Source organism: Argiope bruennichi, chromosome 5 (genome assembly GCF_947563725.1).
Source record: "Argiope bruennichi chromosome 5, qqArgBrue1.1, whole genome shotgun sequence".
NCBI lineage: Eukaryota > Metazoa > Arthropoda > Arachnida > Araneae > Araneidae > Argiope > Argiope bruennichi.
The window spans coordinates 26,400,258-26,861,579 of NC_079155.1; the positions used below are offsets into that span (position 1 = coordinate 26,400,258).

Below are 461,322 nucleotides of genomic sequence, written 5' to 3' on the forward strand. Positions count from 1 at the left end.
GGATAATTAACCCCAGAATGCATGACTTTTTATATTTGACGAAAAAGAAATATGTATTTTGAATAACTGCATATAATTTTTGAAAATTATTAATAAATTTTAAATTTTTTTTGTGAAATTCATAAGAAAATTAAAATGAGCTTTAGAAATCATAAAAAACACAGTGACACAAATTAAATTATAACAATTCTGAGATAAAAATAAAAGTCCCTATTTATCAATATATTTTTATAATGTAAAAAAAATGATAGTATTTCTATTTTAGAACTATTCATACAACAGGTTATCGATATTTTTCCAAGTTTATAATACAAATCTAATTCTTGTACCGTTATTGTCATATATTGGTATTTTTTATAAATGTTCATGAAAAAATATTTAAAAAAGGGCTTTTGAAACACTCATTTTTGCACATTGGAACAATCATGTGAAGTTTGTATTAAAATGACTACATGATGTACTGTAGGGATAAAATCACATTGTACCAAATTTAATTTACATCACTTGTTCCAATTTTTATCCCATATGAGCTTTTCAGTCTTGAGTAGGGCAAAACCGTGGAGATCCGTCAAAATATCAATAACGAATTTTTGACTGCGATGCTTTTTCTGTCAATGTTTTGTATAACAGAAAGCAAAAATTCTTCATTTAAAAAAAGAAAGAAAAAAAATCTCTGACGTTTCGCATTCTTCAAAACATCTGCAAAAATGGCTACAAAACAATCTTCAACTTGGCAATCAAGTGAATCAAGTTTGCTTGAAATTTCAGTTTTAATTATAGAATCTTTGGCAGTCACTTGAGCGCTTCTTTGAAAACGCGATGAGAATTTTCTATTCATGCCAGCGAAACGAGAGAGTTACTTAAGTAAAATGTTCTAAGCAAAATTCTCGAACTCCCATCCCTTCGAAGAAGTCGTCCGTCAGAAGTATTTTCGTTGACAGCTCGCCTAGGAAGAAGCAGATTTCATATTCCCGGCGGGAATCGACTTATGTAACTTAGAAATTTGCGCGTTAAAACATTCCTCATTTTGTTTCTAAAATTTAAATTCTAAAGTTTTGGTTCTAAAATATTTCATGCGAATAACAAGTTCTGCTTATAGTTGAAACATTTAAAAAAGACTCGAACTTATAGTGCAAAATATTGTAGAATGATAATATTTTGATTTTTACATCATCCAATTTATAATAAGAAGACCAGCATATAAGCATTAATAGCCAGCATAAAGCCAGCATATAAGCATTAAGGCCAGAATATAAGCATTTAAAATATACTAAAGCACCAGCCACGTTTGGGGACCAGCTAAGGATATTGGTTATTTTTAATTTAACTTAAATCGTTGTATAGATATAACTTTATATCCATGATACAGTGAAGATGCGCTAGACATTAAAGATTTGATGCTTAAATTATCATATATAGGCTCTGCACAATTCGTATATGAAACTTTCTTATGGAGACCAGCCCCATAGCTTTATGGTGTTAATAAAAACTGAATGAGTGGTTCATCTACACATATATCTATTCATATAATAAACAAAATTCTGATTCCTTGACTTTATGTTGTGGCGGATTGGTATGAGCGAAGGATAGAACCTGGGACCTTGTGGTTCGCAGTCCAGTAACATGACCACGATACAAAAACTATTGCTCGGGTAGCGTAGTTGTTAATTGGCTTATAAGCTTTCACCACAGACTTTCCCTCCAGTGAGTCGAACGATGTGGCTGTTGAGTGGTGATGTATTAGCTGTTGATTTTAATGCGCCTGTACCCATTTGAGTAGCGCCAAGCGTTGTGGCGAGCGTGTGTGGGTGAGTGGTTGCTGATGCTGTTGCTGCATCAAGTGAGTCTGACGACTGTGTGTTGCCGTGGGTAGATGGCGTCACAACAGCTGTACGAAGGTTGAAGGTTCATCGTCCGAGGTCACCAATGTGACGAATTGTGATTAGCGAGGATAGAATCTGGGACCAGTCCAGTAACATGACCACGATACAAAAACTATTGCTCGGGTAGCATAGTTGTTAACTGGCTTATAAGTTATTTACCACAGACTTTCCCTCTTGTGAGTCGAACGATATGGCTGTTGAGTGGGGATGTATTAGCTGTTGATTCTAATGCACCTGCACCCATTTGAGTAGCGCCAAGCGTTATGGCGAGCGTGTGTGGGTGAGTGGTTGCTGATGCTGTTGCTGCGTCAAGTGAGTCTGACGACTGTGTGTTGCTGTGGGTAGATGGCGTCACAACAGCTGTACGAAGGTTGTAGGTTCATCGTCCGAGGTCACCAATATGACGAATTGTGATTAGCGAAGATAGAACCTGGGACCAGTCCAGTAACATGACCACGATACAAAAACTATTGCTCGGGTAGCGTAGTTGTTAACTGGCTTATAAGCTATTCACCACAATGTCTATGTGTTTGTGAACATGATAGAAAAAAAATGTTTTGGGCATAGATATGTTAGATAGAGGGATTAAAATTAATATGGTGTTTGCACCAAATTTCTGTCAATTTTGAAAGAAGTCCATTCGAAGAAAGAATGTCTGTCCTGTTGTTCCAATAGAAATGATCGCGATATCTATAAAATTTAAATACATAGATAGAAACAAGTCGGTACACATATTTAGATCCGAGTCAAATTTTATACCAAATGTGTCAAGGAGTTAACCATGCATTATTTTGCACCAAAATTGTCAAGTGTTTTTGCATGCACATTAAAGCGATAATTTTACAATGAAGAAACGTAAAAATATGACATTTGGTATGCTATCTTGTTATTAAAATTATAGTTTTGTGTCAAACTTGAATACAATCTAATGAAAAAAAAAAAAAAAAAGAGTTCAAAATACATATTTGCTTTGGTTTACTATACTGCGAAGAAGAAAACTCTGATACTTAGTGGAGCTCTGGCCTTGGGTGTGGACCTTCGGGAGTTGCCCAAGGTCCACAATTTTATCCAAGTAATGATTCTTTTATTAAAGAGTATGCAAGAAATTTTCAAGGAGACAACACCTGCTGAGTTTCAGAGAAAGCGAATTTTGTGAAACGCGTTTTTGAAATGCGCGTGGAACTTTAATGATGTACTCCCCGCGTTCGGCTTATTTTAATTATATTATCATGTAAGAATGTTGAACCTTCATGATAAAAATAGTGATTCGACATTCTAATGTGAATAATTAAGTATTTTAGTTTGGGTTTTAGTTATTTCAACTACGTTATAGCAATTACCAGTTACATGTTGACAGGAAATCCAACAATTACCTAGTGCATAACTTATCATTAGTTCGTAGAAAAAACATTAACTAATTATGAAAAAAAGGAAGGAAGAAATTCGAAAAAAATTTCTAACTTTGAAAATATTTTATGATTCGTCCAATATTTTAAGCTAATAGCATTTTCATAGAAAATTTCGTTGCAAAAAAGGGAAAACAAAAAAGGAAGTCTGAACCTCTTGTTTAAATATCGTAGCTTAATTATGCCTTGAATGCTTAAAAAGAAATCAATATTTATTTTATATGCTTTTATGTAATAATATTTCGCAGTCATTTCTAAATTAAATTTACTAACTTAACAAAATTCATCAAAATAATTCAGAATATAATACAGAAATTAGAAAAAAAAAAATTTCTAACTTTTTTATATTTTGTTAAAATATTTTGTGATTCAGCCGATATTTTAAGTTGATAGCATTTTGCTAACAAATTTTGTTGAAATAAATAAATAAATTAATAAAATAAAAAGGAAAACAGAAAAGGAACTTTTTGTTAAATGTATAAATAAATAAAATAATATTAGAAGAAAGAAATAGTTATTTTATATGCTTTTATATAATAATATTTCTCAGACATTTCTAAATTAAATTTACTAATTCAACAAAAAACATCAAAATAATCTAAAATATGAGAAATTTTGCTAAATCATCTGAGACAGAAGTATGAAAAAAGTCTTGTAATTTAAGTACATTTGAAATATAAATTTAATATTTTTTTAATTATAGGTGATATTACAAAGGCCAATTCCAAAAATTAACAGATTATTGCGCGAATGAATGAATTAAATTTATTGTATTAGGCTTTGTGTGATAAATTTTAAATTATTTATGAAAACTAATGAGTAGTTATAATTAAAGAAATAATTCGGCACAAAAATTTTCCATTTATATGATATATAGAATAGTTTTTATATCGCACAAATTATAGAGATTATGCCAGCCTAAGAATATTATAGTATTGAAAAGACAATTTTATATTAAATTGCACAAACTGATAACTGCAACTTCAGCTGCTGCTCATTTACCCTATTAATCTATTAACAGCCAGATTTCTTAAAAACATGTTTGCCATGTTTAATTATTTAGATAAATTATCATTACATAAATTTACAAAATTTTCACTAAGTTTTCTGAACTTTGTGATATTTTTAATCTAACCATTTTGTGTTTTCAAAGTCAAATGTCCAGAAGCTTTAAATTCTTGATGCAATTTTAAATTTTTCGGATTGAATGCATTCAATTTTTAAATCACTGATCTATTTTTTAATGTTTTTACTAACTCAGGTTGCTTAGGGGGAACAGCTTTCTAAAGAAAAGGTTTGTCATATTCAATTATTTAGACAGATTCTCATTCTATAAATTTTATAAAATATTCAATAAGTTTTCTGAAGTTTGTGATATTTTTAATTTATCGTTTGGTGTTCTGAAAATAAAACGACTACAAACTTTAAATTCCTGATGTAGTTTAAAATTTTTGGAATTGAATACGTCAAATTTTAAATTTCTAGTATATTTTTTTGATGTTTTTATTAATGATTATATTCGTTTTTTGAAATTTTAATGCTTTAATATTGATTACTTTTAACTTTTAAATTCATAGCGAATTTTTTAATGTTTTAGAGATAGAATATACTTATATTTAACTTTTTGTGCATTTTAAATGTTTTATAATTCAGTTTTCACAAATTCTTAGTAATTTGATTGTATACATTTATTAAATATCTTACAGGTTTTATAATTTTCTTCTCTCTCACTCAGTGCTCATGGAATTTTTTTTTGTAAATTATTCATTTTGCAATACTTGTTGAAACTGGAGTCTTTAATTATTCTTTTAATTGCAAATAAATAACACTTGGAAAAATATGAACTATTGTTTATTTGCAGTTATTTATAGTCAGATTTTTGAATTTCTGTAAATGTCGCTTTACTGCTGCAATTGTAATTCTGGGGGAAACAAAATACGAGGAGTTGGATTCGCAACAAAATGTATGCTATTTTTTTTTTCTCCATAAACTTAAAGTCTCTTATTTTCTCTTGATAGAAACATTTAGTTTTATATGTAAACCTACGTAATAGATCCTCACGATGTGACTTTCATCGAAATACAAAGCTGATCATATTACAAACATTACATAGCTTTAATGCTACATCAAGCAAAATACAAAAACAGCAGGAGTATTTATCCCTGCACTTTCACATGTATTTTCACATTATGACGCATTTTGTGTTTAGCTTCTTAGTACAATGTAGAGATTAAGTATATATTTTGGACAATTTCCCATATATTTACACACTATAATACATTTCGTATTTACCGTCTTACCTTAACGAATATATAATTTGTATAATTTCTTGTGTATTTGCATATTATATGATATATTTTATGATGTTTCTTAACATAACGAAAAGAATCGAATATAAATTTTAGACAATTTCTAGTATATTTACACAATATAATATATTTCGTATTTACCGTCTTAGCATATCGAACAAAAATCGAATATATAATTTGGATAATTTCTCGTGTATTTGCATATTATATGATATATTTTATGATTAGTTTCTTAACACAACGAAAAGAATTGAATATATTTTGAGCAGTTTCTCGTATATTTATTCATTATGCTAGTTTTGTATTTAGTTTCATAACATTACGGAAAAAAATCGAATATACATTTTGGGCAGTTTCTCGTATATTTGCACATTATGATAATTTTGTATTTAGTTTATTAACATAATGAAAAGAATCGAATACACATTTCCGACAATTTCTCTTATATTTACGCATCGTGATACATTTTTGTATTTATTTCTTAACAACGAAAAGAATCGACTATACATGTTGGGCAATATCTCGCATTTTTGCACATTATGATATAGTTTGTGTTTAATTTCTTAGTATAATGAAAAGAATCTATTATATATTTTGGCCTATTGCTCATATTTTTGCATTTTATAATATGTTTCGTACTTAGCACAATGAACAAAAATCGAATTATAATTTGCACAGTTTCTCGTATATTTAAGCATTTTATAATATGTTTTTTGTTTGCTTTCTTAACATAATGAAAAAAATCGAGTAAAAATGGGTTTTTTTAATGGCTTGAATAGTTGGGCTGTATGCACGTATTTTTTTATAACATATGCACTAATCTCCTTTGGTGACTAGTTGTTTCGTTAGACATGTTGGATGTGTTTAATTTCAATAAATTCTCTGATACGTATTATGTTTCTGATTATCTCAACAAAATATTTTAGCATTGAATTGTATCAAATATCATTTATAATTGTATCAATGATCATTATAGAGCCTTACACCTCTTCTATGTATCTGTACATGAACTATCCTATTAAAGTCAAGTCATATAACAGTATAGTGCTATTACAAAGCATTTTTCTCTAATTTCTTCTCTCTACGAAATTTCGAGGTAAGTCTCTTTCTTTTCTTATCCTTCATAAATATTACACAGATATTAAACCGAATTCTTTTTTTTCTTAGATTTTCAACACCATGAGAAAATCACTTGACGAATAGTTATTTAATAAATCAAAGAAACATTTTAAATTTCAATTCAAATATAGAATGCTTTGTTAAAAATTAGGCAAGATAATATTTTTTTAAGAATTCGCCAAAATTCAAGAAAAAAAATTGCATAACATTTAAATTGATATCATTAAAAAGACAATCTTTTAAGACTAAAATGTGCAAAAACCATTTTAATGCAATAATATTTCCAACAATAACTCACATTCCCTATATATATATATATATATATATATATATATATCTTTTTCCTTTCCTGTTGTCACGCATTCTCATGAGAAAGATCCCCTTAAGGTTAAATCCAGTGACCTATCCAGCTTATTTGCTTTCGATAGAATTTATGTAATTGTGTACTCATTTATCACGAGAACAATCAGGTGAATTCCACTTCCCCCAAGTAAGATATAGATTCCTCTAACGAAATACTGAGCTCTATTTCTATCCTTGCATCGGACTGTGCCATAGTGCATGGTTCGTGAGGGTGGGAACGCTACGAAAGATGCATAGCAGCAATTACTAATAGAAGACCCGGAAACAAGACACTTGTGTTTCGGTGAGCAACAAAGTAATGAAAATCTTCGCATGGATGTCCGGTCATTCTATGAAGAGAAATGGGGTGCACTGGAAATTCCTGGATATATCCGGGGAGACGAAAATAGCCATTAGAGAGGAGATGATACTTGAGGGAAAAGGGGGACTTTTATAAGGGAAGAGGGAAAGGAATTATTGGCTTATTTTTATTAGAAGAGACTGCCTTATTGCAGATTTTAGATTAAGGAAATGATATATGATGGTGGCTCGCATAACTGAGTTGATGTTATATAATTTTCATTTATATTTTTAACTAGAAGCCTTTAGCGACTAGCCGATTCACCGTGAATGTCAACCGTATTTAATTTTCGTTATATCTTTTATATATATATCTGATGCTTATGTCTCCCTTAAAAAGTCATTTTTGACTATCTAATTTTTATGAACATTACAGCCATACTATTTTAATAGCCTTGCATTTGTTTTATTTATTACTAGCCGTCTTTGGCGACAAGTTGATTCACTGTCATTAATGGTTTCTAAAATTTATTTTTATCTGAATGACTTCCTAGATAATATAGTTTTAAATAATAATAAAGTTATAGTTTTAGTCATATTAGTTGTAACTACGGAAGCGATTTGATATTCGCTTCAACACAAAATATCTTATTGTTAAATATCATTAAAATATTTAAAAAAATAATTATAAATAAAAAAAATTATGCGTCTCAAAAATTGCCATCATTGGAAACATAGATATTTGAATTTAGATAAGGTAAAAATCTTTTTTTTTTCCTTTTTTTTGTGAAATAAAATTTACTATGATGAAAAAAAGTTAAAATTCCCTGCAGTTTTTAAAAATTTAGAATTTAAAAAAATCAATTCGATGTGCACATTCTCACACCAAGATATGCATGTTACGAAATTCTTGACTTTAGGTCAAACAGTCTGGCCCAAAGAGTGCGAAACACACACACGTGCCCATTCATCTTTATTATTATTTGGATTTGGAAATGAACTTTCATAAATTATGTTGAGTTCTGTGATATCATAGTGCCATTAAAAAAGTAATAACACACACACACACACACACACACACACACACACACACACACACACACACACACACACACACACACACACACACACACACACACACACACACACACACACACACACACACACACACACACACTTTGGGGAGAAAACATTTTAAAATCAACGTTCTATCGCCAACGGGGTGCGGGGCAGAGTAAACAGACATTTCCTCCCCATTTAATTTCATTAAAAAGCAGAAATTTTTAATATTTTATTATATTATTAAGTTTTTAAGTTATAAATGTGAAAATCATGGGTTGACAGGATATTTGTCGGTTGTAACAGCGACTAAAAAACGCCAAGAAAAAAGAACCTTCGCCAATTTGGCGAAGGTTTTATTATTAGTATCGATTTAATTCCTTTATTTGAGTCACGAATTGTGGTTGGTACGAACCAATGGCTCAAAAATATTTTGGAAATGACGATATCGATTAATCTGTGTGGATTCTAAATATTTCTAATGCCACTGCTCCATTCGGATTTACTACTGAAAAAGAAGATAATCAGATTAAGTTATTTTGAGACACTTTATTAAAAACAAAATTTATCATCTTGGAATTAACTGAATTTAATTCTCAGTAAAAGGGGAATATCCTCTAAGTACGAAAATTCTGAAAAATTAATCCTATTTATTTGCTTCAAATAAAAAGCAAATAAAGCTGACAAAAATCCAGCTTCACGCAAATAAGTGCGAAGCTGGATTTTTGTCAGCTGCTATCAAAAAAAAAAAAAAAAATCAAAATCTTGTGTGAAAATTAAATGCAAAAGAAATGATGATTAGCTGTAACCAATTTAATTTCTTGATTTGAGAAGATGAGAAGATGAATCAGCCCTCCATTCGATTATTATGTTTATTAAAATTTGGCCAAAAATTTTTATGATCCCCCCTAAAATGTATTTTATTTATTTTTACATGACTTATTCAAAAAGTATTGACTATGCCTTTCTCTTGTGAATAAGAAGGCTTAATGGAAAGATAGGTAGTTTAAGCTGTCAAAATCGACGTAATTGGATCTCGAACTACAACGTTCCAGCTCCAAAACCAAGAATTCTCCCTCCGGCCCGGCAGGGTTTCCGCTTATAAGGCTAAAGAATTTCTAAGCTCACATTAAAAATTATCATACAGGTGATAACTGTCCGTGAAATCTTAAAACAATAAAACATCCTCAAGTTTGTCTGATGTACAAACCTTGAAAGTGGGACGCTGGATTAGAGATTCTGTAGACGGTGTTAATTCTAGCATACAGTACACAGAAGTTTAAGAGTTACTTAATGAAAAAATAAGCCATTTTTAGTGCCTGCATGCTTTACAAAGAGTTTTATGAAATAAATTAATTTTCATTTAAAATTTACAATTTTTTTACACAGACTACATTTTTTTCAAAGTGATTATTTAATTGAGTATAATATATATTGCATAACTTTCTACACATGGTCAGCTTGAATTATTAGAGACAACAGACAAGCTGTTAGTAACGAATTAACAAGAACTGAAATCATAAAATAAATTTCAAGTAACGTTATAAAAATGCAGAAATAATGCGAATTATCTCTTCAAAAAATGAACAAACGTTTTTTTAAACAGATTTTTTTCTAAACAGGGAAAATATATCACCGAAACTCTCCTGTATACTCTAATTGTTATCCCCTCTTATCCGCTTAAAACTGTAATCTCGGACAAAGTCGTCAGTGCCACGAATACTCAGTTTAGTTATATTAACGTCCCGTTTTAAAGCAACACTCGTAATTTTGAACCGCGGTCAGATGACGAGGACGACGTCTGAGATGGCACAACCCCCTCCCCCTCTCCACATCGCGCCGCACCAGCGGGATAATGTTTGGTCCGCACGGATTTAACGTGCACCAGACCTATATACACGTCGGTTCTTCTGTGAAATCGGGTCACGAACTTGAAACCCTTCGGTTTTGCAGCCGAGACCTTACCACCAGGCCACCGTGGCCCCCGCTAGCGCTTATATTTTTGTTTATGCCCATAATAGTTGTGTGCTTCGTAGAATAGTATAGAAAAAGGTACAAGTTTATTAACTGCATGCCATTGGCTAGTTATAGCTACGACAGATTGATCATCGACATAGTCTTGACTCTTCATAGAATCGATTGCATTAGTTTAATTTTGGCGATTTATCGCTGACATACGATTAATACGTAAGTATCAGAAAATTTAATTTATGTTGAGTGCCTTTTTTTTTATTTTTTTTTTTTTTTTATTAGTGATTGAAATCAAAATTTCGCTTACAGCTACAATTTTGGCCACAAAATCATATACAAAATTCCAATTTTTTTTTAAATCACTATTTTGCTGTATTATCACGTTTATACGCATCCGAAAGTACCGGCCGACAGATGGACAAAGGACCCTTTTACAAATTTGGTTTAAAGTTTGATAAGAATCTACACTTTAGATGGTAAATGTGTGTAGCAAGTTTTATCTGGTATTTTTCCGTTAGCCGGGCGCAAATGTTGCCAATTGTGAACCAAACACGAATTTGGCGTAAGAAATTTGTCGGAATTCTACATTATTTAGCGATTTTTCGCTTGCGCCCGGCAAACGGATTGTGAACGAAAAGGGAATTTGGCGGAAGTCTGCATTATTTGGCGATTTTTCGCTTGCGCCCTGCTAACGAAAAAGTTCTTTAATCTACCTTGCTCTTTATGTTTGTAGGTTAAAGTATTCACTTGCACTAGGACAGCCAAATTTACTTCGAGTAAGTTTCATTCAAAATTTAATAAAAAAATATAAATAAGTCCATAAGGTCTATATATCAAATACCATCCGTCTTGTTGAAAACGTTTTCGAGCTGTCGTAGTCACAGACAAACAGACATAATTGCAAAAGTATCTTTTCGGATTCAGGGAGATATGAAACATGACGCTTCATTAAAGAGTTCGAAATTTTTGACGATTACAATGTCTTCTCTTTGTATATTTTATCTCCGAGAAGGTAAAATTGAAATTTTATTGACCCAATCATCAGTTGTTAATCATTCTTCGCTTACAATGTAGGAATATATTTCAACGCATATGCCAGAATTTGATTATCCGTCCCTCTTAAACCGCTGTAATTTGAGACATCTGAGCTGGAACCTTTTGTTTTTGAAATATTTATTGAAGCTTCTGAATATTTTCAAACAATTTTCAACTCACTTATACACCATCTTTTCCAGCAGACTTAAAAAGCTATTTAATTAGTTTTCCGAGATTAAGATATTTACTTATTCCCATTTTGCAAATAAGAGTGACGAAAAGTGTGTTGTGCTACACTCAAACAAATATCAAGGTCATATGAAAAATTTAATTTCTCCAACTCCTTGACAGCTTTTTTTTTTTTTTTTTTTGAAAAATTTAATCTATTAAATTTGAAATCCTATGTATATCTATATTGATTTGAAATGACGTCAATGATCTTGATCAGTGGCAATGGTCTCCCCAAAACTTTCTCGCATAATCTCTAATAAAGTGAAAGCCTTGCGTGACATTGGCGAATAATAGTTAAGGTCATCGTGTGATTCTTGGCGAGTGTTTGGCGATTAATTCTTGGCATACAGTTAATAGTATCCGAAAATCATATTTGTGCTTTAGACGCGTTATTCCCAACATATTAAAACAAAAATTTGACTCAGAAATACACTTGCAGTCACAAAATCACGTACCAAATTTGATATCTTTATGTCACTGGGCTTTAATTGCGTTTACAGGTTTTCGACAGTACAGATCAACAAGTGGGAAACTCCCCCTTGGATTTGATTCAGAATTCGACAAATATTTACATCATAAATGTTAAATGTATGTACAGAATTTAACTCATCTAGTTCTTTTCATTTCGTAGTTATTGCATTAAATTATATTCGAAGAGCCTGATCGACAGACACTCTATGAACGGGTTTTGCTCCCAATTTGATAAAAATCTGCAAATTTGATGTAAAAATGGTATATCAAATTTTACTCGTCCAGCTCAAAGCGTTTTTGAGTTATCTTTGTCACAGATAGAAGGACATTTTCTGAAAATGTGTTTGTCCAACTCAATAAGGTCTTAAACTTGGTGATTCGTCAAAATCTCAAGTTTGAATATTTTTGACGATTACTTTACGTTCTCTTACTTCGTAGACGAGAAAGTAATAAACAACTAAAAATCAATTATTATGGGGATATATTAATAAATGATGAGAAGTGGTATATGAAATAGGATTTTTCGTTAACTAGAGGTGTTGAAAGTATATTTTTATTTCAAAATTTCATTCAAATTCATTTCCATTTCAATTTTATATTAGTTTAAGTGACAAGCTTGTTTGATGAAAATATCGGCTTATCTGGCTGTTTAACTATTAATACGGTATGCATTTACTTAGAGTTTTAATTTGTTACTTCGTAAGACTGAAAAACATGAATTATATGGAGTCAGTGCACTAATAACTACTGTTAAGATTTAAATCATTATTATTAAAAAGTATATATTTTATAAAATAATGGCGAAGTGAAAATCTTACTTTGGAATAAATATACAAAAAAAGAATTTAAAAAGAAAAAGAATTTTACTTTTAACAGAGACAAAAACATGAATTGATAAATGAAGCTATGAAATTAGGTTGTATTTCATTACAACAATAAAAACCTTGTTACAGATTATGCATCAAATTGAGCTTTAAAACGTATTAAAATTTAAAAAAAAAACCGAAACGAATCATTAATAAGTTTTTTTTGTATTTGTTTTATGTAGAAATTAATTTTTTAAATATATTTCTGGAAGGTATAGTTAAAAAACATGGTAAAATTTGCTTAATTTGTAATGAGCTTATATTTCAATTAAAATTTGGCTTTTGAAAAGTTGACAATGCCTTTCTTTGTCTTCTGGAAGTCGTGAGTTAAATTTCAAGATTCGGAAAGAAACTGTATATGTATATAAAAAAAAACATTCAACCATTCATTTTTAATGTTAAAGAATAAATATTTATTCCGTTATTATTAATAATAACCAAGATTAGTATCAATAATAACTTGTCAGTGCAATAAATTGAGTAATCTTTAAACTAAGTTTTATTAATAATGTTTTTATTATATTAACCGCAAAAAATATACAGGTGAAGCGATATTCCGTTATTAAAGAACTCACGTCACCTAGGTTAGCTGACGCGACAATTTTTCCAACACAGGTAGTACTGATACAGGAAAAATTATTTTACAGAAACCGAATGAATGAATTTCGCAATTTTGAAAGAACTTTTTCACCTGAAATAGTCTCCCACTTTTTTGTGTGTGTGCATTTTCATACGATTCTTTAAGAAGGAGGGAGGTTATGATATGAGAAATTTAAAGAATGATGGAAATTGATGTTATTCTGTTTTTTTATTGGTTAATAAAACTTTTAACTTAATTTTTTGTATATTCTGATAATTAAATTTAATAAATGATTCTAACCATATCTTGGAATTATTATCTCGTTTGAGCGTTGAATAGACAAAATTAGTTTGACTAACTTATACGATGCAAAGGATTGAAAACATGAACGTTGAAGAAAATTTATTTATTTATTTTTGAATTTTCAAAAAATAGGCGCGTTTCTGTTTCCAGTGATATCTGTATTTTGTCTCCAAGTCAATTAGGAGCCATGTTACAGCAATCTACTTACATGTAAGTGATGCTTATTTTTAAGTATTTAAGAACTTGAGGAACGAGTTTTTTTTTTTTTTTTTCAGAATTCTACTGTACGAGTATCGTCATATCTCAAAAAATAATAATGTTAAGTTAATGAAATTTATAATTAGTGCTCGCTATGCTATGCAGAATGTAATTAATATAAATTTGATTTGGAGTGCTCTAGAATTGAATTTATGAATTGTTTTATATATATATTGTTGAAAAAATTCCAAAATTTCATATATTACACATAAAAATTTTAATTTTGAATATAATTCTCAGATAATAGTTAGTGACACTTTAAGTTATGTTACGCATGTAATGTTACAAAGAAAAATGAAAAACTGTAACATTTATTTTCTCTTCAACGATCTTAATTTTTTTTTAAATAAATGCTAAAATTTATATAAAAATATGCTTTTACTTCAAATGCTACATATGTATTTAAATAATTTTACCTTTATTCATCCTTTTATTCTTATATTAATAAAAAATCATATAAATATTAATTTTTTTTTGAAAAATACACTCCGTCCAAAATATTTTTATTGTACTTTAGAAGAAAAATAGATTACCAGAGAAAGAATTTGTTTCATCTGAGTGCTCGGTTTACTTATATTTAGAAATTTCACTGTTAAATATTGCTAACTGATCTACTCAAAATTTAATTGTTTAATAATATATATACGCTAACAAGTCAAAAAGAATTACAATATTTTTCTCGCCTAAGTATTTTTTTTAACATCCGGAAAAGTATTTTGAAATTTATTTAATTTTATGTGGGATTCCTTTATGGAATTTTTTGCTCATACTCATCAAAGAAGCCTGGCAATGATTCTATAAATTTTTCTATAATATGATACATGCAAAATGTGAATTATAAGTGATACATAGAGTAAGTTATAATTTTACAAACCAATAAACAGGCAATTTTGTAAGGGGGAAAAAAAAAAGAATAGTCCAGGCGCATTTTGTAGAATAAGCGATGTAGTGGAAGTTCTATGAAGGATATTTCTGTTTTGACAATGCTGTAAATGAAAAAGGAATATAAAGTTTATTTCTTACCATATTTATTCTAGATATCGCATACGCTGGTCATTATGGACGCATACCCATTTACAAAGAATTATAAACATTTTCCAAAATCATTCAATTTAAATCAATGAAATTATTTGCAAGTTGCTTTTGACGACCAGCTGGTTTGCCGGGAATATTGGTTATACTTAATTTTGTTTAAATCGTTCTAATATCGTAGTTCTATCTAACTTGTATTAGGTTCTAAACTATCTGTCTAAATTATAAATGTTCTATAATCATATTTTAAAAATCGAAATGGCAATTAGATTCAGCTAAATGTTGAACAAAGGAAGGACGGTTTTAAATAGTTAGACGAGGAAAATAAGAATCCTCGAGTTTAAGACCCCCCCCCCCTCAACCATCATTGCTTATCGTGGAGGAGAGACTAGTTAGAGAACATTGTTTCTTATATCTAGACATTTTACTCCCTGATATGTGTTTTTAAGATGTTTTTTGATCATTATAAAAATGTTCATTCAACTTTGGAATATAAGTTCAACGTGGAATTAACTGTAAACTTTAATCTAAGAAGCCAAATGGCATAGCTTTCGTTACGGAATTGAAGAACCGAGAATTGGATTCGTAATTCCACCAAAATGTAATATTGGGATCAAAAATGAGAATTTGTTATGGGTTAAATGTTTATGAGTGTGACATGGAAATTTAAAAAGGGTGTTAAAAGTTCGAGTGTTATAGCTTTAATCTTATGATTATTGCTAAACTAAGGTGTTAAAATCATTGAAATATTATTATTTTTGTACATTCTTCCTGTGTTATCTTTGTATTATTTGAATGAATTTATCTCCCTCCAGTTAAAATATCTTCTAAACTTTTTAAAAACCTGAAGACTTCTGGATATTTCAATAAAATCTTAATTTAATGTACTTTAATTATATTAATCCACCATTTTAATGCTGCATGATAGAATAATTAGGGAAGCATTAATAACTGTTCAACCCAAAGTTAGTTAAGACTGAACTTGCAACTTCCTTTTCTAAACTTTAGCACCATGCCAGCAAATGGACATTTATTCTTTGACAGATACAACATCCAGTATGTCCATATCCATGTTGGTTGTACTGGGGCCATGAAACTAAACTGGTTGTAACTGGTTCAGCCCCAAAAATGGTTAGGACCAGAAATTTTTTTTTTACAACTTCTGCTCCGTGACAGAGGATGGACATTTATGCTTTGATAAATATAACGTCCACTCTGTCCATAACCATGGTGATTGTTCTGATGAATCAGGTCATAAAACTAAACTAGTCATAACTGGTTCGTCCCAAAGATGGTTAGGACAGAGCTCGCAATTTCCTTCTGTTAAATTCTGCACCAAGTCAGCGAAAAGATGTTTATTCAATGACAGATATAAAATCCCCTATATCGATACCCCTGGCGCGGAGAATAATCGCCATATATGGCGCCAATAACAATATGACCATCATCATCGCATAGTCATTTGACCCGTTATGACTAAACTATCATAACTGGTCCATTTCAAAGGTGGTTAGGACTTAGCTTACAACCTGTTTCTCTTAACTTTTACACCAAGCCAACGGATGGACATTTATTTTTTTTTACACATGTGACATATATTATGCTCATATCTATAGGCGGTTCTTCGGTCGAATCGGATCATGAAACTGCTACCATCTCGTCACGAAGCCAACTCGGTTCATGTTAAAATTTAACTGAATTAATCCCGAATTTCATTCGATTAGCAATTTTACCGAAATAGGATGAAAGTAATATGAAGATGATAAATGCTATTAGAATATCCTACAACATCATTGTTTTGGTATAACCTTCTTGTGTTATCCGTGCATTATTAGAATAACCTTATCTCCAACCAGCTGAAATATTTTCAAAACCTTCTTTTAAACAACAAGAGGCAGCTGCTATTTTCGGTAAACAAGCAGCGAAAATGATTTTTTTTTAAAGTTCGATGCAAATTTTTTTTATATTTCCACAAACATTACGAACCATAAACGTCTCACAGCCATCAAAACACTGAAGTGAAATCTTTGAAAAATCTCGGCATCCGTTTCCATCAGTCCGGAAAAATTTTATAAAATATCGACCCGATATTTTGCAAACGGCAGGAGCACATCCCCCACCCGCCGTTTACGTTCGAGAACACTTTTGCAACCCCTTCCCTCCCCCCGTGCGCAGCAGGAAGGAGGGGTCGGGGTGGGAGGAGTGGGTAGAAGTTGCAGAAAAGGTTCGATGTTGACCTTCGTTTCTATTCCTGCTCTCCTGAGCATCTAAAAATAAACCCCGAGACTTCGCTCAATCTCCGTCCTCCGATGTGCGCATGCGCTGGCCGATCGCAAGCTACGACCGCAGTCGCCCGGTAGGGGTTGCCAACTTCGAACGCCAATCTTGCCCTTTGGCTACAGGCAGGGGTAGATATACTGAAATGCAATAGTTTCCCAGTAATCCAGCAGATAAGAGGCCAGAAAACTATTAAATTGACGAAAGCGTCATTTTAAGAAAAACCTCATTTTAATAACAAACGCTTGTTTGTTGAAAAGGTATATTATGCACACTTTGTGCGAAATTATGTTTTAACATGGTTTAAAACATATGTTTACATATAGATTAGGTTTAATGTAAAAATATATATATAAAATTTTGTAGAAAATAATGTCATCGCTACTAATAATAAAGCAGTATGTGTATGTGTGTGCATATCTCTGTAGGTGTTGATGCTCTACAGAACAAAGCACTAGGTTTTGAGCAAACGAATTTGTACACATTGTTTGAAGAAGATACCTTGGAAGCTGGGAATGTATACCTCGGAATGATTTTTAAAAATTTTAGAAGAATTTTAATTTTAATTAATCAACAACTACACAGAATTTTAACTATCCCCCCTCCCTCGTGATGGGCGAAAGTATTATAGCACAAAAATAAATTTTATTCCATTGTTTATACTGTGCCGTGATCACTAACATCAAAATACAGCCGCTTGTTTTCCCTTTAACAATTCCTTCCATCTTTTTTGAAAACGCCGATTGAAAGTAGCACGGTACTGGATTATTCGGAGACCAATGTGATGTAAAATTCCAACTATGCAAAACTGAATTATCCAGAACTTCAGTGATCTGAATCAATTTCTATAAAAATGAAAAATGTGAAGGCCATGAAAAATAATAATGGAAACGTAGTCAGTATTGTTAGAGCGATCTTTCCCAAACGATGGAGGTTATTTTTAACTCCTAAAAGTAGGACACACATTTTGTGTTATTTATATATCATTTTAATAATATATGTTTGTCACGCGTGACTCAATGCATGATTTCTTTTTTTCTTTTTTTTTATGTAAATACGAATCGTACAGTTTTATATCACTTACAATTTTCTGTAGCATATATTAAATTTAATTTAATGATTTAAAGCTAAGTTTTTTTCAGTGACTGTGTCGCTTTTACTTAACATATAAGTTTTGGTAACATTTAGATTTATTTATTTACTTATTTTTGTGCATATCCTAATCAGAGGATACCCTTTTATTTCAGATATTTGTTCTAATGAAGCTAACAAACCGAGAAAAATAAAATGAAACTGTTTATATTCGGGCAAAATTCATTTGGCTAATAGCACTCACATAAAATCTGTCAATCTCTCTGTTAAATTAATAATGTTTAGTTTAGTTATATTAACGTCCGGTTTCAAAGAAAAGCTAGAGCTATTTTAGGACGGACCTTGAAGTTTTGAACCATGGTCAGATGACGATGACGACATCTGAGCTGTCACCCTTACAAACTTCCACATCACACCAGGGGGAAGACGTTTGGCCTCGACGGATTTAACGTGCTCTAGACTCGCTTATAGGATGGTTCTTAGATGGAACCGGTCTCGGACCTGCAACCTTCCAGTTCCGCATCCGAGACTTCACCACCAAGCCACCGAGGCCATGGAAAAGTAATCCTGAATAATAATAATAATAATAAACATTATTACTGAGACGCTTTCAATGGGAAATAAGAGTTAATTTGACTCCTGCTCAAAGATTAACTCATTTTAAAGTGCTGGTGTATTTCATGAACCTAGAATGAAGGAAGAGAGACTTTCATATGCTAAATTTTTTTTTGTGTAAACTTTATTTTAATTACCATTTTTTACATCTGTTTTTGGAGTGAAGTGTTCTAGTGGTAAAATAGCGACCACAGGGTTGAAGCGTTTCATGTTCGAAAGCTGATGCCGCTGAAGAACCCTTTTTTCAGGAGATCTGGAACATATCAAATATCCAGAGCCAAGTATCATCCTGCTTCTACGGAGTGAAAGTTTAGAGGTGGCTGTCTGAGTGCTGTCCTAGTCCTCTGACCGCAGTTTATAGTTATAAGGACCGTCCCCAAATAAGCCAAGTGTTGCTTTGAAGCTTCTTGTTAAATTCAACTTTACTTAAATTTCTAAATAAATATTATTGCAAATGTTACATGAAAGTAATGCTTGTGATCACGTTTTTGAACTCGAAATTTGTTGTTTGACTTCTTTACAGTTGCAGACAATTTATTTAAAAAAAAGTCCTGCTGAAGACCACAGATTTAGGAGGTGTGGCAAAAGTTTTCCTTTAATTTTAGGATTGGAAAATATATGGTTATTTGAAACAATTTCATCCATAACAAATGACTATAACTTATTTGTACAGAAAGACAGAAAAAAATCTGAATACGACACAATAGGAAGCTTAAAGCTATGTGTGGAAATAACTGTTCTATGTGAATCTCCTTGGTTATATCAGCAATATCCATAAATTAGTCCATTTCATTACCATGTGAAGCATTATCTATGTGTATCTCATCTTGCACCCAACGAAGGAGTTGACAGAATTTACGAAACATCCCAATAAAATAAAGACACAAGAAGCAATTCTAGAATATTTTGATAGCCACTTGCAGAAAATCCACTTATGACTATTTATCTCGCAACATAGGCTGTAAACATGCTTTGCAGTGACTATGGGATATTGACTACCGCATAGTTATTGACAGTAAGAGCAAGAGAAGTCACAAAATACAATTATTACAAACACAAATAAAATTATCAGAATCACATCAATGGTTGTCAAAATGCTTTATAGTGACTCACTTGAAATGGACTACTGCACAGTTGTTGACCGTTTGACCATGAAAAAAGTCACATAAAACAATTATTACTAATACAAATAAAATTATCGGACTAGCAACAATGACTACAAATATGCTTCACAGTGACTGGTATGAAATTGACTACCGCACGCTTATTGACCGTAAGAGCAAGAGAAGTTACAAAATGTAAACACTACGAACATAAATAAAACTACAGGATTCATATGAACAATTACAAAAATGCTTTATCATGACTCACTTGAAATAGACTACCGCACGGTTGTTGATTCTGTGATAAAGAAAACAACATAAAACCCTTATTACAAATGCAAATAAAACTATCGAACTTGCGACAATGACCTTAAATATGCTGATTACTTATGTGAAATTGGCTACTTCGAGGTTGTTGACTATGTAATCAAGAGAAGTCACTTGAAGAAATAGATAAGAGATCAAATGACACCTTCGTTAGCCAGTAGCATAGCGATTGGAGGCAAGGGTATAAATATTTTGGACAACAGTTTTAGGGGCTGCTATGTTGGCAAATATTCTTTGATTCCATTTTTTTTTTGAAATAAGACAAAACGAAGAACCGAAAAAATATCATGGCCTTAGCCCCATCATTTTTCGATAAGACGTGACATGGAGGTATCATGATTCCATATTTCTATTCCAGGGTGGGCACATTCGTTAGAAGGCAAAGAGGTATAAGTGTTCAATCTTTAGAAGTAACAAGGTGATAAAATGTTTGTTAGTTAATTTTATTTTTAGAACCAAGACATGATAAAGAAGCGAAAAATACACTATATCGCTCCTGCGCAATTGTTTTTCAATAAGATATCGATGCCATTCAGAGCTAAAAAAATAATATACTCGGAAAAATTATGTTATATTCTATATGTACATATCCTTGTACTGACACTATCGTAGGCAATAAAAACTTAATAAACTACTTATGAAAATTTAATTTTTTCAACTTAAAAAGAAACTGTATTTCAAAAAGTCCGGTTACAGTTTTTTTATTGCATTTTCTTTGCCACGGGCCGATTCTAATCCCCTATTTATGTCCATCCAATACGTTTTACGCACGTGTTGCTTCATTTCTCTTTTCATTACTCCCCATTAGTACCTATTCATTCACATCTTGTTTTCCAACAAACTTTCGTTTTTTTTTAATGCAAGAATGGCATTAGAATTTACTTGACGATTTTCAAAATCCAAATTATTTTCATGAAATTCTGTCTTTTTTTTTTACTTCTAGTTTTAAATCTAAAGTCTATTCCTCTTAAATTTTCTGGCAATATAAAAGTTTTTTTTTTTAATTTTACGCTATATAAAATCCTCTCTTTTACGAGATGAGCAAAGATAAATTAGTGTCAAAAGATTAACACTCGAGATTTTAATGAAACTGGATTTTTCAGATCTATGAATTTTGTAAGTCAAAAACGCATCAAACTAAAAAGACAGAACTTACTGTAAGGTCTTAATGCCAAATTTGGAAATTTTTTACCAAATTTGGATCGAAATCCAAGAATTGGAAGCCACCATGGTCTCTCTGCCTATGGTTTGTGAATATGGCGGTTAAAAAAACCCTCAAAAATCAATACCAAATTTGAATATTTTTATCAAATTTTGAACGAAATCTATTCAGAGAAAGTTTGTCAGATAGGCCTTTTGAGCAGACGGAGTGGTCTTCCCAAACCTTTCTCGCATACTCTCCAATAAACTTGTCATTAACAGAGAACGCCTCACATGGCACTGACGTGCAATAATTACGAAATATAAACTTTTGCCCTGAATTTAGCATTTTTACTAAATCTATCACGTTATGCTTGGCAATTAAATCCTGGCATGCGCTAATGGTATCCAAAAATCGAATTTGTGTTTTCGATGCTCTGTTCAAAACCGACTGACACTAAAATTAGACCCAAAACTGAATTTGTAGTCACGAAATCACAAACCATATTTTATATATTTAAATGCCTGCGTTTTTTTAATTATCGCGTTTTCATGTTTCTGAAAGAACATACTGGCAGACAGTCAGCCCCCAGTTGGATAGACTCAAAATTTTACTTGTTTTTACACTACAGATGTTCAATCTGTGTGCCGGATTTTATTTATTTAGCTATTTTTATTTCTTAATTATGAAGAGCCGGGCAGACGGATTTCCTCTGAACAGATTTTACACAAAATTTGATAGAAATATGCAAATTTAGTGTAAAGACGTATACCAAATTCCATCCATCTAGATCAAAGCAATTTTGAGTTATATTTTTCACAGACAGATAGACGGATATTTTCCAAAAAATGTGTTTTTCGAACTCAAAGAGGACCAAAACCTGGAGATTTGTCAAAATATCGATTTCGAATTTTTTGACGATTCCTATTCTTCCTCTATTACATATACGAGAAAGTAAACACGAAACATTTATAGAAAAATGAAATTTGGCATGTAATCTTGTAACCGAAGGAAGATTACAATTAAATTTTGTTTTCACTTAATCGAAAAGAAGGCGACGTTCAAAATGCATTATTGTTTTATTTCATTACATTTTAAAACATAAAATATAAAGATTGTGACACTAAATTTCGGAGGCGGAAGTTGGATGACGGCCTTCTCTTGTGCTGTCACCCTTACACCAATTTCCTATTCAAGAAAAATTTAAGCACTCATGGCATTACTTATGATAAATATATTCATGCGGATGGGTTATAATCTTATTAGGGACTAGCCGCCTTCATCGACTATCTGGCTCACCAGAATTCATGCCCACCAAAATTAAAAATTAAAAATTTTATGAAATTTAGTGCCTTATTAGCTTCTTTAGCAAAATATTTTTAAATGTCTAATTTTGATTTTCACATAATTCATACTATTATAAAAAATCTTACACCATTCTGGTTGTTATAACATACGTCTCTAATACTTTGTTAGCAGCTCCCGTAAAATTTGAGCTTTATATTGAAGCGCAAAATGATTAAACTTCAATTAATATTTCATTTAATACTTTTCTTTGCAGAAACAAAATATATTTAAAAAAAACTATATAAGTCCAGAAAATGGCATTGAAGTCTCATGAGCAAGATAAAATATTTTTTTTGTTTAATTTATGCAGCACCTTAAAGAATTATTCAATTATAAGAAAAAGTACCTTCAAGAATTATTAAAAAAAATTCTCTGATTCAGCGTAATATTCAAACTTTAGTTTGACTTTAATAAAGATTTAATGATATGGATAATAATATTTATTTTGCTTTAGTCAGTAAATGTATTTTTGAAAAGATTTTGAAATCTAAATTTTATGTATTGTCCTTTTCGTATAAGGAATTATGGAAATATTTTTGACATACCCACATAAAAATGAAATGTTTCTATCTTTTGAGACTAAATTTGACCGAGTTTTGAATTTTTAAATATCATTATTTTGGGACAATCAACGATTTCACAATTTTAGACACACCTGCTTTCGAGAATTTCCAGGATCTGATTGGCGTATTTTCTTTGAGATGCTCAATGAAATGTTTTAAAATCGCGCGTTTTTATGCGATAGTAATATTCAAAATTTCATAGTTAATTCAGTTTTAGTCATAAAAGAGTGGATCTTTTTATTTAAAATGTTAATTTCTCAAAGACTATTTTACTAAATATCATTTATCGGACTGAGGTTTTTAGCACGATATTGAAGAGAAACTAGAGCATTTCTAAAAAAAATATAAAATTCGTTATTCATCAGAATATTTATAGACCGAAATTGCATAAAATTGTATTCTTTACTTCATCTATATTATTTACCCTAATGTCTGTATATGTCTAATGCATATAAATTGAATAGAAAAATTCCTAACGATTTAGAAATACATAAGTACATAACAGTTATGTATTTAACAATTATATATCTATCATGTATTTAATAATACATAACTGTTTAGAAATTAGTGTTTGGACCCAATTGGAGCGGACTTCTCGTGTATATATATCAACGAATTATGTTTGCTTTAATTTTATAGAATTAGTGAACTAATAATAGATATAGATATAGATAAAACTGAGTTAATAATATAGATATATTTTTAAAATTAACAGAAATTTATCGCTTGCTTTTATCTTTTTAGGAAATATCATATTTTATGTTTATTTCATTTCTGACAAACACGTGTTGAAAATTACACTTTTTTAGGCTTAATTTGCAGTAATAATCTACTTAATCATTTAATTTGAGTTTTTGTCAACGCGATGGCAACACGCTAAATTTTCCCATGCACGCGTAACATGCCTGTACAGATTAAATTACAATTTTATTTTCTATGAAATAAATTATTCGAAATTATGCTTCAAGTAATTTTTTAAAAAATTGATCAAAATTAGGCACATAATTTACATGAAAAATAATTTACATCATTGAAAAGGTATTTTTTGATCTTTAAGATGATGTCAAATCATTGTACTGTAAAATTTTTGGATAATTCTGCAGGAAAACATAAAAAAAAATTGTTTAATTAATTAAAATTTTAATTAAACTTTCAAAATAATCTCTCCGAAGTACACATTTCCATCCTCAAAAGAATATATGTGTAAATTTTCATAACCTTAGGTCAAATGGTCTGACCTGTAAAGTGCCAACAAACACTCATTAGCACATATTCATCTTTAATATAAATTAGCCGCCTTTGGTGACAAGCTAGTTTTGTGGCGGTCGCTAAAATTTAAATAGTAATTATGGTCATTAAAATATTAATGGTCGATTAATTTTTAACTAAAGGTTGACTTCGGTGACAAGCTAGCTTTCTGGCTATTGATAAAATTTAAATAGTCGTTATGGTAGCTAAAATATTAATGGTCGATTAATTTTTAACTAAAGGTTGCTAAAATTTTCAATTAAAGGTTTTATGTAACTTTATACTTATGGCTTCTTCCACAACATTTTTTAACTTTCAAATTTTGATTGTCCTATATTTAGCCTTACACCGTTCATTTCATTGTAATATATATTTAACTATTATTTCGTCATCTGCTTCTCTCTGTGTATATATATATATATATATATATATATATATATATATATATACTGAAATCAATTTTTTTTAATTTTTAGTCTAGAAATAATATATGCAATAATTTTTAATATATGAAATAATATTTTAATATATGCATTTTCTTAAAGATACACGATTTCTGAACAATGGATCATAATTTTTTAAAGTTATTATGCAATTTTGTTTTCAGTTATACTTTCAAAGGAATTTAAATGAATTTTAATAATAATTATTTATTTTGTTTCAGTCAAAAAATACATTTCTGAAAAAAAATGAAGGTTAAATTTTATACACTTCATCGTTCCTATTCACCATACTCAGTAAAATATTCTAGGCACTTTAACTTTTAAAGTTTGTAATTTCTGAGATTAAATCTACTCAAATTATGAAGTTTCGAATAATACAATTTTATAACAATCACCATTTTCATAACCTTAGCCCAATGAACCTTGGAGAAAACTCTGATTTATGTTTCTTCTTTATGATGATCGATGTAGGAATCTAAAATCTTGCATTTTTATAAGATAGTAACATTCAAATTTTTTTAAAACTATATATATATATATATATATATATACAAAAGTATTAGAATCAAGTTAATAGGAAAAACAAAAATCAAATAAAAATTAAACCAAAAAAATTATTAAAAAAGAATCCGGATTCTTTTTTTAATAATTTTTTTGGTTTAATTTTTATTTGATTTTTTTTTCCTATTAACTTGATTCTAATACTTTTGTATCAATTCATCTGTGTTTTAGAAGTAGCTGCAATTGCGCTCTCTAAATACTGTGAAGTTCCTTTTTGGTTTTAGTTTAAATAGGTAATAAATTTTAGTTGCGATTTCGAAACTGTTTTGTTTCGTTTTCATTTTAGTTTCGTTTTCAAACTTTTTCTTACTTTAGATTGGTTACTTATATATATATATATATATCCCTATTATTTGCGGCTCAGAAATTAACTGTTGTACCTCGATTAACATGGATATCTCTCTATATATTAAACAATGTTTGTTTTAAATAACGCTGAATTGTTTAATAATAATACTGAAATTTTAAAAGTCACAGAAATTTCGCTTCATATTTATTTTATTTCATGCAGACACGTGCTAAAAATTAAACTTTGGTCATTTTAATTTTCAGTCAGAATTTATTTCTTATTCTTTTAGTTTTATCTTTCGTTAGTGTGATGGCAACACGTTGATGAAGCTTATTGTTTCAGGCAAGCAGGATATGCTCGTGCAGTTAAAAAACTTATTTTTATTTGATGCGATATATATTATTACTAATTATATTTCAAATATTTTTTAAAAATTAATTAAGAATTAAAAACTAAAGTATAGCTCAAAATAATAGATATCATTGAAAAAAAACGAGCTTTTAAAATTTTGAGATGATTTAAGAACCATTTTTGAACTGTAATTTTTTTTTTTTGGAAATTATCGAGCGGGAACGCATAAATTTTGCTTAATTTTTAATTATTTTTTTTTATTTCATTTCCGTATATATATTCTTACTCTCCAAATTATATATGTACCAAATTTGTGGTCTCTAGGTTAAACAGTCTAGCCTGTAGAGTGCCAGTACATATTTACACACGGATTTATTATCTTGCAAGAAAGTCGATTTTTGAGAGTAGCAGAAGCTATGTTGCTCCTTATCACTTCATTCTGAGCAAGGATATTTCACTTCCTGATCCATGGAACAATTTTCACTATCATATGTAGTAAATAGTTAATCATTACTATGTGCCCAGTAACCCAAATTCTTTTTGAGCCTGAATCGGGTATTTCTTCGCCATATTCTTAATTTTCCTTTGTATACTTAAATTATCATTAAATCTTTATCTTCGCATATTGTATCTGAATATTATAAACAATTCTCAGTACCTTTTTTCTTTCAAAATGAAATGAATGCAATTACTACGAAAAAAAGAATTCCTCGATAATATCCTCAGTACTAAGAACTTTTGACTTGTCAATTTGCAATAATTTTTGTTATCCTGCTTCAGATAATAGAAAAACATGAATGACTATGTTGCGTTCCAAACTTTCATGCAACTGTATAATGGAAAAAATGAATTTTTCAAATTATTCTGTGAAACAATTGAACATCTAAGAAGGAATCAAGAACTGTCTGTCCGGCAGCTCGAATATAAATTAACATAACTATAAAATGAAGAAAATAAATGGATAAAATTCAGTTCACAGATTTAATATATATAGTGCAAACACCTATCTAATTTTGAACTAAATCCAAAAAATAGTTGACTGTCTACAGAATTTTACTTTCAGAAACATGTAAACACTCAAAACCGCAGTTAAATATATCAAATTTGGTATGGGGTTTTACTAGAGTAGTTTATGTTAAATTTTTGTTCTAATCGGTGGGGGAAACAAGTCTTAAACGCAATGGAATTTTCGAATGCTATTAATCGCAATTTAAGGATTAATCGCCAAATTTTTCGTGAAGAATGGCACTATAGATTCAGAAAAAAATGCTAATTTCTTTCCAAAGGTTAATATTTCAGAACTTTCGTATGCCAATCGCATGCTAGGCATTCTCTAGGGTAACACCTTTCTCAGAACGTATACAAGAAAATTTTACAGAGATCACTTGTTTTTTGTGGTTTAAGAGGTTTTCTACTATTATTTTTAGAGCCTTCCTCACAAACATAAGAACATGTGCATCAGTTCATAGAACTGATAACATTACATCAATTAAAAAAACAAAAATAGTTTCGACATCCTTAATTAGAAATTGAAAAAATTAGGTTGATTATTTTTTAATTCACTTAATTATCTACTTTGAAACTATACAAGGATTATTTTGTAACAGAAGTCATAGTTTTGAATTGTTACGAGCTAACATCTCAGCCGGCTCCCGCCTTCCAAAATTCCACTTAATACCAATTTATAGAAATTTATCTATGTGTTAGTGTCTGGGCTTAATACGTGCTTTACGGATTTAATATGTATCTCATGGCGTACAAGGCCATATGGATCCATGGTAGAAACAGGACTGGAATCGATTCCAAAACAGAACCTGCTATTAGTCCACCAAGGTCCGATAATTTTCTGAAGGTAAGCATAGTTGACATTCTTATTATTCTGAAATTGGGACTGAAGACGATACCAAAGTAAAATATCACCTGCCAAACAATTACAGTACGATTCTTTTTGTATGATACACTAAGTTGTCACTTTAATTCTTTTTGATTTCTGGACTGACACAAAAGTATAATATTTATTACCATGTAACCATGAACCTTCTTTGGTAAAAGTGCACTTAATCGGCCATCATGAGCTGCTAGTTGTTTAATATTATTGATGCAAATCAGTGGAGCGAAGAACTTTGAATCGGTGGGCGAGAAAAAAATAGCGCACCAATGGGTCCTGTGCCAAAGAAGAGCTGCAAAAAATTCAGCTGAACTAAGCAGTCGTTACTAAATTCAAGGAAAGAAAACGGAGGTAGATTGGGAGTTTTGCTTCCCGATGCATCTCGCAGATATGTTCATAGAGCTAGTTTTTAGACTTTCCAAGGCTATTTTGTACATAACAACATTGTATAATTTTACTACTTGTTGATTCAGGTTTGTCTTCTTTGTTAGCTGTCATTATTTCTCCCCATCCACCATTTTATTGTGAATCGATTCTTCAATGACCAACTATGATTAATTGCAAAAATACAGTTTATAGGGAATATTTGTATAATATTGCAACTATGCAGGCCTTTTGTTCCTGCCACTACTAATGTGAGAACTACTTCTTGCAAAAAGTTCACTTAAACTACAACATACAGGTAAATGCAGAAAAAAGATCCCTCCCCCCCTCCTTTCACTTTTTTTACCTCCAATTTTTCAAAGGTCAGAGTTATAAGGTCGACAGAAGAGTGGGGGGGGGATTAAAATGATTAGAGCGTGTGGTGAATAGCTTATAACAGTAACACTTAACAGCTACGCTACCCGAGCAATAGCTTTTGTATCGTGGTCATGTTACTGGGCTGCTAACCACAAGGTCCCAGGTTCTATCCTCTCTCAATCCAATTAGCCACATTTGGTGATGAAGGATGAACCTTCAACCTTCGTACAGCTGTTGGGGCGCCATCTACCCGCATCAATCCAAAGTCATCAGAGTTAGTTGAGGCAGCAGCAGCAACCGCTCACCCACACACACTCGCCCTAACGCTTGGCGCTACTCAAATGTGTACAGGCGCATCAGAATCAACAGCTAATACATCACCACTCAACAGCCATATCGTTCGTCTCGCCTCCGACTCACTGGAGGGAGAGTCTGTGGCGAATAGCTTATAAACCAATTAACAGCTACGCTACCCGAGCAATTGCTTTTGTATTGTGGTCATGTTACTGGGCTACCACAAGGTCCCAGGTTCTATCCTCGCCCATACCAAATCGCCACAAGCTTTTCAAAGAAGTGACACGTGTTTGGATTTAAAAGCAAGAGAAATTCAAAGTTCAAAATCATTTCTTAATATCTAATTTTTATGAACATACAACTAATAAAGAATTTTCTAAACCAAAAAACAAATATTTGTCGCAAAGCGTTAATTCCTTAATTCCATCTGTATTAAAGTTACAGTTCACATTCATCTTAATTAGAGGAATTAAATCAACATTTTCCAAATTATTTTAATTTATTTTCTTATTATTACTTGTACTCTATTCTCCTTCACTTTGTTTTTTCAATTTTAACCAATGGGATAAGTCTAATTAAAATCTTCTCTCTCATAAAGCTACTATTCCAACTTTGTGGACCTTGGAGAAAGCCGTGGGTAACAAGAAGGCTCAGAATTTTATTTTCAAAACCATGTATATCAGAGCTATGTTTTGCATAGTATTGTAAAGAAAATGGAATAAATATTTTGGTCAACATTTTTTGTCAGATTAAAATTAAAATTATACACTAGTATAAATAGAAAAATAATGAATGTATTGTAGAATTTGGTTCAAATCTTGATGCGGGTTTAGTTTTTAAATATTAAAACTGTATGACAAATTTTACCCATTTATCTCGTTACATTTTACAGCTATTGTGTTCATTTGTCTCGGACAGGTAAACAAACTTTTTCAGTAGAAATTTCATATAAAATATGACAGAAATTTACAGATGCAATGTAAGTACCGTATAACAAATTTCATAGCTGAAAGTGTTTTTGAATTATCGTGTTCAAAGGCAGATAAGTATAATGCCAAAAATGTGTTTTTCGAGCACGTGAAAGTCTGAAATGTGGAGATTAGTCGGAATTCTGATTTGAATTTTTAGGCCATTGGGAGGAATATTTTCTCTTTTTATATTTCGTATAAGTAAAAGTTACTACACAAACATTTTGGATAAAATGGGGGCATTTTAATTGTTTTTTGTTAAAAAAGAATCGTTACAGTTTTTATGAAGTTTAGTTATATTAACGTCCCGTTTTAAAGCAACAGTAGGGCTATTTTGCGACGGACCTTGTAATTTTGAACCGCGGTCAGACGACGAGGGCGACACTTCAGCTGGCACCCCCCTCTCCACACCAGCGGGAGGACGTTTGGCCCTGGCGGATTTGGCGTACAAAGGGCTGCCTCACAAGATGTTTCTTCAGTGGGATCGGGTCTTAAACCTGAAGCTCTACGACTTACGAGCCGGGACCTTACCACCAGGCCACCGCGGCACCCAACATTTTAATGAAACTTAGCAATAGTATAATGAAATTCAAAGAGAGTGAGAACTTATTGTATTACGATTTGAACATTTTTCAAATTTATTTAATGCATTCTGCTGGAAAACGGAGATTTTTATCCAAAACTAATTTGTAATTCATTTAATGGGTTTTTTTTCGGTTATTTAATTTGAACTTGTTTCTTGTCAAAACAAAATCTTGATAAACGTAATGAAATGAAAACATTACAATAAAGAAATTATGTCACAATAAATGATTTTGTTACGAAAATCCCAAAATATTAAAAATTAATATTAAATATGATTAAAATTCATTTGCGGTATTTCTACTAGTACCGCAAGAGTTTAAAATTTAATTTAGATCGCCAAAGGCTTGATTAAAAATTTGTTTCTTTTCGTCTTTAGCACATAAATAAAAACGTGTTTCCAAATCTTATTTTAATTCTTATTCCTTATATAAAACTGAGTTTACATAATATACACAAGAGTGCGTATGCGTGCGTGGAATAATATGTATTGTGTTACTGTACAACCATTTTGTAGACAATGTAATTCAGCTATGACAAAATCTATAAATTAGTTTATTTCAAAGCTAAAGTTAAGTTTAACTCAGAACACTTATATTTAGATATTATTTAGTTGGTTTTAATTCAGTTCCACTTCAGAAACTGAGCCATTCAAAACTTGGTAACTTCCTCTTTCCCTCTTTTCTTTTATTACGCATTTATTTACGCACATAAACCAACACATACATACACACATACGCCACACATACACACATACGCCACACATACACGCACACTCATATATATATGTGTGTGTGTGTTTGTGTGCGTCTGTGTTTGTGTGTGCGTGTGTGTGTACGTCTGTGTTTGTGTGTGCGTGTGTGTGTACGTCTGTGTTTGTGTGTGCATGCGTCTGTGTTTGTGTGTGCGTGTGTGTGTACGTCTGTGTTTGTGTGTGTACGTCTGTGTTTGTGTGTGCATGCGTCTGTGTTTGTGTGTGCGTGTGTGTGTACGTCTGTGTTTGTGTGTGCATGCGTCTGTGTTTGTGTGTGCGTGTGTGTGTACGTCTGTGTTTGTGTGTGCATGCGTCTGTGTTTGTGTGTGCGTGTGTGTGTACGTCTTTGTGTGTGCATGCGTCTGTGTTTGTGTGTGCGTGTGTGTGTACGTCTGTGTTTGTGTGTGCATGCGTCTGTGTTTGTGTGTGCGCGCGTCTATATTGTTTCGAAAATTCTGCCCTGGAAAGGTGAGTGTAAAGTGAAAGTCCAAAATCTTATTAATGGATTATACCTTATTCAAAAAAAAAGGGGGGGGAGGCACGAAACACAAATATACAGGCGAAATACGCAACTCTCAAACCGCAAACTGTTATCAAACAGCTGCAACAACACAAAGCGCTCAGGAAAAACTCTGTGCAGATCAACACTTCAAAGAAAGAATTCGTTCAACTATTATTTCTCGTGCGAGCACCTCCAATTTTATAGTTACCAAGACAACCTTCAAAAATATCGAAACAATTTGTATCTTGGCTACTAATAGAGATATCTCCAAAATTTTCTAATATTCAAAAACCTTTATTTTTTAACCAAATTTGTTGTCAAGTCGCCTAATGGTCGCCAAAGCCAGGCGTCATTGACTCGGCATCCATTCAGTATCCATTAGATTTATCTGTAAAACTCTCTTCTTTACTACGCGAATAACTGCGCAGGAAAGCTATATTATAGATCCGTAACCATATATTTATATAATTTGGACATAAATAACTAACTCTAAAAGTATGGCGTAACTCTTAAGTAACGACAGCAGGTTGTTCCAAGTTCTAATTTCGAATGAAAATTTTAAAGTTCTTTTAATAGATCGCCTAACTGAAAAGGGATGGGAATCAATTATTTTTAGACTTTGTTTACGGTACAGGTGTGTGTGTGCATAAGGAATGCGTTCATCCCTCTATAAGACGCAACCTGCCATTCCGAAAGCGAGATTCATTTTTTTTTAAACGATGGCAAAGAATAGTAATTCTTTGTCTTCATCCGGAAAGAATCTTGGCATCCAGCGAGGAAAGCTAGTTTCGCACGATTCCTCACATCCAGTGGCAAGAAATCAAGGTGAAATAGTATCCACGGTCGCAGGAAAAAAGTCGAAACTTAAAAAAAAGTAATCGGAAGTAAAAAAAAAAAAAAAAAAAAAAAGAAGAAGACTTTTTTTTTTTTTTAACATTGAATATGTTTTATAGATGGGTCAACTGGTTTGGGAAGAAATGAAATTTTCATGAGTTTAGTTACGTACTTATTTTGGATATGATCTTGTCATGATTATCTTCTTGAAATAATAGGAAAGGATAGGTTATATACAGTACACTCCCGATTATCCGCGGAATTGGGTGGCGCGGCCACCGCGGATAACAAAAATCGCGGATAATCCTAAAAAAGCTAAAAACGGATATAGCAAAAGAGAAAACGGTCATTCCAACTTTGAAAAATCGTTTTATGTATAATAAAACGTAAAATAAACAGCAGAAAATGTTTAACTAACGCTTAATATTTTAGTATATCACTCAAAACTAACCTAAAATGCCTTTTGTTAATGAAAACAGAAAAGTGCTTTGTACTTACGAGAGGCGTCAAGGATACACAGAAAAATGAATACATATGTACTGTTTTAATACTGTAATGTATTATGTAATTACAAAAGCATCACTGTAAAACTACACCTTTTTGAAGAAATGAGTCATTTGTGTTTGCTTCTTGCTTTGGAAGCATTTTCTCTTTGATTGGAAGCAAAAAAAAAACTTAGTGCTGCAGGCGCGGATAATCGGGAGTCTACTGTATTGACAACCAGAGGGAAAAAAAGGTAGTATACTTTAAGTTTTTTCCCATTGGGAAAATTTCTGACAGTTTATAGGGAGGTTGTTATCATTTCATTCATAGGAGATGCCATGTCCTCCTCATTTTATGATGCAAATATGAATGCTTCTTCCCACCGAAAGTTCCGTTTTTCATTCTGAAACTGAAAACTGAAAAACTTTTCTTCTGATGAAAACTCTGATGAATGTGTGTGTGTGTGTAATGATATTTTTAAATCTAATTTAAATCTTAATTAATTAATTAATTTCCTAATTTTTATGTGAAATTAGCCCATATTAACTTCATTTTAAAATGGACTCTCATTTCCTGATCCAATTCCACTTTTTATTTAATTAAATATACAAGCTGTCTATAAAATTTCTCGCTTCTCCATTGTCTCATGCTCTGAATGAGGGGATAAAAATCTTTAATGCTCACCACATTCTTTTAAAGATACCTAAATTTCCCTTTCCTAAGACTACACCGGCTAAAGAAATCCCTATCAAAATGTCATTGTAAAACCACCAAAGGGGAAAGGCTGGGTATTTTTCTCTCCTTTTTTGCTCTTATGTCGCGATGTAGACTGACGTATCTTTTAACGCTTGTTATCTGTTTAAATTATGCCTCCCAGGATAAAATAAATCGATGTTTTAAAGTTTAAACCGAATATGCATTGTGGTGTTCTTTTGATCTATCTATTGAAACCAGCATTTGACACAGAACTATAATTTTAATAATAAAATCACATGCCAAATTTTATTTAATTTTTTGCGCATTTTTTAATACATACATGTGAAAATGCAGATATACAGACGATCAAATTTAGTTCTAAATTCGATATTACACTTTAGATGTTAAAATTATGTACTAAATTTTGCATTTTGGAATTATGGTGTAAGTCATGTAAATGACTCTCCGACCCTCCCGAAGACACACAGATAAATGAAACTGAATGACCGGACCGCCGCAACAGCAACACTGGCGGGAACTGTGGATGAGTCCTAACAGTCATCACCGGCCACGGTACAACCTTTCCCAAAGGAAGTACATTCCGTCATCAATGGGAGGAGCCAGATCCCCCTCCTTTTTGTGTACCTTCCAGGGTGGCGAGATCCAATCACCATACCGGAAGCATCTCCTCCTCTTTTCTAGGTGCCCCCCTCGGGGGTTGAATTATGGAGTAAGTACAAAAGACAGACAATCAATCCCTCTATGTATTTGTTTCAAAATCTGGTAAGGATCTACACTTTAGATGCCAAATCTGCGTGCGCAATTTTATTCATCTTATTCTTTAAGTTATGCAGTTATTGTGATCACATGTGTTCGGACCATCAGCCCGAGAGGCAGACATCCTTCCAAAGAATTTTAATGAAAAATTGATAGAAATCTACGAATTTGGTGAAGAGACCACATTTCAAATACCATGTGTCTCACCAAAGGATTTTGAGTTATCGAATTCACAGAGAGATATAATTTCAAAAAAGTATTTTTCCCAACTCAAGTAAAACTCTGAAATATGGAGATTTTCAAAATCTCGAATTCGAAATTTTTTTGACGCCCTGCAATATTTTTTTTCGTTCCATACGTCGTTTAAGAAAAAATAATAATAAAAAATAAAATAACATCTATTCGAAAGTGAACACTTTTTCACTCCTGAAACATTTTCCCGGTCAATTACCAATCGCTCGCCGACGTTAAGAGGCTACCACTGCTCTTTTCTCTCTCTTTTTCTCACCCAATCGCGGCCAAATTGGCGAGAATTCAAATCGTCGACGGGCAAATCTAAACAAAGCAACCCTACTCCCCCAAGTACAGACGATAGCATTTGAATCAGCATCTCTGGAAACAGAGGATCGTCCTCACACGTCGTTAGGTGCACCCGGATCATCATACTCTCCTTTCTCCAAATTTTTTTTTCCATTTTCTCTACATCATTTTCCGAAAATAAAAACCATTTTCGATGAATTAAATAAACATCAACAACAACAAACGATACGCGAAAAAAAAGTCAGTGTTTCTCAAACAGGTGCGAATACTTAATGCCCTCTTTCTATCAATTTTTACATGAAGTGAGTTCTGACACTTGAGTTGACACGGAGCCAACTAAGGGAACCGAACCGTGTGATGGTTTTATAAGCAGTTGTTTCATCTCTTCGGTGAGTCTGTCTCAATGCCCATCGTTGGGGTAGTCGAAATTCCTCGGATAAACTCTTGTGGTCCGCCACACCACATGTGCGTTCCATAATTCTCAGTTGACCACTGGTGCACTTTGAACTTAACCGCATTCGTTCTTAGAATAGTACTTTAAGTGACTGGGATCGGACGGCCACAGAGGATTTGTGCCAAGTTTTCGGAAGAGGGAAAAAAAATTGGAAACCTGTTGCTTGTTATAAATAGATAAAGGTTAGTAGAGCCTCTTTCTGTTGAATATTTGCCTATTTTTAAAAAGAAATAGTGGACATAAGATGATTTTTTTTTGATAAAACTACTTATACCATTTTAATACTTTAATGATGCATTGGGATTTTTTTATCGGGGGTCATGTTATGTTATTATTTTACCTTCTTTTGCAAATTTATTTATTTATTTAGGCGATTTAGTTCCAAAAAATAATAATATTATCTTATTTTACTTTTAGGTCCATTAGAGTTTTAAAACAAAAATTGTTCACAAAGTTGAATGCTTCAAATGCATTTTTGATAAACGCGATTATTTTATTTATTAAATTCTTTATAAATATTGTATTTACATTTCAATAGAAATTATAACATAAAAAATAAGTGTTAAATGAAACTAATAAATTTATAATCATAAAATTATTTATAGTTTGCAATATAAATATTTTACTATTCTTTCAACATTTATACATTCTTTGTAAAATCATTTGTTTCCTCAATACTGAATGGTTTATTTGAAAATTGAAGTAATATCCAAAATATGATTAAAAAATCATGCAGAGTAAGAATTTTGTATAACTGAAATGAATTTATTTTTCTATAGATATAAATTTGTTTGATTGTATTGATTATAATATCTATATCACTATTTTCAAAATTTGCAGTCCCTTTTTTCCTAGACATAATTTTGTAGTTTCTTATTTACAGCTATGAAATAATGTATATACGTAGTGGAGTTTTTTTAGAGTAAAGATTTGTGTTGTTCTAAAAGCAGAAATTATTTTTTAATATTTATTTTAACTTTATTATGTGTGGATTATTAAATCAGAATCAATTTGTGAAATAATAAAGTAAAAAAATATATAGCAAAAAGAATTTATTTTTATCTATAAAATATTGGAATAATTTTCATTTGAAAAATGATTTTCGAATAAAAGAAAAATTAGACTCTCTAATTTAGATAAGATTTATTTAAATAGGTTTTTAATTTTTAAATATAGCATTTTATCGAATCCGATTACAAGAAACCAATATTATTTATATTTCTTTTTAATATAGTTTTTTTTTCAAATAAAGAAATAACTTTTGTTTGTCTTTTAAATCTCAAAAATACATATAAATAAAAAAAAAAATTTAAAAAAAAACAGGCATATCGGTTTTTTCAAAAAATAATTCGATAACTGAGAATTATAAATAAAAAAAATTTTCGACGTGAGAAACGCAAAAGTGGTTACTTGATAGCTTGGATAAAAAAAACCTTAAGCATATATTTATTATTCAAAATAATAAAATTGATGAGTTTTTTTTTCAATAAATTTGTTACACGTTTATTTCACGGCAATTTTCAGATTAATTATTATATAGAAAGGAGCATTAGACGGAAAATAAATAATGAATTAAATGTTGTTACTTATGAATTAACTGTTGTCATAAGTAAATTAATTTTGATACATTTTTATTAAAATTTTATTTATGCTAGTTAAAAAAAAGAACGAAATATGTTTCTTTGTTTTTATTTAATGTCTGATCCGCAACATAATATCGAGAATGGAAAATAAGAGCATCACTTTTCTTGCAAAACTATCAATTGTACTAGAGTATTTTTGTAATTAGCGATGATTTGGGAAGAAAATTCTGCTTTCGTTCTTTACAAGATAGACAGGCAATAAAACAGATTATACTAGGACGGGCAAATTATTTTAGGGGGAAAAAAAAGAAAAAAAAAGTGGAAAAAAAGTAGAAAGGAAGGAAGGAAAAAAAAAGAAAAAAAGAAATTAGCAGGCATTTATAATATTAATTTTTGTTAATTTTTATTAAAATTTTATTTATGCTAATTAAAAAACAGAAACGGAATATGTTTCTTTTATTATTATTTAATATGTTTGCCAAGCAATAAAATGTGGAGAATGAAAAACAAATGCATCACTTTTTCTTACTAAGCTATCAGTTGTACTAGAGTATTTTTGTAAATTACGTTGATACAGAAAGAAAATGTTGTTTTCGTACTTAACAAGGTAGATAGGCAATAAAACCAAATATACTACGATGAACAAATTTTTTAAGAGGTAAAAAAGAAAAAGGTGGGGAAAAAAAAGAGAGAAAGGAAGAAAAAAACAAAGAAAAGAAGTATATATAATATAAATAAAAGGCATTGTAGCTATGTATGTATATATGTATGCATGCATATGTATGTATGTATATATGTCTATATGTATATATGTATGCATGCATATGTATATATGTCTATATGTATATATGTATGCATGCATATGTATATATGTATATATGCATGTATGATTATATGTATGCATGCATATGTATATATGTATATACGCATGTATGATTATATGTATGTATGTATATACGTCTATATACATCCTCCACACTCCTTCTAAGCAACTAAGACGAGTTAGTTGAAATTTAGCACACCTATTATATAAGGCAAGGGAAAACTAATGTCAATATTTCTAAGTTCAAAAATTAATTAAAAATTTAATTAATTAGAAATTAAAAATTTCGTATTCGTTTCCATAGTAACTTTAGAGGAAATTATTTTAGAAGAAATATTTTTAAACAAAATTTAAAATTTTACCATTCCAATGATATCAATTTAATTCTTTCGCGATATTTTTTTCAGTTGTTATAATTTTTTTCTGAAAAAGTTTAATGCATCAAAATTAATGTTAAATTTGAACCATTCTACAACTATTGTTCGCCAAAATCATTAAGATATTTGCAATCATATTCAACGATAATATATGAGAAAGAGAATCTGAATGCTTTATGGAAACCACTTCTGCCAATATATGAACACATTGCGTACGGCACTCTGTGCGCTCAACGCTCTCCCAGGGACCGCACATTTTTTAACATTCTAGAAATGTGCTTGGCAAGCAATACGATGCATATATGCTCCCTTTTAATTTGGATTTGGTATTATATATACATAAGATATTCTTAAATATTACTACATATTTTATACATTTATTTATTATATACATCTTTTCAATATATTATTATTATTTACATTTTAACTATTGTTTATTTTACAGACTTGAATAATGCTCTAGAGTGTGATATTTGGTAAAACATATTCTCTTGTGCAATGGTGTTCGGCGCGATTTGCAGCAGTATCTTGTTTTAAGACATTAAGGACCACTCACGAATTTTTTCGTGTTCCGCGTTCCATCTTTTACGAACCGTTTACGAGTTTCCTCGTGTTGCGTGTCCCGTCTGTTATTGCTTCAAAAATATCAAAGTTATGATGATTTTAGAAGGTACAAGTTTTTCCAAAAACGTGCTGTCCCAGGCGTATGTCTTACAGATTTTTTTAAGGTTTTTATGAGTCCTTAACTACAAATTAGCGATTAATAGCCAAACAAATCGCCAAAGATCGCTATAAATTCTTTCTCAATTATTTTTCACAATAGTATGTGGTTACGAATAAGCAAATATATTTATTAGACAGTATGCAAAAAAAAAAAAAATCGTGGATACTGCTTTTGCTAATTACATCATGTAATTAACTAAAAGTGTGACAGTAATTATTATAATGTTAAAATCTTTATAAATATGTTATGATGAAGCTATTCAACGACGACAACAACAGAAATCTCTTTAATTAGCAAATAGATATCCACAAATGCCCCAAATTCATTCGTATTTGGAGGATTTCCAATTATTCCCATCACCAGTTTCAATTATAATTTGTGCCACTTTGAACTTGAAATAAAATGAGATAATTTATCCTGGCGATCATCTATTGTTTTACTTTACGAGCTCCCACTCTCTTTATCCATAAGGCAATCAGCAAGCATACTGCCTGGCTCTTTTTCTAAACTTCCCGTAACAAACGATGTTGAATTACAATGCCACCTTGGAGCAATACGTTTGTAAAATGAGCGGAAAAACGTGTCGCCGCTCGTAATTTTTCATAAATTCCAAACTGCGATCAACCTCGGAACAGAACTCGCGTGATATTGCTTCATTTATCAGGGTGATACATTTCTGCGCACGCTTCGGGATTTGTCTCACATCCAGAAATGAAAATTTGCGGCCTCTATCAATCTGCATTAAGCATAACGGACATGACGTGAAAAACAGAATTATGAAAATTCTTCGAGTTTTGTTGCAATTATAATTCATGTGATTGTCTTTCAGAATTAAGTAGGTTTATTAATGATAGGATATTTAGAACTTTGTGGAGATGGACTCAGCAAATTCGAATCCGGCTTGAAATGTTGACGGTTTTGGGTCTTGATTGGTGTTCTCCGTAGAAAATTTTTTTATATTTTGTCAGATCTGTCTTCTTAATAGCTTAGAATTCTATACAGAGCACTCTGTTTAGAATTCTGTAGAGGGTGGTTCGACAGAATTCCAATCAAATATGAAATTTTGGCTAATGTGAATTTCCGTTGGTTTTCATCGCCGATATTTTATATCTTTTTTTCTGATATGAATCGCTAATAGATTAGAATGCCATAGAGAAGAATTGTATAGAGAACATTCTGTACAGAATCTATAGAGAACGGACCAATAAAATTCAAATCTAGCCTGAAGTTTTGACTGTTGATGTCTCTGATAGGTCTTCGTTGTCCGAATTTTATGCCTTCTGTCTGATCTGTCTCCTCAATAGTTTAAAATTCTATAGAGGGTGGTTCGACAAAATTCGAATAAAATCCGAAAATTTGACTGCTGCGAATTTTAGTTGGTTTTCAACATCGATATTTTATATCTTTTGTTCTGATATGACTTGTTAACTGGTTAGAATATTATAGAGAAGAATTATATAGAGAATATTCTATTCAGATTTCTATAGAGAACGGGCCGATAGAATTCTAATGTAGCCTGAATTTTTGTCTGTTGTGGGCTTTGATTGGTCTTCGATGTCCGAATTTTATATCTTCTCTTTGACCCTGTCTCTTTAATAGCTTAGAATACTATAGAGAACACCTTGTTTAGAATTCTATAGAGAACGGTCCAACAGAATTCGATTAGATCTGAAATTTTGACTGTTGTAAATTTGCGTTGGTTTTCAAAGTCGATATTTTGTATCTTTTGTTCTGATATGACTCGTTAACAGGTTAGAATACTATAGAGAAGAATTATATAGAGATCATTCTGTACAAAATTCTATATATAACGGGCAGATAGAACTCAAATCTAGCCTGAAATTTTACCTGCTGTGGGTCCTGATCAGTCTTCAATGTCCGAATTTTATATCTTCTCTCTGACGCTGTCTCCTTAATAGCTTAGAATTCTATAGAGAACATATTGTTTAGAGTTCTATAGACGACGGTCTGACAGAATTCGAATTAGATCTAAAATTTTGACTGTTGTGAATTTTTGTTTGTTTTCATCACCGATATTTTATGTCTTTTGTTCTAATATGACTCGTTAACAGGTGAGAATACTATAGAAAAGAATAATATAGAGATCATTCTGTACAAAATTCTATATATAACGGGCAGATAGAACTCAAATCTAGCCTGAAATTTTACCTGCTGTGGGTCCTGATCGGTCTTCGTTGTCCGAATTTTATATCTTTTCTCTGACCCTGTCTACTTAATAGCTTAGAATTCTATAGCGAACACATTGTTTAGAGTTCTATAGACGACGGTCTGACAGAATTCGAATTCGATCTGAAATTTTGACTGTTATTAATTTTTGTTTGTTTTCATCACCGATATTTTATGTCTTTTGTTCTAATATGACTCGTTAACAGGTGAGAATACTATAGAAAAGAATTATATAGAGATCATTCTGTACAAAATTCTATATATAACGGCAGATAGAGCTCAAATCTAGCCTGAAATTTTACCTGCTGTGGGTCCTGATCGGTCTTCGTTGTCCGAATTTTATATCTTCTCTCTGACGCTGTCTCCTTAATAGCTTAGAATTCTATAGAGAACATATTGTTTAGAGTTCTATAGACGACGGTCTGACAGAATTCGAATTAGATCTAAAATTTTGACTGTTGTGAATTTTTGTTTGTTTCCATCACCGATATTTTATGTCTTTTGTTCTAATATGACTCGTTAACAGGTGAGAATACTATAGAAAAGAATTATATAGAGATCATTCTGTACAAAATTCTATATATAACGGCAGATAGAGCTCAAATCTAGCCTGAAATTTTACCTGCTGTGGGTCCTGATCGGTCTTCGTTGTCCGAATTTTATATCTTTTCTCTGACCCTGTCTACTTAATAGCTTAGAATTCTATAGCAAACACATTGTTTAGAGTTCTATAGACGACGGTCTGACAGAATTCGAATTCGATCTGAAATTTTGACTGTTGTGAATTTTTTGTTTGTTTTCATCACCGATATTTTATGTCTTTTGTTCTAATATGACTCGTTAACAGGTGAGAATACTATAGAAAAGAATTATATAGAGATCATTCTGTACAAAATTCTATATATAACGGCAGATAGAGCTCAAATCTAGCCTGAAATTTTACCTGCTGTGGGTCCTGATCGGTCTTCGTTGTCCGAATTTTATATCTTTTCTCTGACCCTGTCTACTTAATAGCTTAGAATTCTATAGCGAACACATTGTTTAGAGTTCTATAGACGACGGTCTGACAGAATTTGAATTAGATCTAAAATTTTGACTGTTGTGAATTTGCGTTGGTTTTCAAAGTCGATATTTTGTATCTTTTGTTCTGATATGACTCGTTAACAGGTTAGAATACTATAGAGATCATTCTGTACAAAATTCTATATATAACGGGCAGATATAACTCAAATCTAGCCTGAAATTTTACCTGCTGTGGGTCCTGATCGGTCTTCGTTGTCCGAATTTTATATCTTTTCTCTGACCCTGTCTACTTAATAGCTTAGAATTCTATAGCGAACACATTGTTTAGAGTTCTATAGACGACGGTCTGACAGAATTCGAATTCGATCTGAAATTTTGACTGTTGTGAATTTTTGTTTGTTTTCATCACCGATATTTTATGTCTTTTGTTCTAATATGACTCATTAACAGGTGAGAATACTATAGAAAAGAATTATATAGAGATCATTCTGTACAAAATTCTATATATAACGGGCAGATATAACTCAAATCTAGCCTGAAATTTTACCTGCTGTGGGTCCTGATCGGTCTTCGTTGTCCGAATTTTATATCTTTTCTCTGACCCTGTCTACTTAATAGCTTAGAATTCTATAGCGAACACATTGTTTAGAGTTCTATAGACGACGGTCTGACAGAATTCGAATTCGATCTGAAATTTTGACTGTTATTAATTTTTGTTTGTTTTCATCACCGATATTTTATGTCTTTTGTTCTAATATGACTCGTTAACAGGTGAGAATACTATAGAAAAGAATTATATAGAGATCATTCTGTACAAAATTCTATATATAACGGCAGATAGAGCTCAAATCTAGCCTGAAATTTTACCTGCTGTGGGTCCTGATCGGTCTTCGTTGTCCGAATTTTATATCTTCTCTCTGACGCTGTCTCCTTAATAGCTTAGAATTCTATAGAGAACATATTGTTTAGAGTTCTATAGACGACGGTCTGACAGAATTCGAATTAGATCTAAAATTTTGACTGTTGTGAATTTTTGTTTGTTTCCATCACCGATATTTTATGTCTTTTGTTCTAATATGACTCGTTAACAGGTGAGAATACTATAGAAAAGAATTATATAGAGATCATTCTGTACAAAATTCTATATATAACGGCAGATAGAGCTCAAATCTAGCCTGAAATTTTACCTGCTGTGGGTCCTGATCGGTCTTCGTTGTCCGAATTTTATATCTTTTCTCTGACCCTGTCTACTTAATAGCTTAGAATTCTATAGCAAACACATTGTTTAGAGTTCTATAGACGACGGTCTGACAGAATTCGAATTCGATCTGAAATTTTGACTGTTGTGAATTTTTTGTTTGTTTTCATCACCGATATTTTATGTCTTTTGTTCTAATATGACTCGTTAACAGGTGAGAATACTATAGAAAAGAATTATATAGAGATCATTCTGTACAAAATTCTATATATAACGGCAGATAGAGCTCAAATCTAGCCTGAAATTTTACCTGCTGTGGGTCCTGATCGGTCTTCGTTGTCCGAATTTTATATCTTTTCTCTGACCCTGTCTACTTAATAGCTTAGAATTCTATAGCGAACACATTGTTTAGAGTTCTATAGACGACGGTCTGACAGAATTTGAATTAGATCTAAAATTTTGACTGTTGTGAATTTGCGTTGGTTTTCAAAGTCGATATTTTGTATCTTTTGTTCTGATATGACTCGTTAACAGGTTAGAATACTATAGAGATCATTCTGTACAAAATTCTATATATAACGGGCAGATATAACTCAAATCTAGCCTGAAATTTTACCTGCTGTGGGTCCTGATCGGTCTTCGTTGTCCGAATTTTATATCTTTTCTCTGACCCTGTCTACTTAATAGCTTAGAATTCTATAGCGAACACATTGTTTAGAGTTCTATAGACGACGGTCTGACAGAATTCGAATTCGATCTGAAATTTTGACTGTTGTGAATTTTTGTTTGTTTTCATCACCGATATTTTATGTCTTTTGTTCTAATATGACTCGTTAACAGGTGAGAATACTATAGAAAAGAATTATATAGAGATCATTCTGTACAAAATTCTATATATAACGGGCAGATAGAACTCAAATCTAGCCTGAAGTTTGACTGTTGTCGATAAATGACGAGGTCCGTCCCAAAATAGCCCTAGTGTTGCTTCAAACGGGACGTTAATATAACCAAACCAAACCAAACTGTTGTCGATTTGATATTTTATAATTTTTGTCTGATCTGTCCCCTCAATAACTTTGAATTCTATAGAAAGCGCTATATTTAGAATTCTATAGAGGGTGGTTCGACCGAATTTGAATCAAATCTGAAATGTTTACTGCTGTGAATATTTTTGGTTATCAACATGGATTGATCCACATTTCTAATTTTTATCTGATCTGACTCAATAAAACTGATGTAGTAGCAGAATAAATAGAATTTTATAGAAAATAACCAAACAAGATTCGAATTTAGTTTGAATTTTTGACTGCTCTAGATTTTGGTTCAACTAATAAATATGAACCAAAACCTATTAAAGCTGAGTTCAAACCCAAACTTGGTCTAAAATTTTGACTACCATGAGAAAATGTTCAGTTTCAATTATGCATTAAGCATATAAAACGTACAGATTTAAGCGCATATGTCTTAAAAAAAGAAGAACTATGGAAATTCTTTTTGCTTTAATCGATATAATTCATGTGATTACGTTTCAGAACTAAGTATGTTTATTACTGATTGGGTGTTCATGGAGATGGTGCCAAATCTGAACTGAAATTTTGATTATTTTGGATTCTAGTCATTTTTCGTCATCTACATTTTATATATTTTGTTTTATCTGGTTTGGTACTAACAGTGTAGAGGAAGATCAACTCAGTTATGAAATTTGAACTTCATTTCAATCAACGGCCACCCCGCAGTAAAGGGATTGTATTTAATGGGTGATAGTCGACATCAGTGCAGAAAACATGCTTCCATCGACTGTCTTATATATTTAGATAATCTTGCACCTTCATTCTGCTCCTTTTCTTTCTTTCTTTTTTTTTTTTTTTTCATCTTCCTTAGTATCTCCTGAACATGCCGGCATCCTGGCGTAGGGGTAGCGCGTCTTCCCCGTGATCTGGGCGTCCCGGATTGGGCATGGTTGTTCTATCTGTGAGATGTGTGAATATGCCCTCCTATAAAAAGGCGTTGTGCAAGCGAATGATTATTAATGATTGAGTGATGCGTGAGTAGCAAAGTTGTACTCTTGGCCCTAGTTGGCGTTACTAAAAAAACAAGAGACGCCCCCCCCCCGGCTTAAATCGCTGTCTTCGTAACAGCCGGGATGTCCGTCGCAAGTGCCATAAGAAACAACAACAATCCCCTGAACATATATCTGGAAAACCCTCGACAGTCATGGCAATCGCAAGCATAAATGTCGCTTTCTCTAATATCCACGTGTAGTGACAAAGTATGACAAGTTTTGCGTTTCATAATATAATGAGAAAAAAAAAACCGAGCTTGCATTTTGGGTATCTTTTTTTCCACCAATGGGATACAAAATTTGGCACATACCTTCAGTTTTGTTTATGAGACCGCATTCCATATTTTATTTATATAAATCTCTATATTTTTGAATTATCAAGTTCACATGCACACGAATGTATAGACGAAGAAGTCTTCCCCTCCCCCCTTGGACAAATTTGTTCTGAAATTTCACATATATCTGGAATTATGATGACAAATCTTTTTAGCACATTTCATATTTATATATAGATCTCTGCAATTTTACTGTCAGGGACCACGGTGGCCTGGTGGTAAGGTTTCGGCTTCGGAACTGGAGGGTTTCAGGTTCGTGATCCGATTCCACCGATGAATCGTTGTGTAAGGGGGTCTGTTGCACGTTAAATCCGCCATGACCAAACGTCCTCCCGCTGGTGAGGCGTGGAGAGGAGGGTGCCAGCTCAGGTATCGTCCTCTTCATCTGACAGCGGTTCAAAATTACGAGGTCCGTCCCCAAATAGCCCTAGTGTTGCTTCAAACGAGACGTTAATATAACTAAACCAAACCAAACAAGCAATTTTACTTTCTCGTACGCTTAGTATAAAGAAAATATAGTAATCGTATAAAAATTCGAATTCGAAATTTTGATGACTCTCCACGTTTTAGACCTCCCTAAGTTCGAAAACCACATTTCGGAAATTCCCATCGGTCTGTCTGTTACAAAGACAACATAAAAACGCTTTGTCGTTGATGGTTGAAATTTGGTATGGGGTCTTTGTACCTGATTTGCAGATTTCTATTAAATTTTGAATAAGTTATATTCAAAGAAAGTCCGTCTGTTCGAATATAAGTTAACACGATGACTATATAACGAAAAGAACTAGATAGATAAAATTCCATGCACAGATTTAACATCTATAGAGTAAAGAACTATCAAAGTCTCAGACAGACGTATGTGTAGGTAGAGAGAAACATGGAATATGTTAAAAAATATTTTATGATTCGAAATGTGGGATTCAATTTCTTGTGACACGCGATTTTTTTTAAGACAACTGATTTTCTCATATGATGTTTATAGTTAGAATGTCAAGTCGATGCATCGATTAAACATATTTTTCTCTTTTTTTAGTATTTTTCATACATTTTTTTATTAATTTAACCATATCTTCTAAATTTCTTGCTGTTGGTGAAAGGGAATAGGGAAAGAGGAAGTCAATGCGATACAAAAAATAAAAATAATAAAAGGATGACTATCTTAACTATTACTAGGCGTCTGAAACTTTCATATTGATTCTTATAATAGCGCAAGTCCTCATGCGCAGGAAATTAATTATGATACTTAACACTTGCAACGCTACCGACGAGATATCAATTCTTCCGACTGTTGACATTTTTTATACAAAAAAAAAAAAAAAAAGAAAAAAGTAAAGGTATTCTTCAAATATGTATTAGAAAGTTCAACCTATCTAAAAAAGACATATAAAAGACAAATTTAAGCCCACAGAAATCTGTAATTGTAATTATCTGAAAGACGAGATATCTCGTCGGTAGCGCTTGAAGTATTAATTGTCAATATGTGCTAAAATAGGTGATCATTTTGATCAATTATCAAATTTAATTTCTAAAGAGATAGAAATAGGAATATACTTTAAATTATTCAAATTACACTTTAATTTTTCAGCAATTATGAGTCAACCATTTAAAGTCTTTTATTAATTAAAACATTTTTCCCACTGGAAATATACACCTATCTCCAACGTTTAGAATGGTTAGCTGTTAGACCACGTTTAGAATGCATAGCTTGTACAATCGAAAATACTAAAATACTAAGAAATACTACTTTCCTCCTCTGTTTTTTAATATAAAATCTTAAAATGTTTTATGTGAATTTTAGAATTATAATTAAAAATAGGGCACTTAGGGATATTTTTTTTTAGCTAAGATAAAATGCAAAAAATTTAAATCGCACTAGGGCGTACAGTCACTTTTTAAATTTCTCTTTAAATTTCCGAAAACAAGCAATGTTTACAAAATCGAATGCTGAAGGCTTTTTCTCTCTTTTTAATTCTTTCCTTGGTCTTACGTACAATAAAATATCTTTTTCGCATATTTTTTATTTCAATTGATTTATATGATGTCTATTCAGATTGAACTGTGCAACTGATTTTTTTTTTCACTTTCTAAGGATTTAGATATTTTAAAACTTTGCATGTATATCTGTTGTCAATTACATTAACTGCCTTGATATTTTCAGAATATAATTACCGATTAACTATTATTAATTTTGATTATATGCAAGTAGTGCCATCTACTTGTGAATTTGAATAAGACTGATTTTAAAATTCCATAATATAATTATAATAATGGACTATAATATAATGTAACAATAATATGGACTATAAATTAAAGATTTCAAAAAATTAGAAAATAGGCAAAATAAAAAAAACAATTTTAGTATCTAATAAATTGTTTTCTAAAATAAAAAAATATTTTAAATTTTTAATGACATTAATTTAAGTCATGCATTTTTCATGAAATAAAATTTTAAAAAAATTAATTGAGAATTGAGCAAGCTAAAGTGACTTTATTCTGTAAGTGGTAAAATTCAGAAATGGATGAATTTTCAGAATCTAACTTCTTAAAAATTAAATTCCCAAATAGTTAATCTTTTTAGAAACTTTTTAAATTTAACTTTCAATTATTACTTGGGAAAAATGCAAGATATTTTGATTTGAACACAGTTGGTGTAATCCATGACAAAGCATGGGAAAACGATATTGTTTCATTTAATCCGTGATGTTTCATTGTCCCATTTTATTAAAAAATTAAACTTTTACTTTACAATTGGACAGTGGAATAAAGTGATGCAAATATTCCGAAGCAAAAAATATAAATATAAACAGGGCAGTGATTCCGATATTCAGAATAAACCGGGACAAAGATTTGAAAATTGGGACTGTCCAAGTTAATTTAGAATGTCTCGTCATTTTATTTTTACATAAGACTGAATTTCACTTCCTATATTGATTCTTATAATTCTTATCCTATATGCAATACCCCCTTCCGCTTATACCGGGACGTCTCGCCACCTTAAAACCACTTTTTCGCCACTTTTTTTTCTCATATTGGAAATTTACAAAGTATTGCAATATCAGAAAAAATGGGATCATGGGATTTTTTTAAATCTTTGCATTGCAGATCTTTCTGAGTCCGATTTGTTTTAATTGTGTATATCTATACACACGATAAATCATAAATGCTTGGAGCTATAAAGATAAATTTTGGTATATGATCTGTGTTTCAAATTTCTAGATTTCTGTCAAATTTTGAACGAAATGCATTCAGAGGAAGTTTGTCTGTCTGATCGTTTGAGCACAAGGGATCTCAATAACTGCAAAATGTAAAGAGCTATATAAATGAAATTTGGCAGACAGATTTAGCATCTAAACTGCAAATCCGTATAAAATTTAGAACCAGTTATGTTCAAGGTATGGACTCTCTGTTTATCACTGTACGTTTGCGTACATGGAAACGCTATTATTCAAAAACTCATAAATTCATAAACAGTTAGGAGTAAATAAACGAAATTTAGTATATGATCTTGTTATTAATGTTAACCGTAACTGGATACGGGAGTCAAAATGGCTTTGCGTCGTTCATTGGTTCTGATTATCACGTGTTGTTTCGTCCTTGGATATAATCATATCCTCAGTACCTTCAAGCAGTACTTTTAGCTGTATGTTGGCAAAAGTCCAAGTTTTTGAATACATTCATATAACAGAGTTATTTTTTTTCAAAGTTTTCGTTGTCATTTATGTTATTATTGACTCCATATCTCTGAAACTGTGACTGAAATAATATATAACCCACCAGTTAATTTCTACATATTTTGCATCGCGATATATATTACATTCATCATTTTTATTTTTTTAATTCTAATAGTTATTAACGTTAATGTCATCCTATAATATATAAACTAAATAAGTACTAATCAAAAGAATTTTAAAAGTTTTTTTTCTTATAATTTATTTCCGACATTTAATATGGGCCGCGGTGGCCTGGTGGTAAGGTCTCGGCTTCGGAACCGGCGTGTCTCAGGTTCGTGACCCGATTCCACCGAAGAACCGTCATGTAAGGAGGTCTGTTGCACGTTAAATCCTGACCATTAAAAAATTGCACGTTAAATCATGACCAAACGTCCTCCCGCTGGTGTGGTGTGGAGAGTGGGGTGCCAGCTCAGGTGTCGTCCTTGTCATCTGACCGCGGTTCAAAATTACAAGGTCCGTCCCAAAATAGCCCTAGAGTTGCTTCAAACGGGACGTTAATATAACCAAATCGACATTTAATATTATAACATTTAGTTATTTTTGGTAATTACATGATTTCCAGAATATATTGCGTTTTCAAAATAAATTCCAATGCTGTTTACAAAAGACAAAAAAAAAAGTAGCAATGAGATCATTTTGACTCCATGTCTCTGACTGCGTGAGGAAATTCATGCCTCCAGTTACGGGTTAAAGTTCTACATCAATTCCTTTTCAGCCTGTCTAAAAAAAGATATATAAATTGCATGTACGGCAATGTTTACTATACTAAGCACAAAACTCTTTAAGAGGAATCTGAAAATAAAAATCTGAGCACTCATTGCATTTACGTCTTGCTCAAGATCTACAGTAGGAGAGGGGGATGACAATTTTATTAAAGAGTATGCGAGAACGTTTCGGAAAGACCACTTCTGCTGGTTTAAAATTGGAACATTACTCACTAGTACGAAACAAGATAACTAACTGAAAGCATCAACCTCACATGTTACAAACCTATCTCTGAACTTCTTGTGCGACAATTTAAAGAAGATGGTAACAGTAAATTTATTAATTGCTCATCCTTTTTTTTCAGGACAGAAACGCAACCATAAATCTTTATTAAATTTATTGCCCTCCTAATGAAAGCGGGTCAAGTGGTAACGCTTGTGTTTTTCTGGTAAATTTTGACTATTTTTATCCAGGCGGAAGTGGAGAAGGTTACGACATAAAGTCAGAGTGTCAAATGGAAAGTGTCTCAAGCTTTTCAATCAACATAAAATTACTAAGTCATGAACCAAGATTTTCTCAGTCGGAAACTATCTTCGAGATTTATAAATAACGTTAATCATTCCGGGTATTTTTAGCACCAGGCCTGCATTGCTTAACTATTTTTAGACCTTGTTGTCGTTGCCGATGAGAGTTCCTGGCTTGTTCATCTGAATGAAGTTCGAACTGAACTATTCTGTTCTCTCTCCCTCTATCTTTCTGATCAGGGAATTTGATGGCATCTATTATGAATGGTTGAAATTGTTCTAAAACTGCCTCATAAATTGTTTTTACTAGCATTTATTTTCGGTATTATGATTGAGATGTAAGAGAAAATATATATACAAAACGAATATAAAATTCGAAAATAGAGTCAGAATTAAAGAACCGGATGCATCCGGTTTTTTAAATCTTCTGTATATATATTTTGAGGAGAAATACTTCATCGTCGTCATTCGGATTCTTTCGTGTTTTATTTTCTTGTTAAATAATATGTTGCTAATATCACAGAAAATTCATCAGGTATCAAAGTTACACTTTGTTCAGTTGTTGATTAAATTAACGATTCCACAGACCAAAGGTATATTTTGGTCAAGAATCAGGTATTGATTAAATTAATGATTCCTCAAATTAAAATATATTTAAATCAGTGACCGGGTGTTAATTAAATTAACGATTCCTCAGATCATACCTATACTTTAGTCAGGAATCAGGTGTTGATTAAATTTATGATTCCTCAGACCAAAGGTATATTTTGGTCAGGAATCAGGTGTTGATTAAATTTATGATTCCTCAGACCAAAGGTATATTTTGGTCAGGAATCAGGTATTGATTAAATTAATGATTCCTCAGATCAAAGTATATTTAAATCAGGGACCGGGTGTTGATTAAATTAATGATTCCTCAGACCAAAGGTATATTTGGTCAGGAATCAGGTATTGATTAAATTAATGATTCCCCAAATTAAAATATATTTAAATCACGGACCGGGTGTTAATTAAATTAACGATTCCTCAGATCATACCTATACTTTAGTCAGGAATCAGGTGTTGATTAAATTTATGATTCCTCAGACCAAAGGTATATTTTGGTCAGGAATCAGGTGTTGATTAAATTAATGATTCTTCAGACCAAAGGTATATTTTGGTCAGAAATCAGGTGTTGATTAAATTAACGATTCCTCAGACCAAAGGTATATTTGGTCAGGAATCAGGTATTGATTAAATTAATGATTCCTCAAATTAAAATATATTTAAATCACGGACCGGGTGTTAATTAAATTAACGATTCCTCAGATCATACCTATACTTTAGTCAGGAATCAGGTGTTGATTAAATTAATGATTCCTCAGACCAAAGGTATATTTTGGTCAGGAATCAGGTGTTGATTAAATTAATGATTCTTCAGACCAAAGGTATATTTTGGTCAGAAATCAGGTGTTGATTAAATTAACGATTCCTCAGACCAAAGGTATATTTTGGCATGGAATCAGGTGATTAAATTAATAATTCCTCAGTCTAAAATATATTTATATAAGGAATCGGGTGTTGATTAAATTAATGATTCCTCAGATCAAAGATAGATAAGGAATTAGGTGTTAATTAAATTAACGATTCCTCAAACCAAAGGTATATTTTGGAATGGAATCGGTTGATTAAATTAATAATTCCTCAGTCCAAAATATATTTAGATAAGGAATCAGGTGTTGATTAAATTAATAATTCCTGAGACCAAAGGTATATTTTGGTCAGGAATCAGGTGTTGATTAAATTAATAATTCCTCAGACCAAAGGTATATTTTGTTCAGGAATCAGGTGTTGATTAAATAAACAATTCTTCAGTACAAAATATATTTTGGTTAGGAATCAAGTAATGATTAAATTAACGATTCCTCAGACCAAAAGTATATTTTATTCAGGAATCAAATGTTGAGCAAATTAATGTTTCTCCAAAGCAAATGTATATTTTTCCATTCAGATTTTTTTTTTTTGTCAATGAGTTAGCATTTTAAGTACGTTTTATTTTTCTTGACCAAGAATGGGTAAAAATCCTACTAAATTATGTGACTTCATATGATTTCTATGAGTTATACATAAAGTTATTCTTCTAATTGGTGTTCTCTAATTTGTGTTAAAATATAGAACTGCTGATATTAAAATATTCTTATTTATAATTCTGCTGAGAAAAAGTATAGAGTTAAAATGACATTAAATATGGTCATAATGGTTTGACCTATCAAAAATTCCCTAATATGCTAAGCGCCAAGCCTATTTTGGCATCCTTTCTGTAATTAATATTAAAATATTCTTGTTAAGACTGCTGAGGAAAAATTTAGGGCGGACAAGGACATTAAGTGTCGGTCACATTGGTCTTACTTATCAATGATTTTCTAACATGTTAGGCGCCAAACTTATTTCAGCATCCGTTCTGTTTAACTCCCGATATCCGATTTCTTTGATTTGCTTACAGCCAGAGATCTAAGTAAAATCCCTAGTTGATTTCTGTGATAATTCTTTAAACGTATAACGTCAATCCATAATAATTCAAGCAACCTGAATAAAAATAATAATATTAATCAACAATGACAAATGTACCTGAAAAAAGTACAAAGTCAATTTCCGGTGATTGACGAAATACAAAATAAAAGTATACTGTCAATCATCGGTGACTGACGTGGCCCGAACGGAAAGCTTACTGTCAGAGACTAGTGACTGACATGGCACTTAAGGTATGATTATAAGATATGAATTATAATTAAAGTGCTCTTATGCAGAGCTTTATAAGGTGAAGAGCAGTGGCCATAAGATTGCTAAGCCTCGGTAATGTTGCCATATGTCCTTTACATACGAGACTGTAACAATACTTCAATATCCACTCTCGTATTATTGTTTGTCTTGTTTCTTCCCCAGCTTTGTACTAAGCATCGGTATTGGCAACACTGATATTCTATTCAACCAGTTGTGTCATAGCTAAAAGATTGTTTGAAGAAAAATAATACCAAACAAAACTAGGAAGCAACTATAAAATTGATTTTGGAAGATAAATTAGCAAAAAGCTTTGCATATACAAACTATATTGATCAGAAATTACGCTTATTAAAACTATGGGAATATATATTGGCCATTTTAACCTTAATGTAAATGAGGAGATAATATATTTTCCATAACGTCAACTAAAGTCGAATGGACGAAATGGGTTGTTAGTGGAGACGATTGAAGAAAATTATTTTATCATTAAAATTCTAAAACAACTTGCGCCCAGTTTTATATTAGTTGAAAGAAGAAAAGGGTATAATTAAGAAAGTAAATTCAACCTTAAAATAAGGCTGTAATACATTCTTTTATTTTTCTAAATATTCCTTTTGTTAGATTGCTTAAACTTCATTAATTTCTTTTATCAGAGTAAGATTGTGCACTATTACCTATCTACCTATACTTAGCCTTGCCATAGTTACCAAACTCGTATCAGAGTTTGGCAATTATATGAACTCTACGTATAGGTCATATGTACCTGACAGCAAAAGGAAACGAAAGAGTAAAGAAAAATTATATGAATTAATTCCTGTTGTTGTGACTTATGGCCCTTTACAAACCCGCTGATAGTTTTCCATCAGTGATTTAAGCCGAGTGAGCGTCTCTTGTTTTTTCAGTAACGCCAACTAGGGCCAAGAGTACGATATAGCTACTTCATGTGTCACATTTGCTTGCACAACCCCTTTTTACAAAGGGGCACATTCACGCACCTCACAGATAGAACACAGAAGAACAACCATGCCCGAACCGGCACTCGAACCCGGGACGTCCAGATCACGGGATGACGCACTAATCCTAGGCCAGGATCCCGTCGAATTAATTTCTATATTGCTAAAATTCAAAATTCATATGTTTCAGCACAATTTATTTGCTGTTATGCTTGATATTGTTTATCAATTTGAGGGCAATCATTGATCAATTTTTTTTTGTCTTATGAAGCCGATATTTTCTCCATATGCTGAAATGCTTAACATCGATTTATACTATTCATATGATCGCTTTTTGAAATCGCTTTTCATTAATTTTCAGATGTGCTAGTGTTTTGAAATTTTGTACACATCTGTGTTCTTGATGACAATATAGCCCTCTAATATTTTCAGAAGGACAAGTTAAGCTTAGCTTTGATTCCGTGTGAATGTCGTCTGCTGATAGTGAATTTGAGAAAAACCGATTTTATAATTCTTTAAAATATACACTAATAAATTACAAATCTAAGACTAAAAGGCAGGAAATAATTAAAGTAAAAACAGTTTATTTTTATAACTGTAAGGCAAATATATTAAAAAATTTTTTATTCATCTTATTTTCTTTTTTTGAGGTTTTCTGAACATATATAATGCAGCATTCCTGTGACTGAATAGATTACGTACAGCTGAAAGTCATTAAATGAAATTTGCAAGTTTTATCTTGTGTTTTTAACCGCTTTATAAACAAATTGCTCGCTGCGTTTGAATTGGTATAAATGCCACACCATGCACCTGATGGTTTTAACCATGAGAGTTATCTTACCAGGATTGAATTAGCAGCAGGGCATATTTTTATAAATGAAACACAAATGTAATCCAGTTTCCGCTGAAATATCTCCAAGAAAGTGTTCAACTTCCATAACTTAGAACTAAATCAGGATTTCTTATCCAGTGTTAGCTTGGAGAGTCCCAACGCTGCTCTAGCCAATTATAATCACCCATAGAATATTCCGACCCGCCTTGAGGATAAAATCTGAGTGATCCGATAGCATAGGCGGGAACAAAGGGTGAGTCCTAAGAGCTATCATCAGCTACGATACAACTCTTCCAATGGGAAGCCAGTCTCGTCATCGATAGGGAGTAGTCGACCCCGCGCAATTTCTGTACACATCCAGGTGGCAAGAACCAACCACCATACCGGAAGCTTTTCATTATCATATCTGAGGTGCCCTCTGTGGAATTAGCTAATTATAATGCCATATGCCTTCTTTATAATGTAATGGTGACATATGGCCTATGGTGATGACCTAGGTGCGAAACAACAATGAGACGTTTGTTCATCAAATGAACCTGACATAGGTACGTTGAACTTCCGCCTTCCATTGTAAATATTGGATTGCAATTTGTTATTAATTATAACTATACATTTTAAAAGTGCTTTCATTAATAAAAATTAATGTTTAAAGTTAAGGAAAATTATTAATTTTTTTCTCATCATGCAATTAAAATGTTATAATAATTTTAACACAAACATAACATTTTTCATTTCAAATTTATTTATTTCCGGCTGTATTATGTTCGGTATATGAATATGAAAGTAAGACGTAGAAAGAAGCATATAATTTTTTTGTTTTTTTTTTGTTCAAGTATTTGAATGAATTCATGATTTTGTCTTCGTCAAGGATCTTAAGAGATTTTTATGCCCTTCATAGACACACATATTATGTGAAATATGTATAAATATCGATTAGAATCCTCCCTATCGCAGAATTTCTCTAATTTTAACCATTCTGTAAGCATACAGCAATTTAAAGAAATATGAAAAATGAAAAAAATGGAAGGAAAAATTAATCATCTTTGCATTATTGCAATTATTTTAAGCAAAACTTTGACACGTATATACATTTAAAAAGGTATTCTAAACAGAAATAATCTTATTTCTAGACCCAATTTTTCCAACTATTTTATAAAGAACAAAAATAAAAACATATATGCAAATATTATCATATTTTGCCGGCTCTTTCGCTCTCACACACACACTTACTTTTTGCATTCTATTATTTTTTTATTTAATTGCACTCACAACTTATATTTGGAATGATTAAATACTACTTCAAAATAAAATTCAGAAGAAACTCTTCATATGCAATAAAAATATCTTTATCGGCACCATTTTTATAAACCCTTTTCCGGCATTGAAACCAAAAAGCAAGGAAGAAAATCATGTCCTGCTCCGAAAAATATTAATCTCACTAGAAACGTTCCCATGACCTTTGATTTTTCTCAATTGTCCTATTTGCGTGGGCGATTGGAGAATGATCCTCGGCCAAATCGCGCTGCCTCAGGAGCTGGAGAGATGTGTGCATCTTCCCGTCTGCGTCAAACAAAGAAATCCGATCTTCAGACGAGGCCGATCCAAAAGATCTTCGCATCTCTCAGGACTTGCTTTTTCTCAGGAATTAATGAAAAGGTGTTTTTATTCTGTCGTTGTCTGGAAGGTATTGAAAATAGACGTGGGAGTTTGCAAACGAGATTGTTGAATTTCTTTAAAACTGGAGGGTAATGAAATTGTCTCGTATAGAACACCTTTACGCCTTTTTTTTAATTTCATAGAATGAGAATAAACATTAATTTCAATAATTGTTTATTGGGTTATAATTGTTTGTATGGGTATGTTTAAGCGTTAACAAGCATATGTTTGTTTGTAGGCTCGTCCAATAATTTTGAAAATAAACATTAATTACATTAATTGTTTATAATGTGTATGTTTCAGCGCTAACACATATGTTAAATAACATTAATACAGTAATTGTTTATGCATAAGTATGTTTGAATGTTAACATGCATGTGCGTGCATGTATGCGCGCCCCTTAATTTTAGAGTGTGCAAAGATGCAGGTATGAGAATAAACATTAATTACAGTAATTGTTTATAATGTATATGTTTGAGCGCTAACACATATGTGCGTGCATGTATACTCGTCCCGTAATGTCAGAGTGTGCAAAAATACAGGTATGAGAATAAACATTAATTTCAGTAATTGTTTATGCATGAGTATATTTGAGTGTTAACATGTATGTGCGTGCAAGTATGTACGTCCCTTAATTTTTGAGTGTGCAAAGATGCAGGGATGAGAATGAACATTAATTACAATAATTGTTTATGCGTGAGTACGATTGAGCGCTAACACATATGTGCGTGAGTATATGCTCGTCCCGTAATTTTAGACTGTGCAAAAATAGAGGTATGAGAATAAACATTAATTACAATAACTGTTTATGTATGAGTATGTTTGATTGTTAACATGCATGTGCGTGCGTGTATCCATGTCCCTTAATTTAAGAGTGTGCGAAGACGCAGGTATGAGAATAATTAATTACAATAATAAATGCTTATGTATGAGTATGTTTGAGCGCAAACACATATGTGCGTGCAAGTATGCTGGTTCCTTAATTCTAGATTGTGCAAAAGGACAAGTATGAGAATAAACATTAATTACAGTTACTGTTTATGTATGAGTATGCTAGAGTGTTAACATGTTTGTGCGTGTATGCTCGTCCTTTAATTTTAGAGTGTGCGAATATGCAGGTATGAGGATAAACATTAATTACAATAATTGTTTATGTATGAGTATGTTTGAGTGTTAACATGTATGTGCGTGTATGCTCGTTCTTAAATTTTAGAGTGTGTAAATATACAGGTATGAGCATAAACATTAATTACAATAATTGTTTATGTATGAGTATGTTTGAGTGTTAACATGTATGTGCGTGTATGCTCGTTCTTAAATTTTAGAGTGTGTGAATATACAGGTATGAGCATAAACATTAATTACAATAATTGTTTATGTATGAGTATGTTTGAGTGTTAACATGTATGTGCGTGTATGCTCGTTCTTAAATTTTAGAGTGTGTGAATATACAGGTATGAGCATAAACATTAATTACGATAATTGTTTATGTATGAGTATGTATGAGTGTATGCTCGCCACATTAATTTTTTCGTTTATCACCATAACACATCTTTGTCATTTATGACGAATTAATGAAGATAGTTGCAATTACTGGGTTATGTAATCAACATTTTTAATTGCCATCAATAATTCTTACCATAAAAATATCCATTATTACGTTTTTTACTGTAGATATTTTTACTTATTGTATCTTTTTTTTGTGATAGTTTTGATATCCTCTGGGAATAAATTCAAAAGTCCATATTGGACAAAAAGTCATTTTTTTTCCATTATCTTAAATTTTTAAAAGTATTTAATGATAAAAAGTCTTCATTGATATTCTATTCAATAATGTACATTTAAAAATTCTTGAATTCGAAAAAAACTTATTTGCGATCTGTTTTTGTTTCGTTTCAAAACTCTTAAGTCTTGAAAATATAGAAAAAAAATCAGGAACTTTGAACCCATATTACTATTAAATTTTGATTATGACCAATTTCTAGCAGTGTCATTTCTCGTATACGTAGTAAGTATAATGGAAATATTGTAATCTTCAAAAAATTGAAACTCGAGATTTTGACAAATCTCTATCTCCTTGAGTTTGAAAAACATATTTTTGTAAATGTCCGTCTGTTTGTTTATGACAAAGATAACTAAAAAAACGCTTTGAGCTAGATAGATGAAATTTGGAATATGGTTTTTACACCAAATTTGCAGATTTTTATCAAATTTTGTGTAAAATCTATTCAAAGAAAATCCGGCTGTTCGAATATATGATAACACGATAACTACAAAACGAAGAGGGTTAGGCAGATAAAATTCGTTAAACATATTTAACGTCTATAGTGTGGACACGGATCAATATTTGAGCCAAATTCGACAAATAGTCGCCCGTTTGGCGGTATATATTTTCAGAAATATGTAAACGCAATAGATCAAAAACGATTTAAATTTATCAAATCTGGTACGACCTTTTTTGTGACTAAAAGTGTAGTTTTGTGTAAAATTTTTGTTTCAATGGGTTAGAAAAAATGCGTCTAAAACACAAATTCGATTTTAATACTATTAACCGCATGGCAGGGATTAATCGCCAAAAATCGCCAAGGATGACATGTGTACATTTTTGTACCAAAAAGTAAAATCGTGATATTTAGTTTCCCAATACAATTTATATACAAATTATAACAAAATAAATTAAAGATCTTCTATAATGATCCCATTATCCTTTCAGGAAAACAAATATATAACAGATATAATGATTAATTAAACTAATCCTAAATGTTTGGAAGTGCATATACGAAAATAGTTAGCTGTCTCTTATCAAATTATATTTAATTATTAACACTAAGTTAGAGAAAGCATATTTCCCACAAGGCATTCGGTATTTATAAACCATTAAATATATAGTTATATTAATATTATTAATAGTCTAACCCACGCCTTTTCATTTCTCTGAGATATATCGCATCTGCTGCTTTATTTTTGTATCAGAGATACTACGCCATGCAAAAAAAGAAGAAGTTCGAATTACAATGCGTCGCTGCGTTACAGTTTATATTTAGTAACACTTTGCCTAACTGTTTTAAATAGGATTGAAGGGATTAATGGCATTTTAATTCTACTGCTCCATCTCAATTTAAAGCAAAAACATCTGGCTTGTATTGCCTGTCAGCTTGCTCCTCAAGTAGGTTGTTAACAAGGGTTAATGTTTTCGGAATTTAGATATTTAGAAAGAACTAAAAAAATATTTCGTTGTGAAGTATTGTATTTTATCATCTATTTTTATTTTCGCCATTCTAGCAAGTTTGGAAACGTTTTGAAATTAGTCTTGAAATTTGAAATTTGTACAGGATGTATTTGCAATAATCAAGTGCAGTAATACTTGATAATTCAGTCTCCGTATTATCTGGACTAATAAAAATAATTTTATGTAATATAACATGGAATGATATATTTTTCCAAAATGCTGAAGCTGTTAAAAAGATTAAATTATTCAATTTTGACTCCTTTGTCTTAGACCTATCTTTTCACATTAGTGAAAAAAATATATAAATGATCAATAAAGGAAGTTTAAACCAGCCGTCCCAGCTGTCTTTGGAGACTAGTTGTTCGCTCGCATATTCGTAACCAACTTTGATGAACTACAATTCCTTCCAATGAAAGAAAATTTCCTTTTAAATTATATTTTCACAATAAAGATAGAGCATTTCGAATGGTTAAACTATGTTGGCTAAGTGGCGAAATCGGTACTGTTGTTAAGACTGAGGAGGGGTTCTGTTGACTCCTTTGTCTTAGACCTTTCGTTTCACATTAGTGAAAATATATAAATGATCAATAAAAGAAATTTAAACCAGCCGTCTTTGGAGACTAGTTGTTCGACCGCTTATTCGTAACTAACTTTGATGAACTACAATTCCTCCCAATGAAAGAAAATTTCGTTTTAAATTATATTTGCACAATAAAGATAGAGCATTTCGAATGGTTAGCCCATGTTGGCTAAGTGGCGAAATCGGTACGGTTGTTAAGACTGAGGAGGGGTTCTGTCAAAGTTTTATTTTGTGACATCACTCAAAACTGAAGGATGTTCTAGGATAGAATATAGAGTAGATCATAAAATTAATAGAGTATATTGTGATCATGAAATTTGGAATAAATATTGGTGACTGTGCCTGGAGAATTCTATCTAGTTTTCACGGTTAAGAATATACAGTGAAATAATGCTTTTTCTCATGAAACCGGTAATTGATGTTGATGTGGGGGGATAGGTGTGTACTGATGGCATATTTATAAGTCATATTTTTTTTTCTCATGAAACCGGTAATTGGTGTTGATGTGGGGAGATAGGTGTGTACTGATGGCATATTTATAAGTCATATTTTTTTTTTCTCATGAAACCGGTAATTGGTGTTGATGTGGGGGGATAGGTGTGTACTGATGGCATATTTATAAGTCATATTTTTTTCTCTCATGAAACCGGTAATTGGTGTTGATGTGGGGAGATAGGTGTGTACTGATGGCATATTTATAAGTCATATTTTTTTTTCTCATGAAACCGGTAATTGGTGTTGATGTGGGGGGATAGGTGTGTACTGATGGCATATTTATAAGTCATATTTTTTTTCTCATGAAACCGGTAATTGGTGTTGATGTGGGGGGATAGGTGTGTACTGATGGCATATTTATAAGTCATATTTTTTCTTCTCATGAAACTGGTAATTGGTGTTGATGTGGGGAGATAGGTGTGTACTGATGGCATATTTATAAGTCATATTTTTTTTTCTCATGAAACCGGTAATTGGTGTTGATGTGGGGGGATAGGTGTGTACTGATGGCATATTTATAAGTCATATTTTTTTCTCTCATGAAACCGGTAATTGGTGTTGATGTGGGGAGATAGGTGTGTACTGATGGCATATTTATAAGTCATATTTTTTTTTCTCATGAAACCGGTAATTGGTGTTGATGTGGGGGGATAGGTGTGTACTGATGGCATATTTATAAGTCATATTTTTTTTTCTCATGAAACCGGTAATTGGTGTTGATGTGGGGGGATAGGTGTGTACTGATGGCATATTTATAAGTCATATTTTTTTTCTCATGAAACCGGTAATTGGTGTTGATGTGGGGAGATAGGTGTGTACTGATGGCATATTTATAAGTCATATTTTTTTTTTCTCATGAAACCGGTAATTGGTGTTGATGTGGGGAGATAGGTGTGTACTGATGGCATATTTATAAGTCATATTTTTTTTTCTCATGAAACCGGTAATTGGTGTTGATGTGGGGGGATAGGTGTGTACTGATGGCATATTTATAAGTCATATTTTTTTTTCTCATGAAACCGGTAATTGGTGTTGATGTGGGGGGATAGGTGTGTACTGATGGCATAAGTCACATTTTTTTTCCTCATGAAACCGGTAATTGGTGTTGATGTGGGGGGATAGGTGTGTACTGATGGCATATTTATAAGTCATATTTTTTTTCTCATGAAACCGGTAATTGGTGTTGATGTGGGGGGATAGGTGTGTACTGATGGCATATTTATAAGTCATATTTTTTTTCTAAAAAAAAGCAAAAATTAAAGAAATTGGAATTGTAGTTGTGACAGAAGAACTGGATTTTATTTTGCTTATTATCTTTACTATTCAGATAATTTTTCAAAGACTTCAAATGATGTTAATGTGCTGTCTATTTTAAAAGTTTATATTTCAGTATTTTGCAACGTTCCTGATTCTAAGGTCTTTGCAGCTAATTTATATTTTATTTATTTAATTAAAAATATTTAATTCTTGAATTTTCTTCTACTTTAAATACTGAAAATGTGCAATACTCTTCATAAAAGCATTTACATAGAATTTACATGCCTTAAAAGATCAGAAAAATCTGGAAAAAATGATGATATGAAACGAGTACTTTTATTAGTATGAGTAAAATAGGAAGTGAATATTTCCAGAGCTTCGATCTTACTCGAGCTAGCCATATATTCTTAGCCATATATCCATATATTCTTTATTCTTATGATTTAACGTTCACATACAGACAGATTGACATCATTCCAGAAATGACTATTGCTTAGATTCAGGAAAATTTGAATACGAAGGCCCATCAAATCTTGTCATTTTTTTTTTGTTAGTAACAGTATTTTCTCTCTTTTACTTAGTATGCAATAAGATAAAAATGAAGAAAATTATTTTTTCTTAGATTTAAAAGACCAAAAATTATTTTAAAAATAACGCCCAAAAAACATCTTTTTCGTTTCCATTTTAAATATAAATTAATGTATTAATAACTTGTTAGGCAACTGTTGGAAATGTCTTTCTTATTAATAGAATTCAGATAAAATAGCCTCATTAAATCTGTTATGATTATAAAAATATCTTCTGTAAAGATAGAAGGCTTCAACCAATCCTGGACAAAAATAGCAGATCTATTTTCATCCCTTTTCCTAATCAAATCTTATAATAGGTATCAATTTTTAACCTAAGACGCCATTCGGGAAAAGAACTCTGTTGATTAAATATAGATCGGACGATTTTCTCTGGGTCAAATTTGAAAACGATTTCGAAATTTTATAGAACATTCATTCCACGTGTAAAGTAAATGAAATAAATATTAAAAAATAATCATTTCATCGTAGGAATGAAATTTGAATTTTTGAAAACATTTATAATATTTTAATGCTTTTTTTTCATATCATGAATTCTGCTACATTTCGAAGCAGGGAAATAATGATTTAATAATGAATGCAGGAAAATAATGATGAATTTTTACTTGGTTGACTTAATGCAGTTGAAAACTAACGCAAAGTCGGTCAATTGGAAAAACAATTAAAAATGCATATGAAAGCATTACTAAATTTGGTCAATATATGTGTCATCACGTAATATCCCAGATGTAATTGTGCGCGCCAGTTACCAACAAACAAATAAGTGAATATAAAAAAATAGCAACATTGAAAGAGTAAAATAAAATTGAAATCGGCTACAATTATTACTGCGTAAATGAATTTTCGCAGCTTACAAGTTTTTAATTATAACGTTGGTTAATTAAAATAAGGTAAATATCTTAGTGAATTTCGAAAAGAACTATTATTGTTATTATTATTTTTTTTGAAAATGTTTTTAAGAATTTTTAAAATTGTATTTGTCAGAGAGAGAGAGAGAGATAACAGCAACAAAATAGCGGCAGTTGTCTCCCCAAAACTTTCTCGCATACATTCTAATAAAGGTGTTATCCCAGAAAACGATTTTTATAGAATTGGTGTACAATAATTACAAAATATTAATTTTGGCTTGAATTTAACGATTTTACCGAATATATGGTTTCATCCTCGGCATGTCTTTTGGCGATTAATCCCTCACATACAGTTAATAGTATCCGAAAATCTAATTTATGCTTTAGATGCGTTTTTATTAATCGATTGAAACTAAGATTGTACACAGGACCCCATACGAAATTTGATATATTTAAGTCAATGTGTTTTTGGATTATCGCGTTACAGGTTTTTGCAGGAATATATAGACAGATAATGAATCCCTTATGGATTTGGCTCAAAATTTGATATTAAATATGGGTACTTTTCCGTTAGTCGGGCGCAAATGTCGCCAATTTTGAACTAAACGCGAATTTGGCGAAATTCTACATTATTTGGCGATTTTTCGCTTGCGCCCGCTTAACGGATTGTGAACCAAACGTGAATTTGGCGGAATTCTACATTATTTGGCGATTTTTCACTTGCGCCCGGCTAACGGAAAAATACCTAAATATGTGTGCCCAATTTTATATATCTAGCTCAGTAAGCCTTGTATTATTCTTTTTTGCTGTTCACGGAATAACGCTTCATTAAAAAAATGTGAAGAAAAAAAAATTAATATGTCTGGTAAATTTTATTTTTAACCAGGATGAATCTGGAACATTTCACCTGTTCGGGACATAGTATCAATACCTGGCCATTGGATCATTTCAATAAGTTTCGTATTATGACTTTGTAGTATTTGCGAAATAATTTTTCATTAAAAAAATGTAAGAGACAAAAAAGATGAAAATGAGTAGTAAATTTTATTTATATCAGTGGTATACTTTATCAGTGGTATACTTTACTGATTCGGGTCATAGTAGCAAACCCAGGCCATTGGTTTATCACAGTAAACTTTGTATTATCCCATTGTAATGTTCATTAAATAAATTTTCATAAAATAAAGAATGTAAAAAAACCAAAAATAAATGGGGAAAAGTAGCAAAAAAATAGAAGTCTTTATTTCAAATTAAAAACATTCTTTAAAAAAAATTCCATTAAAAAATTCTATTGACGATTGAATACTACTATTGTTCGATGGCAGTTTCCAAGTCCTGCCGATCCATCACTGCTGAAACTAAAAGGCAAAGTGTTAAATCCACGGAATTGATCGAGTGAGCCTGCAACCCCGAGGGCAGTGGAAAGTAACAATGTCGTTCCCAAGCAACACCACGCTGTCTCACCTGGGTCCTATCAAGTTATATAAACTCCCCTTTCTAAATTAAACAAAGAACTTCGCTGTCATTCACCGGAGCTATTTTGGGCCCTGTGTCTAGCGTCCTTGTTCCGTTTTGCGAAACTGCCGATCCACAAATAGAATTTCCCCAAGCTCAAGAACACAGGCACAGCAATTCGATGCTAAAATTATAGTTGGCGGCAGAATTTAGAGGTGTGTTTCGGTTTACTTTTCGTCCCATTCTTCCGACAAAGCAAGAACAATGCATAGTTTCTCGGCTCACAATCTCCCATTTATGTTTTTTTTTTTTTTAAAAGATTAATTTTTCAAAAATTTTAGTCAACAAAAAATGAAATTATTTCATTTTTCATTCATGTTTATTTACATGATAAGCATTTCAAAACACTTTTATTTTAATACTGAAAGACACAATTCAAAGAAAGAAATCGTATTAAAATTATAGGATACTTTACTCCTTATATAACAGGTGTTCAAAAGAATATAGTAATATTGCAAGATTTGATAAATCTTCAGATTCTGTACCTCTCTGAATGTTATACAATGTTTTCACTTCTCATATGCAAGAGAAAACATTGTGATAAGATAACCCTAAGAGAAAACATTGTGATCATTAAAAAATTCAATCTCCAGATTTTGATGAATATCCATGTTTCAAGTCTTCCGGAATCTGAAAAACATTTTTTGAAAATATGCCTTCTGATTTTGATGAATCTCCATGTTTCTAATCTTCCGGAGTCCGAAAAACATATTTTTGAAAATATGCCTTCTGATTTTGATGAATTTCTACGTTTCAAGTCTTCTGGAGTCCGAAAAACATATTTTTGGAAATATGCCTTCTGATTTTGATGAATCTCCATGTTTCTAATCTTCCGGAGTTCGAAAAACATATTTTTGGAAATATGCCTTCTGATTTTGATGAATTTCTATGTTTCAAGTCTTCCGGAGTCCGAAAAACATATTTTTGGAAATATGCCTTCTGATTTTGATGAATCTCTGTGTTTCAAGTCTTCCGGAATCCGAAAACATATTTTTGAAAATATGCCTTGTGATTTTGATGAATTTCCATGTTTCAAGTCTTCCAGAGTCCGAAAAACATATTTTTGAAAATATGCCTTGTGATTTTGAGGAATCTCCATGTTTCAAGTCTTCCAGAGTCCGAAAAACATATTTTTGAAAATATGCCTTATGATTTTGATGAATTTCCATGTTTCAAATCTTCCGGAGTCCGAAAAATACATGTTTGGTATTATGCTATGTGATTACGAATCTGATAACTCAAAAGACACTTTGAGCTAGGTGGATGTAATATGGTATGTGATTTTGCCCCCCAAATTTGTAATTTTCTATCAAATTTTTAACAAAATACATTCAGAGCAAATCAGTCCGGCTTTTCAAATATAAATTGCCACAATAACTACGAAGTGAAGAGAGCTAGATAAATTAAATTCAGTGCACAGGCTTAAAATATGTAGAATAGACATCTAGCAAATTTTGAGCTAAATCTAACAAGAGTTTAACCTTCTTTCTCAAGGTTAACAAGGTTAGGCGAATGTGAGAAGATGAATAACACTTAGAATGTAAGTTTTGATCAGACATTCCTGTTAAGTGGTATTAGATTATGCATACTAAAAATTAGGAATTTCGAAATTATAGTCCAAAATATCGTAGGATGACAATTCCTTAAGCTTGATTTGTTTATCTTTGTCTTGATTGCACTCATCGATGAATGTTGTATGCAACAAGTTTTGTATAACAATTTTTAGTGCTGAAACAGTACTAAAAAGTAGCTATGTAAATATTTCCCAAAAATTCATCATTTAAAGGATTTGTTTTTTTAAAAAAATGATTGCGAAACAGTAATATTGCAGCTTGATAAATGTTTTAATTTTGGGTACTTTGAGATTAGGCGGGCCCAAGCAAAAAGTCGCCAAATAATTTAGACTTGCGCAAAAAAAATGTCGCCAGTATCTAACCTAATCGCCAACCTAATGCGAAAACTTTTTGGCGACATTTTTTTAGCACAAGTCTAAATTATTTGGCGACTTTTCACTTGCGAGCGGCTAACTGAAAAATACCTGTCTGTGGATAACTAATGTTCCGTCATGCCGTTTACAGAAGGAATGCCAGATTTAAACATTCTCAAATTAACAAAAGTAAAAATGTAAATTATTATTTATTATTCCCGTTCGGGGAGAGTAATTTTTTATCCTATTCTTTAACCTTGGCCAAGACATAAGGTTAAAAAAAATTTCATCAAATGATAATGATAGAAATTTCAGCATAACATACATAAGGCATTGTTACATATTGCATTTAAGTTTATTAAATTTATCAAAAAGCTACACTGAAATAGAAATAGTATATAATTGAAAAAATATTTTTTAAATTTTATAATTCTGTAAAAAAGCTATCATTTAATACACCTTTCCGATTTATTGAAAAATTGTTAAACTCTTGATTAATTTTAAATTACTTATAAATCTAATAAAAATTTCGAAAATTCCATTGTAACGACCCTCTAACGAAGAAGTACCTAAATACGAAATTTGGTTGTTTTAAGTCTAACGGAATGCCGGATTCTAAGAACCATTTGCTAATCCCTCAGTTTACAAATAGAGAAACTAAAGATATGTATAGTATGTATTAAATAAAGCATATAAATATTATGATAGTATATAAGGCATAATTCAATTCCCAAATAAAATAAACTTTGTGACTCAATTCATAGATAGCATAAATATAAGTATTAACATGTTAAGACTCTCATCTATAAAATTAAGAGCAATCTACTTTTCTTCCAACCTCTGCTGCTGTTGCGTTTTCCACAGAATTTAACAAGGAACGACAGGGAAAAACGAATGCTGCTCCTTCGGTGAAAAGAGTTATAATATTTATAGGTAAAGTTCAAGACCCATCCCTGACAATGGATAATAAGGCGCGAAAAAATAATGGTCCGTATATATAAAAGGGAACCGAAACCCCGCCGCCTTCTCATGCCATTAGCCATCTATTTATACAGATGAAGCAATTAAATTACCAGCTTTTGTGCGATGCTGGAGCAACGGCCCCACTCCGCTCTACTTAAGCTTATTTTTTTCTTCTTCTTAAGACGGAAGATGTTTAATTTGCTACCAAAAGGCTACCCCAGCCAAATTACTCATACACCTAAAGCGCCAGATGGAAGTTTGATTTCATTTTTTATCCTGTATGCAAAAAGAAAATATCGTCAAAACATACAACCTTGTGACTCTGATGAGTATCGATGTTTTATAGCTGTATAAGTCCAAGAAAACCATTTTTGGTATTATATTTGTTTATTGGTGTATTTGCGAAAACCGTATCTCATTATTGCGATTTAAAAATACGATAAGATGGATAAATGAAAAGCTGTAATTGGTCTTGCAGCTCCAATTGTAGATTAATGCCAAATTTTGGATCATAAATTATCAAAAAAGTACAAAAGGCGCATTCGACTCTTCCCTCAGCGATAAACGATAAGAAATAAAAAATGCATATTCTGCATTCCACTGTACGATGAATGAAAAGAGGTACAGAATGCATATTATGCACTTCACTATACAGTAAATGAAAAGAGATACAAAATGCATACTTTACTCTTCCCTGTACGATGAATAAAAAGAGATACAAAATGCATGCTCTACTCTTCACTGTACAATGAACGAGAAGGGGTACAAATTACACACTCTATTCTTCACTATACAGTAAATGAGAAGGAGTACAAAATACATACTCTACTCTTCACTATACAGTAAATGAGAAGGAGTACAAAATGCCCACTAGATTCCCACAAAATGCCCACTACGATGAATGAGCAGTACAAAATTCATATTTTACACTTCATTGTACGATGAATAAAAAGAGGTACAAAATGCATACTTTACTCTTCACTGTTCTATGAACGAGAAAAGGTACAAAGTGCATGCTTTGCATTTCATTGTACGTTGAATGAAAAGAGATACAAAATGCATACTCTACTCTTCATTATACAGTAAATGAGAAGGAGTACAAATTGCATACTCTACTCTTCACTATACAGTAAATGAGAAAGAGTACAAAATGCCCACTAGATTCTTTACCACAAGATGAATGAGAAGAGGTACAAAATTCATATTCTACTCTTCATTTACGATGAATAAAAAGAGGTTAAATGCATACCTTACTCTTCACTGTTCTATAAACGAGAAAAGGTTCAAAGTGCATGCTTTGCATTTCATTGTATGTTGTATGGAAAGAGGTACATAATGCATACTCTATTCTTCATTAAACGGTGAGCGAAAAGTACAAAATGCGCAATAGATTCTTTACCACATGAACCACATGATGAATGAGAAGAGGTATAAAAATACATTTTCTACTCTTCAAAATACTATGAGTGGGAAGAAGTACGAAATACATGTTATACACTTCACTGAATAATGAATGAAAAGATGTACAAAATGCATACTTTACTTTTCAATGTACAATGAACAAGAAGAAGTACAAAATGCATACTTTACTCTTCATTGTACAATGAACAAGAAGAGATACAAAATGCATACTATGCACTTCATTATGAGTTTAATGGAAAGAGATACAAACTACATACTCTACTCTTCATTATACGATGAGAGACAGGTGCAAAATGCAACTAGATTCTTTACAATACGGTGAATGAAAAGAGGTACAAATTGCATATTCTCTTTCCGGCAGAGCAAGTCGAAAGGTAGAAGTGAATATTCTTTAAGAAAGTAAATTATGAAAAAACAAATTTAATACCATATGAATATTATTTATAAATTCAAAATATGAAATTTGAAAGCTGATGAAATTCAAAACAGACATCTAAACCTTGATATCTATGAACATGAGGAAGTACCCCTCCATCACTTTCTCATAAACTGTACAATTTGTTGATTTCTTTTTAGAAAAACCAGTAACCCCGCAACAAATCATACAAGAAGCTATAATACCAGAGTTGCAAGATGTAACGAATTTTGTGATTCATAGTCTAATTTGTACGATGGAATTGTATATGCATTTGAATGTTTCAAGTTACATAGATTGGAATGAAAATTTAACATGTATTTACACTTTAGGCTACAGTACATATTGTATAGCAAATTTTATTCTTGATGCTTTATAGAGATATTGCAATCATTCACAAAAAGAATAGAAAGAGCAATTGGAAGTTGATCTTTAATGCAACATTTCAGAATAAAATATAGTGTTCTCAATCAAAGAAACAAATTAAAATAGACATAAAATCATAAATAGAAATATTAATTAAGTTTTTTATTGTTCATCAGTGCTTATACTTTCAAGTTCATATTGTAATTTGAATTAATGACATTTTCTTTACACATTCTATTGGTAACAACAGGTATTAGAGCTTCAATCTTACTGTCATAATATTTTTGAAGAAAAACTTGGGTATTTTGATTAAAGGAAGAGCTCAGCATTTAAAGGTTAAAATTTGTAGTAGGAAGCGAGTAATACATTGCAGAAAATCTCAAAAGCAATTGTACCAAAAATGAATTGAATTGAACTAAATTCATCAATTTAAATTTATTTAAAAAATCTTAAACTTCGAACCTTTAGTTCGAAGTTTAAGAATTTTTAAATAAATTTATGTACATAGTAGTATGAATGTTTTTGTTTCGATTCATCTGTCCTGTTTTTAACTGGCTTGATTGCATCAGCCATTACTTTCTGTAATAACGAATTTTAAATCATGCACTTTATTAAAAAAAATGACAGTTTAAGAGCATTATCATTTTAAAGAAAGAATAATGTTTTTTTTTTCTCTTTAAATGATGATAACATTTCAAAATGCATCATCATTTAAAGTGAGAATTCTGTTCGGAACAAGAATCGTTCTTACCATACCTTATCATCTTATAGACGGAAGCAGGGCAGTAAGTCTTAAAGATTAAAAAATAAGTATGAAATAAAATTATTTGTAATTTTATTACAATAGTAAAAACCATTATTAAAATTTGTGCAAACTTAATTTTAAACTAAATTTACTTTAGTTTAACTAAAAAATTATTTTGTAAAATTTATTAAACAAAAATAACGTTTGACTAAAATTTGTACAGCTGAAAAATAATATTTTGAATTCTAAAGAATACTAAAGATAGTTTTTTTGTGATAATATGCTCTGAAACTATTAAATCGAAAACATTAAAAATTCAAATAATTAGAAATTAGTCAAAAATTTAATTAAAATGTTGAAAAATCCCTTATTTAGCAAATATCTACAAACCAAAAATAACTTTAACTTTGTATAACGATTATTTGATGATTAAAACATGAATATACTAAATAAAATTATTTAGAATTTTATTACACCAGTAAAAATCATCGTTAGAAAGTTTTAAACTAAGTTAACTTTAGTTTAACTCAGACATTTTTTTGAAAAATTTATTAAATAAAAATTGCGTGTAACTAGAATTGCTACACTTGAAAAATGACTTTTTAAATTTTGAAATTGTCTAAAAATGGTTTTTATGTGGTAATATACTTCGAAACTATTAAATCGAAAGCGATAAAAATTTCAATTAAGTTTAAATGAGTCGAAAATTTAATTAAAATTTTGAAAATCCCTCATTTAGCGAATATCTACAACCCCAAAATAACTTTGAACCGTATTTTGTAAATGGAGATACAACATCCTGCCTGGCATTTTGAATTATTTATTTTATCAAGCATATCGCTTTATTCAATTTACAGATAATATCTAACCTATATACATTATCATGTTCAAGAAATCCATAATTCATGGCACATCCATCTCTTTTTATTGATTAATCAACAGAAAGAAGTATTGCTGAAATTTCTTCTTACCCAATCGAAAAATTTATCATTTGGCGCAGCGGAGCTAAAACATCCTTTTACCTCCCAAAACCTCACCAAATCATGTCAAATCAATTCCCCAACTTGTTAAAAACTCGATAAATGGGGGAAAAAAATGGCGGATTTTTTTTCCGATTTCCAGACATTTCTTGCACCTCGTGACGCATTATTTGTTTATTCCTTTGCCGGACACCGACGTCACGAGGCGAGCTGCTATATTTAAACCTTGAAAGAGGGAAGCTTGCAGCGGGAAAAGGAGGATGTGCGCAGACGCCGGACTACCGGACCAGCGCGTGTCCGGGGAAGTCCGGAGATAATAGTTACTATTTTGAGATCTCGGGGCTGTCAGGGGCTTTTGCAGCCCCAAGGTCAGGTTCCTGTTCCCAGGATGCCCTATTTCGAGCTTCTCCTAGGAGCTCATGCATCCCTGGAACATTTTGAAGGCTGAGATAGGGGCGCAACAAGTTTGTGGTACAGCGAGCTCATACATTATTTATCTTAGGGAGAATATTTAAATTAATTTGCTGCAGAGCTGACAGAGGCAGCTTTTGGATTTCTCTTGAAATCAACAAGTGGAGCAGTGGGGTGGGGGAGGGGGGACTGTTTAAGGGATTTAACTGCTCGTGCAATCGCTGTATTATTGTAATTCATAGGATAGATTTGGTTTTATGTAATCGAGAGTGTACTATTTTTGATCAATAAAAAAGAAATGAAAAATGTGTTAGTGATATTATGTTCTGCATAAGATGTGCAAATAATTTTTGCACATGGAAAAATGAGTGCTTATCTGCATATAAAACTATTATATATATTTTCAAATGACATCTCGCCTTTTTCTTTCTGTTATTTTTTTTAAATGTCAGATATAATATCTGATAATAATAAGAAAGTGTGCTTACTTTTGAGCATGCGTAATTTTTTTTCTCAAAATGTTGGATATAATATCTGATAATAATAAGAAAGTGTGTATATTTTTGAGCACCAGAAATTTTTTTTCAAAATGTCAGATGTAATATTTGATAAAAAAATAAGAAAGTGTGCATATTTTTGAGCATGTCTTTGCTCGTGCTCTATAGGGTCGATCAATTGATCTAAAGTTATGAAGTTTCTCTCAAATATAATTTTAGCTTGGGAATAAAAATTCCGGTATTTTTAAAACTGAATTAAATTTCGAATTTATGAAAATTTTACAGAAATATTGGGGTTTTTTTTCCTTGATAAGTGATAAAAATATTAAATGACATCTACCTTATTTTTTCAGTTTTTTTTTGAAGATGTCAGATATAATACCTGCTAATAATAAGGCGTGCATATTTTTGAGCATGCGTATGCTAACGCTCTACACGGTCAGTCTTTTGATATAAAGTTGCAAAATTTCACACAAACATAATTTTTAAAATGGGAGTGAAAATTCAAATATTTTTGAAACCGAAATTAAATTTCGAATTTATTAAAATTTAATCGAAATATTGATAAATGATAAAATATTATGACACAAAAATGATTTTTACTGCATCTGCAAATTCACAAATTTTCTTTTCTATGGCATCATTTTTGTTACTTTACATTTTTTCTCACACCTTATAAATTTATATATATATATGTAATGATATTTTAAACTTTTAATTTCAATTTAATTAATTTCCAAGATTTTATCTTAATTTAGTCCATAGTAACTTCATTCTAAAATATTCTCTTATTTCGTGATCCAATTCCACTTTCTCTACTTAATTAATTCAAGAGAAGCTTTATAAAATTGCTTAGTCAGCTAAACGCCGATACTTTCACACGCTCGGCGTGAAGGGGTAAAAATGTCCAGTAAGCACATTCTTTCTTAAAAGATCCCTGTGTTTCCCTTACATGTGATTGACATGTGTCAGAAATCCCTATCAGAATCTTATTAATACATTGGCACTGTGAAGAAATATTTTCCCTATCAAAATCTAAGGTTATATAAGGCGAGAGATAATTTATTTCGGCCCCTTTTTCCCCACTCTGGCTTTTGTACTGCGCTGTGGCGGACGCACAATGTCCGCGTCTTTGCTTGTAAAAAATTATGCTTTCCCGATGGATTAAAAAGAATTTTAAAAAATTAAAAAGTCTCTTCACTGTCTTCAAAACTGCATCATGCTTCACAACAAATAATATTACATATTAAAGAGCCGTCAGGATTCCGAAATATGTTACACACACACACACACACACACACATATATATATATATATGTGAGTATATATATATATATATATATATATATATATATATATATATATATATATATATATATATATATATATATATATATATATATATATATATATATATATATATATATATATATATATATATATATATATATATATATATATATTCCTTACTGAAGTGTGATAAAACATTTATTTATTTTCAACACTGAAAAAAAAAACTTCGGTGTTGAATTTCATATATTTTCATATGTGTGTGTGTGTGTGTGTGTGTGTTATGAACATGTTGCAATTCGGCAAACAGATTAAAACAAATTAAAGTCTTACATTTTCTTGTCTGGGATAAAAGATGATTTGAATGAGATTATAGATAGATAGTATTGGTAAATGGACAACGCAATGAACAGAACAAATGTAAGGCTTCTAAAATAGCGCAAGTTATGCATGAAACAAAATTTGAAATGTAAATATACTTTGATTAAGGACTATTAGATCCGTAATCAAGCGTAAGTATTTTATTGAGAATTCTTCCACACGTTATTCTGCTGAATAAACTGATCAACGAATTGTGTTATTATGAATAAATTTATAAAAACAAAACATGAACGAATTTAGTTACAACAATTTTTATCAGCGAAAATAATTATGTTACAGATTATAAACGTAAAATGCTAAATTAAAAAAAAGATCTATCTACTTATTAACTTTATAATGAATTTTTCATGCAATATTTTTGACATATATTAAATAGAAAATATGTTATATTAATATAAATAGATTAATAGAAAATATTCCAAGAGGGACGTGGTGGCCAGGGGATAAGAACTCAGCTCCGTTCTCCCCAGATTCTAGGTTCGAGACCAGTTTCTGCAGACCAACCACCGTGCAAATAAGCTTGGTGCATGACATGTTCATCAAAAACTCTTTTTTTTATAAACTTAATATAAGAGATTTTCTATTTAATATATGTCAAACATATTGCATGCAAGATTCATTATAATGTTAATAATTAAATATATCTTTTCTTTTATTTAGCATTATTTATTTCATATGTTTTACTAAATTATCATTTTAATTATTTAAATTAGGTTAATTTTTATTTTAATGGCATAGCAAAAATATATATATTAATTATTTATTTGTTATGACTCATGTTTGCGCGATTTCCAATTTGTCTACAATATTATTTAATTATATTTATATATAGAAATGATGGAATAATAATAATAATAGAAAAGTGGATATAAAAACCTGAGTAGTATATTTGACAAAATGTTAATATTATCTCATTATTTCATAATTCGTTAAATTTCTATACTGCATAATTCATTTATTTGGCAACAGAATAATAATGTTATTTTAACCATCCTGTTTGCGGTCCCCTTCAGTCCAGCGATTCTAGGTAGCTGCCTATTATGCCTGTTTGAAAATCCGCCACTTTGCAGAATAGGCAGCTGCACATGCTTATGAATAGAAAGATAGGTAGACTTTCTTTTATCGGATGTCACTTAAATTTTGACAGAAATTTATAAATATGATCTTAGGAACTCAATCATATTTAGCCCCTCTGGTAGAATGCATTTTTAAGTTATATTCATAAACAAAGAGAAAGATAGATATAGTTCTAAAAATGTATTATTTAGATCTGTCTGAATGGTGTAAGATTCTCGAAATCTCGAGGTCGGAATTTTTAGTGATAATTATACTTTATCTTCGCATATTTCATATATAAGAAATTTTTTAAAAAATAAATCATGATCAAAAATTAATCTAAACATATAATATTATGTTATTTTGAATTGTTTGACTCTTAAATAAATAGAAAAAAAAGCCAAAGAAATAAAAATCGATCGAGATTATATGTTTAATCCATCTTAGTAAATTAAAAATATATCTAAATAAGATATCTGAAACAAACTCGTAAAAAATAAAAAGTTTATATAACAAAATTCGAATGAACACGAAAACAAATAATTTAATATTGAATTATAGGTGTTAAGTACGAGATTAAACATTCTTAACTTCAAGGCAATTTCTAAGTTAAGGTAAACAGTAAAGAAATGTCGCAATTATTAAGTATAAAAGCTAAATTCAGACCTTTCATCTCTTTAGTAATTCTGTATCATGATTAAATGAAGCCCATCCACATAATTATGTTTGAAAGGTTTAGGTCAAAGAGCTGCTAATGGAACTATGAAAGCCAATATTCGTCAGTTAGGAACGAAGATGGCCGAAAGAGTTTTAAATAATTGAGTTTAGGAATTAAATTGCGATAGAATAAAGTATTTCTAATTCGTTTGTGCAGTTACTATTTTTAAATACTTTGACTTCACATTTTAAGGAGAAAAAAGTTAAAAAATTAAAAATATAGATTATGTTTCAAATTATATTTTTTGATTTAATTGGTTAACTTCCTGATTAGTACAAAATATTTAAGAATATTGTTACATCTTCACGATATTGTTTGATATTCAGGAAGTCGAACAGGAATTAAATTGCGATAGAATAAAGTATTTCTAATTCGTTTCTGCAGTTACTATTTTTAAATATTTTGACTTCACATTTTAAGGAGAAAAAATTAAAAAGATTAAAAGTATGGATTATGTTTCAAATTATATTTTTTTGATTTAATTGGTTAACTTCCTTATTAGTACAAAATATCTAAGAATATTGTTATGATATCTTCACGATATTCTTTGATATTCAGGAAGTCAAACAGCATTGTGGAGATATCGCAAAATATTTTTTGCTAGTAGGGCTTCTTATTTTTCAAACTCTTGAAAATAAAATTAAAATTTTTTGATTTCATTAATAAATTTCAGTGTCTTTTATTTAATGTCAGCGCATGTCTAGTGCATTATTTGAATAAAAATTTTATTCAAGCGTGATGAAATATTTCAACATATTAAAATAATGAAATGATGAAATATTCAGATGAATAATTCATTGAATATTCAGATGAAATAATGATGAAATATTCAGGATATTACAATAATGCATATAAAAAAATATTGAAATGTAGCGGTCTATTCCAATGTTTGGGCAAATTTTAAAATACTTTGCCGGGAATTTATTTTTCTTCATAGGAGGGAAAAATATATTCCGAATATTAAATGTCTTACAAGGGACAAATGTGTTCTTGGTTAGAACGATTTATAGAAAGTTTACAATCCGTCGCTCCACTCATTATCTTTGTATCATTATAAGATTATTAACCTAAAGGTTATAAGATTGATGGTGCTGAGATTGTCATCTCCGATTATAACAATAAAAATGCTGTAAAACAGTTCAATATACATTTTACCTTGGCCTTGAAAGACGATTGCAGTAAATTGTGTAACAATGATGTTAATCGTGGATTAGCAATTTGTTTAATGCTTATAATGATTATTTGGGAGAGAAGAAAACATATTTTTAATTAAAGCATTTATTGCTACTTTTTCAATCAAAATCGCGGGAAATATTGATGGTGCTGAGATTGTCATCTCCTATTATGACAATTAAAATGCTGTAAAACATGTTTCTCAGCATACATTTTATCTTGTCCGTAAAAGACGATTGCAGTAATTTATGTAACAATGATGTTAATCTTGGATTATAAATTTGTTTAATGTTAATCATGATTGTTTGCAAAAGGGAGAGGAGAAAACATATTTTAATTAAAACATTTATGGCTACTTTTTTCAATCAAAATTGCGGAAACAGCTAAAAATGCTGAGGTTATCATCTCCGATTATGTTAAAATGCTGTAAAACATGCTTCTCAGCATACATTTTATCTTGGCCGTGAAAGACGATTGTAGTAGTTTATGTAACAATGATGTTAATCGTGGATAAGCAATTTGTTTAATTCTTATAATGATTATTTGGGAGAGAAGAAAACATATCTTTAATTAAAGCATTTATTGCTACTTTTTTCAATCAAAATTGCGGGAAAGATTGATGGCGCTGAGATTGTCATCTCCGATTATGACAATTAAAATGCTATAAAACATGCTTTTCAGCATACATTTTATCTTGGCCGTGAAAGACGATTGTAGTAATTTATGTAACAATGATGTTAATCATGGATTAGAAATTTGTTTAATGTTAATCATGATGGTTTGCGAAAGGGAGAGGAGAAAACATATTTTAATTAAAACATTTATTACTACTTTTTTCAATCAAAATTGCGGAAACAGCTAAAGATGCTGAGATTGGCATCTCCGATTACAGTTAAAATGCAGTTAAAATGCAGTAAAATGCAGTAAAACATGCTTCACAGCATACATTTTACCTTGGTCGTGAAAGATAAGTGCAGTACGTAAAAATGATGTTAATCGTGGATTAGGAATTTGTTTAATGTTAAACATGATTGTTTGCAAAAGGGAAGAGAATTAAACATATCTTTAATTAAAACATTCATTACTATGCTTTTTATTCAAATTTGAAGAAAAGACTGATAGTGCTGAGATTGGCATCTCCGATTGCGACAATTAAAATGCAGTGAAGCATGCCTCTCAGCATACATTTCACCTTGGCAGTGAAAGACGATTGCAGTATTTTGTGTAATAATGATGTTAATCGTGGATTAGCAATTTGTTTAATTCATTTCATAATTGTTTGCAAAAGGGGAGAGAAGAAAATATTTGTCGTATCTTAGAACATTTGTTGTTACTTTTCGATCAAAATTGCGGAATATGCAATTGGTGCTGAGATTGGTATTTCCGGTTTTGACGAATACAATACTATAAAACTTGCTTCTCAGCATATTTCTCTTCCTGGCCATGAAAGATATTAGCAACATTTCGAAAAACATTTTTTTAAATTAATTTTTAAGTAATTTTTGAATGCTTACTATATTTTCTTACAAAAAGGAAAGAAATGTTTTATGAAATGTCTGTAATAAGAATTTCTTTAGCAACATTTGATATTAAATCGAGAAGCTTAAAATAACAGCCTTAAGAGAAACAAAATCGATTCATTTTCAAAATTGAAACCTCACTTACAATCTCAAATTTGAATTGCTCTAAAATTTGCTTTAGAGACCTTTTTTAAATATAATATTTGTGCTCTATTTATTTGCAATCGAGTATTTTTAAACACTTTTATTTAGCTTTATTTGTTTCAATATTGTAAAAATAAAATATGGTAATTGGCTTTTTTTTTTTAACTCATCCGTTGAAGATTTGAAATTTTGTATATTGATGTATTCTCACTGTCAATACAGTGTTTTAATATTTTTAAATATTAATTATCAATTAATTGATTAATTTAATTAAACTTATTCCATACCATTGCCAAAATATGGTTGTGAATTTGTAAAAAAAAAGTGATCTCAAGGTTTTCCTCAAAATTTAAAATAATGAATTATAAGTTACGGACTAAAAAGTAGAAAAGTAATAAGGAAAAAATTCGATTTCTTAATGCACTAATAAAATTGATTTCCTTACTGTTTCTTCATCAATCTTTTCACCGTCTCACCCGTGTTCAATATGTGCTATAAAATATGGATTCTCAAAACTAAAAGTAAAAGTTAAATCATTAATGATATCAAAAGTTAATACAAAAGCTACACATAATTCACATGTATCTATAGAACATTTAATGAACGGAAGACACCATTTAATTTGGTAGTAAGAGCAACTAATAAGGGAAATGTAATTTATATTCAGTTTTTATCGAAATACTATCAACGGAAGAAAAAGTTCTACGTTTTCTTTTATTCCATGAATTAAAATCGGCTATTACTGTTAAACTAGTTAAACAATTAAATTAATTATAATTTTAAAAAATTAAAGGAAGTATTTTTATTTATATTTTGTTCTACAAGTTTGTAAAGAATAAAAATTTTTGTCTTCTTCTACCCATTTTTACGCAAATACAACATGTAATCTCAATTATTTTATCTTGCATTCTAATTTCCGTTCTATTTACTTCCGGAATTTTCTCTTCCTGGTTTTACTTTCCTCTTTTTGAACCTTCTTCTGTAATCATCCTTGCTTTTGAAACAAAATTAAAATGTATTCGAATTATAATTTCATTTTTCATTGTTTGTATCATTTGTATTTGTTTATTTGTATTTCATCGATTGGATATTTAAAATTTAATACCTTTTATAAATCAACATATTGTTATATTCTAATATAAAATATTGCTAATATATTGCCTTATTTATTTTACTTATTTTTCAATGAAAAGTATAAAGAACTTCTATGAAATATCTTTCCTTACCAGTATGTTTCGCTTTTGACCTAGGAGAAATTACATAGAGGAACTAAACTAACTTCTATCTGTGCTGGGTTCAAAATTTCTTCCCTATCTTTGGTTACAAATCTCTTTGTTACAAATTTATAATTTCTTCCTCTCTTTGTTTACAAAGAAGTCAGAGTCATTTATAATTGGTGCATTTATTTTGAATTAGCTTGTATATAACGTAAATATTATGTATGTTTTTGTATTATTGTATGTTGTCCAATCAATCATATTTGAACTAAATATTACATTTATTATTGTATATATTATTTTATTTTATATTTTTCCTGAATTATATTGCGCGTTCGACCAAAGGGAAATTACATAGAGTAATTAAACTAGCTTCCATCTTTATCCTGTTGAAAATTTCTTCTCTTCTGACTTTTGTTTATTAATTCTAATTTTGTTTCTTTATTTTTCAATGAAAAGTATAATGAATTTTTTATAAAATATCTCTTTTTACTGGATATATACTAAAACCCTTTTTACTACATTTTAATTATGTTACGCACTTGAACGAGGAAATTATATAAAGGAACTAAACTAACTACATTCTGTATTCTATTGAAATTTTTCTCTCTTCTGATTTTTGTTTACAAAGAAATCAGAGTCATTCGTAATTGGTGCATTTATTTTGAATTAGCTTGCGTATAGCATAATTATTATGTATATTTTTATTATTATTGCATGGTGTCCAGTCAAATATATTTTTTACTGAATATTATATTTTATATATTATTTTACTGAATAATGTTGACCACTTGAACAGAGAAATAAATTAATTCTCTTATTAATTAATTCTGTGATATGAAAGAAATTACATAGAGGAATCATACTAACTTCCATCTGGATTGTGATCAAAATCTTCTCCCTTCCTGTCTTTGTTTAGAAAGAAGTCAAAGTCATTCGCAATTGGTGCGATTATTTTGAATTAGCTTGTATATAACATAATTATTAAGTAAATTTATTTCACTGTTGTATGTTGTTCAATCAAACATATTTTTACTGAATATTATAATTACTGTTTTATATATTATTTTACTGAATTATGTTACCCATTTGACCAAGAGAAGTTGCATAGAGAAATCATATTAACTACCATCCGTATTACGTTCAAAATTTTCTTCCTTCTTATCTTTGTTTACAGAGTCATTCGTAATTGGTGTAATTACTTTGAATTAGCTTGTATATAACATAATTATTAAGTAAGTTTATTTCATTGTTGTACGTTGTTCGATCAAACATATTTTTACTGAATATTATAATTACTGTTTTATATATTATTTTACTGAATTATGTTACCCATTTGACCAAGAGAAGTTGCATAGAGGAATCATATTAACTACCATCCGTATTACGTTCAAAATTTTCTTCCTTCTTATCTTTGTTTACAGAGTCATTCGTAATTGGTGTAATTACTTTGAATTAGCTTGTGTATAACATAATTATTAAGTTTGCTTTAACATTATTGTATTTTGTTCAATCCAACATATATCTGACTAACTTGTCTTTCTTCCAGATTTTGAGTCGGGGAATGCTACAAAATACTCACAGTTGGAGCAGACGGAGAGCTATGAATAGTGTTTATCGATAAATTTCTCTTCTGGCGTTCTCTCACATTGCTATTGTCGGGTGAGTAACAATTCTTTTGCACTATGAAAGAAAAATTATATTAAAGCTTTAATAATCACTGAACCGATTTCGCCAATTTTTATTTTCTCGTACTCTCGTCAAAAAAATTCGAACCCAAGATTTTGGAGAATCTCTATCATTTCAGACCTAAAATTGAAGCTTTAAAAATCACTGAACCGATTTCGCCAATTTTTATTTTCTCATACTCTCATTAAAAAAATTGAACCCAATATTTTGGAGAATCTCAACATTTCAGACCTAAAATAAGACCTAATGTCTAGTTTACCATCATTTATTGTCTACTTTGCTTACATTTCTTTCAGTAATTTGTAAATTTTCCTATTAAATGACCCAGGGAATTTTTTTGAATTTTTGCTTTTTTTATATGCAGATTACAAAGAATCTTCAAATAAATAAATAAATAAAGTAATAACTCGAGAATTTGGCAAACTTCCATATTTCAGACCTCCCTGATTCCTCCCTTCACTCTTGGTTTTTTTTGGGGGGGGGATTTTATCGTTTGTAAACACAATAGCTCTTAATCGCTTTAGACTCAATGAATGAAATTTACATATGAGATCCTTACGTCACATTTGTAAATTTTTAACAAATTTTGAAGGTAAAAATCATTTTTAGGAAGTCTGTCTGTCCTGGTACATGATATTTACAAAAGCAAAGAATAAGAAGAATAAAGTTTGGTGCACAGGTTTAGCATTTAAATTAATAATGCATATTATTATTATTATTACTTTTATTTTAATAAATCCAAGGACTGATCGTGTGCCGTTCTGTGCACTGCCATGCTTACAAGCATCATAACTAGAAGACTTAGATGAACTAAAATTTATCTTATGACTAAAATTATAATTTTATGTCAAATTCTGTTTTCAATCGGTCAGCAAAAACCGAAAAGAGGTGGTTATCCAAAATTCATACTCACTTTTCTTCACTATACTACCAAGTATAAAATGTTCATGTGCGGGATTTTGAAAATAAAAATTTGAGCAGTTATTGCGTTGAGAGCTTAGCTTAAAATCCACAATTTTAATACGAGGGGAAGGCGGGGGGGGGGGCATACATTTTATCAAGGGGAGTGTGAGGAAGTTTCGGAAGAACTCCCTTCATTTTATTAAACATTTGTTAGGGCATCAATTTTGTCATGAACCCACTCATTTCCTCCATAGAATGTTCAGTACTGTATAGTGACAATGAGTCACAAGTGTTGGTGACTCATTGCTACAGATTCGTCATAAGTAGCTATGGTTCTACTTGATAAAACACCTCAGGATTTTTTTTTATTATTTTTATTCTGATGCTCCTTTGTCACACCCTTTTCATACCATTATTTCCCCTTCCAATTCGCTTTTATTTTCTTGCTCCCCGTCTTTCACTTCGCTTCCCTCCCAATTTCAAGCAGTACTATGCACTCCCCCCTCCCCTCACCCAACCTTAGTTTCAAGATTTTTATTTCTTTTTGACGATCACACTCGGTCATCGTTGATTGGTTGATAGCTGTGTCGAGAAACGCCCAATTTCTATTTTAAGATTCAAGGTTGCTACTTGTTATTTCCACCGCCGGCTAATAGATGTCGCTGCCGTCGCGAAAGTGGCAATTTTCTCGATTTTGTTTTCGCCTTTGTTCGAGTTACCTATGTGGGTGAAATCGGTACTGCGTCTTCTAAAAGTATATCAATAGATTCGAACTTCCCACGCGTTTTTGATGTATTTTGTTGTCATAAAAAAAAAATTTCTGAGACGAAAACACAAAGAAAAACAACTTTCTAAAGAATAAGTAATCATCTTTATTCATCCTTTTTGAACAAATATATTTTTAGCTGTTTATTCGGAAACTTTTTACCTTTAGGCAGTGGAGAACAACACAGCCATTAACTTCTTCAAACAATGAGTTCTGGCATAAAAAAATTATAACATGTCTCGCATATTAAATGGGTTTTATATAAAGATTTTTTTTCTTCCCTACAAAACGTGACTTTGATTCCAACCACACGTGTTGACATTTGTATGAATTGCAGATCATTTTTGTAAATGGAATTCCAAAAGAGATGATGATTCAGGAAAAATTCAGTTGTATTTGGTTAATTCGGATATTTTTCATTCGCATCTATCGGCAGTTTATATTTTTCTTTGACTGCATGAATTGTAGAATGTTGAAAAATCGTCTATAATTCGAATTAGCTTAATTCGAATTTGACCGAATTACTCGAATTAATTCAATGTCAAAGCGAATTATTCAGAAGTATCAATTTTATAAACATCGTTTAAGATGCCATTTTAAGTCAGGATTAATTAATATTTACAGAATAATTTGGATGTTTTTTTAATTCAATTTCGTCGATAATTAGAATTTTTCTTTGATTGTTAGAACTACATACACTATTAGCATAAGATTCTACGATGTTTTTCGATTTTCTGAAAGTCGGACAATATCGAGAAGGTACCTTAATATTGATGTGGGGCATTTTGCGCTAATAGGGCAATATTGAAAAATCGTCTGTAATAAGAATTTTTTTATTACTTAAATTGTATAATATTAAAAAACATCTTAAATTCCGAATTATTTAATTAATTTGAAGATAACATTAAATATTCTGAAGCATTGTTTATAAGCCATAATAATTCCTGTTAAATACTGGAGTATTTGGATAATTTTAATTCGAATTCGTCGATAATTAGGATTTTTTCATTGATTGTTTGAACAGTTTACTCTGTTAGCATAAAATATTATACAGCATCTCTATGATATTATTCGATTTTTTAAAAGCTGAATAGTATCGTGACGATGTCACAATAGTGGTGCAGGGCATTTTATGTTAATAGAGTAACATAAAAAAAATTGTCTATAATAAGAATTTTTCTTTGATTACTTGAATTGAATAATGTTAGAAAAGTATCTTGAATTCAAAATTATTGTAGTTAATTTGAAGACAAAATTAAATATTCAGAAACATCATTTATAAGCCATGATGATTCCCATTAAATACAGTAACGTTCGACAGATATGGATAATTTTAATTCGAATTCGTCGATAATTAGAATTTTCTTTTGATTGTTTGAACTGCTTACTTACTCTATTAGCACAAGATATTATACAGCATCTCTACGATATTATTCGAAATTCTAAAAGCTGGAGAGTATCGTGAAAATTTCGTAACAGTGGTGTAAGACATCTTGTGCTAATAGGTTAATATTAAAAATTCGTCTACAATAAAAAAAATTTCTTTGATAATTTGAAATGCATAATGTTAAAAAAGCATCCTAAATTCGAAATTATTACAGTTAATTTGGAGATAAAATTAAATTTTCAAAAAAGTCGTTTATAAGCCATGATGTTTTCTGTTAAATACAGTAGCATTTGGCTAATTTGGATAATTTTAAATCGAATTCGTCGATAATTAGGTAATTCTTCGATAATTAGGTCGATTGGTAATGTTAAAAAGTCGCTTTTAATTCAAATTTTGGTTTATTCGAAGACAAAATTAAATATTCAGAAACATCGTTTTTATTTCTACATAATTAGTTAAGGAATATCGTAAACAAAAATAAATTTATAAGTCTCTTTTTTTTCCCTCGAAGATTTCGTTGTTGAATAAAGATGAGTCAATCTTTTTATTTATTAAAATTTCTTTCTGTTTATATGCTTCGTAATAATTCATTATTTATTATAAAAGTGTTAAATGCAATTAATTCCCGATTATCCGTGTATTTGGATGACCAAGCGGGGGTAATTGGCATGCGGAACATGAACTTTTTTTTTCTTACACTTAGCAAAGTCAACGTTCATATTAAAATAGGGACGTCGTAATAATATCAGACAAAATCACTTACTTTTCTCATGCAATGGTATATGAGATCAAAAGATTTATGTGTATCAGATTTTCTTTTATATCGAAATGAATCAGCAATATTATGCAGAATCTAGATTACTTATCGCATTTAAAACATTAAAACTTCTAAACATATTTAATGATACAATCCAAGCAATATAAAGATCATCGAAGTTTTTAAAACAATCTTGCTATGTGACGGCTGTTGCAATGTTGCATAGTGGTGGATTTCCAACTACGCAGCTGCCTACGGTGTAAGGGAGTGTGAGTCGAAGTAGATCGATAAAAAATTTTTATTTTTCTTGCTTCCAAATCAATAAATATGCAAAAAATATATCTGAATGACATTTTACTATTTAACATATTAAAAATACTCATCAAATTTAAACAGTGTAATGATAAAATACGCTCTATATGAAGATTGTCGATGTTTTAAGAATAATCTTATTATGTGGCGCAATGTTGCATAATGGTCGATTTCCATGTAGGCAGAATAGATAATTGCCTAGAGCATTAAACTGAAAGATGGCGAAAGTAGGTAGATTAAAAAAAAAACTTTATTTTATTCATTCATTTATTTATTTATTTTTGCTTCCAAATTATTAAATTTGTAAAAAATAAAAATTCTATAAATGGCACATTACAACTTAACATTTTAAAACTAATTATCATATTCAAACATTGTAATGATAAAATCAGTGACATACGAAGATTACCAAAGTTTTTAAGTCATTTTATTGTGTGAGGATTATCGCTATGTTGCATAATGGCCGATTTCCATCTAGGCAGACTAAACTGAATGTGGGCCCAAGCATGTCGATTAAAAAAACAAAAAAAAAACAGCTTTATTTTTCTTGCTTCCAAATTGTTAAATTTACAAAAAATAAAAATTGTACGAATGGCGCATTTATATTTAACACATTAAACCTACTTCTCACATTCAAACTGTGCAATCATAAAATCCGTGCTATATGAAGGTTGCCGAAGTTTTTAAAATAATCTTATTATGTGACAACTATCGTTATGTTGCAAAGTGACCAATTTCCATCTAGGCAAACTAGACAACTGCCTAGAGGACTAGACTAAAAATAGATCGAAGTCGGTCGATTCAAGAAGATTTTATCTTTCTTACTTCCAAATTATTAAATCTATAAAAAATAAAAATTCTATGAATGATATAGTGGTACTTAACATATTAAAACTACTTATTATATTCAAACAGCGTAATGATAAAATCCGTACTATATGAAGATTGTTGAAGTTTTTAAAATAATCTTATTATATGACAACTGTCGTTATGTTGCAAAGTGACCAATTTCCATCTGGGTAAACTGTACAACTGCCTAGAGGACTAGACTGAAAGTAGGTCGAAGTCAATCCTTTCAAGAAATTTTATCTTTCGTACTTCCAAATTATTAAATTTTCAAAAAATAAAAATTCTATGAATGATATAGTGGTACATAACATATTAAAACTGCTTATTACATTCAAACAGCGTAATGATAAAACCCGTGCTATATGAAGATTGTTGAAGTTTTTAAAATAATCTTATTATGTGACAACTGTCGTTATGTTGCAAAGTGACCAATTTCCATCTGGGTAAACTATACAACTGCCTAGAGGACTAGACTGAAAGTAGGTCGAAGTCGATCCTTTCAAGAAGATTTTATCTTTCGTACTTCCAAATTATTAAATTTTCAAAAAATAAAAATTCTATGAATGATATAGTGGTACATAACATATTAAAACTGCTTATTACATTCAAACAGCGTAATGATAAAACCCGTGCTATATGAAGATTGTTGAAGTTTTTAAAATAATCTTATTATGTGACAACTGTCGTTATGTTGCAAAGTGACCAATTTCCATCTGGGTAAACTATACAACTGCCTAGAGGACTAGACTGAAAGTAGGTCGAAGTCGATCCTTTCAAGAAGATTTTATCTTTCGTACTTCCAAATTATTAAATTTTCAAAAAATAAAAATTCTATGAATGATATAGTGGTACATAACATATTAAAACTACTTATTACATTCAAACAGCGTAATGATAAAACCCGTGCTATATGAAGATTGTTGAAGTTTTTAAAGTAATCTTATTATGCGAAGCAATGTTGCATAGTGGACGATTTCCTTCTTGGCAGACTAGACAACTGTCTAGTGCACTAGACTGAGAAAGGATCGAAAACTTTATTTTTCAAAAAAAAAAATAATAATAATAATAATAATAAAGTTTAACGCTTTATGATTAAAAAAAACATTATTTTATTTGCTTCCAAATTGTTAAGTATGGAAAAAATAAAAATTCTATGAATGATAAAATATTAGGATAATATAAATCCTTTATCAAAATTAATTGATCGGGCTTTTATATGCGTCAGTACATTTACTCAGTTGTTAGAATAGTTATATAACTGAGAAATTGAGCGATTGCTTTAAAAATATATTTGCACATATATGGTAGTTGGGCATTAGAATCTGAAGAGATAAAAAATGAATATTCATGGAAATAATAAATAAAAATATTAAACTAAAATAAATCATTATAAAATGCTAAAAATGAGCTGAAATGTGAAATTAAATTGACCATCTTATTAAAAATTACGCATAATGTACTACAAAATACTTAAATCAGCTACTGCCCTGCCATGAGGGGTTATGTATTATTATGAGGGTATATTGTATGTACATAAAAAATCCTTTTGCTAGTATTTTATTTTTCAAATAAAGCAATCTGGTCACGAATAATTTGTTAGAAAAGCAGCTAGAAATAACTTCTCAAATAAAACAATCTGGTTAAGAACAATTTGTAAGCAAAACCGCTAGAAATAACTTCTCAAATAAAACAATCTGGTTACGATCATTTTGTGAGAGAACCAGCTAGAAATAACTTCTCAAATAAAACAATCTAGTTACGAACAATTTGTAAGCAAAACAGCTAGAAATAACTTATCAAATAAAACAATCTGGTTACGAACAATTTGTGAGAAAACCAGCTAGAAATAACTTCTCAAATAAAACAATCTGGTTACGAACAATTTGTAAGCAAAACCGCTAGAAATAACTTCTCAAATAAAACAATCTGGTTACGATCATCTTGTGAGAGAACCAGCTAGAAATAACTTCTCATATAAAACAGTCTGGCTACGATCATTTTGTGAGAGAACCAGCAAGAAATAACTTCTCAAATAAAACAATCTGGTTACAATCATTTTGTGAGAGAACCAATTAGAAATAACTTCTCAAATAAAACAATCTGGTTACGAACAATTTGTAAACAAAACAGCTAGAAATAACTTCTCAAATAAAACAATCTGGTTACGAACAATTTGTAAACAAAACAGCTAGAAATAACTTCTCAAATAAAACAATCTGGTTACGAACAATTTGTAAACAAAACAGCTAGAAATAACTTCTCAAATAAAACAATCTGGTTACGAACAATTTGTGCAAAAAACAGCTGAAAATAAGTTATGTAATCCATGATGAAATTTTACTCTCAAGTAACAATTCATGTAAAGAGATTTCAAATAAAACTGAATACATAGAAATCGAAACACTTTTTTAATAAAAAATAACACGGCAGTGAAGATAAAAATATGCATATCTTAATGCAAAAGTGAGTTTGAATGTAACCTGAAATGGAAGAAATTATCAGTGAAAACACTCATGGTCACAGATAACCGACAATTTTTATTCTTGCCACAGCCTCGTAAAATGTTCTTTTTGGAATATATTGCAATTGCTATCGAATAACCTTTAAAACATGATAACTCATGCACGTGATTGACTTCCATTGCGATTGAAAAGTACTAACCAAAATGCGTACAATTTGAATTCATAGAGCATATAAATGATTTATGAATTAAAAAAAAATCGTTTGGTAAATAAACAAAACAGAACTGTGTAAAAAATTAAAGATTTCTTTCAGATTTGGCTTGCCTAATAAAGCCCATAGTTATCGATCTTTTTTGAATTTATAAATTACCTCAGTGTTCAAAAATCCGAATTAAAAATATATATCACACCAGTCATCTTTGGAAACCTAGTTGGTTCACGATTAATATTTGCGAAGAATTTCAATAAAATGTTTTACTTAATTATGTCTTAATGTATTCTTAAACAAAATATTTATGAACAAATTTTAATATGTATACTTTTTAGAAGCCTTGCATCGTTCTGTTTATAATGCTATGTATGCATTTCTGTGACTTTTCTGTCTATAAGTTTATACATCCAGTTATATCATAGGAAATTGCAGCTTCGTTTCAAAACGGACGTACTTTAAAAAAATTCATCTTTGCTTGATTCTGATTGCAATAAAGTTTTAAAATTTTTACTTAAAAGTATATCTTATATTTAAACATTCTACACAAACATCACCAAAGTAAAGGATTATAAATACGTGTAAGGAACAGAATGAAATCAGCTGGAATAGTTTCCTCAAAACTTTCTCACATGCTCTGCAATAAAGGTTTTATTCCAGAGAATACAATGCATTGCTTTGGCGTAGAAAAGTTAGGAAATATTAAACTTTTGCGTGAATTTAGAATTTTTACTGATTCTATCGTGTCATCTTTGGCGAGTTATTTGGCTATTAATTCCTGGAATGCGATTAATAATACCTGAAAATCAAATTTGCGTTTTAGCCGCGTTTTTCCTAACCAATTAAAACTAAACCTGACATAGCATTACACTTGTAGTCACAATATTATAGTATATAAGTGTATAATATTATAGTAATAATACTTGTAGTCACATATTTAAGCCATCGTATTATTGAATCATCGTGTTTACATATTTCTGAATGTAATAGATAAACAAATGCAACAATCCCTTGTTGAAATTTGTTCAACAGTTGACAGGTGTTTACAATGTGCATGTTAAATCTGTGTACTGAATTTTATCTGTCTAACTCTCTTCGTTTTGTAGTTGTCGTGTTCACTTATATTCAAACCGTCAGATAGACAGACATTCGGCGAATGGATTTTGCTCAAAATTCATCTGAAATCTAAAAATTTGGTATCAAGACCGTATACCGAATTTCACCCGTCTAGCACAAAACGTTTTTGAATTATCTTTGTCGTGAACGGATTGTCAGACAGACAGACGGACAGACATATTGCGAAAAATGTGTTTTTCGAACTCAGAAAGCTCCAAAATGTGAATATTCGTTAAGATTTCGAATATATAAATACTTTCTTTTTACTTCGTATACGAGAAATTAATAGGTAGTGCGTATCGATAGATTGATTGGTTTTGATAGTCAGTTTATTTATGGCTAAATGGAACTACAACGGTTTATGCATTAGAAAGGATAAATCACAAAATATGCTGGAAGGCACATGGAAAAACTTGAATGACCGGACCGTCGTGACAGCAACACTGGCAGGAACTGTGTCCTAAGTGCCATCACCAGCCACGGCACAATCCTTCCCTAAGGAAGTATGTCCTGTCATCGATGGGAGGACCAGACCCCCACCTTTCCCAGAGTGGCGAGAACCAACCACCATACCGGGAGCTTTTCATCCTGATTATGAGGTGCTCCCCACCGTTGGAAGTTTTGTGAAAATAAAATATGTAATTGTCTGAATTGATATTTTGTAATAACATAGATGAGCATATTTTGAATGAACCAATATTTCATTCATACTGAGCATCGCAAAATGTTCAGTATGTATGATATGTCAATGTTTCCTTCAGGCAGCACAACGATTAAATAGAAAACGGTATTTTCTTTTCAGTGTCAGCATTCCTCTAACTTTTCCTTTGTACTAACCATTTTCTTTTTCATAGTAACTTTTCCTCCCTTTTCTTCTTGCTTTTAGTTAACTATTGGCTAGAAGTAAAGGAGTGGGGGGGAAATGGAGGGGACTTATTTCGTATTGAAAGAAAACTTCCGGAAGACCATACTTTCTTTAGCAACAAACTTTCTAGTGCATTACTCAATGCTACTTGATAAAAGAAATCCCTAAACATAAGAAACTCAACAGGGCTTTCAACAGCAGCGTTCCGTCTGGACTGCACAGACGGACGGAAGCAACGGTGGAAACATGGCTAAAAACTGAGCAAGTTCACAGACTTTGAGATTTAAGTATCTCAGTTTTTCTAGTAATCAGTTAGTCGAGCAGGCACATAACTACTTAAAACAATTCTCGCAACTAGATTGAAAGCCAATAAAAACAACCGTAAAGTTGGCGATAGAAGATGAAGTAAAAGGAAGGAGAGGGGATAGGCAGAAGGGGGGAGGGATTGGTTATTTTGGTCCTCCCACACGCAGTGATCTCGTTCTAAAAATTGCCCGGTCCACACCGTCGTCCCCTCACCTTCTTCTCTGAACTCGAAACTTTAGTTTTTATCTTTCTTTTTTTAAATCTCCAGTGTATTTTGGTTTTAGACTTTAGAGCAAAACTAAGCGGTTATCTTATTTTGACCAAACCTATTTCTGGAATAAACGATCACTGACTGCTCTGCACTTAAACGAAAATAATTTTTGCAGAGGGAAAACAGTTGAACGGAATATCTTCTAAATCTCTGGATTTTTGAGATGGTTATTTACAGTTTGGTTGCGCTGTTTTGTCATCTGTCAGGATTCGAGTTAAAGACGGTCGCTTATTCGACAAGAGCAGATGGCGAGTTGTTGAGAAAGTGAATGCCTTAGTCTTTTTTTTTTTTTAATTTTAACTAATCGTCTATAACTAATAACTGATCCGGGAAGGATGTGGGTTTGTATTTAATTTTAATTAAATCACTTATGCATAATTTGATGGTCTTGGCTTTCCCAACAAAATAATTTAAACATCAAACTGAGATAGAAATTAATAGAACATTAAAATAATAATCGTTGCCGCTTTATTTTAATAGTTTTACATCTATTCTATTTATTGTGTTTATGAATCTTCCTAATGGAGTTAAGTCCCAAGAAGTCAGAGTGCCGTTGAAAACATAATTATTAGGGCAATCTATCTTCTTGTGTCTTCTCTTTATTATTCTTGATGTAAATTGCACAAAATAACCTTATATGAATAAGCATAATCCTTTTTTTTTCCTTCACTTTCAAGAATGCAATAAAATTAAATTATTAAATATTTGATGAAAAATTTTGAAGCAACTTTAAATGAATTGATGAAATAGTTTAAATTTCATTTCAATAATAAAATGTATTGTTGTAAATAACACAAAAAATCTGTTATTAATAATACAATAGTTTCAACGAATTTTTAGTTTATTGTCTACAACTGAATAGACTACATTTAGATAGGGCCGAATTAAGTCTTTAAAAACAATGCAAGTCTCAGAAGTCCCTTTTTATTTCTCTAAATTACAACACTAGATATTTTTTATTAATTTTAATTCTCTATATAAGTAATTTCATATAGAAAACTTTTATAATCTTTCAAAACATTTAATGACATGCCATTTTTGAAAATCGGTTTCAGTATTTTGCCTATAAAAAAAAGATTCAATCTTCAATTTTAAAAGAAATATCAACAAAAACTTTTAAATACAGTATAAATACTATTTAATTACAGAATCGGGTTTTATTTAAATTATAAAACAATATTTTTCAGAACTTTTAAATAACATAATATAAAAATTGAAATAATAATTACGAATATTAATATAATGTTCAAACATTTAAATGGTAATTAATTATTATTTAATTTAATTGGAATACAAAGTTCTCGTAAATTAAATGAAAACATAAAGCTAATAAACTCAGAAATTATCACAAATAATGTATCGAAATTTCAGGGTCACGTTGCTGGATCTATAAGCAGTTGCCTATTTTGTCTTTTTGATAATCGGACCCTGCATATAGAAAAACGACTCATCCATTAAATTTTTCTCGAATAGGTAATTACTGGAGTATTCACAAAATATGTGTTTTTGAATTTGAACCATTGGTAGTGGGTGGTTTATAAATTTACCAGGTTCAAAGCCCAATATCGCGAAATGGTCGTATATAGGGTCCTGTTTTATGTTAAATCTGAACATTAAAGGTGAAATGTCCAACCGCTGATGGACATTTGAGAAATACTGAATCATATATCGTTTTAGATATTTGACCACAGTTTATAACTGCCTTTTTCTTCCTTTAAAACGAGCTTTTTATATAACCACAAACAGGACTTCTTAATTAGATTTTCTTGACTGCACAATTTTGCCGAATTTCAATTAAGCTCGAAGTACTTACCACTAAATATTGATCGACACATTTCAAATACTGGAATTTCAACCGACTTTGTGGTTAAATTATTTTGGTTGGATTTCTTTGTCTCTTTCTTATGAGGCAAAATAACCGGACGATTCCATAAGAATAAACCTGCTCTCCGGATAAAATATACTGAAGACATCTGTCACTAAGGAATCTGAACACATTCATTGGCGCAGATTTACAATATTTCTCGAGACGATATCTGGAGGATTTCTACCTTATTCTTATGCATTTAAAGCTGCATTGTTATGTTTTTATTGGCGCTAAAAATAATCTCGTGCTCGTATATTTGCTATAGCGTCGCCAACCTTGCCGATTTATTGTTCTGCAGTCCCATACTTTCGGAACGGTGTTCCCTGATTTCACGCAGCTAAACAAGTAATGTGTTTCTAAATGGGGAGTCGTAAAAAGGAAGATAAAATAAATAAAAACACAGCTTTCTTGCGTATGTAGGACCATAAACGTGTTTATATATAGATACCCACGCCTATACCTGTATATATTGTTGGATATCTATGAATAGAAAGAGATTTATGAAAAAAAATTCAACTTCCAACGAAAAGAATCAAAATGAATTGTTGCATTCAATCAAAAAATTGATTTTTTAGCTATCCAATTAATGCAAATCAATTAATCCAATTAATGCATATTATGTATCCAGCCAAATGGGGAATGATAATCCGATTGGATCAGATCTGCAAATGATGTAAGTGGATATTTATCTTTCATTCTTATGTGGAGGGATAAGTTTATGATCAGACATATATTAATGATTACATAGAAATGAATGATGTTCACGAATAGGAAGTCCCATCTTGCAAATGATGTCCATTTTCACTTATATATTGTTCCGCCGAAAGTCTCCGAACATACTGGGGTTGATTTTTTACCATTACCACTGTGATATCTCTCTATAGGTGTCCAGAGAGAAGAGCGGATTTTAGTCCATCCTTCAGTAAGAACTATAAGTAAAAGACTCGAAGTTACGTATATATTATATATTTGTAACGGATTGAGATGCGCGAGCAATTGCTTTTGCATCGTGGTCATGTTACTGGCCTGCGAACCACAAGGTCCCAGGTTCTATCCTCGCGCATCACATACCACCACATTGGTGACCCGGACGTCAACAGCTATTACATCATCACTAAACAGCCATATCATTCGTCTCACCTCCGACTCACTGGAGGGAGAACCTGTGGTGAAAGCGTATAAGCCAGTTAACAACTTCGCTGCACGAGCAATTGCTTTTGTATCGTGGTCATGTTACTGGCCTGCGAACCACAAAGTCCCAGGTTATATCCTCGCGCATCACATACCGTCACATATTATATAAAAATTTCATGTAAGCATTAAGTTTGATTCGCTTTGTGGTTGATATATAGTGAGTTACCTAATTCATGACATTTGAGGTTTGTTTTGCTAGTATTGTTTGAAATATTTAATGAAAATTATTATTACATCAGCGTTACTATTTATGGTACACTTGATGATGAAATGGGGACAAAAAAAGGAAAAGCAAAACTTTAATTGGCACACAATTAACAATAAATGGGTTTAAAATAATATTATTTGTTAATTCTACTTTTAGACAGCCGGCGTCCTGGCATAGGAGTAGCACGCCTGTTCTATCTGTGAGATGTCTTCTTCATCTGTTCTATCTGTGAGATGTCTTCTTCATCTGTTCTATCTGTGAGATGTGTGAATGTGCCCTCCTGTAAAAAGGGGTTGTGCAAGCGAATGTGATGCGTGAATAGCTAAGTCGTACTCTTGGCCCTAGTTGGCGCTACTATAAAAACAAGAGACGCTCCCCCACCGGCTTAAAATCGCTGTCTTCGTAACAGCGGACTTGTCCATGGCAAGTGCCATAAGAAACAACAACAACAAACTTTTAGACACACTGTATGAACACTAATGAATAACTTTCGATTTGTTTCCTTTTTTCGAGTAACGTAAATTTTTCGTCTCTTGCCGATCGATTGTCTAAACATCTAAGCAATACACGCATTAACCCTGCATTGCTTTTTTAAAAATGATAATGGAGTGTCCAGTGATCTCATATGAAGAAAAAATGCGAAAAAAGATCGAGCAAGAATCTGAAAAGAATCTGATCGTGAAGAGGATAAGCTGGCGACAAAATGTGAAAAATGAATTCAATATTTAGATGTTGGAGATGAAAGAAAAGAATGTTCTCATTGTGGGGCTTTGAGTTTTGAATTGGAAGTACACCGATCGGAAAATATATGCTCTCATCCTGGAAAGATCAAACTTCCAGTATTAAACTAAACGGCCTGTGGAGTTTAAAAACTTGCTAACTGGAATTGACGAATATGGCTTACAATATGACAACATCTGTTAAAACTTTTCATATTACCCATAGTCAGCTGTCGAATAAGATAATTCCCCGGGAGAAAATTTTCAATTAAAGAGAATTTAGAATCTTTTTGTGATCGCATTGCCATAATGTGTCTTGCTTGAATTATACTTGTGTTTTTGTTTAGCAAATATTTCAAAGAACTTATAAACATGAAATTCTTGGGGTTTTTTTTCTCTCTCTTTTTAACTGGAACGAAAAATTGAACTGGTTTGAGACATAACCTAAATTGTATAAGAACTAAAAATTTCAATGCAACATTTTTATACACTTTTTCAGAACGATTCATTACGAGTCTGAAATCTGTTTCTTTTATATCAATGAGAAAATTTAATTTCTGCTCATCCTCTACAGTTATGAACCGATCTTAACTTTCATATTATTCACTTTCATGTTATTATAAGATGTTGCAATGGTTTCCCTTATATTCAATGAAGAAGGAGTTTCTTTATTTCTGCATTTAATCTATAGGTTATGTAAATCAGCACTTGGGGCGCGTGAGAGTTAAAAACAAAAAGTATAAATATTTTAAATAATCCCGAATTTTGTTTCTTCAAGAAAAAGAAAAATTGTGCAAGTTCGAAAGCTTGTTAAAAAAGTAAGAAAAAGAAGGCGATAAGTCAGGCGTTGATTACTGATTGATAATTTGCTGTCAACAGCCCCGCCCACCATTTATTATACCTCGCAATTATGCATGAGTCATTCGTCAGGAGTATCGAGACAAATCGCATACTTTCTCAGCTTCTTTCTTCAATGTTCTGTTTAAAAAACTATTAAAAACAAACTATTAAAATCGATGATTATTATTATATAAAGTTGTTAGCTTTCATCATAATGTGTTTTGTACGTATTTTCAAAGTAGTTTAAGTTTGTTTTGATGTTGAACTAATATTATTATAAATCAGAGGAAGTGGTATATCCGATTCTTTCTCGTATATCTTTTAAAACAAAGAAATTACTCCCCTGATCCCTCAAAATATTATGGAGCTAAGGGTAAGACCTTGAATGCCATAAGTGCTCAAATTTTTATTTTCAAAGTCCAAACCGTGAGCGTTTTGTAGTTCATAATGAAGAACAAGTATGCATTTACAATGCCCGCTTTTTGTGTTTGTTTTTTCTTTTTTCAACCAACTGACGTCGAAATCTGCCGCAGAAATACAATTTTAGTGACAGGATCACATACCAAATTCCATTTAGCTAAATCCTTGCGTTTTCGTTTGAGCTATCACATTAACATACATCCGAATCAGACAATCGCATTTACATGCAAATCAAGACAGGTGAACAATCAGGCGAATTTGCTTTGTTTAAGATTTGCATTTTAAGTGTTTAAAATGTGTATTAAATTTTATATATATGGTGGTTTCCATTTTATAATGATTATTTTCATCTGCATTCGGACAACCAGTCAGATTTTCTGAGAAAGGATTTTGCCTAGAATTTGACTGAAATCAATAATCTAAAGACAATATACCAAATTGCATCCATCTAGCTCAAAGCGTCTTTAAATTATCATGTTTGCAAACAGACATAATTCCAGGAACGTGTTTTCCGCATTTAGAGAGAACTGAAACATGAAGATTCGCCAAAATTTTAATGTTAATTTTTTTTAAGATTTTTTTTTTTTTTTTTTTTGTATATTTCGTATACGAGAAAATAAAAGCATAAAATAAACTGTCAAACCAAAGATTAAATTATGATGATGAAGATTATGAAATAGATCATGACGATAAATATTCAAAAATGAAGATTCGTCAAAATTTCAAGGTCGAGATTTTCAGACACTCTTTATATACTTCATATACGAGAAATTAAAAACATAAAGTTAACCACCAAATCAAAAATTAATCATAGAATCATATTAAATTTGATATTAAATTATTTTGAGTCGTTTTATTTTAAAATTAATTTTAGTTTGTATCATCATTTATATAAAAGACTTTTTAGTGGAAGTATTTTTGTAATATATGTTCAGGATAGTCAGAAATTACTTTTAAAAATTATTCTAGAAGTACGAGAGTAAAAGATAGTTAAGAACGTTGCTATAGACTGAAGTTATTAATTCTAAAAACAGAGCTGAAATCCTTAAAAGACAATAGAATGAATGAATGAATTTTAAAAAATAACAGTGTTTACAGCAGTAGTAACAGTAACAACAAAAATTACTTTAAAAAATTATTCTAGAAGTACGAGAGTAAAAGATAGCTAAGAACGTTGCTATAGACTGAAGTTGCTAATTCTAAAAACAGAGCTGAAATCCTTAAAAGAAAATAGAATTAATGAATTAATTTTAGAAAAAAACAGTGTATTATAAAAAAAGACTACATTAGAAAGTTTTTTTTTAATGATTTAATTGTATTACGATTTTAGCATGTATTGCCACAATATCAATTTTATCGTAATTTGTTGAATAAGAACTCATATTCAGTAAATATTTTTTCCTAAGAATTCTTTCAAACATTTCCTCCATTAACCAAACCCACCTTTTAAATATAAGATGTTTTCCTATATCTCTTAGCTATCTACTTCATAACATAGGATTATTAATCACTTAACTTTTTCTTAAAAGTGTTTCCTTAGGTAGTAAGACAGAAGTTGATTCTTAGTCAAAAGACCATCTCAATATATCTAAGATATTGCGGTAATGATTTTCGAATTATGAATTTTTTATTTTTAAAAGCTAGTATTCAATAAATAAATGCGTTCGAAACTTAGTATATATTCCTTTTTTTAAAGGCCTTTAAAAGGATTTTTTTATATTTGAAATAACCTAAGAGCTGTTTAATAGTGTTTACTAAAACCATTACTATCGTTGTTAAAATGAAAATCCATCCGCCTTTTTTATGGATGTAACAAAAATCGTACCAAAAAGAATACTTAATCAGAGTAGACTAAACTATCGTATAGGAAGCCTGATTTCGATTAGTATTATTCATTTAAGGAGTGGTTTTAATCCTACTTATTTTAAGGTATCTTTATTTATAAAAACAAAAATAATTAATTTAAAAAAAACTTTTATTTTAGTATTTATTAAAAAAAAAACTTTTCAGTAGAAGCATGGTTGGGGGAGGGGTATAATAGTAAGGATACTCAAAAATAAATTTAAAGAAAAACAATCCAGGAATGAAAGATTAAAAGAAAGTTAAGAACCTCTGACATAGATGAAAGTTGCCAATTCAAGTAACAGAGCGAGCCAAGTCCATGAGACCAAAACCTGTGTTAAAAGAAAAGTGTGATATATTCTTTTGGTCAAGCGGTCTTAGGACATCTAAATAACAACTCAGGTGGAAGCTTGATTTAATCATACACAAATGTAGATGTCCTTTCCCGAGAACTTTCAGAAGAAACTGGTCTGCATTTTGTGTTTTGCTGAGAGGGAATCAGAAACCTTTCTGTAAACAACTCCAGCCTAATCAGCAGTTCGAGCATAATCGACAATTGTAAATTCAAACGCAATTAATGAAGAAGATGTTGTTCATCGTTTAAAATAACAATATAAGAGAATGGCACTAAGGATCATTGCGACTTTTCGCAGAACTCTACTTTATAAAGCGTTATATATATATATATATATATATATATATATATATATATATATATATATATATATATATATATATATATATATATATATATATATATATATAGCATTAAAATTCGCGGCATAGAACACATCCTTATAGATATTGTCGAATGCCAATATCAGAAAGATGGCAATAGAGAAAATAACTGTGGTGTGACCTCACAGAAACATGAAGTTCAACAAACTCCTTTCGCCATGGCACGTGCTTTGGTTCTAATCACCATCTGTCACTTGCAAAGTGTCATCGTGGTTGAAGAAGATCAAATGAAAAATTTGGGAAACACACACACACACACAAAAGGTTTTTTTTTCTGCTGCTTCTCTGCTATTATTGGTTATTTTCTCTTTACTGCTTCGTCTGTCCAGCGTTGGTGATTTTTGTGCTACAGGTACTGTTCCGACGCTATTTATTATCTTTTTCATAATTAGAACGCATTTAAATAAAAAGTTCTGTTTTATAACAATGCTAGGACTATTTTGGGACGGACGTCTCAATTTTGAACCGCTGTCAGACACCGAGGCAGACGCCTGAGCTGGTACCCCTTCTCCTAACTTCCGCGCCACACTAACGGGGGAGGACGTGCACCGGTCCCGCTTACACGATGGTTCATCGGTGGTATCGGATTTCGAACCTGAAGCCCTCCGTTTGTTAAACCGAAACTTTACCACCAGGGCACTGCAGCTTTTATTCAAACAAGAAAAGTTGATGTTGATATTTGAAAATTTTGAAATTTTTTCACTTCTACCGTAACTGTTAGAGCTTAACTATTGTTTTCCATATGATTCTTGAGCGCGTACCTCAAAATACCTTGAACCAAAATTTTTTCCCGTTCCTATGGACGGTATGATATTCGGAGTCTCATATATAGGGATAGTATTTTATAATCACCCTGTATATGCACTTAGATAACTGCTTATTTAAAAAGCAATGATCGTTTTTTATATTTAGAATATTTCTTTAAAAATGCTATAAAAAGTGTGGAAATATATCTGTTCTATATCTGACTGGCACCTGTACGATAACGAATGTATTTATCACTTTTACCTTGGGTTATTATTATATCCTGAATGTTGTGGGAAACGCGCTGGCAGAAGGCATTTAACTTTTCAAATCCAGCGATAATAAGAGTGTTTTTTCAAATAAGGTTATCTAAGTATAGATAGAGGGTTAGGAAAAAGAGATTTATCTTTAAACTGATAATAGCTTGTTTCGTTGCAACATCATTTTATAAATAAATCATTCATCTTACACTTGGTTTTTTGGTTGTTGTTTTTATTTAGTCTTGTTTGATTAATTATTAATGATACAGATTTAATGGTTGCGTAAAATGCTTATAAAGGCTTGGACAAAATGATAGGATATATCTGAAATAACCATAAAAATTATTAATTTTGTCAAGAAAAAAAAAAGAAATTGACAGATTAATAATTATAATTGCATTGTATGATATTTAAGTGTGGAAAATCGCATCTTACGAATGATGAAAATCATCTACGTTCTGAGGCTCCGAAGGTTGTTTTAGAGCAGAGAGGCGTGGACTTTCAAACTTTTAACATCATTACTCAAATCTTTCTCAAGTTTTATATCTTATGGGGGCTAAGGTGTCATCAAAAATTAACTTTTAAATTTTTTATGAGACACCCTCACATTTCCTTTTATGGCCTGAAAAAATTGTTCCATGGAAATTTCAAATTGAAAAAAAAAATTCAGGCGCCTCTATGCTGCTTTAAATTTTGAAAAATCAGGAATTTTTCAAAAATTTTGTATTTATTTCACAACGAATTGGTAAATGCATAAGCAATAAGAACCTCTAAATGTAATGCAGAAGAGTAGTTTTCTTTTGTCTCATCTCCCCCCCCCCCTTCATCGCAGCTCATTGTCTGTTTTTATGTTGAAACGCCCAGAAGCCTTTACATTGACACACGAATGTTTCTCATTCAAAAGATTTTACATTGAAACACGAGTGTGTTCAAGGTTAAATGATTTTACTTTGACACACGAGCGTTTCACACCCAGAAGTTTTACGTTGAGCCATGAGAGTTCGGTGTCCAGAAGCTTTTGCGCTGAGAAACAAGTGTTTCAAATAGAATATTTTACGTTGACATAGATAGTTTCACCTCTGAAAGCTTTTTACCATTGAAACACAAATATTACACATCCAGAAGCTTTTACTTGGAGACATGAGTATTTCACGTTCAGAAGTTTTTACGTTTAGACATAAGAGCTTCGAGTTTAGGAGATTTTTGCGTTGAGCCACGAGTGTTTTGTATCCAGAAGCTTTTGCGTTGAGACATAAGTGTTTGAAGTAGAAGATTTTACCTTGATTCACGAGTGTTTCACGATCAAAAGCTTTTGTATTGAGACACAAGTGTTATATGCGCTGAAACTTTGGTGTGGTGACACGAGTGTTTTACGTTCAGAGGCTTTTATGTTGATACACGAATATTTCATGTCTTGGAATTTTTGCGTTGAGATATAAGAGTTTCGAGTTTAGGAGTTTTTGCGTTGAGCCACGAGTGTTTTGAATCCAGAAGCTTTTGCGTTGAGACATAAATGTGTGAAGTAGAAGATTTTACGTTGACACACAAGTGTTTCACGCCCAAAAACTTTTGCGTTGAGAAACAAGTATTTACTGTCTGGAATTTTTTACGTTGACACATGAGAATTTCACGTACTGAAGATTTTACGTTGATACATGAGAGTTTCATGTTTAGAAAATTTTACGTTGATACACTGGTGTTTAATTACCAAAATCTTTTGTTTTGAGACGCAAGTGTTACACACCCAGAAGCTTTTGTTTGGAGACATGTCCAGAGGTTTTTACGTTAAGATTACGTTATTTCATTCTTGAAATTTTTATGTTGATGTTTCACGCAGCATTTACATTGACACATGGATTTTTCGTATCCAAAAGATTTGAGTTATGAGTTCTTCATGCCTAGAAGATTTTACTTTAACACATGAATATTTCACAGCCGGGAATATCTACGTTGAGGCATGAGAGTTTCAGGTCTAGAGGATTTTACGTTCTGTCATGTGTGTTTCACGACCAGAAACTTTTTCACGACACAATCGCACTCCTTATCTAAGCCGTGTTCACTCTCTGAACTGTAGTATGCTTACTTCCCTGAATGCTTTTTGGATTAAATGTTTTTGATAATTTTTATATTTATTTCAAAGAAATTAAAAAGGTTTTTTTAAATCAAAATTATTTTTTTAATTTAAACTTAATTTTTTGTTAAGTATTTATTTGAAACAAGTCCAGTGCAGATATTTACTATAGATATATTTTAAACTGAGTTTCTAAAATGATGGTACATGTACTATTAAAGATACGTAAAAGATTCAAACAAAGTGGTACAGGTTTTACGCAAAAGATTCAAACAAATAATCAAAATTAACCCAAACTGTTACCTTTTTAAATATTTCGTTTTATGATACACATATTTTTGGTACAAACAAATACATAGTTTTGGTCGCATAATTGTACACAGATTTTAAATTTTTATTTATATGATACAAAATTTTAAAAGTCTCAGAAACTTTTATCTAAAGCATATGTATACAAAATTTCATTACTCTTTTAAGTCAAAATGACATAAGCCAAAAATAAGCAAAATGATTTTATAGAGTCCACTTCCCTCTTAATATTTGGAATTATTTGAAATGACATATATTTTTGTCTCTCCGAAGTTTTACGGATATTCGAAACAGGAAAAATTTTGTCACTAAAAATACTTGAACCCAGACAGCTATAGATAAATCAAAAATAAAAGTGATGAAGTAATTATGTTTCATATAAAAACTATCGATTCATTTATTTGATGCATAATTAATGAATTGATAACCTTTATTGACTCTAATTTCCTTGCTATTTAATATCCTTTAAGACGTTCCGTGGAAGTCTTCGATTCGATTACCCTTTGGGCTACAGGAAATCGAATCCATCATCATTATTTTTTTAATAAAGAAAATAAATAAATAGTGTAATAGATTGATAGGATGCATACTGCAATTAACTTTTCAGTATCATATTTCGGACTATATTATTAATACGCTGTTACAAAATGTGCCATGTGTATATAACATGAATTATGCATCGGGTGTGCATTATATGTATAATGGTAAGTGCCAATAAATGACCTCTTTCGGTTCGTTTGTAGCAATTATCCGCGCTTTTCAGCCACTCATTTCTATTATCTGAATAAATGAAAGTTTAACACCATTGAGATTTAATAGAGTTATTTGGATGACGTTATAGTCACATGACGAATGTTGTCTGGCATTTATATTTTATTGCACATTGTGTGCTGAAATATTATGCCTTTTTTCTCACCTGAAAAATGCTGAATGTATTCTAAATTTGTTGTGCACGAATATAATTCAACAAATCAATTACAGTCATCAATTATCAATTACAGCAATTCAATTACAGTCAGTTCAGGCATTAGCAATGTTACAAAAATATTTTTCAAATGATTGCAATTTTTTTTTAAATTATATTTTACCTGTAAAAATCCTAAAAATTTTAATTTTAAAATCAACATACGAAGTTTGCTGCATTTCAAAATTTATTCATTTCAGAATCAAGATGTTAGCTCTTTTCGACGATTGCACTTCGCTAAGGGGTGGCATGAAGAAATATAAGCAGTTATTACAGCTAGAAGAATTATAAGCAGTTATTACAGCTAGAAGAATTATAAGCAGTTATTACAGCTAGAAGAATTATAAGCAGTTATTACGGTTATTTCAGCTAGTATATGATGACTAGTATGTGATATTTCAACTTGCAAATGGTTACTTGTATATGATATAATGATAAGTAATATATGATATTTCAACTAGTATATGATGACTAGGATATGATAACTAACATGTGATATAAATTCCTTGAAGGTTTTTTTCAACCAAAAAAATTTAGTGAATGCTTAAGGAATAAATTAACACATAAGAGCCTCCCCGTCTCCAAACGCGCTTCCAATTTTGAGAAGTCCGCTCGATAATGCTCCTCCAAAATCGAATATCAAATAAAATGTGCGAAGTAAATGATCTGCCATGTTTATCGTTTTCCTAACAGAAATTTTCATCTGTTTTAGAAAATTACCTGCGTTCTATACTTTTCCGAAGAATAATAATGCAAATGAATATTGATTAAGCATATGTATTTCTGTCAGAACAACTAGAATCGAAATCAAAATTCATGTACAGTCAATAAAAGGAACTGTAAAAGAAAACCGAGGGTAAAAGATGAGGGAACAATTCAATGATAAAAGAAAATTTATCATTAAAAAAGAAACTGAACTTATTTTTTACAAATAAGTTCAGGATGTGCTGCAACTCTACAACCCGAATTTAAGAGCAGTCACAGATGCCATCTGACATTTAAATGTACCTTATTTGACTCTGTATTATAAAGTAGGCAGTGAATTACATGAACATGACTCTATCTTCATTTAGATAATACAGTGCAGAATTTGATCTAACGTATGCACACTTTTTATCAATCTTGATGAAAAGCACTCGTGTTCTTCATGGCAAAGGAATTTGGTATACGCACATATATGCTTTTCGAAAATCAAAGTTAGAATATAAGTTAATTAAATATTCAACAAGTCTTTAGTGTTTTACAGCTATGCCTTCCGAAAATATCATCTCACAAAAATGATTTTCCTACTATTTGAACATTCAAAAAATGATCTTTTTAATTACATAATCCTTCGTTCATTTTTAGTCTAATTTCAAAACATTCCTCAGATTTTGCTTCGTATATGATCTGTAACAATATTTTTATTATAATGATGAATTGTTCTATCAAACCATTCAGTTGCGTGATTTTGCCTATGTTAACACTAAGATTTAAAAAATTGCTTTCTTTGGACATTAATACCAAAAAAAGATAATCATATACTCTTTAATTTCATGAAATATAATTTTTTAAAAATTTACACACGTATTCACCTATTATAAATTTATTCCAAACAATTCATACTTTTCTGTTTTATAACAAAAAAACAAGGTGAGCTTTTACATAAATGTACTTTATTTTAATAATTAAACAACCAAGAAGGTCAATAATCCTAATAAGTTGGTTGCCAAAAGCGTTACAATTAACCTTAATTTGAAAATATGGGTTAACACTTATGACGATTTTAATTTTTATCAAATCGTCTTTCATTATTATAGCCTGTACTCTCTATGTCTGAAACAAATCAAATTTAAAACACATTTAATTATTGAAAATTAAATTAATTACTGAAATGATGCCTCGACATTCGGATTCATGATATAAGAGGACTAGTGGCTACAAATTTAAGCGGTGATTTAGCATCGAAAAAGAAACAATATGCTAGATGAATTTGATTTAACATCATTTGATTTAACATCATAACCTTAATAAATTTCATGATATGTCTCAAAAGGCCGTAGGGAGCCAAAAGATGGCTCCGTCCTTTTTCTGTTTAAATATATAGAGCTATCCTGTTTCAATTATTTCCGATGAGGACTTCTTGAAATGTCTAACCACTGATTATCTTAAAGACATGGCCAGCATAATTGACGTAAAAGCAGATGGCATATGTAATGTCCTACAAAATGCATGCAAATCACTCCTTTTTCGTTGTGATGTATGTATTGTCGTTGATGATATCTGAGTTGTTAACATAAATATAAGTATTCATTTCAATGAAACGTTTAATATTAATTTTGTATTTTCTCATATACGAAATATAAAAGAAAATGTACTAACAGTCAAAAAATTCAAAATCGTGATTTTAACAAATCTCCGCGTTTTAGACCTTCATCAGCTCGAAAAACACATTTTTGAAAAATGTCCATCTATCTGTCTGTATGTGACAAAAATAGCACAAAAAGCTTTGAGCTAGACAGATGAAATTTGCTATATGCTGTTCAGATCAAACCTGTAGATTTCTATCGAATTTTGAGCAAAATCCGTTCGGAGGAATTCTGTTTGTCCGTCTGTCCGAATAAAAATTAACACGATAACTATAAAGAGGAGAAAGCTAGATAGATGAAATTTGATACGTAGATTAATCATCTATAGTGTAGACATTTATCAAATTTTACGTCGAATCCAACGACAGTCTATACTTTCAGGAACATATATAAAACATATATATAACATATATAAAAACTTAGTGGCTTAAATACAGGAAATTTAATATATGTGTTCGTGACAACAAGTGTAGCTTTTTGTAAATTTTTGCTTCAAACTGTTATGAAAAATGCGCCTAAAACGTAAATTCGATTTTCGTATGATATTAACCGTAGGAAAAGGAGTAATCGCTAAAAAACTCGCCAAAGATCACACTTTAGATTCAGTAAAAATGCCGAATTCACGCCAAAAGCTAGTATTTCATAATTATTGCACACCATGTCTCTGGGTTAATACTTTTATTAGAGAGTATGCGAGAAAGTTTCGGAGAGACCGAACCCGCTGATCATTTTTATATATTTTGTATTTCTATTCTTTAAAATCGCATTCTGCCTTTCAATGTCTGCTGAAAAATGGTTACTTTGTCATCTTCTATCACCTCTTAAAGTCCTGGTCATCTTTCCTGTCTCTTTATAACAAAAGATTCCTACCGCATGCAGGAAACCGTAGTCATCAGACTGACAAATCTGCATATTCCACCGCGATATTGTTTCTCGATGGTGCCTTGAACAAAATGGGCTTATCACGGGATGCTATTCTTAGGTAAAGTACCACCTGAGCACCTACAACCGGCTGGATCAGCGGTTTCAATTATCTCGATAGAAAGATATCGCTACTGTTATTTTGGTTGGCAAAGAAAAAGGCCCCCAAGGCTAGAGTTAGTAATTTTCATCTTCCGAAGGCCTCTAAAAATACTACGCATTTGAATGCTGTTTCCTTTGAAGAGATTGGAATACTGGAATTCAGGCATCTATTTGTGAATTACCGTTTCTTGGCTTCGTTTCGGAATTGGCGTAAATCCGTGCCCGCTCTATGACGAGAATCCTGGCGAGTTATGTAACATTTCCGGCGACATGGAAGGGTTTCAAATTGAGGAAGTTGGTGAATGAAAAAGTTGGGCATAGAAGTGTTGACAGATGGCTATGCTGAGGTTTTCCAATTCATTTTTATGGGAGATTGTTTTAATAATTTATACCTTTTCAGAATATTCCAGCGTGAAACTGAATGGTTATAAACATTCCAGATTCCATTGTTAAGTGTTTTAAAACATTGAGATGCATTTATAACAAAAAAAAAATCGAAAATGAATAAGAAAGCATATAAATATTGTTACTACTTTCTTTATAATCCAAATTCTTTTTAGTAAAATTATACAATTAGAAATGTGACGCATATTTATCATAAATTAAAAATGGAATAGAATGAATAATTGTTAAGCGTTAAAAAAATTGTTAAGCGTTCAAAAAAAAAAAAAAAAAAAAGCTCGAAAATGAATAAGGAAAGCTATGAATGCTGTTTCTCTTTTGTGTGTAATCTAAACACTTTTTTTTAGTAAAATTAAGCAATCAGAAACATGGCCAATATTTATCGTTAATTAAAAATGGAATGGAAAGGAGAATTGTTAAGCGAATAACAAAAAGCTTCAAAATGTATGAGTGAAGACATAAATGCTGTTTCTATTTTCTGTATATATCTAAATGCTTTTGGTAAAGTTATAGAATCAGAAACGTGACGCATAATTATCGTAAATTAAAAGTGGCATAGAAAAGAAAATTGTAAGAAACATTGGGATTTAATTTGTACTATAAACTACAGTAAAAAAAGTGCATTTAATTTAATGAGTTCCCTAATTGTTTCTTTAATTTTTTTTATTTTGCTGCATCAATTTCTGTTTCGTTTTCTGAAATTAATATAATAAGCGCTTCTTCCTTATGACGATTGGAATTTTGTTAGTAAAATCGTAGAAAAGATTATTGTTTTGAGGACAGAGTTTCTTATACCTCATATTTGAGATATCTTCCCTGGAAAGGACATATTTTATGTTAGGTATTATTTAAGATAATTATTAAGGTAATTAAATATTCCAACTATGTAGTAAAAGCCCTTTTTACCTATTTTATTTACTATCTAGTCCGTCTTTTATTTTATGATCTAAAAATAAACCCCTAACTTAGTAGATTCGAAAGCAGCCTTTATTTTTAATTTAAGTCAGATAGAACTATAAATACAAAAGTTTCAATAATAAACATCAGAAAAAAGTTAAACCAGAAATAATGAGAAAGTTAATGAATTTACATTTAATATTAGTATCGGATATAATTTAGTTTTAACAATTTTTTCATAAAGATTTTTGAATACTTTCATTTATTATCATTCATTTAAATCAGCAGATTTTGACTCGAAAAAGCCAAATTTCATTATTCGAGAATTATATGTTAAGTTAAAGAAATTTAAATTAATTTTTTTTTAATATTTGTATATTAGACCGTCTATCGGTCTTGTACTTTCGCATGTTAACTCAGTAACTCATAAACGGAATGACTTAAATCTATGAAATATCTTGAACAACAAGATTTGAGTATTCCTTGTCAAATTTTGGTATCATAAAAGGTCATTTTGTACTTGATTTTTCAATCACTTCATAATGTACCGGAAATCTATACTTCTATAAAGCTATGCTTCTCCGACGGCTGCAAATCTTTTCATATTTTCAAAATTTATTTATTGGCTATATTATTTTCATATAAAAGCTCCATCTATCAGGGTATTTGAAAAACAAACGTTGTTACAAGATTTCATAGGAATCAATGAACTATGAATCACATCATTGACTGAATAGGAGAAAAGAATAAAAATAATAACTTTTTTTAAACGCATTTTAATCAATATCAAAGAGTTGTAACTAGTTTTTTTTTATTAAATATCTGAAAATCAATGCAAAATCTTAACAGCTTGAAGCACCGAAACTATACTTTAAAGAAATTAATCTATAAAAAAATAGCAAGGAAAAAATTTCTAAAGCCTTCATTGAAATTTAAATTATATTATAAACCCGAGTAGCACAGCCTGTTCCCCAATATTGTATAATATTGTTTTATATTATATGATATTCAACAATATTATACAATATTGCGATTATTGATCAATGTCATACAATATTGTACAATATTTGTCTGCTGCTAGAGAATATAATTACAATTGTAGTTTGCGTTGAGTCTCTTTATCAGCGAAACACACTTTTTCAGTACTGCATATTGTATAATATTGTTTTATATTATATGATATTCAACAGTATTATACAATACGGCGAATATTGATCAATGTCATACAGTATTGTACAATACTGCGAATATTGATCAATTTCATACAATATTGTACAATATTTGTCTGCTACTAGAGAATATAACTGCAATTGTAGTTTACATTCAGTGTGTCTATCAGCGAAGCACACTTTTTCAATTCTTTTTAAGCATTACATTTTGTTTAAAAAATATTTTGAAGTTTTTCTAGCAGGAATAAAAATGTGTTTATTTCTTCTTGTTGATATTATTGTAAACCAGTGTGGTCCTGTAGTTAAATAGCAACGCGTTTTTACTTCGTAACTTGAAAAATTCGGAACGCATTAAAGCAGCACATGTAGGCTATGTCCATTCACTACCGTTTAGAGCTGTACTTAACCTAATAATGAGTTGGAAACTAAATATATTCAAGTAGTTTCACCATAGCTACGCCTCAAGCATTCTTAAAATATTTCCATCAATGCGAAAGGGTTGGAGGCGGAATATTTTTAGACGTTTTCTTTCTTTGCATGAAGTATTTTGTTGTGCCACCTTAACTATGCCGGATTGTCATGTTGTTGATGCCCCCCTCCCTCTCTGTCGGTTGTCTCCAGCCACCTGATATAAAAGGCAGCACTTGAGCATGCTTTCCCAGTCAGATGCAGGGGAGTAACTGTGTCATCGACTAATGGGGGTTGAATTCTATTTTTAGAGGTCCGACAAACTGAATGAAATCGTAGTTTTGTGACGTCAAAAGCTCCAACAAAATGAAGTGAAGAAAGGAATGACGTCAAAAGAGAATTCTGCTCTTAAAAATAAATAAACGAGAGAAAAAAATCCCTCCTTCGGGTGTAAATAACCTCCTTCTCCCCGTACGTGTCGGTAATTAAGAGTCGATTCCAGCAACAGCTGCACTCGCGAGATATCCATCCTCAGAGTATTGTTCTGGAGAAGCAATTCATTGGATTGTTTCTGTTTTTGGGACTTTCAAGTGTGGAACTGTTTTGGCTGAAAGGTTTGTCAACGCAATTGATGAAACAGCATGCGATAGATTTAATGTGAATAAATTTACTAAACAATTACATAGATTACAAATGGCTGCAATTTCTTTGAAACTCTATTAGCATCAGACATTGTGCGATATTTCCACGATGTTGCCCGATATTCCGAATGCAGGACAATATCGTAAAGATATCGTAACAATGTTTTTTTTTAATTACAGCCAGTCACGATGTTACCACAGAACTAAGCAGTATAAATAGGGATTATTGTGATTGGCTATTCTGCTCATTTACTATCCAGTTTTTGCACAAGAGGACAACGACCAACAAAAGCTCAAAAAATCTTCAGATTGTTGGTAAAATGCTACCAATCTTTTCCATAATTTTTTAACGTTTTTAAATGTTTAGGGTATTGTAACATTTTATTAAAATCATCACTATCTATAATAAATTTTCCTTTAATTTTATTGATTTCGATACGTTTTATTATGCAGTGCTGAACCAAGCCTAGTTTTCCACATATACATCTGTTGTCCTTCATTCATCTATCTTCCATATCCTGATGTAATTTGCATCAGGATATATTCTTTTTTATGAGTTTTGTTTCCGGTATGCATTCATACATTATGCATCCTTTGCACGACATTATCCATCTATCCTGCCATTGCATATTCATCTCTCTCCTAATTTCTTTCTTTAGCATTTGGAGTGCATTTTGTCTAATAGGGAAGCATCGATAATTAAAAAAATGACCACAAAACATAAATAAAAGTGATGATTGGGTAATTGATAACTTCTTCATGTGATTTTCTTTCAATACATGAATAAAATTCAAGCTGTAACAGAATTCGGTAATTCGGTAACAGAAAGAGCTACAGCTCTAAGCGTTTTCAACTCCATTCACTATTGAATGCAAAGTCAAAGGTGTTAATAATGAATCTGCGCGATATCTTTATGAAATAAAGACACAATAAATAATATTAGAGGCTTTATGTAGCTACAAGTAGATCATGTATGCTGTTACTAAATATTCATCAATGCTTGCAAACATCTTTCATAGTTTTGATGCGGTTGATTTGTGTTAATGTAAAATTAACATGTTAATTATAAATTGCCACGTAAAATTGTCCTGATTTCCTGTCGTCACAGGATTTATGTACAAACAGATGTCATTCCACTAACCATGCAAAGCATAACTATTCTGTTCACTACTTCCTTCAAAGACTGAATCAAGATAGAATTTACACGATGTCTTAATGAAATGAAAACACAAGTTTTTAGATATCCCCAAATAGAACATGCATGTGGCAATCAAATGTCTATTATCGATTGTAAACACAAATTTTTAGATATCTCCAAATAGAGCATGCATGTGACAATCAAATTCCCATTAGTGATTGTAAACCCAAATTTTTAGATATCCCCAAATAGAGCATGCATGTGGCAATCAAAGCCCATTACTCATTGTAAACACAAGTTTATAGATCATGCATGTGGTAATCAAATGCCCATAACTAATTGTAAGTTATCGTCATAGTGCTTGGCTTGAATTGGTTTATGTTTATACAAAAATATTACAAACTATTATATTATTATATTATATTGTTAGTTTCCCATTTATTTTCCTTTTCTCGTAGAAGTTACATCCAAAGTGTCCATTACATTACCATATGAAACATACTCTATGCGTGTTTTCAATTCCGTTTATTGCCGCACGTGGAGGAAGAATCTTTAAGAAAAAATTTACAGGGTGTTTTAGCGAAATGAAAACACAAGAAGCAACTTCAGAATATTTAGATAGCCATGTTCAGATCATGCATGTGACGATAGAATGCACGTCAACGGCTCAAGACTTGCTTCAGAATGTTACTGCGGATTTATTTCTATTTCTGTTTACATAAAATAATTATTTAAATTATAAACTATTGCGTTAAAATTGCACCATGTAATTTTACCTCGTCACAGGAGCAACACCCAAGCAGTAGTACATTTTACTACTATATGAAGCATTCTCTTTGCATATTTTCAATTCCATTAACTACTGCATGTAAAGGAGTTTACGCAATGTCTCGATAAAGCAAACATACAAGAAGCAGTTTCAGAATATTTAGATAGCGGTGTGCATATCATACAAGCGGCGATCGAATACTCGTCAATGTTTTCAAAGCATCGCTATATACTTCACAGTGTTTGAGGTAGATTGGGTTTTGTTTATATTTGTGTAAAATTATTTCGTTAATTATAAACTATTACGTTAAAATCTAACCCTCTGATTTCCCTACTTCACAGGAGCAACACCCAAGCGGTTATTCGATTCCCTACTATGTGAAGCGTTCTCTTTGCATACATTCAATTATGCTCACTGTTACGTTATATTCTAATAAAATGAAGGCACAAGAATCAATTTCAGTTAATTTAGATAACCCACGTAAATCATAAATGAGATTATTGAATGCGTATCATTGGCGACAAACATATTTTACATTGTTTGTTATGAAATGGACAACTGCTTGAATGTTACCTGTGCGGTCTGGGAAGAAACACATAGGCAATTATTAAACACACAAACAAAATTTGAAGATTCCTCCTGTATTGTGGTTAAATAATTTCTTTTTATAGTTACTTTGAATGAAGTTATATATATTTGTATTCTGTGTGATTCCTTTATTATTAGTGGTGATAGACAACAAACATCAGAAATAAAAACTGCTGGCAAAACATTGAGAACTTTTCAAATTATCAGTTCTATATAGGACAAAGGTTATTGACAGAATCATTCAATTCTTAACTTCTATATAAAAAAAAATATTTCCTTTTAATGATTGAACACGAGGGTTCTCTTTTTTTCCAATCGCTTACTTATAAAACCATAAATAGTATACCAATAAATTTTATCTGAAACAAAACTTTACATCAAATCTTATAAAGTATTTTCTAATTTCATAGTTTAACTTAAAATATCATAATTTATAGCGCCATCTATTCAATGAAACGGAAGTTTCTTTTAATTCCAGACTATATAATTCTTATTCATTTTTGAGCGAATATGATGGTCTTTGTCCCATGATGTTTGAAGATAGAGAATTTATGAATTTCGTAAATCATATTCCACCACGTAATATACAACAAAAATGGCTTTTACTATGTTTTACCACTCTGTATTTTGATTGTGTGAATTGTGACGTACCTTTGAAGTCTAATTTGTTTAATATTGAAAATAAATGTATTCTCGCCTTTTTTTTTTTCAAAAAATTCATGCTTCGATTATTAGCACATTTTTTTAACAGAAATTATATCCACAATCATCGTATTTGTTTTATGCGAATTTTATTTTAAGTTCTATCATATGAAAACTTTCTACCTGGTTTTACTATAGTTGAGAAACCGAACATAAATAGCTCGAAACGCGATTTAAAGATTCTTCATGTACTCCATTCATTACAGAGCGCACGAGATCTGTCAGATAATTTGATAAATTATTTATCAAGATCACCTACCATGATCTGATGATACACTCGTCCGTGATATAGTTTTTTCTGATCGTCTATATGCATTATCTGTGTTTTAAAGCATTAATTAATTTCAATTCCCATTACTAAGACAAACAAGTGGAAACTTGGAATAGAGATTTTGTCGTATTGCTTAATATTAGAACTACCAGAGATGGACCAACCATTTTGACTGGTCAGTTAGTTTTTAGAGTTACAGTGACCTCAGAACTAAATTATAATAAGGGGATTAGAAGAAAAAAACCCAGCGGCAGTGGCCACCCAAAATATTTCTCACATACTCTCTAATAACGATGTTATAAGAGGCTCTCTATAATGTTATAGAGCATATAACGCCTAATACGACTCTCTATAACGCTTTGCGTGGCACTCACTAACAAACGAAATGTTAAACCTTGGCGTGAATTTAGCATTTTTACTGAATCTATTATGAGATCCTTGGCGAGTTATTTGGCGATTATTCTCTGGCATGCGGATAATAGTATCAGAAAATCGAATTTGTGTTCTAGACATTTTTTTCGCAGCCGACTGAAATAAAAATATGACACAAAGCTGCACTTGTAGTCACAAAATCTCATAACGTTTTGCGTGGCACTCACTAGCAAACGAAATGTTAAACCTTGGCGTGAATTTAGCATTTTTACTGAATCTATTATGAGATCCTTGGCGAGTTATTTGGCGATTATTCTCTGGCATGCGGATGATAGTATCAGAAAATCGAAGTTGTGTTTTAGACATTTTTTTCGCAGCCGACTGAAATAAAAATATGACACAAAGCTGCACTTGTAGTCACAAAATCTCATAACGCTTTGCGTGGCACTCACTAGCAAACGAAATGTTAAACCTTGGCGTGAATTTAGCATTTTTACTGAATCTATTATGAGATCCTTGGCGAGTTATTTGGCGATTATTCTCTGGCATGCGGATAATAGTATCAGAAAATCGAATTTGTGTTCTAGACATTTTTTTCGCAGCCGACTGAAATAAAAATATGACACAAAGCTGCACTTGTAGTCACAAAATCTCATAACGCTTTGCGTGGCACTCACTAGCAAACGAAATGTTAAACCTTGGCGTGAATTTAGCATTTTTACTGAATCTATTATGAGATCCTTGGCGAGTTATTTGGCGATTATTCTCTGGCATGCGGATGATAGTATCAGAAAATCGAATTTGTGTTTTAGACATTTTTTTCGCAGCCGACTGAAATAAAAATATGACACAAAGCTGCACTTGTAGTCACAAAATCTCATACCAAATATGACTCTACCGTTGTGTTTACCCGTTTGGGAAAGTACAATCTGACAGACGGTCAACTCCTTGTTGGATGTGGCTCAAATTTTGTTAAGGGTCTGTATTATAGAAGTTAAATCTGTGTATATATATCTGGCCCTCTTCAGATTTGTAATTATCGTCTTAACATATATTCGGACAACCAGACAGACTTCTTCAAAAGGTATTTCGCTCAAAATCTGATAGAAATCTACATATTTGGCATAAAAACCACATATCGAATTTCATCCGTCTTGCTTAAAACGGTGTTATTTATTCAATTTCTAATATTAGTTCATGGTCTCTCTATTTATATATATCTTGTTCAAATTTTCAATCGTTAATAAAATACTTTTTATTCATCCAGTCAATGTTCAAATATATTTTTTTTAAACTTGTAGTGGATGATACTTGATGTTAATACAGTTTTTTCCAAATATTAATTAATTAATTAAATTTGTCCAGTAATTTCTATTTGGTCGCCAAAGTCGCCAAATCTGTCACCATGTCGCCAATTGGTCGCCAAGTTTGTCACCAATTTTGTAATTATTTAATAAAAAGTAACTAAAATAAAAAAATATATAAAAAATTGTTGACCTAAGTAGCAATAGACTTAAAAAATTTTGTTTTAGATATTACTCGTTTATTTTAGATTTCTTCAAACTCTCGAGTTCGTATTTTTAGACGTTGCCCATACTTTGTCTGTACTACTTATACGAGAAAGTTAAAAGCATTTTTATCACATCAAACGCGCTTTTATGTCATGGATTCCTATTTAAGCTGATGGGTTGTAAAACAAAACTATTTTTAAATCAGTGCTTCAAGTTTTACAAACTTAATCTTTTTAAAAAGACCTTTAATCACTTCTTTATTTTACAACAACTTGTGCACATCGGTCCACATAATAAATAAGCCAGTCGCTCCACTTTCTGCAACGACAGGAACTGGATCCAGAAAGATATTCTCATAGTCTGGGTTTAATAAAGGAAACTTTTAACCTCGTTTCTTAACTCTGGTACCCCTTTTTACTTCATAAACATCCCCATCTTACGGGTAATAAAGCATTGCCATTGCTATTAGGCAGATATATTCGGTCTTCGGACGTTAAAGAACTCGCGACATCTCGCCAATGAACCCTATGCTCGTCCATCAGCTGAGGTTAGCGACAGAAAGGACATAAATTTTGGACTAATGGGCTGGTGTTTTTGGCCCTCCCAAAAACCGTGAGAAACGTCGGATTTAGATGTTGTGCAGGAGCCAGAGTAAACCGTGGTGAACTCCAGCCAAATCTATTTCGGACGCGCAGGCAGCAAGCAACATCTGCGTCGTTACGCTCGATTGGGTTTTGGGATGCTAAGTGCTTACTTACTTCCAGAAAAAAAGTTGCAAAGAAATAAATAACGCATTCGAGATGGGTGATGGATGAATCGCAAAAAAATTACTCCCGTTTTTTTAAGTAGAATTTTCCCGAGCAGATATTTTGAGTGGCATTCAAGTTGGGTGTAAAGTTTGGGTGGTTCAACTTGTGAAGATTTATTTAGAAGATATAATTCGGACAAGAAGTGTATGGGTTCATTCGTTGGATCCGGAAGTATTTAACTTCCTGATACAAAAATTCTTACTGTTATTTCACATTCATTTTCATTGCTAAACACCTCATGTTTTAAAACATAATACTATAAACATGACGGCTGAATCCCGAATTGCTACTCTCGAATTGTTTCGATATTTTAAGTGGTATTCAAGTTGGGTGTAAAATTTGGTTGGTTCAACTTGCGAAGATTTATTTACAAGACACAATTCGGTGAAGAAGTATATGGATTGATTCGTTGGATCCGGATGTATTTAACTTCCTGATACAAAAATTCTTACTATTATTTCACATTGCTTTTCATTGCTAAACACCTCATGTTTTAAAACATAATACTCTAAACATGACGGCTGAATCGCGAATTGTTACTCTCGAATTGTTTCGATATTTTGGGTGGTATTCTAGTTGGGTGTAAAGTCTGAGTGGTTCAACTTGCGAAGATTTCTTTATATGATACAATTCGGTCAAGAAGTATATGGATTAATTCGTTAGGTGCAGATGTATTTAATTTCTTGATGCAAACATTCTGATTATTATTTCACACTCATTTTTCTTGTCAAACACTTCATGTTTTAAAGCATAATACTCGAAACATGACGGGTGAATCGCAGATTGAGTGACACAGGGTGAATCTTAAATTACTCTTGTTTTCATTTTTGAATGGAATTGTTTCGATATTTTGAATGATATTCAAGTTAGGTGTAAAGTTTGGATTAAAATTTTGAGAAAATTTACAATTTAGCGCAGAAGTGCACAGAATAATAATTTGATATGCAAGAGATCAAAAAAAATATTTTTTTTCAAAAATTCAGATTTTAAGAAACCAATCTGTAAATGAATATACTAAGAAAAAAAAGCAATTTTCAAACTAAAACCATTTGTAAAAGTTTATATTTAACAGTTTTAATAAATGATACATAATTAATTAATAAGTCGTAATTAATTTAAATAAATCCATTATGACAAAAAATTAAATTTTTTGAACATTAAAAGTAATAATTTTAATGAAAAATTAATCCATTTTTAAATAAACAACACGCCGTACTTTGCATGCAAGAATTTGAATGAAAATAAATCCGAATATTTGATGAAATAATATTCTAAATATTAATATAATGATACATTAATTTGCAATGACTTTTAATGAAAATGTAATGCATTATTTTGAAAACAAAGTTTACATTTTTAGGCTATGGAAAAGGATTCCATATTGCAAATATTATTTGAATCTTAAAACATGTTTATAATAAACGTGTTGTAAAATACGCTTTTAAATAAATTGTAAAAATAATAATGAACGATTATTGCAAATGCTGTCACCTTTCCGTGAATATTTTAATTAAAAAAAATAACTCGCTGAATTTAGTTTAACTCGAACTAATGATCATTAAGAAATACAGAATATAAAGGCAATTTAATCAAATTTTTAAAAAATTTGAATTTTATTTAAAAAAAAAAAAAGATTTGACATTACAGGGATCTGTTTGTGAATTCTTCTCCCAGCGCTTTTAGATTTAAAAATTGTTTGAAACATTAAAAGAAATCTCCGTAAGTTTTCTTTTAAAGTATCGAAGTGTCAGAAATGCAGTACTCGGTTCAATTCCAAAAAATAATTAATTCAAGTTTCATGTAAACACGAAACTAATTAATTGAAGGATGAAGTATTTCAATTAATACTTTTCTTTTCTTGAAAACAAAAATTCCAATGTCGAGATTTAGTACTTCTTTTTGCCGATAGACGGTAACTTTACAATCAATAAAGTATGATTTGTAAGAAAATAAAATATCTAACGAAAGATTTAAGAAATACATAATAATGAAATTTATTTCACTAATTTTATTGACCGCATTTAGCACAAAGTAGTTCAGTTTTGACGTTGCGCATGTGTCAACATGATTGACCGGGTATTATTAATAATAACAGCTGCCAAAGTAAAATAACCGGTAATTATTACCAATAACCGATCGATGAGATTGGCTGATTAATCACTGTAACCGATTGTTATTAATGATAATCGATTAATCACTTCGTGGTCATCGGAAAAGAACGTTATGATTACAATTACTTATGCTAAGCATATAAAAAATATATTGCAAACAAACTTTGAGAAAAAATATCAAGAAAATATGAAGTTTGACAGCCATTCCTGTTTGTTCTCAAATAGTCGTTCGAAAGCCATCACTCTTCTTCAGTGTCGTGTGAAGCAGCTTCTAAATTACAGTCATAATTAGAGCTGTGATTCGACACGATCCTATTATTAACTAGCTTCCTCTGGCGATCAGTTGGTCCACTAGTATTAATGTTTGGGAAAGATTTCGTTTAAATGTTTTTTATAACTAGGTCTTAAGGTTAACTTAGGTCCTTTGTTAAACAATTTTAAATTTCGAATAGACAGATAGGCATAAAACTCATACTGAGTTTGAAGTCTTATACCGACCTGTTCATCGTGATATGCTTTTATTTGATTTTCCGTCTATATTCTTAAGTATCTAGTTATATTACAGGAAAGAGTATCAATGTTTTAAAATAGAAGCCTATTTAATTTTTCACTATTTCTAGATTCCCATTTTAAACTTTAATTGCAAATACGATAAATTTTCAAAAGTTTTATTAAAAGAACGCTTTATCCTAAAATCACTCAACATGGAGCCGAAATCTTCACATTTTGATTATGAATCTGAGAAGAATGTGTAGAATTATTATATTCGAAGTTGAATCTTCATATTTTGATTATTAATCTTAGAAGAATGTGTAGAATTATTATATTCGAACCCGAATCTTTACATTTTGGTTATGAATCATAGAAAAATGCTTAAAATTATTATATTCGAAGCCGAATCTTCTTATTTTGATTATTAATCATAGAAAAATGTATAGAATTATTATATCCGAACTCGAATCTTTACATTTTGGTTATGAATCATAGAAGAATGTATAGAATTATTATATTCGAACTCGAATCTTTACATTTTGGTTATGAATCATAGAAGAATGTATAGAATTATTATATCCGAACTCGAATCTTTACATTTTGATTATGAATCGTAGAAGAATGCGTAGAATTATTATATTCGAAACCGAATCTTCATATTTTGATTATTAATCTTAGAAGAATGTGTAGAATTATTATATTCGAACTCGAATTTTACATTTTGGTTATGAATCATAGAAGAATGCGTAGAATTATTATATTCGAAGCTGAATCTTCATATTTTGATTATTAATCTTAGAAGAATGTGTAGAATTATTATATTCGAACTCGAATCTTTATATTTTGGTTATGAATCATGGAAGAATGCGTATAATTATTATATTCGAAACCGAATCTTCATATTTTGATTATGAACCATTGGAGATACGCAGAATAATAATTTTCGTATCATTAAAATTGTAAACCCTTAAGAAATTTTAAACTCATTCTGTTGAAGCGTTTACAAACTATATATTTCATTTAAAAGAGATCACAACCCATAGAGAGTGTCTCCCCGTAACTTTCTAGCATATTCTTTAATAAAAGTCTTCCCACGCTTTCACTATATAAAATAGTAGATCTTGGGATAGACAGCGAATAAATTACATGGCATTGATGAATGATAGTTACGAAATATCGATCTTCGGCTTGAATCTTTCATTTTTTTTGTGCAAGAATATGTATTTCGGTTGTCCTTTTTGCTGGCGGATTGACAACAAAATATGCCACAAAATTAAAGTTGTAGTTTACTTTCTTTTACTTTGATGTAAAATACAAGGCATAATGTTTTAGTATATGGAAAAGTTGAGGGGTGAACTCTCTTACTTGTTTCATCTTATTTTTGTTTACAAGAAAATTAGAGTAATTAAAAGCTGATATAAAGGAAATACGAAATAATCATTTGTAATGGTACTATAGTGTTGAATTGTTCTGCATTATTTATGAGTATATATCTCTATATGCCACTGTATATGCTGTGTCCAAGACGACGGAAACACAAGTAGGAAAATGACTACAGAACTGTGTGTCTATTACATATGTTATGCTGATTTCAAAGGATTCACCCAGTTCATCTTTGATAACGAAATAAAATTGAATAATTTTAACAAAAGTTTTTTAAACCAATAGGTGTTGTCTTCCCAAAATTTTCTCGCATACTCTCTAATAAACTTATCATGCCAGTGAACGCCTTGTATGGTATTGGTGTACAATAATTACGAAATGTTAATTTTTGGCATGAATTTCGGTATTTTTACTGAATCTATAGAATCATCCTAGAAGATATTTTTGGCCATTAATCCCTGGCATAGGTAAATAGTATCCAAAAATTGAACTTATGTTTTAGACTCGTTTTTTTTCAATCGATTGGAACAAAAATTTGACACAAAACTGCACTCGTAGTCACAAAATCCAGCAGCAAATTTCATACATTTAATTCATTACGTTTTTGAGTTATCGAGTTATATATTTCTGAAAGTACAGATCGACAGACAGACTTTGTTGGATTTGACTCAAAATTTGAAAGGTATCTACTTTATAGATTTTAAATTTGTATATCGAATTTTAACTATCTTTCTTCGTTTTGGAATTATAGTCTTAACTTACATTAGAACAGCTGGACAGACAGCACTTCCTTGACACAGTTTTTACTCAAAATTTGATAGAAATCTTCAAATTTAATGTTAATACCATAAACCAAATTTCAACCGTCTAGCTAAAAGATTTTTTGAGTTATCTTTGTCACAGACAGACATTTTTCAAAAATGTGTTTTTCGAACTCAAGGAGTTCTAAAACGTGGAGATTCGTCAAAATCTCGAGTTTGAATTTTCTGACGATTAATATACTTTCTTTATACTATGTTTACGATAAAGTAAAAAGTTTAAGATAATAGAGTTGGCAATAAGAACATAGAGCTGTACATGTAGAATACATACTCCTAATAAATTGGCAAGATACAGGATTTTATATTTGCCAATTTATAGCGCAGGCGCAAAGATCACGAATCACTGTTGCCATACATTAAAAGACTATTTGTTGTTATTTTAAAGAAAATATTGCTTTTCAAATTCGATAAAAGAAACGGACATTTAATCTTTTGCTGATTCATCCTAAAGCATCACTTTGCTTGGCAATGAAATAAACAATCCTTGTTCTGAATGGAAAATGATTTAAAGAAGAAAAAAGAGTTTCTAATTATTTAAAAAAGAACTCTCACCACAATTCATATTTATAAGCATCGCGGAGGCAACTTTAAGTAACAGTAACTGCGCATTCACGTCTTTCATTGCAAGAAAAATTAGGGTGTTCTTTTTTTTTTTTTTTTTTTTTTTTTCCTTCTGTTCCGAAACCGTAGACCGTAGAAAAGAATTGCGCCTGCGATTTGCAATGTCTCACTGTTGCCAACCGTCGGGAGCAAAAACATTTCACTAGTTGTCACAAAGCTTGCCAAAATCAAGTTTCTGTTCCAGGAATACTTGTAAAAGAACCGGATGTGCCGATCGTCACGCCAAGATCTGACGTCACCTGTACTTGAAGTATATTAATATAGAACTGATTTACCTGTGAATCTTCATGAAATATTAGACGTTTAAAAAGTAACCTTTAGAATTTCAAGAAGCCCCCCCCCCCTCCCCCCAAAAAAGGAAAAGAAAAGAAAAATTCTTCTGAGAATCACTGTGGAATATTAACTCTCCCAGGTTCTATTTCCGGCAACATTATCCCTTGCTTGAGTTAATTTGAATTTGAATATGCTTATGAAGTTATTTTTAGCAGACGATGTATTTTTAGAAGCGGAAATTATAAACAGGTTTTATTAAGGTATGTGACCTTGTTCGGAATGAAGGCTTTGAAAAAAGCTGTTAAATACTTATATCTTTGTGTTTTTGCTTAAATTAGATGGCAAAGCAACTTTGAGATAAAAATATATCAATTAAAAGTCAAAAGTGTTCTAAAAATAGAAATTTTGTCATCTATAATTGAAAATAAATATGAGGTACAAGTTTAAATGATTCTACTTCAGAAGTTTATCAGACGATTTGTATAAAATTGTACAGATAAGAAATATATTACTTAATTTCTGAGGTACATAATAAGACGTATAAATCCAATCTTCAAATACTGGGTTTCGACTGATAAATATAAAGTTTCAGGGTTGTTGTTTTGTTTTTTTTCAAATTTTAAAGAATTAAATCAATTGCCACTTTTTTAAAACTAGTAGATAGTTTATTCTACTTTTTAGGAACTTCAGAAAACATTGAGAAATTATTATAGCGAATATGAAAGAAAATCATTCTTAAATTATTAATTTATGAAGTTTTCCAACAGACAATTTTATCAAAATTTGAAATTTGAGAAAATAGTACTTAAAAGTTATAGTATAAGTATTACCTTAATAGTATTTATATACTCTTAAGTATTTATTGCTCTTAAACATAAATATTGACGGATTAACGTCTGATGCACATTGAATCCGTCGGGGCCAAACGCCCTCCCGCTGGTGTAATGTGGAAGTATGGGGATGGAGAATGCCAGCTCAAGTGTCTTCTTCGTCATCTGACCGCTGTTCAAAATTACGAGATCCATCCCAACTAGTCCTAATGTTGCTTTAAAACCGGACATTAATAAAACTAAACTCAACCGTCCGATTGAATCCAAAATTTGACCTTGAGCTACTGTTGTAGTTGTACCAAGTTTCCTTTATTTATGTCGTTCTCTGTTAGAACTATTGACTCAACACTTATGAGAAAGTACAGGCTGATAGACAGACAACTTTGTAAAAGATTTGATTTAAAATTTTGTATGAATATTAAATTTTATATATCTACATTTTAGAAGTTAAACTTTTGAAACAGATTTTATCTATCTACATTTTAGAAGTTAAACTTTTGAAACAAATTTTATCTATCTACATTTTAGAAGTTAAACTTTTGAAACAAATTTTATCTTTCTACATTTTAGAAGTTAAACTTTTGAAACAAATTTTATCTATTTACATTTTAGAAGTTAAACTTTTTGAAACAAATTTTATCTATCTACATTTTAGAAGTTAAACTTTTTGAAACAGATTTTATCTATCTACATTTTAGAAGTTAAACTTTTGAAACAAATTTTATCTATCTACATTTTAGAAGTTAAACTTTTTGAAACAAATTTTATCTATCTACATTTTAGAAGTTAAACTTTTGAAACAAATTTTATCTATCTAACTTTCTACGTTTTGCAGTTATCGAAATCCCTTGTATTTGAATAGCTGGACCGACAGACCTCATCTGAATGGATTCAAAATGTCATGAAGTATGCGATTTTGTGTAAAGTATTTTAAAGTCCATATACGGAGTATCATGTCCAACTCAAAGAGTTTTTAGTGATATCGTGCCCACAGACAGACAGACATAATAACAAAATATGAACTCAGGCAGGTTTGCGATGTAAAGATTCAAAAACTCTAGAGTTCTGATTTTTTGGCGACTACAATATTTTCTTTTTGTTATACTTTAAAAACGAGAAAGTAAAAAATATATTAAATTTAATACTTTTGTCGTTCATTTCGTTATAAGACATGTTATTATAAAACTATTAAACAAAATACTGTCTTCAGCGTTGACCTTTGGAAATCACTGAGCTTCTGATTCACAGAAATTATATTTAACAAAGCGCGTGCACCGGTGAGTCATCTATCTTTTATCGGTTGCCTAGCGACGGCGTTATCTATAAAGCTTTAAATATCTTTATATTCAAACAATTATTTTAATGAATCACTTAGAAATTATTTATTATTTTATTAATTGGGCTGTTTTCAAAGAATTTTAATGCTTTTACTAATTAGCAATCAGAAATGAATGGATTTAAGTAACGTGGAGTTATAGTAACTTAATAAAGATAACTGCTGATGTCATGGATTTTAAAGTAATTCATATTTTATTGTTTTGCACTCCTATACCAAATATCTTTTATCTGCAAGGTGAACAGTAGATTATTCTGAAATTAAACCAGATCTGCGCATTTGACGCATATCAAGTGAACATGCCCGTTTGATAATTAAACCAATTTTCAATTAAATTCATAACACCGGATAAACTTCCGTCGTATGGAACCGATTTAAAGACAAAGTTCTTATTTTTTCGTATGAATTAGTTGCTTCAAATAGGGTAAAAGTTTTATGATTATTAAATTATAAGTCATTTTGTTTTTCAGTACAGAAAGAAATAATTGTTTCTGATATTTCAAGACTAATTTCCTATTTAATTAGCTTATTTAATGTTATTTTCTGTTTATTTATACCGATAAATGAGTTGGAAACGCAAATTTTATTTTTGTAACCTTCCTGATTTCATTGTTTTTACTAATATATCTTTCTAATAAAATATGTTTTTTGAGAAACTGTATACGTAATTTAAACCTATTTTACTAGATTCAAATGAATCATACTGAGAAGGGTTTGATACAATATCGATAAATATCATAGGTAGTGTATAAAGTTGAGGAAATAAAATTGTGGCGGGCTAAATGAGATTTTTAATCCTTAAGAATTTTCTGTATGCTATAAATAGTTTTTGTAAAAGTGTTAACAATCTCGAAAACTAAATTATCTTACTATTCTCTAACTGATAATATATCTTAAGAATTAATTAAATTTGTAAGCCGAAAACAGCACGATTGTTGTGAAATATGCCCTTGACTGTTATGTGCAAATTTCCAATCCTCACCATTTACTCTTTAAGAACTGTTTTACTTCATATATAGATTGATTATATTTAAAAATGTAAAGAAGTGTAATGAAATTTAATTAATAATATTAAAATTTTACTTCGTTATCCTGTACTAAACTTATGATAGAAGCGAAAACTTAATTTTGAAGGTTAAGGAAAAAAAAATAGCACAAAAATGTATCTAGGCTCTGCAAATGAATTAATGTCTTTTTGCTAATACAATTATATTTATAGGAACTTAGTATCGTTAGATTAATGTCTTTTTATTAATGCAATTATATTTATAAGAACTTAGTATTGTTAGATTAATGTCTTTTTACTAATACAATTATATTTATAAGAACTTAGTATCGTTAGATTAATGTCTTTTTACTAATACAATTATATTTATAAGAACTTAGTATATCGTTAGATTAATGTCTCTTTACTAATACAATTATATTTATAAGAACTTAGTATATCGTTAGATTAATGTCTTTTTACTAATACAATTATATTTATAAGAACTTAGTATCGTTAGATTAATGTCTTTTTACTAATACAATTATATTTATAAGAACTTAGTATATCGTTAGATTAATGTCTTTTTACTAATACAATTATATTTATAAGAACTTAGTATCGTTAGATTAATGTCTTTTTACTAATACAATTATATTTATAAGAACTTAGTATCGTTAGATTAATGTCTTTTTACTAATACAATTATATTTATAAGAACTTAGTATCGTTAGATTAATGTCTTTTTACTAATACAATTATATTTATAAGAACTTAGTATATCGTTAGATTAATGTCTTTTTACTAATACAATTATATTTATAAGAACTTAGTATCGTTAGATTAATGTCTTTTTACTAATACAATTATATTTATAAGAACTTAGTATCGTTAGATTAATGTCTTTTTACTAATACAATTATATTTATAAGAACTTAGTATCGTTAGATTAAAACATTTTTAATGATACTTCCTAATACAAGTGAGTTATCTATACATTTGGCGCTAAATTTTGGAGATTCTCGCAACTCATTCGTCATTTCCGTTTTCCTTCTTTCTAAGATATAACAACCGCAGGATACTGCAATCACTTCCTCTGCAGTCTTCGGTTATATACATATTTTAGACGAAGATTCTCTATATATTTTAGACGATGTCAGTTTTTATACAGAATTATAGTTATTTACTACAGGGTTGTTCAAAATTTTTCTTTCTGCTACACAATTATCCCATTTTGTTATTTTTAAAAGATCTGCATAATTTTATTCATTAACATTCTGTATCTTAGGATGGCAACAAATATTTTTGGACGACAAGTAAAAAAAAGGAAAATCCATAAGAAAAGAAATTATAATGATGATAAATGCAATAAAAAACAGCCGTTGGAGAAATTATAATAGGATGTTTTAATAAAATATAATTTTCTTAATCACTTTAATTTAATAAAAAATATCATGTTTCCTAAATGATACGATTCTGACAAAGGCCTAGAGAATTACAATCTTAGAATGTTCAGCTTGAAATTTTAGAATAACATTCACTCATTTACAAAGAATAAAAAAGTAATTTGAAAACAAATAAAAGTCATTGTTCTTCTTCTAAATAACTTGATCGAATTCAACGAAATATTGTAGTTATTTAAACTAATATTATTGTCAACTTTCCGAAATACAAAAGTTAATTAAATAGTGGATAAATTGGAAAATAATGGAAATTTTGACATTTTTTCGCAGCAACTTCGGAAGAAATTGTCCACACAAGAAATATTTTTATAATGACTTAAAATTCAAAATTATACATCAGTTTCATTTCCTTTAAATATTTCTTTATTTAAATTTTTTTAGGAAAGTTTACTGAATAATTGAATAGAAACTGACGATTTTGGAATAAAGAAATTTTTAGGATTTTTTTTCTGTTAGGCATCAGGAAGCTTCTAAACTACTGTACTTATATTATAATTTTTTTTTACATTTTTGTTTTAATTTTAAATATTTTTTGGCATTGATTTTTATTGGTTTGGAATTTACGAAAAAAAATTATTATTAAAGAACAGACTGAAAAATTGTTGTCAGAGCTCATAATCCGCAATCTAGAAAAGTTTAAAAACAGAAACTTAACAATTTATATCAGCAATAACTATTGATATGGAGAAAAAATAGCAATTGTCGATTTTGAAAAGTCGTCCAATTCAATGGATATTTTTATTTTGATTATAAAATTTTTCAGACGATAACTATATTATTTTATACAATTTTTTGTGAACTATATCATTTTTGTACAAAATTTATTAATAAAATTATTTATATTTTTATTTCTCATTATATTATTTTTATGCAAAAGGAATTTTTACATTAAAGATGCTAGACCTGTAAATATTTTAATACCGTCCAAAGCTGGATATATAAACTATTAACAAAAAAATTCTCAATAATTTCTTTACTTTTCTTAAACAGAAGAATTTTTTAAATCATTTAATAGGATTATAAAGAGTGACAAAACATCTCAAAGAGTAATGTACATTTATACTTTGTAATAATGTTTTATTTTCTAAATACTTCTCCTAAACATTTACTTGGAATCTCATATCGCTCGAGTTATGCCATTGAAAATTGAGAAAAAAGAAAACGATTGAAAAATCTTTTTCAATTCCTACTATTAGTTCACATTCTCCCTATATATATTTATATATCTTGTTCAAATTTTCAATCGTTGATAAAATACTTTTAATTCATCCAGTCAAGGTTCAAATACAGTTTTTAAAACTTGTAGTGGATGACACTTGATGTTAATACAGTTTTTTGTAAATATTAATTCATTAATTATTAAATTTAATTAATTTTTAATACTTTAAATAGAGTTTTAGCAGTTTGTAATGAAAATTGAAATCAACAGACAGTATCTCAATCGGTAAAATGAAAGAATTTCAGTAATTTTTCATGTGAAGTTGAATTCTTGCGAAAGTAAGGAATTGACTTACTTTTTTGTTTTTTTAATATTACTTGTTTTTAAAAAAACTAATCGGACTTTGCTTTATATGGTGAGTTATTCGCTTTTAAGAAAGTTCTTAAGATTTAGCTTTTATTATTGTTATTATTACCATTGAACCACTTAATTACCACTGAATTCATTGTCAGTCGCTTGAACAGTAGGCACAAGATTCTTGAATTATTACACTAAGTTTATGTGAACCGCATGAACGAATAGTTTAAAGATTTAATTTTTAATGAAGTTCTATTATTTCTGTTTCATCGTTTCAAATTTATTAATTAGGTTTATATAAGTCTCGATAATTATTAGCTATAATTTTTTATTGAAGATAATTTATATTCTCTTATTACACTTACTACACTTGAAGAAAAGGCCTTTGACGTCATAGATATTAGATGACTTGCGCAATTACATTCGTCATAAAACTATGATGTCATCCAAATTATTCCCATTCTTCAATAAAACAATCATATGCGTACATCGTTTGAAATAATTGCACGTATCGATTTGCTACTAATTATTCTTGTCATGTTGTTAGTGCTCAACATTTTACTGTACGCAAATGAAAGTAGTTTGATTTCTTGATATTTTATCACTGTTGGCGTTTTATGATTGATGATTCCATCATTTCAGTTGATTTTATTATCAGAAAATTAAATAAATGAAATTTCAATTGATTTTAGATTCATAAAGTCTTACATCATTTTACTAAGGAACATGGGGAAACTGATAATTAATTTCAAAATTAATATTCAAGGGAGGATTGACGCATTTTGCGCCCCTGGGCTATTTGTAATATGAGGCCCATTTTTTAATTAGTTGGACAAATTGAACCTTTGATTTTAACTTGAAAAACTTATTAAAAATGTATTTTATTAACTTTGCGAAAATGGCTTTGTTTTTAATATGACTCATAACTGTAACTGTTTTTATTATGACATCCATGTTCGTACAAAATAGTCACTGAAGCAACATTCGTTGCTTATAAATAAGTGAACAAAATGAAATTTATCAGAGTTAGACAATTAATTGCTAATATTTTTAAGGGGTCTCAAAACTCTTAAACTTTATATTTTTCAATTTTTTTTAAATTTATTTTTTGAAAAAAAATGTATTTTAGAGTCCCATCTTTTCTGAATAATTTGGCACCGAAACGATACTAATAAGAATGTCCAGATATTACGAGAAAAAGCTAAAACAACAATTGAATGTGAACAGAAATTTCCTCTGCCAGAATATCAAAAGGCATACAACCGCAGAATTATTTAATTCACATAAAAGAAAAAAAAAAAACTTAAAATTTCAAAAGAAATTGAACAATTTAAGCTGACTAAGGGCCGTGCCTATACTTTTGGGATATTTTAATTTACATTACTTTATTAAAATTCTTTTTTTACTATTTTTTACTTTAACGTCCTTTTTCTCAAAACAAAAAATGAAGATTGTGCTCAGGATTTCTCAAAAACTACATATCCTGTTAATCTAAAATTTCATGCACATACTTAAAATAACTTCCTCTGTAAATTTATACATCAATTTTTAGACAAATTATTCACAGAAAAAATTTTACTTGGAATTTAATTAGATTTTTTTTCTTAAAATTTGAAATTTTTTTAAAAAATAAGGATATTTTAAAAATATTTTTTCAAAAAGTTTTATAAAAAAAATATGTATAACTTTAAAATAGAACCTTTTTCTGCAAGTTAGTATCATTTTTTTAAGTTTTATCCAATTTTTAATATTCAGAATCCTGCGAGCAGTAAAATATTGATTATTAAGATTTTGAAAAAATATTGAATTTATATTTCTTTAAAACTTTTTGTTTTTTTTTTTCCCTTAAAATTATTTGAGAACATGAGAAATAACGTAATTATATATCAATATTCTATGGTTAAATTTTCAAATTTCACAATTGTTTTATTTGAAAATTCAATGGGTTGGAAAAACAATACTTTTTTGTTTCCATGGATGACAGTTAAGAGTCTGAAGACCCCTTAATGCTTTGTAATTGATAGAATTTGCATTTTTTTATTTTTTTTTATCATGCGAGAAAATGGTGTTGTTTTGTCTTAGGGATTTTGAAGCCTTTAAAATGCACGGGTAGAAAATTGGCGATTTATTCCTTTTGAGGCATCTATTTTTCACTTTTAGGGTTATTAGAAAATGATAAAGGTTGTCACATTTTGAGATTTATCGCCGACAAAAATCAGAACTTGGCTCAAATTTTTTTAAACTAAAATAAGTATTTTATATGTGTAAAAAGTTAACTAAAATTCTGCAAAAAGAATGGAGAAAAAATCCTACCGTGTTTACAAAAATAAATCAGCTAATATTTAAAAGGTGTCACAAAATTAACGCAAGATTTGAATTTGCCACTATTTGTGCAATAAAGTATTGGCAACCCTACTAAAAAACATTTGACAGCTAATTGTTTAGAGTTAGTAAAAATAGAGCTTTACAGGATTGAACAACGCGTCTCCATTGTTGAACAATTCTTCAAAAATAAGAAAGTCTGAAGGCCACAGTTCAAAAATTTGAGAATTGGCCCCCTAGATCGTGTGATTTAACACTATTGGATTTTTTTATGTCAAAGGTCTATGACAACAAACCCACAAGCACGTGTACATTGAGGGAGGAAATTTAGCTATTTTTCTCGAAAATGGCCATGGAAAATTTGGACCAAAAGTGATTATGTGTCAGCAAAGGCGCGACAGCCATTTATCCTTTGTGTTATTCCATGCATAACCCTATCCTGTGTACTTTACGATTCAAAAAAAATAAAACAATTTAAAGGAAAAAAACTGTTTTTTGTTATTTAATAAAATCTTGCATTAATACGTTGTTCTATTGTGTAAAGCTCCATTTTTACTAACCCTAAACTATCAGCTGTCAAATTGCTTTTTAATATGGTTGTCAACACTTTACTGCACGAATATTAGCAAATTGAAATTTTGCGCTAATGAATACTTTAACACAACATTTGTTATCGAATATTTTAAATAATAGGACCCCCTTTATTTAAAGTATTCCATAGTTTCGCTATAACAAATTCAAAGTGACTTTTAAAATTTTTCAGAGTTTATTCAAAAGTAATTTTGTTAGGATTAAGGATAATATTTTTACTTTCTCAGATAGGAGTATTTTTCAGGTCATTCTAGACGATTACATTGAACTTATTTTGAAATAACTATTGACATTACTAATCAAAATACCTGATTTCGAATTTCAAGCAAATAAACATGATTGCTTGCACGATGGCTGTGAAACATTCCTGCAGTACTATTGACGCCAATTGATAAGGATGGGGAAAGTACTATGTAAACAAATGAATTCTATGCCTCCGCCTTACTATATTTTATGTTAGTTAAGATTAGTGTATAGTTTTGAAGGAACATGAGAATTCTTTCGGGTTAGATCTTATAATTCTGAGCCATTACTACATACTGAGAAGGATACAGGAGACAACAACCCCTCACCCCACCCCCTTTCCGTTCCATATCAGTGGGAGGATGCTCAATCTTTGAAGTAAGTTTTCATAAATACCAGATCTGGTATACGGTGGGTCATCGGTCAAGTCGGGTTTCGAATCTGTAATCAAACCATTATATACAGGGCACGGATGCCTGTCAGTTTATTAGAACTATATTCCAATAACTACTTCTGAAAATTTAATGTTTTAATTTTTTTTAAATATTACAAATAAATATTGTTTTTACATATTTATTTAGTAAAATAAAAATGACCTTATCATGAAAATATGAATTATATGATAATGATTTAATGACATAATAATGAATTAATAAGAAAATAAAAGTAATATGTTACCAAATTTTGTCTTATGCTGGAATCGCATTGTCCATTTCATTTAAAATCTGCTTTCAAATTATCTGACTCTAAACAGCAACACATGACCTTCGTATTCTTACACAATGTGCAATGGATTGCAAAATGAAATTCTGGTGGCACATTTGATGCCTAAACATGCTTTGATTTTATGATTTGATCAAATTAAGTCTGCTACCTCTTAATCTCGTTGATTCTTTCAATATTGAAGCTCCGCCCGTGCGTTCAAATAAAATATAGCGAAAACCGAATATTTTTGTAAAATTTCATTCACTTTCGCTAAGTGTGAATGATGAAATAAATACCCGAAGTTGTTCTTTAGAATAACATGACTTGCAGAAAAAATGCCAGATATAAGAAACATAGCTAGTTAGTACACATAATGAGACACTTCTTTTAATAAGATGATGAATTTAGTTTCATTTTCAACATAAATTTGAACTTTCTCTAAATGTCTTATACTCTTATTTTTGTTTGGATTTTTATTTTCATAATTTTGAGGAAATATATTCGTTTTTATTTAAACATTTTTCTAATGCATAAATTGCTAAAAATAAAAAATAAAATTCTTGTAAAATTAAACATTATATTAGTCAAGAATTTCCTTATAAATAAAAAATATATGATTATTTTGATAGATTATAAGGAAATGAAAAAGACTTCAAACAAATATAAGAGAAATATTATTATTTTGCATGATTTGCTGAATGGAATATAACATAACCATTTAAATGAATAATTAATCTTCTTGGAAATTATAAAAATGTCAGTAATTATATTTTAATTTATTTAATAACTAGCCGCCTTTGGCGACCAGCCGGTTCGCCAATCTTAATGTTCGTTAAAATTTTAATAATTAAATATTTTATGCAATTCCTACTTTAATAGCTTCTTCATCAAAATATTTTAAAACTTCAAATTTTGATAATCATATAATTTACTCATAATATTATAAAGGCCTTGAGTCATAACATAATATGTATCTCTCTCATTTTCTGTTAGCTCCCGTAGAATTTATGCTTTAAATTAAAGTGGAAATGATTAATCTGCAATTAATATAATAATATTTTTTACTGAAACAAAGCAATTTTTTTAATAATATGGTTATGGAAAACAGAGTCACTGAGCATTTAAACCTTATGGGCACTAAAGAATATCATTCTTAATTTATAAAATATCCCAAGAATTTGTCAACAAAATTATCTCAGCTCATCATAAGCAGATCGATTCATTAATAATGTTTCATTTTAAATGCATCAAACACTAAGAAAATAAAACGAATCGTTTAAAATAAACGGTTGAAAACAGGTTTTAAAAAAACTACTTAAAAAACGATGTACTTAAAACTATAAGCATATACAAAAAATATATAACTAACATAAATACATTTTAATTACAAAAGCATACAACGAACCTAAAAATAATTTAAATCCAGTCCGCATCTGTTGATAATAATTGTCAACAAAATGCGGAATTCAAAACACAATGCGCATGCGTGAATTTTCAACGCCAGTTACGTAACGCAAATACGTGATTTTTTCTACGCCAGTTGGGGTAACGCTATGCGGATTAGAAATTTTTAATTTCCTTTATTCTGTTTTATTTTAATTCAAAAGTACTTCAGAATGAATCTGAAAGATCGATTCATTAACAATGTTTAATTTTAAATGCATCAAACATTAAGAAAATAAACAGAACTGTTTGAAATAATCCTCCGAAAAATATTAACCCTAGCCTCATTACTGTTGGGAGAAAAAAAACTGAAGCCTTACTCATTTGGCAGTGGGGAAAATGGAAGATTTTTTTGGCGGAAAAGTTGACGATGGGGAAAATGGAAGATTTTTTTTTTTTTGCGGGAAAGTTAGTTTTTAATTAATAATTAAAATTCTAATTAAAAATTCGAAAAAAGGAACCCCAGGTGCACATTCCCAACCTCCAAGGTATACATGTACCAAATTTGGTAGCTGTATGTCAAACGGTCTGGCCTGTAGAGCGCCAACACACACACACACACATTGACCTTTATTATAAGTATAGATGATTTGTATAAATCAATATTTAAATTCATATTCATATAAACTGATTCATATAAATCAATCGTACTATATTTTTGTAATTTATAGAATTTGCATTTTTTACAAAATCGTTTATTTCACAATTAGGCTAAAAACATTTTTTAATAGGAATGCTTATGAAAATTTTTAGATTATATGATAGTTATTAAGAAAGATAAAATAAGAAAACAATAAAATATTTTATCGCATATTCATTGATGTGTCATCACGTACATAGAACTCCACAAAATTTCAAAACTCTACGACGCAAGGACGTGCGTGAAACATTTATAACAAAATTCCATCTTTATGAACGTGAAATAAGACAAGTGACATCAAAATACGAGAAAACGTGATTCCTCGAATAAAAGTCGCATACCTCGTGCAATACAGAAGACATTAAAAAGTAACTGGGTATCAAATGCTCATTATATAATAAATGGTCGCTGAAGATATTGTTTCTAATTAGAAATCTCCCCAGATTTTGAAAATATACGACAAAAGCGAAGAATAGTAATACACGGCAGAAAAAAAAAATGTGTGCGATTTTCTTACAATCCGGTATCAAGTGACAACAAGGGGAAAAAAGAAAAAGAAAAATGTCAAGGCTAAACAGATAGTAAAATTCGTAAGGTGAGCCCTCATAATAAAAATTTAATCTTCGATATTTGTTTCGTAATGATTGTAAGAAATAATGAGTGTCGCCTGACAGTACAACGTGTTGTTCTCGATTCATGTTCATGGGTATCGTTTTCAACACGTGATCTTCGAACATTCAGTTAATTGTTTGAACTGTGTGTGCGTTTTTTCTATGAAGAAAGGAAAATTGGAAGATTCTGTTTCGAATTCCTATTATTTTTAAATCTGGATTACGTTCGAATGCGTGAAACTTAAAAAAGATTTAGATGAATACCATTTTTAGTAATAAATGGAAACAATAAAATGGAAGTATTTATTGTATTATTTATATAATTAAAGGTTAATTATCTGTACTTATTGTTAAAAACTGTACAAAAAGCAAATTTTTTTTATAATTTTCAATATTCATACTTATGCATATAGGGGGGGGGGGTGCCAGCGCAGGTGTCGTCCTCGTCATCTGACCGCGGTTCAAAATTACTAGGTCCGTCCCAAAATAGCCCTAGTGTTGCTTCAAACGGGACGTTAATATAACCAAACCAAAACCAATATTCATACAAACTTTTTTTTTTTTTTTTTTTTTTTTGCATATAAAACACTAATTTCCCATTCAAACGATTTATAACTTAAACCATTAAATAAGCAGCTAGTGTGGTCTTTCCAAAACTTTCTGGCATATACTCTAATAAAGTTGTTATGCCAGAGAACGTCTTGCATGGCACTGGTGTAAAATAGTTAAGAAATATTAACCATTGGCGTGAATTTAACATTTTTGCTTAATTTATCGTGTCATCCTTGGCAAGTTATTCGGCGGTAAATTCCTGACATGCGCTTAATAGTATCCAGAAGCCATATTTGTGTTTTAGACATGTTTTTCTCGACCGTTTGAAATTAAAATTTGGCGCAAAATTGTACTTGTAGCCCCATAATCCCATACCAAATTTGATATATTTATGCCATTGCGCCAAATTTGATATATTTATGCCATTGCGTTTTTAAATTATCGCGTTTACTTATATCTGAAAGTACAGACCGACAGACAGTCAGCCCCTTTTCGGATTTGGCTCAAAATTTGACAGATGTCTACACTAAAGATATTAAATTTGTGTACCGAATTTAGATCTGTCTTAGTTTTTTCCTTTTGCAGTTATCGTGTTAAATTATATTCGAACAATTGGACAGCCGGACTTCCTCTGAACAGATTTGCCTCAAAATTTTATAGAAATGTGCAAATTTGGTGTAAAGACGGTATACCAAATTTCATCCGTCTGGTTCAAATAATTCTTACATTTTCTTTGTCACAGACAGGTAAACATTTTCCAAAAATGTGTTTTTCGAACTCAAGGAGAATGTGGAGACTCTCTAAAATTCCTAGTTCGAATTTTTTGTCGATTATTGTTCTTTCTAGTATACTCTATACTACGTATACTAGAAAACAAAAAAATGCAGCCTGTGCAATAGAATATAGAGTAAAAACTGTTTTTGAGATTTATCTTGGACAGGAAGAGTTGTAGATGTAAGCGTATATAAATATCATAAAATTTCATATGAAACTAAAATGGCGAAATCGTATCAATAATTGAAACTGTAGAACCAACTCCTTGATTTTCCTTATTATTTTAAACATATAATTTATACTCTGGCTAAATTTTAGGCTATTAATCATTCTATTTCATAGATACGACATTTCTTTCTTTAGATTTTCAATCTAATACTTTAAAAGCGAATGAATTGTAAACTAATGATTTACATGAATTATATCCCATATGATTAAAATAATATCCTGAATTGATATCTAAAATCCAATCCCAACACTACAAATTAACATATTCAAAAGAATGTGTTTAATTATGCAATTTTGGTTGGGTAAAGCGAGCATTTCTTTTTTTAGACAGGAAAGTGTTTTAATTTTCATGTTACGTTCAAAGTGGGGTTTGAATGCTTTGAGAATCGCGACTAGAATAATTTAGGCATGCAAATGAAAGACCAAGCGCTTGGCCAGTATAATTTTCGAAGGGTCGCCCTTGACCACAAATGTGGCGTGCACGTTTTGACAAACCGAGGGAAATTACGCTTGAGTCAACTCAAGAATATTTCCTCTTTGTCAAACTAAGACCGCTATTCAGAAAGAACAAAAAATAACATAAATAGAGAAAATGAAAAGCGAAGAAGAAACGAAAACTGCAGTCAGAAATGCTTTTAGTATTTAATGTTCGACTTATTAGTTTCACCTTTTGACCTTTAATTAAACATGTAAATTGTTAGAAACTTTCTGAAAGTTTAGAATTTTTCTTTATTTTTTTATCTAAAGATCAATTAACTGATTTCGGTATTTGATATTTTGTCTGACGTGCCAATTGTTACGGATTTTCTGATGTTTCAAATTAATTATCCTCAGATATCTAAGGGTGATATAAATGGATCAGGGTGACAAGATTGATATTAGGTATTACTACTACAATCCTCTTGTTTTTTCGTCAAATATGCCATTTGTAACAGATTTTCTGAAGTTTCAAATTAATTGTCGAAATTTATTTAAGTATGTATGAAAAGTATTTTTAATTTGCTACTTTTTATTTTTCTTCTATACGTAGTATACAAAGAGAAGATATTGAAATCGCCCCCACCCACTCCCCCCAAAAAATGGAATTCGAGATTTTGACGAATTCTATATTTCAAACCTCCCGGGGTTCCAGGAACACATTTTTTTCGGATTATGTTTGTCTATTTTTCTCTCTGTCTGCGTGCTTGTGATCATAATAATTTAACAACACTTCGAGCTAAACGGATGAAATCTGGCATCAGATGAAATTTAAACCAGATTTTTGAAGACCATTTCTATTAAATTTTCCACGAAATCTTTATAGAAATCTTTCTGTCCGGGTGTTCAAATACAAACGAACACAATTATTAGAAAACGGAAAGAACTAGGTAGACAGATATACAGGTTAGACTGCTATAGTACAGATAAGTATCAAATTTGGAACCAGATCCAACAAAGAATTGGCAATATTTTGTGACTGTACTTTTGTCTGCATATAAATGCCATGATTTAAAACAATTTAACTACCACTGATTATACCGGTGACACAGAGAGTCGGCTAAAATCAGTATCATGTTAGAACATGAAATAAACCTAGCGAAATTAGTTGAAGCAGAGTTCTTTACAACTGACTCAGAAAAGAAGAGCCAATTATTAACTTCATTCCGTTTAATTATCGTCTGGAGTTTTGACTCGTAATTACGTATTAAAATGCCATTGAGAAAATTTATGAAAAAGAAACATGGGAATTTATTTTTTTGTATGATTTTTCCCTATTTCTCTTCACTTACTGTATAACTGTAACAATTAGGTTGCCGATTGCTAACATTCTTCATATACCAATAAAACGAAACGATAGTTGTTATTTTTATAAACTGCTAGTGGTCTGTTTTTAAACTTCCCTTTTAGTGTTCTTATAGAATTCTGCTAATGTGTTTGGGCCACAATTCTTCGTTTGCATTCTAATTCTACTATAACAAAAAAAATTTTCTTTCAAATATTGTGCAAAATATCTGTAAAAAACCCAATTAAATCCTGCTTAAAATATTCAAAGAAATAAAACAATTTTTTAATCAAAAAATAAAGATAGAATAGTTTAAAATCTGGCCGTTGCCTAGCAACGGAATGCTATAAATCTTTTTATTTGAAAATCGTCTGCATTTATTCAGTTATTTATTAATTTTGAAAACTTAATAAAAATTTTAAAAAAGCTTGCACAGAAATGAAACGGGTATCAATGAAAAAAGTAAAATTTTGAGTTTTAAGATTTTGTGAAAATATTTCTTGTGGGATATTTTGTTCCGAAGTTATCGTTTGGCCAGTTTCTAATCAATTAAATATTTATTTGAAATTGGTTCATTGAAAAAAATGATACTTTTCTTTTTCTTATTCTTAAATAGTAAGAGCACAAATTCTGAAATCGGTTGTTATTTAGGGTGCACATACTGCTGCAGAACATATTTACATATTCGAATGCATAGCTACAACGATCTTTAATTATGTTAATATGATAATATATCATCTTATTTACTTGCTCGTCAGTACAGAAAAAGTAAAATATTGTTGTTTCTATGTTGACTAATGTATTATTATTTTCCTTTGTGATTTCGAAATCTGTCTACAAAGGAAATATTGATCTGACACTGATTGCAATATAATTGCAAAAGCCATAACTTTATTATCTTCTTGTATCCGAACTGAGTATCAACGTATATTTATGTACTAAAAACTTCCTTATTGCTTGATGATCTTTTACGATGTTAAATATAACGCAATTATTGTCTCAACTCTTCTAGTTCCTACAGTCAGATTATTTTTTTTATAACGCTAATCTAAATCTTTTATTTTAGACGAATGGATATTAAATTTATAATGCTTTTGGTACATAACGTTTCGTTTTAAAACATTGTTTAATGTCTTTTTGTGTGCAATCAATATCTTTGCCAAAGGATTGTGTCATTAAGACATTTCCCATAAATCATGTTCTACAAGTTAACTTTCCATAGAAAAAAACGTGTTTAGTTCAAATTTAAATAAAATGTAGAATTTAAACAATCATAAATGTTCCTGTAATAAAAGAAAAATGTGTAAACTGAAAGAATTTATTTAATCATTGGTAAAAGAATTTATAAGACAGTTAATTGTCTAAAATGGTGAGTAAAATAAAAGTGTTTGTGTATTGTAAGTCAAAAAATTGCAAGTCCATCTAACAAATAAGTATTCAATAGTTATTTCTTTTAATTAATCCTTTACTTTAAGCGAATAAATGTTCCTGTAATAAAATAACAATGTGTAAAGTGAAAGATTTCATTTATTCAAAGAATTTTTAAGAAATTCTTTGTCTGAAATGATCCATAACTAAATTCATTTGTGCATTGTAAGCAAAATAAATGTAAGACCATTTAATAAATAAGCATTCAATACAATGATTTTTAAAAAATCACTCCTTCATTTTAAGCGAATGAATATTAAACGATATTTGTAATGATCTTGGTATATAATATTTCATTTTAAAAACATCCTTTTGCAGAGTTGATCATTTCTGAAAAATTTCGTCATTAACAAGTTGTCACTTGCCAAAATCGCCATCTGCTCTCTATAGAAATAGTATGCTTATTTCAAATTTAAAGAAGCATGTATAATTTAAACAACCACAAATATTGTTATAATTAAAAGAAAAGAATATTTAAAATGAATTAATTCATTTACTCAATTAGAAAAGAATTTGCAAGACAATAAATGTGTAAAATAGTAAGAAATTAAAAGTATTTGTGTTTGATAAGAAAAAAAAAATGTATGACTATTTAAAAAATAGATATTCAATATAATTATTTTTTTTTAATTTGGCGAGTTTTGTTCGGGACGATATCTGTGGTAACTATATAAAAGTGTTTTAAAACTATTAAACTCTGTTTTGAATACTTTCCTCTTCTTTTGATCTTTCTTTTTTTATCAATCTTCATTACGAAATCAGATAATTATTAAGTCCCTTTTTTATAATAATTCAGTTAATCTTTGGCAAGTTAGAAGGGGTACATTTTTCATCATCATCATCGCTACTTTTTCTGTCGGCTTGAACTATAAGAACATCCAAATCTTCACTCGTCATGTCTTAATTGTCATTCTCGATTGCTGTTTTGACTTCTTCGATGTTAACATCTTGAATAACTGAAATTTTTTCTCCGCCAACTGTTTTTGCAGTTTCTTTGATTTCTTCAGCTTCATTTTCAATTGATAAAATTCCTTTAAAAATATTGACAACTTCTATCAATGTTCTGAAGCGTACTACATAAGAATGCAATTCTAGAATAGAAGAAACTGAATTTTGCGTATAGACAAAAACATGCTATGCAGAGTTCATACAATCCATTGCAATTGTTATTTCAATCAAAATATAAATCTAATCACTATGCATAATAAACATACCAAGTATTTTATTGAAATAACAATTTCAAAAATTTGTTTTGAGATTTAAAACAAAACAAAAGGAAAATTTTGTCATTAGAAGCGATATAAAGTTTTATGGAAATCTTTCAAAAATCACTACAGTGAAAAATAATCTTATTTTTATTTATGCATTTAATGCATTAGGGAAAGTAATGTAAGAACGTTAATAAATGCATAATGTAAGAACGTTAATAAATGCATAATGTAAGAACGTTAATAAATGCATAATGTAAGAACGTTAATAAATGCATATTATTGGTAATGTAAGTGAATTTCTTAAAAGGATTCACAAGTTTAATTAAACAAATTTTAGATATATTGGTTGAAACAACATGTTTTGTATGTAATTCCAAGCTATTAACTTTTCATAACATTAAATAACTGAAGCACTGGCATATAGATATTGGAGGTTATTAACTGAACATGGGTTTTAATTCTAGTATATTTATAAGTAAAGATTGCGTTGCAATGTCTATTCCATAGGCTTATAATAATCTGAAATTTCGAGATAGCTATCGAGCATAATACATTCAAATAGGAGATTCAAGTACTAATGATCATTAATGAAAGCCATTACTAACAAATTAACAAATAAGGAATCAGATATTAAGCCTACTCCATTTGCGTGCAGTTCTCGAAACTTTTGGAGGTTCATATTACAATAAATTACTTACAAATCTGAGATACTAGCATTGAAGTCCATTATCTTAAGGGCTATTATAATTCACTCACATATTTGGAAATAAAGTGTTAATTGCTGCATCAACTCTTTGTACTTATAATAATCGGAAATTTCTGAGGCTGGTAACTAAGGAGGTAACTGGAAGAGGCCTAAAAACTGAAGATTGAAGGTCATTATGCTAATGGCAAATATGACTTTACACTATTATATTAAAATATAATTATTCTTTATACACTAATATCATATGGCGAATTGTTTGTTACGATATATTATGAAGAAAATCCAGTAAGCATTTTGGGTCTCTTGATTTAAACCTATTGACTCCAAAATTTGACACAAATCTGGAATTATAGTGTCAAGATCATGTTCCTAATTTCATTTATATAGCTAATTGGAATTTTGAGATATCGCATTCACGTATATGCAAAACGACTGGTAAATGGTTTGGTAGAAAATTTGATATCTGCTTACTTCGTTGATGATAAATCTATTTTATAAATTACAGCAATCTATTCTAGATACATTTTCTTAAAAGTGTGTACCATCGTTTCCTAGTTGAAATTCTCAAACATATTTAATTTATGGATATGTCTACGGATTGACTTTAGGATTGTCAGGATAATATTGTACTTCAGATAGTTACCTGACGGCTAACTATCTGAAGTCCAAATGTAGTCCTCTGATTTAGTCCAAAGTCTTTTAAAAATCTACAATTCTAATTTTAAAAAAATCCAAATATTGAATTTCATCTATTCAGCTAGCTCATGTTTCTTTGGAAATACATTCTTCTGATGCATTTCGTCTAAAATTTCATACATATCTAGTGTCAGAAATTTGTCTATTTGTCCTGCTATTAATGAAAAATGCCACATGTCAAATTTCATGTCTATTGGTGATTGCATTGTTTGAGTTTAAGAAGTGTCCAAATCGAATAACAGACAGACAGACATGATTCCAAAAACATGCTTTTCGAATGTTTTTCAAAAATATGTCTCAGGAAGGTGTGAAACGTGGAGATTCTTCAAAGTCTCAAAATGGAATTTTTCGGCATTTAGAATATTTTCTCTTTGTATACTTAATGTACGAGAAAATGAAAAGCTTTTCCTTTAAACGCAGGATTGTATGAAATGTGGAAATTATTAATGCTATAATTAGGTAATAAAACTTTATGTCTTCATACGCGAGAAAGTAAAAATATACAACTTTTGTCACGATCTTTTGATGAAAATTTTAATTTTCAGCATTTCGCGTTAAGTATTCTAGTTAGCTGGCTGCCACATGCATGCTATGTTTTGAGGTAACTAACAATGTCTGCTTTCCACCACCGACAACAATTTTTAATAGCTCCGACTGAAGCCCCCACTTTATTGCGTCTAGACATCTTGCTTTGCAAATACTTCGAGATAGAAAGAAGGTAAAACATTGGACGCATGTTTTCATTCAAGCGCTTTACTATTATTTAAACAGAGCCTCCGTTCCAGACTGAGAAACAAAATAATCGCGTAAAATGCCTTTAAAATCGAATTAAAATATCTACTACCTATTCGTCTTTAGTTCTCTGTAAATTATTTTGGTTCGGGTTGCATCTGGTCTGTTGTTGTTGTTGTAGCTTGAAAGAATACTCGTTAAAGATTTTCGTTCATCAATTGTTTTCTATTATTTTAGAATTAGATTTAGTCAAGACAATTTAACTATACAGAAATTATTTTAAAAATTTCGAAGTTGATATCATAAGTAAGACTACAGTGTTTTGCTTGTTTCTTGCTTTCTACTTTCTCCTATACATAGTGTAGAGGAAGTAGAGTGTGGCGGATTGGAATGAGCGAGGATAGAACCTGGGACCTTGTCTTTCGCAGTCCAGTAACATGACCATGATGCAAAAGCAATTGCTCGTGCAGCGTAGTTGTTAATTGGCTTATAAGCTTTCACCACAAGAGTAATCGTCAAGGAAGTAGAAATGGATATTTTGTCGAATCTCCACATTTTAAACCTCCTTGAGTTCGTAAAATGCATTTTTATAAAATATCCGTCCTCCCGTCTGTCTGTCTGTGGCAAAGATAGCTCAAAAACTCTTACAGCCAGACGATTGAAATTTGTCTAGCAGTAAATCCTAAATTTTAAGTGAAATTTGTTCATAGAAAGTCCGACTGTTCGAATATAAGTTGACATAATAATCATGCAACGATGAGAGCCAGATAGATAAGAATACACAAATTTAACATCTATATTGTACATACTTGTCAAATTTTGAGCCAAAAATAACATTAGGTATGTAATTTTGTGACTACAAATACAGTTTTGAGACAAATCTTTGCTTCAATGGATTGAGAAAAATGCAACGTGCCTAAAAGACATTCCAAAAAAGAACTTGTCTAAAAAACAAATTCGATTTCCCAGTATTATTAACCTCATTGCACTATTCTATTCATAGAAGAGGGGTGCCATTGCCTCTGGAAAGGTTGGACTTCTGCCTGTTGGTCCGTGGGAGCTATTTTATTTCACTCATACCACGCATTCGTAAACCAAATGAGACATTCCCCTATCCGCCGCCTGGGGACGCGCTCTCTAGGGGTTACAGGCTTCTCCGAGAGCCCAAGAAACCTTTCCTCAATAGCTAGGCTACGCACTGGACATTTCAAAGGTATGAAGGTCTCACGAACCAATATAAAATCCTATCCCATCTGCAAGTACTGTCTCCATTCGCAGATAACTCCAGATCATGTTTTTGACTTCCAGGCCATTATCGATTCCCTCTTTCAACTTGGAACACCCCCAATCGAAATCCTGCATAGCCATCGGGCTCCAGAACTCGCAGATCTTGTCACCAAGGCTTTTGGAGGACTCTAATCTTTTGCACTAGCACTGTATGCATAGACACGACAACAAAAACAACAACATTAATCTCATGTCAGAGACTAATCGCCAAAAAACACATCAAGGATGACACCGACAGTTTCAATAAAATTGCTAAATTCACACCAAAAGTTAATATTTCATAACTTTTGTACGCCAACACTATGTAAGGCGCTCTCTGTCATGACAAATTTATTAGATGTATGCGAGAAAGTTTTGGGAAAACCTCTCCCGCTGGTTATTTCATGTGAAAGCTCACTACTCTTAGATATGCTATCAGTGTTCATCTGTCCGTCCTGATCCAATTTTGAGCGACGTAGCAAAATAAATTTTAAAAGAATCTTTCAGCTTTTTGTTGCTTCTTATGACACTTGCCATGGACAAGCCCGCTGTTACGAAGACAGCGATTTAAGATCTTGTTTTTTAGTAGCGCCAGCTAGAGCCAAGAGTACGACTTTGCTACTCACGCATCACTCATTCGCTTGCACAACCCCTTTATACAGGAGGGCACATTCACACATCTCACAGATAGAACAACGGAAGAATAACCATGCCCAAACCGGGACTCGAACCCAGGACACCCAGATCACAGGGAATAGGCGCTACCCCTATGCCAGGACGCCGGCGTCTTTCAGCTTCAACAACTGGACCGATTTCACTCCATTGCAAACACAGCTAATCATTAAGCCAGCTGGATGTTTATTAAATGTTATTGTTAGTTATTGCTGTTAATACTCGATGTTATTATTTTATGCACTAGGTATGCACTCCAAACAGCATGGAAATTCAGAATATTGCAACAGCTATTGCGATTGATGCTCGAATATTGAGAATAGTATACGGTCATCATTGGTACATACGGTCACATTGAGAATAGTATAGGTCACGGTCATCAATTGTGTAGATCGCAATGTTTAATTATTTTTAATTATTGTAAAGAAATTCAGTCGAAACAACTAGTTACAAATTTTAGGAAATCTGAATTAAAATGAACTGAAAATTGAATGAATCTGAGAGATCAAGACTTTACCGCCAAACACTGAAACCTAAGAGTATAAGAAATCATAACTTTGAAAGAAACCAACTTCTGCTGATACAAATTCCATTTACCCATGATAAATGCATTTGATATTTTGTTTTTCATTATTTCGAATTTTTAATTATCGTTCGAATTTTTTGACTATCACTGTACTTTCTCTATACTACATATACGAGAAAGTAAAAAAATATGGAAAATGATATTAAAATACCTTAATCATTCTTTTACAAATTTTCCTTTTTATTTTCTTATTTTGAAATTTCTTAATGAATACCTGTTGCGTCATTTCCGAACTTTATTATTTATTTGAGCAATGTATTTTGGTGATTTTTATAATACACCCCAACTTGGCCAACGTCTAGGAATAAGTTCTAGAATATCCGAATTGACGTACTATAATCTGGTCTCTTTAGTATTTATTAAATGGCTCTGCGACGTTACCGAGACATATAAGGAGAGTTAATAAAAATGCCATGCTGCCATTGAACGAAAATTATGGATTTGTTTAGTGCAGTTATATTTTATTTCTAGAGATTTTTCTAACTTTATCAATGATAGAATCTGCAGAAGCAAATAAGAAAGATTATTGATGAAAAATTGGCAATAAATTCCAATGAACAAACAAACAATCCTTGTTCGAGATTGTTGTTATTAGAGGACTGGAAACTTCTTTCTTACCTATATTCTATTTTTCACACTTTTCCGTTCGTTTGAACCCTATTTCTATACAACATGCTATTTTTCTCAGCTTTTTGTCTAAAAATAAGTCAGGAGTTTTCGTGCCGTACGTGTTTGCGAAATGTTTATTCAGTCTTGCCTAGCAAACATTCCAGCGGTAGAACGCAATTCTGGACTGATTCAAAGACGTCATCAGATCAACGTTTCTGTACACTGACCGGTGTAAAAGATTAGGTTGTTGCGAGTGAAATTGTAATAAATTATTTTCCTTGTTATAGGCAATAAACTTATGTTTCATAGTAAAATTATCCATTAAAGAAGTAATTAAATGTGCTGTTTCTTATTTGTGAAGGTAATAAAATAACAACACTGAAGGTTTATGGTTTGAAAAACTTAAGAGAATAAATCTTAATTGTGAGGTTCATTAGTATTATAATACTGGAAGAGTTTTTCCACGCATCTATACAGTAAACCAGCGGAAGCGGTCTCTCTGAAACTTTCTCGCATACTCTCTAATAAACTTGTCATACCTGAGAACGCCTTGCAAGGTACTGGTGCATAATTGTTACGAAATATTTTTTTGGCTTGAATTTAGCATTTTTATTGAATCTATCGTGTCTGCCTTGGCGAGTTATTTGGCGATGAATCCCTAACATGCTGTTAAAAATATCCGAAAATCGAATTTGTGTTTTAGACACGTTTTTCTCAGTCGATTGACACTAAACTGCACGTGTAGTCACATATACCCATACCAAATTCGATATATTTAAATCACAGAGTTTTTGAATTATCGCGTTTATATGTTTCTAAAAGTGTGGACCGACAAAGTGTCAATCTGTCGTTGGTTTTGGCTCAAACTTTGAAAGATTCTGTAGAGACCTTAAATCTGAATATCTTATCTATCTAGCTATCTTTGTTCTTCAGTTATGGTATTAACTTATATTCGAACAGACTGACTTCCTTTGGATGGATTTCGCTCAAAATTTGATAGAAATCTGCAAATTTGATGTAAATTTCAATCACCCAACTCAAAGCGTTTTTGAGTTGTCTTAGTCACAAACAAACAGATAGACGGACGTATTCCAAAATGTGTTTTTCGAATTCAGGAAGGTCTAAAACTTGGAGATTCTTCGAATATTTTGACGATTACTATACTTTCTCTATGCTACGTATACGAGAAAGTAACAGTACTTTCACTTGGCATGTGATGATGATGATGTCGTGTCCGCATTACCAAGGAAAGGGGTTGCAGTAGCTTCTGAGGGTAAAGACCCTGAGCACCTGAGAGCAGAAGTCTGACTTCTCGCTCATAAAACTCACACACATTCGCTTGCACAACCCCTTTTTACAGGGGGGGGGGGGCACATTCACACACCTCACAGATAGAACACAGATGAAGAACAACCATGCCCGAACTGGGATTCGAACCCGGGACCCCCAGATCACGAGAAAGACACGCTACCGCTATGCCAGGAAGATAATTAACTAAAGTTGGTGGATATTATTATATTGATACTGTTTATGTGGTTGGCGTATAGTTGGCTGATGAAGGTCGCTAGTATTACTATAAGTGAAAAGTCGTATATAAAAATTCTATTTAGTTGGGAACCAATAAGATAAGAGCCTTTCATATCACCAATGTATCCCAAGTTGCCGGAACCAAAAAAACAAGATGGCTGCTTAGATAAACAATAAATTAAAGCATTCATACTATTAAAGATTAATTGCGTGAATGTTAAATGAATTAAATTGTTGCTTCATATAACTTTAATACCGATTTGTTGGCATTGACGAGTTGGCTGATGGTATGAAGCGATATGAATTGAAACTAAATTTACTTTTTTACATTAAGATTTCATATATTTTTGATGGTTATATGGTTTTTAAATGGAACCGATAAATAAAATAAACAGCAAGGGAATCTGAAGTCAAACGGATTATTTTTTAAAGGGGAAAGGGAAGGAGAGATGAAATTTATTATGTTCTGTTCAGCAATTATACCAACTTGTAACTTAAGATGAAATTTCTACTGGTCTAGATTTATATTGCTTGTACAGAATTGCTTGAATATAGAAGATTTCTTCAAAGCATTTTCAGTTACAAACAGATACATTTTTCTTCTTCTAAGTAATAGCAGCAGGGAAGAATTTCAACGCAAAACAGGAAGTAGTTAAAACTTTCGTTTGCGTGCGTAGTAATCGAACTATGTGACAATTCTTGGTAAAAAGGGCAACATTTATGTGGCAATCCATCTCAGCAACTTTAAAATATTCTTTATGTTTACTTTCAATCCGTTTACTACCGCACGCAAAGAAGAGGATACTTACTAATGGGTTGAAATCTACTTTAAGGTGCGCTTGAATTAGTTGCCAATATGGTAACCAAGCAATCAAACGTAATTTTACTAACCCGATAGTTTCTTTCCTTATACCGCTTTACACTCGGTCACTTATAAGACGGGCATTAGGCAACGCATGCGCAGAAAGGCTGAAAAAGGCTGTTGGGTTCATGGCAAGTAATTGTCCCGACGGGATAACAACATGCCGCTATATTGTATTTCTTTTCTTACTGCGGATGCGTTTTTAGAATTTGGCGGGGTTTTTTTGGCGAGAAAAAAAATGATCACTTATTATAAATTAATTCCAACATTTTTTGCTTTTTGTTCTTTCTAATGCGAAGTTGTGTGTGTGTGTGCGTTTGTGTTTTCATTTTATTTGTCCTTTTTTTCTATAGTTTTCCAAATTTAGATATGTTAACCTTTTTCTTTATTTTACCATGTTTCTTTGTATAAATATCCATCATTTTAATATGATACGCAGTGAAAAAGAAAATTTCAGGGACGCAAAAACGGCAATTCAATGCCAAACATGGAATGCCTTAATCTGTCTTATGAAATTGAGGCAAACATTAAATAAATCCGTTTCTGTGCATGCGTTGTCTTACTGGCCGTCTTATAACTGGCAAACCCGGCATTATATATGTTTTGCTTCTAAGCTTCGTACTTTGGTAGCTTGCTGTTGTTGGCCTCCTTAGTGCCCCAGTAAAATAGATTTCAACCATATTCCAAAGAAATGAAAGCACAAGAAACAATTTTAAAGTTAGACAGCTTTAAGCAGAACACACATGCGGCTATCGAAAGGACATCAGAGGCTGTAAACATGTTTCATAGTGTACATCGTAAAACTGGCAAATGTACAAATGTGCCCATGTCACAATGCGGTTATTACTTAAATAAACAGAACTTGAAGTTTCTATTTGTTCTTTCAAATTTTTCCTTCTATTGTTGTTTTCAATAAAAACTATTGCCATTTAAAACCATTGCAATTGCTTTTAATAAGACTTTACTATTTCAGTAAAGAGTTACAATTGTGGTATTTTATCGAGTTAGTTTCTACTAATCTCTGTCTCTATTTCTACTACTAAGATCAATGTCTCTCTGTGTCGGAGTGTATGTGTATGCCTCTCTTTCTCTGTGTGTGTGTGCGTGTGTGTTGTGTCCTTCTCTCTGAGTCTCTCTCTCTGCTTCATATACACATGAATCCACGGATTGAAAAAGAATCAACTGATGATAAATTTTCTTAGATTTGAAACACATTTGTAGCTCTGATATAAGACAATGCGAATTTTTATAGTACAGACGGAGTGACAGGCAACAATTTTGTGGATAGAATTTCTCTAAAAATTTTGAGAAAATTCTGCAGTTTCAATACAAAGATTATGTAATACATATTTCATTCTTCAAGTCCATCGTCTGTTTGTTATATGTATATATGTTTCTGTAAATGTAATAAAGTGGTTATTATTATAATAATCGGATTAATTATATTTACCTTAGCATATATATCTATGATTATTGTTTATATCTATGCTATGATTTATGTCTATGATTATGATTTATGTCTATGTTTATGATTTATATCTATTTCATGATTTATATCTATGATTATGATTTGTATCTATTATTGTGATTTGTATTTATGTTATGTCTATGATTATGATTATGATTTATGTCTATGTTTATGATTTATATCTATTTCATGATTTATATCTATGATTATGATTTGTATCTATTATTTTGATTTGTATTTATGTTATGTCTATGATTATGATTATGATTTATATCTATATTTAATTCCTGGCAAATAATATAGGTAAAATTAAAGAATACGGTAAAGATTTTTTGCCACTATCTACTATATCATGCTAAATAGCAGAAAACTCGTCATATATTAACTACAGTATGTAACCACATTTGGCAATTGATCGTTTATAAAAACTTATAGTTGTATGTTTGCACCGCATCTTTATTTTTAGCCATAATATATACAGAAGCGAATAAAAAAATTGATAAATCTGTGTGGATATTTTAACACCTTTCAAGCTACTGAATTAAATAATCTGTTTATACTCACCAAATTAAATTTGGTAAAACTTAAGATTAGAGTCCACTTCCCTCCAAACATATCAAAACTGTTATAACACTGACGAAAGTCTATCATGTTGGATGGCGAAAAAATTTTAGGGTTGCAATAAAAATTATATTGATTTGGAGAGTAATCATATTACATTTGGCGAGTAATCATTCCAAAATAATTTAACATTGGCAATCCGACATTAATTTTAAGTCTAACCTGATTTTGTTTTAATTCCTCCTCTTTTTAATGTCAATGATTTCAATAATTTTAATTTTTTCTTTTAGATTATCATGCTTCTTTGTGGGCAATACTTCTATATGCAATATCATCACAGTCAAGAATCTGAGCAGTCAGTGTGGATGTTTTAACAATTATAGAACCACTCCATAAAGGTAAATCTTATTTTCTTATATTTATTGTTGTTCCATTTTGATGCCCCTTTGTACATTTTGGTTAGTATTTGTAAAGATGAAAATTCTGGATCACTCTTTCACTTATTTCCTAATGGCTTAGGAATTTGAAATTTTGTATTTGCATGTTTACAATAGCAATATACATTATTTGAACATTAATTAAATATTTTCAGTGCTCATTGTATAGTCAATTCATTAAATGAATTAAATTTTGATACCATATACATGGCGCCATCTGGTAGCGGATTTGGGAAAAAAATGGATTCTAAGATTTTATATTATTTTTGATAATATATTATTAATTAAAAACTAACGGTAGGTATTAACTATTCCTTATAGAAATTGCCTCATAGATTATATAGAACAAAAGAGAAACATCTCTTAATTTGTGTTAGAGAATACATATGCATGTTCTAACACACTCACAGAGGCTAAATACATAGAAATCTTTAATTTTTAATTCGTACCGTTTAGCGTTTGACTTAAAAATAAGGTACGCACGCACGAATTGAATTTTATTTTTAACGATTTTTTTCAAAATATGGTAATCCTGCCTCTTTTGGAGCCTCCTAAGATGGTTGATTTTTGGCGTGCATTTGAGAAACTGGTAAGATTATTTTACGTGCTTGACGAAAAACAACATAATGTTCTTGAACTTTATCGTGTTTAGATTATATTTATTTCTTTTTTACTTTCAATCTTAAGAGGTTTACATTTAAAAAAAAAATGATTTCTTAAGCATGATTCTGTGTTATTTCTTAGATTGGTTTCAAAATTTCCAGAAAAAAATTTAATTCGAAACATCGATTGTAATACAAAATAATATTTTTCTATATCTATTAGATATTTCGAAATAAAATAATCCTAAGCAAATATGCTTGGTTTCCTACGTCTTTCTTTATTGAATTATCCTCTTGACTAAGCCGCTGTCGTAGTTATCTAGACATATAAGGAGAGGCATTAAAAGAGCCATTTAACAAAAATTATAGACTTGTCTGAAGCACTTGTGGCTTATAATGCTTCTTTATCAATGATCGAAACTGCAGCAATAAATAAGAAATATCATTGATAAAAAAATGGCAATAAATCCCAATGAAAATACAAACAGTCGTTGGATGCGTTTGTTGTTCGCGAAGCCAGGAACTCCTCGCTTACTTTGTTCTTATTTTGCTCACTTTCACTTTTGTTACAATTCAGACTTTGACCTTTTAAACACATTTTTTTTTTTTTACTTTCTCGTATCCGTAGTATAACGAAAACATATTAATCGTCAAAAAATACGAAATTTGATTTTTGGAGAATCTTTGTGTTTTAAAATTCTCTGAGTTCGAAAAACACATTTTTAGATAATGTTTGTCTGTGACAATTATAACTCAAATAAAATATGGTAGTATATAATTTTTAAAGATTTATATCATATATATAATTATTAAAGTATTGATGATGATGTCGTGTTCACGTTATCACGGAAAGGGGGTGCAATAGCTTCAGAGGGTAAAGACCCCTCAGCACCCGAGGGCAGAAGTCTGACTTCTAACTCATATGAAGATGAAACTGACACATTCGCTTGCACAACCCCTTTTTACAGGGGGGGGGGGCACATTCACACACCTCACAGACAGAGCACAGATAAAGAACAACCATGCCCGCAACCGGGATTCGAACCCGGGACGTCCAGATCACGGGGAAGTTGCACTACCCCTATGCAAGAACGCCGGCTATTATAATATTAGTGTTATGTATATAATTATAAAGTATTAAAGTATAAAAATTTATCCTTATATCTTTGAGCTATAAGAATAAAATTTGATATGCAATTTTTTCACCAAATTTATAAATTTCTATCAAATTTTGAGCAAAATCTGTTCAGGAGAAGTCTAGCTGTTCGAATGTAATTTAACAAGATAACTATATACAAAGACAGCTAGGTAGATAATATTTAGTACCCAGATTTAACATCTATAGTATAGATAGCCATCAAATTTTGAACGAAATCCAATGAGAGGTTGACCATCTGTCGGTTTGTACTTCCAGAAACGTAAACGTGATAACTTAAATAAGCAATAAGTTAAATTTATCAAATTTGGTATGAGATTTTCTGACTACAAGTGTAGTTTTTTTTCAAAGTTTAATTTGTAGTGAATAGCTTATAAGCCAGTTAACAACTACGCTACCCGAGCTATTGCTTTTGTATCGGGGTCATGTTACTGGGCTGCGAATCATAAGGTCCCAGGTTCTATCTTCGCACATCACAAACCGCCACATTGGTGACCTCAAAAGGTTCAGGCATATCGTTCGTCTCACCTCCAAGTCACTGGAGGGAGAGTTTGTAGTGAATAGCTTATAAGCCAGTTAACAACTACGCTACCCGAGCTATTGCTTTTGTATCGTGGTCATGTTACTGGGCTGCGAATCATAAGGTCCCAGGTTCTATCTTCGCACATCACAAACCGCCACATTGGTGACCTCAGAAGGTTCAGGCATATCGTTCGTCTCACCTCCAACTCACTGGAGGGAGAGTTTGTAGTGAATAGCTTATAAGCCAGTTAACAACTACGCTACCCGAGCAATTGCTTTTATATCTTGGTCATGTTACTGGGCTGCGAACCATAAGGTCCCAGGTTCTATCCTTGTGCATCACAAACCGCCACAAGTTTTAATCAGTTGGGAAAAAGGCATCTAATTCCCAAATTCGATTTTCGGATGTTATTAATTACATGCCGGGATTAATCGCCAAACAACTCGCCAAAATTGTCACGATAGATTCAATAAAGATGCTAAATTCATGCCAAATACTAATATTTCGTAATTATTGTAGGCCAGTGTCTTGCAAGGCTATGCGGTGCATTTTCTGGTATAACACCTTTATTAAAAAGTATGAGAGAAAGTTTGGGGTAGAACATTCCCACAGGTTTAATTAGATATTTATTTAATCCTGCCCGACAGACATTCTTGAAGTAAAAAGTAATTCTGGAAATCTCTTTCTAAGACGTCAGTCGTCTATTCGACTATGTACATAATAAAAATGCAGTGCAATAGTAATGATGATAATAAACTTACTATGCTTCAAAGCAAAGTAATCAACTAAGAAAGTCATTAAATGTCTTGTTGCGTATATGTCATAGTAATAAAGCAATTTATGAGCCACTATCAAAAGATAATGGTTGTTTATTTGAAATCAACAATTATGATTGTGGCAGATAAATGGGTAAAATAAATGCATAACTTGCTTGCCTTCTAACTTCTAAATATGAATGTACTTTCGCTGTGCTGCGTCATCATATCTTTTTCCTGCCTGTAATCTTCGCGACGGGATTCAAAATCAAATTTTACTGGATTATTTTAGAGCAGGAATGAACCCCATTTCAGATAATAATAACATTTTACTTTTTGATATTTTATTCACTCAAATTTAAATAAATCTTTTTGTTTTAAAAGTTCCCCTAAGTTTGAAAAATATATTTTTGTTTGTACTTATACTTTTATCCATATCTGTGTCTGACCAGAAAGAAGTAACTAATTAGAAATGCTACATTTGATGAATGTCCAAAACTGCAAGTTTCAATGAAATTTTGGAGGAAATCTATCAAAACCTACCTGTCAGATCAAAAGCATGTAAACATGATACATCAAAGATACCCAGTCTTTTTTGAACCACCGCCTGTTTTATTAGGAAAAAAAAACATTCCTATGTCCTCTCTTCCATTATAGTTAATATTTCCATATATTAAAACATTCCCCAAATTCGCTACCTCCACTACCCCTTATAGAAGGTTCCAGCGACCTCTGAGGGTGGACTGTACCATCCCCCTTGAGAACCTAGGAACTGCATGGATGAAACTTGAAATTAGGCTTTGCAGTTCGAATTGTAAATTAGAACTAAAATTTTATGCTAAATTTGGCTAATAATCCGTTTTTCTACCAATTATTGCGCATATAGGGTGTCCCTGAATTCCTGAGTCAAACCTTAAAAGTGTAGGTAAAATATATATAAAGAAACAATTTTTGCACAGCAACGTGGGATCGGAAATGAAAAGTTTTGGCGAAAAAAAACAACAACACTGCTGAGTTAAGTTTAAGGGCATCCAGGGTGTCCCTGAATTCATTGGCCAAACATTAAGTGTAGGTAAAAAATACATATAAAGAAGCAATTTTTGTACAGCAATGTAGGATCGAAAATGAAAAGTTTTAGCTGAAATTCCATCATTAAAGAGAATAAGAACTGTAGTATCCTAACTTTGTAAGTATTTCGTTGGTATAAAAATATAGAATTAATCTCTTGTTTCATTTAGTGCAGATTGAACATCATACTACTGATGAACAAATAGAGGAAATGAATCAAATATCATACAAGGAGTTTTAATACAGATGGGTTAGGTTTTATGGAAGGGAGGATGAAATTTTAATCGTTATTTGTATAGCAGTTATATCAGCCTCTAAATGAATTTGAAGCAAAATTCTTACAGGAAGTACGTGAACTCAATATTTATTTTAATTAAACAATTACCTTAAATTACATTTTAAAAAATTTGTTTATAGTTATTTAATGCCCGTATTATTAATATTTAAGGCGTGTTATCCAGCTTTAAAATTTGCAATTTATTTAATTGTTTAGGTAAAGTCTTAATTGATATAAGGTAAATTTAGAGATTAAACTAAAAATATTTTAATTCGTGAAACAATACTGAAATGACGAAAATGGCGTCATTGAATAGATTATATGATTTTAAGTTAATATACATAACCTGAGAATAATTCTTATATCATTTTTTAACAAAGAAAAATCACAATTTGACGGAGCAGTAAAATCTTCCATACTTTTATGACAATAATGGAATGAAATGCCATAAATTATATTAAAATTTTTAATGCTTATTAAACTCAGGGGGAAATTGTACTAGACTATAATTAGTACCCTTAAAAATAATTTTGTGAATTTTAAGATTGTGTAAACATTAATAGTTATTAGGAAAAAACACCAAAATATATTTAATTTTTTTAATAATTAAAATTTTATTTAAAATTTCAAGCAAATTTCTCCTATGTACACATTTAATCTTTGGAAATAGACTGTGCTACATTTGATTAGTTTAGATCTAACGATACGGCATAGTAGGTGTCAAAAGATCCACACACATTTCCTTTTATAAACAATAAGGATTTTATAATACTACAAAAAATGAATCTTTAAAATAAAAATCAATTGTTTGAAAACAAAATGATTGATAATCCAATTTCAATTTCATAATTCAAATATTTACAGAATTTCTCAACAACCCAAAATAATTTTTCGCAAGTTCTTTCAACATTCAACTTTGAACAATGGTCGTGAGGAAGTTTTTGGTCTCTTCTCATCTACGATTAGATGCAATTGTGGTTAATCTATATTTGTAAATCAAAATTTAATAATTGCAATCCATACAAACATGGAAAAATATTTTCGTCACGTCATATCCCCTGTAACATTTAAAAAGGCAATAACTGCAGAATCGTCTGCTTCGTACGTTTTCCACGTGCTTTAAAATTCATTGCATGCGAAAAGACAATGCAAATATCTTCCAAGCAGGTGTTTTGAAATTCGTCTGGCATATTGGTTGCATCACAGCAAAACGTGTAGTTTACCTATACGTCTAATAGTGTGTATTCCCAACTTATTGCATTAGGATGAAGAATTCGTTTGCTTTATTATTTTTACACTTTTATTGCTGAAAATTTTCTATTCAGAATTTGAGATGCTTTAGAAAATCTACTGGATATATATAGTTAACAGCAATAAAAATTATAGTTTAAAAATTGAAATTCATTCAGATAATCTAAACAGTATTTATTTCCATCTTAATGCATTAGAATGAATAATTATTATTTTCATACTTTTATTACTGAAGCTTTCTATTTAGAATTCGTGTTGCATCGACAAATTAACTGGACATCTATAATTAACAGCGATAAAAATTGAAATTTATTCAAACGATCTTATAGTACGTATTGTCATCTTATTGCATTAGAATGAAGGATTCGTTTGTTCTATTATTTTCACACTTTTATTACTGAGAGTTTCTAACTGGAATTCGAGATACTCAACTGAATATCTAAACAGCAACGAAAATTATCGCTTTTAAAATTGAAATTCATTCAAACGATCTAGCAAAAACTATCATATTGCATTAGATTAGAATGAAGAATTCGTTTATTCTATTATTTTCACACTTTTATGACTGAAAAATTTCTATTTGGAAATCGATATGCTTTGGCAAATCAACTGGATATCTATAATTAATAGCAATAAACATCATCGCTTTTAAAAATTGAAATTCATTCAAATGATATAACAATATATATTTCCATCTTATTGCATTAAAAGAACTCGTTTGCTCTATTATTTTCACACTTCTATTACTGAAAGATTTCTATTTGGAATTCGATATGCATCAGCAAATAAACTGGACTTTTTACATTTAACAACAACAAAAATTATCGCTTTTAAAAACTGAAATTCATTCAAATGGTTTAGCAGTATGTATTATCATATTATTGCATTAAATTGAAGATTTCATTTGCTCTACTATTTTCATATTTCTATTACTGAAAGATTTCTATTTGGAATTCTAAATGCCTTGACAAATAAACTGGATATCTATACTTACCAGCAGCAAGAATTAACTCTTTTAAAAACAGAAATTCATTCAAGTAATCACAAAGATCTACAGATAAATGAAAAGTTGAGATGATTTTTTTAAATTCACTATTGCATTAACTCAAAAAAGAAGCTTTTTACATTTAATTCTTACATTACACTATTAATAACTTCACTTTCGCCAAAAGAATTCTTAATTGAAATAACAACTTTACCAGAATACATTTTTATTTATATATTTTAAATCAACGCTTGCGTTCTGATAGAGAAAAAAAAATACTTTTTTAGAACTGATATGTATAAAATGAAAAATAATTTGCATACACGACAAAAAGATTGAAATATTTTTACAATATGAAACAACATCTGTATTTTATTCATTTCTTCATAAAAGAAAATTTTATTGGGGAAATATATAATTAAGCTGGAAATGTTTTACATTTGGCACATAGAACTAAAAATCGAATATTTTGCATTATAAATTTGATAGTTTTTTTGTTAAATATAAAACTATAATTCGAAAATCGCTTATCTTGTATGGCTTGGGCTCTAAAAAAGACCTTGAAAATATTTTGAAACAAATGTTTACAACTTGCAACTTTTTTTTTAATAATTTCAATGATTTCAATCATCAGGTCAATAATTTTATCAGATAATCACGTGAATAAGGCAAAAATAGTAATAGTTTAGATGTTAGAGATGAACGAGAAGTGATAAATGTTTAATATAAGTGATAATATTTCATCTTGATTTTTTTATATTTGTTCTAATTTATATATACAAATTTTTTTGTTAGTTAGATTTAATTATAGCGAAATAATTTCTTCCGTGCAAAATATTTGTTACATGTTTTGTTCCAGATTTTTTGTTTTCAGATAGTTTTCATAGAAATGTAAACATATTTAAAGCTGAACATTTCATAGAAATGATCAAAACTAAAGGTCAAGTAAATATCGCCCATTTTATTGTAGAAGAATATAATTGTATAATATTTCTCTTAAAATGTATTTTAATTATTTTTTTGCTATCTATCTTCTTCATTTATAACGATTTCATAAGTTGAGAGAAGAATTTTTTTTCAATACATTTAACCAAGGAATGCATTTTTCTTTTAATAGTTTCGTATATTTATTTGCATATGTTTCGTTTTGTGTTTAGCTTTACTTATATTAGTATATATATTTGTATATATCTAACTACATAAGCATATCTTCTTCTTCGATGGATATAGTATCAGTTTACAATTTAATACTAGAATGCACACTAAATCTTATTTATCTTGCATGTTATATTTTTGAATTATGTGTTCGCAAACTTAGAAAGTTGTTGATGTAATCTATCCTCTGTCTATTGAGTATCTAAAGGATGGTATAAAAAAACACATGATTAATTATTAGTTGTTCCATGGTTCATGGTTTGAAATCTTGTTTGCCATCAAAAGTATCAAAATATCGAAAAAGCATTTTCGTTCTGTGAAGTTGTTTAGTTATTTACATACCAAATGGACACATATCCCCTGTTATTTAAAGTAGAAAAGTACTTATCTATGCTTTTTCTTACTTTTCACATAAAAAAGTTCAATTAAATGTATGTTAAATGTAAATTGATATTATCAGAGAAAAAAAAATGGATTTTTTTAATGCTTTCATTTTTACTGTCACATATACAACAGTTTAATTCATTATCTCACAATAAATCTTATGTTTAAATTAAGCCTTAATTAAAATTGTGAGCCAAATTATAGCAATTTTCAGTTGTTTTTTATTCCGGTGGTAAGAATGTTATAATTTTTAAAACTGAAAATTTATAAAAATTTCTTTTAGCTTTTTTAAAAATTAGAAATTTTAAAAATCTATCAGCATATAAGTCACAACAATGCTAAAGGCGCTGGATCTACTCTATTTCGCTTAATTCTAATTTTAGGGTCAAATAAAATCTTATAGCGCCTTCCTTTTTCTGATGTTCAACATTTTTCTATGCAGAAATTGTTAAGAAAAATTGTTTAGATAAGAGGCATTTCTCTAACATTTATTAAAAACAAATTGTTTGATTTTTCTTATCATTGAATCACATTTTATTTTTACTTTCCTTTAATTCCTGGTTTTGTTCCAGACAGAAATTTTGACTGCCATAACAGCTCCAGATTAAGCCCGATAAGGCTGTTCAATTTTTTTGTAGACCTCACTCTATCGCCTAAACTTCTAAAGGCGATTTTTTAAGTTTGATTTTAGAGGAAATAGTTTTTAATCAATAATTAATAAGTAAATAATAAGCTCTATATCTGAAATAGCGGAACATTTAATTGCAAACTACAATCAAACGAATTTCTTTCAATGTCTCGGCTATAAAAAAGTTTTAAAAATTTAAATTTTACAAAAAGGAATTCAAAAATTATTACTTTTTTATACTATCTAAATATTTGAATAAAAGAAAATTTATTTATATGCTTATTTTTGTGAGACAGTTAATCTTCTACAAAAAACTGGACTAAACTTTCCTTCAAACGAATTTGAAAACACGTTAAAAAAAATCATAAGAATAATGTTCTGAAATTTACATGGCACTTGATTTTAGTTTGAAAAATTCCAAATATTCGGTCCTTTTAAATCTAAGGAAAATACCAATTAAAACTGTTCTCAAACTACCCTATGACGGTCTTGGGGGTGGAGGGGGAGTCCTCTACAATCGCGGGCCACTTAAATGGATTTTTAACTTGGTAGATGCCTAGGGCAGCCAGGCTGCGAAGGGAGGGGTCAAGCAAGTTGATTAAAATAAATTATTCGACTGTTACCAAATAAATAAACTTTCAAGAATTAGAAATCACCTGAATTATAAAATTTTAGGACAATATTAACACTTTGTCAGATATAATTGGTCGCCCCAGTATGTTTCAATGTGTTCACGTTGTTACTATAACAATTATAAGCATCGAGAATATGCTTACATAATATTGCGCATAAGCAGTTATGAATCATGATAAATAAATAAATAAAGGACGCATGAACTAAATGAAATTATTAACCTTGACCTAAAATAAATCCTTAACATAATTATAATGTCTTTAAGTGTGAATTAAAATGTGAATTTTTCGAGAAATATACGCTGTATGACATGCAAAAATTATAAATTAACCAAGTCATACAATTTTAAGAAGGTGTTCTTTGTCAAATATGATTGATCGCTCCAACATGTTTCAATGCATCCATGTTGTTATTACAACATTATTTATAAGCAATGAAAGTCTACTTAAATAATACTGCGCACAAATGTGGATGCAGTTATGAATAATGATAAATAAACGAACATATTAATTAAATAAAAATATTAACCTGAAATAAATCATTAATATTTTGATTAAGTTATTTATAATGTGCTTAAATATGAATTAAACTGAAAAATATTCAGGAAAAATGCATTGTATTTAATGATTATCATAATTCGCACCTCTGGGCCATGTATAATGGGTGGAAAAATATTGCTGTTTGAAAAGTGGTTAAAAATGGCTGCCGGGAGAAAACACCAAACAATTATCGAATGCAGGCTGCGCTAGCGTCGCAGTTCCCCGCCAAGCTCGCCAAAAGCAACCCTCCCAGCTTAGGAAATAGCCGACTCAACACGTGAGCTGTGTTCCGCGCACGACGACGGAGGAGAAATCGCATAGTCGTCCCCCAGACAGTGGAGAACGGTGTGTTAGTGTGATCGCTTGAAGCAATGCTTGCCTGTATGGCACTCGGACTGTTTACAATCAAAACGTGGTTCGATTCGTGATCTAAATATTTTTGTGGTGATTTTACACTACGTCGCAGCAGCATCCAAAATGTCGACTTTCAAGATGGGACCTGAGTGGAGGGAGCCCATTGGTGAGTAAAATCCTCGCTTGTATTCTAGCATGGGTGCGTGCGTGCTGGCTGCCTTTTACGTGTAAGGCGTTATTACGCAGATAAGAGACGAGAAAAAAAAATCATTCACAAAACGGCGATCCTGGAATGGCGTTGGACCATTTCTGACTTCAAGGATACTGCCCGTCGACTGACCATGGGGTTTGATGCTAATGCAAGTCGGATACCGCTACATTTCAGGACGACGTTCCTCAGAGAAACCTCTACATCGTCGTTTCTCAAACTGCGCGGCGCGGCGCGTTCATTCGAATAGCTCAGGTGTGGAACGATGCTTTCTTGCATCGCTTCATTCGAATTTGCATCGCAAAAAAATAAAAATAAATAAAAAAGCAAACAACAGCGGCATGCCGCAAGAAAGGAAATGGGACAGCGATTTGCGCTGTTTTTGTGGCATTACTGAATTTTTATTCATCTATTTGTTGATATGAGCTTTTGCAGACTTAAGAAAGTATTGATCAAGGATTTGGGTTGACCTTGAAATTGTTCGAAAAAAAGAACAACCACCAATCCTTTCTCTCCGATAGTTGGCATCGCATTCCAGGAAATACCTCGCTATCGATCGGGGACCGGGATTTTCGAATTGGTGTGTTGTGACAGGACGCCTCACCCTCCCACCTGTGACGCAATCGCGTTTCAGCTGGTGGTGGGGTCTACCCCCTCATTCGGGAAATCGTTCTCGCCCTAGTGACATACATGACTCATTGTTTTCATGGAAAAAAAAATTAGAGGGTGGGATTCCGAGTAACTATTAGACGTGGTGAATAATTAAGTATGTTCTGGAATTTGACAGAGGAAATTATTATTGCAATTGCAGGCTGCTTTGAAAGAATTATTTTTCTTTTCTATACTATCACGGATGTCTAACTGTTTCCTTTCTTTTACTTTTTCGGAATTATAGATTGCGATTATTTTATAACTGTAATCAAATCTTGCATTTTATATGTTTGTTATGCCCCATATATGTTCGTTGTTTTGTTATTTGTTTCTTTTATTTTAAACTGCAAATTATTTATCTATATGAACAACTTTAAAGTTACCGATAGGATAAACTTTATAAGTAGTGAAATATAATAGTTTAACTGAAATATAGTAGTTATATTTCAGTGAAATAAAATTCGTAGTATTTTTACTAAGATGGCACCACATTTTCTATCTTTATTAATAAAAAAAATTATTTTATGAATATAACATTTGATAGCCGATTTATTTAAATATATTTTCTTGATTAATAACATTAATAAATGTTTAATTTTTTACTTTCATTTTATTTTATTTAATACAAATTTCTGTTCTATTTAGAAACCTATCTTAAGATTTACAATGACTGTAGATATTAGAATTAAATAGGCAGTAATGAGTTTCATAAATTTATTTGCAAATGCAAATTATTTGAACAAATAATATCGTTTGTTATTTGAGAATTATTGTACTGTTATTTTCCCTTATAAAAGTAGCAGATTTATATGTTAGAATGCGTCATTGCAAATGAAATTAACATTCAGTAATTACCTTTATTTGCTTGAAGGCGTTATTTAATTTTTATTTCATAATATAATAATTAGATCATCGCTTTTTTCCCCCTTTAGAATCGGATATATTTGGTTTTAATTTTAATGATTTGAAGAATTTTAAATGCCAGCATTTGTATTTTGTATATTACACAATAACAGATACTGCACATTATGAAATATCTTTCCTGCATAATATCTTATATCTTTTGAAAACAGCTGAATTTGAAAAAAAATTAAATTATTGTTTATTTTCATGACATTGAATGTATTTTTAATTTGAATGTACTCGATGTTTTGTGTATATTTACTTTTTATTTGCATTCAAAACTAAATGTTATATTAAGAATTTCAAATTATACGAGTGATTTTCCAAAATATTTTATTTAAAATTTGTTTAGCGAAACATTTAAATACAAAAAAGGGAAGTTCTACTTTCAAAACAATATTTACATTAAACATATAAATAAACAAGGACGTTTTTTACTAACTAGAACAAGAGCAAGGCGATTTAGTCGATTTATAAAACTTCCTTGACATGTGTTAACATAACCGATTAACTATTCAATTTATAATAATTTAAAGAAAAGTGATGAATTATTTCAAACCTTTGCATCATGTTGTTGTTGTTTTCATTCTTTTCTCTTCGCATTCATTCTATTGAAGAAGAAGGTATACATTTGTAAAAGTATGATTTCTTTGTTTCTCCTTATAAAATATTTCAGAATTTGAGAAAATGCAAGCTAACTTTTAGGAAACCAGCAAACATTATTTTTGTATAATTAATGTCTGTTTTTTTATTATTTATCTTTGTTGTAATTCAGAAAGAAATTTTAATCCCTTATTTCTCTAGATAAAATTATTAATTGTTCATCACCTCATAAAAATTAAACTGCATTCACTTTGATGATCTACAAATATTTTGGGAAATGGGATTAAAATTACTAATGCAAGTAAAATTGCAACATGGATGTAAATATTTTGTAAAGTCTGCTGTAGATTCACATTATTTTAATAAAAGAAAAAAGTATGTTTCATCATTTTTTTTCTAAGAAAACGGTAAACCTTTTATCACTACAAACAAAAAGAAACTACATTCACTTTGGTGACCAAACGTCAAAGAATAATATGAGCAGTCACATTTTATTTAATAATTTCTTAAGTTAAAGCAAACTAAATGTAAGTGTATTCCAGAAGTTAATGTTTGTGTTTGTTGGATTTTAGAATGAAATTTATTTTATTAGTCTTGGATTTTAGAATAAAGTTTGTTTTATTAGTCTTTTTAAAAGAAAGTTACAGTTAAAGCCTATCTCATATTTTTCTAAATAAAGCTATAAACTGATCATCACTACAACCCAAAGTAGTTTACATTCGATTTGATGAGCAAAATCAACAAATTAAGATTGAAGCACTGTAAATCTTTTTTTTCTAATGCCGGAAATAGAAAGCTGGCCCGTTTCCTCGCTTAGTGACATCAATGCTTACATTTGTTTATTTTTTTTTTATATTCCATTCTCTTTCTCTTATAAATGTTGTCTTTGTTTATAGAAATAAAACGTATTATGATTATACTACAATTTTCAAGATATTATTATTATTTTTTCGTTCTTGCGCTTCCATTTTAAATATTAACTTAGGAAATATTTGTACATGGAACCTTTTAAATATTATATTGTGTTAGTTAAAAAAAAAAAAAAAACGCAACTATTTTGAAACATGGCATTATTTTGTTATTGTACCTACCTTATCCCGGGTGATTACAATTTATCAATTTTTGTCACCCTGATTAAATGCTTACACTAAAGATCTACAACACATTTGATGTTGCTTTTGTGTTAGGATTTAGCATTGATAATATGACAAAAAAAAAAGTGTTGAGAAAATAAACACAAAATGTGCATTTAAAAAAACTCTCAAAAATATTTGTCATTATCTTTGCCTTATATTTATTGTAAGGAATGACCAATAGACGAGGAAAATTAATTTTCTTGAATTAAATAGGGAGAAAAGTAATTGCTTGCATGTGATATAAAATTTAAAAATTATGAGTAAATATTAAGATTGCTTTAAAAGACATCTATCACATTTTTTTTTGGTGTTTCCATAAAAAAATTTTAATTCGAAAATTTAGAAAAATTTAATAATGTTACAACGATGCGAGCTTTTCATTTCTTTTTTCAAAAACGTATCCATGTGATTCTTTGCATTAAATATTTAGAAGTAAGAAATCAAAAGAAAAAAAATGTCGAATTACGTCATAGAAAAAATTTTAACAGACGAAAACAAACTGTATTTGTTTTGAAAACAAGCGATTTTTTTCTTAGTGAAGCGACGGTCAAACAAAATTGTAAGCTATATCGCATTTATATAAACGTAAATAAATTTTTTTGGAGTTTTTTTAAACGCAAATTTTGTGTTTATTTTCCCAATTTTTTTTTAATGAAATGTATTATATTTCTACCACATTACATTAAGTGGTAAATAGATTTCCTGAAAGCTAGTTGTTATATTAAAAAAAAATATATATATATTGTTATAAAATAGTAAATATCTTAGGAAAGATCAAACTTTTTTACCAAAGAAAAATTGAATATAGTTTATTTAAACACTGCTGTAGTAGTAAAATAAATATTTGAAAACAAATGTTCAACCAAATATACCAAAAAAAAAAAAAAAAAGCACTAAAATTGTATTTATTTTTATCTATTCTCTTATCCACAAATAAATTATATGTCGTTAATCACTTTTTCTTCTTTAATTCTAATAATCAGATTATTTTTCCTTTTTTTTTCTCCTATTCCATAAATAATTAAGCTTTTTTTACATTTTCAATTTTCTTGCTTTTCCTAAATCATAGTTGCATTTTATTAACCCTTTAAAAATTAGTCACAACTTTTCTCCCTTAATTGCCGCTAATGGCCTCTCGTCTGTTATATAAACAATAACATCCTTTGTTGTAACAAAGTTAAATCAACTTTCATTCATTTTAAACGTGCAGACGTACCTTGATTTGACTTCAATCACTACTAAATTATTTTCAAAGACGCGCCACTGCTTTTCCCCGTTGAATGTTTCAAATGCTTTATCTACTATGTAAACAATAACATTCTTTGTAGTAACGCGAAGTACAGTTAAATCAACCTTCATTCATTTTAAACGTATTTGCATGCCTTGATTTGCATTGTCTTAACAGGAAAGTAAAAAAAAAAAAAAAAAAAAAGCTTCGCATTCAACAAGATTAACCTGTTTGTACCGAAACTGGTTTTTCTTAGTGAGTTTTCTTAGCGCTATTTCTAGTGATAATGCTTCATAGTCGAAAGGGAAAGCATTCGTTTGTCAACGAGGTACCTTTAACTGAGCGTTATCACCGTTTTTTCGGTGCTTTTCTGTTGCTAGGCAAGTTTTTACGAGATGGGGGGGGGGGTAAATTTCGTTTTCATTTGCCAATCAGAAAAAAAAAAAAATATTTTTATTGACTTTTCCAATTTAGATTTTTTTCTTGTTTTTTTAATAAAAAAGTTATCACTTTTATTATGTTCAAATATTGAAAAACAAAACATTTATTTAATGAATACAATTTTGCTAATGAATCTTTTTTACTCCTTTCTTCTAAAACGCAGTTTTAAAGATTTGTTATTATTATTGTAATAATAAATCCTTAATAATCAGATACTAACAAGTTAGCAGAAAAATGTTTTTATTGACATTTCTAGTTTAGTTATTCTTTTCTTGTTTTTAATGAAATGTTTCCTATTTTTTATGCTGAAATATTAAAAGCGCAAAAAAAACAAAAAAAAAACATTCATTTAATGAATAGGATTTTGCTAATGAATCGTTTGTCTTCCTTTCTTCTAAAACAGAGTTTTCAGCATTTATTGTTATTAATATTATAAATCTTTGATAATCAGATAATAACAAAAAAGCAGAAAAATGTTTTTATCGACATTTCCACATTAGATTATTCTTTTCTTGTTTTTTTTAAATGAAAAATTTTTGCATTTTTTAATGCTCAAATTTTGAAATACAACAACATAAAAAAAAATTCAATTAATGAATATAATTTTGCTAGTAAATCTTTTTTACACTTTTCTTCTAAAACGTGGTTTTAAGGATTTATTATTATAATAATAAATCCTTAAGTAACAAATTAGAAGAAAAATGTTTTTATTGACATTTCCCATTTAGATTTTTTTCCTTGTTTTTAAATGAAAAAGTTTTAACTTTTATTATGCTCAAATATTAAAGTACACACACACACACACACACACACACACACACACACACACACACACACACACACACACACACACAAAACATTTATTTAATGGATAGAGTTTTGCTAATATTAAACTTTTTTCTCCTTTCTTCTAAAACGCAGTTTTAAGGATTATTATTATTGCTAATATATTATTATTATTACATTAAATATTTTACCCCTGTTTGTTGTATTTGCTGCAGTGTTTAATTTGACTCTAAGAATATAATATCCTATTTTAAATATTATTCATAACATAATTTATAACTTAATGGATTGCCAATTTCATAAACGCCATTACACTCCAGTCAATCCATTAAATCAAGAATTTACTATACTCATTTTATTTTGGAAGGTAATTTTGTAAAATAACGAAATCTTTAATGATGCCATGTTTTGGCAATATAGTGTTGTTTAATTGGTCATGCAATTTTATAAACTTAACAATATGATATAACCGACGTTATCGAGGATTAAAATCCTTTCATATGCAATATTTTTAATGTAGAAATTGCTTTATTATAAAATACATAATGTACGAAATTCTTTTCGAGCATATGTATTGAAGTAAAAGATAAATTAAAAATAAAATAGTAGTAGGGTAGTTTACAGTCTTAACAATGCGTAGCAAAGAAGTAAAGTTTCTTATCTAAAAATGATCTGTGCTAAATTTTTTGAAGAATTAATAACAGTTGAAAGGAAACTTGCACATAATGAAATTGGTATCATTGAAAAAGTAAAAATTTTAATTTTCACATGCTATAATTCTTTTGGGGGAAAATTGCCTTCCAAATTTCTATCTGTGGTAGAAACGTAAAATATTGTTAATTTCTCATAGCCTGAAACTGCTGCTGTTGGCGAGCAAGTGTTTCATTTGCACTTAAAAGCTTTTTCTTTCTTGCAACTGTATGATCGAGTAACTTGTGCGTGTTTTAAGGCGTTAAACCACTACTTTGAAACGAAACAAATGTTGATTTTAAATTTATATATTAAAGTATCATAAAAAGTTTTAAAAAATAGTGGTAGTTTGGTTCAAAAGTTATGAAGTAATTTTAATTCTCATATTTTGTTATTAAAAAAAACTAATTGCAATTGAAGGAAATATTAAGTTGATATCATTGAAATGGTAAAATTTTGATTTTTAAGATGTCTTAAAAATATTTCTTCTGGAATAATTTCCCTTAAAATTGTTGCTATGGAAATAGTGTGAAATGTTTGTTAATTTCTGTTTATTTCAATATTTAATAAATTTTTGAACTTGAAAAAGGTGACAGTATTCTTTATCATGTCTTTAACCGCTTAACTGTTTTGCTCGTATGTCGTACGTGCATCGATTTATCGAATTTTGATAGTTTTAAGCAAAAAATGTACCACTCATAAATTAAACAAGTATAAATAAACGATTAGCGATCGAAGAAATGAATTATCAGTTCAGATATGGTACATTTATTGCGGAATTTCAAATTTCAGCGAATCGAATTTTATCATTCTTGAAATCGATTAGTTTTTTTTTATGTAATAATTCTGTAATATTTGTGAAATCTCAAATCCTTTTTATATAAACGTATTTCTTTTATTATTTAATTAATCATATTTATATACTTCTCGGTATTTGTGTTTTAATTTGTTTAATACATTATTTTATGAGCGTCCTTTTTTTTTTTTTTTTTTTTTTTGTTTTGTTTCAAGCCTGTGTCATGTCTGTAAGTTTATCTTAGGATAAAATTATGAGTATTTCAGGTTTTTTTTTTTTTTTGATAATTTAAAGCATGAAAATTAATTTTTTTTTTCATTTTTATATTAGAAAAATATTAACAACAAAAATAGAAACTGAATATTACGTGTACTTTACTGAATATACTGTTCTAGAATAATTGCAAATACATGTTTGTATTTTCTTGCCTCGGGTATATAAAAAAAACTGTTTACTCTTTATTTCCTTAATTTCTGTTTAACCAAGATAATTCACATTTATATTATACAAATTACTTTGATTATCATGTTAATAGTCATATTTTAAAATTTTATCTTATCAAGTTGCTTTATGTGAAGTATATATTAAATTTCTTAGTTCTAAGAAAGTAAAATTCTAAATGAAATGTCCTAACTGAAATAAACATATTTTAAAAACATCACGAATATACGTGTCTATCTTTTTGATGTTTGATACAATTATATTCAGTGTTAAAAAAAATTTAAATTTTAGTCGTGATATATTTAAAATTTAAGAATAAGAACTCAAAGTGATAAATGATATTGCAAACATTAGTGTTTTGAATAATTAAATATGGTAAAATGTGTGGGAAAGTTTCCATTTGTGTTTTCTTGGTTTATTAATATACGCAAGCTGACCTTTCATTGCAGCCTTTTGCCATTTAGAAAACATTATAATTTTACCTGTTTAGATAAGAAAAACTGTTTCTGATATTATCATATCTCCTTGATCATAGCGTAGAATTTTCTAGATCTTATCTAATTTAAAGTGTGCGCGTAGATTTAAAAGCTCTCCTTTGTGTGATTTTAAAACCTTGAAATTTTTCCATGATAATATATGGTTGAATGGTAAATGAACTATTTTACAAGTTTCTGTTGTAAATTATTTATGATGAATGCAGATTGCCCATTTTCTAGCAGATGAGTAAATGAAAAAAAATTCTGATTTACGAATATTCTAATTACTGCGGATTAAAATAAATTATTCTAGAAGATCGTTATCGCCTTAAGTTTACTCTTCAAAACTTTAAATGGTAGTATTTCTACTATATATATATATATATATATATATATATTAATAATGTTAATAATCATGTCAAAAGATTTTGACGAATTACTTCTTTACCTAAACAAAAAAAAAGTATTCTTAAAAATTTATTTTTTTAATAAACGCTAATAATAATTTTTTAATAAATAATAAATATTAAATATAGATTTTGGTTTGTTAACTTGCTTGAAAAAATGGAAAAATTAATCGACGATTAAAATTGTCGATATCGATCCATTTGTTTAGGCTGGAAGATTGTCAAAGCTAAATTTTGTGTATATCTCGAAAATGGAGAAACTGAGGAGCAAACGACCATTGATGACATATCTTAAGAGTCTGGAACTTTCATATGAAGTAGAAAATGGCAAATCTGTACAGGAATTGTAGAAAACCACTATCATGGTTTTTAACCATTTATAATGTACAGCGAAATGATATTTTGAGTGGTGATGATTTAATCATGGTGGTGATTTAACGTGATTTAATGTGAATCTAGATTTATATAAATAAGGTGGTGACATTTCTATGGGTCGCGAACTTTCATGTAAAATAAAAACTGGCGAAATCAAACCTTTGGTTGGCCTTGGGAGACTGTTTAATTGATTTTATCGTTTTAATTATATAGTTTGGCAGTCGAGAAGTAAACTATTAAGCAAATTTATTTTTTTTAAATACTTTTATTTAGCTTTGCTTCTTTCATGTTTGAAATTTTGGTTTGTAACAGGTCGGTCACATTAAATCGGGCATAGAGATCTAAAAGTATTCCTATTAGTGTGGTGAGGAAGTTTGGAGATGGAATGCCTGTTCTGATGTTGTCCCGATCAGCTGGCCACAGTTTGAAATGGCGAGCTTCTTTCTAAATTGATTTTCGTGTTGCTTCCAAACGAAATAATAGCTCTGTTATGGTAATATAACTTATCTAAATCAAACTTAAGACGTCGTGGCCTGATTGTAAGACCTTGGCTTAGAATTCCAACGAAAATTTCGTCATTTGCGTTGATCCAATACTCGTTAAATCCTGCCGTTAAGGATCAGACGTCTCATCCTGAGTGTATTGAAGAATTTTGGAGAATAAGGTGTCGGTTTCTGTGTCATCTGCCGTGTTCGTCAACAGTAGGATTTTTGTCCCTAATAGCTCTCTTGTAATTGCAGAATGGGACACTGATATAAAGGCAAAGATATTCCTGTCTTTTCTTTTTAATTTTGTATGTTTCAATTTGAACTCTAGTTTTCATTTTTGTTTTCTCGTAACAAAGAAGACATATTTTAATAAACGAAAAAAAAAAAAATACAAACGAGATTTTGACGAATTACCACGTTTTAGTTCGAGAAACTCATTTTTGGAATTATGTCTCTCTTCCTGTCTGTCTGTCAGCGCGATAACTCATAAAATCATTTATAGATAGAGGGGCAAAATTTGGATGTAACTTACGCATCTCTTGTATAGATTTTTATAAAATTTTAAACCGAATCTGTCTTAAGGGTTGACTGTTTGTCGGTAAATGCGATAGGTAATTCAAAAGCGCACTTACTTGATACACAGTTTCAGCATAAAAACCTTAGATACGTCTGTGGATTGAAGGCCTGTCAATGTTCGCACACATGTTAACAACAACAAAAAAAAAAAAAAAAACGTAATGAATTAAATAAAAGAAATTTCGTATGTGACTTTGTTACTGAAATTGCAGTTTTATGTCAGATTTTAATTTCAATAAGTAAAAGAAAAATTTTGAACCGAATCTGTCTTATGGGATGACCGTTCGTCGGTAACTGAAGCAATTCAAAAATGAAATGACTTGGTACACAGTTTCTGCATCTAAAGCGTACGTACACCGACGGTCTGTCTTAGATAGTTTATTAATCTTCTCTTTCGCTCACATATTAGCACAAAAAAAAACCTAGTGAATTAAATAAATAAAATTTAGTATGTAGCCTTGTGACTAAAATCGCAGTTCTATGTCAAATTTTACTACAATCGGTCAAAAAAAGTATCCAAAATGCATACTCGATTTTCTTTATTATACTAAGAGGCGGTAAACGCTCATGTTGAGGGACTGTGAAAACAAAATTCTGATCACTCATGGCTTTGCTCAATCTACATAATGTTTATATGAGGTGCGAAAATGCCATCATTTCTGTTAGGTAATATGCGAGAATGTTTCGGCGAGACCACTTCCGCTGGTTGTTCTATTTGGATTTACAAGCTTATCTCTAACTATTTAGAAATTTTCTGTAGAACCTACTATTATTGTGGATATCTTATATAAATAAATATGATTCACTGCCTATTTATATAGAAATCCACCATTTCAGTTTGATTTGCACATTTGTCTTTTCCACTAACGTTGCATCTGGCAGTTTCTATTTGTGCAGAGGGTATTTTAAAACGAGTTTATTCTGATTAGATAACTCGCTATCATATCGCTCGTATTATCAACGCGTTTATTTCTGTGGCGAGGAATTGCAGAGTTAGGCAACTCCCGTCGTATCTGGAAAGGCCTGAATCATCCGATTGACATTTCCTTTTTGGCTGAAATTATCAACACTAGACATACTGAACACATGATACTTAGCGCCATGTTCTACAGACAGCGCCAAAATTAGTTGACAGAACGGTGAAAATTGGTATGTGTATCATTGCCCTAAATTAAATAGTTCTTAATGTAATGTTAATACTGGGTTATTCATAGTGATTGTTTCGATGACAAACGTCTATAACCTTCTTGTAAACAACGATAGGACGAACATTTGTTTTAAACCAGCAGGAGTAGTCTCCTTAAAACTTTCTCGTATACCCTTAAAAAGTTATTCTAGAGACCGCCTAGCATAACATACGAAATATTAACATTTGGCGTGAATTTAGTGAATCTATCCTGTGATATTTGGCGAGAATTTTGGCGATTAATCCCTGACATGCGTCTAATAGATAGTATCCGAAAACCGAATTTGAGATTTAAATACGTTTCTCCCTATCGATTGAAGCAAAGATTTGGCACAATACAGCATTCGTAGTAACAAAATTCCATACCAAATTTGATATATTTCAGTCAATGCATTTTTGAGTTATCGTTCCTCCATGTTTCTGAAAATACAGACCGACAGACGGTTAACCTATTGTTGAATTTATCTCAAAATTTGATAGATATATGCTTTATAGATGTTAAATCTGTGCAACGAATTTATCTTTCTAGCTCTCATCATTTTGTTGTTACAGTGTTATTTATACTCAAACAGCCGAACAGAAGACTTCCCCTGAACTGATTTTACCCAAAATTTGATAGAAATCTATAAATGTAAAGAAATCTATAAAGACCATATCCTAAATTTCAACCGTCTAGCCCAAAGTGGTATTAAATTACTTTTGTCACAGACAGATGGATATTTTTTTAAAATGTGTTTGTCGAACTTAGAGAAATCTAAAACGTGGAGATTCGTCAATTTTACGATTTCGAATTTTTTGACTAATATTATACTTTCTCCATACTACGTATACGAGAAAGTAAAAAAAAAAAAAATGTTTTGTGTTTTAGCAATATTAAATGATTGGCGCTAAATCGTTTTCAGAATCCATTTTATGTGATTGGACGAAATATGTTTTTAAGAAAAGTTTCCATTATGTTTCAGAAACATCACATAATCGGCGCCAAATCGACTTGGAAATTCATCATACATCTTGCAGATTGAAAAGTAACTTGGCGTTATTCTATAATGAAAAAAATATTCATTTAGATGCCAGATTTTATGTATAATTGCATTAGTCATGCGACTGAATAATTACGTTAGTCATGTGACGTCACGTGAAATACTTTCGTTGATACATAAGTTCAGCAAATGCTGCAATAGCATATACACATATATTTTCATGTAATACACAACAAAATTTTATTTTTAAAATTTTAATACATTGTATTGCACAATGCTAAACTTAAATTTGATTGAAATCCACTAGATGATACGCTTTCATCTCGCCAACTGATGCCAAATCGCCACTATCAAAAAACACGATGACATTGGCGACTTTTCATCCGTTGGCGATTAAATGGGTTTCAACCATTTTAATTTTTGATATATGACATTTTGTTCTTTAAAAGACAATATTTTGCTTGCAACAATTTTTCAATACTCCTATAATTGGTATTGAATATGGGTGTATAGTATTTGTTCGCAAGCAGTACGACGATACATGATTAACGGATCCATGCCAAAGCATTCATTATATTTACTCATTTAATATTAGAAAAATGGGGAAAAAATATAAAAAATATAAAATATGTTTTATTAGTGTTGTCAAAACTTCAAAACATTTTTAATCAAGGTTTGGAGATAATATCATTGACGCGGAACCTTCAAATAAAAAAAAAAATAAGTAAATTTAAGTTTAATCATTTATTTATTTGTTTTTAATTTTTAATGATTTAAAAAGTAGAAAAAAATCTATTTAATAGTAACTGTGATTCAATTTGTTATAGTATTGTACCTAATAGTATTATTCTTAATAAGTATCTTTCTAATAATGATCAAAGCCGCACGCATTTGTTATTTTGATTTGGCTTCCACCTTCATGATTGAAAAAATATTTTCTAGTTCTTAACTAAATATTAAATGCATATTTTTAAATACTTTTTAATGTTTAAGATATTTTCCTATTAGCACACAAATATTGTACAGTAAAATTGTATTCGCAATATTGGATAATATTGTTCAGTATTGAATAATGTGATATAATATCGCACTATATTGTACAATATTGTGTGGCAGTTTGTACTACTGGGTTCTCGATTGATTAAATATCATGGATCTTGTAATCAATTTTTCTACAATTCACTACAAGAGGCTGCCGTTTAAAATCAAACCTTAATTAAAAATAATCGAACAACTGATAATTATGTTCTGAAGATTTTTTATTGAAAGCATTTATTGACTTTTACTGCGAATGCTGAAGTACTACTGTTGGCAGAAAAATTCCGTGTTTTCAGTATTGATTGTCTTTCAAAAAAGATACCGTGAGGTTGTTATCGGTAAACGCGCTGTCTTTCAAGTAAAACCTCCTTGAACTTATGTAATCTACTGAACTTTTACGTCATTCCACGAAAGAAACATATTGAGCAATGTTTTTTTTCAGTTACACCAATCAATAATATCAAGAATACTTCTAAAAATTCATCAAACTGTTTTTCATTGACGAATTATTAGTTTTCTTATCGCATAAAAATCGTTCTTTCTTTCCTTGGAAATATTTTTACCCATCAGATTATTTGTTTTTAATTAGGTTTCTTAAATTACCTGTTTAGTCCTTTATCAGCTTTTTTCAGTTATACCAATCAATGATATCAAGAATACTTCTAAAAATTCATCAAATTGTTTTTCATTGAGGAATTATTCGTTTTCTTATCGCATAAAAATCATTCTTTCTTTCCTAGGGAATATTTTTACCCATCAGATTATTTGTTTTTAATTAGGTTTCTTAAATTACCTGTTTAGTCCTTTATCAGCGTTTTTCAGTTATACCAATCAATGATATCAAGAATACTTCTAAAAATTCATTAAATTGTTTTTCATTGAGGAATTATTCGTTTTCTTATCGCATAACAATCATTCTTTCTTTCCTTGGGAATATTTTTACCCATCAGATTATTTGTTTTTAATTAGGTTTCTTAAATTACCTGTTTAGTACTTTATCAGCTTTTTTCAGTTATACCAATCAATGATATCAAGAATACTTCTAAAAAATCATCAAACTGTTTTTCATTGACGAATTATTCGTTTTCTTATCGCATAAAAATCATTCTTTCTTTCCTTGGGAATATTTTTACCCATCAGATTATTTATTTTTAATTAGGTTTCTTAAATTACCTGTTTAGTCCTTTATCTTTCTCATTTTTATCAACTTTTTTCCCAAAATTATGATTTTAATCAGTTATGATAAAACCTAATTTTAGTTACTGTTCTGGCTTTCGAATATCTCAAACATCGGTTTATTTTTAAACATGCATCTATTTTAGTATTCGTCTGTAAATTACTTGCTTCAGAATACATTCAATGAAATTAATGATGCAGTCGAGGCAGACGAATACAAAATAAACTAATCACACTTAGAACATTCTCTTACGGTGATGTTTCAGACTGAAGATTCGAATTTTTTCCTTCTTTTTTATATAATTAAAACATTTCAGAATATATTTTTCATGCTGGAATAATTTGCTCCTTTAAATATGGAATAAAATGTTTCTCAAATTCTTCTATAAGAATAAACTCACTTTTTTTATTTAAATTTCCTCTTAAATAAACTATTAAAACTACTTTAGAAAGGATTTATCTAGATCTGAAAGTATTTAATATACGGCAGACTATATAGGAAATGCCTGTAACTAATTAATTCTGTTGTGTGCTTTAATTCGATTTTGTTATCAGTACGCCTGTCTTCATAAATTAAACAATAATACAACAAACCAGTTTCCAAGAATGCCATTCTAATTTAAAAGTTAAATAAGTATCATTTTGGAAACGTGAATTGTGCTAAACAAGCTGCTTTATGTTTTTTTTCTTCTCAAAAATTGCTTGATATAAAACTATTTAAATATTCAAACGTGTTCGCGCTATAGAAATCTTCACGTGTGATTTCCATGTTCTAGAATTGAATATTTAATTAATAAATTCAATTTTGGCTTTAAAATAAAAAATGGAATTTTAAAAATTTGTCTGAAAAAAAGAACAAAATATCACTGACGTTTATTTAGGATTCTAATTCTCTTTATTTTTAATGTATATATCTTTTTCTTTTTATTTCTTTTGAAAATAAAACGATTTAAAAATATTTGGAATTGCATTTCATTTCGAATTCGTGTTATGTCCCCATTGTTACAACTTAAACTTTTTTTTTTCTACGCAGCCTTGAAATTCATATAACTTAATAAAAATGACCATTGCAAATATTATCCTTAATCTGTTTAAAAGAAACGTGCAATAAAATCCTCAGTTTTTCTCCTTTTTGCTTCCAAAGTCGCTATCTTGATTTTTCCCACACGGTAAATCATGTAGTAACACAGTTTTCGTTACTCACGTGTTTCGAAACCAAACTCAACTCGTCTAGGCCAGAATTATCCACCAACAACTGTGCACATATCAGAAACTGGACAGTTTAAGCTGAATACTCTTTTTTGTTTTTACTGTATTTTTTATTTATTTTACGTCCCCCTCCTTTTTATCATGGCATGATTGATAAGACAAAAATCAAATTTTGAGATAATTTTTTCATACTAATAAGATTGTCTAACTAACAGTATTTTCTTTAATAAATATCTTACTATAAAAACAAATCATTCAAACTAAAAAGAGTATTTGTTTCTCATTTGTATACGTTCATTCTTAAATGCTAACAATATTTAGGAATGCTAACATAATATTTCCGTGCATTTTTAAATGCTAACAATATTTAGGAATGCTAACATAATATTTAAGAATTTTAACAATACTTAAGAATGCTAATTATATTTAAGAAGGCTAACATAATATTTAAGAATGCTAATTATATTTAAGAATGCTAACATAATATTTAAGAATTTTAACAATATTTAAGAATGCTAACATAATATTTAAGAATTTTAACAATATTTAAGAATGCTAATTATATTTAAGAATGCTAACAATATTTAAGAATGCTAACAATATTTAAGAAGTTTAACATTTAAGAATGTTAACAATTTCAAATAATCCTAACAATATTTAGGAATGCTAACATAATATTTAAGAATTTTAACAATATTTAAGAATGCTAACAATATTTAAGAATTTTAACATTTAAGAATACTAACAATATTTAAGAATTTTAACATTTAAGAATGCTAACAATAATTATCAAGGCATTCTTAAATTTTAATAATAGTTATATTTTAGGGTGATCTGGGAGCTTTTTTTTTCCTAGCAATAAATAGGATACTTACCTGTTTCATAGCAGTTTAATTATTAATTATTAAAAATGGATATCCTATCCATTTCGAATATCCATATATTTAAAATAATAAGGAATTCGTCAGTGACTGATTCGTGGAAATAAGACAAAACTTCTTTAAATTGAAAAAAAAAAAAAAAAAAAAAAAAGAAGAAGAAGAAGATCAATCATCTAGTAATCTATCAAATTGTCTATTTTTTTTTTTATTCAATTCAATGCAGAAAATGTTCAGAGATTCGTTTTCCCCAACGACTTCTTTCAACCCTTCACTGCTTCACAGGAAGGAAAAAAAAAAAAAAGACGAAACTGTTTTGAAATTTTTTTAAAGTCGAAAAAGAAGAAGAAAATCAAAATAATTCAAGCTGTTGGAGCCGAAATCTGTCGATGCATCGTGGTGAAAATGCAAGAAGCACGTGTCCCGGTGGGATGCTTTTCACTTAACGCACGCAACCGGATTAATTAATTCGCTAACGAAGAAAACACTCACCCATGCGACGGTGGGGAGGAGCTTCCTCCACAGCTGGACTCCTGTCCAAATCAAACAGGTTTCTGAGCACCAGAACCTTTACGGAACGGCTCTCTTTTTCACCGTGAGTCGTGTGATACTTTCGATGAAGTGGTAACCGAATACGGGTCAAAGGAAACGACAGTGAAAGGAATGAGAGAGAAAGTGAATGCGAACTGTTTAAGGTCACGTGCACAATGATAATGATTTGTTCCATGCCATTGAAGTTTTTCTTATTGGGTTAAACAACCGACGGGAGTGGTCGCCACAAAACTTTATCGCATATTCTCTTATAAAAATGAATTGGCGCATTTTTTTCCCAACCGTTTAAAATTAAAATTTGGCACAGAATTGCATTTATAGTCACAAAATCGTACACCAAATTTGATATATTTAAGTTATCGCGTTTACATGCTTCCGAAAGTATAGACCGACAGTTTTTCAACCCTTTTGTTGGATTTGATTCCAAATTTGACTGGTGTCCACAATATAGATGTTGAATCTGGTTGCTGAATTTTATCAATCTAACTCTGTAGGTTGTGTAATTACCCTGTTAGCTTATATTCGAACCGCCTGACCAACATCAGTCAATACACATTTTAAAACTATCGACTTCATTGGAACAGCCAGCCAGACAGACTTCTGAATAGATTTTGTTCAAAATTTGATAGAAATCAAAAAGAATATATATATATAGACAATGAATCATATTTATTTATAAAGGGTTTCCGCAATAAATCGCTTAACCATAGGTTAAGAGCAAATTTCTAAACAGTTAGAAATATCATCACACTTCTAAATGTGAGTAGTCTTTCGTGACTATTCTCGCATAATCTCTAATATCTCCCCCCCCCGCAAAAAAGCAGAGAACGCCTACGGTTTCCCCCGCAAACTGTGGGAAAAGCAGAGAACGCCTTGTGTAGCAATAACGTGCAGTAATTACGAAATATTACACTTTGGCCTGGATTTAGCATTTTTTCTGAATCTATTGTGTGATCATCGGCGAGTTTTTTTCTTTTTCTTGCCATTAATCCTTGGCATGCGGTTAATAGTATCCGACAATCGAATTTGTGTTTTAGATGAGTTTTTCGTAACCGATCGACATTAAAATGTTATGCAGGACCACAACTGTAGTCACAAAATCATATGTAGTCACAGATTTTTATGCAGAACCACAATTGTAGTCACAAAATTTTATGCAGAACCACAATTGTAGTCACAAAATCATATGTAGTCAATAAATGTTATGCAGAACCACAACTGTAGTCACAAAATCATATGTAGTCAAAAAATGTTATGCAGAACCACAATTGTAGTCACAAAATCATATGTAGTCAAATAAATTTATGCAGAACCACAATTGTAGTCAAAAAATCGTATGTAGTCAAAAAATGTTATGCAGAACCACAACTGTAGTCACAAAATCATATGTAGTCACAAAATTTTATGCAGAACCAAATATGACAGACTTAAGTCATTGCGTTTTTGATTTATCGCATTTTAATAATGATTAATAGTTCAATATTATTTAAATTGTGATGAGAAATATTTTGTCATTTTTAAAAAAGTATTTCGTTTAAAAAATGCTTTCAAATTTCTGCTGTGTATTTTTGTAAAGCGATATACTGACATCAGTTTTTTAGTAAGTGATCTTAAACATTTTGCTTCTTCTGAGTGTCAAAATATAGTACTGAAAAATTTGTTACTGCTCAATTAATATATGTATATTTACTGTTCAAAATATAAAAGAAGATTTTGTATGTATTGTGTTCCCTGCATTGTAAACAAATAAACAACCTAAAATTATGTTTGGATTAAGAGTTTCATTTTTTTCGTCTTCCCCGTGATCTGGGCGTCCCGGTTCTTCTGCGTTCCATCTGTGAGGTGTGTGAATGTGATCTCCTGTAAAAAGGGGTTGTGCTTTTAGCGAATGTGACGCATGAAGTAGCTAAGTCATACTCTTGGCCCTAGTTGGCGCTACTGAAAAACAAGAGGCGCTCACTCGGCTTAAATCACTGACAGATTACTGTCAGCGGGTTTGTAAAGTGCCTTAAGTCTCAACACAACAACAGTTTCATTTTTTTTTGTATAATTTTAAGTTGCTGTTAATAGGTATGTGAAAAACTAGATTATATATATACTATTTTTAAAATCTTCATAGCACTATTAAATTCCTTATTTAGCTAGTATTTACTGTTAAGTTAAATTTCACTTGGTAAAAGATATCATAGAACTTTAATATCTTATTAGTATTCAACCATGAAGTGGAAAAATAATTATGCTTTCATGAAGTTCCAATGTTTTTTAATTGTTAACTGTATAAGTAGACTCATAACAGCATTTTTGTAATTGCTTACCTATACTGAACATCTTATTATTCGAGACTGAATCTGAATATGCAAAGTTTTCATCTTTGACATTTTTTCATTAAAAAAAAAATTAATTCTTCATTCCCAAAATCTTGAAAAATTCATCTAATAGAATATCAAACATTTTACAAAAGAACTTTTTAATATGTTTAATAATTTCCATAAATTTCTTAACCCTTAACTTCAGCGTCGTAACTATATGATATATTACTTCCTAATTTTCTGACTGGTCCAAATTTAGGTCCCAAGACTTTTGTAATTAACTTTCTCTCTTTCCCCGCACAAGTTTTATTATTAATCTTCTAAGGATTAGCTCCAGTTCTGTGGTCAATTTACTTCAAAAAATATGACCACCTGATGCATAATTTAAATGCAAAAGTCTATTTTTACAACCTAATCAACTGCTGGGTCATATTTCCTGCGAACATTGTCTTAAAATAAATCACCTTTGCTAATGGAGATATACCAGAAGAATATAACTTACAATGAAGCCAACGATGAATAATGCTTGAAGCCCTCAATCACATTAAATTACCTTTTCAGCAAAATGGAACTTTCCGTCACGTTAACCAAATCGTTTGCTAATTCGAGTACATTTTTAGAAAGCTTTTATTTATTTTTTGGTGGGATATAGTGTTATACAATTTATTATAATGATAAATCTTCGATTTTGTAGCCTTGAGCAAATTATTCTGTCTTATTGATTGATTGGTCAAGTATTAGAACAATTGAACATGTAAAACCGACTTCATTAATAATACCCATTAAAAGTTCCGCCGTTGTTAACGAGAGGTATTTTCTCGCAGGCGGTTTTTGATCTAGGTGATTTTATCTTCTAAGGAAAAAAGTGATAGAATTTTAAGATATTGAGGTTTTGTTACTCACACATAAAAATGAGCTCAACTTTTTAATAGAGTTTTTCCATTCTGCGAAAATAATAAATATAAAATTATTTTCCAATTCACACGAGAAACGGCTGAGATATCAAAATCATAGAAAGTCAGGCGAGTTTATTTTGATAAGTTAGAACAAGTTAACAGGCCCGTATTCGTTATTTCTCAACGATTTACTCTCAGTTTCTTATGTTGCCAACTCGTGAGAGCCGAATAATACTCTTATTTATTTATTATTATTTTGATGGAAATCTGATATTAAATGTTAATTCTTTGACACCGAAAAATAATAATGTGCGATTTATACGTATGTGAGTGTTAGGATTCCTTGTAGTGTTTAAGTAGCTGAAAAGGATAGTTATAGGTTTGTTAAAGGGTGTCCCAAAATTAATGCAAGATTTGAATTTTCCACCATTCGTGCAGAAAAATGTTGCCAACCCTATTAAAAAAGCCATTTGACAGCTGATAGTTTAGGGTTAGTAAAAATGGATTGTTACACGATGAAACAACATATTTTCTTTGTTGAACAATACCTCAAAAATAAAGAAAGTCTAGCGGCCACAGGAAAGAGAAAGCTCAACGCTGCATCAACGAAATTCAACCACATTTATGCAAACTGGTCATTGGAAATTTCGATAAAAAAGTGCGTATGTGACAGCAAAGCCGTGGGGCCATTTTCCCTATGCGTTATTCCATATATAACGCTGTTCTGTGTACTTTACGATTCAATAAAATTATAACAATTTAAAGAAAATAAACTGTGTTTTATATTTAATTCAAATCTTGTGTTAATACGTTGTTCTATCGTGTAACACTCCATTTTTACTAACCCTAAACTATCAGCTGTCAAATGTTTTTTTTTTTTTTTTTTAAATAAGGTTGCCTACTCTTTACTACATGAATGGTGACAAATTCAAATCTTGCGTTAATTTTGGAACTCCCTTTATAATTTCTAAAATTTACTGTCAGAGTTGATTCTATTATATGATTTTTATAACGATCATTATGCGGAAAACACACAAAAAATGTAAAAACGATTCATTTATCAAAATAAATAAAGTTGACATTATAATAAAAAGAATCAAATTAAAATAAAGGATGGGAGATTCAATTGTTAGCACGGCCAAACAAAGAAAGTTGAAAGTTTATGTGGGTGGGAAAAAGAAAGTGCATACATTGTTTTAGAAACAGGTTTATTTTGAAACAAGGTATAAAAAAGAATAAGAGCTACTGTAAAGTTAATATTTTCTTCTTGATACTTGACATCTTTTCTCTGCTATCTTCCTATTTCAGGGATATCTTGTCCGCAGATAAATGTCAATAATCCTTGATATAACAGGTGATTAATTTCATTATGAATGAAGATAAATCATGTTACTTATATGGTGGCGCTCGGAATTGTATGAAGCGAGTTAATTCAATTATTTTCAAATTGTTTCACTATGATGAAATTAAATGATATACAAGAACATTTGTTTGTACTACTTCTTATGCATAGATATTACTACCCAAAGTGGGCCTTGGTCTTCCTTTTAGCTGTATGTCAAAAATCTTCCATTTAATGCCCTTCAGAATCTTTTCTAGGCAATCAATCCAACTAGTTTCGGCTTGCTTCTTTTGCAGGTATCTATTGGCTTAGCTAAAAATAAATAAATAGTAATAAAATAAAATAAATAAAAAGTTTTTTTAGTTTCGTCTAAGCTTGGCTCTTTTGTTCACTTAATTTTTTTATTTGTTTTGAATTTATGAATATCTTAATAATATTTTATATCTATCCTGTATAAAATAATTTAATATATCTGAACACAATTCTCTTTTTCTTTCTTTTTCTTCTATAACATGAATTTATAGATATTGTGGTATTATTTCGTGCTGATTAGATTCGTGGTAATAAGATTGAAGCTGAACTTAAATCAGACGAACTTAGAATTCAATCGTTTGAAAGTTCTGCATTCTTTATAAGAATACCGTTACTGAACATAAACGAATTTAGAATTTAATCGTTTGCAAATATTGCATTCTTCAGAAAAATACCGTGACTGAACATAAACGAATTTAGAATTTAATCGTTTGCATTATTACATTTTTCATAAAATTAACGTTACTGAACATAAATGAACTTAGAATTTAATCGTTTGCAAGTATTGCATTCTTCATAAAAATACCGTGTACTGAACATAATTAAAATTAAATAAATTTTCAGTAATCCGCTTCTGTATAATGAATTTTAACTTTAACGCGATTGGATTTTTTTAGTCGAAAAAAATAATAGAACGTGGAGTAATAGCATTGTTAAATTAATATTTTTAAAGATATATGACTGAATAAATATAAGATGGTGAAAATCTAATCAATTCGCGTTTCAAGCGTATACTGTGAAATATCAGATAAAGAAATTGCGTATTGCCAAACTCTTTCTTTGAAAATCTTAGCCTTATTGCTAATTATATTTGAACAGTGAGTAATAGTTAGCATAGATCTTTCTTTGAAATCCCTATCAGGAAGCTAATTACATTGTATGTCAATACAGATTACAAATCATCCTGATATGTCGTAGAATATTCTGAAGGAATGAGTTGTCAAGCTAATATTTTACTATTTCATGCAGAATCTATACAGACTAGGTATTTTTAGTCAAGTTGAATATGATTTAATTGAATTAACTTTTCAAGAAAAGGAAATATCATCGCTATTATATCAAAATGCCATATGCTAAATATACTGCTATTGATCCAAATTTTTATTTGATCCAAAATACTTACATAGGTAAGCTACTTCTCTAAGATTATTATATATAATATCTATCTTACTTATGTAAGATACATATATGTTTTTTGAGAAAACATACATATATGTTTATTGTATTTTGTCGCAAAATGTAGTGTTTTCAACTGTTAATTAGTTTGTATTCGTACTGTTTTTTTCACTTTCTTCCTTTTTTTAAAGACATTTTGATTTAACAGATACAAAATAGCATTTTTTAAATCAAATTTTCAAACGTTTATTTGTATTTACTAAAAGGCTTACCTCTTATCATAGCTTCCATCTTATTAAATGCTACTTTTATTCGGGGCATACTTTTACTTAAGAATTTGAATTGAAATTGAAAATATTTCTTGTTTTTTTTTTTTTTTTGTGAATCTGATCTAAAACTTAATTACATAATTTTATTTATATATCTACGGATAAAAGGCAATTATATATTTTCTTTTTAAAAGATTTTATAATATTTCTTCACAAAAGTATGTTTTCGGATTTTGGATTTCACTTATTAATTTCAAGTAAAGTAAGGAATTTCAGAATAATCTTTTTAAAATACTTTTTTATTAATATTTCGAATGGTTATAAGCAATTGACCTATGCCATAATTTTTAATATTTATATTAATAATCAATATTTGAATTGAGTATTGCAATTTACCAAATAAATTTACGATGATATTGATAAATTTACAGTGATGAATTTAGTCTTTTAGAACATTTAATTTAATTAATTAAATATAATTTATTTAATTATTTTAGTTTTTAATCTCAGATTTTTAAATCTACATTTATGAGTATATAAAATAGGGCCATGAAAAGTTAATTTCTGACTTTCAAATATTAATTAGAAATTTTATTAATTTAATTTAATTTTTTTAATAGAAACTTTCTCACTACACTTTGGAAATGTAATAGTTATGCCACTTCAATATTATTATTATATAATAAAAAATAAATATTTTAAATTTTAAAGTTTGAATAAGTGTGATATACATCTATGGGCGTATAAAGTTAATATAAAAGCAAAAGGAGAAAGTATGATTTATTTTTTAATTAAATTTCATTTATTAATTAAAAAGAATACATTCTGACAAATTTATGATAGCAGTCACATTTCGTATCAAATAAAACAAAGATTTATTTGTATTTAATTCAATAATATAATCTTTCATTCTTCAAAAAGCCTTTTAAACCTGAAGTCTTTTTGTAATAAGGAAAAAAAAAAAAAAAAACTGCCTAAGGAAATAATAAATAAGTGCCACGAAGAGCGTATATGATTGTATTTTTTTCTTTTCATTTTATCATTATGCTACATTTTGTGCGAAATAAATCGTCTGAATCACGCAAAGGTAGCTGTACTGCGCACATCGGATTGGTTGTGATTAATGGCAATTAACGGAACAAATTTCGGTATTGTATACAAGTCTTATTTCTTTCGCAACTTGCAAGCTGTGTGTTTTTTTCTTGTTCACACCAAACAGCTCATGGGAATTACACATCATCGAAAATCTATCATATTTATTAACAAAAGATGCGGCAGGAAATAATGTATTTATGAACGTAGCATCTTTTTGTAAGTAATGCTGTTGTATTATTGTTTATAATCTTTTTAAGTATTGAGATTTCTATTTTTTCCTCTGATGATTTTTTTTTCTTGTGTCAATTTCTCGGTTTTTCAAAAGTTTTATCACTGTGAAAAAACTGATATGAGTAATTGGTGGTATGGGATATATTGAATTCATTTATATGATCGTTATTTTGTCCTTGAGGGATTTGGAAATTATGGTTTTGGAAGTCTTTTTCTTATTTTATTTTTATGACACTATTCTTATGCGTGCATTTTTCGATTATTCTTAAAATAGGTGATTACGTTGGGAAGTCGATTTTTGGCATAGGATATCAAAATGTTTTTATTCGATAATGTTACTCTGTGAACAGCTTTCTTTATGAAAACATTTAAATTTTTTTCTAAGTTTATTCTTTGAGAAGTTACATAATTTTTTTTTATTTTTTAAGTTACGTTATAATGTTTTATTTAGATCTTTAAATATTGCTTCTTGAAGTTCTAAATTTTGGTAAAATATTCTTATGGAACGTTTTATAAATAAAAATCTATGCTTATTTTTAGTTAAAAATTTTTGTAGTGCTTTCTTAATATGTTCTATAATTCCCGTGTTATTAAATAGGCAATCTGTTCGTTTCAAAAGATTTTACATTCGTTTTTATGCTTCTGAAGATAACAAAACTTGAAAATTTCATGTTATTTATAAGTCTAGCCTCAATATTTAAATAGTAGATAGAAACGCGATATATTTCTTAATTCAGAAACTAGATAAATCCTTATTTTAATTATTATATCTAAATATATATAAATTACGTGTCACGTTTTTTGTCCGCGATGGACTCCTAAACTACTTAACCGATTTTAATCAAATTTGCACACCGTGTGCAGTTTGATCTAACTTAAAAGATAGGATAGCCCTTTTTTTGAATTTTTAATTAGAATTTTAATCATTAATAAAAAACAAACTTTCCCGCCAAAAAAATCTTTTCATTTTTCCCATCGCCAAATGAGTACGGCTTCACTTTTTTCCCCCAACAGTCATGAGGCTAAGCTTGAGATTTTTCGGCTCATTATTTGAAACGATTCTATTTATTTTCTTAATGTTTGATGCATTTAAAATTAAACATTGTTAATGAATCGATCTTTCAGATTCATTCTTAAGTACTTTTGAATTAAAATAAAACAGAATAAAGGAAATTAAAAATTTCTAATCTGCATAGCGTTACCCCAACTGGCGTAGAAAAACTCACGCATTTGCGTTCCGTAACTGGCGTTGAAAATTCACGCATGCGCATTGTATTATGATTGTTTACATTTCAACGGAAGCGGACTCGATTTAAATTACATATTTTTAGGTTCGTTGCATGTTTTTGTAATTAAATTGTATTTAAGTTAGTTATATATTTTTTGTATACGCTTATAGTTTTAAGTACATCGTTTTTTAAGTAGTTTTTTTTTAACCTGTTTTCAACCGATTATTTTAAACGATTCGTTTTATTTTCTTAATGTTTGATGCATTTAAAATTAAACATTGTTAATGAATCGTTTTGGTCATGATGAATCTGAGAATATTTTGTTGACAAATTCTTGAAATATTACATAAATTAGGAAAGATATTCTTTAGTGCCCATAAAGTTTAAACGCTCAGTGACTCTTTTCAGTAATCATATTACAAAAAAATACTTTGTTTCAGTAAAAAATATTATTATATTAATTTCAGATTAATCCTTTCCACTTTAATTTATAGTATAAATTCTACGGGAACTAACAGAAAATTAGAGAGATACATATAACGTTATGACTGAAGGCGTTTATAATATTATGAGTGAATTATATGACTATCAAAATTTGAAGTTTTAAAATATTTTGATGAAGAAGCTATTAAAGTAGGAACTGCATAAAATATTTAATTATTAAAATTTTAGCGAACATTAAGATGGGTCCGGCTGGTCGCCAAAGGCGGCTAGTATATATATATTATTTTATTATTTAATATATTTAAATGTTGCCACATGCGTTAAGAAAATATTATATTGTCGTAATTCGTTAAGTATTATTGAAAAAATAATTTGCTTTCAGTCAGTATTTGATTTGTGTATGAAATAGATGACGTATTTTGTTAACGACAGATTGTTGTCAAAACAGCAATCTTTTGTTCAAGCACACCTAGTTTGTTGTCTTCCCGTCTACAAAATATAATCATTGCCTTAACTATCTGGAACCAACTCTTGCGGTCATTAAATTTAGATTAAATATTATAAAACTTTCTTTTTACAATTAACTTCCTTAAAAATAATTATGTTTCCTCTTAACATTATAATTAATTGTAAACATATCGATACTCCACTAAGTACGGTGTTAATTTTCTGCCAAATGATATTATTATTATTATGACTTTTTTGGCTTTGCTAGATGAAGTGTATTTGTCAATTAATCAAATTATCAAATTATGATAGATGAATTGTCAATGGTAATTGGAATGGGGAATAATCTGCAAAATAGACATTTTGAGCTTGTGGTGGTAACATTATAAGCCAGTTAACAACTTCCGGAGAAGAGTGTACACTTTTGTCTAGTGGCTATGTTACTCGGCTATGAACCCAAACGTTGCGAGTTCGAACCTCAACCTGCACATTGGTGACCCTGATTCTGAACAACCGCATCCTTCGTTCTGCTGTCGTGGCTCCATCTACCGGCAGCAACCACTCACACACGCTCGCCGTCGCCCGCCATAACACTTGGCGCGATTACAACGTTCGTCGCTCGCCATAACGCCTGGCGCGATAAACTCTACCGACTCACTGGTGGGGGACTGTTGTGATGGTAACATTATAAGCCAGTTAACAACTTCCGGAGAAGAGTGTACACTTTTGTCTAGTGGCTATGTTACTCGGCTATGAACCCAAACGTTGCGAGTTCGAACCTCAACCCGCACAAGCTTATTGATTTTTAGTAACCATTTTACAATTCATGCTCTTAATATCACAACAACGCGATATCATTTCAACTGTAAAGCTGGTGATAATTTGCTACCAAATTATTTGTTTTGATTTCTTCGTTGGCATCTCAAGAAATAATTATCAATTATTTTTTAATTATGGTTGAATATTTAGATGTAATTATACAATCAAAAACTATCTACAATATTTGCATATTTTAAATTATTGCTGTTTTGGAAACTAGTTCTCAACTCATGCTATTAGTATGGAAATCAGTCATGAAAGTGTCACCTTACCAATAAATCTAGTAATAATTTGTTGCCAAATTACTTCATTTTTTCATTGGCATCTCTAGATGAAGAATATTTAACAACGATTTTCCTCAATTTTTGTTAAATAAATGAAACTAGTTATGCAGTTAGTTCAAGGACTAACTTACAAGAAAACATGTTTGAGATTCTGATCTTTTGGCTAATAATTATAACAAAAATTGAAAGCCTGCATTAATGCAAAGTTAATTATTACATTCAAAGTAATTTATTGTCGCTAATTCAATAAGTTTTTGTTGCCTATACCTACGTAATATAAATATGGAACTCGAAATTCATAAAATGGTATTTAAAAAACAATGTTATTTGCATTTTGTGTACTTGCATACTGTTTTAAATATATTACTGTAAATGTCTTTACTCATTTTTACGATAAAAATTTTATTTGTGATTTTTTTCCCCGTCAAATTGTGCTGACTTATTGTCCTCGGATAATTGGACTTCTCTGTCATTGGTTCCCGATTCTGAATCTTCGTCTAATTATGATGGAATGCATACAGTTGATTCGTACTACGAACCCGAGTTGTAAATTTGTTTGTGGAAAACTTAACGAACTTCTAAACTAGATGCATTATTTTATTCTTTTTACTCAACTGTATGGCTTTATCAGCAGCTTCCTTTGGATTTTATACTGAAAACAATGGCGAATAATTTTCCTAAGGAATAAGCGATTTCACTTTTAATATAACGACTGATAATTATTATTTGACATCAAAATTCGTGTAAGAATGCACATTGCTGTCATGAATATGTATTCACTAATGGCTGATTCTGGAAGATGACAAATTGAACTTCTCTTTTCCCACATATCAAATATTATTTCTTGAAAATTTCTTTTGAATTCAAGGTTCAGGGTTGACCCCGAAAAGAGTGTTGACAACACTGTGGAATCGATTTAGTAGAATTAAATTGTCAAAGTTGTGTTTCTTAATGTTGAGGCAACATTGCAACCTGCAATTAACAAATTATTTTAATACCATTTGTGCCTCTGGGAGATTTTTTGATAAATTTTTCTACCGCCCTTCTTTGTTGTAAAGTGAGCAAATATTAACATAAACCTGCATTCTGTACATAGTTTAATTAAGAAACTGATTAGCAATTAAAATTAAGAAAAATTGTGGTTAATGACGCTTTTAAATATTGGCTTACAATATATTTCTTGCTGCATGCATCTAGTTTAGAAGTTGGTAGAATCTTTCTGTCGAAATATATGCAAATGGCGTTTGCAAATGATTCTATCTTCATGAAAATCTTCAGAAAGTATTGTTAAGAAGTGTTTTTTTATAGATATCTAAACATTTGTTATATATAATTTACTTCTATAATTTACCTATATCCATGAAAAAGAATCGTTAACGGGCGGCAACTAATTGCCGTACGAAGTTCCGAAATTTTTAGAAAATTATTTCTAGGTTACTAAATTATTTAGTTTCGAGGTCTTTTTAAAATTATCTTTAATAAAGACATTATCTTATTTAATGTCTTGCATTAAAGTCAATAGTAATATACATTAAGGCATAATTTTATAGAAATTTCTAATGATAATATAGGATAATTTAGATATTAAGTGCACTAGCCAGCGCGTTTTGATCATTAGACACAGTGCTAATTTTATTTTGGAATACACTTCGTACTTTACATTTGGCAAATATTTATTAACTTCGCTGCGTTGAAAAGGATAGCATGTAGTTAAATTTCACCAATTTGGCGACCTATTGGTTTGCCAGAATTTATGCTAAAAATTATATAGAGATATTGCTAAAAATTTCAATTAAATATTTTGTCTTAATGCGTTCCTGAACAAAATATTTTCAAACTTCAAATATTTTTAGACATATTCCATTGTTCTGACCTATGTTGCCAATTTTTTGTCTATATCTGTAAATATACAATTAAATCTTAAGAAAGAACAGAAGTGTTAGAACATGGTATCATTTAAAAAGAGTTTCCCTTTTGCTTAGTTCTGAAATTAAGTCTTAAGAACTTGATCAGGTGGAAAATAAGCCATATAATCATATTTTCATCATCAACAATGGGAAAAAAACCCGGAATGAAATATTAGTAACAACAATCAAAACGATTTGAATTTCACTTCAACAACGAAATATAACCCGTGTAATCTACGTAAAAAATTATTATCCTTGAAAAAATAATATTTTATGATAATGTAAAAATCATTTTTACGCAGTAATATTTCCGTATGCTCTCGTAAAAAAGTCAACATTTTCGCCTAATTTTTAATTAATCAAAATTTCAAAAAGATTCTCCAAAATGCAGATTACTTCCTCCTAAGTGTATAAGTGTCAAATTCGGTAACCCCAAGTGAGGTGGAATGGCCAGTAAAGCGCGGGCATACACACATATATATTCATATTTATTAATAATAGAGATATGCCCCAAAAATATATTCATTGTTATGTTTTTTGGGGCCTGTTAAGCCACAATTTTTTAATGTATTCAGGAAATAATTCTACTATTCAGTCTTGTGGTTTTAGATTTTTTAAAAACATTGAAATAATTTGAAATTTTTCTTAAGATTAGTGATTTTATAATGCTGCATTTTTTTCTCTATGCATTATCATAGTAATATGTGAGAAATTAATTATAATTTTTTTCTTAGAATTCCGACAAGTATCAGTAAAATTCCGTGCTACTGGTAAGGAATTTCGCAATATATTAATGAGTAGAATAAAAACATTTAATAGCATCTTATATGAAATAAATATTGTTTATAATGTTTATATGATATAAGATTTAAAAGGCTATCGCTGAAAATTTTTGGGGAAAAAAGGTGTATTGCTGTTAATTAAATTTAATACTGCTAAAGCGGAATTGCATTTAAAATTTAAAATTTAGATTTTTTTTATGAAAAAACATAATATTTCCCAGTTTTAATTTATAGCATAAAATTAGTATAAATTGGGAAAGAAGGTAATTCGCGAGAAATAATTAATACAATTATTTGCAATAATTACAATAATTTATAATAATTATAAAAATTAGTTAGAAATTTAATTTTACGAAACTAACAAAATATACTGTAAACGATGGGAGAGCTTTAAAGGCGGGAATGTAAAATCGGTGTAATACTGTAGTTCTTCCTTAGAAAATTATTTTTGGAAGGCATTAATTACTCTTTATCCAATAAGTTTTATAATATATTTAATTTAAATAAACTGAAAACAATTTAAAAATTTTGGACAAAATTTGTAATAAATATATTTGAAAACAAAAAAATTATTTGTATTTTTTTCACTTCAAAATGTCTTTATTTTAAATTGAAAATTTGAAATATTTTTAAATTAATTATTAGATACATTATTTTTTTGTGTAAATGTTCTGATTGCGAAAATTAAATTGATTTTTTTTTCTTTTAAAAATGACTTCTAATTGTAAAATTTTCATTTGAAAAAGTACACGATATTGGAAAATTGTAAAATTTTGGACAAAATTTGTAATAAATATATTTGAAAACAAAAAAATTATTTGTATTTTTTTCACTTGAAAATGTCTTTATTTTAAATTGAAAATTTGAAATATTTTTAAATTAATTATTAGATACATTATTTTTTTTGTGTAAATGTTCTGATTGCGAAAATTAAATTGATTTTTTTTCTTTTAAAAATAACTTCTAATTGTAAAATTTTCATTTGAAAAAGTACACGATATTGGAAAATTGTAAAATTTTGGACAAAATTTGTAATAAATATATTTGAAAACAAAAAAATTATTTGTATTTTTTTCACTTGAAAATGTCTTTATTTTAAATTGAAAATTTGAAATATTTTTAAATTAATTATTAGATACATTATTTTTTTGTGTAAATGTTCTGATTGCGAAAATTAAATTGATTTTTTTTCTTTTAAAAATAACTTTTAATTGTAAAATTTTCATTTGAAAAAGTACACGATATTGGAAAATTGTAAAATTTTAGACAAAATTTGTAATAAATATATTTGAAAACAAAAAAATTATTTGTATTTTTTTCACTTCAAAATGTCTTTATTTTAAATTGAAAATTTGAAATATTTTTAAATTAATTATTAGATACATTATTTTTTTGTGTAAATGTTCTGATTGCGAAAATTAAATTGATTTTTTTTTCTTTTAAAAATAACTTCTAATTGTAAAATTTTCATTTGAAAAAGTACACGATATTGGAAAATTGTAATGTTTCACAATATAGCTTGCTGTTTATATGGCTTTTACCAGATGGACTTATGCAAGATAATTCGACTAATGCGAAATCTTTTTATTTCTCTGATTGAAAAGGCTACCACAACCATGTCCCTGCTCCATAGTGCTGCTATTTTTAAAAGGCTCTTCCGTTGCTGCCCTTGTAAAAAGCTATTTTCTGAAGGACATGTTTTGGTTCATTGCCTAATATTAAGCATAATTAAACTAATTCCACGTTGCTAAGAGCGAAATTTCTTTCAGATTTATCTATTCGTAGGGAGGACCATGCACCGATTAATTTTGTTTGGATTCAGGTCACATTGCGTCCTTGAGATATTATACTTTTCTTCTCATTGAAAGAAATAATAGTTAATTGATTGCAATAAATCTTATGTTATCGCAAGTGTTTGGTGTGCTTGCTCTTTTCTGAGACAGACTAATTATTGCCAGTTTTTGTTTTTGTTATTCATTATGCGGCGTTAGTGATCAGTTTTTTTCAAAATTTATCAAAAAGGAATATTTAAATGACATATGAAATTTTCTTGTTTGGATTTTCATATTTGGCAAGAATATAATCTTCTTTGAAATTTGCATTTTGTCTTTATGCCGTTTCTTAGGAAATAGACAAGGTTGAAATAGTTTTCAGCTTTGTTTATTAAAGAATTGGAAAACCTGACTGACTTTTTTAGCAAAACAAATTAATAAAATGGTTGCAATATAATATAATTCTTCTCTTTTATTAAAGAAGTATATTGTATTGTAATTCATTTACTTCTCTGTGTTGATAAAAAATAAGAAATATATAAGCGAATAAGTAAATAATATGTAAGATTTTTTTATATTGGAAAAATTAATGAATTAATGAAAAAGTCATGCAATTCAGAATTTAAATGAAAAAAAAAAGATTTTTCAGGATTTATCTTAAACTATTTGTTTCAAATCGTATTATATCTAAATATTAATTTTAAAATAATTTGTTGAATACAGTTAAATGTAAAAAGTTATTTTAACGCGCGGAGTATGATGCCAGTCTCCAGGAACTGACAAACGATTTTCTATTCCATCTGTTCCGGTCACAGATGATTACAACGTGAAAGTAAAAACATTTTTAAAGGGATTCGATTTTTTTTTTCCAAAATAAACATTGTAGCATAATAATGTTTTACACTTGTTTCGTCTGTTTTTATGTTAATTTTAAAAATTTATTTTTGATTACTCGCATAATAATATATGCACATTTTTTTTAAATCGTCGTTATGCGCGTATTTATAAAAAAAATGAAGTGTGCTTTTGCAAAATATTTTTGAAGTACATCTAAGGATTTATTAACATTAGAAAAAAATATATTTTTATATATTTTTATAATAAAATTGGCATCATTAAGAACTAACCTTTTTAAGAAGAACTTAAGAGCTAGTCCTTTGATTTAAGATTGTTCTTATGCGACAATATCGTCGAAGTTATTGAGGGAAAATATTAACATTCCAGTTAATTTTTAATTAAAATTTTGTAAAGCTATTTCTGAGTGATTACCTACTACCCAGGAAGTTACTTTAAAGCAAATTTTGCATTATTTATGTCGCATATTGAATTTTACAGATAATATCCAACCTGTAAACATTATCTTTTAATTACCATTTTCAGTTGAAAGATCAATAATAGATTTCAACTCGCGAATTGCTCATTTTTTCCCGTTAATGATGATAAATAATGAAGTAATGAAGTAATAATAAAGCTGCTAATTTTCTTGAAGTCGTATATTTCTTCATAAAATAGATTTTTAGAAATCACAGTAGTTAAAAATACTCCAGCCTACATAATGCAATATTATAATCAAGTCCACAGAGCTGATGGCTATTGATACCGATTGATCCAATTTTTTCGAACTATTCGTTAGAGATTTATTGCCTGTCGATTAAAACTCTAGATTGCGTCGCAAAATTTACCATGAATGCGTAGGTAAACAACAAATTTGATTTATTTCTATCAAGATTAACGTCCCATTTTTGAAACTACTCGAGGATTATGAAAATCAGCAGAAATCAATATTTCACAGAATGTAACCTTTTATGTCTGACAAACAACATAAAAACGCAGTATTACTGAGAATATACTTCATAATTCTGAGAGCCCGTATTCTTTTGTTTTATGATGCCTTTTTTATTTCATCTTCACAGAAACCCTAATGCTCATTTCGTGCAGCAAAAAAACAATTTCAGAAAGCTAGCAATAGTCCTTCATTTTTTTATTCTTTTCTATTTCTGTTTTTATTATTTAGCCGCCATGTCACCATAGGTAAGCAATAACACGTGTCTGCCGGGAACATTAATAGCTCATGTTTCGCAATGTGCCGTGGTTTTTCAGAAACCCCACGCGTAGCGAGTGTCACGAATCTCCCCCCCCCCTTTCCACTTTTATTCTGCCACCACGATCTCCAGAAATAACACGAGGGATGGTGAGTGAGGAGAGCACAAATGGGTGGAGGATGTACAACGTTCTCTCTACCGTAAAGAAAACATCACGATTTCCTTTAATAAATTTCATAATATTATTTGGCCATTTTGCTAGATTTTCTTGTCGAAACTATTTTTAATTTCTGAATTTTTACTTTATAATATTTTGGTTGACGATTGGACTTTGAGAGTTGTAATTAAATAAAATGGCCATCAATATAGTACATCTGAATTATGAGAATTGTAAAACTGAGCTAGCATAATATTTGGATAAGGTATTCGACTAGGTTAAAAACATGGATTTGGATGAAAATTCGCCTTTTATTTTTTTGGCAGTTTAAAAAAAAAATCAGTTTCTGTTTCCAGTGACATCTTTATGTTTTCTCTATGTCAATTAGAAGCCATGTTATGGAAAACTGTTGACATGTAAGTGATGTTTATTTATAAGCATTTAAAAACTTTAAATGCATTTTCTGAAGAATGAGTTTTTTTTATAATTCTACTGTACGAGTATCGTCATATCTCAAAAAATAATAAAGATAATGAAATTTATAATTAATGCTTGTTATGTTATGCAGAATGTAAAGAACTATGGATTTGATGTTGAATGCTCTAGAAGTGGATTTATGGTTGTTTAATGTAAATATTGTTGAAAAAATTCCAGAATTTCATAGATAATTTCATATATTTCACACAAAAATTTTATTTTTGAATATAATTATTTCATAATAATTAGTTATACTGAATTTTATACTAATGAATTAGTTATACTAATAAAAAACTGTAACAATTTTTTTTCTCTAGGACAATCCTAATTTTTGTAAATAAATGCTAAAAATTACATCAAAGTATGATTTCTCTTCAAAAACTACATATATATTTAAACAATTTCGCTTTCCTTCATCATTTTATCCTTATATTAATAAAAAAACATCGTATAAATATTATTTTAAAAAAAATCCCTTCCATAATCGGATACCTTAAGTCATCAAGACACTGAATTCATTTTTTAATTGGACGGTGGACTCTCTTAGGTATTTTCGTAAATTATTCACTTAAAGTTATGAAGTTTTTATGTATATACATTAAATATAAATATCTCAAATATCTTTAAAACGAAACAATTATTTCTAAAATAGTAAAAAAATATATGATTTTTAAAAATTTCCAAATATCCTATACGATTTAATTTATATATAACGTTTCTATTATTTTTACCTTATCATCCTATATATAAATTTATATGGAACAAAGCTGTGTATAAGTTTGTAATTCCAATTAAAAGTTTATTTTTTAGAAATATTTCTATACACGCGCTGAATTTTCTTAAGAATTTTGTTCTTCAAAACTAAAATTGACCTTTAACTGCCCAAAAGAACTCGAAACAACAACAACAAAAATACATATCCAGTTTCCTTTTAAGGTTTAAAAGAAATCATCATCAGTGTTATGTAATTTCCTCAAAGATTAAGACACTTAGAAACATTTCAAAGATTTTTAAATCTAATTAGAACATCGTACGGATAAAGTCATTGAAATAATTTTATGCCTCTAAGCTTCTTAAATATTCATTTTATTGAACATGATATTTTTTATTGCTGTTTTTCTTAAATATTACCGTATAGTATTTTAGCGATGAAACAATAAAAAGAAAATTGAACATTTCCATCATTTTTTTGTTGATCTGAAAGTCCACTGTCCCCTTAATGTGAATGATAATTGAGATTGTTTAATAACAATATGACGAAATTCTTAAAACTACCTTTTACTGTAGCGTTCGTCTCTAGACAGTTTGTTATAAATGCTATAGAGTTAAGTATATGAGATTATTAGCATTGTATGACTGATTTAGCTTTAAAATGCCACGCATGTTTCTTATTTTTGTAATATTGTTAGTTTTGTTGAATATGTGGTATGATTTTGTAGGGACTGCTAGTTTAATATTATATTACGGTCGTCTTTTGATTTTTTCGTATAAGATTAAAATAATGTCCACCTCTTAATTTTATTTATTTTTTAATATGTAAATCTTAAATTGACTTGCCATTTTTATTTCTAATAATTGCAGTTGATCATAAAATTTCGTTTCTCCTAATGTTATGAATATTAGTTTAATTTCGCCAGTTATGTTTAATATCGGCTGAAAGTTCTGTTTTTTTTTTTTCCAAATAAAAAATTGTTTTTTTTAGCGTATAATATTTACCGGGTTTTTTTTCGGAGTTGTCATTTTTCCAAATTAAATAATCAAGAAAATAATGGAATAAGGATGCGATATCATTCAACGAGTTTGATAAATAGAGTATAAGTTTCAAGTTTGGAAGAGGAAATGAATAAATTACGGAGTGGAAAAGAAAGAAAGTTTGAAACTCTAGCCTGAAATATGGTAACATTTATTCTTAAACATTAAACTTATTATTGATTCTTTTGCAGAAAAAATATGGAACATTTTCTTCAAAATATTGTTTTGTGTGTTGTCAATGTGTGTTGGCGCTCTACAAGCTAGACCGTTTGACCTAAAGCTACCAAATTTGACACGTATAATAATTGAATGGTGAAAATGTACATTTAGGAACGAGTTTTTTTAACATTTTAATTAGAATTTAATTAATTAAAATAAAGCTGAATTTTTGTGCCTTTCCGCGATAACTTCTAAACATATTATTGCACAAAAATATATTTTACTACGTTTCAAAATTTGAAAAATTGCTTTTTAATGTTACCGATTTAAATAGTCTTGGAAAGTTTTCCTGAATTTTGACAGTTTTTTTAAAATATACTTTTTTGATAAATTTTCAACAATAGATTAATTGTTTCTCTGTAATCGAAACCATTTTCGTAGTTTCATCAAATATTTAATCGTGTGATTTTTCTTCAATGTTGAAAGCTAAAGAAGGATTCTGTTTTATTATCTGTATTGTGTACTAGATGAATAAAAAGTGAATTTACAATACTTCGGCATTCAAATAGACGAACCGTACATTTACATTTTTACATAATAGTACCAATCACGTAGTGCAGTGATGTCTTGCGGCTTGTACACGATGAGCAGAACTTATATAAGGCAATTAAAATTACACGGCTTGTCAGAATCATGGACGTGGAGCATTGTCTTACACGATTTAACTGAAATTATACATGAGTAATATCATCAGCAAGCCATCTGGTCGCCAAAAGCGATTAGTAGAATTTATACTGCAAAAGTTATTAAATCCATTTACACCATGTACTTACAACACTTACAACAGAGTGCTGATGAAACACAAAAAATAAATTGGCATTTTTTTTTTCTTACTTTGGACTACAGTCCCTCTAAACCTGCTGGCCGCTAAAGGTGATTGGTATTAAATATAATTATATTAATTAGTATATTTCAGATGAGCATTTAACCTGTATTTTTTTTATTGATTAATGGGACAAAAGAATGATTTAGTATACTGACCGAAGAACAAATTATGTTAAATATTCTTAAATATTTAAAATGTGTTAATAAGGTATCTTTACGTCGAAAAGACATGACCTTGGATCTGAACGATTAGAAGTTGCATAACAGCACTGCATCAAGCATTTCCATAATTTTTTGAACTCTTAGTTTTTCTGCGTTACATCAAAAATTAAACTGCATTACATAAGGCTATAAACCTTGAAAAAATCGCCATGAATGTGCAGTAAGGTGGAAAATGTTTATCTACGTCTTTTTAGTGGTTTAGAAAGTCGAAACCAAGCAGACAGTGTGGCGCCTTCAACCTTGACTATAAACTTTGTAGTTTGCTTTATCGGCATCAAGCTTTCCTGTTACTTATTAATCTAGAATGTTTGATTCCAAATAGCTTAACAGCGACCTGATTTTATAAACTTTAGTGAAAGGGAAATGCAGATTTTTTTTAGATAAATATTTCTTTTCATCTAAAGATTTTCTTAGTTATTAACTTAATATGTGTAATGATCACTTTCTTAACAAGAAGGTTCGGCTCCGTCAACCTTGACTGTAAACTGTGTAGCTTTGCTTTATATGCATCGAGCTTTCCTTTTACTTATTTATCTAGAATATTTGATTTCAAACTGATTTTATAAACTTTAGTAGAAGAAAAATGCAGATTTCTTTTAGAAAAACTTTTTTTTATGTAAAGAATTTGTTAATTATTAAGTTAATGCCTTTTATGATTATTTTCTTAACAAGATTTTGTCACACTCAACACCTTTTCACCTTTTTTCAAAATAAATGAATAAATAAAGATCAAAAACAAATATATGTTCTGACGCAGATTCTACAATAAAAATATTATGTAAATAGAACATTTTAAGATCTCAGATTCTTTTTCTTTTATCTCTTACATACATAAAAAAAATTTGTAGTTCTGATTGTAATAGATGATACTACATAAGAATTGTATTGCAATTATTTTTGTGTTTTCCTTTATTATTTTAATGATACACAAAAGAAAAAAAAATGACAAATTTGTAAATTCATGTACTTATTCTATATTAAGTCGATTTTATTCTGTTTTTGCCTTTTACACATGATTATGAATTACCATAGTGAGGCTTCTATGTTATCATATAGGCTTGTCTCAGAAATGTAGACTGTATAATCACTGCATTTTTTTGTTTTTGTTTATAAAAGATTCTGCATGTTATTTATTGTCATAAATATAATTTTCTGTATGTTTGTGGAAATAAACCCGTTAATTTGTTTCAACATTTAAAAAAAAAATCCAAAACTATTAATTTTAAAAAAAAATATTATTTGTCTAGAAATTAATTAATAGTTTAAATAACTAACTAATCAGTTATGATGCAAATGCAATTTTAAGAAAATAAAATAACAGTCATGACTGTTTTTTGTCATTAAGTCACTTACTCCTTTTATCAGCTTAAAGCACTTTTGAATATAAGTTGTGAAAAAGTATAATATAATGGAATAAAAAACTTTATTTTATGTAGAACTTATAATTCATTCTAATGTATATTAGTATTCACATTTATTTGTATTAAAGGCTTGAAAAACTTATATTTATAGGTAAACCAAAACTATACTGTTTAGCAAAATATGTAAAATAAATATTTAAATACTCAACATTTTAAATAATTTTTTTTAATAAGAAAATAAATCTGTTTACGTAAAATTGTGAAAATCTCAGTAGATTAGATTGCACTTGGTCAATCAGTTAGATCGATTTTGATGATTTTAATGAAATATATTTATTAAAAATTAAAATAAATTATAAATAATAAAAAAATTAAGTTTCTTTTTTTGCGTGTGTGTGTGTGTATATGTATTTTTGTTCCTTATTGATTTCAATCTTTCCGGTAACAGTAAGCTTAAACTAAAATTGAGTCCCAAAAATTTTGTATTAAACAGTATCAAATATTCTGTCAAAATTAATCATCATAGAAATAATAAAAATATGTCGAGAATATTAAATAAGGAAATTTTTGTTGTAATAAAATTGCAAAAGGAATCAAAATTTCATGTGTTAAACATTAATTATGAAAATTATTAATATGATTATTAACAATTTTAAGCTTCATTTATGTATTTTTTTTCTTATTAAATGTGTTTGGAATTATATTTTTCCAAGATAGAAATTTTTTAAACCCATTACTATTCATTGTTATAGCATTTTTGCTGTATCACTCTCATACATTGGAAAGTTATAAACATTTAACCTTGTTTTTATTTTCTGACTTTTTTTTAAATATTGTTTTTGCATGAATTAAGAATGCTGTAAATTCAGATCGAGGTCGTGGGAAATTCTCTGAAGAATACAAAGTACTGTCACGTTACTTTTATATCTATATATATTCATCTCCAAAAACATCGTTCTTGTTCTGTGTCTGAGATAAAGCTTTACGTTAAAGTTAATTCTGTTGCTAATTAATGTGATTAGTTTGTTTCACTTTAAAAAAAAATCGTTTGCAGATGCTTAGTTCAGAAGATATAAAAAAGCCATTCTTAGCGAAGGCTTCGAAACTTAATACTGCTGTCTTTAATTAAGACATTAAAAGGCCTTGCGAACAACAACAATGGATCCCATTCGAAAATTAAAACTAAACACTCACGTTGTAAGTAGCACTGCTGCCAACTGTTACGTGGAAAATAAAAATAAATAAACAAAATTGAATTTAGTTGGAGAGTTGAGCAACCTGTTCTAGGAGAGTAAAAGCAAAAGAGAATGAATTAAAAGAAAAAGTTTGGCGGGAAAAAAGATGTGTTTGTTTCGGCCTTGAAGTCTCTATACTCTTCAGCATAACAAAATTAGTTTGGCTATCATGCGCATGCGTTTTTTTCTTCTTCTTCCCATTCTTTTAACCTTAGTCAGTGTCATCAGAACAACCATGAATGTTTGTATTCTCGAAGAATGTTTTTTTTTTAATGTTTTGTTTTAAATCTTTTTGCTTGCTTGTTCTGTGAATTTGAAACTAATATAATGACTTAGTTTTAAGGAACACTGAAGATTTACGAAATGTTTGTGAAAAATGCATGTTTTTATTTAATTTAAAATTATTTTAGGACGTAACGAATTTCATACGCAAATTTCAAATACTTGAATACATATATAATATAGCAGGCAAAGTATGTTTGAATATTAAAAGTTTTTAGTTGAAATATAAGAATATATCACATATTTATTTTCTTTTTGAATGTAAAATAATGTTTTAAAATAATATTGTAAATGTAATGTATAATGCAAAATAATGTAATGAATAAAATTCAATAATTATATTTAAAAATATATCAAAAAGTAATTAGGATCTTGTTTTATTAAATAAGTTTTATTTAGGTTATCTATTCCTGAATAGTTAATCGTATATTATTTTCCACAAATATATTTATTTTAAGTTTATATTGTTATATCAGTTTTAAAAATACATGCGAAATCGTCTGAGCAATTCGAAATGATTTGCAAATATTATTCTACTTCATGAGCTACTAGAATAACTAAAAAAAACCATTAAAAATTAAAAAACAAAATGTATAATTGGAAGTGCATTGTTTGCAGATTTATCTTAGAAGACAAAATAAACTTTTTTAGCATGGAAAAACAACAGATGGCTTCCATCATGACAGTCTGTCGTTTGTGTGATATCTTCTCCCCCTTTTCTTCGCCTGTTTTACTTTAAAGATGTGAGACAATACCGAACAGAAAGGGGTTTCCTTTCTTAATTTCTTTCGGTTCTAATTCCACATTGTTGAACGCGTCAGAAACAAGACCAAAATAGAAAGAAAATATTTTAATTAATCTTTTGGTGACTTTTCTTTGAAGGATTGCAAATACTTCTGTTGGATTTTTATCGTTTCCGAGTTTTGAATTGGTCATTCTTTAAAAATGATTTTTTTTACATATTCGTAGGTAATAATATATTCACGAAACGTTTTTTTGTAAGGAATTAATAATCTACTAACTTACTAATTTTCTTACAATGAAATTCCTCTTAATATCTGAGTATACGTTACTGATTATAACTTAAATTACGAGATCCGTCTCTAGATGGTTCTTGCGTAATTTTCATGTCGATCAAAATGAGTCGATAGGCTTTTGCGGATTTCCGATTCCAACGGTTGCCTAGAGCCGTTGTATTGAAAGTGTTCACAGTCAGGTATATATATATATATATATATATATATATATATATATATATATATATATATATATATATAATTTAAATTCTAAATTTTTTTTATTTTAAATTAGTTTACGTTTTTTTATTCTAAAATTTTCATTTATTTCCTGATCCAAATCCTATTTTTTAATTTAATTGTTTCTAACTAGCACTCTAAAAAACTGCTGACTCTTATACTACAAGCGAAGGGATAGAAATTTCTAACGCCTGTGTCATACCTTCCAAAGAAATCTAAGATTCTCTTTTCCGAAGCGGCATTTGTCAAGAAATCCCTGATAGAATCCCTTAGTAAAAGCACTAAGGAATACGCCTGGTGCGGACAGACGTATTCCGCCTTTGGTTCCCATGTATAAATCATGCCCTCTTGTGGAAAAATGAATGCTAAATTTATCTTCTTGTCGGTCACTCGAGTGTAAAATTATGTTACATATATCTTTAAATTATAAAATACTTTTGCTACAGTCCGTATGAAATTTATTAAAATCCTTAATTAAAGTGTAAAAAATAATTTTTATAATACATTAGGATATTAATAATTCATTAACTTATTATGTTATATTAATTCTATGTGATATGCACTCTAAAATAATTTTTATTATTATATTTGTTTAAAGTATATTATTTCTTTATATTTTTTCATAATCTGATGATTTTCTTACTTTATATTTGTCATTAAAAAATAAGTAATTAATAATTTTGGTTAATTTTTTAAGAATTTTATTTCATAAGTCATTTTTATTTACATTATAAATAAATATGTAAAAGAATATATATTTTCACATTGTTACTAAAAAATAAGATAAAATAAAACATTAACATAACGATATTAAATTAAAATGTGAATATAAATTTCCCTGTTATTAAAAGAGAAGGCTCATAACATGCACTGCTTGCGTAAATCCGCTGTTGTCGTTAACGTAGCATTTTATGTTGGGATTTAATCATTAAATATTTCAATTCGCATAATGAAGTATTATCAATTCACAACTCGTATTTCCCTAGGCACTGCAATCAGGACATTAAGTTGTCAGTTCCGTATAAATACGACATATGTCTTTGCGCCCACTTGAGTGGTCTTGATTGATGGATATATTGCGTCTACTTGATATAATCTTGATGTACTTAATACCAATTTAAATATTTGGACAAAATTCAGATTTTAACTTTATTAATCGATGTTTTGTGTGATCAGACTCTGTATTCGAAACAGAAGTTATTTAATGTCCTCTTAGAACCTTCGCATTCTTAAAAGTGCATATTACGTCATACGCCAATGACGCAGGCCCTTGTAGATGTTTTGGTACTGCCAGCTTGAGTTGCCATTGACGGGAGGGGGTATCTGTCTTCCATCTCCGTGTCTTCGTTTAGTCAATTTTTTTTTCATTAAATAATGCTAATTCTAAAGCTAAAAAATTATAATTATAAAATTCTTTCTTAGATATCTCCGTGGCTTCGTTTAGTCGATTTTTTCATTAAGTGATGCAAATTCTGAAGTTAAAAAAAATTACAACTATGAAATTCATTCTTAGAGATCACTTTGGCTCCGTTTAGTTAATTTTTTTCATTAAGTAATGCTACAAAATTCTAATTGTAAAATTCATATGATCATATTCTTCAGTTTTTTTTAACTTCATCATATAAAACACACGCACACACATACACACACACACGCACGCACACACACACACACACGCACGCACGCACGCACACACACCAACCAGAGAGAATAATAAATATATACAGTTAACTTCTGATTTAGAATCATACAGTTAAACAGTTGAATTTATTTTGGATAGAAATGAACTAAAAAATCCTAGTAGCAGTAGAGTTTTACAAAATATTTTGTAACTGTATTTTTAACTGAATAATTGAATTGAAATTGGTTTTCTGATGATGAGTTTACTTTCTGTTACTGTGAGTTTACTTTCTGGAACTGTCCTGGGACAGTCCGGGTTTTGAATACTTTGTTCTGGAACAGCGTACCGCATTTGTCTCGATTTTAAACAGAATTTTCCGATTGGCCCTATGTTTTACTGCGTATTAACTATTTCTTAATTAAACAAAACGGATTGGTTTGATTTTACCAAAATTAGTTTCTGAAGAATTCTCCATTCGACATTTTTCATACTTAGAATGCAGTTTTTTTATCTTAAGGAATATTCTACTTCTGTATCATGATTTCTTTGAACGCTGTGAAACCATGTGTTAAGGGCTATGCTGTTTCTTTACAGCTAGGAAATAATTAGACCAAATATCAAGATCTAGCCTGAGTAATCCATTTTAATTTCATCCTACCCTTCAATATTTCGAGCGGTTCGTTTTGAAGTCAAGAAATTTGATGACTTAAAGTAACGAAATAATCCGGAATATAAATAGAGCATCTTCTATCTTATGCCATCCCACCCAAAAATAAGAGAGCTGATGAGGATTAATGAGACATGGGCATAATACTTTTATTTACAGTTAATATTGGCATAAAAATAAATGCCCAACCCTTCCGGTTAAAAGTTCATCAGCTTCCGCCCTTGTAGTTGAAACCGAGGAATGATCTCATATTATGCAAACGATTTAGGGGTGCGACAACTCTAATTAAGCAGGCATCTGGCTGGCATTTGATCAGATCTCTGAAGAAAAAAAAGTTTTCTGGTAAATACCATGAAGATGCTTCCCTAGGGAAGGAAGAGCATTAACCGGCGTTAAGGCGATATTTGTTTTCAAAATGTGTCATCACTTACTTAACCGCAACAGTCGAACACAAACAAACTTAAGAGTTAAGTCCATTTGTCAAAATCTTCTGGTAGGGTGAGACGAATCATGGTGATAAGTGGCAGAGCAACAAGATTCGGTTTTTTGGGTTCTCGAACCCGCCTCACAAAGAGACAGGTTGTCCAAACAGCAGATTGATTCAAACCGACAGTTTTACCAGACTGTGTGGCAACGCCACTTACAGAAGTTGTTCTCTGTAAATGCACCGTTTCTTTTGACTAATGTTTTTTCTTCTAACCGCTTCACATCTAAGTTGAATTCATGTCTTTGGTTTTAATGATCTGTTCTGTGAATATATTGTGAATAAATACATCCTTTCCAACTTATTTCGATATTTTTTTTCCCAAACTATGTAATGTGAAGTCTTTTAAGTTAATGATTTCTATTAGTTCATGTTTTACATGCCACTGATAGTATTTTCTTTATAGTTCATGGTATTGGTTTAACCGAATTGTGGTACTACCCATTTGTAAGTTTTACCATAGTTTGTAGTATGGTCATATATTTTGAAGTAGTTCTTTGTAAATCCACCTTGCTTCTGACTAATGGTTTTTTTCCCCCATCTAAATTCATGTAATTTGGTTTACCATATTGTTTTCTGAGCATGTGGGGAAAATGTAGTTATTCTTGCTTATTTGGATAGTGTTGTATCACTACCCAAGTTGAATTCATGTCATATATTTCATCAAATCATGTGGTGTGAGGGTTTTATATTAGTGTCCTCTGTTAATTTATTGAATTATTTTTTTATTATTACATTAATGTTTATTTAATTTAATGAGATTGGTGTATCATTTTTTTTTATATATATTATACTATGCGATATTATTGATTTTCCAAATTGTCCTCTATAAATCCAACTTTTTAATGGTGTTTTTTTTTATCACTTTCATATTTATATTAAATTTATGTCATTTGTTTTACCATATGGTATTGTATCGTCTTCCAGTATGCGTGCACTGACGAGTTTTTTAAAATTTATCTTAACTTCAAATTAAATCCATGTCATTAGTTTTAATTAGACTATGTGGAATAAAGGCTTTGGAGAATTGTTCCTTCTAAATTTATATCTTGCTTTTATTTAATAATTTTTATTAATTCACGGTGTTAGTTTAGCAGAGGACGATGTTATTTTTTTCTATATATAAAACCTATCTGCGCTCATTTGATAATTTTTTTTTCATCATTTCTCACTTCCACATTTTGTGAAACGTTAAGAAAAACGAATGCTCATTTAGTTTCCATGGTAATCGTTTGTTATGTTTTCCAATAAATCAAAGTGCATTAGAAATTGTTAGGAAAAAAAAGCAAGATTTTTTGCTAAGACATAAACATTTTTATTTGTTTACATGTATATGTTAGTGAAATTTATATTTCATTTTAAACCATTTTCCTGTTTAAAGTTTTTTTCTTTTATGATTTTAGAAATATGAAATGTTTTCTTAGTTTGCGAGGCGCTTTTTTTTTTAAAATTATGTTTTTCAAGATTTATATGTGTGTGTACATTCGCATAATTTGCATTGTAATATTTTCTTTTCCAAAATGCAATTATAATATACTTTTAAGAGATATAAATTTTACAAAATATTCAATTATAAAATTGTACACTACGCAGCTTTTAGTTTTTTGACAAAAGTTGTGAATCAAAGTTATATACTGGTTTGGAATAGAAAAGATAATTAAAAAATTAAATTTTAAACATTTTTAAATTAAAAAACTTTGATATTTAATTAAAATGTCTTTTCTTCAAATCTTTGTTTGTAATGTAGCATAAAATGTAAAAAAAATGTAGGAAAATAATGATTTATATGAATTAATTATTAAAAAAATTAATTGAAATAGGCAAACTTTAACGTGCCAGATATGATTTTTCTTTCAGTGCAGAATTAAATATTAGACCTAGTACGATAGTAAAAACTTTATGTTTAATAAAATTAAAAGACGAAGTTAACTGAAACTGACGATTAAATTTTTTACATTTTTTTTTCTAAAAGACTTTTTAATTGCTAATATCTTTTTAATGTTGCAGTACAGAGAACTCGCCAAGGATGACGTGATAAATTCACTCCAAAAATTGATATTTCATAACTAATGAACGCCAATGTCTTTCTTTGGCATGATAAGTATGTTATAGAGTCTGCGAGAAAGTTTTGGGAAGATCACTTCCGCTAGTTTTTAGTGCAGCTGCACTTTTCTGCATTTGTTTTATCAATAAAAAGAGATAAGTTTTTTTAAAAAAAATTTCCCAAGATTAGATTCTGCTGTACACTGACATTTATGCAGTTATTTCCGTCTTTAGTTTTAGTCCTGTATTTACTTTGGGTTTAAAATCACAGTTACTATTTACATTTTCCAAAATTGACCATAGCCAGAGACTTTAAATGAAATTACATTTTTATTTGCATTATCATATTCTGTCTTTCAAGGTCGAAGTTCCGTGTCATTATCTATAGCCTGGACAAAAAAAGAAATAATAATAAATAAATAGCTATAAAAAATATCATTGAAAAATGATATCTTCTCTTAAATTTTGAATCTTTGCATTGTTCCTTTATTTAAGTGTTATTGCCAACTTTTTTGTAGACAGTTATGAGTGTTATTAAATGTTGTGAACTATATAAACATAAAGTTATATGCGTTTTGCTTAAGATTTTATGACAGATACCATTTAATATTAGTACTTAAAAATTCTATTAATCTCTCCTAACTATTACAATTTTTCTTTTGTTTTGATAGGCATTTTTTATGTCCCTTGTTTCATTTATTTATTTGAATAAAATAGACCCTCTTTCTATTTGTTTTTTTTAATTAAATAATTAGATTCTACTGTTCTGTCAATTCGATTTTATATTTAGATTAATAGTTTTATGATTGAATTTATTAAAGGTATAGCTACAGATTTAATCATTGCTTAATTTTTGCAGTGAACTGTCAGTGAAATATTGTTTTTCATAGCTTTATAATATTGTTTAATTGTATTATAATATTGTTTTTATAATATTGTTTAATAATATTGTTTTACTATTTAATATACTAATTTCACTATTTAATATACTAATTTCACTATTTAATATACTAAATGTTAATGCTAATTTTCACTATTTAATATGCTAAAACTTTTTCGTTCATAAACAGTCTCAAAAATTTTTATTGGCGAAATGGCATCGCTATTAGAAAATTATAAGAAACATTAGGTATAGAATTATAAAAAAAAATTATTTCAAAAAATCGCTTTTCCTTGCTCATAAAATTCACTTTATTGCAAACGCAAAATAACGATACTTCGTTGCTTTATAAAAAATTCAGTTTACTGCAAACGATAAATAACGTATGATATTGCCATACGTAATGCTGAAGTAATTGGATTGTTTTCTGTCTCAAATTTCATAATGGGATGATTACGCCATATTGAATAACACCGAAAAGTTAATACTCTCGTATCAAAACCAGTTTAAACTCGCAAGATTTCTTAATTTTAATTCGCTTATATAGATTGTAAGATCCTGGTTCAATTTCCTCCTTTCGCTTACAAGCTTTCTTTCTCTTGATTGTGTTGATTTGACCTTGAGAAATTTTGTTCCATGTTTTCCCTATCTTGGAATAGATACTCTTAGCTCATCATCAGCGGAAATATTTCACGGCCGTAGATTACTCGTTTTAATGACTTTTCTTTTTTTATTATTATCATTCCATAAAACGCAGAAGATCGTTTGTTTGTACGTGACTTACTGAGGATAGGCCCATGAATTTTCAATTCTTTCTTTTTTAGAAGAGAAATTTCATAGATGGTACTTTTTCTCATTCTTGTGAAATATTTTAAAGTGCTATTGCGTGTGGATCTGCGCAAGTAACTAAAATTGAACATCTTTCGTGATTTCTATTTGGAATTTGGTTTGTTTACTTTTGCTTGGAATGACGTAGAGGAAATTACTGTTAGATTGAGATGTAACTTGGCTTTAGATTTGGCTGAAGTTATTTGTTTTGCTTCTTTTTTTCCTGTGATTTGGATTTCATTAATTTATAATACTGTCATTTCTGTCAGTCAGAGTTTTACTGTCCCCGTGACGTTTCTTTTTTTATATATATATTTATCTTTTAGAATTTCATTTATTTGTTTTAGCTTGTGATGACATCGATTGACTTACTGTTTGATTGAGATATAACTTGGCTTTATACTTGGATAGAGTTATTTCGTTTCGTTCAGTTTTTCTGTGAATTTTTATTTTATTAATTAATAATATTGTTGTTGTTTTTTTTTGTCAATCTGAAGTGTACTGTTTTCATGAAGATTTTTTAGATTCATCTGTTTATTTTAGCTTGTGATGACATCGAATGACTTACTGTTTGATTGAGATATTAATTGAATTTACATTTCAATAAAGTTATTTCATTTTGCTTCACTTTTTCCTTCGAATTTGGTCTTCATTAATTTTTAATATTATTATTTCTGTCAGTCTGAAGTTTACTGTTCTCATGAAATTTTTTTAGATTCATTGGTTTAGAATTTCATTTGTTTATTTCAGCTTGTGATGACATCGAGTGACTTACTGTTTGATTGAGATATAAATTGAATTTACATTTAAATAAAGTTATTTTGTTTTGCTTCGATTTTTTCTCCGAATTTGGATTTGAATAATATTTTGATTTTTATCAGTCTGGAATTTACTATTCTTAAAAAGTTTTTTTAGATTTGCCCGTTTAGAATTTCATTTGTTTATTTTTGCTTGTGATGACATCAAGTGACTTATTGTTTGATTGAGATATAACATGTTTTTAGATTTATATAAAGTTATTTCATTATTTCGTTTTACTTTGCTTTTATCTTCAAATTTGGATTTCATTAATTTATAATGCTATGATTTCTTTCAGTCAGAGATTCATTGTCCCCAGAACGATTTTTTTTTTCATTTTTCAGTTTAGAATTATATTTGTTTACTTTAGCTTGTGTCAGCATCGAATGAATTATTTTTAGATTTAATTATAATTGGCTTTTCAGGTTTTTACGAAATATTTTTTGTTTTGAGTCTTTGTGAATTTCAGATTCGAAAACTTTTTAATACTTTAATTTCTTTTCTTCAAAATTTCTTCAAATTTGTGAAGATGATTTTTTATCTCCATAAATGTTTTTTCTTTCAGTCATCTAATTCTATGGCAGCTTTTGTTTGGAAAATGGTGGATTTCCGAATGCCATATTAGGCATAATGGCACTAATGTCATTATGTACGCCCATGCCTTTGGATTGCTGGACTGAGGGGAAGATTCATCAAATATATTTAAAAATGGTGTTAGTCTATAGCCAAATAGATTAATTTATAAAAAATGTTAATTTTATGAATTATAAAATATTCAGATAATAATCTTAACCTAGCATAATTTGTCACATTCGTATCATATTATTTAATTATTCTTCTATTGATAAATACCGAGCTTCTGTTTATATAATATTGAATACAAACTTAAATGCCCGGCAGGCAGAGAATCATACTGAAATAAATAAATAAAATTATATAGCAATTAACCTAAAATAAAAAAGTAATCGACCTGAAATACATCTTTAGTATGTTGCGTAGATTAAAAATGTTTTGAAATATGAAATTTAATCGGTCAGTATTTAAAATAATTATTCATTACGTGCATTGTCGAAGCTACAAAACATCTAGATCTGTCGCATCTTTTTTTAGGAATATATTGTATGCAATACTAGTATTTAAATTTGCATATCTTATATTTTTTCGATTATTTTTGAAAAAAAAATTGTTAAATGTTTATTTAAGTTATGACCTCATTACGTTTTTGACTTGAAGAAGAAAATTTCAATGGTGGAATTTTATTAAAACCCTCAATTCTTACTTTTTTCCTTAAATTTTTATACTAATTTATATAGAATTTCATAGTTATTATCGAAAAACTGAAAAGAAAAACCATGCAATGTGGTGTTAAGCTTTTGCTAGCGTGGAAGATTTTCACCCCCCCCCCAAAAAAAATTACTTTTAATATCTGAATGATCTGGTAAAAATTTCGTTATTTAAAACAAGCTATAAAAAAATGTAGTTTGTAATTCTTATATTCTTATTTATTATAAGATTCAAAAAAAAAAAAAAAAAAATTAAGATTTTTTTAACAGGCATAAATAGCGAAAAAAATTTGTATTGATTTATCCAATTTCATTATTTTTGTTGTATAATTGGTCTATTTTGTTTGTCATTAATTGAATTCAGATATGAAATTGGTCTCCAGCTATTACTCCTTTGAAACTATACTTTGCGTCCAGTTTACCATGAAAATTGAAACGTATTGTCCAACAAAAATCTTGCAATGCAACAATTAATTTTTGATTAATTGCAATATCAGAATTTTTCCGTAATATTTTATAAAAATGCTTACGTATTATGAATTTGCTCCATATAATGTAACATTAAAAAAAAAAAAAAATTCTGTCACTCTCAGAAGGATTCTAAGACTAATGACATTTTTTTCTCTCTCAAAAAAGAATCACAAATTGAAAAAATTAATTATTTTTCAAACAACGGTATTTTTCCTGCATGTAAAACATAAAAAAAATATCCTGCAATCCATCACGCAGAAAATGCCATCACAACATTCGCTTTCGGCCTCACTCTACCATCAAGCCAGCACGCGATCATCCGTCTGAGCAGTGGTTGGAGTTCCCCCATCTTCAAGTTGTTTCAGCTGGAAGCTTGAGCAAGCAGAATCTTTTGCGAGGTCGCATGGTACATGCATTCATCCATCCCCGTTTCAATCCCAAGGACTGTGACGTGGTTCTAAAACAAGAGAGAATAGCGGTCTTTTAGCCTTTCTCTGGGAATTGAATTTCAGCCAGCCCAACCAAGATCTTCTGCTGCAGCAGCCATCTGCGTTTGTGTAACCAATACTACTTGAGGTCACTCATCCTACTCCTAAGAACAACCTGCAGTCTATTCAGCAGACCCCTACCCCCACTGTTCTTTTTTCTCGCTCCGCTAAATAAGAACCTCTTAAAAACGTCTGCCTTCACTGCTTCTTGCGAACGAGGAGTAAAGCAAGGAGTGTGTCATATTACCCAATCGCTCAGCGGACGCTTGAGATCTTTATCTCACACTTCCCGGAAAAAAATGGTTTAGTTTTGTGACGTTGGCAATGACGTGGGTTGGCGTGTCGTAACAGTCCTTGTGTGTGCGTGTTTGGACTTTTTTTATTTCTTATGTGTTGGTTGGTTGCTTTTACGATAACGAAAGGGTTAAGTGTGTTTAAGCTCGGCACTGTGGAATCGTGATTGCTAGTTAGAAGCAAACATGGACTTCCTCGCTATTCCATATTGCCATGAGGGGGCCGAGGGAATGTTAGCAAATAGAACATGGTGAAAGGTCAGTTTCATTGCTTGTATGCTGGAATTCGACTGATTTCATGCATCGTGCGTGTTACAAGCGATAATATTCGCTAAATTTTAAATTGACCTTCATGAGAAAATTAGAGGTCTGTTTTCTTCAAATATGTTAAACTTCAGTTAAATATGTTAAATCCTATGTTTATCGCTACATCTAACAGATATGCATGTCAGATTAAGTTAATGCATTTTCTGTTGTTTTATCCTAGTTTTGATTTTATTAACAAGGTGACTTTTTGTTACAAAATCCTTGTATTACATTATCGTTAAAAAAATTAATCTAGTTGTAATGGGGAAATTATCAAAACTACATGGTTTTTATCTACCAAAAGGTTTCTGTAGCCTTGAGAAACATTGCGGTCATTTAAAGATGAAAATTATTATAGCAAGTTGAATATTTAATAAAATTATTAGATTTTTCTGAATCTCAACTTAGAACACTATAAATATTGAAAGAGAATATTAAGGCTGTTTTTATTACTGTACTGAAGTTTTTCAATGAAAAGCATATAAATATTTAACAAAATATCAAAAGAAAAAAATCTCGATCTAGAAAGCTCTAGATATTGATAAAATATTAAAGTGATGCTCAAACTTATAAGAAATTTACATCTTTTATTGTAGCTTTGTAGTACAAGATATTTAAGTATTTGTAAAATAGAGTGACTAGATTTTCTGAATTTCATCTTGGAATTTTACAGATGCCGGAAAAAAGGATTTAAAGGTGCATAGTTAGCTTAAATCTAGGAAGTCCCACCTAGTCTTAGACATTTGTTCTCTTACTTTTTATTGACTCCAACGACACAAACTTGCAAAAATAATTAAATAATATTCGCAAGAAATATCTTAAGGTACAGATGTTATTTACTATGACAGTGTGATCATATTAAACAGGCTAAATATTGGGAAAAGCTCTTTAAAAACTGATTTTCTAAATTAAATAAATTGAAACATAATTGTAATGTAAACAATTTATTTTTAAGAAAAAAGACAGACAATTTAGAATGTTTTATGAAAAAAAAAAATCAAAACAACTTTAGGGTGGCGTTTTTTTTTTTTTTTTTTTTTGTTTTGCCTTTGTAAATAACATTTTTTTAAATTGTGAATGGCCTGGTCAATCTAAAATGTTTAAATATTTATATAAAGACAGATAATAATATTCGTGAAATATTAAAATGAATTCATAAGAAAAAAAAGAAAGTGAGAATTACTACCAATTTTTATTACAATGTTTCGATAAAAGCTGTTTACATCTAATCACTGTTAACGAATTTTCGCTTGATGAATTCGTAGCACTAGGTCGGTGTCTGTGTTTCGTACTATAAATTTATGAGAACTGTTCCTTGCACCATTTTATACTGGAAATAATGATGGATTTTCCCCAAAATTGTACTATCAGCGTGTTTAAATTTGGGCAGTTGTAGAAAGTAGTTTATTGGATTTGCTTCTGTAAAATGATCATTTGATTCCTTGAAACAAGGCTCAAATGTCATTTGCGTTTCAGTGTTTATATACTATGATGAATGTTGAGAAATAGGGTTACGATTTGAATAAAATATAATGACAAATATATTTTGATTATGTTAATTACGATATCGATAATTTCATTTCTATTTTAGTTTTCATAAATCCATTTAAATATGTCTAATAAACTAATAATCAATCGTTAGTTTCTACGTATTTCTCTTATGAATGAGATCTCAAATTTTTTCCATTTGTTACCATATTTTTGAATGTAAAAAACAAAAATTTGCAAGCTGGTTTCTGTCAGAAACATTTTGCCCTCTAATTGGGAAATAAATAAGAAAACGAAACTTTAATTTACGATAAATATCTAAGAAATTCCATATAAAAATCAAATGTATGAAAATGTTTTGAATCGTCAATTTCAGACCCATTTTTGTTTACAAACGTTGAAGAATCTGAAAAAAAAAAAAAAAAAAAGCTTTATTTTATGAGTTTTTTTGGCCTTGATATTCATGGGATATGTCTAGAATGTTGGAATCTAAAATCTTTATGATACTTTTAAAAGTTAGAGAATTCTTTATACGCTATTGGTTCCAAAAATAAACTTGGCTAATCTTTTTTATATAATATATTTACAAATTTATATTTCCAGAATATTTAATTCAAACACGGGACACTTTTTTTCTTTCAAATTAAGACAGTGAGTTGAAATTTGGGACTGTACCGTTTCTGTGGAATGTTTGGGCAGTATATATAAAAGTTTTTTAAAATTTTAAATTAAAGTTTAAATTTTAAAAAAATTAAATGTTTGTTTTTTTTGCGCGCGTGTGTGTATTATTTCGTATAATGAAAAAAACCTAGATAATCCGAGACATTAAATTGGAATTCGGAACACTTTTCTGTCCAGGACAGAAGGTCAAGATTTGGGATTGTCCCAGTAAATCATCTGTGCTACCTAGCCATTTAGACCAGGATTTTTAATTTAAAAATCTCTCATCTAATAATGTATTTCATTCTAAGACACACAGTCAAAATTCTATGGTCCCGGTTAGTCATATATGTCCTTAAGGCTATTTACCATAATCATGATTTACATTTGAAAATTCGGTTAATCTAATAATAATAATAATAAAAAGTTTTTAGCAAAACCACTTTTTATTAAAATGAATAGACGAGTAACAAAAATTCTTTTATCATTTATGATTTTTCAAAAAGACTGAATTCAGAAAAAAATTCTGTTGCATGAGTTTTATCTCAATATACCCTTGAAATTTCATTTTCTTTTCTACTATTGAATTATAATATATTTTTGTTCTCAAGGGTATCGGCTTTGTAAATTCGATTTCAAAAAAAGTATTTTATCGTTTCACTTATGAGCATTCTATTCGTCGTGACTAGAATCCTGGATACTGGGAGAGTTAAACATATATTTGCACTCTAATTAAGCACTGCGCGCAATTATTGTCTTGAAGGGCTTCTAATCATTTTTAATGGAACAGCGTAGCCGTGGTCATTATAGTGACCTAATTTGCTACTGTACGTATTAAAAAGCATTCATTGATGAATTAAACCTAGCAGTAATTACATTGATATGCATAAATTTGCTTAATTCTTTTAATGGATTGTATTGAATTTCAGTTCCACTTTGCTGATGATGTGTATTTATTCTATTATTGCATATTACCATGAAATCCAAACATAGTTAAAATGTAAATTAGGAAAATTTTATTATTTCCTCGTATTTTTTTAACAGTTTAAAAAAAACGTAATATGTGCATTTGTGTATATATTAAAAATAGCATTAATAGATGAATTATAAATCTAGCAATAATAACCTTGATTTACTTTGTACTGAATATGAATTTAATTTTGCTGACGAGGATTATGAAATCGTCTGCTAATCTTTGAAATCTTTGAATATGTATTTAATTTTGGATTCCGTATTATGAAATTCAAATATATTTAAAATGTAAACTAGGGAAAGCTTATTAAGTCTATGTTAGTCGTATTTTTCTTCGTTTTTTTAAAAATATTAATAGCTATATCAGTTAAACGAACGATTTTATTGCACAATGGTTCTAAAGAAATCTAATTAAAATGTAACGCATTTACATTAAAATGTAACGCATATTACCATGAAATCCAAACATATTTAAAATGTAAATTAGGAAAAGTTTATTATTTCCTCGTATTTTTTTAACAGTTTAAAAAAAACGTAATATGTGCATTTGTGTATATATTAAAAATAGCATTCATAGATGAATTATAAATCTAGCAGTAATTACCTTGATTTACTTTGTACTGAATATGAATTTAATTTTGCTGACGAGGATTATGAAATCGTCTGCTAATCTTTGAAATCTTTGAATATGAATTTAATTTTGGATTCCGTATTATGAAATTCAAATATATTTAAAATGTAAACTAGAGAAAGCTTATTAAGTCTATGTTAGTCGTATTTTTCTTCGTTTTTTTAAAAATATTAATAGCTATATCAGTTAAACGAACGATTTTATTGCACAATGGTTCTAAAGAAATCTAATTAAAATGTAACGCATTTACATTAAAATGTAACGCATATTACCATGAAATCCAAACATATTTAAAATGTAAATTAGGAAAAGTTTATTATTTTCTCGTATTTTTTTAACAGTTTAAAAAAAACGTAATATGTGCATTTGTGTATATATTAAAAATAGCATTCATAGATGAATTATAAATCTAGCAATAATAACCTTGATTTACTTTGTACTGAATCTGAATTTAGTTGTGCTGACGAGGATTATGAAATCGTCTGCTAATCTTTGAAATCTTTGAATATGTATTTAATTTTGGATTCCGTATTATGAAATTCAAATATATTTAAAATGTAATCTAGGAAAAGTTTATTAAGTCTATGTTAGTCGTATTTTTCTTCGTTTTTCTTTTAAAAAATAATAATAATTATATCAGTTAAACGAACAATTTTATTTCACAATGGTTTTAAAGAAATCTAATTAAAATGTAACGCATTTGAAAGATGAAAATCACAGGATGTTACTACTGAACTATGTGACGTCACATTCATTTGAACAACGTGTCTCTCGAGATAAATGAAATTTAGTATAAGGTCTTGAATTGTATACCTTTGTTAAATTTTGGAACCAGTAAGTCAACAAAAACATATTTTCTTCCAAAATTCATTGCAAACTATGAAGTTTATAAACTACTAGTTTAAATACACGACATTGTTTAGCATTTAAATATTTTCATGTATAATATTTCTAATGTAAAAATTGATTTGTATATATTATTATAATATGCACAGTCGGTATATTATAAAATATTATTAAAATTATTATCTGTGGTCATCAATCGCTTGAAAAATGAAAGGTATATCAGTTCTTTCTTTCAGTGCTTTTAGTTACTGTTAAATTACGTCCTTAATCTAATAAAATTCCAAAAGATATGAGATTGAAATTTCAAAAAAAAATAGTAATAGAATTGATCAGAGCCCTACTGTTATTATGATTTAAAAATCGTTTGCGTAAAATTTTAAAGATATTATTTCAGAAAATATTGCACAGAAAGGAATTATGTATCATCGAAAAGGTAAAATTTCGAATATTAAAATAGTATTAAAATATTTCTTATAAGAACATTTGCATCAAAGTTACGGCAGGAAAAACGGCTAAATGACAATTAATTTGTAATTAATTGAATATTGAGTTAAATTTTGCACTTTAAAAAATTAACAATATTATTTCTCTTGTCTAAAAAATTATGTGGGTGAAGTTTTGTTGCAGTCAGCTCAACTGTTTAGAAGGAGATGTGAAACATACATAGACACTATGGTGTTTTTATTTATATTAAAATTTACCATTATTATTTTTGATGTTGAAAATCGAGATATTTCGCAGAAAGTTTAAAATAAAATAATATCGCTTTAATATCAGACATAATATTTATAGGACAATTGCATTTTACTTACATGGCTGAATTCAAACATATCTTAATGTTTTTATTTTATTTATTTATTTTTTCTAAGAAGAATTAAAAAATAAGAATTTAGTATATATTCCTTAACAATTTCCCACCGATTAACTTGAACTTAATATTCTTCCAATTTGAGCTAGATTTTAATGTCAAGTGTGGGATTCGATTTTTTTTCCTTTTGAATTATATTTGAGGTAATTCGTAGTTGGATTTTGCTCAAAGTATCAGGTATCTACACTACAGATGATAAATCTGTATACCGAATTTTTTCTATCTAGTTCTTTTCGTTTTGTTTGTTTCTGTACGTTTTTTTGTTCATATTAACTTATATTCGAACAGCCGGACTATCGTATTAACTTATATTCGAACATTTCTGTTCGACCCCTGTAAACAGAGTTTATTAACTATTTGATAGAAATCTGTGAATTTGGTGTTAACGGACGGAAATTTTTCTAAAATGTGTTTTTCGAATTCATTTAGGTAAAAAATGTGGAGATTCGGCAAAATCTCGAGTTCGAATTTTTTTATTATTATTAGACTTTCTCTATGAGAAAGTAATAAAAACAATTTTTTGAAATGAAATGTTACAATTTTTTTTCAATAATTCTTATAAAAGCAAAGAAATCTGAAACTTAATTTTACTTCACTTCTAATCTTAATCTAAACTTTTTAACTTGATAAAAAGAAAAAAGATTCTTGCTTGAAATTAAATTGGACTTTATTCGATTACACAAAGTATTGTTTCGGGTGATAATTGAATGAAAGCAGAAAAGAGTGATCGCTCCTCTCTTTCCAAATTTATCTGCATTGGGATTTGAGTAAAACCTGTAAGAAATATCAAGTAACCATGCAAAAGGTTAAAGGTTTGTCTATTTTCTCTCGATGTTTCTATCTAAAGGTCGAAGGGTCTAATGTAGCAGTAGACCAGCGGGATAGTTAAAAAGAAGCATTTTCCAAGTTTAAGATTGAGACTGAGTAATAAAATTACATAAAAAAGTTAGTTCAAATTTCTGATTTTTTTTTTTTTTTTTTGTAATTTTATTATAATATTAGCTGCATACACAGCGTTCCTGTGAATAAAAATACTTTCATGTATAATATTTTTATTATTTTTTTTATTTTTATATACAAAATCTTTTTTATCGTTTGAAATTTTTTTTTACTAAAATGATAATATCAATTGAATCAGACGATTTTTAAGAATCCCAAATCGATAGCTAATTTTTTTTCCTAGTTTAATAAAGTAATATTAATAGCTTCCTGATTTAAATCTTATTCGCTTGCTTTAAAAATTTTCCATCAGTTATATTCTAATATTTTGCTTATGTCTTCTGATAACAGTTCTTCGCATCTATTTTTGCTCTTTAACAATAAAAAAAAAAGTTACAAATATTTTGTCTTTTTAAATTAAAAAAGGCGTTGTCAAGTATATATAAAAAATAAAATAGGAATAAGTGCGATATAAAGTTTTGCCGTTTCCAACATATTTAAAAAATAAAACAGAAATATTAAGAAATAGTGCAATTCTAAGTTTTACCGTTGCCTAACTGTAGAATTCTATAAATTTCATTATCTCAATTATCTGCATCAATCTGCATCATTAAATTATTGTTATATTTTATTTCATTAATTATTTATTATATTTTGAAAGTTGAAGGAAAAAAAATTTCTTGGATACTAACATGGTATAATTGAAAAATTAAAATTTTGAATTTCAAGATGATATAAAAATAGTGTTTGTGAGACCGTTTTCTTTTGGTAGCAGAGAAACGGAAAATTTTCAGTACTGAAAATTTAATTGGTTTTTACATTTTGAAAAGTTTGACCGCATTTTCACTCTTGTGTTGAATAATAAGTATTAATAGATCATACGGAATAAATTGATAAAATGCAGGATTAATTGCTATAAAAGTATATATCTCTGTTCATCTTAGGGTTTATATTTAAAACGTTATTTAGATCAATGTTATTAGATAATAATATTTTTAGACTTATGTTAGGATTATAATTTATTTAAACTGATGATTTATTTATTATTTGAAAGCGGAAGTTTTTCTTATCATCATCTTTTGGAAGAGGTGATTGGGGGACGATTTCATTCATAAAATTCTTTGTTCTCAGTTTGGCTTTATTGGCTTTCGGTTGAATTTTATTTCCTAAGTAACCTTGTGACTAAACAAATTTGTTTATTTGCATTTTACACCTAATGCTCTTTTTTTATTATTTATTTAGGATAATTTTTTTACCATATATTTGTTCTTTGCCTTTTCATATTTGCCCTTGATGATTTGATGCGAAAAAAACTTATGTTCAGTAAAAAACTTTTTTTTTATTATGCGTCATCTCCCCTCCCCCCTCCCGAAAGACGTGTTTTAAACGATGTATTTTTTGTTACTGTATTTGGTAGACAAAGGTGTAATAAAACTGAGATCTTTCTTAGCCACTTGGAATCAACTAATTTACATAATCATTATCTTCTGTTTGTACTGTCTTTGCTTTTAAAAAGAAATGACTCAAAATAACTTCAAGGAGAAAGTTCAGTGTTTGAATTTTATGAAGACAAAGCTATTTTGTTTCTTTCTTATTTAATAGCTCAAAATAAGGTAAAGAGTGAAATTGGTTATTTATTTTTGAACCGTTTTTCATAAATCTTTATTTATCAATAAATTCGTATTATTTAATGTTTTTTTAACTCTTTTATTGAAGAAAGTTGAATGCCCAGAGTAATTTTATTACTTCAATATAGTTTAGCAATCTTAAAAACATTTGTTTTTTATATCCATATATCCCATTGCACATTTTATTAACAATACAGATAATAAATTAATTTCATTAAAATGACGAACAAGATAAAATGTCTATGCATTTCATTATTTACTGGCATGTTCGTTAATTTATTTTTGTTTTTGACCGTAGTAAAAATTATTAAATTTAATTAACAGCAACGAAAATTTCTATTTTAATTATTGTTTTGACTTTTTAAAAATAGCAACATGTTATTTAAAAAAATCCGAATGTTTTTAAAATTATTTAATGGGTAATGAAAATCACAATATTTTTCTAATGTAATTAGATATCGATATTTCTTTTGGACTCCGACGTTTCTTCAGGAATTTTATCACAGAAAATTTAACAAAATCCAGTTCTCTTTTATTGGCTATTTTGCGATGCTTTGGAGCATTTTATTACAGTAAAAACTAAATTTATTTCCTGTATTGCAATTAATCTTTCTATTAAGAAAATTTGCTTGGAAATATCCAAAATTCAATTTTATTTTGAAAAAAACAGCGCTTAATTTATTGCAGTTAAATTTGATTTTTTGATTCTAATTAAACCATTGTAAATTGAATTTATGTTTAAAAAAATTTCTCCTTAATTTTAAAAGTTGCACTTTTGAAAACCTACGTTGTTATAAAAGATTATTTAACATTGGAATGAATTATAATAAATCAGGGCAAAAAACAGTATACTTTACATATTTTACTATAAATAATTTTAACCATTTCACAATATGTTTACGAAAATGCTTTCTGGATAAACATTTAGTGAAAAAAAAAAAATTGAACATGAATTCTGTTCGCTACAAATCTCCGGCATCCTAGAAAAGCATTTTGCTTGTTATATATGAAGAAAATTATTATATATTATGGTAATTGACTGTTATTATCCAAATAATAATTTATTATTGTTATTTGATGCATCAACTAAGTCAGAAAAACTAACTGAACAATAATGAATGGAATGACGAAACAATGAAATATGGCCTGGGTATAAATTTATCTCCTTTTCATTTATGTGCTTACTTGTTTTGTTTCAGAGTAATAAACAAGACCTTGAATTTCATTCTCACCGCTTCAGTGCAAGGGATAACGCTGCGCGATGCAGTGTAGGGGGGTGCGGCTAATGCATTGGCACACCCCCTTTTAAGGAGCCAATGTTTTATCTTCTTTGTTTATATCCTTCTGAAGATAAGAGTAAAGCCTCTACGTTCAAAGTTTTTGTGTTTCCCATTTTTAAATTTATTTCTTTCTCATTCTGTCATCTCATCTGTGGGATAAAATAGAATTTGGAATCGTTTGCAAAAATGGTCTGCTGGTAGAGATTTTTTTTCTCTTTCTGCCTTATCTAATCAGGTTACTGATAACACTTTTCCTGCGTCTGCCATTGAACTTATCCTTATCGCGAAATACGCAGTAACGAATGCATCGCCGCTTCGTAAATAAGCTGGAAAAATGGAAATACGTCATTGTTGAGTTTTCTGAGAATTAAAATTGCGTTACATTAATCCTTTTCCTCTCTAAATGAACTTCGAATTCCCCAGTTCTTTGTCTGCTTACATCCTATTTTTGCTTTCATCTTTAATCGTTTTATAAAATGTTTGTAAACATTTCCATTAACATATATTTATTCACTTATTTTTATAGAGTGTTATTTAAAACAATTGCCCCGATTACAAGTAACTATAGTTTCCTTGTAAACAACGGTGGAAAAAAATTAAAACCGAATGAAGAAATTATATTTTAAAAAAACTTCAAAACTTTTACTTGTGTATGCAATATTTTTTTTATAACTTCTTGGTCACACGAACAAGGTTCGTGTGGTAATCCATGGAACTACCTGTGCCGGATTAAGCTCTGTAAGGGCCAACAGGCAATACATATCTCGGAAACCCCTGCCCCTCTTTCCTTCTTTTTTTTCCCTATATTAGATATTTTTTATTGATTTTAATTCGCACTTTTATTTCAAGCATATTCTTTTCATTTTTTTTTTAAAGGCCGTTACTTTCAGAATTCTCTATTTTTTATGATTTAAATAAATAGATAGATTTGTACCTTAACATCTGCAAATCTCTCACCAATAATATTAAAAAATTGTTTTTTTTAACGAATTACTTAGATATATATATATATTTTTTTAAAAAATACAGATAAATAATTTTATTGGTACTATTCAAATCCATAAAAAAGCGTTAGAATGAAAAAAATTTTAAAAAATCGTATTACACATAATAAATTTTAACTATAAGATACTTTTTTCCCAAACATATTCTTTTCAATTTTTTTTTTTTAAAAAAAGACCTTTACATTAAGAATCCTCGACTTCTTTTAGGATTTAAATAAACAGATAGATTTATCTTTACATCTACAAATCTTTCACTAACAGTATTAAAAAAGTTTATCTTTTTCTTTTTCTTATCGAATTTCTTATATTTTTAAAAGAATACAGATAAATAATTTCATTGAGACTATTCAAATCCATAAAAAAATTTTAGAACGATTTTTTTTTAAAAACATTATTACATATCATAAATTTTAACTTTAAAATACTTTTTTTTCAAGCATATTATTTTCGAATGTTTTAAAAAAAGCCTTCACATTCGATTTTCGTTTTATGATTTGAAATAAACAGATGTAATGATTACATAACTCTATTACTTTCTCTTTTGATACATCAGATAGTGCTACCTTATTAATATCAAGGTATATGTTCAACTGATTCTTCATGGGGTTCATTATTAGATTTTATTCTTACTTAGTATCGTGTATTTTCGGGTTCGTGTTTGTTTTGTCTTGTGAAATGTGGAATTTAGAAAATAATTAAATAATTGTTCCTTAAACTCGTATGTTATTTTCATCTACCTCATAATGAAGTTATAGAGTCCAGTCCCTCTACACAGATAGATTTTTACCTTTACATCTGCAAATCTCTTACCAACAGTAACATTTTATCTCCAAATGAGCATTTTGTATTTTTATTGGGTTTATCCGATTATTTAAGTAATTTCAAGTGCAGTTTTCCCAGGAAGTTGATAGCATTACGTTTGAGAAAAGAGTGGAGTAGGGCAATTAGAATTGTTGTCATTATCAATCAGTTTAAATGTCAAATCAGTCGACCGTTTCATGCTAAACAGATCTGGTCCGCTGCACGTGATATTGCATACTAAGAAGCGACTAGAAATATTTGTTTACTTGTTATTTTCGATTTCTTAATACGTTAGGTAATCCCTTATTATAATTTAGAATACGTCAGGATATATGCATCGAATACAGTTAAAGTTTAAAAAAAATGTTCCCCGCCTTTTATGTGAGAAACATTCTTTTAATTCATAAATTTGACTTTAGAAAACTTTGTTTCGTCGGTGAAATAAAATAATTGATTTTTCTGCTGTTGCAGCTTCGATTGGTGTTTAATTTCGGCTTAAACCACATTTTAAAATTTAGAGAAACATTGTATTGTAATAATGTTTTAAGCTTCGTTCGCCCTTTATTTTATTTTAAAATTTTACTTTTAATTACCTACCAATGATACCATGCATATGAAAATAATGCCGTGAACATAAAGTCAGTAACCTAAAAAAATTGAAAAGTATTGTTATAAAATATACATAAGAATATTTGTAATAATTTATTAAAATTAGAAAGAATTGCAAGGAATTAAAGCTGGTGTACCACTGAAAATATTATTTCGTGAATTTTAAAGTGGTCTAAAAAATTTTTATGCATCTATAAGTTCTAAAAGAAAAACTTTAAAAATGTTTATTGATTTTTAATTTAAAAAAATGCTTATTTAAATTTGGAAAATTCTATTTTACTGAATACCTATTACTGAAGAAGTAACTACGTGCTAAATTTGGTAGTTCTGGAATCAATAGCGTGTCTTGTAAAGCATTTTGAGCCATTTTGCATAACGCAATACATGCCGCAATATGCCATTCTATAAACATTATTGTATTAAAAAAATCATTAGCCATCTTTAATAATTTTAGTAAGGATGCCACTTTTATAAAATATTCTCCACTTTATACTTCCAGTAAAAAGTAATTTTGACGATTATACTTGTTAGAGAAAGTTACTAAAATGATGTTAATTATATTATTATTATTATTATTTTTATTGCTATTGCCATTATTATTAATAATAATATTAATTAATAATAATTATTATTTTTTTAATTATTATTTTTTAATTAATAGAAGATTGTTATATCATTTGAAAAGCAGGAAAGGAAAAAAGAAGCACACCCGATTTTTGAGGACACCCAATGATTATTTTTTCAAAACGAGAATTTTAATCTAAATAAACTAAGCCACATCTTAGATCAGATTATCAATTTAGTATATATCATAAATGATTTCTGATATCGTTCATTCTGTAACTATTATCTAATTCACTTCTATATCATCTTGTGTTTGATATTTCCTGTTTATATCAATAATTTTTATATATGCAAAAAAAAAAAAGCTCTTTAACTTCACATTTGTCAAACATTATCAGTTACTTAAAAAAACTAGAGAAAAGACAACTTCGGTAATTGCGTTATTATTTTATATTTCTGTTTAAAATGTTGTCGTCAGTCATTACGTGTGCACGCTAAATTTATTTAATTTATATCTGATTTCCTGCCCCAAAATATCAGTCACAAAAATAATTATGCTCTATCAGTAGTCTAAAATCATTGCTTTCAGTAAGCTGTTATCGATAAATATTATTTCCTGGCGCCTTACAATCGGACATCAGCTGATAAAGAAATATGCAGTGATCTCCAAATCGTCTCTTGTTTTTGTTATTGTTTGAATACTTGATATAAAATCAATCTTTCAAATTTCTGAAGGATTAAAGTTGTGAAACATTATATCACGTCCTAATTACGGACTGTTTAATTGTTTTCGACGAGATTTCGTGGTTTACTTAAAAGATGCTACTAGACATTATGTAATTATATGTATATTTTAGAAATTTCCAAATATTATGTATATATGTCTCATAATATGCATAGTGATATCTCATTTTTTAAAAATTTATTTAAGAAAAAGATTATCAAAAGCATTGAAACCTGCCAAAAAAAAATACTAGATACAAAAATTATTTATAACTTTATCTATATTTAAATTCTATCTTATTCTAAATATTATCGAGAAAAAAAACCTGAAACAAAAAATATTTATATTTAAATTTGTATATTCTTACTTATATATGCTTGAGCTATTTTGTTATTTATATTCTTTTAATGTTTATAAAGCCTACTTCGAAGAATAATCAATAATTTCGGAATCTGATAATGGAAGAGAAGAAAATCGTCTGAAAAAGAATTGCCATTTTCCTGAAACATAATTTAGAATTGCGTGCGAAACAAACTGTTCTTTTAATCCACGCCATTTGCAACAAATGAATTTCATAGTCAAATAAATACGTTTTGTATGCACCTCATGCGTGATTTTTAAATTGCAATAACACTGGCTGAATTGAATTTCGATAAACATTGCTTCACGCTAAAAATAAAGGCTTTAATGAAGTATGAATTTTCTACATTAATTGATCTATATCAGATATTTTTTCATATTTACTCCAGTTTTTAACAAAAGTGTTAAGAATCCTCCTTTTATATAATTCGATATTTAAAAACAGTATTAGTTTAAATACGCTTCATTTTTCCTATGGAATAATTTCACTTGAGATTACAGTCTTGTGACAAGCATAGTTGCGCATGTCAGCTAATCTCTAACTTCACTTTGCTGTGACGTCATGTTCTGTACTGTCTTCCAAGATTTGCGTGCGTGTTGGATATGTATTGCGTGATTATAAATTGATCTCATTTAATTCACATATTTTTAAAAAAAATTATTAATTGGTAGGTTTAGCTAACTAAGTAATAATAAAATTCTAATAGATATCATCTGACTTGATATTATCACTAACTAGATTTGTTAATTTTTTTAATGGGTTCAAAATGTTACATATAATTATTAAAGGAAATAAATATAACATATTATAAACTCACGAGTTGAGTTGTTTTTATTCTTTTAATCCACCTATTGTGTTTTTTTTTTTTTTTTTTTTTTTGTATAAATGAACAAAACTTGAATTTTATGGCATGTACTAATCGTTTGGTGTCACATATTGCAACCACTTTAAAGCATTTTCTTTTGGTGTTTACAAACGGCAATGAAAACGTTTTATTTTAAAACGATTTTTTTAAAATCAAATTAGTGAATAATTAATTTTATTATTTATTTATGATTGTGAGAGAAGAAAATCCTTTCCCCCCCAAAAAAAATATTTAATATTATTTATTTGAAAGCAGTTTCTATTTAAAATAGTTTATTGTTTTTGATGTTTGCAATCATGTATTTAGTGACTGACAAATCTGTTTTCTTTCCTTTCAGAAAATCTCGGCCATCATAACACAATGGAAATTAATAATCACTTTAATCATCTTCAAAGAAAAGGTAAGGTTAATTGATTAAGTATTTTATAAAATAAAACATTGCTTCTTTTTTATATAATTTATAATTTCTAGTAATAATTAAAGGCATACTAAAACTCAATTAAAACTTCTGAAGTCTTTTTCCATATGGTGTAAATTATTTTTCATATTTGTGCATTTATAAATAGTTTTGAAAAATCATATTCTAATGTTTGATAAATTCATGTTGCATGTTTTAACTGCAGTACAAATGTTATAAATAAACTGAGCATTGGTATAAATTTGCTGCGGAAAAATAAACCAGTATTAGAATTTTATTGTAATTATATGAATAGGAGGGCCGTATTCGTAATCGAAGATTTTGCACCAAATATCTCAACAAATATTCAATACTCTATTTGTGGGGTTGAGAATACAATAGGATATTTCCTATTCATTCAAACCATAATTGCACTCATTTAGTAGCATGAATGAAAATATTGAAATCTAGAAAAAGCAGACGATCTGTACGAAATTAAGATTTTGTAGTAAAAATTACGAATTAAATAATTTTCATTGATGTATATATATATAATTCGTAATCTGTAGCAATTCAAATAAATAGTTCATAAAAAAACTATGATTGATGGCATCATCATTTCAATGACGTCATACATATTTATGCACAATTTAGGGCAGTAGAAAAAATTTTAAGATATTAAATTCCTTTCTTTTTATGTTGAATTTAATTTAATTTTAGAGAAACTAGATTATTTGTGTCTTATTTAAACTATTTCCAAATAATTTTCTTTTTTAAATATATTAAGACCTAACTATGTTAGGCTTAAATAATCTATCTAGACAGCCGTAGAGTTTAAAATAATGATATAATTATTTAAAATAATAACATAACGGTGTAATTAGTAAATACAAGTTAAAGCCAAATTATCAGGAACTTTTCGTCGATGTATTTGGTATTTAATTTGATATGGCTTCTTAATGATCAATTATTCTATTTGTAACTAATAATTTATTTCTTGCTAAAACTTTTTGCGCTCTGACTTCAGTTTCATTTATTTAATATAGTGAATCATCTAAATAAAGTTAAGTCTCATGGTATCATAGTGCTATTAAATGCATGGTTAATCTATCTTTTAACTTTTAACTATAACCACATTCTTATTCCTCATGTGAACTACAAAGATAACAGATTCCTCCCTTCTTAGCTTTTAACAATGGCAGAAAATCACGTGATTAAATATTTAACTGAACAATGAAAATGGATTTGAATTTCTATTAAACAATGAATCTATTGTTAAAAAAGTTTGCAAAGAAAATATTTATAAAAAAATTACTAAAATTCAAGAAACGCTTGCTCGACAATTATGTTATCATTAAAAAAACACTTTTAAAGATTTTGAAAATGATGTTAAGAATTAGTTTTGTGTAATAATATTTTCAGATATTATCGTAAAAAACACCAGAATCTCATTTAACTTTTAAGTTAATTAAATTCCTAATTAAAATAAAAAAAGACGCTCTAATGTGCATATTCCACGTAGACAATATTATACAGGGAAAAGGATAACATCTGTATTAGAGAGTATGCAAAAAAGTTTTACTGTGACCATCGCGCTGATTTTAAAATATGTTTTACTAAAATCCATAGGATCGGCTACCTTAGCATTTTTACTCTAAACCGTTGAACTACGGGGACGACAAAATCAGAGAAAGAAATAAAAAGTAACAAATTTAGAATAACTAAACGATAAACATAGTAGATCCAAACCTGTCTACACACACCATTTCTGCTCGCATTTCATCAAAGGATGGAACAGTTGAAATGAAAAACATTTAAAACTTCTCCTTTTATCGAATTTACAGACACTCCCTGGATACGGACGCCGTTTGAATTTTTATTAATCTTACATAACACGCTTTCTTTCGCGTTCCGTGTGGAATTTTAATGAGGATTTCATGCATTTTTGATATATTGACGAAAAAAATGAGTATTTTTTTACTGTCTCAAGCAGAGTTTATCAAACTATCGGACATGCCCTATTAATTGTATCTTGCATTCTTTATCGTGGTATAATTTTTATACCAAAGATTTAAATGACGCCCCTTTTAATATCTTGCATTAATCTTTATTACTCAGGTGCATATATATATATATGTATGTTTCCGTTTTACCCGCATATTTAATTTGGCGCCAATCGCAGTGGCCTCGCTGCATGTAAATATATTGTAAATTATGTAATAATTTGTTTTCAGACAGGAAAACTGTTCATGCATTTGCGCATGCTCGAGTTCGGTTTTGATTTCGTTGAATTAAAGTGAGATGAAAGACGGGGGTCAAGAAATTTAGTAGCAGACAGTGGCAGATTTAGGTAGTTTGCGGTCCTAGGTAGTTTACATAATAAGTTTACATAATAATTACTTTTTTTAGTAATCTATTTCATTTCAACATATTTTTTATTTAATTAACGTGCAAATAATAATAATTCAAATAACGTCTATATTTTTAAAGTGTAACTTTTTGAATTTCATTTATTTAATTACTTTGCGTAGACTCACAACTACGTGCCGTCGATATTTTATAACCAGGTTTATTATAGTTTATTATAACCAGGCGCACAGTTTTTTTTATATATATAATGTAATAATGAAGCGAACGTAATGGAACAAATAGGAACAATTACACGATAAAGTTTTATTCTTCTAATATTTATCAGTCATAGACTTTATAAATGGAGACCCAAAATTAAAGCAAGATTTGAATTTGCCACCATTCCCACTGTACAGTGTTGGTAACTCTAATAAAAAAACCATTTGACAGCTGATAGTTTAGGGTTAGTAAAAATGGAGCTTTATATGATAGAACAACGTGTTAAAGAATAATTTGAATTAATTTTTAAAAAATCAGTTTTTTTTTTCATTAAATTGTTATATTTTTATTGTATCATAAAGTACACAGGATAGGATTATGTACGAAATAACACATAGGGCAAATGGCCTCTGTAGCTCTTCTGGCACATATTCACTCTTTTGTCGAAATTTCCCATGACCATTTTGCATAAATGTGGCTGAATTTGGTTGAAGCAACATTGTGTTTCCGCCTTCAATGCACGCGTGCTTGTGGGCTTGTTGGCATAGGTTTTTGACTTCAAATAACCGCATAATAGAAATCTAGTGGTACTAAATCGCACGATTTTGGGGGCCATTTTTGAAATTGTGGCCGTCGAACGTTCATTATTTTTGAAATATTGTTCAACAGTGAAAACGCGTTGTTCTATTATTCCATTGTGTAACATTCGATTTTTACTAATTATAAAGCATAAAAGCATATTCGAAAGCATAAAACTTGAGAACAAGACTCTCGCGTTTTATTTCTACATTTAAAATTTCTTCGCTAAACATATCGTTTAAAAAAATACACGGTGACAGGAAAATCTTGAGAAGTGCATAGTTTTTTATTTATTATTATTTTTTTTTATCTTTCACTTTTAATTGTAAAATAATATTTAGTGGCATATGCAGTGATTTGAACCTAAATTTTTTTTACATTTTTAGATATGCATGTTAATGAATTGCACAATTTAAAAAAATGATCATATTATGATTTTAAGAAAGCAATATTTTATTCTATTTGAACCTGTTCAAATAAATTTTAAAAAATTCTGTGTGCTCCTAAAAATTGAACTTTTTTCCTGATTTCGATGATTAAGAATAAAACTGTCCTTTAAAAAGAATTCATCTCATATTCAATTCCCGGATATTCTATATATATAGCCTGAGTGAGAAAGAGAGACAAAATTAATATATATTAAAAATTATATATAAAAAATTGCAACATTGTCCCAGACCTGGAATCTGATATGTGTAATCAAAAGACAATCGATGATATGTAAAATATTTTTTTAAATTTTACTTAGAATTTTGAAGCTCAGATGCAAAGATATTGAAATATTTTTTTTTGCAATTTGATCGTGGACCAAATTAATGTTCTTTAGTATAACGAATTATATTCTTTCTAATATTAGAAAGCATTTTCATTCCAATAGTTTACTTTTTTGTATCTGCAGATTGAATCGAGCGAATAAAAAAATTAAAATCGTCCATTCGACCCAAGACATATGCAGAAAATATGAGCTGTTTTCGAGAATTTACTTGGAGACAGAAAAACAAAATTTGAAATATCCTTCCTAATTGAAATTTAATCTGAGTTTAATTTTGAAATTTTGATTTATTTGAGTTGCCTCGAAATTGGTTTTCGAGTTCTCAGCCAAGACATCGAATTTAAATTATTATTTTTTTTATGGAAATTCGATTTTATTCTGTGACATCTGAAGAACACAAAATTAAGTTTCTTCTTTATTGCTATTTTGTTTGTTTTGAAATTAAAAACGAAATCAGTTTTTAAATTTTAATATTGAATTCCTTGTCGTTTTATTTTAGTTAATGATTTATGAAAAAAAAAATCATGAATGATCCAAATTAGTTTGGCAAAGGCTTCTTTTTTTTAAAAAAAAGAAAAGACGATTTTTATGAATATCGTTTTTGGAATTATTTCTGAATATATTTGTGCTTATACTACAAGGATTCAAATTTAATAATGGCAATCACATAATTGCAGCCTATACAACATTTTAATTTTTCTTGAGATGTTTATAATTCTTCCATGTTGCCATCTGCCTTGTGCACAACTTGTATCCTATGTTGTGAAAGTCGTAGAATACCTAAAGTAGTACCAGTTATGTTGATGGTTTGGATGTAGAGGTCTATCATTTTCAAAATCATTGGATCAGCTCGATAGTGATTGTTATAAAGTGGTTCTTTCCTCATTGAAATTATATTACAAGGCCTTAAATATGCATGGAATAATTCCCAAAGAATTCTATTACTTATTTCTACCAAACTCTTCTCCATCTCTCAACCATCCACCGAACTAGAACTGCCTTGGTATTGTATATCTCTTAATTGGACGGAAATAAGTTGTGCACTGTCGTTGAAGTTGTATCTATTTACAACTAAGGTATATAAACGTTTCAAGTTTCAGATGCCATATTGTTAGCAGTTCTATTCATTATATAGTTGGCCTTATTATATTTCCGATCATTGTAGTCCTTCAGAAATTTTAATGTGGTTTAAATATCACATTTGAAGCACTGCAAAGAAGAAAAGGATATCTTAAGAGCAATGTCGGAAGCTTGTATTTCTAAAAGTGAAGAACTGAATTGAACAAACATCGGGAACATTCCCCCTCCTTTTACTGAACTTCTGCTACTTTTTTTTTGTTTGTTTATCTTCGTGGTATTTAAAAGAAAACCTTATATCTCCCTGTCATAATGTCAATAATTATAATAGTTTTACAAAATCTCCCTGTAAAACTTTTATAATTTATCTCGAATATCTCATAATATCTCGAAATCTCGAGTTCGAATATTTTTGTATTGTATTTTTATATTACTTTCTCTTTACGTGTTTCATAAATTACAAATAAGTTTCGAAAACAAAAGTAGAATTTTTGCTGTTCATCAAAACACTGTTATCCATACACTCTTAAATTTGCTAAGGATTAAATTTAAATATTGAACTCTATTTTGAAATGAAAAATATGAATTTTGTATGAAGGACGCGTTGAGAAATCAGTTTTTGTGTATTTCAAAATATTAATAGTTGGGCTCGGTTTAGCAATAGAAAACTAAAACCATTTTGTTGATTTAATGTTTATTTTTAAACAGCTCAAATGAATATGTAGTTGCCATTTCAAAATTGAACTTGTCGCAATCCGTTTCACAACGGATTTCCTGTAATAAAATAATTAATTTTAAGAAAATGCAATTCTGACTATTTAAATTTTGATTTTAGGGATATGTTATGAAGTAGCTTTGATAGCTAGGGTAATCATAATTAATCCCACTTTTGAAATCGAGGAACCATTTCATTATTTTCCTATCATAATTTTATCGATTTTTTGTGTTTACTATTGATAATTCTATGTAAATATTTATTGTTTGAAACTCAAGAATGAACCAATTAAAATTTTTTCCATAAAATATTTATTTTTTTACTATGGAATTTTTAAAAATGCTGCAGTTATGAAATCAGTTTTCGGTTAAAAGAGTTTTTGAAATTGCTTCCAACTGTCTAAATATATTCACTTTTAATCGGTTATGACATGCGTTGCAAAAAATTTTATAAAATTTTGTTAAAAAATATTATTATTTTATTAAGAAATTTTAAGAAAATATTTTTGCTTAATGATAATTAAAACGTTTAAAATCAACAAGAAATTCGTTTTTAAAATAATATAAAGAACTTATTAAGGATAATTCAACAAAATCTACGAACAATTCATGTTGAAAATGACATGTGTATTTTATGAACATTCCAATTATTAGAAGAATCAACGTAAAATTCATTCCAAAAATTATATATATTTTCTTTAAGGATAATTTAAAATGGAAAATGAAAAAAGAATCAGTTTTTAAAACTATGTGTAATCTAGTCCCTTTATTTTAACCATCAATGAAGAATTCTTTTTAAAAATATATATAGTGCCTGTTAAGACTACTTCTACTGCCAGAATAAACAATGAAAAAATTTATACTTAAAATTATATATAATACTCATTAAAAATAACCCAATTCCCAGAATTAAAAAAAAGAAGAATCTTTAAAAAAAAATAACGAGTTATATCTTATATGAAATATTAAATGGCCAGAATAATCAACGAAGAATTCTTTTTTAAAATTATGCATGGCGCCTGTTAAGATTAATCCAGCTGTCAGAATAATCGATTTAAAAAATTCATACTTAAAATTATATATGTAGTTACTCATTAAGAATATTGAATTCCCAAAATAAAAAAAATAAGAAAAACTTTAAAAAATATATATATATTGTATTTTATCAGAAATTAAATAGTCAGAATAATCAATGAAGAATTCTTTTGTAAAATAATGTATAGTGCTTGTGAAAACTAATCCTACTGCCAAAATAATCAATGAAAAAATTTATACTTAAAATTAAATAAAATTAATATCATTAAAAATAATCCAATTCCCAGAATAAAAACATAAGAATTTTTAAAAAAATTATATATTGTGTATTTTATGAAAAATTAAATAGCCAGAGTAATCAATGAAGAATTCTTTTTAAAATTATGTATAGTGCCAGTTAAGACTGATCTGATTGCCAGAATAATCAATAAAAAATACATATACTTAAAATTATATATATATATAGTACATTAAGAATAATCCAATTCCCAGAATAATAAAAAATAAGAATTTTTTTAAAAATATATAGTGTCTTTGAAGAAAAATTAAATAGCCTGAATAATCAACAAAAATGTATCATTGCCTATCAAGAATTATCCAATTGCAAGAATGATCAACAAAAAATTCGTTTTAAAATTATGTATTATGCCTATCAAGAATTATCCAATTGCAAGAATAATCAACAAAAAATTCGTTCTAAAATTATGTATCATGCCTGTCAAGAATAATCAATGAAGAATTCGTTTTAAAATTATGCATCATGCCTATAGAATAATCCAGTTGCAAGAATAATCAAAGAAGAATTCGTTTTAAAATTGTGTATCGTGCTTAAGAAGAATAATCCAGTTGCAAGAATAATCTACGAAGAATTCGTTTTAAAATTGTGTATCGTGCTTAACAAGAATAATCCAGTTGCAAGAATAATCTACGAAGAATTCATTCTTAAAATAATGCATGGTTATCATTGAGAATAATTTCCAATTATCCGAATAAAACAAATGAAGAATAATTTTTTATGTATTAATGTTCTTTATAAAAAATATATCCAGGGAAATTAAAAAAATAATTTTAAAAAAATCATGACTCTTATATTTTAAGATTAAACCAATTGCCAAAGTAATCAACGAATTCGTTCTTAAAATAATGTTTAATCGTATAGCATTATTTGTTTGCTGATTTTTTCGTTTGTTTTCAAAGTGTTCCGATAATTCAGTCTCTCCCAACTAACGGTTCAAATGCACTGATTTCATAGTTTTTCGCAGATTACGTAAGCGAGAAAAAATATCTTTTTTTGATAAGAAGAAAACACGAGTTCGAGGAGCGTGCGGTCTTATCATTTTCTTTTTCTAAAAAAACGCTTTACTAGTAAAACAACCGACAATAACATTCACAACACTTCGAACACTGATAACATGAATGGAATAGGTTACTAATCTGAAATATCTGATAAAAACTCTTCCCATGTGGTGTTAAAAACTATTTCAATTCAATGATGTGCTCTCAGTTCGTCGTTCAAATCTTGTGTATGTGTGTGTGTGTTTTAATCGAAAACAATCTTTCAAAATGGATTTAATCTTGTCTTAAAGCAATTCATTTCGTTGCACTTCCTGTTTATGCAAAGTATTTCCATTATTTCATGATATGATTTATTGTGTGATTAATAGGCCAAAATCGTTTAGGATTAAAACTATGCGCCTTCTTTTAGCAATCTTTTAATATATATAGATGAAATTTCCTTATCAATTTAAATGTCTTTATAGTGACACATTCCTATGTAAAAAAAGCAAAAACATACTGCATTATATTGGTATTGTATCCTTTATTATTATTATATAATATCAAAGCCATTACACAATATTATATGATATTCCGAATATCATTCAGGAGTTCCAAAACTTTTATCTATAACGATTTATTATTTAGAACCTAAATTTATAGCAACCCCCTTCATTATCGGAGTAGGTTCCACCCCATTCCTCCCTTTATTATTATATAATATCAAAACCATTACACAATATTATATGATATTCCGAATATCATGCAGGAGTTCCAAAACTTTTAACTATAACAATTTATTATTTAGAACCTGAATTTATAGCAACCCACTTCATTATCGACGTAGGTTCCATACCATCCCTCCCTCATCCCACCCCTTTTTTTTAGATGAACAGTACGCATTTCTTCCAAAAGGAAATTTTATGAGTGAAAAGGAAACATTTGTTCAGAAAAAAAAATGGTTATTGTTAAACATAAAAAATATTTATATAAATGATAACGAACTATTTCGAAATTAGTGCATTTAGAAACTAAATTTAACGTTCACAGTGAAAAGAAATATCTAATTTGGTGAGCAGAATATGAGCTGATACGAGTCTCTTGTTTGGGTATTGCGCTTTTTTTTTGTCTCATTATCTTGATAAAGATTTTAAGCCCACGTTACATTTTTGTTAATTGTAGATGTATTCAAGATCGTGTTCCAACCTACTGGAAATTGATTCACAGTCCATACATAGTTTCTGAATATCTGCTGTACAGTATGTGTCTGATGCTGAGATTAAATATATACACTATTACAGAATATACAGAACTGCGCATCCCTATTTTTACGTGTAGCAATTTTTATAAGAGTATTTATGACTAAGTAAAGTCAGTATTTCATAAAATCAATGACGCTGAGCTTAAATATATATACTATTACAGAACGTACTGGAATTGCACATATGTATTCTTACATGTATCAATTATTATAACAATATCCATGATTAAATAAAATCAGTCTCGAAATGAAAAAAAAATTGACAATATTCATTTACTTTAAAACCCAGGTTCCGTCAAGAATATTTTTTTTCTTTTAAGAACTTTGAATTGTATTTTTGTGAACGTAAAATTTGCTGAACATTCGCAAACTCTATTGGGCACAGGTATAAAATGGGACAAATATATCTCTTCAGAAATGAGTCCCTCCACCTTTGGGTCGAGCCCGACGCTGACCAACGATGCCAGCGAGGTGTCCCCGGCCATCCACGAACAGCATCTCCAGTTCCAGCATCAGCTACTGCAGCTGAAGCAGCAGCAGCAGATCCAGCAGCAACTCTTATTGCAGCATTTCCAGCAGCAACAGCAACAACTGGCTGAACAGCATGAGAAACAACTCCAAGAAAGAATTAAGGTGAGTTAAGTTAATACATTCATTGCTTAATACTTTTTCAACAATAATGACAATATAGCAAGCTAAAAACTGGATCACTTTTTTGAAACTAAAAAATATTGTATTATATTATCTTGCTTGTAGCATGATTTCTAAGTCGGTAAAAGACATGCATAGATATTTATTAATAAAGTGATTAATTTATCTCATTACTTTACCGTAAATGTACAAAAGAAGATTCGAAAGCCTTTTTGATGAGTTAAATAATATGAAAACTAGAAGAATTACCGCATAAGCAATCACACAAACATAAAAGACCGGCAGCCACGAATTCTAAATATGGTTTTGTCCCCCACCCAACAAAATAAGCCCCAGTAAAAAGCTCCCCATTCTGGGATCCGCAAGTCAATGAGATTTACGGACCGTCCACAGGAATGACATCGTCAATCAGTCCAATACCACTTATTGAGATGACAGAGATAGAATCTGTTTACTTATCCTGAGATCTCATCTTCTTACTCGATATGGCCTTGGCATGTCGAAAAATGTGATGGAAATGAAACGTTTACGTTCAAAATTACTTCCTAAAGTACCCTTTTGACTGTCAAAATAAATTAATAAGATATTTGTCTAAAGGGATATAATTAGATTTCTTCAAATTCTAAAACTGTTGCATAATGAAATCATTGATCCGTTTCTGAATTTTCTTTTCTTTCATCGTTAGATTTCTGTAAAGATACTTGAATCAATATTATTGATCTATATCGCAAAATAGGAGTTCTTTTCGATTAATTTCAACGATTATTTTTTAACATATGCTTAATATCCATCCTATTTAAACTATAATTTAAATGTCCCTGAGAATTATCATATAGAATCTGAAATGAAAAGTGCATTCTAAATTTAATTTATTTTGATCATTAATTAATTAATCATTTTTGATCGTTTTTTTTTCTTTTAAAATCTTCAATAAAATGCCCCCAAAATGAAAGTACCACAGAATTTAAAAAAATAACTACCACCCTGTAAGTACAATAAAATTTTTTAAAAAAATATATTTTTATTTATTTATTTTTTTAAAAAATATATTTTTATTTATTTATTTTTTTAAAAAAAGCAAAAAACTATTTAAGCTTTAAACAGAAAACGATTCGATACGATAAACGAGGCCAGATCTTCAGAATTTGATCATTAATAATGGACGAAAAGATCAAGATAAAATATTTGTAGTTATATGAAAACGATTTAAGTTTCATATCAACAACAAAAATATTATAAAATACACTTAAAAATATTTTAATAAATTAATTAAAATATTAGACAAATTTATGGCTACTAAAGTGTTATCGTTAAAACATAATTTTATTGAATTTTAAGCAGATGTATCAGTCGCTTTTGTACAATGATTTTTTCGAAATTTATGATGGGAAAACCTATAAACTTTTCACAATTTTTTCTAATTAAAATTTTAGCAAAAATAATCGTTTCAAAAATAATTATTTTATTACAACAAAGAAAATATTATTAAAATATACTTAAAAAGGTCCTAATAAATTAATTAAAATATTAGAAAAATCTTGGCAAATAAAATGTTATATTCGAAACATGAAATTTTTAATTTTAAGATTGTATATCAGTCATTTTTACACTGTAGTATTTTCAAGAATTATGGCACAAAAACTCTGAAATTTTGTATAATTATTTCTTATTAAAATTTAAAAAAAAAAATCTCTTCAAAGTACACATTCTCACCTTTCAAAGTATATCCGCTCTAGATTTGGTAACTTTAATGATTTATACCGTAAACTGCTCGTACGTAACAGACACGTATTCTATTTTATTATTTGTAAAAATTTACGGATTGATTAGAATGAAAATATCCTTTTATTATTTATATTAGAATAAAAATATCGTTTTTTGTAATTTTGAATTTTTGAGACGAGACTTGAGTTCTTTTTCTTATGGTTATAACTTGATCATGAGACAGTCATTTCAAGATTCGCGATCTTGATGGGTTGACTTATCTGAAATGTCTAGAATGCACTCAATTAATTTCTCTAACTTTTTTTTTTTTAACTAAAATTTTTTTGTCAGATCTTGATCTGGCAAGCAAGGAGAATTCAAGATCTTTATCATTTGGATTTTAGCCAGGAACGAAGAAGCAATTGTAGACATTTGCTTTAATTTTCTAAACACTTTGGTCGGGCTGCTTTGATCTTTCGTGGAAATTGAAAAGTTTGTCCCTTCTTCCGTTCTTAGTCTTTCAGGTATTATGTAATAATTCTTGACGGCAGAAGTATATTAGGATTTTATTTGCTTTTATCCTTACCGTTTAACTGAGATTTAGTTGGGTTTTTTTCCTCTGTTACTAAATGCATACCATGTTCTTAATCATTTAAAGTGTATGGAATTTTGTCTATGTATTTAGAATACACAATTTTCAGCCATTCATTGAAAATTGCGTAGAAAATTCTCAGAACTAATTTTTATTTTTTTATTTATCAAATATTATGTCTGAATTGTAGCTAATGAAAATTCACTATATTTAGTAGTTAAAAATTGATTATTGTGAAAATTCGACATCTTGCAAATACAGATATTCTCCATGAATGCCAGTATTTTCAATGTGTGTATCTATTCAAACAATTCTAATAAAGAATTCTAAATAAGAAAACAGAAAAAAAAACTTATATAAAAGTTGTTTGATTAACATCTTATTAAAATTTTATTTATTAAAACAATTCTAAAGAAAAACTAAAAATAAAACCAATAAATTTACTTAAAAGATAATTAATATATTACTACAATCTTTATTTATTGAACAATTCTAATAAGGAATTCTGAATAAGAAAAGTAAATAAAACAGAAAATAGCTTACGTAAAAGTTACATGATTTATATCTTATTAGAATCTTATTTATTAAAATATTTCTAATAAAGAATTCTAATGAAAAGATGAAAATAAAACCGATAATAACTTTAATTAAAAGATAATTGATTAATATCTTATTACAATCTTTACTTATTGAAAAATTCTTATAAGAAATTCTAAATAAGAAAAGTAAATAAAACAGAAAATAAGCTTACGTAAAAGTTATATGATTTATATCTTATTAAAATCTTATTTATTAAAATAATTCTAAAGAAAAAATGAAAATAAAACCGATAATAACTTTACTTAAAAGATACTTGATTAATTTCTTAATACAATCTTTATTTATTGAACAATTCTAATAACGAATTCTAAATAAGAAAAGTAAATAAAACAGAAAATAAGCTTACGTAAAAGTTACATGATTTATATCTTATCAGAATCTTACTTATTAAAATATTTCTAATAAAGAATTCTAAAGAAAAAATGAAAATAAAACTGATAATAACTTTACTTAAAAGATACTTGATTAATATCTTATTACAATCTTTATTTATTAAAACAATTCTTATAAAGAATTCCTAATAAGAAAATAAAATAAAGGCACTAATAAATTTACAGATAAGTTACATGATTAACATCTTATTGCAGTCGTATTTATTGGATCACTTCCATTAAAAAATCCGAAATAAAAAAAATAAAATAAAAGTAATAAGTTTAACTAATAAAACTAATAAGAAAATAAAGAAAAACAGATGTTAAATGAATTGGCCTATATAAAAGATATTTAATTAATATTTTATTACAATATTATTTATTGCATCAATTTTAATAAAGAATGCTAAATAATAAAATTAAATTAAATTAATAATAAACTTACGTAAATGTTACGCGTTTAATATTTTATTATAGTCTTATTTATTACAAAAACTTCAACTATTAAGTTTTGCTCCTTTGAATGTGTTTTCTCATCTACTTGTTTAACCTCTCTCCAGAACTGATATTTCCTTGTCGACATTTATCGGCGTCGATTCGAACTTATAAGAAAATAACCAAATATTCGGTCATTCATCGACCTGCTGAGTGGGTGCCGACATTAATTGGAGAATATTAACCATTTTTACTCGGAAAATTAATTCGATGCATAATTGTTTACTTAATACAAAGACTTGTTTATTGCTCCGAAAAATAAATATATATATAAGTGTTTTAAGTTGAATTTCCCCAAAAAAATTAATCTGCGTCTTCTCATCACTCTGTAGGCATTTGTAACAATCAAAAGGAAAAGATAAATAAATAAAAGGATTCACCTTCTTGAATGGTACTTGAGAGGAAAGATCCGACTAGCAAAGGTTAATTTCAAGATTTTATGGTAATATATATATATATATATATATATATATATATATATATATATATATATTTCAGAACTCATTATTACATTTTGTCCTCTAAAATCTAAACAAAATTTTAAAAATGTAATTTTTTGTTTTAAAGTCCACTATTTTTTAGAAAGCTTTTCCTTAAAAAAAATTCTACTTATCCATCTCCAATTTTTCGCACAGCTGTGAATCTAATCCAATTTGTCATCTGCTAATGTTTGTCATATTATAGTCATGACTAGAATAATCAACCCTTCACTCAAACGGTCTAGTTAGAACAAGGAAGTCGTTTTCATCTAAACTAATTAATAGTTTATTTATTGCTTAATATGTTCTTTTTATTAACTTTTGTTTGCTACCAGATGTCTCTTTCCTGGAAAACTTTTGACTTTGCTGTGCAAAATGACAAACGATTTTTTACATTTTCTTTATTTAAAAAAAAGAAATGAGCTATAATAAAAAGTTTATCTTGATGGGATTTAAATTTTTTTTTTTTTATTACTGATGCCATAAAAATTATAAAAGAAAATAAACATTTCACAGTACGTTAGAGTTGGAACAGTCTGCAGAAAAATAAATTTATTTTGGGCTGTTTTATCAGAAATATATTTTTACTCAATGTTTATTTGAATTTTGGATGTATTTTAACATAATAATTTTATTTTACTGGCTATTTAAAATTTGAAATATTTTCGAAGAAAAATCGGATTCGCAATTTCCTTGGCAACTGAATTTTTTGGCAACTGAAATCACTCTTGTTTAAATAACATGTCACTTTAAATAAGCGCGATGACAACCGTTAAGATTTGACATAAAAATACAAGTTGTTTATTTGCAGATAATTACATTTTATCTCTTCCGTTTTGTCATTTGTATGTATAGGTGTAAATTCCATACTATTTCTCTTCCGCATGTCTTTATCTCTGGCAATATCTTACCAAACAGAAACATCCTGTTGAAACCAAAAGAAGGCGTTCTAACCTAAATTAAATTTCGTGTCTTTTAACTGAAACGTTTAGAAACTGCTTTTGTAATATTCACTGTTATTTTAAATGAAATTGATTGGAATTAGATTCTTTTCCTATGAATTTTTTTCCTCTTCCCATGCTTCATTTAGTGATATTTTTCTTATTAATGTCATTAGAAAAAACACTTTTTTAGGCATATTTTTCCATATTCTTTTGTATTTTACCAAACTGATCATATATTTCGAATTTAGTGGTGGTGCTTCGGCTTCTACTGCGCGGTGCCAGCTTTAAAAAAATATTCTGGTTTCGATTAGAATATCTCATATTTTTAGTAACTATATTAAACCAACTCCAAACCATTATATAACTTATTACTCATAATATAATAGTTAATTTTGATGCAACGAACTATTTTTTAGTATATTCTTTAGAAGAATACAGTCTACTGCAATGGTTTCGCAAATCATGACTTCGAGAAGGATTGCGATGTCTTTAAAGAATGGTCTTGGCTTTAAGATTTTGTTTCGCCCTTTCCAAACTTAAAACCCAATTTTAATATAATTTGCGGTTATATTTGGTTTTCTGACAGCATGGGCCAAACATGGTGTGGAAGGTGGAACACCTTTGGTTGGAATATTTGGTGCGGAATGAAAAAGCTAACTCAGATGAAAATGCTATTTGGAGATGAAATGATAGCTCAGGTGTCGTCTATATTATCTAAACGAGGTTTAAAATTACTATGTCTGCCCTAAAACAGCTGTATTATTACCTATAAACTATTCATTGATACAATTAAACAAAGCATCTCAGGAAATCTTTACTGATCATGGTACCTAGGACCCTTATAGAGTAAAAGTAGTAATTGAAGGACATTTTCATCCCCGCATAACTCTCTTAGTATTGAAAATAAAAAGGTAATTCAAATTAAACGAATTATTGCCCCATACTAAACAACACTTTTTATTCTCAAATTTTTTCAACAATTGCAATTGCTTTAATCTTATGAGTTGGAAAATGGTTTTCAATTCTTAAGCTCCACTGTTTCTAAACTTATGCATAAGAAACTTTATTGAAAAGCCGTCATTAATTGCATTTTTTATCGGTCTATTTTACACCTTATTATTTAAACCCTCCAAAAAAATTGGAGGAGAAATGGCAGAGAGAGTTAGATATTCTGTTCTTTATACCTTCCAAATGAAAGGAACCTGCCTTTACCTTATGGCTGGTCAAAAGAATTTTATTATTATTATTATTAATTCAATATATTTTGCCTCAAAATGCAAAGTTTATTTCACTATTTCGACTCATGGTTAGATGAAAAATAGGTATTAAACTATTTTCATTGTCAGTTGTGAATTTCATAAGTCACGTTCTTTAACTACTAGCTAAGCAATTATTATAATTGACTGTTAACTAAGTATATTACAATTAGTTAAATAAATATTAGAATTAACCATGTGATAATTATTATAATTTACTCTTAGGTAATTACATATACCTGCTTTGTAATCATTTAATTTTCTCCCCAGAAATTTGTGCGTAGGAATTAAGCCGGAATCTTAATATTGGTGTACTGAGTTTAATTAGTTTGTTAGACCTGCGTGCGGTCTTGAAGTTTCATTAGAGCTGCTTTGTGATGAACCTCATAATTGAGTCATATTATGCTCACGTGATACACGTCACTTGCCCTGCGCAAATTTAGTTTTGGAATTCATAGTGCGTATACCGAAGTCTGGAAAATCCGTGATGTCACATCACTGCGTTAGTCAACGTATAGTGAGATATTGTGACAAGCCAGTGTAGCGTCTGCTCTTTGATTAAGCAGGAATTATCGAATAGGCAAAATACAAAACTGCGTAGAGACTCCGAAGCGTCACAATTTTTTTTCTTTGCCTAAAATTTTACTTTATTTTTGTAAGGACTGTGTTCTTTTATATAAATAAAGGAACACAGATCTAAATTTATTATTTAAAATATTAATTAAATTTATTAAATAACTGAATTTAATTTTTATTTAATATTAAATTATGAATTTATTTCAATTTAAATATTTTATTATTATTATTAAACCATTATTAAACCACGGGAAGGAAACGATTTGATAAAGTTTATGATTAAACAACATCCTCTCGTCATAAAGAGGAATTTAGATTATACGTGTGGGGGGGGGTGAGAAAAAGAAGGTTTAATATACAATGTAAAGGGAGCTTAACAAAGAAATTTTTTCCATCCATTAATAAGAGACTGACATGCCATCATTTTTATACTAATTTTAAAATAACCCAATTTCTAACTGGTCATGGTAACTTCAAAAGTTATTTGTACAAATTTAATTTGTTTCCGTCATCTTCCTGCGATTGTGATATTGGTGGGGAGGAAAATGTTGAACATGTGCTCCTTCTATGTTCCAAGTTTGTCAAAGAAAGACAGATCCTAAGACTGGCTCTTAAGCACATAAATATAAATTGGCCTACAGAGTTTCACCAACTTATTTCCACTAGAAGTGCTTTTGAAAATTTCTGTAAATTTATTGTTGACATCTTTAATCCTTCATAACTGTTAAATTTTCTTCTTTTTCTTTTTGTAATGTGTTACATACTTACTTCTGTATATACATACAGTGTGCATTTGAAAAAAATCCACAGTTAATGTTTTAGTGTATAGAAGACATTAAGTCACTCTTAGTCAATGATGATAATATGCCGTCTTCATGATATTTATTATTCGTGCCATGGAGCTTTTATTTTGAGCAATATTTTGGCAGCAGATTGAAAAACTTTTGCGCTGGTGTTGGAGGAAGGAAATATTTTTGCTATAGGAACAAACAGACGAAAAAAAAAAAAAACTGATGGTTTGGGCCATTTTTGTCTCCGTTGACGCAATGATCACTGGCGGATTTAGATATTTTGTAGGTTAAAGTAGTGCAATTTGAGACCCCTCTTCGAATATATGACCCATTTAGTTTAACTTTTGGGCGCGTTTTTTAAAATAGTAATGATTTATTTTAGGCTAATCATTTTTTTAAATCTTTTTGAAAAAATATCTAATTTTATTATGATTTCTAGGTAACTGACATACACGTTTGCATACAACTGTATTGAAGTCCAATGTTTATAAATATTCAAATAATTAAGTGACTGTAATGAAATGTATTCGAAATCGATCAATTATAGTTAATTATGTGTTTGTATTCTAATATTTTATCATAAACAGAATTTGTCTCTTTTACAAATTTATTCAGCAATTAGGAAAATATTTTTTGATCAATTTGCTTGCGGTCTGTCAGCCTAGCGATCCTAGGCAACTGCCTAGCCTGCTTAGTATGCAATCCATCATGAAAACTCTAACCTGTGACAAACTTGTAGGGATAGTCACAAAAAGCTCATGTCCTGTGATAAAATGATTAAATTTTTTGAGTTTTAAAAAACCCTCGGTTAACATGGGGTACGATAAATTAAGAGCTTTGCTTTGGATTATTTCCCGCCATATTTCTTATTCGCTTGAAGGTTAGTGTGCTCCAATACGATTTGTAACTGGCTGAATGACGCACGAGTCAGACGAGCATTAATTTAACAACCACGGGAGACAGCTCGACCTTCAAGTTTTAGAATATTAATTAGAACTCTGGGGGTTGAGCACTCTTGCAAGAAGACCAGAAGGCATATCATTATAAAAAGAAGAAGAAAATCTTTATATTGCTGTGCTATAAATGTTTTTTTTTTTCAATTTTATTAGAATTATTTTGAAATATTATTGTACGCCAGATACTAAAACCATTTATCTTGAAGGCAAGCTACAATTAAACATTTTGTTATTTCAGTTATTTTTTTTATATTTGTTGCTCGAATTGTTTGCATATATTTTAAAATCGATAAAAGGTATTAGAGGCGAGGATTAGTTGAGGAATGCTTTGATTATAATATCCCAATTGTGCTCAATCTAGATTTACATATCATCATGTGCATTTCCATTGGGACCAATGGTCAGATGAAGTTTAATGCTATGGAAATTTTGACTTTAAAATCAGTGGTTGTACGTATATTATTACTTCAGATCTCTTTTTATGAAAGAAAGTTAAAATCGACATGTTCTTCGAGAACGTAGAATTGCAGCGGCACTTCGAAGCCTTGGCGCAGGTGTGTGTACACAGAATTCAGCTGTGACGCTGCGACAACAGTTTTATTGCGTCTTGAGCGGCGATGACTTCTCCTTATGTGGATGAATCCATGTGCTAATGCACGTACTTCGCAGATGTCGCTGAGGGCTATAAATAATCATTTTAAGTATTCAGAGTGTCGTGCTGAACAAAGAGAAATCTTACCAGAAACATTCAGGTTAAATGAAATTTTTCTCGTAAAAAAAAATGTTTGGTGCGTGTTCTGTGATCATTCTGTTGTCACTGCTGCACTTTCTAGATATTTTTTCGCTCGTGGCGTTTGGAAAGAAATCTTTATTCAAATTTTGATATATGAAGGAGTGAGAAAGACAAGGAATAGAATTGGCTAGAGATTGAAATATTTAAAAAAAAATATATAAAATATTTAGTGTTATTTAGTTATTTGTTAGTCGCCGTGGCGACTACCTGGTTCCCTGGGAATATTGGCTAGATTTGAATTTCAAATAAATTATATAGTTATAATTTCATACCTATGGTTTCACCAAATTATATGTCACTAAAGCCGTTATTTTAAGGTGTACGTACACACTAGAAAATTTTTTTTTAAATTCCAACTCTAAAAATCCAGTTTTTTCACAGTAGGTCATTAATATATTTTTAAACTCATTTCAGTGAGAAAAAAACTATATTACACTAATTATTTATTAATTAAATAATATTTAATGAGCTAATTAGCATATTTTTTGAAACATGATATCTTAAATTCTAATTTGTACAGGCACACAATTCTATTTTTAGATTATGCCTAATATTAGTCTTCATGTTATCTGCCTCAATCAAGTTATAAAAATATATAGTTTTTTTGAACAATTTCTTCATCAACGAGGAATAGAAAAAGCGACATTTTTTCTGTCATTTTAACTTTTAGATAGCTATTAAAAATTTATTTATACAAATATAACTTCGAGTGAGGCACAAAACATCCACTATTTCAAACAGATTATTTTGATATATCAATAACTGTATTTGGTTCATTTCTTGTTGAGTTATGATTTTTTTGAATGAAGCAACATAGTGGAAAAATATCATTCTTCATAAAATGAGTTTTAAAAGAACCGTAACTAGAGTTTTTAATGAAAGCACCTCAAGAAAAATAATTATAACTCGAGAAATATTTCGAATATTGACAACATCTTGGTATCATTTGAAAGCTAAAGGACCAGAGAACATTATTAAGCAATAAAAAAATATTCGATATTTTGAACGATTTTCGAAGTTTAAAGTGTGTACATACACCTTAATGTGTTACTTCAATTATCTTACTTAGGTGCTGTGTATTGTGCAGACAAATCTTTCAAATGGAGCAATTAAAAAGTAAACGTCCGATTCATTTATCTTCTGAATTTCGCTATATTGTAATTGTAATAATATATTAATATAAGTTCCACGTTTAGTAGATCGAAATCAAATGCTAAACTGTCAACGCACATACAAACACATTCATCTTTATTATTAGTAGAGATTATCGGTGTTAAACGGAATGGAAGAATTGATAGTGCCTTCTTCCAACTTTTGTTTTTCGATTTCTCATCTTTTTTTTTTTTAATTCTAAAATTTGGTATCCGATTTGGCATTTTCTTTTCTTTCCAAAATTGATAATCTTATTATTTTTTTTAAATCGAGAAATCCATTATTTATTTATTTCGAAATGTATACAAATGCTTAAAATTGAATCAATTATTCGTTTTTGCCAATTCAAGCTATTGTTATGTAGTTTAAAATTGTTATAACTGCTAGTTACTGCTGGATGATTGTATGTATTGATATCTAATACGTTGAATGACGGCTCTAACTACAAATTCTTACTAGTACCGTCCACTTATTGGTCATCACATGCTTTGCCTCTAGCCGATAATCATGTTTATTATTCAAATACAAGATTTCCGAAATAGAGTATTTTCCTCGTTAGCAATTCTGATCGTTTCGTAAGTCACTGGTATTGTTTTTGCTTAAACTATGATGGAATTATTGTATAGGGAAAGTGAAGGATGCTTTATAATATTAATATTAAGAAAGTCATGGATCCGCTGTTTACCACATCTTCAACTTTATTTTTTTCGTATAATTTTGTTATTAAGGTTTGCAGTTGCTGTTTTTTACCAGAGCAATTCTTTTGTGTTGTCTTTATATCAGTTCTGTGGGTTTTGAACAATAGATTTGGTGCTAATCGTACTCCTAATAATACATTTTATCGTCAATTTCTGTTTCACTTTCGCTTATTTCGTGAAATCTTAAGGAGAAAAGCTAGAAAAGGATTGTTTTCTGTTATTCTTTCATCTGCATTTCGTCACTTAAAATACAAGATTATTAAAAACAATTGTACTCACTACAAATAGCTATCGCTTCATTGCGAACAACGATATGAAGGAAAAATTTTGAAATCAATATAGAAAGAAGCATAAAGTCTTGCATACATAGTAATTGTACTGTATGGCATTTATTGGACACATTTGCAACATACGTGCGATAATCCATTTGATGGAACATCAATTAACAATAACGAGAATTTTTTTTTAAAAAAAAGATGTTGTGGTGGTATGTAGATTATTATGATCCATGCAGGAAGCAACAGGACGAATGTTTTTAGGAACATTTCTTTTAATAATCACATTCACACACTAAACAAGCACAAAAACAAAGACAAGACATGCACGCGCACGGCTTCACAGATCAGCACCACATCTCATTCTAATTACTATCGCAATGCACTATGGGATGACATATGCGATGGCATAATCAGGTATCGCCATCTAGTATCCAAAAGAGAAGCTAAGAGTAATGCAACTGCTACATCGTTTAAATCAACATGAGTTTCAAAATTGTGGCTGTTTATTTGTATTGTACGATTTGAGATCAACTCACGCTGTCAATGTTTCCGATTCCATTTCGCAATTTAAAATCCTCCTTTGTAGGATATAATTTTTTCATCTAGATTTAATATGATCATAATTCATTTCTTATGACTATTTTTATTCCTTTATTTTTAACATTCATAAAACGAAATGTCAACTTCGTTATACCTCAACTATATGAGAAAGTAAAAATCAAAGTAACCAGTCAACTTAAATTTTCACGTAAATACATGGACCACAGTTTGCGGATTGCTGTGTTTTTGTTCACACATAAACTCTGCTAATTGTTTGTATGAAACTGGATAGGAGATTTCTAAACTTAGCAACTGTGAGAACGCTCTGTTAGATCACAGGCGCTCATCAATGCTTTCATCTGTCCACTTGTTGCGCATGAATTTTGTAATCGAAGAAGAATGGCCTCCAATGATGCTTTGTAGTAGCAGATGGAGAAGGGACTTGAAATAGGATTCCGCATTTCTTCTCGTTTTGTTGTTTGTACGATACAAAATGCTCATAGAACAAGAAATAAAGACCGTCTTTGATCAAGTATCTGTACTATTTATTCTTGATAAACAAGATGAGATGGAACTGTGTGGTTTTTCTGGAGGGTTCTTCTTTTAGTGGGCACTTTTCAAAGAACTGCTTGCCGAAGATGAAGCAGCGGAATATTAAATTTGCAGCTGCAAGTTATGAAGTTGATGTAACTTTATTTATAAATTTTGATAAAGAGCGGAATTGTAAATTTGCAACTGCAAGTTATGAAGTTGATGAAACTTAATGTATAAATATTGATAAAGAGCGGAATATTAAATTTGCAGCTGCAAGTTATGTAGTTGATGTAGCTTAAATTATAAATGTTGATAAAGCTTTGTTTATAGTTTTATCATTTGTGTCTCAAAACTATCAGTTTCATTTTTAGACAAAGCTTATCTGAAATTGTTAAATCATATTAATTTATATTTATAAAAGAATTCGTGGTGTGACTTTTCGTGCATTTAAAATGCCATGCATGAATTTGTTTTTGATTTCTTAAAAGTAAAGCTGAAAATTGCTGATAAAAACTTGATTCAAGAGCTTTACATTGTCTAAAACTATGTAAATGCATTATTACTTATAAATTAATTACAGATTTTTCTAAAAGCAAATTCTGTTTTTTTCCTTTATAGAAAATGACGTCAATTTTATCTACATTCTATTTTAAAAATAATGTTTTTGTGTAAAAAGGTTTCCGTTTCGATGGAGATATAAGTAATTGAAAATATCTGAAAAACTATTTATGCTTTTTTTATTTTTTATGATTACAAAACATTTAACATAAAAATATTGTTTCCACTATATCTTTACTACTTTTTTAAGATTTTATTTTCGAATTTGATAAGAAAAATTGGCAAAGTAAATGACATTTTTTTACATAACTTATTGTTATTGTTGTTTTTACATAACTTGTTAATAATATACTTTTTGTAGGCGTATTTGGACAAAACTGTGATTGTTTGCCATAATATCCTTTTTATTAATTCATATTTGAAAGCAGTTGCGTTTATAAAGTAAAAAATTAAAATTATATGATTGCCTTTTTCTCAAAATAAAGTTCATCATAAAGAATTTCGACAAATTTAAAGGATAAATCAGACATAACATATTGGTGAGCAACAAATAAGTCATGTTAATTTAGCACGAGACATACTAGATACTTAGGCTAGATCATATTAAATATTAATTATGAAAGATACTGGTTCTCAAAGTTTTTGGTGTACTTTTTGGTATAGAAATAGTTATTGGTGTGCACTCAGCTCTACTAATCAATTATCATTTACTGACGCATAAGTATAATGTATATCTATTATCCTAGCATTGCTGTACAACTGTATCCTACCTTTGTTATGGATTCGATTGGATTAATAATGAAGAAAGATGGGTTTTATTATCTCTTTAAGCCAATCAACGTCTATAGTTCGAATTCGTGATATTTATGCCTGATGTTATCATGTAAAACTGTATATTTCAGTGTACCTGCTCTATTCTTATTCAAAATTCCAAACAAAACCAAAATCTATTCTTACAGATACGAAAGCTCTAAACTGATATATTTATTTCTCAATCGGTTATATATATATATATATATATATATATATATAGCCGACTGAGAAATAAATATTAATTGTAAATTAATCTGTCTAAATATGAAAGCTCTGAACTAACAGATTTAGTTTAGAGCTCTTTAATAGACTTCTGAATTAGATATAAATATTAACTATAAATTATCTTATATGAATATGAAATCTTTGAACTAATATAGTTTAGAGCTCCTTTATAGACTTCTTCGCTAGCTATAAATATTAACTATAAATTTCCATATTTAAATATGAAAGCTCTGAACCGACAGGTATAGTTTAGAGCTCTTTAATAGACTTCTGAATTAGATATAAACTATAACCACTTTACATAAATATGAAAACTCGTTAGCTATAAACTATAATCACTTTACATAAATATGAAAGCTCTAAACTAATATATTTAATTTAGAGCTTCTTAATAGCTTTCTCAGTTAGCTATAAACTAGAAAACACTTTATAAATATGAAAGCTCTGAACCTATATATTTTGTTTAGAGCCCCTTAATAAACTTCGCAGTTAGCTATAACTAATAATTATAAATCATCCTGTATAAATATAAAAGCTCTGAACTAATAGATTTAGTTTAGAATTTCTTAATAGATAATTTAGCTACAAACTTTCATTTGATTTTTATTTTCTTCTGTTGAATTTCTATTATTTTAAAGAATATAAGTTATCATTTTATTTCCCATCCTCAGAATTATCAATCTTTTTTTTTAAGTTCTTTTAAAAGTTAAGTAAGCTTTTTTTTTTCTCAGTTCTTTTTTGTTTGTATTGCTGTTATGCATTCTATTTAGTGTTTACTCTCCCTTCCTTTGCTTTCCTCGCGTATAGGCTTGCAACGTTTTGTCGTTTAGAACTTGGACAACTTATCCTGCGCATTGCCCAACTCTCGTAAGTCTTTCAATTTTTTTTTCCTTCAAAAAATCTGATGCACCCAATTGATTAATAGAAACAAACTGTATACAGTATCTCATTTTTCTCTGCAAAAATTACTTAATAAGCATAGTATTTCCCTTTTCGATTCTCGTATTGCAAAAGTAATATCAGATTTTGTGCTTTCTTAATCATTGCCATAAACATTAAAACATTTCTCTCCTTAAAATGAAAGTTTATTTTTTGCAGTACTTTCTTCATATAACCGAGAAGGTAGACATCATTTTTCTCCCTATTTTTTGCAGTACTTTCTATAATACTTTGCAGTACTTTCTTCTTAGAGCCTAGAAGGCAGACATCATTTCTCTCCCTAAAATGAAAATTCATTTTTTGCAGTACTTTCTTCTTATAGTCTAGAAAGTACACATGATTTCTCTCCCTAAAATGAAAGTTTTTGTTGGGTATTTTTGCAATTTCTTCTTAATTATTCCCTAGAAAATATCGTGAAAATTTTATTAGGCATTTTCCCGATCCTGTCTTAATTGCTGTCTATGAACTGTGTGTTATTTCTCCCTAAAATCAAAGTTTTATTAGGTTTTTTATGATACTTTCTTAATTATTGCCTAACAATTATAATGAAAATTTTAATAGATTTTTGTGCAATATCTCCTTAATTTTTCTCTTTCTAAAGTGATAACTTTTATTAGATATTTTTGCAGTATTTTCTTAGTTATTGCCAAAAAATTATATATCATTTATCTTTCTAAAATGAAAGTTTTATTGGATATTTTTGCAATACCTTCTTAATTAGTGTCAATAAGCTCTAATTAAGAAGAAGTACTAATTAAATATATATTTTTCAATACTTTCTTTATTTTGCATAGAAAAAATATAACATTCCTAAATTGAAAGTTTTATTAAGTATTTTTATAACATTTTCTTAATTATTGACTAGCAATTATAATAAAACTTTTAATAGATATTTTTGCAATATCTCCTAATTAGTCTCTTTTAAAAGTGAGAACTTTTATCAGATAATTTTACAGTATTTTCTTAATTATTGCCTAAGAACTATATATAATTTCTCTTTCTAAAATGAACGTTTTATTGGATATTTTTTACAATACCTTCTTAATTATCATCAATAAAAAATATATAATTTTCTTCCTTAAAGTATTATTAAATATAATTTTACAATACATTCTTTTTTCTTGCAAAGAAACAATATATCATTTATCGCCTTAAAACTAAACTGTCATCACATATTTTTTCACAATGCCTTCTAAATTATTGCCGACAAACGATATTAAAAAAAAAAATTACGTCGTAGAAACGAGATGAAATTGTGCCAGGTGGAAAGAACATGTCGAAGTAGGTTTTATTCAAACATTTGCTCGCGGTCGGTTACTAGTGAAAGACTGTTGTTCATAACCGTGATGATAATTGATGGTAACATGAGAAACTGTTAGCTTTCTCTATTAGCCAGTGGAGTAAATATGTACGCAAAAAGAATGAAAAAAAAAAAAAAAACGAATGGCACATTTTGACCTCATTGACATAACTTCACCTCAATACTATATGTTATGCAACTAGACAATTATAGTATTAAATTAATTATTAATGAACCAAGTATGGCATTTAAATGCTTCGAACTCTTTAAATGTGCTAAAACAATTAGTAACAGAAGCTCATGTGTTTTTTTTATTCCATTTATAATTTTTTTAAATCTTTGTCTTGAACTTTAATGTTTTACAATATATCATGGAAATATAAGAACAATTGAAATGCTCTTTCTTTCTATTATTATTTATGCCCAGAAATCTTTAATCTTACAGTTTTAAGAATTGAAAAAAGTTTATACATTATGTTATTTTTTTGTTTGTTTGTATAAATTATATAGTTTAGAGAAAAGAATTAATATGTTTCGCAACGAAAATGCAAGTCCTAGAATCCACATGGTGGCGGCTGTATAAATAACAAGATTGAAAAATGAATCCCTATGTATGCCTAAAATAGAAATTCTTTATCCATTGTAGGAAAAAAGGGAAATAATTTAGCATAATCGTAATGCATGTACTTGCACCTGAGTTTCTAGAATTGAACTATATTCAGTAACACCTTAGGGTGGCAATTTTATACAATCCTCGGTGAATCACGGCGCTCTTTTGAATTCTCATTATTACCTTAATGTATTTTAAAATAATTGATATATTTGATTACAGTAAATGTTTGCCAAACGCGGGGGTTATATCATAAATACACTGTGCATCTATCAGAATCGTGTTCTGAAATATTAACTTGTTATGGGAAAAAAATACGTTGATTAAAGTTCAAATTATAATTTACTAGAAACAAAGTATTGATGTAATTAAGAGGGGGAAATGAAATTTAAGTTGTGTGTAAGTATTTTTTATTACTAAATACGTAGGTGCTTGATACAATTATTTTTATGAGAAGTTGATGGTTTTTGCTTTGGACATTGACTCACTCAAACTCTTTAAAAGCATTGCGATGAAAAGTGCAGAAATTTTCAAGTTCGTTCAAAGATGCTCACTCCTTTCTCCATTAAGAAATAAGATAGTTTATGGGCTTTTCTTCAATTATTTGTTTCTAGTATCAGCTGGTTTCGCAAGACCGCTCAATTTTTTTATCTGTCATTTCCCGATTGAAATTCTGAATTAATACTTTGATTTCTCTGTCTTCCATTCTGAAAATCCTTCGCTTCTAGTTGCAATTAAAATTTATACAGCAATTTGTGTGGCAGGGCAGGTTTTTGCGATGTAGCTAACTAGAAATGAGAGATATTGAAGCAAATTAAATGAAAACTAGTGAAATAGCGTATGTCCAAAATCTCCTCCTGCAATTCTATGCTCACCAAGGTTTTACTGTATCCACTTGGGTAGGTAGAAGCTGTAGATAGGTGTTCACGAAGCTGTAGATATGTGTTCAAGAAGGTGTAGATATGTGTTCAAGAAGGTGTAGATATGTCTTCAAGAAGGTGTAGATATGTGTTCAAGGAGCTGTTGATAGGAGCTGTTCAAGAAGATGTAGATAGATATTTAAAACGGTGTTGGTAGGTGTTCAAGGAGATGTAGATATATGTTTCAGATGCTATGGATAAGTGTTCAAGAAGCTGTAGGTATGTGTTCAAGAAGCCTGTATGTGTGTTCAGGAAGCCTGTATAGGTGTTCAAGAAGCTGTAGGTATGTGTTCAAGAAGCCTGTATGTGTGTTCAAGAAGCCTGTATAGGTGTTCAAGAAGCTGTAGAATGTGTTCAAAAAACTATAAATAGGTGTTCAAGATAACTGTTCAGTAACTTATTGAAAAGAAATACTAATGTCCACCGGTTATTGTTATAATCAAATTTGTATAAATTCGAAGGAATCTATCATTTCATAATAACTTATGATGCAACTTCCTTCATCTTGTTAGTTTAATGACAACTGCAACGATTTCTGAATTAATTAATTTTTACGCGTTACTGTTTCTTCTTCAGCAATTATATTCTTTTCTCGAGAGGGTTCTTTAAGTAAAAGAAAATCTTTTTTTTCTGAACATTTAATATATTGATCTATGTTGTTAGAATATTTGAAAAGAATACGAGAATTAACTGATTCTATAGCAGAGAAATTATGCAGATTTTAATAGGGGACTCTATCTGAATATAATTTTGTACAATTTTGTATAACGACATGTCATATGGGACCCTACCCCTCCCTGTAAAAAAATAAGTCAAGGCATTTTGAAAACTGTCGGACACGAAGTCGAATTCTCCTACTGTAGCAGGATAGATGAGATGAAGAAAGACACAATTTTTAACACAATGGTCGACATGTTACTGATTCGCAATGAAGTTTGGTCCTCATTTCGTGAAATATAATTGAAATTGTGTACTTTTTATATATAAAAAATATAGTTTTAGTTTTGGGAAAAGCAATATCTTATTGAAAGAGTATCCTATGCGAAAACTTATCATCACGTGCAAACTTCAAGTAATTTGGCGCGAGTGAATCTTAGTTCGACAGATGGTTACCAGGTGTCTAATTTGCCCTCAAACACCTTCTTGATCAACATGTTGGTGCCTGCAAGCATCGTGACAGAGAGGCTATTTTTCTACCATGTTGCAGCGTCGTATTGCTGTTCAGTTAGAGAGTTCTGTTACAATTTTAGATAAATTTTAGAGAGCATTAAATTCATTGAAGGAAAGGAAAATAGCGCACTAACTTGTCATCAAAAGATGTCAGGTATTAAGGTTTGTCTTGCAAATATTTTAAATATAACAATATATTATCTTGAAACGATAATCTCTTGAGATTGTTCCGATAGTTTCTGAACCGGATATAAGGAGAAAATTTCAAAATAAGATGCTGATTATTGTTATTACCGGATTGTTTGCTTTTGACCAAAACAGCATACGCATGCATGCTTTTTCCAAACTAAAGTGGTTTGAATTATGCGTAGAACTGTAGTCCGTCCTCTCTGGTTGCCTTTGGATTGAGTTCCTGCCAAATATATGGAAATATATAAAACTTACTGGCATTTTTCAAGTATTAAATCTTTTTATACAGGGTAGTTGTAAAATATTCTCTATGGAGAAAAAAAATGTTTATTTGCGTGAATAAATTTCATAACTTCCCATGTTTTACGAGTACTCTGACAGTTTGAAGGATAACAAACGTTTTTTTTTAATATGGATGCGCTTTCAAGGCTATATATATTTTTTTGTCTTTTTTTATATTACTGTTTCGTAGTTTCTTATAATTAAAAATCCATTTATTATTTTATTTGCTATAAATTTACAGGAAACTTAACTTATGCTATACTTATTTCTTAAACTTAATTGCTATAAATTTACTGGATATCAAAAAACTTTATTTAATGATTTAGAAACCCTGAAGGAAATATTGCATTATTTTAGGGAGGAAAGGGTCCGTTTCTGAAAAAAAAAATTCTTTCTTTTTGGTTTAGCTTTTTTAGCATTCCTAATATGCTAACATTTTAAAAAAATCAACCTTCTACTGTAACATTTATTCTACATAAAAATTCAATTTCTTAATTGCATTTTCTGATAATGCAATTAAGAATTTATAGAGATTTTTCTATTTATGTATAAGTAAAATTTTCAAATATGGCTTAGCAGAAGTTTTATTTGTCTAAAAAACATCTTCCTTATACGGGCACTAATTTTCCTACAAGTATTGTTTCTCCTACGTATATTCTACTATCAATGCTTCAGAAACCTTTTCTGAAGCTAAAAGAGTTTAAAACATAGTGTGTTAAACCATGGGCGGATGATGAGAGAAATATCCTACCCAACACTTTCTTCTCCAAACTTCTTATAGGTTTATATATTACTTCTTGTCAAATTTAGTGTGTGCTATGTCCCCACATTAATACAGAGTATTAAATGTATATAACACAAGAATTCCTTCCCCTGATCTATCAGCTGATAATTCTGATCCAAAAGTCTCCTTTAAATCTTATTTCTAACATTTTGTTTCAAAATTTATATATTAAATAAGCGATTGATTTAGTTACGTTTTCTCTCCATACATGAAGCGCCGCCTAGAAATAAATTTTAAATCACTCATCTGCTCCAGAATTCTCCTTAAAACTAATTTTTAACATTGAGAGATTTATTTAGTTTCAAAATTTAAATATTATCTAAACGATTTATTTATTTACATTTTCTCTTCATACATGGGGCACAACCTAGAAGTAAATGTGAATTCACTCATCTGCTATTCTGCTCCAAAATTGTCCTTTAAATATCATAACATTAATCACATTTACACTCTATACTGAATTAAGCACCATTTAGAAATAAATTTGAAATCACTCATCTGCTCCAGAATTCTCCTTAAAACTAATTTTTAACATTGAGAGATTTATTTAGTTTCAAAATTTAAATATTATCTAAACGATTTATTTATTTACATTTTCTCTTCATACATGGGGCACAACCTAGAAGTAAATGTGAATTCACTCATCTGCTATTCTGCTCCAAAATTGTCCTTTAAATATCATAACATTAATCACATTTACACTCTATACTGAATTAAGCACCATTTAGAAATAAATTTGAAATCACTCATCTGCTCCAGAATTCTCCTTAAAACTAATTTTTAACATTGAGAGATTTATTTAGTTTCAAAATTTAAATATTATCTAAACGATTTATTTATTTACATTTTCTCTTCATACATGGGGCACAACCTAGAAGTAAATGTGAATTCACTCATCTGCTATTCTGCTCTAAAATTGTCCTTTAAATATCATAAGAGTAATCACATTTGCACTCCATCTGAATAAAGCACCATTTAGAAATAAATCTGAAATCACTCATCTGCCATTCTGCTGCAAAATTCTCCTTTAAATATGACTTCTAAGACTGAGAGATGTATTTGGTTTCAAAATCTAAATATCAACTAAACGGTTGATTTAATTACATTTTCCTTCCATATCTAAAGTGCCACCTAGAAGTAAATTTGAATTCACTCATCTGCTATTCTGCTCCAAAATTATCCTTTAAATATCATAAGAGTAATCACATTTGCACTCTATACTGAATAAAGCACCATTTAGAAATAAATTTGAAATCACTCATCTGCCATTCTGCTGCAAAATTCTCCTTTAAATATGACTTCTAAGACTGAGAGATGTATTTGGTTTCAAACTCTAAATATCAACTAAACGGTTGATTTAATTACATTTTCCTTCCATACCTAAAGTGCCACCTAGAAGTAAATGTGAGGAAAAAATTATTTGTATTTTTCATAATACATAATAAGGAATTAGAAATTGTAAATTAAATAAGTAGGAAATAATTTCTACTTTTTAGCACGCTAATAAAGGAATGTTTTTAAAAACCGCTTTAATTCAATTTGTAATAAACTCTTAATTTAAATCTTGTTTATATAATCTCAGTAATTTGTTTTCATTGTAAAAAGTGTTGAAAACTTTTTTTCATATTTAATTGGTATGCATTACTTCAGCTCCTTTTATAAAACAAGTAATATAAAAAAAAATTAAGGCAATTCCTACTTTCACAAGAATTGAACTTGCATTCTTCATTTTCGCATGGCAAATACTGAAATCCTTGCATTTTACCAATTGAGCTGCTACCTGTTGATCCCAATTTTCATTACAAACTGCTAAAACTCTGTTTAAAGCATTAAAAATGAATTAAATTTAATAATTAATGAATTAATATTTGAAAAAACTGTATTAACATCAAGTGTCATCCACTACAAGTTTTAAAAAAATGTATTTGAACTTAAATGGATGATTAAAAAGTATTTTATTAACGATTGAAAATTTGAAGAAGATATATAAATATATATAGGGAGAATGTGAACTAATAGTAGGAATTGAATGAATAATTTATCACCCCATAAAATCTTTCTTGTAATTCATTTGGTGAGGTATGGAAAAAAATAATAATGATTTTTCCAAAAGCAGTCTTAGCTTTGTTTTAAAAACCGTCATGTAAATGTATATGACACCGTATGTAATTTTAACGACAATCTTTATGTATTCACGCTCTATGTAGTAATTTCGAGCTACCTGTGTAAATATTCTGCTTGACTTTTTTTCCCTGAAGTCGACGAAAGAAATCTAATGATGACTAGCAAAAAGAAACGAATGATTAAATATTAGCATTCGGCTATCTGTAGAAATGCAGCTGCTTTCATATGCTCGGAAAAGAGAAAACATGTTGACTCATCCAACGATCTCTTAATATTATTGAAATTTGTATTGAGGTTTATCAGACATAACAAGAAATTATTTTTTTTCTTATATTAATAAAAAATATCACGGATGTTTTGAGTATTTATAATTTAATATTCCAAATTCACGAGTTATTAAAAGAAAACAAAATAAGGTACGATTTGCTGTTCATCGTAAATCAAAAGAAAAATAAAGTTGGAAATTCAATACTTTTTCCCAGAAAAAAATCGACCATCGTCATACATGAATATCTGCAGCTTTTCAAAGTTTAGCGCCAAATGGGGGACAAAGGTGTGAACTGAGTATCGTATCCGCCATTCGTATTTCTGGAGGGACTCCTTCGAATTCTTATAACTGCGTTGAATTTTAACTTTGAACTGTTATTTTTCATTTTCCGCTGAATAATGAAGTTGTACTTTGTTTTGTTTTCTTATAATAACCTAGCAAAACTAGGATATACATCTATAAACACCCTGTGCAGTTAAAAAGAAATAAAATAAATTATTTTATATATATTATCATCTCAGTTTTATTAAAGCAAAGTGTAATTGTAAATTAAACCTTGTAAAGAATGTTTTAGAGGCTCATCACAGATATCAGTATTGGACATTTTCGTTTCAATTCTTGATTTATTATATTGCTTGTTTATTCATTTTGCTTTTTTATATATTTTGAGCAAGTAGCATATTTAATGTGAGTGTTTCTCATGAATCCGCCATTTTTATGTGTTGCAATCATATTAGAATTTGTTTAAGTAGGTTTTAACACCCAGTTTTGGGCGTAGATATTTCATGTTTACTTTTCATTTGAAATTTAACTCCTGACATTAATAACTCTTAATTTAATTTGGATTAAGTTAATTTTTTGCAAATTAGTAGAATATTGAGATATTAAGTCTTTTATCATTCCATTTTAATTGGACATTTAGTGTGTAGAACATTTATTAATTCCGTCTGTTTTTAAAGGTCCCCAAGAAAGTGTGACCCCTAAACTAGAGCTTATTAGCTTTTACGTAAATCCGGAATTGATGGAGTTTCAATTTTAAAAAAATTCTTTTTATTATTAAAATTAATGATGAGTGCACAAAATATATAAAACTATTCTGAAAAATTATTATATAAAATAAATACTGCAAAATATAATTCAAAATCCAATGATTTATTCGCACCAATATTACTGACATCCACATGCAATGTTTTGTATCTTCTTTAACACTTCTCTTCACTCTTCTGAAAAAAGTCGTATTATAGAAGGAGACGAACCAGTGCTGGATTCCATTATTGAACGTATTCTGGAAGTTCAAAAAATTTAAAATAATGAAAATTCAGTTCATTACTAATGAACTCAATTTAAGACTATTTTCCAATCGAAATTTAAAAACAGAAATAGAAAGTTTTTTTCCACTCTACAGATAAATTTTCTTGCAGATTTATGCTTTTTTTAATAAATATATACTTCCTGCAACTAGTCTACATCTCGTGTCATTCCTCGTTAAAGTTTTAATTTAGTTTTATATTAACGTCCCGTTTGAAGCAACACTAGGGCTACTTTGGGACGGACCTCGTCATTTTGAACCGCCGTCAGATGACAAGGACGACACCTGAGCTGGCATCCCCTTCTCCACACCACACCAGCGGGAGGACATTTGGTCAGGACGGATTTAACGTGCACCAGACCTCCTTACATGACGGTTCTTCGGAGGAATCGGGTCTCGAACCTGAAACCCTCCAGTTCCGAAACCGAGACCTTAACACCAGGGCACCGCGGCCCATTCCTCGTTAAAAGAAAACTCGCTGTCAAATGTGAATCCACGAGGTATTTATAGAAAAGAGATAATATAGAAGAAAGTGTATGGGAATATATACAATGAAAGGAAATACATATAATGCGGCCTACTCCTTTGACCTTGTAATTTGTAATTATATGAATGTTTTGACTCTTTTATATAATAATTTACTTGGGTTCCCTGCAGCATTTTCGGAAAGGTTTCCGATTCTATTATGTTTCTTATTTGCAATAGTAATATAAAGCATAAGCAATAACCCATTTTTATCCCAAATTTATATATATATATATATATATATATATATATATATATATATATATATATATATATATATATATATATATATATATATATATATATAGTTCGCGAAACCTCTTAAAAATTTGAATGTCTTCTTAACTTCTGTGGTGTAAATTCAAATCAAGCATCCAAGCATTTTCAATATCGAAATTTCCGCAATAACTTTCTCTTTGTCTTGTACTATAGCAGGTAGAGAAATATCGGTAATTCTGAAGGATAATACATTGTTCTTTTATGATTAAAAATATATATATATATATATATTTCTTTTTTCTTTTCAGGAGTACCTCGACCACCAAAGAAAGATGGAAGAGGAACAGAAAGAGAGGAGGGATATGGAAAGATTAGAACAGCTGAAGAAAAAAGAAAAGCACGAGCAAAGTAATTTTATTTTTCTTTGTTAATTACTGAGTCAAACATTCCATCATTCGATGGAGCTTATCTTTAATGCTTACAACGTCACTTTGTATCTTACTTTATCCCTACAGATTTGAATGTATAAAGCTGTCCCAAAATCAACGCAAGGTTTGAATTTACCACCAATTGTTCAATAAAATGTTGGCAACACTATTAAAAAAAGAATTTGACAGCTGATAGTTTGGGGTTAGTAAAAATGGAGATCTGTATTAATTAATTCTCAATGTACACTATAAATGCATGTGTAACAAGGTTTCAGTTAACATCCAGAGTACCGGATGAAAAAAATCATTGACAGCTGAACTATTGACCTTAATTATATGTTTCTACAACGATATTTTAACATAGTTTATAAGTATGCAAAATATAAACCAACTTGTATTTATAGTCATTAAATTAGCATTAGTATTAAGCAGATTTCATTTTCCTAAGAAATAACTTTTTTTTTTCATCAATATCAAATAATCTAAATCGATTCTGATCCCAATTCATACGATCAGTTTAAGCTCTACTGTACGTCTCCCTTTTTGCATCTCAGTGTACCGTGTTTCAATAAAAAATATGGCAGTGTTTTATAAAAATGTACTATATATTCATTTTTTCATGTTGTAGGTGCCATAGCGTCATCAGAAGTAAAGCAAAGATTACAAGAATTCGTATTAAACAAAAAGCAGCGCGAAGCTGCTGTCAATAGCACGAATAAATCTCCATCCAACTACCGTAATTGGTGAGTAAAAGTACCAAACAGAAATTATTTATAGTTCCAGTTTGTTTTTTCTCTGCATTGTCTCTTACTCTTTTAACTGCAATGTTAATCGATGCCGTTATTTAAGATTGTTTCGAGCTTTCTGAATTTAATTTTTTTAAATAAAATATACTTAATACCTTAACTTAAATGTTTTAATGTGAAATGTGGAATTATAATTAAAAATGAACTGTTCAGGGTATATTTTAAAATTGGAACGAAATGTTAAAAAGTGAAATGCATAGAAACTGATTATAAATTAATCTTACTAGAAGAATCAGCCAGTCTGAAATCAATCAATACTTTAAAAAGCAAGAATTGATCTGTTCATTATTTTTACCCCTGCTTCTATTTCTTATTTTTCCACACATACATCGGATAATTTTTTCTCATATTTTTATTTAACTTGACTTGTTTCATGTTTTTAAAAACGGAATTTTGTTTTCTATTTTTCATTCTCTTCTTCTTGTGCACAAAATTTAGTTATTGTTTTCACTACTATGCTTTAATATATCGGTATTATCTTTCAAAACTTTATTACTTTTAAAATAATTCGCATTAGTGGTATTAAATTTATAATAATAAACGTTTTTTTTTTATAAAAATTTCTTTTCATTTATACGTCGTTGTACGTAAGTTTCTTAAAAGGCGCATAAACGGTGCTTTGCTATCTGTGACTGAATGAGGGAAAAAATATCATCTAAATTCCAAATTATCAGTTTTGAAATCGATGAAGGACATGTTAAATTGCATAACTTTTTAATGAGATAAGGTCAGTTAGGGTAATTGGAAACGAATTTCGCAGCGTTATCATTCATTTTCATCTATTTAAAGTGCTTGTATGTGATTGAAAATAGTCCTATAATTTATATAATGCATGATCATGTTTTAATTTGCACAATAAATAATTTTTTTTCTAAATAAATTTATAATTTATACAGTCTCAGTTACAGCAACGTTCATAATTACCTCCAGAGACTGTGGAGTAATTGGGAATGCATGTTTTGGTTTCTGATCATAGAAGCTGAGCAATTTAAAACGATAAGAAGTTACTGCTAACTGCCTAAGAATTTATTTTATTGCCTGTTCTCAATTACCACAAAACGCTATTTTTATCATTTATTCACTAAAAATATTTTTTATTTCATGAAATATTGTGAATAAACAATCATAAATTTTAATATATGTCTACAATAAATATATTTCTAATTTTAATGGTAATTCATCAAAATTGTATTATAGTTTCTAATAAGTCTGCTTATTTATTCTCAGGCCAACAGTTCTTGGAAAATACGAAGACGATTTTCCATTGAGAAAAACTGGTAAGTTGACAGCTCTCATTTTTTTACCTTGCTATGCATGCAATTTTTTTATGTGATTTATTCTAATTAAAATCGATTAAAAAATTAATATAGGTCCAGCATGCATAAAATTAGCCTTTGAATATTGAAAATTCCTTTATATTATATAGAAATAAATGCTATAAATAGCTGGAATTACTGCATGTTGTCTTCCAATAACATAAAATGTTTTTATTTTAATTGATTGATATTAAATGCAGCATGAATATGTAAGAATGTGTTTTGCTATTTAAAATAAATTCTTGATAAAATCAAAATAAAATAATAATGTGATTCAATGAGTTATCTAACTCAGACTAAGAATATATCGTTTAATAGCATTTTATATTCATTATACCCTTTCATTGCTGAAACACAAATATTTGCTAGATAATTCCCCTATTGTGTTATTGCAGTAAAATAATTCCATTACTAACATGTGTTTGTGCATGTTAGATTTTTTACATGATATTAAACAATGCTGCTTTTTCTTCTACTGTAGATTATTTTAGTTTTCGTGAATGTAATGGTTTTTGTCTAAAGTTTTTATGGAAAAATTTATTTCATTTCATTTTTAAATGGAAAAACATTTTATGAGCTTATTTGTGACTCAAATATTTTGCTTTTATTAAAATAAGCTGTATACTATGCTCAATACACCAGTTTTCAATTTTAAAAATATTAAAATTTAGTAATTTATGTATATATAATTCTGAATGAAATAATTTACATTGAAATGAATATGAATAAATGACAGATTGAATATGCTCATTATTAAATAATATGTATAATAATGAAATGTGAGATAATTAATATCATTATAGTAAATGAAACATTGAGTTTCTATTTTAATTCTTAGTTGTAGTAAAATTGATTTGTAATATCCATTAAAATTATTGTTTGTCTTTGAATTTCTATTCATTTTTTGAAGAAAAAAAATGGCCAAATAATTTTTTTAGTAATTTTATTTTTAGTTCTTTTACTTTAACATATATTTTGGTATTTGTATTATATATAAATGCCCTAATGAATGATTGCAATTTTTTGTACGAGTTTTATATATAATTTATAAAAAAATTTTAAAGTCATATTTTAAATGTCATGTAATAATTAGATATTTAAAATATTTTTTTAAAAAATTTTAACTGTTAGAATAGAATGTGAAAATAGTACCATTTTACAAATTAATTTTGCAAGAGCTTTGTTCTAATAACAAAAGTCTATTCCTTGAAATATGCAAGATTTATAAACATGTAAATGTAACCAGCACAATACTTTACTGTACATTTTGCACATTTTGATATAGATGAGATAATATAATCATTACCCATATAGCACAGCCTTTCTCACAATATTATACAATATTCCGAATATTATTTTATATAATATTGTACAATATATGTGTGCTACTAGGATATTTTGACCATAACATTGTATTTTTCTTAGTAATTTACCATCTGACTTTAATAGAAAATTCTTTAATTTCAAATGCTACTATTGTAATGATGAAGCTATGTGTACAGATATCAAAATCCAAATAAATTATTCTATACAAATGTACTGCATAATATTCCATTTATTGCTTTAAAATTTATTCTTAACCTTTGTTTAAAATTTTATTATGAAATTTTACATTACTTACTTCCTTATCATTTATTTATCTGTTTTGAAATCTCGAAAATTTTATTTTGCGACAGACAACTACAACTATATTAAATTATATTATGAATAAAACCAGTATTTAGTACATTGTATAAAAGATGGAATACATTATATCCATATTGAATTTTATTTCTCACTTTCATTTATAAATATTAATACCACTTTCATTGTTTTTATAGCTCTCTTGCAATATTTATTTGTATTGATAATATATTTAAAAAATTAATTCAAAAAAGTGTTGATAATAAATAGATATGGACAGGTGGTTTTTTTTTTTTTTTGTAAAATTCATAAATTTCATAATAAATTCATGAATGTAAGTTTAAAAAATAAAATGCTAAAAAATTAATTCAAAACATGTTGCCAGCAGGTTTTTAGTAATGATTCAAATAGATTCTTTTGTTCTTTGTTATCAAAATAACCTATTAAATGTATGTTTTAATCATTTTTTAATTATAAATTTGTTTACATTTCAAAAATGATATAATACTGATTATATCTCACTATTTTTCAAAATTGTTAATCTTATATAATAAATTGTTAGTAAATTTATTCCTGCTTTTCTGAAGAAACAAAAGTTAAATATTCATTATGCCAGTTTAATTCTCAATTAATAATTCTCCTTTTATTACAACAAATAATTATGCCCTTGGCAGCATAAATTAATCAGTATTGTGCTGTCTTATTTGTCCAATCTTATATAATATTGTGTACTAAACATTTGGAATATTGCTCAATATATCATAAAATATTGTAAAATAATTTTGTTGATTTGGGGATGAACCAGGTTTATTTTGTAGCTAAATAGAGATTGCAAGTCAAAGTAGCATAAAGTTAGGTTTTTTTTTTTTTTTAAATTTTAGATTAGATAAGATTCTGTGTTGTAGACTGTTTAGTATAGTCTTACAAAAAAATGTATTAATTCATTAATTAAGAGAGAAAAAGCAGCATTGTGGTAGTGTGATTGCTGCATTTTGTGTGCATTTGTAATTGAACTAACAGACATGGCGTGTGACATGTGCTCTGCATCATGCCCTTTGTAGCATCTGAACCTAACCTCAAAGTGCGATCGGTCTTGAAACAGAAGGTCATTGACCGCAGGAGTAGCCCCCTGCTCAGGAGAAAGGACAAAGGGCCAGGGCCCATAAAGAGGAGGACTCCACTCTCAAGTAGGTTCTTGTTCATTATTAAGTATATACTGAGAAGCACCTTTGAAAAGGCAAAAATTGCATTTTAACTTTTTAAATTATCATTGAAAGGGTATTTAAGTGGATTTTTTCTATACATAATTATTATCTACAAATTTCATTTGAAATCGATTTTAGCCAACAGACTATTTTCATGATCTCAGTTCAAAATAATTCATTTATAGACCAAAATTGAATGTACATGATTTTACATAACTACAAATAATTTTTCTTTGTAGATTCTTTTTTATTTGTCAATGCTTTTTAATGTTAAATTTATAGGATAATAGAAAACAACATTATGCAAAAAGTCTTAGCGAAAAAAAAAATGTTAATAATTTTAAAATAATTTATTATTACTTAAAAGTTCTCAGTTAATAAATTTGTTAATATTATTAAAGCTAGAATATTTCTACTGCTGGTTTTGAGAAATATAGCTATTCTTTTCATTTAGAAATTGATGCAAATAATTTTTTTTAATGATAAAAGATACTTTGTTTAAAAAAAAAAACATTATTATTTTACCATATATTTTATTATCTCGATTTCATTATTTCTTCATGATAAGATACTTTTAAATTCGAAACTTATTTAAGTTAATTCATACCATATCGCATTTTTATTTTTTTACGGTAAGTATTAATTATTGATGTGACGAGTTTTTGTGTTAATTTGCCTATACTTTTAGCTAACATGATTAAAGCATGTGGTGTGAAAATTGCATGAATACATAAATAACCATTAAAAATTGATTTTTGGTCAATTTTTCATTATATTTTCTTCTCTAAATATTTTATTATTTATACTTATATTTCCATTTAACTTATTATTAAATATAGATTATATTTTCAAATATAAAATGAAACTTTTTAGTAGTGTTTTTTGTTGTAAAACTTCTGATTTTGTTGAAAATATAAATGAAATAATGACACGTCTGTCTGTCAGAATCTTAAAAATAAAATATAATACAAAATATAAATAAAAAATACAGTATAATACAAAAATGTAATATGAAATAATCTTTTATATATAAATGAGATGATAAGAATAAATAAAAATATAAATGAAATTATCTTTTCACTAATGACATGGTTGCTAGAATCTTAAAAGTATAATACAGTACACTCCCGTGTATCTGGCCTGATGTGGCTTAAGGGCAAACCGCCACGTTACATGAACTTATTCCTTTACCCAGAATACCAGAAGACAAAGTTTTTATACCAAATGTATTAGTAATATGCATTTTCTCACTTCGTATTGACTACTAAGGTAGAATCTGAACTCGACTGCGACCCCGTGAATTATAGAAGCAGTTGCTTTTAACATGTCGAGTTAAAATAGAAAAATCTGTATTGAAAGTTTATATACGTCTATATACCGCACTGTACGTTTCAAGAATTTGTTTAAAAAAATTAAATTAAAAGATATAAACTGTTTACATTTTAACACAAATTCTGTAATACCTATTTTGAATGCTGGAAATATAAACAAAACGTTAAAGTAAATCGTAGGCCTAGTTTGAAAGAAAATTGACACTAACTGATTTTATTTTTCACTGATAAATGATTACACAGATATGAAAAGGTAACCCTAAGATAAGAGTCAAAACTTACAGTTTGTAGTTTTTGAAAAAGTTCTTAATAGTTGACTGCTTCTGCAACGCCTTGCCTTCCTCATTTAATTATGATAAAAGAAAACTAGGCCAGATAATCGAGAACCGGATACTCGGGAATGTACTATATAATACAAAGTATAAATTAAAAATACAATATGATACAAAGATCATGTAACCATTTGTGTTTTCTAGCCAATTTTCCCTTTTTCATGAATATATTTAAAATTCATTGAGAGTACGAAAAATTCATGTTGAGCTCTGTATTACATTTACTTGAGATCATCTGAATATCATATCTGTTTCATCACCTGTTCGGTGTAAAAAATAATACTTCGTCATATTTATTACTCTGCGTGTAAAACTACTTTTCCTGCATTGGCAACGCGTTACACCCGGAAGTAAACTATCTTATGCAGTTTGATGGATTTGATGACTTTTTTCGATGTGTTTCTATTTGTTTATAGGAACCTTTATTGTTATTAGCATATAATGCCATTATTTTTCAATAAATTGGTGGCGAGTCTGGTGTATGTCTGTGGTAAGTGTACGATTTCAACTGCAGCTAATGTTCTGTAAATATTGGAAATCGTTTATTGCAGGGGGAAGGATATTTCCCCCCCCCCTCATCAGTCATGTCATTGCTCTTCGTGCAATGGCTTCATCACGTGATCGTGGCTAGTTAAATATTAACAAACGCAATGCAAATCGATGGAAAATAGAAAGCAGATGCTCTTTTTTTGGTGAAACGACGAAAAAAATTATTTTCATATTTTTATGGTATAAATATTATTTCAAAATTATTTCTTTTCGTGGACGCTTTTTGTAGTGTGTGTGTGTGGAATTAAACATATAAAAATCAAGCTGTATATTAGAAAAAAAACGCGAGTTCGCAAATTTTACAGACTAAGTCTATGACAAAGGATACCGACGTGCTCTGATTGGTTGAAGCCTTGGCATCTTTTTGGCAATATTTTGCACTCATAATAGTGTAATTTTCGCTTATTTGGTTCAAACCTTGTACCTTTCATTAGTTTTATGGAAGATACGAGTGAATATCAACACGATCTAATTTTTATTAATATAATTGTTTTCTCTAAATATTACTAGTAATACCACTAATACTAATTATTAATAATAATAATAAATATTACTAATAATACTAGTAATACAAGTAACTAATGTTGTTTATGCACAGAAGTATAAAAACTAAATGAAAGTAATTACTCAACATATGATGCAGCAATTAAATAATTCTTACTTTTCTATGATTTTCGTGCCTTTATTAGATAATTTATGCAGTCATTGAAACTTGTTGCTGAACGTTTGTTACTTTCCCATCAACTGCATATGGGGAGATGATTCCTTAATGCCCAAAACGTATAAATATGTAAGCTTTAACGGAATATGTGATTTCGTAGCTAATTTTTTTTAGTTATATCAAAATAATATTAAGAAGAAACACACACAAAAACTATTTTTAATAAGTTGTAATTTTTGTATTTCCTGAATTTAGGTTCCAGGATTTGATCTTTTCTGCTGTATATATGTTCCAGACTAATATTACATGTAAACCGTGAAAAATAGGGGGAGGGAGATAAATTCACAAATTTTATTTATTTTTATAAAAATATATTTCTGTCTGGCATCTTTTTAGCAAAACATTGCCAAAAAGATGCCAAGGCTTCAACCAATCAGAGCACGTCGGTATCCTTTGTCATAGACTTAGTCTGTACAATTTGCAAACTCGCAAAAAAAACTTGTAAGTTTGAAGTAGCTTTATTGTTTATAAGTAAGTTGTAACTGTCTCGTCCAAACGAATATGATTATTTCATGAATTTTTGTTTACATTTCGTGAAATAATCTTATAATTATTTCGTGAAATAATCTTATAATACGTTTACTCAGTGAATTTCAATTTGAATGGTAAAAACTTTTGGCTATTACACTGCAAAAGAGAAAGTTGGTTGTCAGGCAAAGAAATTTCTATTTCCTATTTAACACTGCAAAGTTAGTAAAAATATTGACTACAAAAATTCGATTGCAAGTTTTAAAATTTACTTCATATTGTGATTTGTGTTCTTTGAAATCTATAATTTCTTTTTTTACAAAATGGTGGGCGTGCTTTTTAACGAACCAATGAAAGGCAATAGATAATTTAATAAATACAAATTAAATATAAAAATAAATTTATTTATTAGATTGTCAGTAGATTGTGAATCAGACTTAAGTTTAAAATATAGATTCTAATGACAGCATTAATTAATTAGGCAAATCTTAAAAATTAATAGGAAAAAATTAATTAAAACTTTTTTTAGTTAACTTTTTAATGAGAATATAAATTATCAAAGGATTACGATAAGTTAAGTTATTATAAGTTAAGCATTAAAGAAAATTTTTGTAAATCCATATTAATGAATGTAAATTAAAATTTTCAGTCAGAAAGTTTTTAATGACAGTGAAATATGAAATAACCATAACAAAACTAATTATAAAAAGGTAAAATCCAAAGGTTTCAAGTACACTTCACTTCATAGTATAATGTTTAGCTGAATTTTGCCATAATCGCCCTTATAAGTTATGTAAGGCATCCTTCTTTATCTGCTGAATTATCTGTAATTATTTAATTGGAAACCTTTACAAAATATTTCTGTCAAAAATATGATATACGAGTTAATTTATTAATCGATTATCAAATTATTCATAAGTAACTATAAAAAGATAAAATTTAAATATTGTCACTGCATAGGGTAAGGTTACGTTACATTTTATCATGATTGCCCGCATGAATTGAATAAGATATCCTTCATTATCTTCTAAAAAAGCCATTATTCTTTAATGAAAAAATTGTTGTTTTAATTCTTTTGTCAAAAATATGGCAAATGAGTTGCTTTATCAATTCATTCAGAATGTTCAAAATTAAATATAAAAACGAATGCGGTTAAAATAATTTTATAATGATCATCCTCAAAAGTTAAATGAGATGTCGCCCATTATCTTCTTAAAAGTCCATTCATCTTTAATTAAAAAACTTCGTTAAAATATTTTTTTGTATCATATAAGAATATATCAAATGACGTATTATCAAATTTTAAAAAATTAATTATAAAAAGACACGTGGTTAATCAACAACATGACTACGTATCACTACAAAATATAAAATTAAAGTAAATTTTGTCATGATTGCCCATAAAAATGAAATAAGACACAATTATTATTTCACTGTGCTTCACGGTCACAGTGAAATTTTCCTATCATTGAACCAATCGGAACTGTGAATACTTTATTACATCAGAATAATACCGAGTCACGAATAACTATTGTATCATATACTGCAGAGAAGTACATATTCATTGCCTTCGCATGCTTTTAAAACGATGAGCCATCAGATCGGGTAAAGGAGAAAAAAAAAGTCATCTTTCACTCGAATTCCACACCCACACACCCCATTTTCATTCCGTCCACCCTTTTATGCCCGAATCACAATGGGTGGGAAAAAAGTCGGTCAAGGTCGGTCTTTTAATTAGTTCTTTCGGTGATAGAAAGCGCATGCCTGGGATCTTCCGGGAAAAGGCGATCAATTAGAATAGTGTGCCTCATGGTTATATTGAAGGTGGGTCCACGTTAGGGTGGAAGGAAGAAAAATTGCACCCCCTTCGAACGTTTCAAAAAGATCTTCGAATGGAAACCACCCTTTGAATCAATAGATAGTTGGCAGCGCTTTCTTTTTCTTTGTTGGGGAAAATTATGCAATAACCTCCACGCCCTCTCCCTCTCCCTTTATTGAAATTTTATGCATCGCTCCATTATGTAATAGGACTTCATAATGTTATATAATTTTGAATATCATTATAGATTGCATTTATTATATATTAAGATATATGATTTTCACTTTAATATGGTATTTATTATTCTTCGTTCAGAAACACTCAGGTCATATTATAGCCAAAAAAAAAAAAAAAAAAAAAAAGGAATGAAAAAATATGTGGTGTTTAACTAATTGAAAAATTAACTACTAATTAAAATTAGTTCATTGCCACTGTAATATTTTAATGTTCTGTTAGGTTTTTTCAGTTGGTTTTATTGATAAAAATTACTTCCTAAAAATACATCTATTTGTGAGAATAGCAATCAAAATTTCTATGTTAATTTTTTTATATGTATATACGACAATAATTTTAGTAAGGTATTATTATTTGAAAGATGAAATCTTATATTTCGTTTTTTCGACTTCAATAATGTTCTATATAAATATGAAGAATTTTGTGCAATCCATATAATAGAACAAGTTTTAAATAGAAACGATTTTATGATTTGCTTGAATTTTCTTGTTCCTTTAATAACTTGTTCAAAAAGAAAGAAAGAAAGAAAAAGATTGAAAAACCTGAATTATTGTACTAAAAGAATTTACATCTTTCGATTCTAAAATTTAGATTTGAGGCTGGAGACACCTTTCGTTAAGACCAAGATTTTTTTATTCGATTTATATTCAATTTTATTTAGTCGATTGTTAATACGATTTTTACGATATATTCAAAAGTGAAGCATTTCTAAAAGTGACATTTTTTTTTTAGCATATTTGATTTTTATTGAACATTTCAATTAAAATCCGACGTTTGAGAACTGAGAAAATTATGGTTTTAGAAATATTTACTTAAGTACTGTTTGCAGAATCGGCTCTATCTTTCAACTGGTGTTCAAACATTTCAGTTATAAAACACATTTTGAATTGTTCCTAATTGTTCCTTATTAGTTGGTTTACGTTTTAAAATTATTTCAATTCGTTGGTTAGTATTTTACATTTTTTTAATTGATTAGTAACAGTTTGCAATATTTGTTTATTAAAGATCATAATGATATTTTATTTTATTGAGTTTTGGAATATAATAATCTTTTTACTTTCTCGTATACGTAGTATAAAAAAAATATAGTAATTGTCGAAACATTGTGATGAATTTCCACGTTTTAAACCTTCCTGAGTTCGAGAAATACATTCTTAGAAAATGTCCGTCTATGACAAAGATAACTCAAAAACGCTTTCAGCTAGATGGATGAAATCTGGTGCTCGGTCTTTATACCAAATTTACAGATTTCTATCAAATTTTGAGAAAATCTATTCAGAGGAAGTCTGCCTGTCCTTCTGTTCGAATATACATTAGCACGATAACTATGAAACTAAGAGATCTAGATAGATAAAATTCGGTATACGGATTTAACATCTATAGTGTAAGACACCAGTCAAATTTTGAACCAGATCCATGTAGGGGTTGACTGTCTGTCGGTCTGTACCCTCAGAAACATGTAAATTCGGCAATTCCAATAGGCAGTGTTTTATATATCAGTCTTTGGCTTGGGATTGTGGTGAAAGCTTATAAGCCAGTTAACAACGACGCTGCACGTACAATTGCTTTTGTATCGTGGTCATATTACTGGACTGCGAACCACAAGGTCCCAGGCTCTATCGCTCATCACGCATCTCAATTCGCCACATTGGTGACCTCGGACGATGAACCTTCAACCTTCGTACAGCTGTTGTGGCGCCATCTACCCACAGCAAACCAAAGACGTCAGATTCACTTGACGCGGCAACAGCAACCACTCACCCACACACGCTCGCCATAACGCTTGGCGCTACTCAAATGCTCAAATGGGTACAGGTACATTAGAATCAACTTCTAATACATCACCACTCAACAGCCATATCGTTCGTCTCACCTCCGACTCACTGGAGGGAGAGTCTGTGGTGAAAACTTATAAGCCAGTTAACAGCTACGCTACCCGAGCAATTGCTTTTGTATCGTGGTCATGTTACTGGGCTGCGAACCACAAGGTCCCAGGTTCTATCCTCGCTCATCACGCATCTCAATTCGCCACAGGATTTTGTGACTACAAGTGTAGTCTTGTGTCAAATTTTTGTTTCAATCGATTGGGAAAACAAATAAAAATTAACCAATCTGTTAACCACGATTCAGGGATTAATCACTAAAAAATTCGCCAAGGATGCCAAGATATATTCAATAAAATTGCTAAATTCACGCCAAAGGTTGATATTTTGTAACTAACTATTCAAAGCCAATGCCAGGTAAATCTTTTCCCGGGATAACACTTTTAATTATTGGAGCGTATGCAAGAAAGCTTTGGAAAGATCACTCCCATTCGTTTTTAGAGTTTTCAATTCGCGTTCTTTTATGATGACCGGATGTTCTAATTTTTTATCATTAAAAAAATCCCTGTTTTTTGTTTCTTTTTATCCTTTTAATCTTTTTATCTTATAAAGAATCTTCCGCTAAGATAATATTAACATGCTTTTTTCCTCTTATTGTTCATTTTTAGAACCTTATATTTCAGGATAAATGAATGTAAAATATTGATAAATAAAATTTTGAAACTAATCGTTTCCTCAACTAAGTGAAAGATGCAGGATATGCACTGCTTCTATTATTTCATTACAAACTTTATTTATAAATTTATATGCCATTATATAATTTTTTTATTGATTTTTCCGCTTTTTTCTTAATTTTAATACAGTTGTCTCATTTCTTCGCTTATAATTTAGATAACAATGACTGAAGAGAAAACGGGGAAATTTCCCATCGTAGTCATGTATTGATATAAATAATAAGCATTAAAAAAAGAAGGATCATTTATTGATTATCTAAAAATAATGTGTGGAAAACGTGAGTGTCAGATGATTTTTGAACACTTTTCCTCGTTGATAATAGGACAACGTCATATTATTGACTATATCACGTGACAGTTGATGGATCGATTAGAAGTGTTTTTCTGTAACGGTTGCATTCTATCTATTGTTTTATATGCAAAAATAGAAAAAATAAATGAGGTGACATAGAAGGCTCCTCGAGTGTCTTTGAAGCTTGGGAAATTCTGAGTTCATAATTAGTAACTCCGTTGTAATGTCTCTTGTGATTTACCTGCATTGGAGATCCGTCAGATTTGCTGTCCATCTATTTTTTCTCTTAAAATTTATACGAATTAATGTGCGCCAACAAAAAGTTGATGTTTTGAATTCTATGAAACAGTAAATCTCTGGAATTGATTTGTAAATGCAATAAGATAAATTCAATCGTTTAAAGTACTTCAGTCACAAATGAAAAAAACAAACATGAAAAAATTGCTACTTTTTTTTTTTTTTTTGTAAAAATGTGAATGAATTTTTAAATATCAAAACTTACTTTTTATTAAGTCATAATTATGTGAGTAAACCTCTTACTATAATCACAAACGACTCGCCCTGAGGCAGACGAAAACACCTGAATGAGCGGATAACAGCTATAGCGTTGCCGGGAACAATGGCTGAATCCTAAGGGCCATCACCGCCACGGTTCAACTCCTCCCATAGAAAGCATCTCACATCATCGGTAGGCAATAGCTACCCTACACTCAACAGGATGCCAAGAATCTACCACCATATCGGAATCTCTATATCTGAGGTACCCCCCTTGGGAGAGGGGGGGTGACCCTTTATTATATAAAAAAAATTGTTCAAAACTTTTTGACCAATTACTAATTATATTTAGTGGATGATATTTCATATTTTTACAACTTTAATAGGTCGAACAATTGGATATTTTTATTTCAATTAGCGTCCTCCAATGATCCGTTTAGCGAATTATCCGCTGTTGCCGAGATACGTATAGCCAAGAGCTCATCGTTTTACAAATGTTATTCTTAAGCAGCAGTGGCATAGCGACCAATGGGCAAGAAAAAGGTATAGATAACCGTAGTGCCAGTCTTAAAGGGCATCATGTGAACAGAATTTACATAAATTTAAGTCCCTTTTTTAAGAGAAAAAGAGCTAGGTAGCCGAAAAAATAATGCCATGCCACGGATTTCACTTACTCTCATCACGCCACTGCTTTGTAAGAGACTGTGCTGTAGCTAGGACAAATAATTGCCCTAGCATAACAGTAATATGTTTAAATCCCCCTTTTAAGAGAAAAAAAATTATGAGGGAGCCGAAAAAATAATGCCACTCCCCGGATATCACTTACTCTCATCACGCCACTGCTTTGTAAGAGACTGTGCTGTAGCTAGGACAAATAATTGCCCTAGCGTAACAGTAATATGTTTAAATCCCCCTTTTAAGAGAAAAAAAATAATGAGGGAGTCGAAAAAATAATTCCACTCCTCGGATATCATTTACTCTCATCACGCCACTGCTTTGTAAGAGACTGTGCTGTAGCTAGGACAAATAATTGCCCTAGCATAACAGTAATATGTTTAAATCCCCCTTTTAAAAGAAAAAAAAATTATGAGGGAGCCGAAAAAATAATGCAACTCCCCGGATATCACTTACTCTCATCACGCCACTGCTTTGTAAGAGACTGTGCTGTAGCTAGGACAAATAATTACCCTAGCATAACAGTAATATGTTTAAATCCCCCTTTTAAGAGAAAAAAAATTATGAGGGAGCCGAAAAAATAATTCCACTCCCCGGATATCACCTACTCTCATCACGCCACTGCTTTGTAAGAGACTGTGCTGTAGCTAGGGCAAATAATTGCCCTAGCATAACAGTAATATGTTTAAATCCCCCGTTTAAGAGAAAAAAAATAATGAGGAAGTCGAAAAAATAATGCCACTCCCCGGATATCACTTACCTTCACCACGTCACTGCTTGACAAGAAACTATGATGTAATAGGACAAGTGATATCCTTAACACAATATTACTTCTTTTTCCCGAATCTTCATTAGTAACTTTCCAAATGTAAATGGCACACGGCATTGATTTTTTTATCCTTATCATATCTGGATTTTAAAATGATACAAACACATTCTTAAGGCTGGCATTTGGGGTGTCTAGAAATTTGAGTTGTTCTCTTTAATACTACTACAACTTTTAAATTATCCTACGGTTTACTCAGAATAAGTTATTACTTATTATCAAATATCCTGAATCTTTGTTTCTGTGCTTTATATAGAACTGTTTTAAATTTGTTGAATATAATACTTTCGCATTTAAAGATGACGCTGTACCCAACAGGACACTAATATCCTTTAGTTTCCTCTCTTGAATGTGTTGGACGTCAAAGCGTTATATCGAACACGCATACACACACACACACACACACACAAACAAAAAAACTGAAATGACATCATTATAGTATCGTTCAGAATTTTAATTTTTATTTATCCAAATTAAGTATTATAAAACTTGGATTACCATACCGAAATTGCGCCATTAATTGAATTTTGTTGAATTTTGATTATTATTTTTCAGTTGAGAACAGCAAATGTGATAGCACGCCTGGTTCGTCGCCGCCTAATGGAGCCCCTTTGCAGTCCATGCCAGGTATCAATGGGAGATCCACGATCCAAGAGGTAAGATTGTTTGATTGGCCCGGAACCACATTATGATATTTAGTGGGGCAGTCCGACAGTGTCCATGTATCCACTGGTTTATTTTAAACAGGTTGCAAGAAAAAAAAGGGATAAATTTTCTATCTTTTAAATGACGAGTTATTTGAAGAAGAGAAAGGGAGTGTCCCCATTCAAAGACAGAACATTGCCATTTACTCTAACGATTGTCAGTTATAATAGTTAGAATTGGCAAATATATACAGGGTGTTTATAAAGTCCCGGACCCATTTTGATGTTTAATAACTCATAAAATAATAAAGATAGATTAAAATTAATAACATAAATGGTTAAATAGACTCAAAAAGTTTCATGACCCTTGTCAATGAACTTCCACGTGTGCCCCCTTCGTCGCACGGAGAATATCAAGTCGATAGTCAATTTCACGCCATGTAGCGACAAACTTGTCGGCATCCACAGAGCCATTTGCGCATATTATGGCGATTAACAATGCCAGAAACATGAAAGGATGCTTCATCGGAGAACATTATGCTCTTCAGAAAATCAGCAGCATCTTCTATCCTCCTTAGCATATCTGTTGCAAAGGCCATCCTCCTAGGCCTATCGTTCGGTTCCAAAACTTGAACAATTTGAACTTTGTATGCATGCAGTCTTAATTTTTTCTTAATAACCTTGTACACCGTCGAAATTGGCATATCCAATTCTGTTGCCGCTGATCTCACAGATATTCTAGGATTGTGTAAAAATGTCTCTCTGACACGCTCAACATCAAAATCACTTGTGCAAGGACGTCTGGAACGTTTCTTATCCTCGATACTTCCAATTTCTAGAAAATTCTTTTTCCACCGCAAGATGCTGTTTTTGGATGGAGGATCTTTTTGATAAATTCTTCTGAAATTTCTCTGCTTGCACTATCGATTTCATTTCTAAGAACCACCATAAAATCTGTGCTTTCTCTTGTGGTGTACGCATTCTCCTTAATATCCACTCGAATAAAACATCACATACAAAAGTACTACATAGAACAAACACATCAAAAGTAAACATAACATTGCAATAGTTGCCAAAAACAAAAGAGAGGAAAATGCAATTAATAAGCAGACAATATTTAGAAAAGTACAGATAATTAGACTGGAAAATGAAATTATCTGAAAATAACCACACGTGCAGGCGATATTTACAAAAGTAAAAATATTCAAACCTGAAAAGGAAAATATATGAGTTATTCCATCAATAAATGCCATAAGTTTGTTTATATCTTTATTATTTTACGAGTTATTAAACATCAAAATGGGTCCGGGACTTTATAAACACCCTGTATATATATATTCTGGAAATGCTTTGTATAAATAAGGACAGTTACGGGGATCCGCTGCAAGCAGTTAGATTGCGTTTTAATATGGCTTTTAAAAATTACATTCTTTTTTCTTACTATTGTCAATTATAATAGTATGATGTTTACAGTGCTGAACAAAAGTTTAAGAAACTGTACGTTACGTTAAACATCTTGATATTATTCCATACCTCTGTTCTTACTGCTCTTATAGTCCTTTAAAATTGGTATAATTGTTAGGATTTACTAAAATATAACCTTTATAGTATTAATATTAATTTATATTATAAACTTTATTATATATATATATAAGCGGGGGAACATTATTTCGTAAATGAAAGTCAATCAACTTCAAGATTAGATAAAATGGGAAAATATATATTATGGAGTACAAGATAATGTATACTTCAAAGTTATATTATTCAGAATACAAAAAAATATATATATAAAGAAAAATGAATATTTGTGAAACGAATGACTGACTCTGTGTGAAATATTAGAAATCTAGATATAAACTTTATATGTGAAATGTTAAGAGTAAAAAAAAATAAAAAAAAACTATAAGCTACCGAAATTAAGATTTCAAATTCAAACAATAAATGGAATGCGAGATTAATTAGAAGAATTTCACTATGTATTATATGTATTTCTGTATTACTTGTGTACCGTGTACCATATAGTATGTATCTGGAATACGGTAAAATATTGCACCTGTATGAAATATATGAGCAATAGATAAAGTACAATTTATAACTGAGAGACCTAAATTCTTGGGATTCCACCCCCCCCCCCCAAAAAAAAAATTGTCTATCATATATATATATACTAAATTGACTTATAAAAGGCATTGTATCATAAATAACTTATGGCCTTATTAAGTCTAAATCCGGTACTGAAATGCGCATAAGTAAAACAAAAAGATAAGAGAAAAGAAAAGCGCAATACTAAGCAGCTAGAATACAAAAAATAATTCTAATACATTTAACTTTCTGGAAATGGTTTATTATTAACGTTTTACTAAAGACACCCACATACCACTAATTTAGTACACAACCGAGTTAATTTTAACCTGGAAAATCGATACAATTTTATTATTGCATGTTACCAAAGTTAAAATGACTTCCTATTTATATAAATATTTCGTTCTTTTAAAGCTCGAGTGTTTTGCCGTTTATTAGCTGGCCTGACTAATTTAAGAATAGAAAAGAAAGAAAAAAAAAAGGCTTAATATTTCGTGTTTCTTGTAAAGTGAAGCTTGACAATTTTTATGTGCGTGGAATGACGTCATTCGTAATCGTAATCGTCGAACGTATTTTCGTCTGCCGCCCTCGCAAAGTTCTGAAAATAGAACGCGGCGACAAAAAAGAAAAGTAAAAATGATATGGGGAGTCGGAAAGGACGGGAAAAATAAAACAGGAAAACAGTTACTTCCTCCCTTTTTTAGCTACCCCCACTTCTATTTATATTCGCTGCCACCTTTGAACTTACAACAAATTACAAACAAAAATTCACCTAAATCGAATCTGAATGAAATGTTTTGGATTCCTTGGAAACACGCTTTTTTTTTTCTTTTATGAAGTTGTAGTCATTTTTTTTCCTTCACTACTTCTGCTTTGCAAAGGTTACAAGCTAAAAATAGGAATCGATTTTTTAAGGTAAAGAATAGAATGAAACTGCAACTTTTTTGGCATACTGCATTAAGGCGTGAACTTCCTAATAAACCCAGATTATATTTAGCATGAAATATTGATATTCTTAATTTAGAAAATTACCTGGCTATGGAACATATTCTTGACTGCCATTATCCTTACACGAACATAAAAGATTAAAAAGAAAAGAAACTAAAAAAAAGAATTTAAATCAATCAGTTTTATATATAGTATGAATTTATTTTTTTCTGGAAAAAAAAAAAACTGTTCATTTTTTACTTTTTAATATACGTACATAAAAAGAAAATATAATCGCAAAAAAAAAAAAAAAAAATCGAATTCGAAATTTGAAAAATCTTTTTGTTTCTAGCATTCCTGAGTCTTCAAAAACAATGTTGGAATTATATCTATATATGAGCACAATAAGTCAAAAATGATTTGAGCTAGATGGATAAAATTTGGTGTATGCTCTTTGCATCAAATTTATAGATGTCTCTCAAATTTTGAACGAAATCTATGGACAGGAATTTTGACTGTCTGTCCGATAACTACAAAATGTAAACAGCTGAGTGGATAAAATTTGGTACACATATTTGGCATCTAAAGTGTAGTAGTCCTTATCATATTTTAGACCATATTTGTCAAGGGACTGATCGTCTGCCGGTCTGTACTTAAGCATACGTGTAAGAGTTATTACTCTTAAAACATACTGGCTTAGATAAATGAAATTTGGAATGTGATAATGTTACTAAAATTGTAATTATGTGTCAAGTTTTGATTGCAATAGTGTTAAAAAAAAAGCTTCCTAAAGGCATACTTGATTTTCTTCACTCAAATGGGGATTGATCGTCTGTCGGTCTGTACTTAAGCATGCGTGTACGGGTGATACTCAAAAATGCTGCGGTTAAGATAAAGAAAATGTAGTATGTGATAACATTGCTAAAACTGTTGTTATATGTCCCATTTGGATTGCAATAGTTAAAAAAAATACTTCTAAAATGCATATCGATTTAATTCACTCTAGTATGAAGCACGGAACTTTCAAATGCAGAACTCTGAAAATAAAAATCTGAGCACTCCTGGCATTCATGACCTTGCCCAAGACTCATTGTCTTTATGCTGATAGGAGGAGAGATAATTTTTCTTCGGAGTATACGAGAAATTTTCGGGCATACATACCACTTCCGCTACTTTATTTTAAAAGTATTCGGCGCCAATTTTATTTTGGAATTCATAGCATATTATACAGACAGACGAACAATATAATGCCCTAGAATTGTTTTCGCAATGTGCTCGCGATTGTTATATGTTTTTAAAGTTTTTTTTAAAATTTTCTCTTAATTTAAACCCTTGTTTTGTGTGTGTGCGGGGGGGGGGGGGTGCATGCATATTTGAATGAAGTATTTCGATTTTAATTGTACTATGTGTTTTATTCTAATTTTTAAAAAAAAAGGACTGCAATGTAGATATTTTTATGCTCTTACTTATTTATTTATCTTGTGTTTTAGGAGAGCCCGACATCCCTGTACAATTCTGTGAGTAGTCAGGGCAGCATCAGTGATTTCGCACTCTATTCTTCTCCTTCCTTGCCAAATATATCGTTAGGAAGGCCACCAGTTCCGACATCCACTGCAGTAAGCTATTTCTGCTTTTATTTTCTTCTTGTATGTCCTCGCTTTGTCTTTAAAACCAATTCATATGTATTCCAATAACCAATTCAATATGTATTTCATAATTTTATTTTAGTTACTTTTTATTCAATAATTACAGTCAATAAAAATATGTATATACATATGACAGAATTACAATATTTAGTGGCAAAATAGAGCTTGGCGACATGGCGACGGATTTGGCGACCAAATAGAAATTGCTGAACAAATTTAATTAATTAATTAATATTAAAAAAGACTATTAACATCAAGTGCCTTCCACTACAAGTTTTAAAAAATGCATTTGAACTTGAGTGGATGAATAAAAAGTATTTTATTAACGTTTCAAAATTTGAATAAGATATATATAGAGAGTGTGTGAGCTAATAGTAGGAATTAAAAAAAGAATTGCAACAGTTTTTAATAAACAAAATATCGTTTTAAATGAATGCTGTGGTCACATTTGTTTGAAATTTATTTGTAAAAAAAAGCAACTGTTTTTGGTTCTTTAATTTTTAGTAATAATTTTGAAAATTTTATTTTACAATTGAGGTATCTTTTTTTTTTCAGGAACTCGGTAAAAATGGCACAGCAGCTGGCTCTGATGTGCAAAGTAGAGAAATGTCAGCTATTAGATTGGGAATGCCCTTGACAACCAATGTCTTACATTCCTTAGGATATTATCCCGCATTACCAGGTAATTATTTATTTAATTTCCGGACCGAAAATTGCTATTTGAATCCTCCAATAATAAGAATATGATGTAAACTACTTAAACTACTTACTCTACTTAATGATAAACTCTATGAAATATTTTAATGCTCTTTTGTAAAAGATTTTTCCCAATTGTGTTGTTATGTTATGTCTGTATATTAGTTTCACGCAAAGCTGATTCTTGAAGAAAAACAGAGATCCGATTTTATTTAAATTAAGTTTACTTTAAAATTTTAAACTATAGATTTGGTACAAATAGTACGGGGTGATACAAAAGTTTTTGATAAGCTTTTAATAAATAAATAAATAAACTCAATGATTTACGACAAAAAAATGTCGTTTTAGCCGAAAAATGAAAATTGTATTATTTGTCACTTAATAATTGGTTGTGTATCTCACAATTCGAACCACGTGATGAATCTGTGATTAGTGGAGACGTATTATATAGAAAAATGTATTAAGCAGTGTCACTTATTAAGGATTTAAGGAACACAGCTCAAAACGGAACAGCATTTTTCGAGTTATTAAACGTCGTTTTGTACCCCCTTTTTTTTTAAATATTAAGCGCCATTTTGTTTTTAAAATTGTGTTTTTTTATGGATCTGACAGAGCATAAGCAACATAAATATTGAAAAAATAAATCTGACATTTTAAAAATCTCTTGGTTTAAATAATAAATTGTTCCAGCAATCAATCTTGGTTTCATGTTTAAAATCAAAATCTTTTTTTTTTTTTTTTTTCGTTACAAAAGGACTCTTTTATCTTCATTCGTTTTCAGAATTTTTGATTTTTAAAAATGCTTCGAATGTCTGATTCAGTTTTAATCTTTAAAAAAAAATGTCTTATGAAAGTTAAAATTTTTGTAAATAATTTTTTATAAAGATATTTATTTATAATTCAATATATTTTTCTGACAAGAACTATTGAATTTAAGTCTTCCTACTCTCTCGACTAGTTATTTTTGATCATCGTTTATAGATCATAATTTTCGGAGAAAAATTTCATTTCAGTGGTCAGTTGAAATCTATTTTAATGTTCTCTTCCACCATCAAAGATGCCAACAGTGCCAAGTTCCCAAAGCTGAAAAGCAAGATGGCTGACATGGTAAACAATACTCTGCATTGGGTTTCTAGAAAAATACTCCGTTTGCTTGTTTGGGTTTCCTTATTGGAGACAAATTCAAAGGGCACATTGTTGGATAATTTTCATTATCTAGTGGTTTCCTTACAACTCTTGTAACTTTCTGTATTAGAACGTTTGATGATAGGTGATATAATTTGTTTTGTATTCGTTTGTGCCTAGAATATATATTCTTTCCTTTAAAATGTTACCTTCTTCAATTAATATAACCTACGTCTACACGTAGTAAAGTAGATTTCAACGCAATGATCATCTTGTTATATTATTTATTGTAAATATTTTTTAATTATTATGTAGCTGGCCGCAGTATGGTAATCATACTCCAATTAAGTAATTACACTTTATGGTGGCACATTATAATATGTATTCTGCTTCTGCTAGTTTAATTTTTCAAAGCTGTATTTTCTGTAATCTTATTGAAATAAAGGATTTATTCCAGTTATTGATGGTGACTTTACTCCACCCACGAGTCCTGGTTACATGCAACCTACCAAAATATTGGATGGATCCACTGGCTTGTCAGGAATGCTCAGAGTCTATCCAGCTACCATCACCGATGCCCAAGTCGCGCAGGCTCGGTTACACAGGTACAGACTTTTCGTGTTTGCTGCGATAGCTTTATTTTTTTGTGGATTAGGTAAAATTCCATTCATCAGTGCTTGTTGTTTCAGAACCATTCAAAGACCCCTCGGTAGAACTCAGTCAGCGCCACTACCTCTGGGCCATCCTATGCTGCAACCTCAAGCTATCCTCTTATCACCTCAACAGAATGAACAGTATGCAAGAGAAAAAAGACTGTGTGAGCAACAGCAACATAATCTTTTGAAACAGGTAAGGAAATGAACACTGTGCAATACTTAGGTATCTCTATTGGTACAAGATATTGTGTGATATCTCCACGATATCCTGAGGATATCGTAACAATATTTTTGGATATTTTGTGCTAATAGATAAATTGTCGCGAAAACTTCGATGAGCATGTATATTTACTCTTACGCTATTTTGTATTGTAGGCACTCTTTTTCGAAGGAAAAAAAGGCATAAACGATGCATTTCTTTGTATACAAAGTGTATCTTGGGGACATATTTTAGAATTATCTGTTGATTCTGTCTACTTTCGTTTAAACCTAAAATCATTTGTATTATCCTACCAAAATGTAAAATAAGGTAATTACTAAAGATGCTTCGACGAAATAAAATTATTCTGAGCAAAAAGATACAGCACGATAATTTTACAAAACGAAAAAAATAGAATTATACAAATGGCTGTCTTCAGAAAAATAATACTCAGTTGGAAAGCGTAAGTTTTACTGAAAACTGTCAAAATAATAAAGATGATTTTTATTCTTACATATGACATTTTTTTTGTGTGAATATTAGAGTAAGAATAATGTGTGCTTGAATATGAAAGTAGTTGTTTGTTTGAACTTGAGAATAATTGTTGTGTGAATGTAAGAATAATTGTATGTATATATGTATTCATCTATAATTATTTATGTGAAGATGTGAGTAAGAGTAATTTTTGTGTCTGAATATAAAATGGAGTAATTGTTTAGATGAATATGAGAGTAATTATGTGTTTGATTGTTAAAGATAATCGTTTGCATGGATATCAGAGTAATTGTTGTGTAAATGTAAGAGTAATTGTTGTGTAAATGCAAGAGTAATTGTTGTATGAACGTAAGAGTAATTGTGTAAATGTAAGAGTAATTGTTGCATAAATGTTAGAGTAATTGTTGTGTAAATGCAAGAGTAATTGTTGTATGAATGTAAGAGTAATTGTGTAAATGTAAGAGTGATTGTTGTGTAAATGTAATAATAATTGTTGTGTAAATGTAATAATAATTGAAATGTTTAATATAAGAATAATTACTGTGTATATTCTTAGTTGTGTATGTATTAAGAATTTTACTGTGTATAATGTGTGTTGTGTATGAACAATTGCTTATATATGTAAGCAACTTATTTGCGAATAAAGAATAACAGGAATTGTTGTGTTTATTATAAGAGTATTAACATAAGAGTAACTGTATGAAATAAGAATATTTTTGCAATGATCCAAACGCTTCCCATTTCCTGAAAATATTCCGTTCTGCTTCTAGCATATTCGTCAGACTGTTTTGACCCGAGCGAGCAGTAAGAACCAGGTGGAGAACGTGGAGGAGGAGACTGAAGCCGCCATGGCCCAAGAGATGAAAGAGGCCGAGCAGCCGGAGGTGATAGACCTCACAGACGGAAGGCCCAAAGAATACGAGACCCCTCAGCAACAACGAGACAGAGAGATGTTCGTGCAGCAGCACAGGGACTACATGGCGAAGCATGCATTGCAAATCAATGACGGTAAGAATCTGTTGAAAGATATAGCTCTTCTGACAATTTATGACCTGTCAAAATACAGTGGTGATGTTTAACAGTAACTAGCCGGCTGTAAATTATTCTAACTAGATAGCATTTTTCTTTTGGTTTCATATTTTTATTATAAGAATCAACTTTTTCTCCACTGGATGGTATAGAGGAACATACCAACTGAACATTATTATCGGCTTATCAGCTATTACAAATGGACAACTAATCCATTAAGATACCACTGCCGTTCTTTAAACAATCTGTTTCTGTTTCGATTTCACTGTAGATGCTTTTACTTCCCATTCCTACCCTAACCATCCATATCTTATGATTAAACTCTTTGATAATGAGATAAAAGTATTATAGATGTATCCTCTGATTACCATCAGAATCATGTTCCTTACTGGACCACGGACTTTATCTTTCAGTGATATCGATTAGCATAAATGACTTTCTATTTCTTTACCAGAATTTCTATTTTAACTATGAATACAGAAAGACCTAAACTCCTGTTCAACAAAACTACGGACGCCGCCAATCGCCTGGATATCGCTTCCAAATTCCTCTCCCTTTTGTTATGTGCGATTGATTGATTATCTGTGGTGCGTGTTTTGTTCATTAGAGACGCTGGCCCAAAGGGATTTTGGGGATAGGAAGGTTTTCTAAGACATTCAAAGGATGTCCGAGCATATATTTGCTTAAAAGCTATCAGCTAAAAGAAATTGTATATCAAACCCTTAAGAAACCCAGCTGCCATTATGATTTTTCAGAGGGGGTGATTTTTTTTAAAAATCTTTGAAAGAGAAACATTGTTTTGTTGTACCTGATCTTAGGAATAAAGATTTTATAGGAATATGTGATGATTTCATTCTGTCTTTATTTTGAGAATAATAATGAAGTCAAATAAATTTTTTTTATCATTTCAAATTTATTAACCAATTGTTATACTTTCATTGATTGGACCATTTTGTTCTAAAAGTCAATATATCACAATTTTCACCAATGTAGCTGATATTTTCGAAAAGGTCCTTCTCTTATTGTTGATTTATTCTAAACTCTGCCCTAACCAAGATGCTATTTTTATTTTACTTTTTCTCATCATGCATGATTTTCTTTAAGAAAAAAAAAGCATGGCTTATTTCAGATGGAAGTGTTAAGTTTTTATATGCTAGTGTTCGAAATGTTAAAGCTACAAGCTATACATCATTTGAATTGGTAACTCATAAAAAACAGAACTTAATGTGGTGTTGTTTCTGTATAATACAAAGCAAAAGAGTTCACAGACATTCTTAACGTGCATCTAACATTTCTTATCAGTCGTAATAAAGGAAATGTCTCTATTCTTGTAGGTTCATTTATGACTAGGCATCACATGGGCAGACCTCTTTCGAGGACATTATCCAGTCCACTTGTGGCCCTCAGTCCAATCGGTAGTCCTCAAGAAACTCAAGTTCCTAATGCGCATACTTTCACAACAGGTAAGATTTATTTTCTGATCGATATTTCTTAATTTACTGAAATTTAATGGCATAGGATGTTTGTGCAATATGCTATGTCAAACACTCTTTATATGATTATTATTATATCTAAAATATAGATGCTCAATAAATTAAAATGTTCTTTACTTAAGAAAGTCGATTATTTTTAAAACAAGGGGTATATCTAACCTCAGTTTGAGGCTTGGAAATGCTTATTTGGGAAAATTATACACCAAGTTGTGCATGAAGATTTTTATTGCAACTAAGCACAACCAAAATTCTTGTTGAACTTGAAGGTCACCACCAGAGACGATTAATTGAAATAAATAAACTTAAAAAAAACTTTTTTCAAATTATCGTTTTATAGTACATGTGTGGTCGATGTATCCATTATTTCAAACAAAAAACAAAAAAAAAAAAAAAAAAAAAAAAAAAAACAGCAAAAGATTTTTTTTTTTTTTTTGTGAAAAACAATAAATTTGAAATAACCATCTGCTCTTTTTCCAGCTGTTTTTATTACCTGTTTACAATGTTGTGCGTATTTATCTATTTACAATTATTCATTCGATGGCTGCTCTTCTTTCCTTTAATTTCATTTATTGTAAATCCATTTATTTGTTATTTAAAAAAATTAATTAAAGTAAATAAGCTTTATATAAAGTCAGATTATGTTTTGGCATCTTTTTTTTTCCCCACTCTTTCTCCAAATGGAGAATATTTGTCTAACAGGTAACATTTAAGAAGAATGTTATAAAATATGTCTGTTAAAAAAATGAGATAAATTTCTTTTTGAATCTGAAATCTATTTTTAAAAAAATGTCTTGTTACTTTTAATGGAATAGTGCTTTGTTTTTCTGAAAAGTGTTTTTAAAATTTTTTAACAGTTATTTTTAACACTTTTAACCTCACTAATATACTTAAAAACCATTTGAGATACTTGCATATGTCATTGACTGACATTACTGATAATGAGTGTACTATATAAGTTTTGTAAGACATGTGCATAATAGAGATTTATCTTAGAAACGATTATTTTTTTACATTTTTAATGGTTATTTTTTAACAGTTTAACATAATCATTTAAGAATGTACTTACAAATTATTTGAGATATGTACACATACATAGTCTGATGTGATTTATTTTATATACAAGAATATCTATATGAATTTTGTAAGTAACAGAGATTTTCTTAATATTTTTAACAATTATCTTTAAAATTTTTAGGAATGTATTTAAAAATCGTTTGAGATACGTGCACATGTCTTAGGCTGATATTTTTTAATTACAAAAGTGTCTGTATCTGTTCTTATGAATAAATGGTATTTTAATTTCCTCCCGGATCGAAATTCAGTAAGAATTTGATGAAGTAAATGAACGTGTCTGAAGATACTATTATGTCTGACATTGTGAATATAGATTGATTGCTACACAAAAGATATCATCTACGTTTTCTGTTGTTATATTATCCATAATAGCGCACCATAACAATATGTATGTTTCAATTGTAGGTGTTGTGTATGATAGTTTAATGCTTAAACATCAGTGTATCTGTGGGAACAATGGCCATCATCCTGAACATGGTGGTAGACTTCAGAGCATATGGGCCAGACTGCAGGAAACTGGACTTATCAACAGATGTGAAGTAGGTTTCCTCTCGCTCTCTCTGTCTGCCTGTCTCTTTCAGAAAAATGAAAGTGTTTGAAATTTCTGTAAAATTCAATTGAATTGTGATGGAATGACGCTGAAATTAATCTTTAAAAAATTATTATAAAATGTTAAGAACCGTCACTGATACTAAAAAGTTGTAATTTTATTTCTTAATTTAAAAGGTGTGGCAATTTTATTTTTCATCGTCAATTAAACACAAAAAATAGCTAAATTAAAACGAAGCAATTAAACTATCAGAAGAAAAATGAACAGAAGAAAAGACATAGCTTATTCTAGGCGAAGGTTAAATCGATTAACTTGCAAAAATCAAAATAAATAATTATACCTTTTAAATTGCTATTAACCTTGTAGATTTAGAATGAGGAAAAATTTATAACTAGAATTAAGATGCATTAATTTTTGCTTTAAAATAGGAGTGGTGATTTATTTTCGAGTGTTAATAATCCACTTTAGTTTTTTAAAGTTAACTGTCTTTAATACACTAAAAAAGTAGCAAATAATTTTTATCAAAAAATAGAGATCAAAACGAAATTAAAGCTTGCAGCTGTAATGGAAATATTCTTAAATAAATGTGAACTTATTTACTTATTATTAATTAATTTTTCTTGTGATTATTATTATGGTTAAATTTTTTATATATAATTTTTTTCTGTGCCTTGCATATTTTCCGATTTTATTTGATTTTTATATTTTTCACAAAAAATATATATATTTAGTAGAACATTAATGAAAACATGTTTTAAGAAACTTTCCTTTATTCTTGTTTATATATATATATATATCCTAATCTATAATTATAAACATTTAAGGAATTTTTTTTATCAGTTTTTCTGTAAATTATTATTAGATGGCTACTTTCATTTCGAGTCAAAATTAAATTAAAATTAATCGATTAAATAGTAATTAGATTCTCGAAATATTAAAATATTGCATCCTGATCACATAACTGTACAAAATTTCAAAATTCTAGTCCACTATAACATGAGTAGAGTATAGATTACAACATTGCGTCTTTACAAACTTGAATGAATCTAAGTTAAATACAAGAGTTTGAAAAATTCATGAATTAAAGCCCTTTTGCTTTTTATTTCAATTATTCTGATTGAAACTGTGTTTTTTTCCAGCGTGTCCGATCACGTAAAGCAACATTAGAAGAATTACAGTCTTGTCACAGGTAATGAACAGTTTTATTTCGTGTATTGCCAGTATGTCAGTGAATAACTCAATGAAATCAATAATACAGTTGAAATATTATTTGCTGTTTTACCTTATAAAACAGATGCTTATATTTATTGGTTTCATCTATGAATAGTAAGATCGTATCATACAGGTTTACTTTATTTTCAGTAATGCACGAAGAAAACTTTTGTCATTTTCTGAAAAAAAAAAGCGTAATTAATACTGATTATCGAATTTAATTTTCTTTCTATAAATATTTCAATAATCTTTCACTCATTTTCTTACTCATACTTATCTATTTCCTAGATTTCGTTTATTTATTTTACTGTCTCATGTACGAAGTATACAAAGGAAAGACATTAAATAGTCAAGAAATTCGAATATAAGATTTTGAAGAATTGAATTTTTTTCAATACTGTATGAATCATAGTTAATACTATTTTGAATGAAACCAATTTTGTCTGTTAGGATTCAATTTTTTTTTTACTCTCTTAATTCATTGTTTTTATACTTCCTCTGTGATCCTTTTCTCTCTCTCTCTCTCATTAACCCTTTTACTACTGACCCGGCCCAATCTGCCGTGCGAATTCTATCCTAGCAGGTCGGTTTTTATTTCAAACGAGGGGTGCAGAATATAAAAAAAGTTGCGACCACTGACATTCCCGCTTTTTTCCTTACATCCTTTTCTTGAAATAGAAACCGACCCGACAGAATAGAATAGTGAATAAACTCTAAACTCTTTCAGCAGTGAAAGAGTTTAGCATCAGGAATGATTTTAAATTCAATCTTATGTTTTGACTTTGCAAAGCCATATCTTTCTCTTCTGGTAGTCATCCCACCTGTCTAAACAAGAGTGCTGATTCATTCTGCTGATCTCACAATTCTGATTAAACAAATTATTTAGTAGACAAATGTATTAAATAATAATGTATAATGCATGTATTTTGTAATTATGTTATCTTCATGTATTAAACTCATTAGTGTTTAATAGTTTCTTACTGTCTTTTTTTTCCCCCCCCTGTTAAACAGTGAAAGCTATGTGATGTTATTTGGAACTAATCCTCTGAACAGGCCAAAACTTGATGCCAGTAAACTGGGTAAATATCACGATTTTACTTTAATTTTCTACTTAACATTTTTTTTTTCACTGTTTGAATCGTATCAAATATGTAACAATTTTACATTCATTTTGAATCTTTGCATGAGTAATATCTTTACTCCCATTTTGAATGTAAGATTGAATACTAACTTCGTTTCCATTTTGGATTTAAATATAAGTTATGATTTTACATTCATCTTGAACTTAACCACACTAATTTCTACTTTGCCGCCATTTTCAAACCTGAGCATAAGTTGTTGCCTTACTTCTGTTTTGAATCAAACCATGTAAACAGTAACTTTATTTCTATTTGGAATCTTAGTTTAATTAATAACTTTATCTTGAACTTTATCATAAGTAGTGACTTTACTCTCATTTTGATTTTGCCATAAATAATTTCTATAATTTTAGATCTTCCTATAAGTAGTAACTTGACTCCCATTTTAAACCTTAAAATAAGTAGAAATTTGAAATATTTTTTATTGCAGTGGAACCTTTAGTGAGCATAAATCTTACTCGACTCATATTACTCATATTATGAAACAATTTTGTCTCCTTAGAAATCCATATAAAATAGTTTTATTTTGAAAAAAAAAGTACTGAAATAAATTTATAATAATGTATTATAATGCATGTTTCTCTCTTTCTTTTTTACAAGAAAGTTGTCTAAAAGCATCTTTGGTTACACTCCAAAATTCACAGCATTATCATTACATTATCAACAGCAAAAACATAGCATTATCATTAAATGAATTTGTAGCTCGTATAGTTACTATCTAATTACAGCAATGATTCTCAAAGTTATGATGCAATAATTTCCCATGCTTTCAGCATCTCCATTATTTCATTGGTATGTTGCTGCTCTGTTGAGGCTATTATTTCCTCCATGTCATTGTTAGCCTCCTCTAGTCCCATAAACTTGGCCAGAGATACAATGTTATCGATTAAAGCTATGTATGCACTTGCTCGAATTCCTCGGAATCTCGTTCGACAACGTTATCTAGCCATAGCTTCTTCCTTTAAGAAATAATAATTCTCTTCAAACAAGTGCTTGACTTCTCGGGGTGTCGTTCGGCAACGCTGTCTAGCCATAGTTTCTTCCATCCAGAAATAATAATTCTTTTCAATTAAGTTTTTGACCCCTCGGAGTCTTGTTCGGCAACGCTGTCTAGCTATAATTTCTTCCATCCAGAAATAATAATTCGCTTCAAACAAGTGCTTGACCTCTCGAGTTCTCGTTCGACAACGCTGTCTAGTCATAGCTTCTTCCATCCAGAAATAATAATTTCTCTTCAAACAAGTGCTTGACCTCTCGGGGTTTCGTTCGACAACGCTGTCTAGCCATAGCTTCTTCCATCCGAAAATAATAATTCTCTTCAAACAAGTGCTTGACCCCTCGGAGTCTCGTTCGAAAACGCTGTCTAGCCATATCTTCTTCCATCTAGACATAATAATTCTCTTCAAACAAGTGCTTGACCTCTCGGGGTCCCGTTCGACAACGCTGTTTAGTCATATCTTCTTCCATCCAGAAATAATAATTCTCTTCAAACAAGTGCTTGACCCCTCGGAGTCTCGTTCGACAACGCTGTCTAGCCATATCTTCTTCTATCTAGACATAATAATTCTCTTCAAACAAGTGAATTATTATGTCATTATTATCATTCGGCAACGCTGTCTAGCCATATTTTCTTCCATCCAAAAATAATAATTATCTTTAAACAAGTGCTTGAACCTCTCGGGTCTCGTTCGACAACGCTGTCTAGACATAGCTTCTTCCATCCGAAAATAATAATTCTCTTCAAACAAGTGCTTGACCCCTCGGGTTCTCTTTCGTCATCGCTGTCTAACCATAGCTTCTTCCATCCAGAAATAATAATTCTCTTCAAACAAGTTCTTGATCCCGTGGAGTCTCGATAACTGCATTTATTCTGGATAAAATTCATTGGCTCCTTTAGTGTAATGCTAGTAAAGTGTAGTGCTAGTAAATTCGTTGCTCCTTTAGTGTAGTGCTAGTAAATTAAAATTCATTTTTGTTTTTTTCAGCTGATCTTCCTATGAAAAATTTTGTGATGCTGCAGTGCGGTGGGATAGGTGTCGACTCAGACACGATATGGAATGATCTGCACTCGGCCAGCGCTTCGAGAATGGCTGCGGGTTGCGTCATTGAATTGGCCATGAAAGTTGCCACTTCAGAAATCAAAGTAAGGATAACACAAGCTTAATTTTTTTTAAAAAAAAAAAAAGTTTTTGACTACCCTTTTGATTACTGATGCACAAACTCTCAAAAAAATGCTCCTTTAAAATGGGAATTTGAATAAAATAAATCCATTAAATGCTTTTCCCTCTTTTTAAAACTATTTTAAAACAAACTTAATTCTGACTTTGTATGATTATCTGTTCATGAGTTGACTCATAATCAGTAAATCGTTCCATCAAGCAAGGATGATTTAATGGAACACGATGTTAATTCTGTCTTCTGTATGATAAGATATAGATTAGTTCCATATTATTTACTTATTTAATAATAAATTAATTCATTTGTCAATTAATTTTATTTGCCTTTCATTCTCTTTATATTTATTAACCGCCTTTAATCACAATACTACGGTACGGTATAATTTTTTAACAATAACTCGACAAATTAAACAATCCACAAAAAATTCAAAATTAGGTGAAAATGAGACACAGCTTTTAAACCCTTTATATTTATTGCCTTTCCTTACTCGCAATATTGTTGTACAGTATATGAGAAACCACAAAAAATTCAATTACAATCCTTCTGAGCGAAGATTGGAAGTTTCCCAAGGGAAACTAAGATGTATTTTTTCCCCTCCGTTATGCAAGATGGCGACATTTGGCAAATATTTTGAAGCTTGGCGGAATTTCGTGATCTTATATCCGTTTGCTGTATACATTCACCATTATCCTCCTTTAATTAATCATTTGTTAATCGCAATATCGGATTTGTACGTACTACAGTCCGGTTAATTATTTCAAACCGTAATTCATCGAATAGGGCGATCTTAAAAATTCAGTTGCAATCCTACAAAGCACAAATTTAATGTTTCATAACCTAAACTAAACTTCGTCGCTTTCTAAGATTGGGACCAACTGGCGAGTAATTTAATGCTTGGGTACGAAACCGTACCGTAATCTCTAGTTTTACCATTGAATGCGACTAATGGAAGGTCAATGTATCATTTAATATTGTTATAGTGTTATCTTAATTTCTGTGAAATAAGTTACAGAAAATTTATCGAATTAGTTTGTTCCACATTGAAATGACATTAATATTCATTTCAGAATGGTTTTGCTGTTGTTCGACCTCCAGGTCATCATGCTGAACATCAACAAGCCATGTACGTTTCCATAGTCATATTCTTTTTCCTTGATGTGCATTCATTTGAAAGCAAAACACTTAACGATTTCCACTATAATTTAATTCTTTTTTCGTATAGGGGATTCTGCTTCTTCAATTCCGTGGCGATTGCAGCCAAGCAGTTAAGAGAAAAACTGAAATTGGAGAAGATATTAATTCTGGACTGGGTATGTATAAAATCTTCGATTCTTCTTTTTATAATTATTAAGGTTTTATGGCAATATTATTTATAAAAAGTTGATCAATCTTAATAGTTTATGAAATATTTTCTCTATGTTAAAATAATTGCCTGGTTTATGAACCTTCTTTAAGATAAAGAGAAAACATTTTTTTAACCGTTTAAAGGGCCATTTTTTTCTAGTCATGTTATGTTAAAATATTTTTAGGCTTGAAATTAGAATAAGAAAAGGGATTCATTTAGCTTATTAGATAAATTTAATTTGATTAATTAAGTATCAAATCAAGACACATTTTGTGTAAAATAAAGAACTAAAGCATCTAAGTTTCTGTCATTCTAAAATAATTTGTCTGAACATATGCCAACCTACATAAATTCATACAAAGATTGATAAATTTGGTGGGAAGCATACTTCCCACGGCCCTAGAAAGGGTTAAACCAAGTAAAGTTCAATTCCTTATTAAATAGTGTCTGAAAATATTGTTTTATTATTAAAACTTAATACTGTAGCAATTGTTACTTAAAGTGCATGTCGATGAATTATTAAAATAAATACATCGCATGATTAAATAAAAATCTTTTTTTTTTCTTAAAGACAGACATTATTTTAAAAATTGCTATCATTGGATGATATACAATATATCTCTAATATTTATTTGTGCATCGGAAGATAATTAAACCATTTAATAATTTTTAAAAGAAGAAAATGAAAAACATTTGTTACCTTTATTAACTGAATTGATTTTTTTCTCTTAATAATCAGTAAAATATCATCCAATTTATTAAATTTTCCTTATCTCTCACCCTATTTTGCCTTCGCTGTAACCTTACAACATTGCTATACTAATGTATTAATTAGAAAGTACCAACTTTTTATCAATATTCAACAGCTTATTTTATGATCATTGCTTACTTTGTTAATATTTTTCAATAGGATGTCCATCATGGCAATGGGCTTCAGCAAATCTTTTACGACGACCCTCATGTATTATACATTTCACTACATCGACATGACGACGGCAACTTCTTTCCTGGCACTGGTGCTACTGAAGAAGTGAGTACATAATACAAAAACAACTACAAAATAATCGTTGAAATTTGAAACAATATGATCGTAAACATATTCTTTTTGGTCCTAATCACTGTAAGAAAAAAAAAGTTGGTATTTTTATTTCCATGTTTTAAATCTTTTGCTTGAACCATTTGATGATAGGAAAATACATTCGCGAATATTTATATAAAAAACAGTTACTTACGAGGTTACTATTATTAAGCGTAATTTCATTTCTTCTGTATTGTCATGTCATTTCATTCAGCTTCGTTTTTATAACAATAGTTTCTTTTTAATAATATTGTTTCTATTTAGATTATTACTATTTAGATAGATGACTGTGTTCAGGGAATTTTTTAATGTTATAAATTATTTATATTTTGGAACTTTTACATAAAATAAATTATAAAAAGCATTTTAAAAAATTAAAAAATATATATCAGTTAAAAGCGAAAAATGTTTTGTAAACTGGAAGAAATATGATTCTTTTGGCTAATAAATAAGTATAAAACCTTCTAATTTTAAAAGTTTATGGTATGAATTGCTCAAAATTTTACATGTAACATAAGAAATATATTACATAATTCCTTATCTAAGAAATAACTTATATTTCTATCCAATCTTTAAATAGTGGAGCCTGGCTCATAATATTTTTCATTTTTTTTGTCCTTATAAAGCCTTAAAATATCTGTAAAATCTTTTTTTAATCAACAAATTGTTTATTCTGTAGTGTAGGAACTGCAAAATTTACTTGGAAGTTATTATATCAAATTTGAATTTTTAAAAAATATTTGTTAGATTTTAATTAATATGTTTCTTAAGAAAATTTTACAAAAAAAGATTAAAAATCTCAGGAAATATCTTTTAAAGATTTAAAAATAAAAAAGTTATGCAATTATAAATATGAATAATTTATCAAAAATTGTTGAAATAGTTGAAACTGTTTTATAACTATATAAAAAATATTGAATGAAGAGATATTTGATATTTTTCCTAAAAATCGACTCCGCAACTTAGTGATCAAACTTAAACTTAATTATCGATAACTGAAGTTATCGATAGTTTTATTTTTCATTTTCTCTTTTGTAGGTTGGAACTGATGATGGCATTGGATTCAATATCAACATAGCTTGGTCCAGTGGTTTAAATCCTCCTTTAGGAGATGCAGAATATATGGCTGCTTTTAGGTAAAATATGTTATGAAACTCTATGAATAAAACACAAAAAAATATCTAATTTATCACCTTCCCTATTGATTGTATTTGAAACATTTAAACTGGCAATGTACTTAATATTGTTTATTTTGTTTTTGATTAGATCTCTTGTCATACCAATCATACGTGACTTTGATCCCGAAATCATCTTAGTAGCTGCAGGTTTCGATGCAGCTTGTGGTCATCCTGCCCCTCTTGGCGGTTACAGAATTTCACCTGCTTGTAAGATTCGATTTTTTAAAAACTCTTTGTTTTAGCTTAAGAGCCATTTAGCGAGAAAATAAAGTGTTTTTAAACTGAAATATTATTATAATTTTAGTACTTAATAAATAGTGAAGGATTAGTAATTCGTCGGCGAAATTTTCGTTGGAAAAATATGATAACTCATTTTGGCAAAAATCATTGGTTGGTCCATATTGGTTTTTAAGATTTCAATTGAATATTGAATAATTTGGCAAAAAAAAAAAAAAAAAAAAAATCTGTTTACTTTAGTTTTGTTGCGATATAATAGAATTATTTAAATAAAATCTTTTAATAAAACAATTAATATTTTTAATTATTCAATAATTTGATTAAATAATTCAAAGTAAAACTATTGCCGTATATGAAATATAATTGGTCTTTTCTTTCAGGTTTTGGATTCATGACACAACAATTGATGCATTTTGCCAAAGGAAAAGTAGTTTTAGCATTGGAAGGAGGGTAAGAATCTCATGTTGCTCAGTTTTTGTGTTATTAATCGATGGTTTTAATTTTAAAATAACCTACTTTTAGATCTAAAAAGTACAAGATATTAAAAATATATATAAATGTTGACCCAGAAATCAATTTTATAAATGATAATTGATTTCACCATAATCAGATATATAGTTCTACAAAACGTAATTTTATTATTAAATAGTAGTAAGGCGTAAAATGGATCAATAAGATCTTTTCTATGAAATCTCTTATTATTGTTACCCACTTCTATTTAATTTGTTTAGTTTCATGTTCGTTAAGATGGAATTTTATAGTCAACTTTTCGATTCCTTCCTTAGAGTTTTCAAATTTTGTACGCTTTTATGGTGTGGATGGTAATATGCTAACCTATTATTATAATATTTAATTGTGAATTAAGTGATAAATTTAATTCCATATGTGGCGGCTCCACCTGGTTTTGCATTTGAGAAAAAAATTATTGATATGTCGTAATATGTATAGTAAGGAATTAAAAATTAAAGACTGAAAATGGGAGAATAATTTTTTTAAATCATTTTATACTTTTAATATACGATGTTTTTAAAAACTGTTTTTTATTGAATTTATTTTAATCTTTTAATATATTCAATGCCTTTTAGTATTCTTATTTTCTTTTTATTTCTTCACCACAGCTACGATCTTCCAGCTATTTGTGATTGCTCCCAGGAGTGTGTGAAGGCTTTGCTCGGAGAAGAGTGCACTCCAATCAAAGAGGAGGAAATGCAAAGGAAACCCTGCCAATCGGCACTTGAAGTACTTCAGAAAACCATCGCTGTCCAAGGTTAGAAATCTCCGGAAATGTTTTGAAAAACCTTTAAATATTTACTACTGCTCTGTTTTGTATCTTTGTTGGCAATTGAATTTATTGGCTGATTTGTAGTGTTTAATACTTTAAAACACTACATATTACTTTTGCTATTAGACAAGTATATAATTTACTATACGCAATGACTTTTTAAATTGCGGGAGGAAATTTTTGACTCATTTGTTGTATTTACTGGAATTATAAGTTCTTTTCGAATTATGGGAGGAAATTTTGACTAATTTCCACAGTATTGTTTACTATATCAGCCATCTTGATTTTTATCTTCGGGCTGTCGTAATTAGAGTTGCGTGTATTTGTTGTGACTCCAATTATTGGGATGTTTTAGAAAAATAATTTTATTTACATTTTAACTAAGAAATGAAACATTTGATTTTTGCTACGAACTTCACCGAGGCAGTGCGCGAGAGCGTTCCGAAGAGAAGGAGAGAGAATAGTTTTTTTAGAAGCATACCCGGATGATGAGCAGCGTGGCAATTACTTCACACACAGCCTCGACAGAGCTTATAGTTTACAGATATCTGATATTATTTATATGATCCATGATAGTTATTTTAGGCCGGGATAGCCTGGTTGGTAGAGCGTCGGATTCGCGTCCCTTAGGTTGCGAGTTCGAACCCCGCCGGCCGAAGATTCCCCGCTTGCTTGGTGGCTGACTCGCGTTAATTCTGTCGTGGTCACAAAGTCCTCCATGTCGATAGTAATACCACTGGGGGGTACTGGATCAAGGTGATCGTTCTCTGATTCAGGTCTAAATTACGTGTGTGTAGCTAAGTCGTTCTCTTGGCCCTAGATGGCACTACTATAGAAACAAGAGGCGCTCCCCCTCGGGCTAAAATCGGCTGTCTTCGAACAGCGGGCTTGTCCATGGCCATAAGAAACAACAACATGATAGATATATATGATTTATGACAGGTATATATGATTTATGATAGGCATTCATTACAGGACGACTTTACATTTTTGGACTCCTTAATGATGTGAAAAGGCATAGTAAAGTAGATGTTCGCTGAAAATTTGCTGATAATATACTAGTATTTGTGTGTTAACACATACTAGCTATATCAACTATTGCCAAAGGAGTTACGTTAATTGCAACCAATGATTAAGATCCGAAAAAAATTGCCAAATGCTCTAATGTTATTTTATGGATTATGTTTCCTTGGCAAAATGAAGAGCTGCGTTAAAACAGATTTCAACAAAAAATATGCTAATCATAGACAAATTGAATAAATTGAACTGGTACTTGTGTATTAACCGTATGCCAGAAATTAATCCTCAAAGATGACATGTTTATTGCAACCAGAGATTAATGATGCCATGATAGTTTGTGGATTATGCTCGCCAATAACATATGTGGCTAAGCCTGAAACGCGCTAATGGCATTGGAAGTCAAAAGTTCGCCAATGGCATGAGGTGAAGCTTGAACTCGCCAATGGCATGCGATTAATACACAAGTACAGTTGAACGGAATGCTAAGAGTACTATGGGTAATCGAAATGTTGAGGGTATTTATGATAACATTTCTTCTTGCAGCCACCCACTGGCCGTGCATCAAGCGGTGGGCGCACACCATTGGCTACTCCGCCGTGGAGGCTCAGCAGAAGGAGAAGGAAGAAGTAGAGACTGTCACAGCTCTTGCATCTTTATCAATGGCAGTACCTCACGGTCACATCCAGTTAGTAGAGTTTAGTTGAACACATTCTATTTGTTGTCTTGTTTCCTTTTTAGGTCTTTGCTTACAGAAATGAACTACACTGTGCTATTAAGGTACTGAATTACCCTGGAGAATTCCAGGTTTCGATTCTTCCTCGAAGTAAAAGAATATTCCTTTTAAAAAAATAAAATTATGTAATTAAAAATGTTAGATGTGCCACTAATTGAATGAGATCTTTCGGTATTTGTTTATTTTTTACAGTTCCCATGATTTATCGCCGAAAAATGTTGGTCGCCACCTTGACGTCTTGACTTGTAATCTGAAAATATCCAAGTAAATCCATTATTTTGGATTTCTGGACGTAATCATATGAAAATTGCCAAGTAAACTTGGAAATGCAGTCGTCTTGGCATCTTATATATCTTGAAATTTGGCTACTTTGAAGTAATCTGAAAGTCGCCAAGTAAATCTGGGGCCATAAAAATAAACAAGTACCGAATTTCGGAAAGTTGAAGAGCAAATATTTAAAAATGGATTAGTAAATCACTTCCAAGAAACTTGATTTCAGTATATCGAACATAAAAAATGCAAAATCAAAATTAATTTTATAAGGGATAGTAAAAAAGATAAAACAAAGATTTAGCACAATCGAAATACTATTTAATTATGAAATCGGGTATTTTCAATTATAAAGCAGCAACTTTTTTTGAATCATAAAGTAATTTAATATAAAACTTACAGAAAAATAATTAATTAGGAATGTTGAACAGTAATAAGAAATTTAAATTGTACTTAATTTTAGTTTGAACAAGACCGATTAAATTCAATAAATTTTGTAAATTCAGTGAAAGTACAGAGATTTAATCTGAAATTGCCAAAAGAAATTTCGAGGCCTCAGCATCCCCAAAACTTATGGGTCTCACTGGCAGTGCCTGTTTGATAGTTTGGCCTTCACTTAGAAGATACGGTTGGCGAATATTTGGATTTGATCTAATAGTGATATATTCCGTCTTTTTAGAAATTTTAACTTTAATTTTTAAAAAAGTAAAAAAATAAAAAGTAGAATAAAATAAAAATAAAAAAGATTTAGTTGAAGATAAAATTAAGTTAATTATAGTAGTAGTTTGAATAAAGTAGTAATTTGATTTTCAAAACTAGCGGCTTTAGCCATTAAGTCAAATTTCCCTGCTCCGATTCAGCGCATGTAGAAATTTTAAAGAATTTATACATTTATTTTTCTTTCTGTGTATATTTTGTAGATATTATTGTTCGTCTACTTTTGTGATTGGTAGCATGTCCTGTTTCCATTTGGAATTTTTTATATAGAATTTTAATTGCTTTAAGTCATGTTTGTCTCTGTATTTGTTGTCTTCTTTCTGATTTATTTCGTAACATATTAATCAAAATATCTTCGAACTCTTACTAATAATTTAAAATGAGAATGGAATTTTATTGGAGTTTTCAATTAGCCGCGATGGTCATAGTTTTTGATCCTACCTTGAAATAAAGTAGTTTCCCGTTCTTTGAATTAAGTACTCCGCATTATCTTGATTTTTTTTATTAGTAAATCATTCATATAAAAATATTAAGAAAAAATCTTTATTAGAATTAATTTTGAAAAATTGGCTTCTTTTTGTTGAATATAGCCTCTCTAATATAGTTTTTAAAGAATGTCCAGTGTTCATGTTAGTAATTTAAATCCCACTTGCTCCAACAAATCTAATTTTGGCTTTGAGACAAAGGATCGGGATAAATGGAAAGTGTAGAATCTTTTATTGGTTTAAACATTAGTGGAACTCCCGAGATAGAAGCTTGATATAGTGCCAATTTATAAAACTGCGTTACGTAGGAAACTGGCCTACATTTGTGATTCGCTTGAAGAAAAAGAATTAAGTGAGATCCAAACCTCTTTTCCGAAATATTTTTTATGTTAATATTTTAGGATTGATTTGTACATCTTTACTTGATTTTGCTGTTTTTTAAAATCTAGATTGACGTAAATTTTTACTTCTTTGCTAGTCAGACTTGTAAACCTTTGTTTCTTTGCTAGATTGACTTGTAAATCTTTAGTTCTTAGCTATACTGGCTTGTAAATCTTTACTTTCTAGATAGATTGATTTGTAAATCTTTACTTCTTTTTTATCTAAATTGATGTGTTATCTTTCTTATTAAATTGATCCAATAAAACAATAATTAGACAGAGATTATCTAGATTGATTTTGTATATTTTTTTATTTTTCAAATTTTGAGAGATATAAAAATGGTTTTTATATGATAATAGAGTCCGAAGCTTTCGAGGGAAATGATAAAATTTCTATTATTTTTATTTTAAATTGTAATTAAATGCTTGAAAAACCCCATTCATAGAAAGCACCTACTGTCCAAGACGTAACTAGATGAAAGATTTGATAGATTTAAATTATCTGCCCTGTAACACGTTCTAAACGTTTTTTCCCCTCCCCCTGCATGTTGTGTGAAGCAATTTACAAATCTGTCGCAATAAAAAAAAAACACATTGCAATGTGTATAAAATAGCAATATTTTTTAAGTCAATATTTACCCCTATTATCTCATTAATGAACACGTTGTTTGATTTTTTCGCCTATGAAGCTCAGATTTTATATATATATATGTATGAGTTTGCAAAAATACTAACTGGCCTAACATTTCTGTTCTATTTTTCAGAAGTCCTGATGAAAAAGAGAACGTCGAAATTGAGGAGCCCATGGAAGAAGATCAGGAGAAGTGAAGAGAGAAAGAGAGCAAACTTTTCCACCGGATGGAGTCGCATCCTGGACAAAGATGCCAGTTGTTTCGCACAAAATACTATTTGTTTTTTCTTGTCTTTGTGGCACTAGCATCACCATATTCTTATGCAATTGTCCATAGAAAGAGGAGGCTTTGCCACAACTTTGGAGATCTAAATCGAAGACATAAAAAAAAAGAAGAAAAAAAGAAGAAGAAAATTTAAAAAGGATTAACAAATGCTGCAAATATTCTCACACTCTGTGTAAAGATTACAGAGAATAACTCGGAGTAGAAAAAAAGCCGTGGTTTATATTGGAAAAAAATGACTCATATCACATTCTTTATCTTATTAGTGGGAACTTTTTCACTCGTTTGACGTAGTATTTCTGTTTTAAGCAGTTTTTCACTGTTAAAATGTCACTCTTGAGAATTTAAGACATATTTTATATGTTTGTTGAGTTGTTTTGGTGGTAAATTTATTATGTATGGGAGAAAAATGAATACTACACTTTTACTATTCTTCGTGCAATTTAAAAATTGTCATTGGATTCAAACAATTTCAAAGATTATTAGTTTATTATTATTTTCATTTTTAACAAAAGTCGTTTCCCTTTACAGATTCTTTTTTCTGTGCAGATGTATACAGAAAAAAAAAACTTTTTTTTTTTTTTTCTTTTACGTTGTTCCACAATTTCTTGACTCGTGGGTCCAATATCGATGTAAAATTTCTTATTTGCATCTGAAGACTAAAATTCTGAATTTACCTTCTTAGATTTGATCTATGAGATGCTGTGTGTACATTTGCATTTATGACTTGCATAAGTTTCGTTTTCTTTCTACTAGTATGACCGACGTACAGACCTGCACTTTCATGGTGGTCTACAAAGTTACCATTTTATCTACAGCTTGTAGCCGGCTGGACATTGATGTGAGAACGTTGATTGCTACACACATTTCAAGATACTACATTTCATCATTTATGTACATTTTAGTTTCATCTTTCTTTGTAAAATTTCATCCTGATATCCTATTAATAGCTTTGTATATAGCAGTTAAGTTTCCTACTTTGAAATGTGCTTTAGTTTTTATATATATATATATATATTATTTTAACTATTTGCATCTCAATTCAGTGGCACATAAATTGTTTTATGTCATATTTTCACATTCACTGATTTTTTTTTTTTTTACGTTAATTTATTTCTCGAGTTCGAAATTATTTAGTTGTGAATATAATTTGAAATGTTGCAATTTCCAGAAAGAATCTAATGATTCTCTTTTATGTCAGTTTTATTATAGATGCATATATTTATGTTTTTTTTTTTTTTTTTTTTTTTTTTTTTTACTTACCTTAAATCTCTAATATAAAGATTTTCACTTTGAAAAAGTTTGTTCTTATTCGAAACAAACTATATATCATTTGAGTCTAAAATGAAATTATCGTATGTCATTTAAATTGGAATAAAAAATGCGATTCTCAACACAAAATCATGTATTAATTAATATGATTTCGGAAATATCGTTTGCTATTTAAATTAAAATCATAAAAAATGCTATTTTCAACACAGAATCATATCAATCCAGATTTGAAAAATATCGTTTGCTATTTAAATTGTAATCATAAAAAATGGTGTTCTAGTAAATAACACAAAATCTTTTACATTTATTGCAAATTTGAAAATATAATATTCCGTTTAAGTTAAAACAATAAAAAATGTTGTCCTGAATAAATAATACAAAATCGCATCTCACTTAAAATGGGAAATTTTCGTTTCATTTAAAATGAAATAAGAAATAAATGGTATTCTTGATAAATAACACAAAATTAATGTCTGATCTACTTTCATTATATGAATTAAATATATTTTGTTTTCATTATAAAATCCAACGGTATTCTATGAACTACTCTTGTATTTATGGTTTTCAGTCATGAATTGGCGAAAATTATTTTAAATATTTTTATTCGAAGTATATCGCGTATTCTAATTTAACTTTTTTTTTTCAAAATGATAAATTAGAAAGTTTGTTTAATATATAGATTATCTGTTGACTGATTTGAAATGCTTTTTTTCTGTTGACTTATCTCTTATTTGAAAATTCGAAGTTACCTCCTGAAAAAAAAAAATTGTAAGATGATCTTGGAAAAAATTATTAAAAATTTGATGATTTAAAAAAAAATTTGTCAAAATATAGATTTAAAAATATCATAATATTTTTAATAACTGTGCCAGAAAATAGTAATAAAGAAATCTTTTCAGTTTTAAATAAACATATACTCATGAATCTTTCGTATTTGTGCATTTTGAAATTTCCTCGAATTATTTATTTTTTGTTATTTTGAAAGACGATGCACATAATTATAAAATTTCAAAAAGAGCTATGCATATTCTTAAAGATAATAAATTTGAACAATCTAATTTAAAATTAAAATGAATCGTGAATTAGCTTGTACTTCAAATTAAAATGATAGCTTGTCTTTAAATGCTATATTATATATAAAAAAGGAGGGGAAAAAATGTGCAATTTTGGAAACGTAGCAAAGACTCTATTTATAAAGTATTAACTTTTTTTTTTCTTTGAGTTTTGTAATGGTCACCTATAATGAGATGCAAATTTTGTTAAAGTTGTTCAGTCCGTACAAAATATGTTGACTCTGTTTTAGCTCAGCGAAGAGCTAATTTTTAATGAATTTTATTGAAGCAACTTATCTAGTCCTTTATATGTATAGCAGCTGATGAGCTTTGAATGTGATTTAAACATTTCTTTTCTTTTCTTTTTTTTTCTGTTGCGGGAGTTTTTAAGATTTTAGTTTCTGGAGCGGTATGGTGTTATTGACAGATGTAATATACTGTGTTTGTTGTGTGAAAAAAAAACCAAAAGATATACTGTGAAAGATTGTAGCTATTATTATGTGACACTACATATATACAATGCATTACAATGTATTTTTTTAATCATCACCTTTATGTGTATGCTAAACTGGTCCGCAAAGTATTGAAATATAAGAATATATATAAATAAATATATACATATATTATATATATATATAACCATCATCTCATCCGAAATAATTGTTAAATTGTCAATTTATGCTTTACAGTCTGTTATTCTAGCGCTTGCTTGTTGTTGTTTAATGGGGGTTTGTCAACTCGCTGTAATATTTATGTTTCACTTTGCTGATTGTTATGGCCGTCTGTTTGAAAACAACAGACAGCAGAGTTCATTGGTTCTTAAACGAGAACCAAAATTTTGGAAAAAGAAATACTATTTTATAGAGTTTATAATGAGTAAAAGGTCTTATGAGAGAACTTATGCTTGCTTTTAAAGGAAAGTGCTTGAAATATAGTTACTTCTATTTAACTAAGAGAGATGATAAGAGATTTCGCAGATTATCTAAAAAAATGTTATTTATTTAAAAGTAGATAATTAATGCATTAATTTCTTATGACAAATATAAAAATTTATGACATATTTTATTTATGATTTAAACTCGTTTTTTTAGATTTTTAATGGAAATTTTATAAATGTTTTATGCATTTTTATTAATGAATCATTCTAAATTACTTTTATTTTTTATTGCTTATTTTAATTTTTATTTAATATATTTTTTCATAAATATGAACTTAAAAGGTTTGTATTATTGTTATATTTGACTTAATGCAAACCTCATAAATATTAAAATACTTTTAATGAAATCATAAAACTTTATTTTATAAATTGATTCCAATAGATATTCTAGTGGATTGAATAAATAGAAAATTATTTAATATCTGTTTTTTTTAAAAATTGTTTTAAGAATTTTCGATGGCAAAATATCATAAATTAACAATTTTATCACAAAAAAATATTCTGTTTCATAATAATTTATGCTGATTCTTTTATGGCAAATACGTGCGCATAAGTTTTATTATTTGTAAAGCTATATTGAAAGGTCATTTTTAATTTATTTATGATAAAAATTTATATATTTGTACTAAATATCATTTTATTTTACATATAAATTTATAAACTAAGTTATTTGTAAATAAACTTAATTATACTTCAGTTAATTAATTATCTGATTGAAAATTACATCCATTAACTAATTTTGAGAAGAAGAAAAAAAGTTACAGATTTGATCACGTGACATATATTTTTGTTATGTTTTATGACATGCATTTGTCTTGTTTTATGGCATTTAAAATAGACGAAAGATTCAGAGAGGATCTGATCCGAGTCTCCGAACAAATCGAACCTGAAAGAACGTCAGAGTTGACATCCCTCGATGTAATATGTTATATATCTGTAGTTAAGCCTTGTCTGCATCCATATTTGAATGTTACTCTTGCATTTATATTAATATGGAGCTGGACTACATGTGGCATAGAAAACTCTTCAATACTAAATATTGTTTGAACTTGTGAAATAAAAATTTTGGTGTTTTTATGCGAATCATTTTTTAAAACTTTACACATTAAGTTGCATCACACATTTCCATGTTTTGGTACTTACGTATTAACGCAACCGCAGCTACAGATTTGGCGGTCTTTATGCTAATGCGCCAATAAAGAGCAATCCTGTTACGTATTAACGCCACCGCAGCTATAGATTTGGCGGTTTTTGTGCTAATGCGCCAATAAAGAGCAATCCTGTTACGTATTAACGCCACCGCAGCTACAGATTTGGCGGGTTTTGCACTAATGCGCCAATAAAAAGCTTAATCTGTAGCTGCGGCGGCGTTGAATTTTGAAAGTGATTGGCAGCACTTAAAAACCGCCAAATCTGTAGTTGTTATTATTATTATTATTCCACTTTCTTGCGACTGGGGCATTTTGATCCATTTAAATAACTTCCGTAATTATTAGCAAAAATTAATGAATTTCTTATTGTAGAATATTAAATGTAGATTACTAAATGGACTGTATGCATTACTTTATAGAAAAAGTTTCGACGAGTGCTGGTTCGTTTTTTAAATGATGAAACTAATTTGTAATCAGCAATATTTAATTAACACTTCCATACTATTCATGAGAGAAAGCTCACCATAGAACGCCAACCACCGCAACCACGCAACGAGACGAACAAAAATCAGAATCTATACAGAAGAATGGTTGCCACAATTGGCGCACTATCATCTGACAATGGCGATAATAACAATATTTTTGATTGATATTTAACACTTATTAATCTTTGCTAATAATAAATGTAAATGGATATGTGCGTGGAAGGTATGTGGGTGTGTGTGTTGGCGCTTTACAGTATAAAACGTTTAATTTGGAGCTACCAAAAGTTGGCAAAGATATATTTTTAAAAATGGGAATGTAAATCTATTGTTCATTTTTTTTTTTCAAATTTTAATAAATTAAAAATTCTGCGAAATTGTGATGCTTTTATGGCATAATTTTCCAATATATTTATAGTAAAAGACTTATTTATATAGAATTTTTAAAATATAAAATGCTGCTTTTCTAAAGATAACAATATAATTGTCGTCCAAATTTTTCCTGAATTTAGAAATTTCTAAAAAATATTTTTTAAATAATTTTCAGCAATAGATATCATTATTGAACTGATATTCAAACCATTTTTGTTATTCCGTCAGTTATTTCATTGTGCGATTAATTCCATTATTGAAATTTAAGGAAAAATTCTATTTAAATTTATAGTTTACATCGCATAACTAATAAAGATGAATGTGCGTTTTGGCACTTTAACAAATTAGTTTTTCTGATCTACATCTGGCGAAATTTGGTACACATCATGCAATGTAGAAATGCGCATCTCGAAGCGATTTTTAAAAAATTTAATTAGTAATGTGATTAATTAAAAAGTAAACTAAATTTAGACGTTTTTTTACGACAATTATACCAAATTACCGATATTATAACACCAAAACCAATTTTACATCTTTTGAAAATTAAAAAATTGTTTTTTAATTATACCAATTAAATAGCCATGCTAATTTTACTTGTTTTTTAGGGGGTGGAAAAAAATTATAGGAAAATTTTTAGGAAATATTTTTTTTTTTTTTTTTTTTTTTTGCCTAATTTTCAACAAAAGATTACATTGTTGCCCTGAAATTCAAAACATTTTCATAGTTTCATGAAATATTGAATCACGTGAGTTTCTCCAATTATTGAAAACTAGAAAAGGAAGACTCTGTTTAATATCTATGTAGTTTACCAATACAAATTTAAAAAGTAACGTTGCAGAAGCGTGGAATTTAGAAAATAGAAATGAACATTTATTTTTTAACAGCGCTTTGATACCATAGGACTTAATTATTTTTATGTTGTATGCTGTTGGTGCTCTACAGGTCAGACCCTTTGACCTACAGCTACTAAGTTGGGCACATTTTACATTGGAACTCGGAAAATGTTTATCTTGGAGCGATTGTTTTAAATTTTAATTAGCACTTTAATGAACTAAAAATTAAAGTGAATTTATTCGTTTTTCCGCGACAATTTCCGAAAATATCACAATACCAAAATAAATTTTACAGTTTTAAAAATTTAAGAATTATTTTTTTTGATTATAATATTGCACAAAAATAAATTTTGCACCATTTCAAGATTTAAGAAAATTGCTTATTTAATGATATCAATTTAATAGTCACGCAATTTTTTTACTAATTTTAGCAATTTTTTAAAAATATTTTTCTAACTATAGATTATAATAGTTAACTTGAAATTCATTGTTTCATCAAACATTTAATCGCTTGATCTTTCTTCATTATTGAAAACTAAGGACGAAGGATTATGTTTAATATCTGCGTAATTTACAAGATAAATAAAAATAAAGTGGATTTATTATATCGCGAAATTTAGAAGATCTCAATTAGATTAATAAGATATTTATATTTTTAATACCACTATTTTTATAGAAATGTCTCCATTAGAAAGATTCGTGTACACAACAAAGCATACATAAAAGAAGTAAAATAACGGCTTTAAATGTCATTACAGTGTAATGGTATTATGGCCATGATGGTGATTACTGAGGAATAAGAAAAGAAAGTTCACATACGCGGAAGTTAGAATATAAATATAAATAAACGGACAATATCGTTTTAAGAGCTCTGTGATGTCATGGGATTCTACACGATTAGTTGTGTTTCATATATATAATTAACAAAACATATGTAAAGCTACTAAGATAACACAAGCCTTGATAGCTCTCAAAAGTAATATTTAATTATTTGTTAGGGAATCTTGAACACCAAATATAAGAGATTCAATTATAATTAAACACAGTTTGTATTCTAAGTAAACCAGCTGGTCTCTAAAAACGGCTAGTTAAGTAATAATGTTCTTCTTCGTCTTAAATATTTATTGAAAAGAAATACAAGCTACAAAAACAAATGATAATGTAAAAATATAGAAAGGACATTAGGATCCTTTCCATCATGTCACCTTTTGGGAACTTCTGTTCGTCTTTTCTGTAGCAACCATTTCTTTCTTAGTTCCTCTCAATAACATGATTTCCTTATAGCGAGAGATAAGTTATGGTACATTTTGGTATTGCACCAATTGTTTAAACTAATGTACGAAGATTTAAATTAAATTTATCATTTTTTATTTTATTTCACAAAGCATCTTTACTTAAAAGAGTATAATTCTTTCTTGACAAGGACTATAATCACACATTGACTATTCCGACCCATCTTGAGGCACATGGATATATTTGAATGACCAGATAGCCGAGACAGCATACGCTGAAAATAAAATTGAGTGTTAAAGGCCATCACTGGCCAGGATACAACCCTTGCCATGGGAAGCACGTCCTGTCATCGGTAGGGAGTAGTCCAGTCCACACCATATCTGCACTCACCCGAGTGGCGAGAATCAACCACCATGCCGGAATCATAATTTCAGATAAATCCGTTAGATAAAACTTCATGTCCATGATTCTGTCTAAATGTCTGCCATAAATGAGTGTTTTTTTTTAATCATCATCTTTAAGTTCTGTTTATTGTGTACATAAATATTTCTAATGTAGACAGCGTAATTATCCATTCATCTATCTTCTGAATTTCGCGGTATTATAATTTCACTTTTTTATTCGCCTTTTAAATTTTGCAGATATTAAGCAGAATCCTTCTTCCATAGATTTCAACAATGAAGGAAGATCACGTGATTAAATGAATATTTGATCAAACAATGATAACGGTTTTAATTTCAAGGTAACAATGTATTATATTTTTGGAAATTAGGTAAAAATTATTTTTTAAAATATTGCTAAAAATCAGAAAAAAATTCGAACAACTGATAAATTGATATCATTCAAAAGATATTTTTTTAGTTTTAAAAAAGTGTAAAATTATATTTTTGAGCAATATTATTTTTTGAAATTATCGAGTAAAAACTTCAAAATTTCACTTAATATTTTATTAATTAAAATAAATTTCAAAAAGATCTCACCAAGGTGCACATACCTCTCCGTAGTATATATTTGCCAAATTTGGTAATTTTAGGTCAAACGGACCTTTAGAACGTCAGAACACACACAGATACACACACATTCAACACTATTATTAATAAAGATAGAGATATCAGGTTGAACAATAAATGAAAACAATGTTTTATTGAAATAATTTGATAGAAATAAATTTTTCCCATTATTTTAATTACAATTAAAGACATTTTTCTTTGTTGCTCCCATCTGTTGTTGAAGCAGTTAGGTTTTTAATCTGTTTACCCAATAGAGGAGATTCAGGAACTTGATGTTATACAAAGATTCCCTTTACACTTGCAATATGACATGAATCCTTCCACTTTTGCGCTTCTGCTAATACTTGCTATTTACTTCAGTATTTCGCATAGTAAAATAGTAGCTGGAAATTTGGCAAAAGAAAATGGAAAAGGTAGGAAATATTATTTCTGATTATTAAACATTTTTAAAAAAGAAAACGAAAATCAAGTTCTATTTTGTCTAAGTATAAGTGAAAGTGGTATCTATTTATCATTCTGTTAGATTTTTTGGTCGTTGTTCATTCTTTCAAACTGCGATTCCATTATTGATTAAATTAACAAAATAGACATGTCACCACTTGAATTTGAAAATCTGTACAAATTTTGGCCTTAAATTCATATAATTTCTAATGAAAATTTCCCATTCCAAAAAAAACGAGTACCTTTGTTTTTACGGCCCCTTGAGTTTACTTCGCGATTCCCAGATTATGCCGAAAATTGCAAAGTTCCCTTATTTAGAAGATACCAAGATGTATTTCCGGGTTCATTTGGCGATTTTTAGATTGTACCAAGAGAATGGGATTATTTGGAAATTTTCAGATTACTTTGATTAGAGAAGGTTTGCATTTTTTGGTGATAATAGTGCAGGCGAATCTACAGAATCTATCTACAAAAGTGGGTTTAGTCAGTAAAACTAAAACACATTGCGAATTTTCATTGATCCTTAATGTTGAAAGGCGTTTCCGCTTTCTTAAGCCACAATTTTAATCACTGAAGTTGCGTTCCATCGATGGGATTTAAGATTAGTTTCAGTTTCTCGCCAAGCACGACAAAAATCTGCCACTTTCCATAAACATGGCAAAAGCCCACCATCTTGAGTGACAACAAGAAATGGCAAGAAGCAATTTTAAGGATTACAATAAAAAATTGACAGGATTACGTTTCGCAAAAACATGGTCCACAAATAATCCAACTTTGGTAATATTAAGGAAACATATCAAGCAGTAAGTTCTATTTTAATATATTGATAAATAAAATACTGAATTCTAACGTAGATGAAATCCTCCAACACATTAATATAATCAATGAACAAAATGAGAATGATGAGAATCTCAGCTGCATAGATTGTTAAATAAGAATTAAAAAAGAATTCTAACTAATAAAGATATCAAAAACTTTTAATTTTGAAAAAAATTACAAAGGATTTGATTTTTTTTACATCAAAAATTGTGAACAATGAATAACCTTCTCCGCACACGCGCTTTGGAATGGTGCAATGCAAAAGCAGCGCCGCCTTTTATCGTCTGCCTTAAAAGATTATTGAAAAACTTGGGGTGGGGGAAAACTTGGAATGAGTGGAGAGATTAAGTAGAACGGATTGTTCCATATTTTGAAGCCTTTTGAAAGCTGCATTGATATGTTAAGCTACAATAAAAATACAGTAGACTCCCGATTATCCGCGCCTGCCGCAAAAAGTTTTTTTTCTTTTTTTTCTTCCAAGCAAAGAGAAAATGCTTCCAAAGCAAGTAGCAAACACAAATTACTGATTTCTTCAAAAAGGTGTAGTTTTACAGTGATGCTTTTATAATTACATAATACATTACAGTATTAAAACAGTACATATGTATTCATTTTTCTGTGTATCCTTGACGCCTCTCGTAAGTACAAAGCACTTTTCTGTTTTCATTAACAAAATGCATTTTAGATTAGTTTTGAGTGATATACTAAAATATTAAGCGTTAGTTAAACATTCCCTGCTGTTTATTTTACGTTTTATTGTACATAAAACTATTTTTCAAAGTTGGAATGACTGTTTTCTCTTTTGCTATACCCGTTTTTAGCTTTTTTCGGATTATCCGCGATTTTTGTTATCCGCGGCGGCCGTGCCACCCAATTCCGCGGATAATCGGGAGTGTACTGTAAGTCATATTAGATATAATGAGCCGGCGTCCTGGCATAGGGGTAGCGCGTCTTCCCTGTGACCTGGGCTAGAGTCCCGGTTCGGGCATGGTTCTTCCTGTTCTATCTGTGAGATGTGTGAATGTACCCCCCTGTAAAAAAGGGTTGTGCAAGCGAATGGGATGCGTGAGTAGCTAAGACGTACTCTTGGCCCTAGTTGGCGCTACTAAAGCAAGAGACGCTCCCTTAGCTTAAAATCACTGACTTCGTCAGCGAGCTTGTCCATAGTAAGTGCCATTATAAACAACAAGATATAATGAAATAATAGATATATTCATCTTTGCTTAAAATATATTGTAAAAGGATTAATTTTTTTTTTTTTTAGAAATACGCATATTTAATTCTACAAAAAAAAAAAAAATTAAGGATTTTAGAAAGCTTTACACAAACTAATAGAAACTAAATTTTCTAGCAAAATGAGACTGCACATTGTATCGTCAATTTCTAAGATTCCAAAATTACAAAAATCCACATTTCAGAAAGAAAAAAAATGGACACATTCACTTCTGGGAAATAGCTCCTCAAATGTAGTAGAGAAATATTGTTGGAGAATATAATGATGTCTATGAATTAATTTAATTGTTAAACTAAAAATTCCGTTATTTCATAGAAAATGATGATATATCAAGATTTTTTTAATAAATAATTAGAAATTCCATGAAATAATTGAATCGTACATTTTAATAGAAACAGGTACATAGTAAAGAAAACAGACAAAAGAAGTGCATTCAAAATTCAAAACATTTTATGAACGATTTTTTAATTTATTTATTAAGAATAATTTAATACGAGTAGGCTTTAATGTCATAAATGCACCAAGTACAACTAATAAATTTAAGCACAATGTTACAAATGATTTCCATTTATCTTTCCTTTTTAAATATGACATTCTTTTTTGATGACATTATTTAGAAGCAAAAGCAACTGACAATATGCAGAGTGAGCATTCAGAGGACAAGAATTCGTATTCCATCACTTGGACATCAGATGCAGACCCAACTCTGAAGGCAAACAGAACGGATCAGCTGATTCAGAGGCAGAGAAGGAATGTCATTCCTGAATTGGAAAATCTGCTGAATGACAAACACCACCAAGACAGAAGAAGTGTTCTGGTCTACAGTAAGGATTGCTTATTTTTATACATAACATAACTGGCAAAAATTAAAGTCTTTATCCATATTAGATATTGAATGGGAATTACTCAAAAATCAATTTTATTTTTGCAGCATCTTTCATTAACTTAAATAAATTAGTACTTATTATAAATCAGAGAGTAGTCTTCATGAACCTTTCCCGCATACTCAATAAAAATGTTACCACCCTTCCCATCCGCAAAAGAAGAAAAAATAAAATGAAATCTGCTATCACAAATTTCAAGTTTTTTTTCGCCAGTTACGTGACTATCAGATTACGCATGCGTCGTTATTTAGAAAACGATATATCTTTTTTTTTCTTCCCATCTGATAACCGTTCGAGCTCCAACCCTTTTTTTTACCAGCTAGAAAAATTAAAAATTTAACACACACACACACATAACTTCTGATATTTTTTCGCGTCCATTCCCATTTTCTTCTTTGTGCTTCTTAGGGCGATAACTTCTTATGACACCGTCCTTTATTGGACAGACAGAGGAATCGGGTGCATGGCGGACATTTTTTTTTATTGGAAACTTTATAAAAACCCCATGCACCACAAGGGGCTTACAGAAGTAAGTATGTAACACATTACATAAAGAAAAAGAAGAACATTTAACAGTCATGAAGGATTACAGATGTCAATAATAAATTTTTAGAAATTTTCAAGAGCACTTCTGGTGGAAATAAGTTGGTGAAAATCTGGAGGGCAATTTATATTAATATCCTTGACAGCCAGTCTTAGGATATGTCTTTCTTTGACAAACTTGGAACATAGAACGAGCACATGCATGGCGGACATTGATGCCAAGTTGTAATTTTATGTTGGTGATAAGTGGCCATATGTGATAATTTTCCTTATTATTTTCTAATAACCCTAAAAGTCATAAATCGCCAATTCTCTGCCCATGCATTTTGTGACTTCAAAAATCTCAAACCAAAACAACATCCTAAAAGAAAAAGAAGAAGAAGAAAAAAAAAAAGATTGACTTTTGGTAGGTCGTGAACGCCATGAGTGCTCAAATTTCTGTTTTCAGATTCCCTCACATTAGCATTTTGTGCTTCTTAGTAGATTAAGGAAAACCGAATATGCATTCTGGGGCCATTTGTCAATGGATTAAAACTAAAATTTGACGCAGAACTGCATTAATAAGATCACATACAAAATTTCATTAATGAAATTTGCTGCGTTTTTAAGGGGGTCCGGGACACATTTTGAAAAAAATTTTATTAATTAATTTAAAATTTTGAAATTTTTTGTACTGATCAACCATCTTATTAATAAGCAAAATCATAACACAAAAGTTTTCAAAATTTTTTTTTAACTTAAACTTAAAATTTTTTTTAAAAAAAGTGACGTTGTTTTAAATCGATATAACTCAAAATATTTTTGATCAATTTTCAAATTTTTTTCATTAAATCAAACACAAATATATATTCTTTCATTTTGATCCGGCAATTTAAAAAATATTAATTTAAAAAAATTTTTAAAAAATCTTGGGTACTTTTTTTTAAAAAAAATTCATATCTTGAAAAGTAAATTTTTTTTTTTTAAATTTGCTGAATCAAAATTAAAGTAAACAGTTTGAAAAGTATGTGTTTCAAATTTCAGACCTCTATCTTTATATGATCTGGACTTATATCAATTTGATCACAACAAATAATGAAAAATCGCAACATGGTTAAAAATGCGTTTAAAGTTTAAAAATAAAATTTATAAGAATTAAAACTATTTAAATACCTTTAAAAGCTTCCAGATGCATAAGAGACACCTCCCTTCCTCACAAGTGTTTGGTTTAGTTAAAAATTTATTTCCAAAAAATCAAAAATTACGCTAAAACAATGCCAGGAAAGTCTGTTTACATTTAAAGAGATGAAGTTGCCATGGCAACGCCTTTTTGACAGTTGGAATTTCAAAGCAGTGGTGAGCAAAAATTATGATATCTCTCGTTCTAATTAAGATACAAACATGATTTGAATGTTATTTTAAGCAGAAAAGCATGCAGGATTTTTTAAGCTAAAAAATTTTTTTTCGAAAATTTGACGATTTATGTGTTCCGGACCCCCCTTAAATTATCCCATTTGCATTGATGAGAATGCATAGACTGAAAGACAGTCCTCTCCTCTATGGTTTTGGTTCACACTTTGATGCGGATCTATAGTTTGGATGTTAAAACTGCTTGTGACTTAGTTCTTTGCATTTGAAAATGATCGTGTTCATTCGCGCATGAACAGAACAAAGGGACAGACAGACTTCCTGTGACTGAATTGTACTCAAATTTAATAAAAATCTATAAGTTTGGTACAAAGGCTATATTTCAAATTTTATCCTTCTAACTCAAAGATCTTTTGGTACTTACGTATTATCGCAACCAAGTCAAAATTCGCATAAATCGCCAAATTTGGCGCATGTGGGGCTCAGCCAAATGGCGCAACAAAAAACAGAGAGGAACAGCCCGTCATCATCTTGACTCATACCTTATCGAATTTATATGGCGCCAAGCTCAAGCTGTTAATGGCGAAGACGGTTTTCAATCAGTGCTAAAAGCAATATTTGGCCTTTTTTGTTGCGCCATTTGGCTGAGCCCCACATGCGCCAAATTTGGCGATTTATGCGAATTTTGGCCTCGTTGCGTTAATACGTAAGTACCGATCTTTTCAATTAGTTCCAAAAATGTTTTTTCCGAATATGGGAAAGTTTGAAACTGGAGATTCATCAAAATCTCGAGTTCCATTTCTTTCCCCGACAATTTCATAACTTTATCTTTGTACACGTCAAATAAAAAGAAATTATGCCAATAAAAACTTCTATAGCTTAGAAATTCACTAAAAAAAATTCCAGGTTATGTTTATAATATCTCAATAAAAACTAAAAGGTAGTTATATCTTATTATAGCCAGCTTATAATCTGAAAAAAATTATGAAACACTTTTTGTTTGAAAATAATAGCAATACAGTGAGCGACTGTAGTAAATAATTTTAATTATCATGTCAAGCTATTGTTAAAAACTACACGATAAATTACTTTGGCTACCTACTGATATTATGCTTAAACACAAATCTTTTGGAAATGTAAATCGAAATGGGCGGAGAGAAAATATTAACTGATTTTAGTAAGAGATGGATATTCTTATTCACATATGGAACAATTCTTTTAATGAACTGGCAAATTTATTTTTCTATTTTAACACATTTTTAATTTAAGGTATACGTACATACTGGAAGATTTTTTTAAAAATTTTAACTTTAAAAATCCATTTTTTTCACAATAGTTCATTAATATATGTTTAAACTCATTTCAGTGAGAAAAAACCATATTACATTAATTAATTAAATAATATTTAATGAGCTAATCAGCATATTTTTTGAAACATGATATCTTAAATTCTAATTTGTACAGACACACAATTCTAGTTGGAATTTATGCCTAATATTAGTCTTCATGTTGTCTGCCTCAATCAAGTTATAAATATATATATATTTTTTAACAATTTTTTCATTAACTATGAATAGAAAAAGCGCGATTTTTTCTGTCATTTTAACTTTTAAATAGTTATTAAAAATTTATTTCTATAAATATAACTTTGATGGAGGCACAAAACATCCACCGTTCCATACAGATTATTTTGATACATAAATAATTGTATTTGGTTAATTTTTGTTGAGTTATGATTGTTTGAATGAAGCAACTCAGTGGAACAATATAATTCTTCATAAAATGAGTTTTAAAAAAGCCGTAACTAGAGTTTTTAATGAAAGCACCTCCAGAAAAATAATTATAACTCGAGAAATATTTCGAATATTGACAACATCTTGGTATCGTTTGAAAGCTAAAGGATCAGAGAACATTATTAAGCAATAAAAAAAAAAATATTCAATATTTTGAACGATTTTCGAAGTTTCAAGTGTGTACATACACCTTAAGCAACGTGTTTGTGATTTATTTTGGGTAATTTTAACTTTCCCGTGCACGAAGTATAAAGGAAATATTATAGTAAGAAAATTCAAACTTGTGACTTTAACGAATTTCCAAATCTCTCCGCGTCTGAAGAACGCATTTTTAGCATAATGTCTGTCTCTCTGTCTATGAATACGATAACTCAAAAACGTTTTGGACTAGATGGTTAAAATTTGGTTTACGAACAAAATCTATGGATCTATGGATAAACTTTGAGCAAATAAATTCACAGGAAGTCTGGCTGGCTGTTCGAGTACAAGTGAATTCAATATTTACAAAATTCAAAAAGCTAGGAAAATAAAATTTGAAACTTATAGAATTAAACTCATAAACGCAATGACTTAAATCAATGAAATTTTAGTGATGTATTAAGACTACAACATCCTGTTAATCGGTCCTGTATCGGTTGTATTAAGACTACAACATCCTGTAGCTTTGCGTCAAAGTTTGATGTTAATCGGCCCGCAAAAAAAAAAAAGACGTCTAAAATACATCCTATCGCCATAGATTCAACAAAAATTTTAGATTCATACTGACGATCTTTATTTCGTAATTATCGTTCACCAATGCCATGCAAAGTATTCACGCCCTTACATAGATTCCCAATTTTTTGCGAAGGGGGGGGTGAGAAATTTATTGGAGAATTTTTGAGAAAGCTTCAAGGAGATCACTTTCGTTGGTTTTTATTTTGGCAGTATTTTGAATGTGTGTGTATGTGTTTTATGAATTTCTTTTTTAATATTATCTCATGAAAAAAATATCGAAAACTAACCATAATTATTAATTAATGATTTCCTTACTTGCAAATACAGTAGACTCCCGATTATCCGCGGTGCGGGTTATCCGCGCCTATCGCACAAAGTTTTTTTTTTTTTTTTTTTTTTTTTTTTTTTTTTTTTTTTTTACTGATTTTTTCAAAAAGGTGCAATTTCGCAGTTATGCTTTTGTAATTACATAATACATTACAGTATTAAAACAGTACATATGTATTAATTTTTCTGTGTATTCTTGACGCCTCTCGTAAATACTAAGCACTTTTCTGTTTTCATTAACAAAATGCATTTTAGGTTAGTTTTGAGTGATATACTAAAATATTAAGCGTTAGTTAAACATTTCCTGCTGTTTATTTTACGTTTTATTGTACATAAAATGATTTTTCAGAGTTGGAATGACTGTTTTCTTTTTTGCTATACCCGTTTTTAGCTTTTTTCGGATTATCCGCGATTTTTGTTATCCGCGGCGGCCGCGCCACCCAATTCCGCGGATAATCGGGAGTGTACTGTATAAGCATTCAGTTATTAAGAAACTTTATAAAGAAATAATAAATTTCGAATAAATATAACAAAATTTTATTATTTTACAGGACCTGTCAATCTAATATAACCAGTTAATTTATAGTTAATATTCCTATATATAATAAAAAAGTATTATTTATATTAATTATTGGTTTTATAACTCAATATGTACACACATAAAGCAGTCCTAATACTTTGTAATTCAAAAGAATCGTATTTAAAAATTTCGCAACTAAGGTAATAATTTTTTTAATGGACCTGCCTGCCATCCTTCATTAAAGCGATCCTAGTCATCTACTTATTCTGCAAAGAGAGAAATTTGAAAATAATTTACAACGATATATTGAAAATATGACCATCCTTTAGACATGACAGTTATTCAGAAATTTCAAAAATATATATTGTGCCAAAAATGTATTATGCATAATACATAATGTATAGTTGAATACAAAAGTTAAGAGACTCACTATGTAAACTCAACTAATCACAGTACTACAAATAGTTTCAACACCAGAACAGCACGATACGCAATCCATACTAAATGCGTATGGATTGCGTATACTGATGCAAGTCGATTAATACTTGCATACGTATGGATTCCCCTTATTGGTACAATCGATTATTTTTGATAATTTTGATACTAATTGTTACAGGATAACTTTCAACATGAATGCAGAAGCAAATATTTATTACATAAAGTCCCATTCAGTTATTAGTGGTCCCATAAATATCCAAAAGATTCTCTCTTTGTTCTGTACTACTTTTCTACTATGCGGCTTATCCATTCTAAACATGATCCAAGAGCGAATTTCTAAAAATTTAAAGATAGCCATGTAATTATTTATGGTATACTTTTTTCTTTTTCTTCATGCAGAACAACAAGTTCTGGAAGTACAGGTACCAGACAATGCACAGGCAAGCAATCTAAAACATCCACATTTTAAACACAGAGCGAACCATCACAAGGACGTGGCTTTAGAATTAGGCTTCCATGATTCGATTCCCGCTCAAACAACGAAAAATACAAACGACGTTCAACAAGACAATGAAGAAAAACTCGATATTGTAATTAAGAAAACTTCACATAAGGATCCATTCGGAAATAAACTTGAGCAAATACATTCGGATGCTGACAAAATTACAGTATCAAAAGTGGCATCGATCAGTCCATTTCAAGAAATACCGGGAATTGAAAATTACAATGGGTTTCTTCCTCCTGAACAAATAAGCGATTCAAGGAACGATATCAATTCTGTCGAATATGAACCTTATAACCAAGAATTTGACAAAACGAATCCGATTTTCAATTCACAGAATGGATATTATGAAGATATTCAAGGAAGTAATAAATTTATTGATAAACCAGAAGTTTTATTTCCACCAGAAATTAACAATAACGACCAGCTTGAAGAAATGAATAATCCATTGTTAAATGGCTTTTCAGACATAAATGGGCATGTTCAAGATGCATCTTTTAAATATTCAAATGGCAATCCAGGAAATCTGAATCCATCGGAGGACAATAGATTTATAGATAATCCACATGTCCTATTTCCTGTCGAAAATGGAAATAACAATCAGTTTGACGAAACGTATAAACCACAATTAAACAATTTTCCAGACATTAATGGCCATGTTCCAGACACTTATTCTAAACACTCTAATGGTAATCCAGAAAGTTTGAATCCATATAACGGCAACGGATTTATAGATAAGCCACATGTCCTGTTTCCATCCGAAATTAGTAATAACAACCAATTTGATGAAACAGATAAATCACTGATGAACAGTATTCCAGAGACTCATGGACATTTTCCAGATATGTCCTTGCAATATTCCAATGGCCATTCAGATAGCTTGAACCCACCAGAAGGAAATGCAGGCAATGGATTTCTGGATAAACCACACGTTCTATTTCCTCCAGAAAATGAGAATAACCTCCCATATGAAGACATGGACAAATCATATATTAACCATTTTCCAGAAACCAATGAACATGTTCCAGATGCATCTGCAAACAATTATAACGTTAATCCAGAAAACATGATTCCTCCACAACACGAGATGGTGCCACATTCCCATATTGGAGAGACCGTGCATGAAGTTTTCAAAAAAGAAGAAAAGATTCAAGAAATCGATTCGCAATCAGGCAATAAGGAAGTTTCACGGGAAATATCGAGGAAAACTTCCAATACGGTTTCAAAAAAATTATCAGAAGATTCAAATTCATTAATGGGTTCACAACTTACCGCCAGTCATCCACAAGATATATCCGATGAATCTATGAACTATAGATCAGAAGATGAAAATCCAGAAGAAAATTATCCTTTGCACAGTCCAGCAATGAAAATTCCAGAATCATTTGAGCATGATTATGAAGAGTCCAAAAGGTTCTCATCACTTTCAAAGAGAGATGACATGAATGGGTATGAAAGCCAAAGAAATCATCAATTAAATAGAAATCCTTATGACAGATCGAATTACAATGGCTCTTTAATTCCAAAGTCAATAATGACACAGCGAAGAAACTTAGACGAAATCAAAAATCTTCCGACGGGTTTAAGAGCTATGAAAAATCGTCCAACAGATGTACAAGAAATGAATTATCAACCGATAAATTTAGAGAAAATGAAGAATCATCCAATAGATTTCGGGGAAATCAAAAATTATCCATACGTTAAAATTCACAAAGGCAATAATAAACAAAATTTAAATCGAAATAAATTTCTTGGTAAGTGCTTTTGATGAGTTTTTACATTTTTAAATATTTTTATTTTCTCGTATACGGAATATAGAGAAAGTATTGTAGTCGTCAAAAAATTCGAATTCGAGATTTTAAGATCTCCAAGTTTTAGATCTTCCCGAGATCAAAAAGCACATTTTTGGACAATTTCTGTCTGTGACAAAGATAACACAAAAACGCTTTGAGCTAGCCGGATGACATTTGGTACGGACTTTACATCAAATTTGTAGATCTCTAGAAATATTTTGAGTAAAATCTATTCAGAGGAAGTTCGTGAGTCCGTCTGTCCGAACATACATTAACACGATAACTACAAAATGAAAAGAACTAGATAGATAAAATTCTGTGCCCAGATTTATCTTCTATAATGTAGACAATTAAATTTTGAGACAAATCCAACGAGGAGTTGATCGTCTGTCGGTCTGTATTTTTCGAAATGTGTAAACGCAATACATCAAAACCGAAATGATTCAAATATATCAAATTTGGCGTGGGATTCTGTGATTACAAGTTTTTTTCCGTCAAATTTTTGTATTAGTCAGTTGGGAAAAACGCATTTAAAACACAAATTCATTATCAGATAGTATTAACCACATACCAGGGATTAATCGCCAAATAAAGTGCCAAGGATGACACGATAGATTCAGTAAAAATGCTAATTCGTGTTAAAGGTTAATATTCCGTAATTATTGTAAGCCAGTGACGTGAAATTGTTTTCTGGAATAAGACCTTTATTAAAGAATATGCAAGAGAGTTTTGGGGAGGCAATTATTGTTGGTTTTAATTTCAAATTGCCAATCTCAGCTGGTTATCAACTGGCTTTCGACGGAATTATTACGTATAAAAAATGTTAACAACATTTTATTTGCTTATCTTTATTTCTCAGTTTCTCAAGGAAAGCATTTTTAAATTTCAAATTTTTATAGGCAGGAAACTTGCACATTCCTAAAATTCTTAAACTTATTCTTTTTTTATTTACATAATTTTTACTGAAATCTCATTTGAAATGCGTGCTTTAATTGGAAAAATTTTATTTATTCAACATTCAGGAGAGTCAACCGAAACTTTTGGCTTTAGAGCATTATTAGTTTTCTGTCTAAAGCACTCAGGCAGAAAGGATGCTAGAAGTGAATAAACTGAAGTACGATAAAAAGCAATTACAACATTACAACGATTATAACAATTCTGCCAGAAAACCAGAAACAAATAAATCTTTTGAAAGCTTAAAATTTAATAGAATTAAGTCATCTTTTAAGTATACGAAAATACAATAACTACAACATCTAACAAATAACAATAGAAATCAGGAAAAATATAAGTCGATTTTACATGAATAGTGACACTGAGAAATGGGGAATCACTAAAAAGACATTTTCTAAAATCGCACAAAAATAATTTTTGTGAAATTATATTTTCAGGTGCAATTGCGGAAAAAAAAATATGAAAATATCTCTAGGGTTTAAATGCGACCAACACTGATTACAATTAAAGCATTCTCTATGTCAGCTACTGAAGTCAGACTTAATGAATGAATTTGTGAGAGCATTCTGCGATAAGTTCGTTTCTATATTCCATCTCCTCGAGAGTCAAAGCATACTTATTTTTAGAAAGATTTTCACCAATTAAGTATGGTGTGTATAATACCATAATCTATTTTTTCGTTACTCTGATATCCGCTAATGCTCTGAGACTGCTATATTGACTCTTCTATTTATTAAATCACGTATAGCATTTCTGTTACTTTACCAAGGCAATAACATTAAAAACGATCTAGTATATCTGAATTGTTAAAAATTAGACTATACTTTTAATCATTATTTTCTATCATTGATAAAATATATTTTGTTTTATATTTAAAAAAAATGAAGCTTAACTTCACTAATGAATTATAAAAATGTTATTCTAAATCATTGGAGAATTTCAAGTTTGTATCTTATAAATTCATTAGCAAACTTTCATTATTGGTGTATATTAACTATATTAATGAATATCTAATATGTTATCTATTTTCAGATATCTTTTTCTCACAAGATACTCAGCAAAGGCCTGAAGCACGAGAGATAAAACAACCAGATATGCGTAACATTGGAGACAGTATCAGCAAGAATTTTATTAAGTTCAAGCGAGAGGGCAGTCAGTTTGAAAGAAATTCCATCTCAGCTCAAAATGCTGACAAAGAGACAACAACAAACAACAATACTCCAGATTCACAGACGGAAGAGACAGAAAAAAGAAGCAGTGCTATCAAACGATTACCTAATGGTTCAGAGCTTAGTGACAAAAAGAATTTGTTGTACATCAGTAAGGACTTTTTTGTTAATTTATATTTCATTTCAAATATTCAAGGTGACCTAACCAAAAGAAATTATTCGTTTTCTGTTATTTAAATAAAGATAAAAGGAAATTTTGTGAATTGATTTTCAAGTGATAAAATTCAAGGTGACTTAACCAAAAGGGATCAATCGTTTTCTGTAATTTAAATAAAGATAAAAGGAAATCTTCAAATGATAAAATGTAATAATGACATAATCATAAAAGATTAATCGTTTTAGATAAAATGAAATCTTATAGCTTAGAAAGTTCTTGCTTCAAAAGTATTCAATGTATGACTCCAACCGCAGTGGGATTTTATATGTTACGAATTTGTAATGTCGCTTTTCCAGCGCACTAAGTCTCCTAGTAAGGAAGATAGTTATATAAGTGGATTTAACTGATGCCAAATGAATGCCTGATTTGCCGCACTTGGCGATAAATCAGGCGACCATTTGGCCATATACCAATTAGGAACAAAGATACGATCATTTTCTAGAATATTCATTGCTCTGTCTATTCGTTGTTCGTATTGCCACTCTGTTGGATTTAAATACGAAAAATTCGATTATTCGGTGTTCGTGACACACAAACATTATAACGCAAGAGGTAAAAAAAATCTTCCTTCAAAATGCTTTGTTGACTTCGATAAAATGTAAAATTTACTAAGATCTTTAATTTATTAATTTTTGAGCAATAATTGATAATTTATTAATACTTATTTCTTTTCTTTACAGGAAAGAGGACAGTCGAAATCTTATTACCAAATATCCCATCAAAAAATAACGAATCACGTACAGCGGAATTTCAGAAATTACAACTCAACAATCCATTCTTAAAAAATGACAAAAACCAAATGGAATATCAACTTCGAAACGGCGGAAGAAATCATCCTTACCCACCAAACAATCAAAAATATGCAGAATCGGAAGTTTTTGGGAATTCAGACGCATTTCGTGATTCCCGACAATATAGTGTCCCCGAAACTTTAAGCGAACATTTGAATTTTGCAGAACAGACAACAAATCCCGAAGAATTGGATCCATTTCTGTATGAGTCAATACCAAGAAAACAGAATGGAGATCAGTTCAATGTACCACATCGACAATATTTTGAAAAACAAGGTCCAAACTCAGAAAATTTGGATTCATTTCTGTATGAATCATTTCCAAGGAAGCAGAATGGAAATCAGTTCAATACACCTAATCGAGAACAGAACGCAAACTCAGAAAATTTAGATTCAATTTTGTATGAATCACTTCCAAGAAAGCAGAATAGAGATCGGTTCAATGTACCACATCGGGAAAATTCAGGAAATCATCCTTCAGTTAATATTTATACTGAAGAAGAAGAAAAAGTTGAAAGAAGGGAAACGCCCATGAATGTCGAGAGTATCATAAGCGAAATTCTTGATGCCTCTTCATATAAAATAAAAAGAAATGCATCGTCTCCACGTATCAACGATGCCAAAGCATTTAAACCTAAAACAAAGAAGAAGTCACATAAAAGAATTCACAAGAAAAAGAAGCATCATAAATACGAAACACCTATAAGAAAGTAAAACCCTTAATTTAGAACCCTATTCAGAAATAAAATATTTTTTTGATTGTGATATTCATCTATATAAAACTTTTTAAACAACGAAAAGTGTTTTTTCCTAGAAAAAAAATAATATCTTCGTTCTGAATAACCACTTCTGATGTTTTCCCTCTCACCTCTCTTATTGGTATACTAGCCGAATTTAGGGACTAGCTGGTTGATAGGAAATAATAGTTGCATTTATGTTAAAACAACTATCTTATGCATAATATATACATTCACCCTCAATAAAGTACACGTATTTTCAAACTTCGAATTGTGATAAACATTTAAGCCGTGTTTTATAGTAATACAAAAAAAAAAAAAAAAAGTTGTTCATTTGAACATCATTAATAGATTGTAATTCCATGACGTCAGAGCCGCATGAAAAACCCAATAGTCTGCGCCATCAAGCATTTAATTTCACAGTCGATTTTGCAGTATTTATCGTTTTATTTCTCTTATGTAATAGTCAATTGAATTTCACTTTCAGAAAGAGGTGGTGCTAATTGTATTGTATGAGCACGTTTAATAGCAAGTTAACTGGATTTAAATAAGCAAATAAAAAATATTAAAAAAATATCAAATAAAATATAAAATTTATTACAATATATCTCAAAAGGCTTTGTTAATAGGCATCATAGATAATTCGAAAAATTAAATTAGAAATTAAAAATACATCATATTACCAAAAAAAAATGGGGGGAAAAACTGAATTTTCATTCCATAATAGAGGAAAAAAATATAATTAAATATCTACTGGAACGGTTTTTGTACACTGTCTGTAATACTTCCACAATATCACGTTTATTATACATATGCTACACTGCTTTTATCTCCATTATATAGAAAAGAGAAACTGTTACACATTTTAAAGAAATTCTCTTCGACTAACTAGATCCATAAGCTGAACCAGATATAAAATTTTTGTTATCAAAACCCATATCAAATTTTGTTCTTCTAAGTCGTTCCGTTCTTAAATTATCTTCACAAATATATAAAGACGCAATTCTAAAAATGGTTTTATCAGACTCGGGATAAGTCTTAAAAGATGACTATTCATTCAATTGTCGAGGTCGAATTTTTATATAATTAAAATATTTTTGGTATTCTTTATTTTATATTTCAAAAAATGTAAATATGTATACACACTGTAGAATTATTATTATCTGAATTTCGTTTATTCGGATAACGTTGGAGAAAGAAAAGAAATTTGCACTCAAAAATTCTCTAATAAAAGGGAATAAATGCAGCGAAACAATTGTTTCTGAATGCTCGCCATCAAAAGAAAATTTTCTTCATAAATGCTAAGATCAAATTCTATTTTATCCAATTCAGTAGCTTTCAAAGATGCATAATAAATATTGTCCCTGCAAAATGAAATTTGTAATATTGCTTCCGTGCACAGAAAGTCTCCTCGTAAGGAAGATGGTTTTAAAGGTAATTAAAACAAATGACGGATCGTTATTACGATAAAAATGAAGGACCCAGAATTTCGAGAATCTTGGCGATAACACCATTAGGATTCGATTGCCAGCGATTATTCTAAAAATTTCTTTGACCTGACATGGGACATATAAAAGCAAAGCAACGGAGACGGGAGTCAGCCATTTGAAGTAGCAAAATGAATTAAGAGTAATTGAGCGAAGTCTATCTCCCGTGAATTTTTCAATAAGCACTTTGTGCTGTATAAGGTTGTTTATAATCGAAATGCTGCTATTCATTGTAGGTTCTGTCTTTGTCATGCTTCGGCTGTGTTTTGTTACTGTGCATGCAGAAAAATGAAAAAAAAAAAAAAATCGGTATTTGTTATTGAACCAGTGGACCTTTTTTTCATTGCATGAAAATTTGGATATTTTCCGAAAAAATATTAAAAAAATTTCTTTTTAAATATTCATTTGGTAAATTTCGCTGAATATTACTTGCATAGTATTATATTTTAGGAGTAAGGACAATAGTTAATTAATATAAAAAATAATAATGCAACTTACAAATCAACACAAGAAAAATGGGACAGTAGGATTATTATGAGCAAAAACTTCAACAAAATATAAAGTAAATTTTGGTCTTCTCTGCAAAAAGCATTTTAAATTTTGATAGACATGCAATTTACACTATTTTAGGAGAGCTGTTCTATTCATTGTTCTATGCACCTACCCAATTCTCAGTATTGCCAACTAAAATTTAAACAATAATCTAAAAAAAAAAGAGGAAATAACTTTAATAAATGCATTGTAATGGGAAAAAAATTAATTTAAACGAACCTGATGTATGTTCGTTTTTTGAAACGCAACCTTAAATATATAAAGGTAAAACGAGAAATCATTCCGCATTAGAGTTTTAGAAATAAAATTGAATATATTTCATAACTTTTGCAATAACTTAAGAGAATTTTTGTTTATTGACAGTAAAATTAATGCATTTTTGTTCATCGACTATTTTAATAAAAAAATAATGTATACCAATAAGAAATCAAAACTCGAAGTTCAAAAAGCGATAATATATATTTTTATATACTGTTCAATTGCAGAAAAGAGCAGTAATCTTTAGAAATGCACAAATTATTAAAAAATTTCGTCATTGCTTAGTTATAAATTGTATCTAGTTTGATAATAATTATCTGCAAATGTCACCAAAAAAATGTTAAAGCCATGAAGCTAAAAATAAACCAAGCAAATATGAAAAGAAAATTTCATATCTTAGTTTTCAATAATGGAAAGAAAAAAAACGGATAAAACATCTGTAAGAAAATAAAGACGAATTTCATTATAACATCAGGGGAAAAAATTAAGTGTACACAATTTTTTTCTCCAAACTCTCATCCTAGATATAATTTTTTTTTTTTTTTAATTTGTAAGTCATTTATATAATGTATTAATTTTTGAAATTATTTCGTAAAAAATACCAAAATTTCTTTCAGTTTTAATTAATGAACATTTCGAAAAATAATCCTCATTGCAGCAGTTCCGCTCTTCAAAGTACATTTTTTCCAAATTCTATAAATATAGGTCAAGTTGTTTTTTTCAGGTAGAGCATCAACATACATACACATAAATATGACCCTTCATTAAAACTATATTAGTTTTAGATCTGGTTACACTTATGAAGGAACTAATATATTGTATTACATCTTAAAGCTGCCTATTTCATGCTAAAATCTTATCCAGTACAAAGTGATCAAAATCTACTATTTAATGTTAAAACAGTCTTATTATTTAATAGTGCAAAATAATTAAAAAATATTTTTATCAACTAATTATATTAAAAGATGCATGCAAACAATTTTTATTCATTATTAATCTTTAATGAAACTGGTTTAGTGTGTTCTTTTAGTATGCGCTTTATAGTATGAACAATATTCAATGCATACAATTAGTATTAAATAGATGAATTTTAATATTAACTTCTCATAATTTATGGTATTTTTTGAAAATCATCTGCTAGATTATTATTATCATCAAAAATATACAAATATACCATTTTTAATTCAGAAAATGAATGGTTTCTTCTTTTATGTATACTTCAGACTGATATACCGAATTGATGATATATAGTCAAATTTATTATACAAATTTTAGAATTTGAAAGTTAATTTTATAAACAAATAATGCATTTGTTACAAGAGATCACACATAGCATGTTTGCACTTTGACATGAATGTGACAATTCAATGCTAGGAAGAAGGAAGGCATAATAAATTTCTTTTGCAACAATATCAACGAAATCAAATCCAATAAGGTGGATTTTATAAAATTACTTATTGAACATACACGCACTAAATTTATGTCGATTGCTATCACATTATTAAAAGAGAAGAATAATTTTGGACTCTTTTTCCTTTTATTCTGGTCATCATTGCTTAGCAGCACGCTGTCTTGCTACCGCACACATCATTCGCTCACGATAGACTGAAGTGTTTTTCCCTTTGCCGCAAGAGGGCAGCACAAGTGACAGGTCGGAACACTTATAGTAATTAAATTTGCTCACAGAAAAACATATTTGCTGAAATATACATTTCCCTTATAAAATAAAATCTCCAAAAAAAATTTTTTTTCTTTTTTTTTTAATTGAAAAATGGATACATAAAATACAAACAAATTTAAAAACAAAATGTAAAAACTTAATTATGTTTTGAATGTCCTGCACTTAATTTTTCATAATATCTCCTCTCCTACAAAACAAAAAAGATACATGTTAAAAAACAGTTTCAAATTAAATACATTTACAAATAATCTGTTTTCTTTTTACACAAAACAAAATTTAAAAAAAAAAAGGATTTGCAATCAGCATATAAATTGTTTCATTCATACCCTCATTGAATAAACTAATTATGTAACTTTATTTTTAAAAAGTTGTTCATACATTATGCTACTACAATAATACTTTTAGAAAAGAATTCTTTGTTTGAAGCTTAGCTCCTTCCCCTACTTATATATACAAGCCCTGTTTCCTAATGCTATACTGTGTCAAATAAAAAAACATTCATTCTAAGATTTAACAATTAACATAATTTATCAAATAACAGTAATGTCATTTAGACTGTTTAATGAAGATAGATATTTTTCCAACAACTGGATTTAATTAGAAATTTTTCAGATTGTGAAAAATTATGGAAATGAGCCAGACATTTAAAATTTTACAGATAAAAGATCTTGAGACAGAAATATTATTAAAAAAAGGATGGAAATAAGAAAAATAAAGCCAAGATATAGTAAAATATGAGTTCCAAACCAAATGCTGGGATAAATATAAATAAATGAAAACTGAATTATGCTTATTCAAAATATATTTATTAATTAAATCCCTTCTAAAATTATGAGAAAACAATAGAACATAGTCTTATGTTAATTTTATCAGCGAATTAGATGAGTGGATGTGAATCCAATTTTGGATCAAATCTCTTTTCAGATTGATTATTAGCATGTGTAAATATTCATGTAAATACGATTCAAACATTGTAAAGCTAGATACATCAATTTAGGGATTGGTGTGCATATAGCCAAAATTGTATATCACTGCTAAATCTTGGATCTAATTGCTCAACGGAAGGAGATACTATATCGCACTATATACTCGATTCTCCTCATTGTATAAAGAAAGTGGACACAAAGTACATGTTTTAGACTAGAAACCTCAGGTGACCAATTGGTTCATTAGGAATATTAGTTATATTTGATTTCAGATAAATCATTTAGATAAAACTTCATGTCCATGATTTTGCCAAATTATCTAATATTAATGCCAAGCTATTTTGTCTTATTTATTGTGGACATGAATCTTTTTAATGGAGATGGTTCCATAAGATGATAATGCAATTAAAAATGTAAATATTAAATTAATATACCTTCTAAATTTCCCGGTATTGTAACTTTTTAAAAAATTACTCTTGTAAACTAAACAGAATTCATTTCCTTTAATTTTCAACAGTGAAAGAAAATCACGCAATTAAATATTTGAAATAATAAAAACGGTTTTAATTTCAGGGCAACATTTTTTTTTTACGAAATTAGGGGGGAAAAAACTTTTTTTATTGTCAGAATTCAGGAAAAATTTGTATGGCTATTAATTTGTATCAATAAAAAGACAAATTTTTAAATTTTTAAAATGGTATAAAATTTATTTTTGTGTGTAAAATTTTTGGAAGCTATCGTCAAAAAATTCAGCTTAATTTCCAACTTTTCAAAATTTATATGTGCCAAATTTGGATCTGCAGTTAAACCGGATGGTTGATAGAGCTCCAACATACATACACAATTTTATCTTTATTATAAGTAAAGATAAAAATGTGATCATAAAATAATAATCATCGATTGAATAGTTTAATTAAGATAGTGGAAACTGATTCAAATATTTATAGTTGATAGTCTTCAACAGACTACTACATTTCAATCTCATAGAGCACAGAAAACATTCAAAACACTACGCCTTAAAATGATTTATATTCTCAGCCAAGTTTAGCAGTTTAGACACCATCATAGTGCTTATGATAGTTCGTCAAAATGATTCAATGAAAGCAAAGCCACAATTAACAGATTGGCAATGTAAAAAGGCTTCTACATACTTTCAAAAGATTTTCAAAATCAAAATAGAAAAGAGTAAAATCAGAACATTAAGTCGCCAAACTGCACAAAAGTAGGCAACTCCACCATTTCCTTCCACTTTGAGCAAGGTGAGATATTTACAAATTCCTGAATTATGATGTTTGGGGTTCTTAAGACCAAGACCAGAAAAGAAATGCAGAATTTTCCCGTACATTGTTTCATAAGAACTATTAGAATAAATAGAATTTCTAAAAGGAATCTAACTAAAAATAGAACCTAAGTATAAAATTGCAGTAACGGTATAATTATTACGACTGAGATTAATTAAATTAATTATTTAAGAATTTCTTAAATATTACAATTAATTTTCATATCAGTTTCCATTCACCATTTTTCATATCAATTAGAAATATTTTAAATAATCCAATTTCTCTAACAGACTATTTTAAAAAATTAGCATTTGAGTAAAACTTATACATGAAAATATCATCAATAATTTAACATAGTACAAAAACAGACAGAAATTATAATGCAAGTATGTAATTGCAAACCTGTTCAGATATGGATGGTTTGATTTCTGCAAATGCTTCATCAAAATGTCTCATAGAAAGAACTAAAACGCCTTCCCGCTTTTGTCCTGAATTCCTCATTTCCCCCACGGCTTTTAAACCTGCTTCCTCAATAAGATTAGCAAGATCAGCACCACTGCCGGAAAAAATAATAAGATATAAGAAAAATTCAAAATATCTCGACACTTCAATTGTTTTGAAAAATACTTCAACAATTCGGCATATCTTACCTAAAATTTTCACACCTTGGATCTAATGCTATTTTTTCTAATTCAAGCCCTTCTTCGAGAGTTCTTCCCTATCAGAAAAATCGTTCATTAAACAGTTAAAGTATGTTCATTATAGTAATAAATATATAGCTTTGTTATTGAATTACTTTTTCATCAGACCGGCCTTGGGTGGGTTGTAATACACATAAAACCATTTAATATGGTTTATAATTGTTAAATAAAGTAAAATTAAAATTGCTTAACATGTCCTCCTTCATTTTCAACAATGTGCTCCAATCGGAGAATCATATTTTCTGTAGATGACCGGAGTGACTCTGCTGGAATATTAAGAATATAGCGCCGAATGTTGTTCTTCAGATCTGGTAGAGATGATAGCCTTTGACGGTAGACATTGTCCTTCAAATAACTCCACAACCAAAAGTCGCAAGGAGTGATGTCCGGTGAGCGAAGAGGCCATGCTATTGGGAAATGACTGCTAATAACTCGTGTGAAATGCTGTTTTAACAACCGCTTTAGATGACGATTAATATGAGGTGGTGCACCATCCTGCATGAAAATGATGTCTTGAAGGCATCCAAACTGTAGAACAATTGAGATTACAAAATCCCTCAGCATATCATGGTACCATTGTCCTGTGACGGAACAGGTTTTGATTCCATTTGAAGTTATCTCGTCAAAAAAATACGGTCCAATGATAAAGGTAGCTGTAAAACCACACCATACTGTCACTTTTTCAGGATGTAAGGGTTGTTCCTGGATAACATGAGGGTTTTGCTCTGCCCAAATTCGACAGTTGTGGCCCATTAAGGAAAAAGTGGGCCTCATCACTCCACGAAATGTTCCATGGCCAAGTTATGTCTACCACCATTCGAGCAAGGAACTGAAGTGCAAAAGTTTTACGGACCTTAAGTCCCCGTCCTACAACAAGTGCACAGACTTGCTTTTGTACGGATAAAAATGCAAAATCTGCCTTTCTATTTTTCGTACAGTTGAAGACGGCATATCCAGAACACGGGAAACAACCGGCAAACCCACACTATTATGCGGCGACTGACTGCTGGCTTCAACGAGCGCGGTCGCAACATTTTCGACGCTGGAAGACGGGATTTTTTTTTTTCCCGTCCTTTACCTGGAAGAATGCCACGTTGCCCAGATTTTTCAAATTTCTGCATCATCTTACGTAGGGCACCTGAAGACATAGGACCTCTTCATATCTGCTTCATACGACGAAATTCCTTTAGAGCTGCAACGGAGTTTTGTTGGTTCTGGTAGAACAATTTCACCAGTAGCGCTTTTTCTTGCAACGTAGGTATGACGAACAGAGAAGAAACTAATGTTTGTGCAGAATCCGCCTTCTTTTTATAATAATAAAAAAAAAATGGTAATAGACATGCGCTGTAATGCAAATTATGTTTCACATTTTCAATATATGCAAATAAATGCCATTTGTGTTACAGTGCCATCTATTGGTGATTTTTTTTTGTATTTAATAAATGTAAAGTGTATCATCTGAATAAACTGTAGTTCAAATGTTATCTTATTTGCACCAATAGAACACATTTTAGAGCCCTCTGAACTTATTTATTGCTAACCCTGTACTTGCCAATCTTTAACACCCTCTAAATTAATTCTCAAGGCACCTAACATGCTATTGCTGATATGCTGCTAACATGGTGATATATAATAAATAAAATATAGCCCACCATTTTAACATTAGAATCTACAATGCATTTTGAGAAAGGAAAAAGAAAATGAAGTTTAAACACTTTATATAACTATATACTAACAATGAATTAAACAACATGGACCATTACATTTTTCACATTACTGTGATATCATATAACTTGATTTTGTTATGGAGGCTCATGTAAACAAAAAATAAAACTGGTGTAGGGCCATGAAAATAAAATGATTTAAATGTCTGCCTAAACTGAAGTTAAATCATTTTGTTGAGGGAACCACAAATATCAAGACATGCATAAAGGATGTAATTAAAATTAAACAAAACTAATAGACTTGTTGAACCAATGGATTACCAAAGGCTGCTAGTAAAGTATCAATAATATAAACATCCAATACTGTTTAACCTACGGTGGACTTAATAATATCCCTTTGCTTTTGGCCTGTATTTTTATCAAATGCAAATCCCCAACTTCTATCAACTTGGAATCTAGCGATTGGTACAGTTTTTTTTTAATGCTTAAATTAACTGATTTATTGATGCACACATAAACTATTTAGCATTTTTTTTTTTCTGTACTCAGCATTTTTTTCCCCTGTTAGTCGATTACTATTTGTCTCAATCACATTTTAATGATTAATTTGATTTGGTTCTTAAATATTACAATAGAGAAGATTCCTTCGCTTGCAGAGAAACAGAATCTCTAATGTTATCATATATTTGCATCTATAATGCATATGAAATAATACATGTTGCATGTGTGTGCATTATTTTTTAAACAATCTGTCAAAGTGTATGAGATTTTCTATTAAAACTTACATTAGTTAATCTATGACAATCAGATCTGAGATATTAACAGGAAAACATGGCACCTAGGTGGGTATATATCTTCCAGTGTAATAGGAATATCTTATTGTCCCCAAATGAATCGTATTGTTTTTATATATTCTATTTTAACATCGCATCATTTTTGTTCTTATGTTTCTCTGCAATACTTTAATTCGTAGCACCATTACCAGATGGCACTATTACATTTCCTTTCTTTATTTTACTACAGATTCATTTTGTATCTATTTATCTGGTTAGGGCACACTGTATTGATCTTTTGCAACATACATTACTAATACTTATTTTATATAAATATTATATACACAGTATTTAGTCTGAAAATGAATTTTCTATTTTAACTGATTCACGCATCAAATATAAAAATGTCCTACAAATGCACCTTGTAGAGATAAATATATCCGAAATAAATATTTGATAAAATAGCAAAGCCATAACAATAACATTAAATGCATAATAAAAAAATATACTAAATTCATTCATAAAAATAAAAATTAGAACTAGAATACTTAATAATAGAATATCAAAAACCTAATGCTACTAAAAAGTTAAATCAGTTAAAATTTAAAAAAAAGAACAAAATTACAAAATATACATTTTATATATCAACTGATTTCAAAACTATATAACATAAAATAAACAATGCTTGAAATAGACTACAAAATTATTAACAAAAATAAATACATACTTTTATAAGGCTTTTGAGTATTTCTATTCTGGCAGCAGGAGAAGGCAATCCAACATAAAGAACTTTGTCAAAACGCCCAGGCCTAAGCATTGCAGAATCAATTTTATCTAATCTGTTAGTTGCAGCCATTAAAAACACTTGTTTTCGTCCAGATATTCCAGCTGATTCAATTAATAGTTGGTTTACTACTCTTTCTATGGCCACATTCTATAAAACATTTTAAATTACATTAAAATTATTTAATAGGTTTCAAGAGAAATGAAAGTTTCAGTTTAGTGTTTTTTTTTTTTTTTTTTTTTTAAGTTTCTAAAGTAATTTTTTTATTCAACTTTAACATTGCCAAAAATACTTTAAAAAAAGCTTTAATATGATACAATGATTAAAATCTAAAAAAATAAGATAAGAAACTACTTATTACATTATATCTTTACCAGAATAAATTATAATATTCTCCTACATACCTCTTTTGAACTAGACCTGGGAGGGCATAAGGCATCAAATTCATCAAAAAATATGATGCAAGGAGCTGAATTCCTTGCTCTTTCAAAGCATTTTCGTACTGCCTTTTCGCTTTCCCCAACATACTACAAAAATAAAACTATATATAGTTTCCAGTTGATGGTTGGTGAAAAATACATTCAGGATTTCAAAATTGCTCACATTCAACTTGATTACCCTTTTGAAAAATATAAAAATGAAAATGACAAACAAGACTTTAGAGTGACTAATTTTGAAGATATATATGGCACTTCTAAATCTCATGTACTAAAATTCCTAACATTTTACACAGTTATTCGTTTCTGGTGACAGAGTATTTTGATAATTTTAGAACTCTTAATTATCAGTTATCACATTGATTTAATTAAAAATCGATTTCTTATAGGAGATGCCACCAAGAACTCGGTAAGAAGGCTGAGCTAAACTTGAAGCATACAAAAATCATATTTTTTTCATACATGCCCATTAAACAAAATTTATAAGCATAGTAACTCACCATATTTAAAAGCTCAGGCCCATTCACAGCAATAAAATTGATGCTACACTGATTAGCAACAGCCTACACAAAATACAAATGCAATTAAAAACATCTCATTAATAAGAACAAAACAGCACTGAAAACTTTGAACAGTTCATTATATGTTACCTTAGCAAGCAGCGTTTTACCACAGCCTTTTGGACCATACAGTAATATACCTCTGCTTGATGACACTTTATTGCGGTCAAAAAATTTGTGATCTTCTACAGCCCACTACAATTTGTAAAATCAAAAAAGTTAGGTATTGAATATATGCCATAACTTACAGATTATATACATTTCAACAGAATTTTTGAAAACTAAAAGACACAACAAACATTAGTAGGATTAGATACTAAATCTAATATTTATCATGTGAGAACATGATGTTGTTTTGGTTTGAGGTTTTTGAAACCATCAAATGCATGTGCAGAAAATTGGCAATTTATTGCTTTTGAGGCATTAATTTTTCACTTTTAGGGTATTAGAAAATGATAAAGAAGGTTGTTACATTTGACATAAAAGTTACAACTTGACATGAATTCCACCATGTACCCAATTCTTCTGTCTGGCCAATAAAGGGCAGGTCATAAGAAGTTACCGAAGAAGCAAAGAGAAGAAAATGGAAATGAACACAAAACAGCAAGGGCAGAAATAGAATATATAATTTTTTCTTCTCTTTTTTTTTTTTTAAGTTTTGGATTTTTCTAGCTGGCAAAAAAAGTTTTGGATCTCAAACGATTTTCAGATGAAAGAGGAGCGATTTTCTAAATATCGCCGTATGCGTAATCTGATAATCACATGATTGTTTAAAACCGGTTTTTCCCCCCAAAAAAATTTTGGCCTCAAGAAAAAATTCTTAGAACTCGATTGATTTTGAGATGGTCAAAAACCGTTGCTTGGTGGAGATTGTGAAATATGAGTCAGGTGAGAACATGATGTTTTTCTGTCAGAGTGATACCACATGACTTAAAAATAAAATTTCTCACATGATAACTTGAAATTTGCAACAGCAGATATTTTTTTTATTGACATTTTTTTAGTAAAGGGAAGAGTGCATTTCAAGTGGATAGAGATGGAACTAGGGTAGCACTAATAATGTAATTTGTAGAGATTGAAAGGTATATAATCTTTTATCTTATATGATTATATAGAATATTCTTTATTTTAGAATACACTTTATTAAATATTCCAGAAACTGACTTCACAAAATTCTTATGCAATACAAAGAAACCTCCTACTCCAGTTTTCTGCTTTCTACTATGTTAATTCTGATTGGCCTTGGAGGATAAATGAATACTCGTATCACAGTAAGATTTTGAAAAATACCCTGCCTCAATCCATGTGATTTTTAGCTGCAAAGCTATTTGAATAATCATGTCAGTTATGGCAATACTAAAATCTTAACCTGTCATTAGTCACATGATAATTTTCATTGTTAAATGATAAATGTATCTTACAGAAAAATAGTCTATTCTCTGATATGTTCATCTGATTCTTATAATTTGCCCTTTATAATTTATAACAAATACTTCACATTACAAAATAAATAAGCATTCTGTAAAGAAGTTTCAAACTGTAGTAAATTAAAAGTTAAATAAAACAACATTAAATGAATTAATCTAAATAATTATCTAATAGATATTGTGACTAATAGAGGATGGAGCACAGCATTTAACATTGTCTTTAATATTTCGAGGACTCAATTTATTCAGTAGTTCGGCATCCCAATTTGAAATTTCAGAGGCAAGATAATTCAGAACTGATTATTATATTTAATTTACTATAGTACAAAAATCTGTAACTCATTTCAGCATATATTTAAAACATTTTTTAAAGTTATTTTAAATAAGTTACAAAATTACTTAGTTTAATTTTCATTTAGAAAATGGGATTAAAAAACTTAGCCTAAAAAATTACCATTATGCTTCTTTGTAACTCCTTTTTAATATCATCATAAGAACCTATTTCATCCCAAGTAGTATCAGGCACAAATGCAAAACCTTCTCTTTTAGAAGAAGGGACACATTCTTTAAGGGCAGCCTGAAACAAATTTAAAAATATAAAATATGAAAACTATTTTAAAACAACAAAATGTAAACAACACACTTTTCTATGCATATCCCATTTAACTGTTTCTTATTTCATTTTACAATTTAAAATATCTACAAAAAAATTTAAATACAATAATTAAATTAAGCCTCATAAATGCATTTTCTTGCCTATTAGCAAGTTATTTATTATTTTATTTTTTATTTACAAGTAGAAAGGAACCCTCCTAATCAGTTTAGGAGGTAGAGATCAAATACGTGGAAGGGAAGTTTGATAAGCATTTCAAAATTTGTAATACAAGCTGATAATTACCTTAAAATCTCTTAATGTAAGAACAATTTCTTCTTCTGAGTTGTTATACTTTTGAAACCATTTTCTGACTATGATAAAGAGATATTCTTAATTTCTAATTTTTAGGAAGAAAGACATCCAAATAAAAAAACAAACCAAAAATAATATTAGAATATCTAAAAGTGTTCACATAACAAGCTATAGTATGTAATTCCTGCATTTATATAGGCAGATACATTTTATATAAATTTTTTTTTAAATTACATTCAGCAAATTCCTAATACAGTAGATTTAATCCATTCAGATACATAAGGGATAAATAAATATTGGATTATAATTACAATGAGTGTCCAGACTATAAGAGAATCATAGATATCACTGCATTATACAATGAATGACACAAGTGCAAAATGAGCCAACAATATGCCAGAAAGAAAAATATTATGTTAAGGTGCTGAGCATTAAATTTAAAAAAAACTGAAAGGGTGAGAACTTAACAGCAAAGAAATGGCTTATCGTGAAATAATATGTTTTAGCAAGTGCATCAAACATAAGAGTATTGGATCACCAAGTGTTGCATTAGAATTTACAGTATTTAACACACCGATCCAAATTATATATCTTGAAAAGAGCAATTTATTTGAAATAAATATAATATTTAAGAATGATTTTTTTTCTTTTAAATATTTAATATATAAATTTAGTTTTCAGTTTATTCCTCTATTTTTTCAAACATAACAAAAATTAAGTATTGCAAAGTATATTATACAGTTCAACTATAACATCCTACAAACCAAGAATTAAAATTCAACATTTTTGATACATACAAATAATAATTTTAAAACATTCCAAATGCTGACAGTAAATTTCATATTGACAGCAGTTAATAATTTTTTGTTAAAAAACAATGATAATTACTGAATTTATAACTGTACAAGCTGTTATTGTAATTTTTCCTTCTATAGAGATTATATATCTATATCTTTAAATAGCGAAATAAATTTCAAAGAAAGCTATAGCAAAGGAAGTAAAGTCTAACTATAGTAAATAGTTATGAGTCATCATCTAAAACTTGTCCTAGAAAGAATAGAATAGCAGGAATACAGAGTATAACCATTTCAGCATAACATTATCCATTACTAGCACGAATAACTTAACCAAAAGAATTAAAGATGTGTAAAGTATCTATAGTATTTAATTACTAATTCAATTCTTTCATCACACAAGAAAAGCATGATATTTTAAAATAAATGCAAATTAATTAATAAAACTTATAAGAAATTTATATAACCATAAAATAATGAAGTATACTCAGTTGCATTTCATATCTTTCATAGTTCCGAAATAAAATTTTAAGCTCTCCAAGTTTCAGCTGTAATCAATTTTAGGTCATAAAAAAATTTACTGCAATTAGATATCACTACCATTATCTCAGTTTTATTCATTTAAGTAAGGCTGTACAGTAAAAAAGATATAGATACATACCCTTCTATACTTAGTGAAAATAAATAAAGAAAATCAGCAAAATATCAATTTAAATAATAGTGATATTAAAAAGTACGAAGTATGTTAATGAAATGCAATCAAATCGTGTATGTTTATCTATAGCAAGTGGAGGAACATTTGATTTCTGAAAGTAACATATTTTGCATAGAACAAGGGTTAATTAAAATATAGCACTTTTATTTAATAACATTCAGTCAATTGCAAATTAAAAACAGAAATAAGAGAAGTATTAAAATCAACTTTAAAAGTTATGTTTACAATTTATTAAAAACAAAATGAATATCTTAGTTTTTCTATTATAGTTGCAACAAAGAATTATATTAGTTGTGATCTTTCAGCACGTCACAAAAAAGCATCAATCATGGTTATTTTACTGTCAGACTAATATTAATTCTATTTTTACTTGTTAAATAGAATTAATAGAACCATGCACCATGATAATTCTACTTCCAGCATGATAATTCTGTTACGAAAGTTTGAAAGCAAATATATCTCCTCTACCCTTTTTTCTTTGATATGGTTTAGTACATAAAATATATAATTTCACCTTCAGATAAAGGTTGTGCATCTAGAAGTTCTTCAAAATCTTCTACATTTTCACTATTTTGATCTGATGGTAAGGAAGAATCAACCCTAAGAAAAAAAGTAACATAAAAGATTAGATTAAGCAAATACGATTGTATTTAATTAACTTTTAATTTTTATATATACTTCAAATTATAAAACAACGAAAAACAGAAAATGAATAATAAATATCAGGAAAATACTAATACTGTCAGTTAAAACTAAAATAAGAAATCATAAAAGTAAATTTAAAAGAAACTTTAAAAAATATTATCTTTTTTTTCTTCATAAATTGAAGCAATGTAATGTATATGCATATATTAAATAAGTTAAAGTTCACATTTTGCTTTAACCCTTCAGTAGAAGCACAGTGTTGATTTGATCTTAAAGACAGGTACTTAGAGTTCACATTTTGCTTTAACCCTTTGATACAAGCAAAGCATTGATTTGATCTTAAATATAGGTACTTTTAAAGTAATGCATCAATGTCAAGTTCAAATATTTAATTTTTACTTAACATTTGAACCATTTAAGAGGCAGACTTGCACCATTTGTGGCAGAAATATAGTATTAAACTATTACATGAATCTCCACACTTTACTTCTCTTTCCTTTTCAATTTTCACATATTCTTCATATGAGTCCAAATCTTTGTGGAAATCGTATTATTTGTTACTAGTACAGTAAATATTTACCAACTAATATAATTATTTATTTCAATTATTTAATAATATCAAATTTATAATCTTACCTATCTAATGCTTTCATCCTAGCAGTAGATACCAGAGTTTTTAAATCAGCTCCAACATATCCAGGAGTATGATGAGCTACCCAGTGAAAATCCTCATCTGAACACAGATTTTTTTTACAAATTGCTTTCAAAATGCTAGGGGCGTAAACCTCGTTTTTAGTAATTTTTAAGATATTCAAAATTATAAATTATCTTTTTATAAATATAATCAAATAAAGAATATTGCAACACAAAAACTATCTTGTTCAAAAAATATGAACTGTTAACCTTTAGCAGAAAGAATGAAAAATATTTTAATATAATAAACAAGCCATTACAATATGGAAAAAATAATACATAAATCTCTACTAATTACAAGCAACAAAATGTGTGCACTTGGCAGTCTACAGGATACACTACAATTAATAGTTGGCAAAAAATATAAAGAAGAACAGAAATATACACTGTGGAAATATTAATTAATTCAAATTTTATCAAAAGATTAGTATTTTTTGCAATATCTTGTAAAAATACTACTGAATAAAAATGATTGTCACATCATCTTAGAATTCAAATATACATATACTCTTTTCAATGATTCTATCAAATTTATTGCTGATTATAGTAATTTTTTTTAAATTTCAAACGTAAGTTGCAAGAATGTATTTTGTTGCAAATAATACTTGTGATGAAATTTAATTGATTTTCATTGTTTACAAATATTTCTTACAACAGCATCTTTCAAACCAGCAAATATGCTTATATAATAAATGGTATGGCAGAAAAGTTACCCCCTTCATTGCAGAAAAAGTTTTTTAAAGTGACTTACAATATTCAAAAACACCAAGAATACAATGCTATTTCACAGGAGAAGATTCAAAAGAATATGGCAAATTTTTAAGACAGATGTTGCAACCAACACAAGTGACATAGTTTTCAAAATATCTTTAATCACAATAGCCTTTTATATATTTTTCAAAGATAAAAAAATATGCATTTCAGCTTTCCATCTGTTTAGATTTTATTAGATTATTTGAACTTTATTATTACATAACTGAAGATTACTTTTTGTTACACACTGTACCATTATAATTTTAATGCTATATAATTTCAATGTAGAATCAAATCTGCATTTTTAAATAAGGAAGAAAGAAAATATACAGCACTATGACAGACAATGTAAGATAGATGTTAATTAAATGTGTAGTTATACTTTTCTGCAACTTAATATAGCTTGATATTATTCAAGAAATTCAAGCACAAAAAAATAAAAAAAAAAAAAGGAGAAGATGTAAGGCTACTAAATAGAAAATAACTGAAGATTACTTTCTGTTACACACTGTACTAATATAATTTTTAATGCTATATCATTATTTTAATGTAGAATCAAATCAGCATTTTAAATGTGGAATAAGAACGAGAATATGCAGCACTATATAAGACAATATACAATACAGGTTAAATGTACAGTCATGCTTTTCTACAATTTAATATGACTTGACATTATTCAAGAAGTTCCAGCACAAAAAAAAAATTAGAATTACATAGTTTGACTTAAATATCTACCATAATCATATATTTCAAAATAGTTTGTAGAGGGAACAATAAATAATGTAAAATAATAAAAATAATAATTGAAGTTAAAGGCAATCTATATTCTTAGCTTACCAGTTCATCTCTAAAGGCATGAAACGTATTTTAAATATTACTTGCGAGGTAAAATTAACATTTAATTACAAGATTTAATAAGTAATCATGTAAAATAAGATAACAGACTCATTTCAAGAAAAGTTATATGTTTTCAGTTAAAGAATGAAAGAAAAATAAAAGTGGATAAAATTAGCAGAACAAACTACATTTCAAAGAAATTTGTTTGACATGGAATTAAACAGAAAAATTAAGGAGGAAAAAAATTGTAAGTTCCGAAGTAAAGGAGAATGTAATTACAATAGGTGATGAGTTCAAAAGCAGTTTTGATAATAAAAAAATTAGATAAAAAACTTTTCAAAAAAAATTTATGTTTAGGCAACAAACAAATATTGATATAAAGCATAGAGCATAGAACAAACAATAAAAAAACTGACACATTATATTGTACACAACAATTAGTTGTTGAAGCTGAAGGAGATATGAACAGGAAATTATCTTAGAAAGAACATGAAAAACATCTAGTGAACAGATGATTAGAAATCAGCAAAGAGAAGTGCAAATTTTTATGTGACACTACAGTAACACTCTAACAACTATTTGAATAATATTTTTTTTGTGCATTAAATAATTTAATTCTGTTCTTTGAATTTTTGTAACTGAATATATATATATATATATTGCAACATCTTATTTGATACCATTATTAGATGTAAAAAGTAGACAATCAAGAATCAAGATTATGACATAAACCAAGTATTATTGTTTTTTAAATATAAATAACCATGTCAATAAATCCATTTATCAATATTTTAGATCTCCAAAATGAATGAATTAAACTTCTCTTAAACAATATAGTGAATCTATGAGCAGCTGATGAACATCAATTAATAGATGACACGTGTTAATTGGTTGCTCACAAAATTTTTTTACTTAAAACTTATAATCAGCAATAAAACAACCTTTAAAAATAACAGATAAACAAATAATCACCACTAATATTAAATAATCACTTATAAATAATAATATCAAAAAATTTACCTAAGTCGTCCTTCTTCATCAGGCATGCCAATAGCTATCTCATGAGTGAATCGTGAGCCTCGACGAAGAGCATTATCAAGAGAGTCAGGCATATTAGTAGCCCCAATCACTACAATATTGCCTTCAGGATCTTTTTGACTCAATTCTGAATATGAAATAATACTTTATGCAGGCAAATAAAAAGCCTTTTAAAAGAAACTATTTCATATTTGGTTAAATAAAAAAAGTAAAACAAAGAAAATTATTAATTTTGAAAGCTGAATTAAATTTGTATACTTTAATTATAAACAAAAATATTCTTTTTAAATGAAACATAATGTAATCAAAATATAAAATAAAATGTTAAAAACAATTGCTGCCACATAAATTAAATTTATTTCAAAGGAAATAGTGTACAGGTTGATGGCATATATGTAGGAAATGAAAATATGCCATAAAGCATGTAGTTTAAAAATAAATAAATTATTTAAAGGAAAAAAAGGAACTATTATTTTAGCTTACTTACATCAAGGCTTTGAAATTGGAAAATAAATAGGAAAATTACAATTAATTAACAATAGTTATGTAGGAAATTTTATTCAAATCTTGGATAGGTAATGATTTTTTAATTACCTTCATTTTTTGAAATTAAATATAAAAGTATAAAAAAAAATCCTATGTTAATTTTTAAAATTCCAATATTTTTTTAGTGTGTGCTTACAAAGTATACATTTCTGAGTTAAAAAAAACAAACCTTAATTCATTTAATGATTTCCATTCTATTCTTTTGTAATTATTGAGCACTTTTATTTAATTTGATTCTTTTTCATGCTTTGCAGAAAAGGAATTTTATAATCAATTTTTCATTTTTGATATGCTAGTTTTAAAATTTTGCACACTTGCATGCAATTGATTAAGCATTCCATTTTAATATTTTTAAGGTTTAATTATCAACTAATTGATAAATTTAGTTAGAAGAAAAACAGATTATCATAATACTGAATGATAAAATAAAGACTAAAAATAGAAAATAAGTACAATACAAAATTTATATTTAGAATATAAGTACAATATATATATTTAGTACACTAATTTAAATGTTTTTAAAAATAATTTTTATTGCATTTATTCTATTTCATAGCGCACAAATGGTGGATGTAAGTAAAGAAAAATGATAGTATATTCTTACCATCAAAAGATTTGATCATTTGAGTTACCATGCGTTTCAGCATAGCATTTTCATTTGTTTCTCTTTTCCCACAAATTGCATCAATTTCATCAATAAATAAAATGCAGCGACCAGTAGCCAAAGCAGCAGAAAATATGTCTCGAATCATGCTTTCTGATTCACCTGATATGCCCCGAACTAATTCAGTGGCAGATACTTCAATGATTGGAATGCCTATTTCCTATAAAAAAATCAACATTAAAAATACAGGTGCGAAATTCTACTTTATTACTAATCGGCAAAATTTATATTTAAATACTTAAGAGCACAAGAAAATATTTCATTTTAATAAAATTATGTTTAAATATATGTAGGAAAATGTTGCAGCATATGTTGAAAAAGTTGTCATACTTTTAAAAAAAGAAATTGGAAAAGGAGAACTTGGTATGGTATATGTTTAAATAATCCATAACAATCACCTTGTAATCATAAGCCCTATTAGTTAAATGAAATCTAATCCTTTATGTATTTCTCAAATCAACATATTCTAACCAGTATTAATATAGTACAAGACATGTAAATGGAAAGTTTCATTTAGTCAGTTGATTTGAAATCTAACAAGTGTGTTGTTGTTATTATTATTTTATAAATAAGATTGTATAAAAAAATGTAAATGCAATTCACAAAACAATATAGAATAATGTGGTCTTAACTGAACTTTCAATAAAGACTTATTTAAATACATTTACTGGTTAAAATAAAATGTCTTGATTATGTAATTAATTAAAAAAAAATCGAAATTTAAAGAAAGTTTAAGAATTTCTGAATACATCTGCAAAAAGCTTTCTGGTTAAAGGGAATCTATAGAAAAAGTATATATACATTATTTTTTAATATTTTCAAAATTTTGATTTTCTTCCCCCCCTAGAAAAGTTAAAAATTGCAAACTAATATATACCTATTGGATATATTGAAATCAAACATATACATTAAATGTTTAATTTTATATTTAAAAAGTTGTTTTATGTATTTTTATTTTACTATGTCATAAAAATTTATCGTTTTTAAACACCTATTTTGTCTTGGGTTTCTTCAGAAAAATTACATATAATATTAAATTACTTGATACAATACATAATAACATGAGAATAAATTTTAATTTCTAAGTTGTCCTAAATAATGTCTTAAATCTTCTATATAAAAAAAGTCAAATTAGACAACTAATAAATAAAAAAGATACACACAATATCTTGAAAAGTTTATTTTATTTTAATTATATTAACAACCTATTTTAAAGCAACAGAAGAGCTATTTTGGGATGGATCTCGGAATTTTGAATCTCACTCAGATATTGAAGATAGCACCTGAACTGGTATCCTCTTTACAAACTTCCACACTACACCAGTGTAATACGCATAAGACCAACTTACATGGTGTGTTTACATGAAATTTTATCTATATGGCAAGGATGATATCTGAATCTGCATTCCTTCCACAAATTGCCCTATTATTCTAGACTGAGAAAGATAGATTCCAATAGATTTCACCTAAAGCCAGTCTGTGAGAATATTGTATTGGTAGCAAAACTAAATCACAAACCACAATTTTTGTATCCTAAATTTTGATTTTGTCAACAGACAACTTATAGTATCCTGTATTTAGGATACTATAAGCCCTAATACCTACATTTAGTAGCCCTATATTTATATTAGCCCAAGTCTCTAGTCCCTATATTTAGTTATTTTATGAGGTATTTCACAAGGTATCTCATAATTATATATACAACTTAATACATTTTTCATTCATAGGATTTATATTAATTGAGCATATAAAATCCTCCACTTAAACTATAATTAAAACTTTATCAAAGGAAAATATTTTTAAAAAAATACTTACCCCAGCAATTGCATGAGCTATGTATGTCTTTCCACATCCAGGGGGACCATGAAGTAAAATGCCTGATACAGGTGAAATATCATTCTTTTTATACAATGGCAAAGCTGTATAATGCCTAATCATGCGAAGGATTTTCTAAAAAAACATGAAACAAATCGTATTAAAAAAACAGTTCCAAATTATAATCATTATACATAATATTTCTCCACCATAGAATGCAAACTTGCCTTTTATGACTTAAATAGAAAGATGGTACCATTTTAATTCTTATTATTAATCTCTTTTGAAATTGTTGGCATGTTTTACAAAGAGATATGACAATTATCCTAGCTTGTAATACATTCTATATCTAACCAAATACATACTGCAGAAGTCATTTGAAGGACAAAACATAGCAAATTCATTCCATTCATCAGATATTATTTAATTACTAAAATAAGCATTTCTGACTAAATACTCTTTATGGTCATGGCAATAAACATGTTCCAATGAATATAACTTGAAAATAATAATTCCAGTGATGTAAAATAAACATTTCAATAGATATAGATAAATAACTGAAATCACAAAAAAATGTATTGAAAATTACTGTTAAATATTCAAATATTAACAAAATGCAAATTTATACATACTTTAAGAACTTTATCCAATCCTCCTATGTTATCGAAATTCACAGTTGATTGTTTAGGGGTTAAAGCTGAAAATTTATGAAATAACCAGAATTAAATGATAAATTCATAACAGAAATTCACACAACATAAATAAATTATTCTCAAAAAATATATGAAAAAGCATATCATATTAATGAAATCAGGATTTTTTTAAAGCATTAAAATAAGTTCTTCAATTAAATAAAGTACTAAAAAAACAAAGAAATGCAAAATAATTTTAGAATAAAATTGACAAATACATTAAATTTTAGTTCTTTAAAATATTGCATTTCATTTATAAGAATTTTTACATAAAAAAGTATCATTTTTATCAGTTTAAATGTAAGTTATAAGAGTTAAGGTCTGATCATAAATTTATTAATATACATTGTCAAATTAATGATAAAAAAAATTATGTAACTTTCAAATATTTACACATACATATGTTCAACATGTAGAATTATAAAATCTGTTTCAATATTTGAAAACTTCAGTATTTATAAAAAAAAATTAATCAGTATTTTAAATTTAAAAGCATTCTATTAATATGAAATATAATATCACATGACTTGATAATTTTCAAATACGTTTACTCAAATGATTAAAATTTTCTTTTAAAATTCCATATTCTAAATGTTGAAAACTTTTTTACTTGTATGCTCCATATAAAATATTTATATGGAAAAAAAAAAAAAAAAAAAACACCTTCAAGTTTTATTTTTTACAAAATTTTGGAGGATGATTTTTAAATTATTAGATATTCACCATAGCCATAAGAACAAAAAGATTACTTTAATAAATTGAATGAAATATCAAAAAAGTTTTGCAGATGGAAAATTTGATGGCAAAAATTGCTGTGAAGCAACATGCATAAGAAATTAATATAAATTATTCAAAAATAGGTAAAGAAACTTGCCAATTTTCTATTGTCATATTTCAAAAAAAGGGGAAAAAAGAAAAGAAAAGAGGACCAACTGTGAATAAAAAATATTTTAAGCTAAACATACACATAGATGTGACATAAATGAGAGCAAATATAGATATGATAATCGAAGTAGATCTACAATAGATCATGCAAATGTTCAAACTCTAGCATCAATGCATATGCTAAGGTCGCCTTGTATTTTCTAGCTGAATGGAGCCATGATCACCATAAGATGACAATTTACCAGATTAACAGAATCAAGAATCCTTAATATGTGGAACATATGGGTCAACTAAAAAGTAGAATAGCTTTTGAATATTTACAAATAAACAATACCACTTTGACTTAACCCAAAATATTTTACTTTCAAAGATAAGTTTACCTATCATGCTGCATCATTTCATCCTAATTTTAAAGAAGGACATTATTTTACTCAAATATATGTCATGATCTTCAAAGATCCAACAAATTTAAGATACTCAATATCAGTAAATGGACTTTTCCATTTACTAGTGAAAAATGGAAAAGTTCATTACTTTTGAAATATCACAACATTTTAAGAGAAAAATTCAACAATCTTTTTCCTTTAATTGGTCTTTATGATTATTGTCAACAAATTTAAAGGGAACAAAATCTTTAAACATTAGAATTTAGTTTATTTTGTAACATTATTGAGAATTACCCAAAACCAGAGCTTAGAAGTTAAAATATACTCCAAATTCATTTCATGACATACATTTGTGAAATGAATACTGAAACATGGCGAGTATACTAAAATTGTAATATATTTTTGCTAATATTTCTAAATAGCATAAAGAATGTCAGGTCAATCTAGTAAACAATAAAATACAACAATCAACAGATAATTACCAGCAATTTTACTTCGCTTCCCTGATTTTGATGGTGTTTTGGAAGTTTCTATAGAATTTTCTTTAGACTGAAAAAAAAAAAAAAGAAGTTAGATTTTTAGTGAATTTAATAACTTACCACCAACCAAAGTTGTAAAAAGGCAATCTTTAATGGACAGTAAGAAAAGAAGGAAAAAAAAAGAAAAAAAAAAAAAAACCTGTCATTTCATAATGTCATAGATAGCAAATTAGGAAACATTTACATTAACTATTAATTTTTATTCACAGAATGTAAAGAATTTAATCTTTGTCACAGATTTTTGTATATATCTGATTAATTCTATGTGATATCATTTAAACATTTTACAATTCTGGAGAAAATTATTTTGGATTATAGAACTAAAATGCCATAATTTATACATTTAATGTAGTTTGAAGAACCAAAATCATACTAGGAACTGTAAAACTATGGTACTACTCAAAAACATTATTCACACAATGTTTTTGAAAACACAAGGCAGAATTTAAAATATACCTGCCTGTGCCATTCTATTTTGGCATCAAACACCTCGGATATTTAGTGACCATCTGACTGTCATATTAACGGCTATAAGTTATAAAAACAGCTGATATCACTCAGGTATGCATTATATCATTACATTACAAAATAAATACTGCATGTTTAAAGTCATACACATAAAAAGAAAATAAATGTAATCTATTGTAGTCTGAAATTTTGTTTTACTTTTAAACTATAAAATTTCATGAGCTCTATAACAATTTACAGAACAGCTAACATTTGACAATTTATATAATAGTAATTTATTCAATAGTAATTATTATCAACTAATTGACTCCAAGTGAATTCCATTATCTAAAGCACTGTAATATTATAATACATTTTATATCTTTTTTTCAATCTTTTATTACTTATAAATTTCATTTCACAACATTTTAAAAAATCTCATTTAATTTATAATTTAGCAATGTATTCATATTAGAGAGAAATTAGAAATTTCGATACTTTTTCAGCAAATTTCTGCAAAATAAATGTTTTTTTTTCTTCTTAGCAATAATTTCTGTTTTTCCCTCTTTTTAAACATCCACAGAAAGCTTACTGATCATTTCTAGAATTGTAAGATAAAAAAATTAATCTTAGTATAATTAATTATGTATTTTTTAAATTTTTAATTATGTATCTTGGAGACATGGTCATTTTATTTTTCTACCATCAGCATATGTGGGGCACCTTTTTCAGCAGCCATTTCCTTTTTTTTTATTGAATTTGTCTCCTTCTAGCAATTATTAACATTTGATTGGTTCCAGAGCAAGAACAGTGATTTGTCAGGAATGTTAGAAATCCATTTCGTCACTGTGTTTGTTATTCAGATTAAAGTAACATTTTCTATAAGCATATAAATTTAAAAAACATAATTATTTTCAAAAGTGTCCACAATTTTGGCCATGACTGTATGCAAACAAAAACAAAAAAATTAAAACTACTTATTATATAAAATACTATTTTTGACTAAGATATTATAATAGTTATATAAATTCTAAGCAGTTAAAAGAAAACCTTATTTTCTGTATTAGATTCATCTTGCGAACTGGAAGCTTTTTCTTTCTGGCAATCAAGTTCTTTTTTATACAAATTTAGCAAACCATCGTTCAGAACACTTCTTTCCTGAAAATAAAGAATATAAATTAATTCATCACTCTCCTCGCTAATATTTTGCAAAGTTAGATGAGTAGACAAATAACATTTAATCTCAGCAATAAAAAAAAACCCTTATTTGTTAATGAATTGATGAGTCATATGAACTTTATACAAAGAACTATAGAAAACAAATCAATTGTCAATTATAAAAATTGTTCATTTAATCTTAATTAATTGTCAATCATAAACCATAAGAATTATCTATTTAATTTTTATTTAAACTAATGGTTATTAATTCTGAGGTGTTTTTTTTTATCCTTGCAAAAACATTATTTACATCAAGAATCCAATGACATCAGTAATACTGGACCCGTCCGTGCATTCTTCATTATCATTTATCTCAATATCTGACTTTCCTTTTAGATATTGAGATATCAATATTTGCTCAATATATACTAAATAAGTATTAAGATACAATACTTGAAAAATCAATACTTCTATAAAACTATCTAAATTATTAATTGATTATAAATGAAAAAAAAAATTGTTAAATTCATATATTTTGGTGGAAGCAATTTGAATAACTTAGTTATTAATTCTATTTGTAGGTTCATAAATTGATCTTACATAAATATATTATTATTGATTTGGTATAAATGGTAATATGTAGAAGACTTATTTCCTATTACAAGCACAATGGTAATTATAATCAACTGGAACCACATATTTACAGTCCTGCCCTTTTAAGATTTCAAAAGTAATTTCTTTTTCTCCTCATATTTCCATGCTAAGAATTCTATAATATTTACAATCAAGATAAAACTAATCATTTATAATCACACCCAATAATGGCTTAATCCCATAAAACAATAATGAAAATTGGTCATAGTTTGAGGTAATGTCAAAACAAGAAGAAAATTGATTCAATTTGTGTTCATGGAACAGATATCATAAGCTTGTAGACCTTTTTTTAAGAAAATAATATATATATCTTTTGTAGAAACAATTATAACCTGAAATTTTGTTTTAAAATTATGCAAAATATTTGTAGATATGAGTTATACTATTTCATTCTATATGCAAAGCTTGAAACAAAATTCTTGTTTTTATTCACTTCTAGATATTGAGAGGGATGACAGTAAAAATTCTTACTGTTCGTTTCATGTTGTTTGATGCATACAACTGGTATGTACCAATGTAGTGTCTACAGAACATGATTTTATATATATATAAGTATTAAAATCAAGTTAATAGGAAAATCAAATAAACCAAATAAAAAAAGAATCCAGCCTGAAGACTTTTTCAAGGGTCACCCTCAGGCAGGGATTCAAAAAAAGGGATTTTTCCCTGCCTGAGGGTGACCCTTGAAAAAGTCTTCAGGCCAGATTCTTTTTTTATTTGGTTTATTTGATTATCCTATTAACTTGATTTTAACACTTTTGTCTCAATTCATCTGTGTTTTAGAAGTAGCTGCATTTGCGCTCTCTAAATACTATGAAGTTTTTCCTGTTCCTTTTTTGGTTTTAGTTTGAATAAGAAATAATTTTTAGTTGCGATTCCGAAACTATTTCGTTTCGTTTTCATTTTGGTTTCGCTTTCAAAATATTTCTTGCTTTAGATTGGTTTTATATATATGTTACGGCCAAAGCCCGAAATCGGCCAGATCGCGAATTGGCCGGCCAATTCGCGATCTGGCCAACGTTGCTGTAAACTTACCGGCCAATGTCCGATCTTTTCTTGATTTCGGGCTTTGGCCGGCCAATTCGCGAAATGGCTGGGGACGATCGGCCAAAGTAGAAAGAAAGGAATCAAGAGCACATTGTTTTACACCCTGTTAAAAATGAAGTATTTAAAAATGAGTACTTCTGTGTACTGTTTTTTTTTTTTTTTTTTCTTTTTTTTTTTTTCTTTTTTAAGTACAATTGTTTCAGAAACGAGTTCAAATATAAGTGACACCTCTGAGTTAAAAATAAGCTTGTAATATATAAAAATACGATCTCGTGTTATTCTGTTCTCATATTAAAGCCATAATAGAAATTATTCAGTGAACGTATATACTTTAACAACGTGATAGCGTGAAGATTAGATTTGTGCCCTTCAAAATGAAAACATTATATCTTGAGCAAAGGCGTTGCGTATCGTGTATGAATACAAAGGCAAATTGAGTATTCAGTTTTCAATTACCTTCAGTTTTCAATTTCAATGTCGAGAAACCCTGCAGAGGATTAGCGTACCTTCATTGAGACACTCGGTGAAGTGGTCTAAAATCGCCCGTTTTTATTTATAGAAGAGTGATATTGAAATTTCATAAATCAGTCAGTTTTAGTGATTGATTTAGTAGGTTGGAGTTCAACAATTTTTATTAAAAATATTGGTGTCTCAAGAATATTTTGTTAAATATGATTCAAAGGGTAGAGAACCTATGTAAAAATTTAAAATTCCTGATTCATCGGAGCATTTATTGACTAAAGTTATATTAAATATAATTATTTAGTTAATTTAGACCATTTTGTTAACAAATGTATGACCCAAATTAGCTGATGGTAGCTGATTAGAATGATTATCCTAAGTATATTAAACTATGTTTGCATTAAATTAAATTTTTTTTATTGAATTAATTGTCAAAGCTCATAGAAAACTTTTCCTCCTTTTACTTTTCAGAAAATATCTTATTTCATTTTTTTTTTCATTTTATACAGACACCTGCAGAAAATTACAATTTTGTTTATTATTAAATTTGCAATAATAGTTGATTTATTTTTTTAATTTAAACTTCTATCAATGTGATGGCAACACGTTGATAAAAGCTATTTTTTTAATTTGACGTGCTCGTACAGATTAAATTTTAGCATAATTTAATCTAAGCATAATTTATAAATAAGCTTTAATTAAAAAAAGCTTTAATTTGATGCAAAAATCGATTTTGTGCTGTAATATTTTCTGGTTATAGCGACAAAACGCCGAAATTACGCTTAATTTGTAATTAAAATTCTAATTAAAAATTTTAAAAAATCGCTCCACGGTGCATATTTTCGACCTCCAAGGTATATATATATGAAAAATTTGATAACTGTTTGTCAAACGGTTTGGACTGTAGAGCGCCAACACACACACACACACACGCACGCACGCACGCACGCACAAACATACATTGAGCTTTATTTATAAGTATAGATTATCACATCGGGCTTTGGCCAAGGATTCTCGGCCACTTCGCGGAATGGCCAGCCAAAGTAGAAAATACAACATTAATTGCAAGTATTTCGGACTTTGGCCAAACCTCTTGGCCAGTTCGCGAACTGGCCGTATTTCGGGCTTTGGCCGTAACATATATATATATATACATAATAATATAAAGCAGAGGCTGAAAAGAGTTAAAACACTATTAATTTTTAGACTTCATTTTTATTCCCATCCAGGAGGCATAATTTATGTACAAGCAGCAATGACAAGGCACATCAACACAGAAAAACACAAGAGCGAAAAGAGGAAAAGCTAATGAAATATTTATTCCCATGATTATATACTGTGAGATTTTAATTGGGATTTCTTTACACATGTCGATTTAGGTAAGGGAATTACAGGGATCTTTTAAAAGAATGTGTTAGATTGACAAATTTTTATCCCTTCACTCAGTAAGTGGGAACTTGATCAATGTCAGCAATTTTACAGAGCTTCTGTTGTATTAATTAAATAAAAAAGGTCGAATTGGATCAGGAAATAATTTTTTATTTCCTGATTGAAGAATGAAGTTAATATGGGCTGAATTAATATAAAACTTTGGAAATTAATTAAGATTAAATTAAATTTTAAAATATCATTAAATATAAATATATATATATTAATTGTGCTTGCATTATTTTTTAAATTTGTTGAACAATACAGCATATTAAATTAAAAAATAAAATATTACACAACAAATTTAAATCAAAGCTTGACACATTTTGGCATCTATTAAAGACTTTCTTGAACTTTCTATCAGAATCATCAAGATATATTCTTGATCTTGCTCACAAAAAGTCAAAAGAATTTTCAAATCTTTTAATGAAGCTATGAAATTTTTCAGTATTTTGTTCACTTATTTTAGATAAGCTTTCATACCTGTTAAAAATTTCAATTTTGTCTTTAATGCTCAAATGAGCTGATTTTCTTTTCTTTTTTTAATGGATTTTATTTTGTAATTCGGTTGCAGATAGAAAGGAATTATGGCAATACAGTTCTCAAGTGAAAGCTGGCAGTGCAGCTGTCCTTTTAAATCAATTCAGATTATTCTAATCCAAATAAAAGAACACGAATTCTATCCTATAGGAAAAATACTTGCCAGATGAACATACCCATTTCACAAGTAATCAAATCACAGAATTATAGTTTGGTACAAACATAGACATTGGAATAAGTCTGTGTGTGTTTCAACATGTTACAGTTTACATAAATAGGACCAATATATCCATAAAATATATACAAATTTTATTAAATATTATTAGTATACCAGTAATATATGTATACTTTTTTCAGAACATACTTATTTGTAGTGACATTTTTAATGTTTTCATAAAAGCAAAATCTAAAACGTATGAGCATTATAACTTAAATTAAAGGTTTTAAAGTGAGTTAATAAGTAATGGCAGAAGAATGCAAGTTATATGATTTAATTATTTTTGACTCGTTCTTCAGGTTTGCACTCATATTTATTATCATAGAAATGAAAATACTAGAAGTGTTGTATGATTCAGTTGAATACACAAAAAATGAATCTGAATTTTAAATCATTTCAACAAGTAACATATCATTTTTTCGAATTTATATATGGTTCATTGATTTACAAGAATACTAACTATTAATAGAAATTTAAAAATGTACTTTTTGAAAAAAAATTAAATTTTCTTATTTAAATTTTGATAAAAAGTATTAATAATATTCTGTAATGTGTTTCATATAATATGAAAGAATATATAAAAAAAAATCCCTTAATGCCACCTCTCCCAACTTAACACAAGGAAAGCTCTGAGAGTAATCCAAGAAATGTCTCCTTGTAGTTTTTAGACAAATTTTAGAAAATTTTAAACAACTTAATTCAGAGTCTAGTTGATATATCTTGATCCAAATAGATATTTCTTCCACTTCTGCATGAATAATATGTCTATGAAAAATTTAGTTTGAAACCTAAATGTTATTTGATGTTATTTGGTTTTAATCTAAATGTTATTTAGATTAAAACCATGTTTATTTGATCTGGAATTACCCATATTTCACAAAAAATATATGTAACATATCATACACGTGATGTAATTAAATTTTTTACCTTCAGTTTCCATTTCTACAATGAATATACCAGATTAATAATTTGAAAGTCCAACATTTTAGAATCTACTAACATAAAAATACATTTATCATTTTCTTGTACCTCTCTCTGATCCCCTTGGAAGAATATTATTACTAAGCCACTGAGAAGGGGAAAAATCCAACTTTGGTATTGTTAGATCTTTAAAAATTCCATAAAAGCAATAAATTTCTATTTGATACATTGAATGAACTGTCAGGACAATTGAACATGTTAAATCCACAGAAATCTAAAGAATAGAGTTGCAGTGAATAGCTTATAAACCAGTTAACAGCTACGTTGCACCAGAGCAATTGCTTTTGTATCGTGGTCATGTTACTAGACTGCGAACCATATGGTCCCAAGTTCTATCCTCGCTCATCACAATTCACCACATTGGTGACCTTGGACGATGATCCTTCAACCTTCATACAGCTGTTGTGACGCCATCTACCCGCAACCAAAGTCGTCACTCACTTTACACAGCAATAGCATCAGCAACCACTCACCCACACATGTTCGACATAACGCTTGGCTCTACTCAAATGGGTTCAGGCACAATAGACTCAACAGCTAATACATCATCACTCAACAGTCATATTGTTCGTCTCACCTCCGACCTACTGGAGGGAGAGTCTGTAGTGAATAGCTTATAAGCCACTTAACAACTACGGTGCACCAGAGCAATTGCTTTTGTATGTGGTCGTGTTACTGGACTGCGAACCACATGGTCCCAGGTTCTATCCTTGCACATCACATACCGCAACAGGGTATAATTTTTTTCATCCAAACAATGCAAAATAATACCACCATTTACATACCAATAAATTTTTTAGTTAATATTGTCACTAAATATTGTCTAAAAAATGTAGTTAAGTTACATATTTGGCAACTTATCTCTTTTAAAGAATTATAGTTTGTCGACTGTATCACATTTTAATTTAGTTACTATTTTATGAATGATTTCTCAACTTTGTTCTTAAAATAATAGATTTTCAAAATTATATATTTATTAATTAAACTAGATTTCTCTATGCAAGCATAAAATGAAAAAAAAAAACTTTAGCAAAAAAAATTTAAAAACTTATTAATAGACAAGGAGCTCAGATTAAATTATGTTTTCCTGTGTACTATTGACAGAGATACCCAGTACTATTGACAGAGACTGGCAGAAATACTGTGCATATATATTTTTTTAGTTTTAAAATAGCTTACTGGATTTGGAGATCTCATGCTTGCACGTTTTGTAGATCCTTCTTCATCATCTCGCTTTAGAATTCTTTTCTTGGCCATTTATTACAATTACAAAAATTACACAAACTTTCAAGTTCACTGCAAAAAGACGTACGCATACGTGCTGCGTTGAAGAGCACTTTTACCAGCTTTGCTGATTAATTGTTTTTACCCTTTTGAATTATGTACACAATTAAGTTGATTTATCTCAAATCAAATTGCCCAAAACACACACGTGCTGTCATGATTATAAACACTAAATAGTAAATACTAATCCAATTGAACGAATCGTTAAAAATAAAAAAATATCAACCCACAAGGATAAAAGTCATTCAAAATTAGCTAATATGCACGAAACGATCTTACTGAAAATTTTGATTGCTTTATATAAGTAGAAAGAGATTTTTGAATTTCTGCATTCTAGTTCAGGGGATTCGCTTTAGCAATAGTAATACATCAAAGTGAACTGAAGCGAATGAAAATCTGTTGTTATTTGGATAAATATTTTTTTTTTTGTATGTGTGTTATGTATAGTATTGTAATTTTTTCCTGCCTTTAATTTCTGGGGAATTGTAACGTAAGTGAAAATATCTTTTGCTCAGAAGCTTTCCTTTTATTACTAAAATAAAATAGTTAATCTTTTTATTAATTGGCATTTTTTAAAGTAACTATTTGCGGAGAAAATGCTTACGTTTGATATCCTTGATTCTTTTTTTTATTTCATTATATTCTTATTACATATTTAATTATCTATTTGATGATCTATCTTTAAAATGTTTGTCGGCTTTTAGAATAATATGCTTCAATAATAATTATTAATAAATAATAATCATTTGTAACTAAATTCTTCTTTGAAACTTACATTTGCAGGTATGAAAAAAAAAAAAGAAGCATTTAATGATATATAATGTATATAATGCACTATTTTTATAATAGAAAACATATTCTTGTCACCTTTTCCGTACAAGTTCAATTTATTAAATTCTTCTGTTTCAAAAAGTGTCAAAGTATATTTATGAATAATAGAAATGAACTTGAATGAAATTCTAGACAGATTGCTAAAATTATGTTTTTTAGCATTCCATAAAAAATCGCTTTTAGGAAAAGTAAAGTAAACTACATTTGGTACTTCACTATTTATTTACTTTTAAATTTTGAGTGCAAGTTTCAGCAAAGAATTATTTCTCGAGTTACATGTGGGAAACCGGAATAAATTTAAATAATAATAAGATGATATGTCATTAAAAAGTGATATAATTTCAAATAACTTTTATCTTTTTAGTTCTTATTTTAGAATGGTTTAATTAACTGTCAATTGCAATTAGAATACTCTCTGGATACATTACACATCATGCTTATATTTCTACAACTTTTAACTATTTTTTTTCCATATAATTGTGAATAAAAAGTAACTCTAATGCATGATTTACATAATATCGAGAAGGCTGAGTTATATTTCATATACTATTGTCGGAAAGCAGATTTTAAAGTAAGGAAGTGAATGTATGTTTATATATGGGAAAATATTATAGAAAAGAAAAATGAATGAAATTTTTAAACAGTGTTTAAAATATACAAACTTTTAAAAAAAATTCATTGTTGCTTAATACTGAACTGTAATTTCCACAGCATTAATTTGAAGTTCAGAAATTTTATTTAGTGTGTTTTAAATAGTAACTATTTTCAGTATAGAAAAATAAGCCAAATCACCATTCTTTGGAAGGGATGGAGGAAAATTTCAGAATGAAATATTTGTAGCAGCAACAAAAATAATCTGAGTTAAATTTTAAATAAAAATTAATAATTTTAGTTAAAATTTCTGAAAATAATTTTAATCAAATTGAGAGTTCAATAAATTGAAATTAATTATTTAATTTTTACTGTTGAATTAAAATGTAATTAATTATTGAATTAAAATTTAATGGAAAAAGGTGTCATCTAAGTTATGCAGAAATCATCATACAGTGTGTAACTTTAAATTCGCAGTTCACTTTTACAAAGATTTAATATATATTGCTAGTAGATTTAACATTTTATGTGTTTAATGCATGTTAAATCTATGATTTAAACATCAATGTTTGTATAGTATTAAATGTTTGAGAATAAAACTGATCTTATTCAATTGTCATATAAGATTCATTCTCACATTCCTCATGTACCTCAGTTTGGCGCATAGATTATTTATTTATTATTTTCTTTCATTTCAGAAAAACATGGTGTCACATTCAGATGGAGACTCTGCTTCCCAGAATGGTCATTCTGATAAGGTTTCAAGGAAACGATATAAGCACCACCGAAAATCTGTTTCTAAATCCCCACCATATAAATCAGTTCATCGCAATTATTCAAGATCTCCAAAAAGAAATCATAAAAGCCATAGATCTTCTCCCATTAATTCTTCTTATAAGCGTAAAAATTATTCTGAGTCCCCAGATTCAAACCATAATTCTTCTAGATCGAAGTCATCTTCTCCTAAAAGACATCGTAGAAATGATAGATCTCGATCCCCTTTGCATTCCCATTACAAAACTGAAAAACATTCGAGATCATTCTCAAATCATATAAAAAATACTTATAGTCGTTCACGTTCTTCATCTGTAGATGAAAAGACTTCTCAAAAGTATAGTAAATATCAGACAGGCAAATCTAGATCACCATCATCTAAAGCAAATTACCGTAATCAATCCATATCTCCACCTAAAAGTCACAATAGACAATCAACATCACATTCCCCCTCACGCATATCTCATAATAGAGGAGGTCATCAGAAGAACAATAGATATTATTCACGCTCCCCATCAATGGATAGAAAATCATCCAAGAAATTTAGTGAAGATTCTCCAATTAAGAAACATAAAATGTCAAAGAAAAGGCACCACTCTTCAGAAAGTTCTTCAGATGAAGCTCCTAATAATAGAATGCCAAAAAATCCCCAAAATAGTTATGAAGAAAGAAATTTTCATGATCCTCGAGATAATTTCTCTAGAAAATTTGGTGAATATGATGATGCAGGAGATCGAAACTATGGAAGAAATAGGAAGAATTGGGCAGCCCAAGAAGATTTTATGGACAGGTAATTAGAGTTAGAAATCATGGAAATTTTAATATTTCTGTTCTATTTACAGTGAATTAATTTGAGAGTAAACTTTCTACCAGCTGATGGGTTTTATGATTAGAAAATGAAAATACTTTATATTTTCATAATTTTATAAAATATGGCAAATTTATTTACTGTCTATCTTATTACTTGGAAGAGGCCACCATTCTTCATTTGAATTTAAGTTGAGATAGCATGACATTTTCTAAATAGTGAGATGGAAAATGAATTCCTAATATTCTGTTTTCAATGTTGTTAGTAGGAATGTTAAAATTATGGAATCTGGGGGATTTTATGAATGTTATGTATTCACTTTGTATTTTCATGATGTGCATGGAATATGTTGTATTAATTTAATTTCAAATCCAATGTCCCTCTTTTTGATAGGAAAAAGAAAATATCTTGGGTGAATGTAAGATGGCAAAACATAAGATGCTGCATTAGCAGTTTCTCTGCTCTCTCTTGTTGTCATTTAATTTCAAAATACTCAACTATTATGCATATTAGTTCAGTCATCAAAAATACTAAATTTATATCCGTTTATTTATTTTCATGTTTTTTATTATTACTTATTTCCCTCTAATTAATTCCCTTTTGGATTTTTTTTTCTATTTCTTTTTTTAAAATTACACTTGCTCTTTATTTAATCTGCAGAAAGTATAATTTTTTTTAAAATTATTTGGCTGTGTACAATATATTATTATTTTATAATATTTTGAACCAAAAAATTGTTTTTAATTAACTGAAATTAAAATTAAAATTTTAGGAAAATCATTCTGTAGTGAACATTGTCTAACTTCTAATTGTTTCAAATTTTTAACTCTTTGTCAAATGATCTATCCTCTTAAGTGCTGATATGTATCCCATTTGTAGATATATCAATTAACAAAGTGTCTGAATGATAGGAAAATTGTCATAAAATGTTCTTACTGAAACTAAATACTTTTTATTCTTGGTTATCTACTGCAAAATTAGGTTAGATTGTAAATTAATCCACAATTAAGAAATGGAGAAATCACTTTCTGATAGAAATTCATTGTTCATATGTTAAAAAAGTTTTCTCAATAAATGGATGAAAATTTTTGTATAAGTTCTTTGATTCAATATATTTGTATTCTATGTTGGTCTGTTAATTTGTGTAATTTATACTTTAGATTAATAAAAGTATGCGTAATATATTAAATATATTTATTTATGTGTATTATAGAAGAAGAATGGAGAGAGAGAAAATAGGAGCAGGAGGTGTTCCAACAATCTGGGGTACATCTCCTAGCAAAATTTCTGAGTAAGTTATTGAAGTGCTAATTTTTCAATTATGCTGTTTGTTTAGTGTGTGTTCTTCTGAATATTGACAGCTTACATTATAATCCTATTTCATTTGTTAAAATATGTTTTTACCTAATTTTCCTTATATTTCAGCTCTGATGAAAATGATACAGAGGATGAAAAACAGAGAGTAGATATGAAAAGCAAGAATAGTGGTGAGATTTTATATGCAGATATCAATATTTTTATTAAATTTATTATTGTGTTAAAATTAAGGGAATTATTCCAAAGGGTTAAAAATATTTCATACAGAACATTTGCTCCCTAATACTCTTAGTGAGTGATTGGTGATCTAAGTATGTCCAGAATTCCAGATTTTTGTTTATTTATTTTCTAAAATTTTGAGATTTGTAAATTGTTTCCCCTTATCTTTCTCAAATTTTGCTTTTGAACAAACAAATAATTCAAAATTTAAATATATGTATGATATTATATCAGTGAAAATTTAAAATATCTATTTATTGAAATATCTCTGATATTTCACTTTTAATAAGTATTTTAGATATAATTTGTTGAAAATTTGATGAACTGAGCCAAATTCCTTATACTCTGCAAGCTGTGAATTTTTGTAGTTTCTCATCTCTAATTCTTGTACATGTCATATTCATACTACTCCCAGTTTCAAATTTAATCTTGATAGATAGGATTAATGAAATTTATTATTATATTGAAATATTTTGCTAATCATCAAAGTTTTAGTTGTTAACAAATAAAAACTAGATATTTTAAATTTACTTATGGTTAAAATTGATCATACAAACTCCTAGAATTTCATGCTGAATTTTTTTTAAATTAATTGATTGGAATTTTCTAATACATATTTACTAAGTAGTAACGTTTCTGTTCTACACAGAAATCTAAGACATTTAGTTTCTGTTTTTACACAGTAGTCATTGAAGTCAAATATATAGATTTTCAATTGGGTCATTTATTTTGTATAACTCAAAATATCTCTATAACTTTTGTCAGTCAAAATATTTTTATAATAATATTCCATTTATCCAAATCTAACAGAAATTGGGTTGATTGATTTGGCTTTTTAAAAATGCAAATTATTGAATAAAGCTTAAAAATTAAGTAAAAATGTCAAATTTCAATTTATAAACTAAAGTTCAAAAATTATAAGATACAGAAAGTTGTTGGTACTGTAAGATATATGTATATTTTTATGGAATTGGAAATTAAGTTATATATGTTTTTTATATGTACACATATGTATTACGAAATTATGTACTAAATTACAGATTAATGCAATTGTAGATTTATGCAAGTGATGTTTTTGAAAGATGTAATTTTCAGAATTTTAAATAACTTTCCTGAGTCATGTAAAGAAAGAAAAAAGTCCCTGAAGAGAGTGATTTATAATTTAATTAAATATTTCATTATTTATTTATTTTTTAATTTGGCAAAGTAAACAAACTAATTAGCAATTTTGAAACCATAAAAAGTTCTTCGATTGAAGATTTGTTTTTAAATCTAAAAGTATTGCATTTATTATTTCAGAAATATTTATTCTTAGAAAACTTGCTGTTTATCTTCTTTCATTACAGAAAATATAAGAATAGAAAAACATGTTTTATCAATGAGTGTGATAAAATAACCTTAAAAAATAATTTGCTTAATGTGGTTAAATTGGTATTAAATTTTTGAATAAAACTATTTTTTTTTCCAAATTTATTTAGGCAAGAAGAAGCATAAAACAAAGAAATCCAAAAAAGAGAAAAAGAAGAAGAAGAAGAAAGAAAAGAAGGCAAAGAAAAGTAAAAGGGAGTCATCTAGCTCCAGTGATTCTGAGGATTTAAAAGAGTTTGAAACCTGGGTTGAAAAGAAAAGTATGTAGGAAAATTTATTAATGTTTGTTTGATACTTTGAACCTCATTATAACAATATTGTAGACCTAGCAAAATATTGTGATTGACAGTTAGAACATTTTCACATCCATTCTGCTTATTTACTAATCATCAAATATTCAGTGATATAAAATTATTGTCAATAAAATTTGTTTTAGGCTTTCCTAAGGTGCAAATATTAGTTAAAGCTGTCGTTGCTAATAAAATATGCATAAAAGTGAGAAGGAAAGAATAAAACTACCTATTGTTAATCATTGTTACCTAGCAAAGACACGAATTTCATTGCTTTTTTGGAAATTACTAACCCACAAATGATCAAGTTTGCTTTCTCATCTAGTGAAACCATCTCAGAGTAACTTTGTCAACATTGTTATATAAGATATTATTTAAATCATTTTGCTTTCATTCAAAACATTTTCTGTAATTCTTCTCCTTCCTCCTTCTAACTCTTCTCCCCCCCCCCAAAAAAAAAATGTGTCTACTAAGAAATAACCATACTTTTTAGTAAAATTTATTTGCTTTAATCCTTGATCAGTTTCTGTATATATTCATAGCATATTTTCAAATACTAATGTTTAAACTATTCCCTCTTAGATTCAAAGTTTTAATGCATCAGCAATAAACTTCAAGGTACATATGGTCAGTTCGTAATGCTAATTGCCAAGAAACTGATCCAATAGTGCAGATAGAGACATTAAACTCCAGTTTATATTCCAGTCATCATACCTAATCCCCTAACTCTAGTTGGGTCCATTTTCTAGTCAATCTCCCCCTATCTTTTCCCCAGTTATTTCATATTCTTCACTATATGGTGGCCTTTCTAAGAAAGAAAATCGAGTCTGGGCTATATTAATTTTCTGAAGATGCAAAATTATAATTATAGAAACTGAATCTAAATGAAAGTCTTATTGTTATCATATCAGTCTTATTGTTAGGTTCAAAATATATAAAATAGAAATTCCTCCAGATCCAAAGAAAATATTGTATGTAGGTTTATCATTATATACAGGGATCACTACTTTAGTTTTTGCACTTTTGTTGAACTTTAAAATGGTGGGAGAAAGAGATGTTTAGTATATTCTCAAATTAAAACTAGATATGTTTAAGATTTTTAATTATTATTTCATATTTTTAAGAATATTATTTTTAGATATTTCAAATAATTATTCCTAATATTTATCAAGTTTAACTCAGAAGCATTCATTTATTTAGTTTAATGTTTGTAAAGATAGAATTTTGCAAATGATTTCTCATTTTCTTCCCGATGTGCTAGAATTTTGATATTTTGTTCTTAATGTGATACTATTTATTCAAATGTGATGCTATTTTAATAATTTTGGAATTTATACAAATTTATTTATTTATTGAATTATTGTTTCTGTGCAAACAGTGCACTTTGTAGTGAGAAAAAATTAATTTCAAGATTCCATAATATTTAGTGATGAATGATAAATTGATGGCTTAGAAGTAATTAAAATAAATAAATAAATAATCTACATTTTAACAGACTAATAAAATTGTATTTTAGAATAAAATTGATTTTAGTAAAATTATTCTTTTTAAAACTTTTCTTTTCTTTCATATCAACATTTTATTCATTCAACAACATTCATCTCATTTCGCATTCTTTTGTGATTTTTTTTTAAGGAATATCATTTTTGCTTGTTTTCTCTAAATGTGGTTATAGTCAGTGAAAACTTCAATTGATAGTGTATAAATAGTTATATATATTAGGTATTGTACTTAATAAGTTACTTTAGGATTGCAAAAGAATTTCAAAATTTAAAACAAAAAACTTTTCAATTTTAAGACTAAGTTAATTGCACTCAGTATCAATTATGTGTTGAAATTTGTCTCGAATATATAATTTGTTTATAATCGCTTTAGAATCTTATTTTGATGCTTGTATAATAATATATGATTTGGCTTTTAGCATAATTGATTCTAATTTTAGTTATCATAGTCTGTCAGAAGTTATTTTACTCATATCTTCTTTACTGTTTATCATCATTAAAATGTTCCATTAATTTTAGAATATGAATTCTTCTTTAGAGTATGAATTAGAAAATACAGTCAAACCTTTATAACTTAATCATCAATAATGAAAAAATAAATAAATAATTGTCAGTATGAAATATCAGAACAATAGTGAAAATGGTTTAACTTTCACCTCAACAGAGAAGTGTTTTGTTACAAAACATGCATGAAATATTTTTTTTTTTTTTTTTTTTAAATTATACAGTGAAAAATTGGTATAATTGGAAAGACAATTTTTTTGAACTCAAAACTATGTAAAAATAATTTTTTGCTTTAATATTTTTTGGAAACTGTGGCAGAAAAAACATTAAAACTTTTGTTTTAATTTAAATTCTAATTAAAATTTACACATTTCTACCCACTAAAGAATATCTGTTCTAGTTCTAATTCAAACAGTGTTCCACAAAGCACAAACACATGCACTCACATTCACCTTTATTAGTAGTAGAAGTTGATGGGAAATAATTTCAAGATTTTACCTTCCTCTTGCAAAATTGAAACAGATTGTGTTGTGTATTAAAATACAAAATTCTTTTGCTCGAACTCCAAGTCTTATTTTTAAATAATTGCTGTACATTAATTTTTGTATATAAAAAATATAAAACTAGTGGTGTTAAAATCTTTCTAATTGTTTTTAACTTTTTTAAGTTAATTATAACTTGAAATTTATGCTAGTATTTTTTTCATATTTCAGAACTAGAAGAAGGAGAAGAAGATACATCTGTTGGGCCATTACCAAAAACTCATGTTCAACTATCTGCTAAAGAGTAAGTGTCTAAGACACATGCATACTAAGAAAATAATAAATAAATTTTATTTTCTCTGTAGAATAAAATAATTGTTTTTAATCTCTCTCTTTGTCTTTTATCTTACACTTAGTTATGGCAAAGCTTTGTTACCCGGAGAAGGTGCTGCAATGGCAGCTTATGTTGCAGAAGGCAAGCGAATTCCTAGAAGAGGTGAGATAGGCCTGACTTCTGACCAAATCCAAGCATTTGAAGCTGTAGGATATGTAATGAGTGGAAGCAGGTAACAAATGGTTTTTATTAATCAATAAGGCTATAATTTCTTTATTCTTTTATTAGATAAAATTGTTGTTAGTGAGAAGCGTTTTATTATTATCAATCAACTAGCTAAAAATTTGTTATTACTTAATAATAAAGAAAAATGGATCTTGTTAAATATAACCTGCTATCTTTTGCTTTCAAGTTCAGTTTGTATTATAATTTATTTATTTTTAAATGAATTTACACTATTCTGGTTTAATACTGATAAAATATTCATGCATAATATTGATCATATGCTGAAACAAGTTACTCCGATTTTATGCTTAAATTTTTAGAAACTATCTTTATATATATAGCCATTTGTGTGTATGAAATCTGCAACATGATTTCTATTCATTTATGGTAACATTTCATAAGTATAATTTTTTTATTGTAAGTTTAAAATCTGTTAAATTGCTTAAATTATTTCAAATCTGAACAGTCTTTGTTATTTTATAGTATATTTATTTATGTTATACTATCCTTTGCTTTACATTGTCATTTATGAGATTCAATTTTTTATTTTTTTCTAGTATGTAGGTTTTTTTAATGATTTATATTGAGAATTCACTACTTTGATGATGCAGAAAACGTTATGCGTTTTCAAGAATATGTTGAAAACTGAACAGTTTTTTATAATATTAAAATATTTAAAAGTCTGATTTTTAAAAAAATATTTTAATAAATCATTTTTTAATTTAGGCACCGTCGTATGGAAGCTGTTCGATTGAGAAAAGAGAACCAGATTTATAGTGCTGATGAGAAACGAGCTCTAGCAATGTTCAATAGGGAAGAAAGACAGAAACGAGAAACTAAGATTTTGTCTCAGTTTAAAGAAATGATTAAAGCTGCCACCAATACTGAATAAATTTGTATGTAAAAGATTGTATATAGAGCTTCTTCTGTAGAAATATATATATATATAATATCTTTTAGTTTTTTGTATATAAAACACTTTTGTCACTTTCATTATAATTCAGTGCAGTTTCATAACAAACTGAATGGATTTTGTAAATTTCTCATTGGGACATGAAAAGTTTTATAACAAATCCTGTTATTCTTTATATCATAATTTTATTATTACTAGCCGCATCTGATGACTAGCTTGTTTGCCCAGATTATTGACTTTTTTAAGTTATTAAATGATTAATATAAAATGCATTTTTCTTTTTAAAAATTTTGTCTTGCGATTTCATACAACTGAAGAACATGAATTTAATTTAACCTTTTATGGCACAGGTCATTAAAACTTTTAAATTCTAATGAAAAAATATTATCAATGTGTATTAATAGGCTGTATACACATGGATTTTAGAGTCAAAAATTTTGTTAACTTACCTCCTTTCGCAGGGGTGAGGGGCAGGGTGTTCTCAAATTAGAACACCGCCCGTCTTGAGCATCTAAATGTAAGAAAATCTTTCGAAATCATTGCATAAATTCCTTATGATAAAAACAGTAATTATGAATATTTTAGGTTTATTGACACTTTTATTCATGTTCTAGCTAATTTGAAACTTTTAAAATATTAAATATACAAAAATATATTTACTATAAAAGTTCTAAACTAAATCTTATAAATAATTAAAAAACAAGAACTATTAAAATTTAATACAAATTATAATTTAATTCGACTAATAATAAAAATTATTTAATTAAAATGCTAAAAATAAATATTTACAATTAAATTTTACTAATTAAGTGTTAATTTTATTAATTATTAAAGTGGGAAATGTCAAATAAAATACAAAATTAAAAATAACTTTTTATATGGCATGAAATTTTTCAAAATATGTGGGATCGTCTTTTCGTCTAACACATAATGGGAAATTGTTTTGCACATTGTTCATGTTTTGTGCACATTTTTTTTTTTTTTTTTTTTTGATATTATGCAGAGAATATTTTCGAAGGGGACACTTGATGGGCATATGTTGATTTTTTTAAATTTTTTATTTATTTGGTCTTCTGCTGTACAGTTTTGTACAGGCATATGTACAATAATAATAACTATGAAAAAAAGTTTAAATAAAAAATTATGTCTTTATAAAACTAAATATTTACAGAAAAAGTTAACAAAATTATTTTGATAGTATGTTTAATGGCGGAACTTTTCATACATGAGCCATCTTGGTATTGTTGCAAATTTACAGTTTAATTCTAGTGCTGCTATTGCCATATTAAGTCCTTTCTATAAATGTTTGTAAAAGGGCATTTAAAAGAGGTTTGCCAAACACTCATTGTTGTCTTTTGGAACAGTCATGTGAATCTTATAAATGGCAATAAAAACATGACTACATAATACACTCAAGAGTTAAATATGACTGATGGATGAAGACTGAATAAAAAGTTAAAATTTGTGACTTTTATTAAGAAATGCATTTATTGATTCTAAACAACATAAATTATAATTCTCTAAGTTCAATCAAAGTGATTTTCCTACTGTAACTATATGTTTACCTCCAGCGGTTTAGAAATGAGCTATTGGGCACGGTAAAAGCAGGCACCCTATATGCATATATCTATAAAACAATTTTTTTTTTATTTGATTTACTTCAAAATAAAATCATGATATTTTTCATAGAATTTTAAAGAAATTTACTGAAATGTATTCTATGAATTAAGTTAATTACTACTGGATTTAATAAAGAAACTGTTATTAGCAAAGATTTGTATTTCTACAAAAGCATAATGGTTAAGAAATAAAGGGATGAACAAATGATATACGTTAAAAAAAATTAATATATTACAGAGGAAATAAAGTTAACATTTTTTTTAACTCAACAGGCAAAAAAAATATTTAGAAATTAAATTTATGGTGCATCATTATCAATAGAAAAATTGGCAAATCTTTAAAAGTTGTCATTATCTTTTCTTTCTAGACATTTTAGAAATTGATTCGCATCTGCACTAGTTGCTGGAAGGAAAAATAATAAGTTGGCAACTAGTGCAGATGTGATTGAAACCTCTATGGGGTTAGACAAGCTGAGGATTGTGCAAGTTATAACAGCTGTGGTTTCCAACTATTGTTCTTGTTGGGTCATAATGTTGACAGAGTGTATTTCAGAATATTTAGGAAATCACTTAGACGTCATTGATAAATATAAACTTATGGTGAAAATGCATTAACTCAATATGATTTTTTAATTTTTTTTTTTTTTTTGCATATTATTTATTTTTGAATCCATTCTGTAAACTCTAAAAATGTGATTCTGGCGAGTTGGCTGCTGATTTTTGACCTCATGCAGATGAACGCATTTGTTCATTAGCAGAAAAAAATTCCTCTTGGCAATCCGGAAGGCATACGTTGATTGATTCTTTTACTTCTAAGTTATTATCTGGAAACATAGATTGTTGATGTTAGAAATAATCAAAATTAGGGCTTGAAAATCACTTCTCAGCCCCTTACTTCTAAGATAAAGCAATTATCTAAACACTTTAGATGCAAAAGTTGTTCATCTTAATGAGGTATTAATTTGGTTAACTGGGTTTATTTTTCCATCTTCAATATTAAGTACTGTCTGTCCACGACAAGAACACTGCTAGACAATCGTCTATGTTTATGGCGGGCGTTATAGAAACAGGTTACTGTAGGAAGAGTTCATTTCGCAGAGGTAGAAATTCATTCAAGTTTCTCACGTTGGCACGTTTAGCGCCAAATTGTCTATATTTGGTATTATTGCCTTTAATTCTTGAAAACAAATTTAAAAAATAATTCACTAAACTGAAAATCATTTGCATACTCAGAATATTGAAAATATCTGATATTCCTGTCATATGTATACAAAGAACAAAACAAATCAAATAGAAAAACTGAATAATTATTTGTATGTCTAACGATTGCACAAGAAGAAAAAAATAATTAAGAAGTAAAATCATGCATGACAAAACATTAATCATCTTCATTTCATTTGTTTTTAATTTATATAAGTTATTAATATCAAAGTCTCCGCAGCAAACGCGAGGTAATCTGTCTAACATAAAAACTATAACATAATTAATCGTAATTATTTCATAATTTTTATAAAAGGTTGCTTTTATTCTGTTATAAAGTAAAATGTTCATTGTTAAATATGCTTGAAACCTTTCCAAATTTATATTTATTTATTTTTCTGATGTATATACTATTTCCCGAAACACAAAATTAACGATTGCCATACTATCAATTTTCAGATTTTTAAAAATCAAACTTTGATTTGTAACTTATTTTCAATATGCACAAGCTTTTTACAGCATAATTAATTTCGTAAAGTTTAGATGTAAAAGTATTCTTAATTTGATGATAATTCAAGTGTTCATTCATGCACGTGCCAGATGTCCCGGACTTAAAGGAACCCGATTAAATAAGCCCAACATCGCTTTATATTATTCTACGAAAAACGCGGTAAAAGTTTGTTTTCGTATTCCAGATTACCATTTATTCACTTCCCCCGGCTTGAAAAAGAAATACAATTATTTAAAAGAAAAATTTTTCTCACGAACTGTCAATTCAAATAATAGAGTGATAAATGAGCTTTTCCTTTCAATGTATATCAGCAGTCATGAGCTCGAAGCAATAAAGGATCCAAATTCCTGCATGCATTTTATCATTTCGGGGTTGAAAATTCTTCACTCCCAATGTCCTTCACATTTCTATTCAAAGCCCATCAATGCCGTTTGAGAATACTTTTCTGCTACCGTTTTATTATCACAATCAGTGCACCTGAGTAGAAAGGAATCTCGTTAAATACTTTAATCCGTCTAAATCACATTAACGTGCATAAATTTTTAGATTCTTGGAATCATAGTTAAGAAGGAAAGCTATTGAAACAACATGAAGGCAAGAAAACAAGTCTGAATAAATGACTGTTTTTCTTTATTTTATTGAAAAAAAAGTAATGCGCTACCTATAATATAATATTTTTTTCAGACCATTATATTGTTGAATAATATTTTTTTAAAAGGATGTCAAAAAGAAATATTATATAATGAAATGCAGTAAATATTAACCAAAGAAAAGATTAATAAAATATAAAAGAAGTAAGCTAAGCGAATATAAAGATACGTGCAACTGCGACTAAAGCGAGAAGACGAATGAGCAACAGGTTTTCTTTTATCGCTTCACATTGACGCCAAGAAAAAGAATACCCCCCAGACTTCTGTCCGATTCTACCCATTCAAAATGGATCGTCCCTACCGAAACCTGTTTCTATAACGCCCGCCGTAAACATAGACGATTGTCTAGCAGTGTTCTTGTCGTGGACAGACAGTAAGTTATAGCAAAATGAAAATTTTCCACCTCCTTTGGGCTAGATGGGCCATTTAAGAACTTATAAGAGATTTTCACATTTCTAACAACATATTAAAAGCCAGTCAAAATCCAAACAAAATTACTCAAGCTATCCTGTTCACAAGATAACATGAACAACGAATTATATGTGTGTGTGTGTAATGATATTTTTAAGTCTAAATTAAAACCTTTTTAATTTCCCAATTTTTATCCTAATTTAACCCATATTAACTTAATTCTAAAATGTTTTGTTATTTCCTGATCCAATTCTACCTTTTTTATTTAATTAATGCACCATGAACTCTGTAAAAATGTTTAAATCTGCACTTTCACACGCTCTAATAAAGGATAAAAATCTATCAAGCCAAGCAAAATTTTTTTAAAGATAACTATAATTCTCTTACCTAAATCGACACATGTAAAGAAATCCTTATCAGAATCTCAGAGTATATAATGATAGGAGAAAACTATTTCATTCTCTTAATGCTCGACTCTCTTTTCGCTCTTGTCGTGCTTTAGATTGACTATATATATAACATAATTTTTGAAGCAGAGTCGTGGCCCAATAGAGAGAGAGACTTTGAATTTTTAAACTTCGTTTTATTTCATCCCGGGAGGCGTGATATATGTACAAGTAGAAGCGATGAAACAAAGAACAACACAAGAAAAATGAGGAAAAGCTAATGAAAATTTATCCCCATGATTATATACTGTGAGGTTTTGATAGGAATTCTCTACACGTGTCGAATTAAGCAAGGGAATTATAGGGATCTTTTAGAATTTGTTTAGGTCGGCAGTTTTTTATCCCTTCACTCGGAGCATGTGAACCACCGACCTAAGCATTTTTACAAAAGCTTATGTTGAATTAATTAAATAGAAAAGGTGGAATGGGATCAGGAAATAAGAGAATATTTTAGAATATCTTTGATATGGGCTAATTAAACTGAAAGTTAGGAAATTAATTAAGTTTAAATTAGATTTTAAAATATCATTACATATATATGTATATTCATTTCCGAAGTTTTGTCATGAGAACCATTGTAATAGGTAGTCTTCCTGTAGGAATCTAATAGCAAAAAGATACTTCAATAAAATAATTTATATGCTTTAAAATACTTCAAGAAAAATGAAGTAAATAAAATAACCAGGAAAACTTTGCAATTATATGAAAATATACTTTTAATACGATGGCAATAACGATAACCTTGCCGCATGCAAGAAAAGAGATCATTCGTTTACTTTGTGGCATTTCATTTAGATGATTTCCTAGGAAATGTATATGTATTCGAATTTCTGAGAATTCCGTCTCTAATTCGATAGTACAGATTACCTTTACAAGGTGCACGATATTCCATTAAAGCGTCTTATCTTTTCAAAATTCATTTCTAATTTATTACAAATGACTTAATGCAGAAAATTTTCTAAACCAAGACTTCTGACTAACATGTTCCAACGCAGTTATTGGAATTTCTTATTTGGCGATGAATCATTACCTTCTTCTTAAAACTTGAATCATCCCCCTCCCCCTTTCAGCACATGATTTGTCTTTTTAACTTGCTCCTTTTCAACACCTTAACATTGTATTTTTCTTCTAGAAATATATCTCATTCAATGATGTCTTTTTGATTCTGTGTAGTTCGAGCATTCTCTGTAATTAATTTCTTATAATGCAGCGAATAAAATTCGTTGTCGATTTTCAATTTAACCCTAGATCATCGCTGCCTCGAAACGGTCTGTCTTTTTTGGCGATTTATTGCTGGCGCTGTGAAAGTAAACAATGCCAAAATAAAATTTTCGTATGATGTGGTGGTGGTAACATTATAAGCCAGTTAACAACTTCCGGAGAAGAGTGTACACTTTTGTCTAGTGGCTTTGTTACTCTGCTACGAACCCTAACGTTACGAGTTCGAACCTCAACCTGCACATTGGTGACCCTGGTTCTGAACAACCGCATCCTTCGTTCTGCTGTCGTGGCTCCATCTACCGGCAGCAACCACTCACACACGCTCGCCGTCGCCCGCCATAACACTTGGCGCGATATCAACGTTCGTCGCTCGCCATAACTGGCGCGATAAACTCTACCGTCTCACTGGTGGGGGACTGTTGTGGTGGTAACATTATAAGCCAGTTAACAACTTCCGTAGAAGAGTGTACACTTTTGTCTAGTGGCTTTGTTACTCGGCTACGAACCCTAACGTTGCGAGTTCGAACCTCAACCTGCACAATGTGATAAGCAACAATGTTTTTACATTCTCGTATATGTAATATAGATAAAATACAGTAGCCGACAAATAATTCCGAATTTGACAAATCTCCACGATTTATATCTCCATGATTTCGAAAACCATATTTTTAAAAAAAGTCTGTCTATCGGCGACGCAGATAACTCAAAAATTGAGCAAAAATTTGAGCAAAAATTTGAGCTTGAAATTTGTTATGCGGACTTCACACCAAATTTGCAGATATCTATCAAATTTTGACTAAAATTTGTTCAAAAGAAGTTCGTCTGTCCAGCTGTTCGAATATAAGTAAACACGATAATTATAAAAAGAAGAGAGCCACATTGATAAAATTCGGTACACAGATTTAACATCTATAGTGTAGATATATATCTACTTTTGAGCCAAATCTAACAACGGGTTGTCTATCTGTCTATACATTCAAAAGTATGTAAACGCGATAATTCAAAAACGCAGTGGCTTAAATATATCAATTTTTGTGTGGGATTTTGTGACTACAAGTGCAGTTTTGTGTCAAATTTTTATTTCAATCGGTTGAGAAAAACATACCTATTAACCTCAAGCAAGGAAATAATAGCCAAATAAATCGCCAACGATTACACGATAGATTCAGTAAAAATGTGAAACTCACGCCAAAAAGTAATATTTCATAACTATTGTTCTCCATTGCCATATAAGGCGTTCTCTGCCATGACATGTTTATTAGAGAATATGCGAGAAAACTTTGGAGAGACCACTACCGCTGGTTCTTATTATAAACAAGTACTTTTTGACAGAAAACGAAATATATTCTTCCTGAAACGAAATATGTGAAAGTGCTTATGTGATGGCAAATTTACATATTCGTAAAAAAAAGAGCGAAACGTTTTTTACATTTCGTTCTTTGTTCTTTTGCTATATTCACTTCATTTTCGAAATTCTGACAAGGATATTATTGCGATTAAAAGTCGGCTTTCCCACAATTTACATTTTTCCTTAGGCAAAGAAAGTGGTATTTTTTTTTAAAACAGGAAAAGGGAAAAGTATTTTTCCAACTCTTATAACAGAAGTTTTGATCTAATGCCGGGTTTACACTCTGCCAGTTATAAGACGGCCAGTAGGCATCGCATGTGTAGAAAGGCTGTGAAAAATGCTATCGGTCAATGGCAAGTAATTGTCCTGATGGGACAACAACAGGCCGCTGTATTGTATTTTTTTCTTACTGCGCACGCCTTTGTAGAATTTGGCTGTTTCTTTAACGTAAAAACATGGATCAGTTAACATAGATTAATTCCGATATTTTTTGTCCTTTGTTCTTTCTGATGCGAGATTAGTTTTCCAATTTTTGGTATGCTGACTCTTTTATTTTCATTTTACCATTTTTCTTTGTGTAAATATCCATCATTTTAATACAACGCGCACTAAAAAAGAAAAATCCACAGACGCCAATACGACAATTTATAACCAAGCATGGAATGCCTGAATCTATCTTAAGGAATTGTGGCAAACATAAATCAGTCACTTTTTGCGCATGCGCTGCCTACTGGCTTTCTTATAACGCGAGTTCGCAAATTGTGCAGACTAAGTCTATGGCAAAGGATACCGACGTGCTCTGATTGGTTTAAGCCTTGGCATCTTGGCATTTTTTTGGCAATGTTTTGCCAAAAAAATGCCATACCGAAATATATTTTTATAAAAATAAATAAAATTTGTGAATTTATACCCGCCTCCCTATTTTTTACGGTTTACATGTAATATTAATCTGGAACACATATACAGCAGAAAAGATCAAATCCTGAAACCTAAATTCAGGAAATATAAAAATTGGAATTTATTAAAAATATTTTTTGTGTGTGTTTCTTCTTAATATTATTTTTATATAACTAAAAAAATTAGCTACGAAATCACATATTCCGTTAAAGCTTACATATTTATACGTTTTGGGCATTAAGTAATCATCTCCCCATATGTAGTTGATGGGAAAGTAACAAACGTTCAGCAACAAGTTTCAATGACTGTATAAATTATCTAATAAAGGTATGGAAATCATAGAAGAATAAGAATTATTTAATTGCTGCATTATATGTTGAGTAATTACTTTCATTTAGTTTTTATACTTCTGTTCATAAACAACATTAGTTACTTGTATTACTAGTATTATTAGTAATATTTATTATTATTATTAATAATTGGTATTAGTAGTATTACTAGTAATATTTAGAGAAAACAATTATATTAATAAAAATTAGATCGTGTTGGTATTAACTCGTATCTTCCATAAAACTAATGAAAGGTACAAGGTTTGAGCCAAATAAGCGAAAACTACACTATTATGAGTGCAAAACATTGCCAAAAAAATGCCAAGATGCCAAGACTTAAACCAATCAGAGCACGTCGGTATCCTTTGCCATAGACTTAGTCTGTACAATTTGCGAACTCGCTGTTATAACTGGTCGAGTGTAAACTCGGCATAAGTCAGATTATTAAAGACTTCAGAAGCAAGCTCAAACTTTGCGCCTAGTTCACTTTTAATTCCATTCGCATTTACTTTAGTTATGAAAAGGTAACATTAACATTAGCATTAATTTAACATTATTAAATTAATGCTATTAATATTGTGGCTGAACAGCTTATTCCTGAAATTTACAAATAATTGTTTAATTTTCATTAATATTCATTATTTATTTAATTATTAATATTAATACTTATTATTTTATTACTATGCAATAACAGAGTAATAAAATAATAATTTAAGAAAATTAAATTGTTGTTTTTAAATGAATTTGCAGCAGTAGCATTATATTTGTAATAATTAAAGTTGCCCTTTTAAAATTTCAATTATACTTATTTTCATTTACACGTCGCGTTACGTCATTCCCCTTACAGGGAAATAAACAGCGCTTTATCGTATCTGAATTGCATTTCGTATCAAATTATTTCATAAAGGAACGTGCAATTGTTTTAGAACAAATGTTTAAACTAGTTTCACGTAACATAGAAATATGATGAGCCATTGTTAGTGTTAACACAAGTGTAATCCATTGTACGAGTGCTGTAAAAAAATTCATGAGCTATTATTATTCTTTTGCCACTTCCTTTTTTTTACATAAATTTGTCCGAAAAACTTTGGCATAATGCCTATTTAGATAAGGTGATCAAGGACACAGCTGTGTTTGTATGAACAACGAAAAGGCTATAAAGTTATCATTAACTTCCTTATTATAAATAGGAACTACTCTTTAGAATCATTTGCAAAAGGGTTAAGACCATAGAACGTTTTCATTTTATTTATGCAGAAACAACATGCAGTTTCGGGTTCTCTTTACAATTGGAGGTATTGTTATATTTTATGTATATATATATATAGTAGCTCCTTTAACGGCCATCTTGCTCTTCTGGAATATCACTTTTCCTTAAATTAAATAAAAAAAACTTTTGCATAATTTGATATTTATAATTTTCCCATTAAGAGAGGCCTCTTTTTTTTTTTTTTTTTTTTTTTTTTTTTTTTTTTTTTTTTTTAACGATGTTGAGTTTTATAACATCATAGAAGTATCAAAATTTTTGAAAGATTTTGATGAAAATTTTACTCAGTTGTTCTATTTTTGAAATTTATAGATGAAATCTATATCAACTTGTTTATTTCCTTTTCCGCGGTAATGTAATTTCATTTTCTGAATCCTCATTTAAACTTCTCATATAATTACCGGAATCTTTATTCCTTGGTTTTCAAATATGAAAGAATATCACGCAATAAAATATTTTACGAAATACTTGAAAAAAAACTTTAAATTTCATTAAATGACGAAATCAACTGTTGAAAATCAATTTTTTTTTTAAATTGCTAAAATTCAGGAAGAATTGCACTACAACTAAACTAATGAAAAAAATTTTAAACATTAAAATAATATAAGAAACAAATTTGTAGCATATTTGCATATTTGTAGCATATTTGCGAACTCGCTATTTTATATTATAAGAAGCTATGGTAGGGGAGTCTCAAAATATATGCAAATATGCTACAAATGCTACGCAAATATGCTACAAATAGCATATTTGTAGCATATTTACAAACTCGCTATTTTATATTATAAGAAGCTATGGTAGAGGAGTCTCAAAATTTTGAACAATTGTTCAAAAATTGAACAATTTTTAATTAATTAAAAATCAAGCAATCATTTCGATTTGCATATTCTCACTTTCTATAGTATATTTGTACTGAATTCGATAACTCTAGATGATGCACCGATAATGATACAGTACGCCGACTCAAGCGCGTATGCACAAACATTTCCTTTTTTAATTTATCAGATTAAAATTAATTTATTGTAGCTTTTATTTCATTCTTTTATTCATACAATTTATTTCATTTTGTAAATTGTAATTTAAATATAAAATTCACACTCGGCGACAAAATTAAAAATCCTTGCATTTGAAATTGTTCATTTTTACTTTCACGTTTCCGAAATATTGAGAAAATATTATAATACCTACCCCCCCCCCCCCCCCAAAAAAAAAAAAAAAAAAAGAGTTTGAGATATGATGAATTTCCACATTTCAGACTTCCATGATTTCCATAAACACATTTTGGCATTTTGTCTGCCTGTCTATCTGTTCGTGAACACGATAACTCAAAAACGCTTTGAACAGATGAAATACGGTACATGGACTTACGACCAAATTTTTAGATTTATATCAAATTTTGAACGAAATCCATTCAGAGAAAGTCTGTCTCTCTGTTGCCCGAATATACATAAACACGATTGCTACAAAACCAAAAGAACTACTTGAATAAAATTTGGTGCATGAAGATTTAGTACCCAAAATGTAGAATCTTATCAAATTCTTATCCAAAACTGCCAAAAGGTAGACCATCTGTATGTCTGTACTTTCGCATGCATGTAAACGCAATGACTTAAATCAGTCATATACGGTATCTGATCTTGCGATTAAACTGTAATTTTGTTTCAAATTTTGGCTTCAATCAGTCAGAAAAAAGGTCGCCAAATTATATTCTCATCCTAAATTCAGCAAAAATGCTGAATTCACATCAAAGATCTATATTTCATAACATTTATTAGTCATATAAGTGCATTCGCGACTTTACCCAAATTCCACAATTTTATGAGAATGGAGGGGGATAAATTGGGAAGTATGCAAAATTTCCGGGGTAATCACTCCAACTGGTTATTTATTTTGAACTTTGAGACAATATTTTTAACGTATTTCAAAAATTTTGGTACGCCTAGTACCGAAAATTTGCTTCAAAATACTAAGAAGTATATCAAAAATTTTGGAATATTTGTGAAAACTTTTGGAACTACTTTAGATCGAACATACTACATTTGGAATATTAAAAAAAACTAAATGAAACCAGAAATCTCGGAGGAGAAAACACTTGTTTGAACTTTTGAGTCCTTTCTAAATAGCACTGTATAGAAAGATAAATGGAAGATTCTATGTAAGGGCAGTAAAAAGTATAAAGTATTGTAATCATTAAAAAATTTGAAATCCAGATTAGTGAAATCTAATTTCAGATCTCTGTGAATGCGATAAACATATTTTTGATATTATGTTTTCTGTGAACACGATATTTCAAAAATACTTTTGAGCTGGATGGATCAAACTTGATATGTAATATTTTCGCCAAATTTACAGATTTCTTTGATTGACAAATTTTGAAAAAATTCCGCTCACAGAAAATCTGTGCGCCCGAGTATATGTGGACACGATATATATAAAACGTAAATAGGTTGATAATTAAAATTTAATATACTTGAAGCTTAGATCCATAACAAATTTTGAATTAAATCTATCAAGGAATCCGTCTATCGATTTATGCTTTCTCATATATATAAACACAATAACTAGAAAAAAAAACAGTGTCAGTTATCTTCCCAAAACTTTCTCACATAGTGTCTAATAAATTTGCCATGATAGAGAACCCCTTACATGGACAATAGTTACGATGTATTCACTTTTGGCGTAAATGTAGCTTTTTTACTGAATCTATTGTGTTATCCTTGGCGAGTTATTTGGCGAATAATCCCTGACAAACGTTAATAGTATCCGAAAATCAATTTTGTGCTTTAGACGCAATTTTCTCAATCAATTTAAACAATAACTTGACATAAAATTACACGTACAATCACAAAATTTGATACCAAATTGGACACATATACGCCATTGCATTTTTGAATTATCGCGTTTACATGTTTCTGAAAGCACAAACTGACAGACGATCAACCTGTTATATGATTTGTCTCAAAATTTGGCAGGTGTCTACACTAGGATTGTGCCGATTTCCAATTTATCGAAAAAATCGATTTTTTTTTTAAATATTAGTTTTTGAAAAACATCGATTTATTGTTTCAAAGCGTTTTTAGTTATCGTGTTTACAGACAGACAGACAAACAGACATAATGTCAAAAAAGTGTTTTTTTGGCCTATTTGAGATCTGAAACGTTTAGTTTCGTCAAAGTCTCGAATTCGAATTTTTTTATGATTATCATGGAGGCAATTCGAATTTTTTGGCGACGAAATGTTTTAAAAAGTATTTTTGGTGTAAAGGAATTAATTATACACATGAAAGATTTTTTCATTTCAGTTCTCATTGGATCAGCGTTCTGTGATACCGAATGTTTCAGATCCGTGTTCATTGAATGCAGTCGTCCGGCTTTAGGGGAGAATGACCTTGAAACAACGTTGACACTTTGTGAGTATGTGCAAAAATACAAAATATTGGATACTATTCCACAATAATTGGGACTTTTTAAACATAATGATGACTTGTGTTCTAAAATAAATATTTTTTCTTTATTTCTTGTATACAAAGATATAAACAGACAGTACAGTACACTCCCTAGTATCCATCTTAATATGGCGCAAGACCAGGCCGGATAACAAAAAAGCCGGATAGTGCGGAGTTCTATGAACTCATTTCTTTGCCCATCAATACTAGAAGACAAAGTTTTTATACCGAAACTGACTGTGCAGGTTGGAGATTCGAACTCGCAACGTTTGCGTTCATAGCCGAGTAACAAAGCCACTAGACAAAAGTGTACACTCTTCTCCGGAAGTTGTTATCTGGCTTATGATGTTACCACCACACTGACTGTTATAATACATATTTTTTCAATTCTTATTGAGTACTAAGCCTTCCATTTATCTCAAGCCAAGTAGAATGTGAAGGCGACCCGGTTAATCATAGAAGAAGTAACCAGTTTTTACTGTTACACCATGGTTTAGTCGCTGTATAACAGGTAATTTCACCACCATAGTCACAACAACTTTTTCGGTGATCACCCATTTTTAAATCTTCACTATGGAGACGAAAAAACATTAAGCATACACCAAAAACAATTTACAAGTATTGTACATACTGTGTAGTTATAATCAGAAATAACGGTAACGATTTAGGTCCGTTTACACACTGATGGAACAATGGACAACGAGCGGAACTCTGTTTCTTTCCTGTCTCAACTTTCATTCTGCACACGACACGTAGGAGCATTGTAGCAGACGCCCGAGTCCAATGCTTTGGAAAAGTTGCTAATGCCTTCCTTGCCTTAATAAATAAAACTAGGCCGGATAGTACTGTAGTAGATACGGTAGTACGGTAGCCAGATAATCGGGAGTATACTATAATTCAATCATTAAAAAAAAAGTCATATTCGAGAATTTTGACGAATTTCCATGTCTTAAACCTCGCTGGATCTGAAAAACACATTTTTGTAATTATATCTGTCTATGAATTCGATAAATCAAAAACACTTTGAGTTAGCTGAAATTCAGTACATGGGGTTACTACAAAATTTGTAGATTTTTATCAAAATTTGAGTGAAATACTTTCACAGAAAGTATGTCTGCTTGCTTATTGAAATACATGTGGATATGATAAATACAAAACGTATAAAGATATATTGATAAAATCTTACCCACATATTTAATATCTAAAAGTAAATTCAGTGATATGACAACCCATAGTACCCATATCCGCGTTCTTGACCGAGGGCCCTGGTGTGCAAAGCATATGTTTCGGTTAGGCGGTCAGCCTAACGCGGAACCCCCAGTGTTTAATTCCCAAGCATAGTTCGTCCTCACTTTATCGACCCACTGAAAAGAAAAAAGGCTGAGTCAACTTTGCTCAGGCCGAGGATCGAGCCTCGGACCTGTGCATCGAGAACGCGATGCACTACCACTACGCCACCAGGCCTCTGATCAAACATCTGAACTATAAAAATTTGTGTTAAATTTTGAACCAAATTTCTCAAAGAATTGATCGTCTTTTTGGTTTATACTGTAATGATCCAGCTTCTTCCCTGGGTGACCACTGTGACATTCCTTTTTCCCACACTCGATAATTTACATTCCGGGCTATGCTTCATCAATGAAACTCCCACAGTGTTAAGTGCCTCCAGATTGCCAAATGGAAGACCCTCCTTTTAAGTACGGTCGTCTGGCCAATTAGTGCTAATCCAGATAAGGAACCACACGTGCGTTCCCAGGGAAATAAATCGTGTCTTCGAAAGGCGAGAGTGTCAAACACTCCAGATGTCCTTCATTTTTCCCATTGTGGAGGGTGGATCATCAATGGACATTTCCTACGGGCGACCAGAGACGATTCAGGTTGTTCTGAACGGTGATTGGGTAACAGGGAGTGGACAGGAAAGGTGAAGTCTGAGAGAAAGATAAAAGGTGAGATTTTTCGGAAGAAGAGAGAGAGAGAGAGGAGCTTGGTATGAAGTGGACTTCTGAGAAAAATTCAACCCGAAGGAAATTCGGTGGATTCCTAGAGCTAACCCTGCAGTAGCCTGAGACGCCAACCACCTGTTAGCTGTTGTTGTGAAGGCGTTTTCTCCAAATTTGTTCGAGGAACTATTCTTGTTTAAATTTCGTGCTATAAATAGCATCATTCATTTAACCTAGATGAGAAAGAGTTGTTTTTATGTAATAAAGCTGTAAATAAAGAATTTGATCATAACGCTACCTGTTATTGGATCGAGACTTTACAATACATATGTGCATGTAAACAAACATGAAATTTGGTATGTAGACTTTGCATGAAATTTTGCATGTAATCAATTTGCAGGAATTTTATCTGTAGTCAGCCGGTCCATGAGCAAATAAACGCGGTAACTATAAAATAGATAGATTAATAAATAGTTAGAAAATAATTTTAGCATCTAAGTATGTGGTCTGTGTACATTTTTTAAGTGCTTACGGTGATCTATCGTTTTTTTTTTTAAATTATGGATTTATTTATTAGGCAAAAGTATAAAGAATCAATTGAACTGTCTTATGGAGCAATCGATTTCCTGTGGAATGAGTTTTCAGGAAGAGGCCAGAAAAGTGACCCAAAATCTAAACCATGTGTGCACTAATGGAACTGCCATGAGCAAAGGTATAAAAATACCAGAAAATAAATTCTTATTTTTTTAAAAAATAGTCTTTATTACTTGCCACTATATTGTAATTGATTTTTTAACTGCAATTAATGATTATTTTGACATAAAGTTATGCGCTGTTCGGTTTTTAATATTGCATGTTTTCTTGGGGGGAGGAGGTTATGATTTTGACATTAAGTTTGAAAAAGTTAAATAAAAAAGCACGTACGCATAGCAGGAATCTTAAAATTTTGCACAAAGAATGGAAGATCAGATATGCACTGGTAATTCTTTTTTGCGTAGTGCATATAATCTTTTCATGTAGGCAAATGATATCTTGTCACATGGATTGTCATGCGCTCAATGTTTAAACGAACAAACATAACTTTCTCACTGACTCTTCATCATCATCTTTTACTACTTTCATGCGATATTTCGGACCACACATTCCATTACAAAATTTACTCATCTCATTCCCAAACAAAATTGAAAGGTATCTCGTATATGCACAGACAATTCATTTTTGAATAATCCATATAATTTTTTCATGTAGGCAAATGATGTCTTGACACATGAATTATCATGCACTGAATGCTTGAACCAGAATAGATAGAATGCGCAAACGTAGTCCCCTCAATAACCTTTCATCTTCTTCTTCTACTATCTAAACGCATCACTTTGTACCACATATTCCATTACAGAATCTGAATATTCTATTCTTGGACGAAATTGAAAGTTAGCTCATGTATGCGTCGACAATTCTTTTTTGCATAATCCATATAATTTTTTCATGTAGGCAAATGATATCTTGACACATGGATTATCATGCACTGAATGCTTGAACTGGCATAGACAGAAAGCACAAACGTAGACTTCTCAGTAACTCTTCATCATCTTGTACTACCTAACGCAACATTTCGAACCACACATTCCATTGTAAAATATGTAAATTTCACTGCTATTTTACCTACTTTTAAATTTGCGAAAAATATTTCAGAATCTTCTTTTTTAATATATGTCATTCAAACATTCTAAAAATTGACGAAAGAACTGATATTAGTAATAAAAAAAATATCTATAAAAATTATTGATCAGTTAGAGAAATAATATTTTTGTAATTATTAGTTGTTATGTGTAGCGTTGCTTGGGATTAAAATCCTTTCATGTAAAAAAGGCAAAATATTAGTTAATTTCTTACTATTAAGCGGCTGTAATCATCGAGCATCTGTTTTAGGCTTGCAAGGTTTTTTTTTCTTGCCGCCATTTAAGAGATTGACTAACGCTTGCTTTTAGAAATTATTAGATCACAATTTTGAACAAGTACAAACTTGGTTAAAAAATATGTATTAAAATAGAACAGAAATTTAAAAAAAAATATTGACAGAATAGTTCAAAATTAACATTAATTTTAATACATTAATTTTTTTTGAAAAAATGTAACAATTGAAATGAATATTATGCAGAAATCAATCTCATATTATTGCAATTATGAAATTTGAATTTTAATATGATTTTAAAATATCGTTTGCAAGATTATTTGTTCTGAAGTTACTGCAGAAAAGCGAACAAAATTTAAGTTCAAAATTTCTAATTAATGCAATAATTAATTAATCTTTGTACTTTGAAAAATCGACTGTATTCTTTATATTGCCTTAGAGAATAAGTATACAAAATTTGTGTAAAATTGGCCCAGTCATTTAAGAGAAGATATGGAACATATATACATAACGCAACCATAATGACTTTTATTTAGTATATTAAGATTCTATAAACAATTACATTTGAAATTACATTATTCATTTTATTTATCCAAATTGTTTTCAGAGTTTAAACAACACAGAGAATGCTTTTCCGAAGTTCTTACGAGTCAAGAGTGCTCTGGAGCAGTCAAAAACATAATGAAAGACAGATTAGAAGTTAAAGATATCGTCTTAGGCCAAAAAGAAACTTGCAAGTGAGTGCAGGGCTTTTTTTTTTGTGTGTGGGAAAATATGAAACGTTGAATGGCGAGAAATATCGCAATTAAATATGCCTCCTCTCTTATATAATAGAGGTATGGCATATATTGTTACATATCCGTAATATTACGGTTAGTTCAATCATCATCAAATACCATTTTATGATCAGCTCTGTTGGATGCTCATCGGATGCCGAATCAGAGATCCCAGGGCTTGGCGACAGAGTGGATAATACTGGAATTTTCCAGAATTTTGGCAATAGAGCTAATAGGAACCGAGATATGCTTGACTGTTCGAGACCTACTCTGCCATGTCTCTGGAACTATAAAAGGCCGCGCTACCGTGCTGGAGGCAGTATATTTTGAGTTTAACTCTGGATAATAGTTGTGAGTTTAACTCTGGATAATTTAAGTGCTTTGAGCTGCTTACCACGGTTGTGCTGTGTTGTGCTGTTTGCGAGAAGTGCTGCTGTGTATTGCTTATGTGCTTCTCGGTTGTGTGTTGTCTGTGTATCAGTGACTTCGTGTTAATAAAGTCATCATTTGTTACCGAGGCCTGTTCACTGTGAGTCCATACAAGCGAACCCGCTAACTTTATGGACTTAGTGGAGGATGTTCCATAATAATATTAACAATAATGAATAAATCCCTCCAACCCTCATTTTATAGATTAATTTTTCTTAATCTTCTCCTCGGAATCCCTGTTTGGCGGATGAAAAACATACACGATTCCTTTTATGTCAAAAAATTTGTACTCCGACTTTTTAAGTGAACTTTTTTTATCATGTGTGAACATGATGTTGTTTTGGTTTGAAATTTTTGAAGTCACAAAATGCACGGGCAGAAAACTGGCAATTTATCTCTTTTGAAGCATCATTTTTTTTTCTTTTAAAGGCCTTATCACACGGGCAAATACCGTATACACTTTCGTGGAAAGTTTTTCGTTTATACCCGCAGGCAACCGGTCAAGCAGAATTTTCGTCATCGTGGACTGTTTTCAACCGGCTTGAAAATGTAGACGATAGCGATGGAAAGATTATTTGCAAACGAAATTCAGCAATCGTGCATGGTTTTGGTAGTGACGTAGTTGCCAAGAATGGCGCGATTGACGCCAATATGAAACTAATTTGTAAACATATTTCCAAAATGTTCTATGATCGTGTGATAAAAAATGGGTTTTGATCGACTTTATTCATGAAAAGCCGGCTATTTGGAATCCACTGAATATTCATTATTAAAGAAAAATGTTACACGAAGAAATTCATACAGTAATTATCAGAAAATGAAGAGATATTGACACCCATAGATAGTCATTAAAACCAAGAAAATTTATTTTCAGAATTAAAAAAAATTATTAATGTTTATGTGAACTGTATTTGATTAGATTAAATCTTTAATTTTTTTAAATAATGGTAGAATTTTTGAATTTCTAAAATATGTAATTAACATTTTCCATACAGTTAAAATTATTTAATTCTATACTGTTGTGAAAGTTAATAAGGATCAATTCATTTTCTTACCACTGAAATATTGTTCAGCACATTATATAGTACATTTAAGGGAACTGTAGAATATGAATGATTCTGTTATTGTTTGATGTTGTAATTAATAAATAATAGTGAAGTTTTTATTTTTAAAATTAATTGCACACCCAACTCACAAAATCGCTTTTTTAGCATATTTCTGTGTTCAATTTGATTTTCACAATTTAATCTATAAAATACCAATACAGATACATTATGCAATTATTAGATTTTTTTTGTACGTAAACCTGTCATTATTACTGAAAAATTAACAAAATTGATGGAACAGCAATATATCCCAGGATATAATGTATGGACAGGAATCCCACTAACGAAATGTGTAAACTACAGATATTCACCAAACAGAAAAAGCGAATAAACAGCGATAAATTAGCCATAAAGTACACCTGTGTTTTAGGTTTACCATACAGCAAATCCCCACGTGACGTCACTACACACATTTTTCCGTGCGCGTTTGTCCACGAAAGTGTTGACGGAATTTGGCTGTGTGATAAGGCCTTAAGGTTATTAGAAAATGATAGAGAAAGTTGTCACATTTGGCGACTTATCGCCAACTAAAAGTTACAACTTGACGGGAATGTCCGCTATATACTCGATTCACCTGTCTGGCCAATAAAGGGCAGGGGCGTAAGAAGTTATCGTATGGCAAAAAAAAGCTTTAGAACTCGAACGATTTTGAGAAGGGGGGGGGGGAAACATCGGTTTTCTAAACGTTGACGATTGCGTAATACAATGATCACGCGATCATTTCAAATTAGTTTAAACCAGATTTTCACAAAAAAAAAAAAAAAAAAAAAAAAAAAAATCCAAATATCAACGCGTGCGTTATCTGATAGTCACGTGATTGTTTCTCATCGATTTAAGCTGGTTTATGATTTACATTAATTAAGATAAACAATGATTTAAAATAATAATGTTCTCACATGACAGCATGAAATTTGTGATAGCAGATTTCATTTTTTTAAAAATTGAACTATAAGCAATTGAAGTTACATTAAAATAATTACTCGGCATACTTACTTGAATTTTAATTCCTGTTTCACTTTTTCATACATAAAATCATAAGTTAAGATTATTATCCTAAAAAAATTCGATCTCGTGATTTTGTCGAACCTTTACGTTTCAAAAATGACAGACATAATTAAAAAAAAAAAATATTCCAAAAAACATATTTTCAGAATAATGTTTGCAGGTCTGTCTGTGAAGACGATAAATCCAAAATTCTTTGAATTTGAAGAATGAAATTTAGTTTATAGTCTCCAAATTTGTAGATTTTTTTATCAATTTTGAACGAAACCCATTCTGAAGAAATTTAACTTAATTTAGAAGAAATTAATTAGAAGAGAATGCGATAACTTAAATTTATGATATCTAGTAATTAATTTTGTGACAGCAACTGTAGCTCTGTTTCAGTTTTTGGTTTTAAATGGTCGGAAAACATTCGCCCACAATGCTCACTCGGTCTTCTGGGTTTTATGTATGAATCTTATTCCAGAGATACACAATCATTAAATAAATCGCCAAAGATCACATTCTAATATATATATATATATTTTGTAGTAACTAGACGCATTTTGCGATTTAATTGCTCGCCCAGATTATTGATTTTTTTATGCTTATTAAATGGAATGGATATTTTTTTAAACATTTCACCTTGCCATCTGAAGGGACTGGAAATCAAAAAACATGAATTTAATTTAATGTCATAACAAATTGTAACGCATGCAAATTAAAAAGTGTATACATTACAATATAAAAGTAGAAGTGAAGAAAACCTGCTTTGGATTTAATGTCCAAAGAAGGCATTTTTTTAAGTCTTATTTTTAACATTTGAAAAAGCACGTGATTGAACGTTTTGATAGATAAGTTGGTGCTTTTTTTGTTTTTTACTTTTTTTTAATTTTTAGTTTGATTCCGAAATAATTTAGTTTCGTTTCCGAAATCATTTTAATTTCAGATTGTTTCAATAATAGGTTTTAATTTCATAATGCTTATATTTTTGATAACTATATATATATATTGGTGCCCCGATGGGACAACTATTTGGCATTGTCCCATTGGGATCACTTGAGCTTCCTGAGGTAGGCGTGGCCTTCGTTGCTCTCGATAGTTGACCTCGTATAAACTCTGCCTTAGAATATAATTTGAATTTAGATTCTTTTCGCCATTCATTAGTAATGCATTGCATTCTACTTAGAATACTTAAGTTGATTTTAAAAATAGTGGCGTCACCAAGCCTTACATTTTCTCGTTTTCCTTTTCATTTTTTTAGGTTGGTAGATGCCTTTTCAGACTGCGCCTTCAAGAATGTTGAAAATAAATGTGGCAAATCGACGGTGGGTATCTTCTCGTCCCTGTTTGATCCTCTGATTAGAATGAGTAGGGGCCTCTGCGAAGAAGTTATCATCCCAGCAGATGAAAACGATGGTTTTCCCGATAATCCTGGGATGCTAAGTGGCATTTACATTACGACATTGTTTTTTATAAATCCAATGTAAAAAATACGCTAACAAAATAAAAATACATCTCCTCTCCTTGAAAGAAAAAAGGATCTTTATTTTTCTCTTGATCACTAATACACATGTGGTGGCTTAAGGCCCCGGTTTGAGAGTAATTCCTAGAAAGGAAAATTCTAGGATGCATCTTCTCTATCTGATGAGGAATTCAGTCAGACTGGATTAAAATATGCCCAAGTGTCCAAGAATCAACCAGAGAAAGTAGTCTCCCTAAAACTTTCTCGTATACTCTCCAATAAATGTATCTCCTTATTGATAACCAATGTCATTAATAATCAATGATGAGCATTAGTCATGAGAAATCCTATTATAATCAGTGCATTTTCTGTAGGCGGTTGAAGGTCACATTTGCTACCTCGTTATTGGTTGTCTGGTACCAGTAATGCGGTAGAAAATGTGACCTTGAACCGCCTACAGAAAATACACTAGTGTTCAATCTTTGCTGATTCTACTTTTGACAATTAATCGCTGGGATGCGGTTATGCGTTCAGAGATAAATGACAAAAATGCGTTTTTCAGACTCTGAAACGTAATTCATCAAAATCTCGAGATTAATTTTTTTTTTTTTTTTTTTTTTTTTTTTTTTTTTTTGACGATTTCAATATTTTCTTTACACTTTTGGTGCAAGAAAAAAAATTGTTTTAAATGATATATTTTAGGCTATTTGAGTCAATAAATGCATTTCGAAAAAAGTTGCGATTTTAAACTTTTTATTTCGTTACTAAGTCGTTTCAATGATGCAATATTCTTAACATTGTAGCATTAAAAAATCAATGTTCTGTGACTAAAACTGTACTGTTCTGTATGAAATATTAAAAATCAATATTTCAAACAAATTTTACAAATGAATCCGAGACGTCGAGATGAGATTTTAAGGGACCATTCACTTAACTAAAATTATGTATAGCTGTGTTATTTTTTCAAACTGTTCCTTAAAATACATTTGTAAATGATCCCATTTAAGCTAAACAGCCATAACTCGGTCAATATCAATCATAAAATAGCCAGATTTTTTTTATCATACATTTTAGAATATCGACAATTTTTATTGACTAAATATGATTGATAAGACAAGGGGACCATATAAAAAGTAAGATTTCATAACTATTTGAGAAATATCTTTATTGGCTTAAACAACATAAAATATGTCGGCGTTCTGGCATAGGGGTAGCGTGTCTTCCCCGTGTTCTGGGCGTCCTGGGTTCGAGTCCCTTTACGGGCATGGTTGTTCTTCCTCCGTTCTATCTGTGAATGTGCCCCCCTGTAAAAAGGGGTTGTGCAGGCGAATGAGATGTGTGAGTAGCTAAGACGTACTCTTGGCCCTAGTTGGCGCTACTAAAACAAGAGACGCTCCCTTGGCTTGCACATGGCAAGTGCCATTATAAACAACAACAACATAAAATATAATTATTCTATGTTTTAAAACATTTTTTTTCAAAGTCAAACTGTGTCTATTCTAATGGACTGCGATAAGAATGAACACCTATATATGAAAAAATGTATGCATGTGAACTTTGGATATAAATTTTAAATTCCTGAATTCAAAGCCTCTCAATTATGTATGTCCATAAATTACTTATCAAAATAAAACGATAAAGCAATTATTAATAAAAATATAGGACATTGATTAAATACAAGTGATACTAGTTAATTTTCAGCGCCAATTGTAGCCAAAAAATTTAATCTGTTTTTCATTTTTATTTAATCTTTTAAGGATGTTGTGGTGAATTGCACAGTCACCAATGTGCAAGTCTGAGGTTCGAACTCGCAACATTAGGGTTCATAGCCGAGTAACAAAACCACTAGACAAAAGTGTACACTCGTGTCCGGAAGTTGTTATCTGGCTTATGAAGTTACCATCACAATACTCCCCCACCAGTAAGTCGGTGGAGTTTATCGCACCAATTATGGCGAGCGACGAGCGTGATTATCTCGCCATAACACTTGGCGCTACTCAACTGGGTACAGGCCCATTTAGACAACAGCTAATAACTACTAAATACATCACCACTCAACAGCCATATCGTTCGTCTCACCTCCGACTCACTGGAGGGAGAGTACTGTGGTGAATAGTATATAAGCCAGTCAACAACTACGCTACAAGAGCGTATGCTTTTGTATCCTGGTTTAGTTACTGGACTGCGAACCACAAGATTCCAGGTTCTATCCTCACGCATTCCCAATTCACTAAAATGTATATATCTGGAAAATAAGTGTATGAGGAATGCGATTTATCAAGACGATAATTTATTTTTGTATCTGACGCAATTTTTAAAAAAATTATTTCAGATATGCAAAAAGCTTATGCACCTGGTAGGTACAGAACGCAACTCCTTTAAAAAAATTAGACAAAAGTAACAAAAAATTTTAACTAGTAGAATTTCTGATTTTTTTAAATTTTATTTCTGAGCCAATAATAACGTGCTGTTGATAAAAGGATATCTTGTTTTTCTTTTGCCACAATGATTTTCAGACTCAAAACCGTAACTGTTTCCTTATACATTTATTTTGAAATCTCAGTTGGATTATAAGCAAGAATTATTTGTTAGGAACCTAAAACGATATTTTAAACATGTTCCACAGATATCGGCCATTAAGGCCACTGCTAGAACAAAGAAAAATCATAAAGAAAAAGAGTATTGAAATGGACAAGGAGTCAAAATGTAGCAGTTCCGAATCTGATGATTTAGAAGATATGTACAAGGAAAGGCCCAATTTCGAGAATTATGCATATCCTAATGATTACTGGAAGCTTGTGAAATCCATAAAATATTTCACTTATGGTAGACCGTTAATAACTACGATAGCTCTTATTACAACTTACGAATGTAATTTTCAAGATCCTATCATGTTAAAATATTTAGATGATTACCGTATAGTTGGCATTTTATTGAACTTCCTGCAAAGCACAGATAAACGAGTTCAGACAGTTTCACTTAGATTTTTAAGGAACTTAAGCAAAATTCGAGCGCTCCGGCACGAAATAGTTTATCTGGGAGGAGTGAGGTGCATGGTTAGATTATTGATGGAAGCTCAAATCGACCTAAAGCAAGCAGCCGCTGAAACAATAACTTCTGTTGCTGATTTCCATAAAGCTTGGTCAGCTGTTCGTCAAGCAGGAGGTATACCATTATTAGTAAATATGATGTATGTTTCTCAGGCTCTTTTATTTGAAGATCCACAAACTTTGAGTGAACAGTTAATCGCGGTTATAAAAGCCGCAGAAGCTGCAGCTGAAACTCTGTTTGTCGTGTGCCAGTGTCGCAAAAACCAAATTGAATTTCTGCTGAGCGGAGCTTTAAAAGGTTGCCAAAACATTCTCAAGACCCCACACGTCCGCTTGTGCACGTACGTTTTGCAAATCATTCAGAAATGTGCTTCACAAAAGTGTATTCGAAAGGCCATAAAAAATTCAAATATGCTCGAAGATTTCCGAGTCCATTTTTACAGTGACGATCAAAAGTTAATGCAAGCTGCAGCTCAAGCAGCTTTCAAATGTGCCGAAGGCGAAGAATCGAAACGCTTCTTCGGCAAGGCAGGATTCGTCGATAAATTGTACGAAATAATTCAGACTTCAGCCTTCCACACGGATTACAACCTCATGGCCTCTGTTTCAGGAGCACTAAGGAAATGTGCTGAAAATGAGGACAACGTGAAGAGCATTCAAGCCTTGAATGCAGCACCGCTACTAATCCAACTTTTAAGTTCTCAACCAAAAACTGTACAAGAAAACTTAGTCGCATGTATTAGCTGCTGTCTGTCCAATCCTCAGATTCGGACAACGGTGAGGAAAAACAATGGCATTGAAGCTCTGATTGGACTTTTACATACAACACACCCACCACTGATAATGCATTTAAATAAAGCTTTGGCTACAGCTTCTGCTGATAATGAGTGTTTGATGATAATAGAGAAAATGGATGCCTTGCGTTTGATTTGGTCCTATCTGAAACATGAGAACCCATCTGTAAAGGCAAATGCTGCTTGGCAATTGGCTTCGATTCTGAAGAACGTAGATCATTCCTCTAGATATGTGCGATCTTTAGTAGGAGGGATCCAAGTGCTGATGGAATGCTTACAAACTAATCACACCCGTGTATTAACCTCCATATGTGCATTGATAGTAGTCTTAAGCAAAGAGGCAGACAATTTAAGGATATTAACGAACTATCAGGTAGTTGAGAATCTTTCGAGATTGACAGGTACCAAATGCCGCCGGCTTAGGTATCATCTTTGTATGGCCATAACAGCTTGTTGTCCTTACAGGAACAATCGCGAGGAATTCGCGAAAAGGAGAATAGTGTATCCTTTAATGAAAATGTTGAAAAGTAAATCAGCAGTGGTGAAAGGAGCTGCTACCCATGCTCTTTATCAACTGGCGCATATAGCACGATGGTGCGCTGCTATGTACAATACTTCCGGGGTGTATGAAGTGCTCTTGAATGAAATGAGAAGCAAAGATCGAGATGTGCAAGAATCAGCTGCAGGAATTATTCAGAAAATGCGCATTTTTGCTCTCAATCGAGATGGAAATGTCCCGCAATGGTTAATCGAAAAACATTCTACTTCTTTACATTGAACAGTGAGCTTTATGTCAAATTAAACAAGCTGATATGAAATACTTCCCATATTGCGAAGAATTTATTTTACTCAATTCAGAAAACAGCAAGAGAATTTTAGATTAAACAATGGAGCTTGCATATTATCCGCATGCCAGAGTTTAATTGCAATAATAATGAAAAATAAATACCATTACCAAGGACCACATTTTTAGTAACTAATATTTGACAACGGCGCGGGATTATAAAAGTACCGAAAATTATAAAAAAATCTTCCCAAGTAAAGACTGCAAAGTAACTGATTTTGAAAAAAAAAACTAATTAAAATTTAATAAATTTAAAAAATAAAAAATTTGATGAACTTGTAAGCAATAGCAATAAATAAAATCTAGCAGTTTCGATAAAACACTTAATATATCGCAATAAAGCTGCAAAATATACAATACAATTCGCTAAGTTTTTAAATTTTTTTTGGGGGGGAGAGGCATTTATCTACTTTATTATGCTGCTTTACATCGCCAAAGTAGAAGGTACACAACTCAAACACAATCCTAACCAAATCTTTGCCTATAAAAGTTCAACAGGGCAAAAACACGCGAGTTCGCAAATTGTACAGACTAAGTCTATGGCAAAGGATACCGACGTGCTCTGATTGGTTTATGGTTTAAGCCTTGGCATCTTTTTGGCAATGTTTTGCCTTGGCATCTTTGGCAATATATTTTTATAAAAATAAATAAAATATGTGAATCCCCCCCCCCTTTTTTTACGGTTTTTATGTAATATTAATCTGGAACACATATACAGCAGAAAAGATCAAATCCTGAAACCTAAATTCAGGAAATATAAAAATTACAATTTATTAAAAATATTTTTTGTGTGTGTTTCTTCTTAATATTATTTTGATATAACTAAAAAAATTATCTACGAAATCACATATTGCGTTAAAGCTTACATATTTATACGTTTTGGACATTAAGTAATCATATCCCCATATGTAGTTGATGGGAAAGTAACAAACGTTCAGCAACAAGTTTCAATGACTGCATAAATTATCTAATAAAGGCCGCAAATCATAGAAAGATAAGAATTATTTAATTGCTGCATTATATGTTGAGTAATTACTTTCATATAGTTTTTATACTTCTGTGCATAAACAAATTAGTTACTTGTATTACTAGTATTATTAGTAATATTTATTATTATTATTAATAATTAGTAGTACTAGTATTACTAGTAATATTCAGAGAAAACAATCATATTAATAATAATTAGATCGTGTTGATATTCACTCGTATCTTCCATAAAACTAATGAAAGTTACAAGGTTTGTGCCAAATAAGCAAAAACTACACTATTATGAGAGCAAAACATTGCCAAAAAGATGCCAAGGCTTAAACCATAAACCAATCAGAGCACGGCGGTATCCTTTGCCATAGACTTAGTCTGTACAATTTGCGAACTCGCCAAAAACACTGGTAAATAAGTCAGCAAAAGAGTTGCCAGAAAAACTACTCTGCATACGGCATTTCAGAGATTTGATGAAATAAAGTTGCTGAGAGTATTAAAACCCATCCTTCCCCTTCATTTAAGATAACTGAAAAAACAATGTATGGACTTATTTAGCTAATAAAAAAAATTTAGAAATAAAAAAAAAAATTGAATTTTAAGTAACTAAATTAAGCTTATAGCCGATATTGTATGATAGTACTTGAAGTGATTAGTCATATGCTATTGAGGAACTTTTAGTTTAATTACATGCCATTAGCGAAGTTTAACTATATATCATTGGTACACACAGAAAACATGAAATGCTTGGCGATGAATCGTTCGTTGTACTAAATATGATATCATGGCATGTTTGGCGATTTATCACTGGTATGCTGTTAATACACTAGTATCATTTTAATATTACATTACTATGAGATTCAAGGATCCTGCGAAAAACACTTGAATACTGACGAATTTACGTCTATCACTTCTAACTGTAATTTCTACCGCAAGTCTATTAAATACACAATCCATTGGCTATCGAATTTATTCCATTAATTCAATTTTTACAGCGGAAGTTTTAACAGTCAGTCAAACCGCTGTGAATTTGAAATTCTGGAGGAAAAAAAATTGACTGTTTTTGACAAATACTTTCTCTGTCTTTCAAGAATTGAACAGCTTTTATAAGAAATCTTCGAGAGTTATGCATAGAATAACTAAAATAATAAGGATAAAACTCAATCAGAAAATAGCAGTGGATTAGTCTTCAGGGCATTCGATATGCACAAAATTTATCAAACTAACAAGTACTTAGAAATTCTAGAAGATATTTCTTCCATTCTTTTCCTGATCTTTGGCTTAAAAATAGTACATATTAACAACACTCCTCATTACCCGGATGATAACTACCTCAGCTCTAAATTTAGACTTTGTAACAATCCTTTATTGCCTCTCCAACTAGGAAAACGACACTGAATACATTCAAGTGCAATATTCAAATCCAAGGACAAACTTTTGAAACAAGCTTACACTTATTAATGAAAAAATTTCGTCTTTTAAAATTTTGCTGTAATGCGATATTTGAATTTTTTTTTCAATCCTTGAAGCTTTTTGAGGTCTATTAACTGTGACTCTCTGGCATCATGAGATGACAGCCTTTGTTGCTAAAATTTCCAATTTATTCATTTTAACAATAAGAACTGAGGAATTCAATATTAAATGAACACATTCGAACTACTTAAGTTCCACTATATAATATAACTTTGAAGCAAATAAGTCTCGCATAAAATATAAATTTCAAAATATATACCTAAAACAGAAATAAGTAATAATAATTACGATATTACAAAAAAATTAATGTAAAACATTAAATGAGCCTCTTTCTATTTCCTTATGTTTAAACACTGCTATTTAAAACAAGTAACTAAATTCGTTCAGAATGAAATTTCGAATTAAGTCTTTCAATTATGCCGTCAAAGAATTTCAATATTTTTTATAAAGAAGAAATAATAAACGAAATTTCTAAGCTAAAATACATTAAAATGAATGAAAAAGAGAAATTAACTTCCTTTATTGAGAATCTTTTGAGTTCTGGTACGCTACAAGTAGGGATTGCAATACCGGACCAAAATTTCAATACCGGTATTCGGTATTTTTCAGATCTTAATACCGGGATACCGGTTTTAATACCGGTATTAGAAATTTTAGAAAAATAAAGAAACACAGGTGTTTCTTTGTTTTATTTGCCAGTTTCATTAGAGAGTGTAAATGTTACAAAAAATAATTTGTAACTTATAAAATATATCAGTATATAAAGAGTCGCAAAAAAGTAAAGGAACATCTTATTTATTTAAATCAAAAAAAAAAAGTGTAAATATCACTATTCAGTCTGTGGTACTATTAAAATTTTTTGAAATTTGATAATAAAAAACATAATGCATCAATTGTACTATCATTAAGCCTGAGAAGTAATTTTGTGAAAAAATTACCAGCTGTTAAAAACGCTGTTTCGGCATCTACGCTAGTTAGCAATGCGCGATATACTTTTTCCAAGTATTTACCTCTAAATCCCTCATCTTCAAATAAATCGATTTCTCGTCGGATGGTTTTGGATATAGCTGATTTCTGTATTGTAATTTGGTTCTTTGAAATTTTTATCTATCGCTAATTCTAATTTTTGTTCAAGAGACAATTCATTTTCACTATCGACATTAGTGTCATCATAATCTTCGATAAGTGAACCGTATTCTTCTGAATGTGTATAGGTTTGTGGGTAAAAACATTTAAGAAAATTTACTCTAAACTTAATCAGATTTGAATTGTTCTTTTATTTTCTTCTTTTTCATTTTCATTTTTAAAATCATTATAATTATGTAAATACCATAAGACATTTTCTATTTCGGTATGCCTTTCTTCTGTGTGATTTTTCAATGTAATATATAATTCTTCAGATAGTGATGTGTGCTGTTCTTTCAGTGACTGCAACATGAAATTTATTGTTGCATTAGCTGTTAATAAATTAGAATCTCTCTGACATAATGCATCCACAGTTAGTTTTATTGGAAGTAGAGCTGTTGCAGTTCTGGATATTGAGTCGAATTCACTATCTGGAAAATTAATTTACGAGTTGAAGTCGATTATTGCTTCTTGAATTGGATTTCTTAGTTTCAAAAATCGTTCCATCATTAGGAGTAAACTGTTTCAACGTGTTTTAGAATCTAATATTAACATATATTCTGTTTTATTTTCAGTTAGTATATATTTTAGTAATATGTCATTTTTTATAGGGGAACGTTTAAATATCTTAACAATTTTTTGAACTTTATAAACTATAGGAAGCAATTCGTGATTGGTTGATATTTCATCCTCATTAGAAATATCTTCTTCAGCAATGAGATTGTCATTATTTTCATTGTCAATATCACTCACTCTCACTCTTACTCTCTTCAAAGTTGGAATCCGAAGTTTCTATATCCACAGTATTTGGATTCTTCTGTTCTTTATTTTTTGATATCTATTACTCCTAATTGAATTCTATCAGCATAAAACAATTGCTGATTTGCACGAATCAACTTTCTAACTTTGTTCATAACTGTTGCTCCATCCGTCGTTATGGATGCAATATTTTCTTTCAGGGATAATCCGTTTCGCTAATTTAGATTTAAGCAATTAAGCCATTAATTTCGTCTGTTAGGGAGATATAAAAGCAAAAACGTATACTATTTTGCTATGTTGGCGATTTCTGAACATTTAGTGGAGACAATTTTAAAAATTTCTAGTAAATACCGAAAAACCGGTATTTAAACTTGTGAATACCGGTATTACAAAATCGTACAAATAGCTCAAAATACTGGTATTCGGTATCCCGGTATTGCAATCCCTAGCTACAAGCTAAATAATCACATTACGCAGCACCAGAGTAAGCTCTTTAAGGGCCTTTAGGAATGCAAGCCTTACCTTTTTTTTTTCGCTTAGCCAGTTTTCAAGACTAAACATTTTTTAATAGATTTTTTTGATTTAATCTCGATATAAGTAATTTAAATGGACAAATTTTGACTAAATGAAATAAAAAGAATCATCTAATTAAAATTCACCTCCAAAAGAATTATTTCTAGTATCTCACAAATAAAAAAAAACAAATGTAAAAGCAATTTTAAACAAAATGAAAAATAACAAGACTTTTTAACACATTCTAAATAATATTTAGTAATATTATTTAGCATTTTTTTTTTTTAGTTATAAGAGAATAGTTATAAGCCAATAAGGAATGTTGTTAAAATAATATTTAAGTTATTGTTTTAGTTTGATTTCAGCTTCAATTTCGAATGCATGACCCTTATAGATTAAATGAATACACAAAATTAAATTTACCTGAAAATATTGCGCACAAATCCCCTACCCAACCAATCTTGGTGCATCTAGGTAGATACCCGCATAATCTATTTAATAAACCTGTTCTGATAAGCAATTGTTCTTTTGACAATTTAGAATTATTTTAAATATTAATAATAAAGAGGTAAAATAAGAAAAAAAAGGAAGAGTATTTGTGTATTAACCATATGCCCTTAATACACATAATTAATAATACTTTATTAATTATGCAATAATATAATCAATAAATAATAGGAAAAAAAACTCAACCTGCCAAAGATGTCATGTTAGTCTATTGATTATATTCATCAGTAGCATGCAATTAATACACAAGTACCTAAGAAATACTTTAACTGATCTTAATTTTAATATTATATAACATTATTATTATTCAATTTTGTTGGTGAGAAACAGACTAAAATAGTCATTTAATCAGAAATGCAACATATTTTATTTTCACTTTTACATGTTTAATCAAATGCCAAAATATTGTACAATAAATTTAATTATTTACAAATATTATAAGGTATCTTATGAATCACACAACGATTGCTTTATACATTAAATGTATTCACAATGCAATTTTCAATGCATTTCTCAAAGAATGCCATTACCCATAGCTAGATATAGCTAATTCATTTGAATCCAGATATTTACTATTTACTTTATATGACCGACTCTCTTTGAAATTATTTTTTCTCTCAATAGTATAAATCAACAGCTGAATCAAATTGTAATGAGAAATCCAGTACGTAAATGGCTGGTTTATTAATGCTGGTGAATTTCTTAATTCTTTAAAATTATCTTTAACAATGTCAAAGTTATATAGTATTATTCCTAATCCCTTGTAAATCTGTTGCTTAGTTACACCAGCTCCAAGTAAGAAATGCACAATTTGTGTAGTATTAGCTAAACAAGCATTATGTGCATTGGGAAATTCACGTAGTTTGTGTGAAACATCATTAGTACTGCACTTGAAAAATTCAGCAAGGTACTGGCATACATCATCTACATTTGAGCGACTTTTGCTGAAAGAAAGATAATTCTGAAAGTTTGAATTTGTAGCAATAAAAGCATTAATAGATCGAGGTAAATCTAATGCTTTTAGAGCCTCTAGCCGAGTGTTCAAATTGCCATAATGATAAACCAGCCATAAAAATTTCTTGTAAGATTTCAATAGTGCAAAATCTTCTGATGTACACAAGTATTCCAATCTTTCTTCCAGAGTTCTTGGAGTAAAACTGATGATTTTTGGACAGTTCAAAACTTGTTTATCGGTGATGTTGAATTTTCTTAATATTTCTTCCACTTCTCGAATGGTATTTATGGATCTTCTCAAAATCAAGGGATACTTCTGAGTCAGTTCAATAATGTCAATACCTAGAATTTCGGGAAGCTTATCTAAAAAATATTCTGCTGTTTCATAATGGACAGAAAGTAGTTTAGGAGCTTGAAAAACCTAAAAAGGACAGAAAAAATGATCTTTTTAAGTAAAGAGATTTTTTTTTTAAAAATCACACTAATAATAATAACCAACAATCCTGTAATTGGCCTATAACATATAATATTTTAAATCACTTAGATATTCTAGCAGAAAAATAACAGAAAGGACAAACAGAAATATAAAACTATATCAATTTATGTAAAAGAATTAACTATACTAACACTATAACTCAAAAAGTTTTTCATTCTAAAACCCTTTTTAGGTTTTAAAAAAATGCAATTGTATTTTTATTTGAAAATGTTGCCATATTTCATTATTGGATGACAAATCGTCATTTAACAATTAACACTATACATGAGTTTTCAATTTTAATAATAATACAGTTGCAACAAATGATGAATTTTTTTTTTCAAAGCTAGCATAAACAGAAGACCATTTATAAAGCACTAATAGAAAATAAAAAAATAAAAAATCCATTCTTTTGTTTCCCCTTATAAAACACTGAGAATTTAGAGAGGCAGTATTGTTTGTGAAATGACAAAATAAGAAAATAAAACATTAATAAATGGCCAATAAAAAATCAATTTGAAATAATTGCTGCATAAATTAAAAAAAAATTTGAATCAAAATAATTTTTATAACTGATTTTGGTTACAAAATAGTTTGGTTTTGGTGTAAATTCTGAAAGAAAGAGATGAGAAAATCTTATTGGTAGTATTTGGGTGCCATGATCCATAGTTTTAAGCACTATACTTTAGAAAACGTATCAATTTCTAATAAACAGAAAATCATCTTAATTTATTGGAGATTAAAATTCTCACATGTAAATCAAATAAAGTTCTATGAAGTTTTTAAAAACACTGTTTTATTTTACTCTGCACCCGCTAGAAAAAAATATCTCATCTGCAAATGTAAAAAAAAAAAAAAAAAAAGGAAAGAAAGAAATTTTTGAAAAAGAAATAAAATGCACAATTTCTGAAAAATAAAAATTATCCCAAGAAATGTAACTCTGGCACATCTTTGAAGAATGAATGAGAAAATATCAAATGCAATTTCGAAAGAGAAAATAGAATACACGGAATAATTAATTTCAGCAAAAAGTAGCATAATATAGAAAGGAGAGACAAATATTTTTATACTGAAGTTTCTACCAGGTTACATAAAAATATATTTCAGGACTTGAAATATATAGAGAAAGGTTAAAAGATGTGAAAATTCTGTATACAGGAGTTATTGTGATTTCAGTATATCCAGAATTCCCAGTTCTTTTATTTCTAAATTATGTGATTTCCTGAGTTTGAAAAATGTTCTCATTAGAATTCTTATAATTTGCCTTTAGCAAATATATCATTCAGAGATTAATTCATTGGCACAAGGAAATATGATGACATATTTGTCTTCTAAAGCTAAATCAAAAACTTCCACTCTTTCTCTTTTGATTTGTTTAAGAAGTCAATATAATTCATAAATTTGCCAAAGAATTTTCAATTAGCATATACCAACTGTTAATCAATTCTGAAGTCAAAGTAATGTCACTGAGAAATTTTTAGCTTTTTGTTTTGATTTATTTTTGTGTAGAGTAAGATATTTGGAAGTAATTATTTTGTAATATTACACTATATTAAAAAAAAAAATCTTTTAACATATATTTATTAAAAAATTTTTAAAGACTTTTTTATTGATTTTTTTTTGGTTACTTTTCTTAACAAAAAAAAAAAAAAAAAAAAATGAAATTGAATTTTACTTAACAGTTATCATAAAATAGAATTTTAAAAAAAATATTGAAATCTATGCTTTCAATTAACTTACATTATTAATCATTAATGTATTAATAACATTTCTGATTAAACTAGAGAGAAACTAAACTATATCAGAATATAACTTAAATGCCTGACTATGAAATATCATTTATTGTCTTTAAACAACTTATTATAAAATTTTAGATTAAAAAGAAACATACTCAAAACCTTATTCAGATAAATTTTATGTATGAAAAATATATAAAAGCAAACTAAGCAGCTGAACCAAATTATTCATTTTCTATCAGCCATTATCTTTTTACGCTCATTTTTCATCTCTATATCAATATTTATTCACCACTTTATTTCAATTTCATATCCAACACCCAGCAATTAAAGCAAAAAAAAAAAAAAAAAAAAACATCAAAATGGCTGAAAGGTCAATCTCATTTTTTTAATACTTAATGCAAACATTCCCCTTTCCCTTCTCTAAAAAAATGCAAATTATAAAAGAAATAAACAACTCTGAGAAAAATATAAAATAATGAAGCGAACGAAGAAACAGATGTCCTAGATGGGCGGTGTCCCAAGTGAGACCATCCAGAAATAAACCACTTTGGTTTGTTCTTAAATTAATTAGAAGCTTCAAAAGAATTATGATTTAAAACCTCATGGATATTGTAAGAAAGAGGGTGACAGATTTTGATAAAATCTCAATTCTTAAGATTTAAAAAAAATTCTCTCATTTCAGGCAAAAAAAAAAAAAAAAAAAAGAGGAATTTTTAATATAAAATTAATATTAAAAAACAATATAAAGTTTATATTTATATATGCCATCTATTCATTATAAAAGAAACCAATTGCACTTTTCCACCAATTCTTTGAGTTTAAAACCATTAGTTTTTTTACAGAAATTCTTAAAATTGGTGCCCCTGAAAGGGTTAAGCTTCAAATTTTGATAATCATATAATTAATACTATTATAAAATAATTAATTATAATATTCATTGTGCAATTGCATTTACTTCACAAATTTTCTTTCGACTCAAGTGGAATTTGAACTTGATATTGAAAAAACTTTAATAAATACAACATTTTTTTTTTGCAGAAATTCAAACATGTCTTTTAAAAATATGACTACAGAAAATTAAATCCTTCAACACTGAAATCTTATTAGTACTGTGTTATAACATTTTTTAATGTTATCATGGAAACTCTCCAAAATTTTCTTTCATTTTTAACTAATTAAAATTTTTAAAAATTACTTAGAGGTGCACATTCTCCCCTTCCAAGGCATATATGTTCCGAATTTGGTAACTGTAGGTTAAACAGTGTAGCCTGTAGAGACTAACATACACATATTCCTCTTTATGATTAGTTTAGATGGAAATGAGACTGGATTATAAAACACTAGATTGATACTAGATTTCCAGTGGCTATAATTTATATTGGAATGGCACTGAATTGCTATTGCTATAATAAACTATGTTAGAATTATATTGATTATCTGTAACTATAATTTACATTAGAAAGACATTGGATTATCACTAATTATATTTTAATTGATACTTACTTTTGGTATTGTAAATTTTAACCTTTGAAATAATAGATCTAACAAATGAGCAGTGTTGGAAACACTTTGTAGTCTTAATGGAGGATATCTACGAAACAACTGATGGGCTTTAGCTAAAGAACAATTCAATTTGGAAGAGATAAACTCAGCATTCATAGCTTCTCTGATCTTCCACATACTGCTGTCATCCTGAAACATTTTCTCTAATCTAAGTTTAATTTCATTTTGATCTGTTAGATCACAGCTTGATAAAAAACTCATGAAATGATCCAACTCATGATGGAAATCAAAATGAATGTTGTTTTCTGCTAGTACTTTTGGAGTTTGCTTGATAATTTGTGGGAACCTGTAACAACAAAATTTTTAGAAATGAATAAATGTTGGCATAATTATTAAAATAAAGTGCACTTAATAAAATGATTTTCAAACTGATTCTTTACATCAACACAACAGTATAACACTTAAAATACTATTTTTACTTTCTAATATACAAAGTATAGAGAAGGCATAATCATCAAAAATAATCGAGCTCGAGATTTTGATGAGTATTCACATTTTTGTAAAATGTCAATCTGTCTGTGGCAAAGATAATTCAAAAACACTTTGAAAGAGATGAATAATAGAGAGATGAATAATGTTTATAGATCAACTTTATAGATTTTTGTCATATTTTGAGCAAAATCTATTAAGAGGAAATCTACCCAAATATAAATTAACATGATAAGTAGAAAACAAAGAGAGCTAAGTAAATAAAATTTGGCACTTTTCCATTAGCCGGTTGCAAATGTCGCCAATTGTGAGCCAAACGTGAATTTGGAGTAAAATATTTGGCAGAGTTCTACATTATTTGGCAATTTTTCATTTGCACCCAGCTAATGGATTGTGAACCAAACAAGAATCTGGCGATTTTTCACTTGTGCCCGGCTAATGGAAAAGTACCTAAAATTTGATACATAAATTTAACATTGAAAATGAAGACATCTATCAAATTTTGAGCCGAATTCAATAAGGGATTGAATGTCTGTGGGTCTGTATTTTCAGAAGCATGTAAACATGATAACTCAAAAAAATAAATATATCAAATATAGTATAAGATTTTGTGACTGCAGTTGAAGTTCAGCATGAAATTTTGGTTTTAAATTTTTGGGAAAAAGAGCACTTCAATTCCCCTTTATTAGAGAGTATGCGAGAAAGTTTTGAGAGACTAAAACTTTCTTTAATATGGTGTCAGATAAATTATTTAAGCAATAAAATACAAATTCATAAAGATGAAGACATGAGGGAGAGAAAATAATTTCTTTACCATTTAAAGTTCACTTTCGCATTTGGTAATAAAATTTTGAAATTCTAACAGTATCATAATGCATGATAAGAAATCTCCAACTACCTTCATCATATAGGTAAAATGAGTGAGCAATCACTACAGAGTTCTGATATGTGAAAAATACCTCTTTAGGGTGTAATCTATGCACAGATCTCTCCTGAAGAAAACTGCTATTATTTTGCCTACTAGAGAAGTAAGAACCTAATTACTTTTCTGGGCAAATTCTCAACCTCATATCGGAAGTATCTCCTTCAAGGTTAAATATTATAGAAAGAATGACTAAATTTTGAAAGGAACAATCCTAACCCTGATATGTATGCAAGATTTAGTTATATTGAAGTTGGTATAAAGAGATTCTTAACAATTAAAATCTTCATTTTTCTTAAAATTTCTTTTTATTATAATATAATTTATAGTAAAAAGATATGCTAATGAATATGATAGCCAAAATAATTGCATTTACACCAGAATGAAGTACATTAGTAAAGTATTACAATTACAATAACAAAAGGAAAATCTAAATACACATTATTAAATATGCTACAAAATGCTATTTTTAATCATTAAATAAGGAGAAAGTAAATTAAGTCATAGATAAAGTAATCTTACTAAGAAAAATATCTGTGAATACATGATTGTTAGTATAACTGGATTAAAAAGCAGCGATCATAGATATAATTACAATAAAAAGTCTAATATTTCTATCACTAAACAAGCAAATACATGATTATTTAAATATCTTTAATTTCAATATAGCATTTACAAATTATTTAGCTTCTTGAACTTGAAAAATTATAATTTAAACTAGCACTTATGTTATAAAATAAATAAGATACCCAATCTATGTTCAAAACAAGTTGGATCTCTAAAAAAATAGCCATATTTTTATAAAACTGAAAAACAGTCAAAAAAATTAAAACAGGTATATAATTTTAGCCATATAAATTACAAGGCTATACAAATAACAAATCCATCAGCTTCTTAAAAAAATAACAGAATACTACAATTGTAGCTTTGAAACATCTCTCAGTCCATAATTTACTAATTTGAACAAAACCATCCTATAGTACATATAAATCACATCACAAAATTCTTAATTTTAAAGCATTTAATTAATATATTAAATTAAATATATTTACAAATTAAAAATTTACATTTTAATTATTATTTTTTACTTATCAAAGTAATCATTTATAACAATGAAAAAAAAATAGAAACGAATTATCCTATAATATTTCACAATATTAAAGTAAAATTTTAAATAAAAGTTTAAATATATATATATATAAACGAAGAAATGAATTTAGACATGAAAAAAACATACGTCAAAATATTATAAGCTGAGAGATTCGAGCATCCCAATTCTTTGAGAGAAAAATATCGATGTTGCAGTAGACTTGATTCTAAGTTCATTAAACAAGGAAATTCGATGACATCACTTAATCTTAAATATTTACTGCAAAAAGTAGCATTTATAATAAATTGTTCGAAATCAAGAGATAAAATATTGTGATTTCTAGAAACTAATTCTCTAGCAGTGTGTTTTGAACAGTCAAGTATTTCAGAGAGTTTCTTCGTTCGAAGTGCAATAATTTCTTTCGGTACAGCATTGTTTTTTAAATTTGTTTGCGATGATTTAAAACGAATATATTTGAAACCAAGAATATTTTTCCTTTTAATTAAATATATTCCAAGATTCAATATTGCAAACATTTTAACACAATCATCCTTTAAAATTCATACGAAATTTAAAATGTAACTTTTGAGATAGGGAACATAAATACTATAATTCTCGTAAAAAATTATGCAAATAATTCTGGCTTGTATTGCAATATTTTCCTAACATTCAAAAACGAAAACATGTGGAGGAGACATGATGTCATTGACGACCAAAACAAATGTAGAGAGAACATAGCGTACTTTTGTCAATGCATGCCTCGTATTCATGAAGATTAAGGTTCAACTTAGTAATATTCTGTGAAGTAAAAATTTTTAATCTGATCTTATAACAAAATTTATGAGCTCATAAAAATGTATTGCTAATTATTATTGAAATATAAGGATTTATTTGATCAGTTGTGCTAGTAAAGCCATAAAATAGAGAAGTTTTAGTTGCTAGCTTTATCGTGGCAACGTGTTTTGCGGTCAAGCCAAATAAACAACAGAAGTAAAAGAAATTTTTTGACGTCTAAAATTAGAATAAGGGAGATTTTTGGTAAGTGTGATCGACGTTAGCTTCTTTTGGTAAGATATTCTCATTATTCGCTCTCATTATTAAATCTGATATGTTGCGGTAAAAGCTCGTCCTGTGAAAGTTAACATATTCGGGATATAAATCAAACGAGTTCTTATAAAATCATTGGAAGCATAACATACATTCGGTGCCCGCAATAGTGAACTGTATGGAATATTGCAGTAGGATTTACTTTTTACTAATAAAATTTCATTTAATTAAAAAAAAGTAATGACTATCTGTTGCATTCAAAGCTTTTTAAATTTAGCATTAAATTTATAAAACAATTTATGTGAATTTTTCTAAATGAATAGTTAATTGGGTGATTAAATCCTGTATTGTAGATTCCATGCCTTATATTACGTTCTGTATATTTTTTTTTCAAAAATTTCATATGTTTTTTGTTATTTGTTGACGTCATATTTTCAGAATGAATGTGTGCCATTATTTTACTGAAAATAAAGTTACACTTATATATCTCTGTTTATAATTATCACATCATCAAAGAAATATGTTTTAAATACTGTTAACAGTTGTAAAACGTAATTATTCTTCATTATCAAAATTTGATTTTATATTATTGCTTATTGATATAATGCTTTATTTCTATGGATAGAGAGTTCCTGATTTTCCATATGCATAAATTTTTTGCACCAAAATGCATGCACATTCCTTGAAAGATATCTATATATATTGTAAAAGAATTTATTACATTTGTATTTATGAAAAATGTTGTATTAAAAGACTTGTTTTCATTTTATTACTTAATAAGGAACCATTTTTCTTGTCTTTAGTGCATGATAAATACATATTTTAAAATTACTGAACAAAATAATCCAATTACTGAATTGGATTATTTTGTTTTACTTTCCTTATATGTTTTTCTTTTATCGTTTAAAAAAATGTATCTTACTTGAATTTCTTTAGACTTGTATGAATTTCATGTGGTCACAAGTACTAAATGGATTGACAGCCATTAAATATGTTAACCAAACATATTTAAGGAATTTAAAATACTGGAATTATCAAACTATCAGTTTCTACTGTAAGCCAGCACTCTTTTCAAATATTCAAAAACCCTTAGTAATCTACCAACCACATAGAGTTACTAAACGTAAGTATTGCTTTTTTTAAAAAAAAAAAAAATCTTTTTAGTTATTTTTGTATATATTTAATATGTCATTACATGAGAATATTTTAATCCTCTTTTTAAATTAACAATTATTTTTCAAATTAATATTTTCAGTTTTTAGTGATAAAAATAGTAAATATCAGTCTTCACTTGGATCTACATTTGCAAAATGCCTATCAATGAAATGATCTTTATATATTTTTTACTGTGCATTAAGGCAGGATATATAGGAAACAGAGGAGATATGTTAAAACTGATTAAACTGTGGATTTTGCCTACACTTAGGGTCATATTTAGGAATTTTTAAGTTGCATGTCTTCTATTTGTTGATATTGATAAGAAAAAAATATCAAAATCTATCATTTCAAATCATTTTATTATATTACAAAATTAACAGCCTTATCAAATTTCCCATTAATTGTCATTAATTATTATTATTATTATTATTATTATTTTTGTTTACTCATTTGAACATTTGGGTCTAAGAAAGATCCTAAGTAAAGTTTTGACTAGAAAAAATCCTACACCAGGAAAATGTTTAAAGGGAAACATAAATTTATATATGTATATACTAGCCGCCTTTGGCGACCAGCCGGTTCGCCAATCTTAATGTTCGTTTAAATTTTAATAATTAAATATTTTATGCAATTCCTATTTCAATAGCTTCTTCATCAAAATATTTTAAAACTTCAAATTTTGATAGTCATATAATTCTCTCAAAATATTATAAACGCCTTCAGTCATAACGTAATATGTATCTCTGTAATTTTCTGTTAGTTTCGTAGAATTTATACTATAAATTAAAGTGGAAAGGATTAATCTGCAATTAATATAATAATGTTTTTTACTGAAACAAAGTAATTTTTTGTAATATGATTACTGAAAACAGTCACTGAGCGTTTAAACTTTATGGGCACTAAAGAATATCTTTCCTAATTTATGTAATATTTCAAGAATTTGTCAACAAAATATTCTCAGATTCATTATGACGAGAACGATTAATTAACAATGTTTAATTTTAAATGCATCAAACACTAAGAAAATAAAACGAATCGTTTAAAATAATCGGTTGAAAACAGGTTAAAAAAAACTAAAAAAACTATGTACTTAAAACTATAAGCGTATACAAAAAATATATAACTAACAAAAATACAATTTAATTACAAAAACATGCAACTAACCTAAAAATAATTTAAATCATCCGTTGATAATGGTTGTCATGTCAACAATCAGAACACAATGCGCATGCGTGAATTTTCAACTCCAGTTACGGTAACGCAAATGCGTGAGTTTTTCTACGCCAGTTGGGGTAACGCTATGCAGATTAGAAATTTTTAATTTTCTTTATTCTGTTTTATTTTAATTCAAAAGTACTTAAGAATGATTCTGAAAGATCGATTCATTAACAATGTTTAATTTTAAATGCATCAAACATTAAGAAAATAAATAGAATCGCTTCAAATAATCAGCCGGAAAATCTTAAGCCCAGCCTCATGACTGTTGGGGAAAAAAACTGAAACCGGACTCATTTGGCGGTGGGGAAAATGAAAAGATTTTTTTGGCGGGAAAGTTAGTTTTTAATTAATAATTAAAATTCTAATTAAAAATTCAAAAAAAGTGCTATCCTATCTTTTAAGTTAGATCAAACTGCACACGGTGTGCAAATTTGATTAAAATCGGTTAAGTAGTTTAGGAGTCCATCGCGGACAAACAACGTGACACGTAATTTATATATATTAAGATATATATATATATATTTTAATATAGACAATTGAATAGAAATACCTAATATTGTTCCATCTGTATTCCAGTTTCATCAATATAGTAGTAAATTATTAATTCATATATAATTTCACAATACATTTAACTTTTGAATATAATAGCATCTTTATATCTATTGTTATTGGTGCATATCATTGCACTCTTCACAAATAATTAAATTGAAAAAGGAATCTATATGCATTTTTGTCAGATTAATAAAACCACTTTTCAAATAAATACTCATTGTAATATGCAGAATTTCTTTCTGAAGGTGTTTCTAATTTCTTCTGTATATGCTCTATATAAATATATAAAATGGTTGGGATTTTGGAATTTCTAATTGGTGCTATCAGCTTGTAAAAATGTATTTGAAAGTATAATTTTTATTCTGTCATATGTTTTCATCTGTTTCTATCAGCAAAATAGCAAATATATTTGTTTGTACTGATTAAAAGTAAGCATTTATTGGTTGACAGATAACATTTTGATATTAATCCAGGATAAAAAAGAAAGTAGAGGATTGACCAAAGCTAATCATATGCTCTAGACATAGTAAAACATGAGAAACAGTCATTGCACATCTTAATATATAATTCATAAATCATTTCATATCAGTTTTTTTCTTTCTCCCATGAAATGTTTGATTACAATTTGTATACCAAATCAAGACCTTTCTTTTTCAGAGTTGATTTTGTCAATGGTATTAAATGCATCGACTTTATATTCATTCTCAATTTATTTACTCTTTTGATAATTTATTATGACTAGAATACCATTATTTTCTCATAAAAATATTTATTTCAATAGAAGATATTATATTATGCTTTTAGGTACATTTAGAATCATGGAGTGTTGTGGAAATAGTTGTGGTCTTGATTTATCCAAAGAAGCTTTAAAGAAGAAACTGACTTCAATGCAGTATCAAGTAACTCAAGAAGGAGAAACAGAGAGGTTGGTTATATAAACTTTTAGAAAGGTTTATGGTTTTTGGCTATTTAGGCTAAATTCTTAAAATGTTAAAATGCCATATTCTTTAAAGATAAAAAAAAAAATAATAACCCTGATGCTCAGAACTGATGATTTTTTTAAAAGATTTGTATGTTAGCTAGAATATGCTAATTGTAATATAAATTAATCTTAGTTTAAAGATCACATGTCCGGGTTTTGATACCTGTGATGATCTGTTATTTATAGTGGATCAGTGATTATTCTATCTGACAGAATTATTTTTTTCTAACATTATTATATAGAATTTTAAATAGATGGTCACAGGTTGAGAAATAATTATTTTTACCTTTGTGTAGTTGAAAATTACAAAGCCTTTCATCTCTGCTTTGGGTCAGATCTATGCCGTACCTAAAAATTCTATTTTTCTTCAGAGATAGAGGAAAATTTAATTTTGCTTGTAGTTTTCTTGCATATATTTGTTTTAAAAAAAAATCCTAAATTTTATAAATATGTTTTCAGTACTTTATTTTACAATGTAATATTCAAACATTTTTTAAATTAATTTTATTTACTTTAGCTTATACTGTTTTCATATGCTTGTTGTTAAAGTAGTTTTTATGAAATTTAACTACCCAGGTTTTGAGTTTTAAACTGCTTTGTAACTTAATTGTTCTGTAATTAAAAGATATAAATATATTTTATCTGTTTTATCTTATCTTGAAATCTGAACATATTAACTTGAAATCAAAATTTTTGAAAGCATAATCCTGATTTAAGTTTGCAATATACCTTCCAAATTAAAGCTACAAGTAAATAAAAAAAAATAAAACATATTTTGTGCTTTATAAATTGGCAATTTAGCATTTAGAAATCAGATACAAAATATTTTATATTAAATTGAAATGAAAAATTTTACAGGCTTTTGTCTTTCTTAAAAAGGTAGATAAAAATTTTGTATTCAATATATCTGTTTTTCTTTCATAAGAAAAATGAATTCTGTCAATGAATTTTTTTTTTTCGTATTTTAAAGATTTTTCAGAATTGTTAAAATGAAAGCATTAATTAATGCTTGTGTTAAAAAAAAAAAATATTTTTTGTATTCATATTTTTCAACTGTAAGCTCATATAAATAAACTGATAAAATAAAATTATATATATATATATATATATATATATATATATTGTTAAAATAAATTGGTATCTTTTCATTGTAGCTTTTTAAAACTGTTGAGAAATAATTATACTTCTCTATTAGTTTGACTGCTTATGACAATCTTATATTGCAGCTTCAGCTTCTTTACTTGTTTGCTATATATTTTTACTTATAATCAAATTAGGGCAAAAAAGTGTAATTGTGAAGTGTAGATTTGATTTCATTTAGGTGGAATTTAGAGAAATATTCTAGAATAACCTGTAGACATAATCAGTTCTCAAATTATTAATTGTTTCTTATGTCAATAATATAATTCTGTAATGCATTTTTTTTTCCTAATAAATATATATATATATATATATATTCTTGCATCAAAACAGAGCTTTCACTGGAAAATATTATAATCACTTTGAAAAGGGCACTTACACTTGCATTGTTTGTAATCAGCCGCTTTTCTCCTCGGAAGCAAAATTTGATTCAAAATGTGGCTGGCCTGCATTTTCTGATGTCATAGATAGCAATAATGTGAAATGCAAAAAGGATTTATCACATAGTAAGTATTATTTAAAATATTTTTTAATAGTAAATATGGTTTGACACATATAATTAAAAAATGTTCATTAGAATTTTGAAATGTTAATAAATAAATTATGCATTGTACTTCCTTTTTGATTAAAATGTTTATATGAGCTTGATATGCTGTTTTCTTGATTAATGATGAATGATTTTCTGAATATTGGTTATTACAAAATCAGATTTTCTTTACATTTGAATTTTATATTAAATATCTTAATGGTTATTGAAAAAAAAAATGACTTTATTTCATGATAATTATTAAGGGAGGAAAAAAACTGATAATTTCCAGATAAAAAATTTCGTTCCTGACTTTATGTAATAAAATTGATAAAAACATCATCATTAAAATGCCATAAAATAGAATTTTATATTTTATGAAAACAAGATATTTTGAAATTAATGCAAGTGTGTTAGAAAATATGGATTTCTATAAATAATCCTGAAAATTTTAAGAACTATTTAATTAAAAAGTTTGCATGCACAATCTCCTTCAAAAATTCATGAAATAGCTTCTTTTTATTAAAGAATGACAATGATTCCATTCTCTTATAATAGTTAAATTGGAAATATTTGAATTTTCAAAAATATTCTGCTAAATTTGTGATGAAGACAAACATTCTCTTATAATGGTTAAATTGGAAATATTTGAATGTTCAAAAATATTCTGCGAAATTTTTGATGAAGCCAAAATCTCAATTGTTTATAAAAGAATATTTCAGGATAAATGTTTGTTGCTGATTTATTTGTTGAAATAATAAAATGCTTCATTATTAGAGACAAAAATTGAATTCTAGATGCATTTTAGAAAAATGAAATAAAACATAATAAAAAAAGTTTTATTGATTTCCAAAAATTAACCATTTTTTTAAAAATTTAAATTAATTATTATTTATTGGAAAGATATTAAGGACAACTTATTTAATACATATTTTCCCCCCTTGTCTTTTATTAATTTTTTTTGCTACAATTTATTTGGTTTTTTAGTAATGCTCAAATAATGGAGCTTCAAAAAAGTTTAACAGTCAGATTTTTATCAGCCAGTCAAAATTACTTATAATACTGAAACATAAGAAAATTTTGAATGGACTATCAGCTAAACTTCTGTCATGAAGAAGTTGATAATATTTTTATGTTTAAAGTGATTGATATGTATAATCTGTAATATTACTCTGTTTAATAGGGGAGGGGAAATTAAATAAAATGAATATTAATTAAAATTTAAAAAATTATATTAGCAGCAACTGTTAATATAGTTAATACATTATTATTATTAATATTTAATTTTGAATAATATTCTCAATATACCACAAATATATAATGCATGGGTTTCAGAAGCTATAAAAGAATTTGTAACTTTACCTTTTGGAAAGTGAAAAAAGCTTTAGAAAATCAGTAAAAAAAACTTTATTAACAATAAAGCAAAAAAAGAAAAGAAGAAAAAAAGAAAGACCCCCCCCCCGTGAATTCAGAGTAAACAAATGAAAGGAATAAATTATATATTATGTGAAATAAAAAATACTTTTGCAGCCGTGATTCAAAGTTGCTTCACAATTAAGTTTGATCGCTCTGCCAATTTGTTTTGTAGAATAGAATTTTAAATTTAAAAAATAAAGGTGACATCTCCCTTTTTTTGTTCTTGTGATAACTCCTCTCTTCCAGTTAGTTGTAATCTTCTTCTCCTCACTATGAAAACAGACATGTCAAGAACTGAAGTCAGCTGTTCAAAATGTGGAGCCCACCTGGGACATGTCTTCGATGATGGACCTAAACCAACTGGAAAGCGCTACTGCATCAATTCTGCTGCTCTAGATTTTAAAAAATCTGAAAGTACATCTGAGACTTCATCAAAAAGCTAAGTGTGAAGATAAAGACTTACTGCTTCTTGCATTCATCCAGCTAGGTGCCTCTGTGAGGAATTTTTATACTACTGCAGTGTGAATTTGCAAATTGCATTGTTTGTAGCTTTTTGGAGTATGTTTTAGTCCTTATCTTAAATGCATCAAAGTATTTTTCATTAATACTAAATAGATGTTCAATTTTCTGATTTACTGCCATGTTGCAATTAGATTTTGATTGTTTTAACCGAATGTAAAATTTCCATTAATATATACAAATAAGGAGATGTTTTTTAATATATAAATATTTCTACTGTTTACTTCTAAGTAATTATATATATATTGGTTTAGTACAAGGCTTCTTAAATTGTGGGATCAAATGTAAACAGTGTTCAGGATCATGGATATTTATTTAGCATCTTTTTCCTTTAAAATTTTTCTGTATGTGTATGCAAAAAATATTAGAAAAATTCTCTTAATATAAATAATTGGTATAAAAGCACCCAATTAGTTATGTCAAATTAATTCTTTTTAAAAATTGTTTAAATATTTACATATGCTTATGAATAATTTATTGATTGTAGAATCAAGAGTAAAATTTTTCTGTCGAAACTTTAACTATTAAATTTTTTCTATTGATTCTAGTTTATAAAAGTTTAAGAAGCCTAAGTATAATAAAATATGTTGCATGATCATGCTAGTTTAATATTTATTATCCAGTTGAAAAACTGTGCATTTTTTAACACAGCTTTGTTTTGAAATATTTCCATCAATTCTAAGTTGTATAATTTTAAATTGTACTATGTGTAAGAGGATGGAAAATTTTATGAAAAATATGTACATTAGATTTTTTATATCAAATTTTCTTTTCATTAATGTCAAAATTAAAATAATTTGAAATAAATTATATTAAAATTATTAATAATTTTTATCTTATTTATCTGCATGGTATATTATTTTTTTTACTATGAATTTCTTTCTATGTAATTAAAAAATTTCTATGTAATTGTCTTTCTATGTAATTGAAACCATCATTAAAATTTTATCAAGATATTTAAAAAAAGGAAACATTTTTTCAGGAGGCAAAATTAAAACTGAAAATTCAATTTTTAAAATCCATGGAAACATCTGTGAAGTCACTGAAATCTGGTAGATTTTTTTCCTATTCAGATTGTTAGTCTTTTAATATGTCGTTCCCTCCTTCAGTTTTAAAAGAAACCTTATTATATAAGAATTTATGCATTATTATATGAATAAATTAAAATATTTTGAGAACTTTTTATGTAGTCAATTATATTGTATAGCTGAATGATTGGCATTAATAGCAATCCTGGTTTTAATTTTTTTTCAAAACTATGTTTTTAAATAATTTGTTGAATTTTGATAATGAAATCCAAATGAGCTTCTGATTACCACCGAAAAATCTTGCATTATTCGAAATTTATTTGATTTGAATTATTTATATTCAGAGTTTCTTATTTATTATTATATCATTTTTACACATTAGGATTATGTTAGACAAAATGACAGAGAGTCAAACCTGTATATCAAATTCAAAATATTCACACCACAAGGTTTTCATTATTATATTTTTTATAATCTATTTATTATTTATTTGGCTTACAAAAATATTATGAGCTGAAAAGAATCTGAATTTATTCTATTATATTGCCTTAAACTTCTATATGTGTGTGTTATTTTGCATTGGTAATGGAAAGCTTCTAATTTTGGCTTCTTTTTTTTTTTTTTTTTTTTTTTTTTAATTCACTAACATTTAATTGAGGTGAGTGTTCATTTATTGGTTCATTTTTGTAATTTATTTGTTGGTGAAAAGTATCAGTATTTTGCAGTGTATATTTTCTCTCCTAATCTTAAATATGTAAGGTTTATTAAATTTTTGATTTATAAATTCTTTTATTGTATAAAAAATATTCTTATATTGTCATCTTCAAGAGGAAATGATATGCTTCTCTTGGCATAGAACCAGTCATTGCCAAGTGTAAGGACTGTTGTCTACAAACAGTGGCAGCAACATAATATACATAAGTCAAACTTGGCATCAAACCTTTTTGAATTAGTGCTGGTGTTGTGCTAATGCTAAATTATCAAGGAATCTTATTACTGATACATATGCAAAATATTAGTTACTTAAAATAACAAAACAACACTATAGTCAATGATAACTTAAGTTGACAGTACAATAAAAGTGAGGCTATTTATAATTATTTTTTGTTAAATAATCTTCAATATGATTATGATGTATTTAAAAACAATTAAACAATTAGTCTTTAAATTTAAATACAATTAAATGGTATCCATTATCAAGAAACTTTATATGAACACTTTTATCTGAAATATAAAGCAGAAAATGTATGTTTTGTATATTAAAGGAGAAATAATAGAGAGAGAGAGAGAGAGTAGTATGAAATTTGTAAACATCATTTTATGTTCTCTTTTTATGTCAGTTGTGTTATTTTCAACTCTCAACATTTTTATTCTTAAGATATTAAGAATTAAAATAAATTATTGCTTGCAATGTTTCATTTAATTTCAACAAATTTTGATCATTGAATTAAGTCATTCATATTTATTGAACTCTTTTCCTAATGAGATGAGAAGACTTAAAAAAAAAAGCAGAAATATAAAATAGTAATTTTCTAGTCAGGCACACAAACACCAAAAAGTAGAAAATGGTATTTTGAATTATATCTATAAAAACTGTCATACCAAGGAATATCAATTGTTGTTGCAGGGATGTAGCGAGGAAAAAAAAAAAGAAAAAGAATAGAATCCTACAGAATAGAATAGAATTAAAATAGAATCCGAATTAAAATCAACGAGAGGTGCTGTGTTAAAAGACTATTATAATAAGTTTAAAGTGTTGTAAATTCTTAAATCTAAAAAAATTGAAAGAAAAGATTCTGAGTAATATTTGGTATATCAGCCAGTATATAATATTGAGGCTTGTAATTTTTTATGGACTGCCATCTTTAGCTATCACTAACTATAGTGTATTTCTGATCTTAAAAATACAGTGTTTCAGGAACAAATGTGGAGATGTCAGTTAATCAGTTTATACCATAAAGTAATACTGCAATTCAACTAGTATAATGTTGTTATGTTTAAAAAAAAAATCAAGAAATTTTTTCATCTGTGATATTGATAATGGATTATTTCTTGGGCATTAGAACTCTTATTGTAAATCTAATACATTTTGATGGTCATAAAAGACAAACAGTTTTTGTGACATTTCTTGATTATTCATATTGTTAAATATTTCTGCATACAGCAACAAAATTATTATCATCATTATTATTTGAAACTTGCTTGTAGGTATTTAAAATTGTTTTCCAAAACCCAATTTGTAAAATGTATCAACTATTGTGTTCTTTGCTTTATTTTTCTTCTTTTGTGTCACTATTTTATTTATTTTACTAAGACTGTGATGCTGTACTTGGAAAAATTTTATTTATTCAAAGTATGAATTAGTTAAATTATCAATGCAAATTATATTATTTTTTATTTCATGAAGAATGTAGACTTTTATAAGTTATTTTTCCATTAACAGAATCTGAAACAAAATCTGAGGGACGAATTGACATTGAATAACCATTAAAACTTGATGATTTTAATGAACCTGTTACAGAGCACACTGATTAAATGATTGACTGAATGCATTGATCATTCATTTGAAATATTGTTGCTCTCATTAGAAAATCTTAATGGTGAATATCAGCTCCATATTAGAATAATGCCAACATTTCAGATTGGTAACAGTTTGGTTTTGTTAGTGGAAAAGTGCCTTTTATTATTACAAGCTTCTTCCCAGAAAGTAAGAACCAATTATATTTATTGATATGAGCATTACAATTATCCTTACTAATCATATTATCAAAAAAAAATATATATATATTCTGTTTAACTTTAGTTGAACACTTATTATGATAATTTATAAATTTATTTAAATTAAATAATACAATTATAATAATTCAAAAATAACTTTTAAAAATCATATTGAATAGTGATTATAAATTAATAATTATAAATGACCCTGTCTGGACATTTGCATCATTTAATACCCTGGTTGTCAAGATAATAGTACAGGTACTAGGGGTTAGTTAGAAAATGGTTCTCTGCAGTCCATACACCAACTCCTCCTGTTGGCGGTACGTCCCAAGAGAAATGTGGCCAACTCAACCACATCTCATTTTTATACTTTCCAAGGAAGGAAGTATTGGCTTATTTATTCTGGTGACCTATTTTCATATTTCAGATGCCCTTTATTAAAAATAGAGGGTACAGATGATGTCTAGAATTTTCACTTTCGGATTAACTTTGGAATCTGAATGAATCCAAGATCTTCCCTCAAATTAGAGGTTTTAAAGGCAAAAAAAGAAAGTATTTGCTACTTCCCCCCCCCCCCCCCCAAGCTGCTACAAATCTTGGGGGCTTACCATATTTATTTTCCCTTACAAGTTATAAATGTATTGATTACATTTGCAACGATACAACAGGAAAAGGGAGTAAAATGTTATGTAATAAAAAGCAATTAATTGGATATTTGTTTTTTTATGGCACCTGTCATAAATTGCTAAAAAAAATTCTGTCTCCAACTACCTTTGGGTAATCTAAGTAAACACAAAAATGCAACTAACTTGACATCTTTATATAATAGAGCTTGGTAATCTTGGTGTAATCTGAATGTTGCCAAATAAACCCTAGAGCCATTAAAATGAACATTAGTAATTTTAATAATGCCACAATGAATGTGAAATTTAAAATAACAGCTTAGTGGCACAGTATTTGGCCCATCTATAAAGAAAAAAAATTAGCAAAAGGTTTTTAAAGACTGAAATTTAATATTTAAAATTATCAGAGAGTTTGTTGAATAAATTTTTAATGTAATAAATAATTTATGCATATTTTATGTAAAAATTTATTTGCTTATTTTATGTTTTAATGTAAAAAATAATTTATGCTTATTTTTTTTTCACGCTTATTAAAATGTTTATGTTCCTTTTTACTTTGGGTTTATTTCAAATTATATTATTCGATATTGAGACTAACATTGAATTTTCACAGACTTCATATATACAATTTAAGCATACATTGTACATTTTCATATGAATCTGCTAAATATCTTCACCAGTCTACTTCATATCACTCTGCTAAGCAATCTGCAAAGACTGTTGATTCATGAACCTGTATAGTTCAATTATAATAATAATAAAAAGAATCTACATTCTGTATTATACTTTTTCATAATATCCATATAATGCAATGTTTTCTCTAATGGTGTGCCAAATAATCCATTTTATGGTTAAAACATAATATTAACTTATTTTACAAGTATATTGGAAAATATGCAAAATATTATTTGAAATTAAATGGTCATGATACATTTTTTACCATTTTTGATATTCATTAATTTTTTTATGTAATCTACAATAATTTTAATATTTCAAATACTTTTTGTTCAAATTTATTCCTTTTAATAAAGAAAAAAATTTTGAATTTAGATTTATCAGATTAAAGAAAAAGTAAAGTTAAATGAATGTCATTCTTTCTTGAGAAATAATTGGCATAACAATGATTAGTGCTTATATTCATCCCTAATCCCTTCTTTATAACATGGTTATAATTCAATCATTTGTTTATCAGAAAGTTGTTGCTGTTTTTGCACGGCATTTTAAAATTGCTTTTTTTTTTGCACTGGGTTTTAAGGAAATTTTATCTATCACACATTTATACCATGATGCATTGAAGCAATTTTATTTGAGTACCATGTTGTAAAGGGTATTTATACTTGTGATTTGAATACCTCTTTGCTTTCAGAAAGCTTTTATATGTTCAGGTTGTTTTATGAGTAGAAGGCTGTGCTGATTCAAAGCATTTACCCTACCCTTGTTATATGAACATTACTGAAATCTTCATACAATTTATAGTTAATCCGCTGTTATGAACTTGGAAATAATAAATTATATTTCATGTATATTGTCAGCATTATTTGCATTTATAAGAGTTTGATGAATATTATTATATATTATTCAATATTATATTTATTCAAGGTTTTATATATGTATTTGATGATTACCTGCATTACTGCAGAAAATAACTTTAAATAAACTTTATTCATTGACTTTAATAATTTTGAAATATTTCAGGAACTCAAAAAATATTCCAGTTATATTCTATCAAACCTTGAGAAAGACACTTTATTGCATAATTTAATTATGATCGAATTCTTCTGTCGGTATCCATTTGGGTTGAAATCAGTTTTAGTGTACCTATTGAATTAGTCGCCAATATGGTAACAGAAACAGTCAAGCAGAATAAATCCGCTAATCCTTTAGTGAATCACTCCATTGTTTGGTGAACAACCATCTTGCTTTGTGGTATTGGCGGCTTAGTATGGTTGGCGCCAAACCCACCCACCTTAATGTAAGCAATTTCTGTCTTTATGGCAAGAATGACCTGGTATATCTGTCTCTTAAAAAGATTTCATGTTTCCCCCTTTTCCAAATTTCTGAAAAATTGACTGTGATGGCACAATAGTAGATTCATGTAGGAAACTTTGAATAACGATATAAAAGGAACAATATGAATGATAACAAGTGCGCCAATGTTTAAATGTAATTTTATAATGGTTACATCATTTACAGTTTGATTTATCTAAATATATAATTTTTCCTACATCCATTTGGTTCATACTTTCTGAACTAGTATGGAACTCATTTTTGTTTCAAGTTACTTACTTTGAATGTAAATAATAACTGCTGAAAAGTAATTAGTTTTATGTTGGAATGATATTTTTTGTAGTATTAGTTTACCTTTATTTCTATTAAAAGAATGATGATATGCTTTATTTAGTTTTGTTTGTTGTATAGCTATGTTTATTTTTTATGGAGCTTTTTAATTGTTGGAATAAAGGAATTTTTTTCCTCTTCGATTATTTGTTTCTCAACATTTTATCAATAATAAAAGCTATTATTTGTATACTTGTTTATTTTTACAGATTTTATATTAATCATAAAAAAAAAAAAAAAAAAATGCAAACCGTCGCCAACTTTGGTTGGCAACTCGTCATTTGTGATTTTGGCGTATTCTGAAAATCAAGTAAGAACATTACTGTTCGCTGTTCATTACTGTAAGCTTTTCATCGCATAATCAGAATATCATCCGATTAGCCGAAAAACAAGTACCGTTTTTTTATGTTCTTGTATTATAACCAGCGGGAGTGGTCTCCTGAAAACTTTCTCGCATACTCTTTAATTAAAGTGTTATCCCAGAGAACGTCTTGCATGGCATTAGAATACTATAGTTACGAAATATTTAACTATAGAAACTGTCGTGTAGACATTGGCGAGTTTTTTTGGGGATTAATCCCTGGCAAACGGTTAATATTGTCCGAAAATCTGAATCTGTTATGTAGACCTTGGGGATTAATCCCTGGCAAACGGTTAATATTGTCCGAAAATCTGAATCTGTTATGTAGACCTTGGGGATTAATCCCTGGCAAACGGTTATTATTGTCCGAAAATCTGAATCTGTCGTGTAAACCTCGGCGAGTTTTTTTGAGGACTAATCCCTGGCAAACGGTTAATATTGTCCGAAAATCTGAATCTGTTATGTAGACCTTGGGGATTAATCCCTGGCAAGCGGTTAATATTGTCCGAAAATCTGAATCTGTCGTGCAGACATTGGCGAATTTTTTTGGGGATTAATCCCTGGCAAACGGTTAATATTGTCCGAAAATCTGAATCTGTCGTGTAGACCTTGGCGAGTTCTTTTGGGGATTAATCCCTGGCAAACGGTTAATATTGTCCGAAAATCTGAATCTGTCTTGTAGACCTTGACGAGTTTTTTTTTTTTTTTTTTTTGTTTTTTTGGATTAATTCCTGGCAAACGGTTAATATTGTCCGAAAATCTAAATCTGTCTTGTAGACCTTGACGAGTTTTTTTTTTTTTTTGATTAATTTCTGGCAAACGGTTAATATTGTCCGAAAATCAAATTCATGTTTTAGACGCGATTTTACCAGTCGATCGAAATAAAAATTTGAACACAAAACTACACTTGTAGTCACAAAATTAGATATCAAATTTGATATATTTATGTATATTTTTGAGTTATCACTTTTATGTGTTTCTGAAAGTACTGACCAATCGACAATCAATCTCTAATTGGAGTTGGCTCAATATATGATAGGTGTCTAGACTACAGATGTCAAGTCTGTGTACTGAATTTTATTCGTTTAGTTCTCTTCGTTTTGTAGTCAGCGTGCTATATTTTGACAGTCGGACAAACACATTTCCTTTGAACGGAATGTGCTCAAAATGTAATAGAAATCTATAAATTTACTACAAAGACAATGTACAAAATTTCATCTGTTTAACTCAAAGTATTTTTCAGTTATCTTTGTCACAGACATATATTTTCCAAAAATGTATTTTTCTAACTTGGGGAGGTTTGAAAGTGAAGATTTATTAAAATCTCGAGTGTGAATTTTTTGACGATTACAGTAATTTCTCTACACTTTGTTTGCGAGAATGTAAAAAAAAAAAGGGGGGGGGGATAGTTAATCATTCTTTTGACAAATTTGATTTAAAATTGACAGATATCTGTCTATAATTTATACTGTCGAGACTTGTATGTCAAATTTTTTCTACCTAGATCATTGCTTTTTACTTTCTCATAATATGAAACTTAGAGGAAATATTGTAATCCCCAAAAAATTTGAACTCGAGTTTTTGGCGAATTTCCACATTTAAAGCCTCCTTGAAACCGATAAACACATTTTTGGCATTATATCTGTCTTTCAACACAGCGACTCAAAAATACTTTGAAATTTGATACATGAAATTACAACCAAATTTGTAAGTTTCTATCAAGTTTTGAACGAAATCCATTCGCAGAAAATTTGTCCGTCTGGTTGGAGTGAATTCGATAAAAACAAAATGCAAATGCTAATTAAAATTTAGTACACAGGTTTAACATCTAAAATATATTTATGAAATTTTGAACCAAAACTGTCGGTATGTGCTTTTGCATGCATATAAACACAATAATTCATAAGCGTAGTAAAACTTAGTTTGCTACCTTGTGACTGCAACTGTTGTTTTGTGTCAAATTTTAGTATCATTCGGCCGGCAAAAGGGCAATGGAAATATATATTCTTGTTTTAGATTTAGTAAAAATTTTAAATTCACGTTCGAGACATATATTTCGTAAGTATCGGTCACCAATATGGAATTGTAAAAGATAGATGAATTTGCAATTCACACAACCTTATCCCAAGGTCCACAATTTTTTGCGGAGGAAGGAGGCTAAAATTTTTATTGCAGACTATGTAACTCCCGCTGGTTTGATTTATTTGAACCAAGAAGAAGTAATTTTCCTCCAGAATTCTGGAATCTTGGTGTAAAGATTGCATACTAAATCTTTTTTTTTTTTTTTTTTAAATCCAGCTTGTGGGAATTGAATTATCAAATTATGATTCAGGCAGACACTTTTTTCTTTTCGGAACCGGAGGGATTAAAATTCATGAAAATCTCGTGTTTGGATTTTATGATATTTGTACTAACTATCTGGAAGGAAAAGCGAAATGCGTAGTTCTTATTTCAAACAAAGCAATACGATTTTTTTGAGTGGTAAAATTTTTATTGTAAGCTACAGAGTGTACGAGAAATATTTCACACTTTAAGAAGGCATAAAAAATGAATCATCCTGTTATCATGTGAGAACATGATGTTGTTTTGGTTAGGGGGTTTTGAAGCTCGAAATGAAGGCAATTAAATAATATTAGGAATATTGAAGGCAATGAATAAATCATAAAGGCGATTTTCATCATCATCTTTTTATTGTATTTTATTAATATTTGCATATATTATTTTTATCAGCTTTTACCAGTATTGAATTATTATTATGTATGCTTCTTTGAAAGCAGATGCGTTTTTAAAAGGTTGACCTGCTTTTACCAGTATTGCTTTATTATTACGTATGCTTCTTTGACAGCAGATGCCTTTTTAAAGGTTGATATAGAACTATGGCATCATAGCTGTTATTTGATCACAAAATCGGTCGAGCACCAAAACTTTGTTTGCCAGCTAGAACAATTGAAAATGAAAGCTTAAAAAAAATTATGATTATATATATATATATATATATATATATATATATATATATATATATATATATATATATATATATATATATATATATATATATATATATATATATTGAGAGAGAGGGGAATAGAGACCGATAGAAAAGTCTCGTAATTGTTTCAAACCGATTTAAACTGGTTAATGACTTAAATTAATTAAGACAAATAATGACTTAAAAATAATTATGTTCTCGCACGATAACTTGAAATTTGCGATCGTAGATTTCATTTTAATTTTTCTGCAGCTTATTATTATTATTTAATTTAGTAAATGAAGTATCTAAGTTTTGTCTTTTGCTGTTGTAAATGAAGTAAATATAGAATAGCTTGAGGTGGTTGATATTCACAATGATAGAAACGTTAAATAATGGGTAACGAGCTAGAAACATTTTCTAAGGATCTCCTGCGGAAAAAAATGCACCTGCTTGAGAGAAGAATGTGTGTTGGGGGAATGCATTGATATGTTCTCTTTCTCTGTTTGCATAAATTCCTTTGAGATAGATAGACTTGTATTGCACAGAATTTCGGAATTGCTGAAAATATTTTTCTTATTCAAATACAGTACACTCCGACAGTAGTACAGTGCCGACCTAAGCATTTTTACAAAAGCTTATGTTGAATTAATTAAATAGAAAAGGTGGAATGGGATCAGGAAATAAGAGAATATTTTAGAATATCTTTGATATGGGCTAAATTAAACTGAAAGATAGGAAATTAATTAAATTTAAATTAGATTTTAAAATGCAGTACACTCCCGATTATCCGCGGAATTGGGTGGCATGGCCGCCGCGGATAACAAAAATCGCGGATCATCCGAAAAAAGCTAAAAACGGGTATAGCAAAAAAGAAAACAGTCATTCCAACTTTGAAAAATCGTTTTATGTACAATAAAACGTAAAATAAATATCAGGAAATGTTTAACTAACGCTTAATATTTTAGTATATCATTCAAAACTAACCTAAAATGCATTTTGTTAATACTTTGCTTTGTACTTACGGGAGGCGTCAAGGATACACAGAAAAATTAATACATATGTACTGTTTATACAAAAGCATAACTGTAAAACTGCACTTTTTTGAAAAAAATCAGTCAAAAAAAAAAAAAAAACTTTGTGCGGCAGGCGCGGATAATCCGCACCGCGGATAATCGGGAGTTTACTGTATTTCTTAAATATGTGTCATAGCGGCAATCGCCAGTCAAGCTATTCTTTTTTTTTTTTTAAAGTCTAAATTCATTCTGTTACGAGAAAGTCAGTCCGGTGTGTGTGTGGTGAACAACAATTACCCAACAAACCCAATAACGGATAATAACGCTTTATTCAACACGGTTACCTGAAAACCCGAATATACAACCAAAGTATATTCAAAAACAGCACTTGCAGTAAACAACCAATAATACAAATAACAAATCGCTATTAAACAACCATAACAGTACAAAGCATTCGTAGAGAACTCTTTGGACATATACCTTTCAAAATGAGACATTGCTAAACAATGCTATCTAGGCTCGACTACCGACTCACTCTCGTGCGGGCACTTTGAATATTCTAGCACAAGCTTTGAACTCGAGTCCTAATGGAGATACCTCGGAAATTCTGGAATATTTTGGGTCCTTCATTTTTTTTCGATCAAATAGTTTAAATTTTTACCGCGGATGATGTCGATCATAGTCGAGATATCGCTCAGCTATGCTGTCTCATTCTAATACAGATACTTCAAAATTTCCTGAACAAACATCGGAACTCGAGTTCTACTGGAGATACATTCAAGATTCTGGAATATTCTTTATCCTTCATTTTTTTTCATTCAAATAGACAAAGCCACGGTATCATGACCTGGCATCCACTAAAATGTTTGCAAAGCCTTCTTTTTTACTACTAGACTAGCTATACACAGTAACAATATTACCGATTCATAACAATACTCTAATAAACTCCCTATATAAATTATACCTAATAAATTATTTCGTGCTACATTATCAGATGAGATTATCATTTATCGAGTAATTGTAATTCTGATAGTAGATAGGATTTATTTATGCAAAAAGTGTGATATGCAATCATTAAAACTAAAGTGTGACTTAGAATTACAATTGCAGTCACAAGATCACATGCCGAATTTCATTTAAGTCATGGCGTTTTTGAGTAATTATGTTTATATGCACGCTGGTGAACAGGCCGCCAGACGATGAACACTTTTAAAAATTTGGTTCAAAATTTGATAAAGATCTATACTTAAGATCTTAAAAATGTGTGCCAAATTTTATCTGTCCTGCTCTTTACGTTTTGTTACTATTGAGTTATTCTTTTCGTAGACAGATCAATAGATACGATGCCAAAAGTGTTTTTTATCAGATTCAGGAAAGTCTAAAAGATAGAGAAGCGTCAAAATCTCTAGTTCGAATTTTTTTACATTTACAATATTTTCTCTTTGTATATGAGAAAATAAGAAAGAAATAATCTAAAATACATATTCAGTTTTCTTTACAATACTACGAAGCATGAAACTCTCATACACAGGGCTCTGAAAATAAAAATCTGAGTATTGATTGTTTCCACGACTTTTCACTAGATCCACAATTCTATGCAGGGAGAAAATAACACTTCCATAGGAGTATGAGAAAATAGCCAAGAAATTACTCCAACTTTTTTTTTATTAATAAAAAGCAATTATTGGAAATTACGGTAATCGCTCATTGAAATGCTAATTTTTTTTTAACTATACAGTTTTTTTTTTTTTTATTTTTTTTATTTCTATATTTGCCAAATTTGTTTGTATAATAATACATTTTACGGCTGTCCCGAACAAAGAAAGAGCAGTGAAGTCATCAAATGGAAAAACGTATTGAAATAATCGATTCATATTTCAATATTCTTTATAGTCTGAACTCTTTATGTGTTTTTAAGCTGTGTGATTTAAATTCGGACTGATTTTTTTTTAGAAACCGCTCTATAATAGTTAAATTTTTGAATTTTCGCATTAAAAAGATAGAAAAAAAAAACTACATTTGAAACCAAAATATACAAGTTTAAGCGAAAAAAGTTTTTTTTTAAAAATTTGCAAAAAAAAAAAAAAAAAAAAAGAAAAGATATTTTTATTGGCTAAAAATATGAAGACAAAAATCATCTTTTTAGAGGTTTATCAAATGATTTGCTAAAAATTTTGCTGATAGCATAAGATATATATCACCTAGTTCCTAAAAATAAAGTGGTATTTCTATGCATTTTTTTAAATATTGGGGTTTGACTGACAAATGATATGAAAATTTCAATTTTTTTTTCACTTTGTGAAGCATGAAAATAACTATAAATTATTTTTAAATGAAAAGTTCATTTTTTCTCTAGTTCAGGAACTACAAAACATATTGAGAAATTACTATACCAAATTTGAATAAAAAATATTAATTAGATTTTAATTTAAGAGGTTTCCTAAAGAAAATTTTATAATAGGTTAGAATTTAAGAAAATAGCATCTAAAAGATATAAAATAATATTAAAACTATGAAAATGCAAGTATTAAAATCACTGTAATTTTCTCCAAAAAAATAGACAAAACTTGAATGATTTTATAAGGAAACTTGTTCAAATGTTAATAATATGAATTAAAAAAGAAATTCATAATTTCTAGAACAATCCACTTTTCAGCGTACCTATACAGTGACGGATTTCAGCATTTTACAGCTCAAGGTAATGCACATTATGCAGCCTTTTTTTTTTTTTAAAGCTAGTCAACTTAGTGTCATATTTTTGCACTTTTTAACATGTTAAAAGATTTATTTTAGGTTAATACTTTATTAACTTAGTGAATATGTATTTGTTTTCATTTTTCTATTATGACTACAGACTACCCACCATCCACATTTGTATCAAATACTATTGAAGCACTTTTATAAATATTCCAATAGCTAAGTGAAACATATTGAAATACAGGATGTTTATTTAGTCCCGGACCCATTTTGATGTTTAATAACTCATAAAATAATAAAGATAGATTAAAATTAATAACATAAATGGTTAAATAGACTCAAAAAGTTTCATGACCCTTGTCAATGAATTTCCACGTGTGCCCCCTTCGTCGCACGGAGAATATCAAGTCGATAGTCAATTTCACGCCAGGTAGCGGCAAGCATGTCGGCATTCACAGAGCCTATTGCGGTTGTAATTCTGGCTTTTAGGTCATCAATGTTCGACACTCTCCCCCTTAAAACGTTGTCTTTTACAAACCCCTTGCACTATCGATTTCGTTTCTATGAACCACCATAAAATCTGTGCTTTCTCTTGTGGTGTATGCATTCTCCTTAATATCCTCTCGAATAAAACATCACATACAAAAGTACTACATAGAACAAACACATCAAAAGTAAACATAACATTGCAATAGTTGCTAAAAACAAAAGAGAGAAAAATGCAATTAATAAGCAGACGATATTTAGAAAAGTACAGATATTTAGACTGGAAAATGAAATTATCTGAAATTAACCACACGCGCAGACGATATTTACAAAAGTAAAAAATATTCAAACCTGAAAAGAAAAATATATAAGTTATTCCATCAATAAATGCCATAAGTTTGTTTATATCTTCATTATTTTATGAGTTATTAAACATCAAAATGGGTCCGGGACTTTATAAACACCCTGTATATTAGAACCTCACTAATTATACTTGATAAAGTGCTAATATTATCCTGATATTTTATAATTCATAGAATTTATATTTTTTTACAAGCTTATTTATTTGGAAACTAGGAAAATAACATTTTCTAATCGACCTGCTGGCGGCCCCCTTTCAGCCTAACGGCCTCAGGCAGCTGCCTAGTTAAAAATCCGACACTGAAACTATCAGTACTCTTTCTAGCGGATCCTGTTGTGCTATTTGTAAAAATAGAACACAAACAAGCTTTTATATCGCATCTATACAAAATGGTTAAAATGTATATTACTTCTATTTCGATTACACCGCTCTTTCGAAATCTCACTTATTTATTATATCACTGACGTCTAGATTCGGTTGAGTGCGTTTCCCCGAAAAGTGACAGTTTGTTGAATCGCCGGGAGCGAAAAGAGAAAGGATGGCGTTAACTCTTAAAAACATTCGATTTAGTGGTCAGCTGTTGTGGTAATTTCCTTGTTCTGTTAAGCCTAAAGGCTCGGAACATTTATCAGATTCTAAAGGATGTTAAGAGGGAATTAGTAATTGATAGGAGAAACACTTTAATTTGTCTGGAAGAATTGAATTGTTTTTAGTGAAAGAAGTGTGTTAACACTTTTGTTAAACCTGTCAATAGCCGAAACAGTCTAGAAATTTAATTTTTTTTTGTTTTTGTTTTGTTTGGCATTGTAAAAGAGTTTCGGATTAGTACCGAATTTATTTATAAATATCTTGATTTAATCAAAAATGTGGTAAAAAAATTTCTATCTCATCTAGTTAATGAAGGGGAATGTGCGTGTGCGAGAGAGAGAGTATTGATGTTATAAAGGACAAATCATTCGATTAAAAATTTGAGCCTAATTTGGCGATGGCGAAAACTGTCTTCGAAGATATAATATATATATATATATATATAGAAGGCAGGTTTGATACAAAAAGGCGCAGCGCGGCACAAAAGCAGAAGTAAGAAAGAAGGTTACGAACAAATGTTCACTAGCCTTATATAACATGGGATTTCCGGGCACGCGCCGATGGGATACTATGTTAACCTTTGACAAGAGCAACGGAAGTATCACTTTAATTTTATACGTAGTACTGATGGCGCATTATTTTTACAAAGGAATTAATTAAACCGAAAGTGGAATTGGATCACGAAATATGGGAATAATTTTAGAATGAAGTTACTATGTGCTAAATTAAGATTAGATCTTGGAAATTAATTAAATTGAAATTAGAATTAAAATATCATTACATATATATATATTTGAGATTTTGATAAAAATTTTTAAAATTAAAACTAAGCTAGATTTTGATGATTTTTCACTGTAATTCTCGAAAATATTATTGCACAGGACTGATTGTTTACGCCACTTTAAAATTAAAAAAAATACCTTTTTAATTATAAAAAATCGGCTGTCTCGCAAATTTTTTCTAAATTGTGGTAACTTTTTACTTTCTCGTATATATAGCATAGAAAAAATATTGTAATCGTCAAAAAACTCCAGATTTTAAAGAATTTTCACGTTTAAAACTTCTCTGAAAAAAAAAATAAGAACAAGCAAAAAACATTTTGGAAAATTTCCATCTATCTGTCTGTGACAGAGATTATTCAAAACCGTTTGAGTTAGACGAATGAAATGTGGTATAAGTTTTTACACCACATTTGTAGATTTCTATCACAGTTTGAACAAAACACGCTCAGAGGAAGTCTGTCTGCCCGACTGTTTGAATATAAGTTAATACGATAATTAAAAAAAGAAGAAAGTTGATTAGACAAAATTCAGTACACAGTTTTAGCATCTATAGAGTAGATATCTGATACTTAGCCAAATCCCGAAGGAGGTCGACAGTCTGTACTTTTGAAAACACGTTTAAACACAATAACTTAAATATATCAAATTTGGTATGGGATTTTCAGATTACGAATGTAATTTTATGCCAAATTTTCCTTTCAATCAGTTGAAGAAAAGGTGCCTAAAACAAAATTCGATTTTCGGATTGTATTAATCTCATGAAAGGGATTAATCGCCAAATAACTCGCCAAGGATAACACTATAGATTCAGTAAAAATGCTAAATTTACGCCAAAGGTTTGTAATTCGTAACTATTGTACGCAATACCATGCAAAGCGTTTCCTGGGTTTAGTTTAGTTTAGTTATATTAACGTCCCGTTTTAAAGCAACACTAAGGCTGGTTTGGGATGGACCTCGTAATTATGAACCGTGCTCAGATGACGGGGTTTTCTGGGATAACACATTTATTAGAGAGTATACAAGAAAGTTCTGATCAGACCACTCCGGCTGGTTAAAAATCTAATTTTCGATAATAGATTTCCATGCTGCAATGAAATTCAAATCGTTTTCATTATTTCATTACGTATTGAATCACATGATTTTCTTCCATTTTTGAAAGCTAAGAAAAAAAAAACATGCTTTCTATTAATTATCTGTGTATTTGCATGAGGAAACAGAAAGTGAAATTACGTTACCGCCCAGAAACAATGCAATTTCAAATAGACTACCTATTACTTAAGTTTTTTTTTTTTTTTTTTTTTTTGTAGCTAAGTCGTGCTTTTGACCCTTGTTGGCGCTACTAAATAAACAAGAGACTCTCACTCTCAATTTAGTATATCATACCTTGGAGTGTAGAAATTGGGAATTCAGAGCAATTTTTTTCTGAAATGTTATTAAAAATTAAATTGAATTTTGGCGTTTTTTATCGATAACTTCCAAAAATATCATTGCACAAAAATAAATTTTACATCATTTAAAAATTAAAAAAAAAAAAAACGCCTTTTTAATGATACCAATTTAAAAATAAACAAATTTTGACTTTTTTTTTTTTTTTGCCAAACTTCCAACAATATAACATCAATATTGTCGTCCTAAAATTAAAACCATTTTCATTGTTTCATTAAATATTTAATCGCGCGATTTTCTTTTATTATTAAAAGCTAAAGACGAAAGATTTTGTTTAATATTTGTTTAGATTACAAGACAAATAAAATATTCACGTACATAATAAACAGAACTAAATTATTAGACAGACATTTAAAATAACAGAACTTTAATGCCAGACAATTTGGCAGAATCATGAACATGAAGTAAAATCCAAACGATTTATTTTAAATCAAATATAACCAACATTCTCGGAAAACAAGCTGTAAGGCAACAACTGTTTGTCCAAAATAAAATAATAATAATAATAATAAAAAAAAATAGCAATGCAACGAAAAGATTTTTCAATGAAGCAGAATTTTAATAGGAATTAAAATTTAAGGTACGTGGCTACTTTTAAAAGCCGATTTTCGCTGAAAATATCGAATATATTTCTATTCAATATTTAAAACATATGAGCAGTTTTCTTCATAAAACCGTTGGAATTTCGTTTCTACACTCATTCTTTGGGATGCTACAATTCTATTATATTTGTTCAACTCAAAGCAATAGTAAAGATTTCTTGAAGAGAGGGAGAAAAATAGTAATACTTGAAAAAGCATACATGTGTAAAAAGTTGAAAGTTTTGTAGCAAAGGATGATAATACCGGCAAACCATTGTATTACCGAAATGTGTGTTCTACACAAAAATATAAAGATACGAAACAATTCTTGAGGGAACAAATTCTTAGAAGAATGATTTTTTTATAAAAATGAACGACAAATTGATGATTAAACTAACATTATCTTTAAGTGAATAAAGTCCATTAAACAATCTATTGTTGTATTATTAACATTAAAAATCAATTCTTACATTATTGGAATTTTTGTTCCATGTTTAAAAATATCGGAAAGTTATTTAAAACTTTTTAGAGTATCAAAGACAAATTCTCATTAAAAAAATGGTAACTTGATGATCGATCTAACAATTTCTTCGAACGAATTTTGTTCTTTAATCCATCAGCCACTATACTACTGAAATGTTTATTCATCACGTAAATATCGGAAAATTACGAAAAAATTTTCTAGTGTTATCTAGAAAGATTTGATCAAATTGTCACAAAATCAATGATACATCTAAGATTGAAAAAAAAAAACCTCACTTTCGAATGACAAGCAATTAATTACTGTATTATTTAAATGCCTATTTTATGCATAAACATTAGAGCATTGCGAGGAAATTCTTTGAAAGCATCCAAAACAAATTCCCACCAAGATCAATGTAATCTTTAATATTAATCTTTAATCAAGATCAATGTTGATCGATCTAATACTGTCTTTGAACTCATTTACCGATCACTCAACCACTGTATTGTTAAAATCTTTATTTTACACGGAAATATCGTTAAATAGCCAAACATATTTTTAAAGAGCCCGGATACATTTTGGAACGACCGTCGTTAAGATGAAATTGAGTTTTTAATGGATCAAGTTCTTTAATTTCTTCGTTCCAGTTTCTCATAGTGTCGCCTTTTCTTCCTTAAAATGTGGGATGGTCAGTTGCAAAATGAAAACTGTTTATTTCACAATTGAAAAATTGATACATTTTCTCATCCCAGGCCTCTGTTACTCCCTAGGCGAATCGTGAAAGGAAAATTTCACTTATTGACAACTTTTGTTCCTAAATTCTTTTCAAGGAAGCAGGAAATTGCCTTTTATTTCAGGGAAAAAAAAAAGATTCTATAATCTGTAGAAACGCTTAAAAAAAGAGCGAACAACAGATTCATCCAATTAAATATGGTATTGCATAACACTGAATGCAAATTAGGCTTAATCTGTTTGTTCTTCAGTTCGAAATGCGGGTGGCGGCTGTTGCCAAATTAGTAATAAGAATTCAGTAGTTGAAAAGGATCACTAAACATTTTTCTTCTAGTAGAAGAATCACCGTGAAAGAAGACCCTGAGGCATTGTTGGAGTCCGAAAAGAGTAAAAAACTGAAACAAATAAAACGAGGTGCTCTGAATGTTCCACATAGAGAGGCTGGAGGGCGCTGACCATGTCTAAAGATAAAATCGAAGATTTAGGACACCGCCTTCACTATTTAAAGGCTAACTGAAATAACAGGACTACACTAATCGCTTGGGATTTTATAAATCGTACAGGTCTGAGAAGGCTGAACATCCAAAACTTTCCAATGAAGAAGGTAAGCTGTAAAAATTCTTTTTAAAGCTTTGAGCCAGTTCTTGAGAACTTTATGTATATATTTTTTGGATAATAGTCAGTAGTTTGGAGAAAAGACAATAAAGTATTTTTTTCTTTAAGCTTTTTTGGAAATTATTAATATTTTAACTTAGACTCTCTTTAAAACACCCAGACTATCATTTTAGAATACCATTTTGTATTTATTTAATTTTCCTACGCTTAAACTGTTCTTAAACTTGTTCGGGAATAAATATAATTCATTCTTAAATTTTTTAAATCCTCATGTTGTTCTTGTAGAATCAATATTAACTTTATTTAAATGCAGCATGCTATGAAATTTAACCAAAACTGTTCTTAAACTTGTTCGGGAATAAATATAACTCATTCTTAAATTTTTTAAATCCTCATGTTGTTCTTGTAGAATCAATGTTAACTTTATTTAAATGCAGCATGCTATGAAATTTAACCAAAACTTTTCTTAAACTTATTTGGAAATCAATACAATTTTATCTTAAACTTTCTTTAAATTTTTTTTACTATTCTTCCACAACTTAATGTTGAATATAACCAGATCATTTTACTTAAATTTGTTGAGAAGTTTCTATGGTATGATTTATTTTTAAGCAGTTTTTGTAAAACTGGATATTGAATTTATTTCATTGTCAAACGCTGTGCAGCTATAACAAAAGTTTTTTTCTTAAACTTGTTCGAAAAATAATATAACTATGATTTAATCTATGATTTAACTGTTAGTATATTCTTTTATAACTGAATATTAAATTTTCAAGAAAGTGATAGAAATTATAAGAATCAATTGTTTTTGGCAAACAATAAATTATTGAATTATCATAATTGAATTCTTTTAATCTGAAGTAATTTGCCAAACGACTTTTAAAATTTGAGATTGCATATGAGTGCTTATTTCTAACAATCTCAACCATGCTTATGTTTTATTATTAAATAATTTCATTTTAATAATTTATCTTAATATATGATTTGATAATCATAGCACATCAGACTTTCTAGCGCAAATCGATAAAATTTCCGATTCAATACTTTATCGTAAAATGTTCAAACCGGAGTTATTCAGAATACTTTTATACACGAAGAATATTTATGATTGCAATGAATTACAGTATAATTGCTAATATTTTATTTGATGCTGATTTATTTACAAATCAAAATAATCTGAAAAATAGAAAGACTAAAATCATATTTAATTTTAATAATATACAGAAATCAAAACTCTTTTTTTCCCAGAAAAATAATTTAGTACAGGAGAAAATTATATTTAAGATCATTTCCATAGATAGTAATGTAAAATTTATTTAATTCACGCAGTTTAAAATAGCAGCTTATTATAAAAGTAATAAAAAGTAAGGGACTTGTTATTTATGTAAAATTCGTTGATTTAAAAAAATTCTTAGGATTTTAATCATTCATTGGTTTTCGTAAAGAATATTTTCTGTATAAATAAATTGCCTTTAAAACATCTCTTGTTAATTTTTATGCAGAACTATTTGATGAAAAGAAAGTAAATAGAAAGATTTGATATCAAAAAAAGCGTAAAATGGAGTGTAATGATAAAATATTAATATCGAAGCTTCTAATAGAAGATTCAAAATTTGAAAGATCCATTGGCTTTCATAAAAAAATACTAGCTAGTGAAACATATTACATTCAAGACCACTCGTTTTAATTTCTACGCAGATAATTTTTGTTAAAAGAATGAGTGGCAATATTTGATGACTGCATGCGTGTAGGAAGAGATGAATAGGAGAAAAAAAAATTCTATCAAAAGTTCTACTCCGAAGATTCGTAAGATTCTGCTATCGACTGGTATTTTAAAAAAATATTTGCTATGAAAATGATTTCTATTTTGTCCCCATCCATTCTTGTTACTTTCTACGCAGAACATGTTTGCTATAAACAGAAGATAATTAAAATTAAATTCAGAGATAAAAATATAATTAATAATAAAGTTTCCAGCAGAAAATCTATTGACTTTCGAATATTAGATTTAAAAAGCATATGGAAACCGCGGAGAGGTGTTGAAAGAGTCTCGAGTTCTAGAATTTTCAAAGTTTCGATTTCAACAATACATGTAGTTCAACATAAATCCATTGGGATTAAATATACACCTGCTTGCGTGAACTGGAAATTCGGTGCAATGGTGAAAGGTACAGGTGTTGTCACTATCTGATTTCAGTTCGAAACTGCCAGATTCGTCCCGGGCATAATGTAGCTTTAAAACACAATTATATTCTAATTAATCAATGTGCAGGTGGTTTTACTTTGCGGTAAAAAAAAAAAAAATTTTATATATATATATTTGATAACGAAATAAAAAGATTTATAGATGAGGGAATTTATAAGCAGCAGAAAAAAAAAAAAAAACCAATGTTTTCAACATTTTTTTTGGAATTCTTTTTAAAAAAATAATATTTGAGTTTAACTTAATACACATTTCTACTAATTGAAAATAAATACATTAAAAATTCTTGGAAAATATTAAATATAACTATTGTTATATCAAAAAACCACATGCTCAAAACATATTATATTTCGATGTTATTGTTGCAACCATTGGCAACATCTGGCATTTTGAGACAATATGCAATAACCACGCATCACATGCAGCTGTGTATTTATACACGTGTTTCTCATCATCAAAATGTTTTGATAAATTTGAAATACGAGGGAGTGAAAAAATTGCAAGGATATTTGTTACAACTCATCATGCTCTTATATCATTTTGTTATATTAAAACCACATGCACAAACTATGCTACATTTTGATATTGTTGCTGCAACTATTTGCAATTGGAATTTTGAAACAATATACAGTAACCACACATCACATGCAGAAATTTTGTGAGCAGCTGTACACCGATATAGGTGTTTCTCATCATTAAATGTTTTTATAAATTTGTAATATGAACGCTTAGTTATAATTGTGAGGATATTTGTTATAACTCATCATGCTTTCTATGTTGTAATATTACGAAATGCCAATAATCGTTTGCTTGTACGTAATTTCATCTAAAAACAATGCTTGCTTTAAATAAAAAAATGAACATGTTTTTTTAATATTCTAGATTTATTTAGCTTTTCTTATATATATTAAATACTTGCAAATTTGATTCATTTTTTATCTAGTTGCATGCACACATGTTTCAGATTCAAAAATTATTTCAGGTCACTTGCTTGCTGTTGTTTGTCTTTTGCGCATGCGAGGTGTTTGCCAAGAAGAGGTACCTCATTCGTAAAGTTGGCGATGATTACGATGTGAGTCCGGTACATCATGAAAATTATATACACGTGAGTATTATTTATTTTCCAGGTGTAAACTTAAGGTCAGTCCAGGAGTAACTATTTTCCAGGAGTAAACTTAAATATTAAATAAAGATAGCATGTTATATAAAGTAATTTTTATGTCACTCTCTGTCATGTGTGATCCTTAAAAAACAATATTGAATATATTTATAATATTGATAGCCCAATTTGTATTTGTATTTTATAATATTGATAGAGGTTCCAGAGGCCTAGTCGGTTAAGAAACATAAATTATGGATTAGGAACATAAATCGACGAGGAAAAGTTACGAGTTTTAGAATCTGGTTGTGTTTTGTTACCTTTAAGGAGATTACCAGAGGTTACGTCGAAACAAAACACAAATGCGGGCTTATTGACCCTGAAAGTTCTACAGAAAGACAACCTATTCACACATATTGGAGATAATCTAATTTCTTTCTGAAGTTCTACTTAAGTGCTCCAAGGTCATTTTGACCAGCAGGTGCTGCAACACTTTCCTTTTATCATGAGTCCTTGACTTTTAAATTCTGCTAGATATGGTATCAAAGTGAACCAATGCCTTGTGCTTTTTCTCAAATCACACCCCTTTTTTTCTCCCTCAAGATACGCAATGGATTCCAAAATAAAATTGGTTTTGTGCATTTGAAGCATATTACATGAACCTGATTCAATATCATTGCAAGAATATTACAAGAAAAAAAAATTGTTAATCACACTTTTATTAGTACTATAAATCATTATTAAATTATAATTGAAATGTTCTGATAGGTATTACCAATATGATTCAAAACTTAATAGATTAATATGATTGGGTTGGCTGATGAAGATTTTTCTCGAAACGTAACACAGATGAGGCCTTATTTTCTTCAGAATTCATATAAGAACATTTACAGATACTTAATATATTTTGGTTGAAAATTAACTGCACTTTTTGTATTTAGAAACCCCGTCCTTACCATTTTGGATACAACATCAAAGACGAGAAAGGAAATAACCAATATCACAAAGAGGAAGGAAACGAATACAATCACAAAAAAGGATCGTACGGCTACACAGATGCCTACGGGATTTACAGACATGTGGATTATATAGCTGATGACAAAGTAAGTAACGAAATGGAATTTCATGACTAAGAAATGAAGCACTCATTTACAGTTATTGCAATTACATTACAATGACTTAAACTGAATTGACTTTAAGTAATGTATTGATTTAATACTGCGATACAGTAAAATCGAGTACCAGTTTATCATTGTTTTTCTAAAGGCAACGCTCTAATGGAACGATACCTTTGTGAGCTATGACGGATTTTAGATTAGACTTAAAGAATTATGTAAGAGAAAAAAAACTTGAAAGTAGGCATTTGCATGATATTTTTACTTTAAATTTCTAAAATTATGAATTTATTAGATTTTCAAGGCTTTCGAATGTACAAAATGAAATAACATATAAATCAAAATTTTCTTTATTTCTTACAAATATTCATCTATTTTAATGATCAGTTTACTGTAATTCTTCCCCCCCAAAAGATTGGGGATTTCCCCCCTCGATTTATTTCTTCTAATTATTATTCTACAATTTTGCAAATTTATCTTTATTAAATTGTATTCCATAAACAGTAATTTTCTAAAAGTATGACAGAATATTTTATAAAATTAAACTCCCGAAAAGGTTTAAAATATTTAATAAATATCCATTTAATAGTTGGATGTTGTTTATTAATTGGTTTACTAGCAACAACGGTCAATCAATTCAAATTTACTTTTCTTTGTTTTAGTATTTTGATGCTGTAATTTATTTTGTTCTTAATTTCGATGATTTAGAGTCGAATCATTCTTTCTGAAAACAAAAAAAGCTTGTTAGAATATCATTTGGTAATACATCGTTTTTTGACTTAAATTTCATTTATACTTGTTCGATTCAATGGTTTAAAATTTTTTTTAATGTCGTAAATCTTTTTAATGCACAATACGTCGTTTAAAACCATGGATGAACAATTTTTAAAGAATAAATTATTTCATTAGAATCTAGATTTGAGATACACCACAACAATCGAAAGATCAGTGTCCAGAATTACGATTCATTATGCCACCGAATGCTTACTAACTCTCTCATGGCACATGAGAAAGCCAGAAACAAGTCTCGAGGAAGAATGGTACAGGAGAGTTGCATCGAATACCTTTTCACGCTGCAAGATCCACTCCATAGTAAATCATATTCATTAATATCAAAACCTCTTCAAGACTGCACAATAACTGAGACCAAAATGCATCAATTAAATTATTCATTCAAGTGCTCGAAAGTCCCTCTCACGAAGGAAATCAAAACACTTTACGCTACAGATTTCTGACTCTACAGTGTTTGTTTATAAGCTTATACATGTCATACAGATGTTCACAATGTAATTTATCAATTTTTTTCCTTTTCAGTTAGTAATCTCATTTCCCTGTAAGTTCAGCCCATAGTCACCATTTGTTTAAGTATTCTTGTCTCCTCCATTTAGTTATAACTTCACCAAAAATTGGATACAGTCGTGTAGGATTTGAAACCAATGGGATTCCCTCTGGAGATCCCTGGATGATTTGTCGTCTTTTTCTTTCTTTTAACATTTTTTTTTCTTGTGCTCATCCAACTGGTTAGATAACTTAGTGTTATAGATACCGGCGCACAGGATGGCGTTATGTTATGTCCAAAATTACGAAGCTCATCCTTAGATAGACCTATGCTTGCTTCTAGAGAGGATGATAATATAACTAAACAGATGAAATTTGCATATTTATTTTAGGTGGAATTAAAATTAAAATATTGACTTGCAAATATCCCTAAAAAAAGAGATTGCTGAAAAAGGCTATCGCAATAAAATTAATCATTTTAATTCCTGTCAATTGTAATAACATTATATAAAATATTGCGTATGTAAAATGATAGCAATTACATTTTTTGCATTGAGTTAAATTCATTAACTACTTGATTCCTTAAAATTAATTTTTAATGTATGATTAAAATGTGCATGTACATAATGCATGCTGCATGATTAAAATTTAAGAAAAACAAATATTTGGTAGTTTAAAAAAACTTGTTGCAATATATATATATATATATTTAAGAAAAGCTGGAGCTTCTAAAATTTTGATTCTAAAATTTTTTCTAAGATCCTATTAATATTTTTTGAAATTATAAATATAATAATACACTTAGTAATTATGGAATCTTATTTAAAAAGTAGACAGATATCATTACTTTGTATAGGTAAAGTAAGAAGTTCATCACATTTTAATCCAAGATTCTATAATACGTCTGCTATGTGATGTACTAAAAGACTGTACTTGAATAAAAGATGGCATAAAAAACGCCATTGACTATCACAATTTGTATGAATCATTTCGAAAACTAAATGATACTCCAGATTGTACGATTGTTGTGTACAATTGTATTCGATTTCATAATAGACACAGACACTACTGAAGTAAAAAGTAGGTCTCTTTATGAAATTACTATTAAGAATGTTTTTGTACTTGAATAAAAGATGACAAAAAAGCCACTTTGTGGGAATCGTTTTGAAAACTGTCTGATACTCCAGATTTTATTTTTCCATTTCTCAACTACCTAGGGTTTCCGTGCCAAAATTCGAACGAATGAACCAGGTATGGATAACTACCACCCTGCTGATGTGTACATTCATGCTGAACAACCTCCCCAGCATGTCAACTCACTGTACCATAAGAAACCTCACTACCCCCAAGAACCATTGCACCACCAGGAAGAAGAATACGAAGCTTATCTTCCAGATGCAAAAGAAAGAGTTTACGTTCCAGTTTACTCTCCACCTGGTAACAATGGAGGAAAAGAATATTACGTTCGCTGATGAGGCAAAGAAATTTTGTTCACATGTAGATTATTTAGAAGAATTTATTGTATATCTGTTTAATTCCTTTTCAGTTTTGGTATAAACCAAAGACCGAATAAGTATTACGATTGCCAATTTTAAATATTATTGTATAATTGAATAATATTGTAAATAATGTTATATAATTTTTATTTTTAGATCACCGCCATTTTTGTAAATTCTTGATTTTGTTTGTAAATAAATATTTTTTTATTACTTATGTTTGCCTTTTTCGATAAACTTTTCGTAAATGTTTTATTCAACTTTTGAATATGTCAACTTTAAATTAATTTTAGGAAGAATTAATTAAATTTGATTCTTGAGTTATATTTATTAATTATTTGATGCTTTATAATTAATTTTTAATTTAACATTAATAATTTTTATTGATTAATAAAATAAAATAAAATAATTAAAATCTGATTTGAGATTAAATTTTTTTTTGATTGAACATCTATCAAATTTTATTTGATTTTACAATAAATGCGTAGATCATTCTTCGTTTTTCAAAGCTCACAAAGTTAATTACTATAGTTAACAATAAAAAATAGTAGTTATTACTTATTTTTTTTCTTAAAGTACTATGCTTTAAATTCATCTAAGAATTTCACCTGTAACGAATGTTAAAAAATCAGTTTCTTATGCAATAAAAAGTTTTAGACTGGTGTACATAAAAATATTCTAAAATTTGAAGATTTTGCAAAATTGATGTTCTGCATCAATAACCACGAAAGCCACATTCTTAAGAAAAATTTTTCATTCTGAGATCAAAAATTATCTATAAAAAGTGTAAAAAATTGGAAAACTTTTTATTCATTAATGCCGATTTGATTGCCTAAATATTTTTCTTCGATTTTCTTGCTCTTTTTTTAAATAATTTATTTGATTTTTTTAATTAATAATTTTTGATTATTACAATGATAACGTATACATACAAAAATATATTAAATTTTCGATATTCTGTTCCACCAGGTTTAAATCGATTTAAAAATACCTTCAATGTCTATTTCGTGGTTAATTCTCAATTGCATAGTTACATTTAATTATAATTTAGTTTAAATTAATCCTTGATTCGTATTTCCAAAATAATTAGGTAGTGTTATATGTCTGGAATTAAACTTCTTCAAATCATACATTTTTCCAAATTGTAACGAAAAGTTAACACAATAAAGGATATCGAGCTAAGCAATTGTAAAGGGGTAAACACTATTAAACGGTTATTTTCATTTAAAACATTTAATTAGACTGCTAATTCAATAAACAGTTAGGGAAATTCAATAGTGTATTAAAGATCATTTCAAATTAGAATATACAATAAGATATTGAACTATCGTATAATATGACAATAAATAAGCATCTATATATTATTGAGACCTTATTAAATTGTCAGACAGTGATTCAACAATCTGTTTCAATTGCGTTCGATTTCATAATAGTTACAGACACTTCTTCAATAAAAAGTGGGTCACTTTGTAGAATTACTATTATTAATTTTTTTAAATCTTTTGTGTAGGCAAAATTGAATTAGACAGGTACATTTCATTTTATGACAATAGTAATGTGATACGCTTAACAGCATTTGCCTCAAACGTGCCTTTGAGGCATTGCACAATATAAATAGGATTGTCATTTGTATTTATCAAATGCTACTAAGCCTTCTATTTTGCTTAGTAGCTTAGATCTCAATAACACTTCTACCTATTTATCATCATTAAATTTATAACTTTCATAAATAAATTAGTCATAATAAGTGTATTGTGCAAGAGATTAAAATGATTTTTTTATGTATATAAAATTGGAGGATAATTAATGAATAGAGATTTAAGTCAACTGAAAAGTTGTAAAGCGCCAGTTTGATGCTTTAGGTTTATTATTATTATTATTATTATGCTTGTACAAATAATTATACGATATTATGACAATTTAATCCAATCGTTTGACATTGAGTAAGTTTCCTGTACAAGAACACAGCATTTTAAACTACCATTTTTTGTTCTAAATTCTTTCTAAAATATTCTTAATTCCTTTCTGTTCTTGTTGACTTGAGTCTATTTATTAGGGATAATCTGACCGAATATTCTTTCCCAATTTTATCGAATCTTTGGCTGTAAAAACCCTTCATTTTTTTTCTTGCATACTTCCATGCATCATTGTGTTTATAATAATGGTACTATGAACGATAAAATAAATTTTTTTTACAATTGAAAATTTTTTAAAGATAAAAGCACACACGCACGCACGCACGCACACGCACACACACACGCACACACTAAAATATTTTGGTAAACTTTTGTTATGTTCATGAGTGCCACTTTCGTATGAAAAAAATATTCTAAATATATGTGAACTCTTTTTGTCCATGTACACAATGTTGCATGTTTTATAATTAGCCTAGTAAAGAAACATCAATATGCAATTTGAATTTCTTTTCTTCGACACGTAATGGGTTTAAAATGTGATACAATTCAACAAATTGGGAGGAAAATTCACACACTAATATTGAGTCATTTAGCTTTTTGCGGTTTTGTGTTATCACGTTCAAATATGCTCGAGTTGATAGAAGGACAGTCAGATTTGTTGAATTATTTAGTCCAAATTCGATACCACTTTACATTATTAGTTATAAAAATATGTAAATAATTTTATCTCTCAAGGTCACTGTAGTTTTTTAATTTTATAAGCACGTGGATATACAAAGAGATAACTTTTTTTTGCTGACAAATTTCGCCAGAAATTTGATAAAAATCTAGAATATAGATATAAAGATATTATACAAAATTTTAACGCAAACGCACAAAATTCTTAGTAAGTGTTTTTAAAATTCAAAATATAAAATATGAAAACCTATCAAAATCTCGAGGTAAAATGTTTTGATCATTACAATACTTTTCTTTATATATTTCGAAAAAAAAAAGTGTTTATTAATGAAAATTACCGAATTTTCTGGCAATCCTGAAGTTTAGTTTTGCATTTTCAGTAAAAATTATGACCAGTAAGAAAAGTTAAATATTTTTAATTTGCCGATATATTATTTATCGATAGACTATTTTGATTTTATGATTCCTGATTTATCAATAGAATATTTTCATAGAGTCAGAAAATGATTAAAGTTGTTGCAAAACATCTTTACACTGTATGCAACGAGCTGAAAAATGACTACTTAAAAAATTGCATAATATCATTAGTTTATTCGTTTTAGAACAAGTAATTTATGCGTGCCAATTTTAATTCCCCATCTGCGAAACAATGGAAGCAATCAAACTCAAAATTTGTTCTTTTGGACGAACAGGCAATAAAGCTGTCAAAAATTAGTTATCTCCATTAAGTATAAAAAAATGCTGCTATTCATAATTTCAGTATGATGTAAAGCAGCTGTTAGCTATGCTCCAATATAATAAATTTTTGTTTGTTTTCATTCTTTTGAGGTAAAATAATATAAAAATTTATCAAAGCTTAAAAGATGCGAACTAGGTAAGAAGCAAACGATTTATTATTATTATTATATTATGATAAAAGGTATTAATTTATTAATTAATATTTTAGTAACTCAAAACATTTCACAGAAAAGTATGATTTAACATTAGTTTTTCAATATGAACATTATAGATTGTCTATAATGGTTTGATGTAGTACAAATTTTTTAAAAAAATTCTTAAATACGTAAAGAAAGAATTATAAAGGTAAAAAAAAAGGATATCGAGATTTTGATTGATTTTCATATTTAGCGATTTAGAGAGCTTTTAAAAACACTTCTGAAATTGTATACCTGTATAGCCTTACTTATATAACACAATAACTGAAAAAGGAAAGAGGTTACATAAAAGAATTGAAAATGTAGTTATTGTATGAAAATCATATATCCGCTTTACGTTCTAAACTAAATACTTTAGCTATTTAGCGAAAAGGGATAATTTACTCAACACAAAATTCATTTTCTTTGACGCTTTTAAACAGAAAAATAATTATCACTATATTAATAACATATGAATAAATATGTTGCTATTTACACTAAATGAATAAGATGCATAATTTCTAATTACAGTGTGCATTTACGGCATTCGTCAGATTTAGATATAGTGTAAATTTTGACACGTGAATGCGTCTACATGAATGTTGCCATTTTGTCCAGTGAAACTAACAATAAATATATTTACATGGATATAATTAAATATAAATTAAAAAAACAATAGCAAAGTTGTATATATATATATATATATATATATATATATATATATATATATATATATATATATATATATATACTCACACAACATGCAAATCATAGGTATATATTGTTTATATGAATGAAGCATTATTATAGATATTGGGACCTATCAGAATTCTTCAAAAACACCTGTATCTATTTATATCTATGTGCATCCTAGAAAGGACTGAATTTTGAAACCCACTCAAATATCTAAAATTGATTTTCTCTTTCCTTTCGAATCTCTCAGCTTATTTACGTGGTTTCAATCAACTTGCTCCCCATTTTTTCATTTATTTCTTAAAAAAGCAAAGAAAGGATGCTTAGAATTAAAGTGAGTTTATTGTAGCAATTTGTATAGTTTCGGTTTAGTAAGAAAAATGGTATAAGTACTATTGCTGAGGCTTTTCTTATAACTTAGATTTATTTGATATAGTTTTAAATAAATTACAAAACATTTCTTTAAATTCTTGTCAATTACACACATTAATATTGTCAGTAGTCAATTATATCGTTTGACATTTGTAAATTTTCTACTACTTTTAGGTGCCCAGAATTACAAAATGAATGAAATTTTAATGGATTTTCTTAAAAAGAGAAGCATTATTAAGTAGCTTGCGAAGTTAAGAATTTCCGATCTATTTTCAATGCATAAAGCCCTATCACACAATATCAAAGCCATTTGTAATTTCCTAAATAGTATTATTTTCTCATCATTTATTGATAACATATGAAATAAAATTGTAAGCATTTATTTGAAAATATTTAATAGATTCCATATCTCGAATATATATATATAAAATAATTGAATCTTTCAAGGTAAAATTAGATGCAGGATGTCTAATCAATATTTATGTTTTAACTACTTGTAGATTTGATATTATTTAAAATAATATGTAAAATGGTTATTAAAGAAAAAAGTATTTGAACAACAATTACAATAAGAATTGTTTCAAAATTTAATTCGAACGATTAACTTCTTTGTATCTTGCTTCATCAATACAAAAATGAATCTTGATTGCTTAACAAATGGCTTATAATTGAATCTTATTATTTTCCTTTTTTTAAATTACAAAAGTAAATAAATAAAGCCTCGCAACTTCTATGATAATCTAAATATGACGCCTTCAGCTTTTATGTAATTAAAATTTCACAACCATCCCACTCTTACCAAGAGGCAATGAAGCCACACAAATAAAACATTCAGCTCCCAAGGTTATCGCCTCCCTCGCATAATTCCGAATCCATTATGTTTGTCTTTTTTGGCGTTATAGTATCTTCCAATTCAAACCGACACCTGCTAACCCTTATATGTCAGAACTTGACAGCTGGAACAAAAGAAAGCGATCTGCGGCGTCTCCTTCCAAAGAACGGCTTAATTTTTGAAAAGCTGCTTTCTCTTGTAGTATGTGACCCGATTCCTTAGTTGGCACTTGGAAGTACCGAGGAAAAAAATGAACAAATAAACCAACGAATCACCCACCATTCTATTGTTTTATTAACAATTTTTCAGTATGACACCCCTACCAAAAAACGCAAATATGCTTTATAAGAGGTGTAATTTCGCTTATGTGAAGTAGGTGGTCTTGTTCCATGTCGAGATAGTTGTGTAAGGCCATCATTATTCTTTTTCTTTAATTCCTCAACAAAATTGAAACAAAACGCGGGAACACTTCCGTTGATTCCTATAATCTAGCGAAAAGAACGAGCACGTAAATAACAGATGTTCGAACGACTTTTCAACCTTTTTCACTTTCTAGTAGGTGGCAGTGAACTTCTCAACTCGATTCAAATCAGCGGTTAAAACTATTATTTACATTATTTGGCTTATAACTCTTCCGTTTGAAATGGTTATCGGTTGAGATTTATTTCTTTTGCAAAAAACCGCAGGTGTTTTTTTTTTTCTTTGAATATGTAATACATGAACTATTTTTTTGCTGTTATTTGAATTATTCGAATGTTTGTATTTAATAGGTCCAGGTTCTTAAAATTTCAGACACATTAACAAATTTTTATTTTGCAGATGAACAAATACAATAGAAAGTAATATCGGTTTTTTAAATTTAGTTTGAGAAAAGTTTTGAAACGCTTTTCAATAAAAAAAAGTGGGGGGGGGAGAGAAAATGGGGTTTATTTTTATGTTTTATTTATTTATTTTTGTAGTTGTAAACGATGAGTGTAACCAGTAACTTTTTGGTGCAATATTTGTAGTTAAAAGATAGCAAATATTGTATATAAAATTTCGTGACTGCTTGTACAATATCATTAAACTTTAAAATAAGTATACATGTCTTTAAAAAGTATATTCGTTAAAAAAATATGTAAAAAAATTAAGGTTTCATTTTTTAAAAATAAATTAATCTGATTAGAAATACAAATCATTTACTTTTAGACAAGGCGTTCATTGAAAATGTGTTTTTAAAGTTTGATACAACATACAATTTTCCGAAATATAAAAAAATTACTATCTTATATACAGGTATTATTCGAAGCCTTATTTACTTCAAAGGTTCACACGTTTAAGTTTAGAGAGACGACCGAAAAGTTGCAACAGCAGATAATTGTGTTCTAATATATTACTTATTTTTGAATTTAAATTTTTCTTTCCCTTGAAACTGAAAGAAAAAAATATCAATTCAGTGATCTTGTGGTGAAAGCTTATAAGCTAGTTAACAACTACGCTACCAGAGCAATTGCTTTTGTATTGTGGTCTTGTTACTCGGCTGCGAACCACAAGGTCCCAGGTTCTATTCTTGCTCATCGCAAATCCGCTACATTGGTGACCTCGGACGATGAACCTTCAACCTTCGTACAGCTGTTGGAGAGCCATCTACCCACAGTAATCCAAAATCGTCAGATTCACTTGACGCAGCAAAACCAAAGTTGTCAGACTGACTTGATGCAGCAACACAAAAAGGCAGCAGCAACCGAAAGTCTTCACTTGACGCAGCAAGAAATAATCACTCACCCACACACGCTCGCCATAACGCTTGGCACTACTCAAATGGGTTCAGGCGCATTAGAATCAACAGTTAATACATCACCACTCAACAGCCATATCGTTCGTCTCACCTCCGACTCACTGGAGGGAGAGTCTGTGGTGAAAGCCTATAAGTTAGTTGACAACTACGCTACCAGAGCAATTGCTTTGGTATCATGGTCATGTTACTGGGCTCTGAATCACAAGGTCCCAGGGTCTATCCTCACTCATACCCATTCGCATGACCACGATACAAAAGCAATTGCTCTGGTTGCTTAGCTGTTAACTGGCTTATAAGCTTTCACCACAATCTAAAGTTAAAAAATAAACGTTGGAAATATCTGATATATTAACTAGCAGCAAAAGAAGTAGAAATAATTAAATTGGCTTCTACCTCATTAATGATAACAACGACATTGTTATAGAAATTGTAAAATAAATAAATAATGGAAATATTGCATGGAATTGTTACTGATATATATTCGAAAGGCCGTTAAAAAAAATTCAAAGGCAATATAGAAATTTTTTCATTTTGTTATATCCTTATTTGCGATGAAGGTACAATGGAAAAATTTCCAAGTTTGGGTTCGAAGTTCCAATCATTTTCTCAATTCATCCATAAAAAATAATTCATTTCAACAATTAAACTACATAAGTTTTTAAATGATTCAATATTTAATGGAATTTTGAAAGGAGTTGCGAAATGTCATCCATGCACTTCCGATATCGTTTAGAGAGTGTCTCAGGTTAAAGTTAAAAAAGCAAAACCATTGAAATCACTGTGAAAATGTGTCAACTTTTGAGTTAAGTGAATATAGAAACGAATTTTTAGAATATTTAAAGAAAAAAAAATAAAGAAAGGAAAACAAAACGACAAATGGACAATTTATTTCAGAGAAATATTTACTCCAATTAAACTGGTTTCAACCATAAACATATGTTTTTTTTTTAAGTTTTTTATATTCGTAGATAGATAAAGTATTATAACTGTCAAAAAATTTGAGATTTTATCGAATTCCCATGTTTTAGACCTTCCCGGGCCCGATACACACATTTTTAAAAATTATTTCAGACTATTCATGATCAAAATAAATAAAAAAAAAGTTTTGAACCTGAGTTTGGATAGTATTTGATATGCAGTCTTTACGCCAAATTAATATTATTTCATTCATATTTTGAAAATCAGTTTATAGAAAGGTTATCTGTCTGTCTTTGCGAGTAAAAATCAGCATGATAACTATGAGACGCAAAAAGTTACTTGGACATTTGAAAATTAGTTGAACATTTGGCACATGAGTTCAACATCGAAAGTATACATACAAATCAAATTTTGAACCCGATTTATCAAAGGGCTACCGGTCCTCATTCGCATGTATGGACATGATGTTTAAAGATTTATCGTTTTGGATAAAGGGCATTTGGTATATAGTCTTGTGAACTTGTTATTACAGTTGCAGTTTGATGTCAAATTTTAATTTCAATCGATTGAAAAAAATGTCCAAAATGCATACATATTATCTTAACTATACTATAAAGCGCAAAATCTCATGTTGGACTCAGGATATGAAACTCAGAGCACTCGCGGCATTCATGGTCTGCACAAGATCTATCATTTTTTGTGTGCAGTGAATTTGGTATAATATCATCTATAGTATTGTGCAGGGCCACCGCGTAGGGGTGGCAAAATTGTTCACCGCACAAGGGCGCCTGGGCCACGGGGGCGCTATAGTACTTATAGTTTTTTTTTAAATTTAATGTTACTTAAATAATAGTTGTTAATTATACGCTAGCAATTTTGCATGTTTTGTATTTTCTAAGCAAAAAATGAGATTTAATTTTTATTTTTATTTTATATTTTAATTTAGTTTTACTTTCATTTTCGTTCCTGCGGGTTGTTTTCGTTTGTGTAAAATAAAATTTGATTGCCGATACGAACAATAAAAGCACGTTCCGTGTAGAGTTAGTGCTACCACACGGAACGTGTTAAAAATATAAGAATTTGTAACATGTAACAACAGGAATTGGGAATGTTTTGTATCGGAATATATTTATTCTTTATGTGCTGTGAAGCTGTTGCGGCTGAACGTCGTTGTTTAGTTTGATTTTTTTTTTTCGTAATGATGGTGGCGGCACCACCGTGTGAGTGTGCCCGTGAATTAACAGGGAATAATACCCTTATCTTTGCGATGTTTTACCAAAGAGAATATGCCACCTATTGATATTTTAAATGAAAACAATCTTACCGATGTTTATGAAAACAATCTTACCGATACATTTCCAAATCTTGGAATAGCTTTACGGATTTCTTTAACCCTTCCAGCTTCGGTGGCTACTGGAGAACAAAGTTTTTCAAAACTTAAAATTATAAAAAACTTCATGCGATCTACCATGGCGCAGAAGAGCTTACCGGACTTGTCAATTATATCCATAGAGAGCGAAATTTTGGATAAATTAAATATAAAGGAATTGATACGAGTGTTTGTAGATGCTAAAGCTAGGAGAATCCATATTTAAATATATTTTCTAATTCTTATATTTTACTTAAAAAATGTTTTATCCTTATCTTGTTTTTAAAATTTATGAAATAATAAAAAACAATAAGATAATTTAAGTAATAATAAAAAAACAATAAACAATAAGACAAACGTGTTTTAATATTATAATTTTAAAGCTTTTCAGTTCGAAAGTCAAATTTCGAATACTATAAAAGAGTATTTCACATATAGTTTGCAGCACTTTATAAGAGTGCAACAGAATCCCATAAAGGGGCGCCAAATTTCAATTTGAACAACGGCGCTTAATAACCACGCGGCAGTCCTGGTATTGTGTAAGGAAATTTAGGGAAAATCCAGGGCCGGCCATCTAGGGGGTGCGGAGGGTCTGGGCCCTGGGCCCCGCGACTGAGGGGCGCCCCACCATGATTAAGAATTAAAATAGTGTTCTGAACAATAATAGCGTTTACACGTACTGAAAGTATGCAAGTTTGTTTCCACGTGGCTGGCTGAGCTTCTACTGACGCCGTTATTATGAAATGATCGCAGTGATATACCTATAAAAGAGGGGGGGGGGGAGTTGATTTATGAATAAAGAAACCCCCTTCAGACATGTTAAGAAAGAGCGGCGCGACTTCTGGACGCTAGCGACGGCCAGAAGTCGAGGTTGACGCTGTGTTTAAATGGATTTGTAAATCATCAGCTATATACTATTTTCTGCATCTAATGTAATATTTTTTATGTGTGCATCTGTACATATTTGTTTATATTAAGTTTTTGAAACAAAAAGTAAAACGAAGATAAATTAAGCGATCAACTCCTAGCAATGCACACTGCATTACTGCCTCACCGGCCATGACCGGAATGAAAAGAATTAAGGTAGAAGTTTAAATGTAGCACTCGGCGGGTTTGGATATATACGAAGTTCATAGTATATATTATAGTCTTGTGCAAGTGTGCAAAATATTGCTAATATAAGGTAAATAGATTTACAGACACCTCACCTACTAGGTAATAGCTTATAGCATAGCATATAATAATTTGATAATTCATTCCATAAACTGCTTAATATTGTTAGATATAACCATGTCCACGTCAAGTAAATATCCCTCTGAGTGTCAAAAAAGAAAATTATCTGAAAAGAAAAAAGAAGAAAAGATAAACTTCAAGAAGTTCACAAGTAGGTACATTTTCTTGGCGATGAAGTAATTCTGGCAAAGAAATTGCTTCAACTTCAGAAATTACAATTCAAACTTCAACTGGAGAAGAAAGTTCAGCGCCAAGTACACAATCTAGCAATGAAAATGTTAAAGGGTGAAATTTGTTGAAGAATCGTGTGTTTATACAAATGTGACCGAATCAGAAAATAATGACGAAATTGACAATTACAAATATGATCAAGAGAGTATAAAAGATCCTGGTTTATGGTCAAGTATTATAACTGATAAAGTTAGAATATTTTGTGTTAAAATCGGACCTGGGCAACACAAATGAGTTTTTTGCTAAAAATGCTGAAGGTGGATCATTTTCCACTACATACAGCTTTAACAGCTGGTTAATTTATTCAAAGAAGCAAGACTCCGTATTTTGGTTTGTTGTATACTGTTTTCCAAAAGAAAAGGAAATGACCAAACTACACGATTTATAAGTGGCTATAATAACTAGAGAAAGCTGTCAAATGTAATCCAAGATCATGAACGCTATAGTTGCCATATTAATTCGTTTATTACGTAGAAAGAATTATTAAAACGACTAAATTTATATTCGACTGTTAATAAAACAAATCAAGTTAATATAAGTAAGGAAACGGCACGACTCAAATTACTATTTCAAAGAATTGTAGATGCGATTCTATTTTTAGCGTGTAATAATCTTCCACTTTGAGGAACCCACGAAATAATAGCTAAGTTTAATAATGGAAATTTTTTAATTTTAATCGAATTATTAGGCAAATACAATCCTGTGCTAATGGATCATATAAACAAAATATTAAATTCTAAAAATAGAATTGTGCATCATTTAGCGCATAGATCACAAGAACAAATTATTTCTGCGTTAGGAAATGAAGTCCTTAACAATTAATTAAAAGGAGCCATGTACTATACTATCCAAATGGATTGTACTCCTGATATTTCCCATAAAGAACAAACTTCAATCATTATTAAATATTTAAATTTTGAAGAGAAAAAGTTAACTATAAATGAGTCATTTATAGGGTTTATTGAAGTAACTTATCTGACTGGGGAAGGACTAGCAAAAAACTCTATTGGAAAGATTAAGCGACTTGATTTAGATATTATGAATTGTAGAGAGTAAGCATATGACAACGGTAGCAACATGAAAAGTAGTAACATGAAGGAGTGCAATCTAGAATACTTTCTCTAAATCCGCATGCAATTTATGTACCTTGCCTATCACACTCCTTTAATTTATTGATTTGTGATGCCACTTCCAGCAGTATATATTCTAAAAATTTCTTTGGGATATTGCAACGCTTACACTCCTTTAATTTATTGATTTGTGATGCCACTTCCAGCAGTATATATTCTAAAAATTTCTTTGGGATATTGCAACGCTTATATTGCTTATTTTCAGCATCTACAAGAAGATGGGGAATTCTACAAAAGCATTTAAACATTTACTCTTAAACCATTATGTAACACTTGTTGGGAAGCCAAAATAGATTCGGTTAAAGCTGTGTATGCACAGTTTGAAGAAACTTGTAATGCCCTAGAAGAATTTATTGATGTAAGTAACGATAATGCAGGGTATCCGAAGCTAAAAGTTTATAAGATACAATACAAGAAATGCCATTTATTTTATGTTTAATAGTATGCATATATTGCCCAAAATTAACACTATCAATAAACTATTTCAAACAAAAACAATTGTTCTTGACTCGGCTTTCAATTTAGTCAATAAAA

At 29.3% G+C, this 461,322-nt stretch overlaps 8 protein-coding genes across 15 annotated transcripts; 6 read left to right on the top strand and 2 right to left on the bottom strand.

Annotated features, from left to right (window-relative positions):
- Positions 1–35,659: 35,659 nt before the first annotated feature.
- LOC129968525 (histone deacetylase 4-like) lies at positions 35,660–308,833 on the top strand. Of its 7 annotated transcripts, none has more exons than XM_056082508.1 (30): positions 35,660–36,217; positions 82,794–82,906; positions 152,676–152,783; positions 230,178–230,240; positions 239,904–240,151; positions 255,332–255,391; positions 265,472–265,571; positions 266,220–266,334; positions 267,625–267,674; positions 270,398–270,523; positions 281,396–281,496; positions 285,984–286,109; positions 286,695–286,821; positions 288,418–288,565; positions 288,635–288,809; positions 290,081–290,318; positions 291,674–291,802; positions 293,312–293,445; positions 294,596–294,645; positions 295,680–295,747; positions 297,793–297,950; positions 299,053–299,108; positions 299,208–299,295; positions 300,241–300,360; positions 301,447–301,544; positions 301,675–301,793; positions 302,204–302,273; positions 302,942–303,090; positions 304,669–304,810; positions 307,475–308,833. In XM_056082508.1, the coding sequence occupies exons 4-30, from the start codon at positions 230,201–230,203 to the stop codon at positions 307,536–307,538; spliced, it is 3,099 nt and encodes a 1,032-aa protein (XP_055938483.1). In that variant the 5' UTR covers positions 35,660–36,217; positions 82,794–82,906; positions 152,676–152,783; positions 230,178–230,200; the 3' UTR covers positions 307,539–308,833. The 7 variants fall into 7 exon arrangements, with proteins under 7 accessions (XP_055938483.1, XP_055938484.1, XP_055938479.1 ...); XM_056082509.1 differs by having other exon boundaries at positions 239,934–240,151; XM_056082504.1 differs by lacking the exons at positions 35,660–36,217; positions 82,794–82,906; positions 152,676–152,783 and adding an exon at positions 163,066–163,298.
- A 26,410-nt stretch (positions 308,834–335,243) lies between these two features.
- On the bottom strand, positions 335,244–364,002 carry LOC129968841 (nuclear valosin-containing protein-like). The gene is made up of 18 exons (XM_056083121.1): positions 363,741–364,002; positions 357,125–357,232; positions 355,571–355,637; positions 353,758–353,822; positions 353,126–353,260; positions 351,251–351,470; positions 350,083–350,227; positions 347,416–347,550; positions 346,649–346,734; positions 344,617–344,684; positions 344,173–344,295; positions 342,382–342,486; positions 342,232–342,294; positions 341,699–341,821; positions 341,238–341,444; positions 338,023–338,090; positions 337,775–337,928; positions 335,244–335,353 (listed from the first exon to the last, which is right to left on the bottom strand). Exons 1-18 carry the CDS (start codon positions 363,816–363,818, stop codon positions 335,303–335,305), a joined length of 2,001 nt encoding a protein of 666 aa, XP_055939096.1. The 5' UTR covers positions 363,819–364,002; the 3' UTR covers positions 335,244–335,302.
- A 221-nt stretch (positions 364,003–364,223) lies between these two features.
- On the top strand, positions 364,224–374,003 carry LOC129968849 (NKAP family protein CG6066-like). Its single transcript, XM_056083137.1, has 8 exons — positions 364,224–364,335; positions 365,966–366,831; positions 368,063–368,140; positions 368,275–368,336; positions 369,864–370,013; positions 372,763–372,835; positions 372,948–373,097; positions 373,817–374,003. Exons 2-8 carry the CDS (start codon positions 365,972–365,974, stop codon positions 373,980–373,982), a joined length of 1,539 nt encoding a protein of 512 aa, XP_055939112.1. The 5' UTR covers positions 364,224–364,335; positions 365,966–365,971; the 3' UTR covers positions 373,983–374,003.
- Positions 374,004–383,773: 9,770 nt separating this feature from the next.
- LOC129969200 (uncharacterized) lies at positions 383,774–396,031 on the top strand. The gene is made up of 5 exons (XM_056083643.1): positions 383,774–383,930; positions 387,204–387,311; positions 389,865–389,999; positions 391,807–391,936; positions 395,756–396,031. Exons 1-5 carry the CDS (start codon positions 383,900–383,902, stop codon positions 395,979–395,981), a joined length of 630 nt encoding a protein of 209 aa, XP_055939618.1. The 5' UTR covers positions 383,774–383,899; the 3' UTR covers positions 395,982–396,031.
- A 2,612-nt stretch (positions 396,032–398,643) lies between these two features.
- LOC129968216 (outer dynein arm-docking complex subunit 2-like) lies at positions 398,644–400,578 on the top strand. Its single transcript, XM_056082070.1, has one exon. It carries the CDS (start codon positions 398,644–398,646, stop codon positions 400,576–400,578), a length of 1,935 nt encoding a protein of 644 aa, XP_055938045.1.
- Positions 400,579–406,371: 5,793 nt separating this feature from the next.
- LOC129968595 (uncharacterized) lies at positions 406,372–413,878 on the bottom strand. The gene is made up of 3 exons (XM_056082652.1): positions 413,319–413,878; positions 410,671–411,016; positions 406,372–407,374 (listed from the first exon to the last, which is right to left on the bottom strand). The coding sequence occupies exons 1-3, from the start codon at positions 413,705–413,707 to the stop codon at positions 406,526–406,528; spliced, it is 1,584 nt and encodes a 527-aa protein (XP_055938627.1). The 5' UTR covers positions 413,708–413,878; the 3' UTR covers positions 406,372–406,525.
- Positions 413,879–414,138: 260 nt separating this feature from the next.
- On the top strand, positions 414,139–428,535 carry LOC129968596 (peptide methionine sulfoxide reductase MsrB-like). 2 transcript variants are annotated; one of them, XM_056082653.1, is made up of 5 exons: positions 414,139–414,209; positions 415,155–415,341; positions 417,951–418,071; positions 419,602–419,774; positions 421,457–428,535. In XM_056082653.1, exons 2-5 carry the CDS (start codon positions 415,161–415,163, stop codon positions 421,651–421,653), a joined length of 672 nt encoding a protein of 223 aa, XP_055938628.1. In that variant the 5' UTR covers positions 414,139–414,209; positions 415,155–415,160; the 3' UTR covers positions 421,654–428,535. The 2 variants fall into 2 exon arrangements, with proteins under 2 accessions (XP_055938628.1, XP_055938629.1); XM_056082654.1 differs by having other exon boundaries at positions 421,493–428,535.
- A 12,759-nt stretch (positions 428,536–441,294) lies between these two features.
- Positions 441,295–448,882, top strand: LOC129969290 (cuticle protein 14-like). The gene is made up of 4 exons (XM_056083791.1): positions 441,295–441,523; positions 444,720–444,842; positions 445,778–445,939; positions 448,447–448,882. The coding sequence occupies exons 1-4, from the start codon at positions 441,515–441,517 to the stop codon at positions 448,699–448,701; spliced, it is 549 nt and encodes a 182-aa protein (XP_055939766.1). The 5' UTR covers positions 441,295–441,514; the 3' UTR covers positions 448,702–448,882.
- Positions 448,883–461,322: the final 12,440 nt, after the last annotated feature.

Bases quoted from the DNA above. Each gene is read 5' to 3' on its own strand.
- LOC129968595 (XM_056082652.1), bottom strand. From the start codon at position 413,707: ATGTTTGCAATATTGAATCTTGGAATATATTTAATTAAAAGGAAAAAT. The intron at 411,017-413,318 runs GTATGTTTTTTT...TTGTTGTTACAG, and splicing joins TCAGCTTATAATATTTTGAC to GTTCCCACAAATTATCAAGC. The intron at 407,375-410,670 runs GTAAGTATCAAT...TGTCCTTTTTAG, and splicing joins TAAAATTTACAATACCAAAA to GTTTTTCAAGCTCCTAAACT.
- LOC129968849 (XM_056083137.1), top strand. From the start codon at position 365,972: ATGGTGTCACATTCAGATGGAGACTCTGCTTCCCAGAATGGTCATTCT. The intron at 370,014-372,762 runs GTATGTAGGAAA...TTCATATTTCAG, and splicing joins AACCTGGGTTGAAAAGAAAA to AACTAGAAGAAGGAGAAGAA. The intron at 373,098-373,816 runs GTAACAAATGGT...TTTTTAATTTAG, and splicing joins TATGTAATGAGTGGAAGCAG to GCACCGTCGTATGGAAGCTG.
- LOC129969290 (XM_056083791.1), top strand. The intron at 444,843-445,777 runs GTGAGTATTATT...TTTTGTATTTAG, and splicing joins ATCATGAAAATTATATACAC to AAACCCCGTCCTTACCATTT. The intron at 445,940-448,446 runs GTAAGTAACGAA...TCAACTACCTAG, and splicing joins ATTATATAGCTGATGACAAA to GGTTTCCGTGCCAAAATTCG.
- LOC129969200 (XM_056083643.1), top strand. From the start codon at position 383,900: ATGCAGTTTCGGGTTCTCTTTACAATTGGAG. The intron at 383,931-387,203 runs GTATTGTTATAT...TTTTCATTTCAG, and splicing joins GGTTCTCTTTACAATTGGAG to TTCTCATTGGATCAGCGTTC. The intron at 391,937-395,755 runs GTGAGTGCAGGG...TCATTTTTTTAG, and splicing joins GGCCAAAAAGAAACTTGCAA to GTTGGTAGATGCCTTTTCAG.
- LOC129968841 (XM_056083121.1), bottom strand. From the start codon at position 363,818: ATGGCCAAGAAAAGAATTCTAAAGCGAGATGATGAAGAAGGATCTACA. The intron at 351,471-353,125 runs GTAAGTATTTTT...ATTTTTTTATAG, and splicing joins TAGCTCATGCAATTGCTGGG to GAAATAGGCATTCCAATCAT. The intron at 344,685-346,648 runs GTGAAATTATAT...TCTTTATCATAG, and splicing joins TGCACAACCTTTATCTGAAG to TCAGAAAATGGTTTCAAAAG.
- LOC129968216 (XM_056082070.1), top strand. From the start codon at position 398,644: ATGGACAAGGAGTCAAAATGTAGCAGTTCCGAATCTGATGATTTAGAA.
- LOC129968525 (XM_056082504.1), top strand. From the start codon at position 163,256: ATGTCGACTTTCAAGATGGGACCTGAGTGGAGGGAGCCCATTG. The intron at 281,497-285,983 runs GTAAGATTGTTT...CTTGTGTTTTAG, and splicing joins GGAGATCCACGATCCAAGAG to GAGAGCCCGACATCCCTGTA. The intron at 286,110-286,694 runs GTAAGCTATTTC...TTTTTTTTTCAG, and splicing joins CAGTTCCGACATCCACTGCA to GAACTCGGTAAAAATGGCAC.
- LOC129968596 (XM_056082653.1), top strand. From the start codon at position 415,161: ATGAATTTCATGTGGTCACAAGTACTAAATGGATTGACAGCCATTAAA. The intron at 418,072-419,601 runs GTTGGTTATATA...GCATCAAAACAG, and splicing joins CAAGAAGGAGAAACAGAGAG to AGCTTTCACTGGAAAATATT. The intron at 419,775-421,456 runs GTAAGTATTATT...CCTCTCTTCCAG, and splicing joins CAAAAAGGATTTATCACATA to TTAGTTGTAATCTTCTTCTC.